Consider the following 531,651-nt stretch of genomic DNA (forward strand, 5'->3'; position numbering starts at 1 on the left):
ACACTGATATCTCTGATTCCAAACCAACACCACAAAATCTGTTCTAGTTTTCCCCCTTTCAATCACTGTAACTCCCTTCTCCAACCATGAAGAATCCAGCTTGCATCATCCTTAATAGATTTACTTCTTTGATTAATATTCCTGTATATAACCAATCAATTTCCACTACCATTCTCTTGCTATGTGGATTCTGTCACCCCATGTTCAACCACCTATCCACATGGACAACCTCCAAACTCTAAGTGGGCTCTGACACCTTTGCTGGGCCACATGCACACCAGGATGCCCACTTTATCCTGCTCAGGCTCTGACTTGCCATGCCACACTGGCCTGCCCTGTGTGGACATCCTCCTTACTCTGTTTGGGCTTTAACTCCCAGGCTGGGCCAATTCCATGCTTGTGACCATGCATTACCTTGCCTAGGCTCTGATACCCAATGTCAAGCAGCTTTGTTCTTCCTTACGCAAGTCTCAGTACACACAGCTCTCATGTTCACTCTGACTTTGTAGCTTCCTCGTTCTTTTGGATTAGATGCCAATCTTGCTCTTCATCATCTAAAAACCCTTAGGAATGAATTGTCCACGAAGACAAAAAGATGAGGAGAAGAAGACCTCCTTTTTGTTTTTAATACTTTCTCTGACAATGAAGATAGTCAGTAGGGTAAAGAAACAGAAGAGAATATTTGAATTCAGCAGGACATTTTGGTGCCTCACATCTTGACCTGTAGTATGTAGGGGAACTTATTTCCAGATTTATTTATTCCCAAAAGGGTATTGTCACCAAAAGACACTATCTCTTCACTCAGAGCACACTCAGTATTCAAATATTCAACTGCCATAATTGCCAAGATCACTAATTGATAGATACTGTCCTTTATTTCTTTTTCACTTCATTCTCACATTAGCATGAAGGACTTACCTACTCATGGTATTTAGCTCTTTATGTATCTTTGATAGACTCCTGAAGGGCTGACACACAAGGGTATGCTATAATCAGTGTGGGCTTAGAAGTTAGATGCATTCAAATCATTCTAATTTATCAGCTGTGTGAATTTGAGCAAGTTATTCACCTTTGCATGTCTTGATTTCTTTAACTTTAAAATAGGTGGCAATATCTATCCTTTGTTATAAGAAAAAAATATATATGTATATGCAATGTAGTAAAGCACCCTCTAAACTTTCATTCCTATCACTTCTAACTCCTTGGAAAAGCCCCATGTGTGATTGTGTGTGTGTGTGCATGCGTGCAACTGTCTGGCTCTCTCTTCATTCTTTTTTCTTTGACAGCTGCAACCATGTAAAAGACTACAGGCATGTAAAATTAATCAATAATACCAGTTCTGAGAACCATAAAGTTAGCCTAATTCCTCATTGAACTTTAAATAAATGTATCACCTACTTTTCTCAGAAGTCTTTGACTCAATGAGCACTACCTGGATTTCCCTGAAAATCTTGATTCTTGACAGTTTCAGGACTGTCCTCAGGCCTTTAGCAGCATCCCAATGGTATTCTCATTATTGCCAATACAGGGGAAGGCAGAAGCATCATTCTGTAAATCTGCCTCTTTCTGTACTCAATTTACCAAGAGTACATCCTGCCACCCACTTGTGTGAAACGCCTTCAGTGTCCTGGCTTGCCTGCCTCACTCTATCTCTCAACTACTTAGTGTCAAGCTGTGGGGATTCCCTGTTCCTTCCGTGTTTCAAAAACCATTCTTAAAGAAGTCAAACTGGAAAACCTTGGAAGAGTTTGTTGGTCCAGTCTGCCCCAGTGAGTTGGAGAAATCTATTTTTGTTGCCATATAAAAATATTCTATGATCTCCTGCATTACATTCTTGTCTTTGAACCACTTTTGTTGAAACAATACTTTTTCTTTGGTTATTTTGTTATAATTTTGTAGTATAAAACCCTTCCTCTGATTACATTGGAGCCTTGTGCTGAGTGAAATACAGTGTCTCTCTCATGTGATGAGATGGAAATTATCCTTGCCCCCATGACACCAGAGTAAAATGGGAAACTGCACTTGTGTAATCATCAGAGTACAGCCCATATAAGAGGAGTATAGAATTGTTCCCTTTTTAGGGGGTTTAATTAAAATCATTACTTAAAAATAAGCATCATGACAACATCATGATTGGGCTATTTTCAAACCATGGAACACCTTTGAGAATTCAGGGTTCCATTAGAAAAGTGCCTCTTGGTTTATACATGTATGTTTGCTGGATTCAAAAATTTAAAGGAGTCTATTAATCTTCTGGTAATGGCCGCACTGATCATTTTATAGTTGTCTAAAAATGAGAGGCATATCAAAATAATTTAATATTTTATAATATTTTAGAGGGTCATTATAAGACGTTCACTTTTACTCAGTAAGGATTAAATAACCAAGTCTATGCTTTTTATTGCTGATTTCTACGATTAAAGCAAGTACATATAAGCTGAGCTGATTGCAATATAAAGAATTATTCTCTTGGGTCCTACTTGTATTCATTCTCTTCCTACATTTAAAAAACCCATTCATCAATGACTCTGCAGCAGCACCAGGACTTAGCATGCGCATATTATCATCTCATATCCCATTGCAGTCTTCCAAAATCATGCGTGTGCATGTGGGTATGTAGGTACCCACCCACACTCACAGACACATATATACACATGCAGGCACTTATAATGGCATCCAAACATATTTACCCGTAATTACATCCTAGGCATTCTATCGGACACAGATATTTTTGCATTCATTTATGGAACCTGCAAAGAAGCCATGCTAATGTTTGGAGTCTTAAAGCAAACTGTAATCTTCTAAACAGTGAGGTGAACCTCAGAGGCAGTAGTCTTTTGATATGCAGCATAAGTGAAATGCTGCATAATATAAAATGATGGTGCTATTAATCCAACGGCACTGGTGGTGCCTAGCTCCCGCCCCCCCCACTATTGATACCAACACCATTGTCTCTGGCTTTAAACTTCATCAGTATGCAAACAGAGTGTCACTATGATGGGTGGTAACTTGGTTGGATGCACTTTCTACATTTCTGGCAAATGAGTATAATTATTTTCAGAGCTGCGGGCAACTCATGCATGTTTTATCCCCCATCTGGACCGGCACGGTACACAATAGTGATAAAAGATGATTTTCCCCCTTGGATGTTCACAGGCCATCATCGACACAGTCCTGATGAAATGGCCATGTATCCCCTAGCAGTTCTATATCTGCCACAGCTTGACAACAAAATTATTTCCCCATAGTACTAAAACACTTCAAATATTCAAGCCCTCTGTGCATATATTTGTGTTTTGAAGCATTCAGCGTTAACATAATGTGGTAATTTATAAACTGACAAATTAACTATGCAGAAATCACAGAGAGGCCTTATGAGGTCTGCAAAGCAGCAGAAAAGAAAGCAGAAGCTTTTTGCGCTCTGTAATAATAATAATCCTATCAACTGTCGCAGATTGCCTGGCCTCCCATTGTTAGAGCCGCTCACTCTGAAGCTTGCTTACTGTAGGTGATTATGCCTGAGATGCCCCACTCACCTCAACGCCAGCCAGGAGGCTCAGCTCAGGACTTCCCAGTGCCACCCCTCTCCAGGTCTGGGGCTAATGGGGAAAAGGGCCCCAATGAAACACACAAGTTGCCCGTATCGGTCACTGAGAAGCAAACATGGAGGTGTGGAATGGAATTTGGAAACGGGACATGCGCCTTCCAGACAGGAATTGCATGTAGGACTGGCAAAATCAAAAACAGCAAAACTGAGATTATGCATGTGGAAGCCAGATCCGCCTTCTTTGTTTCGTGGTTATAAAATCATGTGAATGATTAAAATCCATCATCTCACTGCCTGCTCTAGCAAATGCTGGCGCTCCTTACAGACCCACTATTGATCCTCAGACAGACGGTTGAAAGGAGGCAGCATTCGTCAAAGGACGCAAAAGAGCGCATTTTCACTTTTATTGTATTAGCTTAATTCTCTTTCAGATGAATTAAAGACTAATTTTGCTAGACCAAGGGGAGAATCTGTGCATCTTCTGCTGCCCCCATCTGTTTAACATGTAGATTCTTAGAGGGCAGGATTAATTTTTAGAGGCAAGAAAGTATTTACAAATTCCTTGTAAAAATACAGTACATTCCTTCATGACATGCCAAGCCAGCCACGCTTCCTTCCTCCCCCACTGCACCCTGTTCTCCGCTCCCCTCCCCCAGTCACCCCACCCACTCCCACAAGCATGCTCACCCTTACAGACTCACACATGCATGCTAAACACCACACACACACACACACACACACCGTCCTTTAAATGGTATGTACCATGCTATGAGGCCTACCAAACATCAGACACTCTTTATCAGCAGTTGTGCCAGGGTCTCCATGGCAACAGTATAATAGATTTGCCCTTATTCAATCCCAGAGGCCACATTGAAGCGCAATGCAAAATTTGCTGGGGCCTGAATTCCTTTCAAGCCATGGCTCATGTGTCAGGAAACAAGTCAATGCACAGACAGCACTGCACATAAAGATGGAAAGGAACCTTTTCTCTCCACCGCTGTTTGCTCACAGTGACATTCAGAAGCCCAGACCCTTCTGGATCTCATTTCTCTCTCGTTTTCTAGTTATTAATTCACTTCTTTGGGTGGAGAGGCGAGTGGGGGAGGGGAGCATCATGCTTTGCAATAATAAACCGCCAATGAAAGTGCAAAGCAAGCTGCATAAAAACAAAGTGTGCATCCCAGCCTCCAAGGTTATATAGGATTCAATATGGCTGAAGCCCACCACAGCTGCAGACTGCATTCTGGGGTTTGATGCCCCTCAGTGCCAGCAGAGTCGGGCAGCTCAGCCAACCTCCTCGACCCAAACTGGAGTGCTACTCTGTTATACTCAAAGAAACCATCCCCAGGGAAGGAGAGGCAGAGGAATGGACACATGCCCTCGTCCTAAAGCCAATCTCGGCAGGCAGGAGGAATTCCCAGGAGCTCACACCTGAAGTACACTGTGGCTAAAACAAGCACAGCTTAAAAGTTAAACAATCATTTGTTTCAGGTTTATTTTAATCATTAGCTTTGGGACTTCCAAGATGATTACTTTGTGGGTTAATTATTTTCTGTGCTGTGGCTTTCCAAACCTAATTGCTCAACTTCATTATTGTACATAGTGATCCATAGCCCATTCCTAAAATTACCTGTCCAAATATTTTCCCTTTTGAGTATCACTGAGAATTTGCTATTTTTCTCTCTGAGTTGGAACTTTGCATAAATAACTTGGTTGGAGATGCTTGTGTGATTTTGAAGATTAAACCAGGGTTATCACTGGGCAGCTGACAGAACTCAGTTGGTAATATTATTAGGATTTGAAAGAAGACTTTTTCAGAGCTTTGCCCACATGAAGCCTAATTAACTTCAAGCCAGTGGTTCTCATATTTTAATGTGCATAAAAATCACCTGGAATGTTGTTAAAACACAATTTCTCAAACACCATTCCCAGAGATTCTGATTCAGTAGGTCAGGCTCCGGAACTTGCTTTGCTCACAAACTCACCAGTGATGTCAATATGGCTGGTCCAAGAATCACACTTTGAGAACCACCGCTTTTGGCCAATCTCCATGAGAGAAAGTTCTCTACCTCTGACTGCAAGTTTATTTTGACCATTTACCATAACTTCAATTTCAATGCTCGTCTTGAAGGGCATGACTTGTCATCCTAATATAATTAGCCCCTCTTCCAGCAGATCAGACCCACAATACGCCCCAGCCTCTGGAGGACACAGAGAGAATGGAAGTCGTGGAGAAGAAAAGAGAAAAGTGTCAGAGGACCAGGATATGCCCTCGGGACTAGCACTGTGCCTGCCGTAGAACGGGGCCTGCTCAGTGTTTTTTGGGTGAGTAAATATGATAGAATTTCAAGACTTCCATACTTCAGAAAGGAGATCTTAAGTCAAGAAGAGAGATATGCCATGTTTTATTTATATTGAAATATAGTCAAATATCTTCTGTTTGATTTTATAAAATATAAAATGGCATCTGAATTTTTGTGGGGGCAGGGGAGTAAATAATACTTTAAATTCCTAGGAAGCGGGAGCCATAGGGTGAGTCACTGTAGAAAGCAAAATCCCTTTATAATTAAAAACATAACTCTCTAACTTATCTAATTTTGCAAGTTTGGGATTTCTTCAAGTGGAAAACACTGCATTTTCATTCTAAGAATCACCAGCTTTGCTTTTTACTGAACAAAATGAAAGTATGGATTTGGGCCTGATGTTTAAAACCTGAAATCTTGAAATCAGAATCTGCTTCTTTTCATTTCTTGCTCCTGAATATTTGACCCTCAAATATGGGTCATTTTAACAGGTAATCAGTCTCAACAACCACAAAACATTGAGCCGATATCACAGAACACTAACTTCGGATGGCTCTGCTGACTTTGACCAGAATGTGGTCACCTGTACTAAGTAAGCCAAACTCTAGAGACTGACTACTGGGGGCCCGTGGGAGGAGTGTAACACTGAAGCCCTGCGACCTGCTTAGTGAATTACCTCATCTAAGGTAAATTTGTAATAAGGTAACTAACTGGCAGTGCTTTTCACCACTCTTTACAGCCTGTCTTCAGTTCTGAGGTTTTTCTTGCCAGAACAGGACAAAGGACACCAGGTGGGCAGCCTCCCAGGTGGGACCACACTGGGTCCTCTGTGCCCTTCCAACTGGAAAGGCACAGGGGAGACAAGAGCAGAGCTGATTTATCTTCCCCTATCTTGCCCCTTGCTTCAGCCCTCAGGTAGCAACTGGTGAAAAAGAAAAGTCCTTTATAAATCTAAATACACAGTATTGTAGAATTTTTAAATAGACCTTTGAGAGGATGGTGCTTGATGCTTCCTTCTGCTAGAGAAGGGCTGGAAGGCCCAGACAAGTGGATCCCAAGATCATGCAGCTGGTCTGTGGCGGAGACGAAAAGTGAGTGTGTACTTAGACTCAGACTCAGACTCAGACGGAAGGGACCATGTGCTGCCCTAACCTGTTTTGCCTCCAGGAAGAACAGCCTGTCCTACTGCTGGGCTGTGAGACGTCCCCATCCCAGGCTCACCACCCTGCCACAGGCTACCTAAAGGGGAAAATGAATGCAGAGCGCTATCAACAACTTTCAATTCAACAAGTATTTACTGAGCACCAGCTATATGCCTGGCACTACACTGTGCTCTGACAGCCCTAGGGTGAGTCAGGCATGGCATTTTATGACAAGGTAGTTACAACCAGGGAAGTCTACTTTTCATCACTTTACAATAGCTGTCTCCTTTGTAATGCTTTGCAAACTGGGGTATGCCCAGTTTGTCTGGAGCCACAGATGAAACTGGTTCTTTCTTCTGGAAGTTTCCATTTTCCCTGATTATAATTACTCTATTTTCTTGCTTTTATGACATAGATTTTTTTTTCAGATTATAAGTTTTGGATATCTGAGGTGGAGTCCTCCTAAACTCAAAATATGCATGAAATTGGTGATTGTTCTTTTTTTTCCTGATACAGGTTGAGCTGCATCTTAGAATGAAATCCTACAACTGAGGTGGCTAAAGGAATTAAAAATGGTATCTGTAATGTTAAATTTCAGACTGCTGCACAATATGTCAGTTTTAGGTACTTTTTAAAAGATGAACAAGTACAAGACTTCAAAGAAGTCTCTCCCTTGTGAAGGGTCCCTTCCGGCTTCACTTTAGAGTCTCTGCACTTTTAGTTCATCTCATTTGGGTGTTTCAAGGGAACAGAGAAGCCCTGGTTTAGATGATGCAGGGTTTTCTGATGCCAAAGTGAGAATGATAAAATGTCTGAAGGAAGAATACGATGCTATGCATTCCAGGCAGAATCTGGACTTGAAAACAATGAAGCACAAATGCTTTTAGATGAACTGATTCACTTTTATTTTGTAAACATCCTAGAAGAATTCCATTTGCACTGAACTGTTTGAACCACTGCAGAGCTCTTGGTCCTTCTAATCCCCAAGGAAAGTCGATCCATCGCGTCCTGCTACACTGTATTTCTTCACTTTGCCCCTTTTCTCAATTCTTTGTGATCAGCATAAAGTTTGAACCGTGCCTCTTCTCGCCTTCCTGCCTGGCCACCTGTCCAGCCCTGCGGTCAGCTGTACTGACCAGCAGACGGTGCCTCTCTTGCCAAGTGGAGCCGATGCTCTGTGACCATTGTTCGTGGGGCCACACTGCCATCCCCATCGTTGCCCCTTCAGGACACTCGTCAACAGCTGTAAGAGGCTTCCCATCCTCGCCCATATAAAAGGAAGGCCTGAAAACACTTCTCGGAGCATCAGTTCATAGGTCACCGCAACCGGCCGAACAATACGCGATTATTCAACGGGCTCCAATTCATTTTCCTCTGCTCCTCCCCCACCGTTACCCTTGAGAGAAAACTAATTTGCAGAAAAATAGCCCCTGCCAGCCAACTTCTTCTCCTAAATGTATGCTGACCCCGAACTCTTGTCTCAGTGGGTCCTTATTCTCATAGTCAATGCACAGGAGTTCTGAAAAGCAGTCTTCTCCTTTAAAAACCTCCCCCACACCCCAGCATCTCAGTCCGGGAGATGCTTTCTTTTTCTGCTATTCTTTGCTTCTGTTTTTAACATGTGTGCTGAAATTGGCACTTTCTCTGTTCAGTTCACTCCCTTTCTAGTATTAATGCAGCAACGGAGAAATGTGCGCAATTTCTCCAGTCTCTGCGCTCGGTGAGCCCATGGGTGATGGATGAAATGTAACATGCTCTACCTTACATATTACTATTTAAGGGAAGCGCCCGGGCCGGCTGGTGATGCATGGTGCTCTCCACAGCGCCCCGCGCAAGCAGGGAGCCCAGGCTGCCTGCACCGTTGTCTGAGTAAATAATGGGGCTAATAGCATTTGGTGCAAATGAGACTCCTATAGAAGGCATCGGGCTTGTTCATCTCGTTATGATTTTTCTTTGTCGAGAAGCCTTCTCTCTCTGTCCTCATCAGAGCTTCCCCAGTGTGGCCTGCCTTGGTTATCTGGGGAGGAGGGAAGGTCTCGGGGAGTTCAAGATTTTGTAACTAATATTGAACGCCAGGGAGAATGGATGCCAAGGTCAGGTTAAGAATAAAGAAAATTGATTTGGAGGTCAGGGTCACAATGTGAAAGGCCTTCAATGCTGCCAAAATATTTTCATTATCGCTGTTTTTGTTATGGAAAAGAAGAGGCCCAGTGTAAGAAGGCTAAGAGGTGGAGGGAGGAAGCCTCAGAATGAACCAGGGGAATCAGAATCCTAGCTGTGATTTATTGGGCTTGTGTTTCCCTAGTTTCTTTGCCTGGCGTTTGCCTCCCCCTGTAAAAGTATGCGGATGTCTGGATGGACTAACATTGATAATGAAACCCTTTCCCACAGAACCTGGTGGGTCTGCGCTTGGACTGAGCTGAACTAACTCTCTCTCTCTGCCTCTCTTCTCTCTCTCTTTCTCTCTCTCCCTCTGTCCCTCTTTCCTCTCTCTTCTCCCTGTCTCTCTCCTAGCCTCTTTCTTCTCTCTTTCTCTACTTCTCTCCCCCCACCTCTCTCTCCTCTCTCTCTTTCTCTCTACCTCTCTCTCCTCTCTCTTTTTATCTTTCTCCCTCCTCTTCTTTCTCCCTGTCTACCTCCTTCTCTCTCTGTCCCTCCTTTTCTCTCTCCCTCCTTCTCTCTCTCCTCTCTCCCTGTCTCTTGCTTCTCTCTCTCCTCGCTGCCTCTCTGTCCCTATCCCTCTCTTCTCTCTCCCTATCTTTCTCCTAACTCTCTCTCCTCTCTCTTTCTCTCTCTCTATTCTCTCACTCCTTTCTCCCTCTCTCTTCTTGTCTCCCTCTCTCTCTCCTCTTTCCCTTTCTCCCATCCTCTCTCTCTCCTCTCCCTCTACCCGTCTCCCTCTCTCTCAGTCTCTCTTCCTCTCTCTCTCTACCTCTCTCCCCCAATCTCTCTCCACCCTCTCTCTCCTCTCTCCCCCTCTCTCTACCTCTCTCTCTCTGCAAAGAAGCTGGAGACAAGTTCTCCCACTTCTATTTGCAGTAGTGAGCTATTTCATGCATCACTGTGAGTCCCCTTTTCACCCATTCTTACAACGTATCTACAACACAGGGCTGTATATTTTAACAAAATCCTGTTATTATTGGAGCTCTGACCTGATTTTGTTTCTATATTCTGAAGCAGAAAAGACTCCAGTGGCATGAAATTAGCAACACATTCTGTTAGTGTGTTAATTGTGTGAGAGTTTTTGGCAGGAGAGACTCCTAACACAACACAGAATTTATTTTTTATTTAAATTTGGTAGCGATTTCATATTGTATTTAAGCAGAGGCACCATGGCTTAAACCACTAGGGATTTACTGTACATTCAGGAAAAGGAAAAAAAAAAATCAGCTTAATGCAGTAGTGCAGAAGGAATTATGTAATTTTTTTACTTAGCAGGGAGGCTGCTAGAATTGATTTCTAATTCATGATGAGAAATTGGCATTCCCAGGCAGTGATTTGAGACGTCCTTGGGCCCCAGTTCAGTATCCAAATGCAGTTGCATCAGGCAAGTAGCAGATTCCCTCTTCGATAAAAGCAAACACACATGAAAAGCAGAAAGTCAAAATCTCCCAGGCCAGAGGAGTTGTTTTTCTCTGGTGTATCGTCCTTCTGAATCTCCCAAAGACCAAAGATGATGATCTACTTTGGATGTGTAGATAGACAAACATTGATAATGAAGGTCTCATGTTAAAATTTGACCGCCAGTCTTGGAGGTGGGGCTTGGTGGGAGGTGTTTGGGTTAGGGGGCGGATCTCTCAGGAATGGCTGGGGCCATCCCCTTGGTGATGAGTGAGTCCTTGCTCATTAGTTCACATGAGAGCTGGTTGCCTGACACCTTCTGCTCTCTCTCTTGCTCTCGCTCTTGCCATATAACACGCCTGCTCCTCCTCCACCTTCCACCATGAGTGGAAGCTTCCTGCAGCCTCACCAGAAGCAGATGCTGGTGCCATGCTTCTTGTACAGCCTGCAGAATTATGGGCCAAATTAACCTCTCTTCTTTAAAAATTACCAGCCTCAGGTATTTATTTATAGCAACACAAAATAGATCAATACAGGTCACATTGTATAGAAATGGCTGTCCCCATAAACATGTTGATGGAGAACAATTCCCAGAAAGGGGAAGGATGGACAAAGAAGCCAACAGGTGTATCCTATAGAAGAGGATGGACTCCTCCCCTCAGGGGCAGGAGGCAGCTCTGAAAGAAGAAAAAGGTAAAATAATGTTTGCTGAATACTTACTGTCTACCAGTCATTGTATTGGCAGGCATATACCATTGCATTTCTTAATCTGACCAGACATGAAATATGTGATTCTCTGCTCACCCCGAAATCAGCAGCTCTCTGATCCTTTTCCCCCTCTCCTCCCCACACTTCCTTCCTTGCCCAGCCCTCACCACTGAGCTCTTGTCTGAGCGGCTCTGGGCTGTCCTGGCCAGCTGCTAGCTGTTCCCCTGCCCTTCACTCTGTGGCTCAGCCCAGCAGTTCAAAGCAGAAGAGACAAGGGCTCTTCTCCCCAGTAGCATCACTTCTGTAACAAGTCTTTCTCTGGAATAGTTAGCTATGGCCTGAATTTGATTCCTGTTGTATGGCAGAAGGACACAGACTAGGATTCAAATTCCAGCTCTCTCACTTTGTGTCCTTGGGGAGATTATTTACTCCCTGACTGGACCTGGGTTTCCACATCTGTGAAAGAAACAAGCACATTTTGGGCCAGGATTATAAACCAGGTGACAGGTGTAGTGTTCTCACCCCTGGAGCCGGCCCTCACTAAGTTCCTTTGCTTCTCGACCCCACAGTCATGGCAGTCACATCTATTGAACCCACATTAGGGGCCAGACACCACACTAAGCTAGGTATAAAAAGAGATGTCCCGGAGGTCCTATGGAGTGCACGTAACACCTGATTTAATCCTCCCACAACCTGGAGTGGGGGGAATTTTGATCCTCCTTCTTCAAATAGGAAATCTGAGGCTTAGACAAGGAAAACTACTGTGAAGGGCAGGGCTGGGATGTCACCCTGATTTGTCTGATTCCAAAGACTTCTTTTAACTTCAGTGCTTCTCAACACTGGCTATCTGGGGAGCTTTTAAAACACTGATACCAAGACCCCTATCTTGGACTAACTGAATGGAGGTGGGGTTGAATATCTGCAGCTTTGAAAAGTTACAGGAGGAATCTAACCTGATGCTCAGAAGGTGATGGAGCCTCTGTCTTGATTATGTTCCACTGCCGACAACATCCACCCATGTCCACAAACTAGGGCTTCTTAACTAACACAGGAGTTTCAAAGGCCAGTTTTTACCAATGATGAAGGATCTGCTATGGGCTGGGCACTTTATGTGATCTCTGATCCTTACAGCAACTATGCAGGCATGAGATGTGGTCAATTTTTTTTTCTTTGGTTCAAATAACTTACATAAATAACTGGTACACACAAACCCTCAGTCAATAGTATTGTTAATATCAGCACTGTCATCATCATCATCTCTTGGATCCTCACAGCAGCCTCAGACATGTCAACCCTGTCTCCTTAACATCCCTGGAATGTATTCATTTCTCACCATCCCTGCTGCCACCCATTTCACCTGAATGCCCATCATTTCCCAACTGGACAGCTGCCATAGGCTTTTAACAACTTGCTGAAACCAGCCTCATCCTCTCCCAATCTATTTTGTACAAAATAGCCAGGATGATCTATTTGAAACACAAATATTTAACCTTCCTTGGTTAGGAAATGGTGATGACTGTCAGGGTCACTGCATAGGGTTGGTAGGTGAAGCCCTTCATAAAAGCACCAAGTGCAGAGGCAGATGGTGCTGAATCCTCTCCCTGCTCTGCTTGAGGGGGCATCAGCCCTGAGGACAGGGTGTCTATTTGTGCTTCATGGGTACAGAGTATGTGTATGCTTTGGTTTGGGGAAGGAGGTGTGTGTTTTCTAATTCACACAAAAGTTTGAAAAAGAGCAGCAACTGCCCTGAAATTGAACCAACCTCACTCAGTCATTGTGCTAGATAAATGTGAAAATTTAAATAAAATGGAGGCTCCCTCCAGGAGTTGAAATTTGAACCCAGGCTGTCAGTCTCACCAGCTCCTCTCCTAACCCCTGTTGTTTTCCCTAGAAGGCACAGAAATTATGCTCTCAGGGAGATTCCACAGATAGACAATTCTTTGGGCAGGTCAACTAGGAGAAGCTCCATAGTGGAGAGAGGGGCAGTCCCTCCCTTCAAGACCAAAGGTGGGCCGACAAAAGCCAACCAGCTTGTTCCCCTTGCCCATCTTATCTATTTAAGGCCTCAATTCCTTTGACCTTCAAAAAAAAGTGTCGTAAAACTTTTGATGAAAAAAATCTTTCTTAGGAGAGAAGAATTTAGATGACAAGGGAAATGGTTATGCTTGGCATCTGATCTGTTTCAAGTAAATTCATTCCCGGCTACCTATTTGATAGGTAAAGTAGAGATAAGGAAAATTAGATTTTAATACAATATCTATCATTATTCTTCCCTATCACATCATTGCTTTTGCTGGCACCAGACTGAATATTTGGCACAGCATTGTAGAACTGGAAGGTCTCGTAGAAATAATCCAGTCCAAATGTTGGCATCCCAAAGACCCTGTAGGATGGGGGTCTTCATGAGACCTTTCAATATTTGTGAGTTTATATGTGTATTAAATTGGCACAGACTCACTAAAACATCATTTCTTTGCCTTTGACTAGAACTTTAGTAACTTAATATGTTCAAACTTTGGCCGTCTCATGCTAAGTTCTGGCTAGCAGCTGTATGTCTTTCATTAATAAAAGTGAAAATGAAATCACTGTGACCAAAAACCACACTCACAGCTCATGGAAGATCCTTGATTCCCAGACTAAGGTTTATGTCCACCATATCATCCTGTCATTTTTCTTGACATTTAGGTCAATGAAGAATTTTAGTTTGATAATTAGTTTCAAATCACTCAGCTTAAATTCCAATGTAATAAATTCTTTTTTCAAATTTTATTTTAAAGAAGACTATAGCTACTATACATTTCAAACCAGATTATTCACCATCAATAGAAATAAATACAAAACAAAGCATTGTAATTGAATTCCAGCTAACCACAGTTTTGCCGACCAGGGCTCTTAAATTGAGGTCTGTTCCCTCTTTGTTAAGGAAAGAGGGTGGAGGAGATGAGGAAATGTTGAGAGGTGTTAAAGGAAAATTGGCACCAAACTGAGGCTCTCTCTAGACTTATTCAGAATATGGAAAGGCAATAAAAAAGGGAATACTTTTCTCATAAAAATTATCTCATAGTTCCTGCTGCCTTCAACCCATGGGAGAAATAACCGTATTACAGAAGTCAGAAATAGAGCCTCTGCCCCAACCACTACCTTCCCCTTTCTGGTTTGGCTAAAAACTCACCCCTTTCTCTTCTTGGATGGACCACCTCTACTTCTCCTTCTTCTCCATGGCCTTTGGATCCTTTTATTCCCTTTGCTCCCCACTTCCAGAGCCCTGTCTCTATTCTACTGGGTCTCAAACCCTGCGGTTCACAGCTTGTCGGTGAGAAGGCTTAGGATCTTGGAGATAGAAGAGAGAGTGGTGGGGACAAGGAGGAGGAGGAGGAAAAAGGAGGAGGTGGTGGTTTATATAGCCCATTGTTCTCAAGCAAGTCTGAATATTCCCAGTCAATAATCCACACTTGTTTCACCCTTTAATTCTTTTTTGTTGTTGTTTTTAATTTTTTTTTTTTTTTTTGAGACAGGATCTCATTCTGCCATCCAGGCTAGAGTGCAGTGGTACAGTCATGACTCACTGTAACCTCAAACTCCTGGGCTCAAGCGATCCTTCCACCTGTGCCTTCTAAAGTGCTGGGATTACAGGTATGAGCCACTGTGCCTGGTTAAGCCCTTTAGCTCCCCTTGCTATTTCCATTGTGCCATGGGAGTGTAACGAAGCCTGAAATCTAATTTTTACCCCCTGATAGAGCCTTCAGCCTTTTGCCTCTTTTTTCCTCCTGCCTTTTGCTTCTCCGTAACATACATGATGCTTCAGCCTCATCCTTTGTAGCTTTTATTCTGTCCTGCCTTCCTCCACATTCATAAATCACAACACATTTTGTTACTTAATGATGTGGGCTAGATGATTTAATTACCCTACATTTTCTATCCTGTTCACCATCCTACCTGGCTGAATTTTTGAAATTTAATAATTTGAAGCCACACAGAATGCAGTTATAGATACTAGGCTTCCTCATTACTTGAATCTCCTCAATTAGTTCCTCTCATGTCCAGTGTTCTTCTTGTTTGTTTATACTGTAAAGCCCTGATTATCTGAAACTCCTTTATGCAGAAACTCTGTTATCTGAAATAAGGTTGTATTACTGGATGTGTTTTATTTACTTTGAAAACTGTCTGGCTCACGTGAACCTTTGCTTATCTGATTTAATTCAATGCTTACCTGGATTCTTCAGATCAGCAGGGCCTTGGGGATCCCTACTCCATTTTCTTATTGTTTAACCTCTGCTGCAGAACAACTCCAATTTCAGTCCTACTTTCCATGGTAGAAACGCATGCCATGTTATCTGCATTCTACACTTGCTCCACTATGTTTGTTCCTGCCTCCTTTCTAAAACCCATGTTAAAAGGAAAAAAAAGAATAATTGAACTTTTTAAACCTCCTATGGTATCATGAGGCAACATAGCCAAAGGGAAAGGATGTTGTCATGCATCTAGGGACCTGACCGTGTTCTCGGCTTCATTCTGTAGTTGACTGTGTGACTTAAAACAAGTCCTCTAAACCACCATGCATTTCTGTTTCCCAATCAGCCAACTGGGGATAACAGTGTCTAGGCTTCCTTGTTACCTGAGATTACCTGATGTAGGGAGTATAGTTGTAGAAAAGTTTTGAGGGGAATATTCTTTTTATAATTAATCTAGACAGAGTCATTCATAATTAAGTAATAATTAATCTAGAGAGGACTTACTAATTCTTTTTATAATAGCTCACATTTGGCAAAGAATAAGATTGAGAGACATTAAGGAAAAATCGGCACCAAACTGAGGCTTTCTCTAGACAATGCAGAAATGCCGATTCCTGGCAAATAGTATCTGCACTCTGCTTGAATGCTTCTCATAATGGAAAGATCACTATGTCTTTTCAAAGTTTTCATTACTAAACTATCAGATATTTCTTTCTCGCATAAGGCAAAAAATATCCCTTTGTGAAAATTTCACCTGCTTGTCCTATAGCAATTCAATTTACCACCGATTTGCAAAGGCCTGTGTCAGTTATCTGGAGTTACTAAGATAAATTCAGCTTGGTTTCTGCACACAAAATCTTTGCACATGGCAGGATACCTAAGACATGTTCTACAAATGAAAGGTCGGCTGTAGTGTTGGATTTCTTAAAGGTAGAGATACTTCCGCTGGTGGCTAACATGGAATAATAGGGACCAGTCTTGCCTTCCTTCCTGGAACAACCAAAATAATGAGCAACACTTTTCAAGACACTGGATGTCAGGAAACAAAAAAACAGTGATTCTCAAGTGATAGGAAACAAACAATTGCCTCTACAAAATAAGCTTTCCAAAAAACTTACTGCCTTGGGAGAACTTTCCAGCCCTCTTGCAGGGAATCCAGACACAGGAGTCGAGTGAACTCCCTGAGAAAAGATGGAAATGAGATTCCTGGAGACCAAGACAGCTAGAGTTTTCGGGATAGAGTACTGAAGAGGAGAGAGCTGTACAGAGAAAGAACGCCAGTGCTCTACCAAGGCTCCCTCTTGAATATTCTGCAGAGTACTGATCAACAAATGCATGTGAGGAAACTTTCCAGCGAGGAAAGTCCTACCTCCACAAATTAGAGGGAACAGGACCATGCCTGTTTCTACCAGCCAGACTGAGAAACCTCATAATTTGTGGGGCATTGGATATACTAGTCAGAAGGCTGTTTTCTCAGTAATGAAAAATAATTCACAGTACACTGAAAACAGCTCTCGGTTTCACCTAATAAATCTTAAAAAGAAGACCCAAAAGTAGTAAACTGTTTATAGGCAAATTAACTGCATCGCTGAACAAAGCTCAAGAATATTTGTAGGAATACAACAGTAGCCAGTACCCAACAAGGTAAAATTCACAAAGTATGGTACTCAGTAAAAAAATTACCAGGTATGCAAGAAGGTAGGAAAATATGACCAATAATAAGGAGAAATAGCAACTAATCAAAACCAACCCAGAGCTGACACAGATGTTAGAATCAACAGACAAGGACATTCAGACAGTTCTTATAACTGTATTACATGTGATCAACTAGTGAAGAACAGACATAGAAGATATTTTAATTGAACTTAGAAGATATTTACATTGAACGTCTAGGAATGAAAACTACAATTTCTAAGATATAATTTTCACTGATGAAATCAGTGGTAGATTGAACACTGCAGAAAATATTTTAAGAAACTTTAAGACATAGCAGTAGACACTATTCTCAAACCACAGAGGAAAAAGAATAAAAACAAAAGAACAGAGACTCACTGGCTCATGGAACAAATTCAAGTGGATCAATAGAAGTGTAATTTGTGTCTAGAAGGAGAGTAGGTGGGGGAATGGAAAGAGAACAAGAGCCCAAGCACAGGAACCATAAAGAAAAGGTAATCAGCTGGGCGTGGTGGTTCACGCCTGTAATCCCAGCACTTTGGGAGGCTGAGGCAGGTGGATCACCTGAGCTCAGGAGTTCGAGACCAAACTGACCAACATGGAGAAACCCCGTCTCTACTAAAAATACAAAATTAGCCAGGCATGGTGGTGCATGCCTGTAATCCCAGCTATCTGGGGGGCTGAGACAGGAGAATCGCTTGAAGCCAGGAGGTAGAAGTGGAGGTGAGTCAAGATCGTGCCATTGTACTCCAGCCTGGGCAATGAGCAACAAAAGCAAAAAAAAAAAAAAAAAAAAAAAGGAAAGGAAAGAAAGAAAGGTAATCAAGGAACAATGTAAACAAATTGTTCAAAATCAAAACCAGTGTGAAGAGAAAATCTTAAAAGCAGTCATAGAAAAAAGACACATTATGTATAGAGAAAAAAAAAAAAAAAAACAGGAGAAGTTCCTCATCAGAAACAATGCAAGTGAGAGCATTGTTTAAAGGTGGAGCAACACCTTTAAACATGAAAAAACTGTTAATGTTGAAGTCTATACCAGTGAATAGGTCTTTCAAAAATGAAGGCAAAATAAAGAATTTTCAGACATACAAAAGAAGAAAGAATTTGTCACCAGTAGATCTATTCTGCAAAATATGTTAAAGGAAGTCCTTTAGTCAGAAGGAAGATGACACAAATTGGAAATCTGAACTACATGAAGAAATGAAGAGCATGGAAATGGTCATAGCATAGGCAAATTTGTAAGCTTTATTATTATTATCTCCAAAAGGTAATTGACTATTTAAACAAAAATGATAACGTTTATAATATATATAAAGAAAAATCTACGACAAAAATAGCACAAAACCTGGAAGGATTATGGATCTGCTGCCATTTTGGTTTTTGTTGTTGTTGTTGTTATTCCTGTGTACATAATGTGAGGATAATGGATGTAATTTGTTATAAGGTTTTTAAGCTATGTGTAAAGTGCTGTATAGCAAAACAAAGAGCTTTAGCTAAGAAGACAACAAAAGAGATAAAATGAAATCATAAAAAACATGCAATCTAAAAGAAGGCAGAGGAAATAGAGAACAGATAATAGATGGAGAAAATGGAAAACAAATAACAAGAAGATAGATTTAAATCTAACCATATCAATAAATCACATTAAATGATCTAAATACCAAAATGAATAGACAGATATTGGCAGAGTGAATAAATAGATATGCTGCCTATAAGAAACCCACTTTGGAGGACAATTGACATCAAAATAGTATTTAGTTTTTCAGCCCATAAACACAGTATATCTCTCCATTTATTTAGCTCTTTAAATTTTATCTCAGCAACATTTTGTAATCTTGTCAAATTTGTTCCTAAGTATTTCACATTTCTGAAGTCATTGTAAAGAGTACTATGTTTTAAATTTTAATCTCCAATACTGTGTTGTTGGTACACAGAAATACAATTGAGTATTTAGACTGATCTTCTATCTGCAACATTGCCAAGCTCATTTATTAGTTCTAATCACTGTATTATATATTCCATAGGATTTTCTACATAGATAATTTGCAGATAAAGACCATTTACTTTTTCCTTTCAACTTTGAATACTTTTATTTATTTTTCTTGTTTTATTGCACTGGCTAGAACTCTATTACAATGTTGAATAGAAGTGGTTTCCTTGTCTTGTTCCTGATCTTAAAGGAAAAACATTCAGCTTTGTATTATTAAATATCTTGTTAGGTGAATTTTATCCTTTGGAATAATACAAGATAAGTCTACCTCCTCTATCAATGAGAGCATACTTTTGTACCTATGTGTCATGTACTGGTGATATAGCAGTGAACCAAACATACAGAAATCCCTGCCTCTCATGGAGTTTACTTACACTCTAGAGGGGAAGATGAACAATAAACAAGATACACTAGTAAAATCTAGGGTGTGTTGATGGTGAGAAGAGCCAATGGAAGGGAGAGATGAAGTATCAGTGGGCTGTATAAAATGTTAGAGATTGTGGCCTGGAAGGGCTAATGAGCACATCACTGAGTTTTTTCTTTGTCCTGGCCATTCATTCTATCCCTCTTTCCCTATGACTACTGCTTCAGACTCTCATTATTTCTCATGTGTACTATTGCAACAGCGTCCAACCTGGTCTCCTTGTCCTTAGGCTTATCAAACCTCCATACTTCTACCAAAGTGCTCCTTTAGTGAATTCCCATTTCTTTTTTTTTTTTTTTTTTTTTTTTTTTTTTTTTTTTTTTTGAGACGGAGTCTTGCTCTGTCGCCCAGGCTGGAGTGCAGTGGCGCGATCTCGGCTCACTGCAAGCTCCGCCTCCCAGGTTCACGCCATTCTCCTGCCTCAGCCTCCCGAGTAGCTGGGACTACAGGCGCCTGCTACCACGCCCGGCTAATTTTTTGTATTTTTAGTACAGACGGGGTTTCACCGTGTTAGCCAAGATGGTCTCGATCTCCTGACCTCGTGATCCGCCCGCCTCGGCCTGCCAAAGTGCTGGGATTACAGGCGTGAGCCAATTCCCATTTCTTACAGGATAAAATTCAAATTTCCTTGGAGCCCATAAAGTTCCTTTCATGAGCTTGCCTTTATCTTCCTAGCCTCATCATTCTCCCCTTTCCCCTTTGCCTCCTATACCCCAGCCTTATAAAACCATTTGCTCTTTACTAAATATGCTCCACTCTCTCATTACTCTGAGCTTTTGCCTAGACTCTTCCCTATTTCTATATTGCCTTTATTCATTATATGCACATAATAAATTAACTTTTAAAATCATTTAAATGCCACTACAAGCATTACCTCTAGAAAAAATGTCCTGGACCCTTTTAGGAAGAGCTGGGTACTCCCTCTTCTAGTTCCTAGGCTATCTGTGTGTATGCAAATTAGGATGTTGAATTCCATTATTGAATGGTAATTGTCTACTTACTTGCATGTCAGTCCTACTGGACTGTGAGTACCTTGAAACAGAAACTGGCTCTACATATTTGTTTCCCTAGCACCGTTCTGGCACATAGGGATGATCAGTAAATTTTTGTTGAAAGAATAGCTATATGTGTAGAAGAAATGAAATATCCCTGATCTAAGTCTTCATTTGAAGACATTTCAGTGTCCTGGATATCTGGCTTGTCATGGCTCCCTGAATAACTGCTGAATGCACTGACATACTTACTCAATGTAGTCAGATCAGTGCAGTGTCTAGTTATAACAATGACCTTCCTTCACCTGGGCATTGTTTAAAATGAATTTAGTACGAACTTGATTAAATCCTTTGGAAAAAGTGCCACACTTTGAGTGTATATTAAGTTTGTGGTCAACCAACACCTTCAAGTCTTTTTCACTGATGTAAAGCCGAGTCTCTCCCAGCTAATCCATGTTGACCAGTCTTTCCCTACGTGCCAGATAAAACTCTCATCCCTGCTCAACTCATCTTACTTTTTGTCCTAAGGCATCACTCTTAGAAACATTTTGAAAATACTTTTGTTCTTTTATTACATTAGACTTGCTGCCATTTCAAAGTGTAACTAAAATATTGGGAAAAGATCAAACAGTGAAACTTAAGACTGCTGCAGAGGATATTTAAAGATTATAACTCAGGAAGTCTCAGGGTGTACCTAAGCTTCCGCCCTACGGGAGCCGTTTTAGCTTAGACCTAATCTGAAGGTACTCTTCTCAACAAAAGCAACTGATTTTCAAATCTTGTTTTAATCATTGGAGTATCAACACAGAGCAATGTAGGATACAGATGCAGCTGATCAGACCACAGAACACTGAAGTTATTGCAAGAAAGAGCAAATATGCTGCCAGATACAAACACAGAGAAGCCATTCCCAAAAGTTTAAGTAACTGATGATACATTTTAGCCTAGGAGTAACCTCCTTTAAAGATAATTTTAAATGTAATGCTTAAAGTGAACTTTAATAATAACTTCAGCAAAAAATGGAAAATACACAGATGGGATGCAGATGCAAGAACCATTTATTCAGGATGCTCCAGTTAATGGGTACTGTTGATGTTCACAGGGAAGAAAGACAGAATACTAGAACATCATTCAAATTACAACGCCCATCACACCCAGACTCCCCAGTTCACGGAGAACTGGAAGGTGATCTTGTCATCTCCTCTTCCTCCTCATGGCTTCTCCTTCTTAGAGTTTGCATTGCTTCCCAGCCTCTGGCCCATAACTTTCTCCCAGAGCTCCTAACCAGGCCATCTCCTAGGATGCAGGCCAACCTTCTGAGGGTCAGACACAATCCCTGGTCTAAGCCTAGACAGTTGGTACAAAACATGGCAACCTCTAAATTCTATACAAAGAAACACTTTGGCTGCTTACTTAGAAGGGAATTCTTAAAATGCTATACTCTGTGCTGGGAACTAATTTATTATGTGCCAAGAGCTTCAAAAACATACTATCCCAGGTATCTATTGGTGTGTAACAAACCACCCCAAAATATGGGGGTGTAAAACAACAATTATTGTATTATGCTTGTGACTCTGGAAGTCTGAAATTTAGTTAGGGCACAAGTAAGGACTGTTTTTCTCTGTCCCACAAAGTCTGTGGCTTCAGCTGGGGTGGCTCAAATAGCTGAGGATTGGTATTCCCCACACAAAACAAAAGGCCACTGTCTGGGTCCTCCATTCTTCTCCATGTGGTTTCTTCTAGAGCAAGTCCTTCACTCATGTATGTGATATCTGAGCTGGGGTAGGTTGAACAGTTTGGGTCTGGCTGTCCTCGCTGTGTCTCCACATGCCCTCTTCAATTGCTTACTTTGGGATTCTTTACCAAGTTCCTGGAAACCAAGGCAGAGAACTTCAATGCTTCTTAAGACCTAGCTACAAAAGGCAGTATCATTTCAATGGAGGAGGAGATTACTTCCTCCTGGGCTAAAATGTGTTATGGGTTACTTAAAATTTTGGGAATGACTTCTCCGTGTGGGTATGTGGCAGCATATTTGTGTCTTGGGTGTGAATACCAGGAGGTAAAGCTTACTGGGGAGCCATTATTGGAGAATAGCTGCTTTCTTTGGAAAATGGCTACCATACATACATTCTCTCATTAAGCCCTCACAACAATCCTATCAGTTAGGTACTCTATTCTCCTATTTCATTTAAAAGAACAAAGATTCTGAAAGATTAAGCAACTTGCTTAAGATCACACAGTCAATAAGGGTCAGAGATTGGGACCTGCGGTTATCTGTTTCCAAATCTGTGCTCTCTCTACGCATTCATGCTGCTATTAATTAGTATCAAGAGCCACATAAGAAAGTGACATTTCAGTTTTCCATCTCCTCCAGTCCAGGAAGGACTCTTCAATTTCAGACTTGATGAAGACAATAAACAGATCTCTTGAGTCTGATCACAGTCACATGATAGAATGAAAGCTGTATACATTACTGTTAATTCGCTTTGATTACATATTAAAGTACTATTAATAGTAGTAATGGTCATAATAACAGATAACGTTAATTGAGTGCTAACTGTGCTCCAGACCTGGGCTAAGCACTTTATATTTATTTACTGTCTCCATTTTTAACAAGCACCATATATGATAAGTACTATTATTATCCATATCACAGAGAAGTAGCTTGTAGAAGTTAAATGGCTTACCCAAGATCACACAACTAATAAGTGACAAAGTTGGGATTTGCACTCAGGGAAGTCTTGACTCTAAAACAGTTATTTTAAGATCAGTTTTATTAAGGTATAATTTACATATAAAAAATGCACCTATTATAAATATAGAGTTTGATGAGCTTCAACTCCAGGAAAAAATAAAACTAAAAACCTTGGCCTTGGCATGTAAAGCCTTCTCTCGGGCTTCATTTTCTTGAGAAATCCAGGCTAAGACAGTTGGTATCAGATGGCTAGTGGGCATTAGAAGTGGTTCTAGAAATCAGATGCTCAGGGTCAAATGCTCAAGATGGACCATTCACCAGTATGACAGGAAGAAGGAGCCCATTTCTGGTCATAAGTGGGATGGCACAAAGAAGCATTGCACCGGAGAGTACTGGAAGGAGAAGCAGGTGGAAGGTGGCACCTATGCCAATTAAGCAGTGTGGCACAGTGATAATTACAGGAATCGGGACTTGGCTGGCTTTTGTTAATGGCTTTATAAGCTATTCTGTTTATCTACTGCTCTGTAACAAATTACCCCAAAACTTAGGGCTCAAAACAATGTATTACTTTCTCTTATGATATGGTAAGCTAACTTAGTTGAGTTGGTTGGTTCTCACTCAGGGTATCCGATGTGGTTCTAGACACATGGTAGCTGGGTCTGGAGACAACATAAGGTTTCTCTGGGCTTGAAGTTCAAGATGGCTCACTCACATGGCCAGCACTGATGCTGGCTGTCAGCTGCAAACTCATCTGGGGCTCTCACAGCATAGAGGGCTCAGGGTAGTCACACTTCAAACATGGTGGCTGGTTTCCCCCAAGCAGGCCTTCTAAGAGGCAGGAAGTAGAAGAACTAGGGCGGCTATACTCAGAATTGGCACTATATCATTTCTACTTTGTTCTTTTCATCAAAGCAGTCACAGGGCTCGGCAGATTTAGGGGAGTGGAAGAGCAAGATTTTATCTCATAATGGGAGAGAGATAAGTACATGTTCCATGTGGGATGAAAGATATTGTTGCACTCATCTTTGGAAAATATGATTTGTCACAAACAGGCTTATGACAACTAACCACCAGATTATCAAACCTGCTTGGCGATGTCCTAACATATCCTTAAATTCTGCAGTTGCAGGATGGACTCTGCTGAAAATCAAGACTAGAATTCACTGTTAAGTCATGCAGGATTACAAAGACAATGGAATGCACGGCCTCAACAGATGTTCTTTGCAAAGTCAAAACTCCTAATATGAAAGGAATAGGATCCTGAGACCTGGAATAAGAATATTTGAGTAAACAAGCCTGCAAATAGTAAATCTCCAGCTTTATGAACACTCTGGACTCAAAGGAAAAAATCATCTCCCTGTTTCTAAACAGCCTGCCCTTATGCAGAAATGCAGCAAAGGCCTCAGCTGAAGCAAGTGCTTTGCAGGACAATGCTTGTCCTCAAATTCTGACCTTGCCCTCTTCTCATAACCAATAGCTGGAGTCATGTCTCAGTACAGCCTGATCCAGGAAATACAATGCCTCTTCCTTCTATACCAAAAGCCTTGCAAGACCTAGCAAACAGGCACTGGCAGAATCCAGGAAAACACAAGTGGGAATACATCTTGAGAGAGTTGGACGAGGAAATCCTGAATATAAAGATGGATAGGAAGAATTAATTGATATGCAAGTCTTCTTCCATGACTCAGAATTTAATATCCTGGCAAAAACATTTGAATCCAGTCCTAACACATTGGAAGGGTGACTCTTTGAAGCTTGAACACAATAGGCTATAGTGAATAAGGTAGAGTTGCTAGAATAAATTTGGTGGAGTATCAAGGAAGGGTCAGAAGGAGATAGAAATGTTAAAATGGATTTATTAGTGAGATCAGAGAATTCTGCATCTGTCTGTATTCCCCAGGAAGTCCCAGAGGGTGTTCCTTTGACTAAAGCAATAAGAAATGCACTGATGAGAAAGCACTGGCTTCTTTTGAGAAGTGCCAATGGTGTCTGTCCCTCATAAACTGCGGTTGATAGTATGAGATGCTGCTACAACACTGGACTTCTTAGCATCAATCAGGATAACAGGATTCTGGAATGTGAGGGGCCAGGCAGCAATTCTTAAGTGACAGTAGCAAAGTATAGGTACATATGATTACTATAATGGACAATCAGATTGGAAGATGCCTCAGCTGTCAGGCACCTGTGGCAGTGGCTAAGAGACCAAGGTATTCCCACTGATGAGACAGAAGAATGGCTAACTAGAGTGGTACTTGACTTGTAGAATTAGAAAAAAAAAAGGAAAGCTGCCACAAGCACACTTCAAATTGGATCAAATGGACCCATGAACTCAACCTGTGGTTATTTCCCCATTGTCCAAGAGCGTAATTTGGATGGATAAGCAAAGTAGCGGCAGAATCTTCCCACAGGTTCCCTAGCCTACTGAGTAAAAGCCATTAGGGTAGGAAGGGACAAGTGGAAGTCTCTGAAACTATCCAGCACAACCCCACCAGTCAGGAGACTGTACCCAAGTTAGCACTATTCCAAAAGAAAATTAGTGCCACCAGCAAAGAGAATTGGTATCACCATTTCTGCTGGATGATGTTCTCCAGCATCTCTCTATATAATTCACCTGTATGGTGCTTGGAAAAATAAACTGACAGATCATGGTGGATGACAGTGGACTACCATAAACTTAATCAAGTGGTAGCTCCAATCTCAGCTGCTGAGCCAGATGGGATATCTTTACTAAACAGACCAACACAGCCTCTGGCACTCAGTATGTTCCCATTGATCTGGTGAATATGTTCTTTTCAATCCTCATCAATAAACGGGATCAAAAGCAGGTCTCTTCTAAGTAAGAAGGACATCAGTACACATTGACAGTCTTGCCTAAGGCTATGTGAAGCCTCTTGGGCAATGTCACAAAATAGTCTGCAGGGATATTAATTGTCTTAATATTCCATAGGCATATGGACTATACTGGCACACTATCTTGATGGCATTATGCAGATTTAACCTGCTAAACAGAAGTAGCAACTTGAGTGTCAGGGGGTGAGAATGAAACCTCACAAAGATTCCCCAACCTGCCCATCAGTGACATTTTTAGGAGTCCAATAATCTGAGGCATGCTGGCACAGAGTCTTTGAGGTAAAGCACAAGACGTTAGCTCTTGTACCTTATTCTGGCTTTCTATTGCAACATAACAAACCACCCCAAAACTTACTGATGTAAAGCGCCACAATATGGCTAAACCCATGGATTCTGTGGGTCAGGAATCTGGACAGAGAACAGCAGGAATGTCTTGTCTCTACTTTTAGATTCCTGCCAGCTTTGCTAAACTCGGCATCCATAATTGAATTCAGCTGTAATCCCTTAAAGCATCCAATTATATGAAATGAACTAATTTCTCTCCTAGGTATCCAGAATGATATAGTGATGTGCCATACTAGGTAGAACTGAGAAAACAGTCATTCAAACCATTTTCTGTCTTCTGTAGCTCAGATAAAAAAACTCTAGTTGAGAAAGGCTGGCTAGAAGCTAAGTTGGGAAAACTCAAATGGCTGGGGGGTGACACAAACTGGGCTGAAATCTTCTAGAGTCATCTTCATTTACATTTCTAATGCCTAAGCTGTGTCACTTGAAGACTGGGCTCAGTGAGGACCATCGAATGGAACACCAACATATACCCTCTCCGTGTGGTTTAGGCTCTTCACAATACAGCAATTTGCAAGTAGTTGGAAGAGGAAGGATCCTACTGAACAAGAAAGAAGTGACTTGGTCTTTTATGATCTAGCCTCAGGAGTCATATAGTATAGTACTGCACTATATGTATTGTGTGTGTGTATGTGTATATTATATACATATATATTTTATATATACACACACATAAGTATATACTATAGTATACTAAAGTTATGTAGTATAGTACTATACTATATAGTGTAGTAGCTTTCACCATACTCTATTAGTTGAACCAGTAAAAAGCCTAGCCAGATTCCAGGGGATAGGACATAGAACCCATCTCTTGATAGAAAGAGTGTCAAATAATTTTGAGGTGTTTTAAAGCCACTTAAAAATATTTAGAAGTCAGAGATAGCAAATACTTCTCTTGGGAATATTGCTCTAACTTATTTTTTGGGTAACTTGCAAGGCTGCCAGTTTTGAATGTCAGAGTAAGATCTGCAGCAGATCCTGGCTGTGATACAAGTGGCTCTGACACTCATGCTAGATGGCCAGCAGACTTAATGGTGCTACTTATTGCAAATAAAGACATTATGTGTATGGAGTCTCTGACAAGTTCAGTAAGGAGAGTTGCAGCACAGATCCTGTGGTTCTGGAACTAGGCCTTCTTTCTCCAACAGAAAAGTACATACCATTTGAAAATTAGCTCCATCCTGAGCTCTGACAGAGATGAATCTTCTGCACATGGGACATCAAGTGACCATGCAGTCAGAGCAACCCCTGTTGAGCTGAGTATTTTCAGATCCACAGTGTTGGTCACAATGTCGGGCAGGCACAGCAGCAATCCATCATACAATGAAATGGGCCAGAAGAGATCCAGAGGGCATAAGTCAATTCCATCTGCCCTAGATTTCTGTGTTATCTACCTCTCTTGTTCAGTTCACATCTAAAGTCTTTTTTTTTTTAGACAAAGTCTCTGTCCGTCACCCAGGCTGGAGTGCAGTGGTGCGATCTCGGCTCACTGCAACCTCCACCTCCTGGGTTCAAGCGATTCTTGTGCCTCAACCTCACGAGTAGCTGGGATTACAGGCACGGGCCACCGTGCCCGGCTAATTTTTGTTTTTTTAGTAGAGACAAGATTTTGCCATATTGGCCAGGCTGGTCTCAAACTCCTGACCTCAGGTGATCTGCCCGCCTCGGCCTCCCAAAGTGCTGGGATTACAGGCGTGAGCCACCATGCCCGGCCTAAAGTCTTATAATTTCCTATAACCAACCAATGAGGACAAAAACTTGAACTTAGTTCATAGATGGGCTGCCTTAATAGGCTGGTGGTAGTGAAAAATGTGACTACCACCAGGCTAGAGTCCTATGGAGGGGTGGCCCTGAGGACAGTGAAAGCTACCCCTCCCAGTAAGCAGAGCCGAGAACAATGCACTTGCTCATTCTCTTTGTAGGGCAGGAGAAGTGGTCTGAGTTAAGGTTATATCTGGACCCACTGGCAGTGGCGAATGGCTTGCTAGTTGAGTCAGAAGCCTCAAAGAAGATGGACTTCTAGCACTGGACACATAGCATGTAGATTTCTGTCTCACATCAAGGCCCACCAGAGAACCTCCTCTGCAAGTGAGACACTGAATAACGAGATGACAGGATGTACTAAGGATACCAGCCAGCCTCTCTCCCTAGCCACTGCATGACAGAGGGAACATGGGACAGGGATGGAGGCTCTGCATGGCCCCAGTGGCATTAGTGCCATCTCACCAAGACCAGTCTAGCAACTGCTGTCCTGAATATGTGATTTTCACCAGAGAGATTGATGTGAAACACTCCATGTTGTACATGTCTTGAAGAAGACCAGCCAGTCACTTGGTGATAGGCTTTTTACATCAGATGCCTTCTACACCGGAAGGATCAGTGATTCATTCTTTCCAGAATAGACACTTATCTGGACATGGGGTTGCCTTCCTTGCCCCAATGCCTCCGCTAGCACCACCAACAACTTACATCCTGACATGTTTCCATAGGACGTTTGAGGAGTAAGCATTCCAGGGGAAACCCTTGACCAATAGATGCCAGAAGCCAGGAAATGTTCCTCTCTTCTGTCCTTTGGGAGGACAGTCCTAAGATATAATCTCTATAGTTCCTCAGAGAGCCAAGCAGGATGGAGGCCCACTTACCACAATAGGGACCAGTTCAATGGAGTGCCTTCCCTCCTCTTTGATATCTGTCAGTCTCCCATTCCTGCTGCATCTATTTCCCAAAACAAACCACCTGCATTCATGTACTTTTACCAGGCTCTGCTTTCTGGAAAACTAAGGCCAAGACACTATCTCTCTTGTGCTTATTCATAAAGCATGCTTTTTCTGTAAAGTGAGAAGTCTGTGTGTTATAGTTCAAGAAATTACTCACATAGGCACCAAAGGGGTGTGTGTGTGTGTGTGTGTGTGTGTGTGTGTGCATGTGTATTTAGGTAACAAGGTTCCCGCCTAGGTACTGTGGAGGCTTTGAAAGGATTCTGCTCATGGCTGTGGCACCCATCCCACTGGTCTTCAGGTAGGTTGCGCAGGTGCTGCCCTGCCCAACCAGGCTTGGCTGAAGAGTAAGTGAGGGCTTCATTCACCAAGCAGAGCACTCTGGCACAAGCTGCCTCTACACAGAGGAAGGGTGTCTGTTCCTAATTTATAAAAGGAACTGTCAGCTCACTAAGCCCTGTGCCCTAGAGGCACTTCCGCCCAAGGAGGACATATTTTCTTTTCTTTTCTTTTTTTTTTTAAATTATTTTAAGTTCTGGGATACATGTACAGGATATGCAGGATTGTTACGTAGGTAAAAGTGTGCCATGGTGGTTTGTTACACCCATCAACCCATCACCTAGGTATTAAGCCAGCATGCATTAGCTATTTATCCTGATGCTCTCCCTCCCCCTGCCCCCACCCCACAGGCCCCAGGATGTGTTGTTCCCCTCCCTGTGTCTATATGTTCACATTGTTCAGCTCCCACTTATAAATGAGAACCTACAGAGTTTGGTTTTCTGTTCCTGTGTTAGTTTGCTGAGGATAATGGCTTCAGCTCAATCCATGTCCCTGCAGAAGACATAATCTCATTCCTTTTTATGGCTGCATAGTATTCCATGGTGTATATGTACTACATTTTCTTTATCCAGTCTATCATTGGTGGGCATTTGGGTTGATTCCATGCCTTTGCTATTGTGAATAGTGCCACAATCAACATATGCATGCATGTACCTTTATAATAGAATGATTTATATTCCTTTGAGGATGAGTTCGTGTCCTTTGTAGTGACATGGTTCAAGCTGGAAACCATCATTCTGAGCAAACTATCGCAAGGACAGAAAACCAAACACCGCATGTTCTCACTCATAGGTGGGAATTGAACAATGACAACACTTGGACACAGGGCAGGGAACATCACACACTGGGGCCTGTCATGGGGTGGGGGGATGGGGGAGGGATAGCATTAGGAGAAATACCTAATGTAAATGACGAGTTAATGGGTGCAGCAAACCAACATGGCACATGTATACATATGTAACAAACCTGCACGTTGTGCACATGTACCCTAGAACTTAAAGTATAATAATAATAAAAAAAGAATGATTTATATTCCTTTGAGTATATACCCAGTAACGGGATTACTAGGTCAGATGGTATTTCTAGTTCCAGGTCTTTGAGAAATCGCCACACTGTCTTCCAGGATGGTTGAACTAATTTACATTGCCACCAACAATATAAAGGTCTTCTTATTTCTCCACAGCCTCACCAGCATCTGTTGTTTCTTGATTTTTTAATAATCTCCATCCTGACTGGCATGAGATGGTATCTCACTATGGTTTTGATTTGCATTTCTCTAATGATTAGTGATGTTGAGCTTTTTTTCATATGTTTGTTGGCCACATAATGTCTTCCTTTGAGAAGTGTCTGTTTGTGTCCTTTGCTCACTTTTTAATGGTGCTGTTTATTGTTTTTTTTTTGTAAATTTGCTTAAGTTCCTTGTAGATTCTGAATATTAGACCTTTGTCAAGTGGGTAGACTGCAAAAATTTTCTCCCATTCTGCAGGTTGTCTGTTCACTCTCATGATAGTCTCTTTTGCTGTACAGAAGCTCTTTAGTTTAATTAGATCCCATTTGTCAATTTTTGCTTTGGTTGCAATTGTTTTTGGTGTTTTTGTCATGAAACCTTTGCTCATGCCTGTATCCTGAATGGTGTTGCCTAGATTTTCTTCTAGGGTTCTTACAGTTTTGGGTTTTACATTTAAGTTATAATTCACCTTGAGTTAATTTTTGTATAAGATGTAAGGAAGGGGTCCAGTTTCAATTTTCTGCATATGGCTAGCCATTTCTCCCAGCACCATTTATTAAATAGGGAATCCTTTCCCCATTGGTTGTTTTTGTCAGGTTTGTCAAAGATCAGATGGCTGTAGATGTGTAGTCTTATTTCTGAGTTCTCTATTCTGTTCCATTGGTTTATATGTCTGTTTTTGTACCAGTACCATGCTGTTTTAGTTACTGTAGCCTTGTAGTATAGTTTGAAGTTGGGTAGCGTGATGCCTCCAACTTTGTGCTTTTTGATTAGGATTGTCTTTGCTATTCAGGCTTTTTTGTTGTTGTTCCATATGAATTTTAAAACAGTTTTTTTCTGATTCTGTGAAGAATGTCAATGGTAGTTTAATGGGAATAGCATTGAATCTATAAAATACTTTGGACAGTATGGCCATTTTCACAATATTGATTCTACCTATCCATGAGCATGGAATGTTTTTCCATTTGTTTGTTTCCTCCCTGATTTCCTTGAGCAGTGGTTTGTAGTCCTCCTTGAAGAGGTCCTTCACTTCCCTTGTTAGCTCTATTCCTTGTAGTCCTCCTTGAAGAGGTCCTTCACTTCCCTTGTTAGCTCTATTCCTAGGTATTTTATTCTCTTTGTAGCAATTGTGAATGGGAGTTCACTCATGATTTGGCTCACTGCTTGTCTGTTGTTGGTGTATAGGAATGCTTGTGATTTTTGCACATTGATTTTGTATCCTGAGACTTTGCCGAAGTTGCTTATCAGCTTAAGAAGCTTTTGGGCTGAGACAATGGGTTTTTCTAGATATAGAATCATGTCATTTGCAAACAGAGACAATTTGACTTTCTCTCTTCCTATTCGAATACCCTTTATTTCTTTCTCTTGCCTGATTGAGGGCACATTTTCTAATCACCAGAAAATCCTACTATGGGCAGCAAAGGCCCAGCATCCACCTACTCTCCTGTCTCTGCTACTCACATCTTGATGCCCCTACACTCGGTTCAAAGCTAAGAGCATTTTCTGAATTAATTAAAAACTCAGAACATAGCTCAGGTCCAGAGCTAGAGAGAAAACCATATGTTTTTTTGGTTGAAAGAAACCTTACATATTATTTAAGGTTAGCCTATCCCTTTCATTTGACAGATAAGGAAACTGTCTACAGAGCCTCTTCTCTATTGCCTCCTCCTCTCACCAGGCCAGATGCCAGGCTCCAGCCAGGGCACCACTCAGCAGTATGTGTGACCCAGCTCAGTTTCAGTGAAGAACTATTATAATTGACTAAATGACTCCTTTCCTAAAAGCAACTTTATGAAGATGAGTAAAATGAGAAAATGAAGCACCAACCAACATTTTGCAAACTTATATACTTTTCACTGGTGCATGATGTTTTTGGAAGAGTTTCTGTTTTCTATGAACACTAGGCAATCTCTTTTGACTTTGGTCACTAGGCACCTGTGAAATTGAGGACATCTTGTTGCATTCATATTATTTCAATGTACATTGAATACCAGGCCAGAAAAAAAGAAAGAAGAAAAGAATGGAAGGAAAAGAGATTTGTTGAATGGCCACTTGATTGTTGTGTTTTCAACAAGTCATGGACATTACATTGAGGACTTTTTACTCACTGGTAACACAGCTTTCAGTGTGTTCTGTTGTCATTGGTAATTGATCATATTTCACTCTGAAATGAAAGATGAGACTGACAAAAAATCTTGTTATAAAGCCCCTGGCTAAGAGGAAGGCAAGAAAGAAATACAGGTAAGCTAGTTTTCAAGAAATGAAATAAAGAACACGAGAGATCATGCTGTGGCCCAGGCTTAAAGAATTCTTCAATTCCCATCTGAGTTCTGTCAGTTACCTTGATGTTTCATGTTGGTTTTTCCTCATTATTTTACCCAGGTGACTGCTCCTGACCCTACATAGGTTAGGGGATTAACTGATGATGGTGACGTGCTTGGCATTCTCCATGCAAGGAAGGAGGCTGCCCCATCCCCTATTTTGGCCAAGAGCAGATAGCTGAGCTGGAGTGTGCTTTAGTCATGACTCTCCATGGTGTATATTTTGGAAACTGAAGACCCACCTGCTGACCTGGACCTTGAAAACCTCACAATTCCAGCCTCCGTTTTGTCTGATCCTAAGGAAGATGAGACAAAAAAGCCACTACACCCCTGCCCCCATCTGCTGCTGACCATTGCTGGGGATCTGCACTCTTCCTTCTGCCTGGAGCAAGTGGGAAGTGACCCTGGAGGAGTATGGTTTGAAGCATTGATGAGATTTCTGCAGATCTTCATCTGGGCAGTGGGGAGCGTGTTCCAAAATGTGAGAGACTCATTTAGGCAGTTAGTGAGGGTGATCCCATTCTCTCTGCTCAAAGTAGCAGGGAGGGAATGGGAAAGGCCCTTTTATGCAATACTGGATAGTGGTTCAGAGCCCACATGAAGGAAGGAAACCCACTTCCTGGTCAGAGTCCAGGTCTGCTGTTTATCAACCCTGTGATTTGAGGCAAGTATCTTAACATCTCTATGCCTCAGTTTCCTTATGTGGGAACTGGAGACTTAGGCTTGCTATGTGAAGCCCAGTTCAGAACACTTTACTCATATTTCTCCAATTAATCCTCACAACCATCCCAGTAGGTAGACACTATTATTATCCCCATTTACAGATGAGAAAACTGAGTCACAGAGCTGGGAAATGGCAGAGGCAGCATTCAAATCTAAGCAGCCTGGCTCCATTATCAATGTTCTTAGCTGCTCATAGATTGGGGAACAATGTCACTTTCTTCATAGGGTTGTTGTGAGAATTAAATGAGTTAATCATGTTGAGTGCCTACCACAAATAGTGCCTCCCCCACTGCTTGCTTTAAGCAAGTGCTCACTAGATGCATGCTACCTCTTGTTAAGCTATAATGTGGGCCTGGTGACAAAGACACTGAAGTGAGAGAGACCATAGGAATAAAGATGGTACAGCAGGTAGCAGTGAGGTACATCTGAGATGACTTCGGTCTTCCTTTCCCTGGCAGTCCCCTCTTCTCTTCAAGCAGCAAGGATGATATTATTGGGGTCCAAAGGTACACAATTTTATCTCTGCATAAAATTCCATAAAAAAATTTTGTTCTCAGTTTGCATTAGGTGATCTGTGATCCCATTCCCACACGTTTGAAGCTCTGAGCACAGGCAAAAAGATCAAATTACTCAGGCCATCCTGCCCCAACAGGCTCTTCCTTTCTGTTTCAGCTTCCTAAGAAACACCCTTTTCTCTCAGGGACTGACCTGTGTTCTGCTCACTGTGTTTGCTGCACAGCCCCCATGGCCAGACCCATTTTTTGCCCTGCTTTGCCCCTTGCTATGCACCAGGAGGCTGACTCTAGGAATCTCCTGCCAGCTGGCTTCCCATAGGGCTTGGTCAGCAGAAGGCACCGGCAGGAAATACAGGAGGAAAGAGGTCAGGGCACTTCTTCCTGTCTTCACTGGTGTCTGACAAAACCTGTGATGCTTTGCTGTTGTAGCTCCCATGGAATGAGGGGAGTTCGTTCACAACTCCTGTCCCCAGGGCTCTGGTAACTTGGTAACTCTATTTCCTCCTTTTGTCCTTTTGGCCCTAGGAGTGATCGTGGCTTCCCAGTGTTGCTGGTGTCTGGTGCCTTGTCACCCTTGTTTGCTCCTTATCCCTTTGCACAGCACTGTAAGACACACCTGATCCACACTCAATTTGTGCCATCTAGTTGAACTCAGGGCCCTGCCACGACCATGGCTGACACATCTACATGCCCAGGATCACTTTACCTGTGAGGCCCAGAGGTGGAGCCATATATTTTCCATTAATTTTCATTGTAAAAGTTAATCTCGCTGAAAATGTCAGATAGTACATTTTTAATATTTATTGACACTAAAATTAGAATTGATAGGTGAGCATGAAAAAGAAAACAAGTATCATACATATTCACCGCACACAAAGATAACCACTATTTTACTGTGTGCATTTTTTCCTATTACAAAAAAAATGCATATACTATTGTTTATTGGCTGAAATATTGTGAACTATTTCCTTCATCAATAAATATACTTCAACATCAATACATTTCTTTCTAATACCTCATCAAAATTCTTAATGACTACAGAGTCATATCTAAGCTTGTACCATAGTTTAATCAGTCCCCTATTAGCAAGCATTTGAGTAGGTTCCAATTTTTCCTTGTTATAAACAGTGCTGCAATAAACATCCTTGTACAATATAAAATACTTGAAAATACAACACAATCAACTTAGTCTTCCTAAACCAAAAGCCACACATATACAGCAGCAGCAGCAGGGTCACTCCCTCTCAAGAGATAATAATATCTGCCTCCCCTGCCTCCCACTGATGTTGTGAGGTTCAACTGAGAAAATGTATATGTAAGTTCTTCATAAACTGTAAAGTGTATGGGGTGGTTATTACAGTATGAGCTTATTCTTTCATAATAACCTTGTAAGACAGCACCATGGATATATCCTCAAGGCACATTGTACTGACAATTTTGCCAGACATAAAGAATTGAAAGCTTACTTTTAGGCTTTTATATATTTATTTCTCTTTAACACAACAAAGAATTGTGTGTTAGAAAAGCAGCCTTCCTGTACAAGAGTAAACTACCAGCTGGCAGTGCATTCTATCTGTTCTGGTGCATGTCAGCTCATTACATCCCCTCGAGAGGACCACTGCAAACAATTGAAGGAATTTGAGTTGCCTAAAAGGTCCCCATGGCTCTGAAAGTCCCTCCTGTAATACTGGTTACCCCAACTCCTAAAGCAGATTAGTCGTAATGACTACTTTCCATTCCTTTCCTAATAGTCTCTTCTAAAAAGCACTTTAGGTAACTCTGCTTGATGAAAAAAAATTGAGCAGCAGTTCCGTTTTTTTTAATGGGAACTTTTATGTCAAGTATAGAAGCTGCACTGACATCTCACATGAAAACCATCCCATCACTCAGCAAGAGGCACTCCATTTTGGATGGATTCTTGATTTACTTTCTGTGAATCTAAGTTCATGGATTTTCTGCTCTTGCTAACGCAATACTATTAAAATGTCAGAACACAGTTTCCCGGAGCAAGAGTCTTATATAGTTTTCAACTCTTAATGAGAGGCATCAGCCAAGTTTTTAAAATCTTGACTTGAATCATGCTTAATGCTATTTGTTAACTAGTGTGAAAAGGTTTCTATGTGTTAAAGTGGTAACGTTCTACCAAGGTAAATGATGTTCTGGGGCATGATATTCTATCTGGTTGCTTGCTTTCTATCCCTATTCGACTTTTTTACAAAAATTCAATGGAGGTGACATAGTCCTACTTTATAATGTTAAGAAGCATTTTTACTTTAAGTTCGCTCAAATTAAGAAAAGACACAGGGCCGGGTGCTGTGGCTTATGCCTGTAATCCCAGCACTTTGGGAGGCTGAAGCGGGTGGATCATGAGGTCAGGAGATCAAGACCATCCTGGCTAACACAGTGAAACCCCGTCTCTACTAAAAATACAAAAATTAGCTGGGCGTGCTGGCAGGCACCTGTAAACCCAGCTACTCAGGAGGCTGAGGCAGGAGAATCACTTGAACTCGGGAGTCAAATGCTGCAGTGAGCCGAGATAATGCCACTGCACTCCAGCCTGGGCAACAGAGTGAGACTCCGTTTCAAAAAAAAAAAAAAAAAGGAAAGAAAAGATACAAAGCCTCCTCTTGAACTGTTTTCTCAACTACTTGATCATCTGTGATCTGTGTCTCTTCTGGGAAGGACGGACAGGCAAAGCAGGGTCCAGTGTTCATGTGCTGAACATAACTTGCCCTAACAGCACAAGAAGCCCAAGGGCTTGTTTTCTGTGTGAGTCAAGGAAACACCTGCTACCTCCTGAGACAAGCCCAATCCACGGGTATTGGCAAGGAAAGGTATGCAGGCCTTGCACAGAGATACTGAAATTGCTTTTGTTTCCTTCCTTCCTAATTTTGTCTCTCTAGATGTCTCACTGTTTCCATGGGTTTATTCATTTCTATCACCACCACTACCCCCACTTTTTTTTACAGTTGTGTATTCAAGCAGAGAAAATGAGTTTAAAAAAACAATTATGATAGTGAAAAAAAGAACAGATTCAAAACTGCCATATATGTGAGGCCCATGGGAGTCCCTGATTAATTTTCATTTTTATAATTTAGTTCTGAGATTGGCCTATTTTGGTAAATGTGAGAGCAAGTGTGGTTATGGACTTGATTACCTTGCAACCTTAAAAACAAATAAACCAGCTTGAGTCTTTTTCTTACCATGGTGGGTTCCTGTTAGGCAAGAACTGTAACTCCATGAGCAAGTTGTCCCAACACCACAGGGGCAGACCTTCATCACATAGCAACTCCCAAAATGGGAATTGGAGTGGATTTTAGAACACAGTCAGCTAACATTGAGAACATCATGGTTGTAGGCAAAATTTTCCGTTCCTCTATTTGTCTCTCTGCTCCGTCCTTGGGTCCATATTCTCCTACACATTTTGGATGCTTGAAATACTGATTCTGAAAGAATAATCAATTAGCAAATAGTTACAAGGAGTAGGACACTCAAGGAGTCTAGTTGAAAACAAAGGACCAGCATGATAATTGTACAAAAAGTACTTGTAGAAATTCAAAAGTGGAGAAAACGCTATATATTGGGAAAGATTAGGAAAAGTTACACATAGAACAGCAAGGTGAGCTGAGCCTTAAGTAGGTAGGAAGGTTGGATGAGACTCAGCAGGGTAGATGGGAGAAGCCATGGCATTTGTGGAGTACAAGTTGACAGAGGCAAGGAGGTAGGTTTGGTCAGGTGTGTTAAGGAGACAGTGAGTCTGGTCAGAAAGGAGTTTTCAGGGAGTGGAAATGGCACCTAAGGGCAGCATATTGTTAGGAACCAGCTTATTGAAAGAAAGCCTCCAAGTGCAGTGGCTCCCGCCTGTAATCCCAGCAATTTGGGAGGCCAAGGTGGGCAAATCACTTGAGCTCAAGAGTTTGAGACCAGCCTGGGCAACACAGCAAAACCCCATCTCTACAAAAAGTACAAAAATTAGCCACACGTAGTGACATGCACCTGTAGTTACTTAGGGGGTTGAGGCAGGAGGATCGTTTGCACCCAGGAGGTTGAAGTTGCAGTGAGCCATGATTGTGCCACTGCACTCCAGCTTGGGTGACAAAATGAAAAAGAGAAAGAAAGAAGGAAGGAAGGAAAGAAAGAAAGAAAGAGAGAGAGAGAGAAAGAGAGAGAGAGAGAAAGAAAGAAAGAAAAAAGAAAAGAAAGAAAGAGAAAGAGAGAGAAAAAAGAAAGCCTAGGGGATTTGGATTTCATCCTATAGGCAATAGAAAGTCACGGACATTTTTGGGCAGGAGACAGGCATGGAGGAAGAGAGCTCTAAGGATGACTAATCTGATGCTAATCACCAAAACCAGTGTCAAGAGGCTCCCACACAGTCCAGCTGTGAGGCCATGAAGCCTGAGAGACTGGGATCTGCCCACTGCCAAGAATTCTGGAGGCTGCCCAGGGTCCCCTTGGGAAACACCTTGCAGAGAAAGCCTTTCCCTTTCTCTAAAAATCTCCAAATTCTAATCCCTTACTTTGCCCTTGACAGTCTGGTCGACTATGCTGTACTAAGATGTTAAGAGTAGATTATAACTTAAAGTAGGTACAAGAGAACACAAAATTGCACAGGGATGAGAAATATTAAGAAGCACGCTCACTATGAGAAATAACTTTTCATAGAAGCCTTCAGAACATATCTAGTAACATCTAGTTTTCAATAGCAAGAAACAAAAAAACAATTCGAGTGTTCTGGGATGGGGGAAGTTTCACAAGATGCCATTTACTTCAAATTTTTCTTCAAGTGGTGTCATTGGGTTGTGGTTGGTGGCTATGACACCAAGAGAAAGCAAGTTAACTTGGATTAAGTCTGTTTTCTGCTTTCCAAATTACATAGATTTCTCAGGGTCTTTGCCTTCCCCACATCTGGACTCCAGGAATGAGTCATTTAAGGAGGCACCCCCGGACAGGAGTTTCTGTTCTCTACAGTTGTTCTAATGTGCACTCTGTACTTCGACTGCCTGTCAGACAAATCAGGGAAGAAAGCAGGAGTCTCTAAAGCAGTCATGCAAATTTCCCCAGGCTTACAGTCTCAAAGAAATTGGGCCTGGCCAAAATGACCTCAGGCATCCACTGAGGAGAACTTGCTTCTAAGAACTTCTCTCCAGCCTTCCATGTTTCCTTCCATGACAGGCATCTGTGGGGTGACAATTAGGTGTGGTGGGTGGGCATTTCTGTGGGCTGGCAGCCTATTTTAACTTCCAACTGTGGGAGTAAGCTTTAACTCTGTGCTAAAATTAGGGGAATCCAGCAACTCCTGTGGTTATTTCAATCAGTTCCCACTTATTGAGTAGCAGCGGCACAGTTAAGTAATAACATGGTAACCTTGCCAAGACATAAATGAAATGCTGAGTGTTGCCCAGTTGGAGCTGAAATCGCTTCAATGATCTAAGCTGAGAGCCAAACCAGCAAAAGGGCTGCTGGCCTCTGGGGGTGGGGGAAACTGGGGACATGGAACAGAATTCCCAGAGCAGCTCCTCAGATGCTGGGGGCAGATTTAAGGGAGTGGGCACTGATTGGCCTGGCAATCCAAACTTCACTACAGAAATGCCAACAGCCCCAGGGGTCAGAAAGGCTCAGTTTGCTCTCCCTCCAAGAGAAGGCACGTGGGCTCTGCCAGAGGAGCCCACTGCCAGACCCAGGGCTCCTGGAAAGACCTTGGCCCCTGGTGCTTGAGTTCACACCGTGGCAATGAATATAATCATGATCCAGAGAAGCAGCTCCTAAGCCACACTATGGAGAACATTGTTCTGATTGGCTCTGCTATGAGAGGATGGTTTTCTCTAGCTGAGAGAGACAGAGGTGCCATGCCAGCTCCCAGTTCAGACCGGCAGGTGCGGTCAAGAGAAGATCAAAAGAAGGAGAAGGGCAGAACCTTGAAGAAAGGTTTTATCCAGGATGCTTAGGGTACCAAAAGGCCAGCAAGCCCTAAGTCATCCCCCTTGGGTTGGGGTTAGAGCTGGGGGAGGGACCTGCAGTGACGGAGGTCATTGATAACTGTAGATTGAGCATGCAAGTTTTCAGTTCATGCAGGACTCTTTAGCTCCCCTTCCCCACTCTTCTGAAAGTCTTAGCCATTTTACTCTGATGGTTAAGTGGACCTGAGTTCAAGTCCAGTGTGCACTCCAGGAGTCAGGGCCTACATAAGGCCAGGAATGCCAGGAGACAGGATTGTTGGTGACCATCTCAGAAGTCTGCCTGCCACACATTATGATCATTTAGCCCAGGGGTAGCCAATCTTTTGGCTCCCCCTGGGCCACATTGGAAGAAGAATTCTCTTGGGCCACACATAAAATACACTAACACCAATGAAAGCTGATAAGCTAATAAAAAAAATGACGGAAAAATCTCATTATGTTTTAAGAAAGTTTATGAATTTGTGTTGGGCCGCATTCAAAGCTGTCCTGGGCTGCCTGCGGGCTTTGGGCCATGGCTTGGCCAAGCTTGATTCAGCCTGAGAACCGAGTGAGCATCAGAGCAGAAGTAAAAAGGAAACCTGTCCACAGCACTACCTGTTTTACAGTGGCTGTCAACTCTGGCTGCACTTTAGAATTACTTAGGAGCTTTTTAAAAATACCTATATCTGGGCCCCACACCACATATTCTAATTTAACTAGTCTCAAGTGGGTGCTAGGCTCCCTCCCCATGTGATTCCAATGAGCAGCAGGCCAGGCAAATACTGATTTCATCTTTCTAGCAAAGGTTAGGTAAGGAAGGGGATTTAAGCTTTGACTAACACAAAGGATGAACATAAACTCTGAGGGGTTTCCAGGTGGAAAGGCATGTTAAAAGTCACCAGACAGATCCTGCTCCTCTTGACCTGAGAACACCATCCCTGACACCATCACCTCCACACCATCCCCGACAAGGAGAGACACCTTGACCTCTGCACCCCCTTCTCCCCCACGCACACTCGTGGCCAGGCAGTTCACAGTGGGACACAGCTGACTGCTCAAAGGTTACCTTATGTTGAGCTGATTTCAATGATCTCTTCTATTCTTATTCCCATCCTTTGAGTTTTAGTAGAAAGACATAAAGAAAATTCCACATGATGTTGTTTTAAAAAAAAATCTGAGCACCAGCTGTGTTACTGGATTGAAGGTTTGGCCCTGTTGTACTTTCAAATAACGATGATGCCTGCCCAAGTCAGAGGGACAGGTCTCAGCAGCTGTGAAGCTCATCTCCTCTCTCTGCCCCTGGAAACTCACCTGCCCGGTGTCCTAACTTGTCTACACTACAACATCTCTCATCTTCTAACAGTACCAGGGGGTTAAGAGCTTAACAGGTTTCCTTGACTTTTGTTTTAACAATTACCTTCACTGCCTTACACTAAACTTGAGGCTATATAAAAAAGTCGCTTTTATATCATTAATTAAGTAATGTTTTCATTTTACAATTTTTTTTTTTTTTGAGATGGAGTCTTGCTCTGTTGCCCAGGCTGGAATGCAGTGGCGTGATCTCGGCTCACTGCAAACTCTGCCTCCCAGGTTCACACCATTCTCCTGCCTCAGCCTCCCGAGTAGCTGGGACTATAGGCGCCCGCCACCACCCCCAGCTAACTTTTTATATTTTTAGTAGAGACGGGGTTTCACCGTGTTAGCCAGGATGGTCTCGATCTCCTGACCTCGTGATCTGCCCACCTCGGCCTCCCAAACTGCTGGGATTACAGGCGTGAGCCACCGCACCTGGCCTTACAAATATTTTTTTAAAGCCTATTCTGTTTGCAGAAGTGCTAGTTTACAGAGAAGTTAATGGTGAAGTAAAGGCAGACCCAGTTCCCTCTCATGGGAGCGTTAACTATATAATCACACAAACACATGTTAGGCCACACCTGGGATCTGGGGTGTACATCAGAGGTGCCTGGTGATTTGAGGGCACATCACCCTTGCCTGAGTGTCAGGGAGGGCTTCCCTTGAAGATCTGAGGCTTTAGCGGAGATGGGGAGGGTGAGGAGGAGTTAACTCTGGGGAGGGTGGGGGCCAGAGCATCCAGACAGAGGAAGTCTTGCAGGCAGAGGCCCTGGACTGGGAGGGAACACGAGTAGGAGAAATTGAAAGGAGAGTTGTGTGACTGAGACACAGAGCAAGGGAAAGTGGGCTGACAAAGGGGCAGGAGCCATCTTAAAGTGCATTATGACCCTAAGAACAATGGGAAGACATCAAAAAGTCTTTACTAGGCAGGGGAAAATGTTTAAATGTTAGCAGTAAACTTCACATAAGATAATTCCTCACTGGCCAATTCATACCATTATTCTGCATTTAGGTTTTAAAACATGGAAAGTTCCTTTTAAAAGCCAAAACATCCTTTTTAAATATCCAAAGGCCTCTATCATTTATTCATTCATTCTACAACTATTCTTGAGCACCCACTATGCACTGGGCCCTGCCTCTCGGTCACCGCCAATATCGAGCTTACATGCGGGTGAGAGAGACAGACAAGGAACAACAGCGGCATGACCAGGGGTCTCTCCAGGGCTCTTGGTACTCCAGTGCCTCCCTGCACCCAGCCATCCTCAAAGCAACATTGGTATGAATGAGGCTGAGACTCACAGAGAAAGACAACAGTGGACAAAACAAAGTCGTGGCTCCCTGCAGGCTGACAGCCTAGTACAGGGAGCTAAGAACACACAACAGATGAATAGCTATACACACACCAGGTAGTTATAAATGCCATGAAAAATAAGACAGATAAGAGGAGTACAGAATGATGAAGGGCTTGCTATTTTATATACGATGGTCAAGAAAGTCTCTGATTAAGTGTCATTTGAGCAGAGAATGTGCTAGGAAGCTCTATGGAGGAACAGCATTCCAGGGAGATGGAATCACAAATGCAAAGATTCCGAGGTGGAAGCATGCTTGCTTTGTTCCGGGAACACAAGGAAGTCAGTGTGTCTAGAGGGGTGCACAGGGAGTGGCACGGCAAAGGGAATTGCCCCTCAGGAGCAGAGGGTTATGTCAGAGGGGAGGCACGAACCAGGTCGCATAGCACTTTCTAGGACGTAATGAGTGTGGATTCTATGTTGCCATGGGAAGCCAGCATCCTTGCACGAGGTGGTTAAGTGCTGAGAGAAGATAAATCAGATTAAGGGGCTAGAGACAGACTGGAAGCCTGGGGAAGCTATTTGAAACAAATGGGCAGAGGAGCTCTCTCTGAGGAAGTGACTTTAGGGCTGAGTCTTGAAATATCTGAAGTAGCGACCATGCAGATTTCTGGGATAAGCCAGTTCCAGGCAGAAAAAATAGCACTGAAGTGGGAATAAGCATCACATATCCTGGAAAGAGCAAGAAGGTCAGCGTGGCCAGGGCACAATACCAGAGGAAGCAGGGGGAGGAGGCCAGCCCTGTGGAGGCCGTGGGACGGTACTTGGCTTTTATTCTAAATACACTGGGAAGATTTTCGAGGACTGTAAGTAGAAATGACATGGTATGTGTTTTCGTGAGATTACTCTGATTGCTGCATTGGGAATAGACAATAGCAGGGAAGAGGTGGAAGCAGGGAGACAAGATAGAACCCTGTTGCAGTAGCTAAGGCCTAAGATGGCAATGGCCTGGACAGAGGTGGCTGCAGGGATTAGGTTCAGGACCTATTTTGAAAGCAGAACTGGCAATACTCACTAATAAATAGGATATGGAGGTAGAAGAAAGAGAAATCAAAGATGACTTCTGTTTTTGTTGTAGCTTGCTTGTTTTTCGAGGGAACTGGCTGAAAACCCAGTAGATTTTGGTGGCTGTTCTTGACTAAGAAGAGTGTGGAACAAAGTCACAGAGCCACGGCCCCAGACAAGACCTGGATGAAGCGCTACAGCCTGGTAGTGCCAAGACTGGGAGGGAAAGAGAAGAGCGCTATGAGACAGAATCCAGAAGCAAGGAGAGGAAGGAAAGGCCTTGGACCCCCTAAGGAGAAGGAGGTTGGGAGGACCTATTAGGGAACACTTCACAGCTATGCTCCCTAGATTACTTTTGTGATCATTATAGAGTAAAACTGACTTTGTGTCTGTATATATTTACAGGTCTATGAATTTCAGTCATTGTATAATATACATATAAAACCACTACCACAATCAGGATACAGAACAATTCCATTGCCCTAAAAAACTCCCTCATGGCATCCCGTGTGTTTGTTTGTTTGTTTTTGAGATGGAGTCTCACTCTGTCACCCAGGCTGGAGTGCAGTGGCGTGATCTCAGCTCACTGCAACCTCTGCCTCCCACGTTCAAGCAATTCTTCTGCCTCAGCCTCCTGAGTAGCTGGGACTTCAGGCATGTGCCCCCACACCTGGCTAGTTTTTGTGTTTTTAGTAGAGATGAGGTGTCTCCAGTGTTGGCCAGGCTGGTCTTGAACTCCTCATCTCAAGTGATCTGCCTTCCTCAGCCTCCCAAACTGCTGGCATTACAGGCGGGAGCCACTGCACCTGGCCCATGGTATCCCTTTGATCTGTTCTCCATTCATCGTGTCTTTTTGAGGCTGCCATAGAACCATAGAAATTGAATCATATAGTATATAATCTTTTGAGACTGGATTCTTTTTTGTTTTTTTTTTTTTTTTGAGATGGAGTCTCGCTCTTTCGCCCAGGCCGGACTGTAGTGGCACTATCTCGGCTCACTGCAAGCTCCGCCTCCCGGGTTCACGCCATTCTCCTGCCTCAGCCTCCCGAGTAGCTGGGACTACAGGCGCCTGCCACTGCGCCCAGCTAATTTTTTGTATTTTTAGTAGAGACGGGGTTTCACCGTGTGAGCCAAGATGGTCTCAATCTCCTGACCTTGTGATCCGCCTGCCTTGGCCTCCCAAAGTGCTGGGATTACAGGCGTGAGCCAGCACGCCCAGCCGAGACTGGATTCTTCCATGCATAATGCCTTTCAAAGGCCTCTGAGATTCATCCACTTGTTGCTTTTTATTGCTGAGTAAATATTCCAATGTATGGATGTACCACAGTTTGTTTGTCCATTCATCCATTGAAGCACACTCACAGTATTTCCAGATTGGAGCAATTAGGATGAAAGCTTTTGGCAGGCACGGTGACTCATGCCTATAAGGCCAAGGTGAGAGGATCAGTTGAGCCCAGGAGTTTGAGGCCAGCCTGGGCAACATGGTGAAATCCCGTCTTTACAAAAAATACAAAAATTAGCCAGGTGTGCACTTGAGCCATGGAGGTCGAGGCTGCAGTGAGACATGACCATGACACTGCACTCCAGCCTGGGTAACAAAGTGAGAAGACTTGGCCTCAAAAAAAAAAAGCTGCTAAAAACATTCATGTGTAGGCTTTCATAAAAATATAAGTTTTCGTTTCTCTAGGGTAAACACCCAGGAGCAGGATTGCTGGGTCATATGGTAAGTGCATGTTTAACTTTGTAAGAAACTTCCAAACTGTTTTCCAGGATGGGTCCTGCATTTTGCATCCCCACCTACAATGTGTGAGAGTTTCATTTGCTCTGCATCTTCACCAGCACTTTGTGTTGTCAACATTTTTCTTTTACTTCAATAGATAGAAGTTAAAACTACAATTAGCTATCACTACATTTGTGGTGGCAACTTAGCCTCTTAAGTTTTTAAGTGCACTACATTTGTAGTGGTAGCTAATTGTGGTTTTAATTTATATTTCCCTTATGACTAATGATATTGAACATCTACTTAAGTGTTTATTTGCCTTCCTTATGTCCTCACTGGTGATGTGTTCAAAACCTTCGCCTATTTTTTAGTGGGTTAACTGTTTTCTTCATGTTAAGTTTTGAATAATCTTTACATATTCTAGATACAAGTCCTTGGCCAGATAGGTAATTCGAAAATGTATTTTCCCAGTGTGTGTATTGACTTTTCATTCTCCAAGATAGATCTCTCACAGAGTAAAAGTTCTTAATTTTGATAAAGTCAATTTGTCAATTTTTAAAAATAAATTGTGCTTTTGGAGTCATGTCTAAGAACTCTGCATAATAACAGATAATAAGATTTTTTTCTAGGTTTTTTTCTAAAAGATTTATAGTTTTACCTATTATATTTAAGTCTATAATGCATTTGGAGTTAATTTTTGTATGAAGTATGAGGTTTAAGTCAGGGTTCTTTTTTTGCATATAGGTTTTCAACTGTTTTAATACCATTTGTTGACAACATTATTCTTTCTCCATTGAACTGTTTGTGCACCTTTGTCAGAAATCAATTAGCTCTCTGTTTTGGGGTCTATTTTTAGACTCTATTCTGTTCCAACAATTCTGAACCTTTTCCTTTGTCAATACCATACTGTCTTAATTACTCTAGCTTCATAATTAGTCTTATTGTCGGGTGGTGTGATTCCTCCAGTCTTATTCTGTTTTCAAATACTAAAATAATTGCTTTGAATTTTCATGTAAACTTTTTATGACTTTACTTTTTGTTTTTTAAATGTTTATAACAGATGTATTATTTTTTTCACTGTTGTAAGGACACTTAACATGTCAACATATCTACCCTTTTCAGTTTTTAAGTGCACAATATTAATTGTAGGCACAATATTGTACAGTAGATCTCTAGAACATGTTTGTCTTGCATAACTGAAACTTCATACCCATTGAAGACGAATCCCTCATTGCCCTCTTCTCTTTATCCCTGGCAACTACAGTCCTACTCTCTTATTTTATGTATTTGGCTATTTTAGATATCTCTTATAAGTGAAATCATACAGCCATTTGTTTTTATGTGATTGGCTTCTTTCACTTAGCATAATGTCCTCCAGGTTGATTCATGTTGTCACATATGGCAGGATTTACTTCTATTTTAAGGCTAAATAGTGTTCCATTGTGTATAAATACCACCTTTTATTTATCCATTCATCTGTTGATAGACACTTAGGTTGATTCCATATCTTGGCTATTATGAATAATGCTGCAACAAACATGGAAATGCAGATATCTCTGTATATGTTCTTAGGAGGTATGTCTATTCAAGGTTCTTTGCCAATTTTTTAGTTGAGTTATTTTATTTTTATGCTATTCAGCTGAAGGTGTTTTTTAATCTTATTTTAGATACTAAACTCTTATCAGAATATGGTATACAAATATTTTCTCCCAGTCTGTTGATTGTTTCCTTTGTTATACAGTATCTTTTCAGTTTGATGTAGTCCCACTTGTCTATTTTTGCTTCTGTTGCTTGTGATTTTGATGTCATATCCAAGAAATCATTGCCAAGACCAATGTCATGAAGCTTTTCCTCAATGTTTGCTTCTAGGAGTTTTAAAGTTTCAGGTCTTATGTTTAAATCTTTAACCAATTTTGCATTGATTTATATGTATGGTGTCAGATAAGGGTACAATTTCATTCTTTCACATGTATACATACAGTCTTCTTAATAAATTTAAAAGGCCATATACCATGATGAAGTAGGATTTATCCCTGGGATGCAAGGATGGTTCAACATATGCAAAGCAATTAAAGTAATACAGGACATTTAAAAAGGATTCAAAATTACATGATCATCCCAAAAGATGTAGAAAATGCATTTAACAAAATTAAAAATCCTTTCATGAAAAAAAAGAAACCCTCAACAAACTAGGTATAGAAGGAATTTACCTTAACATAATAAAGGCTGTATATTAAAAGCTCACAGTGATGTCAGACTCAATGGTAAAATAACAAAAGCTTTTCCTGTAAGATCAGCAAGGCAAGGATGCTCACTCTCAACATAGCACTGAAAGTATTTCTATGCAACATAGTACAGGAAGTCCTAGCCAGGCCAGAAAAAGAAATAAAAGTCATCCAAATCAGACAGGAAGAAATAAAATTACCTCTTTACAGATGGCATGATCTTATGTGTAGAAAGCCATGAAGACTCCACAAAAACCTATTAGAACTAATAAATGAATTCAATAAAGTTGCAGGTACAAAAATCAGTTGCATTTCTATAGGCTAATAATGAACTATCCAAAAAGGAAATTAAGAAACAATTCCATTTACAGTAACATCAATAATTAAAATACTTAGGAATAGGCAACCAAGGAGATGAGTTATATACTGAAAACTATAAAGCATTGATGAAAGAAAGAAATACATAAATAAATTGAAAGATATTATGTATTCATGGATCAGAAGACTTAATATTGTTAAAATGTCCCTATTGCCAAAAGTGGCCTATAGAGTCAATGTAATCCGTATCAAAATCCCAAATGGCATTTTTTACAAAAATAGAAAAAACAATTTTAAAATTCACATGAAGCCACAAAAGACTCCAAATAGCCAAATCAGTCTTGAGAAAGAAGCACAATGCTGGAGACATCACACTTCCTGATTGAAAAATATATTGCAAAGCTACAATAATTAAAACAGTATAGTATTGTCATAAAAACAGGTATATAGATCAATGGAACAGAAGTGAGGGTTGAGAAATAGATCCACATATATACAGTCATCTGATCTTCAACAACAGTGCCAAAAATGCACAATGGAGAATGGATAGTCTCCATATAAATTTTAGAATCAACTTGTCTCTACCTACAAAAATGCCAGGTAGGATATTTTGATTGGAATTGTGTTAAATCTACAGATCAGTCTGAGGCTAACTGACCTCTTTACAACTTTGAGTTTTTCAGTCCACGAATGGGGTATGCCTCTTCATTTATTCAGGTCTTTCTTGATTCCTGTAATTATCATTTTGTAGTTTTTTGCACAGATCCTGTGGGTGTTTTGTTATATTTATAGCTAAATATCTCACTTTTCAAAGCTACTATAAATTTTTAAAATTTGTTTTCTAATTATACATTGCTATTACATAAAAATATTATTAATTTTTCTGTACTTACCTTGTATCCTGCAATCTCATTAAACTCACTTCTTTGTTCTAGGAGACTTTTTTGTAGATCCCTTGGAATTGCCTTCATAGACATATATGACACTTGGTGAATAGGGATAGTATTATTTCCTCCTTTCCAATATATATGACTCACTTATTTTGTCTTTTTTATCTGTTGTCACTCTTGTCTTTTATGTTCAACACTGTGCTTGCTTGAACTCCCAGCACAATGTTGAGTAGGAGTAGTGAGTATGGAGATTATTGTCTTGTTCCCTATTTTAGAAGCAAAATACATAATCTTTTATCATTAAGCATCATGTCAGCTAGTTTTTTATATGTGCTATTTATTGTTTGAGGAAGTCCCCTTCAATTTCCAATTTTCTAAGAGTTTTTATCATGAATAGATGTTGAATTTTGTCATGTGATTCTTCCGCAGCAAATCAAATGAATGTGTGATTTGGGTTCTTAAACTGTTAATATAGTGGATTACACTTGGTCATGGTATGATAATTCTTTTTATGTATAGCTTGATTTGACTTGCTAATATGTTGAAGAGTTTTTTGTGTTTATGTTAATCAGGAATACTGCTCCGTAGGTTTTTTTTTTGTTATCTTTGTGTTTTTATTATCTTTGTGTTTATTATCTTTTTTTGTATGTATCTTTATAAGATGCAGATGCAGGTAAGGCAGTGATTAGAGGAAAATTTCTACATTAAATGCTTATTTAAAACGTTTAATAATGCTAGGAAAAAAGAAAGGATTTAAGTCAACAATGTAAGCTTTCACCTGAAGAAACTAGAAAGAGAAAAACCCAAAGCAAGCAGGAGGAAAAAAGCAATAAAAAATAGAGCAAAAATCAATGAGACAAAACAGATGTGTTTGATATCAGGTTAATGCTGGCTTCATAATATGAGTTAGGAGTGTTTTCTTCCATTTTCTAGAAGAGATTGTGTAGAGCTGATCTCATTTCTCTTTAAATTTTAGAAGAATTGATCAGTGAAATCATCTGTACCCTGTAGATTTTTTTTCAGAAGAATTTTAATGACAAATTCCATTTGTTAATAGTTATAGAACTATTTGGGTTATCTATTTTATCTTGAGAGTCCTGATAGTTTGGGCTTTTCAAGGAATTGGTATATTTCTTCTCAGTTGTTGAATTTATGTGCATAGAGTTATGTGTAGTATTCCCTGATGCTTTCTTTTTTATTGAGTTGTTTGTAGTATTCCCTGATGCTTGTTTTTTTATTGTGGTATATAGGATCTATAGCAGTATCTTCTCTTTCATTCTTGATATCAATAATACTAGTCTTTCTCTCTCTCTCTCTCTCTCTCTCTCCCTCCCTCCTCCTCCTCTTCCTTTTTCTCCTCCTCCTCCTCATCCTCCTCTCTCCCCTGCCCCACTTCATCTTATTGAAGGCCTATCAGTTTCAACAGTTTTAATGATCTTTGCAAAGAACCAACTTTTGGGTTCTTTGTTTATCCTCTATTATTTTTCTGTTTTCAATTTCATTGATTCTGTTCTTCATTGCTTCCTTTGTTCCTATTACTGCCATTAAGAGATTGCTTGGGGGCTGGGGTATGAGAGAACAGAGAAAATACAAAAGTATTAATGGAGTTTTGCACTCTTTCTGAGAGTTAGAATCTCCTGCTCCTTGAACCAGCTTCTCCTGGAGTTCTCTCTGCTCCCTGGTGCCCACTTCTGGCTTTCAGGCCACGTTGTGTTCAGAATGGGAGATATCAGAGAGGAAAAATAATAAACTCACCATAAATTCAGTGATACTCCAAATTCTGGCCTTTTTCCTCAATTTGCTTGCTACTATTTAATTTTTGTGTTCCTTATACATTCTGTCCAGGTTCTATAGTTTCCTTAGAGCAACGAGGTGGAGTGTGTTTCTTTCATCTGACCCCATATTCTTTGAGCCAATTCAAAGAAGGGCATAGGACCTGATATATGGAACCATCTTATCTTCCACCATCACTATCATTCCATCTCCATGAGCTTATCTTCCACCACCACTCCATCTCCATGAGTTCCATAGAGATCCCCTGCAGGTGAGATTAAGAGGACTTCAAAGATTGGCACCCTCATGACTAGACAGATCCTGGAGAGTTTAAAAGTATTTTTTCCCTTTAGAAATCAATTCCTACTACATAAGAATGGGTAGTTTTCCCCAAAGGGGATATTTAGTGAATACCATCTTGGGGAACTATGTTCAATTGTGGTATAGGTTTCCCTGAAGGCCTATGGTTGGTTTCATGAAATTATCTTCCAAGCCAGACTGACAGTTTTCGAGATGACTGGATTTTTCTTCAAGGAAAAGCAAGCTTACCTGTTCTCCAGGATCATGCATACTCCCTGTGGTCTTTTCTGATGCTAGGTAAATTTGTTCCAAGTTTCCCATGCTCTACTAAGAGTACAGGATCAACCAGAGCTGGGCATCCACATCATCCTCGTAAAGTGGAGTACCAATTCTCCTAGTGCAATTAGAGAGGAAAGCCCCAGTGGCAATACTCTTGCAGGCTTTATGGAAAGGTAAGTGTGGAGGAAGCCTAACACTAAATGAGAAATCCATACCTTTCCTACATGCCTGCCTGAACCAAATAAACCTTGTGTTACTATACAAGGACTTGTCTTTTTAATATATTTTAAAATTAAAGTCAACATGGACATAGGGTGGGTGGCTCAAATTGAATGGTCATTGTGCACCAGGCTGGTTATCTCACTGTTAGTTACACAATAAAAGAGGATCAGATAAACACAGACATAACCTCTGCCTCCACTGATAATGTAAATCATCCCTTGTATCATTTGTCTTTCCTTCAGGCTGGATACAAAAGGCATAGAAATGAACAATTCATGCCTAAACATAGAAGAGCTTGAAAGCTAGTGTATGTCAGATGTTTATTCTAGGTCATCATTAAGGGGTTGAGTGGATTTGCTTATAAACACAGGCTATTCTGTCAGTGGGGAGTGGGAGAGATAGAGTGTGTTTTGCAGTTGGAGGCAGCTCTTTTAAAGCCATATTGCAACTTTTCTGCCATGCACAGTAAGTTATACAGATAATTCTTTTTATAGGTTATGAAATGTTGTTCCCTGAGCAGTGGAAAGTATAATATGCTATAGAAACAATGCTTTTTCTCTCCACTTTGTGCAAATGCCATTTTTCATTACCCACTGAGTGAGAGCTTGCTAGAGATTGAAATGAGAGCAGGGTTGCCCTCCCGCTAATGGTCAGGCACTTCATGACACACACTCAGCAACGACCTCCATGGGAACCCGAGGAGGTCTCCCCAAGCAGCTTCCCCCAAAATGAAGTCTGAAGTGCCAAGCCCTTGAAGGATGTCACATCTTTTCATGTTACCCATTTCCACCAGCCTCATTCTCTGCCTAGGGTTTTGTGGGTTGTTGTTGTTTTTCCCACCCAGTCCAACCAAAGCAGCTAAAGAGAAAGTACCAAGACAAACAGAATGAGAGCCTTGGGGACCCCGTAATGGGTACAGAGCATGAGTGTGGTAATCATTCTTTTGATTTGTGCTCAGATATGTTTTCTATTTGCTTTTGCACAGAATGCACATTTTTCCCCCTGGATTGCAAATAATCTGAACCAGGGTAAAACCATTACAAAGTGGCCTTCAAACATCATGTCTGTATTGGAACTGAATGATTGATCAGACATTTAAATACGGAAACTGGGAATTCAGGTAAATGGCACTGATAGGGTTTTGGTTTTTGTTTTTTGCTTTTTTTTTTTTTTTTAAAAGCATGCTCCAAGTTGTTTAAATAATCTTTGTTTGCTTGGGTTCTCTCTCTTTTTTGTTTTCTTTCTCTATCTTCATCTATCTTTTTTAAAAAAGAATTCTGCATTTTTCCCTTTTAATTATGCTCTCATTTCAGTGATTTGGTTTTATCTACAAAGCCAAAAATAAAGAAATGATTTTTATATCATTCCTAACAATTAAAACAGGGAGAAAAGATAGAATTCTCAACACCTCCCATGTCTGGTCTTCTCTGCTCTTTTTCTGGGGCCATACTTCCCGGGACAATCTTCATCTTCTTACATTGTCATTGGTGTCTCCCGACCAGCCTCTTTTGAAGTTGATCGCAAGCAAAGAAAAAGTACACATAGAATGACTTCTTCAGCTGACTGTCCTCCATTCTCACCCAGAAGAGAGGGGAAGAGGAAAAGCCCGGCTGGGAAATAAAGATGAATGTGCTCCCACGGTGCTGGGCGGGGCTGTTTTGTGCTGGAGCAGGCAGGCAAAGGAATCCCACCATGGGGCTCTTGAGTCCCAGGTTAATGTCAAGTGCTGGGTTTTCTTTTAGTTACTCAAGGATCAAAGGGAAATTATTCAATAAAAAGGAACTTAAAGGGGACTTCTGTGCCCACATAAACCTTAATCAAAAACACTTGTTCAAATGTAGCTTCCTTGACCTGCCTTTTCATATTGTCTTTTCAGCTCTTATACATACACCTTTGTGATTAAAATAAAGATTTTCTCCATCACCATTCAACATTTCCTTTTCCTCTCAGCTGACCAGAATTTCACCAGGGTGACATGACAGTTTGTTGCTAAGGAACTGAAGACTATGTCATAAGTGAGCATTCTGATGAAGAGGAGTGAACAGTTTGCAGCAGATTGGATATTAAGTATAAATCAGCTCTCTGTGTATGTCCCTGTGTGGTGGTGTAACTGACAACAGGTGAGAAAAAGAAGGCTCAGGGCATTCCTGCTTGAAATGTGGATTCTTAGCCACCTCCTCTGTAAAAGCTACTACTCATCCCCTCAATTGCCTCTTGCTTTTAAGAATGTCCTCATGCATTCGAACTTTTCACTTCAGCTTGTTTTGCTTCTCTCTGCTCAGATCCATATTCCTCCACACAGTCGTGTCAGAGATTTATCACACTATGACCTCAGTCATATCCTCCTTTAAAAGGAGTCAAGCACAAACTTCACAAAGCCTCTAATATTCTAGGTGTTCAGCAGGAAGACTGGAACATGAAATTCCTCCCACTTGGAGCACACCCACATAAATGTTTCTCTAAAATCTATTTATCTTAGTCACGACCTATGAACACGAATAGAATGTAGTGAATGTTCCCTGTCTCTCGTGTGCCTGAGCACTGAGAAAAGTTAGAATTTATACAGTTGTAATTTCCAGGGAGGAGTGCAACAACTTCACATTTTTTTAAACAGAATCATTTAAGAAGGAGAGCATTTTAAATGTGTCCCTTCTCTTTCGCACCATTTAAAAAGATCTCTGCATCTCAATGTGGTTCTTCTGCTATCAGATATGTGGCTGATTTTGTGATTGTTAGATTAAGAAAAATGGAAAATCTGAAAGCAGATGATTCCACAAATGAATGATACACATACAATAATAGGTAAGTACTCACCATGAGTAAAACAAACAAATATATACAGAAAAGGAAACAGTGATCCTTTGAGGACTGAAGATAAGAGCTTCATTACTTACATAGAAAACTGCAGGAAGATGTGATCTCGATTTGATTGAAGGGAAGTAAACTTCAGTGGTCAAATCCTTGGGTGGTGGGCCAACATTCTGCTTGAACTCTGTCTCTATCGCAGTGCGGGGCAATTTGGAGGAATGCATGTTTGTTCTGCCTAACTGAGGAGGTTGGAAGCTAATGAGTTTTCTGAACACTGCAAAGAAGAATGTTGCATATGAAAGAGAAGCCAAGGGGTACATGGAAATGAAAATGAAAATGAAAAAAAAAATGTCCTGAGAACATGGGAGAGTTCATTGTGTTGGGCTGGGAGAAGTCCAAACAAAATAGGTTTCAGAAAGAGGTGAAGCAGTTAAAAGACACTCACCCGAGCTAGAACAAAACTATAAATGTGGAGTTTGACCCTGACCTCCCATAAATGATGCAGGCATGTGTTGACAAGCAAACAGACCTACAGCATGCCATTTGATTCTGCCCATTATTTATCCCATTACATGGGAATTTCTTTCTGTTCCCCTTGGGGTTTTTTTCCCAACCACCCCAAATGTTTAAAGTCTATATGCAATCTGAGAAGAAAAAGTAAAAGCTACCTCAATTTACCTAATTTAATCTAAATACCTAATTGAAAATGTGTAATTGGACAGACAAGCCTTTGATTAGTGCCAATATAAATTTGGATTAAAGAGATTAGGGCTATTTAGCCTCAAGAAAACAGTATTTAGGAGTCTCAACACAGATTGAATTGTTTCTATTCAGGGCTCTGCCAAAATGTAGAGGGATTCAAAAAAAAAAAAAAAAAAAAGAAGGAGCAAGAAATAGGTCCTGCCCTTGGGGATTTGGGACACAACAGTCTAAAACATATCAAAGAGACACACAAGATTGCCCAAGCTAAGGGTTCCAAGAGTAGCTTTGGCCAAACACGCTGCAGAAGAGAGGAGAAATCAGAAAAGCCTCGCAGAAAGGGAGATTCTTGTCCTGACCATCAAAAGATATAGAGGTGAGAAGAAGGAAGAGGGTGTCCTTGGGCTAGAGAATAATATACAGAAATGGAAGGAGGCTGAAATACCTCTGAGATGACTAGGAATATTCTGGTTCTTTGTTGGTGTGTGACAAACTCCCTCAAAACTATGTGGATTAAAACAAAAATTTTATCTTTCTCACAATTTTTGTGTCGCAGTCATTCAGGAAAGGCTCAGCTGGGTGGCCTATCTCTGCTCTACATGGCACTAGGGTCCATTTCCAACATGGCTTCTTCACTCATACGTTTGGTGCTTGGAGTCTGTGGTCTCTTTCTCTCTCTCTCTCCCTATCTCCCCCTTCCTCACTCCCTATTATTTGCCCCTTGTCTAGGGCTTCTCACAATATGGCAACTTCAGGGTAGTAGGATTTCTTACAAGGCAGCAGAGGCTTCCAAGAGATTGTTCCCAGAGACACAGCCAGAAGTTGCAAGGTTTCTTGTGATTTAGCCTTAGAAGACCCAAACATCATGTCTACCACATTCGAATGTTTAAGCAGGTCTTGAAGGCCAGCCTATATTCAAGGGAATGGGAATTAGACTGTATCTCTCAATGGGAAAAATAGCCAAAAGAAAAAGTGTTGCCAACTTTTATCTACCAGAGGGAACAATTAATAAAGCAGATGGTTTAAGTGAGTGGTCAGAGCCACAGCAGGACAATCATCAGAGCGAGAGGTGGAGGATGAATGCCAAGGACTTTGAAGGTGAAGTTGAGAGATTTGAACACTTAAAGAATAATACCTTCTTCTCCCAGCATAGTCTCTCTTGTGAAACTGCACTCAGCTGAATGGAAGAGAACACATGATCTCCTAGAGTTTCCAGACACTCAACTAGGGCGATGAAGGAGACTGAAATTCCCCATCTGAATCTCTCTAACAGGAGACTTTCTAGACAAAGCATATTTGGTTGTGAAGAATAGAAACTCATTCAAGCCAGTTTAAGAAAAGCAAGGACCAATTCAAAAGTACTGCAAGCAAGCGTAAGAGCATTCCAGGACAAGAGCTAGGGGATCTGGGCCACAGGAATTCTGACAAGTCTGATACTGCAAAACCCGGAGCCAGGGTTACTCTTCTGTTCCTGACAGGGGCCTGAAGTCTCTCATCTCTTTGCCAGCTTTGATCTCTTTCTTGACTTCATGGACAAGCTTTCTCCATTGACTGACTCATCAGAGTACACATGGCCAAAAATGGCTGACCCAGGCCTGGGTGATCTTTGATTCCTCCAGGACCAATATGCCTTTGATTCCAAGCACCCAACAGTATCTGACTCCAGGTTGTGTATCTCTTGACTTGAATTCTGGAGATGAGGCATCTAGTTGGATTAGACCAGTCCGTGGATTGGTTCCCCTTGAGAGAAATGTCCACTTTTGGTTCAATCAACAATGGCTGTAGAGCAGGCTTAGGTGTTTAAAGACAAGTAATATGAAAGCATCATTGCCTAGCTCCCCTCTCCATATCAGTGAGAGGGCATAGGTAGGAAGCAATTTGAGAGAAAAGGTGTAGGATAGCTAAATGACAAGAAAGAAGGACCAGGTGGAAAACATGCATGGGGCTGGGGCTAGGATAAAGACAGAACAGGCTGGTCTCCAAGCCATTCTTCATTCAAATTCCAAACCCCTTCCCTGATGGAGTCAGACCAATTCCCTGTTGAACTTGTCCTGGCAGCCTTGATGTATGAAGCAGTAAAGTAATAGACAGTAATGGATGGTATCAAAGAAGGTGCCTTCTTATCTGGCTCTCACAGAGGATTTTACAGTGGTATTGGGGGGTATTGGCCCTCTCTTTCTGCATTATTCTCCAGCATACATATCTATGCTCAGGTCATAAGGGAAAGACTGATAGTGTAAGTGCTTTAATAATTGTAATGAAAATTATTAGGTTTTACTTAACATGATTTACTTATAGGCCACCTGCCTGCACATAGCTCCCATGTAGAGATGGCAGAGATCCCTGCAGCAGGGATAACCCCAGGATTAGGAACGGAGGGAGGGAGGGAGGGACGGAGGAAGGAAGGAAGGAAGAAAGGAAGGAAGGAAGGAAGGAAGGGAGGGAGGAAGGAAGGAAGGGAGGGAGGAAGGAAGGAAGGAAGGGAGGAAGGGAGGAAGGAAGGGAGGAAGGAAGGGAGAGAGGGAGGTGGGGAGAGAGGGAAGGAAGGAAGGAAGGATGGAAGGAAGGATGGAAGGAAGAAAGGAAGGAAGGAAGGAAGGAAAAAATAACATGCACCAGGTAAAGAGGCTGGAAAGCAGGGTACTTCTGGACAGAAAATAATTAGGGTTTTTTTTTTTAAGAGTCTTATAAAATAAGTATTGCTTAACATAAGAAGTGTAGGAAAGGGAAGAAAATTAAATGAGGGATTTAGATCCATGGAGTGCAAGTGAGCTACAAATTTGGTGAAAGTTTCATTTGTTTTGAAATTTTAAAGATAATAATTTGTAAAATTTAGAAATAAACATCGATTTGGCATCTTTGAAAAAGAAATTAAGTTTTAAAAAATGAGTAAGAAAACAAATCCAGTTGGAGAAAAGTAGTAATGGCACTGCATACTGTCATAGAAGAATGCAAATCAGTATTTTCCTTTCCCCTAATTAGCAGACATAAATCAGGATAAATTTTAAATTGATGAGAGCTCTTTCAACACAGGAGAAAGACATTGACCTTCTTGTCGTAAAGGTAAGTACGAAGTACATTAAAATCACCATTTTTGCAGTAATCAAGTTTACCTCTACGATAACTTTGGACTATGACACCCCTTCAGAAATGCTGTCTGCTCAAAATTCTCCAAACACAGCACTGAATGGAATTCTGCTGTGGTAGAAGAATCATGACCGGGGAGTCAAAATCAATTTGTTCCTGTGATTGACATCAGGGCCTATGTGTCAGCCAAGCTCTCTCATACCATCTGTGCTCTGATTATGATCAATAGGTTTTTGTGATATGCCCGGGAAATGTGCTGTTTGATTACTTTTACATGGGAGAAAAGACAAAAACGTCTCAACCTGGAGTCTACTGATGTGGATGTAGAAGCTGGTTGATGAATTATTAGAATATAGAGTTTGCACTGATAAACTTTTGAACTTTCATTGAACTTGTAGATTAAGAATAGGCAGTTTTTCCAAGAGGAAAATTCACCAGACAACCAACAATTTTTCTTTCACATATTTAAGCAAGATGTTCGATCTGGTAAGGAAATAATAGTAATTTATGTCTTTGATAATTGAGAAGGATTATAGTTCTACACACAGAAAAAGCAACCATCACCCGAGCCCTGTGAGTCACAAAGCCATTAAAGAAGAAGCTTCCAGCTTAAAAGCAGATGAAACCTCCAGATTTGGAGGGTGATGTTCTTCAAGAGAGACTTAAGAGAGGGGAAAGAAATCCCCATGTACTTGTAAAATTAGGGCCCCCTCTCTGCCTCCCTTCTGAACAAGTAAAATGACACTTCAAAGGTTCAGCTTGATAACCCACACTAAAAGAAAAGCATGCATACACAAAACCATTTCCCTTAGTGCACATAGCTCCCCTGCATATACCACCAGGCCCACACAAGCACAGACCCACACTGACCTTCAGTGGGAGGCAACCCTCCAAATAGTAGCAATGAAGCTGCCTCCTTCAACCTGCAGAGACCCATAATTCTCAAAACGTCATTTGTCCGGTAATCTGTAGGAACAGCCTGGAGCAGATTAAAGGTTAAGAAGGAAGATTGCTGACCAGCTGGAAACATGTGTTTGGTACATCCAACTAACTATAAGAAATTATTTTCCTGATAAAATGGCATCAGCTGAGATCAGGTTTCTGAGAGATGGGTATTATTAATTTTGCTGCTACGACATCGAACAGCTTGCATTAAAAATACACGCTAGATTGTGGCTCTTTGGCTTGATTGGTACAATGCACCAGAGATTTCAAAAAAACGCTGACCACTCCACAGTTCAGTTGGCCTTATTAATGATAAATCCTATCACCTCCCTTTACTTTAATGCTTTGCTTCCCTAGAATTCAATTTGAATCAATCCTATGATTATTTCTAAGCATGCACCTTGCTAGTGCTCAAAAAATGAGAGGACACAATCTTATTACTATTTGTTAGTAGCTGGGGTTTATAGCATCACAGGTGTTATAATGTAAGCCTGGGAAACAGTCAACAAGAATGAGGACCACAGTCTCAAAGAGAAGGCCAGGGATGGAGCCAGCTCCACCTGGGGATCTAAACTAGGGTATCTTGGCTGCCAGTAATGGACATTTATGTAATTTTTCTCAAGTAATGGGGATTAGAAGATGTTATTATAAGAACCTATGACCTGGTAGAGAAAAGTCATCATGAACTTGGACAGATCTGCGAACCCATTTTTCTCTCCATCTCCTCTGTCTTTCTCTCATGGCATGTCTACCATGTCCACATGTTTGCTCCATCCTCCTGTCTTTACCAACTTGGCTACTCAAAGTTTCTGTTTCCTCATAACTGTAGTTTGCACATAACCTCTCATGACCTTGACTCTGTCTCCTGGTGTTTAGTGTTAGTAATCGCTGCTTTATTTAAATTCTAAAATGGAGAGAATATTTTATTGTCACTACTCACATTTCATGTGACCACATTATGGGTTACTGGGTGGCCTCTAGCTGAACTGCTCTAATGTTGATTATCCAACATGGACCAACTCCCTATGGCCAAAAGGACCAAGTCAAGAGGTATAATAAAACTACCCTTTCATCAGGGGGAAGTTCAGTTTATAAAGGGCAGAGTAGGCATTCTGAAGATCAGTCTGCCTTGTCCATGGGATAATGGGGAAAGGTTCTGTGGATGAGATAACATTTGAGATGATCATAAAAGGGTCCCATGTGTGGATAGGCAAAGATGATGTAAAAGTGGATATAGTGGCATAGGGAAAAACCAGAAATAGGAAAGAAAATATTTGTTAAGTATTTTAGTTTGGCTAGAGCACTTCTCAAGCTTTCTGTGCATATGAATCACCTGGGGATCTTGATAAAATGCAGATTCCTATTCAATGGGTCTAAGATGGGACCTGGGATTCTGCAACTTTAAACTAGTTCCCGGGTGATGCTGATGTGCTGCTTCACTCTGAGAAGTACAGCTAGAAGAAAGAGCCTTGAATGCCAAGCTAAGAAAGTGCTACTTACTCTACTTCAGTAAGTAATGAGAAGCCTTGAAGGATTTGGGAGAGAAGGATGATATAATCAGAGTGGTGTTAAAGGACAATTGATTTGGCAGTGCTTTGTGGGATAACTCAGAAGATAACTAGAAGATCAGCTATTTAGCAATTGTAAAGGCCAGGAAAGGTAATAAGGACTAAATCTGTATGATCACAGTTGAGGGGAAGAAGGGCTATACAAAATCAGCTATACAGCCAATTGAACATGCCCTTCCCACTGTCCTTACCCAGTCTTGCTTTAGTTGACAAGAGAAGCAGCTTCTTCAGGCATCATCTGGTGACATCTTTGTCCTTTCTGGGGTGTCTGCTTTTCATTTCAAATCACATCTAAAGATACATCCTCTCTTTTACCTCTAACCCTTAATTTCATTCTCTCTGCCTAACTGCATTTTCTATTGTGTGCAACTTGCTGCATGATTTAACTATATTATAACCATGTAACTATGTTATTGCACTGTTATTTCATTGTGTACCAGTAACCAAATTCAGTAACTATATTTGTTCTGCTGAGGAGTTTTGTAGGAAGCATATCTGAAGGGCACCAGGCAATGAAGTAAAGTCTATTACCACCTTATCACCATCAGGAAAATGATCTGTTTGTTTGCAGTTCACTGAAGTACATAGCTAAAGAAATTGAAAGAGAGTTTAGGCAGTGTCTGAGTGAAGTCCAGATATGGAGACAGACGGATACCCTGAATACTAGGCTGTGGTTCAAGATCCAAAAAATGGCTATGACACTGTGCAGAAGAGAAGTTTCCAAATGATGTTATAGACAGGGAAGAAGAGCTTGGAGAGACAGACCTTATACTGTAATTCAGAGCTTCTGTTACTACCTGGCTTACACTGTCCCTACTATCCATTTAAAGCCAAGCCAAAGATAAGCTTGCTGTTAAATACAAATCCCAACTGAAATTTTCCTAAGGCCAAAGGCTTCATCATATCCCGTGATTATGGATATAAATGAAGAAACCTGGTGCTTGCCTATTGGATTGTTCATGCCATTTTGAGGTCAACCCCTGAATGCTGAACTTTGGTTTTCTAAGGCCCCTGTGCATTAAATAATCTATACAACAAGCAGGACTTTAAATCCAATCCTTTTCTTCCTAATAGGATGGGATTTTGTGCACATGTATATACTTATAGCTAAAAAATAAAACAGTTGTCACTGATCAAAACAACAATAATTTGTCCTGTGGGGAAAAAAAGAGTGAGAGAGAGAGAAAGAATAGAAAAGAAAGAAAGAAAAAGGAACTGTCCAGCCCTGGAGACTAGAGCTATTTTGATCGCACAAGAACATAATCAGAGTCAGGAACACAGTGGAGGAAATATTCCCAAAGGAAATCAAGATTAAGATGCACACTTCGGCCTCTTCCTACAAGCACCAACCTCCCAAGCCCACAGGTCATTTTGTTTGACAATGTCACATCGATTTACATTTCACAATGCACTTTTAACTTTAGAATGTTAATGTGCTGGCTGGAATTAGCTGTATCTTTAGAGAAGAGTCTGATCTTGACCATGTTCTCCTTTAGAGAGACTTCCTAGTTGGTTTGTTATTTTGGTAAATGAGAACCCAGGAAGAAATTAAATCAATTTTATAGATGTGTGTGTGTGTGTGTGTGTGTGTGTGTGTGAGTGTGTGTGTGATGAAAGTGTCCCTGCAGGACAGACACTGGGAAACTGTGCTTTGAAGAGAACAAAGCCTTTCAGGAAAAGGGTTCCATGTTCAAAAGAAAATGAGGAAATGTGACTTCTAGCCCAGATATTGCCAGGCCCACTTCCATCCTTGGTTTTGCTCCATGTTGGAGCTCAGGATTCTGGATGTATTTCCTCTGAGTGCCCTGATGGTGGCGGAGGGCAGGGTGGGGTAGAGCAAGGCATAGCCTTCCATGCGGGGAATCTGTGCTGTCTCAGGGCTTTCCTCCAGAGGCAGTCCAGAGGGAGATATGCCAGCGTCATAAACCCTGCTTCCTCCTTCCTTCTGTGCCACCCATTTTCCTAGTCCCACTACTTCACAAGTAAATAACCATCTTCATTGGAAGTAACCTTCTTCCCTAGAGAGGTGAAGTGACTGGTCTATGGTCACACAGCTATTAAGAGCCTGTGACAGAAAGAAATCCAGCCTCTTCAGTTTCAGGTCATTGCATGTTCTTTCCTCCTACCTTGTAAGCAGCTTCAGTCTTTGATGTGGGCCCTGTGTCCTGGGCCACAGGACAGACTTAGGGCTCAAACCTCCCTGGGCCTCACCTGGCACTTCCCTGCCAAGGTTGCATCCTGCCTCTCTCTAAGAGTCACCCTCTAGCCTAGTCATTGTGGAACCTACTCCTCAGTCCCAACATCACCACAAACACCCACTGTCCCTACAAGGGACAGGAGGGCTGAGATTTAGGGACCCAAGTTTAGATGCAAATTAGAATCTTTTTAATGTTATGAGAATGATGGTGAAAAATCCTTGAGGACAAGAGTTATATTTAGTCTGCAAATATGTATTGAGAAGAATCCCCCAAAAAGTTACTATTAAAGAATAATGATAAAGATTCATGCACTTTAGTGGGGGGCAGAGTTTAGGGGTGGCATTATGAAAAGCTGTGAGAGTTTTGAAGCAGCCTTTACTCAAGAGATGGTTGTGTGCTGAGGGAGAGAAGATTTGGAGCTATTACTCACAATGCACCAGCAGAAGATTCCAAGTTGGAGAGCCTAGGCAGAGAAGTTCCATGGGGTGTGGGAAGGTGGGGGTATGGTAAGAGGCAGCATAAGAATGGCTGAGCTGAGGCTGGGCATGGTGGCTCATGCTTGTTATGCCCAGCACTTTAGGAGACCAAGGCAGGTAGATTGCTTGAGCTCAGAAGTTTGAGAGCAGCCTAGGCAATATGATGAAACACCGTCTCTACAAAAAATACAAAAAAAAAAAAAAAAAATAGCCAGATGTGGTGGTATGCACCTGTGGTGCCAGCTACTTGGGAGGCTGAGGTGGGAGGATCGCTTGAGCCTGGGAGGTCAAGGCTGCAGTGAGCTGAGATTGCACCACTGCACTCCAGCCTGGGCAACAGAGTGAGACCCTATCAAAAAAAAAGAAAAGAAAAGAAAAGAAAAGAATAGCTGGGCTGGACACACTTCACTACAGAGACAGTCATTCTCTCCAGAAGCCAGCATGAGGCAGAACCTGGCTGCCAGACAGGGGAGGTTCTTCCCCATCTAGAGACCAAAACGTCAAGTGTAGAAACTCGGTTGGGTAGATGTGAAGGATGCTGTAGGCCAGCTGGCTCAGCCTCCATTCCTAACTTCCTCAGGAAACCAGTCTATACTGTAGACACCAGAAAATGAAAAACTAATTTTCTCTTCCTCCTTTGCAGGTAGGGTTCCTGATGGGATTGGGTTCCACCAATCAGAGCCACTTGCATGAGACCTCAACTGAGAGCCAGGTCAGTGGGATGGGAGGCACAGCACGAGGCCTTTACTTTGCTAGCTCAGATCATGGCAAAATGGTGGGCTCTGCCACGGACAGTGGGGGATGCAGTTTCCCTCAATCATATCAGAGCATCATCTGGGGAACTGGAATTGTTTCTGAAAGCTCCAACCAGAATCTGCTTGTTCAGCACTTCCAAAATGTTCATAGGCCAATTAATACCTGATTATTAATGCTCTCCTGTTTCAATAAACTGGAACAATTTCTGTCATCTGCATCACCATGGACAGTGGCCAAGATAACATATCTGACTCCCCAAACTGATCATTTTTTAGTACCCTCCTCTATGGGACAAAATTATTTTCAGTGAGAATCATGTAATAATCATTAATTATTATTACTCTCATGATTCATTCATTAGCTTTAAAACAATAATTTAAACAGAATAAATTTTAATTTTCAAGATATTATTCAAATCCAGTCAAATATCTCGTGTATGAACTAAAATTTGCATTTACTAAACTTTAAACACAAATTAAAATTCCAAGTGGTTGTGCAGAATGACAGAATTAAATTAACTCAGGTTTTGTGTCTTGGCTTTGCAATTACTGTGCTATCATCCTTTATCGATTATTTAAATGCAGGCATACTTAGTACAACAGGGGCTGGAGACACAAACTGTGCCTGAAGCCAGTTCGAACCATCTTGAACTGTTCTTTCTTACTGGAAGTTCTCCTAAGTAACTTTCACATAGACTATAATATTAGTAAAAGGATAAGTAATTTACTATGCTAATTTGAAGCATATATATGTATGTGTGTATATATATGGGTATATATGTATACACACACACATACACACAGATGTATATGAGTGTATAGAATTAAAATTCAATAGTCACCACAGCAATTGTTTAGAAAATGGACAAACAAAAGATTTGTGGGAGGATTATTTTATCACTGACATTGTTTAGAATTACTGGCCTAGGGATAATAAAAAGCAAACTGACTCACAGTCGATTTTATTATTGGTTTTAAATTATCTGCAGACAATGCAGCTGTGTGCATCTTGAGGGCGGGTGCACCCGCCCCTGGTTGGCAGGTGGGGCTGAGCCTGAAAAAGCCTGATCCCAAGCCTGAGGGCTCCAGAGGGTTGGGGGCTTGAGGGGAAGTGGCGTGGCAAGGGGGGATTCCCAGACCCCAGCACCCTCCCCACCAGATACCTCCTGCATACCAGGAGACCCAGCCTGAGCCGCTCATGACTCCCCAGATTCTCAAATACTGCTGAAACATAAAGATCCCCCACAAATTGCCTTTGGTGGTGAGGAACCAAGAGCCCAAAACTGCTGAAACCCTGGTACCCAGTTCTCAGTAGTGAAGAGACCCACCCACCCCATGTGATGGAAATGTGTGCCTCAGCACAATTAAACCTCATCTCCTGCCACGGGCCCTTGAGGGCACACACAAGTTGTTCAATGTATGAATGTTAACTCTGCCAATGCCGAAATTCCACTTTAACCTATACCTGGAATGCCTTCGTTCGCTGGCAGGTGAGCTGCACCTCAGGTGTCTGCAGGGGACAGGGTGAGTGAAAGCCCCACAGAGCTCTCAGCCTGAGAAGGCCCTGAGCCAGGGCACTGCCTTTAATGAGAGAAGTTTCTCTTTTCCCCTCCAAGTGGTGGCCGCACTGAGAGACATCTAAAGTTCTCTGAGAGCAGAGACGGAGTTTATTTCCGGTGTCCTTCGCGGTCCCCAGCAGTACAACTCTCATAAAAGGTTAACTTCCTAGTTCTGGGGAGAGTAAAGCTTGTCTTTTCTCCACTAGTTGAGGGACCTTTAGCATAAAGGTCCAGCCTCACAGAAGATGACTAAACACACAAGCCAATTTTAATGCTGTGTCCTGAGACCCCAAGGGAGTCCAGGGGAGACCATCTCCCTAGACAAAGGAAAGAGGCACCTCCCCACCCCAGGGGGGACACTGTGGACAAGATGCAGGTGCAGTGCCAGATATCCAAGGACCCTTGGAAGGCTGTGACCTTTCTGCTCTGAGCAGTAGTAGTAAGCCAGATGTCCACTAGCAGGTCCCAGAGATGCGGCCACAGCAGTAAAGCTGCATAACAGTCTACTTGCCTGGCACTGCCCAGGAGAGTGCCACTAGCCCCCATCCTGTAGGACCAGTGGGTGCTGTCCTCCTCTATGCAGAGTGGCCAGGGAGGAGGGGCAGGGCCATCTAGCCATGTGGTTCATGCCTAGGTGTCTGGGAGCAGGAAGACATGCATTTCCAATCTAGCATTGGCACCCAAACTCACATTGCTGTATTCCTGTCAAGCAGTGTTAGCCAGCCTTATATCTAAGGACTACAGGCTTTAATTACTCCAGGGAACAGCCTGGTGGCCAAACAAAGAAAGGCTTGTTACAAAGGCCCCTTTGTTGAAAGGGCTTTTGTCCCAGCAAGAGGATTGCTCCAGGCACCCCTTATAGGCCACCAGCCCAGAGCAGGGAAGTAATACTTGTCCAACTAACCCTCGGGTGTTTCAGAAGACCTGGACTCAAGTCCCCGCAGCCCAGGTTTGCTGGCAACATAGTCTGCTGTAAGTCACACATCCTTTTTAAGCCCCAGTTTTCTTACCTATCAAAAAGCAATCATCAATGTGAATTTCACCCTCTTTTCTCCAGTCCTGGAGGCTGAGTCCCCCAGGCTGCTGGAGGTGCTGAGAATACCTGGACCCTACTAGCAATGCAGAGAAGTGTTTACACCCCTCTCTGGCAGGTGATGTTCGATGTGTCTTTAACCGTGTCCCTACCCTCTGTCATCCCACACACAACAAACACATATATAAGAAGAAAAGGAACGTGTTTGTAGTAGATATTTCTCCTCTTTCCTACTGAGGATCCAAGCAGCCTCCCTAAGCTGAGGTGAGGGGCAGCAGCCACTTCCTCTCTGGAGAGCCAGGAAGGACACCTCCTCTCACTCCCTGGAAACAGAATAGCAGGCTGCTGACCTTCACCCGGCCACCAGTGCTCCACCCTGAACTCAAGATTCCAGGATGCAAGACAGAGGCTTCAGGAGGAGAGAGATTTCTCCTTGGAAAGCTGGAAGAGCTGAAAGGAGAGTAGGAGGTAGTGAGGAGGGGCCTGCAGCAGGTCTCAGGGACTCTACAGGGCGTGGACCTGTGCTGTACTTTTGCCCCCTGACCCTCGTTCCTGATGCTTTTCTGAGCTTGGTTCTCCAGCCTTCTGATAATTCCATAGGCTGCTGGATAGATAGCCTTCCAACAAATTCCCTTTCTGCCTAAGTTAACCAGATTTGGGGTCTGTTGTTTGTAACCAAGAGTCCTACCTGATACTGTGTAAGATATAGCCAGAGAGGAAATTACCCCAAAAATCTATTTTTTAAAATCTGCCTGTACAAATATACTAACCATAGCATTATTTAAAACTGTGCAGATGGAAACCACTGGACAGTAGTGACATGGTTAAGTGGAGTCTGAGCCATTCTCTTGGAAAAGCAAGCAATCATCAGAATAATGGGTATGAAGACAATGCAATGACAAGGGAAGTGCTGCTGAGATTGACTGACAAATGACAACAGGATAAGAAACTGAATGCAAGATGTGCCCCTCTCCCCCTACCAAGAATAGAAGCCCCTAGGAGCGAGACTTTTGATCTATTTTGTTCAGGGTCCTATCCCCAGCAAGTGGCAATGGTAGGCACTCAACTAACACTTACAGAATGAATGAATGAATGAACTATTTGCACAGGGGAGGGGTGGGTAAAAACACCTTCAAATGCTATTAGTGATTATTACAGGTTACTCAGATTTTTTAAAGCTGTTGTTCCCTTTCCTCTATTTCTAGCATTTTCCATCATGTGGTTTTATTCATTTTCCTGAGAAGAAAAAAATGTTTTCTTAGCCCAAACCATCGGTAGGTGACCCAACTTCCCTAATATTTATGTTCCCTCTTGAGAGGCCTAAGCTGCAACTAAGCAGGGTGGCAAGGGCAAAGGAACAGTTGCTCTCCTTTCCAAGTAGAAATGCTCAGCTGAAGCAGTCATTAAGAAGCCTGGCTCTGCTGCCCAAGGAAACACTTCCTTCCCATGGGCGGCGAGCGCCGGGTGACCTTCACAGCCCCTGGGCTGGATCTTGGAGCAGGAGAGTCTGTCTGGGGCAATAAAGCGTCGCCAGGTGTCCAGGCCAAGTCAAAGGCCTTCCTGCCCTCCCCTGTTCCCCTCCGGTTGTCATCTCTTGCTTCCTCACCCGGGCTTTGTCACCAGTCCATGCACACTGCAGGGTCTGAACAATGGCAGACTCAATAGCCAGAGGGAGTTCAAAGGGGTTGATCGCCCCTTCAGATTGGCATTCAGCAGAAGCAGCCACTAGCTTAGCAAGTGGGATCCTGTTCCACCTCAGAGTGACTAAGCAGGGAAGTGGAGGAGTCAGCACTCCGCAGAAGCCAGGAGGTTGGCTTCAGGCTGGCCATGAATTCTCACAGCAGGAAAGGGCAAAAGGAGATCAACCAGCCAGATGAGCTACGAGGAAATGAAATCTGCTGCAGATCGCTGGGCAGGGCCAGCTGTGCACACCTGCTAAGATCACCATCTTATGACCACCACTGGCTTGCACTCACTATGATATTCTCTCTCTCTCTCTCTCTCACACACACACACACACACACACACACACGCAAGCATTTTCAGCATGAAAGAATGAGAATAAAATCATGCAAAGGAAAATGCCGAACACAGAGAAAAGACACACGTAAATGTACACACTTGCAAAGGCTCTGATTCACTAACTTCATGCCCCTTTTTTACCTCCCCATATCAAAACATGCTTCATCCTGGTTGGATCCAACAAAAGACCACAAGCCCCAGGTTCCAAGGCACATCCTGCAGGCATTTTTTTCCATTTTATCCATAGTGCTGCAGTGTTTAGTGGGTTGCTTACAGTTCAGGACCACCTGGGAGGAAGCCCCACTCTACATTCTGGGTCCCAGCTCTGCCAAGTCTCTTCTCCAAATTCCAAGGGTACAAAACCAGTTGGGCAGTGTCCCCTCTTAAGAGCTCTGAGTCCCAGCTCTATGTGATCCCTCCTCAAGCTGCTGACGGTCCACATCAGCCTGGGAACACCCTCCACCAGAGACCTGTGTTCCAGCTTTGCTGGGCCCTTCCCCTAAGCATCTAGGTTCTATTAACCCCAGTCTCTTGCTTTGTTTCCTCAGCCCTTGGGATGGTAGCTGCTCCCTGCAGTTACCGTCGCTGAGATGCCTCAAGCTTCCTTTTTTGCCTTTTCAGTCCTAATACTAGCCTAATAATCCCCTTTATTAAATTATCTCTGTTAAAATAACTATGGTGATCAACTCCTTACTTAAATAATGTTTACATGATCAAAAGACTTTCTGTAGTAGTATTAACAGTTTTGGTTTCCTTGGTTATTTTAACTTTATTCAATTTAAATTCATTGAATTTTTTCCAATTATGCTTTCATTTTATAGTCATTAAAAAATAAAAAAAAAAACTGGCCAGGCATGGTGGCTAACACCTGTAATCCTAGCACTTTGGGAGGCCAAGGCGGGTGGATCACTTGAGGTCAGGAGTTTGAAACCAGCCTGGCCAACATGGTGAAACCCTTTCTCTACTAAAAATCCAAAAATTTAGCTGGGCGTGGTGGTGGCTGCCTGTAATCCCAGCTACTTGGGAGGCTGAGGCAGGAGAATTGTTTGAACTCAGAAGGCAGAGGTTGCAGTGAGCCAAGATTGTGCCACTGCACTCCAACCTGGGCAACAAAGCAAGTCTCCATATCAAAAATAAAATAAAATAAAATAATTAAAAAAGATGGTGCTTTCCTGATTGGACTTTTACTGATACACGAGAAAAGCTAGTAGGAAAAAATTAAACCTGCTAGTGAAGACAGGTTTCTGGGTGCTTTGATGGAGTGATCCATCTCCTCGTCACCAGGGATGGGAAGAAGAGCTTTACATCTGTTATGTTTAAATGATATTCCTCAAGGAACAGTGTTCAAGAGCTACTTGATGGTTACCATCCACTGAGCTGTTCAAGTTATTGACCATTTCTTACTTAGATTCTGAGAAGTTTTAGATACAGTTAAACAGTGGAGGAATATATGGCCTTTAAATAGCCAGGGGTTCCAGAAGAAAATAAATAAATTCTGAAGAAACAGGGTCTAAGTAGGGAAAAGAATACCCAACTGGAAAGAGAATGCTGTAGAATAAATATACAGAAGGAGTTAAGCAATTTAACTATTCAAAAAGACCAAAGGGAGGCCACCACACTACAAGTTTGTGGGGGGGGGGGGGGTGGCGGGGGCAGCGACTATTAAAATCACAGGTGGTTGCAATAACCACACATACATTCAGTGCTGAATTTCCAATCCCTATCTCCTTACTTTGGGAGCAATTAGTCTCGGGTGAAAAATTGCACTTGTAGCTAATTGCACCTGCAATTACCTACTTCCGGGTGCAATTAGCCACTTGAACCTAATTCTGAGTGTGCAAGTGTTTAATTGCATATGTGAGGAGGTGATTCCAGACACAGTTAGTTGTGCCCTCAGTCTTTGCACCTGCAACTAATTGTGACTAATAAAACAAGTCTTCATACAAGTCAAGTTGAAGGTACATATGGTGACCCTGTTTGGGGAACCAAGAATTGGATTGGTTGGGCTAATAGAAGTACAAGTGCACTAAAGAGAATAAAGGGACAAATTATTTAGAAACTGTCATTCTTTGGATCTACGGTTACATTATCCATGTCCTTTCCTGCAATCATGCTCTTCCCAGACTACAGAACATAAAGTCAGCTGATTAAAGGCAAGAATCATGCCTTGGCTGACACAGTTCTTTGTAAAGATAGCAGTAATTCTTCTGCTGACATTGAGGAACATCCATAAAGTGCAGGTCAGAACTATGTTCCAGCCAGTTCTCCATTATTTGTGTTAATTCTGATGAGGTTATTCAAAACACTGGGCAACAGGTATTTATTGAACTAAGTCATATCATGAATCCAGAAATTAACAGACATGGCTCCTGCCTTCAATTTCATGTCAGTTCTACAAATAATTATTAAGTGTCTACTGTCTGCTTGGCAAGTCGAGGTACTCATTTACTTATTAGGAACATTCCTTTGTTCTGTCTTTCTACAAATGCCTATTGATATGGTTTGGTTATTTGTCCCCTCCAAATCTCAAGTTGAAATGTGATTCCCAGTGTAAGAGGTTGGGCCTGGTGGGAGGTGATTGGATCATGATGGCAGATCTCTCATTAATAGTTTAGCACTATCCCTTTGGGGATAAGTGAGTTCTCACTCAAGTTAGTTCATGAGGGACCTGGTTGTTTAAAACTCTGGGACCTCCCCCTTTTCTCTCTCTTGTTTCTGCTCTCACCATGTGACATGCTGGCTTCTCGTTGCCTTTTGCCATGATTGTAAGCTTCCTGAAGCCTCACCAGAGACAGATGTTGCAACCATGCTTGTATAGCCTGCAGAATTGTGAGCCAATTAAACCTCTTTTCTTTACCCAGCCTTGGGTATTTCTTTACAGCAATGCAAAAACAGCCTAATATACCAATTTATCAAGCCCTCTTGGAACTCACATTCAAGTAGGAAAGATAGACGCTAAACAACTGTTTATACAATTAATGTCTTCATTACAGGGGCTGGGAGAGTGCACAACTAGGGCCTGCCCTGGTAAGAGTTTATGATAGGGTGTTCTGAAGAATTGACGCTTGAGTCAAGATTTTAAAAATCACTAGGGGCTACTCAGAAAGGAGAGGGAGAGCAGGCTCTGGGCAGGGAGAATGAAAATGCCAAGGCTCTGAGGCTGAACGGAACTTCCCAGACTGAGAATAGAAAGAAGGCCAGCGTGGCTGGAGTGGAGTAAGGGGGAGAAGTGGTTGAAGGTTATGTGATGAGTGGGAGGAGTTTCCTCTAGGTTGCCAAAAATGTGCCTCATGAAAGAACCCTGCTGGAATGAAGGGCATCACAGGGCCTGTCAACCACAGCCAAGGCAGAATCCTGATGTGAGATGTTGTTTTTCGTCCCTCTTCCTCTAATCTCACCAATACCAGCCTGGATCCTGGAAGAGCCAGAAGAGAGATGAGGTAGAGAGAGAATAAAATTGCCAATCAACCCCTCCTTCCCAACTGCATGAGCCTGAGCTTCAGCCGATATCACTAACTTTGATATGGAGGTGAGATTGAAGTTTGACGTTAAGCTGAACTGGACCTTTAACACTGAAAAGAAATCTCATTATCAGAATTGAGGCTTTTCTAGTAGTTGGAAGTAATCCAGAAAGCCAAGGCATCTGCATGAGATGTCTCTAAAGCACAGGAAGTAGGGACCTGCCTGAGCATATCTGAAGCTAGGTAGAAGAAATGTACAGCCTCTTTGTGACTGTACCCCCCTTGAGCCAGCCTATTCCACCAGTAGTACATAGGAACAATGCACATGACCCCCCAGAGCTGAGGCTCCACAAGGCGGTGAAGTTCCACAAAGATAAGAAGGACTCATAGATTTGGATGGAGAGGAGGGAGCAGGCATTGCAAGAGAAGAATGATGAGAACACAGGGGAATGAAGTCCATTCTCTATTGGATGGGAAGCCTCAAGAAGTCTGGCCTGGCTAGAGCAGCTGTTCTGAGATGTGAGAAGCAGCGTTGGATAGAACATGAGCTAAAGACAGATGGAAGGAAGTCTTTAATGCCAGGCAATAGGAGTTAGGAGCCTCTTGCATCAAGCCTGGCTCTTCCTCCAGATTCTGAACAAGCAGCAAAATAACTTGGTTTGAGCTTAAAGTGAGAGGTTCATCTTCCTGAGCTCCCTTCCAGGGCTGAAATGGTGACCTTTTCCCCAGTCTTTCTTCTCTGTGTACTGTCTAGTGGAGATGATGAGAAGTCATCACTGTGAGGACATTACCTCCCCATCCAAACCCCTTCACCAGCACTCCTGGCCAAGATGGTACATGTGCAGTGCAAGTCTTCAAGGATTTGGGGAGAGCAGTAGAATCCCTTCTTTTATGCCTTTTTCTCTTTTGGCAAAGGCTGACTCCATGCTCACCAATTAGATTAGAGTCATGTCACTGGATTCTAGTCAGGCAGCCTGTACAGGGCTGGCCTCTAAAACATTCAACACAATCTTCCACTCATTCTCCCCTTCCAATTCATGAGACTGAAAGTAAAGGACCCTGCGATGGTGGAGACACATGATGGCAAGAATCTGTATCCCTACTCAGAGAGGAGCATCAGACTGGCGTCAGACCATAACACGAGCAAGAAACATGTGCTTGGTTAAGCCACTGAGATAGGGTGTTTACTCATCACTGAAGTGCAGCCTAGTCTGTTGTAACAGATCTATCCACCTCCGACCCCAGTGTTCCCCATCCTCCGATTTCTCTCCCTTCTGTACTCTTTCTGCAGCCACCTTGGCCTCAGTCATTTCCTCACAGCAGAGTATTCACAGTTGCAGCAGAGGCAGGGGAAGAAGACCCAAGAAGGGAAGACCTGGGTGCTTCTCTTCCCCTAGCATGCTATTGCACTGCCTCTCATCCTGGCTGTTCCTCTCTCTGGAATACTCTTCCTCTAGATGTTCACTCCTGGCTTCTTTTCAGCTGAAATGACTCTTTCTCAGAGAAAGTTGCTGGCACCACCCATCCACCCACAACTTCTCAACACAATACTCTTTACTGCCTTCGTAGCAGTAAATTATTCAAGAAATTATCTCATCTGTTTATTGTCTTTCTCCTTGTAGGATGTCATCTCCACCAGAACAAGGACTACGTTTTGTATGTTGCTGTTCCGTTAGTGCCAGAACATGCCCACCCCTGCTCAGTAAATAAGCGTTAAGTGAATGGATTAATAAGTGAAAGGCTGTAAGTACTTTGACCTCCAGGTTATCTAGTCTCACTCCCTTTACAGATGAGGAAATTGACTCTTTTCCCAGAAAAGAGGAAACAGAAAAGCAAAGGCAACTCTCCCATGCTAGCTGTTTCTGGAGTGCTGAACTTAGATGTGATTTATTCAAATGAAAACTCTTGGGGAATTGTTTCAGAGGGATCCGTAAAACAAATGTCATTTTTACCTAGAGAATTCACCCAACCTTCCAACCAATTTCAAATGTAGTTCTTCAATGCAGATTTAACAAATTTGAAATCTCTTACATAAAGCTATTTATCATCTAATGTGCGCCTGCCCTGCACCACAGTTTAAGTTACAGCTTTTTAATGGGGTAAAACATTTCAATGAAATCATCAAAATACCTTAAACCAAAACTGCTTATAAGATATTGATGAGTTTCAAGCATTGATTCCACCCCTGAAAACATCAACCTTGCTATTGGCACCATGGGCACTTCTAATAATAGCAGCCAAGGAGGTATAATGAATATCTAATGAACCATTTTGTATGTCTATGTTGCTTCTTGAATTGGAAATAAATCAATGAGCCTTACAAAATGCATATTTTAGTGATACCTCATAAACAATAATCTTGTTTTTCTATCATGACTCGAATGTCATTCTTTTTATAATACAATTGAAGATTTAATAATTTATTATATAGATTGCCTTCCCCATTTTAGCTCTAGGTTATGTGTGTATACATAATACATATACATATAGGTCGCCTTTCCCATTTAAGCTCTAGGTTATGTGTGTATATGTATATATGTGTGTGTATATGTATATATGTGTGTATATATATGTGTGTGTGTATATATATATATATATGTACACATAACCTACAGCTTAAACGAGGAAGGCAACCTAGTCCAATGTTTGATTTTTAAAATTTTTAAGTGTCCTTGTATGTAGAAGCTCTGTGGGTCATAAAAGTAAACCAAAATGCCCACGTTCCAGGAGCAAACATAGAGGCACATGAATAGTAACTAGTAAACAAGTCATAGACGCTTCCATGAATACAATACCAGAGAAGGCCTAGATCCAGTGCCAAAGGCTGAATGAAGACCAAGAGATCCGATAATCCTGCTTTACAGGCACTATAGCTGAGCCCACGCTCATCTGGGCCAGTCAGACCAAGGCTGGTTTCCTTGGGCTGGAACAAGCTCCTCTGGGAACAGCGTGGTGTGTTCACCTAGAGACCTCTTCCTGACAAAGGTTTTGGCTGTGTTGTCCCACCCACTTCCTCAGCTGAAAATGGGAAATGGGGCAAGTTGCTTCCCCTCCTGCTGGCTCAAATCCTATGACCCAAAGCACGGTCTCCATCTCAGCAACTTCCCTTCCAGAGGCCAAATATAGCCATCCCTTTCCTGGCTCACTAAAATTCCAGTCAGACTGCTGTGCACAGTGACAGACGGCCAAAGAGCATCTCACCAGCCCAGCCACAGCCCAAAATAACGGCCACTTGGTTAGCACAGACTGTGGACTTTTTCTTTTTTGTTGTTGTTGAGACTTCGTTCTGAGTTATTTTTTGTTTTGGTTTTGGATTTTGTTTTGTTTTTGTAGTTTGAAAGTAAATAGAGTATCTGAAGAAGTGGCTACACCAACTTCCTACATGAGGTTCCTGGGTTTAGTTCCAGCAGTGGTGGGTAATGACCAGAAATGTACTCACCTCTTAAATCTCCCCAGCCGCCTACCTAAAAGGAGGGGCTGACAAGCGCATTTCCTCCCCATTCTGTCCAGCAGTGCCTCCTGCACACCCCAGGTCATGCTGGGACCCACCCACCATGCTACATTTTCTCCTGGGTCTCGTGGAAGGAAGACTGGGGGAGGCTGTCCTGTGGGCTGGGTGGGGACACTTCCAGACTTGCACCCATGATGCTTCTGGGCAGTAGACAGGCCCCGGCCCCAAGCTGTCAGTTCGGTGCCCTCCACAAGTTCTAAAAGGCCTTAAATTATTAATTTATTTCTTTAAAAATACACCGTGCTCAACAACAACCAAGCCCACTTTTGATCTGCATCATGACACACAAGGCTCTTGTCAACCAGATTTTGTGCAGGCCAACAGACACATCTTATTAAATCTTACCTAGCGGGTAACATGAAATTGGAGCATGCTAAAGAGATTTAGTCTGGGAAAGATGATTGTCTTCTCCATGCCCTGTTTCCAAATGCAATGGTAATAAGCAATTTTGCAAAACTATAACCTTCAACTGTTGGAACATCTTTGTACTTTTGTTCTTCAAAGGCAGAATGTTTTCTGGAATTATGTTTCTACCTGAGGAAAAAAATATACTCCTTCAATTTCTACATGTGCAAGCATATCACACAGATATATCTCATTTCTTGTCATGTTGTATGCTGTCTCAAGATCAATAAATAATTTATGCATTTAATGCATTTATCAGCTCTCGTGTGTGTGTGTATATATATATGTAAATCTCCTATGTGTTAATGTCAAAGATGTCTTCTATATTAACGGAAAGCAAGCAACCTCTTGGGTGTTTCACCACCATGAAATTAACTTTGCATCTTACCCATCAAATGAGTGAAAAGTGAGAACAGGTCCCTGCTCTTTATAGAAAACTAAACGCTAGTTTACAACAGAGAAGGAGTTACAGTAGGAATTTCACATTGCTTATCTGCTGAAATTTCTCCCCTCCCTTACTTTTTTTTTCCAAAGAAGTTCTTTATTACTCCAGGGCCACTTAGATTGTAGAGGGAATACGGCTCCTAAATTTCAACTTGTTCTATTAAAGTTGCCTTTCCTTTGCTTCCCACTTGGAGTATTTATCATGCTTGTCGTTAAGAACTGCTTCTGAGCCCTCGCAGTGCCAAGCCTGGGACCAGGTGCATACGTTTGGCAGTCCTCACCTCCACTGCCATCCATAGGCTCCAATTTGGATTTAACCATGGTCATCATTCACACCCTCATGGCAGCAGGATCTAGGGGTGCCACCAATATGATGATAGGCAGTGAGCATGAGCACTGGCAGCAACTGCTTTGGGCAAAGTCACGTGGCTGCACCTGGCTCATGCTTGCTGTTCTGAGCCTGTCCCCTCTTTCCACCCACCTTCCCCATTTGGAAGACTTCTGTGTTTCAGCAATGCCATGAAAGAACTCCCAGACTGATAGAATCTGAGAGGAATGGATCTCAAAAATAATCTCGTCCAAACTGCTCATTTAAAAAATAAGGAAATGGAGGACCTGAGGGGTTAATTTCCTTGGCCACACTCACACAGGTAGTTGCTGGCAGACCAGAGACTGGAACTAAGTATTTGAACCCACTTCCAAGGCTCCTTCCACCATACCAGTGGCTCCCAACATTTGCTGGCACAACCCACAGTCAGAAGGAAACTTTACATCCTGATCCACACACATGCACACATGTATGCAACTTACACAAACGTTTTACAAAACAATGCTTACTATGTGACACACTTTGATCTTTTCTATTGTCGTAGATTCATTTTAAAATATTCTGGAGATTGCTTAACAGCACATAGACTCAAACTGCAACCGTACAGAGAAGATTAGCATGGCCCCTGCACAAGGATAACATGCAAATTTTTCCCATATTTTTTGTACATTTACCAAATGTTACTTTTCTTTCCAGGGATAACATTTATAGGTATACAGTCCTATAGTTTGCATTTTTCTTAGTTAGATCCATCCACTGAATATTTAGGAGGATGGGGGTTGAATTAGATACAGAACAGGGTCCCTTTTAGGTCTAAGCCTCATGCTCCTGATCAGGAATGATCTTCCTGTCTACCTGTCCTCAGATTAGAATGATCTGAAAGACAGAATGATCTAGTAGACAGAACACTGGACTGAGAGTCAAGGCCCAGCATCTAGTCCTGGCTCCACCAACTGCTAACTGTGTAACTTTGGGCGAGTTTCCTCTGGGTTCCGTTAACTCATCTGCATGATCAAGCTGTTGCTAACTGACAGAGTTCTGAGGAGTAAACGAAATAATGCAAATTAAAGCAATAAAAAGCTCTATGCACAAGACTTGTCCTGGAATAGCAATGATCTTCCATTCTCACATTTCAGAGAAATATGGTATCTAAAGAGGTTTCTGGATTCCATTCAAAACACCTGCATCATTATTATGAATAAATTTGGTAGATTAAAGAAAAACCATACCCTGAAACTAGCTTATTTTTAAATGTTTTTGCAGGTGTTTGAAGAGGAGGGGCTCACTCTAAATCTTGAAGATGTTCAGCCTCGAAAAAGTAGAAGTCATTGTGACCAAAGATGATGCCACCATGCCTTTGAAAAAGAAAGGTGATGAGCCTCAAATGGAAAAATACATTCAAGAAAGGTCAATGCTAGTGAGTATGAATGAACACATAGCAAAAATTTCAGGTAGAACAGCCATGCCAAGGGCTGGTGGGACAGGTGAGGCCGAGTGAATAAAAAGAAGTAGCCCCAGAGACACTCAAGGTGGTTCCAGCTGCTTTTGAAGGAGGTTTCTTTCTAAGAGGTGGCTGGGCTTGGTTTCAGCATATTCCAATTTGGGACTCATGAACTGCAACTAATAAAGATCAAAAAACTGATACAGAAATTGTTTTATAAAACATTCAATTCAAAATGCCTGCAGTGACCTTGACAAGAGCAGACATTAGGAGGATCCCTGACAGCTGAGAACATTGTGTGAAGCCCCTCAGAAGTTAGTTGTGAAGCCCTGCGGGGAGATCTTTGGCTGCACAGGGGAGAGGATGGTGGGGAGGGGGACAGGCATCATTGTCACTATTATGGTAGGTAGGGCTGCTGCTTCTCTGCCTGAAACAGAGAAGAAGGTGTCAGGAAGATCCTAAAGAGAAGGACCCTGGCACAGGCAGACTGGGTGGAGGTGGCATGGGAGGCAGCGAGTTCTAACTCCTTAAATAGTGCTTTATCACTACTCAGGAACTGTTATGGGAAGCTCAGAGTTGTGCTTCTCACCAATAATCTTAGAGAAATCACTTCAAAAAAGAGATTAAAGAAAAGGTTACAGGTTTCAGTAAAGGGTTCCGTTTGGCCAAGTATACGATGGTTTGTAGTTGTCATTGTCCATGCCTACTGATAACTTATTTTGTGTTTTTGAATGAAAAGACATTTGTACATTCCTTAAAATAATAATATTGTTAAAAAGCTGGTGACGCTCACAAAATCGATTCCACAAATCCCAAGCAGAGCATGTGGAGGCAGCGCAAACAGGAGGCGCAGGCGGTGTGAGCAGCCCTCTGCTGTCCCCTCCCCTCCCACAGGCTCCCCCCAGCTGCTCTGACCACCGAGACACCCACTCCCGCTGCATCCCTCACATCCAAAGTCTCTTCCAGTGCCCTCTGGGACCTTGGTTCCAGGGTGAGCAACGCAACCAAGCTCGTGGGGAGGGCGGAGCACTCCATCCTCTTCCTGTGACCGCAGGGACCGTGGCTCTCCCGGGTGCTGCCCAGCCTACCCCAGGTAGTGAGCGCTTCATGGCCCCAAACTCCTGGGGACTGGAAAGGGCTTTGTGTCCCTCTACCTGTATGTAAATCCCCCCCCACCCTCTCTTAGCCACCTGGTTGCCCAAAACCACCTGAACCTTCCGCTCACACCTTGGTAACATACTGTCTTCTTTTCTGTCCTAGATCTTGCCATCAGGGTGGGCACTTTAATGTCCTTCCCTGTGGGCAGCACATCCAATACACTTGCCGTCCCTTTCTTTCCCTCCCTCACCTGGTGACACCCCTAACCTGCGAATGGCCTAGAGTGGTCCCACCTGAGATATTCTCAACCTGTATCCTGAAGCCTCATCACAGCCTCCTCTACTGAGATCCCGGTTCCCTTCAACCCGCTGCCCCTGACTTTCAATCTCCCTGAGCCCGTCCATGTCTGCTTTTCCCATTTCCTCATTCTCTCATCCCCCCCTTTTGGTTTTGCTTCCTTCCCCCTCCCACCTACACTCCAGGGCCTAGCACTTCAGCCCCATTTTTGACAATAGCCCCCTTCCTAAACCAACAACCTATGAATCTGCTTCGTAGTGCACAGCCAGCAATGAAGCAAGAAAAGAATCGAGCACATAGCCCCAATATGTTCATAAATCGCATACATTTTACTACTGGGCTGACGCTTTCTTCATTTTAAACATATCACCAAAATGGAAAGGCACAAATGACATGATTTTAGAAGGCCAATATAATAAGCATTTCAGTATTTTCTGCCCATTCCCATTGGAGCATTTTGTACAGCCCCTGAGGGTGTGTGTACTCCAGTTTAGGGACCACAGCCCTAAACCCTATCACTCTCTTCTCCTTCTGTCACATCCACCCTACAAAGCCATCCCTGAGCCAGTCTAGTCATGAGTGTCCTGTTCTCTGCCAGGTGTCTAAGTGGTGTTAGAAGACACACTCAGTCCCAGTAACCTCTGGATATACTCTTTCAGCTCAGGGCAATGTCACTGAGAGCCTTCAATGGGCAACAGTGAAGCTAGTTTGCAAGAAAACGTGTTTCATCTTCATCTATTGCCAGCACCCAGCACAGTGCCTGGCACTTGCCTGTGACCATGAATGCATTGATCTGTGCACACATGTGGCATCCACATCGCTCTGCCTACGTGGTTACCAAGGCATGAAGAGTACAATAGAGAGAGCCCTGACAGGTCAGGACATCCCAGCTGGGGCGCGTTTAGTTCTGAAGCTGTGTGAGGGTACCTTACCCTCACAGCACCTCTGTCTGCCCATAATGGCCCAAGCAATAGACTGGCCCTCAGAATGTGCCTGAGGCAGTTTAATTAAGGCCATTTTGGCACTTGACTATTCCAGGAGGTTGTATGGAGGTGGGAAATAGGGCTCTTTCAATCTTCTCTTTAATGCTGGCAGCAACCCTGGCTCAGGGCACAGCTGTACCCCCATTTCCTTCAGATGTCCCCTCACAGAAGGATGCCGCTGTCAGAGGAAAGGGGTGAGCAGGAGAGTGACAGAGCTTAAAGAGCAGCCTCCAGTGGACACAATGTAGACTGGATTTGAGCAGGGCCTCCAGGGTAAGCACAAGGAGAGGTGCTGGAAGAGCCAAGGATATGTGTTTGACCTACCTTCCTCTCTGGCCATGGAGGGCATCTCTTTCTCTCTGTCTCTCTCTGTCTCTCTCTCTCTCACACACACACACACACACAGAGAGAGAGAGAGAGAGAGAGAAGACAGCTATGGCACTTTCTCAGGAGGTAAACATGATTTAGGCAAAATTCCCTCACTTCCTACAGTTCTTTTATCTTCTCTTTCTCCCTTCCTCGTCCAGTGTTTCTTAATGACTGGTCATGGACTGACCCCTGAATCAAAGTCACTAAAGCCCTGTTATCAGTGCAGATTCCTGGCGTCATCTCAGACTAAGAGAATTAGCAAGTCTGAAACTGGAGCAAGGGACTCTGCATTTAAACAAAGTTTTGCCCATTAAAGTTTGAGCACCACTGAAAAACTCTCTCTTCTTCTCCTGTGCTCTTCCCAACTATGCATCCCTAATCTGTGGCCTGCATCCATCTAGCCACCATTCCCCTCTGCCCCTCCACTCCTGAGGCCATCATGATGAAGCCAGTGGGAACTCCAGTGGAAGGACCCAGACAGGAATAAGATCACCTGGGCCTTCACCTTCCTTCACCGACCGAGAGCTCTTCTCTTCCTGCGCTTTTATTTTAATCTAGGACATCCCCTCACTTGGCTCCTAGAGGCCCTGTTTCATTTAATTTGGCCTCCTTGCCAAAGCAGAATCCTGGGCAAGCCTGGGAACCTAATACCCTGAATTCAAATGAAGTTGCCTGGAGGAAACTGAATGAATCAGGTAGCTAAGATTTGGCCTAATGTTGATCTATTTTTGGCCAAAGCCAACCTCCACTAATAGGTCTCTACTAATAGACTTGCAAAGATGGAGCTCTGAATCAATGCTAAACAAGAGTTATAAATCATGAAGACGTTTGTTGTCTTTTTACCTCCCAGGGATGGGAGTGAATGGGAGAGGACTCTGACCATGAAGCGCTCTAATCTAAACTCGGAGAAAATTCTCCCAGCCATTCTTCTGCTCACAGAATTTCCGCGGCACCAGTCTCCCTGCAGCTTTGACAAGTGAGCTATTTTAGTATGAGAACAAGTAGAGTTATTGTTATCTCTGCTCTGAATCAAGGATAAAAAGAAAAGGTGAGCGGGAGAAGGAGGGTGTGAGAGAGAAGAACTGGGGGTGAGGTGCGGAAAAGCAGAAAGGACTTCAGATACCGAAAGAAAAGGAGCCAGGTGCTCTTCCCGGGAAGGAAGTCACCAGCCGGCCGGTTTGTGGATTGAAATCAGCACGTGACCCCTCAGCAACCATAGTAACAGTCCCTCCCTCTGGTCTCACAGGGCTCTGGAGGGGTGAAGACAGCACGATACATGCCAAGGTGCCTTGTCAGTGGTGAAGTGTTGTCTACATAGGGTGGCAGCTCCCTGTTTGACCAGGGAGCTACTGCGCCTTTCCCACAACCCCACCCAAAGACTCAGGACGGCCCAGGCCAGAAGGAAATTTAGACAGCAGACCCTCCGTCAGCAGATACCTTTCCCTGCTCTTCCTATCGGGTCACCTAGACCCTTAACAAGGGTGCTATTTTAGCAAGAAACTGAAAATAAAAAGAGAATCTGCCCTCCGAACATGCTGAACACTTATTTTAGCACACAGCCCCATGGAGGGTCAGCGCTCCACGCATGTTTTAAAGCGTTTGTGCCTGCTTATTTTGAGACCGGCAGGGCCTGAGCCACAGCTTCCTGGATTCTGCTTTGTCAGCAAGAAAGATTTGCTGCCATAGATATGCTGAGCTCCCTCTGCGGCCGCCCTTCTCCTGGAATCTGGCTGAGATGAGAAGTTTATCCCAGCACTTAAAGGAAGAGACTTCCTCCAGCTCCCACTTCTGCCTCACCCCTCCGCCTCCCACTGACAAACAGGCCTGGCTGCAAGGTGTGCGTGTCACCAGGACCTGGCCACCAGAGGGCGACAGAGAGCAATGAGGGCCGAACAGTTTCCCAGAAGGAGCCAAATCCCCTGACACATCTGCTCCCTCCTCCAGCCCAAAAACTGCCAGACTTGCTAGCATTTGCCAGTCCACCGAAACAAACATCTCACCTTCATCGTACAGTTCCTTGGTAAACTCTTATTTTCTTCTTTATCAAGTTTGGATGGAAAACAAAACAATTAATTTTAAGAGCAGCACACAAGAACCTAAACATTATTTATGTCTCTAATTATCTTGTTCTGGTGGGTATTTTAGTCCCTGTCTGGTCAGCACATTAATTATCTTCATAACTACAGCAAAAGTTAAATAATAAGCACCCAAGGCTACAGCACTACTGTAATGTGCAAGCTTAAATGAACTTATAAATTTTATTAATGGATGCTTTATACAACTCCTTATATTATAAATCAAACAAGAAACCTATTTCTATCTTTTAAGGGTATGGTGAAAAAGCTTTAACATTATTGAGGATAATTTTTATTAAGTTTAAAACTCCCTTTTTCCAGTAATGAGACTGTTATGAGGATAATTTAATCTAGTTTGTCATGAGGCACCCCGGCTTGTTAAATAAGTTAATAAATGACTGTGCATTAATCAAAGTGACAAAGCTATGAAGAGCTGGGGATGGGAGACAATTCTGGTGATAGTATTAATTAGTATTTAATTAGAAACTTAGGGCCCATAAATAAAAAAAAATCATGGTAGAGACATTTATGCAAATTGCTCAGAGCCTGCAGTGGAGTTAGCTTTGCTTTAAAGAAACATTATTTTTTTTTTCTAACATACTGTACACGGCAGCACTGTGGCCACATCACGTGGCTTAAACGAGCTCTTCTTTTGTTTCCAATTTGTTCCAATTACAGGCCTGTAAATTCAAATCATTCTTTTGACTGTCTTGATTGAAATGTAGAGTTTCCACAATTTCTACTGGGAGTTCCGTTTTTTTCTTCTTTTAATAAAAAAGGAGAAGTGTTTTAAAGACATAAAGAAGAGCTTTAGATTCTTTTTCTGCTCTTTTAATTAAGATGTGTGCCACCATTTTCTAAGAACAATTGTGGATTCCATTTGGTACACAAACAATGCCTCCTTTTTCAATCCTGGTGAGCTGTAACTAGGTTTTGTTATGTGATATAATATTGAAGACTGCATAGATTCAACTGCCATCATTTTTATGATAATCATAGCACTTTTAGCTTTTCTCTCAATAATGTACTTGGATAAATGGGCAATTTTTGATGGCCCAAAAAGATAATAACCGTTTGGTTCTGAACGTCACTGCTTTCCTAAGGTACATGTTCCCCCTTTTCAGACTTTATTATTTGTTGCATTTATTCAAGAAAGGTTATCCACAGTAAAACTGCTTTTTCTATTCAACAGTCTATCTCTGTCATGGTTCATTTATGTGTGAGCATGACGGACTGAAGCCCGTATTATCCACAGCTGACAAGTGTCAGGCCGACAGTTCAATCAGCCCTTCCTCGAGATGATGCCCAGGGCCCCGTGTTTGAAGTAGGACAATAAAGCAGGCAACACAATCCGGGCAAACTGATCCGATCCCTGTATGTAAAGGGGATTCTGCTTAATAACACAGTGTGGGTTTTTTTCCCTCTCCAAACACATTAGTCCTTAAACAGTGAGTTGGCCCTTAAGAAAATCTGTGACTGACATGAAAATGCTGAAGTTTTAAGGTGGTTGGTTTATCCGTAACCTCATGGGGCTGCTTCTTTGTGCAGACTGGTTTTGTCAAAGTCAGAAAAATAATGTATTCAGTGTCTGATCATTTTTAGGGAGTTATTCGAATGGGATTTTAAGTCAGACATCCTGATGTTGACACAGGGATCATTTTCTTGTCCTTTTGTTTTACATTTGTGGAACAGATCATTTGCATCGGCTAATAAAATTAAATCTCTGAAATGCATATAAAAGTGAGTTCCCTTCAGCAACAATCCTCAATTCCCTCCACCAGCCGAGTAAGCAGAGTTGCTGGGTGTGTTTCTTTATATTGGGTCTCTCTAGAACACAGGCTATAATGCAAACATATCTTCAAAATTAGTGCTCCTTCGGCCTGGGTAACACTTAGACTCAAATGTATATTAAAGTATTTCACTACAGATCCTGACAATCAACAGCAGAGCCAAAGTCGATAAAATGCTAATAACCTGCTGCGGTCTGTTCCTTGGAGGACTGGGGTACTGCTGTTGTGCTCTCTTCCAGCCTTCAAACCATTGCAGGCGACAACGGGCAAGGGAAGGCGGCTCACCCCTTTAGAAGGGGCCAGAGCACTACATGCCTTTCATAAGGAGGAAGCCAAAGACCCTCTTAAAGCATCATAAAACCTTCAAGCCAGAAGGCACAATGCAAAACATCAAACCCAACCTCTTCCATACTTGATGAATGAGGCTCAGAGACATTTTTGTGACTTCCAATGTCAGAGAGCTTGTAAGTAGCAGTGGAAGGAAAAGGTTAACAACAACAACAAAAGAATCCTCTGAATTTTGCTTCTCTTTATATGACTTTACTAGGCTGGGCAAGTTAGTGCGGAAGGGACTGATGAAAAGCAGAATCCAGAAGTCAGAATGTGAGGAATGATGCCGGCAACTACCAAACATGACTTCTGTCAATTTCCTTCTTGCACAATGCTGGAAGTCCTAAGTAATGTATTTTCTGTGAATGTGTTGGTTCTGTGAATGTTGGTTTTTCTCCGTCTACCCTGCTCTGTCCGAATCTACCCATTTACTGCATTCTCTCCCCCACTTTGACCCCACAGACCACATCACCCAAACACCCTTGGCTGCTGGCTTCCAACTGTATTAGAGACGAGGGGAGGCACTAATGGCCAGTCAAGTGGGAAGAGAGAAGCTACACTGTGTCCTTGTCCCCTGCTTGGACTCCCCATCTCAGAAGAAGACTGTGTCCCTCCAGCACTCCTGCTTCCACCGAGAGGCTCTTCCTCCAGGGCTCCAACTATCATGGGCCCCAGTCCCTCAGTTTCCTCCCCTTGGCCCTTCGTCCTTGGGGATACCAGCTCCCCACTGGTGCTAAACTTGGGGTGCCTCCCATCTCTTGTTTGTCCACCTACCTCTGCCCACACTTCTGAAGTAGCCCCTTCTTTAAAGTCTCTGGCAGAACCATCTCCAGTGAGTTCTGTTTCCTGCTGGGACTCTGATGCATTGAGTGATTTGCATTGCTAACTGATCCTACTTCTAGTCCAGTAGTTCTTAGGATATTCTAAAATCCCACAGAGAATCTGATGAAAGCTATAGGCTCTCTTCCCACACACAAAAAAGTCACTTCTGCACATATGCATAAAATTTCAGACAACTGTGGCATGTTCATAGACACTTAAAGGCTATTTACAGATTTTCTAGGGCATCCATGAAACCCCCAATATCAAACACCCGTTTGTTCCATTTGATCATATCACGTCCTTCTCAAAAGCCTCTCCTGATGTCAAATCAACTACCAGAAAGCATGAAACCCAGACTCCTCAGAGCAGCATTTCAGGCTAAATCTGCCAGGGCCCCATTAACAAAAGAGCTGAAGGGGAAATTTAATACAGGGGAGTTGTTGCAAAGGTGGAGAAAGAGGTGAAATGACAAGGGCAATGGTAAGGCAATCCAAAGATCAGCACCAGCAGCAAGCCAGGAATGAGGCCTGGGGGTCAAAGGAAAGAGGTGATGTCACCAAAGCCCAGGAGCCAGGGCTGTCCGGGGGAGCCAAAATCATAACAGGGGTCTCTCGACAGGAGCTGGAGTCCAGAAAAAAGACCCAGCCACAGCTGGTGATGCTGCCAAAGCAGAAAGAGAAGGTGAGGACTCTCAGGGCTTCTTTTCTCCTGCAGCTCTCCAGTCTTCACAGACCACATGACTCAGCAGCTAGCTGAGCAAAAGCCTGCAGGGATGCCTGAGGACCAGGGCAGGGGGAAGGCTGCGATGAGCATAAGATACAACAGGCCAGCCCAGGCATGGTGGCTCACGCCTGTAATCCCACCACTTTGGGAGACCGAGGCAGGTGGATCACCTGAGGTCAGGAGTTCAAGACCAGCCTGACCAAAATGGTGAAACCCCATCTCTACTAAAAATACAAAACTTAGCCAGGCATGGTGGCGGGCGCCTGTAGTCCTAGCTACTCAGGAGGCTGAGACAAGAGAATTGCTTGAACCCAGGAGGCGGAGATTGCAGTGAGCCAAAATCGCACCACCGCACTCCAACCTGGGCGACAGAGCAAGACTCTGTCTTAAAAAAAAAAAAAAAGGTACAACAGGCCAATGAGTCACACAAAAGCCCTTCATGACCTGGCCTCTCCTGCTCATGCAGCCATGATAGAACCTGGGTTCTCATATCTGTTGTGCACTAACTGTGTGTCAGGCACTGGTTCAAGGAGGAAAGCTGCAGTATTCAGCCCAAGAGTTGCAAGTAAATAAGACCGAGCCTGGTGAATTGCTCAGACAGAAAAGTAGCAAGAGTGGTAAATTAGAGTGGGAGACCACAGAGGCTTGGGGAGGCTGGTGGGACGATGTCAGGGGTTTATTCCAGGGATAGGAAGAGAGAGAAACTTGGAATAGATTAATCAGACTTTAGAAAATGTGATTGACAGATTGGGAAGAAACCAAAAAAACACACCCCTGGGCATTCTGCTCTAGTCTTTAAGGGGCCAGATGTACTGACAGCAGTGGTTGTTCCTTGGAAACCCCTGGGGAGCTTAAAAAAAATCATGATGCCTGGGTCCACCCAGTGGTGTGCTAGAGCCAGTTCTTCCCAGCTCAGAAAAGATGGCTGTTAAATTTTCAGGAATTTTCAGAGCCAATTGTTAAACACAGTCATTATTAAAGATCAAAAGACATAAGCTTATAATTAAATAAGTCATTGAAAATAAAGGTAATAAATACTCAAAACTTATCACTTCATAATAATTTTACTACTCCTATGCTTTTGAGGTTGCTTACCACATCTGAATGGTGGCAACACTATATTAAGACGTGTTGTTATGCATCTCTTCCCAATTCCATGGTCAGTGCCATCACATCGACAGAAATTAGCAAACACTATAAATCAGGGCTTGATTTATCGTATTGTTGATTGTCTACATAAGAGGTTGGCAAATTACAGCCCACAGGTCAAATCTAGCCTGAAGTCTATTTTTGTATGTCCTACAAGTTTGTACAGTTTTAAAGGATTCTTTTTTTGAAGGAGGAGGAGGAAGACATCATTTGTGGTCCACAAAGCATAAAATATTTACTATCTGACCCTTTATTGCAACACTTTGCCAAGCCCTGGTCTATACTTAAGAAAATGTTAATAATGCAAATTAAACTTAATGTACATTGTGTCTGTAACTATTACATTATAAATAGCACAGAAAATTGAGAAAATATTCTCCCAGTGTTGAAAACTATTAACTCATCAGCAAAGAAGTCTCTCATGTGATTAATGAACAAGTAAAATTCCAACATACATCTTCATTGTTTTACTTTCATGTTATCTGTTAATGTAAATGAAAATATCAACCAACATTCATGTTGAAACTACATTCATGGGTCAATGACTGAATTTGGACAGTAGTCAAGCATTTATTTGTAGACTGATTTTGTCAAATCATGGTTGAATTGCAGCCCTAGGTTAACTACAGACAAAAGAGTTCAGCAAAAATGCAGGAAAGCATTATCTGAGACTCAAGTTGCAGGAGAGCATTCTATAATAAAGAGTATTGTATATTTCATTATTATTTGTAAGTTATATACCATACATCCTTTTCATCAGTAAAATTATAATAAATTTATCTACATGTATACATGAACACTGGTTTTCCAGAGAGCTGGTTATTAAACTTTTACCAGCACATACTTAGCCTACTCCTAGAGTTCGCTTTAATTGTTCTGGGGTGTGACCTTGGCATCAAAGTGCTTAAAACTTCCCCCATGTTACTCCGATATATAGCCAATGCTGAGAATCTCTGGCTTGGGGAAAAGGCAAAAATGCAGGCCATAGAATCCCTTAAGATTTTATTCCCTTTGGTCAGAAAGTCCACTTAAGCCTGCCCATGATGGCCCTGGGAGTGAGAATGAGGTGTGTGTGTGTTAAGAGTAGGGGAGGATAGGGGGCTGCCTCAGGAACTGGACACACTTCACAGGGTCAATTATAAATCAGTTGTTTGATTTATAGACACATCTGACCTTTATCCACCCTCTCTGAACAAAATTTTCCTGGAGCAATGTTCTCACAGTCTCCTAGACATGCTGCTATTCTTTCTTTTCCCAGAGTTACTCTCACTCTAACTCCACCAAGGACCACTTTTCCTCTTCTGTTTCTTACCTCAATTTTACCCATCCCTCACACTGCAGCTAGATATCCCATTTTCTATCAGCAATGACAGACCCATTCATGGCCCACTCCAGTTTCGTTCACCCCTTGCTAATGAAACCTTGTTTATTAGGACAGCCCTGTGCCCAAACTAACTATTGTTTCCAGGCCTCCCCTGTAGCCAAGTGAGGCCAGTGGGACACAGTTTTAGCTAACGAGACCTAAGCTGAAGTCTGATGAGGGTTCAGGGCCGAGCATGTGCTTTCCCAATAGACATGTTCAAGGCAGCTTGGTGCAGACTCTGCCCCGCTTCTCTGCAGCAGTCATTTCCAGAGCATGAGGCAACCAGCCCACAAGCAAAGGACGGAAGAGTAGAAAAGCAAAAGGAGCTGGTGTTTTGATATCGTCACTGAGCCACAACCCCAGCCCCTGGTTTCTTGCCATTGGAAGTCTCATTCTGTGAGAAAAATAAATCCCAAATTGTTCAAGCCACTCCTGGTTGGACATTCCGTGGTTGCAACCAGATGCAATCCTAAGAGAAATGCCAGTCCAGCAATCCCACAGTGATTGCCCCGTCTGTATCTGTAAACTCCTACAGATTTGTTCTGTAGCACCTAGAACAGCAATCTCCAATGAGTGAATTGGTCATTCCCCCAGATATTTCATTATAAATCAGTTGTCTGGTATTTGGGTGTACTTCCCCTCTAAGATTGGACTATTTCAGAAACTCCAGAGCAAAGGTTGATAGTATGTCAACTCTCGGAATAATGAAGGTGATTAGAAACAACATTTATGCAGATGTAGGCTCACATAGCTTTACAAAGAAGTTGGGTCTCTAACAGTGATTGGTAAATAGAGAAGACACGGTAAAGAAGGATTCCCAAGGATTTAACTTTTGTCCATGACTTACTTTTAAGGCAGAAGGAATGTGTGTAGGTACAGCATGAACTCAGTGGGTGCATGTGCTTACATCAGAATGTAAAGGGTGTAGAGCTTGGAAAGGCCACATCTTAATAGTGCATGAGTCAGTGACAAGTGTACACTGAGCTTAGCAGAGCACATTAGCAATAACTATTACATACACGGTTGCATTCTATTTTTGTATCACATTAACGGATATATTATTGGTAATTGTTCTTAATAGAATCACAGAAATGAGAGATGGAAATGCTATACAGTATGATGGAATGCTTTCTTTTACCATTGATCATTATAATAAGCCTGCTCAGTCATTACTTACCAACCATACTACAACTTTGCCAATGAGGCAGACCAAAATGAGGAGATAAACAAAATTGGTTTCCTTGCTAAATGCAAAGCCTAAGTTTTAAGATATTTTGCTGAAGTTTTAAACTGATTGTCAATTAGTCAATGAGCTATGGCAGGCAGTGTATTTCTGTGTAATTAGTGTGTGTCTTAGGGGGGTTATTTGGCATGAGGCTGAGGGCAAAGTAATTTGTATCTCCCAGGAAGTGCAATAATTGCCTCAAGCTGAACTGCTTCGAAAGTGTATTAATTCTATTAGGAAACATTTATGTTATTTTTATATGGCATCCTATATATTCACGAAATGTACTCATAGACCATGAATTATTCATTTTGGAGGCTTTGCCACATGAGTATGGTATCACTGATAACCAGGGAAAAGAGTGGGGTTATTTCTCCCCTTGGAGAAGGCACGCACTGTTGGAAAAGATGCATGTTGGGTTTTGAAATCCATCTCATTAGGAGACCACTGAATCCTAACAGGCAGAAGAGGTAGTTTTCAGAAAGCTAAGTCAAAGGTAACACCATTTGCTTGAAACTAGCTGTTCAGGAAGCCAATAGGCCTTCTGTTTGGGTTTGTTATGCAGTCTGTGTGAGAAGACATGTGAGAGCAGAGAGCTATGGTGATTACAGGCTAGATCTTGGCATATTTGGACAACCGCTTCCCCATCCCTGTTCAGGAGGTTCAGGGCACAACTAAGCCATTCATTCCTTCATTCATTCAACAAGTATTTACAAATGAATGCTCAGTGTGCTAGTTATCAATTGTTGTGTAACAAATCACCCCAGTTTAGCAGCTTAAAACAGCACGGATTGTCTCACGGCTTCTGTGGGTCAGAAATCACATATGGCTTAGCTGGACCCTCTGTGTTCTGGTCTCTCACAAGGCTGCAGTCTAAGGCCAGCCCAGGTCCTGTGGCCTCCTCTCAAGGCTCCTCTGGGGAAGGATCTGCTTCCAAGTTCTGTGCTAAGGCCTCAATTTCTCAAGGGCTGGTGGACTGAGGCCCAAACTTCCCTGATGGATGTTGACCAGAGGCCAGCCCCGGTTCCTTGCCACAGGGGTCTCTCCAGTACGAAACTTGCTTCATCAAAGTGTGAATGCCAAAGAATGTAGTAGAAAGAGTCTGCTGGTGAGACATAGGTCACTATCTTTTGAAACTTAATTGCAGAAATGACATCCCGTCACCTTTGCAGTCTATTGATTCAAAGCAAATCACTGGATTCAGATGACACAGAAGGAGAGGGGACCACACATGTGCATGAAAACCCAGTGGTGGGATCTTTAGGTCCTTTGTTAGCCTGCCTGCCATGGCCAGCCTCTGCCCTCATAGCTTCCTAGTCTACCAGAGGCTCTGGAGGCTGAAAGAGAATAACAAGAGAGACCTAATGTAGGGTGGGTGAGTAGGGGAAGCCTCTCTGCATAAGTGACATTTAATTTGAAGACTCAATAATGAGGAAAAGTTAGTTAGTACAGAGTTGGGGAAGAGCATGACATGTTTGAGGAACTGAAATGAGATCTGAGTGGCAGGAACAGAGTGCACAGGGGGAAGGTGGGACAAGGTGAGGTTGGAGAGGTAGGCAGGGGCTGAATCGTGCCAGGTTGGAGGTCAGGATGAGAAGTTTAAATTTTATTCTGAGTGCAAGTGGGAAGCCACTGGAGGATTTTAAGCACAGAGTGACATGATCCAATTTACATTTTTAAAAGATCACCCTTGCTGCTGCACAGAGAGTGAATTGGAAGCAGAGAGAGCAGTTAGGAGCCTCTGCTGGCAAAAGGTGGTGATAACCTGCATTCGGAGGCGGTGGGGAGATGGAGCGAGGCGGATGCATATGGGATGAGTTTAGAGTTTAAAAACAACATTCTCAGTGAGAATATGTGTCCATCAAGTTACCAGGTTATTTTACTCCTTCTTCTCTTTGTTCATTTTTTAAGAGAAATAAAGAGAAAGATGAAGAAAGGATCACGTAAAGCTGATGGGAAGAGAATAAGGTGGACTAGTAAGACACCCGAGGCTGAAAAGGGAGGAAGTAGCAAGTGCACAGGATGGAGCAGAGCATGGGAAGAGCATGGACCCAGCCCTGTCCCCCTAGGCTGGGTCAGCTCGGGGCTTCCATTTCCTCCTCTGTAAAATATCTGCCTTTCAGGATTAGTAAAAGGATTAAATAAAATAATAACCTCGTACAGATCCTGGAAATTTTTTGCATGGCTCCTTCACTCACTTTTTAAAATTTTTTTTAATTTTACAGACAGGGACTCACTCTGTTGCCCAGGCTGAAATGTAGTGGCAAGATCATAGCTCACTATCACCCTGAACTCCTGGACTCAAGGGATCCTCCTGCCTCAGCTTCCCAAGTAGCTAGGACTACAGGCGTGCAGCATCATGTCCAGCTAACTTTTTTAAAAAAATCTTTTGGAGAGACAGAGTCTCAGTATGTTGCCCAAGATCTCAAGCTCCGGGGCTCAAGTGATCCTCCTGCCTCCACCTCCCAAAGTGCTGGGATTACAGGCGTGAGCCACCGCACCTGGCCCTTCACTCACTTTGTTCAGATCTCCACTCAGTTGCCACAACCTCCCTGGCTGCTCCAGCTGAAATAGCACAGCCCCATCTCCATCCCTCTCTAATCCCATACCCGACTCCAGTCAGCCTGCTTTCCTTTGTTCACTCTGCATTCTCAAGGCCTAGAAGAGTTCCTGGCATGCAGTGGGTACTCAGGAATATGAGCGGAGTGTGGCAGGGCGTTGTCGCTGAACACCAGCATCCTGCATCCTGGGCAGGCTGTCTTCAGTGCGGGTGTTCCAGACAGCTTGGGGAGCCTGCTTAGGACATAGGTGAGTTTAACAGCCACTCACACAGCTGAGTATAACTTATATAGTACCTTACAACATACAAAGGACTTTGCATGGGCCCCGTGTTTAAATCCTGCTAGCCCATCTCTGAGATAGGTAATGTTCTCATTTACAGATGAGGCAACTGCAGAGGAGAATTAACAAACTTCTCCAAAGTCCAGAAACAACAGACACTGGAAAGCAAGCCAGGGTCCTGCCTTATTACAAATGTACTTCCCAACAGGGTGAAAGTGTGTGTTCCTCCTCACTCACCAGCAGATATACTGACCTGTGTCCACCGGGATCCTGCATCCGGTCCTCAGGAGTCACCTCATTCTGCCTGCACACTTCCAGCCCCTGCTCTGAGAGGGAGCTGATATACAGACACTGCGCATGCAATATACCCAAACTGCACCCAATGGGATTGCAGCAAGACAAGCAGCTGGCTGTAGGCTTGCCAGTCAGCTTCTCCACATTCCATGGCTTCCTCTTTCCTTCAGAACTCACTTGTGCCTCACTGTACATCTTAGTTTAATTTAATCCTATAGACTCCTGGCCTGAACACTCTTTATTATTTATAAAAATAAATAAAACACCTTTGCTTTGGCGCTCATGCATTTGTCAAAAAAGTATTGAGTGTCTGCTTGGTGGCAAGTGGAACTGGTCAACCAGACAGACACAGTCTCTACCCTCAGGGAGTTCATATCTAGAAGCAAAAGCAGACTTTAGGTACCAATTATTATTTAGTTAACATTGTGGTTGATGCTATAAAGCATAAGTTCAAGTTGACATGAAAGCTTAAAAGAAGATATTGTCTGTGACCTTGTCTTGGCAGTCCAGAAGGCTTTCTTGAGGAAGAGTCACTTAAACTAGTCTGCAAGGTAGCTAGAGATAGATAAGAAAGTTGAAGAACATCCTAGGCACAGAGAGCAGTATATAAGAGAGCCCTGAGACCTGAAAGAATGTCTAGATACCACAAAAGCAAAATAAAAAACAAATGAACAAACAGAGTAAGCGCAAAGAGGCCTGGCATCAGAAGGAGCTGGAGAAGTTGCTGGCATCCAGGAGGGGCCAGACCCTACCTTACCTACTTCTTGCTCTTCTCCAGAATACACAAGCATGACAAAGCCACAACCTTGGGCTCACTTGAGAGTTTTAGCAGAAACATCACTGGCACTAATTTGCACCTAGAAAAATATATTCTTCCCTCTCAGGCAGCATCTTGATCATGTCTTGCCTTGGGAAAGTGTGTAACTTCTATCTTCTTTGTGATGCAGCATGGCTTCCAGCTGTTGTGTCCACTCAGCAGTTGCAGATTTGCAAAGTCGGCTTAGTGGAAGCAATCTGGTTGTGTCTCCTTCCCAGGGAAATGCACCTTCTGCTAACAGCAGTGGGTTCTGATGCATGTGCTTCCAGAAGCTTCCACCTACAGTTGCTCTTCTTCCTCAGTTCCTCTAGGTTGCTGGTTCTCAGGGGTGGGGCACTGTGGAAACTTGAGGGCATATTTTTGGTTGTTCCAATGATTGGGAAGCACTGGTGCATTTATTGGGCAGGGGCAGAGCTGTAGACATTCTGCAATGCCTCATAGAGGTGGTCCCAACCAAGAATTGTTCAATGTCCTACATGACTTTGAAGTCCCACCTGACATACGTATAGGTGAAAAATCTATTTATATTTTTCTCAGACTATGTTTTGCATATAAACACAAAATATTTTTTGCACAATTCAATATATACTGAATTATCCAATCATGAAACTACAGTGAAAATTGGGGAAATATTTACCTTGTTTTATTTAAAATCTTCCCCAGGGTTAGTCACCATTTCCAAAAGTCACATCATGGTATCTGAGTCACCAATAGGACACACCTGAATAAAGCTGTCTTTGAAACTCTTACATTCATAATGAAGATATATATATGTCTTATTTTATACATGCCAACACTAAATAAAATGTCATCAATATTTGATTAAATGTTGTTTTACTTCTCCTAAATCCAAGTGCTTCACTATCAGAAGAGGAAAGCTTTGAGGGCTTCTTCATGAGCCCTAGTTCCCTGCTACTACAGGAGAGGTCCAGAGACTGGTAGCATCTGCATTGACTGGGATCTTGTTAGAAACAAGAATCTCAGGCACCACACAGATCCACTGAATATGAATCTGCATTTTAATAAGATCTCCAAATGAGTCATATGTACTTAAAATTTTGAGAAGCTCTCTTCTAGTTTCCACAGTCCTGAGCATTGAAAAAAGTATTCTTTGATTATAATTTACTCTCCTTTTACTTCTCCTCTTTATTACAGTTAGGACATTACATTAAATTTTTAAATTATATGTAAAGTTGGGTTAGATTATCAATGAATTTTATCTAAAGAAAGTGATGGAAGTTACAAAATCTATTTTAGTGAAAGAGAGTGCTGGGTCTGATAGGGCTGAGGATGCTGCTCCAGGATCGCTTGAATTCAATAGCTGGGTGTGAGGAACTGCAGAGCATCTAAACAAGAATAGAATACCAGAGTCAAATTTCTCCGGACTTGGCCATTTATAAACCCTAATGACCCCTACATCTATATTTCCAGCTATGAAATAACATGTCTTGCTCTCAGAGCACACTAGATATATCCCTGCTTTCTAAATAAACATTGGCACAGATTAAGTGTCCTGCTACCTCCTACAGGGTCAGGCTGCACTCACTTAATTATTCCGGAAATGTTTGTTGAACCCCTTCTACATGCAACGCAACATCACAGTGCTGTTAGTCATATAAAGACAAAGCCCACCTTTGTGGAGCATAGGACAGTCTAGAGGAGAGCCAAGATGCTCAAAAACAAGTGGATAAAGAGTTAGAAAGTGGTAAGTGTCCTGAGAGAGGTACAGGTAATATGAGTCACATGAGAATGTGAGAGGGACAGAGATTACTTAGAGACTATGGAAAGGTCACCTAAAGTCAACTGAGCCTTCTGGGACTTCCAGGAAACCCATAGCTTCCCTCAGCAGCTCTCTGGCTCCCCAAGCAGCTATTTAAACCTTTTCTGCTCTCCTGAAACCTAGGTTGCTACCTCTGCCCCGTCAACCTCATCAGCTGACCTTGTTCCCTTATTCTCAAAGTAAACTAAATCACCTGGTGGGAACCCCTTCCGAGTCTCATCACTACCTTCCTGCATCCTCACTGGCCCTGTTTCCCTCCCTCCTGTCACTGTGACAGGGCTCTCCCTACTCCTGGGTAAGGCTCCTTTGCATCCCATCCCTCCTTTCTACCACCTCTTCAGATACCTCTCTAATGTGTGTATCATTCTCTCCCTCCCCTGTAGGGTCAACATTTCCATCTCTACTGGATCCTCCATATTAACTTTTAAACCATTTTAGCGTCTCACAATATTATTATTATTATTTTGAGACAGAGTCGCACTCTGTCACCTAGGCTGGAGTACAGAGGTGCGATCTTGGCTCACTGAACCTCTGCCTCCTGGGTTCAAATGATTCACCTCCTCATCCTCTCGAGTAGCTGGGATTACAGGTGTGAACCACCACACCCAGCTAATTTTTGTATTTTCAGTAAAGATGGGGTTTCACCATATTGGCCAGGCTGGTCTCGAACTCCTGACCTTAGGTGATCCACCCACCTCAGCCTTCCAAAGTGCTGGGATTACAGGCGTGAGCCACCATACCCAGACTTAGTGTCTCACAATATTATTTTTTAACCATCACCCAAACCCACCTTCCACTCAAGCTTCTGGCCTCTCCTCTCCTGCACAACCAAACGTTCAAAAATACAATGTGTCTGCACCCTTTATCTCCACATCTCCAACTGCAACACACTCTTCAACCCACTGCAACCAACTTCTGACCTCATCACTCCACAGAAGCCCCTGCCACCCGTATCACCATCCACCTGCTTGTTACTAAAACCAATAAACTCTTCTCCATCCTCATCTCACACGAACTTGCAGCATCATTTGACACTGTCAGCCTGTCCCTTGAGAAAGCTTCTTCCCTTGGTTTCCATGACACCAAACCCTGTCTATCCTCCCTACCTCTGACCTTTCTCTCCTTCTCAGTCTTCTCTATGGGTTACTCATCTCTGAAACCTGGTGTACCTTGGGGTTCAGTCCAAGGCCTTCCTCTCAATAAACACACTCTCTGGACCTGGCCACTTATCTCCTTTGAGGACTCCTATATCTATCACTCAAGCCCAGTTTTCTCTCTTGGGCAGACTTTTAGACAACTCTATTTGTATGTTCCAAAAGTACCTAAAACTCATAATATTCAAAACTAAATTAATTCATCATCTCCCTCTCCACCTGATCGTCATCCCTTGACCTCCATATCAGTGAATGGCAACAGGGTTCACTCATTTGCCCAGGCTAGAAACTGGGACATCATCCTTGCCTCTCCCCATATCTCCATACCAAATAAGTCACCCTTAATCATGCCTTACCCTGCAGCAAGTCATCTCACATGCCAGCATGATCCCTTCACCACCCTGCTTAAAACCTACCCACAGCACCCTCGTTGCCCTCAGGATAAAGCCCAACCACAGTGAATTTCTTCTAGCACTCTACTTCCTTTTCATTCATCCTCCAACCTCAGACTACCTTGATCTTTCTAAAGTATCAATCTGGTCAAGTAACCCTTGCCCACTTGCTTCCAGAAGCTCTGGTGGATCCCATTGCCAACAGGGCTGAACCAAACATCTTAGTGTACTAGGTTCTGTTAGAAGAAATATTAAGCATTCAGCATGGCTGGAATATTGCTCAGCATGTCTGTGGCACAGTGTCCTTCAGGAGTGGAAGAGAAGAGATGAGAGGTGCATGCAGCCAGGTCAGTGTATTGGGTCATTCTTGTATTGCTATAAAGAATTACTTGAGGCTGGGTAAATTATAAAGAAAAGAGGTTTAATTGGCTCACAGTTATGCAGACAGCATAAGAAGAGTGGTGCCAGCATCTGCTTCTGATGAGCTTCTGGTGAGGGCCTCAGGAAACTTACAATCATGGCAGAAGGCGAAGGGGGAGGAGGTGTGTCGCATGAAGAGAGCAGGAGCAAGAGAGAGAAGAGGGAGACGTCACACACTTTTAAACAAGCAAATCTCATGAGAACTCACTATTGCAAGGACTGCACCAAGCCATCCATGAGGGGTCTGCTCCCATGATCCCATTACCTCCCACCAGGCCCCACCTCCAACACAGGGGGTCACATTTCAACATGAGATTTGGAAGGGACAAATGTCCAAACTGTATCATTCAGGAAAGGCCTTGTCTGCAAAAATAAGACACACAACTCATCCTGACAGCAATGGAAAACACATCTTGGCAAGGCTTTAAGCAGGTGTGGGGTTCTGTATAGTAGCCACTTTTGGTGCTATACACATCCCCTGGCCGCAGCTCTCCTCTGGCTTCAGCCTCGGCTGTGGTGGGCAGTTCCACGTGCTTTCAGGCTCTCCTTGAGAGAGTCCAGCCACAGGCATGATCCACCTCAAGCTTAGACCAGCTACATTTTTGCTTTCTGCCTTGGGGACTTCTCCAGGACAAAAACAGTCACAAATGTGCAAACCTCCTATGGAGAACTGTGCACACACACGTGTACACACACATGCGTGTGCACACGCAATTCCCAACAGCTTCAGGATAAGAGAGAAGAAGGAGGCAAGGCTAAGTTCAATTGTCCAAGCCTGGCTGACTGAGAAATTGCAGGTGCTGCTGACAGAAACAGTGAGGGCCCCACTGGAAGACAGAGGCAGCCTAGGGTTAAAAAGTCCATGCATGGAAAAAAGAGCGGCAGGGAGGCACATCATAGGAGAAGTGGAAGTAGCTAGGGAAATTCAACCTACAGAAGAGGAAACTTAGAGAGGACAAAGAGCCTTCTCTCAGGAAGTAGAGTCCAGAAAAGGAAGGAAAGAGAAGGGTATGAGCTAAGGGCAGAAATCACCAGCAGGTGGATCACAGCTCAGTCTATGAACGTACTTTCTCATCCCTACCGTAGCTGTGAGGGAGTGTGCATCCCTACCCTAGGACTCCTCAAACAAGATGTTCAGGAGGTTGCAGATCAGATTCCAAAATCCCAAGGGCAGGTCTAGCCAAGTGAGGTTAGAGCCAACTCGGAGAGTCTGGAGTTGTTCTCTCACTTCCATTTCCCTCCCTCTCATTCCTGACGCTCCCGTCTTCACATGTGTTGTGCAGCCTCATCTTGGGTTTTGCCTCAGGGGCAACTCTGAACAAGACTGGGAAAGAGGAGGCGCTGGCTCTACGTGCCCTGCACCCACTGCCCTCTCCAGGGATCTTTTCTCCTCCCCACCAGGAGCCCAACTCGGTCCTCACTCCCCATCCAGACCTGCCACCAGCACTGCTGCAGCCCCAGGCTCTCTAACTCTGGCAAAACATATCTTTCCTGATCTCTGGGGTTAGACACTCTAATACACTGAGCTGTGCCCTTGACTTGAAGAAAAGTGACTTTATTTGTACACATGGAGACAGACCAAAGAGCCAGGTGCAGCTAGTCAGATGGGCTTTTAGTATCCCCTCAACCACACCACACACACACTCCCCTATTCCCCTAGGACACCCCTTACCCTAAAATCTTCACAGAGCTTTTCTGACAGTGGTTCTCAGAAAGGGCAAAGACTGCTTACACCTTTTGAGTTATACAATTTTTTTCCCAACGGTATATCCTTTGTTGTCCTCTTCTGGACAAAGGTGGACCTTTGACTCAAAACATTTGTTTAGGAGAGCAATATTCACTCATACACACAGACACGTCTATATAGAGAGAGATCCGTTTGTTTTGAAATCAAATTGGCAAATTCATGATCCAATCTTCTGTAGGCAAAAGAGTTTCTTTGAACAAATTGTAAGCAAAGAGAAATTATTTCAGGTCCTTCATTCAACAAAAAAATTTTTTAAACACCTACAGTGAACTAGGCACTAACAGGGACAAAGAAAGAATTTCAAACGCATCCCTTGTGCTTAGAATTGCACTGGGAAGAAGAGACACTCAAATGTAGGAAGCCAAGTGACAACGCAGGCAGCAGGATAAGGTGAGGGCTGTATGGCTGGACAAACCCAGTGGCCCCTAAACCCTAGGATGCCTTAGAATCCTTGGGGTGTGGAGCCGTTAAAAATGCACAGTCCTTGGCTCTACCTAGGAGATCAGATTCACTAGGTCTCCAGTGAGTCCCAGAAATCTGCATTTTAAATAAGCTTTTAAACTATTCGAATACAGGTGGTCCACAGACCACCTTTGATGAACACTAGTCCAGCCAGCAGTTCTCTGTAGATGTCCAGAGGGAAAGGAAGCCCACTGGGCAGGCCCAGGAAGAGAGCTATTTTTGTGTTTAGACATGAAAAAGCTTACAAGGAATCCTTTTCTTTCCTCTGCTGCACAATTGAATGTTTTGAAGGAGAGCCAATACCTTGCCATTATCTGGAGAATGTGCAATTGGCACAAGGAATAAAAAGGGACGCATACAGCTGAGTCTAGAGCTGATGAAACCAGTTTATCTGAATCTGATTCCAGGGCATTTTGATGCTGAAAGGTGGTGTTATGACTCACTGAAGCTTTCACATCTATTGTTTTTCTTTTCCTGGGTGGCTTTGCCAAAGACCTTATAGATATCATTATTTTCAGATTACTGTTATTACACACATTCTTCTTGAATAAAATGCTACCTTGTTTTTATCTCCATAGAGCAAAATCAAGTTTCGGTTGTTTTCTTATCTTCATATGTAAAACAGTCCCAGCGGTTAAGTCTCAGATGGGAAGAAAAATTAACTAAAGCCTTGAGCAGAGATGTCCAGACTGAAGGCTGACTTAACGGTTTCCCCATGACCAAGTGGACAGGGTGGTACACGCAATTCCCTGGACACATGCCAGAAACTGGGCTTAAACTGCATCATGAGCAAATAAAGTTTGATTTAAAGAAAAGAGTTTCTGCAATTTAGCAAAAATGAATGACTGACGAGTAACACTATCCAGAAACTGACAGATTGTCAAACCCGCCTGCTACCCCTGGGTCATTTCAGCCATGGAATTTCTGGCCCAGTGAGAGCAAAGTCATTGCTTTCTCCCTTGACAGATTTCTCTGTGGAGAGTTCAGAACAGAAGAGAGAAATATCTGCAAGCTTTCTGAAAGCCATGGGGAAGCTGTGGGATGTTGTGTCCGGTGCCTGCGTCGGGCTCCATCTCTCTCCACAGCAGCTCTCATATGTATTTATGAAACCGTATGAGGCTCCCTGGTGGGTGGCACTTTATGGGTGAATTACTAGCTAAAATTCAAAGGGGTTTTGATGGCAAATAGTATTTTATTCAATTCATAAGCTTCTTCTCCTAATTCAGCATCTAGCCTTAAAAATAGACCTTTAGCAGAGGTTGAGCAAACACCTGCCTGTTTTGCTTTGGCCCAGAACCTGGGCTTGTCTCAGACCAGCTGGTTCCATATGGGCCTCTGTAATACGGTGGCCTGCAAAATACAGGATTCCCAGTTAAACTTGAATTTCATTACAAAGAACAAATCATTTGCAATATAAGTATGTCCCTGCAGTGTTGGGGATAGACATGTACTAAAAAATTTACTCTTTGCTTTTTGGAAATTCAAATTTAACTGAGCATCTTGTGGTTTTATTTGCTAAATCAGGCAGGCCTACTCTGTCACAGTGTATAAGCATCACACCGCCCTTGGTTCTTATCCAACATCCAGACCTATACTGGGGCTTCCCAGAATGGGATTCCCATGAATTTGGGATGCCCTGAGAGGTAGCGTTAGTAGTGAAAAAGGGGACCCTGCAAGGTGGAGGCCTCAAAGCCAATTATTTCTGCTGCCGCCCTACCCAAGGAGAGTGTAGATGGAAGTAAATACCTAAATGCCCTCATTAGGGTGGGGCTGGTCCAACACAGGAATTACGACACACGGCCAGACTCAGAGGCTGCCCTCTGTTCTGTGGCAAAAGGGTCCCAAAATACAGCCCACTGCTTAGCCTGACTGCCCTTCCTAAGTACTTCTTAAAGACTGCGTGTCCCAGCCGGGCGCGGTGGCTCACGCCTGTAATCCCAGCACTTTGGGAGGCCGAGGCGGGCTGATCTCGAGGTCAGGAGATCAAGACCATCCTGGCTAACATGGTGAAACCCTGTCTCTACTACAAATACAAAAAAATTAGCCGGGCATGGTGGCGGGCGCCTGTAGTCCCAGCTACTCGGGAGGCTGAGGCAGGAGAATGGCGTGAACCCGGGAGGCGGAGCTTGCAGTGAGCAGAGATCGCGCCACTGCACTCCAGGCTGGGCGAAAGAGCGAGACTCCGTCTCAAAAAAAAAAAAAAAAGACTGTGTGTCCCACTTTATCTGAGGGGCCAATCAGCTCAAGACATTTTTGAGCTGCCAGTCCCGAACTGCGTGCTTAAGCCCCAAGAGCCAGCAGGTATCCGCAGAGCCCCTGCACAGGGCTGCTGGGAGTTTCCATTGGCCACGCCTTCTGACCTCAGTTCTGCACTCCCATGCTCATTAGCTCCCTGCATTCCTGGATGCTCTTGAATATTCCCCTGCTCACCCTTCTTCTCTTGCCTGGTACAACCTTGGTAGCCTGACCCCAGAACTGGGCTGCTTGCCCTGGGCACCAGTTGGCTTTGTTCCCAGGCACTACTGCTGGGATTCGCTCTGGACTCTGAAATATGCCTCCTCAGCCAGCCCGACTCCCCAGATCCCACCAGCCTGCTCTGTCCAGAGAGATGAGACATTCGGACTATTCAGTGTCCGTTCATGCCATCTGCTGGGATCATGAATTCTATACTCTGGTCACACATTACGTGAATAATACTTCCCCCATTTCCTCAAAAAGATCCTCAGACGAGCTCAACCCCCATGTGCTAGTAGTTCAGGATTCTATGACCATCCTAAGTTTACACAACCACTTGGCCTTGGCTGGCCAAGACATGATGGTGTGGGAGCCTAGGAAGACCCTTCAGAGACGGCAGCAACCTGACTCTTCTTCTCACAGTCCCCCTCCAGCTCTGAGGGCAGAGGTGTCCCAACTAATGGTCTGTCCTCCTCACACAACCTCCCCCTCACAGTTTTGGGGTCTCATCTTTGGACCCTCTCTTGCCCCATTTTCCAAACACATCATCCCTGGCTGTATTAGGGGTCTCTGGGGCAGCCGCACTATGCTTTGATAGAGGGATGAGGTAAAGTTATTTTCCACTTTATTAACCTGAAAAAGCATAAACCGACCAAGTTTAGGGGCCTGAAGCATATTCTAAACAGACAGTGTCTCCTCCCTGACCCAGTTCTCTTACAGAATCATGGGAACCCATCTCCTCGACTTAACAGCGGCAGACAGGCTGGTGTTTCTTGGCATTGTTTTCTAGAGCTGAAGCTGCAGTTTTCCTGATTTGGCCCTTGCATATTATTTAATTGTTTATCTTGACATACAGGTTTATCCCAGAAGGGGATGTTTAAAAAGTGGCATGGAGACCCTGGCTATAGACAGAAATGCAGCTTAACTTACCTTGGCTTCCTTCCTGCCAGACTCCTCCCAATTATTCTGCAGGCTTCTTTGCCCTGAGGGCAGTTTGCAGCTCCTGGGACTGGAATTGGCTTAAAAAAAAAAATTCCTTCCTCTCTGTGCCCCATGTGAGGGAGCATTGTGTTCTCTCTAAATAATCAGCCTGGCTTTGTGTGACCTAACTGGACAGGGCCCTTTGAGAGATTTTTCAGTTGCAGAAAGAGCAGTCAGTGGCATCCTACAAAATCAGAAAGTTTTCAGACCAAGGAGAGAAGTCAGTGACAGCAAGATATTTTTTTCTTTAAGTTGTATTGTGACTAATTCCTCTCTCCCACTGGTGTTTAGAGTAATTAGGTAAAAGTGCAACAGAAGATTCCAAATTTATATTTTAGATCTAATAAATAATAACATTTAATCAGATGCTCCCCATCCATTAACACCAAAATAACAAACAATTCAATGAATTATTTTAGGGTACTTACCATGTGCAAGGCATTGTCAAGGTAATTATTTCTTGCATTTACTGATTTCCTCCTGGGGATGCAGCACTAGCAAGAAGCTAACGGATTAGAAAGAAGTAGAAGGCCTCCAGCTGACAACCCACTCAGAAGAGAACATGGATCAGAATTGCCTCCCTCCACTGTGCCAGGCACAGAGCTGGGAATTCATAAGCAGAAATTACCTCATTCAATCATCTCAATAGCCCTGTGGGGAAGACAGTAGTTCTCCATTTTACAGATGTGGAAACTGAGATCCAAAGACTATGTACATAGCAGGCAGAATGATGCCTCCCCTCCTTCAAAAATTCTGAAGCCTGTGAATAGGTTACCTCAAATGGCAAAAGGGGCTTTGAAGAGGTGATGAAAGGTTTTGCAGTGGGGATGTTACTACTGACTTTCTGGGTGGGCCCAGTGTAATTGCCATGGTCTTTAATAAGGGGGTAGATAGGAAGATAAGAGTGAGAATGACAGGGATGTGACAATGGAAACAGAAATTGGAGTGATGTCGGGTCATGAGTCAAGGAATGCATGCACCCTCTAGAAGCTGGAAAAGGCAGGAAAACAGATTCCTCCCCCTCCACCCCAAGCCTCCTGAAGATGCCCTGCCCTGATAACCCACTGTGAACTTCTGGCCTCCAAAACTGTAAGATATCTTGGTCCATTTTCTGCTGCTGTAACAGAATACCACAGGCTAGGTAACTTATAAATAACAGAAGTTTATTTGTCTTATGGATCTGGAGGCTGGGAAGTGCAAGATCAAGGGGCTGCATCTGGTGAGGGCCTTCTTGCTGTGTCATAACATGCAGAAGGCATTATCTGACAAGAGAGCATGCGAGAGAGAGAGAGGAAGGGAACCAGAACTTCATTCTTTTATGTGGAGCCCACTCCTTTGATAACTAACACACTCCTGTGATTAACAGCCTTGATCCATTCATGAGGGCAGAGCCCTCATGACCTAATCACCTCCTGTAAGACCATGTTTCAACATTGTTACAATGGCAACTAAATTTCAACCTAAGTTTTGGAGGCGATATTAAACTGTAGCAGTTATACATTTGTGTTATTTTAAGCCACTGAGTTTGTAGTCATTTGTTGGAACAGCAATAGAAACTAATACAGTACGCCCCATTTGCATTCCACAATGGATTTGAGGTGGTCATAGACAGTTGCTCCAGAGTGGTAGAACCAGTCAGGACTGCATGCTATCTAACTGGCCCCTGGAGTTCTGCAAGGCAGGGGCCCTAGAGCAGGACTCAAGTGAAGTCAGTGTGCCCTTAAAGTCTATGTCGTTTCTTTTTTTCTGATCTGCTTCCTCAAGATAAAATTTAGGAGCAAAATGAGTGAAATACCAGAAGAGAAATATTCTGTAACATGACATGTTTAATGAATGAGTAAAGAGTTCAGGAAATGAGTGAGTTCTGAAAATGAGTTACTGGAGCATGCTAAAGTGATCCGGGAAGACTTGATAGAGGCAATATAGTATAACCTGGGCCCTGCAGCATGGACAGATTGGAAGTAGCATTAGAGGCAAACAGGAGGCCTTGCAGCTGAGGGAATGACCTGATAGAAGAAATGCCCCTGGGAACAGAAAGGATAAACCAACCTTCCTAACCTGTATCCCCACCTCCTACCCTCACCCTATTCTCTGCCTGTGGATTCCATTAAATCTTCCAACCAAAGCCTTGGCAAAGGCTTTGAATAACATCCTGTGGTCTTCCTTACTTTACAAATGCTAAGTCTTGACCCAAAGAGATATAATTGGTCTTTCTCGCCCACAGTTACCAAACAGATCAAGTCTCCCAGGTCACTGCTCCCTAGTCATTAGGAACAAAGCGTTTTTAGTTTTTCAAAGTCAACAAGCATACTCTTTGTCTCTGTAGTGGCCAGTTTGATTTAGCATGTCCAAATGAGGAAAATTTGGATTAGAATTCCAGACTTTAACCCTGGCCAGGAAATTTTGTCAAATACAAGGACAGTGACTTGAGAGATACACTCTTAAACCATCTTTAATTTATAATTAAGTAAATTGTAAGAGGGGCAGCATCTGACTAAAAATGGCTCTAAAGCAGAAGATTCAGCCTCTCTATTCCTGTGTTCTGCTGTCACCTGCAACATAACATTGAGCACACTCTGTTACATCTTCTGTGAAATGAGAAATTGGACTTAAAATTCTCTCCATCACTTCAGATGCTTTGGGCCATGAGGCAACAGAAACCCTGATTCAAAGTGGTTTAAACATTTAAGGAAACATCCTATCCTGTATAACAGAAAGTAGAGCAGCAGGGAAGCTTAGGGGTTGACTGATTGGGTGGCTCAACAACGTCATCAAGAACCTGGGTTCTTTCTATCTTTCTCTCTCTCTCTTGCCATACCTGGGTATCAGCTTCATCCTTGTGCTGGTAGTGAGACTGCTGTTGCATCTCCAGGCATCACATTCAGACACAAAGCATCCAGAAGAAAAGGAGGAAGACTCCCAGAAGATGTCCCTTCACATAGTATTGGCCATAATTGAGTCACATGTGCCAATATCTGAATAAATCACCGGAAAGGAGACCCTCAAGAGGTGATGTTTCAGCCTCTCCTGGGAGTACAAAAGCGGAAGAAAACAGAACAAAATCACAATTCTGTGTGGAAGGAAAATTGGGAGAATTGCTGCTAGACAGAAAATGTATAGTGACCTCTATTCTCTCAGAGGTATTTCCAGCTCTAAAAATTTCATATATTGAAAAGTATTTGTTGCCTAACATGGTATAAACCCAGACCACCAATTCACATGCCTACATATAACCAAGCACTGTGCTATTCACCCAAGAAACAGCAGTGAGCAAGAGGCATGGAGCTTCATGCAGCGGCCAGTCTAAGGGATCCTGACCACACGAAAACCATAACCACCAGTTGCATTGTAACACCTGATTTCCAACAGTGGCCCCGGGTGAGGCCTCATGGTATTGGTGATATAGATAAATGAGAGAAAATAGTTGCTGTTAATTTAAACAAGTTACATTTAAAACATTGACCAATCAACATCCCTGTCTACCCTCGGACAACCTAAAGAACTCTAGTGGTGTTACACAGTAAAAAGCGGGGTAGTAGGTGGGGTGTTACATTTTCTTAAAAGAAAATTCAAATTGGCTACTAGAGTTTTTGACCTCACATTGACCATGGGCAGACTGTGTCTTTTTAAACTCATTTCCAGAGTACTTGAATGAGGAATGACATTTTTCCTCCTAGTGTAGACCTGGTCCCGAGTTATTTCCTATGGCTACAATGACTATTCCAAGGAATGGAGAAAATAGAGATGGATGGATGTTTGATGGGAAATTTTACACTTCTCGTGAGTCTTTTTTTTTGTGGGGTTCTGTATGTTTGCTCAATTGCAATTACCTGTGTCTTTCTTCTGTGGCTGGATTAGTAACTATTCAATTCATCCAAAGAATAGAACAGTGCCACTAAAATGAGTGTTCTTCTCCCAACAGGATACTTAGGTTTTGACTGAATAATCAAACTCTGCAAGAAATGTCACCAACATATTTATTATACCAAGTGACAGGAACAGGAGATATGTTTTGTTATATAATATATTATAACTAACTAGAAGAGTAGACCACAAAAACTTCCTTAAACATGAAAGTCACACCTGCCCATGTTCCTACGTACATGCAGTGATAAATTTCTGTCCCCATTTCACAACCAGGTTTACCAGATGACCATGCGAATAAGAAGCATATAAAGCAATAAGTATACTTGAGTGAAAGAATAAAGCATTTTTAAAGTTCCAATTTTTCCACTGAATCATTGCTGCCAATTGTTGAACTATGGGTAGGGAGAGTGGTCTGTTCTTGTTATAAGGCTGGGATTTGCCATATAAAAGTGGGCCTAGACAGCACAGTGAAGCGAATTCTATAATTTCTGCAATTACAATTAAAATCTCTGTTCCCCCTCATCAAGCTTCTAAGCAGACCTACTCACAGATGTTACCCTGCCTCATTTGAGGTCCATTTCTATTTCCCACCCTCGATGGAGCTGCTAATAAACAGTGAAATGGCCAAACCAAGGAGAGAAAAGAGAGAAGAACCAAAGGCCAGAATCATCTACAAGTTGAATAACTTGTACTTGAAAAACAGTGGTTTAACAGTAACCAAATGAGAGTATGTGCCTGATTTGTCCATTCTCTTTCAGGCTGTCATTTCAGGTCCTGGCTTTATCCTACCTCACAGGCCATGTTATTGAAATAGAAAAGCCACATTAATTTGGTGGAGGCTTCTTATTTGATGTCCTTAAAATCACATATAGCAGTGACTTTTTTTTACAGCATCTTTCACCTTCTTGCATGAGGGTTTTCCTTAGGTGGAGGGCTCTTGAAAGTACTTTGCATTTCATTCTCCCAGGATCTCTGCTCTGACTCTTGATGCATTAGTCACAGTTCCAAGAGGGAACAGGGTAAATGACTTCATAGTCAAAACCCAAACCTAAACAGATGGTTCCTTTATCCCAAGAAAATGCAAAGACTTGTAGGTCTCCTGTGGTAATGGGATTTGGCCTGAACGTTAAGGGATACCAGAGTCAGCAGGCTGGGATTCAGGCCTGAGAGCCAGGCATCACGGGCTTTCTTCTTATTTCAACTCCAGGCCAATTGACTATGTGGTCTTCCAGCCAAGTATTTGCCCAGGATATGCTAAAATGACAAATGCCTGAGAAAACCATAGGTAGGCTGACCTCATTCTCCAAGTGTGGCCTTGAACTACCAAATACATCAATTCACCGGAGGACTTGTTAAAAATACAGATTCCTGGAGCCTGCCCCTGGAACTCATTGGAAAATTTTATGCTCACTGAATTATGAGGACCACTTCTAGACTCTTCCTACTCAAAGTGTGGTCCTGACACCAGCAACATCAGCAACACCTGGAAGGTTGTAAAAGATATAGAATCTCAGGCCCTGCCCCAGACCTATGGAATCAGAACTTGCACTTTAACAAGGTCCCCAGACAATTCCTTGAAGTGTGAGAAACATTTTGCTGGCATGGTTTGGCCCTGTAACCTAGTTCTCATCAGCTGGGAAGTGAGATGCAGCTGGGAAGAGCAATGCAACAGGAAGCTTCTTCTCAACCCTAATCTGCATATTAGGATTCACTAAGGAGCTTTTCACAATACTGACGTCAAGGCCCTACTACAGGCTAATTTAATCCAACCTCCTGGATTAAGAGCTCATCTAATTCCAATGTGTAGCCAGAATTAAGAACCACTGTTCTATAGGAGCAAAACTCAGAATCAAAGCTTAAAGCCCTTGGTACTAACTACCCAGCCAAGTCCCACTCCCCTAAAAAGCAATCTGGCATTTGCTTGAAGGGATTCCTAAAATATTTGCCCTTTCCTAAGAAGAGGCAGCATCGGCCTTTTGAATGGCTACTCATTGTCCATGCTTCATAAAAATATGCTGGGCCTCCACTCCCCGGGAGCTCGAGGGCAGCGTTCCCGTTTCTGTTTCCTTTGTTAACCAAGTCCCAGCTCTGGGCTTCCTCAGGATGGGAAATGGCTCCTTCTGAGGCAGCGTTTCTCTTTGCCTTTTCTGCCCCTGGGATTTGTGATTCTGGACAAGGCATATGCCTTCTTACCATGTCATTTTCCTCATTTGCAGAGGGAAAACACAGTGTCCATTGATTCCTTTGGTTAAGCTGACTGCTGCCCCTGGCTCACGTCCAGTGACTATTTCTCTGTGCAGCAATCCTCAGCTGGGGGCGAGCCAGGAGGGAGATGGCTGCCCACTTAAAGCACAAGCCCCAAGTGCTCTCCGTTCTGTGAGCTCTCCAAATGCCAGCTTGCTCAGCTGATTCACTTTGACGCAGGCAGGTTCATCAGAAAGCCTTGGAACAGGTTGGAGAACAGAAATGCCACTGGATTCCTTTGAATTGTGTGCATTTAAGTGCAGGCTCCAGTAGATCCAGGCTATAGGACTATAAGCCTTTCTTTTCACAGGAAACCCTCCAAATTGGTCTGATAAACTTTCTGGGACTCAAAATAGAACCACAGCACAGGGAAGTATCACCTATGTGTCTCTAATTGTTGATAATGTCTGTGTTTCTTTTAATATCTCTATATTACATGCTGTTGCCATCATTCTCCATTTCTCTTTACCCGCTACTACTAATAATATTGAACGCTTTGCTGTGTGCTGAAGCATTTCACATTTGTATTATCACATTATCCTCACCACCATTTTGAGAGGTAGGGGTTATCATTGTACCCATTTCACAGATGCAAAACTGAGGTTTAAATAAGTTCAGTAACTTATTTGTTTGTCCCACATTCCAGGGAGTAAAAGTGACAGAGACTGGCTTCATCCAGATTTATGTGATTCCAACATATGGGACCATAAAACAGGTCCCGTTCCTGTTTATAAAGGTTTCCTGATCCCACTCCCTCAGTGCTTCTTAGGGCCAGGGTCTCCCACACTAAATCTTCCCATCTGGATCTGTTTGTTTGGGGCTTGGCCATAGCATATGGTAGAGTCAAATGGATTCAGGACTAACAATGAGGATAAGGGAGTGGGGAAGGGAGTAAACTTAGATTCCTATTTCTGTCAGATACCAAAATTAATTCCATATGAACTAAAACTTTAAGTGAAACAAGCCGGGCACAGTGTCTCATGCCTGTAATCCCAGCACTTTGGAAGGCCTAGGTGACTGGATAACTTGGGGCCAGGAGTTCAAGACCAGCCTGGCCAACATGGTGAAACCCTGTCTCTACTAAAAAATACAAAAATTAGCTGGGCATGGTGGCTCATGCCTGTAATCCCAGCTACTCAGGAGGCTGAGGCAGGAGAATCGCTTGAACCCAGGAGGCGGAAGTTACAGTGAGCAGAGATTGTGCCACTGCACTCTAGCCTGGGAGACAGAATGAGACTCCATCTCAAGAATGACAGCAAAGACAAAAGCTATAAATTAAAATATTACAAATTTTGACTGCACAACATTTTTTGTATTATTATACTTTAAATCCTGGGATACATCTGCAGAACGTGCAGGTTTGTTACATAGGTATACATGTGCCCCGGCGGTTTGCTGCACCCATTAACCTGTCATCTACATTAGGTATTTCTCCTAATGCTCTCCCTCCCCTTGCCCCCACCCCCCAACAGGCCCTGGTGTGTGATGTTCCCCTCCCTGTGTCCATGTGTTCTCATTGTTCAACTCCCACTTATGAGTGAGAACATGGAGTGATTGATTTTCTGTTCCTGTGTTAGTTTGCTGAGAATGATGGTTTCCAGCTTCATCCATATCCCTGCAAAGGACATGAACTCATCCTTTTTTATGACTGCATAGTATTCCATGTGTATATGTGCCATATTTTCTTTATCCAGTCTATCATTGATGGGCATTTGAGTGGGTTCCAAGTCTTTGCTATTGTGAGTAGTGCTGCAATAAACATGTGTGCATGTGTCTTTATAGTAGAATGATTTATACTCCTTTGAGTATATACTCAGTAATGGGATTGCTGGGTCAAATGGTATTTCTAGTTCTAGGTCCTTGAGGAATCACCACACTGTCTTCCACAATGGTTGAACTAATTTACACTCCCACCAAGAGTGTAAAAGCATTCCTATTTCTCCACATCCTCTCTAGCTTCTGTCTTTTCCTGACTTTTTAATGATCACCATTCTAACTGGCATGAGATGGTATCTCATTGTGGTTTTGATTTGCATTTCTCTAATGACCGGTGATGATGCGCTTTTTTTCATGTTTGTTGGCCACATAACTGTCTTCTTTTGAGAAGTGTCTGTTCAAATACTTTGCCCACTTTTTGATGGAGTTGTTTGTTTTTTTTCTGTAAATTTGTTTAAGTTCCTTGTAGATTCTGGATATAAGCCCTTTGTCAGATGGATAGATTGCAAAAATTTTCTCCCATTCTGTAGGTTGCCTGTTCACTCTGATGATAGTTACTTTTGCTGTGCAGAAGCTCTTTAATTCAATTAGATGCCATTTGTCAATTTTGGCTTTTGTTGCCATTGCTTTTGCTATTTTAGTCATGAAGTCTTTACCCATGTCTGTGTGCTGAATGGTATTGCCTAGGTTTTCTTCTAGGGTTTTTATGGTTTTAGGTCTTATGTTTAAGTCTTTAATCCATCTTGAGTTAATTTTTGTATAAAGTGAAAGGAAGGCGTCCAGTTTCAGTTTTCTGCATATGGCTAGCCAGTTTTCCCAATACCATTTATTAAATAGGGAATCTTCCCCATTTCTTGTTTTTGTCAGGTTTGTCAAAGATCAGATGGTTGTAGATGTGTGGCATTATTTCTGAGGCCTCTCTTCTGTTCCATTGGTCTATATACCTGTTTTGGTACCAGTAGCATGCTGTTTTCATTACTGTAGCCTTGTAGTATAGTTTGAAGTCAGGTAGTGTGATGCCTCCAGCTTTGTTCTTTTGGCTTAGGATTATCTTGGCTCTGTGGGCTCTTTTTTGGTTCCATATGAAATTTAAAGTAGTTTTTTCTAATTCTGTGAAGAAAGTCAATGGTGGCCTGATGGGGATGACATTCAATCTATAAATTACTTTGGGCAGTATGGCCATTTTCATGATACTGATTCTTCCTTTCCATGAGTATGGAATGTTTTTCCATTTGTTTGTGTCCTCTCTGATTTCCTTGAGCAGTGGTTTGTAGTTCTCCTTGAAGAGGTCCTTCACATCCCTTGTAAGTTGTATTCCTAGGTCTTTTATTCTCTTTGTAGCAATTGTGAATGGGAGTTTACTTGTGATTTGGTTCTCTTTTTGTCTATTATTGGTGTATAGGAATGCTTGTGATTTTTGCACATTGATTTTGCATCCTGAGACTTTGCTGAATTGCTTATCAGCTTGAGATTTGGGGCTGAGACAATGGGGTTTTCTAAATACACAATCATGTCATCTGCAAACGGAGACAATTTGACTTCCTCTCTTCCTATTTGAATACCCTTTATTTATTTCTCTTGCCTGATTGCCCTGGCCAGAACTTCCAATACAATGTTGAATAGGAATGGTGAGAAAGGGAATCCTTGTCTTGTGCCAGTTTTCAAAGGGAATGCTTCCAGCTTTTGCCCATTCAGTATGATATTGGCTACAGGTCTGTCATACATAGCTCTTATTATTTTGAGATACGTTCCATCAATACCTAGTTTATTCAGAGTTTTTAGCATGAAGGGGTGTTGAATTTTATCGAAGGCCTTTTCTGCATTTATTGATATAATCATGTGGTTTTTGTCTTTGGTTCTGTTAATGTGATGAATTATGTTTATTGATTTGCATATGTTGAACCAGCCTTGCATCCCAGGGATGAAGCAGACTTGATCATGGTGGATACGCTTTGTGATGGACTGCCCAACAGTTTTAAATGTAAATTGAAAGGTAAAAAACAATTGACAAATGGGAAAAGATTGTAAAATGCATGAGAAAGAATTAATAGACTGAACATATACAATGTTCTTACAAATCAGTAAGAAAAAGATGAATACTCCAATTTAAAAATAGACAAAGAGAAAAGAATAAAAAGGAGACTAATATTCATGATTGGTAAGGATGGAATTCTGGCAACAGACTTCTGCATTTTCTGCAGGTGGGAGTATGAAATGACATAACATTTCTAAAGGTCGGTTTGACAAAATGTAGTGAAACTTTAAAAATGCAGAACAGTTGGCCCAGTCGTTTTGAGGAATAGATTTTAAGGAAATAATTAAGGATATGCATAGTGACCCAGCAAGAGAATGACCTTGGAATGGTGTGGACAGACGTTAAAAAAAAAAAAAAAAGCAAAAAACAAAAACTGGCAACATCCTAGAAGCCCTGTAAGAGAATCATTGAAAATATCGCACCGCATCCCTACAATGAAAGTTCTGTAGAATCATTAAGAATAGAGTATATTTATTAAACTATATTCATTAGAAGGATGTTCACGTGGAAAGATATTCACAGTGTATTGTTCAGAAAAAGAAAAAGCCAGTTACCCCACAGAATAACCGTGTTTGTACTCAGGATATACAAGAAAGGTTTGCCTCCAGCTAATGAGAATATGTTTGCCTCCAGCTAATGAGAATATGTTTGTTTAATGAGAATATATGGTTTTTGTTTTCTTTATGTATGTTTGCATTTTTCATTAACTCTGTGATAACTGCTTTTGTAATGAGAAGGAAAAATACAATAGATGTTGTAAAAGAGGAAACATCACAGAGCCCCAGTCCTAGTTCCTGGATGGTTAAGAGTGGGTGGGTCCGGATGTAGTCACAGCACCCACTCACACTGTCCTGAGAAAGTTCTGGCCTGTGCGGGAAACCAGGTCTTGCCCTGTGAGCCCCCACTGGCCCCATGGAGGCCTGCCTTTTCCCGAGGCCCATCCAGCAATCAGTCCCCATCTTTACAGGGATCTGGGTCTCTTCTCTGTGTCCCAGACCCCAGTACTGGTCCAAGCCCTGAAGACTGCACCCAGGAAAGTGGAGGTATGGACAGAGGCAGCCGGTGCCTGAGGAAGCTCCACGGGGCAGGCAAGGCCCCCACGTCCAGTCTCAGCCCCTCTTTTGGCCACATGTGGGTATTCGTTCCTCCTTTTGGTCTTCCTGAAAACACTCTTTTGACCCTCCTGCGCTTGGTGAAGATTCATAGTAACCTAAGGTGGCCCCTTCTCTGCAAATGTTGCCGGACCTTCCAGCCCATTGGCTGCTGCCTCAGTCTCCCTCCACCGTCCCGGCCCCGCCCCCCCCCCCCCCGACATTGCCTCAAGTTGCCCCTGGGTGGCTCGGAAGCAGATGTGCAGCCAGCAACCAGGGGGGCTGCGCCGAGGCGGGAGCCACCCCGCGAGGCGCGGGCATGGGCAGGGCTGGCGGGTGGCTGGGAAGCCATTTGCATCGAGTGCCTGGTTCCCGGAGCGGGGGACTGGGATTGTTCCTGCTGGAATCCGGGGGGTTCACCCGCCTGGGCCGCCGGCTTGCAGGGATCCCGCCGAAGCCTGTCGCCCCCAGAGCACCGGTTCTCATCTCGGGAACCCCAGGTGCCCCCACGCTACCCGGATGTGGGGCGGGGATCTCAGGGGCGGGGTCCTCCAGGGACGACAGTTCCCACCCGGCCCAGGAACCCCCGACTTCCCGGCTTAGGAAAGCTGGGCTCGGCGGAGGCCCAGGGCTGCCCAGCTCTGCCTCCTCGGGGGCAGGCGTCAGAGACAGGAGAGAACCCCCGAACCCCGTGCCAGCCTGTCCCGGGCCCCGGCCCATCGGCCCCACTGGCCCTCCCTGCACCCTTCCGGTCTCCTATTGGCCAATCTAGGGGTCTCGGACAAAGTGCAGCGACCACGGCCCCTCAGATCCCGCCGCCTCCTCGAGGCGGAGGCCCCTGCTCCAGAGCCCGCCAAGCCCCGGCGATTCGCGGTACCCGGGCCACAGGGCCCGCCATGGGCGCTGCGAGGCCTGAGGTCGCTGTATCCGGTGGCCTCTGCGGTTCCACCACCCCCACCGCGAGATGGGCGGTCTCTGGGGAACACCGCCCGCCCGCCCGCATGACCGCGCTGGCCTTGGAGAGGGAGCCAGGGGACCCAACCGGCTTGTGGCGCTGCTGGGTGCGCCCGGAGAAACCGACCCGGGACCGGGGAAAAGGGGTGGAGGCCCGGCAGTCGGGCCACCTCGGAGCTGCGGAGCTCAGGAAAGGCCAGCACTAATTTACTCAAACAGCAAAATTTAAAAGGAAATTTGAGACAGTAATAGCAGCGACATCTCAGAGAACGACAGGAAAAAAAAAGTTTTGAATCAGGCTTTCGTGCAGGGACTCCGATTTTGCAATAAGCGCTTAATTAAAAATAAAATATATTGATGCGGTAGGCAAGTCGCGTTCCTGGGAAGGTAAAAACACAGTGGACTCCCCCACACCCCAGATGCTCCACCTGCCTGCTGTAATTACAGGGCTTCAGAGAGGAGGGAAAAAACACGACAGAGAGAAATCTGCTTGCATATTTTTCTTCTATTGTGCTGAGCTCATTTGAATTATAATGTGTTGCAGGCCGGAGAAGGAAATTTTGTGCCTTGAATAATGAATTCCCCTGGAGCCCACGGTACCTGTACTTCTCTTTAGTGTCCACTGAGAATAACGTGTTCGACATTCAAGTGACAACACTGGAAAGCATTTCAAAGCCCTGGAGCCCCAGAACGCTGTACACCCCGACGGCTCTTCTGCCTGCCCTCTCTTTGGCTTCCAAATGCAGCAAGCTCTTTCTTTACTTAAAATGTGTTCATCTTTCACACGCATCCTGGATGTACCACAGAAAGACAGTACAGATAGGTAGGCTCTTATTTCTGAAGCTGAGCTGGTCCCGCCCAGCACAAAGCTTTAAAGCTGCTAAGTCTCCAGGATATTATCCAGTTTTTAAAAATGGAAAAACTGGGAACAGGGAGGCTCAATATCTTGTCCCAGGCCCAAACAAGCTTTTCTGGAGTCAGTATCATTCAACTGGCTCAGGCTGGATTTTCATAAGAAAAGATAATAAACATTTACTAATGTAATAAAATAGACACCTTTTAAGTCACAAGCAGTATCCAAACCTTTGGGACATTCTATGGTGCTGAACAGCTATTTCATAGAGGCTTTATGTTAAGGAGCAAGTGCAGAAAAAAATCTGAAAATCTCAGTAAGATGAGAAAACGAAAGCTTTACAAAATGGTAGAAGAAAGTAGTCTCTCATGCCTAAACTTCCAAATAAGTTTTTGTTTGTTTGTTTTTGGGTTTTTAGTTGAGCATTCTTTCTGGTTTGAAATAGATTCAGAAGGCTTTTTAAAACAAGTCACTTTTGGCCAAATATATTAAGGTATAACCAAATGATACCATAGATCCATTTAGAAAACAGAAAGTTCTTTACTGACATGAAAGGATTTCTAAGACATATTCATAAGTAAAAAAGCAAATATACTACTATTTGTATGGGATGAAAAAATAAAAGAAACATGTATATACATACTTGTTTGTATATGCATAGACTATCTCTCTGGGTGGATGTTGCCTTTTAAGGGGGGAAGGCTGAGGTGGGAGGACAGAGTTTCTCTCCTTTATCTAAATCAGGGGTGTCCAATCTTTTGGCTTCCCTGGGATATATTGGAAGAAGAAGAATTGTCTTGGGCCACACATAAAATACACTAACGATAGCTGATGAGCTAAAAAAATGCAAAAAAATCTCACAGTGTTTTTAGAAAGTTTCTGAATTTGTGTTGGGCCACATATGGCCTTGAGGGCCACAGGTTGGACAAGCTTAATCTAAATCCTTTGTTATTTCAGTTTTAAACAATGTAAATGAATTGTTTGCTTAAAAAATAAATTAAATGTAATAAGTATTAATATCGTTCAAGTGATAACACAGCCAAGGAATGACAAGGGTTAACTGATAATCCTGATTTTTACAGGTAATTGTAGTCATTACTTCTACATCTTTTATCATGTCTTTTAACCACTTGCCAAAGGAGGAGCTGATGTGGAGTTTTCTCCTCTGCCTGCCCTCTGCTCTGCTCTAACACAGGCCCAAATAGGCAGGGAAATGACCCCGCAATGGGTATAGGAAAAAATAGAAAAAGGAAACAAAGACTAGGTTTAATCAACAAGTTAACAAAGGACAGCTGACTGCACTCATTTACTTTCTGAGCTAGGACATTTTCTTCGTGTCCTGAGAACTATTTCAGGACTTTTTTTAAGTCCCTACTTATTAACATTCTAAGAGCTCTGAACTGAAATGCAGAGAACCCCAAAGCCTGGGAAAGGCAAGAACTCTGCCAGACCTTGTGGGTCTGGCTGAACCATCTTGAAATAGTTCTTTGGAGTGTGCTGTACCACTTCCAGCAGCCACAAAGGGCAGGCAAGCTAAGAATGTCATCTACATGGCCCGAGATGTTCCCCGCAAGAGCTCCCAGTCTGGCTTTTCAGATGCTCAATCCTGCAGTCCAACTGATACCCAGGATGCCCAGGGAGTGAGCCCAAAGAGCCCAGCTGGGCCCAAAAAGGAGCCATCCTCCCCAAAGACGGAGTATGGAAACTTCCTCTGAGATAGGCTCCCCCTGCCCGAACAAAACAAAAAACACAGAAGTCCATCTCTCCTTTCACTTGTTCTCTGATTCCCTTTAGCAGAGCCCAAACCTTTCTCCACTAAGAGCAATGTTTCTCAACCTCAGCACTTTAACAATGGCACCAGATAATTCTGTCATTTGGGGGCTATGCTGCGCATTGTAGGATACTGGCCTGGCCTCTGTGTACCAAGTGAGTAGCACCCTTCCCCAAAATGTCTCCAAACACTGAGAAATGTTCCCTGCGGGGGGGGGGAAATTGTTCCCAGCTGTGAGCCACTAAATTAGGCACTAAAGTCCAATAATTCTGAGAGATATAACAACCTTTTCATGTGTTTAATACAATGGTAAAATGTAAATCAAGTTTATGAAAATCATTAGTAGACAAATAATATGAGAATAAGAAGTCAAAATTATTGAGAAGAGATGACACAAACTACAAATGTGCATGCTATTTGGGGTGTTTATATTAATATTTGCTGGGAGTTAGAAATATGATGGGATTCAGGTGACATGAAGATGTGCTGGATACATTCCTTTTACCCCACCCGGCCCTCTAAATGTGCTCTCCACCCTTGTCCACCTTGCTTTGTGCCTCAGGAAGGTGACCCTATGGGCTACATCGACATGCTCACTCTCTCTCTGGCTTTGGATGGGTTTGGCCCATGAGAGGAACTGGCCAATGGCAGCATGGGAGGAGAATAAGGTTGATTACCCTGGATCCCTCCTGGCCAGATCATGGTTGATTGGCTGCTCTCCTCCTCCACAGGCCATGGCTGCTATTGGTAGGCTGTCTTCCAGAGCTGCATCTCTCTCTCCAGCATGCAGGAACTACATCCGCCCTGGGCCCTGCAGGCCTAGAAGTGGTAATGGTGCCCCACTGTTGTTAGCTCAGGATACTGCACTGTCTTTTGTTCATTTCCCTAAATCCTACCCACACTTTTATAAGTCATCCTTTTGCAAAAATCTCCTCCGATTACTCAGTTTGACTGTGCCATCTGTTTCCTGCTCAACCCTGACCTATACGGATGAACAGAAAATCATTTGAGGGGACAGTGGCCATTCTGGGACAGGATTTAGGAATTCTTGGATCCCTTGACCAAACACTAAAATGCCTTGTACCAAAGCAGTTCCTGATACCTCTTCTCTATTTCTCCCCCAGTTACCAAACCCAGGCCTGAGATCTCTCACTCAATCCCTGTAACTTGAAAAAGCATTTGCCCCTATACCAAGAGTAGATGTTGTCCAGGCCATGTTTAGCCTTCTCAAAACAATCATGAGCAAGGACTAAAAAAAGAGCATCCATAAAATGGAAAGATAGCAGTTCCTTACCCTAAGAGACCAAGCTCTATCTGTTTTGTCACTTACGCTACAAGGATGACACACTTACCCCTTTGAGAGTGCACTATTTGGAAAACAAAGGTAAATGACTGTCCTCCAATGTAGCACAAAATTTCTCCTTGAGGCATAGAATACCTCTGTCTTAATTCTAATGTATCCAAGAGGAGAACTAAAATACACTGGGCACATGGGAGGAGTGGGGGTCTTCTTCACTAGCCCCTGGACTGTCTGGGTTAGACCAGGGGATACCTGCCCTTCCAGGCCTCAGCTGCCAGGAGGTGGGAAGGCACAGAGCTCCCGTATGGCACTGGCCCATGAGCACCCAGTGATCTGGAGGGCAGGTGTGGCAAGGATGGCCCCAGGGAGCCAGCTCTGCATCTGGCAGCAGTGTCTCTGGGCCAGGCCAGGACAACAACCTCGATTGTCCCTCTCAACAGTAGCCTTGCTGATCCCGGAGAAAAGAAAGCCATGGGGCCATTTGGACCAAGCCTCTGCAGGAAGAATGCTGCCCTTTCTCTGTAGCGCTGGATCCGATAGTCATGGAATCAACAGCTCAGAAGCTGGCAGCCCCCTCGGAGGCCTGGGCACCCTCCCCCATGGTCACATGGCCCAAGACACTCTGTTCTTTGTGACAGCCACTTGGCAGGGTGGGCCGAGGACCTCTGTAGACAAAGATGCTTCAGGTGCCCCTGAATCCCCTGGAAATTGATGAACGATCTCCTTTTATCTGTGCCCCAGCATGCCCAGCTCACCTGGCCCCCAGGCTCCCCACGGCCTGATGCTTGACTGTTATTCACAGTAGAAACAGAGACAGCATCAGATTCAGGGAGCAGAAGGGCAACACAAACACCTCCAGGGCTTTTGCCTCATGTGGCTAATGTCAGAGATGTTTTATGAAAACAAGATTGGAGGTCACATTGCTTCTTGGATAAAAGGAACTTTGCTTCAAAGAAATTTACTTGGTAAACAAAGCTAGGAAAATTGCCAGAATATCACCAGGCACAGCTGGCCACCTTTCAGCTGCCCAGTGTTTCCAGAGCAGGGATCTGGAGACCCAATCACTGAACCCCTGGAACCCTCAGTTTCCCCCTCTGTAAGAACACAAAGACGAGACTAAATGAATCTCAAAGCTCTTTCCAGCTCTACACTCAGTTCAGATTTAGGAACATCCTGTCTCTTGGCACCTACTAAGGAGAAGTTAGCCAAGAAGGAAAAGGGGACAGAGCATAATTCTGCAGCCGGCCTGCCCAAGTTTGAATCCTAGCTCTACTGTTTACCACCTGTGTGACACCGGGCAAGTAATTTAATCTCTCTGTGCCTCAGTTTCCTCATCTGAAAAGTGGGGATAGCTTTAGTACCTGGTTCATAGAGTTGTCATGAGGATCAAACAAAATAACATAGGTAAAGCATTTAGAGCTCACCTAGGGTAGAGTAGGCACACAATTAGCATTTGCTATTTTCCTTACTCTTTTTATTTATACAGAAAGCCATCTGAGTCCTTTCCTGTCACTAGTTCAGCCTTGCTAAAAGCTTTTGACAAGCAGGTTCTCAGGGCAGGGAATGGTATTTTTCTGGGGGAACTGAAGTCATGCCAACCTTACACTCCCTTCTCAGCTAGCATTCCCCTGTGCTGGCAAGGAGGGTTGGCGAGGAGTATGCAGTTCCTTACAAAATTATGCAGGACACGATGTCTACCAAATTAGAAAGAGCAGGGAAACACAGACGAGGGCCTGTCTACAGCCTCCTTGCAAGCCATGGGGAAGGCTTGCGACCAGGTTCTGAGCCTGTGGGAGACTCCTCCACTCACCCACTGTGCCCCCCAGCTCCTATCCAAAGCACCTCCTCTCCTCTAATCCCAGGTCTGGCTCAAGGCACTCACTGCCAGGGAGACATCTCATATCATTTCTTGGAACCCAGAAGCCACAGGCACGGCAGCCAAAGTGCTGGGCAGGAACTGAAGCTGGGTGTATGCTGAGGAATCACTGTCCCCATGGACCAAGTATGTGGGCACAGCAGGCAGGGCACGTCTATAGCCTGCCATGGTAACTCCCAGACAGCAGACCTTAGAAACCCAATCCAGGCAGGGCCCAAGAGTCCCTTCCTGCCAGCCGATGGCTAGACACCCCATTAACAAATACATGCTGGGCTGAGTGCTGGCTATGTCCACACCCCTCTCTACATCCCCCGGCACCTTCCTCGCCTGCTCTCCCTTTGTAGAAAGTACCCAGGGGCTCCCTTGCCCTCTGGCTTCTGGTTGGGTTTGGCCAAGAGAAGGCAGTAATAAGAGAAAGGAGGGCAAAAGGACAGTGAAGTCAGGTTCCCTATTTCCCCCAGAAGCCTTTTCTTCAGGCTCAGCTCCCTCCCCTTGACTCCTGGGCCTGGGAGTAACTGAGGCCTCTTCCTGTCACCCGCCCCTGTTGTTTGCCCTTGACCCTGCCCATGCCTCTGTTAGGAGGCCTAACTCTCCCCAGCTGCCCCGTGGAGCATGCCGTCTGCTTCCTGTGGGACCCTTAGATCAGCCAAGTGTTGAGCTAAGAGCTCATCCCTCCATCAGCTTTGCATCTTCTTTTTCTTTTTCATATTTGTACCACAAAAGGATACATATAACATACATGTAAGATATGAAACCAGGACCCAAGTTAAAAATATAGAAAAGTTACAGGCTTCCCTGTATGTTCTGTCATACACATGCACACACATCTTAATAACTTTGAAGCAGTCTGTGTGTTTCATGGCCAATGCTCATCACCAGAGACACACATGTGGGTGTGCACACACATACACACACAGGCACAATTCACCACAGCAAAAGGCTAGGAATAAAATAATAACCTTCCTTTTCTACTTGTCAGCCCAGAGCTCACAACTTAGCTGGCCCAAGACACCATGTGAACCTGATAGCCACACAAAGTTAGACCCCCAATGAGTAGAACACTGGAGAGAGGGAACATTAGAGTAATTCTCATCAGCCCTTCTGTTTTCTAATGGGGAACTAGGACAGAATGCCACACACCCAGGACTTCGGGGCAGCTTTTCTTCTGTCCTGCTGCGATAATCATTACTGTACACAGCCCAGCAATTTGGCGCCTCAGCAACCAGACTCCTGGTAGGTGCCTGGGCTTGACCATTACAGGGGGATATTATGATCATGATTACAGGATGACTGAGCCGTCCAGCAAAGTGACCAGTAATTTGCAATCTAATGGCCATTCAGTGGTGGGTAATATTATGGACCTTACCCTGCAATTGTAAAACAACCAGCCCTCTCTAATGTAGCATTTTTCCCATCAAAAGCCCAGCCTTTGCTTTTGATTTCTGTTAATCAGTGGCTGTGGCAGCTTTGGCTTTAGATTTGGAAAAGCTAAACAAGGGAGCATGAAATGATACACTTCTCTTTAGAGCCCCTGAATGGGAAGTTTAGGCAGTTCTGTCAAGTGGAGGAAAAAATAAGTGAAAGAAGCATCTGGAAGGCAATTTCATTTCTTAAAAGAGCAACCCCAAAACCTTTGCAGAATGTAGCAAGAGTTGCCTGGGAATCTGGGAGACCAACAAAGCCAGGCATGACAAAGAAGATAGGTGTGTACACAGGTCCAGTTGGGTCTAATTGGGTGCACACCACAGCCCATGCTCACTGTGTGCATGCTCACACATGTATCTGCATGCATGCACATGTATACACAGAAGAATACAACTTCCTCTAACCACAGGGTTGCCTGCTGGGAGACTTTCCAGGTTAGGCTTTGAGGGTCTCTCCTGTATGCTGTTCACAATTCTACCACTGGGAACAGCTCAGTTCCATCTTCCCTGAAGTCAGTGGGCGTGGGTCAGGAGAAAAGACTGTCTGAATTGGAGGTAGATGGATCAGGCCAAGTGGAACAATGGACAAGATGAGATTGTTGTCATTCCTGGACTCCATAGGGTCTAGATTTGGCGTGTCCACCTGCAATAAGTTCAGAGGGGGGTTTTAACAATGGAACTGGAAGGTAAAGAGAGATAATTGGCAAATAGCTAAAGAGGAAGATGACCAAGCCAAAAAAAAAGAAAAAAACCAGTTCACACTATCAAGCAAGAAAACAGATACACTAGAAATAATGGTAAACATTGGGTTGACTCCTCCAATCCATTCTACCACAGATGTTTAATCTAAGCCAATCAAGCAATCCCAACGGACATGTGACTGAACCAGAGCCTATGAGACGTGAAAGGAAATTTCCTCCCTCTTAAGAGAAAGCCAGAGAAAGGGACAGTCTCTCTTCTTCCTTTGGATATCATCACATCCACAAGTGATGCCTGGAACAGCAACAACTATCTTGCTACCAGCCAGATGAAGAAGTTAATATCAAAGATGGCAGAGGGACGAAGCACAAAGAATATGGGTCTTTCATTATGTCATTACTCTAACAAACAGCCAAGCCTGGTATCTATCCAACTGGGTCTTCAAGTTATGTAAGATCATATGTATTCTTTATTAGAACCAGTATCAGTGAGGTTCTCTATTAATTGCAGCTTAGAGCACATTAATTGAGATCAGAGCCAAAGCCAGGAGGAAAGGCCAGAGCGGACCCACAGCCAGACTCAGTGCTGATCTGGTGAGAGCTACTCACCCACTCCTCTAAGCCCAGGATCAGCCCCAGAGCAGCCTGGAGCTAGCTGAGTGTACAGGCATGGAGTTCCCAGCTCAGCTGCCACTCAGGGGTTTGAGAGGGCAGAGAGCCAGCCAGCCCATGATAAAAATCTATTCAAGGGCTACGGAACACAAATGTCCTGGCCAGTTGGGCACTCTCCCTTTCCTCTAGAGGCCTCCCCTCAGCCTCTTTCTCAGCCAGGGCCCACAGCTGCCAAACGTAGAGGCTGACTCCTGTGCTCCATGGAGCCCCTCTTGGAACGCTATATCCCCTGGATAGCTGGGGCTTTGGGGCACTTGTTCCCTTGCAAAAACTCCTCATTCCAGAGTAGTGAAAATGCACATTTATTTTTATTTTCATTTATTTATTTATTTTTGAAACGGAGTCTCACTCTGTCACCCAGGCTGGAGTGCAGCGGCACAATCTCGGCTCATGCAACCTCCACCTCCCAGGTTCAAGCTATTCTCCTGCCTCAGTCTCCAGAGTAGCTGGGATTACAGGCCGTGCCATCACACCCAGCTAATTTTTTCTATTTTTAGTAGAGACAGGGTTTCATCATGTTGGCCAGGCTTGTCTCAAACTCCTGACCTCAAGTGATTCACCCACCTCGGCCTCCGAAAGTGCTGGGATTACAGGTGTGAGCCACCGCGCCCGGCCAGAAATGCACATTTGAAGGCATCTTCCCTCACATTCTCTGTTTGGCATACTGGGGATGGCAAAAAGGTTGAATTGAGTATGTTTCTAGTAGAAGTCAGTATTTCTGACTTTCAGCTTCAACGTTTCCTGAGTTCTTATGCTATTTGTGACTAATAGTCTTCCAATGAGAAGGGCAGTCCAAGGATCATCAGTGTTGACTTAATTACCCTTCAGAGATGCACAGGATACCAAGAGCAGAAAAATCTCAAAAAAACACAACTCTTTATTTTATAGATGGATAAACACGGAGGTCTAGAGAGATGAGAGAGGTGGTCATGATGGCACATACTCAGCGATTGATTGTTATTTCTGTCATCAGCTATGACACAAAGTCAAGGTAGGGGTGCCCAGAACATGGTGGCTAATGTTTCCAAATTAATAGTGCCACTTCACAGAGCCCTCTGGGGACAAATCTACTTTTTCACCTAACCATTTTTTTTAGTCATAAATCATCTGCTGGTGCATCACACTCCTCCGTAGCGAACAGGAACAAATGCAAGTGCTTGTTACACATTTTCTAATTTCAGAAAAGGAAAAGGGGTTGTTGCCTGTGAGTATGGAGGTCAAGCTGCGTGCAAGCTGTGTTAGCAGGTAGTGTGGGCACTGAGGGAGCCGGGGGCCATCCTGGTCTGCATGGACACACCTCCTCCAGAATAGGCTCTGGGAGCAGCCAGAGTCTCAGAGCTGACCCCATTCTGTCGTCTGCCTGCCCAGGAGGCGACCTATGGGCCATGGCCATGCCCACATCAGTGCTAGGCTGGGCCAGTCCCACAGAAGCCAGGGAAGCTATAGCCCACCTTGCCCCAAGAGAGGGGACACAAGACCTAGCACAATGGTTCCCAAAGCTGGCTGAACATTAGAGTCACTTGAGGGAACTTTTCCCTGGTCCCCCCACAGACCAATTCAATCAGAATCTCTGGGTGCGAGCTCAGCATCTGGACTTTTCCAGTTGGCCCCAGGTGATTCCAACATGGAGCTGGTAGACTGTAAATCCAGAGGTAAACAGTGTGGGATGGGACAACCCAGGCAGTGGCTTCCCAGGCTGAGGGGAAGGAAATACCTCTTTCTTGGGACTCTTTCTACTTGTAGTGAAGTGTTTCCTGGTCAAAGGCATCTTCGTGTGTGCTAGATATGGCATTGAATAGGCCCACTGCTGATCTGCTAATCACAGGTAAGAATTTGGCCCAGGCATGAGCACACTGCCTTACCAGGGGGCAGAGGGATGGGATAGAGTAGGATGGCAGCCCACAGCATAACTTCCTACCTCCTGGCCCATGAGATAGGGGAACATTTGGGCATTTGAGCTTCTTTATGCAGCATGGTGTCACAGGATGCCATGGGAGAGGGGTCCTCATTCCCACCTTCTCTGACTTTCTGGAGGAACTGATACAGAAGGCAGTGCTGTTTTTGGACTGACTGATCTGAATCCTGAGATTTATAGCTGGAGATCTCTGAGAAGGGGCCAGTGGTTTCAGTACAGGACTCAGGATCAAGATCAACTGGCTGCTTAAGTGTCAGGGACATAATTTAAGATGCCAGTTTCCAAGCTTGTCTCCAGAGATTCTGATGCCGAAGGTGCATCAAGCTGCATGTTTAAGAAGTTCTCCAAGTGACTTCCCAACCCCTGCCGCCAGCTGGTCCTCCCTCCACAAGAGAAGAACATTGAGATTCAAAGGTCCCAGTTGCTCAGCCTGGGAGGGCACAGCACAGCAGAGTTGAAAGACCACGGACCTAGTCCTTCCAACAGAATTGGAATAGCAGCTCTGCCACTCACTGGCTGGGAGACATTGGTGAGTCTCTTAACCCCTCTGACCCAGAAATTCCACTATTAGAAATTCCCCTGAGGCCATAGATTCCCAGTGGCATGGTTTATAATAGTAAAAAACGAACCAACCTAATTTTCCATCAACAAGAGACTAGTTGTATGAATTACGGTATAATTATGCTGCAGAAGACTGAAGATTCTAAAAGGAAAACAGCAAAACAGCAGCTGAGCTCTGCATGTGCTCCTGTAAGAAGTGGAAAAAGTGGCTGGGCACAGTGGCTCACACCTATAATCCCAGCACTTTGGGAGGCCAAGGCAGGCAGATGGCTTCTGCTCATGAGCTCAAGACCAGCCTGGGCAACACGGCAAAACCCCATCTCTATAAAAACCACAAAAATTAGCTGGGTGTGGTTGTGCATGCCTGTAGTCCCAGCTACCAGGGAGGCTGAGGTGGGAGGATCGCTTCAGCCTGGGAAGCAGAGGTTGCAGTGAGCAGAGAACAACTCTTGGCACCTTCAGCTTAGCCCCAGGACACAGTCTTAAAAGCAAACCTGATCTCTCTGCTCCCTTCCACCATCAGATCCCTTACCAGGGCCTTGAAAGTCATTCCCAACCCCTCCCTACCTCTTCAGCCTCATCTGTTACAACAGCTCATTCTCCAACCACAGAATTTTCAATTCTTAAAAGGCATCCGGTTTTCTCTCTTACTTCCAGATCTGCTGCTCTCTTCTTCCCCTCACCCCTATTCCTGGCCACAGCCACACACTCTTCATTTAGCTAAGGTGTCATCTCCTTCCCAACATTTCCTTGGTCCCCCACCCCAAGTCCAAGTGCCCCCTTTCTATCCCCTGGCTTCCCCCATCATAGCATGTTTCTTGCCTTAGTGTAATCGCACGATACCTTTCAGTGCACCTTAAGCTCTGGGAGAGGATAGACTCGACCCGTTTCACCCCTAGATCTCCAGGGCGCAGCAAGACCATGAAGCAGATGCTGAATAAATATTTGTCTAGTGAATAAACAATAGCGCTCATCACAATGTATTAAAGATTATCTGAGCTCATTGATAGTGAACTCTGTGTGTCAGGTGATGAGGACAGAAAGCTGAATTGGACAGTGTCTGGAACATAGGGAAAACCAAAAGAAAAAAATTGCCAAATGAGAGTACAGGAAGGCTGTCTTCCTCATGCTGAACACTTGACTACCCCAAGCTCTAAATATCACCAATGAGACACAGAACATCACACAGCAGTAATCAAAGCTGATGAAATGGGTTAGAGAAAACTGATGAGATTATTGTGGAGGTCAAAGAACTTCATGAATAATCCAATTCTCCCTCAGAAAAACATAGACCACTTTGAAAGTTAATACATTTTTTTAAGGTACAAGGAGTGTACCCTAAGAAAAATATTATTTGGAGAATACTAGGTATCTTTTGTGTCCATTATTAGTGTTGAGGACCAGTATTCCTCTTATACACTTAGACTGCATGCAAGAATATGAGCATTCTCTTCTTTTTCTTTAGTGCACTTATCATAATTTGCAAAAGTGTATTTGAGTGTTTGTTAAATACCCAGCACTGTCACTAGTCTTTAAAGCTGTGTAAGCAAGGGTAATGTCTGTTTTATATCCCCAGCACCCAGCACAGTGTTCTAGCACTTAGTAAGTGTTCAATAAATATTAATTGAATGAATGAATGAACAAAAGAACACACAGAGAATACAGCATGGGAGCTCATTCATCCTTGGAAAAATAGTGAGCATTTGATAGGACAAAAACCATCATGAAATCACTTTGAAATACAAGGCAAACAGGAAACAGGGATAAGCCAAGGTCACTAATGTATCAGATTTTTTAAAAGAGAGAAAGAACCAAAAATATGGAACCAAAAAGAGAAATGCTATAACAGACCATTGACTGATAAATTCAGAGCATTGTTACACCACTGAACTGTGAATAAAATCCTGCTTACCTAATGCATACAGAGAGTTTATGTATTGTTTGTGTTTTGCTTAGATGGCAACACCATGGCTGGCCCCATCAGCCTCCATGTTCAACTGTCCCAATCAACTGCCGGCTGTAATTAGGGAGTGCTGGGAAAAGGACGTTGGAGAAAAATCAGCTTGCATATTTTTTTCTTCCATTGTGGCTGACTCATTTGAATGATAATGGATTGCAGTCTGGGGTGTGACATTGACGGCACTGAATAATGAGGCAGCTCTGGACTCCAGTACCTGAGCGGCCAGCCGGTTAGTGGCCAGTGACAAAACAGTAGCAGTATCTTTGGGCGATAAAAAGATGATCTCCACGTGGCAGGAGACAGATGCTGGGAAATACCCCATTGTCAGCTCCGTCAGGAGCTTCCATCACTGAAAGCTTCATTTATTTTATTCATAGTCATTTTTCCAGCTGCAAGACCTTGAAGGCATCTGGCTGGTGGCATCCTGAGGTGATAAAACACTGGGGTAGGCAACCAAGAGAGGTGCAGAATCCCTGTCCCCGGGGGATGCTTAACACCCACAGAGCCTGTTAGCTGTTTTCAAAAAACCAGGGGTGAACTTGGTTTGGCTCAGGGGACAGAACCAGATGACAGCTGGTGGGCCCTGCCAGTTTATAGGTTTTCAAATGTCACTTTATTTTTGTTAACAGAGACATCCGTTGAAAGACACCAGCATGTGTAGACACCTGGCTCTGGACACCTGAAGCCAGGTATGGTGGATGATGAGGAGGGCAGTCTCTGATTGTAGACTGCCTGGGTTTGAAGCCTGGCCTGCCACTTATCACCTGCAGGACAGTGTGTGCCTTAGTTTCCCCATCTGTAAAATGGAAAGATGATCATGACAGCACTTCCCTCAAACACCAGGTTGTTGCAAGGTTTGATTATGTATATCAGTGTCAAATCAGTGCAAAAACAGTGCCTCATCCATATTCAATGCCCACTAAATATTAGCTATTATCAGCATTGTTCTATGCAAAGGCCAGGAGACACTCAACCTCTGGGTGGCAAAGCATGACTTCAGGAGATCAGTGTAGACTCTGGAATTAAACTCATCCAGACATTGCTCAGCAACCTGCTAGCTGCATGACCTTGGGCAAGTCACTTAACTTCCTGAGCCTCAGTTTCTCATGTTAAATGGGAATACCTAACAGTAACTACTTCATAGGGTTGTTATAAGGGATTTATTAAATAATATGTGCACTTAGCACAGTACCTGGCACATAGCATGGGCTCAATAAATGTAGGATCATAATAATAATGCTAGTCCTATGCTGCTAGTATTATTATTACTACAAATCATCACAAGGAGTTTTGTCTTTAGACAGTAATAGGCTGTCATGAAATGTTCATGTGAGGACTTATCTGTCCAGGTCTTTGTGCTTGAAATCTCACTCTGGCGGCAAGTTAGAAAGTGGACTAGAAAGTATAAGTCTAGCCAGGGAGACCATTCAGAAGCTTCTGCCGTGATCAAAATAATCAAGGCAGAGGTTGGCAATCACAAAATCATCCTTTAAAATTCCTGAAATAACTAGGACCTAAGCACTCGCAGTGAACTAATTTTATTCCAGTTTGTTTTACTGCTATGTCATCCCTTTTCCTGTGATACTAGTAGAGATGGTCTAGTTCACTTGGGAAAAATGACAAGGTGAATGAAGGGATCTCTCTCTCTCTCTCTCTCTTTCCCTCCCTCCACATACCCCTCACTCCAGTACATATTGTTTAATTTGTCTCAGCTGAAATGTGCAGCTCAATGCAATTAATAATATATCACAGCAAGACTTCTTAAAACCTTTCTGGAACTAGACACAATATTAATACACAGACAAATCATGTCAGTGACTTGGGGTTGGGGAGTAGGGGAGGAATTGACAAGGGGTAAAGATGCTTTGAATCTGTACCTAGACACCAACCCTGAAAAAGGCACCTTGGGTACCAATCCCCTAAGTCTTCTGGGTCCAGAGCCTCAGAAACCTCCCAGGAAACAGACTGGAGCCACCTCCCTGCCCCCAACTTTGGTGTCTAGCCCCGCCCACTTTCGTTCAGTCGACCAGCATTTCTAAGTGTTCTTTCACACAGGAATTTGGGGGCACCCACTGGCTCCCCACCATCTGCTGAACCTCCCTCTTCCCCCCAAGTGACAAGACTCACCTTCTCCATCGATCCTCGGGCTTGTCAGCTGCGCCGGATGCCTGAATGGCAAAGCCCGCCGAACTGGAGCCCAGACAGTGCTCATCATCCTGTCACCAGGACAAAGGGAAGAAATCCCATTATGTCACCTTCCACAAGCGAGAGACAGCGACAATTTCCCCGATAAACACTGCACTGACACTGTTATGATGTATCTCAAGCACTTCTAATCAGTATGGAAGTGGAGAGACTGCGGAAGCTCTTCAGCCTGAAAGATGCCATTCAGCAGTAACTGTGGTCTCCTGTTGTTATTGAAATGACCTGGCTGGGAGCAACCACCACTCTGCACCCATCACATCAAATATAAATATATATATATGGCATTTTCTGTCTTCTCAGAGTGCATGCACACTGTTCATTTACTCTGGGTGAGCGCCAGAAGTCAGAAGTATTTTAATTCAGTTCTCATTTTTTGGCCTGTTTTTACCCATAGCCCTCTCTGTGTTTTCTGACTTCCAAATTTAAAAAGGGAAAAGCTTTTTCCTTCTCCTGAAAGTACTTTTCTTTTTCTAGTTTTGAAGAGAGAGAAGACTTTTATTTTTATAACTTCCTCTTGCCAACAGCAGCATTGGGCTTGAGTTTCTAAAGTGTGATCAACACTATTCAACTGTGAAAGTGTTTTTAGTTTAAAACCCATTTGCTGTCTCCCTGCAAATTATTCATTAATTCCAAAGGGGGACCGGGTACATTGCAGTGAAGCAATCTGGTAAATACCACTTAAACCATAAGATCAAACTTAATATCACCACTAATGGGACAAACTGACATCACGTGCTTCCTAATATGATGTAGTGAAGAGGATAAAACAGCACTTCTGTGATATTCCTGCCAAAACATGCAAAACCTGAATCAAATCGTGAGGAAATACCAGGCAAACCCAACCTGAAAAGGCTTCTACAAAACAACATCTCTACCCTTCAGAAATGTCAATGTTGCCAAAAACAAAGCCAGACTGGGGAACTGTTCTAGATTAAAGGAGACTGAAGAGGACTGCAAGATAGATCATAGTATTGCATCCATATACAATGTCAAGAACTCAGTGATTGCATTGTGATTTTCTAAGAGAACACCCTTGTTCTTAGGAGATATATGCTGAGTATTTGGGAGTAAAGGTTGTGATGTCTGCAACTTATTCTCAAATGCTTAGCAAAAATAATAAAAACGTATATACGTATGTGTATAGGGACATTTACAGAGAGAGAAAATAAATGTGGCAAAATAGTAACAGCCAGTGGATCCACCAGAAGGATCAATGGTTGTTTGTTGCACTGTTCTTACAACTTTTCTGTAGAGAGAACCATTTGATTGTCTTTCTAACAATCAAATGCAGGAGTCTCTGGCTTTCTCTGTTCTCACCCATAGACATTCCAACTGCTACTTCTGGTCAAGTAGACAGCCAAGTTTATCTCCATGAGAGAGTAAGAGACAAATGCCGGTGCCCAGGAGGATGGGCCCCTCAACCATACAGTCACTATGTGTACCCTACCCGCAGGTCTGACAAAGAACCAAGGCCTGCAATGGTTCTGAGGTCCACCAGGCAGCCATAGGAGCCAGTTGTGAGAAGGGCAAGTTCCACAGGCTTGGGCTCTTAGCTGAAAGAGCTCCTTTCAGAATTTTCTTTTTCTTCTTTTTCTTTTATTGCCTTCCCATAGAAGATTATAGATAGCTGAAGTTTGTGAGTTGGATTACTTCCATCCATAAAATAAAGACTATAAAATCTTTCCACCCTAATCAGAAAAAAGCATCCTTTTGTCCCACTATATTCATCAATATGTCATATTTAACAGTTACAATTATTGACAGGCATATAAAACATTTTGTGACAGAGAAAATAGCTTCCTATAAAGTGTTTATTCTTTTTTATTGATAATAAGTTGACTTCTCTAGCCCTACCAAGAGAATACGGACCACTAACAAGAGATCAAATCCATTTATATAACTTCCTACAATCACTCCTTTTACTCTGGGGTTCTGGTCTAGACCCTGTCTTTTAAATTTCAGCATCAGTGAGAGCTTGGAGCCCCAAAGCAGGGTCATATTACTTCTGTAATGAGGAAAGTATAATTCTAATAGCATCATTTACTACAGCCTTTCATTTTTCTTCTTCAAGACAGACTGTGCTACTGTGTGCCTATGATTTAAATCTTTAAAATAGAAAAACTTCAACTGCAGAGGAATATTAATCCAAGGATCTGTCTGCATGCAATGCCAGGTGGGTACTCTATATAATAATAATAACGATGTACTAATAATAACTATAAATATAATTGCTACTTTTATTTAATACCTACTGTATGCCAGGTATTTTACGGAGGCCACAATTTACAGATGTGCTCTGCATAAAGGCGTCTGGCTGCAAGGCACGTGAGGACTGAAATCCACTCGCAAATTCTTTGTCTTTGTGGCATCTGTAGCATCCCAAAGCAAGGGGTGTCTTTTTGTGATCTGTTATGATATGCGCAAGTGCATGTCTTGCTAATTTACATATCATTTCTGGTCACTAGGACATCAATGCATTATCCCAATAAGGAAAGCCACGTTTCCCTGATTCAAAATGTATATGCTTTCTCTCATGCAACATTGCCTTTCTACAGAACGAAAATCCACAGATAGAATTATTTTTTTAATTCTAAGGGAACATCAATCAGACATAGAATTGATTCTGTTAGAAGTGATGGTTTCATGTCACAAATGTTTACCTGCCCTGCACAAGAAGCAGTTCAGCAGCATCCGTGGGGGCAGTGGAGTTGAAACCTGAGGTGGTCCTCAGGAGCGTACATGAGAAAGATGAGAATGACATGGGCAAATAATTACAGCCCCAAGGAAGATAGGAGTTCAACAGAGGGAGCAATTTTACCTCTGAGAAGTTTAAACGACATTTGAGTGAAGCCTTGAAGGATGAGAAAATTGTACAGACAGAGATGGCGGTAGGGGAAGAATTCCAGCGAAGGCAAGAAACCTCCATCTGTGAGAGGAAATAGAACCCCCATTATTGCTCTTCTGGCCTCAGCCTCCTAGCCTCCTGACCTCCTTCCTCTCGGAAGTGGCTGGGTCCTTTCTCTCTGTTTTTCCCTCCCCAGCCGAGGCCCCGTGGCCTGTTGCTTTGCTCCATCACGCTGGCCCGGTGCCACAGTAAGCTCTGATGGACCCCCAGTCCCCTTCCCTGCGCCCACACCAGCCAGGTGAGGTATGCGAGAGAAAAGTGCCACCGTGGCGCCCATGGTGCCCTTCCCAACTCCAGCGTCCACCTGTTCTGGCCCTTCAGTCATGCCTCCCAGTCCCTGGGAGCTCTTTTCCCATTCTTCGTCACCGCCAACTCAAAATGGAGGCGTTCCCCCAGGGCGCTCCCCTCCATCGCTATCCTTCATCCCCAGCAGGGCGGTGGCTCCACCTCCCAGCTCGCCAAGGCCTGAGGCAGGCCCTCATCCTCCCCAACCCTCACCACCGCCCCACAAGTGTGTTTCCCACATACCCTCATCTCCCGCCTCCTGTCAGAGGGGAGGCTGGGCACCACCTCCACCCATCGCTCAGGGCCTCCCCTCTCTGGCTCCCTCAGAGGTGTTACTGGGGTCATTATCTCTTCTTGCGTCCATTGTAACCTCTTCTTTCACTTTCCTTTAGTCAACCAATTATTTATTGTTTTCCAAGTGCCAGGCACTGCTGTAGGGGCTCAGGATATAGACAAAAGTGGTTGCTGGTTGAAGTTGATAATCCAGCTCACCTTCCCCCTTGCCTCTTCTGCCTCAGCTCTGGATGGGCTCCAGGGTCTCCAACTGTGTTCCCAGCCACCAATGCCTGCGACTTGCTTTGCTCACTCCAGCCTCCCAGGCTGCGCCTCTGCACCGGCCTTGCCTGGACCGTCATTCCCACCAGGTCCCTCCATTGCCTCCCTGCCTCCCACCGCTGCACACTCTCCTGTGTGCTCTGGCCTGGCCTGCAGCTGTCATCATTCACCTGTTGCAAGATGAAAGAAACACCTGCCTAACTTTCTGTCTCCACTACTAGACTGGATGATCCTCACAGCCCCAAACTGTGGCTCCTTGGTTCTTTGTGTCCTTGGCACCTAACAAAGGACCTGGAACAGCCTCTCCATGCATGACAACTGAAGCGTTCCATGCTTACATACAATCATTATCTTAGTAGCTTTCATATATAACTATGTGCCAGTCACTGTTCTAAGCACAGCTCTGTACACATTATCTTATCCTCTCAACAATTGTTGAAGATAAGTGCTCTGTAATCCCAGCCCTTTGGGAGGCCGAGGCAGGAGGATCAAGAGGTCAGGAGCTCGAGACCATCCTGGCTAACACGGTGAAACCGTGTCTCTACTAAAATTACAAAAAAGTAGGCGGGCGCCTGTAGTCCCAGCTACTCGGGAGGCTGAGGCAGGAGAATGGCGTGAACCCGGGAGGCGGAACTTGCAGTGAGCAGAAATCATGCCACTGCACTCCAGCCTGGGCTAAAGAACGAGACTCTGTCTCAAAAAAAAAAAAAAAAAAAAAAAAGATAAGTGCTAAGGTGACCTCTACTCTTACAAAGGAAGATACTGAGGGTTACAGAAACTAAGCAACTCACCCCCGTTCACACTGCTGGAAAAGCGGTGAGCCGGAATTCCAGCCTTATTCACTGCGAGCACCAACTCTTAACCATCATTCACTAGACCTCCCCACAGAGTAACATAACATGACATAACATAACATAAGGAATGTTGTGTAGACAAGTGATTAGTGGTGGAAAGGAGCTAAAATTTGAATGCCTACTTTGTGCCAGTACCTCGATCCATCCTCTTAATTCTTACACTGCCTCTGTACCATGTACCTACCTGATATTACCATGTAGTAACTTGTCAAATTTGACTGATAGGCTCAGAGAAGTTCAGAAACTCAATCAAGGTCACACAGTAAGTAAGTAAATGGTGGTCCTTGTTGAATCCACGGCTCTCTAATAACAAAACACTCTGTCCAGCACAGGATTCAATGCTCCCTGGTGGGCGCTGGGGTCTCAGCACCTTCTGGGGGTATGTGGGCTGAGTCCAGCACTTTGGGAGGGTGGGGAAATTCTCTCAATTTCTGCAATGTAATCAACTCCTTTCAAAGTTCTTTTCACAGGAGCTTGAAAGGAGAACAAAGCTGGCCCAATTCTTCCTCTTTTCACATTTAAAGAGTTTTGTTTTGTTTTGCTTTGCTTTTTGTGCCTCTAATTCCTATTGCTTTAAATACTAAAGTGTGCACTAGACCTCACTGAGTTTTTAACACAGATTTCTGGTGGTCTAAACTCCACCCACGGTCTCTCTGCCTCTGGGAGGCATTATTCTGCCTGCATAATCCTCATCATCATCCTCAAGACACTGAGCTGATGAATGGCCACAATTCCATTCCCCACCTCCACGCCATTTTAGAAAGAAGGAAGCAGAAAGACGAAGCAGCCTCCAGAGAGGCTCAAACTTGAAAGAAATAAAATATCTACAAGACGAAGACAGTTTAAAATGAGCAGGACAGAGAGAGCATTGACAAAACACGTTATATCTGTGCTGCTCGGAGGAATGGGATGGAGTGGGAGACATGGTCTTCGGCTCACAAGGACATCAGTCTGGTCCCAGAGAATAAAGAAGCTGTTCTCTTTGGGGAAGCAAGGACTGAGCATCCCCTAAGCCTCCGCTTTGGTTCAAGGACACCAGCAGCAGGATGCACTAGCCCATGGTGTGAGAATTTGCTTCCCCACATTCCTAAACACTCTCACTCAGACTCCTGTGTCCTCTCCACCCAACTCTGAGGGTCACTCAACCCTCTAGATCGTGAGGCCCTGCTCTGCCTAGGGTTAGTCAGACTCCTCTGCTCCAGGAAGTGAATAGTTTTCCTCATTCCCACGAAGTAAAAATGTCATGAGAAATGCAGGGGCTGTGCTTGTTGAGGCAAGCCCAGTGGCGATATTCACAAGTCATGTCCAGCACAAGTGGGAGCTCCCAGGGGCCAGGGGAACGAGGCTGAGATGGACCCAAACCCACCAACTGGGAAGGCTCCACTGTGCTCGCAGTTTTAGTCAGGCTCAGGGACTGCAGTGTTTCTCAACCTTGGCAAGCATGGGACTCACCTAGGGGGAACCCTAAAACACAGATGCCTAGGCCCCATCCCCAGGGATTCTGATTCAGCAGTTCTGGGGCAGCACCCATGAATTTACATTTCTAGCAAATTTCCAGGACTGCAGCTGCAGCTGCTGCTGCTGGTAGAGATGCATCCTCCACACTTGCACTACTGCACCCTGTCCCTCAGCCTAGAACTCCAGGGACTAATAAGATATTAAAACATTGCAAAGGCCGGCCTTTGTACAGCTTGTGCACTGCCTAGAGGCACCTGGATGAGGAGATGAGGAAGGTGGCAATTGAGTTCATGCTCCACCAGCCAAGCTGCGTGCTCTGCCAAGAAGCTGTGTTGGCCTGGAAAAGAGGGCTTATGTGTCCAGAGACAGCACCTTTTTCTAACTCATCTATCCAAAGAGAATAGCTTTTTCTAATTTACACAAAAGCATACATAGGCAGTGATGACCTTAAATAAATGTCCCTTATTCACCAATACACATAAAAGAGCATCAAGTGCATACACACTCTGAGACCACCGGAAAAGTCACAAGGTCACAGAACCTTCCCAACCTTAGTTCTTGCTTGACATTGAAGCTCTCAATCAAATGAGAGACAAGTCATTTCTGCAGCCTTAGGAATAATCAAGGCATGTGGTGCTCTCTCTTCCCGCACATCCTCAGAGCACTAGGCAGGAATGCTTGCACAGAAGGAATGTTCTATAGCTAACACCCGTGGCGGCTCCTAGCAGTCACCACTTCGAAGCACCTTTCATATCCCAGGAAAAATGCTCCCAGACAGCTTCCCCCAAGCAACTGGCCCAGTTGGCTAACAAGCCCTTTCCTCTCCATCCAGTCTGTCCTCTGCTGCCACAGCAGGCGGAGCCTCTCAGCTGCAGTTCATCCCTCTGGGAAGCCTGGGCAGTCTTCTGCCAGCTGAGCTGCATGCCAACCAAGAGTCGGCTATGTGTGTTCCCAAACCTACCAATGCCAGCTGTGTGTGTCACTGTGATCAAGTAATTTAATTAACTATCCTGTAAACTGGTAAAGCACACACACACACAAAAAGAGAGAGAGAGAGAGAGAACTTTTTGTTTCCATGAAAATTAAGTTGATTGCTTTGGAAAAGCTCAATGAAGGCAAGTTTCCAAAAAAGATTACTGTCAAATTAGATAGCAATGGAGGGAGACAAATGTAAAAGATTGAGGAGAGGCATGTGAACATCTAAAAGAATTCCAGACTCAGATTGTTTACCAAGCATTTTAAGTTCTCCATCTAAAGACACTGACGTTAGAAATCATAGACAAGGTATTTCAAGAATGTTTTATACCAGAAGGATGGGGGAATCTGGAATAAGTAGAGTCCACACTGAAAAATGAGGTTTGGTCCTAAAGCAAAAGGATGGGAAATAAATGCGTGTTCATGAGTTTTAAGTTAAAATGCGTTTAAGTCAATATAGGTACCAGAGAAAGAGTGTTGGGAACAGCTGCATCAGGGGGCCCAGGTCACTCTGCCCCTTTTCAGTTGAATGGCCTTGGACAAATAACTGTCCCAAGCCTCGGTAGACTCACCTGTGAGTGGACAGAAAGCCAACTCACAGGTGAAGAAATGCACAGTGCATGAATATGGGTGGCTACCTGCTGTTTTTGCCAGCCAGGTCACTCCAGAGTAACTACTCTCCCTTTCTTCCCTGAGGAACCACCCCTCCCCAACCCTCAGCCTCAGACCTCCCAGGGGCAGAACACCTGGCTCAGGATGGGCAACCTCCACACACCACCTGCCTGGCCACAAGGACTGCTTTAAGAGTGGCCCATGGCTCATATCTGGCCAGTCCAGACCAATAGGACTCAATTCTCTCCAGGATTTTATATCAAGGAGTTGGCCTTGCTCTGCCCCCGGTTTGGCCATTGTGATAATGTGGCCCTGAAGCTGCCTGGAGAGCTTCGAGAAAACTGGAAGGTACAAAACCAGAAGAGGAGAATGGGGGTGGATATGGGGGTGGGGGAGTGAACAGCATTTGAACCCTGAATTGAGCCAATCCTGAAGCTACACTTTTTATTACGTGAGCTAATACATTCCTTTTTTTAACCTTAAGACAGTTTAATTCGGGAGTTTTTGTTTATTTTCCCCAGAAGCCGACCCTAAGGCAAAAACTCAACTACAAGTAGTTAATTTGGGAGATGACCCCAGGAAACACAGGAGGAGGAAGAGCGGGGTGTGAGCCAGGGGAGGGAAGGAAGCCAGTGCATTTTCCCTTATTCCGCCAGTGCCACTGGGAGAAGCTGGAGCATAATTCTGGGGAGGAGCTCTGGGAAACTGCAAATCACACCACCCTGGAGTTGTCCCACCTGAGGCCAAGGGAAGCGGTCTTGACCCACCAGGTTCCATCTGTCATTAGTTGAGGGCTGCTCCAGGGTAGGGTGAAGGGCATTACCTCCCTACCACTCTGGCCAGACCCGCAGATAGGCAGTGGGCTTCTGCTTCCAGAAAAGGCCCTCAAAGAGTTGCAGGAGATGGCAGCTGGAAGTTGAGTTGGTAGACACAGAAATGATGGGCCCAAGAGGGTACGGTGGGCACCAGCAGCATCTGCTGTGTCTGGGTTCTCCATCACTTGCAATAGAAAGACCTCACTGATAACATCATACTTACATGCTTAGCAGCATGCCTGGGATGTAGTAAGCATAAAAAATTGCAATCATCATTGATATTATTATTATTATTATTATTATAGTTACTGACCAGTAATGAGCATTATGAAGACTCAGCTTGTTATATAATTATAAGTATTGTCTTGTTTATTGAAGAATTCTTCAGGTAGAGGTAAAGAAGTAATATCTCAAAGAGTCCCTCCTCAGTCTCTCAGGTACTCATGCCAACCACAGCTCCAAGTTCATAACACTCCACCCATCAGCTGGGCCCTCCCTGTGGCAGAAGACCTAAGCCAGGCGGGGCAAACCACAGAGAACATGAGAAGCCAGGTGGGGAGGGGGTTGCTATAAAGTTGGAGAAGATGAGCACAAAAGAGATCTTTTTGTCTCTTTTTCATTTTCCAATCTTGGTTGCAGTTCCTGCTTTTCATCTTAAAGCCTAGATGGAGAAACTGATATAATGTTGAAGACTACGACTCATTAATAATTAATTGTTTAGAACAAACATACTTAAATATTTCAAGGGTTTGGCCTGAGAGGTTTTGCTACAATAGGCCAAAGATCTGTCAAGAAGAAAGATTTGGCCTTACTGAGATCACACCCAGTTGATCTGTGTGGGTCTTGGGATGTGTCCAGAGCAGGGAGCCAGTAGAGCTTCAGGTTTGGGCAGGGGCCCCTCACTCCCAGGCTGGGAGGGGAGGCTAGCCTCTTCCTGCATTCCAGCAGCTCCTGAGTCCCATGGTCACATGTTCCAGGCCCTTTTTACAAGCATTTTACACCCCTGTGAAGTAGGAACTATTTCTTCCCCATTTTACAGATGAAGAAACTGAGGTGCTGAAAAGGCACACAGCGAGTGAATTGCAAAGCCAAGGTTTGAACCCAAGCATTCTAGCTCCAGAGGCCGCCATGCTCTATATATTTTAAAAAGTCGTGCTTTGAATACGTGGTTTATACAAGCCCAGGTTAGGTACAGGCCTTCTCCACACCACCAGGAGATTGGGGATGTGCTCCCATAGTTCCCCTCTACCCACTGCCTCCCTCTGCTCTGCCTGAATAAGGTAAATAGTGAATCTGGTAGACTTTGTCCTTTTAAGCATCCTTTTCATATGACATGTTCTTCAAGGGCCACCATTCTCTCAAAATTTTCTCCTGCAAGCCCCACCTAAGTAAGACAGGGTCTATTTCATCAGCCTCATGAAGTACAAATGCTGCCGAAAAGCTGTTAAGTCCCATTTTTTAAGAAATGGGACTTTTTAAAAACAACACTTTTTCAAGGAGGTCTAGGGGGGAGAGAAGGCATTAGCAGGAACTCTAAAAGTAATGGGGAACCACATGGCATTGACTGCATGCAGAATTGGCCAGACATGAATTCAAATGGCAGCTCTACTCAGTGACATTGAGAAAGTGACCCATTCTTTCAGAGCCTTGGTTTTTTCTCATCTGTAGATTGCAAACGATAATGTCTATTTGACAGGGTTGTTGCAAGATTTCAGTGAAGTAGCCTAGGCAAGGTTGGTGCCAAGCACAGGGCAGGGCACACAGTGGGTTTCCAATACATGCTCATTCCCTTCTTCTCTTTTCCTAGATGAAAGAAACAGGGCATGTGGAAGGTTAATTATCCTCCAATTCCAGGAATAATGGAAATGGTTTTGCTGATGTCATGGGAAGAAAAGCCTCACTTGGGAATGGATGCTGTCTGGGGAAGAAAGCGCAGCTCAGCATCTATACATTGTGTGTGGATTACTTAGCTCAGGTTTCCTGCAAATCACTACTATGAAAAGATGGCAGTTGTTGATTTGGCCAGGGGAGGAGGGGAAGGGAAAGGATTCTTTGCTCAGATCCCCACATCCTCGGCCCACACGCTCACCTCCTGGGACTCCAGCTTTGGACTGAACATGAACCCTGCAGTTTGTGAGTTTGTTTGCTTTGGGCAAATAATGACTTCCTGTTTCTTAGAAGACAGAGCAAAGCTTCCCAAGCTTCTCTGCCAGGCAGCAGCTCTAACCAAACAACAGGAATGCATGTGGGGTAAACAGAATGGAGACATGGTGATGAGGCCCGCCCACTTAGCAGCCCTAAGAAGTGGAGCTGGGGTTTGAGAAATAGGGCATTTCAGCTTCCCCAACCTCCCAAGTTTTAATGAAATCCCAAGAGCAGTTTTTAGGACTCCAAAGTCTTGCCCACACACACTGCATCTGCACCGTGAAACTCTCACTGGACCTCCAGAAGCTGGCACAACTATTCCTCTGCCTCCCATACCACTTGGCAGTTCTTCCTACCCACCGGGCAGTCTGAAATCCTCTGTCCAAAAAGCATGCCAATCTCATTTCCATCTCCAAGTCCCATAAATTGTCCCACTTGCTTTCCCATCCCTCTCATATGCTCAGCTCATCCCTCACTTCCTACAGGAAGCTCTGCAGGACTGTTCCTCTGAGCTTCCTGTTCACAGCCCTCAGCACTCGGTACTGTTCACTAAAGTTAGTCTCATTTCCACAGCCCCAAATTGTAAGTTTGTCTGAGGGCAGGGGTTTGAAAACTAGCCAATGTGTGTGAACAGCTTTACAAGCTTGATTTCATTTAAATCTTTACAACCCTTGTGAGGTAGGCAACTTGCATTATCCCCATTTTACAAACGAGGAAATGAGAAGGCTCAGGAAACATAAATAACATGCCCAAGATCACGGAGTTAGTTAGTGGCAGAATCGAGCAATGATGCCGTTCTGATTCTCGCATCTAGTCTCGTGAACACTACGAGATGTTGCTTCTTAGAGCAATGTTTGTTAACTGATTGATTGACTAAACCAGAGGTTCTCAAAATGTGGCTCCCAACCAGCAGCATCCACAGCATCTAGAAACTTGCTAGAAATGGACATTCCTGGGTCCCACCCCAGACTTACTGAATCAGAAACCCCGGGGCTGGGGCCCAGCAATCTGTGTTTCTAAGAGCCTTTCAGCGTTCTCTGGTGTGTGTTGTTGGTGTTTGAGGCTACCTGACTAGACCAGGGATTAAATTGTAGACTTGCAAGCCAAGAAGTAAAATTGAAGCTATAATTTAGGTACTTACCTGACAAGATAGAAAACCAATTCTCACAAAATTTTATTGATGAAATTCAAAATATGATAATAATCATTGAGTAAGATTTTCTTATAATACAGGTCTAATAATGAGAAACATGAAATTCATTTGTGGGGATAACATTTTGCTTATTTGGGGTTCGAAGTTAGTGTTCCCTATGACCAAATAATTGCAAATGTTCATGTGTAAAAAAATCTTTCTTAGCTCCCTGTACAAAGCAGGCAGCAGACCAGATTTGGGCTGCAGGCTGTTGTAAGTGACCCCTGCACTAAACCATCCCAGCTGAATCAGTAACATTTGGTACACTTGGGTCAATTCTTGTCTAAAGAGGGCAGTCACTATAAACAACCAGTTTGGTGATTCTACACCTCCAATCCCACTCTCCCCAGCCCTCAGAACAGTTGCTAAACTGAATTGACAGGTTTGACCAGGCATTTTGGCATCCTAAGCAAGGCTGTGATAAGTCAAGCAGTCCTTGCCTTACATAGCTCCCCGATAGGGAGAACAACTGTCTAGCCAGGTGGCTGAGCAGCTGCAGGAAGCCCTCAGCCCTGCTCCCGCCACCACCTGTGGCTTTCATCCCTTCCTTATCTGTCCCCTCCTGCACTTCCCTAGGGCCACCCCCACAGAGCTTGCCTCTCCCTGCTTGCCCAAGGAAGGTGGGTGTCTGGAGAGGACAGAAATTGACCTCCCCTCCATTTTTGTCCTTGGCCTGGCTTTTTCAGCACCTGTCTGAACTCGCAGCTGGATGGGAGATTATAGAGAGCTGACACATAGAAATAACAAGAAGCTTTAAAACTTTTCTGGTTCCTTAAAAAGATGGGTGGACATAACAGTTGGCTGATGCCCTTGGATTAAATTATGTCCCCTGAAACAATATGTTCAAGTCCTAACCCCTAGAACCTGTGAATGTGGCCTTCTTTAGAAACAGTCTTTACAGATGTCATCAAGTTAAGATGAGGTCATACTATATTAAAGTGAATCCTAATCCAGTGACTGGTGTCCTTATAAGAAGAAGGAAATTTGGACATAGAAACACAGCAGGAAACAGAGAGAACACCATAGGAAGACAGAAACAGATATTACAGTGATGTTTCTACGAGTCAAGGAGCCAAAGATTGTCAGGCACTGTCAGAAGCTAAGAGAGCAGCATGGAACAGATTCTCCCTCAGAGCTTCTGGAAGGAACCAAGCCTGCCTACACCTTGATTTTGGACTTCCAGCCTCCAGGACAGGGGGAATAAATTTCTGTGGCTTTAAGCTACCCAGTCTGTGGTGCTTTGTTACAGCAGCCCTAGGGAACTAATACAACTGATAATAAAGAAATGGTGAAATACAGTGAGAGACGTCAGAATCATGAACAAGAAAAAATCATTATGCTTTCAAAAAGCCTTAGCATATGAGACTTTGCTTCTGATAAAAAGTTAAGCAAAAAGAGCAGATTTCAAAATCAATTCTGCAATTTTAAAACTTGCATTTTTACAACATTGGTGCAAACCAAAGATTAGATGAAAATGTAACATACTCGTTGCAGTATTTATCTCTGGGTAGGGAACCAAAGTGAGCATGGATTCTTATAATTAGAAAAAAATGATAATTAAAAAACAATTAAATAAAAGTAATAATCCATGTTTACCTTGGACAAGAAAAACAAAAACTGTGAAAGCAAAAGGCAGTTGTCTAGAATCTGAGCAGTTGTGAAGTGGGTCTCAGATAAGCCTGAAGACTAGATTGCTGAAGGGGCAGCTGGAAGCTATTAGGAGAGCAGCTAAAATAAAATCAGATGCCAAGACTGCTTCTCAGCCTGTGCTGCACTTCAGAATCATCTGGAGAGTTTTGTTTTTAGTTTTTTTGTTTTTTAACAAACCAATGTCCAGGTTTCACCCCAGGCCACCTGAATAAACCAGGGGAGTCCAGTTAGGATTGTATGAAATTTAAATAACATTTTAATTACTCTTTGCTTTGAGAAAATCCTGTATGAGAAAACCTGAGTTTAGCCAGATCAGTGAGGGGAAATGACAGTATTCATAATAGGTAGCGTTTTTGGACATTTTCTACATGCTGAGATTATTCCATATTATTTACATGTTTTATCTCCCTTAAACATCAAAATAATGTTATTATTATAGTTACCATGATTATATCCATTTTAGAAATTAAATAACTGAGACTCAGAAATGTTAACTATCATGGCCAGGATCACATAATAGGTAAGTGGTATACAGGAAGTCAAATTCCTCACTAACACACTGTATTCCATCTTTAAATCTTAGAACATGATTATCCCAAGCTGCAAGTTTGGTAAAGAAGGTTGTTAGCTGCTCAAATCCGGGTCAGTATCTAAAGCCCTACTTTCCCCTGAGATTTTCACAGCATGGCCAGCATATGTCAAAGAACCTTCTTTTGTGTATCCAATTGATTTAAAAACTCAAAGTCCATTATGCACCTGGGAGAGATTCATGCTGTCAGAACTGAAGGTGGTAGACTTCTATCCTTAAAGATCTTTGCTAAACTGTACACAATTCACTTTTTATGGTGAATAACCAGATAACTTTCTCTATGGTCTCAGGACCAAAGACTGTGAGACTTCTCCTGAGAACCTTCTTCTCATTCATCATATGGACCTAAAACTCGATATTATCACCTTACCGCTGGCTTCCACTTCTCTTTTCTACCTGCATTTCTCCACTGTCCTAATTTCTTCATCCATTTATTACTGATTCTATTTTGCCTTTTTTGCATTGTATCTGGTTTTATATATCACTTGAATCAGTGACCTTGAAATTGGCTGCACTTCAAAATCATCTGAGGAGCTTTTAAAAATCCTGATGTCCAGATGACACCACAGACCAAGGGCATCAGGACCTTGGAGTTAGACCACGCATCGATTCTTTAAAGTTCCTCAGCAGGTGATGAGCAGCTAAATATTTCAAAATTCTTCCTGGAAAAATATGGGGAAATAAATAAATAACAATATAGCCCTAAACCATCTCAAGTTTCAAACAGCTAACTTACAGTCATTATACTCACAGATCATATTTTTTAAAATGTTTTCTCTGCCCCTTGACCCTGAAGCTTTTGTGTTGCCATGAAGGGCCACAGAATTTTGCTGCTTCTGTTGATTCCCTTTAGGTCTCCTCCTCTGCTGTCCTTCAAGCCAAGCAGCCTGCTTCCTCCCATTCAGAAACCTCCTACCACTCCCCCCATATTTAGGGACCCCCCTCCCCACCATTTTCCAACATCTGTGCCTCAACCAGGAACTTAAAGAGAAACCCAAAACCACAGCAAACCATTCTTCTGTAATTTGCTGAGCTGCCAGCCTAAAAAAGAGACTAAATATTCCCTTTTTGCTGTTGTTTAAATGAACTGTGAAACAAACCAAAGTTGTGGTTTTGTTTTCCAGAAACAGTTTAGTAAACTAGTTTAATGCAGAAGTAAAGACAATATACTTATAAAACTACATAATTCCAAAAGAAAAAAATCCTCAAAGGGAAACTTACGTTCCATTCACTTAGAATCAGATACACACATACATGAATAAAATGGGGAGAGGGAGGGGGCAGAGCTAGCCCAAGTATAAGAATGGCTAATCATTGAAAAGCATAACAGACGAGTTCTGAAAACAGAAGCATAAATGTTATCTGCACAGTTGGGGTGACAGCTCAGTGCATAACTTTTCATAAATATGAAGCTGCCATCTACCTTCATGGGAAACCCTGCCATCCTTCATGCCCTTGGCCTTCTCTCCTGTTCCGTTCTGTCACATTCTCCTCAAGAAGTAAAGCTTAAGCCCAACTCACTGTGGACCATTCATCATATAGAAAGTACTTGTTGGTCATCAACTCTGCCCAACTCTGCTCTGGAAGCCATGAAGGAGCCAAATAAAGTAAAATTTACTCATGCGAACAGCAGGTGTTAATGAGTATCTACTATGCCACGGCTCAGGCTGGGAGCCAGAGATGCAGAGATGAAGAGGCGTGTAGACAGAGTCTCCATCCTCCAGGGCTCAGTTTCCTTGGGGAGCACACCTGGCATAGCTAAAAGTCAAAGACTGTGTTAAGTCCTTTAGCAAAATTGACTGAGTGTCTTCTAGTTGCCAAGCCTGCTCTCAGTTCTGAGACAGACAGTCTGTGCACTCAGGGAGTCTCCAGGCCAGTGCAAAGCCAGGCTGACAGCCCCCGTGAAGTTGGTAGTAAAGGCACACCTGGGAAGTTAGAGAAGGCAGACCCAGCTTTCTCCAACCTTGTCCTTGGCCTTTCACTCGCATGTTCTGTTCTGGCTCCTTATGCCTTTCATCAGTTCTTCAAACACCCAGGCTACACTCAGGGCCTCTGCCCTGCCATTTCTCTCTCTAGATAACTGTCCCCCGATCCTTATGGGTGTGACTTTTTCCTTCTCATCTGTCATGTCTTGGCCCAAATGTGTTAATCAGATCATCCTCAGCGACCTATGAAAGGAGAGCCACTTTCATTATTTTCTGTATATATTGCTTGTTGGTTTCTTTCTTCATATTGCCACAGTTTTAATGTATTTTATGTATTTGTCTCTTTACTTGGATTTTTGTCTGTCTCATCTCTTGAAATACATGCTCCATAGAACCATGTACACCTTGACTCCTGTATCTCAGCACCTAGTATAGCACCTGACACATATTTGTTAACTGAATGAATGAATAAGGTGATATAAATCTGAATACCAATACTCATAGTTTCAAACATTTAAACAGTGCCTGTGCCAGGTTCTAGATGCATTATAATTATTAACTCGTTTAATAATACTTAAGCTAAATCTTGAAAGACAAATACAGGTTGCCAGGTGGAGAAGGTAGGTAAGGGTGTTCCAGGAAGAGAGAACAGCACATTCAAAGGCCTGGAGGTGTGAATACACCCAGCACAGTCAGGAGCTGAGAGTAGGTGGGTATGGAAGGATGGTGGAGTAGGGCAGTAAAAGTGGTCAGAGACAAGCTGAACACAGAAGAGGCAATGAGACGTTTTGGGAGGCAAAGACGTGATTTTGTGCTGAAGCCAAAGTAGAATCACTGGGGGAAAGATTTGGAGAGTCCCTTGTAATTTTACAGCAACCAGTGCTGATTGTTCACCTGTCAGCCCAGGGGCCTTGGTTTTCTCCTTGTGCTTTATAGGAACATTTCTCCACCCCAGGCTCCACTTCCAGCAAAGATGCACATGGTGACTATTGTGATACTGAACTTTATGTGTCCACTTGACTGGGCCACAGTGTGTCCAGACATTTGGCCAAGCACTATTCTAGGTGTGTCTATGAGGGTGCTTCTGCATAAGACTAACATTTGAATCTGCAGACTGAGTAAAGCAGAGTGTCCTCCCCAACGTGGGGGATGGGGGGCACTCCACCAATCAGTTGAGTGCCTGAATAGAACGAAAAGGCTGACTCTCCTCTGAGTAAGGGAGAATTGTTCCTGCCTTCAGACTGAAATGGAAACATTGGCTCTCCTGGTTTTCAGGGCCTCCAACTTGGTTTGGAACTACACCATCAGCTCTCCCAGGTCTCTAGCCTGCCAACTTACCCTACAGATATTGGGGCTTGCCATTAATAATCATTTGAGCCAATTTCTTAGAATAAATCATTTTCTGTGTGTACATCCTGTTGGTTGTTTCTCTGGAGAACACTGACTGATTCAGCCATTCCTCAAATCTTAACATCAGAGTGATGGGGCAAAGCGGGAGGGAGACCACTCAAGGGGCTCAGAGGAAGAAGAAAGGAGCAACATGGGAGTGATGAGACAACAGTGGAGAAGGCAGAACCAAGCAGCCAGAGGCCACCTCTGCCTCACCCCTGGGCCACTCATGGGCCCCAAAGCCTGCACTCAGTGGATGAATGCAATCCTAAAGGCATCAGGGGAAGGCTCAGCCAAGCATTGCCCAAGAGATTCAAGATGGCAGCCCCTGTCCTGTATCATCAATGAGTTGGCATCTGGCCATTGATAAGAGGGGACTTCTGGCCATTGACCACGGCACCAACACGAAGTGCCCCCTGACAGTTTTTCAGCAACACCCTGTAGATGCCCATCCTCTATACCCCAACCCCTTCCAAGGACAAGGCTCCCAGCAAGAAGGAGTTTCCCGGCATCCTTCACCATTTTCTGCTGTTCTGTCCCTCACTCTACTGTCTCAAGCATGTGGGACTGTGGCTGGCAATGGAGTATCCCAGAAGGCATGGAGATAGAAAGGGTGCTACTTAAAGGGGCAATTGGGGTCAAAGTCTCTCAGGGTCTGAGGAGGGGCTGCCCCTCTTTTTCATTTGAGACCTAGAATGGCAGACCTTCTGGTATGGATTAAGTATGCTGTTTGTCTTGAGTAGGGCCATGGGAGATAATTACAACAAAACAAGATAGCCAGGAGAGGGACCTGGCTAAGATAAGAGGGATCTGGTATAAGAATACTGTTTTGAGTCAGCAAACCTATGTTCCAATTCAATTCAGTTCTGGCACTTGCTCACTAGATTGCTTCAAGCAAGTTAATTTGGTATAAAATATGTCAAATAGGGCTCATAATACCTACTGTGTTAAAGATGGCCCCCAATTCACTACTCTTCTTGCAGTTTATTTCTTCCACTAAAATCTCAGCCAGGCTTTGTGACTTGCTTGACTGACAGAATGCCAAGGAGATGACACTCACTATCAGCCATGGATAGATCATACATCATCTCAAACTTCCACCCCTGTCTCTTGAAACTCACTCTCTCATGCCCCCTCTCAGGACCCAGTTGCCATGTGCTGAGAAGCCCAAGCCACATGGGGAGGCCACCTGCAGACATTGTGGGCCATCAGCCCCATTGAACTTCTGGCCAACGGTCAGCTACCAGCCCTGCTGAGCAGCCCCACAGCACATGCCAGGCATGTGCATGTGCATTAAATTGGGGGAAGTTTGCAATAAAATCACTGGAGCACCTCACCTGTAAATTAAGTGACTCCCATGTGAAATTCATCATTAAGATTATAGAAAAGCACCTTGTAAACCATAAAGTGCTCCACAAATGTGAAGGGTCATCATTAATATCACGAGTTCCTGCACTTCCCTTCCCATCCTGTCCCAAAGGGCAGCTGTGGGCCCTTGTTTCACCCCATGGCAATTTTCTCTGTGCCCAAGCACTCAGATTTTCCAGGAGTGCTGTTTTTTGTTTGTTTGTTTGTTTTGTTTTGTTTTTTTGAGATGGAGTTTTGCTCTTTTTATCCAGGCTGGAGTGCAATGGAATGATCTTGGCTCACCACAACCTCCACCTCCCAGGTTCAAGTGATTCTCCTGCCAGATGCAGTTTTAAAGGAAGTCAAGATTGCAGAGAGGTCCCCCAGAAGCCCCTGGGGTTGCTTACCTGAGGTTCCTGACCTATATGCCTGCACTCTCATCCCTACATCTGCTCCCAGCTGACATTTCAAGCCCTGAGTTTCCCAGTACTCAAATGTATCTGGATATGGGGATACAAACTCCTCTGTCCACTTGTGCCCTCAGAACTGGATGCTCTAAACTGTCCCTGAAGCTAACGCTCTCCAGCCAGTCTCCTACCATGGTGATTTACTGTCATGGTGAACCACAGAGTCCTACGTTCAAACAGAGGAACACAATGACAGTAGAGGGGATATATGGCCATAATTAGCTTACTATGGTTTCTTCTCTGATGACCTTAATAAACCCACTGCAAGAGAATTGTGGGACTAATTCTTCAACACAGTTTGTTCACTGACATAGATCCTTTGGCCTGAACCATCTTCAACAGAGTCTTCCTCTTTTTCAGTACTCCCAATATGACATCAAACATGAGAGAGTGTTAATGACAGACATTTTAAAAATTCGCTCAACTTGAAATGTTCTGGTCATTTAGAGTAGAAATAAATAAAAAGATCTTTTTCATCTAGAATCCAGTCCTTTGGATGTAAAATTAATAATTATTTCTGGATTCCCCACTAGATTAGTATTTGAAGTTGGGTTACTCTTGTCACCAGTCCCTTAACTGGTCAGTGCAGACAAAAGACAATGTATCACTCCTGCTGCCTCACAAACCAGACAGCATCAACCGCTGCCTCCTCATACCCTGCAGAGGGCGATGCCTATGGCATCATTTGTCCAGAACACTCTGGCTATCTGTGCTCCCATGTGGCAGCTGAAGGCTGCAAACATTTCCCTGGTCAATTCCCGCACCAGCTGGCTTCCAGTTAGCTTCTGCCAATGTCAGCACTGGCAGGAGACTGGAAACAGGGATGAAGTGAGAAGACATCTTTTTGTTCCTTCTGGTATCATCAGTGGCAGCAGCAGTAGCAGACCAGGGGGACACTCCTGGGTTCCTGGGCAGTAGTGGCAGCAGCTTTCGCAGCTTAGTGCTTATGGTCTCTGGCTCTTGCCACAGGATCCCAGGGTCCCCACAATGTCAATGAGAGCACAGGCTTCTGGCTTCCCTAAGGTGGCAGCAGCAGGAGCAATAGCAGCAGCAGCAGGTATACCCCAGCAGTTCAGGAGTTCAGTAATCCTGAGTTTGGGGTAACATTATGCAAGCATACCTCACACATATTGCAGGTTTGGTTCCAGACCACCACAATAAAATGAATATCACAATAAAGCAAGTCACATGAAATTTTTTGTTTTCCAGTGCTTATAAAAGTTATGTTTACACTATGTGGCAGACTATTAAGTGTGCGGTAGTAGCATTATGTCTAAATAAAAGTATATACCCTAACTTAAAAACACTTTATTGCTAAAAAATGCTAACAATCATCTGAGCCATCAGTGAGTCATAATCTTTTTGCTGGTGGAGGGTCTTGCCTCAATGTGGGTGGCCTCTGAGTGATCAGGGTTGTAGTTGCTGAAGGTTAGACTGGCCGTGGCAATTTATGAAAATAAAACTGCAATGAAGTTTGTTGCATCAATTGACTCTTTTTTTTTCATGAAAGATTTCTCTGTAGCATGTGATGCTGTTTGATAGCATTTTGCCCACAACAGAACTTCTTTCAAAATTGGAGTCAGTCTTCTCCAACCCTGCCACTGCTTCCATAAACAGCTTCCATAAACAACTTACATAAACAACTAAGTTTATGTAATATTTTAAATATCTTGTCATTTTAACAATGTTCATGGCATCTTCACGGGGCGTATATTCCATCTCAAGAAATCATTTTCTTTGCCCATCCATAAGAAGCAACACCTCATCCATTCAAGCTTGATCATGAGATTGCAGCAATTCAGTCACACCCTCAGGCTGCACTTCCAATTCTAATTCTCTTGCTATTTCCACAACATCTGCAATTATTTCCTCCACGGAAGTCATGAACCCCACAAAGTCATCCATGAGGGTTGGAATCAACTCCAAATCAATGCTCCAAACTCCTGTTAATGTTGGTTATTTTAGTCCCTCGCATGAACAATGAATATTCTTAATGGTATCGAGAATGGGAAATCCTTTCTGGAAGGTTTTTGATTTACCCAGATTCATCAGAGGAATCACTACCTATGGCAGCTATAGTCTTGCAAAATTTATTTCTTAAATAATAAGACTTGACAGTCAAAATTACTTCTTGATTCATGAGCTACAGAATGAGTGTTGTGTTAGCAGGCATGAAAACAAGATTTATCACTTTGAACATCTCTATCAGAGCTCTGATAGAAGTACACTGTCTCTGACCAGGTACATTGTCAATAATATTTTGAAAGGAATATTTTTTCTGTGCAGTAGTTCCCAATAGCAGGCTTAAAATATTCAGTAAACCATGCTGTAAACAGATGTGCTGTCATCCAGGCTTTGTTCTTCCATTTATAGAGCATAGGCAGCGTAGATATCTCATAATTCTTAAAGGCCTCAGGATATTTGAAATTTGGTAAATGAGCATTGGCTTTGATTTAAAGTCACCAGCTATGTTAGTCCATAACAAAAGAGTCAGCCTGTTCTTTGAAACTTTGAAGCCAGACATTGACTTCTCTTCCTTAGCTATGAAAGTCCTAGATGGCATATTCTTCCAATACAAGGCTGCTTCATCTACTTTGAAAACTCTGTAATGTAGCCACTGTCATCAATGATCTTAGCTAGATCTTCTGGATAACTTGCTGCAGCGTCTCCATCAGCACTTGCTGGTTCACCTTGCACTTCTGTTATGAAGACAGATTTTTTCTTTAAACCTCATACACCAACTTCTGCTAGGCTTCCAACTTTTCTTCTGCAGCTTCCTCACCTGTCTCACCCTTCTGAATTAAAGAGTGTTAGGGCCTGGCTCTGGAATAGAGTTTGGCTTAAGGAAATGTTGTGGCTAGTTTGATCTTCTAACCAGACTACTAAAACCTTCTCCATATCAACAATAACGCTATTTCACTTTCTTATCATTCATGAGTTCATTGGAATAGCACTTTGAATTTCCTTCAAGAACTTTTCCTTTGCATTTGCAGCTTGGCAAACTCTTTGTCCCAAGAGGCCCAGCTTTTGGCCTGTCTCAGCTTTCAGCGTGTCTTCTTCACTGAGCTTAATCATTTCTAGTTTTTGATTTAAAGTGAAAGATGTAATCTTTCTTTCACTTGAACACTTAGAGACTAGTGTGGGCTTATTAATTGGCCTAATTTCAATATTGTTGTATCTCAGGGAATAGAGAAATGGGGAATAGCCAGTCAGTGGAGCAGTCAGAACACACACAACATTTAACAATTAAGTTTGCCGTCTTATATGGGCAGGGTTCATGGCACCCCAAAACAAATACAATAGTAATATCAAAGATCACTGATCACAGGTCACCATAACAGATATAATGATAATTTAAAAGTTTGAAATGTTGAGGGAATTGCCAAAATATGACACAGAGACATGAAGGAGAACATGATGTTGGAAAAATGCTGCCGACTTGCTGGAGACATGATTGCCACAAACCTTCAATTTGTAAAAAATACAACATCTGCAATGTGTAATAAAGTGAAGCACAATAAAACAATTTATTTCTATATTCCCTTCAGCCTAAGATTGGTAGGGACTTCCTGCTTCCTGTGATTCCTAATGCCTGGGTAACTTCATTTTTCTTCCCCCCTCCCCCGACCCCCTGCCTTTGGCCCTTCTGACACCTTTTATCCAACAACAACAGCAAAATCCCTGCATTGAATTCTCTCTGTTTGATACACCTAGAGTGGTTTTTATTTCCTTTACTAGACCTTGCTATTACGCAGTAGTCTAAGCTCCTACAGAAGACAGTTTATTCCCTACTTAATATTCATCCCCCCGTCTTTCTTGTAAATGGAATTCCAATTTTGACCAGATCAGCCAGGTTTCCAGATAAATACTCACTTTCCCAGTCTCCTTTGTAGCCAGGGGTGACCATGTGGTGGTTTTTGGTCAATAAAATATAAGTAGTTTTCTGGGGTCTCAGGGAAGGTTTTTGCTTTCCTGATAAGATGAAACAGACAGGACTAACACCATCTCTTTTACCCTGCTCTCTGCCTTGAGCGTAGACATGGCATTTGGACCTGCAGTAGCCCTCTTGCATCTGAGTCACCAAACATGAAGACAAAAGGCAATGCTCAAGCAATGATGTAATGGAAGAATAGAAAGCCTGCGTCCATCGTGGCATTGCTGAGCAGCTAAACCACCACCTTAGCCTAGGAGTCTGCTTCAGTCCCATTCTGTAATCGTCCTACATTCTGGAGCTTTTCTTATAAGTTCCACCTCTTTTCAGTAACTGCTGTCTTAATTTGATTACACAGGAACATTGGAAAGTGGTCCCAGCTTCTGCTCAGCTTAGTTTTCATGTAGACTTATACTAGAGGGGCTTCTTCAAAGAGGGGGAAAGAGGCAGATTCAGAAATGAATAAAGGAGCATTCCCACGAGCAGGGGAGCTGACGAGAGGGTGTGTCTGGGCAGAAATCCGACAGGAGCATCCCACATAGTATCTAACCTCCCTGTTCTCATTTTAAATTGCCCTTTATAAAAAGCTCACCACACAATTCTCATTAGAGCCTCTGAGATAAGATGGAGTAGGTCAGAGGCAGATTATTTGAGTCGTGGCCAATAATACAATATCACAAATCCTTTCCTCTCACTCTACTTTTTTCCTCTTCTTCTTCTTTTTTTTTTTTTTTTTTTTCCAAAATTGGCTTTGGAGCCCCGTTTTTCCAAAGACGTGAGCTGAGGATCCCTGCTGACCACTGTTTCTCTTGGCAGCAGGTCTAGTTTGATCAGTACCCAGTATTGCTGAGTCTCACTCCCTGGGAGACACCCACCGCCTGGCCATGCTTTAATTAAGTGGACATCTTGTTCCTGGAGAGGTTGTGCAGCTGCTGTGTTTTGCTAGTATCTTGAAGCCAAATTAGAAATTTAAAAATCCTTCGCGTTTATTTGCTGAGTTTCTTGACCTCTGGCGGGAATTGCCCCCCCTTGCCGCCCTTTCGCCCCCCTCCAGCCATTGTTCTTTAGGAAGTGTGGCCAAGTGGGGAGGGCAGCTCCCTTGAACTGGTCACCTGCACGTGACTTGTTAATGAGTGCCCTATTTGTGAAGAAAGGGAGGGAATGAGGAGAAACCTCATTTCTCTCCTTCGATTTGTTTTTTAATCAAATCAAATTCTTAATTACATTTGGCTGGAATGAAATTATGCCTGTGAAGAGCTTCCAGATGGAACGAGGCAAGTGACTTTAGCTGAACTCCACAGCCATTTTGGTCCATATAAGAATGTTTTCCCCTAAAGGGGCTGTCAGCCTGGTGCTTTCGGTCTGAGGGACAAAGGGCACTTCTTCACCATCTCTCCTTCCAAATGTTGCTTAGAGATGTCTTTCCTGAATAGGTTGGGGAACTTCTAAGTTTAGGGATTCTCTAACAAGTCAGCTAGGTAAGGACTCTGAAAGGCGGTCCCGTGCAAAGGCATGTGGGATTTTACAGATGCTGACCTGCCCCGCAGCAGCTGTGTAACACTAGGTAGTGCATAACGTCTCTGAGCACCACTTTTCTCAGTAGATTTCTCTTCATAGGATTATTGTGAAGATTAAATCTTATGGTTGGCTGGGTGTGGTGGCTTATGCCTGTAATCCCAGCACTTTGGGAGGCTGAGGCAGGCAGATTGCTTGAGTCTAGGAGTTCAAGACTAGCCTGGGCAACATGGCAAAATCCAGTCTTTACTAAAAATACAAAAATTAGCTGGGTGTGTTGGTATGCACCTGTGGTCCCAGCTACTCAGAAGGTGGGTGAGAAGATCACTTGAGCTGGGGAGGTTGAGGCTACAGTGAGCCAAGATTGCACAACTACACTCCTGCCTGTGTTATAGAGCAAGGCCCTGTCTCAAAAGACAAACAAACAAACAAAAATATGGTTTGTGCATGATATTTATTTCTTCTTTTTTTCTTATTTTTCATCTTTGTTCCTCAGAGAGAAGCTACCCATAACACAATTAAAATAAATCCTGAGAGGCTGCTTCATTTAAAGAATCTTTGGGCCACGCATGGTGGTTCATGCCTATAATCCCAGTGCTTTGGGAGACCAAGGTGGGAGGTTTATGCCAGGAGTTTGAGACCAGCTTGGGCAACATAGCAAGATCCCATCTATACAAAAAATAAAAAAATTAGACTGGCATGGTGGCACATGCCTGTAGTCCCAGCTATTAGGGAGGCTGAGGTGGGAGGATCCTTTGAACTAAGGAGTTCAAGGCTGCAGTGAGCTATGATCGTGCCACTGCACGTCAGCTTGGGTGACAGAACAAGACTCTCTCTCTAAAAATGAACAAACAGATAAAAAAAAGAACCTTTGTTTTATAATCCACTGTTTTCAGGATTTCATAAAATGGTCCGTAAACAATCTTATCCTAAAGATAACTAACATCTTCATCTCTATCCTGGCCCCAGAGTCACATGTCCTGAAGTTCTGCTATCCTCAGCCTTATGATGGGGTTTATACTGCCTGAATATTCTCTTTCCTCCTGTCTGTGAAAGGTCTATTCAACATTATCTCCTAGAAGTTATTTCCATAAGGCAAACACAAGTTCAGCTAAAGGGAGTCTGGCTAACTTGATAGGATAGCCTTTGGGAGCCCAGGAAGGATGCTTAGAAATTCCTTCTTGCTCCATCCTGAGCCCACTGGGCAGGTAGGGAGAGGGAAGGAGGGAAGAGAGCAGATCTGGTCATGTGGGGCAGAGGAAACTCATATTTTAACCATTGGATTGCTGGGATGTGATGAATTAACCACCTAATCCAAAATTGAAGCTGTGAGGCTCAACCATATGACCAAGTTTACCCAACACTCAATTTAGATCCCAGCAGACAGGGAAGATAGCATGGCACCTGTTGCCGAGACCTTCAGAGCAGGGCGGCAAATGTCTTGGCAACCAAATTGGCCATTCTATTTCCATGGCACATGTCACCATAAGCACATGTAGAATTCCCAGAGAGGACTTGAATTGGAATACACTTTTAGGAGAGCTTCTTTTAGATTTTTATCAGACGCTCATACCAAATCACCCTAAGTGGCTTATCTGTCTCTCCCTTAGCCCAAGGGTTATTGCCCAGAGAGCTTCTGAAGTCAAGCCTGCTCCATTTGCTCAGGGAAAAGAAGAGATTCTACTTTTTCCCTTTTCCCACCATGTTCTTCACTCCCTAGCTCTCAGTTGAACTAAAACATTATGAAACATTGTGCTTCTTAATAAAATTGTTATGAAAAACTCTGCTGGGATACAATTGTTTGCCAAGCATAGCTACTTTGGGGCCAGCTATTAATCATTAGGTTTAATTCACTGATTCATTAAAAAGAGGAAGTATATATGAGTTTTTGGTTTTGGGTTTTTTGTTTTTGTTTTTGTCTTGGAGACAGGGTCTTGCTCTGTTGTCCAGGTTGGAGTGCAGTGGCACAATCATAGCTCACTGCAGCCTTGAACTTCTGGGCTCAAGGGATCTTCCTGCCTCAGCCTCCCAAGTAGCCCCAAGTAGCTGGGAATAAAGGTATGTACCACCATGCCCAGCTAATTTTTTTTTTCATAGAGATCGGGTCTCACTATGTTGCTCCAGATGGTCTTGAACTCCTGGCCTCAAGCAATTCTTCCATCTCAGCCTCCCAAAGCACTGAAATTCCAGGTGTGAACAACTACAGCCAGCCTGTAATGAGTTCTTGTACTTCAAAAATGCCAGAGTGGTTCTCTGACTACTATAGGATGGCTTACTTATCCAATTTCAACCACATTTTTCCTTACCTTTCTCTAACATAGAGGCTAAAGCTAAATACAGGTGGTCCCTGAATTACTATGGTTGGATGTACAATTTTTTAATTTTATGATGGTGCAAAAGTGAAAGATATTCAGTGGAAACCGTACTTCAAGTACCCATACAATCATTCTGTTCTTTTACTTTCAGTACAATATTCAATAAATTACATGAGACATTTAACATTTTATTAAAATATAGGCTTTGTGTTAGATGATATTGCCCAATTGTAGGATGATGTAGGTATTCTGAACATGTTTAAGAGAGGCTAGGCTAAGCTATGGTGTTTGGTAGTTTAAGTCTATTAAATGCATTGCCAACTCATGGTATTTCCAACACACGATGGGTTTACTGGGGGTGTGATCCCATCCTAATTCAAGGAACATCAGTACTCAGTTTTCCTAGCCACGTTCCAGCCAGCAATGGCCATGTTCTGGTCAGTGGACGTCACAGGGAAACACTTCCCTTTCCAAGTAAAAAGATAAAGGGTCTCAAGGAAAAGACTGGCATTCCCCCTTCTTCCTGTCTGGAGCAGTCTTGCAAACAGGAAGCTTGAAGCTGCATGCTAAGAATGATGGAACAGGATGATCCAAAGCAACTGACAGCATCTCAGAGCAGCGGGATCAGTCTTGGGCTGTCCACCTCCACACTTCTTGTTATTTGAGGAAAATAAAGTCCAACTCATCATTTAAATACCTTATAGTTGGATCTTCTGTTAATTGTAAAAGCAAAACAAAAACAAAATCTTCTTCCTAAATTGTACAGGTATGATCACACAGAGACACCTAAGATCCAGCATATTTCTTCACTTCTGATAACAAAGAATCACAATTAAAGTGTTATTACTTGTTTTGGTGGTGTGGGGAAAGGCACAAAGAGGAAGACTCCAAAATCCCCCACAATTTCCAGAACCGGGGATAGAGCTGCTGATATTGTGTTGTTTGAATTACAGACTTCCTATTCCTTTATATTCAGGGATTTTTCAAATTTTGATATTTAGAAGGCTGGATGAGACTCAAGTCTCCTGACACAAAAACATGAATGGTTTCACTTCTCAAACATTTCAGTTGAATGTTTGCCAAAGTTTTTATCTCAGGGAAACTATTTGCTGAGTTTCTAATATTATGTAAAATACCAAAGTAAGACTTCCCCCAGGGGATTATATTACTATTTAGTTTTATATTTCTTCTGATGCCTCCAATAAATCATGAACTTCTTCAGAGATGTCAGAGGGCAGTCTGTCTCTTTGACTGCAAATGACAAGCCATGAATAATGCACACAGCTCTTTCACAGAGAGGCTCCCAAACCATACAGCCTATTGCCTTTGTCTCTGGCTTGCTATTGGACAGACTGCTTCCATGGAGCCTGGTTTCTGACTTGGTGGATGAGCTCTGGGCTGGTCAACCATTATGAATCCCTGGGGTCAAGCACACCACCACAGTATCTGGGGTATCAAGAGGTGGCTCCAACTTCCAAAAGAATGAAACTAGAATACTCCAGAGAAGGCAGCCAGTGTGTTCTAATCTTCTCAACTAGACTAGAACCACCTTGAGGGCAGTCTTGGTTCTCTAAATTTCCTAAGGTAGTGCCTAGATCTTAATAGTGGCCTTATTAATATTTATTGTATGGAAGGATGAACATGTGGATGGATGGATATGTGGTAGGTGGGTGGGTGGGTGGATGGATGGATGGGGTTACCCTAAAACTTAAAGTATAATAATAATAAAATAAAATAAAATAAAAAAAGAAAAATTAGCAGAAATAAGACTACCAGTATCTAAGATCATAAAGAGTAGAGACAATAGTAAATAAAAACTTGTTTACTGAAGAGTAGCTCAGGAGAAACTTCATTAAAATGGCAAATGGAGAAAATATAAGTATAGCATTACTTTACATAGCAAAAGGACAGCTTAGAGAGCCTATTCACTTGAAGGTAGGGCAGGCATAATACTTTCTCCAATGTTCTTTATCCTAACACATATTTTCAACATGCTTTCTCCCTCTTCATTTTTTATTGAATTACCAAAGTAACCGTGTACACTTTTTTTGAGACAGGGGTCTCACCATGTTGCCCAGGCTGGTCTTGAACTCTTGGCTTCAAGTGATCCTCCTGCTTCAGCCTCCCAAGTTGCTGGGATTACAGGTATGAGCCACTGTACCCAGCTTAGGAACAGCGTATACTTACCATCAACACAAATACATTAGAATCTGGCTTTCCCTTTAGCCAACCTTTTGAATCTGCTTTTAAATACCTCATTAATGGCCTCCAAGGTGCAATATCTGTCTAAAACATCTTATTCTCAGATTATATGATGTTTTAACACTTCTCACCGCTTCTTAAATTTGCCGTGTTTCTTCTTTCTTAGTTTCTACTTCTCTGCATTCTCTTACTCCTTCACGTACCCCATCCTTACCCTACTTTTTTTTAGGTTTGCTGCCTCCTCTGAGCCCACTCCTTCCCATTCAATAAGCTTTTGTCACATTCTGCCTTCATCCTCTTCTCTGCTCATGCTACAGTCCTCTGGTGATCTCATTCACACCTCTAACTTCAAGTATCCTTTTGGAGTAGATGGTCCCCATGTGATGTCTTTGACCCCAAAGTCTAGACTGTATGTCTTCATCCACCCTTTAATTTATCAAACATTTATAGTGACCTTGTCATGCATGATGTTACTAAAAATTGAGTACCAAGAAAAACTTGACTTCCTTTAATGAATCAAAGTTTAGAGAGGAGACATAAGTAAACAACAATAATGAAGGATAACAATTGCCACCATAGAGGAGTACCCACCAAGGAGACCTCAAAGGAAAGGCCAAGTGGCAGGTGGCCGAGCGGATGCAATGGCAAAGGGCATTCTAGGCCGAGAGAAGAGTAAGGGTATGAAGACTCAAGAGAGCTTATATTTGTCACCTAGTAACTATCAGTTTCCTGTCAAATGCCAGGCACCCTAATAGATGTTTTCACAAAATAATATTACCTCACATTCACTCAGTGATTATTAAATACCAGGCACTTTTCTAAGTGCTTATCATAGAGTATCTTACATAATCTTCATACAACCCAAAAAGATAAACATTATTACCCTCATTTTACAGATGAAGAAACTAAAACCCATCTGCAAAGTGAGCTCTGTGACTTAGTTAAGGTTTGAAACAGCAAGCAGCAGAGCCAGGGTCTTAGGACTGTGTTAGCTCCATGAAGCAGAAATTCCTCAGGTTAGCAAGTAGAAGCAGACCTTATTATAAGGTAAGCAGGATGTCTCCTAGAACTCAAGAGTAAGAGCCATGAGAAGCTAGAACTAGGTCTGGAGAACCAGCAGATCAAGGCAGCTACTTTCTTTCTCCTTCCCTCATCAGATTGTGTGTCATCCCTGCTCCTCACTAACTAACCACCTGTTCCACCCTCCTGCCTCTCTCTGCAGCTGCAGACCGGCCCTCTCGCCTTGCTCATCATGCTCCATCATATCATCATGGAGGCTCAAAAATGGCTTCCTTGTCCCCCCAGACTACAGCACCCTTACAAGTCCAATATACACAAAGACTGATCATAGTCATGTCTACTAATTCCAAATTCTCATGAGAGAGATTTGGATTCACCAGCTCCCATCAGGTAACAACTCCTGACCCCATCAACTATAGCCAGGAGCTGGCAGAGGTGAATTAGAAAGTACCAAACATGGATGCAGGAGAGGCAATTCTCAGGGAAAGATGCATGGATTGGGCACACATCCTCAAAACATGTCTTTTTTTTTTTTTTTTTTGAGACAGAGTCTCACTGTATCACCCAGGCTGAAGTGCAGTGGCACCATCTCAGCTCACTGCAACCTCCACCTCCCAGATTCAACCAATTTTCCTGCCTCAGCCCCCCCAACTGGGATTACAAGTACCCACCACCATGCCCGGCTAATTTTTGTATTTTTAGTAGAGACGGGGTTTCACCATGTTGGCAAGGCTGGTCTCAAATTCCTAACCTCAAGTGATCTGCCAGCCTCAGCCTCCCAAAGTGCTGGGATTACAGGAGTGAGCCACCACGCCCAGCCAAAATATGTCTTTTATAGTTTAGGTTCCATCCCAGGTGTTCTGAGTTCAAGTCATATTTTTTTCTCTATGCCACACTACCTTATCTTAAACAAAGCATATCTAAAATCAAGCCATGCACCCTTAAACAAGCCCCTCTTATTTTCCTAATTCAGTTACTGACTTAACATCAGCTCACCCTTTCTGTTTAACATTTCAAAGTTAACTTCAATGTTTCCCTTACTTTAATACCCTACACCTAACATTCTGCCCTAAAAATATTCAAAAAGTCTTCCAGATTAGTCACTTTTTCCAACCCCAAAGATCATCTGCTGTTTCAAAATGCAACAGTGACTATCATGACTTGTAAACCAAAGAGCCAGACCAACATTTTACTCAGAAAGCCCAAGAGTAAAGCTGTTTGGTGAAAGCTGGATTAAGCTATTTTAGGCTGAATCAAGAAAATTGTAGGAACAATTGTTATTAATAGTATACAAAAGAAAACTAGTAGCAGATGCAGGATGACACAGTGAGTAACATTTGTAAAGTGAGTAAAGTGAAAGGATGGCATTGGGTTTGGTCTATTTGGTTAAACCTGAACTGATGAACTGAGAAGGAGATAAAAGAAAAGGAAGAATGAGCAAGTGAGATGGTACCTGGGGATAGAAGACAGCAAGCTAAAGACATGGGTGACAAATGGCAAGAAACTCACTAAGATTAATGAAGATCTCCACAAAACAAATATGACCAATCTGAATTAATGTCTCCAGCAGCATTCTGGCCTCCCAGGGCGAGAATGGCCTGAATTAATGCCAGTTTCTGTGGTGTAAATACTCCCACCATGGCCATTTCAAACTACCATTGTAACCTCACTGAATGAGAAATTAGGAAGAGATGCTTGCAACTGACTTTCATGAGCCAGTGAGACCTAGTTCCAGCACACCACTGGGTATCTCTAACCTCCCTGGCTTTCAGCATGGCCTAGAATGGCGGGAGCTTCAGCTCACCCAAATTAGAACCCCTTCGAATAAAGAGCTCCTCACTCAGCCAAATGAAGTGATTCTGGGGTCTTTCTGTTAGTTAAAAAAAAAAAAAAATCCTATCCTATTCCAAGATCAAACATCTCTCCAATCTTCCCATAAATCAGTTTGTGACCTACTATACATTTTAAGACATGACAAGGCAAACTTTGAAAAGGGCTCTTGAAGAACAGAGGAAAGGAAATCTCTGTTGGCATGAAAGAGTTAGAATTTGATCTGGATTTGGTGGATGGGGAGTACAGGAGGGGAACGGGCAATTGCAGACACGGGGACTAGATGGAGACTCTGAGGCGGGGAGGAATGGTCTGTTCGGGAGTGATATTTAAGTGGCAGGAATGGAGGTAGGTGTGCCTGGCTGTAGAGAGGTGAGCTGGATCACCCTGTGTGGGCCACTCAGGCTTATGCAGCATTGTCTAGCCACAGAGAGATTTTGTCAAAGCTGCACGAAGGGGATGACTCTGGAAGCAGTGTAGTTTTTGGATGGGGTGGCAGGGCTGTGAGTGTGCACATGTGTGTATGTGTGTGTGCATACATGTTGGGGGAATGGTGAGGGTAAACCTGAGAAAAATATTAGCAAAGAGACAATAAAGACACACGAGACTTTGTATTTGAGAGAGAGGTAACAGTAGGAATGGAAAGAAAGCAATGGATTTAAGTGAATTCAGTCAAATAAAGAGACAACTGATCAAGATGATAGAGGGGATAAGAAACCCTATAAACACTCATAATAAAAGTGATTAATGTGTGGAGTTCAGGTGGGAGCTGAACACTATGGAACACAGAAGTGAAATCCTTACTGCATCATCTTTTATGTTTTTGGATTTTTGAACAACATAAGTTCATTTCCTATTTTATAAATGTAAAGATTTCAAAATAAATTTACGAAGACAGAGAGTGAACAGAAATGTCTGATCAAGTTTCCTGGCTTTATTCAAAAGAGCTCAAGGTAGATCTCTAAGACATCTTCGGATGTGAAATTTCCCCAGGTCCCTCAATCACCAAGGCCAACTCTTAATGGGCTGCAATGACTATAAAATATCTGTGCAGGAGTTAGGGATGGGCAGGGAAAGACGCAGGGTGGGTATGCATCTGTGAATGAAGCTTCTTGACTCACCTATTGAAAATCACAATTCAGAGTCCAACAGCCCTTTCTCTTTAAACTTCCTCCCCAAAGTCTTGAATCTATAGAAATATTATTTACCTCTTTATTTGACAAAAACCTCTTGAGTCCACTGCTTCCTTTTAATTCTCCCTGCTACCTCTCTTAAATCTAGGTCTCATGACCTTGAAATGGTTTATTTACTATCTCTTTGCCAACAGTCTTATCACTTACATCCCCATCACACCCCCAACACACATGGGTACACACATACACACACATGTGCACACTCACAGCCCTGCCACCCCATCCAAAGACTACACTGCTTCCAGAATCACCTCCATCAAGGGCAGCTTTGACAAAGGCCCTTTGTGGCCAGACAATGCTGCAAAGGCCTGGGTAGCCCACCCAGGCTGACACAGCTTGCCCCTCTACACCCAGGCACACCTGCCTCCACTGCTGCCACTTGACTCTACCACTCCCAAACAGATCATTCCCCCCCGCCTCAGGGTCTCCATCTAGTCTCCCTGTCTGCAATTGCCTGTTCCCCACCTGTACTCCCCGCCTGCCAAATCCAGATCCAATCCTAACTCTTTCATGCCAACAGAGATTTCCTTTCCTCTGTTCTTCAAGAGCCCTTTTCAAAGTCTGCCTTGCATATTTTCTATAAAGTATGCTAGATTGTAGGTTCCTTAAATTAAATGTATCTTTTGAAAGTAGACCCCATCTTGTTTCTCCTGACTCAGCAACTACTTATCATCTTACATATTACACATGCAAGACAGAAACTGCCAACTGTCCCCTAACATCCAGTCTCTGCTTGTTTCTTCTGGTAAGAGAAGGGCTGGCTTTTAGCTGTGGGCATGGCCACCTGGTAAGAGCTACATTTCTTAGTCTCCCCTGTGTTAGTGGCCATGGGCAAAAGTTCCAGCCAATGAGAAGTGAACCAAAGGGTATACGCAGCTTCTAGGTTTTTCCCTTGAAGAGGAACGTGCTCTCCTCTGTCCTCATTTTCTTTAGCTGGGATACAGATGTGCTGACCAGCCATGTTGGTCCAAGTAGAAGTGAGTGAACACCCTAGTAACAGGAGAGAACAATGACAGAAAGGGCTTGTCCATCCCGGATTCCATGAAGCCACCTTCCTAGCCAACTGAGCTGCTTATGCACAGACAGTTATACAAGACAGACATATTTCCACTGTGTTTAAGCCACTGTTCCTTTGCGTCTGCCTTAGAACCACTGCATTTATATTCTAAACATTACAGGGTGCTTAATATATGTTTACTGAACTAAATTCATTGATAATGGAATCTGCGTTTGCACAGGAAATAAGAAAACTGAGGAGATCTTTCATCGTGTGTTTTTCATTTTAATCTTATTTAAAGATGGGGTCTCATTCTGTTGCCCAGGCTAGAGTGTGGTGGTGCAATCGTAGCCCACTGCAGCCTCGAACTCCTGGGCTCAAGCAATCCTCCCCTCTTGGCCTCCAGAGCCGCCGAGAATACAGGTGCACACCAACACATCCAGCTTCATCCTGTGTTTGTGTTTAAGTTTTAGGCAACTGTATCTTGCAGGACCCATTCCACAATGACCTTGCCAAACAGAATTCCCATTAGAAACTAAACTGACTCTGGAGCTACTGTACTGATTATATACACTTATCCCCAGAGCAAACACACTGAAAATGTGCCAGAAATCAACTTCACTGGCAGGCCTGGCTGAGTGTGGCAATTCTCTTTGCCTGGGTGGTGGGGGGAGGAGTGCCACGTCGGGGAAGGCAAATAAAAATGAGACGTTCCCCAGAACAGTGTAACCAAGTGTGGCTGCTTAACCAAGGCCCCGGCAAACATTCTTTCAAAAACTTCTGCAACCTAGAGTGTCCTTTGACTTTCTTCTGTGTTTAATCTTCTAATTTTCCAAAGTGACAGGATTCCCCAAGGAACCTGAGCATAACACGAATGGAGAGCCATCTTCTCATCTATTAATTCTGCCAGTGTTAACCCACCCTTGCCTTGGAGCGGATTGTCCAAGATGCTCACAAATGAGCACGCAAACTCCCACCCCAAGGCTGCTCCAGGGCAGGGGGTAAGGGGCCAACAGAAGGGATGTGTCCTGTCCTTTATCAGAAGGCATTTATGCCTCCCTGAACTGCCACCTCCCCTAATCACTACATTCACATCATGCTCCTTCCAGGAACTGCACACCACATGTCCAGAGAAATAGGAGATACAGGAAATGAGCCAGATGCCTGGGCTGGAGGCGGGGCTCATTGTTAACCAGAAGGGATCAGACAGAACTAAGCAGCCACACATGGCATTCCAAGGTCTAGGATACAAAGGGAGGCTGTATCTGCCCATTCTAGAGACAGCTCAGAGGTTGGATTCTAACTTTTTTAGGTTGGAATATCTTCCAATCTGGAGATAGGCCTCTCTGTCTCCAAGCCACAGCCTGCAGGAGGGATAGCTTAGCTCAGTGGTTACACTGTTGCCCAGGGTGGAGTGCAGTGGCACAATCATGGCTCACTGCAGCCTGAATCCCCCTGGGCTCAAGTGATCCTGCCATCTCAGACTCCCAAGTAGCTGGGATTATAGGCACGCATGCGCCACCATGCCCAGCTAATTTTTGTGAGTTTGTGTTTTGTTTCTTTTTTTGTTTGTTTTTGTTGTTGTTGTTATTGTTTGGGGTGGGGGGACAGAGTCTCACTGCGACACCCAGGCTGGAGTGCAATGGTGCGATCTCGGCTCACTGCAACCTCCATCTCCCGGGTTCAAGCGATTCTCCTGCCTCAGCCTCCCGAGTAGCTGGGATTACAGGCATGCGCCATCAGGCTCAGCTATTTTTTGTATTTTTAGTGGAGATGGAGTTTCACCATGTTGACCAGGCTGGTCTCGAACTCCTGACCTCAGGTGGTCTGCCCGCCTCGGCCTCCCAAAGTGCTGGGATTACAGGGGAGAGCCACTGCACCCGGCCAGGTTTTTTTTAGAGATAGGGTTTCACCATGTTGTCCAGGCTGGTCTCAAACTCTGGGCTCAAGCGATCCACCTGCCTCAGCCTCCCAAAATGCTGGGATTGCAGGTGTGAGCCACCGCGCCCAGCCTCTTTTTCTTTAAGCAAGAAACACTGAAAATACAAAGTTGTTTCTGTGTGTGTATGCACATATGTGCATGGGCATTTTAAACATGGCTGTGGATGAAACCATCTGAGGCTCTGTAGACATTTAAGAGACAAAATGGGCTCACAGTAGACAAAGCCAACTCTGCAGAGAAGCACAATCGTGAGGTCTGTTGGGAAGTGCTCTTGACTCAGCAACTCAAACCAGACATCCAGTCCAGCCCTTTCAGAGCCCATCTGTGGCATTTAAAATGAAATGGGGGTGACAGGATCTGCAGGGAGTCTCAGCATCCAGATTAGGGGATACCCACACACCATCATCCTCTCCTCCTTCCTCCCCTTCAAACCAGAATCACTGACCCCTGGGTGCAGACCCTCCCACTCTGAAACAAAAAAAAAAAACAAATTGATATAAACTCACGTGTGCTTGCTGTATTCCTCTGATTTTTCCTTAATCTTCATTTCCCTCAAAAACCATGTGCACATGGGCCTTGGCTCCTCCAATGGGACTGAAAGCCTCTTGCGGGCAGGAACCTGGACATGGATGCCCTTATTGTCTCCATTGTTGCGCGGTGCCTAACACAGGCAACTCCACATGTATTTGGTCAGTTGGTTTGATTTTCTGTGGAAGGATTCCTCTCCTCTGCACTTTTCAAGAGAGGATAATGACATAGTCAGATCCCCACTGTCAGATCCAGGTACTTGCTCCACCATGGCTGCTTGTCCTTGGTTGTGAGAAAAAGCTGAGAAAAACACATGCTGAGGTCTCCTTTGTGTGGCCCAAAGCAAAGAGCCTCCCTTTCTTCTCTCCAAATCTCCTTGCTTCTGGGAGGAAGCCAAAAAACAACTCAGTGAGTAGAATTGACCTGTAACAATTAGAAGAGAAACTTAATGATAGAATTTACTTCTTCACCATCGCTGGTAAAGGTTCAAACACAGGAACGCAGTCCTTACCAACAGGCAACAGATGGAGTTCAAAGAGATTGCACTGGCCCTGCTGTCTCTCGCTGTGAGGTTGCTCAGTATCCAGAGGCCCATTGTGTCCCCAGAGCTCAAGGACCTCTTCCCTGGGCAGGCTGGCCTCAGGGAAGGGGGAAGAGAAGGGGTCCGTGGGGACAGGGACTTCTTCCTATAGGGAAAAAACCTGGCTCTACCTAAAATGGCTTCCTGTCAGAGCCAAAGGATTAGGGGGCTTTTGCCGGCTTCTACCTGGTGACATCAGGATAATGCTGACCTTTTGATTTTTCCTAGCAGGTCCCAAACATCTCCAGACATTACAGCCATAGGTCCCACTTGTGCAGGAGGAGTGAGCTGCCTGTTTCCTGGAGGTGGAAAGGCCAGTCCCTTTCCTCATCATAGCACGGAGCTGCAGGGAGACCCAAGCTTGGACTCCCCAGAACGGAGAGCACATTTTCATCAGGTGCCCCTGTGCTCTCCGTCACCCCTGCCACTCCTGCGCTCCAGGCTCCCACGGTTTCTCAAACGTGCCGGGCGTCTCCCAGGCTCAGGGTCTTGCTCAGGGCCAGGCTGATGGCCTGGCATGCCCTCCCTCAGATACACACACTCCTGACACTCCCTCCCTCATCAGGTTTGCTTGGACGTCACCCTCTTAGAGAGCTTTCTTCACAAGTTGCTCCCATCCCCTCCAGCAGTCCTTATTCCCCTCTCTAGTTTTATTTCTCTCCACTACACTTATCGCTGCCCGATGAGCCATCACTTTCCTTACACGTTGGGTTTATTGCCTCCTTTCCCTCTCTAGAATGTAAGTACCATGAGGGCCATTATGTTCTCTGCTGTATCCTCAGCACCTAGAATATGCTGGATAAATAGCAGATGCTCAAACTTACTAATTTTTTTTTAAATAAACAGAGGAGTTACTATCATCACTATTATTAACCACGTGGGAGTTTGCCACCCTTGGCACGGGCAGGGGGTGATAATTCACCCAGGAGTTGCCCCCCTGGAGAGGAGATAAAGATGCCCCTAGCTGAGCAGCTTACACACTGTGTGAGTTTGCTAGAGCTACCATAGCAAATGACCACAGGCTTAACGACAAAAATGTTCTGTCCCACAGCTCTGGAGGCTAAAGATCCAAGATCAAAGTGTCAGCAGGGTTGGTTCCTTCTGAGAAAAGTGAGAAAGAATCTGTTCCATGCCTCTTACCTAGCTTCCTGGAGTGTCCTGGCAACTTTTGGAGTTCCTTGGCTTGTAAAGCATCACTCCAGTCCCTGACATCAACTTCACCAATTTGTGTGTGTCCAAATTTCCCCATTTTATAAGAACATCAGTCAATTTGGATTAGGGCCTACCCTAATGACCTCATCTTAACTAATTACAACTGCAGAGACCCTATTTCCAAATAAGGTCATATCCTGGGGTTCTGGGAGTGAAGACTTCAATAATATGAATTTTAGGCAGGGAGCAGTTGAGGAGTGGTGGAGGCGTTAGACACAATTCAACCTGTAACATTCCCATCTTGTCTAGAGGCAGAAAGGTCACCTTTTGGCCAAAAACATTCTTTCTTCATGCCCCTCTCACTGCTTCTCAAGGGAAGGACCATGGACATGAGATGGGGTTGGTCCAAGACCAGATGAAAAGCCTATTTCTGCCTTCCTCTGCCCCTCCCTTTAGATGACTGTTGTGTGGGCAGTGCAGCCTTTGTGGGCCTCTACTCCCTGCGGCCCAGAGAGAGGCCACCTGCCCATCCGGCATCCTGCAGACCCATTGATGGTTCAGCCCCTTGGCTGGATGCACATCCATTCATCAGGAAAGACAACTTAGGGCCTTTCTGTCTAGCTCCAGCCACACACTAGCGGGAGCATATCAGCCTCCCAGCACAAACTTTGCTCAAATAGTGCTCCTTAATGAGAGCATCAACCCTGAAAACCCAGGCAGAGGGAATAAGCATCAGTGAATCCCTGAAGCAAGTGGGGGCTCACAGGTGGGCTCCAATGGCTCACGCTGACACCCATAGCTGGGGACGGGCCAGGAGGAATTTCCCAAGGGCCTGGGGCAGGTAGAGCTGCCAGCACCTAACTAGGGCACCATGCACCCATTTCCTGATACAAATGCTTTGAGAAATAGAAACGACAAGATTTACCTTGAGCAGCAACCAATATATCTTCTCCAAACAGCACATGCATCTTCGGAAAGCTCAGTGGGATTTATTATAGAGCTGCCCATTAGCATCAGCACACGAGGCTGGTGTCAGTGTCTCATCATAAGCCCTGGTTCTTGGTGTTTTATAACCTACAGTAAATTGGTGGGGCAGTCCCTCCTAGAGCCTCACCCAGGTTTTAATCCATGTGTGTTCACCCCTGGAAAGGGTGCTAAAGAACATGGGGATGCTGCAGATTTTACCGGAATTAAAACTGGAATATCTGAAACCCAGTGGTGTAAGCCTAGGTGTGTGACCTCAATAAATCCTGAACCTCCACTTCCTCGTACTGTCTGCACAATGATACTTCCTTACTGCTCATTGGAAGGATGAGATAACTACGTGTCCTGTGCATAGTAGGTACGCACTAAATGCAAAGAGAGTCTAAGCTGAAGAAGGAAAATCTTCCGAGAATGTACAGGAACATGCAATCAGCCTCACACATCGGGGACTGTTTTACCACCCCGCCCCCTTTCCATGGTGCCTGCTGCAGCCAGAGGCAAGAGACGTGGGAGTCGGGGCTTTTGGCAGAGTGCAGTCTGCTGCACCTTTTCTCCTGCTCAGATTTAAATTAAACTACGAAATTTGCATTCAGTCCCCTCAGGGTCTGGCTCGGTGACCGAAGCCTCAGGTTTGAAATACTTCGGCTCCGGGGAACTGCAGGTTCCAATCCCTGAGGGATTTCTGCTAGGCCTGGCATCCTTCTGAGACACATCATTTGAATAAATGCAATTTAGTGAAACCAGGCCTTTGGAGGAGGCCTCTGGAAAGGAGAGTGGAGGCCCGTGGGAGGGCGTGGAGGATCAGCATTTTCTCAGGGTTTTCCCAGCGTCCTTGCCAGATGTCATGAGTGCTCATAAAACTTTGGGGAAACCAGAGAAAGTTCCCAGAGTGCCTTGTGTTCTTCCAGCAGCACATCCCCTCCTCATCTTTCCTGCAAATCCCCCATCATTTTCTTTCTTCTTACTCCCTCTGCCCTACAAGTGGGTGCTTTTTAAGAATGGGATGCTTCTGTCTAAATCCTTTTCCAATCTGGAGATGGGCCTCTCTGTCTCGGAGCCACACCCTATAGGAGGGATAGTTTAGTTCAATGGTTACAGCTCTAGACTCCAGAATCAGCTGAACTACATAGAAATTCTGGCCTCTATCAGTCTTACCAGGGGCATATTCTATGGTTCACATCAAAAGTATACTTGTCTCTGCATTATCAAAAACCCCCCAGTGTTATTGACTTTAAGGCATTGCCACAGTATCCCACTGCCCTGAGCTTGGAGACTCAAAGGATAAAGGAGTCTCCGAGAAAGCTCTCCCATAGCCTTCTAATTCTCCAAGCAGGGGCAGCAAGGAAGTGTCAGAGACAAAGGCTTCATAACATCTAAGACATACACTCAAAAGCCACTTACATTCAACTCCCTAAGCTTCCCTTGGCCCACCACAGGCTAACGAGAACTTCTACAGCTTTTTAGGGGCCATTGCTCTCAGGGCCCTGATCTATATGGGAAAAATCTAAAGGGCTATGGAGCAAGGGTAAGAGGCGGAGCAAGAAAGGAACCCTGTTCCAAGTTGGATTCCCCGAGAAGGACAGAGATTAGTGTGCAGCATGTTTATTAGGGAGTCCTCAGGGGACCAACAACAGAGGGAAAAAGAGCATCTGGAAAAGGGAGCTGCTGAGTAGCAGTCTCGACAGAGGCCTCTGCTGACTGCACAGGGAGCTGTGGAGCTGGAGCGCCCCTACGGAGTCATCCCAAGTCAGGGAGGGAAACCAGGCCTTCACATCTCCCATGTGGATTAGTCCTTGGATGTGGGCTGCTCCGGGAAGGCGCCTGGCTCTGGGCAGGGTGGCTGTCTCAGCAACGCCCTTCCCAGAGTGCTGAGCGCTCAGGGCTGTCTTCCTGCAGCACACCCAACAGCTGGGTCTAGGTCCTCGGGTCCCAAAGGGGTTACAGACAGCAGATCACAGTGACCACCACCAGCCCCGACCAGGAATACCTCCACATTAGGAGAGCCAGAGATCTTTAACAATTGGTGCAGTTAAAAGAGGGAATTTCATTTTGGCCAGGGGTACTTCCAGGCCTACCTTGGCCACTGAATCTAGGACTGTCTAACAGTTACCCAATTCATTGATAAACAGTGAGAAGATTTCAGGTTGTAGAATCTTCAAGCCAATAAGGAATCGACAGCACCTGATTGAACTCTCAGGCCAGGTGAAGACCCCCATCGCGCCTCCAACAGATGGTCTTCAGCCTTTGCCTGGATATTCCAATGCCTGGGTTGGGGGGTGGGGCTCTCTTTACCACAAGCCTGACACCACTATTTATTAACAGTCCTTTCTAACGTTAAGTTACTATCAACCTCCCAGGAAAGATCACTCATAACTCACAAAATAAATCTCTCAGTCGGGCTGGGCTCAGTGGCTCACACCTGTAATCCCAGCACTTTGGGAAGCTGAGGCTGGAGGATCGCTTGAGGCCGGGAGTTCAAGACTTCAAGACCAGCCTGGGCAACATAGTAAAACTCTATCTCTTAAAAAAAAAATTTTTTTGGCATGGTGGCATGTGCCTGTAGTCTCAGCTACTCAGAAGGCTGAGAGAGGAGGATTGCTTAAGCCCAGAAGGTTAAGGCTATAGTGAGCTGTGATTGTGATTGTGCCACTGCACTGCAGCCTGGGTAACAGAACAAAACCCTATCAAAAGAAAGAAAGAAAGGAAGAGAGGAGGGGGGAAGGGAGGGGAAGGGAGGGGAAGGGAGGGGAAGGGAGGGGAAGGGAGGGGAAGGGAAGGGAAGGGAGGGGAAGGGAAGGGAAGGGAAGGGGAGTCAGCCAGGTGCAGTGGCTCACATCAGTAATCCCAGCACTTTGGGAGGCCAAGGTGGGTGGATCACCTGAGGTCACGAGTTTGAGACCAGCCTGGCCAACATGGAGAAACCCGTCTCTACTAAAAAGACAAAATTAGCCGGGTGTGGTGGCACATGCCTGTAATCCCAGGTACTTGGGAAGCTGAGGCAGGAGAATCACTTGAACCCGGGAGGTGGAGGTTGTGGTGAGCTGAGATGGCGCCATTGCACTCCAGCCTCTGAGCAACAAGAGTGAAAATCCGTCAAAGGAAAGAAAAAGAAAGAAAGAAAGGAAGGAAGAAAGAAAGGAAGGAAGGAAGGAAGGAAGAAAGAAAGAGAAAGAGAGAAAGAAAGAGAAAGAGAAGGGGGGAGGGAGGGAGGGAGGAAGGAAGGAAGGAAGGAACAAAGGAACGAAGGAAGGGAAAGAAAGAAAGAGAATCCTTCAGTCATAGATTATCCTTCAGGTATTAGGAGACAAGTATTCTGTGTCTTCCATGGGCACCAGCTGTACGCCTCCTGAACATTCGACAAACATTGCTTTCCTGCCTTCCTGCCAAACCCTTTCATGTACATTGAATCATTCAGTCTCCGTAAGAGTCTTCACAAGGATACAGGGTCAGCATTATTATCCTTTGTTTTTGCCCTGGAAAATTAGGGAAATTTTTCACAGAAAAGGAGGAAACCAAGTTGTGTCTGGAAGCATGAATAAGAAATCTCTTAATCCCGGAAGAAATAGCATTCCAGGCTGGGGAACAGGACTCCTGAAGACCTGTAGAGTCAGAGAGCTCGGCATGTTCAGGGAAAGCTTTAGATATGGCTAGAGCAGTCGCTGTCAACGGGAAACAGCTGACCTCCAGGAGATATTTGGCAATGTCTAGAGACATTTTTGTCACAATTAGGGGTGTGTACTACTGGCATCTAGTACATAGAGGCCAGTAACACTGCAATTCACAGGACAGTCCCCACAACAAAAAAATTACCTGGTAAAAAATTTCAGTAGTGCCAAGGTTGAAAAATGCTTTAGAGAGGGCAGGGATGGTGAACATGTAAACTGGGACTAGATTATGAAGGGCCAAGGTTAGAGGTTTATTATCTCCTGTGGCCTGCAGGACTTCAGAGCCTAGATTTGGTAAGATAATTGAAGCATAATTTAGAGCGAGCTGAGTCTGGGATCTGGGAGATCATTTAGGAGACTATTGGGATTGCCCATTCGTTCATTCTTTCACTAATCATTTGTTAAACACTTGATGAGTATCTGTTATGTATAATACTAGCCTCTGTGCTAGTCACTGTGAGATCATGATGAGTAAAACAGACCCAGTCCCTGCCCTTGGGGGTTTTACAGTCTAAATGAAGAAGAGAAATATGATTTGAATAATCACACAAATATGTAACTACACACTGGTAGGTACAATGAGGCAAAAGTACAGGAACTACCAATATATTTGACAACAAGAACTAATCAATGAAGGCTCCAAAGAGAAGAAAGTTTTAAGCCACAGTCAGAAAGATAAAGAATCTAGGCAAGGGATCAGATCAGTCTTCACTGGGCAAAACAAAAAAGATGATAAGCCCATTGAAGGTGTATTTTCGAGGCAGAATCCATGGGACTTTGTAGATCTGTTGTAGTGGGTGAGTGGGGAGAAGTCGGGCCCCTGCCTGCATTCTGCTTCCAGCCGCTGCATGGGTGATGGCGGCCATTCCAAGATGGGACACGACAGAGGAAGAAGAAACTGGGGACCCAGAGTGGTATCATCAGACCCAGAGGAGACAAATTCCCAGTGCTTTTGTCTCTGCGCCCTTTGGGCCTCCTGACACACTGAAGTAATCCAGTCACAAACCATTGGTTGGAGCTGCCTTTTCCCACTCCCATTTACCTCATTTTCCCCTTGTTGCTTCTGGAAGAGCCCTTAGAGATGAAGCCCAAATCCATTTTACGTGAAGTGCCGAAGGCCATAGGGGCTGAGTGACATCCCCAATGTGTCCCAGCTGCTTAGGGGCTCAGCCAAAGGTGGTCCAAAATCCCCAGCCCTGAATACAGCAGAACAGAGGTCACGCCCTGCCTCCAGCCCAACCACAGTTCACTTTCCTTGTATTGAGGTGCCCATGACCAGTTCTCCGGCCAAGGCAGCTTGGGCTAAATTGATTTGGAAGAATTTCAGCCCCACATTGCCTCTTCCCCAGAAGTGACGATATAACAGGAGAATGTGGAGCTCACAGGGAGACTAAGTCCATTCAGGAACAAAGACAAGCTTGAGATGAGGCCCAGGAATTCCACTGGTGAGAGGGCACAACCAGCCTGCCTTTGAGGGCTGCTGATGTCCCAGGGATGCAGAGTCTCCCTGGGCGTTCCCTGTTTAAGCAGCTGTGAAACAGGACTCTTCCTGCCAGTACTGCCTGGGGTCCCAAACTGAGAGCAATAGATGCTCAAAGCCCATGCTCCAAAGTGAGCTGTGGATGTCTAGCAAATAGCCTTCTCTTACCTGTAGCGTGGAGGTGGTGATGCGCATTGCTGGAGAACTGGTCGGAATGAGGGTTCAGGAGCATGAAGAGGCTGGTAGGAGGGTCTTCTTCAGAGAGGGCCGGACCGTGTCAGGAGCTGTCTCCTGGGGTGGGAAGAGTCAAAGTCAGGGCGCTTTCAAAGAAAGCACTCCAGAGGAGTGTGATTTGTGTCTGCGGGACTTAGACTGAGCTCATGCCTGCTTCTAGATGGGCCCCAGGAAAGGAGCCGGCCTGAGGAAAAGGCAGGAAGAGAGGGAGAGACTCCAACAGAGGAATGGGCTTCTGGCCCCCAGAGGTGTAAGAAACACCCCGAGAAATCATTGCCACGGCAAGTCACTGCAAATGAGAGACCCCCAGGTAGTGGTGAGTATCCAAAGAACCCACAAAAGCATCCCATTTGGGCCTCCCTGAGGGCCCTGACCCAGATTACAGCTTCATCATCTGGGGTCTGTGCACTTTTTCTTGCACAACCCCCTTTCACTTAGGCTGGGCCCCAAAACAACCAAAAGAAGAGCAATGGGGTGAGTGAGAGAGGAAGAGGAGCAAGGAAGAGTGACCTTCCCACTGCAGGCTTCCAAGGTCAGGCTTACGCTGTGTGTGCACATGTGTGCATGCATGCAGAGCTGCAAGAGTCAAGCAGGGGCCAAGATTTGAAATATATGAGTAGAGCTTTGATTTAGATGTACTGGATATTTAATATTTGTGAATAATTAAAGTATTTTGCATGGTGAAACTGATGATGCGTGGAAAAGCCCTATGACCACCCAATGATGTGGAAGGAGGAACCAGGCTACAGCGCAACTTGAAGGGCAATGCTCCCACCTTACCAAGTCCACCTCTGTCAATAACCTGCTTCTATCTATTCAAAGAAGCTGTTGGGCCAGAGCCTGCTTGTGGGCCAGCCACAACATGGCTGGGTGCTGCAGCACTGGAAGGAAGGGGTGGCCAGCGTCCTGGAGCACACTGTGGTCTCTCCAAATACTGAGGAGCCTGCCCAGAAACTGTGTAATTGGACCTTTGGGAATGAAGGGGAGAAGGCAGTGCAGGGCTTTCCAGATAGAAAATTCCAGACCTCAGAACTAAGCCTGACACCCCATGCCCCTCTGTGGCTGCAGCACAGCAAGGCCCACCGGGAGACCCTCACCCAGGCCCACTGCCTGGCCAGGATGTTTGCCTTGCATCCCCTCTCACATGGAGGCATGGGGGCTGCAGTGGAAATGGCCTTGCTCTCTCCCAGAGTGCAGATGAGAGCGTTGACTGTGAGCCTTTTCAGCACATTTCCTTCCCAGGAAGCTGCTGCCTTCACAAATGAATTCCTCCCCTTGACACAGAGGATAGCTGTCGCCTGTCTCTCCTCATTGAGGCCCCGTCCCTTCTGGATGTTATGAGAACAATGCCTAGGGCCACTTTTGTCCTAGCAAAACAGGAACTGGCCACCTCAGTGCTCGGGGACTGGGCTGGCATAGGTGGAAGTCACCCTGGCTCACGGGGCCATGGCTGCATGATTCAAGGGAAGGGCTTGGACTGGGGTGGTCAGTGGCATGGAAAGGAGGTTCAGGGCTTGCGGTCGACAATCTGGGCCTGCGTCAGTGTCCTCTATCAAAGGTCAAAATGAATCTCTTATTCTGACCAGCAGTGTGACTATGGAGAGGTGACCTCACATTTCTGAATCCCATTCCCTTCATCTATAAAGTGAGAGGAGTAATGTTAAACTCAGGGGGTTGTTGAGATAATTAAAGAAGAAAAAGTACGGAAAGTGCTAATGGCAGTGCAGGCACAAAGACGGTGATGTGGTTAAGCTTTGTGTCCCCATCCAAATCTCATTTTGAACTGTAATCCCCAGGTATTGAGGGAAAGACCTCATTGGAGGGTGACTGGATCATGGGGGTGGTTTCCCCCATGCTGTTCTCATGATAGTGAGGGAGCTCTCATGAGATCTGATGGTTTTATAGATGGCAGTTTCCCCTGGGCTTCTCTCTCCTGCCACCATGTGAAGAAGGTCCTTGCTTCCCCTTCGCTTTCCACCATGACTGTAAGTTTCGTGAGGCCGCCTCAGCCATGTGGAACTGCAAGTCAATTAAACCTCTTTCCCTTGTAAGTTACCCGGTCTCAGGTATTTCTTTATAGCAGTGTGAGAACGGACTAAAACAGACGGTTTTCAGTCAATGTTGCTAGCTTAAGAATAAGCCCATCCATTTATCTCCTTGATGGCCCCACATTAGCCAGCTTGCTCATAAACTCCTTATCTCACTGGCTGTTCTCCAAAGACTGTGAGTAAGGTTGGGAAATACAGCCCATGGCCAGGGGAAGGGTGTGTCAGGGCAGGCTGTTGGCAGCTCAAGTCACCAATAGACCCACAGTCCACAGGCCAGACCTTATCCTCCCAGATTTACAAGCAATCTTCTCTCATATCTTCAGCGACTTCTCTTAGTGATGGGGGCTTAAATCAAGTATAGTCACATATGGCCCATGGACAAGCAGCCTGTCAATGTGTTGATATCAAGAGGAGAGTATGGGGGAGGAAAGGGTGGTCCCTTTCCAATGTCTGCAGTGCTCACAGCACTCTGTGCAGGATTCTGATGTCCCCAGTCCCAAGGCTCTCCTCTAGTCAGTGGAACCACATTGTTCTTTCCTCCCAAGATGTGCTCTTTTCTGAGTTGCATTGCAGATTAGACACCCTTGTGCCTTCACCAAATGTGTTACTGTCACTGATTTTATGTCACTATGAAGTAGTTCTTTCTATGGGCTTGGGGAGACCTCAGTATCCTCTCATTATTCATTGATTTAATTGGTTTACATTTCACTGCTCCCAACTGACCACATAACTAAGATACTGTACATGGCCCCAGTTTTCTGAGGTCCAGTACCATCCCAGCTTTCAGCCTCTTAGAAAGCCTCTGTCTAAAGATGCTCTCCAGCCCAGTAGAAGGGACAGTTCTGGCCCGAGTGGGACAGGACAATAGCGCCACATCAATGTCTAAAGAAAAACACACCTCTGGCTCTTCTAAACCATTATACCACACATGCCATAGCCAAGGCAAGGAGCCAACTAACAGCAAGAATTTGGGGGCCATATAGCACCTGTCAGAGAAGAATTCAAAGGACATAAAGAGGAGAGTTTGGATCAGTGGCTGCTTGGAGTGGAAAAAGTTCAAACTTGTTGCTAGATTGTCTGGTTGAACTTGGCTGCTGAAAATTAAATGTGCATCTTGCCAAATTGAAACAATAGTCCAAATCTGTACCATGGGGCATTTTTATGTCTTCACTGCTAAATTCTTAATCCTGGAGGAGGCAGCATTCACGGCACCTCTTGGAAGCAGACACCCGGCCCTTACCAGACAATGAACTTGCTGGATATTGGCCTTCTCAGCCCCCATAAATGTGAGAAATAAATTTCTGTTCTTTATAAAGTATCCAGTCTTAGGTATTCTGTTATAGCAGCACAAAATGGAATAAGACAGGTGTGTTTCTCCAAGCCCAATAGTGGCAGAAGTGAGTATGGTGATGCATGGTATTCCTGCACAGTTCAAGAGCTCTAGAGTTAGCTCATAAGCTATCTCCAGTGAATAAAACTGACAGGAAGCTAACTGTTATCTAAGAACCCCCTCAGCCCAAACAGACGGGGGCCTGTGCAAAGAGGCCTGGGAAAGGAAAAAGACTGGAGAAGCCCAGACACCACATTAGCAAGAGAGAAAAACTGGACTCTGGGTTACCTCCAGTCTGGCAAACTTCTGGTTCCAGTTGAGGTAGACCCCTAAATAAACACTTCTGTTCTGAGGTGACTGAGGTATGGCTCTGTTCTTTGACATGGCAGAAGCGCTCATTAAACTGTCTTCAGCCAAAGAGATAGCTGAAGGCTGAGAACTCCTTGAGCGCAGGATGGCTCCTTGTGGCTGCTGTGCTGTGAGTTGTGCCCTTTGTTTGGGAATCAAGTAGCTGCATTTATTGAGTGCCTCCTCCATTCCAGTAGGCCCCTTTTACACTCTAGATTCTTCAACCCTCACAAAAACAAAGCAGGGTAGATATTATTAGTTCCATTCTACAGATGAAATAGATTACCAAAATGGCTTAGAAAAACCCTATGGCTGGAACTCTCACACATTATCAGTGGGAGTGTAAGATGGTACAGCCAGCTTGGAAAATGGTCTGATGGCTCCTTAAAGTGTTAAACGTGGAGGTTTAACCAAGCAATTCCACTCCTAAGTATATACCCAAGAGAATCTAAAACATATGTCCACAAAACTTGTACATGGCAACATTATTCATAATAGCCCAGAGTGGACAATCCAAGTGTCCACAAACTGATGAATAGATAAACAAATAGTGGTATATCCACACAATGGAAAATTACTCAGGAATAAAATGGAATAAAATACAAATACATGCTACAAGGGTGAACTTTGAAAACATATTGCTAACTGAAAGAAGCCAGTACAAAAGACCACATTTGATTCCATTGACATGAAATGTCCAGAATAAGCAAATCTGTAGAGACAGAATATAAACCAGTGGTTACCTAGGGCAGAGGATGGGGAGAAATGGAGAGTGACTGTTAATGATTTTAAGATTTCTGTTTGGAGTGAAGAAGATGTTCTGAAATAAGATTATGGTGATGGTTGCACAACTCTGCAAAGCATATTTAAAACCATTGAATTGTATATTCTAAATGGACAAATTATATGGTCCATAAATTATTTCTGAATAAAACTGTTTTTAAAAACTAACATGGCTGGCTGAACCCTGATGGGTACCTGTGCCCACAAAGTAACCTTTGAATGTAATGTTTACAGCTGTTTTTCCAAGAAGAGCACAACTGAGGTTATCTGTGTGTTGTGGGAGAAAGCACAGCGCTCTGACGACAGGCAGATCTGGACTTGTGTGACCTTGAGTAAGTTACTTAGTTCTTCTCTAAGAATTTCTAAGACTCTTGAAGATGACATGGGATAACTCCTGCCACAAGCTCGTGTATATCCTTGTGGTATATGTTAATTATAACCCTCCCATTTCCTAAAAGGGCAACTCAAAAGAACATGCCAGTGTCTTGTCCCTGAAAAGAGAAGAGGCCATGAATCAGGGGAACATGATAAGATTTTAGAAATAGGAATAAAACTCCCAGGGTGCAATGTGAGGACTCAGGCTCAGTAACAATTCTAAAATTCAAGTCTTGGTTCCAACACCCAGGCAGTGATACTGAGCCTTACACTGGTAGAACTTGAGATATTTATTATACACCTCTTCTTGCTGGTTATGACTGGCTCTGCAATTAATGGGAGGCTTGAGAAGCCTGTGGAGGCTACAGCACAGGACATCAGAAACAGGGCTAGAAGGTGGGACACTTTCAAACAAGCAGCAAGAGACCTGGGTAGTCCCAGTCCTTTAAAGATTTTCCACATCCCACATGGCCATTTGAATCTATAAAGACTTAATTTCATTGTTGTGAAATGGTAAAATAAATAAATAAATGCCGTAGAGATGGGAGAAAGAAGGTGGCCCTACTTAAATTATCTTAGCTTCAACCTTTTCATTAATCTCATTTATTCCCAAAGATTCCCATTCCCAAGTCAAAATTCTAGGCCAAAGGCCTCAGGACACTCCTTACTCCTCAGATCTTAGAGGGCAAAAGAGGAAGCAGTGTGCCACCACATTCAGTCCACAGGCTCTGCTAATCCTTCTGTCTTCTATTGTGTCTTCAGCATTTGCCTGTGTTTGAAAAGAGGCAGAGAAAGGAGAGAAAAAAATCTACAGGTGCATGGTTAAAACCTCAGCTCCTGATTTTCAATTCAGTCAGCCCACTTAAGATTCAAGAATAGTACCATGCTTAGTGATGTAGGTGCTAGAAATGTCGATAATAATAAGTACCTCACAGGATTACTGTGGAGATAGAATAAGATGCTGACCCAGTTCAAAACATTGTAGATTTGGAGTCAGGTAGAAATAGGCCTGTGTATGTCTGAAAGTTCTTTAAACCTCAAACACCAACCTCAAAAGGCTGTTGTGAAACTTCACTTACAAACTTCCTAGTGCAGTGTCTGGCATCAGTAGGCCCCAATGAAAGGTAGGAAAAGCGATGCACTTTGCACAGTGCTTGGCACTTGGTAGATCCCAGGGACAGTGGGAGTCAGATAGCAAGGATGTAAGTGAGAAGAGGACCAGAAGACCCCAGTGTGGAAGACACCAGAGGAGACCTGTTGGACAGGTAGTTGGCTCAGTCTGGCAACCTCATGCCAAGGGTAAGTTTTGGTATCAGACTACAAAAATGAGGCTTCCGGTGGGGAAAACACCTTTCCTGGAGTGCCTTCAGGAGGAAGCCAAGTGTTCCATCCAAGGAACTGGGCAACTTAGCAGGAGAAGGGAGTCTGAGATCAGAGAGGAGGGCACGTCTTGCCAGAAGCATTCACAAACATGAGAGGAGACTAAGCATCCACAGTGATCAGTAGCATTTGACCTCACTTGGTGGCAGCTGCTCCATCTAGCCCATTTGCAAAGTCCACAATTCTGCAAGATGCATAGAAGTGCAGTGGTTTGGAACAATTCACACCCCCCAACTCTTCTGTGTCAGTCTGAGGCTTCTATGGAGCTCTTAGATTCCATAATAAAGAAAGAGGGCACTGCTCACATCACCAGTCTTTTGTGCATACCGTTCCTGCCTCAGTGGGTTGCAAGTTTTCTGCAGAGAAAAAAGACAGCTACTTTTATTAAACCTCTTTGTGGTCCTCAACTTTTCCCCCAACCTTCTTGATGACAAGCTTCTCTCCCTTGAGTCATGCACATTCATCTCAGAGGCCAGAGAGGAGAGGTTTTCACATCAAGGCAAAGGGTACCTAGTAAGAAGAAGCTATAGAACAGGTGGTGAGCTGGGGTATAGATGAGAACTAGAGACGGTATCTTCCAACAAAGGGTATTCTCACCAGGGCCTTAAAGGTCTTATGTTAAGAAAAAAATGGTGTGCATTTCTTCAGGCAGGCGCAAGATGATAATCTGGAGACTAGCAGAGGGAGCTCAGAGTCAAGTTAATAAGCCGGAAAAGGCAGGAAATAGAGCGACCCAGAAAAATCGTTAAAGAAAAAAGTGTTGTAAACCTGAGGCTCTTAAAGATATATCAAAGCCTGGGTTAAAAATAATTTATTAATTAGTTCATGTAAGCTCATGGTATAAAATTCTAAAGATAGAAGTGGAAAGTTAAGTCTCCCTTCTACCACTGTATCTTAACCAAGCAGATCTTCTCCCTAAAGAAACAATTCCTTGTCATTTCTTGTCATTATTAACAATTTCTTGTATATTCTTTGGGAGATAACCTATGCATCTATAAGCATATGTCTATCATCATCCCCACTACATAAATGGAAGTATACTGTACACATTCTGACTTGCTTTTTCTCCACTTAATATATATTGGAAACTATTCAATAGCTCTATCTAATTATTTACAATTAAATATATTTATACTATTGTCATTTACCTGCTTTAAAAATATCATTTGACCTCCAGCTCTAAAATACTTGGAAATTAGTGTGTTTGCCTTTCCTTAACCGTCTAGAACCTCACATCATGGTGAAATTTATAACTTCTACATTGAAAGAGCATATGACACTTACATGCTGTATTACAACTATAATTTCCACAAGTGTTTTAATTCTTAGTCCTACAGTTGAATGGGTTCAATGGTCACCACCATTCCTTTTGGCAAAAGTTCTCCACTGATCTCTTAGTTAACCAAAATTTGCCTTTCTGTAGTTTCTTCAAAAAGTGGTTGACAGAGTTGCTGGTCTTGCATATTTGAAAATGCTTGTCTCCTGCTTTTATATGTGACCAACATGTTTACTGGGTATAAAATTCTTAGATTCCTCACATTTTCTTTACATGATTTAGAAAAGTGTTGATTATTGCTGTGGAGACATTTCATATCAATCTGATATTTTTCTCGGTATATGCAATTTTTCCTCTTTGTTAAGATGCTCATAGGATTATCTTTGAATTTTTGTTACTGTATTATGATTTGATTCTTAGCATGCTCATTTTTCTTGGGATATGGCGTGTCTTCATAGTACAAATTCAAGTCTTCATTTTTTTCTGCAAATATTCTTGAGTAATATCTTTCAGTATTCTCTTTTAGTTATTTCATTCTTTTCTACAGGGATACTGTTTATGGATCTCATTGAACGGACATCCCTAGCTATTATTTTCACATTTCTTGTCAAACTCTTCTTCATTTCCAACTCATTTCACTTGCTTTTCAAGCCTTTCCTTCACGTCCTTCTTGTATTTTCATCAGTGTTTATTCCCTTGTGTGCTTATTTCAATGTGGCCTTCATTTCTCTGTATCCTCCCACCTGGCTTTCCCAGCTTCTTGGCAATGTAACATGGTGGTTAAAAGTGAAAGCTCTAAAGTCCAGGTTACCAGAATGCAACCCTGGTCAAGTTATTTGATTTTTGGTACTTCATCTTTAAAATGAGTAAAATGAGGACATCTACCGAATAGGGCTGTTGTAAGGCCTTTGATGAGTTAATACATGTTAAAAAGTAATGGTTTTTGCCATTACTTTTAATGGCAAAAACAGCAATTACTTTTGCACCAACCTAATAAACACACTCTGAACCATAATGGACACAATTTAAGTTCCGTTTGTGAATTAACAAAAGGAGATTAATAATAATAATAATAATGGCTGAGCTCTTTTTCCCTGAGCTTTTATGTCTCTGCTTTGAGCTCCTAGGTTAATGTGTAACATTTTAAAAATTCATTCATTTTTGAAAATAGGGTCATGATTTTTATGTGCTTGGCAGCCACATTTTTCTGGTGCTTGATTTTTATCTTTTTATTTTTTTTGGTAACATGTTTGTATAGATCCTGTGCTGATGATGTTTTTTATTATTACTTATCTTGCAGTGAGGTTAGTTCTCCCTGGACAAGGCTTTTGCAAGCAATTCCTATGGGACAGGTCAGCCTGGGTTTCAGACCAGCAGAAATTCTCTCTGGAATCAGAATTGTGTATGTGGGTGAGTTATTTTTTCCTTCACAGAAATCAACACTTACAAGGCTGTGTAGCATTTGGAGTCTCTCTTTCCCATCCTGTTCAACACACTATCGCCTTTAAAGATGATTTATGTGTGCTCCTCATTTGACCTCACATCTCTGCCACTTGCTGTATCAAGCAGGGGCCAGAGAAGATCCTACCACTCACTGATGTACCCCATTGCCACAGATTCAGACAAAGGAGGGGTAGTTGTGTCCTCTGGAATGTGGAATATGATGACAGAGTGCGAGTTTCTGTTTCTTGATTTCCTTCTTTACTTATTGTAGGGTTGTGGCTTTCATGGCTTGCAAAAGGAGAAGGAAGAGCCCTAGAAATGTCTTTGTCTTCAACAGCATTTATGAGATCAGACCCCATAACACAGCCATGTTGAGGGAGGAAAGCCTCAGAGGACTAAGGAGTAACTGAAAAGCCTATGACGTTGGTAAAGCCATGTCCCCACCTCACCATGGTTTTACAGAATCATTCAGAAATCCAGATCCTGCTCTGGGTAGAATAAAGCATTTCTATCACATCATACAATCTCTTTATAAGGCTTAGATGCTTCACAATCATTACAATCTCTGCCACAGCTTTTATTTATTTATTTTTAGAGATTGGGTCTCTCCATTGCCCAGGCTGGAATGCAGTGGCACCATCATAGCTCGCTGCCCCCTTGAACTCCTAGGCTCTAGTGATCCTCTCGCTGCAGCCTCCCAAGTAGCCAGGACTATAGGCACACACCACCATGCCTGTAGGGACAGGGTGTCAGTATGTTGCCCAGGCTGGTCTTGAACTCCTGGCCTCATGCGATCCTCTCACCTCAGCCTCCCACAGTCCTGGGATATAGGCATGAGCTATAGCACCAGGTTGTCATAGCTTTAACTGGAGAATGAAGATGAAACAGATTCTTTGTTTCAGTAACTTATTGTTGAACGGTTATATTTACTCCCTGACCAGTAGGTATAGAGCCTTTCTCCTCTTGAAGTTACCAGAACCAGGAGCACCAAATGACTGGGTAATCGTGAAAGGTGGATATTTAAAGTGTCTCCTTAATTAAAAAAAAAAAAAAGTAGCAGCATCTGAGGGCTTGTCAGGTTCTTTACTGCATTCGAGCAGTAACATGGTTTGGCTCTGTGTCCCCACCCAATCTCATCTCAAATCGTAATTCCCCATGTGTTGAAGGAGGGACCTGGTGGGAGATGATTGAATCATGGGAGTGGTTTCCCTCATGCTGTTATCATGATAGTGAATTGGTTTAAAAGTCTATGGCAGTTTCCTCCTTGTTCTCTCTCTCCTGCCACCATGTAAGAAGGTGCTTGCTTCTCTTCACCTTCTGCCATGATTGTAAGTTTCCTGAGGCCTCCTTACCATGCAGAACTGTGAGTCAATTAAATTATTTTGTTTACCCAGTCTCATGTAGTTCTTTTTAGCAGCATGAAAATGGACTAATACAGAAAATTGGTACCAGGAGAATGGGGTACTACTACAAAGATAACCTGAAAATGTGGAAGTGACTTTGGTACTGGGTAACGGGCAGAGGTTGGAACAGTTTGGAGGGCTCAGGAGCAGACAGGAAGATGTGGGAAAGGTTAGAACTTCCTGCAGACTTGTTGAATGGTTCTGACCAAAATGGTGATAGTGATATGGACAGTGAATTCCAGGCTGAGGTGGTCTTAAAGGGAGATGAGAAACTTATTGGGAACTGGAGCAAAGGTCACTCTTGCTATGCTTTAGCAAAGAGACTGGTGGCATTTTGCCCCACCCTAGAGATCTGTGGAACTTTGAATTAGAGAGAGATGACTTAGGGTATCTGGTAGAAAGAATTTCTAAGCAACAAAACATTCAAGATGTGACCCAGCTTTTTCTAAAAGCATACAGTCATACGCATTCACAAAGAGATAATCTGAAATTGCAACTTATGTTTAAAAGGGAAGCAGAACATGAAAGTTTGGAAAATTTGCAGCCTAACCATGTGGTAGAAAAGAAAAACTCATTTTCTGGGGAGAAATTCAAGCCAGCTGCAGAAATTTGCATAAGTAACAAGGAACCGAATGTTAGTAGCTGAAACAATGGAGAAAATGTCTCCAGGGCATTCCAAAGATCTTCATGGAAGCTCCCCTCATCACAGGCCTGGAGACCTAGGAGGGAAAAATGGTTTTGTGGGCAAGGCCACACGAAACAACACAATCAAAATCTATCCAAATACCAACATCATTCTTCACAAAATTCGAAAAAACAATCCTAAAATTCATATGGAACTTAAAAAGAGCCCAAATAGCCAAAGCAATTCTGAGCAAAAAGAACAAAGCTGGAAGCATCATGTTACCTCACTTATACTACACCCTCTTCAACAAGTGGTGCTGTGACAATTGTATAGCCACATGCAGAAGAATTAAACTGGACCTCTATCTCTCACCACATATAAAAATCAACTCAAAATTGATTAAATACTTAAATATAAGACCCAAAACTATAAAAACACTGAAGAAAACCTACAAAAAACTTTCGTGGACATTGGTCTAGGCAAAGAATTTATGACTAAGACCTCAAAAGCACAGGCAACAAAAACAAAATCACACAAACGAAACTATATTAAACTAAAAAGCTTCTGTACAGCAAAGAAACAATCAACAGAATGAAAAGACAACCTGCTGAATGGCAGAAAATATTTGCAAACTATGTATCCAAAAGGGAACTAATATCCAGAATAAACAAGGAACTCAAGCAACTCAACAGGAAAAAAAATGAATCAAATAATCCCATTAAAAAGTGGGCAAATGATATGAATAGACATTTCTCAAAAGAAGACATACCAATGGCCACCAGGTGTATTTAAAAAATGCTCAACATCACACTAACATCAGAGAAATGCAAATCAAAACCACAATGAGGTATCATCTTACCCTAGTCAGAATTGTTATATTAAAATGACAAAATATAATAGATGTTGGTGAAGATGCAAAGGGCAACTCTTGGACACTGTACAGCCACTGTGGAAAACAGTATGGACATTTCTTTAAAAACTCAAAGTAGAATTACCATTTGATCCAGCAATCCCACTACTTGTAATCTACACAAATGAAAAGAAGTCAATATATCAAATGAATACATGCACTCATATGTGTATTGCGGTGTTATTCATAATAGCAACCTAATCAACCTAAGTGTTCATCAACAAAAGAATGGATGAGAAAAATATGGTACACGATGAAATACTATTCAGCCATAAAATAAACAATGATATCATGTCATTTGCAGCAACACAGCTGGAACTGGGAGGCAGTATCTTAAGCGAAATAGGCCAGGCACAAAAAGACAAATATTGCATGTTCTTCTCACATATATGTGGGAACTAAAACATTTGATCACATGAAGGTAGAGAGTGGAAAGAGAGATAACAGAGACTAGGAAGGGTGAGTGGGGGGGATGTGAGAGGAGAAGTGGGTAAAAAGGTACAAACCTACGGTTTGAAGGAATACATTCAATATCTGATAGAAGAGTAGGATGACTATATTGAACAAAAGTGTTCCGTACTAGGGTGACAGGCCTTAAATACCCTGACTTGATCCCTACACATTACATACATGTAACACAATTTATCATGCACTCCATAAATTTGTACAAATAAAAAAATAAAATGCATTTTTAAATTATTATATTTTCAACTTACAATAGGTTTATCAGGATGAGACCCCATTATAGGTCAAGGAAGCCATCTTTATAGAAGGCCACTTTCTCTACCTAGGTCCTGGTGAACAGCAAGACCAAGTCCCACCAGAAAGGCCTCAGAAGGAACAAACCACTGCTCAAAGATATTGCCTTTATAAAGCATGTGGTGGAATTTCAGTGCTGCCAGACAAACTGCTAAGAGAAAGAGGCACTTGAGAAGGTCACTGAGATAGAGAGAAATGCACCACCCCCACTTCAATTTCACCTGAACCACTGACAGGATACTCATGAAAACCCAGTGGGACCTGAAGGGCAAGATGACCTTGAGCGTGAATTCTCTGCCTTGCAGTTTAAGGAAGTGTTTTTCACACATCATCATCGGTTCTTAGTCCCCCAAATCTCCTAGAATGACAGCAATCAAAATTGATTTGGGGAATTTCATCCACAAATTAAATGTGCTGGTTCCCAATATGGAAGCTCGGTGACTTTGTCTCACCACAAGTGAGGGGACCTGAGGGTTTGAGGTATGACGTGTAAAGGACAAAAAGGCATTTGATCATCAAGAAAAATTGAATGGTTTAAAAGTGGATGCGAGTGCAATTCCAGCTCTGAGAGCCATCTGAAACAATTTGGGCTGCTTACTTACTATGATTTTAGGAAGGCTCATGTCTTAAAAGGTTACAGTGTCTTCTCCAATATATTCCCATTTGTTCTCTTTAGGTGCTGTGTATATGGGATAATGTATTGATTGCCATAGGAAGCCACACCTGTCTAAAAGTTTGTTCCAAGAGAACTCTTTCACAGAATGTTTTTTGGTTTCTACCCATGGTTGTCACGAAGAGGAACCTCCGTCAGTATCCAGCCTCTAGGTATTCCCTCATTGTTATATGCAGCATTTCAGTGCAGTAGCACTCCCTGCCCATGATGTCAAATGCTGTTTCTCTGCCTGGCATGAGGGATTCACAAAGGGAGAAGTGCTCCTGTGAAGGGTTGCTGGCAGAGAAGAAGCAGGATTTGACGTTGGGGGCTGAGATCTGGCTTTGCCCAGAGCCCAGCCTCCAAGCCTACTTTTTCCAGTCCATCTTGTTGCATAATCAACCCTTTATGTAACACGTGGGAATATTGGATGTGAGGACAAAATAAAAATGAGCTTTAAAACTAGGCTTCCTTATACAGATTCCTGCATCCCCTACTAAGACCATCAAAAATCATTAAGTCTGGGGTTGGGTCCAGGAATTACCTAACATAGGTAGTCCATGAACCATGCTCTGACAAACACTACTATACTAGATGATTCAAATATTAAGGAGATTAAAATGTATTTTGTTACATGAAAAACTCCCCTTCCACTATCTGCTGCTAACCACTGGCTGGGATGCGGATGTGATGACAGCAACCAGATTAGTCAACTTGGACCCAGAGATGGAAAACGTGGATGTGCTCTGGACTGCCTATCTTGGCACCGTGAGGTGAGCTATTAAACTTCTATTTGATTTCAAACACCTATATACAGACATACAGACATGCAAACACCTATATACAGACATACAGTACATAAAATTGGGTTTCCTTGACTCAGGTGAGGAGGATATCCAATTGATCATATCATGTTGTTCTGTTGAGCAAAAATGCAAACATTTAGATAGTTGTTCAAGAGTTCCAACCACCTTGTTGCTTCACCCATTTTAAAATTCATTTTAGCAATTTTTTTGAAGGTCAGGGCTATGTCTTGTATTTCTTTGGATCCTCTATGGCACTAAGAGCATAGTAAGTGCTCAAAAACACAATCATTAGTCCATGAGAAGCAGTAGAGCATGACCACGTATGAGTGTGATTTGGAGCCAGTTTCTTGGGTTTGAATATGCCACTTATTAGCTGCGTGATTTTGGACAACTTGTGTCTCAGTTTCTTAGTTTCTTCACTGGTAAAATAAGGAAAATAAATACATGCCTCCTAGGATTGCTGTGAAGAGCAAATGAGTTAATCTATATAAAATACATAGAAACAGGGTCTGGCACATAATAAGTGTAAAATGTGGTTGCCATAACTATTATGATGATGGTTATTATGGTGATAACCAAAACCATATTACAGGTCCACTATAATGCTAGCACTGGTGCCTAACGTCCTTTCAGTGTCTGTCGATGTGCGTAGTGCACTATTCTAAAATGGAACCAATGTTCAAACCATTCTGAAGAATATTTCATCTCTTCTACCTTTTGTATTACTTAAAGGAACATATTTACAAGGCAGCAGCCCATTTAAAAACCATCCGTGGAGGAAAAGCAAAATTCTTTTGTACATGCCTATGTTTGAAGGACCTGCATCCTTCAAGTTAAAATTTATCAGTGGAGCCAATTATTTTTTTCTGAATGTTAATACACACAGTGAAATAGGGCAATTTCTTTCAAAAAGCATTATTATTTTTTTTTCTTCATGCTTCTGCCTTGAGTAGGAAGGTGTTTCTAGTTTGGCTCTGAGTACAAAGAGAAGAGGAAAGAGGCTGTTTTCTTCCTTGCCTATTTTAAAACTGGGTTCCCTGTGCAGCAGCAATTCACCCCATCAGAGCCCAGCCTTTTACATAGAGGGGGTCTGGTGTCACCAGACCTATGAACATAAGTCACCAAAACACACTTCAAGTTTTACAGTTTATGGAGATATTTACAAGGTAATGCTTTTCATTTTGCTACTCTTTCAACCTTTCTGTGTGCTTGAAAACTTCAGAATAAAAAGTTGGGAAAAGAAAAAAAAGAAAAATTAAAAAGAAAAATAGAGAGGAACAGGGATTATTGATTCCTAACTTTTAAGCAACCAAGATCTCCAAAATGTAAAAAATATGAAATTCTTGCCAAATGACAGCACAGAGTAGGAGAAGATCAAAATATTCACAAGGCAGTTATATTTGTAAGGCTGCCCATCAGCAGGTTATTATTGTTCCTGGCACAGCGGACACAAAATGATGATTGCACAGCTGAAAATAAATCTCTCTTCTCTGGAATCCCACATCTCAGCGAGTAGGGGCTCCCTGCTTGGCCATATCTGTGCTCTCTGACCCTCCCCTTTACGTCTGGGGCCAAGCCATGATGGAGTCTTCTCTGGGATTTTCCAAACTAGAACTCAAGAGGAGACAGTCCTCTGATGGAGAAACTGTGAGATGGGAGGATCAGAAGTTTGTTTTCTATCTGTGGAGAAACTAATGAGACTAAAGTCAATATGCAGAGAACAAAGAAGAAGGGCTCAGTGGACCAAGTGCTAGAACGAGCCAGCATTTAAAGGCCAGGAAAAATCAGGAAGGACTAGCAAAGGTTTACATCAGTAAGTATTCAATCGAGGAAATGAACATTTCCAGGACTCTCAATTTTCGATCAAATCTCTTCACTCATACCTTGTCTCACGGTTTTATATAAATTTTAAAACCAGACTCCCAGATGTTTATATCTAGCCCTGAGCTTTATCCTGGACTAACTCCTATTTGACATCTCCACTTGGATATCTTACAGGCATCTCAAATTTAAAATGTTCACTACTGAACTCCTGGTCTTCCTCCAAAAAGCTTGCTCCCAAAATCTTCTCCATTCCAGTTAACAGCCACTTCTTCCTTCCAGGTGCTCAAGTTTAAATTCCAGGGTCATTTTTGATGTATCTCTTTCTCACATGCTAATGCTCATATCAGGAAATGGCTCAGCTTTCCATGAGATGCAGACTCTTGTCACCATCCTCATTGACTCCACTGGGTCCAAGCACCATCATTTTTTGCCTGGATTACTGTTAATAGCCTCTCGTCTCTCGGCTTCTCTCTGGCTGTGCTAACCACGCAGCAGCCAGCGAATGTCTTCTCATCTCACTTAAAAGTCAGATCATACGATTCTTCTCTACTTTGGATCCTTAAAAAAAAAAAAAAAAAAAAAAAACCAGGCTTGGCGCTGTGGCTCACGCCTGTAATCCCAGCACTTTGGGAGGCCGTAGTGGGAGGATTGCCTGAAGTCAGGAGTTTGAGACCAGCCTGGCCAACATGGTGAAACCCGTCTCTACTAAAAATACAAAAAAATGAGCTGGGCGTGGTGGCGGGTACCTGTAATCCCAGCTACTCAGGAGGATGAGGAAGGTTGCACTCTAGCCTGGGCGACAAGAGCGAAACTACCTCTCAAAAACAAACAAACAAACAAACAAAACCAAAAAAAACACAGAGCAAAAATCTTTACCATGACTTACAAGCCAGGAGCTGCAACTTAACTCTCCTGCTCTTTAGCCCCACCTCCTCTCTCTCTCTCTCCGCCCACCTCACCACCTCCCACCCCATTCTGCCCCAGCCACAGTTCCTTTGCTGGCTGTTCTGACTAGGCTGGCACATTTCCACACCTCCTCCTCGGGGTCTTAGCGCTTGCTGTTCCTTCCACCTCAAACATACATCTGCCCAGGCACTCACAGGGCCAGCTCCCTCACTTCCCTCAGGCATCCGTGGGGACGTCACATCAGCAAGGTCTTCCAGAATCATTCCACCTCAAATCACACCCTTTCCCCCTGCCTTTCTCTACAACACCAGTTAATACATTTAATACATTTTTATATGTCTCCCTCCCACTAGAATTTATGCTCCGTAAGAATAGGCATTTTGCTTTCTGCATTGTCTTTTTAGCGTTAGAACCATGCCTATTGCAGGATAGGCTCATAGAAAAATGTTCGCTGAAGAATACAATACATTTCTTCTTTGCTCAAGCTAGACTGAACTGGTCCACTTACCAACTGGTGTTAACAGTTCTTAAATTTTACCTCAGTCAGAGAACACACACTGGGGCCTGTTGGGGGAAGGGGGTGCTGGGGAGAGAGAGAGCATCAGGACAAATAGCTAATGCATCCAGGGCTTAATACCTAGATGACAAGTTGATGGGTGCAGCAAACCACCATGGCACACGTTTACCTATGTAACAAACCTGCACATCCTGCACATGTATCCTGGAACATAAAATAAAATAAAAATTAAATAAAAATTTTACCTCAGTCACACACTTATTAAAATGCATCAGGTTACTTAATTTTTTTCCTACATTTTCCCACCTTCTCACTGACCATCTAATTTCTGAACCAGCTGCAATTTAACAACTTTTTCAGCAATTTAGAAAAAGTTCAGTTCTTTGCTACTACACTGCACTACTATATTGTGACTATAGTGACTTGTTAATTTTTATTCAACTGACTTAATATTTGAAAGTTATGAAACATTCATTTTCTCCCTGAAAGTATAGCCCCTATTCTCAAATGAAATCACAAATCAAGAGCCGAGAAATGCAGAATTCCAGTCCAGGCCCCAATTAGGAACACATTCTCTTGCCTTTGAATTATCCAAGCTTGCCAATTCTATTTCTCATTTCTGCTATTCCAATTTTAACAGTCTCAGAAGTCTTTCTAGCACTAGCCCATTGGAAGGTAAGAAAACATGTACAAATCACATCAGTTTTGTCTACTTGACCATAGCCGTAAAAATGGAGTTGAAGGCATGGTGGGTCAGAAACGTTGGCTAAAACGGGGGTGGGCAAGTCGTGTCATCCTTGGTCTCCATCTGTATTCTAAAAGCTCATGAGAGTTTAAGATCTCTCTGCAAAAATGGCCAGTTAACACAGAACAATTTCCATCAGGGGACATCTCAAAGTCTTAACTATTAGAAGTCACCTTTCTTCTTTCTTTGATGCCATCTTTCCTAACCGTATCACAGTCTACTTCATTATGAAATGTCCCAGCGTTTTAGTAGACCCACATAAATTGTATTTGCCCTCAGGCAATGTCAACTTCCAAAAAAGTAAGAATAAACTTACAAAAAAGAATCAACCTTCAAATCACTTCATGGTTTTTATTTTTATTTCTACTTAGCATTAATGGGATTTTAAATGTCACCATGGACTCATTTACTTTAACTTCCACCTACCGACTTAACCTCTTGACATTTGGAATCCACTGTTAAGACTATATGTCAAATAAAAACTTAAAACATTTCAAAGGAGTAAGTATTCTGAAAATTGTGAATTTAAAAGAAGTATTTGTCAATCCCACTTCTGGATATATAGCCACAAGAATTGAAAGCAGGGTCTCAAAGAGGTATTTCCACCCTCAAGTTCACAGCAGCATTATTCACAATAGCCAGAAGTGGGAGGAATCCAAATGTCCACTGATGGATGAATAAACTAGATGTGATATAGACACACATGAATGAAAAACTATGCAGCCATAAAAAAGGAAATCCCCTCACATACTACAACATGGATGAGCCTGTAGGACAAAAGTAAAATAAACATTGCAAAAAGACAAATACTTTGTGATTCCACTTACATGAGGTGCCTAAAATATCACAGACAATATCGTAACAGTAGAAAGCAAGAGTGCTGTGGCTACCAGGGGCTGGAGGGAGGAGAAAAAGGGCAGTCACATAATGGGCATATAGAGTTTAGTTCTGCAAGATGAGAAAATTCTGGAGATCTGTTTTACAACTTTGTAAATATTTTTAACACTGCTGAACTGTACACTTCAAAATGCCTAAGATGGTGAATTATGTGATGTTGTTTTTAACCACATACACGCAAAAACTATTTGCATCATTTTGGGTACAGATCCTTGATGGAAATACTGGATACAAGTGCCTATGGTGTGTATGTAGCATTTGCCCTTTATAATGTAACTTCCTTTTAAACCACACACACAAGAAAATCTCACAAACTCAGCCTTTATTAAGTATATTAAGTACTGAGCATCCTAAATTATAGCTTATTAGAGGAACGACCAAGGGTTCAGACAGAAAACAGACTATTCTGTTTCATATTTTATCTTTGTGATTATTTGGTTTATGTCTGCCTTCTCCATTAAGCAGACAGTGAAGTCCAGGGTCTGATTTTGTTCACCATTACATTTCCAGGGCCTAGCACAGTGCCTGGAAAATAGCACATAAATGTTTACTGGATGAGTCAATATAGTATTAGACACTTGGAGGCGTAATACTACCCAAGTCTATAATCATCAAATTCAGGTGCAATAAGAGATATACCATAAAGGAGGCAGAATCAACTTTCAAAAAACTAATTTTAATCAAAACAAAAATTGTTGATCATTAACAAGTTTATAAAACAGTGATTTAGTTACATAAATAAATTGATATCAGTGTATCAAATCTTAATTACTTTCAACTTCATGAGCATGTTTACATGGGTGATGAATTACAACCTTTTTTTTTTCTTTTTACCTATTATAATAAATAAAATGGAGCACATGAAATAGTTCTTCTAAACAAAAATACCTACAAACATACCTCTAAGCATGTTCTCTAGTGAAGGGAACAAGAGACACTGGACAACTTTTGCACCAAAACATAAAAATTGCTTTAAAAAGCACAAGGTTACAGAACCATCAGCTAAAGTAAAGACACTATACTGTAACCAAAGTTGGTATTTAATAATATAATGAACAGTTTGGTAGTTAGATCTCCAGTTTGGTTATTTTAAAGCATTAAGACAAGGCAAGATAGAAGGCTGCTTTTGTTTGAGTAATTTCTAGAGAAAATAAAATATATTAAAAAAAAAGAAAACTGAAAAGTAGAACAGTCATACCTACACAACTTTCTGTCCTGCACAAAGTCAAAATACCTATGCAGAATAGATATATAATATATATAATGTTATTTGTGCACAAAGGTTAGCTTATTATTAGCTCACTGCAAAGGCGTAATGTATCATTATGTCAATTGTTTTGGAAAACATTTTGTGTTTTGTGTCAAAAGGATATTTCTTTTAAGTTTCCTAGGCTAGGAGGCACGAACCCCAATTCCGGCATATTGTATATTCTTAATGCTAAGGCTTGCTGCTCTGGCTGTGTATTTTGTTGTCCCTCTTTATTCTAGTGCCTGTTATAAGCATGTGTGGTGTAGTGGTTGTTGTTGTTGGTGTGTGTGTGTGTGTCTGTGTGTATACATATATATATGTATACATAAGTTGTATAAATATATATACATATATAATTTCTCCCAATAGATCTCAGTCCAACCATGCAATCCAAAAGGTGGCTCTGCATAGATGCCCAGCATGAAGTTCACCACCTGAGCCAACCCTGAAGCAAGGCGTACTTTTAGTCCTTCTGATAGGTTTTCTCTCAGTTTTTTTTTTTGTTTTTGTTTAAAACCAAGCTACTGCAGCTTCAAGTATTTTGCATTACATAGAATATTTTTTATAAATTAGTTAATGTTATATTTTCAATATTCAGACATATACTATAATATATATACAGTACAATAAATGCTCTCATTCTTTTTTTAATTTTTTTGGATAAATCCCTGAGAATGTATGTTGACAGTCGCTAAGTTTCCACATGCACAAGCATCGTGTGCCATGCTTCTGGACGAACAGCACTGCAAAGCCACATGGGTCAGCCTTTTTACTATTAGTATTTCATTTTGTTGGTTTGTTTAAATATGCTGAAAATGTAAAGATGAGTTACAAAGGAGTAAAGCTGAATCCATTCGAGGTACTTATCACAGGATGGAGGTGTTTTGTTTGGTTTTTAAAGCCATTTCAATTATTTTTTTTGAGGCTGTGAACGTATACAGAAAACAGGAGAGCTATGTGGACTTTTGCCACTTGACAACATATACTCAGTGTAAACCAAACCTTTTTAACCTCTCTCTCATACAAAACCAGAAAAAAAAATTTTAAAAAATAATAAAATAAAGGAAAGAAAGAAATAGGGAAAAAATAAAAAACACACAAACTTTCACAACATGACAATTTAGTCTGCAAACGCAATATAACTATACACATATAATACCGGTGTGGCTCTGTTCTTTAAGTTAAAAAGGGTACAAAGGCAGGCTCAAGTAAAAACAAACCGTCCCTCCCATCCCCACCCCCCACCCCATTCATACAAGATCTATCAACCAAACCTCTCCCGAACCAACATCATCAGTTTCTTTTTGCCTTTGTAGATTTGTTTCAGGTTGTCAATAAACTGTGTAAACTGAATGTGTCCATCATGCGCCATTAAGAAGGTCTCTCGGGCTTTGCTGAGGAACTCTATAAACTCACTATAGTGCCGAGGACTGATGTGTGTGAGCCGTGAGTGCGTTGTGTTGATGTAGGCCCCAATCGTGGCATCTAAGAGTTGCCTCAAGGGGGCTTTGTCCAGTGACATGAGCTTACCAGAGTTCCTCCTCCCATGAAGTCCCACCATGCCAGGAGTGGTCAGAGTGCATCTGCGCAAAATGTCTGACAGTACCGTTGCACACTTGACACTCTTGACCACCAGAGGTATTATAGCTGCAAGCTCATTTTTACCAAGGGAGTGGCTAAGCGCACAGGCCCACAAAACGTCATTAATGGCAGGGTGTGTGTCCTGATTGTAGCTCAGGTTGAGATGGGTCATGGCCAGGGTGGCCAGCTTGTAGGCCCTCATGGGGTACCCGCGGTGCTCCATGTACCGTGCTATTGTAAAGAGCTGTGTATAGCTCATGCCGGTCGTAGCAGCGTCGAGAACAATTTGGTACGCCGTCTCAAAAGCTATGTGATCCTTTTCACAAAGGGTTAGCGCAGAGAGGGCACAGTTCTGTGGATCCTTCATGGCACACTGCAGTGCAAGTGTCCGGGCGCTGCTGGCCAGCTTTTCCTGCTGGTGGCAGTCCAGGTGGAGGCGGACGATGGTGCTGTTGGACATCACGGTAGTTGCAACTATACTTGTGGCCTCAGTGGGAGTAAAGAGTGTAAACCAGGTCTGCATGATGCTGTCCAGGGCATAAACCCCTACAAGGAACACAAACAGGCTCTATTACTGACGGGGAGGCTGCCCAGAGGTCCTGCCTTATTTTGACTTTTACAACCAGTGTTTACATTGTTAACCATCATAGGACATGAGCTAGGCTAGAAAATCCTGTAAAGTAATATGCCTGTGAGAAACCTTTAAGAATAAGGTCACTATGAATTGTTATTCAGTGAAATGCCTGAAAGGAACATGAACTTGCTATAATAAAGAACCAATCCTCTTGGTAGCTGGTATTTGTACTGTGCTGCTTGCCATTTCAGACAATGGCTTTTTGCTAATGAGTTCTACTTCACTGGGGCTTCCTGTCAGAATTTGAGGCTCAAAAATTGCAACCTCACCAAAACAGGGACTTTACATGGCTTATGTGCTTGTGTGTAAGGTAAAAGTACACATAATACAAAAGTTTAAAACACACAAAGAAGCTGGAAAATGTGGCCCATAATCAAGAGAACAAAGTCAATAGAAGCAGACCTACAGATGAATCAAACGTTGGAAATGGCTGACCATGTCTTTAAAATAATCACTTTACGTTCACAGACCCAATATCCCTCACTTGTAGGAAAATCCTAAAAGTGAATGATTTGAACAGAAGGTACTAGGTATCAGAGAGAAATCAGGTTTATATCTTGGGGCAGGGGCAGAGAAGTTGTGTGGCAGTTTTTAAATTAGTATTATTTTTGTTTTGCTTCACTAAAGCATGACTTTAATGATGTAAAGATAATCTTTATATTGAGACCAGCTTCCCTTTTTCCAAAATAAAAAAACCATTATACGTTAGTGAAAGAAAAATAATAATTTTATAGTATATGCTGTGTCATATCTAAACACTGGGATGGCAGTGTTTTCTCAGCATGAAGTATGTATCGCTTTCTGATGCAAATATGAAAAAAGAATGTTTAACCAATATTTATTTTAAATAGCAACCATTTGTTTCTGTTGGCATTCTTGCTGGGAATGTACAGTTTTCTTCTGAACTGATCTACTGCTGCAGTGGAGAAATAGTTAGCTGAAGGGCCTCACAAAATGGCAGCTTATGGGCAGCCAGGAAATCTTCTTATGGCCAGCTACAATTGCTCACACATCTGGAGGATCACCTAAACCACACCCAGTGGTCATCATTTCTCTGCTGGATACCATGATGTATGCCTTCAGATGATAAAGAAGAAACAGTGCAACTAGGTAACTTTATATATATGAACTGAATAAAAACAGTTTACTCACTGACTTATACCATTTTAAATAAGAAGCTGGAGCTTCACAAATGTGACCATTTCAAGTTGAATAATACAAGTATGTATAACTGAAGGTTAGGGGTAAGGGGTCAGGGAGAAGGAAGCCCTTGTGGACTGCTAGAAGGAGCCTTGGAGAAGTCAACGTAAAAGAGTGAATATGTTCACATGTCTGTAACTGACAAGTTAAATCCTACCATGAGGCACCTAGGAAAGCTTCTGTTCCAGAGTTTACCTACCGACTTCAGTAGCACACGTTACCAGCCACCTCACCATCTCCCGCCGTCGCCAATTTAAGGTTGACAGTGTCATTCGCATAACCTATAAAAACAGGATAACAAAATGTTTTAGAAAATTATCCTGAGTCAATGAAAAAAAAGGGGGGGGATAAACTATAAGGCATATAAGGCATACCTACTGTCTACCACCCGGAAGATGAAAGCATAATTTAGAGCAAAGCTCTACATATGAATTTGGATTTGTCCATGGCTACCCCAGGTGGCCTTGCCACAGCCACATTCTCCTCCTGGCAAGAGGCCCATATTCTCCTCCTGGTGGGCCCACTGACTAGATGTGGTATCTGAACCAGTTACTCTATCTTTTCTCATCTGCAAAATCAGAGGGCTGGACTGGAGCATTAAACACAGCCCATGCCCTTTTTCCCTCCCCAGATTTAACATTCCATAGTTCAGTTTCTGAGGCTCCTGTGAATTCATTCTAACCAGGAACTCTCAGTGGGGAAAGAGGTATTTTAAAATAATCATTTTAGTTATTCCTTCAATCTCTGATTGCTCTTTTCTGGTGACCATGAAGGTAACTCCAGGTTTATGGGGGAAAAAATCATCCTTGATATCATTAGTGATCTGATTTTGTTTTTCACTTTCTAACAAGAAGTCCCTAAATAAACGTATCTACCTCTTCATAATTCCCCCATTCTTTAAAGATTCAAAATATCCAGGGACGGCCAGGTGCGGTGGCTCATGCCTGTAATCCTGGCAATTTGGGAGGCTGAGGCGGAATGGATCACGAGGTCAGGAGTTTGAGACCAGCCTGGCCAATATGGTGAAACCCCGTCTCTACTAAAAATACAAAAATTAGCCAGGTGTGGTGGCGTGCGCCTGTAGTCCCAGCTACTCAGGGGGCTGAGGTAGAAGAATTGCTTGAACCCAGGAGGCAGAGGTTGCAGTGAGCTGAGATTGTACCCCTGCACTCCAGCCTGGGTGACAGAGTGAGACTCTATCTGAAAAAAAAAAAACCACAAAATATCCAGGGACATCATATCCCCAAAGGCCCTGTGGGATTCCTTTTTAGGTTCTAGAAATACTCACAAAGGGCCTGTGAGATTCCTTCTTAGGTTCTAGAAAGAATGAGTCAAGGAATAAGCTCTCGTGCATATCCTATTTACCATGAATTCCAAATAACAAGAGAGCTCATGTTAATGGTTCTTTCTGCATCACATCTTTAAGATGAGGCAAATGGTGACAAAAATTAGCCAAATAACAAGAATTAAAAAAAAAACAAAAAACTTCTGAACCATCACTATATAGCTTAAAAGCAATCTTCTATACCCTTTGCTTGTACAGTACTCTATGTTACCGTGGTAGGTACATTTTCCTGTGATCTTATTATTTAAACATTATTAGTCACTGTAAGGGAGAATCCACAACTAAAAAACCAGATTAATTATCCAATCAGGGGATTATAATCCCCATTCTTTAGGTAACTGGGGTATAACAATTTTGTTCACTGCTTTTTAATGGGAAGAAAGCAAATGTTAATAGAGATTCCATGAGAAAAATGAAACAAACTTTTTAGTTCTTGGTTTATCCAGTGATCTGTTCAGAAACTATAAGGAAGCAAACATCTATCTGCATGACGAACTCAAAATGTCCTTGGTATTCTGTTCTGCTGAAATCTAAAACTGGACTCTGGCCCGATCACTCCTCCTTTACCTATTTTTCTCAGAGTTATTAAAAGGAGCTAGAACTGCCCATCTATTATGAAAATGCAAACATCAATAAAAATTTATACTTCCTCTAAAAATTTAACCCTAACAACTGAATCTTCATTATACATGCTAGCTTTATTTAAGTCTCTTATTAGCAATAATTCTTCTCCCTTCATTCAAAGGAGAAACAGTGTCGTTAAGGCTGCAATTCAGAAAATGATTTTTTTTAATTGAAAGACACAAATTAGGCTGCTAAATGTACAGTCCATGCACCTTACATAGCAGTCTGGTTCAGCTGGGAATGACCACGTCTCTGAAATACAGTTCTCTCCTGAAGTCTAACAGATTTGTACTCCAAAGAGTCATTTACCTGCACTCAAAAATCCAATCAAACAAAAACAACCCTAAGAGGTGCCTTTATTTAGCAGTCTTTGATGTCCCAGGAAAGACTACCAGTCATGTACCTGCAGGCCCAGCTCCAGAGACACTTTCAAAAGAGTGATGTCTGGCAAACTGTCCATGAGAGTTGCTATTTTAAATGCATCTTGGGCAAGCTTGAAGATGTGTGATGAGGAGTGAATGTTTTTCTGGATGGATTCTAATACTGTTTCCAGCCTCCGAACATCGCCTGCAATGAACAAGGGAAAACCAAACCAAACCAAATCAAAGCAAAGCAAGACAAACAAATAAACAAAAATCATACAACCATACACACACACAGAGGGGAAAAAAAGAAACAAAACAAAACATAAAGCACAAGTTAATTTACCTAACATGTTCACAGATGGCACAGGTGTTACAACTAGGGCTCCCATAATTACTGCAATGTCTGTGAATCTCGGCTTCATAAAAAAAGATACACTGAGACACACCCTCAATGACTCAAAGCACATATGAACCAGAACCAACATGAGACAGCAACAGCTCTCCTAGTTCCTACTTATGTATTTTTGGTGAATATTTCAGGAAGAAAAAAATGTAACCCAACTTGTAAATCTGCTTCTGAATTTCAACCATTTATATTTTCTTGGCATGGTAACTAACCTGAACTCTGCTGGCAGCAAGTTAATGATGCAGGTAAATGAGGAAAATGCCACCTGTTTTGCCTTAAAAGCTAACATCTAAAGAAAAAGATCCCTTCAACCTATCTGACATTAACACCACTGCTGAGAATTTGATAGAAAACAAGACTTAAAAAAAATAAACAGGCAAACGAATGAAACAATTATGAGGCCTCAGGACGGTACAGTACCTTTGGCTGCAGTTAGCATGGTGGATGCCAGCTCACACTGCTGGGACTCAATGTGGCTTAGAGTGAACCAGCGAGGGTAGCGGTTGGGAACAACTGATGCAATGTGGTGTGGGCGGGTGAGGTCTCCTGATGGAGCAGTAGATTCCAATACTAGTAACCTATAATGAGAAGACAAGGAAGGTGGCCCTAGTTATTTCTTGACCATGTCCTTGGCCAGAAAGACTGACCAGCAGAAGCCAGAGAAGTGGGTAGATGTTCAGGCCTCTACTCAAGTTCAGCAAGGGCTGGTACAGCTATACTCTGCTGTGTGGGTGCAAAATACCTAGATTTTTTGGACTACTAATTGTTTGCTAATAATAACTGTTCATCACCCAAACCTTGTTAGTTGTTCATCACCCAAACCTAAGAGATTTTCTTTCTTTAGCACCATTCAGAAAATTACAATATTCAAATAAATTAAGATACTCAAACACCTAAGAACTTTTAAACACAGGTCTTGATGTTTACCTATAAATTTTGAATTCTATGACTCAAAAAATAAATCAACAGAAACTGATAGTGAAATGGATATTTAAGACTGAGATCACAGTCAGGAAGCAGTGAGTACTTAAGATGAATACGCTTAACCTATTTAAACATAAAACAAGAAGGGAAGTAAGACAAAAATTACCTCTTTTCCATCCATTCATACTTTCTGAACAATTAGTTTCTTATGACTCCAGGAATTTGACATTAGACTATGTTCTACCAACCATATTACAGAAGATAAATGTGACCTAAGTATCTGTCCCTTGACAGTTTTGCATAAATTCAGAGTGATTTCTGATTTTTTATTAAGAATATACTGTCATGGCGAAACCCTGTTTCTACAAAATATAAATCAGTTGGGCGTGGTGGCATGCGCCTGTAATCCCAGCTACTTGGAAGGCTGAGATTGGAGGATCAGCTGAGCCTGGGAGCCATGATTACACCACACCGCACTCCAGCCAGGGCAACAGAGCAAAACCCTGTCTCAAAACAAATAAAAAAAGAATATGCTGATGAAAAAATTTCTAAAAGCAAAGCAAATATTTAGTAATCTCTTCTAAAAGTACCAAAAAGCTTAGTAGAGTACCTAAAACTGAAATAATTTATTTACAACCATCAAAATGCTGGCCTTCAGTCAAGTACACCAGTGTTAAGAACTATGAAATAAGATAAGAGCTGGAGACCAAGAGTCAGCTGGGTCTGGGAGTGATGCTGGCCTCAAGGCCCCACCCAAGAGCAATTATTGCCTGGTAAGCCAAATGGCTCATTCTCTTCTCCTTTTATCTAGGAACAAAAAGATGTCAGCAGTAGAGAAGGTGGCAAGGTAGGCAGTTAAGTAGTAAGAATAATGGCAGGGTTGCTATTTAGCTTTTTTTTTTTAAACTCAGAATATCCTCGTATTCACAGGCAGGTCTTGCCAGACTTACTGTAGAAGAAACTAATCAACATCCCTGGGAAGATGAGAAAATGAGTGCTGAAGATGACCTTCCTTAGCCTTCCTCTTCCAGAAGGACTAAGAAGCAAGCGAGCTACATCTCTCTTTTCCTTCCTGTTCCCTGGGCTGCCTCGCAATACCTGGTGGGGCACATACCTGCCTTCCATGGCAGACCTTTGGCAGGATAGTAGTGGCAGATAGAAGAGAGAAAGTGGAAAAAAAATTCCCCTGTACCCTGCTAGTATTCCCCATGAAGAAACTGCCTTGGCAGCAACCAAGGACAAATATAAATGAGTTTGTGAGTGTTAGAAAAGCAAGCCTTTCTGCCTGGCACATACCATTACATAAGCCAGAACCACACAGAAACTTTATGCTATTTTACCCTTAAACTTTGCCAGTGGTAGTAGCAACAGCATCTGGTGGCATCATAACATTAACATCTTCCCTTTAAAACAAGATTAGAATTCCTAAGATTTGAGTAAGTATAGAGTTGAGCATATGTCTTCATAAGACAGCTTCCATTTCAGCTTCCAAAAATAAAAATAGGAACCCATTTATTTTAAAGTCGTGCTCTAAAACATAAACCAAGTGGTATAATGTAATTTGGTGGGGGACTTTTGCTGATGTTTGTTATTGACTTATTTTCTGGTATTTTAAAAATAGAAAAAAGAATACTTAAGAAGATTCTCCAGCAGGTTAGTAAGATTCCATATTGCCAAGGAAAGCATGTCAAATTACAGGATGTCAGCCTTAAAACACACTGACACATAGGTATACACACAGACACATACACACATCCTTATCACTGCATAAAAAAGAGGTGTCCTTATAGACATAAGCTACACTCAATACTTTCAGAACAGAGTAACTTTGGGGACACTGGTAATTTATAGGCAAGGATTTGTTTTAGAATCTACTTCTCTGATTACAGACATAGAATCTTTGATGAAAAGCTTCTTGAGATCAAACTGTTAATCAGCACACACAAGCTTTTAGGTCTACAACATGGCTTGTCCTTAGGTGATCTGTACTTTCCATTAGAAGCACAGGAGTGTTTTATTAATTTTTTTAAAGGAAAAAGAAAATGCTGATGTTTTAAGAAAGATGGATGTACCTTTTAGTTCCTTAAAATTTAAAGGTTATTTGTAAGATTAAAATATAATCTTGAACTCATTAAAATATTCACCTTGAACAAATCTGTGATAAAAATAATTATTATGTGAAATAACTTTTAAAAGAATGTAGAAATAAAAAGGTGGGTGGTAGAGAACAACATATTCTAGCTGTTATTGCTGAAAAGGAGAGACCGATGAGGAGATGGAAGCAGTCAGAAGAGAGGCAGGCAGAGCCTGAAGGACCCCGAATAGCGACTCCTTCACTGCTAAATGCACGTCTCACCTTCTCTCAGCCTCCAGTGAATACAGATGTGCCTTGGCAATACAGGGAGTTGCTTTCCTGCACTACTGATGGAATGCGGAATTACAGCAGGTGTGAAGGTCTCCCTCAATTATATTCAAGCCAGTATATTTACTATTTACTACTGCTTCAAAAATCAATTTTTTCAAAACAATTAATCATTTATGAAGGTTTCAACTGTTGCTGTTTTATGATTAAACTTGGCTTGAATTGTGCTTCACGAAAAAGTAGGAAAAAGCCACGGTGTGCTTGAGTCTGATAGCAGCAAGGATAATCCTTCCCTTACTTTAAACAGAAGCAAAACAAGCCAACAAGCAAATCACCTCCACAACAATCCAGGAAGCATAAATACATAGTTTCTTTAGCTTTTCTGCTGCCTATAAGAAACATGAAGGAGTAAGTCAGTTAACAGCCATGCTTCCCAGTGGGAATGTGGCCTGCCTCTGCCCAGCTGGGCTGTGAATACGTACCGCATTGCTCTCAGTGCAATTTTGTATGCCAATTCAGCATCGTGAGGTAGGAGAGAGGTGAAGAGATACTTGGCAAATGTGTGCATTGGAACGCTCTCCCGATGGATTATTTCACCTAAACCACTATATGGTCCGGCTGTGGGAAGAGAGCATACACATTTTACGTTCCTAAAAAATGAACTAACACTTCTTGTAAAGCATATTTTTAAAATGTCACATAAAGTTATAACATATACAAATAAGAATTTCAAGTAAATGATATAGAAAGGAATATAATCCTTAATCAAAAAAGATTCTTCAGGGTATAGTATCCCTTACAGATTTCACCTCATAAACAAACCCCTAACTGTCCCACAGCTAGATGAAAAACCCAGAACTCAGGGGCAGACAGCATTCACAATACAAGTGCCTCAGAGAAAGGAACCCTCTATAGCGTAAAACCTTGCTGCATTTGAGCAACATCCTCTCTCAATGTGTGGCATCAGAGCATCTTGATTTGTAAATGCACAGATGACACCACAGCTTAACTATGGAAACTACCCCTGGACCCAAGAAGGGTTAGGGACACAAATATGCCAGGTTTCCAGAAAATGGTGCTCTGTATCAGGGGTGAGAGGTGTGGGAGGATTCTGAACCACAGCTCTCTAACTATACACATTGTTGCCTCTAATTAGTGGCAACAGATATTAATTCCTAGAAAGTGATTATTAATAAAAAGAATAGTTACCCATTTCATATGCATCATAGGCAAAAGAAAAAAATTAAAGTAACTGGAAGTTTACTACTCTTTGGGCTCCTGAAAGCCAATTTTAAAAGCAAAATTACACTTAAGCTGTCAAAATTCATTTCTTAGTAAATTCTGACAGGCGTGGTGGCAGAGCTGACTTCCCCTGTGTGCTCCCTGAATGCTGCTTTGAGAATGGCAACATAGACTTTTAAAATAAATTCTGAAAGGAAACCACAGTGGTTAGTTCAACCACTTTGCACTAAGGTACTCTGAGGTTTAGTTACTGTAAAGTGTTTAATAAATTAGTTTCCATGTCACCTTCGGGTAACATCTGTTTCATGATTTCTAGAATTATGAACCATGACACCACTGCTCAGAGGACATGCTATATTTGTTTTCCATGAGAAAAACCAGTGTGGTGAAGAGTTTAGAATGCAAGAAATGCAGTTCAGAAGAAATGGTAAGAGCAGTTACTGAACTGGTGGTTGGTTATGAGCACAATATATTCTAGGTCATTTTAATGGAGGTTATTTTAATTCAGTTGAGTTTTTTTATAGTATTTTTGAATTATTCATTATTTAAGTACTTTAAAAATCATACAAATTTTTTCACCTAAACTAACATCTAAATCTCTAATTTTACCAAATCCATTAATCTTTAATTTTAAATGTTTTAGTGATTTGATATTCTTCAAAAGTTCATATAGCATTATGACTGCACCTTTTGTTCATATACCAAGGCTACATTATTTAAGTTATTAACTGTTACAGGCTAAATATGTATTTCTTCCCAAAATTCACATTTGGAAGCCCCCAGCCCCAATGTAATTGTATCCAAAGTTGGGGCCTGCATTAAAGTAAAATGAGGTCATAAGGGTGGGGCCCTGATCCAACAGGATTAGTGTCCTTGTAAGAAGAGACACTAGAGAGCTTGATCTCTCTGTCATGTGAAGACACAGAGAAAAGACAGGAAGAGTGCCCTCATCAGAAGCCAATGATGAGGCTGGCACCATGAGTCTAAACTTCCCAGCCTCCAGAACTGTGAGAAATACATTTCTGCTGTTTAAGCCACACAATCTGTGGTATTTTGTTATGGCAGCCCAATCTAACACATTAACTATTTTACTTAAGGACTAATTATAGCAAATCTATAGATTAGCCACAGTCTTCATTTCTCCTTCATTTTCTTTCACTGTTTCCCCTTAAACCACCAAGTTACCTTTTTTGTACTATTCAGGAGATCCAGGATACATAATCAATTATTTGCTATGATACCACTCAACAAGTAAAACATTCAGTCAGGTATCCAATAATTATTTGTGGATTAATAATTAGTGTAATTCCTGGACTCTAGTGTACAACTGATATTTGGCACCAAGTTTCCCCAGAGGTGCTTGTTCAATATGCTAATTTATCTATCCAATATTGTGGCCAGGAGGGATTAATACTAGCAACAATACTGGGTTACTCCTTCCTCTTTCCAGATATCTGGGCCTGCTAACTAATTTGCCTCTGACATTTGCAAAGAGTATAACTGCACGAAGAACTTGGTGCCCTGGTGTAGTCAATTCAGTCATGGAGTTCTCAATCTTCTAGCATTTACAGTAATGGCCCTGTGGCCTCCCCGCCTTGGACTGCCTCCTGTCCTGCACCTATTCACTCTTTGTGGGCCTTGCAGGGCCAGGAAAGGAGAAGAGGCAGAGATGAGTCAACAATGCTCCTTCTCAGGCACAGTACTCATAAAAATGTTTGACGGGAGGGATGGATGAATCAAGACTAGGGCAAAGTTCAAAAATATTCATGAAAAATGGACATGGAGACATATTTAGGAAGGTAAATACAGATACCACACACTATCAACTTTGAAAATCACAGATCTTCTTTCTAAACTTCAGTATAAGAGAAATCAAAAGTCAGTATAGTCAGTGACAGAAAGCATTTAAAAAATGCTTGTGACTAATGACATTGCTTATAGCATAAGGAATTATATGGGAGAAAACTGAAAGAAAACAGTAACTGAAGAATCAGGATCACTCTTGAAATTTGTCAAGATGGGCTTTTTATCTTTACAGGGAAAAAAAACAGGTTCAGGAGAGTGCTTCAAAAAATTACCACTGGGAATTTTTACCAAAATTAAGCATGCTATTAAGAAGGTTTACCTGAAGAGCATTTTCCCTTTAAAATGCATTTCTAAAACATATAAAATATGTTTGAAGAAAATGTTTTCTTTTAAGTAGATCTTTTGCTTTGGACAAATAAAAGGGGTGCTGAAAATCTAAATCCCTTCCCTATATGTAGTAGTTCTGAACATAAGATGAATATAACATACTTTATGAGGCTATCAATCACAGAGAATCCCATAATAACACACTAATAACACACATGTACTTGAGAGACAGAAGCAATAGTTACACACCACCTAAATTTGCACGAAAGATCACACTACCACACGAATTACATTTACCTTTTCAGAGGGGAAAAAATCTGTCAGCCAAAATTTGTTAGGCCCTTTAAAACTTAACTTTATGAGAAGAAGGAAATTAGACCGTGCCTCAGATTCTATGAAACTTTTTCCTTGATGAATCTGTGCCTAATGAATCCTCTGAAATAACTAGTTGGTGCAGCAGAAATTCACTCGCGCAGCCCTCAGTCGTTTGTTAGCGTGTGCGTATGACACATTCAAAACCCAGGTGTCATGTAACCGCCAATAATTTGGAGGAAGGCCAGCCAATTACTGTTTTATTATTTAATTGATCAAGGAAATAGGAACATGCCTGCCAATAATAATGCATGAGATAAATTGCATTTATCTCAGGAACAACACAGTCTGAATGAAATAGGTTCTTTTCAAGGTTTGAGGCATTAAATGCAGCTGTTTTGTAATAGGCTATCATATATAACCACCTAAATCAAATGATACAAATCTAAACATCCATGCTTTTTTATTCAGCGACACTATTTTTTAGACAGCGAACATGTCTTTGATACCCCATGACTATAGCAATCAGGATAACTACCATATTAAATGCATTCAGATAGCACTTTTAACATAAGAAAGATTAGCACCTAAGTCAAATTGGCTAAATAAGTGGAAAACTTCTGTATCAGGCTACCTTCTAATAGGAAGACTGCTTGCTTGCGAAAAATTTTCACCAGTGTGTCATCCAATTCAATTTCCTGAAGCTTAGAAATGAGCTGCTCCTCATTCCGGCAAACTTTCTCTTGTGTGTACAGCCCATCAGGCATGATACGCTGCTGTCCTAGCCCTATCAGGGCTACTTCCACAGCCAGCGTTAAATAGGATTCCCCTTCTTCTAAGAATTTGTGTGCAGGTAGATGCTGGTATTCCAGAGACTTGCACTGTCCCATATTCTCTGCAAAATGCCACAAAAGAAATCAGAGCTCAGAAACTACTTTTGCAGATGATATGATAAGTACAAATATTTATACTTCCCCGTACAAGCAAATGAATTATGGACTAATGCTGAGAAAGCCAGAAAACATGTTTTTTAGGCTAAAGTGCAGTCTTCCAGTATCTTTTTAAAAATGACCATGAATGATTAAATGTTTACGTTTTGGGGGATATAACATTACAAATACTTTTCTCCCTTGAAAATTAATCACCAAAGAAAACTATAAATCTAAGAAAATATGAACTAAGAATACTTAAGAGAAAAACAAAATTTAATTACACAATAGTAAAATTACATGATGACTTGCACTCACCACTTTTTAAATCCTGGCATTCAAAACGTTTCCATAATAAAAACAGTAGGGAACATAACATATATAACCCAATTTCAAGTCCTTTTTATTATCCAAGAGTCATCAGTTATCACAAGAGGAATGATTCTTTGAACATTCTCTTGTCTCCATTAAAGTGCTTCTATTATAAATTATAACAAACTTCAACCATCAAACTCCCAAGGAAAGTGAATTCAGACTCATGCCTTTCACCCTCCTGACAGTGTCTGGGTTACCCACAGTCCATGAAGGCAACTATCACGGGGGAAATTATGAAGGGGCAAGACTTGAGCTCATCCAGCCATGGAAGCAACAAAGGAACATCGTTACTCCCTGCCTTACCTCCACCCACTGCCCTTGGGCAGTCTTTTTAGTCAAGATTCTTAAGTTTCAATGGGCCAAAGTGAAATCTCAAAACACAGCTTTCAAGGAATGTATGATATAAAACAGTTTTAAATGACATTTAATACTCCCCCTTAAAGTAGACTAAAATATTTAAAGTGACAAGTCACTTTCAATGCAAAGACAAATTTGAAAAGCACCTAAACTAGATTTTCTAGTTCTAAATGCTAAGATGTACATCTTTATTTTATAACTTTATGCTAAGAAGTAGTCATAAATGTGGATAAATTCGTAGATACAGAATCACTGGTTAGAAGAGAATAAATATTTTTAAGATTCTCGAAACAGGCTGCCAACTATCAACTCTAAGACTTTTCCCAGTTTTGTAGCAGCCTGCGTGAAAGCATGACAGTGCCCATTTTCTTGCTCTCTTGCTAACCAAAGGTGCTGTTAACTACATGGTTCCATAAAACATAATGTAAAGAAAAACAATGACTACTGCCATTCAGGGTTTAGAAAAAGAAAAGCACATGAGACAAATGTCAATGGTTTTACCTGTAAAATCTGAGAACCCAGAGAGGTTCTCATCATCAATGCGGCAGGCTTCCATAAGGCTACTGAAGAGAGTGCCCACAGGGTCCAGGGGATGTCCAACCCAGCCCTCCAGATTGGTTATCGAGGTTATGCTTTTATGGGGTAGCTCTGTGTAAGGAAAGGGAATTGAGAAATGGGGGAGTAGAAGGGAGATGAAGGGAAAGAAGTGGGGAAAACAGAGGCTTTACCATTTAATAGCAGCATCCTGATAAACCAGTTCTGAATTCTGTTCGAAATTCTCTTTTAATTAAGAAACCAATCAAAAGGTACCATAATCCCCAACTTGTCAACTATTTTGAGTTCTAAAGGTTCATCTGTAAGTCAATATAAATGGTACTGAATTTCCAGGACAGCTCCCAAACATCTATTTAATTCATGTGTCTAGGGTACTGAGTCAACATTACTACTTACACTATTAAATTATGTTGTATAGGGAAAAATGAATTCCAAATTTTCTTTTGAGAAATTAGGAACAACTCCCCCACTTCCCTAGAAGGGGGCATTAGAGAGGACTAAGAAGTCCCACTGGAATTATCAATTGGTAACTCTACCATGATATGCAGAAGAGACCTCTCTAAATCAGTGTTAACTGGGTCATGTAAATTGAGGACTTGAAGGCAGCTGTAGCTTGGGTTAGACTTGTATTCCCACATGAATATCCTTAAATTACCCCCATCACCTTATGAAAATCTTCCTTAGTGTGAATCTGTAAGCCATTTAAGAGAGAACCTTTGCCATAAAGGGGAATGATAATAGACGATTATATATAATTTGAATGAAATAATCCTTTTCATTTTCTTCACAGAATATAATGCTTTCAAGTTAAACTGCAGAATGCTGGGGAAAAAAGCTATGTTTAAGATATATTCCATTGTTGTAAATAATGCAGTATTTTACATCTAAGTGTTTACTAAAGTAATAAATAATAGTAGCTCCTTCTTTTCATTTTTTTGAGATGGAGTTTCACTCTTGTTGCCCGGTCTGGAGTGCAATGGTGCGATCTTGGCTCACTGCAACCTCCACCTCCCGGGTTCAAGCAATTCTCTTGCCTCAGCCCCAAGTAGCTGGGATTTACAGGCAAGTGCCATCACGCCCGGCCAATTTTAGTAGCTCCTTCTTAAAGGAAAACATAATAAAATTTACATACAATATAAAATATACAAGAAAAATATTGCCATGTAAATATCTGAAGAGCCATTCCATGAATCCAATGTTCCTTCACAAGTCTTCTGGTTTTAAGCAATCAACTATCAGTACATAAAAATGAAAGACAGGCCAGCGTGGTGGCTCACGCCTGTATTACTCAGCACTCTGGGATGCTGAAGAGGGTGGATCACCCGAGGTCAGGAGTTCGAGGCCAGCCTGGCCAAAATGGTGAAACCCTGTCTGTACTAAAAATACAAAAATTAGCTGGCCATGGTGGTGGGTGCCTATAATCCCAGCTACTCGGGAGGTTGAGGCAGGAGAATCGCTTGAACCCAGGAGGCAGAGGCTGCAGTAAGCCGAGATTGCGCCACCGCACTCCAGCCTGGGGGACAGGGCGAGACTCCATGTCAAAAAAAAAAAAAAAAAAAGAGGAAAAACGGCTTGGCACAATGTATTGAAATTTAAGTCGAGTCCTAGATTCCTTGAAAAGGTCCTTATATTCAGTTTCTGTCGCTGGCTTTCATAAACATAATTAGTAGGAAAAAAGAAACATGAGCACTACTCCTGGAAACAACCAAATAAATGTTTGCATATATACATATACACACACACATATATATATATGTATATATATGTGTATGTATATATGGATGGGGCTAAAGGAAATGCTGTGCTTATATAAACAAATATATTGTCAAGTGATGGAAACTGAGGAAATATGAGAAATCAAAAATAAATCAAATAAATCTTTTTTCAGAATCAATAAGCTAACACATCATGCCAAATAATTTTGAAAATGTATAAGATATTCCATTTACTAATCTTGGCCCATAACAAGTAGCTGTTATGGTACTTTAGACTTGTAACAGCTATGGAAAAGCCTATTTTTAAAATACGGAAAAACAATTACCAAAAATAAAGTAGGGAAAGACATAGGTATAGATATGTAATCCTAGCAATACCTAAGAATGGTTGGAAATAAAAGTTTTCATAGCTTGCAAGATAAAAGAGAAATGGGTCTAAGAATGGTCTAGACCTAAAGGTTACAGAATTATCTCAAAGACAATCAAAGGAGTCTAAGTTAACATATTCTGTAACTTACCTAAATGTAAACATGTTTAGGAACATTAGTTAGTTAGGAACTAACATTTTTACACTTTCCTTTTTTATTACAACATTTTAAACAAATTTTAAAAATCAACATTTATTCATAAAACGTATAATATGATTTTTTTAAAAAATCAGATGATCATCACGAACTGGCTCTCTTTTTGCACAGTATAACAAGTCCTGCACTCTTTGTTTGAATATTATCCTTTATACTATTCAGAAATAAATTCCTTTCACCATAGGCTGTGTATGTGTTGGAGGAAGGATTTCAGAAAAATTTTCCAAAGTACCTAGCAATGTATTTTGCACACACCAGTGATGATATGAAGAACATCATGAACTGGACAAAGTCACGACAATCGGGGCTCTCACATTCCAATCCCATCTGAGCTTCCCTCTTCCTTTGGTTCAACTGTAACTTTTGACTTTTTTTCACTGTTAAAAGTTACAACAGACACTTGCTCCAACCTCTAGCCTTTTAATAATTTTTAGTTATACTCTAGTATGTGTATAATCACCCAAGCATTAAAAACAAAAATATAACCAAAACAACAACAAAAACAAAAACCCAGCAACTAAAACTATCCCTCTTAATGAAAAATAAAATCACAGAGTGAAAACGAACCTGCTAAAGAAACATAAAAATAAAATTTATACCTATAGAAGGAACAAGATGTACATGGATTAATCAGAAAAAGCATATACATTTCTTTATCTGATCAGGGTCTTATGCATGTAATTCAACCCTTTGCAATTACTATTACTCAGTAATAGTTATTCAAAATTTAAAAGATTAATAAACTGAGATAAAGAGAAGTTAAATGTGTTCTTTCAGCTGACAGCTCATCAAATGTCATTTACAGAATTTGAAAAATCCAGTTCTGTTCTGGTCACTTTAAGTAAATACAGTAACATGTCCTGATGTACAAATTATTACAGCTAAAAAGTTTTAGAATGCTTACACATTGTGCCAAGCTTTGCTTTAAGTGCTTTACAGAAATTAACTTGGTTTAATCTTCTCAACAACTCTAAGAGATAGGCCCTCTAACTGAGCCTCATTGCACAGAAGAGAATTCAAAATCACAGAGACGTCAACTGATTGCCTAAGGCACCCATTTGGGACGTTAGGATTGCCGGGATTCAAGCACAGGCTGTGTCCTTATTGTTAGAATTAAAATGCACTTCCACAAAATAAGGCATTTAGCTAACATGCATTTTAAATAATTTAGACATACTAAATAGTCATTAAAACAATAAAGAAAATTATCCCCCTTAAAAAAGTAACTAACCTGAGAGATTAAAAAAAAAAAATCTTTGCTTACAACATTCAACTAAGAAAAAGATGCCCCAAATTTCTCACAGATCAGCCATTATTTTAAATGAATGGCGAGTAAAGCCATCATCTATGGTTTTAGTTCTAAAAGCCATCTCTCCCAGAACACAAAACCTAGTAATGTCATCACTAAGAATCCCATTCCAATGGAAACAAACTCCTTCACATTCACCTTTTTTTTGGGTTCGGAACATTTCCAACTGTTTCTGCTGCTGTCGTCTTAATGTATTAACAATAGCTATTGCTAGTCTCAGTGCTTCTCTGGGGTACCCATGAGAACGTAATGCGTCCACTCTTGCACAGGCTGTAGGAACATGTTCTAAAACAGAAAGTCAAGGGGGTAAAGTTGCCACTGTCAGATATATCCATAAAAAAAGAATTTAATAGTAAGATGTTTTTCCCAAAATACTATTAAAAAGACACAAGAAACCATTCCTGAACTTGGATTTGAATGAAAATCTCAGCTCCTATTGCCAAGCATTCATCCATCTCCCATTGAATCCTTCAATTCTCCACCTCCCATTCCAGTAATGCTATAGAAACTAAACAAAGAAGTAAGTCATGGAAATGTCTTTCCGGTTTGGTCACTTACCATGCCAGAGGGGCCACCCGCGGGAGTCGAAGAGGGAGTTTTCAGTGTCGTCATGGTAACAGTAGTTGGTGTATAGGTCACTGCTGATAATGTGCTGCAAGTGGCTATCCTGCCAGTGGAGATCACATGCCTCGATGGCTCGGGTGAACACTGTCCGATGTGGCCTGTTCGATGAATCTGTTTTTTCCACAATTCAGAAAGCCGTGTCAGCTATTATTCACATGTGAATAAATCAGTCATACCATTCTGTGGCCAGATGTTCATGAACACACCCACACACATTGTCCTGCACCCCCTAAGCAGAAGGGTGAAGGGTGAATACTCTCACATTCTAAGTACTAAGAGGCAGGTCAGCCCAAGAGCCACCATTCACTCACTTGTTTATCAAACACAAACATTCTGCAGCCATTAAAGCTAAGGTTAAAGGCGTCCTGCAAAAAGAATTGTCAAGTCTAGTTTCCATGCCAGATACACTCAAAGGAGCCACTCGGCACAAAAGTCACAGGAAAACTCACTGCTCCCCACTTCTGAGGTGCTGTGGTGGGCTGCCCTTATGGGATCAACAGCTCTCACAAACACTATGCAAGAGATGCGACACCAGCCATGGAACCTTTCAGGATTATGCAGTCAGCCTTTAAAGATATGCATAAGGGTTGTGCTTTTGGTTGTATTTTTTAACTATATTGTGCGGTTTTGCACAATTAAAACTATTATGCTTCTTGGGATATAATGCTTAAATATCACTTTATATCCCAAAGGGCATAAATGCATATATTTAACATTTCACAAAGCCACACAACATAGCTACAAAACAAACCAGCGCACTTACCTTGCCCCTACAGGCTGCCTCCTGACTCCTGGGCAGGTTCCATGACTGGTGTGATGTCCCCAGCATAGTGTATGCCAGGGCATCACAAAAGAGCAGAGCCATACACTCCGAAGAGGGTTCAAGTTTCAGGACCTGACGGAGAAAAGAAATGTTTGGGGAATAAAGGATATTCTCACCTCAACTCCTGGGATTATTCAATTCCTAAGGATTATATGGTTCAAATTCTACCTGCACACCCACCCCTTGGGTTCCCACTCTAAACTTACCTTCAACTGTGGCACAAACTTTAGCAATCCTCAACTGGAAATCAGGTTAACAAACTATTTTTATTTATGTGTACTTAACCTAGTTCAAATATAACCTCTCATTGTTCTGAGACTTAATTAAATGAGAAGCAAAATCTGGAGCTTCCTTAATTGGTAAGATTTCATTTTCCTGTCACCGGACCTTTGGCTGAGCACAGACATAAGGGAAAACACAAAAATCAAAGGACAACTGAATTGAGAAGAAGAGACTGGAGAACTCATCTACGCCAACCCCTTTACTCTGCTGATGGAACTGAAAAGCAAGGAAAGTAAAGTGACTTGCCAAGGTCACACCATCAGGCAGTGACAGTGGAGATTAAAACACAGATATCCTTACTGAAAATTCAGCTACTTCAGCTGGTTTGGAAAGGCTTTTGACAAGTCTTTAACAAAGAGACATTACTTCAGTTTGGTCTCAGGTCAACTTAGCTATCTGCACCTGAATGGTAGACGTATCAAAATGCATGTGTGGTAGATCATTTGAGAGGCATAAATAATGATGATCTGCTATGGCTCCCACCCAGACTCCTCACTAGAGGTGGATGGACAGTGAAACTGCAAGGGAGAAGGCAAAGTCCTACATTTAAGGACATTTTGAATCTACTGGGGCTTTTTGCTGAGCAGAATAAACATACCCATGCCCAGCAAGAAATTGGTTCCGTGACCTCTCACAGTCAATTGATCAAATGTTTCAAAGTCCAAGCCTCACATAAGTGTTTTTTAGCCTCATGTAAGTATCTTTTGTCATTTCATTTATTTTGTTAAGCTGAAATCATAGAAACAAAATTTAAAACTAAAACGAGACTTTAAAAGAGCAACTTAGTATTATGCATGTATTAAAAGAGTGAGTTAGAGGTCTGCCTATTGATTTGGCTCAAATAGCAAGCTGTTAACATGATTCCATTTTTATAAAACATTAATAAATACCTGAACCTTTCACATGTTTATATGTGACTATATAAGTGTAGAGAAATGTTGTGTACACACACTAGGCTTTTAACATGGTTAGCTCTAATAAAACCAATGACAACAAAAGAGGCTAAATACTCATGAAATGAAATTTAAATGACAAGTCCTGTAATAATATGGGAAACACATAAAATTAAGTATGTAGCTGGACATAGAAGATATACAATTAAAAATTTGGTTTGACTAGGTATCAAAATTAGTCAACTTTTTAAAATCTTGAATGTCGGTGGCTATTCAATTGTGCAGTAAGATTGAAAAAAGGGAAATAATTATCTTGATCAATTTTTTTAAATGATAAATACACATATTTGTAAGAATTTTTCAAAAAGTACACAAAATAGTAATACATGCTGATTAAGGAAAACTTGGGAAATTAAGTAAAAAGGAGATATTTTTGTTCTTCTACTAAAAAAATTATAAAATTGGCTATACTTTTGGTATATTAAAAAACTATTCTCTTTCAAAGGGTATAGATTGCAATGTTGTTATTCATTAATTCTAACAAATTACCTCAGCAGAGGCAGAGCCTGGATAAGCCCTTCACATTCACTCTAATGTGTAAACACAAGAAATTCCGTCCATGGCCTATACTGTGTGCACACTCAGTCCAGCTGCAATGGCACAGCTGCTGGACTCTATTGGCCACCACAAGCTCTACCCTGGGGAGCCAGCTGAGCTTTACAGGGAAGGCACTACAGGTATGAACACCAGACCTCCTCTGTAGGCATGTCTCTTCTGACAGCCCCTCAGAAGGATGGGGGTATTCTGCTAAAAGTAGGTACCCTGGTGCCTTTCGGTCCAACAGCTATAAACACTGCCCTTAGAAACAAGGTCCCGAATTGTATCATCTAGGCCAAACCATAAGTGAAATGAACTCTTTAAGTCTGGAGGCTGGACCATTTTTTACCAGCTTTCTAAGGCCATGAAATATTCATGCTTAATCAAGGGTAACAGAATAAATGGAATGTAAAAAGTAAAATGTAAAATGTTTTGAGTAGCAGTCCCCCAAAGCAGTGGGAAATGAAACATAGTATAAATAGAAGGGGATTAAGGATATTACCTATGTAGATGTAGGCATACCCTTTCCTAGCAATGGAAGAGAATAAATGTTGAACAATTAAACTTAAAAATTCTGAGCACCTGGAAAAAAACTGGGGGTATGTGGGATACATTTATTTTCTTCGAAGTTATTAAATACAATCATCATGGGCAATAAAGATATGACAGACTTCAAATATTGAATTCCCATGGCAAATATCTCTAGACAAGGCAGAGTCAGACAATTGTCTTTCTCAAGTCCTAAAACTTCTTTTTGATTGGAAAAGTCCCTATGGAGTAATACATATCATTTTCTTTCTTTGCAGAGACTAAAAACACTATACTAACATCACATTCAAACTCAGCACATTGTTCCAGTTATTTCTAGTAGTACAAATTCAGCATGTGGCTAGTACATAGAGAATGTAGTCTTGACTCTGAATCCTAATGTTATTTAATTCCCACCTTGCTTCTATCATGACTTTAAAATCTTTCAAATTTTCTCCCAAAAAATGCACTGAATCATGCAAAAATAGTGTCATGAATTAGTTAATAAAATTTCTATTGGCAAGAAATAATTACTTAAGAATTTCATTTTGAAAGGGAAGAGAACATTCTGCAGCAGGTAGAAGGGAAAATGGGGCCAAGGAAGGAAGTTTTTTAAAGATGGGAGAGACTTGGGTTGAATAGATAGGTACAATAGAGAGGGAGAAGCTAAAAAAAAAAAAAAACAGGACAGAAATGAGACAGAGGTTCTTTTGGAAATGTCTGGGAGCATTTCTTGGTTGTCCCAAAACTTGGAGGGCACTATTAGCCTACAGCAGGTGGGGACAACTATGCTAGACAACCCCTCACAATAAAAAAATTTCCCAGTAAAATGTCAACAGCATTCTATGTCCTTCAGTCAAGTCATAAAATATTTCCTTACTACATTTTAAAACTAAGAATTTTTAAGTGACTAAATTATGCAATAGATCAAACATGGATTGACCAAGAAAAATAAAAACATATAGCTCCTCAAGCCTCTTGACAGTTTGTTTTAAAAGTAATATATTAACCATCCTACTCCATGATCTTTTTAAATTAGAGAAGAATGTCCATAATAAATCATTAATAGGCCATTTTAACACATACTAGTATATAAAATAAGTATTATATCCATCCATATTCTGAGAATATAAAAAAGTATACAAATATCTCAGTTAAATTTAAAACATACACACAGACACACATACACTCACAGTCAACACATATTAAGTACTGGAGTTGTAAGTTCTTAAGTTGGTAAAATCATTTTCCCATATACATTGTAAGTTACTATTATAAGCACATATGCATAATTAAGTAGCTACAATTTAAGCAGAACATTATGGTAGACTCACCTTGGTTGGCATTTGCACCCTGAGGCAGAGCATTGGTTAAGTTGGGTAATTCACTGCCATGATTTCCGTCTTCCCATGGACAGACATCAACACTATTCCATTTCTTCAGCTGTTTTAGCCAACTGGCCTTTTGCTCCAACTTGCAGTGGGGGTTTAAAACTATACACATCCACAGAGCACCTAATTTAAAGGAGGAAAGGAAAATAAATGTTCAAAAATTATAAAAACATCCAATTTTATCAAGTTAAATTGTTTAAATTTATTAAAATTTAAAAATGTAATTTATATACTTAAAATTTTAAATTTAAATTTTTTAAATTATCAAGTTAATTATAAATTTTAAACAATTTCAAAAGAGATCCAAGTCGGTCATTTTTATAACTTAATTCTCCTTAACATAAGCCACAAATCCCACAGAGAGTTTATTGAAAGGAGGACAATAGATCCAAAGTTTGAACCAAATATCCAAATACTCTTACATAATAAAATATACTTCATATTTCACAAATGCCAATAGTAATCAACTTCTTATTTGTATGACATTTTAGACAAAAATGTCAATAACATATACAATCCCAGTGTCCAATTTACAGACTCTATACATGGATACTGCAATATATCACTCCAAATGGTTCTGCACAAAAATTGAATTTACTTTCTAAAATTACTTTTTACAATAAAATCATTAAGGCATATAGTGGACACAACTTCCTGTTCTCCTTATAATTTCAAACTTTATTATGTTTATTAATTAGTATGCATATTTATCCGTCAGTAAAATGTGAATAGTTTGGGGCAAAAAAAAGCCAGTAAAATACGTCTTTCAAAAATAAAATTCATTTAAACATACTTCCCTAAATTATTTAATCAGGAACTGATTTTAAAAATATAGTTGAAATCACTAAATTTATATGCTCATGAGTAAAATTACTAAACCATAATCAAAATTTCCCTAGTTTTTCAAAGGAAAGGCAATCATACATTTAGAATAAAGACATAATTCATAATTTGAATAATTAAGGTCTGATAAATTATTCCTTTCTACATTCTTCAAAGAAGTAGAAAATTTAAGCAAATATTTCACAAATTTTAAAAGTTCAAGTTTTACTTAAATTTCAAAGCAAGACAGCTACCAGTATTCCAAAGCTTTTCACAACACTACTTCTTTGAAAAGGTATGTGTGCATGTCTGTTTATGTTTTAATCATTTGTTAAATGCATAATAATGGTAGGAATGAAAACTGTTTATGTTTTATTTATCCAAAAGATAGGGCGTACATTCTTCCTCATTAAAAATAAACAAGCTTCTTCCATTAGGGCGGGGGTCCCCAACCCCCAGGCTGCAGACTGGTACCAGTCTGTGGTCTGTTAGGAACTAAGCCATGGCCTGTTAGGAACCTGGCCACACAGCAGGAGGTGAATGGCAGACGAACAAGTATTACCATCTGAGTTCTGCCTCCTGTCAGATCAGCGGTGGCATTAGATTCTCATAGGAACACGAATACTATTGTGAAATGCACATGTGAGGGATCTAGGTTGCATGCTGCTTATGGGAATCTAACTAATGCCTGATAATCTGAAGTGATACAGTTTCATCCCGAAAGCATCCTCTCCCACCCACCATCCGTGGAAAACAGTCTTCCATGAAACCAGTCCCTGGTGCCAAAAAGGTTGGGGACTGCTATGTAAGAGTATCTATTATTTTAAATATCAAATAGCTTTTATCAACAGAAAACAAAAAGGGCCACAACCCATCTAAGCCACAGATATTTACAATCTGCATTTCTATATTTTAAAATGCCAATTAAAAATACAACATGGCTAGTGAAGATGGAGTAAGTCCACACCCGTCCCTCCCAATGATAACAACAAAAACTTTGGACAAAATACAAAAACTAGTAACCTGAGGATTCTGAAAAGTAAGAGCAAGCAGATTGGAGAGAGAAAATAAAACCTGGAGAAGCAATCCTGATGGGGGTGACTTGCCATTATGTTTCCCCTTCTTTTTTTTCTCCTAGCATTGAAATAAAATTAGCCCCATCCAGGGAACTTTATAAATGACACATGCAGCAAAAACTTGAGAACGCTTATCGAGCTGGTGTAAGCACAGGGAAAAAGGACCCCCAAACCAGGAGGTGGAAACGGGGATCTCTGAATTCTGTGTACAAACTGGTAGAAGTCCTGGTCACACTTCATGTGCATGAGACAGATCCAAGGCAGCATAACCAAGGTTTTGAAAACTAACTGACATTGGAACTATCACCCAATGGAGGGGAAACAATTTATGGTCTGAATCTACCCTGGTTTGTTGCATGCTTTAAGAAATTTTTTAAAACAATCAATGAGAAAAACAAGCAATGGGGAAAGGATTCCCTATTTAATAAATGGTGCTGGGAAAACTGGCTAGCCATATGTAGAAAGCTGAAACTGGATCCCTTCCTTACACCTTATACAAAAATCAATTCAAGATGGATTAAAGACTTAAACGTTAGACCTAAAACCATAAAAACCCTAGAAGAAAACCTAGGCATTACCATTCAGGACATAGGCATGGGCAAGGACTTCATGTCTAAAACACCAAAAGCAATGGCAACAAAAGCCAAAATTGACAAATGGGATCTAATTAAACTAAAGAGCTTCTGCACATCAAAAGAAACTACCATCAGAGTGAACAGGCAACCTACAAAATGGGAGAAAATTTTCGCAACCTACTCATCTGACAAAGGGCTAATATCCAGAATCTACAATGAACTCAAATAAATTTACAAGAAAAAAACAAACAACCCCATCAACAAGTGGGCAAAGGACATGAACAGACACTTCTCAAAAGAAGACATTTATGTAGCCAAAAAACACATGAAAAAATGCTCACCATCACTGGCCATCAGAGAAATACAAATCAAAACCACAATGAGATACCATTTCACACCAGTTAGAATGGCAATCATTAAAAAGTCAGGAAACAACAGGTGCTGGAGAGGATGTGGAGAAACAGGAACACTTTTACACTGTTGGTGGGACTGTAAACTAGTTCAACCATTCTGGAAGTCAGTGTGGCGATTCCTCAGGGATCTAGAACTAGAAATACCATTTGACCCAGCCATCCCATTACTGGGTATATACCCAAAGGACTATAAATCATGCTGCTATAAAGACACATGCACACGTATGTTTATTGCGGCATTATTCACAATAGCAAAGACTTGGAACCAAGCCAAATGTCCAACAATGATAGACTGGATTAAGAAAATGTGGCACATATACACCATGGAATACTATGCAGCCATAAAAAATGATGAGTTCATGTCCTTTGTAGGGACATGGATGAAATTGGAAATCACCATTCTCAGTAAACTATCACAAGAACACAAAATCAAACACTGCATGTTCTCACTCATAGATGGCAATTGAACAATGAGAACACATGGACACAGGAAGGGGAACATCACACTCTGGGGACTGTTGTGGGGTGGGGGGAGGGTGGAGGGATAGCATTGGGAGATATACCTAATGCTAGAGGAGGAGTTACTGGGTGCAGCACACCAGCATGGCACATGTATACATATGTAACTAACCTGCACATTGTGCACATGTACCCTAAAACTTAAAAATATAATAATAATAAATAAATAAATAAATAAATAATTAAATAATTTAAAAAAAACAATCTCCTGAGGATTTCAATTCTTTAAACAATCCCCAGGCTCTCATGATACAATATTCAAAATGTCCAGGACTCAAAATTATGTGACTTATGAAGAAACAGCAAAATGTGACCAATTCTCAAGAGGAAAAAACAGTCAACAGATACCAAGCAAGATGAACTAGATGTTAGAATTATCAGTCAGAAGCTCTATACCAACTACTGTAATTATGCTCCATGAGATGAAAGTAAGCACTATTGAAAGGAATAGAAAGGCAGTTTTCAGAAGTGAAATATAAACTACAAAAAAATGAACTAAACAGAAATTTTAGGGCCAATAAAACAATATCTGAAATTAAAAATTAACTGGATGGGATCAATAGCAGAACGGAGATGACAGAGGGAAAAGTCAGTGAATGTGAAGCTAGAAATGATCTCAACTGAAGAAAAGAGAGAAAAACAACTAGGCATAAATGAGCCGAGCCTTAAAAACAAGTAAGAAAATATCAAAAGGTTTAACATTTATGTCTTTCGATTCCCAAAAGATGAGGAGAAGAAAAAATTGGAAGAAATCATGAATGAAAACCTCCCAAATTTGGAGAAAGATATGAACTTACAGATCCAAGAAGCTTAGCCAACCTCAAATAAGATAAACTCAAAGAAAACCATTCCCAAACATATCATAAACTGCTGAAAAGCAAAGATGAAGAAAAAAAATCTTGAAAACAGAGAAAATCAAAATACCACACATAGAAGAATAGTGACTTGAATAATTAGAAATTTCTCATCAGGAAACAGAATACAATGGAACAATATCTTTAAAGCATTAAAAGAAACTGAAATGTCAATGAGAATTCTATATCCAGCAAAAATATCATTCAGGAGTGATGATGAAATATAACCATACCCAGATCAGGGAAAATTTACAGTATTCGTTGCCAAGACATCTGTTCTAAAAGAAATGTTGAAGGAAATTCTTTATGCCCAGGAGAAATAGTATCAGAAGGAAACTTGGAAGTTCAGGAATAAAGGAAGAACAATAGAAATGATAAAATATCTCAGTAAATAGATTATTTTTGACTTTTAAGTTCTTTAAAAGTATGATGGTTAAAAGCAAGAATTTAAGCACCATTTTGTGGAGTTTTAAATGCACATAGAGGTACTGCACATGACAACTATAACATAAAAAAGGGAGAGTAAAGGAAAAATATATATAAAAACTGTATCTATAAACTATATATATATAAGATATATATATATATTTGCCATGTTAAATGGCATGTAGAGCCTAACAACCACAAAACTATATATATATATAGTTTATATATATATATATGTATATTTTTGTTATACTCTACATGCCATTTAACATGGCAAAATATTAACTTCAAGTAGACTGTGAAAGCTTAGGTCTGTTTACTACAATGCTGATACCACCAAAAATATTCTAGGAGATACAAACACAAAGGATAATAGAAATTAAATTATAATAAAACATTTTTAAAATAAATAATCCAAAAGAAAGCAAGAGAGAGGGAAGAGATGAATGGAAACAGAGGGGATAAACAAAAAACAAATGATTAAATGGTAGACCTAAATTCAACAACCACATCAATAATTATATAAAATATAAATGGTCTAAACATATAAATTAAAAGAAATGGTCAAATCAGGCTAAAAAACAAGACCCAAATCTTTCTTATACTGTGTATAAGAAATCCACTGTAAATATAATGACATAGATTAAATGTAAAAGGAAGAAAAAAGATATACCATGAAAAAACACTATAAAATAAAGCTGGTATGACTATATCAGTATCAGATAAAGCCAACTTTAGAACAAGGAATACTATACCAGGTATAAAGAGGGGCATTACATAAAGATAAAACGGACAGTTTTCCAAAAAGACATAATCCCAGATGACTCTGCTGCACCTCACAATAAGACTTCAAAATACAGGAAGCAAAACTGACAGAGCTTAAAGGAGAAATAGACAAATCCACAATTATATTTGGAGACTTCAACATTCTTCTTTCAGTAACTAACAGAACAAGTAGCCAGAAAATTATCAAATACCTGAATACTGCTATGGTCTGAATGTGTCCCCCAAAGTTCATGTGTTAGACACATGATCCCTAATGCAACAGTGTTGAGAGGTGAGGCCCTTAAGAAGTGATTAGGTCATGAAAGCTGTGCTCTCATGAATGGATTAATGCTGTTATGGTGGGAGTGGGTCAGTTATCGCAGGAGTAGGTTTCTGATAAAAGGATGATTTGGGGCCTCTAACCTACGCTCTTGCATGCGTGATTGTCTTGCCCTTCTGTCCTGTGTCATGGAATGATGCAGCAAGAAGGCAGTGGCTCACGCCTGTAATCCCAGCACTTTGGGAGACTGAGGCAGGTGGACTGCCTAAGGTCAGGAGTCTGAGAAACTCCAACGGCCAACATGGTGAAACCCTGTCTCAACTAAAAAATACAAAAAAAAAGTAGCTGGGCATAGTGGCATGTGCCTATAAACCCAGCTACTTTGGAGGCTGAGACAGGGGAATTGCTTGAACCAGGGAGGTGGAGGTTGCAGTGACATCATTATAGATCTCAGAGATACTAAAAGGATCCTAAGGGAATACTCTGGACAACTTCATGCTCATAAATTCTACAACTTAGATAAAATGAAAAAATTCCTTGAAAGTCACAAACTACCAGAGCTCACTCAAGAGGAAATGATAATCTAAATGGTTGTAAATTAATTAAAGAAATTAAATTTGCAGTTAAAAATCTCTAACAATACAGATCCAGATGTTTCCCTGGAGAAGTCTACCAAACATTTAAGAAATAGTATCAATTCTACACAATGTCTTCCAGAAAATGGAAGAGGAGGGAAGGGTTCCCACCGTATGAGGCCAGCATTATTACCCTGATACTAAAACCAGATGAAAACATTACAAGTAGGCTCAACTGCAGATCAATATCCCTCATGAGCATAGAAGTAAAATGCCTCAACAAAAATATTAGCAAATCTAATTAAGCAATATCAGAAAAGGAAAATACACAACAACATAGGGTTTATCACAGGAATGCAAAGCTAGTTTAACATTCAAAAATAAATTAGTATAATTCACCATATTTAGACTAATGAAGAAAAACCATATAATCTCAACAGATACAGAAAAAGCATTTGGCAAAATTTGACATTCCTTCATGATAAAGCAAGCTCTCAGTAAACTAGGAATAGGAGCGAACTCCTTAACCTGATAAAGGGCATCTGCAAAAAATCCTATAGTTAACACAATAATAGCAAAAGACTGAATATTCTTCCCCTAAGATAGAAACAACGCAAAAATGTCTGCTCTTACCACTTCTATTCAGCATCACAATGGAAATTCTAGACAGGCCGATAAAGCAAGGGAAGGGGATTAAAGACATCAAGTGGAAAGGACAAAATTGCTCCTAGAACCAGTAAGTATAAGAAGGTCATATTAGATAAGTTCAAATGAAAAAAAAAAAACACTTAAATCAAACAAAAAACTGTAGATATATATGCTAAATATGAACAACTGGAAATCAAAACTTACCCACAAAGTACTATTTATCTTAGCAGCAAAAAATCTTGGCTTATAATTCTAAGAAAACATGTGCAGTCTCTATGTTAAAAACTACAAAACGCTGATGGAAGAAATCAAAGACAATATTGAAAAGTGGGAGGTTACCATGTTCATGGATTGGAAAACTCAATACTGTTAACATGTCAATTTTCCCCAAATTGATCTATATATTCTACATAACCTCACTGAAAATCCTAGCCAGTGTTTGTGTGTATAGTGACAAGAAATGCAATAGAATGAATAGCCAAAACAATTTTTAAAAAGGGCAAAGTTGTAAGAAGGACAAAGACAAAAGATTTAAGACTTCCTATAAAGCAACAGTAATCAAAACTGCACTAGTGATGAAGGGATAGGCACATAGATCAAAGGAACAGAATAGAGTTCAGAAATACACCTATACAAATATAGTCAATTCAAGGTTCAAAGTCAATTGAGTGGAGAAAAGGTAAGTTTTTTCAACAACTGGTGCTGGGAACAATTAGATATTCATGTAAAAGAAATGAACCAAAATCCATATTATATACTTTATAAAAAAACTCAAAGTGGATCATGAACCTAAATAAAAAAATTAAAACCATAAAACTGCTAGAAAAAAGTTTAGGAGAAAATCATTGTAACCTTGATTTAGGCAAAGATAATGTTACATACAAAATCAAAAGCATGATCCATAAAAGATGAAATTGATAAAGTAGACTTCATCAAAATTTAAAAGTTTTATTCTACAAAAGACACTGTTAAGAGAATGAGAAAACAAGTTACAGACTAGGAGAAAATACCTGCAACTTGTACATGTGATAAAGGACTTGGATCTAGAATATGTAAATCCTCTCAAAACTCATTAAGGAGTTTAACTCAATAAAACTGGGCAAAGAAAAGACTATCAAGCCAAGAAAAGACATAGAGGAAACTTAAATGCATATTAACTAAGTGATCCAATCTGAAAAGGCTACATACTATAATATTCCAACTATATGACATTCTGGAAAAGAGAAAACTATGGAGATGGTAAAAAGAACAGTGGTAGCCAGGAGTTTGGGTGCAGGAAGAGATGAATAGGAACAGCATAGAGAATTTTTAGCATAGTGAAACTACTCTGTTTGATACTTTAATGGTGGATACATGTATCATTATACATTTGTCCAAACCCATCAAATGCGTACCACCAAGAGCGAACCTCTAATGTAAACTATGGACTTTGGGTGGTAATAAAATGTCAGTGTAGGTTCATCAATTGTATGACTCTGGTGGGGGATATTGATAATGAGACAGAATATGCATAAGCTGGGGGGAAGGGGTATATGGGAAATCTCTGCTCAATTTTTCTGTGAATCTAAAACTGCTTTAAAACACAGTCCATTTTTTCAGAAAAGGGCAAAAATTCAGAAAGACATTTTACCAAAGAAAATACACAGATGCCAAATTGCAGACAAAAAACATACTCAATATTGTTTCTAATTTGTATTAGAAAATACAAATTAAGATCACAATGAGATACCATTATATACGTATTATAATAGCTACAATTATAAAAAAAAATTTTTAACCTGACAGCAACTGCAGGCAAGGATGTGGAGCAATTGGAATGCTCATAAATTGCTGTTTGAAGAGTGTTTACAATGGCACAGACTCTGGCAAACAGTTTGGCGGTTTCACATGAAGTTAAATGTATTTTGACCATATGACCCAGCAATCCCACTCTTAGGGATTTGCCCAAGAGAAATACAAATTTATGTTCACACAAAAACTTGTACAAGAATGTTTATAGCTGCTTAATTTGTAAATGTGAAAGACAGGAACCAATCTAGATGTCCTTCAACTGGTGAATGGATAAACAAACTATGGTACATTCATACAGAGGATACCACTCAGCAATAACAACAACAAAAACCCACTGATGTACACATAATATCTCAAATATACAATACTAAATAAAGGAAGCCAGAATCAAAAGGGTATACACACACAAGCTTATTATTCAACTGATATGATATTCTGGAATGGCGAAACTAAAGGGACTGAGAACAGATCAGTGGTTGCTAGGGACTGGGACAGCATGAGGGAATTTTTGGGAGGTGGTAGACTGTTCTCTATCTTGATTGTGGTGGTGGTTACATGACGATATGCATTTATCCAAACTCAAAACTGTACACTAAAAAATTTTAGTGTATGTATTTTTATAGTACTTACAGTATGTATGTATTTTATAGTATAGTAAGACTTGTACAACCTTAAAAATTAAATAATCATATTCCCATTTATAGTCACCATTTATTGGGTGCCCACTATAGGCTAGAGGCATCATATTTAGGGCTTTACAATCATTTATCATTAACTTGTTACAATAACCCTTCACAGTCAGAATTACTATTCTATTTTAAAGGTAAGTGTCTTAGTCTATTTAGGCTGCTATAACAAAAATACCATAAATTTGGTAGCTCATAAACAACAAACATTTACTGCTTACAGTTCTGGAGGGTAGGAAGTCCAACATCAAGGTGCAAATTTGGCATCTGGTGAGGGCATGCCCCTCATAGATGGCACCTTCTAATTGTGTCCTCACATGGGGAAAGGCGTAAGCAAGCTCCCTAAGGCCTCTTTTACAATAGCACTAATCACATTCACGAGGGCTTCACCCTTATGATCTGATCACCTCCCAAGGGCCCCAACTCCTAATGCCATCACCTTGGGGGTTAGAATTTCAACATAAAAAATTTGGGGAGGACACAAACATTCAGACCATAGCGATAAGAAAACTAAAACTCAGAGAGGTTGAGGTCCTTAAAAACAAGATGCTAAATATTCTTGGCAACTTTAAACAATGATTTCTATGATTTTGAAGAAAAAAGAACTCCATAAAACTCAGATGCTTACAGAAATGCATGCTTACATTTCTCTAATTAGAAAATTTCCATTTTGCAGAATGAGAAATTTTTTAAAAACCAAGCCTTTATTAATTTGTTTGCAACATTCTTTTATTGCTCACCTCCCTAAAGAGAGGTTTCATCCTAAAAGATGTTCTTAATGTTAGATTCAAGTTCAAAGCTATAATAGATATGGTCTTTTATCTTAACAGTCATCACTACAAAGCTGTAATTAGCCTTAATAACCAAGTTAACCAAATTGAGCAAGTCATTCTCCAAATTTTATTAATTCAGAGTCCCACTTTGGGCATTTACTTCCTTTCCCTTCAATACGCCTGAAACATTTGTAGCTTTAAAAATAAAGCTATTTGATGATTAAACACTTCATTCTGCTGTCCCTCTGAAATAGTAACCCTTTAAGGACTCGGCCCAAACCAGGACAGAAGGCTCAGTGAGAAAAGTCATCATTTTCTGCACCTAACAGAGGACCTGGCACCTAGTCAGGTACTACTGGTTCTTTCACAAAGAACACTTAATTATTTGCTATGAATTACAATAAAAGCAAGTTCAATACTTTTAAATTACTTTCCTGGCTTCAAGGCATCAAAGCACATAAAGGCTATTATCAAATTGCTGGTGTGTGCATCATCTGGCACATATCAGCTCTAGCTTTTCTCTAACATCCAGCATGTTTCTACTCTCCTTTCTAATACTGCCTATTCCATACTCAGTGATTTTAGCAAAAAGATGGCACTGTAACATATAAGGCAAAGTAAACCAAAACTAGGGAGGCAATCCCCCAGGGAAGAAAAAAAAAAAAAGCATTCGTCACACAAAGTAAATGGTTCCAATCCACTTAATGGTCTTAAACCTATTCACGTCTTACACCTAGCCAGTCAGAGAATGTGGGAAGAATGTTGCTGAGGCAGAACACTAATAGTCATGCAAGCCATTTGGTTACTTCTGCATCCCCCCAAAAGCAGAGTGCCAGTGGACAGGAACCCATACTCGGCAAATGTGGGTGGCAAGAATGAACTCTTCTCCTTGAAAGCCAATCTTTTCCACCAAACATTCAGATGTACAAATTATCACCACCATTTTGCCCCACCTCACACACTTATTGTTTTATATTTCCAAGCAGAAGAAGTTTTTGATGAACAAGGTCTGATCTGGAAAGGTTAAGATATGGATTACCAGCCATAAGACCTTAGGCAAGCACACTGAGGCTCTCGGTGGTGGCAGTTCCCTCATTTAACTAATAGGAACGATAATTTCTAACCGCATCGGGTTGTTTAGACTTGAGTGTTCTTGCTAAATGTTGAATTCACACAGCTTCAAAAGGTGCACTCCTGCAAACCATTGTGATGAAAGACTTGGATGTTGAAGAAATTGAGAATCAACAGTTAAAACAGAATTGGAGTGCTCAGACTAAAGAATCACTCAAAATCACTCTGAATACCCTTATAAGTATTTTACATTTAATAAAATAAAACAAGACAACATATTAAACAAAAATCAGTAACTTGAAATACTTCTGCAACTTGTAATGATGAGTTCTTGAACAATTAATTTCCACTTGGCATTGAAACACATTTCAATTTCTCCTTTTCCCTTGGTTTCAATAAGCGACTTTTAAATGTGTTTTGTTTTCCTGTAGACATTATTCTCTCTAGCTCCCAGGACTCCAGTCTGGGCCTATAGGCAAAGAGAGTGATTTAAAGGTCTGAGATGCTTTGGCAATTTTCAAATCACTGGTGTGTGCATCACCTAGCTTCTGGATTATCAACTGCATCCTTACCTACTCCCACCAGGAGGCATTTCTGAAACACATCCCCAACCCAACAGGGTTACTGAACATTTTCTCTATGTGCGTACTCTTCCTTCGGCTTCCCTCTCTCTGGATAACCTCCCATAGTATCTTTGCCAAAACACTTCTAGTCTACCATCCACTCTGCCATTTTAGTTTTAATGCCCAGGTTCCATAGTCTTCTATAGAAACTTAAAATTAAAAGTTATCAGAACTTATTTTGGGGAAAAAAACTCAGAAGTCAAACCATGTGAAATCTTACATAAGAGTTTGAAGATGATGAATTACTGCAAATGAAATATTATGAAAAATGAAAATGTATAATACTCTAAGACTGTGTTATACTCTTTCCTATAATATTGACAAACATCCAACTTAGTCCAATTCAAGGGATATGATTAAGTGAAATAACAGAACTTCAGTCTTACACATCATCATATTTTACATTTCTGGGGTTACTAGCATTTGGAGAATAACCATTAGAAGAAGGCATGAAGTGTTGTTAGACTTATAACCACTGTTCTTGTTAATAAAAACTACTCTAAAACTTAGTGACTTAATATAACAATACACCGTTGTATCTCACAATTCTGTAAGTTAGAAATTCTCTCTCTCCTCTCCCCTTTCATCCTGTGTCAATATGGCCTCTCCATGTGGATAGCATGGGCTTTCTGATAGCAAGGCCGACTCAGGATAGCCAGACTTCTTATATATAGAAACTCAGGGCTCCAAGATCTTTGAAGAGATGAGAAGTGGATGTTGCCAGTCACGTAAGGTTTGGGCCCAGGAAGTGGCCCAAGATATCCTTTGATATATTCTGTTGATCAAACATGTATAAAAATCACCCAGATTCTAGAGGAGGGAACAAAGACTTCATATTTTCATGAGACAGTAGTAAAGAATCTGTGGCCATCTTTAACCTATCACAGTTACCAAAAAAGATTATAAATCTGCTAGATTACAAAATAGAAAACTAAATTATTTGCAAATGAGTATAAGAATGTCATTAGTTAAAATAATCAAACTCAAACAAACCATTCATCATATGAGAAGAGCTGTAAGTCAAGCAATACAAAGAAGTCATTATGAAAATTTAATAGTATAAAAGGTATCTCAATATACCTTGCAATATTTAATGCTGGTTTGTATGCTAATTTTATCACTTCAAAGAAAATCCTAACAATATCGGGTAACACATTTTGGATTCCTAATTAGATTCTACATTTAAATTTTTAAATGTCTTTAGGGTGCAAAGATTGCTCCACTTAATTCCGCTAACATACTTCTAAAAGTGAGTGGCATCTACACTTATCCACCTGACAATAATTGCTGCCATTTATTGAATGTTTATTTCACACTAACCCTGTACTGAATGCTTTACACGTATTTTCACATTTCACCCTCACATGAAAAAGAAGCCCGCTTTATAGATAAGGAAACTGATGTGCAGAGAGAAGTAGAAAATTGTGCTGCTATTAAGGGAGCCAGGATTTGGTCTAAGATTCATGTTCCCCTAAAACCAATATTCTTAAACACTATGGTGTTTAACCTTCGATCTAGCTATGTGGTCAGAAGGTTCTTCTCTAAGTTGGAATTTGTATGTATAGTTATGTATATATGAATTCCAAAATAAATGATATTAGTCTTGACAGAATCATCATTCCATTCCTCATATTTCAGCATATAAATAGTATATTATCATCTGAAATTATGAAGCATCCTTAAATGCACAGCTAATAAATTCTGTACTTTAACCACATGTTCTTATGTACTTAGAACATGTCTCTCCCATATATATGAAAGCATATCCAACAAAAACTTACAGAGGTCCATCTACAAATAGCTTAAATTAACAAAAGAAAACTGCAATTTTTCAGGACAGGCAAAGCAAATAAGTAATTTCATTGTAGATTGAAACAGTAGATAAATAAAAGCTCAATTTATGATTCAAGATTGATTATTCAAGTCAGAAGAAATCTATTTTCTCTGAAAACATTGAGATTGGCTCTGTTAGAGTTAAGTCAGTGTCTGCATTTCTGGAATAATGCACATGTATGCTGTTTGCCTGCTGGGGTGTGTTTCTGGGTAGAGCATCATGATTTGTGACTGAATACATCAGCTGTTCACTGCTACCCCCCAACACCAATAAAACTTGTTTTTCAAGTTCCTTCTCCTTCATGGTTTTTTTGTTAACATAATCATCTCAGTAATTAAAATAAAAGCTGTACCTTTTGTGGGGTTTTTTGAACAATGAATTGATTAAGTAAAAGCTATGCACTTTCTATAAAAGATACAATTGGAATTTTTGACGAATATTGGTCTTCTCCATATATCCCAGGAAAACAACTATGTGTATAATATCACTGGAGAAAGCACAGGGCCATTAACAGTGGGGACTGGGGAGAAGCCGGTGGGGGCTGAGGAGCAGTACAACCAGCATCACCTTCTCTAAAGGTGAATAAGAAAGTCCAGTGGCTCCCTTTCTTCTGTCTCAAATTCAGAAAAACAAAGGTTATTACAGGGAAAGTTTAATTTCTACTTTTTATTATGTTTATCATTATGAAGTAATGGCAGGCAAAGTAAAACAATCACTTTTGGTATTTCCCAGGCTTCCACGGCTATTAAACAATTCATAATATTTATCATATTTATTTTTGTTCTCAGAGGCTATTATAAGAGTCTAGAATTTCATGCATGATCCAATTAACTAATTATACTTATTTAGAGGCCATGAAATGCCTAACTGCAGTCACAAATAGGAGATCACTGGCATAATTAGTTGTGCTAGCAAAACTACAGTCACAAAATTTCTTGGGTCAAATCACACTAAAATTGTGACCCTAATTATAGTACTGTTCTCAGTACAATGCTCTCTTAATATGTCAGTCATCCCATGTTTGGAAAATAACTTTTTTTTTTTCTTTTTGGAGACAGAGTCTCACTCTGTTGCCCAGGCTAGAGTGCAGTGGCGTGATCTTGGCTCATTGCAACCTCTGCCTCTCGAGTTCTCCTACCTTAGCCTCCCAAGTAGCTGGGATTACAAGGGTGCGCCACCACATCCAGCTAACTTTTGCATTTTCAGTAGATATAGGGTTTCACTGTGTTGGCCAGGCTGGTCTCAAACTCCCAACCTCAGGTAATCCACCCGCCTCGGCCTCCCAAAGGCTGGGATTACAGGCGTGAGCCACCACGCCTGGCCTGGAAAATAACTTTTAACTGGGGAAAACATTCTCCTTTAAATTTGATATGCCAGTTTTTAATTCACTAAAACATTTCTAGGAAAATTTCAAAATAAAACCTCGGGAATACAGCAAAAATAATTTTTGAGATTGCTCCAGTCAAGCATGGCAAAACCGTTAGCTAAATGGCACACAATTGGTTATCACTTAACCAAGTTCTGACAAAATTCTAAAGTAAAATAACCAAATTTTTGTTGTCAAGGAAGAAAATATATCTGCCGGGCGCAGTGGCTCACGCCTGTAATCCCAGCACTTTGGGAGGTCGAGGTGGGTGGATCATGAGGTCAGGAGATCGAGACCATCCTAGCTAACATGGTGAAACCCCATCTCTACTAAAAATACAAAAAATTAGCTGGGCATGGTGGTAGACGCCTGTAATCCCAGCTACTAAGGAAGCTGAGGCAGGAGTGGCATGAACCAGGGAGGTGGAGCTTACAGTGAGTTCAGATAGCACCACTGCACTCCAGCCTGGGTGACAGAGCGAGACTCTGTCTCAAAAAAAGAAAGAAAGAAAGAGAGAGAGAGAGAGAGAGAGAGGGAAGGAGGGAAGGAGGGAAGGGAGGGAGGGAGGGAGGGAAGGAAGAAAGGAAGGAAGGAAGGAAGGAAGGAAGGAAGGAAGGAAGGAAGGAAGGAAGGAAGGAAGGAAGGAAGGAAGGAAAATCATAGATATTCCAAAACAATTAACTGGTATCCTGGATAATGTTCCTCCCTATAAACCTGTGGCCCTTATCTGATATGTAGTCTTCCCATTCCATTTGATTTGTTGGTGCAGTCAGTCAACATGAAAGATGCATCAAAAACAGCCCAACCTCACTGGAAGCCAGGTTCTGTAGGAGGTCACCAGAGCCACCTCCTCTACCTCTCACTAACCCTCCTCCTTTTCAAGAGAGGGAAGGAGAGAGGTAAGGAAAAACTAAAAAGTTTTAAATCAGAGAAAAGAAAAAAAGGCACAATGATAGATGCTTTCTTATTTTGAGATACAAAAAGGCAAAAAGGACTGTCAATAGCTGAAGGAATGTGAACTGTGGTAAGCTGCAAGAACATTTTCCATGTGTTCTGCACTGGCTGCTTAACTAAGCCAGTTAAGCATAAGAAACATAAAAAACCCTTCATAAACAGTTTCATGGTTCATCCAATAGTCCTGACTCCAAAGTCTATATAACTCTATTTCCAGAAGACTCAACTGACACATAATAGTGACTTGTAATAGTGACTTATTTTATTCTAATACATAAAACATATTACATCTATTGCCAAAATTTTCTGAAACATGTCCTACGTTATATTAACCTTGTTTCTATAGTTGTCTTAAGCTGTCCAGGGTTGCTTTTTATTTTTCATTTATTTATTCTGTTTCCTGACTAGACTGTAAGCTCCACAGTAGCAGAGCCTACAATTGAGGGCACTATAAACAGCAGATTCTTGTTAATTTGTCTCCTATTCAACTGTCCACCATCCATATTTACGCATAAGTGCTTCCCTGAGCCACTGATACAATGCCCCTCCATTCATTTGCCATGAAGAAGCAATTTAGGACAAAAGACAATCAAGAGTCCACTAAAAAATAATCATATTTACCAATGATGATTAGTATAGAGTGCTGATGGTCAGGTAGACACTTAAGCACTATATTTGTGTAAGAATTCTAAGAAAACTGGCTTGTAATATTTCATCATATTGGAACTGTAATTCTATTCAAAAAAACAATTTCTTAACGCACTGACTTTTCTGTGGAGTTCAGAAAGAACCTATGATGGGTGTTGGGTTTCCTAGAGAACAGAATGTTTCATTTTGCTCTAATTCATTCTATTAGTGAATTAAACTTTGATGTATTGGTCTTGACAAGTGCTTCATGCTGATTGTATTGTGTATGATAGTATAATCACTCCCCATGCATTTCCCACTGGCTGGCTGATTAATGCAATAGATTACCTGCAGCATTGATGGCAAGGGAGAATCATTGCCCTTCTGTACTCTATATTGTTTGTATTTCAGAGTGCATGTGTGTGTGTCCAGGCACACACAGGCACCCATGAATATTGTGCACATGGGTGGAGAAGGCTAGATAAAGCAGAAGAAGAAAATGGAGGACTCAGTAAAGATTAATACCTTTCAATCATTGTTTTCAGTACATCAAAAATAACTGCTTCTTGATGTTTCCAAGTAAGTGTCAGCATTACACTTCAATTATTCATTCACTTTTTAATTCATAAATATTTACTGAGCATCAATTATAATATCAGGCACATATTTTCACCTTTATAGGAAAAATAAAAATTACTTTCACTATTTTTGGGAAGGAGTGGAAAAAGGGGTAAGATTATCAAATAGACATTAATACAGGAATAAAAAGAAGATTAAGAAAGGATGGGTATGACATTAGTTTAAATTTGCCAATAAAGACAATAACTGATGATACTACTATTAAATACAGTGAGTGGTTAATGGTTTCCAAACACACAGGCAAATCTTTCAAATTATGTGGTCTACATATGACCCTAATGCTTAGCAAAGAACATCTTCTAGTGCATGGTCAATCTGTTCTGGTGAACAGGTTGCTGGATATATTAATCTCATCTTCAAAGTGGTGGGGGGAAACAGACTTTGTGCTCTTGGGAGCATTTTGGAAGTATTCCTCCTAACAGGATTTTCTCTCCATTCCAAGCTTATATTTGACCCAAGTGCCCTGTTTGGGATTCTTCCATTCAACTCATTCCACCCTTGATCATACACAAAGGAAGACTATGGCTTCCAATCTAAGCCACTTCAAGGTCTCTCTCTGATTCCTACTTTATTAATGTTTCTCACTCTCTTCTCCAGGTTTGCTGAAGCAAATTTTGAAATTTATTAATCTAGCTAGTCATAGCTTAAAATCACAGAGATTTGGCTTTCTATTTCAAAGGTTATCTTTGCAGCAGAAAGCACAGAGAACTGAGTGAGTTATCTACATTTTTCAGACAACTAGTATCATTACCCTGGGTATTCTGTCAACCAGATCAAAGTCTAAGAAAATAGCCCTAAGACCAGTTATTAACTCCCTGAAGCAAATTAACATCAGAAGGCTCTAGCATTTTACTATACAGAGTCTTTTTCTTATATTAATTTTGGAATTTTAAGATAAAACATGAAAACAGTGTTATACAATTATCAGACAAGCTTGCAAGCAGCCTCACAAAAGTTCACTTGCTGCAAATCATTTGCCATCTTGCCTTCCCCTAAAGTATATAGGAAAAAGCTATTTATATAAATTTAAAAGTCATCCTTTAGTACAGCAGTCCCCAACCTTTTTGGCACCAGGGACTGGCTTTGTGGAAGACAATTTTTCCACATATGAGTACTGGGGGCGGGGGCGGGGTGGCAGTTGCCGGGGCATGGTTTTGGGATGAAAACTATTCCACCTCAGATCATTAGGCATTAGATTCTCATAAGGAGCACACAACCTCGATCCCTCATGTGTGCAGCTCACAACAGGGTTTGTGCTCCTATGAGAATCTAATGCCACTGCTGATCTGACAGGAGGAAGCACTCAGGCAGTAATGCTCAGTTGCCTACCACTCACCTCCTGCTGTGTGCCTCAGTTCCTAACAGGCCACGGACTGATACTGGTCCACAGTCCGGGGATGGGGGAACCCCTGTTTTAGTACATGTCTAACAAGAGTACCTATTAAAAGCCTATTGAAGATAGTGATTATCAAGCATGGATTTATAATATCGGAATCCTTTCCTCCAGAACAATCTTGATGAAAACCCTAGTAGTAATGTGGTAAAGTCACACTGCTCTGATTGAGAAGGATCTGCCTCGTCCCTTCAGCACTCTCTTCCCCCTGACCCCAAACCTAGGGGCTCTGCAGGGCAGTGTCTGAACACCCCCTCTAAGGACAACCATTTCTAACTTCCTTGGGTTTTCCTCCCCATCATGAGCCTAACGAAGCTTAAATTAACTATGATAGCATGTATAAAGCACCTTGCTTGATATTGGCACATACACAGAGCTGCCTAAGGAGCTGCTTCAGCCTTCCCTTTGCTTCCACTTCTTTCCTTCCTGCTCCTGGCATCCCTGATTCTCTGTGAAGCCCCTGGGAATCCCAGATGGCTTAAAATGAAGCTTCTCAGACCTCATTAATTTTTCTATGCTGCCACTTCAGGGTAAGAAATGGTGAAAGGAAATTTTCTTCCCCAGCTTGTCTTGCTTCATTTTCACTCTCGCTCTCCCCCTCCACCCTACCATGATAGTACTCTCTAGATCCACAGCCTAGTAAGGAGACTTCCCTAGCCAGAATTCCCATTGGTGGATGTTTCTTGAAGGCAAGTGCAGTCAGTACTATCTCTTAGGAAACAGGAAAAGTAGGGAGAGAACCTTTCTAAGAATTATGAGAAAGAAGAGGACACCTTATACCAACGCTATGACATTCCTATTAACCACTAATGTGAGAAGAGTATCTACTACCAATGGACTAATGCTGTAAGTAGAAAGATGACATAAAAGAAAGTAACTGGAATCGATTCTTGATACAAATAAAGCTACTAACACACAACATATATAAGACAGTAACACTCAAGTGTATTACAATGAGCCTTAAAGCATCTTAATTCCTCACCAAATCTCCATGCTCTATGTTTAGCATAAGGTTTCATAAAAACACACAAGGAGGTGAATCTCCAGTGTTGTTACAAATTATCTAATTCTATACAGAAACAGTTTAGACAATGGATACTACTAAGAATTTCCAATTGGTTAGACAATAGGATCAAATGACCTGTAAAGTCTCTTTTAATCCTGAGAATCTATTTTTTTAATTCATATTTTAAATTTTTCTCTTTATTTCCACTCTTCCCTATACAGGTAACTGAATGGATAATTAAACCCTAGCAGCCACAGTCAAGAGAATAGTTGATAGCAGTACACAGCAAGTATTTATCCTAGGTTTGCCCATACATTCTCTCTTTTGGTTTACTTCTGACCCAAACTAGAGATTACTCTGTTTACTTAAAGAAGCAGAAAATAAACCCCTCTTTTCCACCCCCACAGCAGGGCAGAACTCCGAGGTCTATGACCCAAGAATACAGAGTTCTGAGTTTTAAGAGACAGAAAGCAGTAGGACAGCACAGGGAAAGAAAACAGGCCCCAGTAATGAGGACCTAGAAGCAGATGAGCCTTCTGAGAACAGTGCTGGAGGGAAGTAAAGCCTTCTCAGCAATACAATTGACCAATCCTCTGTATTTACAGGAAACTCTGAACAAGGCAGAGAGAAGCAGAAACTGAGACCAGAGTATACAACCCCATCCCAGCAGGACAGCTTATGTCAGGAAGGGGTCTGCAGAGCCTACAGAGCCATATGAGATAAACTAGTGTTGGCAACTCTGTGGTCATTATCAGGGCCTAGTTCAGGCCAGGGCAAAGACAATGAGCTAAGGGTCTTCACCGGCTCCTTACCAAAGGGGACCTGAAAATGGGATACAAACTTCACTGTATTCTATCCTACAGTAGTACCCCATACTACAGCATGTAGTACCTATATTTATGATAAGCTGAAGTTTATTATTCTGCACCCATGTGCTTGTTTTCTCAAAGAACCTGAAGTTAGAGGGTCCCTGTAAACATGGGTACAAATGGGCGACTAGACTAGGTAAGCTCAGCGGACTATGGTAGTCAGGATTGTGGTACCATGGGTAGGCAGACAAGGCCAGGCAGCTCTTACAGGGTTTATTCCCCACTAGGTGAGCTTCGCTTTGACCTTGCTCTGCTCCGAGTAGAGAGACTACCTGGAAGAGAGGCATATAATAGTGTTTAACAATAAGCTGGCTAGGTACGGTGGCTCATGTCTGTAATCCTAGCACTTTGGGAGGCTGAGGCGGGCATATCACGAGGTCAGGAGTTCGAGACCAGCCTGGTTAACATAGTGAAACCCCATCTCTACTAAAAATACAAAAAATTAGCCAGGTGTGGTAACCAGCGCCTGTAGTCCCAGCTACCCAGGAGGCTAAGGTAGGAGAATTACTGGAACCTGGGAGGCGGAGATTGTGGTGAGCCGTGATCGCACTACTGAACTCCAGCCTAGGTGACACAGCGACTCTGTCTCAAAATAATAATGATGATAATAATAATAATAATAATAATAAGCTGAGGACATTGTCTAGTCTGGTGGTTATGTTTTTGAAGTCACTGACACCTGGGATTAAATTCCTGCTTTGCTACTGTGACCTTGGGCAAGTTATCAAGCCTCCTTAAACCTCAGTATTATTGGCTGTAAAATTAGGGCAAATAATTGGACCTATTTCACAGGATTGTTTCAGGGATTAAATAAAACAACACATGCATTAAGTCCTTAGCACAGTTCCTGACAAATAAGTGTTGGCAACTATGTTATCATTAGGAGCTAGACCAAAATGAGAAATAAAGCAAAAATCCAGGTTTTATGATACCTGTCTACCATCTCCCTCTTCTCCGCTTTTAAGCAACAATACAGAACAGCAAGGTTGGATTGAAAATCTCAACAGTTTTGATAATGAGTTTGAAGGCTCTCTACTCTCCTCCACTGAGCCCACTGCTGTCTTTGTTCAGGTTGTTTCTTTTTTCTGGAGTATTCACACTGCTTCTTCCCTGCAACACACCTCCATAAACATCTTATAAAACCATATTAAATTTGGTTTCTACAAACCTTTGTACTAATTTGTAATGAAATTACTCTGTCAAAGTTCTCCTTCATCCATTCTTGGCTGTTCTTATTTATCACATCTCCTAATGTTTCATCTCTCCACCCCCTCCTTGCTACCAGTACTATCACCTACCCCAAAATCAAATATCTAATACATCTGTTCCTCTAGACATAGCAAGTGCTTCATACACACTGATAGAGAGACCACAATAAGACTTCTGGAAAGAAGGTTAACAACACAGCACTGACAGTGTTATGTTGTGGGAAAGCTGTCCTCTCCTTATGCCCAGGGAAGACAAACAGGTAGATGACAAGCAATCCTGATATGTGGTTCATTAGAATTATGCTCTATACTTCCAGCTATTTGGAAGTTACCAAGTGTGTACTGACATCTTTTTGCTGCAAGGGAACTCTCGGAATTGCTTTTTCTTCATGGTACTAGCAAAGAGGTAACTATGTATATGGGGAACCATTTTGGTAAGCTTTCCAGTTCTCAAAAAGAAGCAGTTGCTCCTTAGCCATTAATTAACCACCATCAACTGTAAAATGTGGCAAGCTTGAGTTAGTTTGAATAACTCAACTAAAGTAAGAAGCTCAAAACAGGGATGGGGTGGTTGGTGGGGGCAGTTATTAAGCCTACTGCTTTCAAAGATGTAAGACAGCATTCCTCAGAAATTTCTCCACAATTACCTATAAAGCAGAGTAAAGCAGAGCCTTTAGAATCTTACTTCTGGTACACAGAGACTGTCCTAAATTACTTAAAAGTATCATTTTGAATGTGTGACTTAAGCATATGTTTTTCTCCTTATTCAAGAATAATGTAGGTGGTTACAGAAAAATCACTATTTGAGTCTGGGATGGAAGATGGAACAGCATTTGGGTCCATGGAGCAGGTTAATTCAAAAAATATAGTCTCAAAGGGTAGGCTGTGTTCTCTACTGCCAAACATAGTTAGATTTACTCTAATTCTAAGTGTCCTGAATCTGTATACCACTCAATCTATCTAGCACCCTACCAAGGAACATTATAGCTGTTGCTTAATAACTAGTGGTCAAACTAATCATACAATGAAATTCAAACTAGAAAAACAATCTAACTCTGGCTATTTCTGCTCACACAGAATTAGGTCTCCAGATGAGAAGCCGTGAAAAGAACTCTGAGACATGCCACCTTGTTCTTGTGAACTGAATGAGCAAATCTCAGTGCAGCAAGGCTCTTGCAATGGCAGCCCACCCGCTCCCTAAGAAACAGGATTTATATGCTAGAAAGCAAAGCGCGTGACTCAGCTCCGAGAGAAAGTTAAGTGTTTAAAACTTGGGGAAAAACATATTATGTAACAGTTGAAGATAAAAATTTAAGAATATTTCCCTGTGATAAAACTGTAATTAAGTGTTATTTAACTGTTTCCTCTAATGACATCATTTTATTTAGGTTTTAATAGACTGGCAGCCACAACCTATAGTTTTATGAAGCAAAGTAAAATTGCAGTCTAGGAATACATTTAAGAAAAGAGAGCCATCAACACAGATGCGAGGTTACAGTGTATCCCCTCATCCCTAGACCCCCACAGTAATTAAGTGTGCTGAACAGACAGCCATTACAGCTAACAGTAGGTGTGCTCACCCCCAATCAGCACTGGGTTGTTCTTGGAAATCCAGAGGTTATTTCTGTGATCTGCTTTCCAGAAAATCTGCATGTCACAGAATAAAGAATGTAATTCAAGAGGTGTGTGTTCTATAGATTCTACTAAATATGTAGCTTCTATCAAACGTACAACCTCTACCATTGCAATGGGGCTTTCTATTTTAATATATACCTTTTCTTATAGCTGATTATGATACAACATTACTCATCTTGAGAACACTGGCGTATGTTTGGGAAAATGAACACCATGTAGAGAAAGTAAAATTAATATTTGAAAAACTGACTCATGTATAAGATAAATGTATCTGTAAATGAGATGCAATAAACAGGATCTTAAGACTATGCATCTGTACCTATTTCATACTACATTATGAAAATCAGGGAGTAAATCACAAAAGTTAACTCATACCAAATGAATGTCATAGGCACTTATATTAGAAAAGAAAAACAGAATAATCAGTCCCTTTGTTAGCTGGAGCATGGAGGGAAGAAATTGGGCCTGTGGCTACCACAAGTAAGTTTTCATATATTCACTTGAAAGAAAGAAAAAGTTAAAATAAATGTTACTTTTACAATTAATTTTGAAACATCAACACTTAAATTTTCATAGATCACACGTAAGCAGGAAATTGTAAATCTTGGGGAGGGGGACACTGGGCCATATGAAAAAGATTTTGTAATCTTCTGGCTGACAATCTGATGGCTCCAAATCCATCTGCCAAGAAGCAGAGTTACTTGGCCAGCATACTCTCGCTTGTACACTTTCATCAGATTAAGGCTTTCAAGCCAGGAATCTTTTTTTTTTTTTTTCCTGGTGTACTGGTCACTGCCAGAAATGGACCCAACGAATCCACCAGTGCTAAGGAGTTAAGCATCTGAGATTTAATTTAACAGTTTCAGCTTTATTAAGCTGTCACAGAGCGGCCCCACTTTGATAACAGTAGCTGCTCCAATTATGGCTTGGTTTAGGGTTGACAAGTATAATGATTCATTCGTGGCACATGAGAAGCAATAAAAGGTTGTTTTGCATTACAGCTTTAAAAATGTGGGCATTTTTTTCATTTAATTTGTCACTTAGCTTTTGCTAAGAGGACATTTAAATTGCAGTAAAAGGCAAATGGGGCTTTTAGTTTAAATGTAATCCCCATATTTAAATGATCTGTAATGGTGCGGTGTTGGAGTGGGAACACTATTGTCTCACAGTGGGTCCTGATGGTGACATGTGACATTTGTATTCAGGTCCTGTATTATCCATGTGGCTAAAGGGCTTCCAATTTCATTTCACAGCCAGAAGCCTGCAGAAAACACCAATTAACTTGCAGATCCCATTTGCCGACAAAACTCAGCCTCTTCTCAATGTCTGGCATCTGGCAGTGCTCAGCATTTAATTCCAAAGCAGAGCCTTGAAGCAATGTGAGCCCTGTGTAGGGGCACAAAGTCAAATTCCCCCATTTTATTAAGAAGCAAAAGCCTTTCCTTTTGTAGTCCAGAAGCAACTTTCAGTTAATTTTTTGGTGAATGAATATTAAGATGTGCTACTTACTGTTACTTCTACGTGAGATTCTTCACAGAACTTAGACCCCATTAAAATGGCAAGTGACCTCTGCTTGCCATCAGAGTACATAGGAGAATTTCTGGCAGTCTAGTAATGATTGGGCAGTGGGTGGGGGGCACACAGGACGAGAAGTTGTGGTCTTTATGCTGGACTGAAATCAAAGAATTTGTATAAAGCCTGGTCCTTAATTAGAAAGTAGTCCATAAGAGGGCATAACTAGAATCAGCTGGTGGAAACTTCCACCTAATAAAAATTTATACTTCTGATTGAGGGTTAAGGTACGTAATTTTCAAAACCCACTTGGAAAAGTGACATTTGACCATGAATTAAATGTGAACACTGCAAATTTTATTTGACTGTATGTACCACCAGTACCCTTTTTGGTAACCAAAAAATTTAGTTGGTATTTTCTTCCTAAACAGTCGTTTGTAATTCTAAGTCTCTCTAAGTACCAAAGCTCTTTAAATTGCATTCATTTCATATTAATTCAATAATTTTTCCTTAAATGATCCCCTTCATTATAGTTTTCTTAATGCTAATCCTTTTTACTTTATAAAGCATCTAACCAATCAAGTCTATACTAGAGTTACAAAATTGAAAAAGGTTTACTTGAAAAGTAAAACATTTAGGATTTTATGAAAATACTTATTTAAACCATGCATTATACTTGTGTTATTTAACCACCACACTGTGCCCCCCAAACATCATTCTAATACATCGAAACTATCTATTGTAGTTACAGATTGATTTACATTTTGATTAGGGGGAAAGGGCACTACCATTATTTCAGGAGACTCAAAGAAAGCAGCAAGATTAAGTTATTACAAGATACTTAAGAAAATTGCCAGGGAAAAAGTCAACAAATATCTAATAGTTCACAAGTCGCAAACTTGTCCACAGCCAACTTCTGAACGTATATCCTATTAATAGGAAAAAGAAAATACTGATATCACATCCTTTACCAACTTGCTGCATAACCCTAGATTACACAGTGTCATGTTGTGGAAGTCTCCTAACCTCTCGGGACTTGTTTCCTTATTTGTAAAACGGCTAATCTCAAATACCCCTTCCAGTTATGGTCATTTGGTATCTTCACAGACAACAGCATCGTTTGGTTTAGACTACATCTGGGATCAATCAGCATGATGTGGTCCATCATTAGCCAAGAAAAATTTCACTGAGACTAGGATCTTCTAGTAAATATAGACAACATTACTTCTCATAAAATTAATACAGGTACTGATATATTTGTCAAAATTTCAGGTGTCACTTATAGATTTCTTAATAAAAAGACAAGATAATAAACACATCATTCATTATTTCCCTAGCGATGAACATTGGGTACCAAGACTCATCCAAATAAAATTCCCAGTATTCTTTTAATGAACATGACTAGTGGATTTCTCATTTTTTTGAACACTTGCTATATTTGTATCTTTAACCACCAGGAATTTAGGAAGCAATAAATATTAGAATTTGCTGTATTTTTCCATTCTGAGGATCAACAGTTCATTTAAATCTATAGCAGCCAAAAATAAAATGAATATTCAACTAATTTTAATAATTCCAGTGTGGGGAGAAGGGGGAAGAAAGACTCTAAATTTTAGCTGAATCGATTACAATATTAATCTAGAAATAAGTAACCAGCTCTACAATATAAAACTGCTATTTAAAAATAATACAGCTTTTTTTTTTCCAAATACTTAAAGGGAGATTCCTGCACTTAACTTTCCTCGAGATCAGGCAATTCCCCCAAAACCCTGCTAAGGTTGTTTTCTGTAAATGCCAGCCCAAGTTCTAAATCCTCCTATGCTTCTAACCTATATGCTGGCAACACGTTCCATGCATGAGCAGCTCTCTCTTCAGCAATACTACGACCATGTTCTTGAAACATCTGACTATGGTATTTATCCATATGCAAATCAATGGTAATTTGTGAGGAAACATGCTTACCCAGCTCATCCCAGAGCTGCCTGTATTTGTCAGTCATTGCAGTGCCTTGTTGCCGCCAAAGTGACAGGCGAGGGTCAGCCATGAATTGCTCTGTTATCAAGGTCAACATGCGGGCCCCATTGGAGTCCCTCATCTTTAACATCTCCCGCACCTAGTGGGGAAAAACAGACCTTTAGAAAATTGTTCGAAACGAAAACACAACAAAACCCCACAGCAACACAACAGACAAACCACCACTTTTCTCTGTTTCTCTCTCTCTCCGTGTGTGTGTGTGTATGTGTGTGTGTGTGTGTGTGTGGTGGAGGATAGGCGGGGAGGTGCCAAGCCTTCACACCAGCCCTCTTAAGCAAACAAAATATAAAATTTAAAACCACTCCCTACCCTAAATAGCAATTTAATCAAAGAAATGATCATTAATTATTTTGAATTATATGTTAGAATCCATATGAAGAAAAAATGCTCTCAATTACAAAAATGTTCTGGTTGGGTCTTACACACTGATTAAGGTGAGTAAATCGTGTTTCATATGTCCAGTAGAAACTTTTTTTCCAGTTCTCCTTCAAAGTATCTCTCTTATCTAAACCAAGTACACTTTGTGATTCAAGATTACATCCAACAAAGTAGGCATTCATGCTTTGACAAACCACAGAAGTAAAATCTGGCACTGGGAACAGGTATCTGAACCTACCTAGTATACCAGAACAGATTTAAGCAAGGTGCTGCTGTTTCCTTGCATAAAATGAGATGCCATAATTTTAGTAAGATGCCATAAGTTTGCTAGCCTAAAGAAATACAATATCAAAACAAACAGGACAAACAGTTTGGCACCTTCCTGACTCTCCAACTGATTGTACTTACCATCAGAGAAGCACAGTCTAATGCAGAGTCCATTGAGAACTCAAGAAATCTTCTAAGTAGATCTGATAATGTGTATAATAATAACAATTGGCCTTTAGTTTTTTTAGGAACAGCTTTGTTGAGACATAATTCATATACCATACAATTCACCAATTTAAAACGTACAATTCAATGGTTTTTAGTATATTCGCAGTTGTGCAAGTCCTTCAATTTTTGAGATAAATTAGTAATTGCATAAAGGTTCTCTCTCACTTAAGTTTTTTATATAAAGAGCAGCAGCATACTTCTACTCATTCAGATGGGGTTGTTTTTGCAATGGTAAAAGAAAATGGACAGGCCTGTTAAGTTCAAGAACTCTCCTGCTCTATATGGGTGATCCATGAAGCAGAATAATAACCACAGATCTAATAAGTTAACTTTGCCTCTCAAGTTGGAACTTTAAGTTTTGTCCATTACTCTTATGCTACATTTCCCAAATAAAAGAAAGGAAAAAGGAAACACAAGGGTAAGCCTCTCTGCAGCAAGCCCTAAATGAATCCATCCACTTCAAAAATGTATACTGCTATGTATTCAATAAGTAAGAATCTCAGCTGTAATTTCCCCGTAAGAAATTACTGGAGCAAGGTCACAAGCAGTAGAAAAGGTGGGGTGGTTGGTCCTTCTTTCAGGACTCTCTATGTGAAAGGCAAGGAAAGGAGAAAATAGTAGATCTTCAATAAAGCAGCCCAAATCTAGAATAGATCCTGCCTGAGATCTGCACCCTCAAGAAATGGAAATTCCTCACCTGCGTTAGAATTTGAGCTTTATAAAGAACTCAAAAGCACTTCTACCCTGAATCACAAAGGTTGTGCTTCCAAGAGCGTTACTTCAGTATTCCTATAAAGGAGTTTGTTCCCAATATCAAAGTACTAAAAACTCATTAACAGGTGAAGATGGAGGAAGAAAAGGAGTTGCCATTTATTGGATACAATGTTAAAGAGTTTTACATTGATACTTACTATTTAATTTTCACAACAACCATGTAAAATAGGCCAGATTATAATCCCCATTTTATGAATTATAAAACCAAGCCTCAGAGAAGTAAAATAACTCGCCCAATGGACAAGGGGAACAGCTTGGATCAGAACCCGTATCTGTCTTAACTTCAAGTTAAGCTAATTCCAAAATTAGAGGTTGCTATTACTTCATATGGCATACATAATGTGTATATAATATATAGGGATAAAAAGAACAACTGCACACCAGGCTAATAATACATCTTTTGAACTGTTTCTAACATAAGAATATATGAAATACTTCCTGTGTGTCTAAATATACTAAACCTTTTACATTATTAGTATTTATGGATTTGATTTAATGTTTATTTTTTCTGGTAGATTTCTAACCTATTACACAGCAACAGCAATGAAAATAAACACTTTACTCTTAAGTATATAAAACAGAACTCTCTATTTAACCAGCACTCATGTACATCTATAGCCTAATGGTAATTAATTTTCAGACTGTTGACACGGAGGCATGACATGAGTTTGAAGTGCCTGTGAATCACCAAAGAATGCTTAAATCATGTGTAAAGTAGTATTAGAGCTAAATGTATTTTATTGTAATCTAATTCTGGGGAAATTGGCAATCTACATATGGTATACAGGAAAAATCTTTATGAACATGGTATTGATTAAGCAGAATACACTATTCCTGGCCATACCCAGTAACAGGATTTACTCTAAGTCTTTTGAACTAAAATAAAAATCTTTTAATTATAACAAATATTAGAGAAGATATTCAACAAAAGCATCAATGAACAGCTATCTGTTCCTTTAAAACCAATGTTAATACATTAATCATAATGATGACTATACCCCCAATGAAAATATAACGATTTAATATTATTCAAAAAGCATTTTATCCAGTATTTACAAATGTGTGTATGGTACTGAAACTTCTGTATAAACAAAACACACAGCTTCCGCTCACAAGGAACTTATGACCCAGATAATTTAAATTATTGAGCCATCAATTTTTAATGATGAAGATGAACAGTAGACAGCATCATTTAACACCATTATCACAACAGTTTTAGGAGATATGTTATTATTAGCTAATTTCTGAATGAGAAAATTAATAAATAATTTGCCAAGGTTTATATACTTAGAAAGATCTAGAACTTGGATTCAAACTGAGATCTATATGACTCTAAAACTCAAGCTTTTGAAATTAACTTACAGATACTGACATTATTAAACTAAATAATTAAAGCACATTTTAGGGATTATAAAACTAAGTTCTCTTGGGAAAATTAACTAGAAAGGGAAAAACTTGAAAAAAAATGGCATTTTGAATAACACTGTTAATTATTTTGCTTTTATTATTGTAAGAGGTTTTTCAAAATTGTATAAATTATCACCATTTTATTGATAGGAACTGAGAGAGACAAAAATATCCCATATCTTGTCTAAGATCACCTAAGGAAAAAATAGCTTGCATTACAATACAAAAGTTTCTATTGGTCAACTAAGACCCTGTTCTTTAATTTTTAAAAGGCTTTATCCTATTGTAGACATGATCATATTCAGATAGTCCCTATATATGTATATATTTAGAATATTTCTTTAGAAATAGACAATCATACCTTTGCAAAGAGCAAATTAAGCTGCTTCCCTGATCCGTGGTACCCGCCCTGGGAAAGGAACAGTTTAACCTGTTCTTGAACCTGCTCTTCATCTAAGTGCCAGCAGTTTTCATCATCTATACTAGCACCTGCTGTTGGATCAGGAGCACCTAGAAATAGAAAGAAAAATAATAACACACAGGCTAGATAAAAACTCTGTGCTAAAAGGATTAATTAAGACTCTTTTTGCCTACTTTTTAATTCAATCTCAATTTCAATTATACATACAAATTTGTGACAAACTAAATACAAGGATCACTCTTATTTCCAGAACTTTCCTGATTTGTGCTAAGTCAAATGCAGATTACTTTAGAATTGAGATATTTCTATATTTTATCTCTGGAGATGAGTTTATAGGTTCTCTAAAAAATCAAATTCACAAAAGTGTTTCATTGTAAATACATGATGTTTATAAAGCTGTGTAGGCCATGCTGGAAAAAATGTCTTTCAAAGACTTTAGAAAAATATGAGACAAGTAAACTTAGCAGAGTATTTCTCTCTTTACTATGTTAATTCAATAAGTTTTCACCATTATCTGCTGCTGTATAAACTACATGCTGACATAAGTCTTTAGTTGCAGAAAACCGAAGATTAAAAAGGGAAATCAAGCCACATGGGAACAGGCAGTGCAGCTGTTGTATTAAACCAGGTTGTAGTATCACCTTGCCAAACTGCATAAATATTTTATTGCTGAAGTACACACAAAGATAGCAGCTAAGTAATAAGCCCTATGTGTGTAGACTACCTTAGAAATTAAAAAACTACCCAGATATTTAGGGAGGTAAAGATTGTTTCATTATTTGCCAATAAAATAAAATGGTATTTTAAGGTCTAAGATTCATAAGTAATACAAAAAAAATTAGATCTAAAAACTATTCATCCTCAGTGTTTCATCTGCTTATCAACCCTTAAAAAAATACATCTGTAGGTGTGGTTTTGTATTACTTTTCTTGTCTTCTAATGATCTAAAGCAGACTCAATTAACCAAAGAAATAATCACTAACATCTGCTTAGAACCAAGGCCTACTAGTCCCTAGTAGAGGAAGGCAGTGAGTCCCTGAGCCTGCCTGAAAAAGTGTATGTTCATTCATTCATTCAGCCAGTCAGCATATTTACTGAGTGCCTGACTCAGTGCCAGCCTCTCTGCTAGACTTGGAGATAGAATAGTGGTACAAACTAGACAGAATTCCTGTCCTCACTGAATCTACAACTTAGTTCAGGGGCTTTCAAATTTTGCTGAACAAGACCCACAATAAGAAATATATTTTACATCATGTCTAATATGCTTATGTGTCTGTGTGTTCATATGATTAATCTGCAAAAATCTGATGCAAGTGTCCTTACTATAAGCAAAGGCTCAATATTTTCTACTCTATTTCATTTTTTAAAGAGGGCTTGTCACAATTTTTAAAACTGATTTTATAAGCTATAACAGGTGGCCACCCACTAGCTGAAAAACACTCCTTTAAGTTTTTGAGATAAATATCAATCTAATTAATCATATATATAAATGTATAATAAATGGTAATAACTGCTCAGAGGAAGAGGGCCGGGTGATGGAAGACTCTATCATCAGAGAATTCTGACTGGGCCTTGGATTGCTAGGGTAAGCATACCTTGATGAAATGGCACTGAGCTGAGATCTGCCTTAAGTGGATTAAAAGCTAATTAAAAATGAACTAAAGGTCAGGAAAGGAGAGAAGGGTCTGCATGTGAGAAGAACTTGAGCATAGCCCTTAGGCAGGAAAAAACATGGTGCATGGAAGAAATAAAAGGCAGTCTATGCAACCCAAGAATAGAAGATGAGAGGAAGAGTAATACAAGATAATCCTGGAGAAAAGAAGCAGGATCAGACGGAGTGCCTTGGTTGGCAAAGAGCTTAGTTTTTTTCCCTGAGAGTAAATGAATGGGAATTCATGACAACTTATCCAAAGTGGAAGAAAGAAATACTCTAAATAATAAAAGATGTTTTGTCCTGATATGCATCAATTTCAACATTCCTACCATGAAATATTATGCAGCCATAAAAATGAATGTGGAGACTCTCCATGCATTACAATGGAAAGATATCCAGGACATACTGTTGATTGAAAAAAAAAATCAAGGAGAATAAAAGTATACACAGTGTACCACTTTTCAGGCAATTAATGATGTTTGTGCTAGATAGACTAACCAAGAAAAGGAGAGAGAAGATCCAAATAAATAAAATCAGAAATGAAAACAGAGACATTAAAATTGATACCACAGAAATACAGAAGATGATCAGAGACCTATTATGAACAACTATATGCCCCAAAACTAGAAAACCTAGAAGAAACAGAAAAGCCTGAGCAGACCAGTAATGAGTGGCAACACTGAATCGGTAATAAAGAATCTCCCAGCAAAGAAAAGCCCAGGATCAGATGGATTTACAGCCTAATTCTACCAAACGTAGGAAGAAGAACTAATACTAATTGTCTTGAAACTGTTCCAAAAAATCAGAAGACAGAATCCTCCCTAACTCATTACACAAGGCTAACGTCAGTATGGTACCAAAACTAGACAAGGACACCACACAAAAAGAAAACTAGAGACCAATATCCCTGATGAACACAGACATAGAACTCCTTAAAAAATACTAGCAAACCCAATCCAACAGTATGTCAGAAAGATTATACACCATGATCAAATGGGTTTTACACCAGGGATGCAAGGATTGTTTAACATGCAAATTGAGAAATGTGATACCAGAATAAAGAACAAAAACCATATGATTATCTCAATAGACAGAAAAACCATTTGTAAAATTCAGCATCTCTTCATGATAAAAAAACCCTCAGCAAACTAGGCATAAAAGGAATATACCTCACAATAATAAAGGCCATATATGACATACCCACAGCCAACATCATACTGAATGGGGAAAAGTTGAAAGCATTCTAAGAACTGGAATAAGACAGGAATGCCCATTTTCACCACTCATATTCAACATAATGCTGGAAGTCCTAGTCAGAGCAATCAGTCAAGAGAAATAAATAAAAGGCATCCAAATTGGAAAAGAAGAAGTCAAATTATCCCTGTTCACGGATGATACAATCTTCCATCTAGAAAAACCTGAAGACTCCATCAAAAAATGATTCAATTTGATAAACGAATTCAGTAAAGTTGCAGGATGCAAAATCAACATATAAAAAGTAGTGTTTCTATACGCCAATAACAATCTACCTAAGAACCAAATCCTACTTACAGTAAGTACCAAAAAACAAAATAAAATACTTAAGAATAAATTTAACCAAGGAGGTAAAATATTTCTACAAAAAAACTATAAAACAGTGATGAATGAAATTAAAGATGACACAAACAATGGAAAAACATCCCATACTCATGGATCAGAAGAATATAGGTAAGATGACCCTATTGCCCAAAGCAATCTACAGATTCAAAGCAATCTTTATCCAAATATTGACATTTTTCACAGAATTAGACCAAACAATCCTAAAATTCATATGGAACCAAAAAAAGAGGCCAAATAGCCAAAGCAATCCAAATAAATAAAAAGAACAAAGCTGGAAGCATCATATTACCTGGCTGCAAATTATACTACAAGCCTATAGTAACCAAAACAGCCTGGTGCTAGTATAAAAATAGACACATAGACCAATGAAACATAACAGAGAACTCAGAAATAAAGCCACATATTTACAACCAACTGATCGTCCACAAAATTCACAAGAATATACACTAGGGAAAGGATGCCCTTTTCAATAAATGGTGCTGGGAAAATTGTATAGCCACATGCAGAAGACCAAAACTGAACTCCTACGTCTCATCATAAAATGTAAGACCTGTAACTATAAAAATACTAGAAGAAAACCTAGGGAAAATTCTCCTGGACACTGGTCTAGGCAAAGCATTTATGACAAAGACCTCAAAAGCACAGAAACAAAAATAGAGAAATGGGACTTAATTAAACTAAAAAGCTTCTGTACAGCAAAAGAAATAACAGAGTGAAGAGACAACCTGCAGAATGGAAGAAAATATTTGCAAACTATTCACCTGACAAGGAACGAACATCCAGAATTTACAAGGAAATCAAACAAAAAAGCCCCACAAATAATCCCATTAAAAAGTGAGCAAAAGACATGAGACATTTTTCAAAAGAAGACATACAAATGGCCAACAGGCACATGAAAAAATGCTCAACATCACTAACCATGAGAGAAATGCAAGTCAAAACCACAATGAGATATCATCTTATACCAGTCAGAATTGCTATTATTAAAAAGACAAAAAATAACAGATGTTGGTGAGGATATAGAGAAAATAGAGCTCTTATACACAGTTGGTGGGAATATAAATTAGTATAACATCTATGGAAAACAGTATGGAGATTTCTCAAATTACTAAAAATAGAACTACCATTCCATCCAGCAATCCCACTACTGGGTATCTACCCAGAGGAAAAGAAAACATTATATGAAAGACACCTGCACTCCTATGTTATATCACAGCATTTTTCATGATAGCAAAGATATGGAATCAATCTAAGTGTCTATCAGTGAATGATGTGGTACAGATACACAATGAAATACTATTTGGCCATAAAAAAAAGAATGAAATCACATCCATGCAGCACCATAGATGGAACAAGACATCATTATATTAAGTGAAACAAATCAGACACAGAAAGACAAATACCACATATTCTCACTGATAAGTGGCAGCTTATGTACAGAAGGGCATGGAGTGTGTGGAACGATAGACAATGAACACTTGGAAGAGTTGGAGGGTGGGTGACAAGAAATTACTTAATGGGTACAATGTACATTATCCAGGTGATGGATGCCCTATAGCCCAGACTACACACCACCATGAAATCTATGCATGTAACAAAATTACTCTTGTACCTCAAAATTTATACAAATAAAAAATGATAATAAACAAAATACATATAAATATTGAGGTTTATAAAAGAGCTTACATGTCAGTATATCCTTATGCATGCCTAAAATATTTTGGAAGGACATTTTAAAGAGTACAAGTAACCTAGTTACATGGGGGAAGGAAACATCTTTTAAAATTTTGGAACAATGTGAATATATTTACGTATCTAAAAAAATCACTTTATCTGAAATACAGAGGATGAATTGAGGGGCGAAAATACCTAATGCTATTCTGATGGTGTGCACACAGGATGATGATAGTTGCTTGAAAAACAGCAATGACAGCAGAAATGGAGAAGCTGACAAGATTTCATAAATGCAACAAGAACTTGGTGAGTAAGTGGATATGTGAAGTACGGGAGATGAACAGATGGAGAGAGACATGAGTTTCTGGATTAAACAACCATACGGAATACTGGAAAACTCACTGACACACAGACCACCAGAGAAGGACAAGATTTGGAAATCGGGAGGGGCAGTGTTTAGGTCATGAGCTTAGTTTTAGATATGGTGAATCTGACATACCCTTGAGACAGTGGAGAAGAGGGAAGAGGATTTCAAGGAGGAAGCTGGATATACTATGGGAAGCAGTAAACTGTTTAAGAGCATCTAGGACCAAATCCTAAGGAAGGCCAACATTTAAAGGCTGCATAAGTAAATGAGCAAGGATGTCAAAGGAAATGAGTGGCCTCTTAGGAAGAGTTGGAGAGACCAAGTCTTCCAGAAGAAGGAGAAAGTCATTCCAAGTAGGCACTGGACAAGTATATAGAGGTGAAGCTCCATGAGAGCAAGAATTGTATCTGCCCTGCTCACCATTGCTTCCTAACACCCAGCCACTATCAGGAGATCAAGTACTGCGAGGAAGGGGGAAAAGAGGGAGGGAGAAATGCACATATACATTTTCCCCCCTGGAAAAAGAATTCTTACTTAAAAAGTTAAGAACCACTCTAAAGCATCCTCACAAACATTATCTCATTTTCTCCTCACAATGTCCCCTGGAGGCGCGTATAGATCATGATCCCCATTCTACAGGAGAAATAGGTTCCAAGTTGGTTATGACTTGTACACAGCCACACTGCTAAATCCAGTCTCCAGATTCTCTTTTTCTGCCGATGAACATATTCCAGGATCCTAGAGCTGATGTTGAGCCCCGAGGTCATCAAGGCAGGGGCTGTCAACCCTAAAGCAAAGAAATATTTAAGGAAGGGTACTGGTGTGTTTGTAGGCATTTGTTAGCATGCCTCTCTTTTACAGAAAGCTTTAAGGACACACAATGATGCGAAGTTAACTACTAGGTCTATAACTGTATCCCACAGAAATTCAGAGACCCTAATCCATCCCATCTTTTTGATTCTACAGACACATATGCACACACCCCTGCACAAAATACCTATAGATTCTTTACATAAATGCATCAAAAGAGACTTTCCAAACAACTATAGAATCTTGACTTTTATTTTTAAATTCTTCCCAACGTCCTCCTTTGAAATCTGACATATCCCTCCTTATCCTCTTCACAGGGAAAACTCTAATTAGCTACTGACCATCCATTTCCACTGTTCCTTCTGATAAACTGAGCTAAATAATACAGTCTTCCATCTCGAAAAACATCTAGCCTCACAGTGGTTACTTCTCCCAATTTTTGTCATTTTTTTTAAGTTGTTCTCTATGATCACCAAGGGCCAAAATCCACAAGGAGATCTGCCCCAGAACTACTTGGATGGGGGTTGTCTGCTGTGGCATGACTGAAGGCATTTCAGCTGCTTGGGTCATATCCACATAAGACTTGGGGGCTTGGTTTGCCACAGAAATAGCCAAATATTTTAAGTAGACCTGAATTTGGTCCAGTCTTCTGTGGCCTGCTTGAACTGGCAAAGGGGTCACCATTCAGATACCCTCCAAAAACTTCAGAATATAATCCACTTATTTTTTTTCATGCTAATAGTGAAAAGTGATAGAAGAATACATAAATTACTCTTAACTTGAATTACACAATGTATATTTTTCCTTAAAATTGGATAGGTTTTAAATACACTATTTATATATATATTTATTTTATTTTATTTATTTATTTATTTATTTTTGAGACAGAGTCTCGCTCTGTTGCCCAGGCTGGAGTGCAGTGGTGCGATCTCGGCTCACTGCAAGCTCTGCCTCCTGGGTTCATGCTATTCTCCTGCCTCAGCCTCCCAAGTAGCTGGGACTACAGGCAGCCGCCACCACGCCTGGCTAATTTTTTTTTTTTTTTGTATTTTTAGTAGAGACGGGGTTTCATCCTGTTAGCTAGGATGGTCTCAGTCTCCTGACCTTGTGATCTGCCCACCTCGGCCTCCCAAAGTGCTGGGATTACAGGTGTGAGCCACCACACCCAGACACTATTATATATTTTTAAAATATGACAGATTTTAAAATTGCTTTAATGGACAATTTACATACATACATACATAAATACAGATTTTGGTTCAAGTGGAGAAAAATCTAATAGCAAATGTATAAATACATCAATTATGTTTTCTCAAGTTTTAAGAAAATTTGAATACTTGTTCCCTCCAAAACTCATGTTGAAATTTAAACCCCAATGTGGCAGTATTGAAAGGTGGGGCCTTTTAAGAGGTGAATGGACCATGAGGGCTCTGCCCTGGTGAATGTATTAATCCATTCTTGGATTAATGTATTAATGGATTAATGGGTTATCATGGGAGGGAACTGGTGTCTTTATAAGAAGAGGAAGAGATACCTAAGCTAGCATGTTAGCATGCTCAGCTCCCTTACCACGCAACGCCCTGTGCCCACAGAGTCCCCACCAGCAAGAAGGCTCCCACAAGATGCAGCCTCTCAACCTTGGACTTCTCAGTCTCAAGAACTATAAGAAATAAATTCCTTTTCTTTATAAATTACTCAATTTCTGGTATTCTGTTATAAGCAACAGAAAAATGAATGGATACATTAAGTTGGGGTTTTTATTTTTATTTTTTTTTGGGTAAGCTAGTATTAGAATTAACTTACTTCTTGATAGTACTGGGCAAGAGGGAAATGCACTGGAGAAAAAAAAAAAATGGCCCAAAGTCTACATACCAGTTGAGAGGATTGATTAGAATTCAGAAGATTTCAGTTCTAGGCACTGTCTGGAAAAACTATGCATTTTCCAGCAAATAACTTAAGCTCTTCGGGCCTCCATTTCCTTAACTCTAAAATTCTATAATGTAAGAAAAAAAATTAACTGAGCAATAAAAATTAGAAATCTGCTCATGTGATATAGAAATCTTCCTGACTTACTCATAAGACTGCAAGCAAAGATAACTAGTAGATAGATAAAACATAAATTCACTCTACATACAACTCAACATTTTAGGAATAAGACATGTACCCTATACATCATAGACCAGGAAATTTAATGTCTACAACAATAATTTCCCCCCAAAGTGCAAATTCATGTATTTAACTGTAATGCTAAGTTTTAACTATTTATTTATTTTTACTGTAAGTTCTGGGATACATGTGCAGAACATGCACATAGGTATACACATGCCATGGTGGTTTGCTGCACCCATCAACCCATCATCTACATTAGGTGTTTCTCCTAATGCTATCCCTTCCCTAACCCCCCACGCTCCCCGACAGGCCCCGGTGTGTGATGTTCCCCTCCCCGTGTCCATGTGTTCTCATTGTTCAACTCCCACTTATGAGTGAGAACATGCAGTATTTGGTTTTCTATTCTTATAGTTTTAACTATTTAAATCCTAACATGTCTTGATTACATGCATTACAATGTTGCCTAAGCCTTATATAAAATGTAAGATTTGCAAAATTTATGTCTACTTGTTAACGGCTGTCTATAATCAAAGACAAACCTCTCAACATTTAGCTTTGAGAAGGGAATGCAAAAAGAAACATAACTCATGTATTTATACATTTGCTATTAGATATTCCCACCGTTGGGCAGGAACCAGAATCTGAATGTATGTAAATTAAATGGTCCATTAAAATGTTTTAAAGCCTATCATGTTTTTACTCTTATTTATATTTATAATAGTAAGTGCTATAATATTTACAACTGTATAATTAATCTTTGTGGGCATTTTATTACTGAAGCTTAATTCTTCAGGCCTTCAGGGAAAGTCAAATTATCTGTTGGAAAAAGAAGTAGAACAATTTGGTCTCTCATTCCCAGAGATGGATGTGTGAATTTGATTTACCCGCCTACCTTGGTAATGTAATGTCACAGGCAGAAAGCAAAGGAGAATTCATGGACATGAAGGACCACTATCTAAGTCTTTGGCGTCCTCTGTCTACTGCTTGATTTGGTTCTGATTTAGTTGTGATTTATCCCAACATCAAACTCGCTTGCCCCAGTAGTTCTCAAAAGTAAGGGCATATCAAAATGCCAGAGATATTGTAAAAAACAGATACTGAGATACCACTTCAGACCCACTGAATCAGAATCTTTGCTGGGGATAAAAATGGTGGGAGCGGTAGAATTCTGTTTGGAGAGAATGTTAAGCAGGGTGGCACATTCTAGATCTTAATAATTAAAAGTATTCATGATCCTGAGGCATCAGACAGACACCTCTCCAGTGTATCTAATAAAGCATATATACGCCATACCGAATGAGGTATCTGTCTCACACCATGGATACAGTTACTTATAGGTGTTAAGATACCACCATATCATTATGCAGATTTTAAACTGGGCTATGAAGACACGTTTATAATTGGCTTATGCTGTGTCTGGTGCATGGAGCTATTCACAGCTTTGACTTCTAATTGAAGACTTAGTGCTTTATTTTATCTTATTTTGCTGGAAAACAAATTCAAAACAAGAAAGAGTGAAGGTCTTTTGTTTACAAAGTTAACATCTTCATCTTAACTGTGACCCAACTGCCACAGTAACACCGTTTTCCAAATAATGCTTTTAAATTTATATTTATGTAGCAGTGTCCCTTTTTGTTAAAATTGATTTCTCAAATTCAACCTATTCAGGCAGAATTTAGGCAGCAGATGTCTACACTGCAGAGGTGATTAATTCAGCCACTTTTGGGGACCTAGAGAAGGCCATCTCCTACAGTTTTAGTGTTTGCTGTTAAAGCTAGGAAACATTAAATAGGTGGCTTACAAAGGCCCTGGTCGACCTGTCTTACGGGCAAAATCCTGACATCAACCATTGGCACTGAGAGGGAAAAGGCAAGACAACAAACTTTAGCGACTCAGACTCAAAAAAATGTCTTTCTTTACAGCAGAGAGGAGAGAACTAGAAGACCTCTGAAAAATGATGTACACTCAATAAACACACTTTTTAGAAAAGATTTAAGTTTTATCCTGAATTAAAGTCTCCTTTCAAAGGGGTAACTAATGCCTTTATTTCAATTTACAATTTTGTTGTAGTTGAAACAGCCAGATCTTTAGTCACCTTCCATCCTCTATGGTCACTCCACATAATTCTACTGCCATAATATAGTGTGGTGTCCTCTCCAGGAGCTGTCAGAAGACAAGCCATTTTCCTCACTGTGGAGGCTAATGACAGAGGAAAGGCTGATGTGCACCGGGTTCTGCTCCCCCAACAAACCACCTTCCTTTTAGCTAAATGCCAAGGAAGTAAATAAGCAGCACTGCCATCAGCATATATCTCAGGGAACTCAAATAGACCTGTCAGGGTTTATGGCCCCTCCTCTATTATTTTCCTCTCTTCTGACTTTATTATTCATCTCATTATTTAATTTACTTCAGCAGTTCAATAGTATATGTATTCATGTACAGAAATAATCATGTATTTTATATGGAAAAAAGCAATAAAGTATTTGTACATTCTCCAATGCTCATTAAAAAATGCAGAGTAAAAACACAGAGTGCTTTTCAGGTAAGTTATTTTCCATTACTTATCTAATAAATGTATTAATGATTACTCAGTACACAAATATAAATATTTAAGTGCAAAGTTCTCAGGAAGTCTTACTATTACATAATCCAACTCTTCAGATTTATTAAAAGAGATCAACTATGTTTGCAGGCTTTAAGAATAGTTGGCTCCAATTATTTTTAAAAGACTTAAAAAAAAAAGCTGGTTCACAAATATTTTCCTTAAATATTTACTGCTGCCCTTAAGGACTCCTATCAACTGCCACATCACAATGATGATGGTAATAGCAGCTCACTTTTACTCCTTGACCATCCTGACCTTATGAAATGGGCACTCTTCATTGTCCACATTTTACAACCAAGAAAACTGAGACCTGAAGACATTCAGTTACTTGCCCCTGTTAACAAAGCTGGAAAGCAAAGGGCCAGTATTCTAATTTAGGCTGTCCAACTTCAAAGCTGGAACTCTTAAACACCCTGAATAGCCTTACAGTGGGAGGTATGAGAAACGCCATTGTGGGGGAGATGGGAATAATAAGCTCTTCTAGTCAACCTGGAGAGATTGGAGGCCAGTTAAATGAGAGAGGGATGGGCGAGGAAACTGATCACAGCTGGCACCAATCTTTTTAAATTATGAGGGTTGGGATGGTGTCAGAGATGACCAAAGAGTGTGAGGGAAGGCAAGATGTGGAGGTGAAGAGAGGATGAAGGGTATTGGGCTAAAAGTAACCTGGCTGTTTTTGCATTCCCCAACAAATTCCTCATGGGCTAGAGATTTGTAATTCCTCCTAATTAAGAGACATAAGTTCAAAGACTACTTCTTTGGCACTAAAGTGAAATGTAAAAACTTTTCATATTAAGAAAAAAAAAAAAGGACCCCCTGTACATGATCAGAGATTCTATCCATGTTTTTTTAAAACACTTTTTTTTTTTTTGAGACAGAGTCCTGCTCTGTCACCCAGGCTGGAGTGCAGTGGTGCGATCTTGGCTCACTGCAGTCTCCGCCTCCCAAGTTCAAGTGATTCTCCTGCCTCAGCCTCCCAAGTAGTTGGGATTACAGGCACGCGCCACCATGCCCGACTAATTTTTGTATTTTTACTAGAGACAGGGTTTCACCATGTTGGCCAGGCTGGTCTTGAACTCCTGACATCAAGTGATCCACTCACCTTGGCCTCCCAAAGTCCCAAGATTACAGGCATGAGCCACCAAGCCCAGCCTAAAACCATTCTTACAGAAACATCAAGTTTTACTTATAACTTAAGGGCAAAACTGGTAATTTTTGAAGGGAAGTTCAGCAGTACTTACAAAATTCAAAATGCATATATCATTCATTCTGGCATTTCTACTACTAAGAATCTATTATATCTATACAAATTCACACACACACACACACACACACACACACATTCACACATAAAGATGGTCACAGCAACAGTGTATATACAGGGAAAAATGGAAACAACCTCCTCAAAGTCATTCAGTGAGTTAAAAGCTAAATATATCCATACTATGAAATATTGTACTACAATTAAAACAACTATATAATAACAGTACTAACATAAGATATTCATGATATATTAAGAGAAAAAAACTGAAGACCATTTTCTGAATTATTTATTTTAAAACTTCATATATATGTGTGCACATGTCTGCACATGTGTGTTCGTGAGGAAAAATGTCTCAGAATATGAACCATGCTGTCCACAGTGGCTGCCTTGTGAGAATAAGGGTGCTTTTGGAGACTAAGGGAGCTGTTGGGAATGGGGAAAAAATGAGGACTTGCCTTTTTAGATACTTCAATACTACTACATGAATTCTTCTTTTATAAATTTTCTTTAAGTTTCACTCTACTGCACTTTAAGATAGTATAGTGAAAGCAACTTTAACTATCTCCTACAGAATATATTTGCTAATTATGTAGACCATCAGGAGACCCTACCTTTGTTTTACCAACTGTCAACACCAGAATGTTCTATTATACAATAGAAAGGGTATGATAGTAATAATCAAATTACCTCCCTAGGATACCTGCAAAAACTGGTTGCTAAGGCAAGCCCAATTACAATAAACACAACCATCCACAGGGAAATAAAAGGAAGGAAAATGTGACATGAGGCCTCCATCAGATGACTCCAGCTGTCACTCACTGGTAGATTTGGAACATAAAAGTGTACATGTCCTTAAAGAATAAATACCTAACTTCCTACTAAGAACAAAACAGAACGAACAATGACAGTCATACTTTTTGCTTAACAAATATGAGTGCTTATTACATCTTAAGTATTGTGCTTAGAGAAGCTATCAGGATACAGAGGCCACAGTTTCAGCCTGATAAAGCTCATAATCAAATGAAAATGAAGAGCTATGCAATGAAGATGGGACTGCTGAATAGATTTGCTTGTTTGTTTGCTAATATCTGAGATAGTCTGAATAGACTGATATACAAGGCGGCCAGGACACAAAGGCATTCAGAGGCAAGGTTAAGCAGGACAGGCAGACTTAAATGGAATTCTTGGTCTTGGTTGTGTAAGAACCATGCTCAAACAAATTGAAATGGAAAAACAACACATGAATGCACACCTGGGTGAAGCTACAGAAGGTACGCCTTTGCAGTACGGAGCCTAGGTTCCTCCTATGCCTCTGTAGATAACCACCAGCAAAGACACAGAGCTGGAAGAGATCTTAGATGTCATATGCCAATCCTCATCCAATATGTGAATAAATGCCTTCTACACTTGGCTAGCTGAGATGGCATCTCTGGACACATGACAGGGAAGTGAGGGGTAAGTCTAGGCTACTTTCAGGATTAGTCCAGGTCCTGGGAGTAAAAGGGCCACTGAAATGATCCTTTCCTCTTTTCCTCTATTCTAGGTTGGGGTCAAGGCCACAGTTTCCCCTCAGACTGTCCCTCTTTGTGGTAGTCTACCCAGTACAGGCTAGCCCATAGGAAGATTAGTGTACGAAAAGCCGTAGGAGAGGAAATATGTGCCAGAAAGTCAGGGAAAGCAATCTGACCTCCAATTATAGTATTATCCATCCCTTTACTGGCTTCTCTCTTCTTAACTGTGATGAGTACTTGTGGATACCCCAACATGAGGTAAGGTCAGTTATCTTTTTTATAATTATCCATCGTATGATTAAAATTATCCCAACACTGTTAGAGATGATTAAGAGCATTTTAAATATGAGAAAAAATGGGTCCCATTCAAGGTCACACAGGTAATATGTAGTGGAGACAATACTGGATTCTAGGCCTCTAGATTTCAAGTTCAGTGTTCTGTCCCTATACCACAGTTTACCAATCTACAATACGTCTCCTTTAATAGGAAGCATAAAGGACAGAAAAGACGAAGTTAATTAACTATGAGGGTGGGGTTAGTACTTGGAAATCTATAAGACTCTAGAAAAGTACTTAGCAAAGATACCAGCTTCTTTTTTAAGAATATGGAAGCTAGAAAGTTTTATTAGAGTATAAAACCAAGAGCAAACAATTTTGCTTTAAAAATACAGAACTACAACTGGCAATCTCCTTGGTGGGCCATTAACATTAACTATCTTACAGCCTCTTTTAGCATGTAGTGGTTAATTTTATAATCTAATTAAAATTATGTGGAAAATTTTATGAAAACATATTGAAATGTTAAAAGGTCTACTGACAAGGACTGAACTATTATGATGACAAACTATATTCCAACAACCTTCACTAAATCTGTGACCTTGGATAAGTCATTAGACTCATTCTCCTTGATTTCTTTATCTACACACTATTGCAATTATAAATTACAAGAAAATTGCTCACAAGGAAATTGTGAAGAACAATGTGTGTGAAATAGGCTTGAAAAACTTTAATTCCCCAGGATAAAATCTTTAAAAAATAAAATATTGCAAAATAATAAGAAAAACAACTACTAAGAACAACTAATAGGATAAGTTCACAAGGAAAAAGGGGAAAAACCTACTGTTATCAACATATTTTGTATTTACTCATGAATTATGTCTTTCTTCCAAAAAAGATTTGGATAAGCTAAATCTTGTCTTTATGATGCCAACTAATCAAGTCTAAATCATATCTTAACCCTTTTATCTATGCGAGGTAAAAGTGATGCTTTTCCAAAGAGAAAAATTAAATCCTCCCAATATTCATGTTCAAGACTTTTGTCTCAAAGAAAAAGTGTATCCACAAAACCACACAAGAAAGTACTGCTTTAGAAACAGATTTCTTAAAAGAGAGTGCCTTACATACAGATCTTTATAGGCAGGTGGGATCATGTTGTCAAGTAACTGCAAAACATTTTTAATGCCACCACCTATTAAGTCATTAACAATTAAAATAAGACCCTCCAGGGAGCAGATTTCCCATTTCATCACTTAAGGTCACCGTGGCTTGCTTCCTACCTCTCTTCTTTTTTACCACTTGTCAAACTAGAATGGAAGGCAGGAAGGCAGCTCATGTAATTGGTCCATTTCCAGGCTGGGAGCAAATTTGATGATAAATTAAGTGAAGAGAAAGCTGGCGGGATAAACTGCTCAAGTTTGCTGCTCTGGAGAAGCTGTTCCTATACACAAGTTATTAGGAAATCATATTGAGTCTAAAGGTAACCTGCAATCTATCCTTGATAGGCTTTCCTATTTTAGAAACTATGAAAGAACTACATCACGTGAACACATTCTCTCATCCAACCTTAGTTTACATTGTTTCATTGGTTCCATTATTTCAAAATAGATTGAAAAATCTTTCTGATAAGAAACTTTAGGGGCTACTATCCTTCAAAACAAGCAAGACAAATGCAGAACAAGCAACTGATTACTGATGGAGGCTTTCAGTTTTACTAAAACTCAAGAGAACAAAGTGATGCTAGCAGATTACATGACCTAAGGAAAAAAGGAGGGAAAAGAGAGAATGCATAAAAGTTTGAAGAAATGGTATATTCTGTTCTCTGCTTCCACTGAACAATTTAATAAGAAGCCACAAACAGAGAAATCTCTGGAATGACCATTAGCTGGCCCGAATTTTCACGCGGCAGCAAGATTTGAGGCAGATGATATGACAGAGCAGAAGCCTACTTGAAAAAGTCCTTGAATACATGTGCTTTTGGAGGGCTGAAGGTACCTCTGTGGCAGCGTTGTTTACACTCCTGTTATTTAACATTGGCAGACTCTACCAAGTCAAACGCTTTACACACCTTATGATAGCTACTTTAGTAAAGCTGAGCCTGATATGGGGAGTACTAGAAGAAATACAACTATGTGGATTTCCTCTGACACAGAAACCACATTAAAAGTATCTCACAGCACCAGGAGACTTATAAAAGAATGTTTACAGCAGCTCCTTTCAAAACTAGGCCTATCAAAAGTGAACAAGGACAAATAAATAGCAGTATTCTCATACTCAGAAGACTCTAGAGCTGTGCTGTCCAATATGGCAGCCACTAGCCACATGTGGCTACTGAGCACTTGCAGTGTGGCTACTAGTGTTTTGAGCTATGTTGTGAGGTGTGAAACAGTAACCAGATTTCACAGACTTAACATGAAAAAAAGTAAAATAACAACATTTTTCTTGAATATTTATGAATATTATGATACGTGTTGGATCGATATTTTAGATATATTGAGCTAAAGAAAACATACTACCAAAATTAATTTTACTTGTTTCTTTTCACTTCTTAAAATGTGGCTATTAAAGTATTTAAAACTATGCATGTGGTTAATATTCTATTTCTATGGGAAGGCTCATATTATATTTCTATTAGACAGTGCTTCTCCAGATGAATAAATTACAGGTATGTGAAAAAATATGGGTAAATCTTAACATGATTCTGAGTGAAAGAAGTCAGGTAATACAAGAATCATACTGTATTATTCCATTTACACAAAGTTTAAAAATAAATAAAACTAAACCAATGTTTAATAATGTCAAAAACAACAAAACACAAACCGCCAAAGAAGTGATTACTATAAAACTAGGCAGTGGTTACCAAGGGGAAGAGAAAGGAACTTGTGACTGAAAGGGGGTACTTGGAGCCCTCTCAAGTGATAAGAGCCATCTATTTCTTGGCCTGGGTGACAGTTCACTTTGTTAATCTGCACATTCATATTGTATGTACTTTTCTACATTTTTACATCTCATAATTTTTAAAGTTTACAAAAAAGGACCTCAAACTGCTTTTCTGAAAACATTTTTATTTGCTGTCAACTAACCACTGAAGAAAACCTAAAAGAATAGGGTTGAGAGACTAGTCCTAGATTTCAAATCAATATAAATAAAGAAATGTAACAACGTTAGGTCCCAGAGCTGTTTAGTCAAAACTGCATTACTTTTTCAACATATTTTTAAATATTTTTAAAATTATGTCCAAATGTTTTAAAAGCACAAGCAACCTATGTTTGGCAACATTACTTGTCCTATATTAATGTACTCTATGAAATAAGTGGTAAGTATATTTCTGAAAAGTTGCATCTATATATTCTTGTGAGTTGACATATTTGCACTGCATAAAATAAATACTCGATAAATGCGTTCACAAATAAATGAGAAAACATGTTCAATGTATAAAAGTTTTAAAAGAAAACTTTTTGTATTTTCTTATACAAAATATTCATATTCTAAATTCTCTCTAAACAAGCTATAATGTTTTTCCAAAAATAATTTATTTTCCTAATATGAGGCAACCGGTCAGGGGCTTTCCTGCACTGGAAAATAAATTTTAAAAGAAAATGAAAAAATTCACAATATGCACAAGTCAGTGTATTGACAAGGGTGAATTAAGTAAGTGTTCTGCATAACTAATATCTAGTACTTGATGAAATGTGACAAATTTAAAGGAAGTATAAGAACCAAGCTTTAACATGTATGATTTTTCTGAGCACAAAAGCCTTGGCACCTAACACGAAACACTTCAAAAGAAATGTTTTAGAATACAAATGTAAAAATCTCTTTTGACCAACTAAGAGCAATGCTGATGATCTATTTCACATTTAATTCACTTTTATGCAGAAGAATTGAATTTATAAGTGAAAAAGGATCCAGAGAGGAAATTTAAAGAGTCAATGTCTATACTCACCATGAACTTGGTTGATTTCTGAATTTTGGGAAAGAATTTCATCTGCTAATTTTTGAGCAGTTGGCAAAACTTCTGTGTGGTGCACTGTGATCAAATACTGTACAAACTTTTGCAGTTGGTCTCTATTCATTTGAAAGAGAGTCTCTGAAATGGGAAGATGCAGTTTGACCTGATCTGGCTTGCGGATGCGGTATAAAGACAGTGCCACAACATGGGCACAATAAAATATGTCCTTGTTTCCACAGCTGCAGGTCACTGAGGTAATCTTGCAACGATCAAAGCTGATGGCCACGTTGCAAACAGTTTCTGGCTCCGATTGTATTGCAGGTTCTGTCACTGTGCCGCTCAAGTGGAAACCTTGAGGGTGAAAGAAAGAAAGGGAGGGTTTAGCTTCTGCATTCAGATGCTATGAAATGCTGTAATTCTTTGAAATGTGTGGGACTTGACAGCAGCAAGAAAAAAATATGACAGCCTCTATATTCAAGTAAAAACATTCAGGCCACTAACCACTACCACCACCCCCTTACAGGTAAAAAAAGAAAAATAAATAAATGGTATTCAACTGATATGCTGAAGTATTTTACACAGCCATATGAAAACATATATTGCCATACATCACCATCATACCTACAGGAAGTGGTTAGATCACGCACTAAGAGGCCATCATTACTCTGCTCTGAATCAGTGGTATACAACACAATAATCCCCTAGATCAGTAGGATCAGTGGTTTCTTCTTTTTTCTACTCCTTTTTTAAGCAGAGTCACCTAGCTCAGCTTTCTTCTCAAAAACTAACTCTCCCCACCTTTATTCTAGGCAGCCACTAGCTGGCTCCAACCAACCAATACTGCAACTCTAAGGGAGTCCCTTTCACAAACTTTGATCAGATAAATTTTTAAATTTGACAATCCTTTCTGCAACATGCATAATGTATACCCCAATACAGCAATGTCTATGAGCAGCAACTGCTTATAGAATTGCAAGGCCCACCAAATCTCATATACACTACCACCTAAATAACTCATAATGATGATTCTCTTCCATGTCACATACAGAGGAAAGCTATACAGATGTACAGTTATTACACACACACACACACACACAAATACACGGTACAAAGTTACCAAGGTGGAAAAAGCCTTAAAAGGCCTTATACCTTAAACTTAGACCCACACAGAAATCCTCTATGACAGTGGTCCCCAACCTTTTTCGCACCAGGGACCAGTTTTGTGGAAGACAATTAGATAATTTTCCATGGATGGGGGAAGGGAATGGTTTCGGGATGAAACTGTTCTACTGTTCCACCTCAGATCATCAGGCATTAGATTCTCATAAGGAGCATGCAACCTAGATCCCTCACATGCACAATTCCCAATAGGGTTTGTGCTCCTATGAGAATCTAATGCCACTGGTACTGGTCCACGGCCCAGGGTTGAGGGACCCTTGCTCTATGAGCTCCATGACCAATGGCCATTTTGCTGCCTATAATGGTCCACACATGAGGCACTCACCCTGCCCTGGGGGCCAATCCCCCTTGGATAGCACTAGCTACAGCTTACTATCAACTGCAAACTGCCTTCCACCACCAGTGCCCACCAGGTAGTCCTGACCAGCTTGGCCACAGGACAACTCCTCCATGCTCTCTTTCCCTACATTGCATAGGAAGGCTATCCTAAATTGGGGTGGGTGGTAAGGGGGAGCATCCATTCAGTTCCACCCTCTCTCTCTCTCTCAAAGCCATATTCAGTGGCCAAGGATAAGCCTGAAGGGAGTAAGAAGAATATAGTTTTGGGAACCTCCACGACTCAGACTGACCTCAGGATTTCAGGTACCTGACAGAAACTTGAATGCTACACAGTGAAGCCCTGGGCTCTCTCCCAGTCTTCCTCTATTGATGCTATTTTAATAAAATTCATCTAGCTGGCCACTGTTTCTTCCAGTTCCCCTTCATTCACAAAGAAAAGGATTGCTACCATGTGGGGACTCTGGAACGGGTGGTACACATGGAGCTGCAGACGTAAAACTCAAGAATGATGGCCAGACAATGGTAAGAGTTTACACACAGGACATCTGAACCCCACTTACTGTCTTCCCATGCAGAGTCCACCCAGCCAGAGAGTTGAAAGAAATGCTACTCCTAAGAAATCTTTCAGAGGTAATATAATTTCACCTTGATCATTCTTAGTCAGCAACATTTAGTAAAAGGAGAAAGGTGCTGCAATAATCTTTATCCAATGAAACAATGAAAAAAGAGCATTCCCTAAAAACAAGTCACTATTACTGCTTCACGATAAGAAATTTTGAGAACTGTCATATAATAATCTTTGGTTTTTTTTCACAAATATTCTCACTGTTTCAGAATGGATATTCCAGTCTCCTTTATCTCTTTTAATCAACAACTTTTTCTGAAAAACCACAATTAAAGAAAGAGTACATAGTATATATTCTAAAATTTTTAAATATCTACGTTCCCATGAAGAAAAAGTCACATGAAAAAGTAAACACCCCAGCAAATCTCAAAAATGAAGAATAATGAGGGCAGTCTTGCTGTAATATATGCAGATGTACTATAAACCTACAATAATTAAAAACTCATGGGACAGCACAGATCAAGACAAAAAAATTACCAAGGGAGCATAAGAGAGAGTCTGGAAAGTTCCCAAGCACATTCTGTACATTTAGTTCAAGGCAAACTCTGTTTTCCACCTGTCATAGATGTACTTGCACGGGGAAACCGGTTATCTTAATAGGAAAACAGTTATCCTAAACTGACCATTTATAAAATCAGTCTCTTCCCACTTAACACTATCACATCTCTCTTCACCAACCAACTCAATGTCTTTGTCTCTCTGCAAAAGTGATATTGGAGATAACTTTTTCCCCACCCCCACACCTTGAAGATGGAGAACTATTCTAATTACAGGCAAAGCCAAGACAATTAAGGATCCAAGTGTTAAACCAGTTAGTATTTAAAGAGTCTACCAGGAGGTAACAGATGCTTCAAAAAAGACTGATTTAACTATTGGCCAGGAGTGGTGGCTCATGCCTGTAATCCCAGCACTTTCGGAGGCCGAGGCAGGCGGATCACGAGGTCAGGAGATCAAGACCATCCTGGCTAACATGCTGAAACCCCGTCTCTACTAAAAATACAAAAAATCAGCCAGGCATGGGGGCAGGCGTTTGTAGTCCCAGCTACTCGGGGAGCTGAGGGAGAAGAATGGCGTGAACCCGGGAGGCGGAGCTTGCAGTGAGCCAGTGAGCCAAGATTGTGCCACTGCACTCCAGCCTGGGCGACAGAGTGAGACTCTGTCTAAAAAAAAAAAAAAAAAAAAAAGGTTGGGGGGAGGCCTTATAAAAACTGGTGAAGCCCTCAAATGGTTTCTGCAAAAATGACCTGCTTTATTCACATGAGTTATACAGTACAAGTCAGAAAAGAAGTATATTGAATCTTGACATTATACAATTATGCAGAAGGGATCCCACATATTATACAGTTTTGTTACTTAAAATTTACTATTCTTGTAAAGTTTTTTAAAAAGCAAACTATAAAATATTGTGACCTCCAAAACAATTTAAATCCAAGAGAAATGTGAAGGCACAAATAAACATATACATGTCTTACAGCGTAACACTCATTATTCTGAGATCATCAAAGATTACGGTGTTTTATGAATGTTCATTTTCCAAGTAATTCTAGATTATCTTTCAAATGCCCAAAAAATTTCAACCATTTTTGACAGAAATATTTCTAAATGTCACAAATTCTACTCTGCCCCCCTAATCAGGAGACCATTTAGGGTGTTACTGAATGAGGAAGAACTCTAACAGATAACTGCAGATGGCAGTATTTTTTAAGTTGGCTCTTTTTGTTACCTTTCTTCACCATCAGCTACCAGGATGACTCCTCTCCTATACTGCTAACTTTCTTTATAGAAACTTCTTTTCCTCAGTTAATGCCATCTCTAATTTGACTAGCTTTGTGGCAGCTATTTAATGCTCTGAGGCCTATTCATTTTGTTTTGTTTGGCGGGCGGGGGCTGGGGGTTCCCCTTACCTTTAGGTGAGCATGCTAAAGTAGAGAAGTTTTACCTTAAATACAGAAAATTATACATATACACATAAAGGGCAGCTGGTATATTACTTTATAAGACTATGCAATACATTGACTCAGTCAATATGCAGGAATTCAACCAAGCCTACTTCAGCCTTGTATAGTGGTGTATTTTGGCCTCTCCAATTTGAGAAACCTTCTTTGAAATAATACCAACTCATTCTCTGTGGATCCTAAATCATACCTGAGAACCCACAGGACAAACAAGGACACTGTTCCTCCCTCAATAATCCCAAGAAGGCTGTAAAACATCCCCTGCTGGTCATACCTCTTAGGTTTTGTTTCAAGACAAAATAATGTTCCTGAGAATTGATTTTGCCTTTCTGGAGTTTTGACAAACTATGATGACCAGCTGTTTTAGGGCTGCAAATGCAGAATCTTCCTCTAGGATAGCTAGCTATTCTATATAACAGAATTGAGCATACAAAAAGGGACAATCCTGCGCTCTGTGGAAAAACACGGATAATTAACTGTAGAACTAAAACATAAATTATATAAACCTTTTCTTAAAATATTTATTTGACTTTATAAAACATAATCTGTGAAAGACAGTTAATTCCACAAGAGCTTCACAGAGCAGTCAAACTGTTTTATCATCATGCTGTCACAGAACCCAATAAAATGTTAGAATCCCCATTTTTAATCTGCAGGAACTGAAGAAAAACAAAGCAACCAAGGCACAGTGTTGTATAGTCCTTGGGAATAGACTTTGGTTTGGATCAGGTTCTGCCACTTAAATGCTACATATCTTATATTAAATATTTAACCTCTCTGAATCTTGCTTTATTTGTGTGCAAAATGTGGCTAGAAATACCTCCTAGGGTTGTTTGGGGAATTAAAATGAAATAACATATGTAAAGCACCTGGCACATAGTAAAAGTGCTCATTAAATTTTATTTCCCTTTCCTTCCCTTCCCAGCTGGAGAAACAGGGGAGGGGTGTGGACACATTCCCTTTTACCCATAACACTTTCTTTTTCTAAGCTACTGGAATCTTGAGGGGAGGAGGGGTCTAGCCCGTGGAGGTGGCTTGGAAAATGAGAGGGATCACTGAGAATGTCTCAGTTAAGTGAGTCAGACAATAGTAGAAGAATCACTGCTATTTGATGGCAAAACCAAAGTATTTCAAAGAGTTACTTATACCTTTACTCAACCCAGGTCCCTTTCCCCATTTTCCTATTAAGTTCTGTCAACTCACAAATAGTTGATTTTGTAAAAGAGTGTTACTTTCATACAGAGAGAAACTAGAAAGCATTAGGGGAGAATCTTTTCTAGTAACTATAGGATTCTAAAATGTTATAATGCAATGATTCTCAATGTATGGTCCTGGGACCCCTAAGAGGTCCCTAAGTCTCTTTGAGAGGGTCCACAAGATCAATATTTTTAAAAATACTTACATCTAGACATTATTAACCCTTTAAAATCTTCTTCATTAATGTATGTTTAGTTTTCCAGTATCACATTAGTACGCAATGTGTAATGTAATGATATCACATTCCAGTATCATTACAAACTGAATACAGAGACAGACAGCAAAGTCCAGCTCTCTTTTGATACAGACATTAAATAGGCTTGCAAAAATATAAAACAATGTCACCCTGTTCACTAAAATATTTTGTTTTGAGAACTGCAGATTTTTTAATAAAGATATATTATGTTGTGAGTTTATTACTGTTATTTGATATATATATTTTTTTCTTTTTAATTTCAAACATAGTAAATATCACTAGATATAATTCTCATAAGCAAAAGCGCTATGGGCACTTCCATTATTAAGAGTGATACCAGAAAGTTGAAGAACTGCTCTTATAATGCACTGCCAACAGGCGGAAGAAAGAACTCTTCTCTACGCCATATTGATGTGGCATTATTTGCACTTAGCTCTTATAGTAGGTCAAAAAGACTCAGTAGAGAAAAACACTGAAGGGGCAAAGTTCTCACACATGAACACATATTCAAATCATCTATGTTAATTTCACATTAACAAAGATTAAGGTTTCTAGAAAGCAAATGTTTAATTCTTCATTGACGTTCCAAATTAAGCTTAAGAAATTAAGCTTTTCTTAACATATTTTTCATATCTTAGGTTAAATTTTAGTTGCATATTAAAGGGAACAAGGAGACACATGATATCAGACTGAAAAAAAGGGATTTTAAAATACACAAATAATATCTAAAAGTTGGCCATTTTGTGCATATTATGTATATGCACTCAGTTAACTGAAAGACTGTTATAAACTCAAAGCATTAGGAAATTTCTAAGCTAAAATAAACTGGCAGACATGAAATAAACATGCACACTAAAAACTACTGCTTTCATGGCACATTCTTTCCAAAAAAATATGCGCCCTGTGTACAAGGCGCCCAAGTAACATATTCTTTGTTGAAAAAGAATTTAACAGAAGCACTGGTGTAGTACTTACACAAATACATCTTTCACCCTTTTCCTAAATAAAAAGAACCCCCAGGGAAATTAAAGGCAGAAACCAAGGCAATGTAATGTTATGGCTGAAAGGGTGGCAAGGGTTGTGAGGAGTTTTTCTGTAATTTTTTTAAAGGCAAGTCTAAAAATGCAAAAGTGTTAATGCTCCCATGATAATGTATTCATTGCTTAACTAAACCCACTGCATTAGCTAAATGTATAGTAATGAATACTTGATTATGTAACCTTGGTAAAGTAGATGAGTTAATCATTGCCCAAAAAAACCCTTTTACCTTTCCCAACTCTTGCACATAATCTAACACCCCACACTACAATAATCGATATTAAAAACAAAAAGTTTTAATGTAAATCATGTACAATTTCCAGATCAGCAGAACAAACAACATAAGGGCCCAAGATGGAAACTTGTATGAAATATCATATTCCTTTTCAACTCCATAATTTTCTCAAAGGGAAATCCTAAATTAAAGGGACTGCATCCTGTGAGCTGGCTAATTAAATCCTCTAGCACTAATTTCTAATGCTAAGCTTAAACAGCTTATAGAAAGACATTAGGAGATTTTGCCGGCAATCACTAATGAAGTGGTTTTCATCTTTCTGAAAAAAATATTTTTTAAAGGAAAAGCTTTAAGACTACCTTAAAAATGCCTATTTAGAACTCAATCACTCCTACACTTCATTAATATTTGAGAGAAAAACAATGGCAAATTAATGCAAAGGCCAGACTGTAAACCACAGCATACCATACAAACAACATAAAAATTTACGGAGCATGCATTGGATGGGCCCAACTAAGAGTTCCCAGCAGCATTCTGCTCAGTATTGGTTGTTTTCTCATTAATGTAGATTCTTACACCATTTTCTTACAAGAATCCAAGTGATCAGAATACCTGTGTTAGATATGAGTGGCATTAGATAATTATTTAAAATTATTTTTGAAAATAAGACTCTCATCCACTAATTTGGATATCTGCAGTGGGCACCTAGAAGTACCACTAGTTTAAGGGGAAGTGTTGAACTAGAAAAAAAAAAAAAAGTCATATCACTCCGTCATACCAAATCCTGAAGCACATAAGGGTTCCCTACCACCAACAACAAATTACTATCAACTAATTTTTCAAGATGTATTTCTGTATTTTAACTTGCATACTTAAGGGAAACAATCATTGTCTAGCCTCAAATTCTGGGTGGGCAGTTGGGGAGGGGGTTGTGATTAAAAGAAAAATTGGTGGAATTTGAATTATTTTCACAACTGTAACTCTGCAAAATGCTCAGGAATGTAAATTATTTGTCCCAATCTTTTAAACATAAGCTGCTTTCTCTGATGCCAACCTTTTCTAATACAAAGAAAGCAGCTCTGGCCTTCCACCCTTCTTAAAGGTGGGGACAGTCCTGCAGCCCTTCCTCTCTAGGATCCCTTGTCACCTGCACACCCCACATTGCCCCCACCTCAGTTCACTGCTGCTTCCTCTCACTGCTCACTTTGGCCTCTCACCTGGGTCCCAAAATTCTGAAGTGCAGATGAAGTTTATTAGAGCCCTTTGGTGCCCAAGTGGCAACTCTTGGCATCTCTGCATACTTTGTCTTGCCTCCCAAGGACCGGGTGTAAACAAGGAGGAAGCAGAAGGTCCTTTTACCTATTTATTTCCCATTGCTGCTCACAGCAAAACAACCTTTGGAAATGCTTGGCTGTTTGCTTTAGGAGTGGTGGTGAAGAGGAAACAGGAGACTAATTCTGTTTACCAGGGCCAAGAGGAAGGGGAAAGTATGCTCAGACCTGGGAGGGGAGAAATGTAGGCCTTTGGCAGCCAAATTCTTCCACCCACACTCTGGAGCTCTCACCTGATCCCTCACCCCAACATGAGTCCTCACATTTTGGCGCTAACCATTCCTAATGCCTTGCCCTATGCCCAGGCTCTAACCCACTTAATTCTCACAACCATCCTGCAAAGCAGGCATCATATTCCCCTTTCTACAAGTGAAGAAACTGATGTTCTCTAGGAGAGGCCGTGGTAGAACACACTCTGGATTAAGTAGAACTGAAGGGAACACAAGGTTTCTACAATTCGAATAATAAACTTACACAAATAAAACCTTTCTACTCCAACACATAAATGATTTTAAAAGATGAGGGAGGCAAGGCATGGTGGCTCACGCCTGTAATCCCAACACTTTGGGAGGCCGAGACGGGTGGATCACTTGAGGTCAGGAGTTTGAGACTAGCCTGGCCAACATGGAGATACCTCATCTCTACTAAAAATGCAAAAAAAAAAAAAAAAAAAAAATTAGCCGGGTGTGTTGGCATGCACCTGTAATCCCAGCTACTTGGGAGGCTGAGGCAGGAGAATCGCTTGAACCCAGGAGGCAGAGGCTGCAGTGAGCTAGACTGCACCACTGCACCCCAGCCTGGGCAACAAGAGCGAAACCCCATCTAAAAAAAAAAGAAAAGAAAAGAAAAGATAGATGAAGGAGAGGCAAACTAACAGATCCAGACACTTGAGTAAACTCTGCTAGGGTTAAGAAGCTTGGAGGCAGAGCTCTTTCATCTCTGTAGCCCAAGGATCCAGCACAGTTCTTAGAATAGGCCAGGCCCTCGAAAGAACATCAAATGAAAGAACTCATGGGGTTCTTCCAAGTAATGCCCACCCTGCACTGTAAAAGTCACAAATAACTAAATGCTCTGGCCCCAAGCCCAGGATACTTTAACTTCATGAAAGACTATTTTTAAGAGTCCACTCCTCTCTATACTTCAAGCTAAACGGGAAGCTCAGAGATAGCAGAGGTCTGTGGAATCCCCATCACAGAGGACTATCTTGGAGGAGGTACTCCAGAAGAATTTGTTAAGATGAAAGAACACACACACACTCTTGGCATGTGGAACATATAGATCGGTGGTTCTCACACTGGAATGTGCATATGATAACAAAGATTGCTGGACCCCATATGTCCAGGGTTTCTGGTTTAACCCAGGTGATGCTGATAATGCTGGTGTCCAGGGACCAAAGTTTGAGAACCACTGACTTAGAGGATTAGAATTAGAGCCTCAACAAGTCTTTTCTAGCCAAGATATATTTGAGCAAACATAGTAAATGGAACAGTGAAGAATGTATAACTCATGATATTAAAAATATATACAATATCTTGCTTCTTATGTAACCTAAATGTTCCCATTCTAAGTCAGAAACTGGTCTGAGCATTACAAAATAAAAGTAAAAATAACATAGTAACAAAAGCTGTTACTATCATAGTTATTAATACTTAAAGCTAGATCATCTTTTCAGTAAAATCTTCATTAAAAATCTAAATTAAAATACTAAAAGTTTTAAATAATCAGAGAGTATTTACTTCTGCAAAGAGACTGTTTTACAACATCCCTGGGATTCCTCATAATTGGGAGTTATTTGTATATTAGAAGCAATTCAATTAATGAAAAAAATATATAGGCAGCTATTTTAGTAACACATTTTTCACCTGAGGCAAAGTACACCTTATATGAGAAAGTCAGAGGCAACAGAATGCAGGATGGCACAAGGTGGGGTAGGACTAGAAAAAGAATTATCACTTTTTAAAACAAGATCGGTCTTCCTTCAAGCTCCATCACTATCTCAGTTTGGTGAACTTAGCCTTGATGTTTTCATCTATAAAAAGGGATAATAATACCTATTTTGTAGGACAGCTGTAAGGACAAAAACTGACTACATACAAACCATCACAACTCCTTTTATGGAATGCCTGCCATCATCATTATTGTAATAGAAATGCCACATACTCTGGGAAGCTTGGCGTTTTCAACACATGCACTAAAACCCTAGCCCGTTAGTGTAAGTGCACTTGCTGCTGGAAATGCCAAGCTCCCAGGAGCATGCTGGCATTCTACTACAATAATGGACTATGGTTTGTTGTTGTGCTAATCCATAGCTAATATATCCGTACTTCCAAACTAATAGAACTGCCGTCATTTTTTTCTGTTGTTCCAATTTTACATAGCACATTTTTAAAATGTAATTTGAAGGAAAATGAAAAGGATTTAGAAGACTTAATTTTTCCACAAAATAACTTTTAGTTTTAATCAGTTAAAGAAATGTTTCACTCTTCCCTTTGAAGATTTCTCTCTACTAAAATATAAAACATCCCTTTTATCCCTAATGTTTGCCTTCCATGTGAGGTATATAAAATTATTTTTTACAGCTCAAGTCTATCTTGTCCCTGAGGGGAAAACTAATTCAAAGTTGGATGCAAGAGTAAGGAGACTAGTAATTCTTGTTTTGGGAAGAAAAAGTGACCACAGCTTTTCATCTTCACTAATTTATAGCCTGACAAGCAAAGTGAAGTCAGAGCTCCAGCTCTCCTCAAAGAATCTCAAGGAACACTAGCTCCTGCAAGGACTGTAAGTTACTGTCATTTCCCTTACTGTAGAGAGCCAGCTGGGAAGAAAATCCTCTCTGCCCAATTTGTATGCTTTAAGAACAGTGAGGTAGATATATTTTTACCTTGGCTAAATGGCACATTTTTTCTTAAATACATAATGATGAAAAATAAGCAAAGAGGTCATCTGTTCAAAAGGCAGATAAAACCGGCTAAGTCATTACCACCCATATCTTGGAGCACTATAATTACAGGTAATATTTTATTTTCCTTGCTTTAGTTGGTTGGGGGGAGTGTTTTTTCCTGAAATTTCTACAATGAACACATACTGCTTATAAGAAAAAAAAACTGCTTTCACTGTTCAAAGTCTTCCTGAGTGAAGAATTTGACTTATAAATGATTTCCAGCACCTGTTCTGAGAGCCTGGTAATAACCACACCCCCAGTACAAACACTGACAGTCATCAGTGCAGCTCTGCCTTACTGACTGGTCCAGCCTACTATAGCAACAGGTCACTCCAAAGCTTTCCACTGGATGCTGAACCCACCTTATGGCTTAGCCACAGTCCACAGAAGAGGACTGGCTACACAACTCAAAAGTAAGACAAGGCAGAGAGACTGGGACTCTTGATTCTAATTTCAGCCACTATGTAATTCTAGCCCCACTGGCAAGTTATTTAATATCTATTTCTTGTTCCCTCTTTTTCTCTCACTTATTAAATAAGGGAAATAGATAATGAATGATTTCTAAAAAATTATGGAGGGAGGCAGCAGTAATAGAGAGTCAACCATGACAAGATATGGGGTGGTAGTTGCTATACTCACTTATATAGCATAAGACTTTTGACCTTGCCTGGCTACTACAGGGTTGAATCAATGGTCATCTCAAATGACCTGGTGGCTTTGGCTCAGGGAAGGGGAGAGAGAAAGGATAAATATGACAATAGCTGCAGTCACATTTATGTCACTGGCATTTGGGGGGAAATTTTTTTAAAACTCCAAAATTAAATACAAAAGCAAATAAGTGTTTAATTTTTACCAACATAATTTTTACTCATCTGCCTGAAAGTGAGATTCTTAGGGCATTATATCTTTTTGTTGTGTTCTATACAGCTGGCAAAATTTCCAGCTGTATAAAGAAATCTCACAATACATAAATATAGGTAGGGTTTATCTATGCAAAATATATAAAAATATAGAATAAATAATATAGAAACATAAAATAAAACCCATTAAAAAACGGAATGAAACCTATGGATCATCTTGTCTGTCTGCTACATAAAAGGATTCTTTCTCTTATTATCTATTATATATTATGAACATTATATATTATATATTATGAACATTATATATTATGACTACTCAACAACCACTTCCTTAATCCCCTACTTTGTAACATGAAATATACAAGTCTCCCGGGAGGCATCCATGAATAACACAGGGTTCCAGTTCTGAGAAGTCACTGCATTATTGGACAATTTGAGTTAACAAGACAGATTAAGTTGGATTTGGAAAAAAGTAAGAAGAGATAATATCTAATACAATGTAAATTTTAGAAAGAAGAGAAACTACAGTACAGACCCCATTTCCGAAGCCATGTTCTATGTATGTTAACAGAAGAGGGAAGGGTTCCCAAGGTCTTACAAGTTTGGATTAAGTTTCACCACCTTTTGAAGATTCAAAAGCACATGAAAATGGTAACCGCTGTAAGAACTCATACAGTAACAGGACACCTAATGAGCTCTATTTACTAGTAAAAGGTCTACAATAACTGCTGTAAGATATTAAAAAAAAAAACCATAATTCAGGATAAGCAGTAGAGCTGATAAACAGAACTATGGGCTCAACTGAGTTTAGAATCATCAATCAGCATGAGCCAACTGAAAGGATTTTGTGATTTTTCTCCAGGAGTTCAAGACTACCTGGACATGTATGGCTGAAAGGCTGGAGATGCCACATCATCAATATCCCTCATCCACTATGAAAGAACCAAAGAACAAGTATTTAATGGAAAAGGTAAACATCGTTGAAAGTCAACCTTCTTATAATGCCAGACAAAAGAAAATACACCAATGCTGTTGTTATTTGCAGCACAGTCAAAACTTCATCTGGCATACTCTCAACCAGAAATATCTATTAATATTTGATTAAACAGAATACCACACACTCTTGACTCACATGGCTGAGAAAGTGTTTACAATATTTTATATCCAAATCCTTAAAATTTGAGTGGCAAAGCTCAAATTCCCTTTGCGGGAGGACCTGAAAGAGTCTAACATGAAAATACTGCATTGGAGTTTATTCTATAATACAACAACAGAGATCCATGGCTATATGCAAAAAAGACTGCTAAGATCTGGTGGCACTTAGAAGTACCTAGAACAGTGCCTGACATATGAATACTTATTGAGTGAATGAATAAATAAAAATGTAAAGCTTTTATTTAATACAAGGTTAAATGAAATCTGAATACTCTACCAGAGAGTTCTATTGTGAGAAGCTGCAAGATAGCAAAGTCTGAAAGCAAACGATCTATGTATCTTGCCCATGATGCATATATGAAAGAGTTGTGACTAAGAACTAAACTCTTATTGTAGATAATATCCTTGATTAAAGTGTGACTTTTGCAAAAATCTCATAAAAATTCCACTAATACTATACACTATACTACTATACACAAATAGAAATGTGTTTTTACTTACTTCTTCTGAAAGCAAAGCATCTATAATATAAAGGAACAGATATATTCCATTTTATTAGCCCAAAAGAGCATGTTTGTTGGATACTGATAACAACACTATAGAAAAAAGTCAGAAAAAAAATCAGCTACTGGCCCAGGGATCTAACTACAATTTTCCTTTCAATATCAAATAACTGTTAAATAAAGCTATTTATGAATAATGATTATCTTATGTTGCTAAACTTTAGGATTTAAAATAAATTTTACAACAGATAACTATGAATCACTGCCAAATTTTTGACTTCTGATCTTTTTTAACAAGAAATGTAAACCCAAATGGTTTCAAATGTGAAAGAGTGCTAATTAAGTAGCAATTATGTACATAGTGGCTTAGGCTTCAGAATCAAATATGTGTCTGAGGAATGGTAGTATAAATGGAATTAGAACTGACCTGGGAAAGAGACTTGAGTTTTAATCCCAGCTCTGCTACCAATTAGCTGTTTACCTCGAGTCTTTGGCCTCCTTTTTTTTTTTTTTTTTCAGAAGGAATCTCGCTCTGTTGCCCAGGCTGAAGGGCAGTGGCGTGATCTCGGCTCACTGTAGCCCCCGCCTCACGGGTTCAAGTGATTCTCCTGCCTCAGCCTCCCGAGTAGCTGGGACCACAAGTGCCTGCCACCATGCCCAGCTAATTTTTGTAGTTTTAGTAGAGACGGGGTTTCTCCATGTTGGCCAGGCTGGTCTCCAACTCCTGACCTCAAGTGATCCACTTGCCTCAGCCTCCCAAAGTGCTGGGATTACAGGCATGAGCCACGGCGTCCAGCCTGGCCTCATCTGTATACCTGCAAAAGAAAGCTGAAGGACTAGATCAGTGGTCTCTTACCTTCTTTTTCAGAAGGTTGGGAGGGAGCGTAGATCACTAGAGAATCTGAAAAAGGGCAACAGATGTTCCCCTCCAAATATGCACAAAATTATGTAGAGTATTTCAAAGTTTAGGATCTCTGTTATCTACTCATTTATTTAGGTTAAGGGCATTCTTGCAGATCTCCTCATAGATCCTCAAACTCTAAAATTTTTAGATTCTAAGTAAGTCAAAAGCAGCCAAAATATATATACTCATAGTCAAAATGCATGGTGAAAACCTAGACTTTTGCCTCAAGTTATTTTTTTCTTTGGTTTATAATAAATACTTTTGAGGATGCTTTTTAAGAATTTTATTGTACTTAAAAATGTATTTTTGGTATATTTCAAGTCATTTAGAGGTAACTAGAATACTTATCCAAGCATCTACATACTCAGAGGCAAATATATGTATCCAACCTCAAAGAGACTATATTATCCATTCTTGAGAATAGGTGATGATTTAAATATAGTCCACACAATATGGGGCATCAAATGATAAAACAAGAATAATTCTAGAAGAGATTTTTAATGGGAATTAAAGAGGGGGAAATTTGAGAAATAACTGGCATAATATATATGATTCAATGACTGATTATTGCCCTATTTCATCATAAAACTAAAATAACATACAGATTAAATGCAGACAAAAACACAGTACTTCAGTATCATCAGATACTAGTCAAAAGATATATGGGGCTGGGTGCAGCGGCTCACACCTGTAATCCCAGCACTTTAGGAGGCCGAGGCTTGTGGATCACCTGAGGTCAGAAGTTCGAGACCAGCTTGGCCAACATGGTGAAACCCCATCTCTACTAAAAATACAAAAAATTGGCCAGGTATAGAGGCAGGTGCCTGTAATCCCAGCTACTCAGGAGGCTAAGGCAGGAGAACTGCTTGAACCTGGGAGGCAGAGGATGTAGTGAGCCGAGATCATGCCATTGCACTCCAGCCTGGGCAACAAGAGTGAAACTCTGTCTCAAAAAATAAAAATAAAAAAAAAGATAGAGGGGCCACTTATTTATTAGTCAATCACAATTGTTATGTTTACAAAGGATACTTTACTTGCCTAAAATATAAATATATTGGATATACAGTCAAGGAAAATTCCTTAATAAAAACAAAAACAACAAAATGAAAACTGCCTGAGAACTGAACTATATGGCTAGTTTTCAGGCCCCAGAATTTTGAGGAAAAGGGAAATGGCTATTCATGTATAAATCGAACACATCAGCTCATCAAACATTTCATAATAATTCAAACTAATTTCTTTGGCACAGTACGAACCCTGCTACTTGAGGTTAAAATGAATTTGCTTCCTTTCTCTAAGGTAGACAGGTAATCAGAAATTGGATAAGGTTTAATCTTCAACAGAAATTGATTTCCCTGCTTCAGAAACCTATAAATGTTAGTACTGTAAAATATGATAGAAGAAAAGATACAATAAATGACAGCTACAGCTGTATCTTACTACTGGTCTAACTGGTTCTCTTTCACTTCTCTCTCCTCCTAACATTTATTCTTTCAAATTCTTTCCACACTTTCAACCTCTACTGAACACATTTGTACCTTGCCTCTTTCCCTTATCCTTCACTCTGCTATCAAAGTTACCTTTATATACATATGCACAGCAGGAGAAATTCATTTGAAAGGCTAAGAGAATCATTTCTTGTGGTAGCTGTATTCCCCAGCAACTGTAAACGCTACCTGGACCACTTATAAACTAGCTGGGGACATCTGCAGTTACTCTAAGAATAAGGTTTTTGTTTTCTTTTTTTTTTTCCTTGGTGGGGGCACCTCTGCCGATCTATTAGGAGGACAAGTCTACATTTACATACATTTTTATATATCAAAATTCAGCATTTTGTTAACCAAGAAAGTAAAAAATCTAGCCAGATTTGAGAAGTATTAGCTTTAAAATATTATCTTAAAAACTAAGAAATCCCACTTAATTCCCTTTGATGATTCTCCTAAAACAAATTTGGTTTCAGATTTTTTCTAAATAAATATATGAAAACTATATTCATATTCTTTTTGAGAAGGCCTCCAATATATAAAATCTTTCTGTGAAATTGAACTCTCCTGGTGTACAATGACAGCCCTATAATGATATAATTTTAAGGGAGAAAATCAGAAATAAAAGATTGATACCTTAAGGGAAGACTATGCTGGCATAATCAGATTAAATGAGGATCCGATTTTCAAGATTGTGACTTTACAGACAGTAGTACTAAATAGGCAAAAACTTCACCTCTCGATAATTCTAAAGAATAAAAGGTTCAGCCTGAATAACTGAGGAAAGGTTTATTCTTGAAACCAGCATTTTCATTTTACCAGGTGATGAAAGTCTTTTGAAAATGTATCAACACTTCTCTAGCTTCCTTAACAGTGTTAACAGTGGGGGCGGGGTGGGGGAGAGAAGGCGGGGGTGGGGGAGAAGGCCGGGGCGGGGGAGGGGGGGAGGGGAGAGAGAAGGCGGGGGTGGGGGAGAAGGCCGGGGCGGGGAATCTAACTTAACACTTGCTTAATGACACAAAGTTATCATTATGAACAAATTTACTGTACTAGGTGCTCCCAGTATTGCCCTCACAGCCTCACTAAGCTGGGCTACCAGTCCTTTAGCTATAGAGATCTGCACTGCCCCGCTGGCCAAGTGCTCCGTCTGCTCCCTCTCTCCTTCCTTGCGGAAGTCAGGTGCCCCTTCTCATTGCTGACATCTTACTTAATAGATGCATCCTTCTGGTTCTTCTAAAATGCTGGTTTAAATCTTCCAGGAGTTTGGAAACCAGATAACCACTGTTTTTGTAGTTTTGTGTAAATAAGAGTAAATGAGGTCCGAGTACAAGTCGGAGATTTTCTTCTGAGTTCAGGCTTAAGCTTCAGTGCGGGGATATTGGTGAATTTTGCTCAGCAGCATCACAGGCCCTTCCTTTGTCCTTGTTTCATTGTTCTCAATTGCACCCCACATAGAAAATAATCATTAGAGGAAATGAATGGACTTTTTCAAGTTTTCCACAAAAGTGCCATGAACTAGAAAAGGAAAATTCTAAAATTACTTATTACTAGAAATATATGATGTAGTAACATCTTTAATTACTACTGCTAATATTAACAAGGAAGAAAACTTTTTTTTTATAAATTACTTTTCTCTCAAAAATAAAATGACTTTGAGGATAAACTATTTAAATCTAACACAGGAAAGCTATTTTTTTTCCCCAAGACAAATACCTATTTTTTAAAAAAGACACACCCAGATCTTGGTTTCTCAATACTACTCCCCAAGAAAGGGAACCAAAGCTCCTTAAAGGAATGCCTGATTCTAGGACTGGGACAAAGAATCTACAAGATGAAGCTGGAGAATGTGATGGTGCCAGAAAGGAGGTGCAAAAAATAAACCTTCACTGGGGGCAGTGGCTCACGCCTGTAATCCCAGCACTTTGGGAGGCCGAGGTGGGTGGATCATTTCAGGTCAGGAGTTTGAGACCAGCCTGACCAACATGGTGAAACCCTATCTCTACTAAAAATACAAAAAAATTAGCCAGGCGTGGTAGTGCATGCCTCTAGTCCCAGATACTTGGGAGGCTGAGGCAGGACAATTGCTTGAACCTGGGAGGCAGAGGTTGCAGTGAGCCGAGATTGCGCCACTGCATTCCACATTCCAGCTTGGGCAACAGAGCGGGACTCCATCTCGAAAAGAAAAAAAAAAAACAAAAAAACTTAGGGATAGGCACGGTGGCTCATACCTATAATCCGAGCAATTTGGGAGGACAAGGCAGGAAGATCACGTGAGCCCTGAGCCCAGGAGTTCAAGAACAGCCTAGGAAACATAAGGAGACCCCATCTCTACAAAAAATGTAAAAATTAGTTGGGTGTGATGGCATGTGCCAGTGGTCCCAGCTACTCAGGAGGCTGAAGCAGGAGGATAGCTTGAGCCTAGGAGATTGAGGCTGCAGTAAACCATAATTGTGCCACTGAATTCCAGCCTAGGCAAGAGTGAGGACTCGTCTCAAAAAATAAAATAAAATAAAATAAAATAAAATAAAATAAAATTTAGGGAACTCTCCCAATCTGAAAGAGCTGCCAACAAACAGGCTGCAAGTATTTGAGCAACAAAATCAATAGTGACAATGTTAGATTATAACTCAAAGAATAAAATAAGCATTTATGGACCATACTGATATAAATAAAGTATTGAATAAATAAATGGGGGAAGGGACACAACTTCCTTACAGAAGAATTTCAATTAATAAATGTAGAAGGAATGAGGGAAATAAAACTAATCATTAGAATAACATAGTAATAATGCTGCAAAGAAGATTCACTGATGAATGATAAAATTAGTGGGTGAAGCTTTAAAGAAAAACAGAATATCTGCATAGCCTCAAAGTATCTTCCCCCCCCCCAATATTTTATTAATAACTGTGGTGATTTTAGCATATATATACAAATTATTTGATACTCCTCCTCCTGTAGGTGGAGTTTAATCTCTCCTCCCAGTGTGTGGACTGGACTTTGGTGACTCCCTTCTAATAATAATTAAAAAAAAAAAAAAAAGGCATGGTTATTCTTGAAAAATGCTAAGAGAGTAAAAGTGGCTGGGTGTGGTGGCTTACACCTGTAATCCCAGCACTTTGGGAGGTCAAGGCAAGTGGACTGCTTGAGCCCAGGAGTTTGAGACCAGCCTGGACAACATGGCAAAACCCCATCTCTACAAAAAAATACAAAAATTAGCTAGGCATGGTGGCACATGCCTGTAGTCACAGCTACTTGGGAGGTTGAGGTGGAGGATCACTTGAGCCCAGGAGGTCCAGGCTGCAGTGAGCCAAGATCACGCCGCTGTAACCCAAACTAGGTGACAGAGTAAGACCCTGGTGCAAAAAAAAAAAAAAAAAAAAAAAAGAGAGAGAGTGGATGTAAAGTGTTCTCACCACAAAACACAAAACTGATAATTGTATGAGGTAATATATATGTTAAGTAGCTAGATTTAGTCATCCCACAATGTATATAATACTTCAAAATAGCACGTTGTACGTAGTAAAATACATATAATTTTATGTCGATTAAAAACAATAAACTAAAAAAAGGAAAAAGAAAAAAGCATGGAAAGCAAAAATAGTAACTTTAAAGTGAAGCAACTTGGCAGATACCATCTTAAATGAGCCAGTGATTAAGGTTAGCATAGCCAATAATATATCATGTTGCTATCATGTACTTCCCTGATACAATGCAATGAGAAGTACACTCCATCACTTCTGTGGTATTCCTGCAAAAATCACACAGTCTCAAACTAATCATAAGAAAAGCATCAGACAACTCAAACTGAGGGTCCTTCTACAAAGCATCTAACCAGTACTCTTCAAAAGTGTCAAGGTCATAAAAGACAAGGAAAGACAGATAAGTTGTTGTAGACTGGAGAAAACTAAGGAAACATGATGAGTAAATACAATATGGTATCCTGGACTAAATCCTCAAAGAGAAAAAGGATATTAGTGGAAATGCTGGGGAAATCTGAATAAAGTCTGTAGTTTACTTAATGGTATTGTACCAAGGTTATTTCTTAGTTTTGATGAAAGTACCAAGGTAATGGTAATGCAGATATTAACATTAGGGGAGGTTGGTTAAAGAGTATATGGGAACTCTCTGTGCTATTTTGCAACTTTTCTATAAATCTGAAATTATTTCAAAATACAAAGTTTTAAAAAGAGACAATCTTGATATGGTTACTTAGTTGTGGCAAAAAGGTCACAAACATCTAAGCCACAAACATCTGCAGGGTCACTTAAAGTATATTCCTAATATTTTTATTTAATGATTAAGAGAATTTTTTCATACCATGAGAACGGGCAGGAGGACCCTAGGGAAATACTTGCACACGTGCACCAAGAGACATGCAAAATAATGTTCATAGCATTTTTGTAATAAAAAGCTGGTAACCCAAATATCCACCAGCAGCAGATTCAATAAGCTGTAATATATTCATATAGAATACTATATAGCTATGAATAGGAATGAACTATAAACACAACCTTTTGATGAATCTCAGAATATAGTATTTTTGAGGGGAAAAACTAGAAAAAAGCAGGCGGTTACAGTATATAAAGGAACAGGACACTCAGTGGGAAATTATTTTCTTTAAAACAGCAAGAAAATGATTGACTCAAAGCTCAGGATAATTTCTGCAGTGGGTGGGAAATGGGAAATGAAGTAAAGGTATCTGAGAGAGGCACACAAAAGGCTCCAAGAGTACCAGTAACCTTACATTGTTAAGGTTGAGTAGCGGGTACTAAGTGTTCCTTGTATTGTTTTGTTTTATAACTCATACATACTTACATATTCTTTAATATATACTACATATATATTTGTAACTACTAAAAGGGTAAAGGAAGAAGTTCACCTTTTAACTTATAGCACATCCTGACAAATAAACAATTTATTAGGTGCTAAAATTTTTTCCATCTCTATAAATTCCAAACTTAGAAGGTTACATTCATCTTTCTTGAATGAATCTAGAAAATAGCAATTTCTAAAAACCAATGCAGAAAGTATTACACCCATTCAGAATCTATAGGGTAAAACAAGCTTCACTAATTAATGAAGTCTAATGAGAAATCTGCCTTCCCCATTTAAAAGAAAGAACCTTTCCTCTATCTTTATTGCCATTCTGGGGTAAAGTATTTTCCCTTCACAAAAACAAGAAGTTTGTCTATGCTGGGAAAGATAAAAAAGAGAAACCCATTTGAGCTGCCTCAAATAATCATGAATACTCTTGCCTCCCTTACAGGACCAATGTTAACTTAGTACTCCAAGTAAAAATGTCTTCTGATTTTGAAGTATTTTATGCATCTGTCTTCAAAAGCCCCAAGTTATTCATAAAAAGCCCTCAAAATTTAGAAATGTTTAAATAACATATTTAACTTTTAAATAATATACTTAAATAGGATCATAATTTAAAGCATAATTTGGAACTTAAAAAAAATAAAAAGTAGTTATTCTGTCAGCTGAATTACTCTGACATTGGTATCCTGACTTCCTGAAACTAACTAAAACATTCCTGCCATGATGCCAGCTTCCTAGCCAGGCTTTCTGAAAGAACTAAGGGAGCTCAAGTTCCCCCAGCTGAATAGGAGCCAAAATATGAACCACTGCCTCTTCTGTGCAGTTGTAAGCAGGATAAATTGCTCATAAATCAAAGCTGTCTTTATTGATCACAATGACAACAACCACACTAGCCAGATGGTCAGTCTTCGGGGTTCAGGACATACTTTTAAGGTAAAAGGAGCTTCAAACTATAGACCTTGGAAACAGACTTCTTGGAACCACATTATCCTTAAATAAATAAACCTCAATTTAATAAAGAAAAATTACAGATAGCTCTAAGAAATACACTTGACTACTCAAGTATTCCCAAAATGACCATGGCAAATGTTCCTGGGGTTCCTCTTCCCTATACTCATTTATTTATTTCTCCATTGAGCACGGGCTTATCCCTGCCACAAGCTTTACCTTCATAAATCATTGTTTATTATTTCATGAGGTTAAGAGTGGTATTTGTCTTGTATACTACTTACTAATTTGGAGTCCTGTATTTAGTAACAATAATACTAATCTTGATTATGTAGATCAAGCATTCATAGTCCAGTGAAGTATAATCATAAATTCACCACCAGGAAATGATTTTTAAAAAATCCCCACCAGTGGCTACCCTATCAGAAGGCTTTATTAACCCACTCTAGGAAAAATGTGGCAATGTGGCAATTCAATGAAGTGTATACTTTTTTGTGGCCCTTACTTGGCCTAGCAATTATTTATTTTTAAATAAATCACATAAATGAGAAATCATTTAAAGCAAGAGTCTCTGGAATGCATTCCCATCTGGTCCCAGCCCTTCCCTTTCCCAGCAGAATGGGAAGACTGATGAGTCACTAACAAACCACCCACAGCCATCTATTTTTCACTGCCTTCAGCAGTACCCATTTCATGTGTGGGGCAAAGAAGAATTTGAACAAATCACCATTCTTCTTCCTACCTTTCCTACTACTGCCAGATTGTTGGAGGGGAAAAATGAGTGGGAAAGATTATCCAAGAAGGGCAGAAAGAAAGGCAGGACGGAAAAAGCGGGCTGAGGATGTTGAAAGGCTCAAGAGGCTCCTGGACTGTTATTATATTGAATTTCTAAGAAGAGGTTGAGACGTGGTGACAGGGGTATATCAATTTGGAACACGTAATTTTCCTAAAAAGGAAACTATTCTTTCATTCCACTGAAATACTGTATTCAGCAGGGTCAGTCCAAAACTGTTCAACGCCCCAACCCATCTTTGTGTCTTTCTGGTTAAGCTGGCAGTGAGGTGACTGATTATTCATACATTCAGTCATCCTTCCTTATTAGCTTACTGCCTGGTCACACCTGGAGATCAACTGGGAACAGGTGTTTCACTCAGAGTGCCTTCCCATTTGCTTCTCCTTGTTCCTGTCCTAAAGTACCCACCCTTACAAGGAGAGGGGAAAAGAGCATAAAGTGATGGAATGGGTGCCCCATCAAGCTTTGTACAGTCAGTCTTACAGTATACTGTCAACCCCAGTTTTGCTGGGCATGTGACTTCTGGAACTATGACAACAAAATCTCAGTAGAACCAAACTACCAAATACCTTTTGAGGTGCAGACTGATATAATTTTACCAGAGAATTGTGAAGTGGTACATATGGCCTTATTCAAACCTAGGCTGTTAAAAATTAAATAAAAAAGTATTTCTGGGTACAATAGCATGCATCTGCAATCTCAGCTACTCGGGACGCTGAGGCAGGAAGACTGCTTGAGCCAAGGAGTTCAAGGACAGCCTGGGCAACATGGTAAGACCCCATCCGTAAACAATAAATTTAAAAATATTAAAACTCTGGAAATAAATTTAAAAAACAAATTGCTAAAAAAGTTTTATAAGCCTAATAAAGAATGCTTCATTACATACCTTTCAGTAATATTAAACATGAAAGTCAATGTGTGACCTCTTTAAGCAAAAAATTGGGCCTAGAACTCAAACAAAAATAAATGGTTTTCCCAGCTTCAGAGAAATAGTATGAGAAACCAATGTAATTATAAAATAGTGGGCATCCTACTGGTGTAGGTACTTTCTAAATTACTGCTCTATTCTATCATTAGGATGAACCCAGGACTATACAAAACACTTACCAGGAGTCAACATTCTTAGGTGTAAATGCCCAACAGGAATTTTATAGGATGGCCAAAGGGCTTTAAAGTGGGAACGGAGATGCTCTGGTTACAAGGACTACCAGGGCAACAGTGCTACAATTTTGTGAGGTTTGCCAGCAGGTTCTCCTTGCAGGAAGCATTACAACTAAAAATGTCAAAATATCCTACATATACCTATTACTCTCTATTCCTACTGCAACTGTGATACTTCAGTATTTCTAGTCAAGGCTAGTCTTAACTTCCACTCCCATCTATGGCCTTATCCTTTCTCTTCATTCCTAAAACATGCTTTTGTCTTCTGCATAGCAAATAAATATTCTTATCATACCCCCATATATTTCTTGGTTCAGTGTGTTTATTGTACTGACACTAAGTGTATCAGATCAGAACCAGTCTGTCTCTCTCAGGTTGCAAATCCTTTCAGAATGCACAGCAACACCATTATCATCTACCCTCCCCCAAACAGAACATGTATATATTTATATACATTATCTCATTTACTAGAAAACTATAGTATTTGATAAAAAGAAAAATTAAGTTTGCTAAACATTTTAATGAAGTAGCATTGTTATTCAACAAACCAGTTACAGAGAAGGAAATGAAATAATGAATGAGAAGGAAACTAATTTAATATAGGCCTATGTTCAATTGTATAGAATGTGATATTCTGAAAAGTGATTTTTATGATCTCACTTGACCCACAAATCCAAATATATAAAGAAGAAAGTGACAAGAGTCATGTACTGTGTTAAGTGCTTTTCACATTTGATAGTTTTACAACTCAATAAAATACATATTATTTTCCCCCTTTGGAAAATAGGAAACTCAGAGAGGCTATGATGCTAATGCACTATGGAAACTGGCCCAATTGTCACATAGAACTGATGTTTATGGTTTCTTTTGGCTAAACACAGAAATTGATCCTCCCAGTCTTAAAACTTGAGAAAGTTAAAACTGTCTTATCTGAGTTCCTTTCTCAAGAAACCATCAGGTCTCCCAGAAAGTCTCAAATGAACTATAATTACCAGATACCACATCTGGATAATGAGACACCAGACCCCTCACCCATCACAATTGCCTAACTGACCACCTGCTTCCTGCTGACCAACTTCTCTTTACTCCTCCCTAATTCCTATTTTAGCACACATGGTTACATTTCTTCCCTGCTATATAAACCCTTAATTTTAGTCCATCAGGGAGATAGATTTGAGACTGATCTCCCCCATCTCCTTAGCTGCAGCACCTGAGTAAAACCTTCTTCCCTGGCAATACTCACTGTCTCAGTGATTGGCTTTCTGTGCAGCTAGTTGCAAGACCTAGAACAAACCTCTAGCATGTCAGTAACAGATTTTGATTCCCTGACCTGAACACATTGCTTGCCGGTCAGCTGCTGCAAGCCAGAATTCTTAGAAGCCCTCCTAAGAAACTACCTGACCCTTTTTTGGCTGGAGGTGGGTTTTCGTCTCTCTCTTTGGCCACGCTGCTGCCTGACTGCCTAGGAAAAAACAGCCTTTGAAATCTGACATCTATGTTCAGATGAGTGAGTGTCCTTTGTGGATACCAGCAGCTGGATTTGCTCCTCTAAGAAATTCTGAAGGAATTTCTGTTTGCAGGTTGAACAAGCCCAACTGACTGAGAGAGGAAAGCAACCTTTCTGTTTCAGTTTGGACACTTTTGGGGCTTGTCTGTTGCTGCAGCAGTTGGACTGTGTTTCAGTAATTGTTTGTATGTGTGTTGATACAGTTATGGGAAATCAGAATTTGATAAACTGACTTTTTTTTAATACTGTTTGGCCCCAATATTCTTTGGAATCTGCATAAGTTAGGTCTCTCCTAACTTCTCATTTTGCTGTTGAACAGGAAAGCAGGATGGAGTTCCATGTATCCAGGCTTTCATGCTGCTGTTCTAAGCAGGGTTGGGCCTGCTTAGTACATGATGTTCTTCTGTGCTGTGTTTGGCCCCAGAATTCTTTGGAGTCTGAGGGGGTTTGGCCTTTAAAAATCAAACACCTATGGAAACAGCTTTACCCAAAATTTTGGTTTATAGCCTTCACAGGATTACCTATCAGTGCAAATGAGGTTTAGCCATTTGAACATGTGTGTAGACCAGTGAGTTGGTATTGCTATTGCATGGCTAGGGTTCTGAAGTAAAAGCTATTGGATCTTTCTGTGTGCGTGTGTGTGTGTGTGCGTGTACATGTTTAGAAGTGTTTATGTGTATGTACATTTATGTTATTATGTTTTGTCTACCAAACTGGCTTATAAATAAAAGAGCACTCATAGATTAAGTAAATACATCCAAGCATTTTCCAAGTTCATGTGACTTAAGTAAATCTTTAATAAATGAACTGGCTTTAAAATTTTTGTAAGATAAAAACAGAAATGTCTTCAGAATTGTTAGTATATATTTTTGTCTGGGTTTTATGTTTGTCTCTGCTAGATATTTTGAGGTGCTGGGGTTTGGCACAGAAGGTTATAAAACTATAAACCCAGCCAAAATCAAAATGATCTTTGTGTGATTTTGTTGATAAATAAGATTAATTTAATGTTGTTGGTTTAATGAAAATGCCTGAATTTTCTGAGTTATTGATGAAAATGCCCAATGTATTTAATTTTAACATTCTTACTTAGGTGAACATCTGATATTCACAGATCATAAAGTAGTTAGCAAGGAACTGATGACTAGCTTTGTCTAATACCTCAGTTTTCAGAAGTAGTCTACATAAACTGTTTTTAAAAATGAAGGTACTGTGGGAGGCTAAAGTAGGTGGATCATGAGGTCAGGAGATTGAGGCCATCCTGGCCAACATGGTGAAACCCCGTCTCTACTAAAAATACAAAAATTAGCTGGGAGTGGTGGAGCGTCTGTAGTCCCAGCTTCTCAGGAGGCTGAGGCAGGAGAATCACTTGAACCCGGGAGGTGGAGGTTGCAGTGAGCCAAGATCATGCCACTCAGCCTGGCGACAAGAGTACATGGAAATGTGATAAATGTTTGCATTGCTTTGTTTCATACTACATTTGCTATTCTGCATAGATAGTACTAGCACAAAAGTACTTACTGGTCATGTACCTTAAGTCAATGCCTTAATTGCACAAAATGTATAGTGTTACTGGTGGATTTAAATACATTAATTTGCATACCAGGAACAAAATATCCATCATTTGTGTTTCTAGGCTCTGGATAACACTGTCACCCCCAAGGTAAAGTATTTTTTACCTTGAGTATGAGAAAAAATTCGGGGTTCATTTTCTATTTACTTTTGCTTTCAATTTTCATTTACCTGCTGTTTGTTCTTTGGGTTTTACTTACACATACACACATGTATGAAACCAATGATGTTTTTCAATTTCTAATGGAAGGATTGTATTTGGTTCTATAAATAGTCATTTTGTTTCCTCTGCATTTCCAACAATTTGTCATTTGCTTTCAAACTTTAGTTGTGTTCACCATTATCAAAATTAAGTAACATTCACTTGGATTAAGTAGCAATAAAAATGACTTTGTACTTTCCAATGATTTTTTTATCCCAAGCGTTTTATCACTGTTGGGACTCCAGGTGTATACTTTATAACAAAATATATACAAATGTTGCACTGATTTGAGGATTCTAATGGTGAAAGTTACCTAAATAGTTGTCAGTACTGTATCTAGAAGCCAATCCTGGAGATGTATGATGATGCTCTTTTTATAGCTGAAAAGAAATTATTGTTTGCTTGTTCTCACTTTGTCCTTGTTTTGTTGTATGGTTCACTTATCTTCATACTGAATTTCCAAGACTGGTATTTACATTAAACATTTTTTTTAAATGACAGAGAGAAAAGTTAATTGTCTTACTTTGATAAGTTTGGCACAGGACCTATCACATTTTTTGACGCTTTGGTCACAATTCTGTCACTAGAATGCCAGCAATTAGACATATGCAATGAGTACTGCATAAACTATTTTAATACAGTGGTTTGAAATGCTGCAGGCAGCAACTACTAGACACCCAATCACAGTGTTTTAATTTGTGACATGTTAGAATGATAGGGTTTCTGCAGAATAAATGTCCTATTAACTAATCCTTGTGCTGTTAAGTTACAGGGCTTTGACTCGTAGGTCCGAAAAAGGTACCCACTCCTGCTAAATCTTGAATATTGACACTACTCAAAGCCTCGTCTTCAAACCTGGGAGAAGTACACAAAAAGTACTGCTCTCATGAGACACACAGCCAAAAAAATTAAAGCTATTCAATCCCTCTAGGCCCAGGGAGTATCACAGAAGAGGTGGGTACTTGAGATTGTAAGGGCTGATTTTGAGGGAATAGGTTACTTAAAAAGTTTTTCTATAAATTAAACATTAATATAAAAAACACAGTGATGCAAGGCCAACATCTAGGCCCCTATGTCGGAATAACAGGATTTTCTTGGAGCACTGATCTGCTCTTTAACAGAAAATTATAAAATATTAAAAAAGGTTTATGAAAGTCTTACCTTGGGACTGTAAACTAGTTCAACCATTGTGGAAGTCAGTGTGGCGATTTCTCAGGGATCTAGAACTAGAAATACCATTTGACCCAGCAATCCCATTACTGGGTATATACCCAAAGGATTATAAATCATGCTTCTATAAAGACACATGCACACGTATGTTTATAGCAGCACTATTCACAATAGCAAAGACTTGGAACCAACCTAAATGTCCCACAACGATAGATTGGATTAAGAAAATGTGGCACATATACACCATGGAATACTATGCAGCCATAAAATATGATGAGTTCATGTCCTTTGTAGGGACATGGATGAAACTGGAAACCATCATTCTCAGCAAACTATCACAGGGACAAAAAACCAAACACTGCATGTTCTCACTCATAGGTGGGAATTGAACAATGAGAACACATGGACACAGGAAGGGGAACATCACATGCCGGGGACTGTTGTGGGGTGGGGGGAGGGGGGAGGGATAGCATTAGGAGATATACCTAATGCTAAATGACGAGTTAATGGGTACAGCACACCAACATGGCACACGTATACGTATGTAACAAACCTGCACGTTGTGCACATGTACCCTAAAACTTAAAGTATAATAATAATAAAAATTTTTTAAAAGTCTTACCTTATAGTCAAACTGATTAAAATTAGATTTGTTTATGCTTCATTAAAATTAACTTTAACATTAATAATGTACCATGCAAAGGTAAAATTGGTTTTCTCTTTCAAATAAAATTTTTATGTAATGATAATAAAAGATTTTTGTTTACTTTTCAAGTAAACTGCAGGGAAAAAATGTAGGAAGGAGAGGCAGATGTGGTTGGCCTCATGCTGTCTTCATTACATCTTATTGCTTGGGAAACTGAGTCTCCTACCTGTCAAAGAGTAAATGTTTTTATCATTTTAGCTAAATCAATGACTATTTTATGGACACCAATGATCCTATTTTGTGATATCAAGTGTAAACCTCTGACATTTGACAAACTTTTTCCAAAGGCAAGATTTCAAGTTCTAAATTCAGTCATTTTGACCTCAATCTAACTTTTTCTGGATATTGGGTCCCCTGAACTTCAAGAGAACTGTACTAGGCTTATCTGTTATGTTAGAATTATACAGGATGGACTTCAAATCTGAAGTGGTGTTTAACTTTCTTTGGGTTATATTTATATAGGTGTGTTGTTAGTATGTATTCCAGAATTGAATGTGATTCCTGAAATTCTGGTATGTCTTCATTTAGGTTGTTATAATGATTATGATTATTATGCTAAATTGTTGTATGCCACAGAAATAACCAGATTTCCTTATCAACTGTGTATTTATGGCTTTCCAAAGGTCTTTCTCATCCACAATTGTTGTTTTGCTTTGCTTCTTCCCAAAAAGTGGCTTATAATCAGCCACAGTCCAGTGCTTGCTTCTTTGGGGGAGTTCATAACAAAGACTCTTGAATACAGGTTTCTGATAACTTTGGAGAGTGTGCCATTGGACTAGAGAGAAATCTTACAGGACACTAAGTGAAAGGCTGGTGTGTTCATAAAGATTGCTAACCTAGTATGAAGCAGAGTAGGAGCTGATTGCATGCACTGAACTAATGGAAGACTGAAATAATTTTTAATGGGTTTTGTTTGTTTGAAACATTGCTGATTGTTCAGTCTGGAGAACGTTTTTTCTTGAGCTTTTTATAGCCTTAAACAATGGAGTAGAGTATACTCTTATAAATAGAATTTAAGGCACATTTCTCTCCCTCTGCCTAATTTCTCCAGAATTCATAAACTATTTGTGAATATTCTTAATTCACTGTAATGTGGTTGTTTGCATAAGTTCAATGAGAAACTGTTTTTCTTCACAACAGGACACAGTTGGAGGAACTGGTCATATTCCCTGGGCTTTGACTGAAATGGCCTTGTGATAGGTTCCAGCAAAGCCAATTTAGGAGAGCCTGTGTAGACAATGATTCTTGTTGCATTTCGCATGACTAATCAGGCCAAGTATATGGGACTGAAGCTTATTTTGCAGGTAGGTTGGTCCTGCTGTGATCTGTCTTTGATAGAAGTGAAGGACTAGAGAGAGAAAGATTGTGCTTCAGAAGAAAACTATGTATTAGATTAAACTTTGATTCCTCATCCATGGTATGGAGCTGCCCAAAACACCCCTCCTAAGCATGAAGCAGCCAGAAAGACTGACAAGACAGATTCCCTATGAATGATGAATTGATCAATAAAAAGGGTGGGACCGAAACTGGCCCAACTGTCCCACAGAACTGACATTTACAGTTTCTTTTGAATAAACACAGAAATTGACCCTCCCAGTCTTAGAACTTGAGAAAGTTAAAATTTTCTTATCTTGAGTTCCTTTCTCAAGAAACCAACCATCAGACCTCCCAAACAGTCTCAAGGAACTGAAACTTAACCAGATCACCACATCTGAATAATGAGACATCAGACCCCACACCCACCATGATTGGCTAACTGACCACCTGCTTTCTGTTGACCAACTCCTCTTCCTTACCCCTCGCTAATTCCTATTTTCCCACACATGGTTACATTTCTTCTCTGCTACATAAACCCTTAATTTTAGTCCATCAGAAAGGTGGACTTGAGACTGATCTATCTCTTCAGTAGCAGCACCCAAATAAAGTCTTCTTCCCTCGTAATACTTACTGTCTCAGTGATAGGCTTTCTGTGTGGACAGCAGCAGCACCTAGACCAAACACTATAAGGTGGCAGTTCATCGGACTCTGCTATACCATGTTGCCTCTAACTCAGTCAAACAGATAAGTTCGCTAAACCATAATTGCAGTAAATGTGAGAAGGCTAACCTGTGATATACTCAAACCATGGGCATATAGAAACTGAGTCTTAACTACAGGAATAAGCCTGGGCAGTCACAGAACCCTTGCACACTCAGCATCCGTACCTGGCCCTAGGCTACAAGATGGGCTGTGTCATTTAACCAATTAAGCCTTAATTTCCTACATATAGGAATGCAGGAGACAGACTAGATAATTTTTAAGGTTATGTCCACCATTATTTTATTTCTGATAGTAATATTCAAATGTAGACATTTATTTTTTGCAATTGTGCTTAATATATAGGGGGAGGATTGAAAATCACCACCCTATAAGGCAAAGATTGAGCTTATTAAGCTCTTCCTTATTGCTCCTAAACACAGATGATTTATATTTAAGCATTTAATAAGTAGCTCTAAAGGAAGGGAGATGAACTGGCTGGAGACTAACCATAAAGCTATCCTCACATCCAGGACGGGCTCAAGTTGAGTCTGCCTAATTACCAATCCTTGGCTGAGAGAAAAAAAGGAAAAGCTATCAAGTCTATCAACTTCGAACTTTGACCCATTGCCTAAACTGCCATGAGATTTTAATTTTTATACATAATATAATCTCATGTAGATTATCTCTAATCTAGATGAACAATATAAACCTCTTAGCTCATGCAATTTCCTCTGCCAAATATGCCCCTTCTCCTCTCTCTGTAAGTCCCTAGTTACCTGTATGATCTATTTCAAGTTTGTTTCTCAACACAGCGAAAGGCCACTGTTACCTAGAACCTCATCAGCCCCACACACAAAAAAGTATTTGTTGTCTCTTTTGTGGACCAAAGTACTTTCTGCAGATCGCTATTATAGCCCTTAGCACACAACACTATAGTGAATTGTTTATATGCCTGTCTGTTCCAGTGGACTGTAAGCTGTTTTATTCATCTTTGTGTCCCCAGTACCTACCAGGACCAGGCACATGGCTGGCACGCATTAAATGTTCCCTGAATTGGTTGAATAGAACAGAAAATTCCCCTTTCACTCAACCAACATAGCTTAGGGCCTGAACGCCCCAAACATTCATGCTCTAACATGTTTTGAATAGCAAAAGGAAACTCCAAGCACCCTGTAAATTCAGTTCTCACATAGACCTGTGGGGAAAAGGTATTTTTAAAAGCAAGGTTTATTTAATCCTTCATATTTCTTATGAATTTGGAGGCCAAGAAGTAAGTTAAATATCCCTGGTATCTTTAATGCTCTGCTAATTATTTTAATACTCATGACATTCTTTCTCCTGTCTGGGAAGGTAAGAGACATTGATTATGTGAAATATCCACTAACTCTTTTTATCTACTCTCCTACTATATGAAGAGTTAGCACTTCACCCTTAGGTTCAACCATATCTTTTTTTTTTTTTTTTTTTTACACCAATGAATAGCACTAAGAGGCTGCCATTTTTCTTTTTCACACAAAATCTGAAAAGAGATCTGGGCCGTATGCCAGAGTTGTCAATTTTTCAAACAAGATTACCCTACCACATCAGTCATCTTTCTTCCTCCATTAGGAAAGAGATTAAAATAGAATTACACTTCCAAATGTGAGCTTAACATTTTAAAACCACTAAGCTTTTTGTATACTTAATATACTCTCGCGCTTTTTTTTTCACCTTTCCTACCTAGCACTAAACAAAACTGTGGCATAGTTTCCACTCTCAAAGATCTTTCCCATATTCCCATACTTCCTGATGTGTCAAAGACTACTCCAATTACCATAGTAAAATACTAAGTCATGATATGGCATTTCAAGCATATTCCTGGCAATCCAGATTAGGTAGAAAGGGCACTTGAACTACATATTAGCAACATACAACCATTCCTACCTTATTCTCATGAGAAAACCAAATTCCATGAGAAAATAGGTAACTTTAAAAACCACCAATGTAGAAAAACCTTTCAAAGTTCTTTTTAAATTGGAAAATCACTTATCTAGTAAACTTAAAAGCTACGTATATTCTCTATGACCCAACGATTCCATTCCTAGGTATATATTCCTGGTGCGTGCACAAACATACCAAGACAAATAATCAAGAACACTCTTAGCATCATTGTTAATGATAGCCAAAAACTGGAAGCAACAGTAATGTCCACCAACAGTAGAACAAATAAAGTATGCTACAGTAATGATGATGCTACAAGCAACACAGATGAACCACAGAATGTTGAATAAAAGAAGCAAACATAAAAATACACAAAGTATAATCCCATAACTATCTGTTTAACTGTTGACATGTTTTATGCATTGTTCTACATGTACTTTATATTTCACAATTTAAAAAGCAGCCTTTTAGCTTAAAAACCCTAGTCCTGCACATAAAATATTTTAGTTATAAGCATTTTTAAGTCTGTCATTCCAGCAGACTACAAACTGCTTGAGGGTGTAGATTGATTTTATTCATTTTTGGCTCCCAGAACATAATGGTACATAACAGATGCTCACCAGATATTGCCTGGATAGATGGGATTAATGAATTATGAACATAGGGAAATCTCAAATGGCAAGGGAACCTCCATGTGAGGCAGAAAAATAAAAGTCATTTGCCTTTTCCTATATATAGCCAAAGGTTAGTTTTAAAAAGTCAGCCTGAAATTTCAACTACCTAAACACATTCTCAAATGTCTGTTTCTGATGAATTGCTCCATTTGGACAAAGGATAGGTTTAATAGGAATTTTCTTAAAAGTGCAAGATATTCCTGAGCTCAGTCCAGTCAACAAATTCTGCTTTTCCCTTTTGCAATATAGCTGCCAGACTCCTGGCTGTCTAACTGTATTAATAATTCCTTAATTTAAATACAAAAACACATGCACAACCGTCTTTATAAATTTACCCCCAAGAGTTATAAAATGTTTCTCCATTAAAAAGCACATCTCAGCACAACCTGCTGTTCTTGGAGCTGGAATGCTTTCCTCCTCGCAGTCCCCCATCAGTCTCCTATGGACCATAGGACTAAAATTAGCTATTCATTACATGTAAAGGAGTGCTGGCTGGAACAGAGCCCTGCAGAGAAAGCGTACTATTTTACATGTCAATTTCAGCACCACAGCATCTGCTACCTTACTAATATGTATATTTAATATCGCTGCATAATATACAGAATTATATGTTGTTCATTGCCTGTTTGCTCTGATATTACGTGCTCTTAAGTAGCATTATTCTCAATTATTCTCTTTGAAGAACATGAGACTTTTTATTAGGTCTCTTCCCTGGTGTTGTCTGTAACAGAAGGCACACATGAACAGCACACAGAATACTAAAAATCATGACTCAGAGTCTGATAACTAAATATAAGTTTCTGACCTGCAATTACTAATACAATTTACTTTATATTCTAGATTCCTTACTCCTGAATATAGTTTTACATTAGGTTGTCATGAGGTGGAGGAAGAAAGCAGAAGAGGTGTTAAATTTTCAACAGCTGCTAGTAAATCCATAATACTGGAATTGTTCTTTTACTGGGAAATCTGTACACTTATGTTAAATGTCGTATTTCGAACATGACTATCTTTCATCAGCAATTCATTCCATATTAAAGATGTAATTTTTTTCTGTAAACTCTGACAATATTTGTTACTGAATGAGCTACTGAATGAGCTACTGAATGGGGGAAAGGGGTAGCTGAATAGGATGTATAGGAGAGAAATAATATGCTAAGCCAGCTTTAAGTTATATGGTCCTCATAATATAAATTATAATTGATTTTGTTCATGAACCTTCATACTCAGCAGGAAACTGAGAGTGTTCAGTATTTAAGAACACCCTGAATGGCAATATTATACTAATCAAACCTAAGTGATACTAGATTAACAATAAACAATTAAGAAAATTTAAAATGTCATATTGGCACAATAGTTTGAACTGCTTTACTATAGTTAGTAAGTTACTAACCATAGTTAGTATTGCTGTAATTAATTACATTCAGATAAATAAGATTATTCTGGCTTTATAAATCTACATTTGTTAGTGAACACTCATGGTTCTAGGAGTCAACTAGTGGATTTTTTTTTTTTTTTTTTTGGAGAAAGGGTCTGGTTCTGTCAACCAGACAAGAGTGCAGTGGCATGATCACAGCTTACTGCAGCCTCAACCTCCCAGGCTCAAGCTCCCACCTCAGCCTCTCAAGCAGCTGGGACCAAAGGCACACGCTACCATGCTCAGCTAATTTTTGTATTTTTTATAGAGACCAGGTTTTGCCATGTTGCGCAGGCTGGTCTTGAAGTCCTGGGCTCAAGCAATCTGCCCACCTCAGCTTCCCAAAGTGCTAGGACTACAGGCGTGAGCCACCGCACCTGGCCTGGATTTTGTTTTTTTATATAGTCTAATGCCAACTATTGGCTTGCTGATGTGATGTAGATCAGTAGCAATCTCAGGTGCCCGCAGTAAATGACTGGCACTGTACCACTGGCTTGTACTCACATGTCCAAAACACGAGGCCTAAAAATTCAGTAATAAACTTTAAAAAGGTTAATCTATTTTCCTTTCAGATGTAGAAGTTTAGGTTCCACTATTCCCAGAAAACAAACCCACAAGTACATGTTCATTGTCACCCACCCCACTCTACCTTTTACAAGTTCCCAAGGAATCCTTTGGCTGCCGAAGCAATCTTAGTGCCTCCACTTCCCTTTCCCTTATGTTGTAGAACCCTTTTTGCTTGGTTTTAGTGTGACTTTACACCAGCTAATTGGGAACATGTGTGCCTTGAAGCAGATGCTCATACTCTCAGTTTGAGGAGGTAGGAAGGGCAAGATCGAAGAATGGCTCTAAGTGGCTCCCATCTTTAATAGGTCAACAGGCAAAACACATTAGATTATGGGCAGTGGAAATGACTGCAGGCCGACATAATTAAAATCATCAAGAATATTTCAGGCTGAAAATCATTATAACCTGGAAAGACAGACCAGTTTCATTGTTTTCATATTGATGAACAGAACTAGCTCTATTTCTGAGGAGCAAGAACCATCTTGCTCTACTTTCTGACACTTTGTCACAGCTGCAGTTTTACATTTGTCATATATTTAACATTTACCTTTCCACTAGAAGGTACACTTCTGAGGACCAGGGTCATCCATTTGCCCCAGCACATTGCCTAATATTTAGTAATAACAACTCAATAAGTATTTGTTGTGAAGACATGTGAGCATGAATGCTAGAAATAAGTAATCTCATACAAATTCATGGAAGTAGCCAGAACCTATCATCAGACCAGAAAAGCTGGTAGTGAATAGGGCTTCTATAAATAAGTGAGTTCACAGTCTAATGTCAGGATCTGCAGGATATATAAGTTCTGTATATTTAATGAACAGTGTGACACCTACCTAGCAAAGATCTTAAGAAATAAACTAAAAAAAACACATCCAGGAGGAAAAACTAAGTTAAAGTGAAGGAAATATTTTCTAACACTATCAATATGTAAAATTTAACACTAAGATTACTACTATTGTATTGTTCAGTTAAAGCACAGGCCAGCTGATGTTCAAGCTGCTACCAACATCTCATTTAGTGATAATTAGTGACTAAATTTTTTTTTTTTTTTTTTTTTTTAGACAGAGTCTTGCTCTTATTGCCCAAGCTGAAGTGCAATGGCGCAATCTCGGCTCACTGTAATTTCTGCCTCCTGGGTTCAAGCAATTCTCCTGCCTCAGCCTCCCGGGTAGCTGGGATTACAGGCATGCACCACCACGCCCGGCTAATTTTGTATTTTTGGTAGAGACGGGGTTTCTCCATGTTGGTCAGGCTGGTCTTGAACTCCCGACTTCAGGTGATCCGCTCGCCTTGGCCTCCCAAAGTGCTGGGATTACAGGCGTGAGCCACTGCGCCCAGCCTAGTGACTAAAATTTTAAAATTATAACAAATTGCTCATCTTAAATATCAATTCTTGACTACAGACCAGAAAATAATTTTTAACTGGTGATATCCCACCTTAAATCAGATTTCAAAAAATTTTAAAAAATCTAAGCTCTCTGTCATCTAAAACTGCCACCAAAAACGAACCTTATAAAATATAATAAATCAGCTTCTTAATCAACAATAATTTTAAAATGTAATCCATAACAGTTGTTTAAAATATGCATAACTCAGTTTGGAATAGTTATCCTGATTTAAAGCAAAAGCACATCTGTTTATGAGTAAGTAAATATAGTCTGACAGCAATTTGGAACATCTATCAGAAGGAATCAACTGCAAGCTTAATAAGCATTATTTGTATTCCACATAATACTCTATTTGTTCTTTCTAGCCACTGCAGTAGTAAAACACACTCAAACTCATTTAGTGTGTACTAAATCTAAAGTACCTAGGCAAAACACTAAAAATTCCATTTGGATGGTTCCCAGCCCATATAGACCAACTTTTTAAAGTATTACTACCATCTGGTTACTTGTCTGTGTTTACCAAAACAGTAGCTGTGCACACATTTCTTTAGCAGCTGTGGTCAAAAACTTTAAATCAATCCATTTGGCTAAATGAAAACTCTTCAAGGGAAAAACAAATATCATATTTTAAATATATACTTAAAATAAATTCCATTACTGCCTTTAGTACTCCCCAAAGACAAAAACAGTAAGATTTTAAGTAGTATTTAAGACATCTTCATATTTTCAATCATTTATCAAATGACAGAAGGTCCATAGAAGTCAAGTGAATTGCCCAAGGTCATACAACTCGCCAGTAGTTAGACTCTGTCCAGAACACAGGTACTATATCTCTCGGTTTCCAGTACAAGGGTCTTTTCACAAGGAGTTAAATTGTGTCAAGGGAATACAGCATTTAAAGACAGGTTAAATGTATTTTAAGGGCATATTGTATTTTCATAAACTTTATCAGCTCATCATAAATTATAAAATGATCTGTATTTGTTTCGTAACTGTGATAAAGAACTTAAAGCATCCTGTGAAATTTATGAGAATTTTAATTTTACAAACATTTTCTTTTTTTCACATCCTCCACTCCACCCCTCCCATAAAAAACTAAGTCTATTCACTTGCACACACATGTTATAGCAGTACCATTTGCAATTGCAAAAATATGGAACCAAGCTAAATGCCCATCAACCAACAAGTGGATGAAGAAAATGTGGTATATAGACACCATGGAATACTACTCAGCCATAAAAAGAAACGAAATAATGGTATTTGCAGCAGCTTAGATGGAGCTCAACACCACTGTTCTAAGTGAAATGACTCAGGAATGGAAAACCAAATGTCATATGTTCTCACAAGTGGGAGCTAAACTATAGGATGCAAAGGCATAAGAATGATATAATGGACTTTGAGGACTCGTGGGGGAAAGGTGAAAGGGGGGTGAGGGATAAAAGACTACACATTGGGTACAGTGTACACTGCTCAGGTGACAGATACACCAAAATCTCAGAAATCACCACTAAAGAACTTCTCCATGTAACCAAAAACCACCTGTTCCCCAAAAACTATTGAAATAAAAAAAACTTTAAGTAACTGTAGTATTAAAAAGTTTTCCATAGTAAAATGTACATATTTTACTATGTGTATATATGTATTATACATATTTTATATATATTATACATATATTTATATATGTTATATATAGTATATATTATACATATATTTATATATATGTTATATATAGTATATATTATACATATATTTATATATATGTTATATATAGTATATATATTATACATATATTTATATATGTTATATATAGTATATATATTATACATATATTTATATATGTTATATATAGTATATATATTATACATATATTTATATATGTTATATATAGTATATATATTATACATATATTTATATATGTTATATATAGTATATATAATATACATATATTTATATATGTTATATACAGTATATATAATACATATATTTTATACATATATTTTTATTATATGTTTTTATTACACATATTTTTATGATATTTTTCTATTATACATATATTTTTATTATACATATATATTATACAGATATTTTACATGGACATGGTCATGTATGCATGTTATGTGATTATGTAAATGATCATCAATTAATTGTTCCTTCTTATTGCTTATTTATATTTTTTGTTTGATATTTGTATCAGAAAAAAAGATCTATATATTTCTATCAATATTGAAAATTTGTCAAGTTTTCTTTATATTTACATAATTAAATGTACTTTTTAAAAAACTAGGTCTAGGCTGGGCACGGTGGCTCACGCCTGTAATCCCAGCACTTTTGGGAGGCCGAGGCAGGTGGAGCACCTGAGGTCGGGCGTTTGAGACCAGCCTAGCCAACATGGTGCAACCCCGTCTCCACTAAAACTACAAAAAATTAGCCGGGCATGGTGGTACAAGCCTGTAATCCCAGCTACTTGGGAGGCTGAGGCAAGAGAATTGCTTGAACCCAGGAGGCGGAGGTTGCGGTGAGCCAAGATCACGCCATTGCACTCCAGCCTGGGCAACAAGAGCAAAACTCTGTCTCAAAAAAAAAAAAAACAACTAATCTATAAATCAATCTTATTTCTGTGGTCAAGAGGCTAAGCTATTATATACTGCAGATCCAAAGTTAATTTATTTGCTCCTACACACATCTCACACACACACACACGCACACACAATTAAATGCCACACCGCATGCTTTCTTGTAAATAGGAAGCTTCTTCTTTGACACTATCAAACTTTGAAATGATCCCTTTTCTCCTAAGAAACAAACCTAATCCCCAAATATAAATTAATATAGAAATTTTCTATGTCTTGCTTAGAGGGGGAATGAAAGGTAGTAAGCCAAATGTACTCCATATAAATCTTTTTTATTAGCACTAAAACTTTCTGTAATAAAACTTAAGAAAAACAAATTTTCAAGACATAATGGAGAATATTTTCCATTTATTTGCATTAACAAGCCATTATCCTTGCTTAGACAAAAAAGAATTCAGTTTCCTTCCTTCCTTTTTCATGTTCCGAAGAAGAAAAAATTTAACGACCCACCAAAACAAAGCATGTGTTCTTTCCTTCTATATGGAGTACTAAACCAAGGCAAATAAATGAACATTAAATTATATGAGGGTAAGGGTATGGAAGGTGTGAGTTATGTAATATTTACAGGTGGACTGTTTTTTTGTTTTGTTGGCTTCCTGATTCCTGGTCATTTATTTTAGAACATGAGAACCCAATGAAAAACCCAAACTAAAATCTTTTATCTACTTCCTTATATCATAACCAAGAAAAGAACGATCACTGTCAGTAGACAGTATCTGGAACAAACTGGGAATAAGTTAACAACATCATCATTAAGACAAATGAATATTATCTCATAGGTGCCTCACAACAAACAGGCTTGAACAGTTGTTCATGGGGCAGGATAGGCAATATGATTCCCATCTGACATAAAGAAACTCATGGAGATTACATGGGGCATTGGGGCCCAAGGCTAATAAGCCAGCTGTGAAGCTGTGATGAAAACCCAAATCGTTTGGTGCCCAGTGCAGTAGTCATTCCACAACACGGATTCAGTTCATTTCACCAGTTTCAATTAATATGCAAGGATAACAAGATGAAGCTATGTAACAATGCCTCACTCTGCTCATCTACTGTTTTTGGTCTTCTTTCTCTCTTTTAACACTCTTACGTACTCTGTGGCTTGGCTTACAAGCTGAATCCTGCAGTTCGTTTTGCACAGGTGGTCAGGATTCCATTTAACCGTTGTGTATACACAATTGTTTCTAAATTCAAACCTAGCACAAGCCGAAGTTTAATTTAATGTTTTAGAGAAGAGGGAAGCAAAATTGTTTTGAAATTCTCTGTGAAAAACAGCCTGTTGTATTAGAACAAACAGCAGCTTGTTCCTATCGGTCCTTTGTTTGACAAGTCTGGGCTGGCTAGAAAGGTCATTTATGCCTCAAAGCATCAAATTAACATTTGAAGACATGAATTTTAAAAATGGCTATTTGCTTCTGTTCTGTGAATGGCTAATGTAGTTCAAAAAAACAGAAAGGAGAAAAACCCACTACAGTTTTAGCCCAGTCCCAAAAAAGACCAAAAAAGAAAAAAAATCAAAAACAGAAAAAAGAAAACCCGAAACTTTCTTCAGGCAAACTAAGCATTGACTTTATACCCATGTCAACACAAGCTATGCCTTAATTAAGCCTCATTCTTTAATGAAGAATTAAGAGGGTAGATGAAGTAGTCAAAGTTTTTTTGTTTTTTTGTTTTGTTTTTTTTGAGACAGAGTCTCACTCTGTCGCCCAGGCTGGAGTGCAGTGGTGCCATCTTGGCTCACTGCAAGCTCCGCCTCCCGAGTTCAGGCCATTCTCCTGCCTCAGCCTCCTGAGTAGCTGGGACTACAGTCGCCCACCACCACGCCCGGCTAATTTTTTTTATTTTTAGTAGAGACAGCGTTTCACCGCGTTAGCCAGGATGGTCTCTATCTCCTGACCTTGTGATCTGCCTGCCTCGGTCTCCCAAAGTGCTGGGATTACAGGGGTGAGCTACTGCGCCCAGCCAGTAGTCAAACTTTTAACCAATACAGGAAGAAGAAAAAGATCACGATTTATTTACCATAAGATGATTTTTTTTTTTTTTTTTTTTGGAGACGGAGTCTTGCTCTGTCGCCAGGCTGGAGTGCAGTGGCACGATCTCGGCTCACTGCAACCTCTGCCTCCCAGATTCAAGCGATTCCCCTGCCTCTGCCTCCTGAGTAGCTGGGACTACAGGCACGTACCACCACCCCCGGCTAATTTTTTTCTGTATTTTAGTAGAGACAGGGTTTCACCATGTTGGCCAGGCTGGTCTGAATCTCCTGACCTCGTGATCCACCCACCTCGGCCTCCCAAAGTGCTGGGATTACAGGCGTGAGCCACCATGCCTGACCCATAAGATGATATTTTGGCAAATCATAAAAACCTTTAAATAAAGCTTTTCCCTCTCATACATATCCCTTCTGCCCCAACACCAGTAATGACTGTATAGAGTATACTCCCTATTTAATACTGTCTGGATTCAAATACAACAGTTTTTTCCTTAAAGTTCTTATTTTCGTAGCACAAGTCTATGATCTAAACATTTAAAACATAAGCCATCATTACTAACTGCAACTTTCACAACTATATAAATATTGATTCAAGATCAGAAAATACTTCGGTTTCATTGGAATGATCAAGGTATCTGGAGTCTGAAATTCACTGTAGACAGCCTTTTAAAAATCATTCATTTTCATAATAGCTATGTTTTACAGATGTATACTGGGAATACAATCATGCCTCACTATAAGAGGGGATTAGTTCTAGGACCTCCTGAGTATACCAAAATCCTCATACACTCAAGTTCCTGCAGTCAGCCCTGCAGAACCCCCATATGCTGTATTTTCAATCTGCATTTGGTTGGAAAAAAAAATCTGCGTATACATAGACTCACACAGTTCAAACTTGTGTTGAATGGGTTTGTGATAAAGGTCAACTGTACCACAAGCAGCTTCTATAATATTATGTAAAATATAAGATCTAATATCAGATTTAAGATTAATATAAGATTTAATATAACAGGAAACCAAATTTGAGAATCTTACTAATTTCCCAAAATATTATAGAAAATTGAGAAATTTTCCTAAATATGAGGAAAATTATAGAATATTACTATCAACAATTCAAAACAAACTCCAAAATGGAAAATCATTTTGATATGATTACCTTCACTAGAAATATTCTACAATGTCATCAAACTAGCTGATAAAATCATGTCTCAGTGCTACTCTCCTCAGGCCACCTCCCACCTTTCTTCTTCCTGCTTAACCCCTTTCAATCTGGCTTCCATTCCAAACATCCCATGGTCAGAGTTCTCTCAGGATTAATTACTGATCTCATAAATGCAAACCACAAAGGCCTCCTTTCAGGCCTCATTCTCCTTGACCTTTCTACAGCATCTGACACTACAACATAAAACCCTTTGACTTCGCTTCTGCAACACTGCACTGGCATGATTTTCCACTGACCTCTCAGAACATCTCTTCTCAGTACCTTTCACTTACCATTCATGTATCTAAATGATTCTCAAGTTTGCATTCGCTTCATGCAGATATGCCCCACCGTACAAATCCTGGGGGTACCATTCACACAAAAGACAATGTGATCAGTACCCACTGGAGCTGAGCAATGGAGTGTCCCTGTCCTTGGATGTCCCTGTCCTCAGGCCTTACCACATGCTTCTTCCTCCTAGACAGTAGCCTTCATTCCCACACCTTGCACTACAATACACACACACATAGACACATACACACACAGGACGGCTCTCAAGTCTACATCTTCATCCCTATTTTCTTCTCATCACCATCCTTCCTGACCAAATGTTTGCTGGCTAGCTCCACAGGGAAAATAGATATTTACATCCACTCATATTGCACTCTAACACCTCACACTTGATAGGTACATAGCTGAATTTATCTTCCGCCAAAACCTGCACCACTTCCAGGCCATGCCAGATTCCTTCATTTCCTTCATCTCGGCCAAAGCAGATTTTGCCAAGGCCTTCCCCTAAATTTTCTCTTTATCTACTGCCTCTTCTTCATTCCCAACGCCCTTCTCTAAATTAGGCCTCACCTCTCACCTTAAACAGATAGGCTCTCTGCCCCTACCATCTTGTGGCTTGAATTAAGCATCGCCACTACAATACAGGTACATTTTAATACAAAAGCAAGATAAACGTTCCACTTGATTAAGGCAAGAAGCACACCATCATTCTCTCTGTAACAAACCCTACCCCCTGTAGGGGAGAGCAATGCTCCATGCAAAGCAGGCACTCAATGAATGTGTCAGAATATGAATCTCAAATGAGTAGCAACACTTGACTGTCCCCCCAACACACAGAGGTTTTGTTTTAAATTGAGGTTTCCCTGCCATTTACATAAAATGATAAAAATGTAATGGAAGATTTCCCAAGAAATGTAAGTTTTTCTCTAAATCATTGAGAATCTGTTTTATAACAATGGTAGTGGGCCTGTAGTAAATAATTTACAGTGTTCCCTCTTCCCCGCCTTATCAATAAGAGTGACAGCCAAGGTGAGGGGCACAGGCCACAGCTATTAAATAACACAAAGCTACCCAGAAATCAAACATGTAAAGACTACTGAAAGCAGATCAGAAAGAAAGAAAAAAAAATAAAAACAACAGAAAACTAAAAGCTGAAACAATGTAAGTTGTTATAATATGAAGATATCTAATGAAATGGGACCATGTTCTGTATCCCTTCAAATATTTCTGACATCCCTGTAATTTTTAAAAAATAAAATAGCCTAAGAGACTGAGTACAGTGGCTGATGCCTGTAATTCCAACACTTTAGGGGGTCAAGGTGGGAGGATGGCTTAAGGTCAGGAGTCTGAGACCAACCTTATCAACATAGCCAGACCCTGTCTATAAAAAAAAAAATTGTTTTAAGTTAGCTGCGTGTAGCGGTGTGCACCTGTACTCCCAGCTACTTGGGAGACTGATGCAGGAGAATCACCTGAGCCTGAAAGTTTGAGGTTGCAATGAGCTAAGACTGCATCACTGTGCTCCAGCGTGGGTGACAGAGTGGGACCCCAGCTCTAAAATAAAATAGCCTAAGAGAATCACCAAAATGGCTCTTAAAACTCAGGAAAATTACTAGAGCACGGACTTCAGTTAAGAGAACCAAAGCAGGCCAAGTGAGTTAGTTCACCGTAGTATTCATGCCTGTGTTTTCTTTTTGCAAAAAAAGATGTGACGGTCCTTAACTTTAAGTCAAAACAAATGTCTTTCTTGCCAGAAACTAAAAGATTAAGGAAGTTCTGTATAAATTAGAGCTCCCTTGTGTACTGCCCACTGTAGACATAAAATTCTCTGTGGTCCCCTCCATAGATAATGTTGAGATCTAATGGGCATATACCTAACCTGTCCAAGAGCCATTTTCAAAGTAAGCAGAAATTAAGAAAGCCATCTCCAGTAGCTGGAAAACGGATTCTCAATAAGGAAGAGGTGGTATCTACAATAAAATCCCATTTTTATGGACTCTGTCAGAAAAAAAAATCATGTTAAATATAAGAAGTTTGACAATTTAAGATTTTTTTGAGTTGTTTTATTAGCATTAAATAAACATATACACTAGAATACAGTTGGTCTTTGACATCCATAGATTCAACCAACCATAGATTTAAAATATTTGAGGGATCCTGGCATGGTGGCACACAACTGTAATGTCAGCACTTTGGGAGGCTAAAGCAGGAGGATCACTTAAGCCCAGGAGTTCGAGACCACCCAGGGCAATGAAGTGAGTCCCTGTCTCTACAAAAAAAAAATAAAAATTAACGAGGCACAGTGGCTTGTGCCTGTAGTCCCACCTACTTGGGAGGCTGAGGTAGGAGGATCTGTGGATCTCATAAGTTCAAGGTTGCAATGAGTTACAAACATGCCACTCTACTCCAGCCTAGGTGACAGAGCAACACTGTATAAAAAAAGAAAAAAAAATATCTGGGGGAGAAAAGTTCAATGAAGTTCCAAAAAGTAAAACTTGAATTTGCCATGTACAGAGTACTACATTGAATTCATGTGAATGAAGTTATGTGTAGGTATTCTATTAGGTATTATAAGTAACCCAGAGATTATTTAAAGTGAATATACATATGTTATATGCAAATATATATGCAATATATAAAATAGCCAAATGCCATTTTATATAAGGGACTTAAGCATCCTAGGATTTTGATATCCACAAGGTTCCTAGAATGAACCTCTCACGGATACAAAGGGATGACTGATGACTGTATATATAAACACCAAAAAACTTTAAAATGTAGGCTATTTAATTATTCTGCAGCCACTGTAGTAAAAATAATTCAGGCATGAACCATCAATAGATGCCAAGTCTAGGGGGAAATTTTGATAAAGAGCAAGATATAGTCATGGTCTTAAAGTGTTTCCCCATGGATTGCTTATTAGTTCCAAGAGAAAAAAGAGTAACTACATAGTGAATTGGAAAACGCTTTGACTGAGTGATGATCACAATTAACACTACCAATAAGGAGCAAATGGATTTTGTGTGCCTCCAGATGTGATACCCTGAGAAGGACACATTACTTACACAGTATTCAGGCAGAGAATCCACAGCCTGAATTTAATCATGAGGAGAAAAAAAAAAAAAAAAAAGAAAAACTCAAATAAGGAAAATTCCCAAATAAGAAATATTCTATTAGAAAAAGGTGGGCATGCTATTCTTTAAAATGTCAGTTGTAATAAAAGATAAAGAAAGTCTGCAAAGTACTCTGGAGTAAAGGAGGATAAAGAGACATTGAGAACTAAATGCATAACTGGATCTAGAATGGATCCTGTTACTGTGAAGGAAAAAAAAAAATCCCATGAAGAATATTATTGAATCAATTGACAAAACTGGAATATGAACAGATTAGTTAAAAGTTTTTACCAATGTTAAATTTATTGAAGGTGACAGCTGTGCTGTCTGTATGTAGTTTTGTAAGAAAATATTCCAAAATGGTTTGGAAAAACAATATTGCTTGCGTATATAAGTGTGTATGTATGTGTGAGTAGAGAGAAAAAAATGTATCAAGTGGTAAAGCAAATGGTGTAAAATGTTAAAAATACATTAATGGAGGTAACATGTTTACAGTTATTCTCTGAATTATTCTCACAACTTCTATACATTGAAATTATCAAATAAATTATTTTAATATAGAAGGTTTATATGTATCACAACTCAGTATTCTGCCATTTAATTTGATAAGTATAGTGTTTATATTTAAATAGTACTGTGAAAATAGTACTTCATCACAATATCACTTTACAACCTTGCAAATCATGCAATGGCCTAAACTGCCTCATGATGTCAGAGAAGGATTTAACTGTGTCAAATGTTTTAAAAGCAGCCTCCAGGTTTCCATAGCTGAGTGTAAAAGAGCAGATCCTGCTTCTAGAAGGCATTTTGTTATTGTATAATAATAAAATAGGAAGAAAGATAGCTATCCTGCTCACATCACTCCCCGTTATTTAAGAAATCCAGTTATCTGCCCATTTCTTACTAAATGAACATAACGTTCGAAGTTCCTAGCTGAGCACATAAGACCCTTCACAATCAGGGGCAGCTTACCACTTCAGATTTATCTGCTGCCACCAGGCCCATATACTCTCAACATCCCTGTCATTCTGATCCCTTTTATAAGCCCAGTGCTTTTGCACATTCTGTTCCCTCTGCCCAAAATGTCCTTTTCCAATGGCCTTCTCTTTCTGATGAACCCTCCTCTTCTCTTCCTTCCTGGTTAACCTTAAATGCCTCTTTCCCTCTGAAGCTTTTCCTGACTCCTCTGACAAAAGTTAATCTTACTCCTTATGCTCCTTATACAATTCCCAAATAACTGTGTTCCCATTTCCAGGTTGTATGGGGATTTCTCTCTTTTTGTGAGTTTCCCTATAACTTGAACATGAGAACTCTCAGAGCATGAATTATAGTCTAGAACCACGGTGTCTTCTAAGCATGGTGCTTCATAAACACTGACTAGATGACTAAATTAACTTTTTTAACTGGCACAGGTTCAAAAAACAGCCAGCCCTGCAGCATTTATTTTATGCCAGATACCAGTGGAAATGCTTTACAAATGCCAATTTATTCCTCATAACAATCCTAAAATGTAGATGTGCCACTGCTATATTTCATCAATTCTATGAATATACACCTTTTTCTCCATTTTAACCTCTCTGAAATTGGGACGTAACTAATATTCAGTGGTCTATCATAGTTCCATGGACAATATTTTTTCTTCCTTAGGGGTATAGAAAGCAATGACACATTTTACAATCAATGGTCTTGGTTTTGATAAAATCCAGTTATTATTCCCAGATATTCCCTAATATTTACAAGTGAGGAAACTGAGGCACAAAAGAGAGTTTAATTAACTTGCTAAAGTTTACACATAAGAGCCAAGATTAGTGCCGGGCGCAGTGGCTCACGTTTGTAATCCCAGCGCTTTGGGAGGCCGAGGCAGGTGGATCAGGAGTTCGAGACCAGCCTGGTCAACATAGTGAAACCCTGTCTCTACTAAGAATACAAAAATTAGACGGGTGTGGTGGCGGGCGCCTGTAATCCCAGCTACCCAGGAGGCTGAGGCAGGAGAATTGCTGGAACCCAGCAGGCGTAGGTTACAGTGAGCCGAGATCGCACCACTGCACTCCAGCCTGGGTGACAGAGCAAGACTTCATCTCCAAAAAAAAAAAAAAAAGAGCCAAGATTAGGTAGACTGGCTCAGAACTCACACTCTTAAACTACATATTACAATAGCTCCTCAACAAAAGTAATTCCATAGCATGAGTGGGCTACTGGCACCAGAGCTGGAACAGCCCAAAAGTGAAGCTTGCTCTTCGAGGTTTGAAAGATTCTGGGAAACAGCTGAGGTGAAGCCCAAGATTAGAAGCAGTGAACTAAAATGGACCTTGAAGTGCCTGAGGAAAAAACCGAGATTATCTGTCAGCGTCTGCTCTCCCTAGGCGAGACCAGGGTCTGAGCCCCGGCTTCTCTATTTCCCACCTCAGAAGACATTCTCTACATCTTTATTTTCTCCTTTATGTTTGCCCTTAAGTTTCCAATAAGTGCAATTATAATTCTCTCAGAGCTAGTAACTACTCAAAAAATAACCTAATCGAGCCCTGTACCTTATATCTAATCCCTGTAACATCATCTCTGGTAAATAGTTACCTAGCCTCACCTCAAACACTTAGGCAGTTCCTTTTATTTTTAGAAAGATGGAAAAAGATACTCCTTATATTAAAGTCCATCTCCTTCTAACTTCTGCTCCTATGTGTTCCTTCAAAGCCTGCACAGCAAGTTTTAATTCCTCTTCCTCCTCACAGTCCTTGTCCCCTTCTTTGGGAACTGTACTTTTGAGATAGCAACTCAGAGGCATCCTTGCTTCAAAAACTGGCCATCAGCAGAAGTGATCAAGGCACAAATTGCTGGCAGTAACACAGGCACAGGAATTTAAGGACACAGAGGAGGGGCTGCTCATTTACGGGGGAGAGGAGGCAACTAAAGGTTCATTGAGGAGGTGGCTTTTGAGGGATAAAATGTCGTCAGCCAGTGTCGAAATTCTTGCATAGGGAGTGGGGGGAAGTGAATTTTTAATGAAAAGGAAAAGCTGAACTTTCAAACATATGAAGAAGTCTTTTTGGCTTCCAATATTCTTGCTTTCATTTTATGATTTTGGGCAGAAGGCTCACTGGCTTGTACAATTTGTGCAGTGCTGAATGCATAGATAACCATCCTACTGACAGTGGAATGCAGAGTTGGAATAAACACAGTGAACTTACCATCTGGGTGGTGCCATCTGATTTGTAGCAATATCACTTGCTGAAGATTCTACATGTATTCTTCACTAAAAGTGGTTGCCTCAGTCACTTCCTTTCTGATCACCTAAGATAAGAAACTAGCACAAATGCAACATCTATAACTGCTTCTTAATTATCAGTGACCAACAACAAGGATGCCCATTTTCACCACTGTTTTTTGTTGTTGTCGTTTTTTTTGTTTTTTTTTTTTTTTGAGATGGAGTTTCACTCTTGATGCCCAGGATGCAATGCAATAGCACGATCTCAGCTCACTGCAACCTCCACCTCCCAGGTTCAAGCGATTCTCCTGCCTCAGCCTACCGAGTAGCTGGGATTACAGGCATCCACCACCATGTCCTGCTAATTTTTTGTATTTTTAGTAGAGACGGGGTTTCACTATGTTGGCCAGGCTGGTCTCAAACACCTGACCTCAGGTGATCCACCTGCCTTGGCCTCCCAAAGTGCTGGGATTACAGGCGTGAGCCACTGTGCCTGGCCCTCACCACTATTATTCAACATAATACTGGAAGTTCTAGTTAAAGTAATCAGACAAGAGAAAGAAAAAGAAAGAAAAGAAAAGAAGAGAAACGGCATCCAAAGTGGAAAGGAAGAAGTCAAATTATCCTTGTTTCCAAATTACCTTATATTTGGAAAAATCTAAAAACTCCATTAAAAAACTATTTGTTCTGATAAACATATTTAGTATAGTTGCATGATACAAAATCAACATACAAAAATCAGTAGCATTTTTATATGCCAACAGCAAACAATCTGAAAAATCAAGAAAGTAATCTTATTTACAATAGCTACAAATAAAATACCTAGGAATTAACCAAGGAAGTGAAAGATCTCTAGAATGAAAATTATAAAACACTAATGTAAAAAATAAAAGAAGACACACACAAAAATGGAAATATACTCCATGTTCATGGATTAGAAGAATCAATATTGTTAAAATGTCCACACTACCCAAAGTAATCTACAGACTTAATGCAATACCAATCAAGATGCCAACGACGTTCTTCACAGGAACAGAAAAAAAAATCCTAAACTTTGTATGGAACCACAAAAGACCCAAAATAGTCAAAGCTATCTAAGCAAAAAGAACAAAACTGGAGGAATAACATTACTTGACTTCAAATTATACTACAGAGCTATAGTAACCAAAACAGTATAGTGCCAGCATAAAAATAGACACTTAGTAAGTGGAATAGAACAGAGAACCCAGAGATGAATCCATATATCTACAGTGAATTCATTTTTGACAAAAGTGCCAAGAAAATCCTTTGGGAAAAGGACAGTCTCTTCAATAAATGGTGCTGGGAAAATTAGATATCCATATGCAAAAGAATGAAACTAGACCCCTGTCTCTCACCATATACAAAAATCAGATCAAAATGGATTAAACACTTAAATCTAAGACCTCAAACTATTAAACTTCTAAAGGAAAACTTTGGGGAAACTCTCCAGGACACTGGGCTGGGCAAAGATTTATTGAGTAATATCCCACAAGCACAGGCAACCAAAGCAAAAATGGACAAATGGGATCACATCAATTTATTATTTAAAAGCTGCTGCACAGCAAAGGAAACGATCAACAAACTGAAGAGACAACTCACAGAATGGGAGAAAATATTTGCAAACTACCCACCTGACAAGGGATTAATAACCAGAATATACAAGGCTGTGCTCAAACAACCCTAGAGGAAAAAATCTAATCGATTAAAAAATGGGCAACATTGATGACATACTGGCTAAAGAAAATGTGGTACATATACACCATGGAATACTATGCAGCCATAAAAGAGAACAAGTTCATGTCTTTTACAGGAACATGGATGGACTTACAGGCCACTATTCTTAGCAAACCAATGCAGTAACAGAAAACCAAATAAAACATGTTCTCACTTGTAAGTGGAAGCTAAATGATGAGAACTCATGGACACAAAGAAGGGAACAACAGACAATGGGGCCTACTTGAGTGTAGGAGGAGAAAGAGGAGCAGAAAAGATAACTGTTGGGTACTGGGTTTAATACCTGGGTGATGAAATAATCTGTACAACAAACCCCCATGACATGAGTTTACCTATGTAACAAATCTTCACATGTACCCCTGAACCTAAAATTTTTTTTAATGTGATACATATGCACAATGGAATACTATTCAGCCATGAAAAAAATGAGATCCTATCATGTGCAACAACATGAAGGGAACTGGAGGTCATTATGTTAAGTGAAATAAGCCAGGCACAGAAAGACAAACTTTGCATGTTCTCACTTATTTGTGGGACCTAAAAATTAAAACAACTGAACTCATTAAGAGAGTAGAAAGATGATTACCAGAGGCTAGGAGAAAAGTGGCGATGGTTAATGGGTACAAAAACAAAAACAAAAACAGAATGAGGCCAGGCACAGTGGCTCTAGCTTGTAATCCCAGCACTTTGGGAGGCCAAGGCCAGCAGAACACTTGAGGCCAGCAGTTTGAGACCAGCCTGGGCATCGTGGCAAAACCCCATCTCTAATAAAAAATAAATAAATAAATTAGCTGAGCAGAGTGCACCTGTAATTCCAGCCACCTGGGAGACTGAGACATGAGCACTGCTTGAACCTGGGAGGCAGAGGTTGCAGTGATCCAAGACCCCACCACTGCACTCCAGCCTGGGTGACAGAGCAAGACTCCATCTCAAAAGAAGGAAAAAAAAGAAAATAGAACGAATAAGACCTAGTATTTGTTAGCACAGCAGGGTGACTATAGTCAAAAATAATTTAATTTTACATTTTAAAATAACTAAAAGAGTATAACAGGATTGCCTGTAGCACAAAGGATAAATGCTTGAGGTGATTGATATGCCATTTACCCTGATGTGATTATTACATGTTCCATGCCTGTATCAAAATATCCCATATAGTCCATAAATATACATACTCACTATGTACCCACAAAAATTAAAAATTAAAGATTAATCATCATTATAATCAATTATCAAATCAAATTGTTCTAACGTGCACCTCCCTACACACTCTCTACCACCACTCCCCGGCAGCCTCTGTTCTACTGCTACTTAGTCAGTATAAAACATGGATAATGCTTAACATCATGCCCCAATTCACTGTGATATCAAAAAAAAAAAAATTGTGTTCTGGTAAAAAAAATACTGGAAACTTCCGTATGGAGAACATTTTAAAACCTTATTATAAGTGATCTTTCTTCCTATCTGATGTTAAATGAGTCATCTACTGGTCTAGGAGCAAGTGAAATGTCTACAATATTGTTAAAACTTTCAGATATATAGTAAAAAGCTGGACATTAGTATCATTTTGTAGGTCTTTCACATGCTCCATCACTTAATCCTATTCTGTCATTAGACAATGTGCTGGTCTCTAAAGCATGTGTTAGGTTCTTTGTACAGTCATTTTTTCATTCTTTATCAATTAATACAATGTGATACCCTCCAGGCAAAGATGAAAGAATTTAAAGATTACTCTTGCAAATTAAAATGTTTGGTGTTCCTAAAATAACCATAAAAATATCTGAATAGACTTTACAGTTTATAAAGTACTTTCTAATGTATATGACACAACAATCCTGTGAGATATGATCTTCGTGTTACAGGTTAAAAAACTGAAGTTCAAAGATGTCAAATGGTTAACCCAAATCCATGTTTCTAGTAAAGGGCAAAGTTGGATCTCAACCCAGACCTTCTGATTGCAATTTCTAAGATATTTGTATTGATGAAACCACAACTACTTCTAACACAATTGCACACCTAACTCCAGCCCAGATCAACCTATTGTATATCCTGTTCTGTAATTCATACAACCAGAAGGCAAGGGCCACAAACTACCATTGTCCTGAAGGGCACATCCCTCAGAAGAAAAAAGCCTTTCAGGAGAGGCTTGCATTGTGTGGACAAGGCATGATATTCTAGACCAGTGCTGTCCAATAGAATTTTCTACAATGATGGAAATGTTCTATACCTGAGCTGTTCAATATATTAGCCACTAGCCACATGTAACTATTGAGCACTTGAAATGCATCACTGAGAAAATGAATGTTCCATGTTATTTAATTATAATTAATGTAAATCTAAATAGCCACATGTGGCTAGTGGCTGCCTTACTGGGCAGCTCAGTTCTAGACCTTGAAGACTGGAAGCAGAGCTTAATATTAACATCCAAATGGTATAGCCTTGAGTACAAATGAAAATCAACTTAATAGTGAGCCCAGAGCACAGCACTGATTTACTCAGTGGTTCATGAGAACTGTAATGGATGTGATACCATCAACAGTAATATAACCAGTGAGATAATGGTAGAATTATCTTTCGATCTTTCTAAACCTCTCTGGTGAGCCAAATCCAAAGAGTGACTAAAGACACCAAGGCATGTTGATAGTATCAAATACGAAGGGCAAATAACTTTAATCTATAGGCCACAATGGCTTTCCTGAGAGAAAATTCATTACTATACATGGAAACTAACCCAACTAAGTTATAAACAGGAGGCCGGGCGTGGTGGCTCGTGCCTGTAACCCCAAAACTTTGGGAGGCCAAAGCAGGGGGATCACCTGAAGTCAGGAGTTCAAGACCAGCCTGGCAAACATGGTGAAATTCTGTCTCTACTAAAAATACAAAAATTAGCCAGGCATGGCGGTGCACACCTGTAGTCCCAGCTACTCAGGAGGCTGAGGCAGGAGAATCGCTTGAACCTGGGAGGTGGAGGTTGCAGTGAGCCGAGATTGCACCACTGCACTCTAGCCTGGGCGACAGGGCAAGACTCCGTCTCAAAAAAATAATAGTAAGTTATAAACAGGAGCTGAGGGATGTGAAAAGCAAGGTGTCTCATAAAGTAAACATTATTTCTCTAATAATAACACTTTATCCCTGCATTGAAAAATTTTAAAGAGCATCTTAAAGACCATTCCCTTGTCTCTGTCCTTAAAGTACCACATCCATATTTCTATCGCCATCTACCACTTCCCTTGGAAACATTTGTTTCTGTGTCTTGACCCCTCACTCATCTAGATAGTCACTAGAAGGTTTCATTTAAATAAAAATCATAGAGTAGGCCGGGCACAGTGGCTCACACCTGTAATCCCGGCACTTTGGGAGGCCGAGGCTGGTGGATCAACTGAGGTCAGGAGTTCTCGAAAATTTCTACTAAAAATACAAAAAAGTAGCCGGGTGTGGTGGCAGGCACCTGTAATCCCAACTACTTCGGACGCTGAGGCAGCAGAATCACTTGAACCCGGGAGGCGGAGGTTGCAGTGAGCCAAGATCACACCATTGCACTCCAGCCTGGGCGACAGAGCAAGATTTCGCCTCAAAAAAATAAATAAATAAATAAATAAAATCATAGACTAGTTCTGTATCGAATCCTTCTTTGTGTTAAAATTATTGAGCCTTTCAAAATCCCTGGATAGGTTTTATGAGTGCTATGAACAAAGCAGTTATCATTCCCCATTCCTTTAGCATAATCCACATTCAAATCACCATATTTGGTGCTGATAAAAGGACTGGACTGTAAGTTAAAAGCCTGTAGTCCTGGTTTTGATTCTCCCACTACTAGATATTTAGACCTCTGCAAACCACTTAATTTCTCACTGCCTCAGTTATTCATATGTAAATTGATGGACTGATTAGATCACCAATAAAGTACCTTCGAATTCTAAAACTCTACCATCCTGTGATATCCTCAATGGTTTTCGCTTGGTTTCAAGGTCTTTCTTGAAGCTTCCTAATAAGAAAAACCACACAGTTTGCTTATGAAGCAAAACTGTGATATGTACAATCTGCTTTAAAAATTCACAGATAAACAATCTACCCATTCTCCAAAACTCTTGAGTATATCAGTTATTTAAATATAGAAAAAGACATGCATTCGCTTATAGTATTTCAAAACAAAAGTCCTTAACTGTACAAATTTAAAAGTATGCACTTCAGTGGTAAGGATCCAATTAGCTACAGTAATGATGGAGCACCAAGAAAAGCACATGCTAACATGAACCTCTTTTGATTAGCTTTTGCTTTTCATTTATGTTTCAGACTCTACTCACACAATCCACACAGCCCCTTAGGCAGCCTTTCTAACTACTGTGTTCTACAATTCTGAAACTGTGTCCTCTAACAATACCTAAAAACAGTACCCATAGGAAAAGAAAAAAACAGCATTTCTACCCATTTGAAGGCTTCTTTGGGAACCTGGATCTATTTATACTAAAAAAAATCCACTTTGAAACTGAACTTGAATAATTTTAGTTGGCACGCTTGAGTGATTTTCATTTAATAATCTCCTAAACCTGTTTAATGTAGATAATATATATTGAGGCAGGATCTTCTAACAGATATAGGCAGTGAACTCCTTTGTGAACTCAAATTCCTTTTCATTTCTGCAACTACAGTTCCAACCTAATTTCCATTAGTCTACAGGTAGATGCTAACAAAGGTATGCGCTTTTTTTTTTTTTTTTCGAGACGGAGTTTGCTCTTGTTGCCCAGGCTGGAGTGCAATGACACAATCTCGGCTCACTGCAACCTCCACCTCCCGGGTTCAAGCAATTCTCCTGCCTCAGCCTCCCGAGTAGCTGGGATTACAAGCATGTGCCACTACGCCTGGCTAATTTTTGTATTTTTAGTACAGATGAGGTTTCACCATGTTGGTCAGGCTGGTCTCAAACTCCTGATCACTGACCTAGGTGATCCACCTTGCCTCGGCCTCCCAAAGTGCTGGGATTACAGGCGTAGCCACTGTGCCTGGCCTTATGCACTATTTTGTTGTCTTTCTGTTCATACTTCTCATTCATTCCCTGTCTACCTTCCTCAACTTCTGTTCTTTCAAATAGGCTTTGTGTTTTCTAGTCTTAGCAACTTATTCGTGTTTCAATTCTGTCTTGCAATCTAATGGTGGTTGCTGGCAAGGCAGCTAGCTGGGGCTAGTGCACTGCGTGAGGCCAAAGGAAGGGGCAGAGCTAAACTAAATCACTCCAAGAGGGATGGACCTACAGGTATCAAACCTTTGATTCATCTCATTGGCATGAGGTCCTAAGCACCTGGCTAAAAAGCCTGCCTGCTGGTCACTCATCACTTCTGAGAGAATCAAGAAACAGGATTCTATCATACCCCCAGGAGGAGATCAGAGGTGTATAAGCTCTAACAGGTGATATAATCAGCTAGGAGGAAGATCAAAAGCAGCATGATATCAGAGGCTGTGGCTCCTGGAAATTACTGCTAGAGTGTCTAAAATTCTTATTAAAAATTTCAAGAAGTCTCATCGTTTCTGTGGGAGGAGGGGGAGATGAAGCTGTAAAAGAAGCTTCACTAGTAGGGAAATCCCAAGAGTTATTAGAATTGACTCATCTTAACAGGGCCTTGGTGACTTATCAGCAGGTACTACAACACTGTGAAAACCGGCCTTTCTGCCTCCTTCCTCTCTATTCCTTCCAAGAATCTGGATTAATTTAGCAACAAAGGAATGCCATTCGTTCCACAAACTCACATGCAAAGAGAACACTTCCATATAACCCTTTTTGTATCCAGTGATTCCTAGACTCTGCATACTCCTCACCCAACACAAATGTAAGAAGGTTAGATTTAGATTACGATCCACACTTTTGGTTTTATAGTAACATCAGATTGCTGGTATTCCAAGCCCTGATAAACTTATCTTGAATAACTTAAGCTCCCATTACCTTTCATTGGTAAATGTTTCATGAAGTCTTTTTGTCCTTAATGTTCTCAGTTGTTTAAAACAAACCAAAAATCTTTTTTAAAGTTTTAAAGATCCAATTATTCCTTCTGAGGTAGAATGCAGCATATACATTAACTAACTTGAGCTCATCCAGCAGCAGATACTAAGTGGCCTGTAGTTGACTGGTTATGCCATTTTTTAACTGTGCCCTTTGTGAACTGTAGAGAAATGGGGCCCAGAACCTTTATATGGCCAATCAGTCCCCATGTCATATCCATCCCAACACACAAACATATTCTTACATAGGAATCAGTAGGGTTTTTTTTTTTTTTGGAGACAGAGTCTCACTCTGTCGCCCAGGCTGGAGTGCAGTGGCGTGATCTCGGCTCACTGCAACCTGTGACTCCCTGGTTCAAGCGATTCTCCTGCCTCAGCCTCCCGAGTAGCTGGGATTACAGGCATGTGCCACCACGCCCGGCTAATTTTTGTATTTCAGTAGAGACAGTGTTTCAATATGTTGGCCAGGATGGTCTCGATCTCCTGACCTCAGGTGATCCGCCCACCTCGGCCTCCCAAAGTGCTGGAATTACAGGCATGAGCCACTGCGCCCAGCCCAAGGGTTTTTATCCTAAATATTCCTATGTCATACATCAAAATAACACTCCCTTCTTGATATATGAAGTATCTCTAAATTACTTTCTAGGCTCTACTTCATACATTTTCGATCATAAACTAACATGCAAAAGCCTACTTGAACTCCACCACATTCCCGAAAAGACTGCAAAAACAAAACTATTAGCTCTGTGTTGCAGCCATAGGGAACAGTAACGAGGAGCATCAGCTTTGCTGCCAGTCAAACCTGGGACTGGCATTTGCTGGCTGTGTATCCTCGAGTAAGTACTAACCTCCCCGCAATCCAGTTTCCTCATCTATAAAGACAGGATTCAAATGCCATCTATTTCACAGCTTTCTTCTGACAATTAGGGTTTAGATAAAATAGCACAGAGAAAGGGATTAGATGGTGCAAGGCACAGTGTTCAACATGTTTTATCGTAACTCATCTAAAATCTCTTAAGGAAAAATAACCTAAAAAGTAAGCAAAGAAAAACTTAAAAATCTATTACTCAACAGCAGTATTGAACGCTGACCCCTTTGAAACATAAATAATCTTATTCAGTTTACCTCTCAACCATATTTAATGAGCACAGCAGAGTTCTCTCATGCTGACTGCCTCAGTTTGGGGATATGTTTGTTGGGCTTATAACTATTTCAAAATACTTCCCCTTCCACAGAGGAGACGGACGTCTCCTCCCATAAAGTAATTCAGTCTGAGCTAAAATCCTGTATTTTCAAATTTAAAAACCATAACTAATTTTATAGTTGGCACAGGAAATATCTTTTTTCCTCTGCCCTAATTCTACAGGGCAAAGGAAAAAAGATTTCAGCCATGCTATTTACCTGACCTCTCTACTGCATAGCTCAGACTCAGGTCCAAAACTAAACCCTTGATTTGTCACGTCCCAAAACTGTTCTTTTCCCCCTCATTCCCAGCTCCAATAAACAGTCACCACCCCTGATCCTCAAAATAGAAACCTCAAAATCACCTTGGCTTCTTTCTTCTTTTTTTTCCCCATCCCATCCAATGTCATCACTAAATTGGGCTGATATGTCCACTTCTCTCCATCACTGCCCCACCCTAGTCCAAGCTAATACTGAACTACTGCAACTACCCTCTTCACTGAACACCTTGCTTCCACTCTTGCCCTCACCAACATATTCTCCAAATAGCACCCTGAGGATGGCTTCCCACTACACTCAAGTCAATTCCTTTTAATGTACTAGAATTACCTCACAGGATGATCTTTGCCCTGTCCATTTCTCCTACCCCATCTGGTATCACTCTCTCCTCATACTGCTCTGCTCTACAACTCACACTGCGTTCCTTCCTTTCAGTTATTTGAATACATCAGGTCACCCCACCCCCACCCCACTCCTGCCCTCAGGAGCTTCCTTCACACACACTTTAACATCTCTAATTTCCAAGAAAAAAACAAACAACCCCATCAAAAAGTGGGCAAAGGATATGAACAGATACTTCTCAAAAGAAGACATTTATGCAGCCAAAAGACACATGAAAAAATGCTCATCATCACTGGCCATCAGAGAAATGCAAATCAAAACCACAATGAGATACCATCTCACACCAATTAGAATGGCAATCATTAAAAAGTCAGGAAACAACAGGTGCTGGAGAGGATGTGGAGAAATAGGAACACTTTTACACTGTTGGTGGGACTGTAAACTAGTTCAACCATTGTGGAAGTCAGTGTGGCGATTTCTCAGGGATCTAGAACTAGAAATACCATTTGACCCAGCCATTCCATTACTGGGTATATACCCAAAGGACTATAAATCATGCTGCTATAAAGACACAGGCACACATATGTTTATTGCGGCACTATTCACAATAGCAAAGACTTGGAATCAAGCCAAATGTCCAACAATGATAGACTGGATTAAGAAAATGTGGCACATATACACCATGGAATACTATGCAGCCATAAAAAATGATGAGTTCATGTCCTTTGTAGGGACATGGATGAAATTGGAAATCATCATTCTCAGTAAACTATTGCAAGGGCAAAAAACCAAACACCGCATGCTCTCACTCATAGATGGCAATTGAACAATGAGAACACATGGACACAGGAAGGGGAACATCACACTCTGGGGACTGTTGTGGGGTGGGGGGAGGGGGGAGGGATAGCATTAGGAGATATACCTAATGCTAAATGACGAGTTAATGGGTGCAGCACACCAGCATGGCACACGTATACGTATGTAACTAACCTGCACATTGTGCACATGTACCCTAAAACTTAAAGTATAATAATAATAATAAAGAAAAAAAAGAAAATAAACAATAGTGAAATTAAAAAAAAAAATCTCTAATTTCCATTATACTGCAAGTTTATTTTTGCTCAGCAATATGTACCCAGCAACTGACTTTAAGTCTGGCACACAGTAGGTATTCAAAAGGAATGAATGAATGAACGAATGAGAACAGAAAATAAATTTTAATGATAAACACTTTCAACAATAAAATGGAAAACAATACAAAAGACCAGGCTTAATGAGAGGAAATTCACAATAAACCATTTTAAATTAATATTCAAGATGGACACTCCTAAGAAAACATAGATTCTTCAGCAGGGCTCTTAGGAACCAATACAGAGATTAACAGAAGAGTTTTGAAAACTGAGCACAATGTGCCTCTTTTCTGGTTTTGACAATCTGTTTTCATTGCGGAACTTGCTTTCTTCAATTCCATCTCAACGCAAGCCAAGAAGTAGCCCATAAAAAGAATATGCAAATAGTTAAAACACTAAACAGAACCTAAGACACAAATGTGCTGCCAGCTGCCCCAAATAACATAAACAATAAATGCCTCCACATCACTAATTCCTGATATGCAAGGAAATGGAAAGGGAAGATTCTAAATTCAAGCCCTGAAACATACTAAAATCACACTACACCTGAGCTATCAGTCTTCAGGGGATCAAACCTAGGATGCTGCTTCTCTCCCGACCCCATTTCCCAGCAAACGATGCCAGATCTAAATTATGGTAGTTGCAACTCTGACCAACCCAGAAGTTCTATTCCTGCATAAAAAGCAGTTCAACTTTCTCCTGTGAAGTTTTTCTCTTTTTATCATGAGATCTCAGTATAGAGTCCCAATCTCAGTTCCCTGTGATTCATTGGATGCAATAAGGTATCACGTGCTTTGTCCAAAGTTTCAAACCATCTAATAGAAACTGTAGATTTACCAGAAGTAAAGTTACAAGGCTAACATAACAAAGATCAATTTTTCATTTCTTGTGGGCTGAAATTAAATCAATTTATTGTGGTTACATTGGTTATTTGATCGGTATTAGCAGCTATAATGCCTTTGATTAATTTCCTAAAATCTCAATATATGAATGAAAATGAAAATGCATGCAATGGTCTGCATACTTATCCCCAACCCCAATTCATATGTTGAAATCCTCACCTCCAAGGTGATGTGCCACCTTTACAAGGTTAAGTAGGTCATGGATGTAGAGCCCTCATGAATGGGATTAGGGCCCTTAAAAAGAGGCCCAAGAGAGACCTTTCATCCTTTCCTTCTACCACATGAAGACACAGCAAGAAGGTGCCACCCAGGAACCAGGAAAAGGGGCCTCATCAGACACCCAATCTGATGGCACCTTGATCTTGGACTTCTTAGCCTCCAGAACTGGGACAAATAAATTTCTACGGTTTATAAGCTACCGGTTAAAGGTATTTTTGTTATAGCAGCCTGAGTGGATTAACACATTGAAGACAATATATTTCAAAACATGTGTTAACTAGACAAAAGTAATTTTAAAGTGTTCTTATTAAAGACAAGGTTGAAATTTCCTGAAACATTTTAGAGTATTCAGGAAGCAAAACTATACTCTAGCTTTGTCCAAAAGCTTCCAATTAGGGGGTTGTTTCTTCACTAATATCAAGACTTCAGGGAAGCAATTTTTACTGTATTCCCATCCTTTATAACTCAAAATGTGCTCACCTTAGTTGTCATTAAAGTTTAAAAAACAATTAAGTCACACTTAAGTCCAAATACAGACTCATCCAACAAGACACAAACATTCACTCCATATTTTGAGAGGACTGTATTTTAGAAGAACTGATAACTAATTTGGCAAAAACAAAGAAAGGAAACCTCATTCTAAATACACATTCAAATCACTCAAGGCTCCACTCCTAGAGCACAGGACCTCCCAGCGACTTTGCTGCAGTGCTTCAGACAAGCAGAGAGATGGAGAGACCAGTCAGCATCCACACCAGGTTGCCATTTCTTCTGCTGCCCTTTCCAAGCATGCCAAACCATAGTGTATTATTAACCAGAATATTCTTACATCTTCATAAAAGCGTTTTTTGCCTTGAGTCCTGTTATAGGAAAACTAATAAAAAGCATTTTCCCCTGGAGAAACTAAGACACGATGAGATTAAAAGTGGACAAAGTCGTATGACTGGTGACTTAGCAAACTAAGCACACTTCATACCTCATTCTTAATTAAATGTTCAATCTATCAAATATTCCTGTTGGCTATTCTATGTATTAAATGAAATGACCTTAATATTTGAGTTCAATGTAACAGTAGTTTACAACTCTGTACTCTTAAAATTATTCTGCATGAAGTGTACTATCAACAAAAAGGTATCTAAGTGAAAAACACCAGTCTTTAGAATCTAGTCAGATGGTTTAAAAAGGAAATAAATCACCGGGCGCGGTGGCTCATGCCTGTAATCCCAGCACTTTGGGAGGCCAAGGTGGGCAGATCACGAGGTCAGGAGATCGAGACCATCCTGGCCAACATGGTGAAACCCCATCTCTACTAAAAATACAAAAATTAGCCAGGCATGGTGGCACGTGCCTGTAATCCCAGCTACTCGGGAGGCTGAGGCAGGAGAATCGCCTGAACCAGGAGTCAGAGGTTGCAGTGAGCCAAGATCGCACCACTGCACTCCAGCCTGGCAACAGAGTGAGACTCCGTCTGAAAAAAAAAAAAAAAAAAGGAAATACATCCATTATTACAATACTATTCACAAACTCAGAACACTTAAATTCTGTGCAATTGTCAATGTGGGGCTGAGCACTAGAGTACCGGGGTAATTTAGGGCTACACATGTTGCCTTTTGCCAAGGCTGGTCCTGAGTTTTCGTAGTTTTGTATCTTCCTGGTCTATATGCTGACTTCACCCTAGTTGGGCTGCTATACATAGGTGAAATCACAGTGATTGCGCCTAAGGAAACCATGAAGATCATACGGAAGCTTCTCAACATGAAGGACAAATAAGTCCAAGGCTTCCTCTCATGAAAGGCTAAAACTCCCTTTATCAAAAGTCACAACAGTGCCACTTTTACAAATCTGGGGTCCCTGAAAGAGTTACTCAAATCAATTAAATTAATTATCAGATAACTTCAGTAGCTACTCAAAATAGTCTTCCTTTACTGGCCTGATCAAGTAACAATGTTTTCCATGGAGCTTAATGGCTCCTTTTAGATCCTTGTCTATGAACTGGTATTGCACTCCATGCTTACCCACCCGCAGCTCTCACCATCCCACATATCCCTCTCCACAAAAAGCTAATAAATTTGCATTCCTGACTCTGACTCATACAACTAAGAAACCGAAGACTAACAAAACTCTTAGGTATGACTAAGCAAAATGATCTAATTAATAAATAGTCAAGAAATACAAACGTTTTTAAAAGTAAAATTAACCATCAAGAAAACAGGGTATGGTGGAGAAGGGGGAACTATAGCTCTAAACACCATCCTTGTAAGTTGCTACCAAGAACCCACATTTTTCTTTAAAGGCTGAAAATCAGCAGTAATAACCCAAAACTATCTTGCGCAAAGGTGGTCTTAATAGAGATATAATTAATCTTGCCAATTTTCCACATAATTTCTCTCCTTTTTTGATCTTTTGTTTTACAAAATCATGCTTGAAAACTCTTACGATTTCTTTCTGGTAGCAATTCTGAAATGAAAATGGACTGCAGGTAAGTAAATTTGAGAACCTCCTTAAACAGCAAAAATCACCTCCCTAGCCCCTCCACTGGTAAAAATCACCAAAGTTTTTACTGTGGCCCCCTCGTTCTCAGAAACAAAAACAAAAACAAAATGGCCTTTGAAGTTGGACAATTTGGTATGTGTTACATTTAATTTTGTGCTTATACTTAATACCTAAAGTGAAGCAATACAGAGGCCTGGATTTCAAAAACGGAAAAAAAAAAAAAAAACCTTTCCCCTCATTACAAAGAAAATCTATAATCATAATTTAGAAGTCATCAAGGAAACGCAAATCTTGTGCCACCCCGCCTCTGCCCGGTCGGGTCAGTCACACACACGCCGCCCCGCCCCCGCGCCGTCAGTCACACGCAGGCCTCGCCCCATCCTGACTCCCAACCCCGCCCCTCGCGCTGTCAGTCTCTGACTCTGGCCCGCGGCTGAACCGGCGGCGCTGACGTCAGCTGGCGACCGCGGCCGCATTCCTAAACAGTTCAGACAAACCCACTGGTGGGAAGCTTCGAAAGTCCTCAGCTGTAGTGAGGAAAGCAAAGGTTTGGCTGGCAGCCAGACTCCTGAGCTCAGCATTTTGTAATGCACTTCCTTTTTATTTAACAGCTTGCATAATGCCCTTAACCCTTCCTTTACCTGCATCACACCTTTAACCCCTTCTTTTCCTGGTCGAACTTCGAAGCAAACTTCAGAACTTGGTCTCCCATAGGGTTTTAATATATTCCTCACCAATTTACAACTGACTGATTTTTAATACTGCTGAAGAGGCAATTTAATTAAATGCACTTGCTCCCCCTAAACTGCTGTTTCCCCCTTAAAGCAATGTTAATTTTCAAGCAAAGAAATTAAAACATTTTATTAAAACAACGTATTTTAAAGCTTTTTTAGACCCCCTCCTTCATAATTTATCTTCTTGAAATTATTGTCGAGACAATAGCTTCAAATGGTCCAAAACAAAAGGGTACACAGTGACAAAATCTCCCTCCAACTTCGTCCCTCAGTTGCCCTGTTCTCATCCCATGATAAATTGTTACTTCTCTTGTATTCACCCAGAAGTATTTTAGTGATACATAAGGAAATACACATATATTCTATTTTCTCCTTTTTAAAGTGGTAAACTCTATACATAATGTTCTCTACTTTGCTTCCTTATTCTTTTTTAGAATTGCATGGAATTCCACAATTTAGCAGTCCCCTATATATGAGCATTTAGGTAATTTCCCATCTTTTTGCTATTACAAATAATGCTGGTGTGAAAATCTTGTATGACTGTCTCTCTAGAATAAATTCCTAGATGGGAAATTGCTACATCAAAACAAACACATGCATTTGTAATTCTGAGAGGTACCAGCAAACTGTCCTCCACTGAGACTGTACCTTTACCCTCCCACCAACAGTGCAGGAGGATGCCTATTTCCCTCATGCAAATCAGGCTGTTCCAGAATTCAGATAAGAGGCTCTCTCTCAAGCTTATTTTATTTTTAGAAAACAGATCTGTGAAAAATTGTATCTTAGTGTAGTCTTAATTTACATTTTTCATATTATGAACGAAGTTGGGCATCTTTTTATATATTTTAGAAGCCATTTGTATTTCTCTGTGAACTGTTAAATCATCACCTTTGCCCATTTTTCTATTTGTTCATCATTTTCTTACTGCTTTGTAGGAGCTTATGTTTTTCGAAAAGCAGTGTTTTGTGTATGACACTTTGAAAGATCTTTTTTATATATTTTAAGAAAATTAGCTCTTTGTGACATGATTTGTGAAAAATTTTTTCCAGTTTGGTAAATTTATCTGTTTCATGGTTTCTGCCATAGAGAAATTTAGGGATTTTTATGTAGCTGAATTGTTACCAATCTATTCTTTCATGGTTCTTGGCTACTATTATCACAGACTGTCATTCCCCATGCAGTTTGTAGAATAATTTTCCAGTGATTTCTTCAAATATTTTTATGTTTTCAGTTTTACCTTTCAATATTTAGAGTCTGTACTTTTTTTCCTAGATATATATCCACTAGTCCCAACACTAATTGAATAACCTATCTTTTCTCACTGATTGGAAATGCTACCTTTATCATATTCAATAATTTCTCTTATGTAAAAGTGGGGCTCAGAGGAATTTTAGGCTGCACTTATATCAGTGTTAATTTTAAAATCTGGTATAAAGTAAGATATGTTTTCCATGGACAACATGATCCAGTTTCAATAACTAAATTTCAGATTTGGGGAACTGTGTTTGTTATTTTTAAATGAAATTAAATCCTTTTTAAGATTTCTGAGAGCCCGGGTGCAATGGCTCACGCCTGTAATCCCAGCACTTTGGGAGGCTGAGGTGGGTGGATCACCTGAAGTCAGGAGTTTGAGACCAGCCTGGCCAACATGGCAAAACACCGTCTCTACTAAAAATACAAAAATTAGGCAGGCATGGTGGCAGGCACCTGTAATCCCAGCTACTCAGGAGGCTGAGGCAGGAGAATCGCTTGAACCCGGGAGGCAGAGGCTGCAGAGAGCCGAGATCATGTCACTGCACTCCAGCCTGGGTGACAGAGCAAGACTCTGTCTCTAAATAAATAAATAAATAAATAAAAGATTTCTGAGATAAATTATAGTATCATATGCCACCTTTAAAGACTTAGGCTTTTTGAAAGTAAATACCTACTCGGAAATATTACTTCTGACTGATTATGACAGATTTTAGTCTTCAGAGATTTCATAAAATTACCAGAAAGATGTAAAATGTTGAAAACATTGTTAAAACAAAATTTTGATACTGACTGTAGACAACTTTGCCTTTTAATATATTCTTTAAGGAAAAATGAGTGAGGAATGAGGATGATCTAGTCCTTTCAACTAATTTTTACCTTTCTTTCAATATCTGTTAGGGATTACTACACCAGGTCCCTATAAAATTTCTAGGCTTCACATTTATGTAAACCATCATACTGATAAACAAGTAATATACTATTAATATATTAAGTATACAAATGTTTTCAGCTTTAGTAGATGTTAAAAGACAGTGATATGCAATAATGATCAGTTGCTGAAAAGAGCAGAACCACAGTTTTGAACAGGACCTCATAAGGTTAGGCAGGTGGTTCCCCAAAGAGATAGCAAAATGACACAGACCTGCAGACATAAAGTTCAAAGCACCTGTGTGTTAATGGAGGAGGCCAAGACTGGAGGGAAGAGAAATTCTGCCAAAGCAGGGAGAAGCCTCCAACCCTGAGATGCAGAAGACCCTAATGCAGCTCAGGCTGTCTACTGAATGACAAGGTTATCATTTATTTCACAGTAGTCCCAAGCCCCAGACCTCACAGGACCACAGACTATACATAAAGAAAAAGTCTTTAAAGGTATTTTGTGTGATACATATACATACATATACATATTTTAAGATTCTGAAATATAATTCAAATAAAAGACTTTAATCTTCCAAATAAAGATGTGGTGCTACAATTATTTTTATGGAGTTACTCTTTTAAACTCTGAGCCCCTTTCCATGTAGAAACTATGACACTGAGAATAAAGTCCAAACAGAAATGACTTTAGAGCTCTTGACACTCTGTCTCTAATCTACTCTTCTACTCTTATGTTTTACAGAGCCTACACTTTGGCCTCATGGAAGCAAAGCCTACTGTTTTTCAAACATGCCTGTTGTCTTTGCTCAAGTTTTCCTGTATCTGGAATACCCTCCCAAGAACAGAAAATACCAATCTCTAATGCAAATCTTCTCTTATTTTTAAAAGCTCAGCTCAAATGCCACCTCCGTAATTTCTTCCTCCTCTGAGGAGTTAGCCCCTCATAAAGTCTATTAGCCTCTCCATGATGATGATGGTGGTTGTGGTGAAGAAATTGAAAGAGAAATGTCATCAAAATATATTTAAATTCTCACTAATACAAAGATGAAAGAAACTATACTCCATTAGACAGGCCACTACAAAGAAGAAAAATGTAGATCCTATTTATTTAAAAAATCTACTTAAGACATTCCACTTATGTGAACAAAGTATACATTTTGATTAATCCCATCTTTGGGGGTTGGAGGTTACAGTATACCCACCATATCTTCAAACATAGCTTTCTATCAACAAATGAAAAGGAATATAAAAGAAGACAAAAGCTAATACACCTTAAATATAGCTATTATAGCAACTAACCTCTACAACAGGATAATTACAGTTAAGTTCAACTGGTCTCTCACTCCTAGAAGCTCTGGCTGTTGGTTCGGAAACCCTTCGTATTTATGGCCCTATTTGTCATATTGTAAGCCCAACCATTTCTGCTACTGGTATTGACTCCTATAACTTAGGACCCTGACCTCCAAAGGTTAGGGTGGGAAACATATCCTACAGTTCTCAAATCTAACTGGGCATCAAAATTACCTGCATAACTCAAGAAATACACAGATTCTCAGGACTGAAGCCCCAGACTTCCTTAAGTATAATAACTAAAAGTGGGCCCCAAGAACTCTATTTTATAAAAACAACCAAAAACCCGAAGACAAAAAAACAACCCTCTCTAGGTGATTGGAATGTTTGGAAAATGAGAATATGGGGCAGAGCCATGAAAGGAGCAAGACGGCTAAAGGAGGCGGTGAAATCCCTCTCCTCTCTTGGACTTAGCTTCTCTCTTGTACTTCTCTCCCAGCAAACAAAGAGGCAGCTACTGGCAGAAAAGAACAGAAAGAGCAAAAGCTTTAGCAACAGTGGCTATAGAACTTTTCTCTTTAAAGTTCATCTTCCCTCCTCTACCATAAGGTCTGCTGCCTACCAACAAATCCTAGCCAAAAACAGCAAAACAGGGATGGGAGTTTGCCTTGAGAGGTGGTAGCCATGGCTTAGAGGAGCTGGAGACAATGTGAACTTCAAGAGGGCGATGGCAGCCCTTTGAAATTTTTCATCTGCCTTAATTTATGCCATTCTTTCCCCTAAAGATCAGAAAGTAAATAAAAATTTAACCATTGGGAACAAGGGGAAAAAATGCAATCATTTCAAGAATGCAACTGATAAGTGAGAAAATGTGAAGGAAAGTTTTCCGGTGGTACAAAAAATACTTTTTTAACATCCTGGCTAATACGGTGAAACCCCATCTCTACTAAAAATACAAAAATTAGCCGGGCGTGGTGGCAGGCGCCTGTAGTCCCAGCTGCTCGGGAGGCTGAGGCAAGAGAATGGAGTGAACCCGGGAGGCGGAGCTTGCAGTGAGCCAAGATCGCGCCACTGCACTCCAGCCTGGGCGGCAGAGCGAGACTCCGTCTCAAAAAAAAAAAAAAAATTACTTTTTTAAACCTCCCAAGATGGCTACTGAAGAGACCTCAATAAGTCACCTAATTCATCTCTGGGAAGACAAGACTACAGTTAAACTATCCAAGGAAAGCTACTCAAAAATATACTTCAGGGAGTGAATTCCCACATAATTTAATTTCCTCACTGTCAAAAACATCACTTAATTATCAAGAAGCTCCCAAGATTGAAAACTAAGAACTGCACATTAAAAACTGCTTCCTCTTATGACAAAAATCTACACTGGCCAAAAAAGTTTTCCACTCACACGCAGAGTCTAAGCATACATTATTTTGTACGATTCCAGAATCTTGTTTACAGGCGTGTATTCCCTTCTGATTTTATTCAAAAGATTCTCTTTTCTTTTCCAAGTGTGCTTTCTAAATCTGAAGACAAAGTGTTCCTTTTCCCAGGCTCCTTCTTCCCTGGCCTCCATGTGATGAGGCACCCATGCGAGAAATAAAGGAGCTATAGGGCTCATAGTGGTCTTAGTTGTTAGTCTGTGAAAGGCTGAAGTTGCTAGCTGCATATGGATTAGAATTTTCCTGTTTACAATGGTCCCCTGCTCTATAGCAAGAGGAACAGGACTGACCACAGGTCACATGGTTTAGAAATCTTAGGCCATTTTTTACATTTTAATTTTTCTAAACAACATGGCTTTAAGAGCCCAAGAGAGTTCTAAACCCTAAAAATGCTATACTTTTGGTAATAAAGAACTGGGCCCCAGGGAATAATTACTCAATTTTAAATGGCTGCCTCAACTGGAGGATTTTTAAAATAAATCCTGCTGATGATTTCAAGATAGTCTTAAAGGACTAGAGTTACCTCAAGAAAGCTATCAAAGACATGTGTCCTCAATTAAGTCTGAAATCTTTGTTTCTTCTAAATCAGATGTGTAAACTTGGCAAGTGACATCCACTTGTAAACAGCACATTATTCCTGGTGTAATGCACAATTACTCTCTTAATTTTACCATGAGATCCAGAGTTAGATACATGCATTTACCACCTTATTACCTAAGTGTACAACATAAGAGCAGAGATTTTTGTTTGATTTGTTCATGTGTGCAAATCATTAGCAATTAGTGAATGCTACACAATTAAATTACATACAAAAATGAGTTAATTTCTCTCATTCATTTAGGTTCAACTATATATACATATATATATACTATATATATATATAAGGTTCAACTATAAATACAGTGAAATATAAATAAGATATTATGCCCAAAAATGCAAATTCTAAATATTCCCATAGGGACAAAGTAATAATTATTGTGGGAATAACAACTTTAAATTTCCTAAGTTGTTATTGGATACAAATGGATACTTAACCTTTAAGGTGCAAAACCTTATATTGGAGTTCCAGTTTCCACATTTAGCCCTAAAGCACTGTAATCTAGAAACCATACAGTATCTTATTCTCTGAAGAAAGTTAGTCATTAAAAACACCTTCATTTGGTTAGTTTCTGGACATAGTACTTCCTGTTTTTCTTCCTGGGGAAAAAAAAAAACAAACTAGAATCTCTGGAATCCATGCTACAAAATTTTAACTTAAGTCTATACTTCAAGCAATTAAGGTTTCATATAAATCAGAAAACAAATCTAGTTAAAGTAGAATTCCAACTGTAATGAGTGACATAATGGCAAAATTCCATTGTAGTTTTAAAAGATCTGCTGTAACTAAAAACCACATTAGAACTTCAAGCATTTATGGATATATCTTCAAATTCATTCTCTCCATTGAATCATTCCTTCCCCTAAATGTACTTAAAATTTTCATAGTCATCTTTTCTAAGGTTCTTTAATTCTACAGAATGTGTGCTCTATTTGCTGCTTGATACTTTACACTAAAAGGCATCCCAAACACAGAAATATCTACAAACTCAGGATGTACATGTTCCATTAACGACATTTTAAAGGTGACAAGATGATAAGAAATCATTTCCTTGAATTTTATCCCATATCTAAGACTTCCAGAATATTTTTTTTTCAGTCTCTCCTTTTACCCCTGGAGCTAGGGTGAAAAAAAAGAGAACAGGTATCAGTGTGGATGCTGCTAACATAAGCACACAGATATGCAAGTACTTGGCAGGAGGGAGAAAAGGGGAAGGACAAAAGAAATGACAGCAGGGAGAGGAGACTGGTCTTGCTGATTCATAAAATGCTTGGCTTAATGGGACATTTGGGCAGTGATATTATTTTGAAAACATTTATGCTAAAGCTTCTTTTGTAGTATATCAAATTAAGGAAAGGTCATATAGGTTGATGCAACTAAGTAAATTATATTACAAAGAACAAGTTACAAAACACAATAATGCAGATGTGGCCTACCCTATAAACTATCTCCATGTCAAATCTGGATACCTCTCTTTAGACAGATAATTTATGTAGTATTTCTGATGCACCATTATCCCATTACATTCTTATACAGTATGTTTTTTACTAGCTATTTGTCAGGTAAATGTCATTCAGATTTTTTAACCTATCTCATATACCTCATAATATATGAGATATTTTATGAAACCTCATAATAAAGGGTATCTATATACCCTTTATTTTCTAAAATGTAATTTTTCAACATACAGCATCCATCAGGATATCTGGAGTAAGACTTCAGTATGTTTCTCTTTATGAATTGCTTTTTAAACTTTACCTCCAACAGAATATTCTTAAACTGTTTAAAGTTACAGTCTTTTGAAAAATCCTGGCATGTATTTGTAGCACTACCTCTGGAAAAAAGACTGGAAGCCTTCTTAATGTAAGAAATTTCTTCCGTCTGTTGCTCCACCAGCACCACCATCCCAACCCCCATTTATCACTCAGTACTAGGCACTCCAGGTCAGGAATGCAAAAAAAAAGAAAAGAAAAGATGGGTGAGGGCTTGGTGGCAGTATTAGTAAAGACCAACACAAAAGCTAACGAGAACATAATAATTGTCGGGGGGAAAATAGCTAACACCACTAATCCAAATGTCTATAAACATAAAAACAAATACAGAATTTTCAAAACAGAAGACGATAAATTAATGAGAAAACAAACTGAGTTCAAGACTTCAGAGCAAGACAAATTACATCTAAATTACATCTAACCAAGAATAAAAACACATTGTCAACAGGAGCCTGGAAACACTGTCAGGGTTCCCCACCAGTCAAATGTAAAGACAGCAGAAAGACCTCAGCAGTTTACCACAAGAGCCTCTACTTGATGTTGCCCTGGTCAACATTTTTATCAACCACTTGGGATGGACTCAAAGGTATGATCAGTAAGGATAATAAGGAGACAACAGCCTGACAGGATCACTAATTCCCAGAGCAGATGAAAGGTTCAGAAGGATTCAACAGGCAGAACAAGGAGCAGATATAAAATAATCCACAAAAGAAAAAATATAAAGCACTGCCAAGGGCCAAAAAAATAAGCTGCCCATCTATAACATGAGGCCTTGCTTATGAGCAATCAATCCATGTGAAATAAAACATCAAGTATGTCACAGACAGATGCTGTCTATAAAAGAAACCAATAACAAAAAATCAACTTGGGCTGTACTCATCAAATTACAGTTTTTAAACCTTCTTAGCATGCCTTGTGCTGCTCACTTCCTATCTGAAGTATTATATGCTTTTCTGAGAATCACATTTTTAAAGTGGCAATGAAAAACTGGAACATTTCAGGAAAGCTAGCATAATTGTGAAGGGTCTGAAATCACATCAAAGAGGGAGGGAGGGCAGACAGAGCTTTTGCAGCATAACTGGAAAGAGAACTGACATAATTCTTGTTCAATATCTAAAGATTTGTCACATAAAAAATGAAAAACATAGAATTAGGACTACAGGAGGGCAAGGAATGCATACACTATGAAAAGCTACCTAATATTAAGTTGCTCAAAACTACCTTGAAAACCAGCGGTTCCCCATCTCTAGAGTGGAAGCCAAGCAAAGGCTGAACACAGACAAATGGAGATGTAATGGCGACCTGTCAAGACTGCTTCAAAGATCATGTCCATGCCCCTCAGGAAGGTTGCACAAAGCTACTTCCAACCCTGTGATTCCGTAATTCTGGAGATCATCTATACCCCCGAGTGTACAGGTAGGAAAACTAAAGCCAGATCTGCAAACTGCCTTGTTTAGTTATAACAATCATTAAACAGCAAAACCAGGACCAGAGGGCAGTTTTCCAGGGTCCCAGATTTGTGCTCTTTACTCTGTTCCAATCTTTTCACTCCAGGTATCAGGCCAACCTGACCAGGTCACCTACAGAGGAAGCATTTTCTTCTTACAAGTTCATTCAGACGTGGGAAGTAGAAATTGGAGAAACCAATTACAGTGTTTAGGACAAGAGATTTTGATTGTTTTTCATTTCTTTTTGTAATGTTCAAAGTTACTCAGATAGCCAAAGAAACACCAACCCTGAATGTACACTGATACTGTACATGTGTCCCCACTAAGAATTTAGCTCTGAGGGCTTTGTAACCAGAGGATTCTGGTCCCTCAGGAACACGAAGATGAAGCCTCACTGTGCTTAAACCTTCTGTCCAACTCAGTAGGTGTTGACAGATTGTGGAAAAGGCAAAAGAAGGTCTTATGTTTTCACCTCAGTCAAAAGACAGAGATGGAATCTGTTCTGGTAAATAAAGAGGAGATTTCAGTATGTGAGACAAACTGGAATGCCAATGTTAGTAATTTTCTCAATGAAGTCACATACTAGGATTTAATCCATAATTAGACAAACTCAGTGTTTTCAAATAAAACACATTTTTCAAATAATAGACATTGATTATCTTAAAAAAAAAAAAAATACATAGCCAGGCGCAGTGGCTCACACCTGTAATCCCAGCCCTTTGGGAGGCTGAGGCGGGTGGATCACCTGAGGTCAGGAGTTTGAGACCAGCCTGCCCAACATGGTGAAACCCCGTCTCTACTAAAAAAATACAAGAATTAGCCTGGCGTGGTGGCATGCGTCTGTAGTCCAAGCTACTTGGGAGGCTGAGGCAGAAGAATCACTTGAAACCAGGAGGCGGAGGTTGCAGTGGGCAGAGATCGCACCACTGCACTCTAGCCTGGGTGACAGAGCGAGACTCTGTCTCAGAAAAAAAAAAAAAAACAACTATACACAACTTGCTCTCCTTCAGCCCCCTGCCCTACCATTCCGCCATAAGCTCAAGGTCATCCTTCCTTCTCTCACTAAAAAGCATCCTAATGACACCAATACACAAATTCAGTTTGCTTCATAACTCAGAGAAATTTATTCTCAGAACTGAAATTATACAATGTTTACTTTAATCCTAAAAATCAAAATTGTAATGAACCTCTGCTGGGGCTAATCAGGTACCACAATACTGTGCTATGCATTTTTTAAGCACTTTGATAAATATTTTATTGAATTTTACAGATAAGGAAAAACAAGGTTCCAAGAGATTAAGTTACTTGCCCAGGGTCAAGAGTTACTAAGTGCTGGAACCAGGATTCAAATGCAGAACTTAAGGCTCCCAAATCTTAAACACTATACAACATTGCCTGGCTAGTTGCTCAAGGAGAGCTGATGCTATAAAGGCGGCAGTCCCCAACCTTTTTGGCACCAGGGACCGATTAATGAAAGACAATTTTTCCATGAACTAGGGGTAGGGGGATAGTTTCAGGATGAAACTGTTCCACCTCAGATCATCAGGTATTAGATTCTCATAAGGAGTGTGCAACCTAGATCCCTTGCATACACAGTTCACAATAAGGTTCACCCTCCTATAAGAATCAGAATCTCTGCTGATCTGACAGGAGGCGGAGCTCAGGCAGTAATGCTCAATTGCCTGCCACTCACCTCCTGCTGTGTGGCCCAGTTCCTAGAACGCTAGGGACCTGTAGGGTTCCATGGCCCCGGGGGTTGGGGACCCCTGCTGTGAGACTCCACACTTCAACTGGAACCACAGCAAGAGAGCAGGGCCCAAGATCACTTAAGAGTTTCACAGGTATCAGATGGCAAGAAGTCCCATTCTCTGAAATACTATTGAGATTCTATTTTGCAACCAGAGGCTTACAGGGCAGCAGGGAAGACTAAGTATAGACATGAAAATGATATTCCTTTTGTTTTGAAGGTAAAGTGGGAAGTCTCTTAATAGTTACATTAATAGGTAAATTTCATTTCTTTCTGTGCTAGGCACTGCGACCAAACTCCTTTTCTGTTCCCTCTCAACGTGGATTAAGTAGATTTGGACCATAAAGCCCATTCTCTACACTTGGAGTTAGTGAGCTAAAAAGGCAATAAGAACTCCATCCCCTTCAGAAGTCACTCACAACAAAAGATTTAATTCAAAATTTAGGTGAAGATTACTTCTATGCTAAAATTTTAGGAGTCATTTAACATTTTCCTTTAGTATGTTTGATTATAATTTTCAATGTGTGTGCTACTTTTGAAATTCTTTTAAAGGTTCATGTTTTTAAAACAAATAAAGTAACCTGCCTCTTAAAAAAAAAAAAAGTCACTCACAACTGCTTGGCTGTCACTGATGGGCTGTGCATGCCACAGTCCCTGGAGGACCCTACTGCAGGGCTGATGATTCACAGCACGTGCAGACCAACAAAAACAAACTGCCATTTTTCTCCTGAAATGAGGATTTATAGTCATGATTGCCACCCCCTGGGGGCACTTCACTGACTCCCTAATATAACACTCAAGGTGAATCTGATTAAAATCAAATTTATCAGTGGTAAATCCAATGTGTTTAAATTTAAGAAAACTCATTTTGATTACATAAAAACATTTGTATAAGATGTTTTAGATATATATACAGTATTACACATAACTGGGATAATGTTTTTGGGGGACAGGAAGGTACAGCCTGAATTAATTTAATGGTTTTTAGATTGAGTCTAAACCAATGTCCAAAACTGAAAAACCTGGTTATTTTGTACAACAAACAAATTCTGGCAAATATTGACAATATGGCAACAGAACTTAGTTCTAGTACCACATCTTACTGCTGAATATTGGGACAATCATGGGTAAGTCATTACCCTCTCTGAGAAGCAGTTCCCTACCTAACCTGTAAATTGGTAACAATCATTTTAAACTCTGTAAGGGCAAACAAATTTATTGTTGTTATGTTTATAATACTCCTAAGAGAATAACTATGTCCACTTCAACAATTTAATAAGGAATATTTGGAAGACATTAGACGGATAATTCATTTAACTCCCCTTTCTCCCAAAAAAATCTGGTTTTCTTATATTTTTTATTTAGCAACAGGTAAAAATTTTAACCAAAAACTTAATTTTAAAATGTTTAATTAATTTTAAAGTGTAGATAACCCACCAACCTTGGTAAACTATTTAAACCAGGCCAATGTGGATGAAACTAAAATATGACACTATGCCATTGAAAAAAGAATCTGCCACCAACACTGCCATCTTACATTTGTTCAGAATTTCCAAGTTAAATACAATGTTGTATTCACATTTGAATGAAAACATTCAATTCTCTTTTTTTTTTTTTTTTTTTGAGACAGAGTCTCGCTCTGTCACCAGGCTGGAGTGCAGTGGCGCGATGTCGGCTCACTGCAACCTCTGCCTCCCGGTTCAAGTGATTCTCCTGCCTCAGCCTCCTGAGTAGCTGGGACTACAGGTGTGCGCCACCATACCCAGCTAATTTTTGTATTTTTAGTAGAGACAGGGTTTCACCATGTTGGCCAGGATAGTCTCGATCTCTTGACCTTGTGATCCGCCTGCCTCAGCCTCCCAAAGTGCTGGGATTACAGGCGTGAGCCACTGCGCCTGGCCAAAAAACATTCAATTCTCAAAATAAATATGCATGGTCAGGAAGGTTACGTGTTGCTGGGATAATTTTACAAATGAGGAAGATGAAGGTGATAAAGAAAAGTAATAGATCCAAAGCCCACAGCTAGCAGTGCTGGTGTAAGTAGAAGCCAAACCCAGCCTTCTGGTTCGCCCTGCCCAAGATCACGTCTGCCTCCAAACACCAGACTGTACTTTCCAATCTCGGTTTATCTGTAGACTTGTACAGAAGCACAAACTCTCCAGATCTTTTAGTTTCCAAGCAATATACTGATCTAATAAATGATTTAGAATGCCTTAAATCAATACCTCCCATTAAAAAAAAAAGTAGAGCTTAATAAAGTATTCAAAGTCAACAGCCCACTATACCCCCACCCGCACTGAGTAAAGCAATTTTCTTTACTACATCTAAATAATTTTGTAGAAAAATTAATTCTCTGAGAACACTCTAATATCAGATAACTAATGTAGTTCATGGCCTACTGTGGCTTACTTATAAAAACTTTGCTTAGAAGGTCAAGTGAATAGAATGTCTTAATTTATAAATTAGAAATTATAAATATTAATCTTTCCTGATATATCAAAAAGCAGCATAGAAATTTTTAACCAAGTGTTTTTCAATTTTTGATATCCATTTTGTTTTAAACTCATGTTTTTGAAAAATCAGTTACTGAGCTATCATCATGTGTTTAGCCCTGTGCTCATTTAATCAATTAAACCGTTGATTTTTATCTTAACTCTGATATTGCTTAACTCAGTATTCGAACATGACACCCTGATAGATCCATCTCTGTGTACAGGTATGAATGGGGGGAAAAAAATCAATGCACAGCAAATGGCCTTTTTTTTGCACCGCACAAAGACTGCTCTTACTCTTTACATAGCCTGCTGTCTGTCCTCTCTTGGTCTGTCAGGCAAGACTGGGCAAGGACACACCCAGTGCCCCCCCACCAACACACTTTTATACCTTCACCAAGTTGGACCACCTAGAGAAGTTGTCTTAGCACGGAAAAGTTACACAATCTGACTGAAATTGTGCCCCCTTTATTAAAAGATTCTTTCTGCTCACCTTCCAGGCCATGAGAGCACTGAAAGGAGGATGAGTTGCATTATAAATGTACCCCCTTTGGTACTAATGCTTAACACGTCCCCTAACTTATAAAAGTGATTTTGTAACTCCCCAAAATGAGCACAATGGGCTTTCATTTGTTCATCATGACTGTGCCCATAAATCAAAGCACAGAGCTAATTAAAGCCTCATGATGGTAGTCTTCTGTCCCCAGAGGATCAAGTTCAACTCCTCATCACGGCACACAACGTCCACTATGGTCTGACCTGCCTCTGCCATCTCCTCTCCTGCACTACCCTCTTCTAACACTTAGTACCCCCTGTAGCAGCTGTGCAGAATCTGAACTGGAAAAAGGGGGTAACTGTTTCACACTCCATTTTTGCACAAGCTTTACTTGCTGCCTAGAATGCCTTTCCATACCCCCTCCTCTGGCCAACCACCTGTAAGCCCTCCTAACAGTATTTGCCTTGTTAATTCCTTTCATTTGCCATTACTGAATCCAAGTGTCCCTTTCTCTTTTGGACAACTTCACAGATCCCCAGGAAGAACTGATAATTCCCCCCTCATATATACCATATACACCATTCAGAGGGTACTTAATGTGAGTCATCTTACTTTCCACCCAGTGAGCCCCAAGAAGATGGGGAAAAGGTCTGAGTCAGCTCTGAATTCCCAGGACTCACCCAGTGCTGGTATAAATCAAACAGTCAATACTGGAGGAAGAATTAATATTGCTTAGCAGGCCAGGGAATTCTTCCCATGCTGGGGGTGCCAGGGTGCAAGCAGTCAGGACTTGGCTGAGTCTTCACTCCCAGCCCTGGAGAAGACACTGCCTGACAGCCCAGGGCACATGCCCAGAGACAAGGGCACACTCTCCCAAAAAGGAGCACTCCAAGTGGGATGTGCCAGACAAGGAAGGAGTGAGGAGGCAGACACTGCACTAGCACTTCCTGGGAGTACTGGTGCAACCTAAAGGATGGGAATTTTCTTTTAATCATAAGAGCTTGCCTTTTATCTCCATTTATATGGCTTTGTCTCCTATATTCATCAATAAATGGCTGCTCTGTAATAGAAATAATTTAATCAAACAGAGCATCAATATAAATATTCCCCAAACTAAAACAAAGTCCTTACCTATGCAAAATTGAACCAGCCAACAATGTTCCTATCCCACCCCTAGCACTAGAACACTCCATATACTTTGACTCAGGGGTTGCTTGCTTCTATTTTATACATCATATAATAAGGTTGGTTATATTGTTTCCAAGCCCCCTGTAGATTAAAAGCCGCATATCTGGAAAAGACCTAAAGAAGAAGACAAAAAATTTACAAAAAACCAGACCCAAGAACCCTCAAGTCTAGCAATCTGAATGATTTTTGCCCTACTGGATGCACAGTACATTCCGTCTAAAAGTAGATTTTTTTTTTTTTTTTTTTTTTTTTGAGATAGTTTCGCTCTGTCACCCAGGCTGGAGTGCAATGGCGCCATCTCAGCTCACTGCAACCTCTGCCCCCCGAGTTCAAGTGATTCTCCTGCCTCAGCATCCTGAGCAGCTGGGACTACAGACATGCGCCACCACGCCCGGCCTAAAAGTAGGTTTTTAAAGGCACAAATTATCAGCTTTCTGGGAGTGCTGACTATAAAAAAATTAAACATTTCTCAATATATTCCTATAAAGCATAACTATATGTAAAATAAAATTATATAAGCAATTCTACTAGAAATTTGCCCTCAGAATGTAACCGGGCAAGATGAATACACCAATAATGTTTATTGTAGAATTGTTCATAATAGTGAAAAACTGAATACCTATTAAAAAGGTATTGAGAGGCCGGGTGCAGTGGCTCACGCCTGTGGTCCCAGCACTTTGGGAGGCCGAGGCGGGTGGATCATGAGGTCAGGAGTTCAAGACCAGCCTGACCAGTGTGGTGAAACCTCGTCTCTACTAAAAATACAAAAAAAAAAAATTAGTCGGGAGTGGTGATGTGCGCCTGTAGTCCCAGCTACTCGGGAGGGCTGAGGCAGGAGAATCGCTTCAACCTGGGAGGCGGAGGTTGCAGTGAGCCGAGATCGCACCACTGCACTCCAGCCTGGGTGACAGAGCGAGACTCTGTCTCAAAAAATAAATAAATAAATAAATAAATAAAAATAAAAAGGTATTGAGAAACAGATTTTATATATATATATATATATATATATGAACACAACATGGTCATTTTAGATCATATTCATTAACATGAGAAAACAGCCAAAGTATTGAGTTAAAAAATAAAGGCTGATGGGCCAGGCGCGGTGGCTCACACCTGTAATCCCAGTGCTTTAGGAGGCCAAGGTGGGCAGATCACCTGAGGTTGGGAGTTCGAGACCAGCGTGACCAACATGGAGAAACCCTGTCTCTACTAAAAATACAAAATTAGCAGGGGGTGGTGACGGATGCCTGTAATCCCGGCTACTCAGGAGGCTGAGGCAGGAGAATCACTTGAATCTGAGAGGCGGAGGTTGCGGTGAGCTGCGATCACGCCATTGCACTCCAGCCTGCGTAAAAACACCGAAACTCCATCTCAATATAAATAAATAAATAAATGCCGGTAAACAGAATGTGAAGTTATATAACTTCACTCACATTATATCATGAGAGTGACACGTGTGTATGTTTTGGTATGTGCATGTGAGCACACATGCGTGCATATTATCAAACTGTTAAGAGTGACAACTCCTGTCTCACCAAACTGTTAACTGTGATTTTTGCTTCTTCACAATTTTCTGTGTTGTCTGAATTCCCTATAGAAAGATAGATTTTCATATAATCATTTAAAAAAATTTTTTAAAGACATATTCCACAACAGGCATATTCATCACAAACACCACTTTACAGGATAAAAGATACAGGAGAAAAAGGTATATAGATGCATGTCTGTAGCCAGTTTGGATGCAACTACCATGTGTTGCTTTCCGTCTTTCTCCAATACTACTAGAGAAATCAGCAGAAAGCTATAGACTCATCACTGCAAATTCATCAACACTACTAGAAAACACAACATTGAAAGTTAGAGTATCTATACATAAAGATATCTCACATAACACTCCAGCCACCCTATCAATGTCACAGTTTTCTTAGTTCTATCTGGAAGAAGTACTTCATCAAATTTTCAATGTCAAAACACGAATGCATGTCAATCTATGAGGGAAATACAATCTTGAAGGAAAATATACACAAAATGAAGGTAGACCCGTACAAGCCCACTGGATGGCAAAGAGGATCCCTGGCTCAAAAAGTTTTGAAAATACCATTTTTTGCTCTACCGGTAGGATTTGATGGCATGATGTCTCACAGAAGGTTCTCCGCTCCCAGACATGGGTCCCTCAGCTTCCTGCCTCAGCAGCGCAGCAGGAAGCATCATGGGAAGGTGAAGAGCTTTCCTAAGGATGACCCTTCCAAGCTGGTCCACCTCACAGCCTTCCTGGGATACAAGGCTGGCATGACCAACATCATGCGGGAAGTCGACAGCCCAGGATCCAAGGTGAACAAGAAGGAAGTGATAGAGGCTGTGACCATTGTGGAGATAACACCCATGGTGGTTGTGGACATTGTGGGCTTCGTGGAAACCCCTCGAGGCCTCCAGACCTTCAATACTGTCTTCGCTGAGCACATCAGCGACGCATGCAAGATACATTTCTATAAAAACCGGCATAAATCTAAGAAGAAGGCCTTTACCAAGTACTGCAAGAAATGTCAGGATGAGGATGGCAAGAAGCAGCTGGAGAAGGACTTCAGCAGCACGAAGAAGTACCGCCAAGTCATCTGCATCATTGCCTACACCCAGATGTGCCTGCTTCCTCTGCACCAGAGGAAGGCCCACCTGATGGAGATCCAGGTAAAGGGAGGCACCATGGCCAAAAAGCTGGACTGGGCCCACGAGAGGCTTGAGCAGCAGGTACCTGTGAACCAAGTGTTTGAGAAGGACGAGATGATCGACGTCATCAGGTTGACCAAGGGCAATGGCTACAAAGGGGTCACCAGTCGTTGGCACACCAAGAAGCTACCCCACAAGACCCATCGAGGCCTGTGCAAAGTGGCCTGTACTGGGGCACAGCATCCTGCCCCTGTGGCCTTACCTGTGGCATGCATTTGGCAGAAAGGTTACTGTCACAGCACTGAGATCAACAAGATCTATAAGATCAGCCAGGGATACTTTGTCAGGGACAGCAAACGGATCAAGAACAATGCCTCCACTGACTATGACCTGTCTGACAAGCCACCCTCTGGGGGCCTTTGTCCACTATGGTGAAGTGACCAATGACTTTGTCATGCTGAAAGACTGTGTGGTGGACACCAAGAAGCAAGTGCTCACCCTTCACAAGTCCTTGCCAGTGCCAACCAAACGGCGGCCTCTGGAGAAGATTGACCTTAAGTTCATTGACACCACCTCCAAGTTTGGCCATGGCTGCTTCCAGACCATGGAGGAGAAGACAGCATTCATGGCACCACTCAAGAAAGACCGAATTGCAAAGGAAGAAGGAGCTTAATGCCAGGAACAGTTTTTGCAGCTGGTGGGGTCTTAAAAGTTATTTTCCACTGGAAAAAAAAATACCATTTTTGAGATAGCATTCTGACAATGCTCATTCACAAAAGTTTTAACTTTTGTAGGCTCTCCAGAGCAAGGGGCAAATTCAAGGAGGAGCGGGAAAAAGACAGTACAAGCAAATGAGAACTTACATTTTCACTTTAAAAATATTTTGGAAAACACTAAAAATATTTCTGTCATAGATTCAAATTTAATATTGGAGGAATAAGGTATCTGAAGGTATCTAATCTTAAAAAATTATAATTTGAGTACAATGCTAGTTACATTATTTCTGAATTCTAGTAATTTTATTCCTTATAAAAGGCACAAGAGGATTAAAAAGTATGGGTTAATTACAGCAACCTTCTTAGTCAAAATAAATAGCACAGAAAAAAATGAACTTTAAAAAACAAATATGGTAGATTACTCTGAAATGTCACAATATCATTACAGCAGAGTAGCTGCCCATGAATACTTCTGCGAAGGTGTGATGTATACGTAGACAGGCAGACGACTGGCTGGCAGGCAGATAGGCAGGCAGGCTGACAGAGAAAAGGAAAGGAGATATGGAATGAAGATGAAGAAAGGGACTCTATAGCAAATGGAAAAAAGAAAGAAAAATTCTATTCTGTCTCATGCTGCAGATGCCCTCAGGAAATGTCATTAATGACATGTTCTCATTACAGAAATTCCCTAGATTGGTCAGAGAACCTGCTTTTTTTATTCCCAGATCAAAAACTACATGCACTCTTTTGTACATCAAGGCTCATGAATATACAGCACATGGCTAAGAAATTATTCTCTGCCCAGCATGTCCTCATCAAGATATATCTGTGGCCTGCTATAACCTCTACTGACAACACTGACAGTTGCACAGGAAGACCAACACAAAGACAGAGCAAACAGACACACAACACATAATAAATCTGTCAAAATTGTATTCTGAGATTCAAGATTTTTTGGTCCACGTGATAATTTCCAAATGCATTTAGACCTTGAATCACTGAAGACTTTCTCGCTTTCCCAGCTTTTCTGTCAAGCTGCAGGATTCTTTTTTTTTTTTTTTTTTTTTTTGAGACTGAGTCTTGCACTGTCGCCTGGGCTCGTGTGCAGTGGTGCAATCTCGGCTGGCTGCAACCTCCACCTCCCAGGTTAAAGCAATTCTCCTGCCTCAGCCTCTCGAGTAGCCAGGATTACAGGCACCCACCACCATGCCCAGCTAATTTTTTGTATTTTTAATAGAGACAGGGTTTCACCATGTTGGCCAGGATGGTCTCGAACTCCTGACCTCGTGATCCGCCTGCCTCAGCCTCCCAAAGTGCTAGGATTACAGGCATGAGCTACCGCGCCCGGCCAAGCTGCAGGATTCTTAAAGCATCAAGAAAAGTACAGTATATTTGTACTTCAGGATACAAATGTGGTACCATGAAAACAAGTCTCTGGTGAGAGAGCACCTTCCCAAAAAGATAAGCCCCAACTAGGTGAGAGGAAGCCCTACAGAGTGCCCTCAAAGGTGAAAGAACAAACCAAAATCCCACTGGCACGTGGTAACTTTCAGCATTTTTCATCTCTTCTCTCATTTCTTCTCCCCGAATGTGTTTGCAGGTATGTGTCCCGGTACACCAAAATGCATTTACAGATCTTTAAGTTACAAAGAATAAAGAAACACTGATCTAGAATATTCGAAAACCATATTAAAGGCAAAGTCCTTCTGATGACTAATGAACTAAGTTCAAAATTCCACAATTTTATCAAATTGTCTAATTTCATAATTGTTCCTACTTCAAACAATGGATGCAAACAGAATGGATCTCCATTTTAAGGTTTCCTTGCAGCAAAATGCCCAAAGCCACAATTCTGATCCAAGAAAACTCAAAGCTCTCAGTCACTACACAGCAAAGCAGTTAAGAGTATAGATATTTTTGAGCCACTGTGTGTTCAAATACTAGCTCTGCCATTTATTAGTTGTGTGGCCAAAGCCAAATTACTTAGTATCTGTGCCTTGGTTTATCTCTCACAGGGTTGTTGGAAGTTTTAAATAAATTAATACATGTAAAGCCTTTATAACAGTATGCGGCACTTGATGTAAGTCTTTTCAAGGTTTTTTAAGAACTTAGCTCAAGCAAGGTTTTGAAATGTGAACTGTTCCAACTTCCAAGAGGAAAAGGAGAAAGTAGAGGTGGTTTTGTAGGTTTTTTGTTTTGTTTTTCAAAGGATAGCTTTGACAGGCCACTAATTCAAACAATTTTAAATACACTTGTAGTGTTTCATGCGTTAAGTGCTTTGCCTTACAGTTCTAGAGTATAGACTTTTACAAACACACAACTGATTTAAAAAGCAGCACTTAGCCAGGCACGGTGGCTCATGCCTGTGATCCCAGCACTTTGTGAGGCTGAGGTGGGTGGATCACATGAGGCCAGGAGTTTGAGACCAGTCTGGCCAACATGATGAAACCCCATCTTTACTAAAAATACAAAAATTAGCTGGGCATCATGGTGGGTGTCTGGAATCCCAGCTACTCAGGAGACTGAGGCATGAGAATCACTTCAGCCCGAGAGGCGGAGGTTGCAGTGAGCAGAGTTCCTGCCACTGCACTCCAGCCTGGGCAACAGAGCAAGACTCCATCTCAAAAAAAAAAAAAAGAGAGAGAGAGAAAGGGTAAAATATCACTTCTGTAAAACTTAGGTAGTAGACAAGTGTTTTTCTCCCCCCCTCAAAAGAGGGAGTCTCGCTCTGTCACCCAGGCTGGAGTGCAGTGGCATGATCTCGGCTCACTGCAACCTCCACCTCCTGGGTTCAAGCAATTCTCCTGCCTCACCCTCCCAAGTAGCTGGGATTACAGGGATGCGCCACCATGCCCAGCTAATTTTTTTTTTGTATTTTTAATAGAGACAGGGTTTCACCATGTTACCCAGGCTGGTCTCAAATTCCTGACCTCAGGTGATCTGCCCGCCTCGGCCTCCCAAAGTGCTGGAATTACAAGCATGAGCCACTGTGCCCAACCTAATTTTTGTATTTTTAGTAGAGGCAGAGTTTTGCCAAGTTGGCAATCCTCCTACCTCAGCCTCCCAAGTAACGGGGACCACAGGTGCATGCCACCACACCTGGCTAACTTTTTTATATGTTTTGTAGAGATGGGGTTTCACCACATTGCCCAGGCTGGTCTCAAACTCCTGAGCTCAAGCAATCCACCTGCCTCAGCCTCCCACAGTGCTGAGATTAAAGGCATGGGCCATCACGCATGGCCCTTTTTCTCAATTTCTTACATTTGAAATATCCCATTATTTTATTTAGTGCAGGGGTGATAATTAAAATAATCATAAGTTTCATCAGCATGAGATATGGAAGAGAACATGGAATGGACACAACCCTAGTTTTCAGGCAACATATAAATATGCTGTTTGGTTGGGGCAGCCAATTTACTGTATCTTATTACTGATATTATCCATTTGCTGACTGGGGGAAAGTGTAGATTTCTCCCAAAAGCAGATGGCCAATCTACCATAGAAAGCTATTTTCTGACATAAGCAACTACCAGCAGAGAAGTAAACTCTCAATAATCAGAACAAGTCCTTTTGAACTCTATAGAGTGCTCATTATCAATATCATAAATAATACAACAAAAGGCAAAGGCTCCCTTGAAAAGAGTCTTAACAACTAAAGATAAAGGAACCGGCCCATAAATGAGTGGTTGGTAGAGGGCATTTGGCAGGAGCACGTGGATAAAGAGCCTCAAAAATAAAATGAGAGCTAGTAATGTTCTCTGAGACAGTAAACTGTTCAAAAGTATGAAAAACATCTTTAAAACCCACACAAAGGGATTTTTAAAACAGGAAAATCTATTAACCCACACATTGTTGGGTTATTTTTCTTAAGTACACACGTTTTGGAAACTTCAGAATCTCAAAATATATTCCTGATTAGCAACACTCAAGTTTCCAGCTGCCTTTACATTTGTTCACTTTGTCAAAGCCCTAATTCTACCAAAGTCCTTTGTCCTGTACAAATGCCAGCTCAGCTCACCTTACTAGAAAGGCTCTTCTGGTTTTGTCAGCTGTGCCCATGATAAGCAGCTGGGGAGTATGGAAAAACCATTAACCATTGACTGAAAAAGAGGGTAGCCATGGAGTTTCACCATTTGTTGCAGAAGTGGTTATAAAAAAAATGTAAATCAAAAAATGAAATTAAAAAGACTATTCATTGCTCCACACCTGCTCCAAAAAGCTTTGCAATCACCAATCCATGTAAAACAGCCACAGCCCAATTAAAGGAAGCATTAATCCTTGTTTAAACAGAGAGAGAAAAAAACTAACAAGGTACAAAGCAAAGGCAAATCACTCAGGGCAAATAACTCAGAAGCAGGAAGAGAAATGTCCACAGATGCACTGGGGATAAACCAAAGGTCTTTCTGAGGTCTGTGTTTCCCTGATGTAGTACTCTAAATGTATGGCATATCCAGGGCAGAGTAACATCAATTTGGAATGTATGCAGGAGAGCTTTTTACAACTTCAAAGCATTGAAATGTGTTCCTAATTAGTATGAAATATATGAAAACCAAATGCAGATTAGAACTCAAATATTTCCCATCTTTAGCATAGTCCAATTGCTGGGCAATAGTGCCACTGTTTCCATTCCCTCCTATGCCTACCTGTGCCCACCACCTCAAGAAGTGTGGCTATTGGGAGGGTTCTCCCCCTGAGCCTGTGCAAGAACCCCACTGAAAACCCCACATCCAAAGCTGGCCATGAGTCGAATCCAATCAGGCACCAACAGTCTGGGGTGTTTGCCTCTATTCGAAAGACAAGAGAGCCAGTGGACATCATCACTATGGCTAGCAGGATTATGCACACCCTGGGGCACAGGGGCTGAGGGAAGCCTCCCAAAAGAACTGAATGGATTTTCAATGAAGAAGCCAAGTAAACTACGCTGCCTGGTTATGTTAGACAGTATGTGCTATACAGAGGATGTGCATTCTAGTATGAAACAATGAAAGAGAAAAGAGCACTAACATTGATAGAATGCTAATGCAGGGGCCAAGATACTAGAAACAAATTATCTCAATTAATGCAACTGAGGCCCACAGGAGTTAAAAACTGGCCCCAGGTCACAATGGTAGTAATGGCTAAAACCAGGATCTAAACTCAGGTCTAACTACAAATTAAGTGTTCTTTCTGTCAAATCAGATGCCTTTCATTATTCTTCTCATTTATCATGCCGCCCTGAAATAGTTAAGCTTCAACTATGGGCATCTATAAAGGTGATGTCAAACTCAAGAGTGAGCCGAGAATTTCCTGGACAACCCAGGAATACATGCTGGCTTGGGAGAACTCCTTTAAACTCTAAAATGTTTCCCTTTTACCACTTTTGATAAAAATATTTCTCAAAATATTTGTCTTCTTGAAGAGAATATACCAAACACCATTAACCAGTATTTGTGTTGTCCATGTCCATGGAGTTCTGCCATTAGAAATGACAGACTGCACTGCACCTTAGAGATGGAAGGGGCTGCACAGACCACTTAGTCAAACCCCAGGACTGCAGGAGTTTCCTCCAAGATTTTTTTTTGAGACGGAGTCTCACTCTGTCTCCCAGGTTGGAGTGCAGTGGCACGATCTCAGCTCACTGCAACCTCCGCCTCCCGGGTTCACGCCATTCTCCTGCCTCAGCCTCCTGAGTAGCTGGGACTACAGGTGCCTGCCGCCACACCCAGTTAATTTTTTTTTGTATTTTTAGTAGAGACGGGATTTCACCATGTTAGCCAGGATGGTCTCCATCTCCTGACCTCGTGATCCGCCTGCCTCGGCCTCCCAAAGTGCTGGGATTACAGGCGTGACCCACCGCGCCCGGCCTCCTCCAAGATTTTTACAAGATGGCAGAGCAAAAAAAGTGAATATGAAAAGAAGGCCATTTACATATGGTCCAACAGACCTAAGATTTAAGCAGTTTGGGGGACACAAAAGTTCTAATATTCCATCAACATTCAAAGTCACCCCACCAGCACCTGAGTTTTATCCAAGCAAACAGAAACAATAATCTCACTAAAGCCAAACCGGTCGCCTATCCATCTTCATACTTTCTAAACCCCATAATCTCATGAATTCAGACTCAACTGTTCATCAGGTTTTATGAGAGTGGTGGCTTGTTTTAGCCTTTGTGAAACTTTCTTTCTTCCCTGCCCAGACTCAAAGGGCTATGTATACTTTTCACTACCATGCGTGTTCTAAAAACTTTTATTCAGTTCAGAAGAATTCTTACCAGCAAAGATCAAAGAGCTCTGTTTTAGCAAAGAAAGCAACATTTTATCTGGCAGAATTCTTAGGTGTCAGTAAAGTAGTAGTGTTTCTCAGTAGAAATATTACTGATGTTAGCATAAGTTTTTTGTTTTAAAAAATAAGATGTCCTATTACTTAAACCAATCCCAAAAGGTATTAGCATGTATAAAAAAAAGTTCTGGCCAGGTGTGATGGCTCATCCCTGTAATCCCAGCACTTTGGGAGGCCGAGGCAGGTGGATCACCTGAGGTCAGGAGTTTGAGACCAGCCTGACCAATATGGTAAAACCCCGTCTCTACTAAAAATACAAAAATTAGCTGGACGTGGTAGCATGTGCCTGTAGTCCCAGCTACTCAGGAGGACTTGAGAAGGAGGAAACAGGAGAACTACTTGAACTGGGGAGGCGGAGGTTGCAGTGAGTTGAGACTGCACCACTGCACTCCAGCCTGGGCAACAGAGCCAGATTCCGTCTCAAAAAAAAAAAGAGAAAGTTCTTCTACATCAGTAGGTACCAGATTAGAATAAGAAATATTAACAAATATTCTTATTTATCAACCTTTCCAGGTCTTCATTCACTCAAAATAAGATCAAGATTTCAATTATGACTACCGCCAGCTGCTGGAGGTAAAGAGAAAGCCAGCCAGGCACATGGTCCTCCACTCCCATCACCTGCCTTTCATTATCCTCCCACCTCCAGGCTGCCTAGATCTTTAACCCAGTGGGGTGGGGGCTGCTTGTCAGCTGCCTAGTCTCTTTGTTGACTGTACCTAGTTATTTTAGCACTATGCCTGAAACTTAAAAAGAAAGGAAATCCTAAATAGAAGCAAAATACAGGGTATCTGAAAATTCAATAAACATACAATAAACTTATTTTTTTAAAGTATGTAAGTTACATTTTCAAGTAAGATGATCACTGAATAACACACAATTTTCCCTGTGTGTCCAGACTTTTTGGACACTGTATTTATTGTACCACTTTCAGGTTAAGAATGAGATTCGATGATTTGAAATTAAAGGAACTTCACCTGGAAAGGTGTTTGGAGATTAAAGAAAATAACACTGAGCATGTTATTTAAATGCATCCTATGTTCTCTGTGGACATTCTGTATCTTAATCTGCTATAAATTAGCTCCCTAATTTCCTACCTACTTCCCCATGCACTCTAAACACCAAATTCTTTCTTTCTTTTTTTATTTATTTTTTATTTTTAGACAGAGTCTTGCTCTGTTAACCAGGCTGGAGTGCAGTGGCACGATCTCAGCTCACTGTAACCTCCACCTCCCAGATTAAAGCGATCCTCCTGCCTCAGCCTTCCAAGTAGCTGGGACTACCGGAGTGCACCATCATGCCCAGCTAATTTTTTTGTATTTTTAGTAGAGGGGGGTTTCACCATGTTGGCCAGGCTGGTCTCAAACTCCTGACCTCAGGTGGTCCACCTGCCTCAGCCTCCCAAAGTGCTGGGATTATGGGCATGAGCCACTGCGCCCAGCCCAAATTTTTTCTTTCTAAACATAAGGCATCACGACTTTGCTGCTGTTATTTTGGAAAACTGAAGAAATTATTAAAGAAAGAACTGTTGGCATCATTAGAATCTAGTCAATTTTATTACTAATTGCTATGTAACTCTAGGTGAGTCCCTCATCATAAATAAAAATGCATCTTAAGATTATAAATGTCGATCAGAGTACCATGCCAAGGGGCAGCAGACTACTCAATTCCTTTGAAAAAATATCAGAGAAAAGTTGAGGTAGAAAGGATTGTCTCTTTCTAATCCAAAATATTAAAGATGCATTTTCTGGCTATTTTGTCACCAAATGACTGACAGCTATGTGTGGAGAGAATCGGCATGCATGAGACAGCATGCAGGACCAGCCATCACCAGCCACACTTGTCTATCAGATGAACATGATGCTACTTAGTCTTGGCTGCATTCATCTGGAAAGGACCAGCTTTTGGCCTGCATTCCAGTTCTCATTTTCCTCATGTATCGGTATCACTCTACTGTCTATACCTCAACAAAAAAGAAAAAGTTTAGCAGGTGGACCTTTACTAGTACAACACGTTAGCTACAACCAAATTCATTTGTTATATCAAGAAAGATATCTGCATTCTACTTCCACATGAAAAGCCTTAGTAAATTTTACATTTGTTTTGAATGGATTGTATTACATGTATCCACACAAAAAACTACTATATAATGCACTGTGATGGAGGGATCTATTCACTCCACACTGCATGAATACCTCAATTACTAAAGGGAAAAAGAGCCCTTCTTGTGGCATTCAAAAGGGTGACTATATGGAGTTACAGCTGAACAACAGGGAAAAATATATCACTCTGATGATCAAAGAGGTAATATACTGTGTGTTAGTTTTCCATAGCCAAGTAGCCACATGTCACAGAACAAAAAAAACTATGGACAACTGCTCACCACTGAGGCAAGCATGTACTTTTATTCATCCTTTAATATGAAGCCATGACATAATGTTACTTTGAGCTTTGTGTAGGATAGATGTACCTTGCCTTATTTAAATTCAATAGAGTCATAAAGGAAAAAAATGCTGAAGATAATTTTCACTTTAAAAAAGAATTTCGAAAATACTTTTTAAAAAGTAAGTCCCAGAATGACTCATTCTACAAATATATTACATACTACAAGGAACAATAAATGTTTATGAATACACGTAGCAGGGACTACAGGCGCTCACCACCACACCTGGCTAATTTTTGTTTTTTGTTTTATTTTGTTTTGTTTGAGACAGAGGCTCACTCTGTTGCCCAGACTGGAGTGCAGTGGCACGATCTTGGCTCACTACAGCCTCTACCTCCCGGATTCAAGTGATTCTCCTGCCTCAGCCTCCCGAGTAGCTGGGATTACAGGCACGTGCCACCACGCCCAGCTAAATTATTTTTGTATTTTTAGTGGAGACAGGGTTTCGATGTGTTGGCCAGGCTGGTCTTGAACTCCTGATCTCAGGTGATCCACCTGCTTCAGCCTCCCAAAGTGCTGGGATTACAGGCGTGAGCCACCACACCTGGCCTGTATTTTTTTTTTCTTTTTTTTTTCTTTAGTAGAAACTGTGTGTCGCCATGTTGCCCAGGCTGTCTTAAACTCCTGGGTTCAAGCGATCCACTTGCCTCTGCCTCCCAAAGTGCTGGGACTATAGGTGTGAGCCACCTCGCCTGGCCCATGAATGATTTTATGCTTGTAGTAACAATTCTAAACCAGGGGTTAGCAATCTCTGGCATAAAAACCAAAGAGAGCAAAAGTCAACAGTGAAGACTTAATGGCCAGTGCATAACAGTATAATCTCCCTTGATTCAAGTTAACATTTTCCAGTAAACATTTCTTGAGTACCTGCTAGGTGCCAAACAGTCCTATCTGGATCAGCATTTCCTACACCTACACCTCCTGACTTGACACACAGAAAGGACTCTCAGGCTTCATATGAATGCTGACGCTGACACCATATACCCAATACACTCAGATTTTGAAGTCCTAAAAACTATGAGTGGATACTACATATTAGTACTGGCAAAAATTAGAGTTAAGTTTAGCAAGAAAACCAATGTACACAGATGTTAATTGTTAGGAAAACTTACAAGAGAATACTTACTAATGACTGTCTGTGGGCTGGGTGCAGTGGCTCATGCCTGTAATGCCAGCACTTTGGGAGGCCAAGGCAGGCGGATCACCTGAGGTCAGGAGTTCGAGACCAGCCTGGCCAACAGGGCGAAACCCCGTCTCTACTAAAAATACAAAAATTAGCCGGGCGTGGTGGCGGGTGCCTGTAATCCCAGCTACTCGGGATGCTGAGGCAAGAGAATCACTTGAACCTGGGAGGTGGAGGTTACAGTAAGCTGTGATCACGCCACTGCACTCCAGCCTGGGTGACAGGAGCGAAACTCCGTGTCAAAAAAGAAAAAAAGAAATCTAGTATGAAGACAGAGTAATAAACAGAATGAAATAGTCCTAAGGCTATTCAAAGTCATAAAGAATAGGGAAAACTATTTTCTCACCTTAAATATCACACAAACAGGCTTAAGAGTTTGCCTATCAGATGTAACTTGGCATTTACATTGCTAATAGTGCTTTTTCAAAGAGTGCTCACACTTTCAGTTCCTTTTGAATGATAATACCTGGATCTCCTACCTACCCTAGGACTCAGACATACTAATAATGTCAAGCTGCAGATAAGCATTTTCATGTTCAGAGCAGAAATTTTTTGAGGGAGGTATTTGTTTTTGTGGGAAGGCATTGTATAGGAAGGTTCGTTCTGCTTTGTTCTAGTTTTTACTCGATACTCCATAAACAGTGAGTGCAAATAAAATTTATCCCTCATGAAAAGACATATATCACAAGACAAAAACCAATGGAAATGAAAAATTCCTAAAAGAGCTGTTTTCAGTACACACTAGAAAAAAGGATCCTCACTTCTTTGTGGTATTAAATTATTTGTCTTCACACAGTTTTCAACTCAAAACTAGTCGTCCAAAGACCCTTTGGAAAAAATGAAACTATAAAAGGCAATGGATTACTCGACCACAAGTAAATCCCTACAATTTTAAGATGACAGTCTACTTCAGTGCAATCGTTTAGACAATAAAGATTTAAAGGAAAAGAGAGGCAATAAAACACTTCACAAATCAAAAAAATTGCTTTCAGGATACAAAAAGATTTCCCTACACGAGGTCTAGCCTTGAAATTGCAGTAAGAAAAACATTTCTGAAGTAATAAACTGAAGATACAGACTTAATGTTAACTTCCAAACTATTCTTTATTTATCTTTTTACATTCTTTTTTTTTTTTTTTTTTTTTTTTCAGAGACAGGATCTTACCCTATTGCCCAGGCTGGAGTAGAGAGGCATGATCACAGTAGCTCACTGCAGCTTTTGACTCCTGGGTTCGGGCAATCCTCTCACCTCCGCCACCTGAGTAGCTAGGATTATAGGCACGCACCACCACACCCAGCTAATTTTTTTATCTTCTTGTAGAGACAGGGTCTCGCTACATTACCCAGGCTGGTCTGGAACTCCTGGCCTCAAGTGATCCTCTTGCCTCAGCCTCCTAAAGCACTGGGATAACAGGAGTGAGCCATCGTGCCCAGCCCAATTTCATGTAATTTTTATTATGGCTTAAAACTGAAAGGGTAGCCAGGTGTGGTGGCTCACGCCTGTAATCCCAGCAGTTTGGGAGGCCGAGGTGGGCAGATCACCTGAGGTCAGGAGTTCAAGACCAGCCTGACCAATATGAGAAACCCCATCTCTACTAAAAAAATACAAAATTAGCCAGGCGTGGTGGCGCATGCCTGTAATCCCACCTACTTGGGAGGCTGAGGCAGGAAAACCGATTGAACCTGGGAGGCGGAGGTTGTGGTGAGCTGAGATCACGCTATTGCACTCCAGGCTGGGCAACAAGAGCAAAACCCTGTCTCAAAAAAAAAAAAAAAAAAAAAATCTGAAAAGGTATTAAAGGCTGTCCTTGTCCCTCAGTTTGTCTCAAGGTAAATTAAGGCTACCATTTTCTTGTGAATCCATCCACAAATGTTGTATGCATACATAAGCAACATATAAATATTTCTGTATTTTCTCCTTTCTCCTCAAACGGCAGCAAAACACATATACTGTTTTACATCTTGTGGAGTTTTACTTTTTTCCCCATTTAATATCTACATCATCCTCTATCAGTATTTTCCTTATTCTTTTTTAATAACTACATGCTACTCCATCTTGGATGGACAAATTTTTATTTAACCAGTCTTCTATAATGAACATTTAGCTTGTTTCCAGTGTTTTGCTACTATAAATGATGCCTCAATAAAACTTGGCCATTCTTCATTTCAGTTTGGCATAAGATAAAAATCTGGATGTTAAATTGTTGGGTCAAATAGGTCTGTGCATTTATAAATCTGATGGATTCTATAAAATTATCCTCCATAAAGACTGTCCTAACTTACATTCCCACACAAAATTCAAGTACCTATCTCCCCATTCAGGCTAACAATTTGCTAAATTTTTATTTTTATCAATGTAATAGGTTTTTAAAAAATGGCATCTGGTGTAGTTTTAATTTTCATTTCTCTTATAAATCAAGTGAGCACCTCACCTTCTCATCATGTACATTTATCTCTCATTTCTATGAATCTCCATATTTGTTCTTTGTCCATTTTTCTACTGAATTGTTAGTCTTTTTATTGGTTTGTTGACATTTTTCATACATCAAGGAAATTTGTCTATCTTTGTGGAGCTGTAAACATTTTTCAAACTTGTCTTTTGACTTTGTGGGTTTTTTGGGTTTTTTTTCTTTTTTTGAGACGAAGTCTCGCTCTGTCGCCAGGCTGGAGTGCAGTGGTGTGATCTTGGCTCACTGCAACCTCTGCTTCACAGGTTCAAGAGATTCTCCTGCCTCAGTCTCCTGAGTAGCTGGGATTACAGGTACATGCCGCCATGCCCGGCTAATTTTTTGTTTTTAGTAGAGACAGGGTTTCACCATGATGGCCAGGCTGGTCTCCGATCTCCTGACCTCGTGATCCGCCAGCCTCAGCCTCCCAAAGTGGCTTGTGGTAGTTTTAAGTATGCAAAATCTTTTATTTTTTATACAATCTAACTTATGAATCTTGTTGTTTTTATTGCTTCAGGGTTTCATGTCAAGAAAAAAAAAACTTTCATTCTAAACTATAAAAGTTTTCTCCCCTGCTTAGTTCTATTTCTTTTGTGACTTTGCCTTTTAAAGTTTGATCCATTTAAATTTCATTCTGGTGGAGGTATAAATTATAGATCCAACTTTATTTTTCTCCAGATGGCTACCCAGTTATCCCAACACCCTTTGAATAAATTCCCTCACTGATTTAAAATGCCACTTTTATCATGTTCTGTGTGTTCTGCGGTCTCCAGGTTCCTGTCTTCATATTTTATTTCACTGATCTAGATCTATACATGTGCCTTCATCACACAGTTTTAATTATTGTAGCTTACTATCCTTTAATATCTTATAGACTTGGTCCCACCTCTCATTACTCTTCTTTTTCATAGTGTTCCTATTATTGTATGCTCATTTCTATATTAATTTTAGCCTTAGTTTGTCAAGCCAAAAAAAAATTCCTGTTGGCATTTTCACTGGAGTTACTTCCAATTTACAGACAAATTTAGGGAGCTTATTTACCTTTAAGAAACAACCCTGCCGGGCGCGGTAGCTCACGCCTGTAATCCCAACACTTTGGGAGGCCGAGGCGGGCGGATCATGAGGTCAGGAGATTGAGACCATCCTGGCTAACACAGTGAAACCCCGTCTCTACTAAAAATACAAAAAAAATCAGCCGGGCGTGGTGGCGAGCGCCTGTAGTCCCAGCTACTCGGGAGGCTGAGGCAGGAGAATGGCGTGAACCCGGGAGGCAGAGCTTGCAGTAAGCCGAGATCGGGCCACTGCACTCCAGCCTGCGCGACAGAGCGAGACTCCGTCTCAAAAAATAAAATAAATAAAATAAAATAAAAAGCTGGCAATTTTGCTCCACCAAGTACAAATGATGTGATTCATGGCTCAACTAGAGCATTCATATTTCATTAGCATGGGTCCAATCACAAGATGATGGTCTTCCTCACAGGTAATAATGGTGTTTGGCATTAACCTCCCTCCTACAGACAGAAGGGCTATATGAAAAATATATGAATGTCAAAAGTACTGTTAAAATAGCAGATTCCCTGAGTTTATCCATAAATTAAATATAAATAAGAAACAATTCTATGGTGGCCATGTTTTCTTAAAATGGAAGCTAAAGACACAGGCATAAAGAATTTAAAAAGACCTCTACAGATGATCCGGAAAAATCTTTTCTTTTGAACATATCACCCCTAACATAATGGTTTATTTTATGGACTGTTTTCTAATTTTCCATTCAAAGGACATTCCAAATTAGAAAATCATGTCCATTCTACTCCAACATTCCTACAGAATTATTACCACATGTATAGTATCTTTCATCAAGTAGATGAAAGCAAAAGGCACGATAGAAACAAAAAGTAAAGAGAAACAATACTTTACATTAATGTTTTACAGTTCATAAACACAAAAACTATCTCATTTGACACATATGCATAAAGTGAGCTAATTATGAATATACATTAAAATGAAGAATAATTTTACAAGCAATATTTTTAAACTTTCATTTCTACTACACCCTGTAATTTTAATGCTAAAAATCTTAGATATCAAAAAAAAGTTCTCTGTTGAAGAGTGGGGGGGAGTAAGATATGATATTAAAGAAGTAGGTGGGGCCAGATGATGAAGGGCCTTGTAGACAACAGTAAGAATTTTAGACTTTGGCCTTAAGAATGGTGAAAAATCAGTAAGATTTTAAGCAAGAAAAGATTATGATCATTAGATGATTTTTAAAGATCATTTGGTAACAATGTAGAAGATAGTTTATTTGCACAGTGGCAAGGGTGGAAATAGAGAAAATAAGTTACTGCAATGAACCAGACGTGATTATTAGACTTAGGGTACCAGTGGTAGCAGCAGTATGATGAAGAAAGGATTCATTTAAGAAATACTGAGTAGAAGAAATTTTAGTATCAAAATGTTCTAATATTCCCCCTCCAAAAAAAGACCCAGTGGTTACTGACACATTCTAGCAAAGCTTCAATAAATCAGTACTTAAATGTAAATAGAGCCAGGTGCAGTGGCTCATGCCTGTAATCCCAAGCACTTTGGAAGGCCAAGGTGGGAGGACTGCTTGGGCCCAGGAGTTCAAAACCAGCCTGGGCAACATACTAAGACCCCACTCTATAAGATATTTTTTAAAATTTTTTAAAACGTAAATGAATAAAAAGAGTTCTGGAAGTATGCAACCAAACTGATAATAGTGGTTAGTTCTGGAGAAAGGAAGTGAAAATTATGGGTAACAAAGAGGTAATATTTTTATTTTTATAAGAATATATTCATGTATGACTTGTATAATTTATAATTTTCTAAGAAATGTTCCTACAAATTAAACACAAAAAATCTTAATTCATATCTAAATTAAATAACTAAATGAAAAAAAATATTGAAGAGGTAAAAATGATAAGACGCTGCTAATTTTCTGACTTGAACAACTCAGAAATGATATAAATGATGGTGTCATTTACAGAACTAAGAAACTAATAGAGAAAAGCAGGTTTGAAAGGAAAATAGTTAAGTCTGAGGCACAAGTGTAACAAATAAATAAAGATGTCGTATGAATAGGCGGACTACAGGAGTCTGGAGCTCAGGAGAAGTGAACACTTGAACCTGGTACATAGTGGTTTGAGAGTATAGGAGAGTAGGAAAAGGGTCCAAAAAGCAGGAAGAAGAAGGTGGCTTAACTAAGATTGGAGTTACCAAAGAGGTAAGAGAAAAACCAACAGATCTTGATTTACCAAAGTCCAGTAAAGACTGTTATGAGAAAGAGTGGTCAGCTGTGTTCAGTGCTACTGAGTTGTCAAATAAGATGAAGAATGAAGAGCCCACTGAATTTAGCAACACTGGCATCTTTAGCAGGTTCAGTGGAGTGCTGGGGCAGAGACCAAAGTTAAAAGAATGAAGTACAAGGTGAAGAAATAAAGTGAATGTGATCACTCTTTGAAGAAATTTGGATATGAAAAAAAAAATAGGGCAGAGGGTAAGAATGGGGTAGAAAGGCCCAGTGTCAAAGGAGGGCTTTTTTTTTAAGGTGGAAGAGATTTCTCCACATTTAAATGGCATTTATGCGCAATGGTAGAAAGGGAAACGAATGATTATTTCTTTTCAATAATGCCCCAAAATTAATATAGGAAACAAACTGGAATGCTGCCCATTTCTGTAGTATGACAGTGAGAAATCTCAGCCATCAGTAAATGGAATTTATTCATTCTGAAAGATAATAAATCAACAACAAAAAAAAACCTCTTCTGTAGACATTAAAGATCTGCTTACATTTAAATCATAGGGAACTTTTAGAACATTCACATCAAAATGGAAAGTGGAATTTAAAGTTCATGTGCTTAATGTCCAATCTGTAAATTCTAAAATATACTTTATCAAAATATTCAGGTGAGGGAGGATAATAATACAATAGGTCAACTTTCTCTGATTCTTCCACAGATTAAAGGTTTCACAGATGCCTTGAAAGGAAACCGATGAGTACATGAATAGCTTAGTTATTTACACCCCTTGAGGCACATACACAGCACACCTAATGGTTCTGCCCTGAGGCAAAAGACTTAACAGATTGCCCTCCTAATTGCTCCCTGGACGCCCGGTACACAAAGCCACGTGATCCCGAGGTACAGATTCCTATATAAAACTCGCCTTTAGGAAAAAAAATCAAAAGATAAATATCTTGCCAACTACTTCTAAACAAATAAAACTCTCTTACAATACCCAAAACCTAACAAATCACCACACCATGCACTAGCTAATATGCCTAATAAAATTCTGACCTGCTTCTCTTTAAAATAAAAGCAATTTAGGTAAAGAAATTAGCCAATTATTTAAACATCATTACCCAATAAACTTTTGAACATCTAGTTTTACTATAAATGCAGTGCCAATTTTATAATTTCAAAGTGAGAAATTTCATTTCTAAGGAATGCCTGTTACATCTTCATAATAAGTGTAGATAGTTGATAAAGTCATCAATTTTAAGAGTTTAAAATATAAAACAAAATCTAGGTGGAGTAAGGAGGTAAAAGAACTTTCTAAACTTGAAGACATTCAGAACTGGCGACTAAACATCTAAAAAGGCAAGGAATTTTCCTAAGTTTAGAAAAAAAATAACAGAAAGAAATTGAATTCCTAAAAATAAAAAATCTTCCACTCCTCTGTCCCCAGGACATATTCCCCACCCTGGGGCAGAGCCCAGGTGCAGACCTGACAGTTTGTCCCCAGAGCTCGTGCTGTCCACCACTATGGCCCTCCACAACCTTTACCAACTGATGAAAAAGAGGACAGGAGTAAAGTTCACAAACTAGGAGATGCAATGAATACGCAAACATATGGGAAAATACTTAACTTTGTGAGTAAATTTTCACATTAAAACAACAGGTAACTTGTAGGAGTTCCTTAGTTTTTTATTTTGCTGTTAATTGGCAAAAAAAAAATTGTAAAACTATGCTAACATCCATTGCTGGCAATTGGTGTGTGAAACTGGTAGGCAATTTGGCAATACATAGAAAGTGCCATAAAAACATCCAACATGCCCTTTGGCCCACTATTTCCTCTTCTGGAAGTCTATATTAAAGGCGAAAGAAAATACGGGCAGAGTGAAGGGCAGTGCTTACTCCACATGCACAAAGACACTCATCTGAGCCTCATGCATAAAATGAAAACTTGGAAACAAATTTAAATGTCCAAAATAAGACAATGGTCAAATAAAATATAAATCCACTGAATTATTTATGTTTACACATAACTTGTATATAACAGAAAAATGCTTCTCATACAATGTCAAACCAAAAAGAGCTAGATATAAAAATGTACAAATAATGAAAACCTGCATTTAATGCATAGGAAATACAAGGAGGAAAAACACTAACATGGTGACTATAGTTGGTTAACACAATGGTATAGAATGACTTTTCCCATTTCCCAGTATCTTGCACATGTTTCAAAATGTGGTTTCATTGCTTCTATTATTTTTATACAGCTTTTAAATAATGGGAGGGGAGGATTTCATAGGGTATTTGCAAATTTAAAATAGAATACAAATCTGAGTGTTCTTTGAAACTTTTTCAAAAATCAAAAATAACAGTGCAATGATAAGGATGTTTCATAATTTGTTCAATGTAGTTCAAGTTCTTTTGTACAGAGGATGCAAAAGAAAAAATGGTTATGATCTCACTTAGGGTCTTAGAAGTTATCTCAGAAGTTATTTAATTCTAAATACAATTGGAAAGCCATTTGAGTTTTAAGTTGGAATGTTCCATAATCTGATTTATGCTATAGCCTCTGTTTTCTAGTTTGTTTTTTGGTAAAATCTGACATCTTAGATGTCCAGTGAAATATCTGTGGGAAGAGGAAGAACCATTTACACCACCTAACTCTTGATCTAAAAAACTAACATCATTAGATAAAAAAATCATTTTTAGTAATATTGCAAATCTTAACATCTCCCCTACTAGACTGACAGTTTCTGAGGTATGGCAGGGATGCATCTTATTTTCGCATGGTGGGTGGTTCTCACGTAAGTATACAGAGCTGTGCTTGAAGAGGTATACAAGGGGAAAAACTAATGCCCTGTCAACCAGGATCATCATAAACCACCACTCAAGTAAGCAGACATAAATAGGGCTGTCCACTTTCAAATACATCTTTCTAAGATAGTAAAGTATTTCTGAGAGAAGAGGTGGGTACCCAAAGCACCAAACCAAAACAGTCCAGGCAAGCCCCCAGGTCATCTAAGCCTGAGCCCTGGAATACTCAATTGTAGCCAACCATAAAGTATACATTACTACAATGGATTCTGAGAATTTGGCCTTTTGGTTAGTGGTGGTTAACACAGAATGCTCTTTTATTGGGACATGTCGAAAGAATGTATTTGAGTTTGATCCAATGACCAAATTACATAGTTAATTCTGTAATATAGTAACTTGGCTTTCACTGACCTATGCTCAAAGATCATTTTGATTGAAATAAATGTTATATAAGATAAATTCTCTAATAGGGACTGAGGCATTTTAGTTAACCAAGGCTGCTACATTTGCTATTAAAGCCACTGGGTCTTCAGGTCTTAGAACAATATAGTAGGAAGAAGCTTATAATCTATATCCAGTGCCCAATGAAGTGATGTACAACACACTAAAAGCACCAATGAATATGTGTGTAAACACTCTATAGTTTAAAAAGAATATCACATACAAAATATTCTTTGGTAACTAAAATGTATCTAGACCTTTCTTTGTATCTTTCAACATGCTCCCTTCACACATTATATGCCACTTCATATTCAAAGAAGCCTTTTTAGTTAAGCAAGGCAGGTATTATCACCCCACCATAGGTGTGGTAAGTGGTAAGCTTAAGTGAGCTACAGAAGTTCATACAGCTGCTAGATGTCAAAGCAGAAACTACACTTCCAAGGTGAAGGACATTCTCATTTGCCTCTCCTCCCCTTACCAGATCTCCATCAGAGAGCTGACTGACTTGCTTCTTGTGCAAGCAATGTGATCAAAATGAAATTATCTGATGACATCCCAGATATATGTCCTTTCTTGATAGCTGGCCAGCAGTAAGAGTTGTTTCATCTACTAACACCCCATAATAGAAAATCCATAGATTTTTACCCAAAAGGCAAACCAATAATTTAAAAGGTAAGCCTCCTGAGCCAAAGCCCAAACGTTATTTTAAAAGAATTTATTTTAAAATTCAAGGGCTAACATAAAGGAAAACCAAAGGCAGACTGCTCAGAGGTTTTTCTCCCTTGTTTTCTACTGTTTACATCAAGCAAGACATTTCAATTATCTAGAATAACTATGCCAATTATTTTGCATAGTCATTTGGCAGTAGTCCTAAAATAAGTCCTAACTTATTACACCAATTAATATGAATACTTTTAAATTATTTCAACTGAGTAAAATGTTTCTAAATTTTAAAATATCTATCTTAAGTATGGAGAATTATTGGTTTATCTACTATGAATTACTAATAATTATGTTTTATATAAAATACAGCAGCTAACATGTTTTGAGTTCTTTATCATGTGCTGGGCACTGGGCTATTTAAACATGAAATCTCACTGAATCCTCACAACAATCCTACCGTGTAGGTAGAAACTTTTGGTTTTTGAGACAGGTGCTTTCTCTGTCGCCCAGGCTGGAGTACAGTGGCATTATCACTGCTTACTACAGTCTCGACCTTTTGGCATCAAGTGATCCCCCTGCCTCAGCCTCCCAAGTAGCTGGGACTACAGGTATGTGCCACCACACCTGGCTAATTATTTTTTTAATTTTTTGTAGAGATGGAGGCCTCCCTATGTTACAGAGGCTGGTCTCAAACTCCTGTTCTCAAGTTATACTTCTCATCTTGGCCTCCCAAAATGTTGGGATTACAGGTGTGAGCCACCATGCCCAGCCACAAACAACTTTTAAATCTACTTCATAAATGTGGAAACAGAGGCACTAAACATTAGTTAACCAATCAGAAGGTAAGAAAACTGGGATCTGAAGGTAAAAAGTCTAGCCACTATACTATATGGCCTCTGTGATCTACCTGTTCTCTTGTATGGCTTTCAGATAATGGAAAAAGCATAGACTCCAGACTCTGACTACCTGTGTTCAAATCCTAGCTCCTGTGCTTGTAGATGCAATCTTGAGAAAGCTAGAGAAAATGTTCTTGCACTTCTCAACAACAAAACGCACGTAAGGACCTGGGTAAAGTGGCTCATGCCTGTAAATCAGGACTCTGGAAGGCCAAGGCAGGAGGATGGATCACTTGAGGTCAGGAGTTCAAGACCAATAGAGTGATACCCCATCTCTAAAAAACCTTTGTTTAAATGAAATAGCCAAGCATGGTGGTACATGCCTGTAATCTCAGGAGGCTGAGTTGGGAGGATCGCTTGAACCCAGGAGTACAAGGCTGCAGTGAGCTATGACTGCACCACTGTACCTAGCCTGGGCTACAGAATGAAACCCTGTCTCAATTAAAAAAAAAGAAAAAGAAAAAAAGGCACTTAAGGCCTGATGTAAGCATTTCTACACTGCAGAATTGTTATGAAGAGAAAACGTAATGCCTAGAAAACAGTGACTGGCTCACGCTTAGGGATCAAAACTCTCAGCTGTAACACAGTGAATCCTCAGGGGATGGTGAGGTGTCTGGGGCTATGGCTCCACACCAAATGGCCTCAAACTGCTCTTGTTGAATTCTTAAGTCTTCTTTCTTTTTAAAGGTTTTACTTCCTCATGCTATCATTTAATCAAGCTGACACTGTCTGGGGATGTGCCTGTATATAAGGCATTGCCTTCTGTGCCTTTTTTTTTTTTTTTTTTTTTTTTTTGAGACAGCAGATCGCTCTGTCACCCAAGCTGGAGTACAGTGGCAAGATTATGGCTCATGCAGCCTCAACCTCCTGGGTTCCAGCGATACTCTCACCTCAGCCCCCCAGGTAGCTGGGACTACAGGTGTGCGCCATCACGTCTGGTTAATTTTTGTATTTTTGTGGAGATGGGGTTTCACCATGTTGCTCAAGCTAGTCTCAAGCTCCTGGCTCAAGCAATCTGCCACCTCAGCCTCCAAAGTGCTGAGATTACAGGCATGAGCCACCACACCCAGCATGTGCCTCTTTCAAATACATTATCAACTAGAAAGCTAAACTAGAAAGCTAAATACACTATAAACTAGAAAGCTAAACTTTCTAAAACAATTTCTAAGTAAGAATATCAAATTCTAAGAGAAGATTCTGGGTCTTTCCAATTAGCTAAGAGAAAAACTTCAGTGTGTGGACATTGTAACATCTAGTTTTGTCTTTTTAGAGTTTGAGTTGCTTATTCACCTTCTTTGTGAGGTTTGAAGAATGCTGAGGATACCACACATTTCAGACCTACACATAAACTTGGTCTTGCTGGAGCACACTAAAACGTGGCACGGCCACTATCCCATCCAATCAAATATACAGGATAAAGAGAGGCAAAGTGGGTACAGGCTGGTATATTAGATTGCTCAAAAAATGCATAAAAACATATGCAACCTTTTCTGGCTAAGAGTTAAAAGAAATTAAAAATGACACTTAGGCTGGGTGTGGTGGTTCACGCCTGTAATCCCAGCACTTTGAGAGGCCAAGGTGGGCAGATCGCTTAGAGCCCAGGAGTTCAAAACCAGACTGGGCAACATGGTGAAACCCACTCTCCATTAAAAATACAAAAATTAGCTAGGCATGGTGCCCAGCGCCTGTAGTCCCAGCTACTGGTGGGAGGATCACTTGAGCCTGGGAGGTGGAGGTTGCAGTGAGCCAAAATCACTGCCAGCCTGGGTGACAGAATGAGACCATCTTAAAAAAAAAGACACCTGATAGACGATACATTTGGAGGTTTAAGGTGCTTTACAGAAGAGGAACTAAGGTATTGGGCAGATGTACCCATTTTAGACACATTTGCCAAACTTACTGCCAAATATGGTGGTCTGACAGAACTTTTCAGTACACTATGCCAACCTAATGCTATTTGCACACACTCTCTAGTAAGTCAGCAAAGGGAATTGACTCCATCTTTCAGTGATGAGCCCATTAGACAAACCTAAGTACTGAAAACCGCTAAGTGGTAGAAGAGAACATAATCACACTGTTTACTGTGAGACAAAGTCTTCGATGGATTAAAATAAAAGCACACAAGGGAGGGTGAAATGGAAGGATCATACAAAATATATCTGAGATGCCTCAAAAATAAAAGAGCTGTCAAATCGGAAACAAAGTTTAGAATGTTCCATTCTTATTACAGCAACTATATCAAGGACTGCTATATTTCTGTGTCACACCATAGAAACTGCCATTCCCAAACATTTTTCAAAATTTAAGGTGTCAGCCATTCCCTATCCAAGAAGCTGATTGATAAAATATATATATATAATTTTTTTTTTTGAGACAGAGTCCCGCTCTGTCGCCCAGGCTGGAGTGCAGTGGCGCAATCTCAGCTCACTGCAACCTCCGCCTCCTGGGTTCAACTGATTCTCCTGCCTCAGCCTCCCGAACAGCTGGGACTACAAGCGCCTGCCACCACACCTGGCTAATTTTTGTATTTTTAGTAGAGACGGGGTTTCACCGTGTTGGCCAGGCTGTTCTCGAACTCCTGACCTCAGGTGATCCGCCAGCCTCGACCTCCCAAAATCCTGGGATTATAAGCGTGGGCCACTGTGCCTGGCATGTGTCACATTTCAAAAAGGCTATGAACCATAATAGGGCAGGGGTCGGCAAACCTTTTCTGTAAAGAGCCAGATAGTAAATATCTTAGGCTTTGAAGGCCAAAGTTTCTGTCATAACTACTCAACTCTGCCATTAGACCATGAAATTAGTCATTGACAATACATTAAATGCTATGGTCTGAATGTTTTTGTCCCCCCAAATTTACCAATGTGATGGTGTTAGGTGGTGGAACCTCTGAGGGACGATTAGGTCATGAGGGCAGAACCCTCATGAATGGGATTAGTGTCCTTAAACAAGAGGCATGCATGACCCCCTCATTCTTCCCATCATGTGAGGTCAGAACAAGAAGGTGTCATCTACGAACCAGGAATAGGGCCCACACCAGACATTGAATTTGCCAGCACCTTGTTCTTGGGGTTCCCAGCCTCCAGAACTATAGGAAACTAAATTTCTGTTGTTTATAAGCCATCCAGTTTATGGTATCTTGCTATAGTAGCCCCAAAGGACTAAGACATAAACTAATGAGTATAGATGTGTTACAATAAGGCTTTATTTATAGACTCTGAAATTTGAATTTCATATAATTTTCACATCACAAAATATTATTCTTTTGATTTTTTTTCCAACCACTAAAAAATAAAAATAAAAAACATTCTTAGTTCGCAGGCTGTACAAAAACAGGTGGCAGGCCAGATTTGGCCTGTGGGCCATAATTTTCTGATCCTTGATACTAAGCTGCCCTAATTCAAGCATGTATATGCAAAAAACCTACCAACTACAATTTTAGAATTATGTTACTTTTGAATCTAGAGGCGATGGAGTATGCTATTATGTTTTCTGAAATAGAAACTATGGGCCGGGCATGTTGGTGCGTGCCTGTAGTCCCAGCTACTCAGGAGGCTGAGGTGGGAGGATTGCTTGAGCCCAGGAGGTTGGTACTGCAGTGAGCTGTGATCATGCCACTGCATTTCAACCTGGGTGAAACAGTGAGACCCAGAAAAGAAAGAAAGAGAGAAAGGAGAGAAAGAAAGGAAAGAAGAAAGGAAGAAAAGAAAAGAAAAGAAAAATGAAAAGAAGGAAGGAAAGGGGGGGGGAAGGGAGGAAGGAAGGAAGGAGAGAGAGAAAGAGAAAGAGGGAGGGAGGGAGAATGGAAAGAAGGAAGGAGGGAAGGAAGGAAGGAAGGAAGGAAAAGGAAAGGGAAGGGAAGGGAGGAAGGAAGGAAGGAAACAAACTATCCTACAGAGACTACTTAAAACTCTTGGCCTCTAAAGTTAATACCAAAATGTTAAATGAGAAACTGTGTGTCTTTTTAATAACCTTTAAACATATTTTAGCTTACCTCAGGAATGACTTAAACCTCAGCAGTGCTCATATTAGCAAAGTATTTTTACGTCCATCCTTGATAGATAGGGTCTCTCCCCACCCCCCAAGCCAACTAATCATTAAGGCACTGTGCCAATAATAAGTTTCCGTAATATGATACCAGCTATTTCCAGAAGCTTCATTAGAAAATATGTTGAGTCTAAAATAAGTATGAGAACACTTTGGGATCAGAGATGAGACTGCCGAGAACAAGGGTTTAGTCAGCCTTTTGTGAACTCAGCAGAAGTGTGCAAGGTAAGTACTATAAAATCTTATAGGCAGTTCTGTTACTATTCAAAACTGGTTCTATATGTCACTAGATTACAGAGTATTCTTACCAATTCTATATAACAAACAATTCCAAATAACCAAGAGGTTACTCTGATTCCATGATGACACTTTCCACGAGTTGATGTAATCATTCTTGTATGGATAGCCTTGTAAACTGGTGCTGTTAGCCTGTACTAAACCTTTTCCATTTGATTGGCCTCAGAGGGTTCAGATCAAACACCTTCCTTGCAGGCAGTGCCCCCTGTGGGGTGGGGAAAGGAGGGCACAGTCTCCAATATGTAAGCTGGCTCCCTACAACATCTCTAAAAACATCTACAGTGGCTCAAGAACAGTGTTTTTCAAATAGTGGGTTCCTGAACCACTAAGAGGTCATAGGCCAATGCTGTGTGTCACAGAAAGCATTTTTTAATGGAAATGAAACAGTATTATTGAGAACATCAGCAAGCATGGCATGTTTTAGGGATAAGTCTTGTCTTGTGAAAATCTGTTTCTGTTATTTATAGTAACGTATGTGTGTACTGGGTTGTGATGTAAATTTTCTTACTTTACAGGGGGTAGCAGTCTAAAAATGGCTTGAAATGCCTGCCAGACCTAAACAGATATAAAAGATAAGCAAGCAATCAAGAGAGCAGTCAGACCTGGAAATAAAAACTGCAGTCATCACTTGATGGCACAGAAAGCTTTGGGATAATTGGCATAATCTAAGAAAAGGGCATCAGGTAGGAGAAAAGTGCCCAGCCTTAGACGATAGGGACACCAACATTTAGAGGGCAGACAGAGGATGAACCACCAAAACTCAATGAAGGAGTGGCCAGAGAGGTGGGAGGAAAATCATGAGCTGAGGCTCCCTGTGCAAGCTTCTTCTACTGCAGGGAAAACCTGTAAAACTAAAAGTTAAAGCTGGGCACAGTGGCTCACACTTGTAATCTCAGCACTTTGGGAGGCCAAAGTGGGCGGATCACCTGAGGTCAGGAGTTAGAGACCAGCCTGGCCAAAATGGCGAAACCCCATCTCTACTAAAAATACAAAAATTAGCCAGCATGGTGGCACACACCTGTAATTCCAGCTATTCAGGTGGCTGAGGCACGAGAATTGCTTGAATCCGGGAGGCAGAGGCTGCAGTGAGCCAAGATGGGGCCATTGCATTCCAGCCTGGGGGACAGAGCAAGACACTGTCTCAGAAAAAAAAAAAAAAAAAGTGAGTAAGAAGGCATATCTCAATTTCCCATTTTAAAAAAAATAAGGCATGAATGAGGAAGGGTTGGAGAATGTTTATAAAGTAAAGACAGTAAAAGATGCTACAGAGCCTGGAAATTTACTTACTTTGCTGATACATATCTAAGAATACTCGCTTGATATTTTATGGTAAGTACTGTATACCAAGAGAGGATGTTGGTATCCATTTAAACCACCTATTTCCATATGTGAAAACATGTGGGAGACTCACAGAATGGTTAATCATTTTAGGTTTGTCTGTTAGCGTTCTAAAGGTGCCAAACTGCACCACAGTGAATCTTGTCCTTAAAGTATATTTTCCACGATCTTCTTGCAAATTTCACACTAAATTTCCTGTGAGGAAAGGATAATAGTTAATAACCTGGAAGCAAATGCTTTCAACATAAAGTATAACAGAATAACAGGGTTGCCTTTTGTTTAGACTGGAGTTGTCCCAAGGCTTTATCCTGAGCCCCTGTCGTTAGAAGCCACAGCTTCTAATCTTCTGGGCAGCAGCCTCAGTTGGAGGTAAGGGGGGTTCCCTGGAAACAAACATGAAAATCCAGTATCATGACTACTTTAAATGTCTTTGTCTAGTTCATAACTTCTTACAAATAACCTGTCAGTACTCTTGGTCTTAATAATACAGCACATTTCTGTAGTGGGATGCTAACTTTCTTTTTCAATATTTACTTAGAAAAGAGGTAACTACTGCTCGGGACAATTAGTATGTTACAGAATCAGGAGGATGATACTGAAAAACGGGCCTTAAAAATTATCTTGCCAAGTTTCTTCATTTAACAGGTAAGAAACTGGAGATTTTTCCAGGTGATCCAGAGGAAAGAACCTGGCTGCCAGAAGCAGTTAGATGAGGGTTTCAATCCCACTTCTATTACTTTTTCATCACACAAAGTCAGTTTCAGTTACCTTTATTTGTAAAATAAAGGTAACTACCAATCTCACACAGGATAATTAAAAGGAAGCAATGTGTTTAAAGCACTTAGCACAGTGCTGGCACATGGTAGGTATTCAAAAGTAAGTCCCTCTCCTTCAGCCCAGGGAAAAGTCCACATTGGGACCTACTCCCACTCTTCTGTGACTTTACCCCCCTCCCCCACAAACACACACACACAAGGAAAAAGACCACAAGAATATATATGTATTTCATCTTTTTATTCGTCCTTATTTAAATATAAAATTAACATTAAGGGGCTTCTTATATAACACACCTAAATTCAAACTCAATCCAAAAGATGGCAATGGTCTAAGGAATGCGTAGAGAAAGAAGAAAACCAAGGTGCCTCAGTGAGACAAGGCGAAAACAAGCAAGTTCAACATCACAGAAGTCAAAGTTGTAATTCCATATAAATGGCTACTGTTATCAAAAGCCAGGAAAAGATCAAAGAGAAACAGAAGCTTAAATAACCCATTGTATTGGCTATAAAAATCAGTGGTGACCTTGAAGAGAGATATTCCAAAGGTGAGGGTAAAAAACTAAAGCCAGTAACAGAAGTCAAAATAAAAATAAGTGCTAGATAAGTAAAATCAATGGAAACAGCCACTCATTTGAAGTGCTCAGCAGTAAGGAGACAAATCAAACAATTATCATGTGTGGGGGCAAGATCAAAAAGTAGGAGACAAGAGCACAGGCTCTGAAACCACACTGCCTGGATTCACATCCCAACTCTACCAAATAATAGCTATGTGACCTTAGGAGAACTACTTACCTTCTCCATGCCTATTTCCACATCTGCAAAGCAAGCTTAAAAACATTATTTCCTCTGCCAGTTATTTTTCTGTTGGTTCTCAATTCTTCTCTGCATTACAAGGGGCTAGAAGTTTATACACTATATTTTCCAAACTCCCTTGTCAACTTGCTTCCAGTTGGGTTCCACCCATGGGAAACACTGTCAACAGACTGCAAGGTGAGAGAAAGAAAAGGCCTTTTTTGTTTCCTGGTTCTAGAGATACCTCCAACAGCAGCAACAGATAACTGTAGGCTCCATCATCATCTGTGGTGGCTCCAAAGCAGCAGAACCAATGAAGATCTCCAGCAGACCTGCAGGGCATGCACTTTATGCAGCAGTGGACACCTGACACTTGATAACATCCTCTTCTCCTTTTTACTCATTCAACAATCAACATTCATTTACACATTCTCTCTCTCTCCCTCTCTCTCTCTCTCTGCTTTTCTGGTCCAACATTACCCTCCCAACACACACTTTTTTGTTTTTGTTCCTCCAGCCCTTTCAACATCACTATAACCAATACCCCGCATTAAATCTTTCTCTGCTGAAAACATCTATCTAATGGTAGGTTTTTGGTGTTTTGTTTTGTTTTTTTTCCATTTTCCTGACTGGACACTAACTGATAGCACCTACTTCTTACAGTCGTTTTGAAAATAAAATGAGTTTAGAAAGTAAAGACTTTAGATCACTACCTGGCCCCTAGAAAGCACTTTATCAATATTAACAATTGTTGCTCTTCAAGCATCAAACCCACATCCAAAATCGAGTTCCTTGTCTCCCAAACAGAATCGAATTCTGAAAACAGTCCCATCATCCTTTCCCTCACCCAGGCTCCAAATCTGAGGTGGTTTTCTTCACATCATAAGCAAAATCTGCGGGTTCCCTCTTTAGCAAGTCCACCCATCTTCATTCACCTGGTGTACGCCTTTAACTAGCTTGGATGAAGGCACTCCCCCTCCCCAGGGATTTCTCTGCTTGCAGCCTCCAGGTCATTCTACAGGTGCCCTAGAATATTTTTTTAAAGGGGAGGGGAGCGGTCAGATCACGTCATTCACCGCATAAAAACTACCAGTGGTGCCCAAGGTCACAAGTCCATTCAGCCACATACGGCCTTCCTGAACCCCTGCCTTCTTTCTTAACAGTAGTTCTCACTATACCTGTCTCCTATTTGCATCCTCAAATCTTGCACCCCAACCACATGAGAAATCTCTGACATTCCCCAAACTCCCCCTTTGGTCCCTCCATATATGGATGGAATGCCCTCTCTGATCCACTCCCACTGCAGAGCCTTATCCTTTCCATCTCATTGAGAACTAACTTCTCTTATTCGTCTTAAGCATTTCACCAAACCATCACTATCATAATTTACCACTATGTGTGTTATATGTATTGTGCTCTTAATGAGACTAAGGTTCATTACACCTGAAATGTCCTCTATACAGCAGAGCTTCCCCATATGAGAGATTAAAGTTCCAAGACAGCAAAACCTCAGCTCTTGAGCCAGCCAAAGCCAGTAGTGTCCAATCACTAGCCTGTTAGCAGCTTATCTACAATTAGAAATCACCTCCTACCCCAGGGCAGTACAAATTATCTTCTGTGTGCTATGAGGTAAAAGAGACTGGGAAGCACTGCTCTATAGCGTCTGGCTCAGCACCTTAAACCAAAACAACAGCACTGGTCTTCCACCAGAGCTCAAGAAATGTAAAGAACTCCTTCTCCATTTCCAAACTTTTACTAGCAGCATTTCCTTGCACTGGTAAAAGCTCTCAAGTAAAACCATACCAGTTCCTCACCTATTAACAATTTTCTTAATATTTGGAAAGTGAATAAAAGTTAATGAATGAAAACACAGAACTTTTAAATATAAGACGACTATATATTCCAGACTCATTTGTATTCGTAAATAGTAGATTTTATTTTGGACCATTTAACACATAACTGGATTCTAAGACAGTCAACTGGAATTCAGAACACAGTTCCCTATCAAGTGGGAAAATTGTGGTTAGCTTCTTAGGCTTCCATTTCTTATAAATACTTTAAAACAATACTGCTTCAAATAACAGCAGTTAAATACTACTGTCTGGAAAAAAACATTAACTTAAAAGAATGAGGAAATACATGATTTTTTGCAGATTTTGGGGGATCTTCAAGATCCTTTCAAGGGCTTAAAAGGTTCAAGACATTATTTCTAACTTTAAAATTCTACAAGCTGCATTTTCCTTGTTACAGGGCTATCACTGTAGTAACTTTTATCAGCCATGTATAATCACAATTGAAACAAAAAGAACAGGAAAAAGAGAACACTGGAAAAGTAAAGGGGGCAAGGAAATAACTAGAGGCAAAGAAGACATACAAAATGGTGGAACTTAGTTTTAAGCAATAAATGAGAGGAGAGATAAGAAAAACCATCCAGGATGTTCCAGGAAAGTTGTCAAAAATTGAGGAGGCAACTTTCCCACGTCTGCCATAAGATGGCGCTAACAACCAAGGACAGCTTGGTAACTCATCAACTAGGAAGAGTAGGGCTAAAACAGGTCCTGGAGTAAACAGGAAATTTTTTTTTTAAATCCTTCAAAGGTGTAAGGTAAGGTTTCCAAATTTACAGACACTTGTGAAAACATTTCCCTAGCCAACAGAGAAATTATAAAAGGATGGTTTAGTTTTCATAAAGCTATGATTATTCCATTAAGAAGACTGTCTTCTATTCTGAGATTATTTTTTAATTATATTAGAATGTTTTGTTTTAAACTGTAATTACTACATGAGCCAGTTCTGGGTGTGTTTACCCACAGATACACTCTGAGAGCTCTATATCTCAAGTGAGCTGATCACTGCCAGACCCCATTTCTCAGGCTACTAGGCTTTTCTCTGGGTTCAGTCTACAAGAGGCACTGGTGCAAAACTGGAAGGTGAGAAGGAAGGATTCACAACATTTCTCCCACTCCTTCCATCTCTTCTTTAGGTAGTGTTTCCAGCAATGGCTGCATTGCTTCCATGGCTCCAGCTCCTACTTGCCCCTACCAGGAGGTTTCAGTCTCCTGAGGTGAACCCTGGCTCCTAAATTCCCATAGCCTAACCCTAGTGAGTGTATTATCTTTGTGTATTATCTTCGTGCTGCTTTAAAAGCCCTCATCATTCAATCTACCTTGCTGTTTCAGCTGCATAACCTGAATAACCAATACCCTGCACTGAATTCCTGTTTCAAAAACTTAAGAGTAGTTTCTCTTTTCCTGGGTGGACCCTGACCACTACATTAGGCCAGTGGTTCTGTGCGTATGAGAATCACCTGGAATGCTTATTAAAACCCAGATGCTAGGCCCCATCTCCAGAGTTTCCCAGTCAGTATGTCTATGTGAAGCCCAAGAATGTGTATCTCTAACAAATTAAGAGGTGATGATGATGCTATTGAACCGGAGACTACATTTTGAAAAATACTACAAAAAACAAAGAATTGACCATCTTACATTGGTCTGTTTCTCCTCCTTTTTACAAACTGGATAGTAAAATCCAAAAAACACTGAAACTCAAGAAAACCCATACTTCTTCTGTCTTTACACTATATACATATTATATATATTACATAATTATATATATTATATATTTTATATATAATATAATATATAATATATATAATATATAATATATTGTTATATATATTATATATTACGTTATATATATAATATATATATCAAACCTGTAAGACAGCTTATTACTATAAAAGCCAACGTTTTTAAGGAATGAGGGTTTTCTCTTTTTTAATTTTCACAGCCAAGTCCAAAGGAATGATTTTTTAAAGTAAATATATTAGGTTGGTGCAAAAGTAATTGCAGTTTTTGCCCTTACTTTCAATAATTTCATTAATAGCATTCATTGTATTTTACCAGAAATAAAATCCCAAATATCATAACCAACCCACTGAACTTCTACGAAAATAAAATGAATTCTAATTCATTGTAAATAACTCAGCCAATGAAGTCTGAAACCTACAAAATAATCAATTGGCAGATGGTTCTTCTGCCTTAAAATTTAAGATAAAAAACAGTCTCAAATAATGTGAAGGGCAACTTAAAAAGAGTGTTTGAAGCTGGGCATGGTGGCGTGCACCTGTAGTCCCAGCTATTTGGGAGGCTGAGGCAGGAAGATCACTTGAACCCGAGTTCGGGGCTGCAGTGAGCTATGATTCTGACACTGCACTCCAGCTTGGACAACAGAGCAAGGCTCCATCTCTGCCGAAACACACGCACAGACACACACACACAGTGTTTTGAAACTAAGGTTTAAGAATCACTACAGTGTTTAGATTTATGCTGGCAAAAAGTTAAAATCAAGTATGTAATCAAATCATAGCTGAATTGTATACATAAACAGAAAGAACTTATTATGAGACCAAAGGGCCTAGAGACTAGCACTAATTAAAAAATAAAGAAGCCACTATGTAATTTTTAATTTCCTAGTAGTCACATTTTAAAAATTAAAATAAACAGGCTAAATTAATTCTAATAATACTTTTAACACAAATATTATCATTTCAATAAATTGCTCATAATGTTTTACATTCTTTTTATTGCACTAAGTCTTCAAACTCTGGTGCATGTGTTACACTTTCAGTAATCTCAATTCCAGCCTGCCACATGGCTACCACATCAGACAGCAAAATTATAGATGAATAAAAATTTGCCAGTCTCTTTACTGAACAGATTGATATTTAGCATAATGGTAGCAATCTACTATCCTTTTCTACAAATTACTTGTAAATTATATTTTTTAAAAGTTTAAAGCTTTCAATGTATTGTTCTCAAACACTTAGTTACAAAACTAAGTTAACATTCTGGCTCCTGCCATCTAATAGTGTGTGTGTGTGTGTGTGTGTGTGTGTGTGTGTGTGTGTGTGTGTGTTTTAAAGTATCTCAAGAGAATCGCACTGTAAACAGGTAAGCTACATCACTTAGCTACATCAATACCATCACTGCTATTTATTTTACTTCTAGTCTGAAAGCCGGGGGCATCTCAACTTGACTTTCTCTAGCCCAAAGGAACACCCAGGAGCCACTGTAGGCCTCCACTGGTACCCAGAATAAGGAATTCTCATCTCCTGGGCTTGAGAACAGAAAACTAAGTCACAACTACCAAGCTAAATACCCAAGCTGACGTATCTGGTCCTTTGACAAGGGAAACTGATATAACCCCATCACTAATTCAACAGCAGCAGTTACTCAGTGGGGCTAGTAGAATTGTGATAAACAAAAAGTATCAGTCACATTTTTAATGTGATTAAAATAATACTTTAATACTGAATTAAAAACAGAACAAATCAGCTTGAGATACCTTTAATTACTCATGATCTGTAAAATGAGACCAGATTATAAAATTAAAAATCTAAATAGACTACAAAATAGCTTTTACTTTCAGTAGAAAGTAAAATAAAGTACAACATATATTGCCTTAATACAGTTGATGATCAAAATGCAGTCTAAGAATGGAATATATAATAAGTCACTGAATACAGAGGCAGACTATAAGTCATAAAATGGTGCTTTGAGAAACTCCCTCAACTGTCCTTAATATTCAAAATCCAGGGTATGATAATGGTTTACTCTAGAATCAAGTGATGTATGAATTTAAATTAGACCCTAAAGAAGTGCAGGGGGATTGAAATGGAGCCTCTAATACCAAACAACTTCTGAACCCCTCAAAAATAATGGACTGTTCCTTCGCTTACCAGAAGGTGAGTTTTCTTTTGCACATAAAACTCTTGCCATAAGCATAAATGTACTTGTGTGTATATGCAAGAGTAGTGTGATAATTACATACCTTTGGGGCTTAAATACATCTCGTGTCACGTCACACCTAAGGTATACAGTTATTTCATTTTGAACCATTCACTCCAGAGAGTAATTATTCATCCTATAACTTGGTCATAAAATGCAGCGCTTACTCAGTATTTCAGCAATTGTACAGCATAGGTGGATTTTTACATGGTACTTCTATAAATCAGATAACCAAAACATGTACCTTAATAAGTTAAAGTGCTAAAATTATGGTGAGTTATATAGACTTCCTAAGCTTTTAACTTGTGCCCAGTCTACACAGAAAGCTGCAAATGCTACAGGCAGGTCCAACTATGGAATAAAGTTGAACACGCAGGCAGTTAACTAATTTGAGCAGGGATAAGTACGATGGCAGCAGGAATGAGGTCACAAGAAGGCATGAAGACATTCAAAAGACCATTCCTGGATGCTGCCTGGAAAGATAACCTTTCCTCATCAGCAAACAGAAGAGTTTCCTAAAACAAAGTGGGGAAAGCACATTTTAAGGCTTGCTCTAAGAGTTAGGTCTTTAAGCTATAATTCGGTAGTAAGAGAATGTCTACAGCATCTGCTGAATCTATCTACAGGGCTGCCAACACAATCCACAAGAACTCGAAGTTGCGCCTTCCAGTAACTGAGGTGTGTGCACCTCTACTGCCTCACACAGCTTGTTATACTCATCTCTTTCTGAAGGATGTCCTACACACATTGCCCCAGTCTCCCACTAAAATCGAGAAAATGGTAATTGTTTCAAGTCAAAGTATTTATGTCACTAAATGTTGTGACTGAAATTATTTGTAAACGTCCAACAAAGAAAAAGTCACCCTCAACTGAGTGTAGTATCAGCTCCAAGGAACAAGAAGGTACTATATCGTGAATGGGTTATACATCCATTACTACTTATCAAAGAGAAAAAAATAAAACATAATACATTCAGAAGTAGTGAAACACTGCTCAGAGGTCAGGCCACTATATTTGAATGGTATCACAGACCAAGGAGGACTGTGAATGACACATGTGCAAAAAGACAAGCTGCCTCTAGCAACACTTGGAAAACAAAGAACAACATGATCCCACTTGAGAGCTGGGAGGCCTAGGTGTTCAAGTCTAGCACAGACTTCCCAGATGCTCCTGACAAGTGACTTAACATATCTGTTTCCTCAGCCTTAGAATGAGAATACCTTCTCCTCAAAGTTGTTATGAGAGCTAGAAATCAATGCTTGTAAAGCACAGAACTGGTACTACCCAAAAGGTGGTCAATATGTTGAGCTGCAACAATATAAAATGGCAAATAAATGTGTTTCAAATGAGAGCTCATCCCAATCGTCATCCCAAACAAGACACTGAAAAATTTCAGGTTTCTCCAAGACCACTTTGAGACAGAAATGACTTTCATGTGGCAGATCATTCTACCCTGCTACTTATGTTAACTTGAGGAAGCAAAGATTAAAAACAAACTGAAAAAAAGCTCAAGCATAAGCAAGAATGCACAGATCAACAGATAGGGGGAAAAAAAAGTTCAGGCAGACTTGCTATGGCCCACAGTGACCCTGCACATGAGCTCCAAGGTCAGTGCCTTGCCCCCATGACCAAACACAGTTGCTCATCCAAGAGAACTGACAAGACAGGAAAGAAGAGAACTGACCTATGCATGTGGGCAAAAGAAAGTCTCCTGCTCTAACTACACACCTACCACCATCTTGCAATCTTTGGCTGCAAACAGGACTGTTTGGTTTTTCCCTGTAATACATGCCAAACTGAATGTATTAGAGACTATGTCATATAAATCCACATTCTAAGACAACTGACCTTGATAAAGTACTTACTGTAATTAAAATAGCATACCGTTTCTTAAACTCAGATTCTAAGAAAGTGCCTCTAACCATAAAGGTGAATGCAAGTGTACCTTTGGAAAATCTGGGAGTGGCCCAAAGCAGCCAAACACACAAAACTAGGCTGTATTTTTCAAACTGGCATATTCTTTGTGTGATGGGTGTGAAGCAATAGATAGATGGAACCACTGAATAAAAGCAATGCCTCCTCCTGGAGAGTTATGAAAATATTCCCAAAGTAAAACACCACTTCCTTCATCCATTTATTCAACAAACTTTTATTGAGAGACAACTATGTGCAAATGGTTATACTGGTAGCCATGGATACAAACAGATGTACATATACATATTCACACACATATTTACAGTTTCTGCCCTCCTGGAGCCTACAATCTCATGGGAGAGGACAATCCAAAAAAGAAAAATCACACAAAAAACTACGATTAGGATTCAAAGGAGGTAATTTGTTGCCAGGATTATTTCTCTGAGCCAAGATGACAATTAGGGCATGAACCAAGCATAGAAGAGCATTCCAGACAGAAAAAAGAACATAGGCAAAGGCAGGTAGCAGGGCAGCCTAGACACATCTGAAAGGCAAGGGAGGACATTGTGCAGAAGGTGGCTGAGGGTCCAGGCCAGACCATGCTGGGCCTTGTACACCCATGAATGACTTCAGGCCTCTGAACAAAGGGACGCCACTGAAGGTTCTGCACAGGGTAGGTATGAACAACACCATCCTGGCTGCAATATAGATTCTAAGAGCTGAGCCCTGCCTGTCTAAAGTTTGCAAGCTGATTAACACTCTTATACATACACAAAGTCCACTCTTACACATGCATGTGTGTACAAACATAGCATATAAAATTTTTTTAATGGCGCTCTATGGTACAAATCAGAAGTGCAGAAAGGACACTAACAGGTCAGAAAGGGGGGAAATGCTTGATGTGATGGCTAATCCAGTCTAAACTTCACTGAAAATATTAAACTGTGATAGCAAAAATAGAATGTGGAATAGGTAGTCTGGGTCACATCACCACAACTTTCCAAGGCAAGGACTTATGAGAATACCCAAAAATACAATTGAAAAAAACACAAGTAAGATTTCGGTTCATAATAAGCCCTTAAAATTTTATTTGAAATTATTTTTCTGAATAATTTATTTGTAAATCTTTAAATTGGGGGAAATGCTAACCAACCCTCTTCATTTATTAATGAAAGTTTCCAAAAGAAGGGAATGTAGATCTTAGTGCAGTCATATGACATAAGGAATTCACAAACATAAATCTAAGAGTTGTTCTATCTTCTTCCATCTTCCACTTGCCATGGTACATATTCAGGGAAGCCTGGAAACTAAACCCTAAGTGATGAGGTTAGCCCACAACTGTCCATTCTACACATGAATAACATAGAAATGATTTTAGCTGTCCCTTTTCCATTTTCAGGCGAATTCTAGAGTTCCAAGTGAAGACAAAAATTCATTAGTCACTAGGGTCAAAAACAAGGGAGAAATTAAGACATTAAGGCATGATACACCTCGATGAATAAAACACGCTCTGTTTAGCTGCACTAGATCAGGCAACAATTATAATAAACTATTAACAAAAATATATCTGTGGATAGAGAAATTTGTGTTTTAATGGTAATGAGACACATTTTTTTAAAACAATGTTTCCTTTCTCTAATTATGAAATCAATACATGATTACAGAGTTTTTGAAAAATACAGAAAACTAGAAGAATAAATGAAGGAAATTAGGTAAAACTGGAGCGATGTGTAACAATGTATTTCCCTTTTGTGTACTATTTAGAATTCAAATACTTTCATGTATTCCCACGTGAGCCTCTTAGCAGCCTTATGACAGAGGTGATAAAGATATAATTAGTCCCATTTTATAAGGACTTGAGGAAGTTCAGGGCCAGTAAGTGTCCTGCCTAGAGGCACACGGATAGTAAGACAAGAGGCCTCCTAATGGCTCAGGTATCTTCCCCAAGCTCCTGACCATGTGATTAGCAAATGATACATTACTTAAGTGCAAGTACCTAAAATGAAAGCAGTACCTGTGAACAACAATCTAAGATTGCTAAAACAATACAACTTCGAATAAGAATATAAAATTTACATATCTTTAAATTGAGAAAAAAAAATCAGGGGTGGTGACATCAAACCCATGGAGACTGAGAATCTCTTAACTGCTTCCTTTTCATCTGAATAGGAGATACAGACAGAAATGTATCTCCTATATATGAAAGATTGAGGAGAGCCCACTGACGGAGACCAGAAATAAGCCAAAGGTCACCTTTCAATCCCAAAAAACACCACCTTCCCTCTCTTACTCTCTCCCTATACACACAAGTGCACATAGGGCACAATGCTAAACTGATTTATATCTTGCCCTCTTCCTTCTGAGAAACAAGATGTATGGCTAAGGTAACCATAGACTTTATTATCCAAACTGGAACACTTGTACAAGTGAAAGAGGTGACTGTGTAGGAAAAGAGACATAAGCCAAGACTGACTGGACAAATGGGAACAGGTGGTCACGCAATATCTGGATAACCCAGCCCTCTCAGGGGCCAAGCACTGAGAGTACAGCCCTATTGTTAAATTATTGTTCAGAAAACTGCTCTGGAGTACCCCATGTTATGCAAACTGAGTCTTAAGCAAATTCTACCTCAAGAGAAAGTCATCAGCATTTTGGAGACCAGTGTAGCAAACCATTCCTATTAATTAGACAGTGTCATTTCACAATGTGTAAGATCTTGTGGGATATTCTGAAGTTATGTGTTTTTTTGCATATCATCTGTGAGAGGGAGAGTTTTCAAAAACTAAACTTAGTTATACCAATTTCTTTTAAAAATGAAACATCAAATAAAAGGAAAAAGCAATCACTTAATCCCACAAAGGCATTTATAATTCAAAATTATTTTTCTAGGTAACCCAAAAGTACTGTTCTATATGGGAATATTCAAGTTACTTTCTGTTTAGAAGTTGGAATCATCTAATAAATAAATTGCTTTCAGAATAGCTTTTGGCCTGATGCTACTATTAGCAAGTTAACAAGCTTAAAGAAAAGGTCTCGTCAAATGAGAAGAAAAAAAAAGAAACCCTACACGGTATTTGGAGAAATATATTGATGACAAACCCAGTACTGAAAACCATCCTACTTATCCAGCAGTCATATTCCTATTCACCTTCCTCAAAGACTATGTCACAGCAATTCAGATTCAGAAAATCAAATAGAAATTAGAAACTGGAGCTATTTTTTTCAATAAAGAGAATTTCATGCAGACACCCACAGGGCTGGCATATACTCTAAGGCTATCATTCATTCAAGTGACATTTCAATGTCTACTATGCATATAATGCACTGGCACTGTTAATACAGTAGTTGGCTGTTCTAGATTTAAAATTTGCCAGAATTTTTTTTCAAACTAGCAGATTCATCTTTCACTCCAAAAAAAGACTTTGTATTTAAATGCTCTGTAATTCTCACCCCAAAAAAACAAGACTAGAAATATCTGCTAAACAATGATAAATTCAAAATGACTACTCCATAACAGTGTATGGTAGAGTATTTTTACATCTGTTAGCACTCCATATTTTGATTCAATTTGATTAGACAACTGATGCTTCCTCCATCAAAGATGCTTAGAAATCTACAATCCTACAAAGGATATTCTGATTTCTCATTAAAAAAAACTGTCCCTCATTTTCTCTGATTTTTACATTAACGATGAGTTCCACAGCTGTGTTCTCAAATTTGGAAAAGACCGTGAATCAGGCGAGGGTCAGTCTCCACAACAATCCCTTACAGAAGGGATTGTTCTACCCACATTCACTGGAAAGACAGAATGCCCCTCAATCTAGAAAGGAAGCCAGATTATCTAAATGGGTCTGGTTTACTATTACAGATTTTTAAGAAGAAACAGTATGAATCTAAGACAGAATGTTTTAGGATTATTAAATAAGGCTTCCTGAAAGAGTTGGGTTCAAAGCTCAATTCTAAGACAAGGGAAACAAAAGAGGAAGAGAAAATTAATTGTTGCACAATTGTAAAGGATCGAAGAGGGAAACAGCAACTCATAAAATTTTTAAACTAGCAGTTTAAATGTGGTAAAGCCAATAAATCCCTAAAACGACCCTAAAATAGACTGTCATATACTGAACTTTTTACAGATTACATTCTGAACTATAATGTTTCCTATCTTTAACAGGAAGTATGAAGGGGGAAAATCAAGATGTGAAAAGTTTTTATACAAGAATATTAAATAAGCAGCCCAACGAAGTACAAATACCTGAATGGAGGTAGGGGTGAGAACTCTCTATATCTAAATATGGCTACATGAATTTTTTGGTTTTTCAGAGCTTAATCCACCATGGCTTAACCCACTACCACCAAGACTCATCCTACGTATGCTATTTTAAAAATACAAACTATATTCTTTTTTAAATCTTGCTTTTGTTTTTTGTTTTTTGTGTTTTTGAGACAGTCTCACTCTGTTGCCCAGGCTGTAGGGCAGTGGCATGATCTCAGCTCACTGCAAGCTCCACCTCCCAGGTTGACGCCACTTTCCTGCCTCAGCCTCCCGAGTAGCTGGGACTACAGGCGCCCGCCACCACACCCGGCTAACTTTTTGTGTTTTTAGTAGAGACAGGGTTTCACCATGTTAGCCAGGATGGTCTCAATCTCCTAACCTCGTGATCCACCCGCCTCAGCCTCCCAAAGTGCTGGGATTACAGGCGTGAGCCACCATGCCCAGCCCAAATCTTGCTTTTTTTTAATTCAAAAAGATCACATGCTTAACATCAACTTGGTTTCAAAAATACTTCAGGTCTTAAAACCAAGGGTACTATGACACTTATTTTGCCGTTTGTGAGTTTCATGTCGAAAAGTGGACGTTTTCAGCATGAAAACTTATCTTCAAAACTCACCAGGACATTCTATCATAAATTAGGATATTTTCACAAACAATACAGTTTTCTCTTTAATATTCTATATATTCCATTTCTTCCACGTCTTTGTGGTCCAGATGCTTAAAGTTGAAGTGGTCCTGGATTTTCATAAGCATGCACAGCTTATTTGTTTCAATAATGTTGTAGGTGAGGCCTTTTTCTCCTAGAGCTGTCCTGTGCCCCCTATGCACTAGAGGTAGGTCTCATAGTCTGGCTCCTCTGCTTGGTTTACAGGGAGATCCAAGTTCACAACAATGGTGACTTGCTTCACATCAATCCCTCCAGTGCAAACATTTGTTGTTATGAGAAACTTCTCATCCTGAAACTTCCAAATGAAGGAAACTCACTGCTCCATGGTCAGCTCTCCACTTAACAAAGACACCTGGTGGCCAGCCTGCATCATCTCCATGATCAACCACTTGGCATTTCAAAGAGTCTGACAGAAGATGATGGCCTAGCCAATGGTGATGCCACCATAAATGTTGCACAGAGCTTGGTATTTGTCTTTCCTGTTCTTGCACAACACGTAATACTGCCAGATGTTGTTCAAGGTCAGCTCCTCTTTGCATAACTTGGTAATTTAGGGATGGGTACAATTCACTCAGCAAAATGCCACATGGAGTAGCTATGAGCTACTGAAACAAATTCATACCCAATTACATAACAGTAAATTTTGAATAAACTCATAGTTACTAGCTATTATATCACTAATTGTTGTCTAACACATCTAAAATATAAACTACAAAAAATTTTAATAAAAACAGTGAAAACCTTGAATGAAACTTGAATCTGTACTTCTTTAAAAAATTCATCCATTTTAAAATAAAAGTACTTTGCTACAAATTGTTAAAATGAATAGAGTATTTTAACGGCTTTTTCCCCCACAGTAGTAGTCATTATTGAAAGCAAAAATGCAATACAATCCAGGCCTTTGGAATTTCCTGCTATTTATGAAACAGCTTAAACAAAATGCCTCTTTAATAAGTTGCTAAGGGAGATCCATGAAAACTGCAAAGAAAATGCTCTGACAAGTTCTAATAAGGAAAGTCATCTGAGCACTTTGCTTATAAAAACTCTAAACAGCACTAATCAAAGTACCTACTGGGCTTTGGTTTTAATAAGGCATGTTAAGCTAAAGCTCACATCAATTTACATGACTCACCTAAACAAAACGTAAATTGCATTAAAGATACAAAAGGTAGTCTCTTACCCACTAACATCCAGTACTTTACAATGTTCTATGCATCATATTAAATTATACATATACACATATCTAGAGAGATACATTGATATCAATAGGTCAGTTGACAATCTATCTCCAGGCCACTTTTGCATTATCTACTATAACCTCTAACTACAGAAAGATTACACTATGATATAGTTCAATGAACTTGATATTCTATCCCCAAGATATTCACTATGTTTCCTAATAATTCAGCAAACTACCCAACTTGCTCTCATCCAAAATGTAAGAATCTGTTTTAAGATTTAAGAATGTGGGCCAGGCACGGTGGCTACCGCCTATAATTCCAGCACTTTGGGAGGCAGAGATGGGTGGATCACCTGAGGTCAGGAGTTCGAGACCAGCCTGGCCAACATGGTGAAACCCCGTCTCTACTAAAAAAAAACACACAAAAATTAGCTGGGCGTGGTGATGGGCGCCTGTAATCCCAGCTACTCGGGAGGCTGAGGCAGGAGAATCACTTGAACCCAGGAGGCAGAGGTTGCAGTGAGCTGAGATCGCGCCACTGCACTCCAGTCTGGGCCACAGAGCGACACTCTGTTTCAAAAAAAAAAAAAAAAAGATGTAAGAATGTAAATAAACTCTAAAACATCTGCCTTCTGTTGTGTACTAGACCAAGCAATTCACCTTTCACTAAATCCCTCAACATAAGCTTTCTTATTTCCATAAGAGTAAATTCAGCAGAATTCATCCAATAACTACCTTAAAGATAATGTGAAGAAAATCAATTTGATTCCATTTCTAGTTATTTGGGCCAATTAGTTTGTGTTACCTTAAGAAGGGTGTCAGATCATTGTACTACTAAACGTTATCCTGCCATCTGATGGATTTAAGAACATTACACCACTACTCACTGGATAAGCAAATAATCATCAGCGTTTCCATTTGTATTCAGTGTAGCTCATGGTACAACACAAATCATCCCCAACATGCCCTCAGCTTTTCTATGTACCTTTACAGAAAGAATACAATTACTATTCTTACTAAAGTCCCTTCCAAAGATACAAATTCACCTTGTGACATTTTTCTTTCCAAAATTACTCAAGAACAAATACAACAAATTTACAGATAGCCACATTCTTAAATTCATATATGCATCCAAAAACTTTAAACTCAATTTGCAAACACAATCTACATAACACTGGCTCTAGGGTGTATAGAATCTAGACCCAGATACTAATATTTCAACTAAAACATAGCTGCTCCCTACAAAAATGAACAGTAAGTTTTAAATATATTACTAGAGTATTAACCAAATCTAAACACACACAAATGAGTTAGCCAAGAGAACAGGGATAACTGTAGGAAAAACAGTATGTGTTTCTTTTTAATGTCTGATGGCACCTATAATTATATAAACTAATTCAGACTCCACAACTTCAACAGCTACAGCAATTTTAAGAACCCCCGAGGCATAGTAAATAAATCAGGCAAATTTCACACCTCTTGGTGGCACCGCAAAATGAAAAGTATTGAGCTGGATTACACGTCTGACCTGACAAGACAATTCTTAAATCTTTCTCCTACCTAAAATAAACTATACATTACATGTTCCAAGATTTATGTATGGCTACTATTAAAGATCAATCACTTCTAAAAACATGTACATCCTATTTCAGAAAAAATAAAAGCAAATAGAGTACCACAGCACAGAATATGTCTGAAATTTAGTTTTGTTTGATATCTGAAAGTTAAGTTTTTGATATTTACCAGCAGTCCCACAACGTGCTGACCCTGTGCTGTCGTGGCCTGGTGCCAGCCTGATGTAGGGCCATGCTAAAAATAGCAGCTAAGCAGCAGCTGTAACACATAGGTCCTTCTGACCTCAACTTTATTTCCCTAAAGGGTGATTGGAGGAAGAGGGGGACAACTGGAGGGAATGAGGGAAATGGAATATACTCTCAGTAGGTATTACTTATCTCTTCTGATTTGTCTTCTTTTCTACCACATACTCCTTTCTCCTCCCTTCCTTCACCCCATCCCCAAGAAAGGAAAGGACAGAGGAAGAGAAGAAAGAAAATGAGGGATGAAAGGAAAGAAAGAAAGAACAAACTGGAGCTGTGAGGCAAGTTGGGTTCACAGTCTTCCGCACTTGCTGCCCTCAAATCTCACTTGATTCTACCCTGCCATCATCACAAAGCAGCCATTGGTCATTTCACTCATCAGCTTCACCACTGTCTAAAGAAAAGTATAAACCACAATCGTGAAAAGACTGGCTAGTTCACTGGGCTGAAGGTATTACCAGACAAAAATTACACAAGTGATATTTGGAGGAAGAAGGGAAGAAGAACTGTAAAAATGGCATCAAGAATACAAAATCCTGGCCAGGCACAGTGGCTCACACCTGTAATCCCAACACTCTGGGAGGCCAAGGCGGATGGATCACCTGAGGGCAAGAGTTCCAGACCAGCCTGGCCAACATGGTGAAACCCCGTCTCTACTAAAAATACAAAAAATTAGCCAGGCGTGGAGGCACGTGCCTGTAATCCCAGCTTCTCAGGAGGCTGAGGCAAAAGAATCACTTTAGCCCAGGAAGTGGAGATTGGAGACTGCAGTGAGCCAAGATTGCACCACTGCACTCCAGCCTGGGTGACAAGAGAGACACTCTGTCTCACCAAAAAAAAAAAAAAGTCCAAAGTGCTAAGGATAAGGAAACTTGCAGAACACTAAAAAACAAAGTCATAAAGGAACAGGGCTAACATATTACATATTTAAAAGTTTGCTCACATAAAACAACTAGATTACAAACATGATATTTGGGTTTTAGAATCTTATTTTATGACAAGTACTTATTATAAAAATCACGACAATATTCTTTGTAGAAATGAGTTAATAGAAAAGGTAGCAGCAGGAGTAAAGGTTCAGCATGACCAGGCCTCTACCAACAAAGACCAACAGCCACACCAGAAAAGACTCCAGGTATGCCCCTTATACCTAAATTACAGAATCCCTACACAGTACTATAGTCATAAAAATGCTAGTAACTGTCAGCAAACATTTATCACATACAACCTGGCGTATACAAAATTCTAATCTGTACTGATTGTAATTACGTAAGAGAATTTAAAACTTGCTTTTGTGGACTTATTCTACATGGTATCTTCTCATGTATATTTTCTCTATAAAATCTTCCAACATTAGAGATCTGATACCAACTAACAATGAAAAATACTTTAAGTAAACAGACTCTCAAGTAAGGCAGGAATAGGGAACCAGTCACCTGAGTTTTAAGCACATTAATTCACTAAATGAGCTTCCAATGTATCTGATCAGCTTATTCAGTTAGTAAGAGTTTAAATGTACTGACAGGTTCTACTGCATCCTTCCAATTAACATCAGCGTTCAGGAATTGCACAGAGAAAACTCTATCTTTCAAAGAATGTCAAATCTCTTTACCAGCAACAAGAAATAATATAATTGTAACATTTTAAAAGGACCTTAAAATGAGATATTTAATTTCTCAAATATACTTTGAAAACCTAACTTTGCTGCATATATACGATTAGATCTAACCTGCAAGTTAATTTCTCTTTCAAAACTTAACATCTCATGGAAGATGATCAAAATCACCCAACACAACCATCCTCCAAAGCTGAAATTCATTCCTAAAAGACATTTTTTTTAATGTAGTAGTTTTTCAAGTAAAATTTTAGAGTTCTGGAGATTATTTGCGTAACAATGTAAATGTACTTAACACTGCTGAACCACACACACAAAAATGGTTAAGATGATCAATATTATAGTATGTCCATTTTAAGACAACCAAAATTTTTTTAAATCCTAATATGTGTAAATATCCTTATGATTTTTAAATAAATCCTCTCAATTGGAAAAAAATAACATTTTAAAATGATGCCTTTGATCACAATTTAAAATCCAGGCCACTGTGAAAGTCACTCTAGAAAGTAGCAACACACTGTAAAGCTAAACCTTCTGGAATAGGTAATGATGATGCATCATGGACAGTATTGCTTGAGCACCAACCAAAGAGGCTGCATGTGTCTGGCTCTGTTTTTAACAGCAATAAAAGTTATTTCTACTTTTTTCCCTGTGTTTCGGTTTCCTCATCTGTAAAACGGAAACAATAATGGTCCCTAACTCATATGGCTGTTAAGAAATACATAAAGGAAATGAGGGAAGTGGAATACACTCTCAGAAGGTCTTACTCACTTCTTCTGATTATATTCCAGGGCAGTATTTGGCACCTGGTTAAGTGCTATGAAATGTTAGTTGTTATTACTCTTACTATTAGTAAATGTTGTAGAAGTGTTAAAGAGTCTCACCATAAATCACATCCAGCTGGTTCAGTGAAGAACTGCCCCAAGTCATACAAAAGGCTTTAAAGGCCGGGTGTGGTGACTCACATCTGAATCCTAGCATTTTAGGAGGCCGAGGTGGGTGGATCACTTGAGGTCAGGAGTGCAAGACTAGCCTGGCCAACATGGTGAAACCCCAACCCTACTAAAAATACAAAAGTTAGCCAGGCATCATGGCGCATGTCTGTAATCCCAGCTACTCAGGAGGCTGAGGCAAGAGAATCACTTGAACCCAGGAGGCAGAGGCTGCAGTAAGCTGAGATTGCACCACTGCACACCAGCCTGGGCAACAAAGGGAGACCCCATCTCAAAAAAAAAAAAAAAAAGGTTACAGAGAGTACTACAGTTTGGAGATCACATCATTTATGTGAAAGAAGTACATATATGTATAGGTACATCCCGAAGGATTATGTGTATACTATTTACCGGTGAAGGAGGAGGAGGCACGTTGACAAAAACAATAAATTATATTTTAAAAACCTGGTCAAATACAAACAATACTGGAGAAGTTTTCATACATACACTAAGTTGAGAGCAAACTTCTGTTGTTCTGTATCAGCACTTCAAACTTTCAGCAAATTCTTTATTATATGGGTATACATATACATTCATGTAACAGCAAGTCCTCCACTTAATGCCATCAATAGGTTCTCGGAAAATGACTGTAATCAAAATGACATATTACAAAACCAATTTATCATAGGCTAATTGACATAAACAGTAATTTCCTATGGCATATTTCTGGTCACAAAAACATCACCAAACTTCTAAATAAAGACCACAACACTTCTAATATTAAACATTGAAATGAATGTGAGATGTACATACATTTTATGACGATTAATAAAAACAAGGTAATTCTTCACCCATTTATTCCAGTTCAAGGTAGCAGGTGGCCAGAGCCTGTCCCAGCAGCTCAGGGAGAAAGGCAGGAACCCACCCTGGATGGGATGCCACCCCCATTGTAGGGCACACTCACACACACCCACACTCATTCAGACTGGGGCCATTTAGATGGGACAATTTGCCTTAAGGTGCACATCTTTGGGATGTAGGAGGAAACCAGAGTACCCAAAGAAAACCCACGAAGACATAGGCCGACCATGCAAACTCCACCCAAGATAATGGCCCTGGCCAGAATTGACTTTTTTATTTTCTCATCAATGACATAGTGACACAATGTTATTCAAGGACTTGCTGTATAATCACACAGCTGTAATACAGTTTTGTAGTTAACAATCCTTTTTCTGAACTTTAATCTCAAACATTACTACGATTTCCAAATATCCACAAATGTTTTACACTAGCATGAACTGAGCATGCTAGAACCACTACTGCACTGCAGCCATTAGAATTTAGCCTGAAACTAAAATGCTATCTAGGAATACATTTATTAACATTCAATAAATGTTAGCCAAATAACCTCTCCAAAGAGTTCAAGTTACATTCAAGAATATGCTTGTTTTGATTTCAGAGACTACCAAACTAAGACACGGCCCAAACAGTAGGAAAAATAAGCAACACGGCTTTGCCATTTCCTATGCCACTCTAAACAATTTACTCAACATGTTTGGGCCTCAGTTTTCTTACCAGGAAAATGGGAAAAACTGAAATTGAAGTTATCTTTTTATCTCTAAAATCTCCATAGCTCCACTAGTAGATAACAACTATAATGCAAGAGTATTTTATTTACAAAAATACCTTTCCTCTTTCAGCATATTTTAAGAAGAAATGAACTGTGGATCTGTACAGAGGGGTCACTGAAATATGCATGTGGTTACAACATTCAAATTATACCTGGGTTAATTTGTCTCCTTTTCTGTTCACCTGTGGACATCATCACATATATATATATATTTGTAGACATATATACACACATACATTAGCTGACACAAAATTAGTTAAGCGAATTCCGCAGACATAAAACATTTAGCATACTCAAGCAACAGTTTACTATCAGCTGAAAGTCAATCTTTCTATCAGCTGAAAGTTCAAAATGACAAGGAATTTTGCACCGTATTGTCTCTGAAGCTTGCTTTAGGGATCTTTTCTAGATGAAAAAAAATAAGGAAGTGTCCTATTTTTAAAGAACTGAAAAGCAAGTACAAAGCATATTCTTAGAGGAACACAGGGCACTGAAAGCAAAAACTGAAAAGACAACCAGGTTTTTATCTAACAGACACACTTTACTTTTGAGATCTGGGTAGGATTGACAAACAAAACGTCTCTTCACAAGGCAAGACTCAGTAACACTTTTCTCCAAATTATCATTTGATACTGATTTTTTCAAAGCACATGCACTTAAAGAGGGAAACAGTTCGTGGTTTTGAATTTAAAGTAATCCCCAAATATTTACGTGTTAAAAAATTAATAAATCACAAAAACTAAATTAGCCTTTTTGTTGTGACAAAGCACTATTTTAAAAATTATACCACAGTAATTTGAAAGGTAGCTAAAAACGGTTTTGTGGGTTTCATACTGTTTACTACCTTTTTAAAAAGACCTGCCTATAACCCGCTTTGTTTCTAAGATATTTATAGTTACCTATAATCTTTCATTTTTAGGATATTTGTGCTCTTAAATATAACAGTTTAAGTCAACAACAGTTTGAGTTTAATGATTGCCCCATAAAAATTTCTAACACTGAGTTTGTTTTATCATATGTATATGTAAGTAAGCTTCTTAAAATAAAGGTACCAAATTTATTTTGCCTCAGTGAAGAAAATTTACAGTCTAACACAAAAAAATATAAAGCATGTGGAAATAGTACAGATTCAGTCATGTGATTTTTTTTTTGAGACAGGTTCTCGCTCTGTCACCCAGGCTGGAGTACAGTGGTACAATCTCGGCTCACTGCAGCCTGCAGCCTCCACTTCCCAGGTTCAAGCGATTCTCCCACCTCAGCCTCCTGAGCTGGGATTACAGCGGTGTACCACTACGCCCGGCTAATTTTTGCATTTTAGTAGAGATAGGGTTTCAACATGTTGCCCAGGCTGGTCTCATGTGATTTTTCAAAGGGACAACTGTTATAAAACAAAACATGTCATTCCTACACTGCCTATTACTGAACACATTACTAGCTGAAATCACACATTCTTAACTAAACCGTGAATATGAGTGTAAGCAGAAAGAGATGCTGGTCCGTATCTTTCCATATGAAACATTCATAGGGTTAGAATTGAGACAGCAATTGATTATCCATTGTGGAAAAAAAAGAGGCCCAGGATAAAAATCTTAAAAATCAGTGAGGACATACTTACAACAATAATGACTTAAACTGTTCAATTAATTGCAATAATTCTATTAAAGGACATGTTCCAAGGGCATCCTGATGTTTCTAAAAAGGCAGGCATCAGTCTCACAACCGCAAAACAGATGAAACTCAATGCAAAGTGGAAAAAAAATAATGAGGATAGCCTTTTCAATCCAAGGGTGTACTTGTAACACAACTGAGTTGCAAGAAATTAAAGACTTTAAAAAGAATGAAAATGTTTGCTTAACCCAAATCCGCCATTTTCACCTTCCATTATTGTCACTGTCTCTTGAACATTTTAGATTTTCTCAATGGAGCAATATTATCCTTCAGAGAACTAAGTATGATAACAAATTCCAAGTATTCCTAAAACTGAAAATTTAACTTCCTTCAGAACAACACTAAGGACCTATCAAATACTGAAATACTTTCAAAAATCACTTACATAAATCAAACATCTCAACTCGCACAAAAGAACAATAAAAAATACCTATGCAACTGGTTTCAAAATGTATTGTGTATTTATTAATCAAAAGGCAGAAAAAGGGTAGGATCTGACATAAAATTATTCTATATTAACCTTGAAAAAGCATTCAATGAAATATACTATCAATAAACAAGCATCCAATTTTCAATGTGCATTCAGAATCGTCTTTATTTAGTGATCTCTAGTCTGTAAAGAAAAATCAAAATATTCCAAAACCAATAAATTATCTGACTGAAATTTGTACCCATCTTAATTCTAATAATGTTCTTTTACTGCTTTGCCACCCCCACAAAAAAAAAAAAAACACACAAAACTTTAAGTTATGAATCTGAAAAGAGTGTAAGAATGTGTTTACCAGAATGTTAAGTGGAATGCTGGGCGATATTCTTTTCTCCCAAAAGTAAATAGAAAAATAGGCCATTTAAAAGGCCATTCCTTTTAAAATGTATCTCCTTCCTTCAGAAAGGACCTTCACACACACTCAAGCACACACACACACACATATGCGAACACACCAAAACAAATAATATAAATTAAAAACTCAAGGATAATTTTTGTAAGTTTCTTTATTACAAAAATATATGCCTCTAGTTTTAAGAAAAACCCAACCATAAAATAGGTATAAAGTAAAAAGTTAAAGTCCCCCCCAAAAACCTTGACCATTCACTTAACTGCTTTTCTCGAAAAATACCCATACTTCCAAGATTGCTTGTGTAGCCTTACAGATGTTTTTATGCATCTATATGCAAGTATTTCTGTTTTAAATACAAATTGCAGCATACTATATGAAGTTTTTAACTTGTTTTAAAATATTCTGGTCATCTTTCCTTGTCAGTATATATAAATCTAATTCATCTTTTCATAGTTGCATAGTATTCCACTGAGTATTTCTTAGGCACTTCCCTTCTGTAGAAATTTAGGTTAACTCCAGCTTTTTACTCTTGCAAACCACACTGCAATGAGCATCACTATACAGAATATCATTATACACTAATATCAGTATTATCTATAGGATAAATTCCTTAGACAGAAAAAGATGGTGTCAAGCAGCAGCGTAGGCAGAATCCTTTTTCCCAAATCTCTTCAACCAATTCTGGGTATTGTCTTTTTAGTCTTCACCAATGTGGTAGAAGAAAATGGCATCTCATTTTTATTTGCATCTCGTTTTTTTTGTTTTTGTTTTTTTTTTTGGGGGGGGGGGACGGAGTCTCGCTCTGTCACCCAGGCTGAAGCGCAGTGGTGCAATCTCTGCTCACTGTAACATCTGCTTCCGGGGTTCAAACGATTCTCCTGCCCCAGCCTCCCGAGTGGCTGGGATTACAGACGCCCGCAACCGCTCTGGCTAATTTTTGTATTTTTAGTAGAGATGAGGTTTCGCCCTGTTGGCCAGGCTGGTCTCTAACCCCTGACCTCAGGTGATCCACCCACTTTGGCCTCCCAAAGTGCTGGGATTACAGGCATGAGCCATCACGCCCAGCCTATTTGCATCTCTTTATGTAAGAATGAAGATGAGTATGTTTACTGGCCATCTACATGTCTTCCTCTCTAAAATGTGCTGCCCATTTTCCTATTGGGTTATCCATCTCTCTTCTTGACAATTTTTGTAAGTTTTCTACCAACCTTTGGTGCAATGTGCTGTAAATATTTGGCCCAATTAACTGCTAAATTTGATTTGTAGTGTTTTCAGCCCTACAGAAACTTTTTGATTTTTTTTTCCTCTTGAGACAGAGTCTCAGTCTGTTGCGCAGGCTGGAGTGTGCAATGATGCGATCTCAGTTCACTGCAACCTCCGCTTCCCGGGTTCAAGCCATTCTTCTGCCTCAGCTTCCCAAGTAGCTGAGATTACAGGCATGTGCCACGATGCCTAATTTTTGTATTTTTTGGTAGAGACGAAGATTTGCCATGTTGGCCAGGCTGCTCTCGAACTCCTGACCTCAAATGATCCACCCACCTCAGCTTCCCAAAGTGCTGGGATTACAAGCGTGACTCACTGAGCCCGGCCCTTTTTGATTTTTATCCAATTAAATTTATCTATCTTTTCCAAGTTTGAGTTTCAGGTCATACCAGGGAAGCTCTTCGCCAGACAATAACTTGGGGAAATTTTTTTTTTATGTAACTTCTAAATCATTACTTAAATGATGTCGATAATACTTATATACCAGCACCTATAGAGGCAGCTCCCTTCCAATATCAATATCAATTTTTTTTTTCTTTTTTGAGATGGAGTCTTACTCCGTCACCCAGGCTGGAGTGCAATGGTACGATCTTAGCTCACCGCAACCTCTGCCTCCTGGGCTCAAGTGATCCTTCCACCTCAGCCTCCCAAGTAGCTGGGACCACAGATGCGTACCACCATGCCTGGCTAAGTTCTTCTATTTTTGGTAGGGACAGGGTTTCACCATGTTGCCCAGTCTGGTCTAGAACTTCTGAGCTCAAGCGATCCACCCACCTCAACCTCCCAAAGTTCGGGGATTACAGGTGTGAGCCACCGTGCCCGGCAATATAAATTACTTAACAAAAATAAGCCAACTACTCTTTCTCTAAAACTTTCCTATAATCAACTGATGAGCAAGCTCTGTGCCAATTAAATATTGCTTACAACTACTATAACAAAGGTTTAATTTTTTCCCTTAAATTTCTCTTTAAAATATAGAAGTTGAGAAACAGTAACTACCAATAGGTTTAATTTCTAACAAACCCCTCAATCCTTAAACTATCAACAGCATAAATGTAAAATAAAGTCCAACAACTAGATTTTCCCTATTGTAGCTATAATTTAGTCATCTCTACAAAAGTCAATGAATACTTTCTGTACACTTGTAATTTTGCAATACCAGAAAACTGCTTTATGGTGCTATCAACAAAGTATTCTGTTCTTTTCCATTTTAAGAAACTGAAACAAAAGCGTTCTACCTCAAATCAAAATTATAAAATAAGCCTTTCAAGTTAGCATATCAATTCAAACCACTACTTCAAGCTAAATTAAATGGTTAATCTAGCCACCCTCTCTCTGTTCCCCATAAAGGGAGGTGGGGGGAACCCTGATCATAAGTGTTCTATCTCTCAGTGCCAGCTGCCAGGCATTTAACAGCCTTCCATCTCTAAAGCTGACTGGCACAACAAGTAATACAACTTCGAAGTTAAGGCAAATGGCAGACCTCAGAGGCGAAAAAAGAATATTTTCCACAATTTGTATAGCACTTGTTTAGCACGTATGTGTTTCTGAAGTGGTGGTCAACTCTTCAAACTACACGAGAAACATCACACCACTTCACGTCAACCACTGCCAATTCCATTCAGTGGCCTCCTTCCCCTTTGGGGACTATTCAAAAAGTTACTATTTTCTTTTACAACTACTCACCCAGGCCTCTTCCACTGATGAAAGCAGGCAAAGCCCACGCTGTGTGTCTGTCTCCTAGAGAAGATTGCCTCTTTTATTTATCGCCCCTTGGCTTTATTTTCACAGTGAATTCCTGCCTTAAATGCAATCAGCCAAGAAACCCTCCCTATGCACTCTCCTGTCATTCCTCATTGCTTGCAAGCGGAGTCAAGCACAGGGAGAGGGAGGGGGGAAAAAAAAAAAAAAAAAACCCTCAACATTGCCAGCCAAGCCATAAAAATTCGCAGACTCTAGTTTGTTATACTGAGAAGCCACAGATGTGCTTCCATCCATCGCTAACCGGCAGGAAACAAACAAACAAACAAAAAAAGGTATAACTTGGAAGAATGTTAATTAGATTTGTTTTAAGGAAAAAAGGATAGATGAATAGCCGCCTCAAAAGCTAAACCCCCTCTAGACAGAAGGAAAGAGTGCCCAACATAGAAAAGGCAACACTGGGGGCTGCCTTTGGAAATAAATGACCATGCAGAAAATCACGTTTGCAGATGGCATTAGAATTCAAATTAACCAGACAGGATTAAAACAAATCTTAATTCTTTCTTGGGGCCCCTATCCAGACCCCCACCCCACTTCCAAAGAAAAGAAGGATAAAAGGAACTGACTACAGAAAAAGGATTAAGTTAACAATCAAAGAGATAGAGATGCGTCCAAATCTATCCCCATTCATTCGGTGCCGGGTTCACCATGCTACAATTTCAAGTACACTAACATGGGAGGGGGTCAGAAAATATGCCATTTGCAATCAGGAGGGAAAAATGGGAAGTTTCACTACAGCATTGTTCTTTTCAGTCTGGCTCAAACATTCCCATCTCTATGGCTGAAAAAGATCTGGACAGGGGAAAAAGAACATTTTAGGGGAGAGGGAACAGGAGACACTTTTAAACTAAGGTATTTGAGAAAACTCTCAGGATCTGTCAGAGAAAGGAAGGCTGTGCAGCTCTAAATCACAAGTCCTTCTCTCGCCTTTGTCAAATATATTCTACTTTACAAGCCCTGAAAAGAAATAAAGAGACTCTTTTGTTTGGTTTCTCCTTTTCGGAGGGTGACAGAAAACTGAAAGGGGCACAAATAAACCTGAAAATGAGAACAAAGTGCTGGGTCGTGCCGGGCTACCGCGCCGCGGGGACGCGGGAGCGGCCGCCGAGCCCTCTGCCTCGCGCTCCTGCAGCCCGCTCGCCCCTTTGGCTGCGAGCGGCAAATCCGCAACTGCCGACCGCGGCTCGCCCGGGGCACCACGACCTGACCACACAGCGCAAACAAAACTCGGGCGGCGGGACACAAGGGCTGCGCCGCGGCCCGCACAGGGGTGTCTGGAGGCAGCTTCAAAGAAAAGGGAAGCGCTAGCAGCTCCTCCTCGGACTCGCGCCCTTTAATTAGTGAGCGTCCTACGGGCGAGATGTCCCTCCGGAGACGGAGTCCGGTCCGCCGCCACCTCTCCTCTGCGCCGCTTGGAGACTGAGGAGGCGCAAAGAAAAGGACATTTAAACCCCGGGCGGCCAGTGGAGCTCGCCCGGGCCAGACGCCACAGCGACCCGGGAGCGCCGCGGCCGCTCGCCCGTCGGAGCCCTAGGAGGAGCGGCGGCCGAGCGGCTTTAAGTGTATTCCCCTCCCCTCAAATCGCGTGGGGCGGGGGCCAGAAAGAAAAAGGAGCGAGCGACAGGCAGTGGGAGAGGGGGGGAGCGCCGAACGGCCGGGCCGCGGCCGGCATTGTCTGCGGCCCGCGCCCCCTCCCCCGCCCCGCACAGCCCCGCCACACACACCCTCGCGGGAGGCCGGCCGTCCGCCCGCGCCTTTGTCCACATCCACCCCCGAAACCGGCGAACAGCCCTCCAGGATGTGCTCCCCGGAGGAGGGCGGGGAGGGGAGCGCGGGCCGGGGGCGCGGAGCCCACGGAGGGGCGCGTCCTGCTGATTCATTTCCCACTCGCGCTGGCCCGTCCGGGGCGACGGGGGGCAGGGAAGGGAGGGAGGAAATGGGCGCTCCGCTCAGGAGGACCGTCCGGGCCAGGGAGGACACCCGCAGGGGTGCGGGCGCGCGCGGAACTAGGGGCTGTCCGCAGGAGAGAAGCGGGCACCCCCCCCCCAATCCAGGGACTGACGGACGGACAGACGGCTCCCGGCTGCCCCGTGACTCACCGACTTGCAGGACGTTGTCTACGCAGCCGCTTTCCAACAGCGCGATGCCCCGGCGGAAAGGCAGCCGCGTCTCGTCGCCGCCGTCCGCCGCCCCGGCAGCCCCCACCGACGGGGCCCCGGCCCCCGCGGCGGCGGCGGCGGCGGCGGCGGCGGCAGCGGCGGCGGCGGCCGAGGTTGCGGCCAGGGAAGACGAGGAGCCGCCGCCGCCCGCGCCGCCGCCCGCGCCGCCGGGGCCGCCGCTGTCGTCGCCGGGGCCGCCCGCGGCGCCGCCGCTGGTGTTGAAGGACGAGTACATGCAGATCTCCCGCTCGCTGCGGGGGAAGGACCAATAGACTATGCGGCGCTGCACCGGCTCCGGGATGCGCTCAAAGCGCTCCTCCACGCGCTGGAACGGCCACTTCTCCGCCACCCTGCGCGCCGCGATGTCCAGCAGCGACTCGGGGCTCTGGGTCTTGCCCGGCGGCAGCAACCCCAGCGCCGCGCCGCCCCCGCACGCCGCCGCCGCCGCCGCGCCACCCGCCCGCGGGCCCGGCCGACAGGCAGAGCTGTAGCCGCCACCCGCGCCGCCGCCGCCGCTGCTGCCCCCGCCGCCGCCGCCGCCCGGCCGGCAGCAAAGCCGTTTCGCGGGAGGAGGCTGCTGTCCGCGCTCCGCCATGACCGCGCCGCTTCTAACCCGACAGCGGAAGTGCCGGGACCCTATAAACGGCACTAGGAAGCGCGACACGCACACGCCGTCGCGACGCCACGATGCCATCTAGGGCCCGCCGCTCCTTGTATGGGCACAAGAGGTGGGGCCTCCGCTGTGACGCAGAGGCTGGGGCGGGGCTCCGATGGGGGAACCTAGGGCCGGGGGCGGGGCCTATGCAAATCGCTGGGCTGAAACATAAATAGAGCGCCTGGCGGACACGGGGGTGGCGGGGGCGGGCCGTTTTGGTGCCTGGTGGGTTGTGAGAATGTCAGGCTGCTGTGACGCGGGGGAGGGCGGGGTCAGGTGGGGTTCCCGTGGGAGGGGGCGGGCCGCCGGGCCGGGCCTGAGGTGGGTGGGTCTCTGCGCCCCCTGCCTACCCCACTTCCCCCTCCAGTTCTCAGCTTCTCTTTGAAGTCCGAGAAGTGAGGATGCGCCTCGTGGATCGCAGCGGGGGAGGAAAGGGGAGAAGAGGGGGTGAGCGAAGGGGAGGGTTCTGAGCTAAATGGAGGGCGGGGCCCACGGGCCGATGCCCCACCCCCCCGTCCCCCTGCCCTTCGGGGGAAAAGCCTCTGGGCGGAGGAGGCGCTTTCAAAACAAAGAAATGCGGCATGGAGCCCGGGGGACGCGGGTGGAGAGGAAGGCGGAGGAGGCGCGGCCAAACCCGAGCGCCTGCCAGCTTCCCCTCCAGCCGGTCCAGGGGAGCTCTCCCCACCACCCGCCGAAGCTGCGGCGGGGAAGGGGGAGGATGGCTGCGTTCGGCGGCGGCTTTCCACTTCACTTTTGCAGACCTGGTGTGGAAGGAGCGCGCCCGCTCTGCTACCCCGCATGGCTGCAGTGCGCCCATCCCCGAGCTCCGCGTCCGTTCTTTCCCGGCTGCAGGGCTGTGCCCGAAAACACGCAGAGCGCTCGGAACGTGCCCAGCAGCCGCGCGACCCGCGTCCGGAGCCGGCTGCCACCGTCCCGCCCTCGCTGCCTCAGCCCCTCGGGCCAGGAAACCGACCTGCCCGCTAGGAGTCGAGGAGCTCCGGCCGCCCTTGTCGCCCCCGCGGCCGCGCGGACAAGGCCCCGCTCCAGGCCGGGGTTTCTCCCGCTCGGGGTGGAACGCAGCCCGGGCTGTGGGGTTAGCAGACACACCTTTGTGAGTACACACGCCGCAGGGCGCGCGCAAGCTCCACGGGCGCGCGCACACATCGCCCAGCAGGCGGCAGACGGCGTGCCAGGCGGCGGACGGCGGCTTCGGGCGCACTTGGGTCTGCGGCCCGGCTCCCACCCCGGCGCCCGGCTGCGCGGCGCTCGGGACGCGCGCCGCGCTCTCAGTCGCCTTGGCGGCGCCCGCAGGGCCAGTCCCCTCGGGTCCGGGCGGTGTAGGGGTGGACCAGGGAGAGCGAGCGCAGAGTGCAGCTCGCTGGTGCCTGGACGCGGGCGAAGGCGGAGAAGCGAGTCCCTCTCTGAACCTGGAGCCCTGCGGACATTGTTCGCGCTCCACAGAGCTCGGTCAAATCTGCTTCCAAGCCGCAGACTTAATTACCGCGTCGGAGACAGGCTTCCTCCCAGCCCCACCTTCTGTTTTTACTGTAAACAGTGGTGCTGATCCGCTCCCATTGTTGGAGATAAACTGTATCTCCTTTGACACTTTCGCATCTTTTAAGGTTATTGGCTGCTCCCCACCCGCCTGCCTCGCAGCCTGGATTTAAAGGGATAGCGCGCTTCGGCGTTTTAAAGAAAATCGCCCATTCGGGGCCGAGGCCCTGGAAACCTCGAGCTACACAGTGGGCCTTCACGAGTCCCAGGCTGCAGGTCCCTGGGGTCGGGACGCTGGCCGACTTTCCGCAGCTGCCTTACTTGTTAGGAAAATTTTTGTGACATTATGTTTTTGTATATCCGTCCAGTATTTTTCTGGGCACTTCCTCCATGTCTAGGAAAAAGCCTGTGCGGAAAACTGGAAGATCTTTATGGGCAAGTAGAGGGAGAAGTCTCTTTCAGGGGTTTCATTTCTAGATCTCTTTAAAAATAAGAATAATCTTATAATTGTGTAAAACATAGGTATAGAAGACAGTAAGTTTAAAAGTAAAACACAAGTTGGGCTCTATTCTCTTCAGAAATTCATGATACGACTTAGGCTTGTATAATGTGTAGATTAGCAAGCATTTTCACACATAAACACATAGAATCACTGACCTGGAAAGTCAGCGATGACAAAACTGGTGCCCCCAGACAGGATAAATGACTCATTCAGGGTCATAGGGGTTGTTAGTAGAAGAGATTAATTCACATTGAACAGGAAAGTAGGTACCTTTGGAGGTGCCTAACTTTTAGAGCTTTCGTTATTATAACGAGCAAGAGACTGGTTTTAAGGCACCGTCGTTTGCTGGAGGGATCTATTATAAGCTCTCTAATTCAGAGACAAATGAGGGGCCACCAGCTCAGCCTGACCCAGCCGGCCCTCCCTGCACTCTCTGGCGCTGATTACTGACTCCCTCTTGAACTGGCCCCCTCTCTGAGTTTCCCGGAATTCTGCCATCCCTCCAGTGTCTCCAACTCCTCTTTTCCCTAACTCTTTTTTGTTTATCTTCCTTCAAACTGTTTAATGTATACCCTACCCTGCAGCCTATCACGGTCCTCTTCATTTTGCTTGATCCACCACTTGGAGAGTTTCCACCACCCACCCTATAACCGTTTCCTAAAGTATCATCTCCCTCTCTGGCTCACGTATTTCTTCCTGGTGGCCAGCTCACTTTTCCATCACCACCAGGATGCCCACGGCCACCTCAAACCCAAAGAACCACCTTTCCCTAGAATCCAGGTTCTCTTCTTTCGTTATATTTTTGATACTGTTGCCACCTGTTCCCAGGGCCCCAAGCTTTTTCCTCTGCCTTTGCCTCTTTCCTGCAACTCCCACAGTTGACTTGTATTGTCTATCCCAGCCCCTCTGACTGCTCACAGTCAATTATTCCTCCTCTTCACTCTGCAGGAGCCTCCTCCCTGGTGTGTCTGTATAGCCTTTCCTCCTCCAAATCATCCTCCACCCAGCTGCTGTGCTTCCTAAAGTACATTTTGGATTGTGTCACCCTCCTGCTTAAGTCCCTTTAAATGGCTCTCTGCTGCCTACTGGGAGAAATCCAAACTCAGATCTGATCTTGACCAAACCCAACTTTTCAGCCTTGACTCCCACTAAAACCCAACAGAACGTTTCCCAGTTCCCCAGCAGGAATTCTGTTATGTCCCAACAGGACTTCTCCACCCCACACATTTGCTCAAGATGTTCCTGCTGCCTGAAATGTCTCTCCCTTCCCTTGCAACTTGTCAAATTCCTACCCTTCCTACAAGGATTTGCTCAAATGCCACTTCCTCTGGGAAAACCCACCTGGCTGTGTGATCTCTCTCTCCTCAAGCCCCTTTAACACTTTGGATCGTTCTTGTGACATTTATACCATTCTGCCTAGCATCAGAGTTATGTTTACACTTGCCTAAGCCATTGTCCTTTCTCTCTCTCTCTCTCTCTCTCTCTCTCTCTCTCTCTCTCTCTCTCTCTTTTCCTCTTCCTCTCTTCCCTGGTTAGAAATTCTCTGACAGTTGGGTAGATGCCTTGTCCATTTCTATAGTCCCTGAATGCCCAGCATTGTCCTGCAAGGTTTCTGTCTCCCCAGAGGTTAGCTACACCCAGGAGCCAAGGGAGAAGTGAGTGATGGTGTGTCATCTTTGGCTAGTGCTTCTGCCATCTCTCATTTTTTTGAGTAATTATAGTGTTTTTCCTGGTGTTCATAGAAATCATTACTGAATTACTTATGATTGCCCTTTTCCAGCAGGCTTCTACCCCAGGGACCAAATCAGGGATACAGCCGCCTCCAGTGTTTACCATTAGGCAATGGTAGGAAATCAAAGTACAGAAAGTCTACTGCTTCCCATATGCAGTGACTCATATCACATCACACCACATCACTAGTGTGGTCAGGAGCTAGGCTCCCTGGCCCACTTCATAAATAGTACTCCCAGTAGCTAAACTGATGAACTAAAGGAAGTGAGAAAACCCCACCCAACACCCACCTGAGCACCACATCTAGCACCCAGCCCACTGCAGTCAGATGCATAGATAGGTTGATGGACAGATGAATGGCAAAGGAATTTATTTGAGAAGGGCAGTGGAGTCCTAGCCAGAGATCTCTTATGGCTCCTCCACCCTCCTTTAACTTAGAAATGAAATTTTTGAATTAAATTCGGTAGCGGTTTACCAAATTCCTGGAGCAGTGGTTTTCAAAGAGAGACCCCTAGAGTGCCCCAGGGCAAAATGCACACAACTTTGGAGCTGGGAAACGGAAATTAACACATGTAGCAGCTCCCCACATGAGTCATCTTTACACTAAAGTTTGAAAACTACCCTTTGGTGACAAGAACTTCACAGGGTCCTGCGCTTAGGAGGCCTGCAGGAGAAAATGGCATTGCCTCATCATTATTGCTAGTCATCTCAGCTAATTAAGACAATAATTTGCCATTAGTAGGAAGATTCCAAGACATGGAAATTAAATTAGATCTAAGGAATTTCAAGTCATTTGAAGATGGACACAAAGTTATATTCATTTCCATTCTCTTTTTCATACTGGGACATATTTTTTAATACTGTAGTCGAAGCCAATTATGTTCCCTGGAATATAATTTGTTTAGAGGAGAATAAAAGCCTAAAACAGCATAGTTAACCTATGAACCAGGCATTCTCCCCTCTTGTGCAGTGAGAGAGCATCTCACTCTGTATGGCTAAAAAGAGCGAAGAATGAGGGAGAATAGATGATACTTCATCAGTGAAAAATGTCCAGTAACAGGAGAAAGTGCCAAAAGAGTCTTCCTGGTCAGTCATTTCCATGGAATAGATTCTTGTGCAAAGGAAGAGGTAAGCAGGGAATGATCAACCAGAACTGAAAAATTTAAAACAATTACTCCAACTTTGAAGAGGGTTCATTTTAACTTTGTTGAATCCTTGAGAATCAAGCCACAATTTTTTTTTTTTTTTTTTTTTTTTAGATAGGAGCTCGCTCTGTCGCCCAGGCTGGAGTGCAGTGGCGCAGTCTCAGCTCACTGCAAGCTCTGCCTCCCAGGTTCACGCTATTCTCCTGCCTCAGCCTCCCGAGCAGCTGGGACTATAGGCGCCTGCCACCATGCCTGGCTAATTTTTTGTACTTTTAGTAGAGACAGGGCTTCACCATGTTAGCTAGGATGGTCTCGATCTCCTGATCTCAGGTGATCTGCCCGCCTCGGCCTCCCAAAGTGCTGGGATTACAGGCGTGAGCCACAGTGCCCAGCCAAGCCACTAATATCTTACCATTAGTATTTTTGGACAGTGGGCAAAGACACCATACTAGGTCCTTTACAAACAGTAACTCATTTAATGCCCCTTACACAAGAAACAAACGAAGAAACTGAGACTCAGAGAAATTTGCCAAAGGTGATTTGGCTGCTATCTGGCCACGCAAAGATTCAAGTTCTGTCGGTCTCACTCTAAAGCCAGAATTTTTTTCCATTATCCAGTATTTCCCAAACTTGTCAGGTCATAAGAATCACCCTGAGCACTTGTTAAAAATATACAATTCCTTTACCTCTCCCCTGGAGATTCTGATTCAGCAGGGCTGGGGTGGAGCTTGGAATCTATCTTTTTAACCCACGCCCTGGGTAATTCTTCAGAATAGGCAAAATTGGGAAATATCATATTCCACACCACATTGTCACTCAGTAACCCACACTATTTCATTCCTTAAGATGTCCCCTTCTAAAATGTGCTGAATTATAAGAAAATATATTCAACCACTGATCAATCAACCAATCTTTTCCAACCTGCTTCTAAGAACAGTGTATTCTGTTTAGATGGAAGCCTTTAAAGTTACAAGCTGGAATTTTGAAAAATAAATTATTGCATCTCAATATATACCAAAAAATTAGGCTGGCAAAATTGCTTACAAATGAATTTGTTTTAAATGTTGTGATTTGGGCAATAATTCTACCCTCAAGAAGTAAAAGAGATTTGCTTTCATTAAATATTAAATAATTTGCGTGTGTTAATTTTCAGAAAAGAAAAACATTTTAGTGTATAGTCTCTATACCATTTAAATATTATTAAAAGTTACCAGGCTATTATCATTCTGTTAGTTACTCCAATGCAAAGTGCAATGGTGAGGATCTTATTAAATGAAAACATCTTAAAACTGGAAGGTTCATCAGTCTTCAAAACAGGCTTAGAACCCAGTGATCGCCAAAAGAAATAGGAAATGCCACATTTCCTTATAACCTTAATATTTCCCCTTTTAAATAACTAACTTTTTATGAACTATTTTGTTAAGATTGTCACAGGATAAACAAAAGAATACTATTTAATAGGATAATGTAAAGACATTTATTTCATTATTTATTTACCTGTGTTAACTAGGAAAAAACTCCCACTTTTAAACACTAAAAAAGTGTTAGTATAGAAGAATCATAATTTAGAAAATTAATGATTTTCTCAAAATTGCCTCACCCTACTAGGTCACTCTCTTGCAGATATCTCTGATAATGTGAGATGGTACAAGAAAAAGAGGTTTAAGACATATTCTCTAGGGAGACAAAAGATGCTCTGACATGTATGAAGGATGTATTTACAGAAAGTAATGTCATTCCAAAATTCACTTTGTAAGGATATAGAATGAGCATTTTTCAAAGTGATCAAATAGTACTTCGTTCATTCTCATTCCTATTTGGAGGAGGTAAAGATGTAAAATCTAGACAGCCAGGTAACTTTAGGGGGCACCTTATGCCTAGATAAAGATTATTTGCATTTAAGATACATGAAAATTAAAATTTTAAACATGAAAGCCAAATTCTGAAACAAATTTATTAACGGCATTTTATCACCTACAGTATTTTTAAATATTCAAGAATTCACTCCCTGTCAAGAATGGAATCATGACAATTCAGATGTGAAAAATGTCACTTCCAATGACTTTGTTCAAATCCAGAATTAGATAACTTGTGAAAATGAAGAGGTTTCAGTAAAAGCTGGTGTATCAGACATTTTTCAACGTGAAATCTATATTAACTCACACCCCCACGGAATCACATTGCAGTAAAACCGTGGTTATGCAGAACTTTTGTGAAAACCACCCAGAATGGACAGGTTTCCCAAAGAGCTGAAGTTGTACTTTTTAAGGACCAAACATCTCTTTTTTTGAAACAGAGTTTTGTTCTTGTTGCCCAGGCTGGAGTGCAATGGAGCGATCTCGGCTTCCCACAACCTCCGCCTCTGGGGTCCAAGCGATTCTCCTGTCTCAGCCTCCCAGGTAGCTGGGATTACAGAGATGGGGTTTCCCCATGTTGGTCAGGCTGGTCTTCACCTCCCGACCTCAGGTGATCCGCCCGCTTTGGCCTCCCAGAGTGTTGGGATTACAGGCATGAGCCACTGCTCCTGGCCCAAAAATCTTTTTAAAAGCTTAACGGGGCTATGTGTGGTGGCTCACACCTGTAATCCCAGCACTCTGGGAGGCCGAGGCAGGCAGATCACTTGAGGCCCGGAGTTTGAGACCAGCCTGGCCAACATGGCAAAACCCTGTCTCTATTAAAAATACAAAAAATTTGCTGGGCTTGGTGGCAAGCACCTGTAATCCCAGTTACTCCAGAGGCTGAGGCACAACACGGCTTGAACCTGGGAGGCAGAGGTTGCGGTGAGCTGAGATCACGCCACTGCACTCCATTCTGGGTGACTGAGTGAGACTCTGTCTCAAAATAAAATAAAAATACAGGCTTAACCCTGCACACTAGAAATCTTTCTAAAACATGACACACTTCTTTGACTTCTTAAGCATATTATAAGGACTGATTATAAACACAATGATGCCCTTAAGAGCTACTAAGGTACGCAAGGTTGCTTGTTCATAACAAAAATCCCAGATTGCTGGCTTGGTTTTTCTTCTCTTTTTCTCTTTATTTCTTTTGCCCTTCCCTTCCCTCCCCACTTCCCTCCCCTCCCCTTCCCTTCTTTCCCCTTCTTTCCCTTCCCTTCTTTTCCCTCCATTTTTTATTTAGTTTGTTGTAGGTTTTGTTTTGGTTTGTTGGTCTCAGCCTTTACAGTTGTGCTATTTCCTGTTACTTTCACTTTTTTGTTGTTTTTTTAGAGTCAAGATCTTGCTGTATTGCCGAGGCTGGACTCAAACTCCTGGGCTCAAGTGATTCTCCTGCCTCAGTCTCCTGAGTAGCTAAGACTACAGGCATGTACCTCCATGCCTAGCCCCTCTTACTGTTAATTATTGTCATATAACCACCCATAATGTCGCTTCTCACTTTCTGAATTATTGCTCTCCCCATGTTGTAGCCTCTGAACCCGGAGAACCTTATTTCTACAATTATGTGTAAAGTAAAATCAGCGAAGTTCTTAATGAGAATCTCCCACCTGGTTAAAATGTACATGATCTTTGTCACATTTATTTTGCCTCTTGCAGACTTCCTAGATTCCAGCTAGGTCCCAGAAAATGGAGAAGTTATTAGATGACCAAACTCTGGCTTCTGAGGGGTTAATATAGGATGATAATTGACATTCGTGATGATGAGTCCAAGATGCCTACTGAATCATCATGTGTAAAATAATATTTACTGAACATGATTTAGGTTTAAAGCATTTAATGAAATTATAACCTTTGGAACTTGGTGGTTCACTTCTGAAATCTATGGCAATGTTTTGACAGATTTCAGATGAAACAAAATCTGCATTCCCAGGTCACACACAAGGACTGTATGCCATGCACTCCTATGACAGCTTGAGTTCACCCTGGAGAGGGGAGGGTTAGAAACCAAATCCTTAACAAGCCTGCCCTGCAAGACTCAAGACTGTGCATTAGGAATGACCTGGTCCCTGCCCACCTCTCCAAATGGCCTTACCCCAAGTTCATTCCCTTTGCTCTCTGGAGCTCTGCCAACACAGGCTACTCAGGCCTACTTTCAATTCCTTTAACACTCACTTCCTCCAGAGGCCTTTGCCCAAGAGTTCCTGCTCCCTGGAATGTTCTCCTTCCCCAGGCCCCACAACCACTGCCTAGTTTCCTCCTGCTCAGCTTAATCACACTTCCTTAGGAAAGCCTGGCCGCCCTGACAGGTCAGTTCTGTCTATTACACACTCTAGTAGTTACATGTACTTCTCCTAGGGGCTCTTATCTGAGTTGTAATTTTTCATTTAGTTGTATGTAGGACACATTACCTGGAGAATAGTAGGTGCTCAATAAATATTTGTTCACTGCATGGAAGGGAGGGAGCAAGGGCACTTCAGCCAGACTGGCCTCCTCATTGTGGTTAACATCAAGGTGTGCCAGGAGAGCAATTTCCAACAGCTTAACATTCACTTGATTGCTGCCAAGGCCCATGGGTCTTTCCTTTCCTTTCTAGAAAAGAGTAAAATCTACTCAATGAACATTCAGCAGCATGGTGTGAAGCTATTATGGCCACATTCTGGAAATCATTGCATTCTTCCAAGCAAAGAAATAAGAAAATCTTCCCAAACAAATGTCAGAAACTTTACCACACTGTCATACATGCTGCCTGTAACATTTGTCTTTTGTTAATTTTTTTTTTTCTGGCTTTCATCTCAAGTGTCTCTCAAGTTTTGGCAATTTCAAGTCTTCTAGTTTCCATGGAAATAGGAAACAATGATCTCTTGGAGATTAAGAGCGGGGAGATATCCACTCTAATGGGGTTCTAGAGTTTTCTTCCTTTGATAGTATTTGTGAATTGAGAGAATGTTGGTGTGGAGGCAGGGCTTCTGTGTCATCAACAAATCTTTATTTTTGTGCCTATAATGCATCAGGCATTGTTCTCTTCCAGGAATGCCTCCACCTCCAAACTGCTACATTAAAGATAAACATGCTCTCCCAGATGTGGGCTCTCAGGTTTATTCTTAAGTGAAATTCAAATTGTTGAGCAGGAACTATTAGCTCTGTAGTGAGAATCTTTACCTTTTCCCTCTAGGCAACCTCAAGCACTTCAGATATTTTATAGAGCTCTTTGTGACACTCAGGTTACGAAGAACCATGGTGTATATACATTGTTAATTTTATTTTTTTATTATCTATTTCACAAGGAAATAAAAATCTCGACTTCCAGAGCAAGAAATAAACATGTAATGTTGCTTTTTTTGTTGTTCTATAATCTTCATACTTGATAGTTGCTAATATCCACAGAAAACTTGACCAGACATACCTGAAAAACTTGAAAAATCTGAAAAAGGAAAAAAATAGTTTGCTTGTCTCCTTAATAGGCAAATGTCCACAATTTTACATCCTCTCACAATGACTTAATTTCTTTGAGACTTTGAACCTAGAACCTGTGTGCATGTATATGACCATGTAAGACTCAGTTTTTAACCTGTTATGTAATCTGTATTGTAATATTCTACATCTCATGCCACCAGAAAGTTTGCAAGTTCCCTGAAGGACAGATATGGAAGATTATAAAACCAGCTTCTAGTTTGTCTCCATGTGGAAGTTCAGCCTTCTGGCCTCTCCCGCACCTCTTCAGTATCTATCCTCCTACCGAGCACCCATCTGATGGATCTCTCCCCACTGCAACCCACCCTCCTCTCCAGGACCACTTTTTCTTGCCTGTAATTCTGGCCTTAGGAATGCCCAGAGGAGATCTGTACCCAAAAAGTATGTTTGAGCAAAGCTAAGTCTCCAGAATAAAGATAATCCCAATTTACAAGTCAGCCATTAGAGATTTAATTCTTTTACACCTTCCTGAGCACCTTTTGAAAAAATATCAATATCCTTTTAGGGGTTAAGATTTCAAGTCATTACCAGTTTATGCTCCCAAGGGATGCCTTAAGCTATGTGCCAACCTCCGGTGGAAAATTAAATTCAGGACAGGCCTTGAAGGATGGTGCTAGGAGGAAAAGGGACACGGGATTGGAGAGGACCAAATGAACTTCACTAAGGAGAGTCCGTGAATTGAAGAGTCCCACCACAGACCCCCACTCCCAGCTCCAACACTCGCTTTGACTAACAAAAGTCAGTTTACTGAAATGGTGGCAGATCAGAGTAGGGCCCTAGACTCAAGCCCTAGCATCCACATCCAGGTTCTGTTTTTACAGGTCTGACACAAGATTTCACACTGTTCAATTCATGGACTGTCTTTAAAGTTCCCCTTTTACTTTTTCCCCCTTGTTCCTCCTTTGCTCCTCTGGCCTAAGTTTATCTGTGTGCATGCTTGTGTGTACACGTTTTATCTGCATGTGTGAATGTCTCTGTCTGTATGCCCAGGTCTTTCTTTGTCCTGACACCAGCTTGTCTAGAAGTGGTAATCATAAAAAATTAATTCAGATTACTTGTTGGATGATTTAGATATTTTCAGCTTCATTAACAGCTAATCATGGCACAATGGATTACTCAACCAGGGTTTGAAATATGCTTTCAAGGTGGCTAGACTAACTGGAATGATCATATAAGGGGACTTCAGCAGGGTATCATACACACACAGCTATTATGTCTTTTGTGGGAACATGCATTTGCCTACGAACTGTCTGTGCATGTTTTTGGCAGGTCCCCCCTCTTACTCTCCATTCCCTTCCCCTTCCCAGCTTCTGCCAGATCTGCCTTCAGATTCCTCAGTCATGAAGCCTCCCTGAGAGGGGTGAGAGCTCTTTTAGGTCTAACTACACCCTGAGAGGAGTGTCCCAATATGCCCACGGGTGAGGCAGGCAGGCCAACTGCACCCCAACAGGGTTCAGCACGAGGCTGGGAGGTGAAAGATGTGTAGCCAGAAGTCTTGGAAAGGTGCCACTGGGGACATATCCAGGTATCTTGCTGCCCTCAGAAAATGCTCCTCTTGCCATGCCCTGCAAAACAAATTAGCATCAGTGACAGAAGTGTGACCCTGGAGCCGAAGTTGTATGTGAACTCTTCCTCCAACCACTGAAAATATTCTGGTGGGTATGGGGGTCTGGTTGGTATGGGAGAATATGAGCACACTACCCGGCTGCCACCCCACCATAGACAACCACCCACCCCCCACAACCCCAAGCTCCAACACCGGCTTTGGCTAACAAAAGTCAGTTTCGCTGAAATTGACAGCAGATCGGAGTAGGGCCCTAGACTCAAGCACCTGCAGCCACATCCAGGTTCTGTTTTTGCAGGTCTGACACAAACCACTAACTCCTCTGGCCACAGAAAGTGCTCTGTGGGTAGGAGTAGCCCTACTTGCCCTTGACAGGGACCATTTTCAAGGGCTGGTTGGGTTTGTCAGGGGTTTTCTCTTAACATTTGTCAATGACAGGTGTTGCTAGGGTTGCAGGAGAAAGGTTTCACTTGATTGGCTAAGCGACTGTATTCCTTAACCAATCCAAATGCTCTGCCTGGGGGAGGGGACTTAACAAGATAGAACAATATCAAGCACAGGCAGACGCATTCCGTGTACTAATAAGGCGTCTGGAAAAATGGAATTACAGTGTGCAGGAATCCCATGCCCCTCTGCAGCTCCAGCCATGGCGTGGTTGCTGTTAAAAATGTTACAGTGTAAGTTAAAGTCATTCCCATTGATTGGAGGACATCAAGATTTCAAAACAGGGAGTAGCAATTGGAAGGAGGAAGTAAAACTCCTTGCTCATTGTGTTTTACAGCCTTCCTTAGTAAAACTGCTGAATTGTAATTTAAAATATTCCACCCTTTCAAATAAATTAAGTGCAGCCCTTAAAAACAGGAAATGAGAGAGGCGCACACGTATTGTCAACTAAACATTCACAGACCTTGTATCAAAAGCAAAGTTGAAAATCAGAGAACAGTCCTATGAATTCATTTTAGAATGCTGCCAACAAAGGTCCCCACCAAGGGAGGTGTTATGCCTCTGGCAGTGCACTCTTGGGCTGAAATCTGAATGCTAATTAGGAAACAAGTGAAAGACAAATATCAGCTTTAAGGGAAATTTGGATCTTGCAAGAGCATAGATATTCAGAGATTCAGATAAACCTTATGGTACTAAGAGCTATGGTAGCAATGGCTGAACCCTCCCTTCAGAAAATCTAACTGCAAGTAAGCTAGATGTTCCTGCTAAACTCTGGTAGTAATCAAAGCAAAGCATCCCCCTATAATTCATTTCCTCTATCCAACCCTTCTGCCCATGAAGGACCCCATAGTCAAGCTAAAGAGCTTGAGCTTAGTTTCAGGCTGAAATGGTTTTTGGTGGGTGCTGCATTTTACTTTATATACATTTTGAAGTAAATGAGAGAAAAGGATAAAAGATTTTGAGACTGAATTCTGGGTAGTTCCCCCTCCCACCTCTATTGGTATAAAAGAGAATATTCATGAGCAGAAAATGATGTTTGAGGAGGGCTGGCAACAGGACTTCCCTAAGAGCTGCACAGAAAATAGAGCTTCACAGTCCTCCCCCACCACATTCGGGTACCCGCTTAATGCTGCACACACTGCAGGCCAGTGGAACCCACCTCAATTAGACTTTGCCCTGGATCCTCCAGTGCCTTAGTGGAAACACTGTAATAGCAGGAACTACTATTCCAAAGGGGAAGAAACTTGGAGAGTATGTTTGGTTAATTCTTTAGTTGCATGTGATGCTAACTACAGATATTTGTGCTGTTGGCAACATCTTAGGAAGTGATTTAACCCACTTGCATAGCCAGACATAATTTGTCATGTGGCCCTGTGATTTTAACCCCACTCGTTTCTCCCTTATGATTACTTCCATCATGTTTGTGTGTTACTTACTTAGGACACATCTTTATTTCAGAGGCCTCGAAGTCCTACTTGACATTTCTAACTTAGAACCTAGACTTCTCCCTTCCTGAACTTATCTGCTTTCTTCAGGAACAGATCCGGGAGGCCACAAAACTAACCACCTACCTCTAATCTTCCTACTCAAGCAGTTGGACCTGGGCTGGTGTGTTACAAAACTCACCATTACACTAGATCCTTTCCCAGCCTGGCAGGCACACCCACACAGCCACCATCGAGTATTCCCTAGGGTTAGAACAGTCCAGGGCTTTGTGAATTGGTATTCTCTTCATATCTCATATTTCAACATAACTTCCAATGAGAATCATACAGTTAGTTTTGGTTTATAAAAGTCTACTAGATCAACAACAAACAAAAACTTGGCCACTAATTTTAACCTGCAATCAAACAGCAGTTCATTCATTTGAGTTTCATCCCTTTCTTTTCCTAAATCAGTCTCGAATAAAGGGGGGGGGGGGATTTTTAATGATAAAAAGTAGAAAACCGAAGAAGCAAAAGGCCCGAGTTACCCCACAAATAAAGAAGCAGTTGCAGACCATTAATGATCACTAGGAATGGAATCACAGAAAGAGGTACTCAAGGGAGTTTGAAAGTTTGAAAGACCACATTCAGCCTGAACCCTCAAGAAAGTGTCTAAGAGAAAGTAGGCCAAAACAACAATGAAGTTGGGGTGAAAAAGATGTGAGTTTAGTTTTCAAAATGTCATGTCTGTATTGAGTGTCCTTTTGGTTCGAACAAGAAACAAAGAGAGAAATCAAACAGCTTCACTGACAAGCAGAGCAGTTGGCAAAGAGACCAGGGTAAAATCTTGGGAAACCCTTCAATGTGTAGCCTAAAAACAACACTAAAGAATCGTTGTATTCCTTCAGTAGAGCTCTATTTTCCCAAGTCCTACTTTCTTCATAGCAGATGATTCCCACTTTCAATCTGCTCTTAATTTTGCCCCATGTCATCACTGACACCTGGGTCTCTCTGTGGATTTCTTTCTTTGAATGTTTTTAAAGCTTCTGGGGAGTCTATTTTTATTCATTCATGCCATATATTAAACTATTTTAAGTATGATCTCAATAACATATGCTTATTAAAATATGGATTAAAAATGAATTATTAAAATAATCTACTTATCCTGCTTATGAGCACAAAGGCTGACTTGATTCCAGAACAAGGCCATGACCAGGTAGTTTTGCCTGTGGCAACTCCTTCCAGCCGTCAAAACAGAAAGCTTCTTACTATAAAACAAAGTGAAAAGGGAGGTCTAGAGTTGTATTCATTCTCTGGGATGCTCTTGAGAGTGTAAACAGATCACCAGGTTTTCCTCAGTTGTTCCCAGTATGTACGGACATGGAAGTTTCTTTAGGGAAATACTTCTGTTACAGTGACCACAGTGAAGCTTTGGATTATCTTGAGCCTACAACACATTTTGTGAACACCATTTATTAATATCAATGTGCTTTGTTTAGGCCACCTAGAGCAATAACCACAAGAAATTTGATAAATTAGATTTAAGCAAAATAAAAAATCTCTCATGAAAAGAGACCATTAAAAAATGAATAGTCAAGACATAGACTGGAAGAAATTATTTACAAAACATAAACTTGACAGAGGACTGATATCCAGGGTATGTAAAGGACTCCCACTTATTAATAAAGAGAAAACATTTTTTGAATGGATGGAAGACACTTTACCAAAGAAGATATATAAATGGCAGATAAGCACATGACAACGTGCTCAATATCTTTAGTCATTAGGAAAATGCAAATTAAAACCTGAAGTATCACTACTGCCAGGATGGCTTAAAATATAAAGACTGAACACACTAAATGTCAGCAAAGATGGGGAGCAACTGGAACTCCCATACATTGTTGATATGAACATAAAATGGTACATCAACTTTGGAAAAATAAATAGCATTTTCTTCAGAAACTAAATATATACTAGCTGTGATCCTGCAATTACATAAGTAGGTCTTTTCCTAAGGGAAATGAAAACATATGTTTATCAAAATACTTGTATAAGAGTGTTCATAGCAGCTCTATAAGTAATAGTCAAAAACTGAATACAGCCCAGGTATCCATCAAGAAGAGAACGAATGCAGAGGGGCTGGGCACGGTGGCTCACTGCTGTAATCCCAGCACTTTGGGAGGCCAGTGCAGGCGGATCACTTGAAGTCAGGAGTTCAAGACCAGCCTGGCCAACCTGGTGAAAACCCTGTCTCTACTAAAAATGCAGAAAATAGCCGAGTGTGGTGGTGAGTGCCCGTAATCCCAGCTACTCAAGAGGCTGAGGCAAGAGAATCGCTTGAACCCGCTTGCAGTGACCTGAGATCACGCCACTGCACTCCACCCTGGGCAACAGAGTGAAGCTCCATCTCAAAGAGAGAGAGAGAGAGAGAGAGAATAAATGTGCAAACTGTGGTTTAGTCATACAATGGAATACTACTTAGCAGTATAAAAGAATGAGCTACTACTGTTCACACAATAACGTGAACAAATCTCAAAAAGATTATGCTGAGTGAAAGAAGTCTTACACAAAGAATTCATCCTATTTGACCCATTCATATGAAATTATGGAATAGACAAAGCTAATCTGTGGTGAAAAAAATCAAAACAGTGGTTGCCTCTGGGTTTGGGAAAGGGATTAGGAACAGGGATTGACAGGAAAGATAAATGAGGGACCTTCCCAGGTGATGACAATATTTTATATCTCAGTAAGGGTTTGGGCACACAGGGATATATTTGTCAAAACTCCGAAACTGGACACTTAGTGTTTACAGTTTAAAATCTGTAAATTTCATATCAAATGAAAAAAGTAAATATCAAAATGAAGTTTTTAAGTAGAAATTGGTGGATGCCTATAATTTACTTTTAAACACATGAAAAAATAAGATGAATTAATGGAGGAGGGCTGTATAAATATGTGATAAAGCAAGAAGAGTCAAGTATTAATAGCAGAATCTACAACTAGATCATGGGCATATAGGTGTTCACTGTAAAATTCTTTTAATGTGGTGCATATTTGAAAATACTGATAACAAAGTGCTGGGAGGAAATCTATGTGCTCTTCTGACCCATGAACCCTCTTCAGGTGTTTGGTAGATCTGAATGCTCTATTTTTTAATGCTCATACTAGCAGATTATAAAGAGGGAAGATGAAGGCTGGAATTGGAAAAATGTCATATCTGAATTCTTTTCTTTTCAAATCTGGCCTTTCATACCTTTTTATTTTAGTGGGCAAAAGAAGCCAGGAAATGGTTATTATGAGAGGAAAAGAGAGGGGAGAGATCTGTGACCCTAAAAACAGCAACAATAACAAAATTCCTACTGTGAAATATTGAATATCAAGAGCAGACACACACTCCAGACTTGTAGAATGAAAAAATTAATGAAAACACCAAGACTGCATCCTCAGAACCACGGAGGAATGATAATTACAGACAGTACTTCTGGAGCAGACACATAACCTTGATTCCCAGGATACCCCCTAAAGCACTCTAATAGTATGCTATTTGTGGAAGGTTTTTCCACCTTTAATAACAGAGAAATAATGTTAGAAGGAAAGAAATCCCTTATTTAGCCACTGGGGTGTCATTATTGAGCCCCAGCTGAAGGCCCCCTTAAAAGCATCCATATGGTAAAAGAACATGTTTCCCTACGAAATCAAAACTGAGTACATCTGAGACTTTTGAACATCTTTTTCCTTGGATCTTAAAATGGATTTGTGCATATTTGTGAAAAAAAAATGTTATGATGTGCTATCTTCCAAAGTGAATGGTTATTTATAATTCATAAAAGACCTGAGCACAGGAAAAATTTTCCCTTTTATTAGCCCTGTAAAGTTAGACCAGCTGATCTTTTAGTGCATATTACAGACATCAAATTCTCTGTGTGGTTGAAGTTTCTCTTCAAACTTAATGCAAGAGGCAGTGCTACTGAATCTGTTGTTCAAAAGCTGGTGGGGTCCACATCTCTTTTGATTAAATGTTAAATAAACAAAACATCACTCTCAGAGATGGTCTCTGAAGACACAGAAGGGAAAATACTTGGAATGCTAAACATACTTTTTAAATCTTGCACAGCCTTTTGTAAAATACAGCAACATATTTTCAAATGGATTTTCTTTTCTGTCTCCAGCATTTAACCAGTCTTCAGACACAGTTGCCACATCATTTCCTTTCAGCTGCTGCAGGCTACTTGTGAGTCAGAGTACTGATATCATGAGCAGGAATGACCTGGGTGGAGGAATAGGGGCACTGGGGATTTGGATGCATGACAGGAGCCCCAATGCCAAGGGCTTCCATCCAGCTGCACCTGCACATCCTCTGCCAGTCATCTCCCACCAGCAGTCCCCCGCCAGTCATGATATCACAGAAAGTTATTTCCTTCAAGGAATCCAACTTTCTTAGCTCACCCTGCCAGGGTCACATGCACCCTATTTACTGGTGTGTCACATACCGACATAAGAGAGTTGCACAGAATTTTTAGAAATCTAAGTTAAATCTGAAAATAGCATGTTTTTGCTTCCTTCGAAGTATCCTGCCTTCAAATAATCCAGATGAGCCTTGTAAGCTCCCTCATAAAAGTATACGGAGATAGAAATTTTTTCTGTATCCTGACTGTTTTTTTTTTTTTTTGAGACAAAGTCTTGCTCTGTCGCCCAGACTGGAGTGCAGTGGCACAATCTCAGCTCACTGAAACCTCCACCTCCTGGACTCAAGCAATCCTCCCGCCTCAGCTCCCCCAATAGTTGGGAGTACAGGCGTGCACCACCACGCCCTGCTAATTTTTGTAGTTTTAGTAGAGTTGGGGTTTCGCCATGTTGATCAGGCTGGTCTTGAACTCCTGACCTCCAGTAATCCATCTGCCTCGGCCTCCCAAAGTCCTGGGATTGTAGACGTGAGCCACCGCGCCCAGCCAAATATGGATTCTTAACTGCCAAAAAGCCAACTCACTTATGGAACAGGATCCTTGGCCAGAAAGAATTGCCTCATTCTCTATTCTATAACCTACTCCTGCCCTGGCTACTGACAACAATCAGTGACTTTCTTTTCCTTTTCTTTTCTTACTTTCTTTTTTTTTTTTTTTTTTTTTTTTGAGATGGAGTCTCACTTTATCGCCCAGGCTGGAGTGCAGTGGCACGATCTTGGTGCTGCAACCTCCCGGGTTCAAGCAATTGTCCTGCCTCAGCCTCCCAAGTAGCTGGGACTACAGGTGTGTGCCACCATGCCCAGCTAATTTTTTTATTTTATTTTTTGTAAAGACGGGGTTTCACCATGTTGGCCAGGCTGGTCTCCAACTCCTAACCTCAAGTAATCTGCCCACCTCGGCCTCCCAAAGTGCTGGGATTACAGTCATGAGCCATCGTGCCTGGTCATCAATGATTTTCAATCAGTTCTAAAGTCCCTGCTGCCCTGAGTGATTATTTCATCTTATAGATTGTCGGGATGGCTGCTGAAACAGAATCGTAAAGCTGAAACCAATTCTGAAGTTACTTGCTTCTGAGAAATGAGAAGTGTCTCGATACTGGGTGGCAAAGGAAAAAAGAGTGAAGACACAGTTAGGGAGGCTACCATTTGATGGACAAACCCCACCGAGGGCTCTCCTTAAGAAGGAAAGTCTGACTTTTGGATGGTTCTGTCCTCTCCTTTTCTACTTACTAGCTGTTAGGCTTTCAGCTGCAAGAAAACAGTGTAAATGCAAGGACAAGGAATGGAATATTCAAGTGCATTTTGAACGAGTGTTTATACCATCTTGTGCTGCCTGACTCAGAAGATAAGAATGAGGAGATCTCAACCTCTTGACAAGGTGCCAGTGGTACTTGTAGTACCCACGGTGGGAATGGAAAAGGCAATATTTATTCAGAGGGCCCTGACAACATCATCGTTAAGTCATTCGTCCACTCCTGAGTAGCTTGCATTTTACAAGATCCGGTGAGAAAGAGGCTTCATGAGCTGTACTGGGCATTTTTTTCCCTTTCCACCCTTACCTAACATATCTAAGCACTGTTTGGAAAAAATTGGATGACGAAACTGAATATGCTATATGCTATTATATTTGTTTTAGTTTAATATATCCAGAATTTATTTTCCTGTTGCAAAAATGAAAGCTTTCATCCTTTCTCTTCATCATCAACTACTCAAAATATGATATCATTACATAACACCTACATTAAGTAACTACTATGTGTCACATCCATCCATCTGCACATCCATCCACGAGTATTTCTTGAGTACTTAGCATGTGCCTATGACCGTATGGTGGAGATATGGAAAGGAACAATTTGCAAGCCTTGTCCTCCAGAAGCTTGCAGGCATGCAGATGATGCTGTCTTTTGTGTCTCCTGTGTATACCTTCATTGAACACAGTTAACTTTCTACTCTTGCTACACCTGGACAGGACAGCAGGGGATGTGGCTTTGCCCCAGACAGTGCGCTTAGGTTCATAAACTTTACCTACTCCATTGTCTATGCTTGCTATCCACCCTGTCCCTGAAGCATGAGACACAGTCAAGAGAAAAATTAATGTTTACTGCAATGGGAGAAAATTTCAGGACATAGCTCAGATAAAATACAGAATAATGTCAAATATTCACTTTGTAATTGTAAGATTGAAACAGCCACTGCCAAGTATAGTGTTCTTGATTTTTCTCTCCTTTCTAGGCTACTGACCCCTCCTCCAGAACTAGGCCTTCGGGGTTACAGCTCATCTGGCTTAATTCACCCATTCTGTCTTTCAGTCCAGTCACTTTTCTGTCTCCAGAAGCAAGCCATGAGGTCCTTTCTTTTGGTGGCAGGGGGCAGCGGGGACCCTAAGTGTAGGTTCCTCATCCATCATCCAGTGAGCCAGTATCTCCTTTGAAATACTGTTGTGTTTTGGGTGGGGGGCGTGTGAAGAGGGGAACTGAACTGGAAGGAAACCTGGGCTGGAGAGAGGATGCCAAGAAGGCACCCAAGGCTTTCCCTTATGCTGTGTCACCCAAACCTCGGACAAGCACTAGGGTTTGTTTATGGCATTTCATAAATAGGTCTGACAGCAATCCTGGCTAATACTTCCTGAAAAAGTTTACATCCCCCAGGACAAGGCCAGAGCTTCCCGGCTTGCCTGCAGCAGTTTAGCAAGTCTGGGTTACAGGTATGCAAATACATTACAGATGGGTTAAGATAGGGATCCTCTTGGCCCTGGGGGCTGCCGGCCAGGGCCTGAGGCAATTAGAGCAGCCACCTGCGGAAAGGTAGGGCAGCTCTGCCCCACCATTTTTTTTTTTTTTAAATCAATGTTACCTAAAGGGAAATGCCCCACCTTTTATCATCTGAGCTGATAAGAGCTCTGGAGAGATGACTGAAGATAGCTCCCTCTGTTTGCCTAGGGGCAAGAAATTCTAGTCAGCCATCAGTCCCATTGCTGGCCCTCAGTGCAGAGGCCAGCCCCAGTCCAGGAGTTTCATCCTTAGTCTCAAGCCCCTCTCCCCAATCCTTCATTCCTTCTTGCTCTGCACCACAGCTGAGCAGTTCTGGCTGCTCTTCTGCCCTGTGTTCATGACCTTCGCTTTGGGTACCACTAGCCCCAGGTTGGCCCAGAGTCTTCATCCTCGGTCCCCTCAGCCTAGCAGGTCCAATAGAAATATAATGCCAGTTACGTAATTTTAAGTTTCCTATTAGCCAAATTTTAAAAGGTTTTAAAACAGGTAATATTAGAGATTTTTGCATCCCAATTTACTTATTTATTTAAACAGCATTGTCCAGATATAATTCACACACCATACGAGTCACCCATTTAAAGTGTGCCGTTTAGTATGTTCACAGAGTTCTCATTATTATTATTATTATTATTATATCGAGACAGAGTCTCACTCTGTCACCCAGGCTGGGGTGAAGTGGCATGATCTCGGCTCACTGCAACCTCCACCTCCTGGGTTCAAGTGATTCTCCTGCCTCAGCCTCCCGAGTAGCTGGGACTACAGGCACGTCCCACCACGACTGGCTAATTTTTTGTATTTTTAGTAGAGACGGGGTTTTGCCATTTTGGCCAGGCTGGTCTCGAACTCTTGACCTCAAGTTATCCGCCCACCTCAGCCTCCCAAAATGTTGGGATTACAGGCATGAGCCACCGTGCCCAGTCTGTGTTCATAGAGTTCTACAATCACAGCACAGTCAATTTTTTTTTCTTTTTTTTGGTGTCAGGGTCTTGCTCTGTTCAGGTTGGAGTGCAGTAGTGTGATCATAGCTCACTGCAGCCTTGAACTCCTAGACTCAAGCCATCCTCTCACCTCAGCTTCCCAAGTAGGTGGGAACACAGGTGCGCACCACCATGCCCTGCTAACTTTTTCTATTTTGTAGAAATAGTTTCTCACTATGTTGGCCAGGCTGGTCTCGAACTACTGGCCTCAACTGATCTTCCCATTTTGGCCTCCCAAAGTGCTAGGATTGCAGGCATGGCCTCATGATCAATATTAGAATTTTTTTCACCCCATAAAGAAACCCCATACCATTGCACCCACTTTCCATTTCCCTCCAAATCTCCCCAGCCCTAGGCAACCACTAATCTACCTTTTGTCTCTACGGATTTGCCTATTGGCCATTTCATATAAATGGAATCATGCAATGGGTAGCCTTTTGTGTCTGGCTTCTTTCCCTTAGCACAATGTTTTCAAAGTTCATCCATGTTATAGCATTCATTTTAGTCGTGTATTTTATTTAACCCAATCAACCCAAAGTATTATCATTTTAACATATAGTTAAAAAAGGATTAATAATATATTTTACTTTTTAAAAATATGTCTTTGAATTTTGGTGTGTGTTTTTACAAATACAGCACATTTTAAGTGCCCAGTAGCTACATGTGGCTAGTGGCTACTGTAAACAGCACAGCCCTAGTCAAAGTCTTTTATGTTACCTTTTAAAAACAAGAACAACAACTCTCTCGACTTACCACCTCTATCCTGGGGACTCCCTCACCCCCATCAGCACCTACACCATCATTCACAGGTGGCTTGAGGATTTTAAGGCGGTCACTATGTTGCGGTGCTCAATTCTTCTTTCTCTTCCCTCCTAGAAGGTTCCCGGCTCCTGCTTCTGCCTTGTCCATTGCAACTGAGATCAAAGCCCTCAAGCAGATAACTGGAGCTCACCCTGCCTGCTTGCAACCTGTTGCCCTGTTTCCCTGTGCCTCATGGTTAGACGACGCATCTTGTTAAAGTGAAACGTTCTGTTTCCCTTCATGAGAACACTCTAGAAAAACCTAACAAGAGAAGCTTTCCTCTTACCTTAAGAAAACAAGCTTGTCATTTCTTAATTTTCTCCCTGGTCCATTTTCAACACCCATTGTTTTGCTCAGAGTGGCTCTAAGCACTCAGATAAAGCTCACTGGTAGGGGTAGATTTGTGAAATTGCTACAAGCTTCCTCACAGCTTTCTCCTGCTCTTGTCAGCCATCTCCCCAAGAAAATGGATGTTTAATCAGTGCAAGGGTACATTTTATTAGTCTGGCTCATCAGCCATCACCTTCATTCAGGCTCAAGGGAGACCACAGAAAGAAACCTACAGTGCTGGCAGTGGCTGCCCAGGATGCAGGAATTTCAACACGAAGCAGCCCCTTTATGAACTAAGCACAGTATTTATCTCAGTATAGCTCTGTCTGTAGGGTAATAAGTAAGTTATTTCTAAACCTTTGTGACTCAAGACTGGCACATGAAAATGTTTGTGAAATTACCTTTTTGAGGGAAAAGCTTAAAAAATTATTTAGTTCACAAAATGGAAGATTGAGGGCAAGTTTAATAGAAATGTGAGAACAGCAATATCAGCATCTTTCCTGTTTCTCTTTAGAGTCGGAAGGGAGAGAATGTGCTAAAATCGCTGCAGAAGGAATTTGGTGTTGACTTTCGGAAGAATTTCCTGCTAATAATATTGAAGTACTGGAGAACCTCACAGAAGGAGCTTCAGGGTTTCGTTCTATCAGCATCTCCTGAGCACCTTCTGGAGATTTCCTGGTTTGTGTCTAATTCTGTCCTACAACTAAATCGGGAAGATTTCACCCAAATGCTTTTCCAGAGTCTGATTTTCCTAAACTGAAGTGTTGCTATCTCTTTTTTCAAACTTAACTCTTCTTTTTATTCTCAGCCACCTATGAATTTTCCCTGGGCCCACAAGTCCTAGAGCCTGCCATACACACACACACACACACACAAGCTTTAAAAATTAAGCATTATTCAAAAAGTAGAAAATCTACACAAGTCAAGAGTTCTTTAGCCTCTTGGTCAAAAAGCCATTCATAAAGCAATGGCATTCTGGGAAAAGTGGCAGCAATGGTAGTCACCTCAAAGGTTTGGAGACTTCCTGTGAGCTTATTTATATCAACTACCTCTTTTTATTCAACTAAAACCTTGTTTTCTACAGAAAATGGCAATACCATTACCATTCTAGGATTCCCTGTGTTAGGCCTCACCCTGTAACGGCTTGGCTGTCTATGCAGAACAGTTAAAACACCCGGAGCCCCAGGGAATGTCATAAAATTTTACCATATCCAGTGACACCCTATTCAATGAGTTGTAGAGAACCAAGTTTTCTTCTGAACACCCTGGCTATGAATCATTGAATTGCAGACTTCCATTTGGAGTTGTTTTCCTGTTGTAATTAATTTTTCCTTGTGTTATGCACATTCATGAGCACCTAACCTTTCTTAGGGATGCATGTCTAATTCCACATAATTCTGAAATTCTTCAGTTGTTTACACGGCAATCTTGTGTGATCCAGGCTACTCTATTATTGCTATCATTTTAAGACTGAGACATCTTAATAGTCCCATTTTTTTTCTTTTCCTCTTGCTTATTTCCAAATGGAAGGAATTCTTATGAGGTAATAGGGCGGTGGGGAGGAGACGGTTTGCTTTAACTTCTGCTAGTTATTCCATGTTATGCCCGAGTGGGTTATTTGCATCTGGTCTCTATTTGTTAACATTAATGGGCTGTGTTTGCATAACTAGATCAAATTATGAAAGGATTTCCATTTTGAATGGTTAACTCTCACCAAATACACACACACACACACACACACACACATGCGCGCGCGCACACACACACACACACACACGATCAAGCTCCAAGCTGGAGACACCAGCCTTGGGAAACCTTTGCTAGAGAAAAAAGGATTCCCCTACAGTTCATCACAAAGCTGTTCTGGTTTCAATTTCCCCTCTCCTTTTGAAATAAGATCCATTACCCTCAGCCCTCTACCTAGAGTAAAGCAGCTGGGACTTGGAGGAAGTGGCATGGCAGACCACCCAACAACAGGGGCGTCTGATGTGGAAAGGAAAAGTTAAACCAAAAATCTAAAGATGATGTCAAAGAGATGAATCATGCTCCCATTTCTCTCCAGTGAAGATCCGCACGCTGGAGTGTTCAGTTACTCACCCAGCTAGAAGGGGCTGGACTAAGTCACTTTCCAGTCCATACCTCAGCCTTCAGGCAGTGTGCAACAAACCCTTTCAAGAGACTCTTTCGCTTTCAAGTTCTTGAGAAATGTTTCTATTCTCTAAACTCCTCAGGCTGTCTTCTGTCAACATACCTATCTCTTCCTTTTACTCATACACATTTTCTTATCACTATCTGATGTGTTTTGTCCCTTCCACTAAGCTGTGAAGTTCCTGAAGCCAAAGAATGGGTCTTGTTCCACCAGAGGGTGGCCAGCACCTCCATGCTAATACCAGGGACAGGGGAGTTATCTCACATCGCTGAGCTTGCATTACTTGTTTTGTTATCACTCTGGATCAAGATTCTCTCCCTTAGATTGTGAAATTTGAGAGAGCAGGACCTCAGTTAGTGAAAAATGCAAGTGACTCCCTGCCAGAGTCAGCTTCACTAGTGGATGCAGGAAGCAGGCACATCTAGGGTGTGTGATTTGAGGGGTTTTGGAAACACCTTCCACCCTCAATTTCTAAAATTCCACCGTCACTTTTTTCACTTACTGTTTTGAGCCTTTTTCAAATACGAAGTCATACATGTAGTGTGACTTTAAAACCTTTTAATGATCTTCATATAATTTATATAACTTATCATGTTACTGCTTAGAGTAGATAAAGGAAAGATACTGAGTGTGGGAAAAGGAGGAGATATGACCAGAAAGGTGGGAGGGAAGTTTGGATGTCAGTCGGCCCTAATCACACCAAAATCTTTTCAATAATGTGTGATGGTGCTGTTATGAAGCATTTCTCTCTATCCAAAAGCACAGCAGATTCTTTGTGTATTGACTAGAATATGAATAAGATTGGATGCATTTAAAGAGTGCTCACTGTATGCCAGCGAGTGCTCTAAATGCCTATGAGCAACCCAGTAGACCCTGCAACTCCCTGTTATCCTTCCAATTTTACAGATGAGAAAACTGAGGGATGGGGGATCCAAAAGTCACCAAGGCAAGAAGGTGGCAGACCAATAAGAAGAGTAAGAATTACTGACACTTTCATTTTTATTCCTTTTTTTTTTTTTTTTTTTTTGAGACAAGGTATCACTCTGTTTCCCCAGCTGGAGGGCAGTACTGCCATCATAGCTCACTGCAGCCTTGAACTTCTGGACTCAAGGGATCCTTCCTACTCTGTCTCTTGAGTAGCTGGGATTACAGGAAAGAGCCACCATACCTGTTTGATATTTTTAAAAAGAAATTTTTGTAGACGCAGGTCTCGCTATGTTGCCCAAGCTGATCTCAGACTCCTGGACTCAAACAATCCTTCCACCTTGGCCTCCCAAATTGCAGGGGTTGGGAGCCTCACTCATTATTATCTTTGAAATAATTAAGCTCACCTTCCCTCATCCCTTTCCCACATTCACCCTCATGATTTTCATCCTTCTCCCCTCTTGCCACTTACCTTAGATAATCCTAATGAATCCTAAATGTGGGAAATAAAGTTTCACCTAAGGAGGCAAAAACGATGTTCTTGGCATACATAAGGTCCTTCTACAAAGAAGAGTTTTCAAGAAATGGCAACCAATATGCTGTCATTGACAACAATTTTTAAAATGTAAATTGTGATTCAATACTTTAAAAGTACCCAGGGATTCCTCTAAATTGCAATACACCCATTGGGGTGATTCCCCCCCCGCCCCCCCCCCCACACACACTATTGACTAAACAGAGATTATAACCATGGCAACCTTTACATCACTTGACACATGAATATGGAGCACAGCCTTCCTGGTGGGGAGATGTGCTGCTCTGTGTATGTACCCTGTATGCTGCTATAAGACGTGTGTAAACAGACACTCACGTGACTCAGCCAACAACTTCTTTCCTTAAAGAGGATGGGTTGAGTAAGTTCATCCTGTGGCTCTGACTAGAGAAGATAGAGTCCTTATTAACCTTTAGATTAGAAAAATTAAATATATTAGTTTCCTAGAATCTAGGTGATTGCCCAATAAATAGGAGGAGAACAAGTTAAAGTTAAAGAAAGAAAAGCAGATAAATAGCAGAGCAAGAGGCAGGATGCATCATGCCTCGGTCACTACATGTTTGCAGGGTTTTGTTAAAAACAATGGTATGACGTTGAAACTTGGATTGCCTTGAGTACACCCTCACGGCGCTGCTCGTGGGGCAAGCATGCCTGGGAGATGACCTGGGGCACCACGCCCTGCCTATCTCAGACAAGGAACTCCAGGCAGCAGTGGCGAAGCTGAGCAGCCCCATCCTTAAGGGGAGGAGGCCGGCTCATATTTGCCTATTAGGGCCGTGGGACGCCGAGGTTCTGCTGGGTCGCTCCTGGAAATAGATCCTTCCCAGCCAGCACCCGAAGTCAGCAGCAGAGGGCAAAGCACCTGGGCTTTAGCTCCAAGCTCCACGATCCTCCTGGTGAGTTTGAGCCTAAGGGGTTTTTACATGTAGTGTGACTTAAAACCTTTTAGCAATCTTCATATAATTTATATAAAAGAAATAGCTCTTTAGCCAGTGTGGTGGCTCATGCCTGTAATTCCACCTACTGGAGAGGCTGAGGCAGGAGGATTGCTTGAGCCCAGGAGTTGGAGACCAACTTGGGCAACATAGTGAGACCCTTGTCTCTAAAACAAATGTTTTTTAAGTAGCCGAGTGTGATGGTGTGTGCTTAGTGTCCCAGCCACTTGGGAGGCTGAAGCGGAAGGATCCTTTGAGCCCAGGAGTTCAAAGCTTCAGGGAGCTATGATCGAACCAACTGCACTCCTGCCTGGGTGACAGAGTGAGATCCTGTCTCTGAAAAGAAAGAAAGAAAAGAAAAGAAATAGCTCTTTGAAGCAAACCTCTTAAACCTTTAAAAATTGTCTTTGTAACTTGGGGGCTTGTTTGAGTCCAGGAGTTTGAGATCAGCTTGGGCAGCATAGCAAGACCTGTGTCTACAAAAATTTCTTTTTTAAAATATCAAACGGATAAGGTGGCTCTTTCCTGTAATCCCAGCTACTCAGGAGACACAGTAGGAAGGATCCCTTGAGCCCAGGAGTGCCAGGATGCAGTGAGCTATGATGGCACCACTGCCCTCCAGCCTGGGCAACAGAGTGATACCTCATCTCAAAAATTATCTTTGTAACTTGGGTTGACTAATCTCTATTATGAACTATGCAGGGAATTCACCAAATTTATCCTTTCCTTTAATTTTTATCACGAGGCTATGTTTTATGTTCTTGTACAAAGATAGTGTAGATTCAACTTACTGACATTTTTGGAGGCTTGGAACTACCAATAAAGCACTGATAATTATTGTGCTTTACTCTTGAGCTTGTAAAATGCAAGTAGTATGTTTTTAACTTTGAAAGAAAACTTTCACTTTCGTGAGGACCTTGGCTTGCAGCTATATCGAGTGCTACAAAAAAATGCTAATAGCTCCTTAGACTGGACATCCTCTACTTTTTCTCAGCCATGAGTTTTAGACATGCAGTAAGGATTCTTTCTTAAAAAAAAAGAAAAGATTCTATCTACAGTTAACAAAAGTTAGAGGGGTTCTTTTTAATTCTGGAAGGAAAAGGAATTTTTTTTTTGGAGAATATCTCAACCCACGCATAGTAATAAGCACATTATATAATACTTTCAGATACTAACCTTCATTTTCTCTTTCTTAAAGAACTGGTGGTAACCCTTCACTGATGGAGAGAGGGAAATGTAATTGTTCACACTTACTCTGGAGAACTTTTGAACATTTCATGAGGTCTTATTATTAGCTCTGCAATGACATGTCAGCTTCTGTCTTCAGGGTGTTTAATTAGAGATTCATTTCTTTTTGAAAGTGCTGTGTTTAGGCACTGAGTCCTATTCAACTTTTTCCCAGGGAAGGCTTTACATCCCTCTGAAATAGCTATTACTGAGTGATGCTGCAGCTCTTGGTGTCTCTAACCTGGGCACTCTGTTTGCAGCTATATGCCCTTGCTACTGAAGACCACAGTTCTCTCTCAGCACTGTGGCAAAGGCAGAGGCATTTAAAAAGCCCTACCTAATGGGAATATTTTCTTCCTGCTTGGAGTTTGAGTGTAAATGGTTCCTTCACGGGATGAATTATGAATGAGATCATTAACTAGCCCTTGTCTGTTACCCAAGGTATTGCTGTTTGAAAACTTCATGTTCAATATCACCCTGAGTGCACGAAACCCAGGCCTTGAGGAAATGCTGACATATTAAAGGCAGTACAGATGAAGTGGGTGGGCCATCAGGTCATTTAGCCTCAAGCTCAAGGGGGCCCTAGACTGTGGCTGCCATTCTGCAGCAAATTTGTTTAGGAAAACAGAGTGCATCTCATCCTAACATAGATCCTAAATTAAATCCATCAAACTGTCAACTCTCACTATACCAGCAGGAGAAAGGCCAGATACAGTAGTAAGGGGCATCGGAATCTGTAAGCTTCTTTCTTTGTCCTTTCTGAGGCTCTTAGACAGTCCACATACCTGTTGATGCAGTAATACTTTGCCAATTCTTACAGCTGTCACTAGTTAGATTTTGTTATACCTGCTGTCATCAGTCAACAAACCTCTCTTGTTGGTAAGGTATGTCAAAGGCCATGACAATACCAGAGATGAATATGAAGTGTTCCAACAGCAAAAAGAAGTATCTGTCACCCACATTGCTGACCTGTTGGTAAGAAAAGGCATATGAAGATGTAGCGCTGGCCGGAAAGAGGGGCGCCACCAGATGATAGACAGCTGATCCCTAGCAGAGGTCTGCGTTACCTGCAGGGGTGAGCTGAGCCCTGGCTCTTGGGAGAACTGCTCTCTGCACTTGCAATCAGAGGCAGGGCACACAGAAGGGGCCCTGGGAGGCTGGGAGTATGCTCAGGCAAACGTGAAACTCAAGCCTGAAAGCTAAGCCCCAAATCCAAATATGCTGTTACGCAAAGCGTTCGCAGATTGGCTGGCGTTTGATTCTCGTATGAGGTTACTTGTTGGCTTGTGCTGAGTAATTCTCTGGCATGCCTGTGGCTTGTCAGTGGCATTCCTTCCTGAGTCACCACTGGACCCACAGCCTGGCTCAGGGAGCAAGGTCCAGCACTGTCCAAGAGCCTTTCTTTTCAGATGAATCCTAAAGCCCACTGTCCGGATTTGCAGATGTCACCGCGCTTGCTTTTCCATCTTCAGAGATGAGCTGGTAGGCATTTGCAGTGAGGAAGGACTTGAGGAAACATTTTGGGGGTTGCACCTAACTGTTGAAGTGATGAATATTTGTCTGTCATCAGCTGGATGAGAAGAGTTAAAATCCCTGCCAGAACTTTGGAGGCCTAGGGAGATGGCATCTCTCACGGGAGCAGCATTAGGCCAATTACAATGCTCAGCATTTCCCCCAACACCCTAGGTTCAGAGTTCTTTGCAATCAGTTTGTTTCTTTAGCTGAGTTTCTTAAACACACATCACCCCTTGTGGAGCTCTCTGGGCCTCCACCCAAAAGCTAAAGGATACAAAGAGGCAGAAGAAAAGACTGAGCAGCAGACTCTACCCAAGAGGGAAACCAAGCCAAACATTTCAGCGTTTCATTATTCTCCAAAAGCCTGTCAATACTACAAAGGGGAAACTGGGAACAGCCAAAATGTGCAGCATAAAAGGTTGGCCACATACATGATGGGAAAACAAGCCATCATTTAAATCATGCAGTAGACTGTAGAAGAAACTTTAATGATGTGGAAACATATAAACAATATATTGTTAAGTGAAGAAAGTTTTAAAACAGCATGGGCAATATGATTATATTTTATGAATATATATGTATAGTTCCAGGTGATACACACATATAGAAAAAAGACTGAAAGGATATCAATTAAAATGTTAATGGCAATATTTCTAAGTTGGGATGGACTGTAAGTGACGTTTCTCTTTTATCTTCCAAATTTTCTATAATGAACATGTTTTAACTTTATTTTTTACATCTTTATTATTATCTTGATTATCAAATGAAACTTGCTCACAGTATGAGATTCAAACAATATAGAAATGTGTAAGATCTGAAGTAAAATTTCCTTCAATCCTGCCTAAGAGATAGTTTCTACCAAATCTATATTTCCAAAAATATTATGCAATGTTTATATATTAGAATTACACATAGTACTTGAACTTATCTTTTTTTTTCACTTAAAGTACCTGGGATATATTCCCAGGTATGTGTGAGTGGTTTCTTTCTTTTCTTTTTTAAGTCTATCAGCTAGATCTCTGGGAGGCCAGCAGGGAATGGGAGATTCTCCGGCCTTCCTGCTGCAGGTAGGCAAGGGAATGAATGGGCACTGGAGTCACAGATGCCAGAGCTGAAAGGAATATTAAATGGGGCTTAATTTAGCCCCTTATTAAATGATGAAAAAATGAGGGTCCAGAGACCAGAATCCACATCTTCTAATTCCTCATCTAATATAGTTTTTACTATGCCACACTGCATACAGTATAAAACAGATATTAATAAGTGCTTTTCAAAGAGCTTCCACCTTGCCAACCTTTTGTTTCAGCCTTATCCTCCTTAGCTGTTTTTGTGCTGCTGATAAAGACACACCCGAAACTGGTCAATTTACAAAAGAAAGAGGTTTAATGGACTTACAGTTCCATGTGACTGGGAAAGCCTCACAATCATGGTGGAAGGCAAGGAGAGGCAAGTCACATCTTAGATGGATGGCAGCAGGCAAAGAAAGAGTTTGTGCAGGAAAGCTCCCCTTATAGAACCATCAGCTCTCATGCAACTTATTTACTATCATGAGAACAGCACAGGGAAGACCTACCCCCATGATTCAATTACCTCCCACCAAGTCCCTCCCACAACATGTGGGAATTCAAGATGAGATTTGGGTGGGGACACAGCCAAACCATATCACCTCCCTTGAGCAAACTGGGGGAAGGGATCTTTCCTGTTTTAAAGATAATACTAGCCAACACTGGCTGGGCACCATGTGCCGGGTTCTAAGCCAAGCTATTTGCCTACATTCTCTCACATGTTCTCACATGAACTTTCTGAGTTGGTACTATTGTCATGCCCATTTTATAGATGAAAAAAATTAAGACTCAGAGACTTTGAGTAACTAGCCAAAGGCCCCACAGCTGAGACATGATGGAGCTAAGGCTTCAACCTATGTCTAGCCGTAGAATCCTTACTTTTAAACATTACACTCTATTTTTTGCAGGCTTAGCACATAAACTTTTCCCATACAACAAAATTTAATTACTCTTTCCCTTTTTCTTTTGTTGTTATCCAGTCCTTCTCAAATGAAGTGAAACAGGAATGACATTAGAAAATGCAATCTGGTGTCAAGCAGGGTTCAGGGGCCTCACTTGGTGTTCAGGACTCTGTGCCAAACACTGGGGTAAAAACAAAACAAAACAAAACACCCAGTTCCAACCACAGCTATTCTCACAGTTGGCAAAGGAGTCACCTGGCACTTTTCCTCTGGAGATTCAGCGTGTCCCATACAAGGTGGTAAACTGCTTGCTCCCCGGTATTTTTATTTCTTATGTAATTGTGCACTCCTTTCAACTCGGCCAACACGTTAGCACTTGTAGGTAAAGCTGATCTTTTTTCAGTCAGACACACAATACACACTGAGTCATGTGTAAAAGGCTCGTACAATGTTTTTGTTGTGAACAGAGCCCCAAGGGCCTCGTCTTACAATCCTCACATGTGTGTGACCCTCATGAAGAGAGGGCTGCCTGGTGCTGCAGTGTGTGGTCTTCTGCACGCAACAGCAGGATATCTGGGTGCATGGTGAGCTCTCACCTCACCCACCCAACGCTGGCCTTCCATAAGCTGGTGGTTTGGGACTCACCCAGACATTTGTACTGTAGCCTCTATCATTTGTTCACCTTCTCCTTCTTTCCCCTTCCAGTGCCTTCTCCCCTAGCCCCAAGCTTCTGTTACATCTCTCTGCCTTACCCATTTTCTGATTTGTTTTCTCTCCTTGTGTCCTGGAAAGCTGCACTATCTCCACTATTGCTCCACAAAGCACAGCGCCGTTCCCCTTTCCCTTTCTCCTGTCTTCCGCAGAGCCTCTTCTCTGTTCCCGGCCCTGTCCCACATGCATCATTTCCTCTCCTTTCTCTGCTCTCCAGGCTCTCTGTCACTATTGTATCCATTTTCAGCAAACAGGCTGCAGGTGCCATTCTGAATGTGGAGACTCTGTGTGTTGAAATGATTCAACACATTGACTCAGTGGCCTGCTGCTTGGGTAAACTTCCCAGCACTGCTATTTACTAACGAGATAACCTTGAGAAAGTTACTTAGCCAGTCTAAATCTCATGTTCCCCTCAAGTCAAATGGGGATAATGAAAAACTCTACTTCTTAGAATTGTTGTGAGCCTTATATTATGCTCCATAACCCTGGGGTTGGGGTTTCGGTTCCAGGGTTCCAGACTTGTATATGCCTTACTAGTTGGATGGTCTTGACCAAGATACTGACCTTCTCTCTGACCAAGTGTCCTCACTTCTAAAGTGAGAGTGATAATAATAGGACCTACTATATTAGTGTACTGGGAAGATTACATCAGTGAATAAACATAAAAGCACCTGGAATAATAAATGGCACACAGGAGCTTTCCCCAAAAGTTGGCCATCATGATATTTGTTCGTGATAAAAGATGCCTAGAATGCAGCTTGCCTGGAGGCACTCACAAGGTGGTAGTTACCCTTTGCTGCTCTCGCTGTCCACTCTGGCTGCTCACCTCCAGGAAGTCTGGCCTAGGAACATACAAGTCAAGAACTGAAACAGGAAGGAAATAACGTGGCAGGTTTTCTATTATAGCTCACTGTGCTTTCATCCTAATGTTGCAGGTAGAACAATAATGTCTTCCTCAATTATTCCACAAAACAACGTTTGGAAATCACATTTAATTTCTCTCCTTAAAGGAAATAACATATATAGCATGCTTCGAGCAGGGCTTGGGGCTCCATAAATTGTCTTGCTCATTTATTTATGTAAGACCACTCTAGCCACATACAGAAAACATAGAAGAGAAAGAAAAGGAAAAATAAATCCTTTCCTTAAGTCCACCCTTGTTGTCATTTTGTACTCTCATGTTTTAATGTACTATGATAACTCATATTTTAAAGAATTCCACTGAGAATCATTTCAGGGAGTGAAGATTCTTTCTTAGATAGTTAGGCCCTTCAAGACTGCCAGAAAAGGATATGCCTGGATTCTCTTTGGTAAAGTGAGGAAGCCCAGGGTATCCTCTCCTCTAGCATTGTCCAGGTCAGAACAGCCTCAAAATCCCTTGGAAGATCTCCTGAGCTGGAGCATCCCCAGCATTTGTATTTTCCAAAACAGAAGGTGCTAGGATTCATTTGTCATCAATCAACTCAAAGGATAGACTATAGCACCAGATCCCCTCAGAAATGTTCTAGTTCTTTTTTTTTTTTTCCAGAGGAGAACCATGGCTGCAGAGTGTTAATAATACACACATGACAGTTAAGGCTTATAGATCCCTTTTTTGTAAAAAATAACAGTCCCCAGCTGGGCACAGTGGCTCATGCCTGTAATCCCAGCACTTTGGGAGACCAAGGCGTGTGGATCACCTGAGGTCAGGAGTTCAAAACCAGCCTGGCCAACATGGTGAAACCCCGTCTCTGCCAAGATTGTGCCACTGCACTCCAGCCTGGGTGACAGAGTAAGACTCTGAAAAAAAAAAATCCATTAATGGTGGTGCATGCCTATAATCCCAGCTACTATTTGGGAGGCTGAGGCAGGAGAATAGCTTGAACCTGAGAGGCGGAGGTTGCAGTGAGCCAAGACTGTGCCACTGCACTCAGAGAGCACGCCACTGCACTCCAGCCTGGGCAACAGAGCAAGACTCTGTCTCAAAAATGAAAAAAAAAAAAAACAACCAAAACAAAACAAAAACAGTTCCCTTGGTCTACCTTCTGTAGGAATTGAGCTTTCATGCAGTGGGTTCATTTTAAGTTTGGAATACTGAGCTATCAGGATGTGTCTTCTGGCTAGTGGAGACTTCATATTATGTGCATTAACTGCCCTCTTCCTATCAACACCCAAATATCTTCATAAAAAGTCACTGGAAGATTTTATGTCAGAGGAAGAAAATATAGATATGACTAAGAAAAGTTTTCAATTAAAAAAATGTAAACTCCTTGGAGCATAATGTCCTAAAGGGCAGGAGAAGTCTAAAACAGCAATAAAATTGTCAGCTTTTAATAACCAGCCATGTTTCCATGGTACTTTATCATTTGCAGTGCATTTTAAACAGCTATTACATACTCATTTGTTTGTTTACTTATTCCTTCAACACCAGGACCATACTGTGACTTTTGTGGGTCCTAGGACCTTTGCCTTCTTGGGCCCCTTCCTCCATTAGAAAAATTAAAATAGCTTAATAGATTTTGTGGGTCCTAAAAATTTCATTTTTTTCTAATGCGAGGAAAATTGAAACATTTTCTTCTGTCCTGACAGTTCATTTTTTTCTTTTGATTTTAAAATAAATTAAAACATTTTCTTTAGCTAGGGGTGGTGATGCACACCTGTAGTCCCAGCTACTCAGGAGGCTGAGGTAGGAGGATTGCCTTAGCTGAGGAGGTCAAGGCTGCTGTGAGCTGAGACTGGACTACTGTGCTCCAACGTGGACAACAGATAGAGACCCTGTCTCACACACACACACACAAAAACCACCCACACACACACACGAAAACAAAACAAAGGAAAATATTTTCTTGGGCCCCTAAAAAGCACTGTGAGCCCAGGCACTATGCTTACTGTATTTCTTGGAGGGGCCAAGTATGGGCTATGGGTTAGAGACACAAAGATGAGTATATGCAGCCCCGACCCTAAAGAGCTCAGCAGTCTCAGGGAAGCAGACGTGCAAGCAAGCCATTTGGTGGCTGGCAATCAGGGCTATGACTAAAGTCTGTTACTGGTTCTACAAGAGCATGGAGGGGTCAGCTCCTAACTCTACAGACAGTGGGAGGACAGCTTTGTGAAAGGAGCATTGCTCAAGTGGCTGTTTAAGCCAGCATTTTTCAGCAATTTTGTGTTTGAGGCCCACTTTCAAATTTTATAATTTCTTGATAAATTAACAAATTAAGAACACTGGGCCAAAGAAGCAAGTTTCAGAGAATTGAAGAAACTTGCTGTTAATTTTGGTATATGGAGATATATGTGGTTTTTGTCTTCTGATCAATATGTAAGATGTATTTTTGCTACAACTGGATACATATGGTCACCTCAATGTTAGCCAATAGTGTCAAGCTAAGCACCTTTTGGCTCAGGACAGAGGGTACTGGCTGAGAGGGAGATGTGGGACTGGCTGAGAGGGAGATGTGGGAAGTTCAGGGCATCGAGCTGGTTCCAAAGGAAGACCACGTATTCAATGGGGCATGAAAAGCTTTTCCTCTTGATTACATGAAAGACTGCAGCTAGGAACCAACATAATTCTTCTCAGTGCTGAAGAACAACCAAACCCACAAGGTGATGATAATGTTTAGCCTCCTTTGTGGGAAAAATATATTCTAGACATTGATCAAAATCTGGCAACACACTTAGTTGTCAGGTGTTCAAGATACACCAGCCTGCCAAGCTACAGTGGTTGATATCTGCTACTCTCAGAATAATAACTGCAAATACTTAGAATGTCCCAAGGACCATTCTAAGAGATATATATTTGTTTATAATCCTCATCACAATCCTACTATGTGAGCATTATTTTGATGCCCATTTTAAAAATGAGGAAACTGAGACCTGGAGACTTTTGATGATCTGCCTTAATAAGCAGCAGAGCTAGGATTTGAACACAAGCATTCTGGATCTAAGATCTGTGCTCTCAATCACTACACTTCACTACTTGTGGATGCTTCTTACACACCCTCTGCTGTCTTGCGCCTGCCTCTGAGCAGCCTCACACAGGAGCAACCTGACAACGCCTCACCGCAGGCTTCTCACTGGGCACTGAAGAGTGGAACAGGAGCGCACTCATCGCCCTGCCATGAGCAATCCACAAGTGCTTCGAGAAGCTAATGTCCTAGAACAAATGGATGGATCCCAAGACTGATTTCGCTTGGCATCTCAGACAGCCCCATAAGGTCCAGCAACCCATCACAAGTTGCCCTGGCAGCGCTGCCAGATAAAATCCAGGATGCCCAGTTAACTTTAGACACCAGACAAAGAACAAATGATTTTTAAGTATTAGTATGCCCCAAATACTGTCTGGTCCATAGGAAGAGTGAAAAATTCTTTGTCATGTATCCAAAATTCAAAGTTAACTGGGTGTTTGGTAGTTGTATTTGTTAAACAGGAAAACTCTAAGCAGTAGCCAACTTGCCAGTATGGCGTGGCACAGGCTTTCCTTCCTTCCCTGCTTGGCTCCCTATTTCTCATCCAGCTCCTGGGGGTCACATCCACAATAAAGAACAGGTAGGCCTTTGCCTTGGCCCCAGCTTTCTGGGAACCCAGGCTACGACCCAACTGGGCAAGGGTTTTTCCAGGCAGACAAGGTAGCTGTAATGCTCCCAGCTTTCCTGTGAGGTGGGGACTGCTGCTCTCAGCATGGCACCCACATTACAAGTAAGAAGGCCAAGGTTCAGGGATATCCATCCATTTGCCAGGACTCACACTCTGCCGCTCCAGCTCCACCAGTCTCTTACTATGAAAGAGTTTTCCAGACTATTCTTGAGAAACATTTCAGCATTATTAGAAAAGGCATTAATTGGCTTAGGCAATCATTGATTCATTTAACAATTACCTCCATTTGTTGAAAGAAACCCTCTCAGCCACGCTGTCAAAGGGATCCTGTGACATACGCACTGGAGAAACAGTCTCAGCGCAGCTGTAATGTCAAGATGTTCGATGTCTCCTGTTTTACGCTTGTTGGAATGGTCAATGTTAAAACATGAAGTTTTCAACTTCAGATCTTCACAATGAAACCAGCAGTTTGTTATTATTTCTGCATATGACTAAATATAATGTTCATTTCAAAAGTAATGACTGATTGCAAAGAGATACATGCAGAAAGCCTGAAATTACAATTGCCTGTCACCTGAATCAGAAACTCAGTTCCCTTTTCATTGCATTTCCCTGTAGGTTGGCCTCTGAAAGAGCTGAAATACTATAAACTACCATTTGGGACAGTTGGAGAAAAACAGCAAATATTAGAAAACCTGTGCCAAAGCACTTGCACCCAGTGGGTATACACAAGAATGTAACCTCCTCCAGACTTTCAAAAACAAAGCCAAACCTTGGCTGCAAATAAGCCTCAAATGAGAAAGAAACACTCATTTGCTTCTGAAAAATGGGAAAGGCTGTACTTTATCTACAAGGTGTTCTTTTCCTCATAAACCATGAGAAACAGACCTCTTTTTTGTTCTCTTTGTCTGCTGGAACTTCATTTTGAAGGAAGGAAGTTACAAGGAATGAACCACCTTGTAAGGGCAAGAAAATCTTTCTCCACAGTGTGGCTGGATTTGCTCCTGGAAGCAGCCACTTTGGTAGGTCTCTCCAATGAGGCTTTTTCTCACAGCAGTCCAGGGAAGCAGATGGATTAGATGGCTGGCTCTGGTTACCTATGGCTGCCTGCCCAGTCCCCTGGGCATTCCAAGGCCCCACCTTCCACCTGGCCCATGACCTCTGACCCTGGCCCTGTAGCCAGCAAGGGTGTGGGGAAAGAGCGGGGTGGGTATAGGTATCAGTCTGCCTAGGCCCAGGCTACAAATGAAAGAGTCAGTTGTTTCCATGCCTCATGCTCCCTTGTGCGGTCCTGGGAGCTGCAGAACTGGTATTTCTCCAAATCCTGGTGGCTCACATGGCTGTGTAGACAAGCTGTACTTACAGGGGTACACGTGTATGTGTGTTGCATGGAAATCAGCAGTCCTGCTTCCAGTCCCAGCTCTGCCTCTGCCTCATTCTGGGACTTCAGAGAGCCCCTTTGCCACTTCAAGGAGCCTCAGTTTTCTCATCTATGAAATGGCACTGTTGGATCCTTGTAAGTGCTTGGGAAAGGGTGGGGAGTGGGGTGCAGAGTAGGGGCTGCTGACCAGGCAGTTTCCTGCCATCCTCTATAATCCTGCTCACCACCACCCCGAGGGCAACAAAAACAACTCCACCTTCATCTGTCTTGTATTTTGTATTTTCACATAAAACCTTCTCAGAAGAAAAACTTTTGTTGGCTTCTAAAAACCACTGGACTAGGCGATCTCTAAGTGACCTATGAAATTGATTATTCTGTAATTCCATGATTCCAAAACAAAAACACAGACTTAGACTTTTTAAAGGATCGTGTGCTGTTTGGGAGGGTGAGAAAATTATGACATATGTAGTGATGTGTTTCTGATACTGAAGATTCTCTTATGCGGCACCCCCCGCTTCCACCTGCCACAAAGGGAACATATAAAGTTTCCAGAGTCCTAGCCCCCTCCTTTGTTACACCTGATAAAGGCTCACATTAATTATTTAGCCAATGGTGCTAACTGGAACATAGTCATATGATGAAGCTGCCTTGAAAACATTTCCGCGTGTAACATAAGGCTTTTGCAACTTAAACGTATTTTTTTCTTCTTTCATATCAGCAGTTATTTTATGGAACTGGGCTGAGACAGCTTAGCAACAAAGGGCACTGGGTTGGTGAATTATTCATGTAATCTACATTTCCTGGCTGCTGTGGATAATTGACAGGTGTCATGTCACCTTTTACAAACGTCCCACAATTATGGACCATATATCAGTGTTGGACTTCGAAGTAATGCTCCCTTTCTAAGCTAGTTTCATATTTTATTTACAGCTTGGTGGCATTTTTGACTTGGCTGCCTATTTCTCTCACTTTTGATTCCAAGCCTTTTGCTCCACTTAATATAACCAGGAACATTTAAATAATGAGACTCCCTCTCAGTTTGCTAAAGGCAGTCATTCATTGCTGTGGTGTCTTATTCATTCAGCCATTATGTTAGTCAATTTCTTGATTTAAGAAATGCAGGATGAAATGCAACTGTAAGGAAACCATGATATAATTTTTTTTTTATGACTTGTTTTGTTCACAAGGGAAAAACCAAAAGCAAATCTTCCGTGTGTCTGACACAAGTTGTAAACTGTGGGGGAAAGTTGGCTAGTTAAAGAATATGACTTAGTTAATAGAAGATGGCATATTTCAAATCTCCACCAGAGTTGGAAGGTTTCTAGCATTAGAAACAAAGCCAAGGCAAGTTCTATTTAGGCCTACTGAGAAAATCAGGTAAGAAAATAAACCTGCAGTTGATAACCCTGAAGACTAATGACAGAACATAGCCATACATGAAACTGAAACATTCAGAGCAAACTGGAACCTTCGGAGTCCTCTAGTCTACCTTTCCACTTTAGCCATCAGGAAACTGAGTCCCAAGACATGTAAAGGTTTGTCCACCATCCCAACACCAGTTAGTGGAAAGGCTACAAGCCAGGTCAGCCGGTTCCTCCTCCAGCACTGTCACCGTTCTGCCCTGGCCTGGAGCACTCTCCTTACCTCCCGGGATTCATTCACTTCTTCTACTGCCAGTGATCTCTGACTCTTCCTTGGGGATATTCACCCCTTCCTAACACTCAGCTCTGTGATTTGTGTAGAATTATCTCAAACTCACTCTCGACATGAGCATGATTGATTAAGTCCATCAATTTTCCTGAATGGAATGGCCACATGACCTAAACTGGACCAGTAAGATACAGTGAACCCCAGCACTTGGATGGGAGCTGTTGGAAGAGATTTTCAGTCCTACTAGATTGGCTGTTGTAAGGGTGTGAGGTCTGGAGCTGCTACATATTATTTTGCTACCAATATGGGAAGAGGCTGGAGCTACAGGAAGTGGGTGGGGAAAATGTATCATGTGATGCCTGTGGGTGAAGCTTGCCAACACAAAACAACTGGGCAGAGAAAGCAAACCTGGGTTAAGTAAACATATCATTTATCTTCTAAACCAGGACAATTCTGAGAATGAAAAAGGGCAGGACAAATGCTAAACCAGACAGGATGCCGGAACAGTAGGCATAAACAGAACTGTTCTGGGCAAACAGGGACACACAGTCATCCACTCTACGATGACACTGTCTGAGCTGCTAGATTAAGCCTTGACTCTGAATTCAGCTGGCTGGATTCAGCTAGCACTCTATTTGGCCTTTTTAGTCTCGGTAACAATGAACTCACTTCATTGTTGAAACCAATTTGAGTTAAGAGTATTGTAACTTGTATGTAAAGCTTTAACTTACACAAATATGCTGCTTCCTAAGTGTTGCACTTTCTAAAATCTTGTCCTACATCATATCGGAAGTTTGTAATTAAAGATTATTATTGTATGTTTTTCGTATGTTTTCACTCATAAGTGTGAGCTAAGCTATGAGAATGCAAAGGCGTAACAATGGACTTTGGGGACTCAGGGAGAAAGGGTGGGAGGGGGAGTGAGGGATAAAATGCTATAAATTGGGTTCAGCGTATACGACTCGGGTGATGGGTGCACCAAAATCTCACAAATCACCACAAAAGAACTGACTCAGGTAACCAAATACCATCTCTTCCCCAAAAATCTATGGAAAATTGAAAAAAATGCTTTAAGAAAAAAAAGATTATTATTATATGCTTTACTTTTATAAATATTAATACTTAACTTTTACTGCAACCAGTGCAAACTGTCATTTTACAGATAAATTCCAAATTAATTATCTTACTTACACCAGTAACCCTGTGAAATAAGTATCGTGTAAGATTTGGGGAAGTTAAAAAATTAACCCAGACTCTCGTGGCTGATGTGGCAGATACGTAGTGGTGGCTCTCTTGGGGGTTAAAACCCACAACACTGATTTGTATTCTTTGCCAACTTCTGTGGCGTAACTATCCCAACAAGGTCTGATCTCAGGGTATCAACCTGACATCATTGAACACAGAGTTGGGAGGCAATATCTTGTTCTCACAAGCCAGCTGTGGTATCCCATGGCATGGAGCGGTCATCCAAGGCTTCTGATTCCCTTTCATCAGTTCTTCTCATTTTTATGCTCCAGCAGTTTGGTGTAAGGCAGTTCTGAATTGTGCTGTCTTAACAATTGCAAATGTGCCCCAGGGCCAGTGGTACAAGAGGCCTTCAAAGGAGAGTTCATCAGAACAGAACAGCAGTGACCAAGCCAGTCCAGAGTTTGCATTTCTCCAGCCTGACCTCACTGATGCCCACCCCGGGCAGGAACTGCTGCTGGGACTTGAGCATTTGCTGTGCTCCCTACTTGGATGTGACTACTTCCTGGTGCCCCCTACTTCCAGGTTCTCTGCCCTGCCTCCTGGACCACTATGTGGAATAGCCATTGGGGCAGAAATACAGAAACGGATGGTCTTAGAGTTCTTTTCCTCTGCCTTGGAGTCCTTCAGCCTGGCTGAGGACTACAACAGTCTTTGCTATTCTCTGATCATGGCTGTCAGAGCTAGGTCCCCTGCAGTGAGGGGGACACTTCCAAGCCCATTCACACTCATTATCTCATTTGAAGGTATTGACTGCATTGTGTGCTAAATGCTTTGCCTCAGCAGAGAGAGCTTGGAGAACAGTTGAGTCATGTGAAAACCCTGGTGGCAGCAACCTAATTTGAAGTCCTGGGGCTTAGGGGAAATTAGCCAGTCTTTTTTTCCTTTTTTTTTTTTTTTTAAATTAGCCAGTCTTAACAGGGCTTGCTTTACAAACTCAAGCCTACCGGTTGTAAGCAATGCCACAGTAACTTTAATTGTCAAAAATCATGGAGCCGTTGAATGGCACGGTAAGAGTAATTTTCCATCTTTGACATTCAGAATATGTAAAAATTATAAGAAGATCTTCTAGTTATAATTCAACTCAAATCATGATAGAGCACTTTTTAAATGTAACTGCTATTTCCTCCTGTGAGTTAGGAAGGAGGGGAGTGATGATGACACCACAGTATTAATATTAGCCAGTTTCACTGTGGTCAGTGCTCACTTGGCCACACTCAGAAGGATAACGGGAAAAAATCATTTTGGTTTTATTTCGGAGGGGGTTTTATACTTATGTTTAAATATGAAGATGTTAGAGCATCTGAACATTCCCTTAGAATGACTTAATGAAGCAAGTTTAGGAAGAATTGGGAAACTGCCTGCCCTCTCTCCAGGCTGCCCTACTGCAATATAGTTCCTGGGTGAATAAGGGTTCTTTTACAGAACTATTGAAATGTTCGTGTCCCCTCTAGATTTTCCTATAGAAATGATGGTGACTGGGCCTCATATTGCTTTTCCACACGCAAAGAAAATAGAATTGAAGTGAATCAACCAAACAATATTTTTTTGAATCAAGATGAATGTGGTCATGCAAGGTGTGTAGAGCACAAAGCCATAGTAAAGGCCATGGTCTCTGCCCATTTCAAAGGATGTGATTTGGCTGAGGGGCTGACCTGCTAAACAGCAGGAAGCTATCCATTGCAGCTTATCATAAAGAGGTAAGCTGGTATGGATGGCTCAGGCTGTTGAAATTCGAAAGAATTGGAGATCAGGGAGGGCTGGAAAGGTCAGAAAAGAATTCAGGAAGGAGGGGAGACGTAAGCTGGGCCTTGAAAGGTGCACAGAAAAGGGAGGATATTTCAGCTAAGATGAATGAAAGCACCATGGGACAGTTAGAGGCATGAATATCCAGGATGTTTCTATACATGAGTGCCATTAAGCAGCTAGGGTTCTCCCATGGAAAGTAAGTGAGATGTTAACACCACGAACTCCTCAGCAGAGCAGGCCTTAACTGTTCATAAAGCTAAGAATGAGCAGGCAAATCTAGCCACCATTAATAGGCATTATCTATAGTCCAAGTATATCACACAGTGATTCTGAATAATATTTCTTGAAACATCAGCATCCACACATATTCAAAGGGAAAAGTTCTGATATTTTCAGCTGGTGACCAAATTGGATGATGCACAGCTGATTTGATTTGCTGTATAGTGAATTTTGTCATTAGGATGATTACAAAAGAAACTAGACACTGACAAATTCATGAATTATTTAAAGTTATGAACTCTATGTAGCAGGTGGGTATTCTAGGCCCAAAGAATGTGAAAGTAATGAAAACATAGGAGTGTTACATATTTCTAGGGGTTTATATGTTTACATATTTCTAAAGGCTCAAGGGAACACCAATAAATGAGGGACAGTGGCTAATATGGTGACATAAGACATGTCATCATGGCAAAACCCTCATGAGATCTATATTTTCGTCACACTAGTCACCGGTCTTCCCTTGTAGGAGGTGGAATGACCAAAAATTCTGGATCTCTCTGGCACTGTGTGTCAGTTTGACTGTGTGCAAAGATTAAAGTTCAGCTACCTCACATATTAAAACAGGCTGATGGTCCCCTCCCATTCCTTCCAGACAAATAGGCCTCCAGTCTATGGCACTGAGCCCCAGAGAAGGAAGTCACTTGCTCAAGAATTGCATTGAAGTCAAAAGCCAGATATTCTACCCAAAGCAAGTAGAAAAGGAGGGGGAAAAGCTCAGTATCTGCAAATATTAGACAGTGGAGCCTCAGGGCAGATAAGTTCTACTACTTGTAAGAAGATTGAACAAGACATTGAAGAAAGTTAGGGAATCTCCTTCCATAAATATTCAGAATTTTTAATCCAGTATTTATTTGGAGACAAGTAGATGGGAATAATTATTCTTTTCTGTTTGGTTTCTACTAAACCTCTGTTCCCAAACATCATTCTACGAGACAATAATTTTTATATCTTATTGGAAAAACAGAAAAGCCCTAAGTGAGCAGTTAAAAACTTTATAATTGGGAGAAAACAGGAAGAAAAGAAAATATTTTGATACATACCAAGACTCCTGACTGCAAACAATATAGACTCTCTCAGGTCACCTTGAAAAAATGGGAGATTTACTGGGAGATTTACCAGGAGAATTTGTGGACTGGGCAGATGTGGAAGCCTCCAGAAACAGTGGCAGCTCTGGGTCTGGCTGTTCTCCCGTCTGTCTCTGGGGCCACCCTGACTCATCCTCCTCTCCTTTCTGACTAGTTTCTTGGCTTCCTCATGGCTTCTGCTCCCTCATAACCAGCTTACACATGGCATTCATTACAGCCTCTCGGGCCCCTCTCCAACCAAGACCCTTCAGTTTCGGCTCACCACTACTACCTAGCATATTCTTGCTGCACTTAAGCTCTCAGGAGCATGACTGTTATTGGCCCAGTTCATCTACTGGAGTCAGGTTGCATTTTAGACCATTGTCTGGCCAATGCAACGGTGGCCCTTAGGTCAGGTGCCCACCACTGGTCCAATTCACCAAAGCAGATGATGGGTGGGAGGTAAAAGGGTGTGGTCAGAGCATTGCTCATCAGAAAGGGCTGAGGCACAGGCAGGCTCTGATTACTAATGAGGACCAGCTTTCCTTCAGAACCAGCAAAAATGCCCTTACACTGCGGCCTGAGGGCTTGTTTTATTGTTTTATTCATTCAATCATGTATTAATTCTTACCTGTCTCTATAACAAAAGATTTGAGGTGATTTACACAACTATGTACAATATAAAAGGATCAAATAGTTGAGAAATGTAGGCAAATGGGGAAAAAAAGAGAATTTGTCCCTATTTCACAGGGACAAAATTAGTACCACGTAGTCTGTAACACTCAACACTAGAAACTTGCTAAAAGTGGGTGGTATTGTCTGAATGTTTGTATGCCCCACCACTCCCCAAATTCAGATGTTAAAACCTGATCCCCAGTGCAACAGTGTTAAGCAGTGGGACCTTTAGGAGGTGATTAGGACATAAGGGCAGAGCCCTCATGAATGGGATTAGTGCCCTTATAAAAGAAGACTAAGGCAGCTTGTTCTCCCCTTCCACCACATGAGGATGCAGCAAGGAGGAACCATCTTTGAAGCAGAGAGAGCAGCCCTCACCAGATACCGACTCTGCTGGTGCCTTGATCTTGGACTTCCCAGCCTCTAGAACAGTGAGCAATACATTTCTGTTGTTTACAAATTATCCAGTCTAAGGTATATTGTTATAAACAGTGGGAAGGGACTAAGACAGTGGGCCTTGAATTTGTTTCTAAATCTAAGACCTGCCAAACTTAATAGCAAGTGGCTACATATAAGAGGAAAGTCCAGGCAGAAAATGTCATTTATAGAATAGGTTACAATCACAGCCTGTGGAAGCCTGTCTCTGCAAAGAGACAGATTCTCTTCTTTCTGTGTTGATCTGTGGGCTGCCTTGATAGGGAAGAAGACTCTAAATTATGTCTCAAGGCTTCTTCTGGTCTTGATTTCATAACAGTGGTTGAAATTTCATTGACTGGGCCAGAAAACAAATCATTAAGAAGGCAAAATTTTATGTAGCTAAAACCAACCTCCAACACAACTTCATTCCATTGAAGCCTTAGCCCCCAGCCCCCTCCAAAGTTGAAGACACAGTTGGAAAGCTGAAAAGGCAGGTCATACATTCCTCATTTCTTTTTTATTGTGTATTGTAAGGCAAGAAGTACATAAGAAGGCTGGCTCAGTCACTCCAGTTTGTTGCCTGTAGCATTTCCAATACTCTCAGATCTTCTGAAGCTCTTTATTTACTACTTTTTTGCTTCCTTTTGAGGATACAGCAGCAAAAAGTTCTAGAAAGCTTTGTCCTGGAGCCTGTAAATGGGAGAGTGCTACCCTGGGGTACTGGGCATGCCATGCTACATGAGATGAACCGTGAGAGCTCTGGAAAGGGAAATTGAATGTTTCCTCTCAGACTGGAACTGGGACTCCTTCTATATAAAAGGACAGCTGTCGTTTAATATTCATTGAGCAGCCACCATGTTCTAAGTGTCGTATGAAGCATATACATGATGTGACATTTGAAAAGAGAAGACTCGTTTATACAGGAACTGGTTACTGCTGGTACTGGATTTGATGACTGTATGGTAAGGGGTAGAAGGGACACTTGGTGCTTTAACTTTTGCTAACTGAGAAAAATGCTATGTGGATTGCCAGGATGGTGATCCTGAAAAATCATTTACAATATTCAATTAACAATAATTAAGGCACTCAGTGGGAAGCTCCTCACTGACTTGCTAAGTAGCAAAAATTGGTGCTTGGTATTCCCAGTGGATGAGAGAAAAGATAATAAGTACCCCAAATGTAAAGACAATCAAAATGAAACCAATTATGACCAAATTATATCAGGCAAATAGAAGCACAAGTTGAATCAGGAATATTTAAGTTTTTAACAAGAAATATTAAAAACAGATATAATAACATTTTAGCCATTAATTGATCATCTAATCTAGTTTAGTTCTGGGAAGAGAAATGGTTTATAAACCTTTAAGTTTTACATATGTTGATAAGGGACCGCAGTCTATTAAAACAACTTCATATTTTTAAGTGCTCATGTAGGCTAATTTTCTGTTAATACAGTTAATAATGAGCCACAACTGATTCTATTACCAATAGTCTTATTAAAAAGACAGTTAGCTAGTCATTTCATCCATCTTTTCACAACCACGTGCTCACGAATATTAATGGTAATTTGATTTACTATATTCAACTTTAATAATTTTAAACTATCCTCCACCAACTAATTTTTATAGCATTAAAACAGTATTTTTTTCTTTACTTCTTTACAGTTTCTTTTTAACCTACTCTCTTATTATTCTTCACTTCATCAATTTTCCCTCCTCCACATATCTGAAATTATACAATCAGTTCTAGAATTCTAATGATCCCTCAATATCCAACTGAGGGGTAAGTCAGTCAAGGGTCACCTGTATATACTCGTAGGGCAGGCAGCCTAAAGCATGGAAAACTTGTTAGTTTTCATCTAATTCAACTTCCTTATTAGTATGTGTATATCCATTTCTCAACTGACTAATATTTAAATCTAAAGACCTTATCCAGGTTGATATCTGGCAAGAAAAAAATGCATTCATCATTGCAGTATTCACATAAGCATCAATAAGAGTTCTCTTTCAAGTCTTCTGTTCTAGTCCGCATATCCAAATATGTCAGCTCCATTAAATCTTTACTGTTAAAAATTTTATACGTCTGTTTAGGCTGGGCATGGTGGCTCATGCTCGTAATCCTAGGAGTTTGGGAGGCCAAGGCAGGAGGATTGCCTGAGGCTAGGAGTTCAAAATCAGCCTGGGCAATATAGGGAGACCCTTGTTTCTTCAAAACAAAACAAAACAAAACAAAAATTAGTCAGGCATGCTGGCACGCACCTATAGTCCCATCTATTCAGGAGGCTGAGATGGGAGGATTGCTTGAGCCGAAGAGTTCCAGGTTGCAGTGAGCTGTTGATTGCACCATTTCACTCTAGCCTGGGCAATAGACTGAGACCAGTCTCTAAAAAAAATTAAGCACGTTTGAACAAAACCCTCAGATTTATTATCAGAAAACTAAGCTCTATCAATCCATTCATATGAAAGCCACTCTGGAAGGGCATAAATCACGGCTATCATGAAGATGTAAACATATATGTGTGTACGCATATGTGTATATGTATAAAAATATGTAAACATATATGTATATATAAATATATTTTTCCAAAAAATGATCATACTCTTACAAATACAATGGCTGCATAATAATATGGATGTAGTTTACCTCATTTGATTAGTCCTCTGTTGGCCAGGATTTAGGCTCTTTCCAATTTGCTTGCACATAAACCATTACACACTCATCTGATTGTTCCCTTGGGATGAGTTTCTGCAGGATATCTATATCTATATCTATATCTATATCTATATAGATATAGATATATATAGACCTGCATACATAGAGGTCATATATACATATTATATGACAGTCTCTCTATCTATATATGTATTTATATATATTTATATATATTTATATATATTTTTCTATATTTATATATATTTATTTTTTAATATATTTATATATTTATATATACATTTATATATTTATATATTTATATAGTTATATATAGTTATATATATTTATATATAGTTATATATAGTTATATATTTATATATATTTATATATAGTTATATATTTATATATTTATATATAGTCATATATTTATATATTTATATATAGTTATATATATTCATATATATTTATATATAGTTATATATTTATATATACTTATATATAGTTATATATTTATATATATTTACATATAGTTATATATATTTATATATATTTATATATATTTATATATATTTATATATTTTTTATATATTTATATATTTATACATATTTATATATATTTTTTATATATTTTTATATATTTATATATATTTATATATTTATATATATATTTATATATTTTTATATATTTATATATATATATTCATATATATTTATATATATATTTATATATATTTTTATATATTTATATATTTATATAGTTATATATATTTATATATTTATATATAGTTATATATATTTATATATTTATATATATTTATATATAGTTATATATATTTATATATTTATATATATTTATATATAGTTATATATATTTATATATATTTATATATAGTTATATATATTTATATATTTATATATATTTATATATAGTTATATATATTTATATATTTATATATTTATATATATTTATATATATAGATATATATTTATATATTTATATATATTTATATATAGATATATATTTATATATTTATATATATTTATATATATTTATATATAGATATATATTTATATATTTATATATATTTATATATATTTATATATATTTATATATATTTATATATTTATATATATTTATATATATTTATATATATTTATATATATATTTATATATATTTATATATATATTTATATATATTTATATATATTTATATATATTTATATATATATTTATATATATATTTATATATATTTATATATATAGATATATATATAGATATATATAGTGATCCTGAATCTATATAGATAGAGAGAGAGCGAGACAGAGAAAGAAAGACAATTTGTTCCCCCAAACGGTGGTATTTTTCATTGTCATGGGTAGTATATCAAAGTGTCAAATGACCACTCAGGACAACTCTGATTTTTCCTTGTATGACAGATAAGAGGCATTTGGCTGTCATTTGTAGTTTTTGATTACTAGTAAGGTCAAAATGCTTTTGTATGTTAAATAGTTATTTCTTCCTCTGTAATTTCTTAGATCATTTTCTTTGTCCACTTTTATGTAGTAAGGATATTGACCCTTTGCTGGTTACATATACAGTATTGCAAATGTTTTTCCCAATCTATATTTGTCTTTTGATTTTGTTCACAGTATTTTTTGTGGCTATTTTGCATGCCAATATTGATTCTAATATTTAGAAGAATAAATATTAGAATCAGTTTAGACCATTTCAAAAAAACCCCAACAAATCCACTGGGAGACTGATGGGTATTTTGTCAATTAAAAATATTAATGGCTATAATTTTCAACATGGACTCTGAAATCTAGAATCTCCCTCTGCAGTTCTTTCCTTTGCTAAAAAGCACTAAGCTAGCTATTTTGGAGATACTGCCTTCAAATCTATGAAAGAGAAACAAAACAACTACACAAAGCAGAATATGAATGAGCATCAGAGAATAGGATGGTAGTAGCTTTGGAGCTCAGAGTTTGAAAACAATGGCTGCTGAGTGGGACTTTGGGGCAGATGTGTGCTTGCTCATGAGCCAGTTGGTGTGCTTCAGTGGCATGACTAGTTGAACTTGGGGATTAGTAATTGAAAGTGCCACCTTCAATTACATCCTGTGCCTTCTTGAGGGTATGTCTATCTATTCAGATCCAGTAACAAACTCTGGTTTAGATCAGGGCAATGACTTGGTCCTATGAATTATGACCATCAAGATGTTTTCTTCACTCAAATAAAAGCAATGACCTGAGCTAACGTAACTCTACTAGGGAGAACGTCTGCTGACCTCTAAGATTTCCATCAAAATCATAGTTTGCCAAGGTGTAAGCTGACCGCATCCTTTATAGGCATGTGGCTCAGCCAGCTGGCAAGCCCTGGCCCCACTCTCCCCAGGCAACCAGCCAACAACCCAGCACTTGAAGCAAGATTCATGCCCACTGCAACATTTATTTTGCTTTATTTTTTGAGGTGTTAGCCACATTCTGTTAATTGGGACCTTTGCAAAGTTTTTCAGGCATTTGGAAGTGCTCATTTTTCCATCAATTTCTAGTGAAAATGTACAGTTCTGTCACGTGTTTTCAGCAAGAGATCTGTAAAAAGACTGAAGTCTTTTTTTTTTTCTTTACCTAACTCAATGTAGCAGAAATGAGGAAGGGGGATTGTCAGTCATTTCTAAGAACGACAATTTTCATTGCTTGACAATCTGAAATAGAAAATTCCAGCTATCTGATGATATGCCTATGTACAGCTCACCCCCCAAATACAATGATAAGTGTTGAACAGCAGAGTTGAAGGCCCTTTGCTTAGGCATGATAATTTAGGGAAATAGTTAGCTCATCAAAATTGGCTGGGTGCCCTGTTTTCATATTATACAGACAGAGTCACTGAACCACAACTCTGCTGCTTAGAAACAGGCACTAAAAGAAAGGGGGTGGGGGAAGTATGAATAGCCAGTTACCTGCATTCAATCATGGAGTGTACTTTACACTCAAGGATAAACTGATACATGTTAAATTATGCCTGAAGAAATGTCTGGAACAGCACTCAGGAGACCTGTTGGCTGGACTCTGCTCCTCCTCAGCCAGGTGACCTTAGACAAGATCCTAAGACTCTAAAAGGAGAGTCTGAACAGACAACTTCTAGGTTCTAAAGCTCTATGTTTTGGGGGCTTGATTGAAGAGCCACATTAATTACTTTTATTAATAGGTTCAAGTGTACCCTATTTTTTAAACATCCTTCTTCCAAACTATAAACTTACCGTTCATTAAGCACTTACTATCAGTTAGGTAATATACTGGGTTCAGCAGAGTATACCATCTGTCTCATTTTAAGCAGTTCACATTCTCCACATACCCACCAGATAAGGTAACAGAGACCTGGAGTAATGTGGAATCTGGAAAACTAGACGTGGCCCTTTCCAGATCCTTTGTTCTAAGAATGACTCCATGATATCTGGTTGGAGACTGCAAGCTGGGTTTCATGGAGAAACTGGCATTTGAAGAGAATCTTGAATGAATGGCAAGATTTCCAGAGATAGAGATGAAATGGAGGAAATTCTAGGCAGAGAACAGAATAGACACAGAAAGTTTAGGCAACATTTAAAGGATTCCCAAACGAAAACACCTAGAGACAACAAATCTAATCTGTTTGCCATTTAAGTTAGGGTATTAGTTTATCTGTTCCACAAATAGTCATTCAACACATACTCTATATAACACACCATTCTTGGTGATAGAGGACATCCAAAGATGATGCTGGACATTCTAATATATGTTTAAACTAGGCATTTCATTTTGTTTTTGTTTTCTTTATTTTTTTTGGGACAGAATCCAGCTCTGTCACCCAGGCTGGAGTGCAGTGGCACAATCTAGGCTTACTGCAGTCTTAACCTCCTGGGCTCAAGTGATCCTCCCACCCCAGCCTCCCAAGTAGCTGGGACTATAGGCATGCACCACCATGCCCAGCTAATTTTTGTATTCTTTTTGGTAGAGATGTGGTCTCGCCATGTTGCCCAAGCAGGTCTCGAACTCCTGGGCTCAAGCAATCCACCCACCTCAGCCTCCCAAAGTGTTAGGATTACAGGCATGAGCCACAACACCTGGTGGCATTTTAAATAATAAAAGAAATATATGCATATTTGTATAAAATATAGAAGAGGACAGATAACTAAATTTAAAATGACCTACCTTGTGTAAGCTTATAGATTTTGAAGGTAATGCCTCATCCAGCACACAGAATCAAATATATAAATTTGGATGAACACAGAAGCAATAACTAATTAGCTCAAAGCAACATTTAAATTGATCTTTCCAGTGAAAAGGCATTAGCAAAAGTAATCTAAAGAACACCTGTTTAGATGCACTAGCATCGACAATTAGGTTCTTCAGGGAATGAGGAGTTTCCAGCAGCCTTCACTCCAATAGTAGGCAACAGAGCTCAGCATTTTTATCACTGTAACCAAGAACATTTAAGGAGGCCAGAGGAAAATACTCACATCCACCTCTTAATTTCTAAGAGGAGGCTACTTCATTAAGTCAGTCACTTAATTAGCATGGGCTGGGGCCAGGGGGGATGCTCTGCAGGATTCGCTGCTTGACACTCTTCCTCTTTAAGAAATCTGGGCTCTAAACTTTTCAGTAAAAGAAAAAAAATTCAGTCCCAACAATGTAACCCAAGAAGGAGCAGGTGGTGAATCTGATTGGTGCAGAGGTAGAAGTGGCAAGTGTGGTGCCCCCATATGGTCTCTAATCTAGAGTAGCTAGTGCTGCCCATGCCGGGTCAGTCTGAAGCCACAAAGGCTGGCACTGCACAACTACAGGGAGCATCATTCACAGAGACCAAGGTGGGAATGTCAAGTGGGAAGCTTGGCTTCACCCCTTGCTGCCGCCTCTCTAGATGCCACCCTAATAATAATAATAGCAGCTAACATTTATTGAGCACTGACTAGATGCCATGTATTTTATGTGCGACATCTCATTGAGTCCTTGCAGCCACTCCACGACCTAGGTAACATTAATATCCCCATTTTATAGACAGTAGGGTGATCATACAATAAATTCGTTATCCCAAACAGGGCACCTTTTACATTAAAAAAAATTTTTTTTTAGTAGAGATGAGGTCTCACTGAGTTGCGCAGGCTGGTCTCAAACTCCTGGATTCAAGTGATCCTCCCACCCTGGCCTCCCAAAGTGCTGGGATTATGGGTGTGAGTCACCACGCCCAGCCTCAAATAAGGCACTTTTGAGAGAGGAGGTGCTATTACTAATGACACTCGAACAACAGGTGTAAACCAGGTCTGACTCAGGCAAGGCAGAGCATGTAGTCGCCCTCCAGATAAGGGCCTTCAGGTGCAGGGCGCTGGCTTGCACAAGAACAAGGACGTGGCTGAGCTGGGATTCTTTGCAGTGTCAGCCACAGCGTGTTTCCACTGGGCAGCTTTATATCTTCGTCCTGGGCCTTTTGGAGTATCCATGTTTTTTTTTTTTTTTTTTTTCTGTAAAATGTGGTAAAGAAATCTACTTCATATAGTTATGTAAGATTCAATCAGAGCAAAATACCTAAACTACAGGGAGGAGCTCAAAGCAGTAGTCACTCAATAAACCCCACTTCCTTTCCTCTAGCTCGCCTCTGTGTGTCCTCTGCAAATCCCTTCACTTCTCTGGCCTTTCATTGCCTCCCTCATGCAAGAATGGAGTTGGATTAAGGGGAATACCTCCTCTCAACGCTGGCATTCTTTCTCCTCTGGTTCCTCTGGAGCCCATCTTTGTTCACTCATGTGCAGCAGGAGGAAGAGCCCTCTCCTCTGCTTTTAGTTCAGAGAAATGGCTTCTTTATTCATGCTCCTTTCACTTTCAGTGCTTTCTCTGAGAGGTTGAAATGGTGGATGTGGGAGGCTGTTCTCCCCTCCTATTGTTTCCCTTCCTTTGCCATCGGCTTGTGCTGGAGCTCCTCCTGTGGGTCTCTCCTCAGTGTGGGGGCAGAAATACCAGAGAGTGAGCTGCTGTGCTGTGCTGGGCAAGGAACCCTTTTGGATTTGGGTTGATGGAATTGTTTTTCCCTGCAACTTCATACCTATCACTTTATCCTTTCTTGAAATCACAAAATGTCTGTACATAAAACAAACACACAAAAAAGCCATAAACTGCATTCAGAGGTCACACCATCATGCCAATGTAAGGACCATTTTTCCTAAGAACAAACATTCGAATTGAATTGAGAATCAACACCTTAATGAGTCAAAGGCAGTAGGAAGTGAGAAAAGCACACAAGGCTTATGGAATGAGATGGTTCCTGGAGACTGACAGAAATCCTCAGGGCAATGTGGCCTCCAGAACAGGCAAGGGTACCAGCATGCATTTTTCTTCCCTCTCCTTCTTTTCTTCCCTCCCTTCTATCTTAATTCTTTTCTTTGAGACAGGGTCTCACTCTGTCACCCAGGCTGGGGTGCAGTGGCACGATGACAGCTCACTACAGCCTCAACCTCCTGGGCTCAAGGGATCATCTAGGACTACAGATATGCACTACCATGCCTAGGAAATTTTTTAATGTTTTATAGCAGGCCAGGTGCAGTGGCTCACACCTGCAATCCCAGCACTTTGGGAGGCTAAGTCCAGAGGATTGCTTGAGTCCAGGAGTTCAAGACCAGCCTGGGCAATATAGGGACACCCTGTCCCTAAAGAAAAATAAAAAAAAATAGCTGGGCGTGGTGGTGCACACCCATAGTCGTAGCTCCTTGGGAGACTGAGGTGGGAGGCTTGCTTGATCCTGGGAGGTTGAGGCTGCAGTGAGCTGTGACTGTGTTGCTGCACTCTAGCCTGGGTGACAGAGCCAGACCCTGTCTCAAAAATAAATAAATAAAAATAAAATTCTTTGTAGAGATGGAGTCTTGCTACATTGCCCAGGCTGGTCTCAAACTCCTGGCCTCAAATGATCCTCCCACCACGGCTTCCAAAGTGCTGGGGTAACAGGTGTTAGCCACCTCACCCAGCCCCTTCCTTATTTCAAAGCACCTACTTTGTTGCATTTCAGGAACTACTCTAGGCTCTGAGGGTTGGAATAAATAAAAAATAGTCATGCTCCCTGCCTTCACAGAGTTTTCACTGTAGCAGTGAGAGCGGTGTTGATCTAGTAACCACACAAATGTGTTAGATGGTGACCCTGAGGAACGCCATTGAAGGAGAAGTATGATTGGTGCCACAGCCTGCTTTGACCTAGTGAGGGAGGCTGGGCAAGATCTCCCTGAGGAAGTGATGAGGCTCGCACCGAGACGGGAAGGATGAGTCGGCGTTCCGGGCAGAGGAAGCAGCTTGTGTAAAGCCCTGAGGTGGAGGGAAGCTCCTCTAGTTTGAAGAACTGAAAGACAGCCAGGCATCTGGAGCTCTGAGAACAAAGGGGAGAGGGTGCAAGATGGGGCTGGAGAGGGAGGTAGGGCCCAGGCCACACCCAGTTTTGGAGGCCTTTTTACGGATTTAGGCTGTTCCTAAAAATCATGGGCAAATTTTGCAAGTGTTTTCAGCAGGAAGGTGTTATGATCAGAGTTTATTTGAAAGTGATAACTGCAGGAAAATGGATTCAAGGGAGGCAAGAAAGGGAGCAATGAAATAATAAGAAATAACAGTAGCTGGTGTGTACAGAGCATGCTACTTTGGGCCACGTACTGGTCTGTGACCTTTATACACATCGCCTCCTTCAGTCCTCACACAGCCCTGTGGGCCAGGGACTATCATCCCTCTCCTTTTACCGAAGAGGAGATTGAGACACAGAATCACTGGACCAGCATTGGTTGGCTTGTAAGTGCTAGAACCAAGCTGAGACCCTGGTAGTCCCTGGCTAGAGCCTGAAGCTTAGTTACTACATCCCAGGGGCTCCTTCCTGCCCACAGGCTGGGCAGCAGACAGTAGGGGCTTGCATCAGGGTGGTGGCATGGACAGACCCATAATAATGGAAAGAACTGACAACACCCAGACCAGCAGTACGGGAGGGGAGAGTGAGAGCCAGGTAGGAGAGAGGGAGGGAGAGCCAGGTAGGGGAGGGAGGAGGAGAGCCAGGTGGGGGTGCAGCTCAGGGGCTGAAGTGTCTGGGAGGGGCTGGGTTTGAGGTGGCACACATATCCAAGAGCATGGAGGCTTCTGTACAGCCCTAGAGCTAAGGAAAAGAAAACAGATTTGATAATCCAGTGTGGGCACCCTTATTTTCTTTCTTTCTTTTACTAGGAATTCCAGGAGATCAGCTAAGAACTGCCTGCTTTGGTTCTCTTCTTTAAAAAACCAGACCTATGCCAGTTTTGTTCCTGCTTTATTTATTTGTTCAGCTTGATGTTTAATTTTTTTAGTTTCTAAAGGTTTTACTTTCACTGTGAGTGCACTGCTAAAAATTCTGTCTGAAGACTGCTTGGATTCACATGCTCATTGATTCTCCCTCCACCCATTTCAGAATTAACCTGAGCAAATAGCCATGTTTTCTAGTTCCCAAATTCCTCCACTTCTGCCAACTGACATTCTTAAATCTGACATTGGTCAGCCTTGACCCTTGGAATGTATGTATCATTTTATTTCAACAATGCACTTTAGATGTCTACATGTTAAAATTTCTTAAGCAATACAGGCTGTACTTTGTCAATAGCTGCTACAAAAATACATTTTAAAATACCCAGTTGCTACATTCTTGCCTAGAGATAATTTACTGGAAAACTTGCTGAAGAACAATCTTCTCATAGATTTCTATTAGTAATCTAATAGTTCAAACTACTGGACTACAAAGGCCTATTTGGCAAACCCATTCTCTGACACAATGACGTGGACATGCACACACACACAGTTTTTAAAGGGAAGATGAAGGCATGCATTATTGCAAACATGTTTTAAATTCTACAATATATCACCAGAGGGAGAACCCTAACAAGTTAGTCAGAATTAGAATTATAACTATGTAGAGTACCTTTGGCTGAGCTATTTTCCCTTGGTGATTCCACAAAGGCAGCAAGGCTCTGTGTATGTTTCTTTGTTAAAATACACTGTGAAATGGGGGTTGGTCGTGCATTCATCAGTTCATACAATGATTATTTGGCATTTACTATGTGCCAGAGTGGTGTACCAGGAGGGCTATGCTCCTTTTTTTTTTTTTTTTTCTAATACAGGTTCTATCTCTGCCGCCTAGGTTGGAGTATAGTGGCACAATCTGGGTTCACTGCAACCGCCACCTCCCAGGCTCAAGTGATCCTCCCACCTCAGCCTCCCAAGTAGCTGGGACTTCAGGTGCACACCATCATGCTTGGCTAACTTTTTGCATTCTTTGTAGAAACAGGTTTTCTCCATGTGCCCCAGACTGGTTTTGAACTCCTGAGCTCAAGTGATCTGCCCACCTCAGCCTCCCAAAGCGCTGGGGATTACAGGTGTGAGCCATAGCACCCAGCCATAAGCTCCATTTTAAACTTCAATCTTGTGGAAGAATCAGAACTAAAGAAGCAATTCATTACAGGGCAATGATAGTTATGAAAGAGGAAGCACAAGATGCTATGGGAGAAACATCTAACCCAGGGTGAAGCTCATCAAACCAGGGTTTCTGGAGGAAGACAGATGAAAGCTGAGACATGAAAAATGAAGAAAAACTATCCAGGAGAAGAGAAAAGAAAAGAGCTTTCTAGGCAGAAGGATCATTGCATTCTGAGATTCAGAGTATAGAAGAATATAGAGTATTTAAAGAATGAAAGCAGTAAGGCTGGATCTTAGAATGCAAAAGATGGTTGGTGAATAAGATGAGGTCATGCAGGGTCTTGTAACCGTGTTAAGGAACTTGGGATTTATCCTGAGGGTAGAGGAGCCATTGAAAGGGTCAAAGCAAAGAGTGTAGAGAATTGATGGGGGAGGGGAAGGCTGGAGGCAGAGAGATCAGCTGTTGTAAAGACACAGAGAAACTGGTGGCAAGGACTAGGATAGTAGCTGAGAAGGCAGATTCAAATGACAACTGGAAGGCTGGCTATAGAGAGCAGGGGAAGGGGAAGATGAGAGAAAGACTCCCAACTCTCTGGCTTGGATGACAACACCATTCACTGAAAGAGAGAACACAGGTGCTGAGGCTGATGTGTCTGTGGGGCATCTAAAGCAGATGACCAGTGTAGAGTGAGTTAGTTGATGAATCTGCACTAAAAATATAGATGTGGTAACTGAAGCTAGTTAAAGGAGTGGAAGAGAGTGTTCAAGAAGAGGTGTCCAGTGATTTTATAATAGTAATATGCAGGTCACATGTGATTTTGGAGGTGTAAGATGGGTGGGGATGGAGTCAGAAGCCAGACTGCAGAATGAGCAAAGGAAGAGGAGCAAATAATAGGCAATGTAGACAACCCTTTCAAGAAGATTAACCACAAAAGGGACTAAAGAGTCCAGGAGCAGCAGCGACAGGTGGTTTAGGAACTGGGAGACTGGTGAATTTGAATATCAATGAAAAAATCCAGAATAAAGAGAGGGGCTGAGGGTTCACCAAAGAGGGACAAAGTCCTGCTATGGATGGCATCCAGGGACTGGGAGAAGAAAATAAAGTAGAAAGGATGGATGTGGTGCAGTTAGAGTACAGTCTTGGCTGTGCACTGAGTTGAAGATGTTCTCACTGATGTTTTCATTTTCTATGTCAATGGAAAGCAAGATAATCTGTCAGGAATGAGAGGGAGAGGCCAGGTTCAGTGGCTTCTGCCTATAATCCCAGCACTTTTGGAGGCTGAGACGGGTGAATCTCTTGAGCTCAGGAGTTCAACACCAGCCTGGGCATGTGGTGAAACCCCATCTCTGGTGGTACATGCCTGTAGTCTCAGCTACTCATGAGGCTGAGGCAAGAGGATTGTTTGAGACCAGGATATCAAGGCTGCAGTAAACAGTGATCACACATCACTGCTCTCCAGCCTGGGCAACAGAGGGAGAACTTGTCTCAAAAAAAAAAAAAAAAAAAAAGAATGAAGGGGAGGCCAAGTGCAGTGGCTCACACCTGTAATCTCAGCACTGTAGGAGGCTGAAGCTGGAGGATTGCTTGAGACCAGGAGTTTGAGACCAAATTGGACTAAATAGTGAGACCTCGACTCCATGAAAAATTTAAAAAATTATCTGGGCATGGTGGCACACATCTGAAGTCCTAGCTACTCTGGAGTTTGAGGTGGGAGGATTGCTTAAGCCCGGGAGGTCAAGGCTGCAGTGAGCTACAGTCATGTCCCTGCACTCTAGCCTGGGTGATAGAGTAAGATGACCCTGTCTCCAAAAAAAAAAAAAAAAAAAAAAGAGAGAGAGAAGAAAAGAGACTAAGGGAGAAGTTTGCAGGACAGGATAGAGGGATAGAAGAGAATGGAGAAAGTTTTCTTTAAAAAAATAAGTAGTATATTTTTAATTAAAATAGAAATACATACCTATGGTTTAAAAAAAATCCAGAAGAGTATAGTGAAATGTAAGTCTGTGCTCCACCCTAGCGGCCCAGCCCTCCAGCCCTCTCTCTGGAGGCAACCACCATGGCCTGTTGGTTCTTGTATCTTCTTTCAGAGATATTTTATGCCCTGCTCTGACCCACTCCTTTTCACTTAATATCATGTCTTGGAGATAGTGCCACATGAGCACAAATAAATCTACTCCATTATGAACCATGCTTTCTTTAACTGGTTCTTTGTGCATACTTTTGGGCTCACAGCTAAGAGCATATACATAGGAAAAATATGTAGCCTTGAAATTTCCCTCTGAAGAGACTGTAGCTATTTACATTGTGTTATGCTCCTCCTGATCATAAACAATGCAAAGTATTAGTAAATATCTTTTTTATTTTACTCAGCCTGACAAGTAGAAAATGAAATCTTATTTTGCTTTGGGTTTTTTAAATTGAGAGGAAGAGAATTTTAAAAATATTTAGTGGCCAATTTTGTCTCCTTGTGTGTGTGTGTGTGTGTGTGTGTGTGTGTGTGTGTGTGAACTGCCTGCTCATGTCCCGGCCCGTTTTTCTTTTGGGTCATTGGTCTTTTTCCTATTGATTTTTAAAAATGGAGAAGATTGAAGTGGATAAGAGGAAAAGGTTGAAGAGTGCTGGGCCTCCAGGGCACCCACCAGGGTCCCCCATTTCTGCAGAGGAGCTGCAGACAGAGCCCTGTAGGTTCTTTTTGAATTGAACATCTCTTAGTTGAACTGATGTCTGCAGCCTTGGCCTGTGATTTCTTTCTCCAAGAGGTTTACAGTTCCATGAGGCCTGCAAGGCAGAAGGGGAAGGAAGGAAATCCCCATTCTCGGAGTCTGCATTGTTGGCCTGTGAGACGGTGGGGAGAAGCCTGTGGAGGAGCAGGTATCGGAATAGAAACAGTCCCTGGCAGTGGGTGAAGCTCCCTGAAGCTCTGAGTCAGCTCAGACCTCGACACCTGGCTGCCCTGGGGAAGGGATTTCAGAGCCTCCTTGCTGGATCTTGGTGTTTACTTGTGGGCACAAGTGTCCTCTACTTGATCTACATGGTGTGGCCTTCCAGACCTGGAGTGGACCACCCCATCTCTGGTCTACTCTACTTGGTCATTCTGGATGCAGTTCTTGATGCCTACCTGCCCCAAGCTGGGCACCTTCTCACACGGACTGTCAACACTGGGATCGCCCCCTGCCAGCCACTCTCCTGGTCCGCACCTAACCCTGGGCCAAAGGGCCAGAGGGCAGGAGGGTGAGGAAGCAGGGTGGGGCTGCAGCATCCTTGTTCTCAGCAGGTAACTGGCTCCCACCTGTGGCATTTCCCACAGTTCCACAGAGAAGGTTCAGGGCCTGGAAGCCATGTTATACCCTAAACTCCTCAATAGGAAGCCAAGAAAGTACCTTATCTCAGGGCAGAACTTGGAGCTTCTGTTACATATGAAATGTCAAAGAGATGTGAGCTGTTTTGTAAATGATCTTATCACAACATACAAATCATACAGTTAAAAATGACCTAAGAAGTGAAAGGACAGAAACACATTTCGAGCATTTATTAGCATAGGAGACATGCCAGGTGCACGTGACATTTGGCCCTTACCATACCTGATAAGTAGTGACCATTATTATCCCCACTTTGCAGATGACAAAAGGGAGGCTTGGGTCATTTAAGTAACTTTCTCTAAATTACAGGGCTAGAAAGTGGCAAGGCAGGCATTGGAACCTAGCACTGTCTAAGGCTATCACTCTATGCATCCATGTACCCACTGCATGAATGTAGCTGTGGCTAAAGAAGATCTTACAGACTCAGCAAGTAGCTTCATGTTTCTTGATACTTTGAAGATTCTTCTTTTCCTGAAAAAGAGGCCTGTCTAGGAGTTCTAGACAAAAACAGACCCACCTTGCCTTATTAAGCAGGGCCCTTACCTTAGACCAGCTGAGCGACTCTTTTGTCTATGGAGTTTCCATGGGTGGGTGATGGCTTAAACTACAGAAATCATTATTGAAGGAGGCATTAACATTACCACTCCTGATACTCAAATGCATTGGTCCATCTAGCATTTTCCAACTAAACTTTCATAACCACTGCTTTTAGATTCCACTGGCTTAATTTTTTTTAAATTTCTTGTCCCCACCTCCTACCCAACTCCTTCGTTTTTGAGTGGAGGCTCAAGCTTGGAATCTGGCATCTGTGGAGGTTTGACATTGACAGGTACTGGGGTACAGACCCAAAACTAAAATTCAGAGAGGCAGATTATTTTATTTTTCAACTGCCTTGATGGCTGAAGGTGGTAAACATATCACTATGTCACAGCTGAAAAGGAAATTGAACACAAAGAGAAAAATGACACACCCAATAACCCACTATTTACAACATTCAAACATTCAAAAACCATGGACTGTGGCAAGTTTTTTTTAACCTTGTTTTTTTCATAAAGATTAATAAGAGGTCTAACTGAATTCTTTCTTTCTTTCTTTCTTTCTTTTCTCTTTCTTTTCTTTCTTCTTTCTCTTTTTCTTTCTTCTTTCTTTCTTTCTCTCCTTCTTTCTTTCTCTTTCTCTCTCTCTCTCTCTGTCTCTCCCTCCCTTCCTTCCTTCTTTCTATTTTAACTTGTATTGTTTAGGTAGATGCTGACGTTAAAGTACTACCTTTCTTTACAACATAAACTATTTCCTGAGACATTTATAGAGTGAACCACGTGGAAATGAGAATATACTTCTACTGATAAAAATTACTGTAGTCTATTAACTTCTCCAAAACATCAGCAATTTTGTAAAATTGTTTCATATCTATTTTCCTCTTTGTCTCTAGAAACCAACTTTCAGAGAAGTCTTTCAAAATTTCTCAAGCTACAATGTAGGAGATGGTTTCTAAAATGCTAAAAATACCAAAATAGTACCCTGAATTTCAATACCGTCTCCTCCACTGTAAGTTCCTAAGCCAATATTGTGACTGTCTTGGAGGGGGCCTGGAGAGTGAGAATGAATGAAGAATGAAGCTTTTCTTTCACAGACAGTGGAACTGACCCCAATCATAATTTTCAGTTCCTAATAAGGAAAATTGCAGCCAATTAAAATGGCCCCAAATTAATTATTGTTGAAGCTAGCTTTTTTGTGTGTGTGTAGTTGGAAACTAAAAGGGTGGTACTAATTTACAAATAACAAGACATAGAGGAAGCTAAAAGAAGCCTAACCTTCCAGATTGGCACTGAGGGGCAGGACTCAGCCACCCCCTTCTTTAAACAAGACAACAGTGGCTGCCTGTGTGGGTTCCTATGTTTGAGGAGTATGCTTCCTAAAGTCCACTATTGCTCTTTTGTTTTCTTAAGGGGAGCAGATGTATTGGCGCTAACCAGAAAGGAAAAAGGGAGAAAGGAAAATACACTTCTGAGTTAGAGAAAATTTGTGACTTAATATCTCAATGAATGTGAATTAAATTTCATTGGCAACTGCACCCATAGTCATAGTAACTGAAAAAGGAGGAAAATTGCAGTTTCTGGACAGACTGGATTAAAGACATCAGTGACAGCTCCCTGGAAGTTCTAAGAGTTGCTTCCTCAGCTCTCTTCTCTCCCCACTTTTCCCCACCCCTGGGTTCTCACTCTTTGGCTTATTTGGAGGTGATATTAAGAAACCTATGTCTGAAGAACATGATCTCCAAAAAAAGCATTGCATTGTCTATTTGGAGACCGGCTCAGTTAAGAATCCTGGCTCTCCCACTTGCAAGCTGTGTGATACGGTCAAATCACTTAACCTCTCTGAGGTTCAGGGTGCTTGTCTGTGAAATAAGGACAGTATGACCCGTCATGTACTTTTTAGGGTGCCTGTGAAGAAATACGTAAATGCAAGCTTCTGGATTCTAGTTTTTCCCCAACCACTTTCTAGCTGTGTGATTTCATGAAGTAAGTAACTTATATGTGCCTTATATATGAATTTCCATCTTTGTAAAACTAATACCCATCTGATATAGTCAGCAATAATAATACTCACCTCAATTAGTCTTTTAAAAGTTAAAGGAGATGAAACACCCCTTGAAAATGTTTGGCACATAGTAAGTGCTTAATAAATATTAGCTGTTATTATTAATATTAAATAACAAAAGTAAAGTGCCCAAGACTTGATCGAGAAAGTGTGTTCTATAAATGGTTACACCTATTAGTTTGAAAGCTGTAACTGTGTATATTTTGACAAATCTTCAACTATTCAAGCTAAATACACAAATACACATATCTCTAATTTTTTAATGTTTTATTAAAGTATAACACATACAGCAATCTGCAGATGTCTTAAGTATAAATTTAATTATATTTAACCTTGTTTTTAGATGATTTTAAAAAGCTAGACATTTTCTCTGCTGAGTCTGTCGATTAGAAGAAAGGAGATTAATTTATTGAATTAAAATATAGTTTTATTCAGATGTATTAGTCTGTTCTCACACTGCCATGAAGAAATACCCAAGACTGGGTAATCTACAAAGGAAACAGGTTTAATCGACTCACAGTTCCACGTGGCTGGGGAGGCCTCAAGAAACTTACAATCATGGCAGAAGGGGAAGCAAACACATCCTGCCTCACATGGCAGCAGAAGAGAGAAGTGCAGAGCAAAGTGGGGGAAAAGCCCCTTATAAAACCGCAGAGCAAAGGAGGGGAAAAGGCCCCTTATAAAACCATCAGATCTCAGGATAAAATCTTATAAAACCATATAAAACCATCAGATCTCATAAGAACTCACGCACTATCATGAGAACAGTATGGGGGAAACACCCTCTTCCCAATAATCTAATCACCTCCCATGAGGTCCCTCCCACAACATTTGGGGATTATGGGAACTATAATTCAAGATGAGATTTGGGTGGGGGCACAGCCAAACCTTATCATTAGATATTAAAAAAAGAAATGCTACATTAAATATACACATTTTTTAGCAAAAAACAGCATGCATTTTATTAATGTAATCACTCCATCTTAACTACACTCCAAAGATTCCTTGGAATCACCAGGACATTGGCAGTTGCTGCAAAGAAGAGGTGGTGACACTGATAAAAGCACCTGGGAGTTTGACCTCTTTAGCACCCCTGATCTGGGATCTTAATTTTTTTTCCCTTAATTGATTACCTCTTGCAGGAAGTTCAATAGCTTCTTTGAAAGCACTTGACAGACAGATGTTTTGCATAAACATCTGTTTATGAAGCACAAACACCAACATCTCCTGGCTTTGAAAACCCTTTATTCTGAAAGCTTTGGCTGATTTCACCTATTACAAGCAAATGACAATTCCTCTTAGCAACTCTTCCACCTAGCAGTTGACATGTTTATTTTGACAATGATTGTAAAATTCATTCCGATTTCCAAAACATCCAAATGTGAAAAAACAGGATTCTTAGAATTAAGAAGACATTATTTTAATACTTTGCAACATACATTTGACCAAAAGCAACACAGGTTATCTGTGTGTAAAAAAACTGGATATTGTAAGGGTGACTGTCTATTTGGCTTTGTAATTTGGGAACTAAACTGCAATAAGGGGCCAGAGATTTGAAGGGGGGAGTCTTAGATATTTTCTCCAATGCAAATACCACCTCAAGATAACTTATCTTTCATATAATCATCATCCTTTTGAAGTGCCTACTCTGTGCCAGACACTGTGCTATGTACATTTTCTCTTTTAGGCTTCATAAAAAATTGTATTAAAAAACTGGGGCTCAGAGAAATAATTGTTCCAGCTAACTCATCTGTGTGGAAGATCTTGAATTTGAACCCAAGACTGTCAGACTCCAAAGCTTAGACTGTTTCAAGTACAATAACTTTCTCCAGTTGTGTCACGTGAAGTATATTTACTGTACTCAGAACACAAAGAATGACTCCAAGGATCTGTTAGGGGCCGGAGGAGGAGTAGTGTCACACATACACACACACACAAACACACACACACCAATGCATTAGGCAGTTTCCCTAATAAAAGAGATTCAGTGATGGCTGAAGGTGCTAAACATGTGGCTATGTAACAGCTGTTTAAAGCATAAAAACTTCACCGGTGTAGACCATCGGAGGGAGGGTTGGATTGAATTAGTAGAAAGTATGAATTTTAAACTCATTTACATAATACAGATTTTCCTAATCCCTTATGGATTTCAAAATGGATTTCCATCTATTCTCTCATTTCATGATCATAACAACCTCCCAAACTAGGCAGAGTTGATGTTATCAATCCAATTTTAGGTAAGAAAAATAAGGGCTGAAAAAGTTAAGTGCCTTGCCTATGGTCATAGAGCTATTTAGTGACAAACACACACCTTGTTACTCTGCAGGGTGACCTAACAAATTCCTTCTGAACTGCCAGATAATTATTGGATAAGAATGATATGTATTCTTATATTAATTATTCATATATAAGGGATTGCCTGAAGTGCTCAAAGATGTATTTCAAACATTGCTCCTGTAATCTCATTTACATCATTCTTCTGCACTACTTAGCAAGACAGGGTTTGCTAAATGGAAGGAAAATTTCTGCCCAGGTCCCCATCAAGTTATTATAAATTCCAAATTAATAGGGTCTAAATAAACAAGAGCTTATTATGGAGCTAAAAGCTGATAATGTTATTTGTTTCTGATATCTTTTTTCATTTGCCTCAGCCTCAATTTAAGCATTTTATCTACTGCATTTTTTTTCCTGTTTCCTCATTAGAGAAACAGGGCAAGAGAGGCATAGAAGGAAAGAATCACTTGTATGTGAATACAATTAATAACCTGAAATTATAGAAGGGTTGAAGAGGCATCTTTTTGGTAATTTATCATAATGTTTAGTAACAGCAATTTGCAGTAATGAAATAACTAATCTTTACTTCTCCTGGGTATGTGTTATATTTTTCGGCTTATGCTTTACTTACTTTTTTTTATTACTCCATTTCCTAAATTATTTAAACTTACAAGGCAAACTCTAACTTATTAATGGTAAGGCAGGCTTCGGGAATGAGAATCATGCAAATAATGATTTCATTTTTTACCCGTGTTTTTAAGGGACTGAGATACCTTTGTCATTTACCTGGGATTTACAGGGACCAAAAAGCTGGACATCATTCACCACCGGGAACAGGTAACCCAGCTTGAACTCTAAGGGCCATGAGGACTCACCTCTATAAAATAAGCTTCATATAAATAGCATCTGGGTGGAAATTTGGTTTTCCTTGTGCTGGGTTTCCTTACGCTTTTAAAAGAATCCTAAGGGATTGAGATGAGTAAGAGACAGGCCGGTAGCATGAAAGGCCCAGTGCTCTTAGAGATACTTCTACCATGATTAAAAAATAATGAATTTTTTGTTTGCCAGGTGCAAGGAATAAACACTCTTGGATTCTCTCTGTTCTGTCGTTTTCCCTCTAATCTACAAACACACCACAAAGGCTCCTCTGTTCCTTCCCTCAATCACATTTCTCATTCAGACGTCCTTCCTGTTTGGGGTTCTGTTTCTTACTTCCATTTGGTTCTTTGCTTTCCTGTATGGGCTTCTAAGTTTGTTTGTTTTCAGGTTTCTTACATTTTTCTATTTTGAATTGTTCCTTTCTGCATCACAACCTCTATGTACCGCTCCTTTTTCATTTCGCTCCCTGTCTATTGTGTACCTGGTATTATTCATCATCTTTGCTTCTATTTACTTCCCTCCTCCTAGCTCTTATTTCTTTATCTCTGGCCCCTTACTTCCTCTCCTTGATTCTCCTGTTCCCATCTCGATGCCCTTTGACCAAACATCCTCTCCCCATCGCTACTTAAAGCAACTGAAGAAACACTCCCAACTAGAATGGAGTAGTGAGAATAGACTGGAAAGAATAGAAAGGTGGCAGAGTGAACCTGGGAAGGGTGTGCTAGTTGCATTAACGACTTCCCCATCCTCTGCTGGCCTCCTCCTCTGTCTGCGTGCGTGCGTCCTTGCAAGGGAAAGACGCAGCACAAAGGAAAGGAGCAGGAGGAAATGAAGGTGAGGGCTCAGGGCACAGGGACTGCCAAGCTGTTCTTTAAATACTACCCACTCAGCGTTCGTCTTGGGAACTCTACAGAACAAGGTTGTATTTCAAGCACAGAGCAACTCAAATCAGCTTCCCCGGAACTGGGATCCAGATGCTCTTGAAACAAAACTGCAGGGCAGTATAGTCAGAACGTTTCCACTTGACCCTAGATTGCTCTAAAACTACTCGTGGAAGAGTGCTAACACCGGCCTCCAGAACAAACATCTTACTTCTCATGGTTGCCTATGACCCAGCCTCACCCTTGGCATTTTTTAATTTTAAAAATATTTCCATATATGTTTATAAATAAATCACATGTTTTAGAACCACCTTGCTGTCATTCTGTACTGCACAGGAAAAATCCGTGACAGTTCACAATGTGGAAATTTTGCTTCTCTCTCACCCTTCAGAAAAAAAAAAAGCATAATAAGTATTTAAAAGCCAGATGAACAAGGAGCTCTCAGAATAACAATTTTACCAGCCCAGTCATAGTAAGAAGACAAAATGTACAAACAACTTGACCTTTCCTCCTTTCCCTCCCGTGCCTGGGCGGCTTCTGAAGCACCATGCAGTCCCTGTTTGAGGACAGTGGGACCCAGGAGCGGCTCCTCTCACCTGGAGTGCTGCTGAGGAAGGATGATGACATCGCTGACTCCGTTTTTTCCTTTTTCAGGCAGGTGTCCGTTTGTTCATTTTGAAACTGAGTCCCAGGGAAAACACCTAGCTGTTCACATTCTTCAAAACAACAACAAACCAGCACTTTTGTAAATGGTTTTAATTTTGACAAAAGAAGGCCTTTTTCTAAGGTGACGTGAACGGGGGAAATTACCTCAAATTTATGACATTATTTTCTAGCATCCTGTGTGATGTCAGTCATCCCTCCCCTCCTACCCTGGCCTATTCTTTAGATGAAAGGGAGCGGAGCTGGGTCTTAGGAGTCGCTGAAGGAAGGACAACAAAGGCTAGGTCCTGAGGCTTGTGTCTGACCCTGCACTGATTGAGGGTGGGTCTGAGTGAGGGCTGCACCTTCCTGCTACGGCAGCTTCCAGGTCTCAGGCTCTGCCCACTCAGGGCTGCCGTCATGTGGGGACTTCTTGGTCCACGTAGGTCCTCTCTTCAACAATATCTGCTTATTTTTGTTTTTATTTCCTGGCTTCCAACAGATAACAAAAGGATGAGCTAAAAACTGATTCCATATAATAGAATGATACACACACACAGTTAGGAGTAAATTATATTCCGACAAATATAAGCAAAAATTATGTGCCGGGACTCTAGTTTTAGTGCTCATTTTTACTCTCTAAAGAAGTTTTGAAATATAACAAAAATAAAACACAAGAAAAAAATCCACGGCCAGATGGGGTCCAGGTACTGATATTCTTGAGTTTTTCTGTTTCTGTTGGTTTGAGACGTCGCTGGCCTCTGATTCGTACCTTCTAGGGCTGGTGTAGAAGGGTCACTGCCTGGCTGCTGGGCTTAGGACTCTCATCCCCTTTGAGGAGCTGTGTCACTGTCTTTGTCTCTACTGGGTGACAGATAGGGCTTGAGCAGCTGTGCACAGTGTTAGCTCCTGCACAGAGCCAAGCACTGGTCTAGCTTAGGATAGCACCCTCCCTGCTGGCATGGGCAGGGCTCTGGGCCTCTCCCCTCCGCCCTGCCGCTGAAGGAGGGGTTTAACTGGCTCTCTGCACTCTGCAGGAAGGGAACCACCTCCAGGCTGAGCGTTTTCAGTAAAAACCCACCCCTGCAATGGAGAAGCCATGAGCTCCTGTTATGTATGTCGTCACACAAACATCCCGCACTGAAATCAGCTGAGGTTTTACTCTTACTCCACTTTCTGACCATTGTTAAGAACTGTGACTTTAGTAGATGTATTAGTTCCCTAGGACTGCCATAAGAAAGTCTCACAAAATGGGTGCAGACCTATGTGATAAAAATGTATTGTCTCACAGTTCTGGAGACCAGAGGTCCAAAATGAAGATGTTGTCACAGCCACGTTCCCGCCGAAGGGGCTGGGGAGGAGGCCATTAGACCCCCCTAGCTTCCTGCAGCCTCAGGGGCTCCTGGGCTTAGCTGCCTCCCTCAAATCCTCCTTCTTCACATGGCCTTCTTCCTGTTTCTTTGTGTCTTCTTCCCTCTGTGTGAGTCTGTCTTTGTATCCAAATTTTCCCTTTTCGTAAGGACACCAGTCTTATTGGATTAGGGCCCACCCTAATGACCTCACTTGAACTCGGTTAAATGTGCAAAGACCCTGTTTCCAAATAAGACCACATTCTGAGGTATGGGAGTTAGGACTGATGGGAGTTAGGACTGCAATATATCTTTTTTGGGGGAACACAATTCTGCAAATAACCATCATCTACCTTGTCATTTAAATATTTTCTCAACTTACAAAAAATTATCTTGTTTTGTGAATCAGCACAAGGAATGTTTGGTAACTAGAGTAATAATGAATGAGATTCAAACAAATGGCAAAGAAGAACTGTTTGAGAGGTTAATAGTGGCCTGAGCTTTAGGAACTTCTGCTCGGCCACTTCCCCTGGTGTGTGTCTGCTCAAGCCTCTTCTTCTGGTTTCCCCAGCAAACTGGGAATCTGATTTATACTTTCAACTGAGATTTCAGCACTGGGACACATCTGAGCTGCCTTTAAAAAATTGATTTTATTTTATTTTATTTTTTACTGTAATAGTGGCTCTCACCAGTAACAACAACAACAACAACAAAAAACCAACAACTTTTCATTATCTATGAAGGAGGGGAGATGCTGGAGCATGTATTAATATGTCAATAGGGATACATTGGTTGCCCAGTAGCATTCACACCTATTATTGTACAGTCATGATGTAAACCTTAAAGTGACATTTAAGGGTTTTTGAGATCTTGATATGAAAAGTAATTGAAAAGAATTTTTAGAATTGGGTTGTCATAGCAGTTTCTTAATAATGTCAGAGTGTATTAGGGTTAATGAACATCTTGGGTTCTCCTGATTTCCTAGGCAATATTCATAACGAACCCATGATTCAAGCCTTACCCTCCAGGGCTTACGCATTGGTTAATCATCTTTCATTTTCATAGCATACCTTCTGCTCCCACAGATTCTCATAGCAGCCTCTACGGTTAAGAGAAATAGATATGATGAGCAAATGAGAAAAATGAGGAGGCTCAAAGAGTGGAGGGACCTCACAGATGGTCCCTGGGAGTGCCAGGGCCTGTTTCTCCAGCCCAGGGTTCCTTTCATTTCAGCTGGCTGCTGGCTTCTCTTACCAATCCATGGTGCTCTAAAAGGTGCTGATTTCATTTACAGGTTAGGCTAGTTTTCAGCGTCCTGTTTGAACATTCTGTTTTTGATTTTTATTTTCCAGTTTTTCTAGTTGGGTAAGACTCGGGTAGGTAAACTGGATCCTAGGAGAGATTTCTTACCTATCCCACTCTGAACTGTAAAGGCTTCCCTGTAGGTGGGATTTAAAAGGGAAATGAGTGAGAGTAAGCCTGGAAGAGCCAGGTGAGAGATGGAGACCGAGCCTTGTTTTTGCATAGGGCAGACAGGAGTGCTTCATGCAAATGGGAGCATGCACAGGAGGGCTGGGTAGTCTTTCTTCTCTGAGTTTTCCTCCCAGTCAGAAAAATTTATGTTTTCCTTTCTGATAATTTACTAGCAGTGTAGAAAATTAGCTCAGTCATTTTTTTTTTTTAATTGAAACAGGGTTTCACTATGTTGCCCAGGCTGGCCTCGAACTCCTGAGCTCAAGCGATCCACCTGCCTTAGCCTCCCAAAGGGCTGGGATTAATAAAGAACTGGTTAAATAATGGTGTAGTCACGTAAGGGAATACTACGCATCTGTTAAAAAGAATTAGGTATGTCTCGATTCTTTAAAATTTTAAGATGTATTACATAAACAAACCAAGGAACAGAGCAGAATAAAAGTTATCTGTGTGTACATATTCAGAGATATTAGTAATTATGTTTTCTGGAAGGACATATGATAAACTATTACAGGAGTTACAGTGATTACTTCAAGAAAAGAACTAGAAGTAAATGATGGAAGATTTCTACTTTTCATTTTATACCTGAGCCACAGTGCCCAGCCCACTATACAAAATTAATGAGTACAGAGAAAGTAAATGTTTCTGCAATCTCAACACTTTTCCACCTCTAAGGGTCAGCTGCAATGAGAGTTTAGATATATCCTTCCAGGCTTTTCTTGTTTTGTTTTGTTTTGTTTTGTTTTGTTTTGTTTTGTTTTGTTTTGAGACAGAGTCTTGCTCTGTCACCCAGGCTGGAGTTCAGTGGCTCAATCTCGGCCCACTGTAATCTCTGCCTCCTGGGTCCAAGCGATTCTCATGCCTCAGCCTCCCGAATAGCTGGAATTACAGGCACATGCCACCATGCCAGGCTAATATTTGTATTTTCAGTAGAGACAGGGTTTCACCATGTTAGCCAGGCTGGTCTTGAACTCCTGACCTCAAGTGATTCACCTGCCTTGGCCTCCCAAAGTGCTGGGATTACAGGCATGAGCCACCGCACCCGGCCCTTCCAGGTTTTTTAATACAAACATTATATTTGTCTACATCTATATTTATATATAAATGAAATCATTAACATAATGGAATGTCATAACACTCTGGTCATTCTGCACCAGATCTTTCTCTTTTTATATTGTAGATATTTTCCATGTCAACTAACTGCAAAGATGTAACCTATTTTTCTTTTTTATAAAAACATTTCATGTTTTAAAATAAAGCAGTCCTTGCACAGAATCAAATCATACAGAAAGGTTTAAAATGAAAAGTAGAAATCTTCCACCATTTACTTCTAGTTCTTTTCTTGAAGTAATCACTGTAACTCCTGTAATAGTTTATCATATGTCCTTCCAGAAAACATAATTACTAATATCTCTGAATATGTACACACAGATAACTTTTATTCTGCTCTGTCCCTTGGTTTGTTTATGTAATACATCTTAAAATTTTAAAGAATCGAGACATACCTAATTCTTTTTAACAGATGCGTAGTACTCCCTTACGTGACTACACCATTATTTAACCAGTTCTCTATTAATGGACATTTTATTTTAAACTTTTGTGCTAGAACAAACATCCTTATATATACATCTCTGTATACAGAATAAAACTTTGGTGTTCATTCCTCCATACTCTCGTCAGCCGTGGGCACAAGCACTTTATTTATGTTGTACAAAAACCTTTGCCAATTTGATAGGTGATACTTTGTTTTAACTTTCATTTATGTGATTATTAAGAAATCTATTTTATATGATTTGTTGCCTTGAATTGCCTGTTCATGACTTTCACCTGTGTGTCTATTGCAATGTTTATCTTTTTCTTATTGATTTATAAAAAAAGTTTGTATTCTTATGTGAGAGCATGGACACACAACTCCAGTTCTGTAACTAAGATTTTAAAAAGCAATTACTTTTTACATTTTCCTAATTCTATAATAAACTCCACAGAGACCAGGCTAAAGTTTATATTTGTTAAAGCAAATTTTCCTAGTGAAGTGTAAATCTTGTAAAAACTTGAAAAAAGAAAGACACAGGAGAAAAGAATAACTTGTTTTCTAGTGTCCCTTACCATCTGAGGAGCACTTTTAGGGAGATGGTGAATTTGCTAAGGAAATCATTCTTAACAATTTAATACACATTCCTTATTAGCAACTCTGTCATCCAATTTTAAACTTAAGCTAGACTTAAATTAAAGTAATAAAAACTGTGTTTTAATAATTCCAAATGACTTTCACTCATTCTGACCAATTCCTCCTCAGTCCAAATTACTGAAGTTTTCTCATAATACTTAAACAAGCCCATTTTCAGAACCAGTGACATCATGATGATCAAGACTGCATTCATTTTCTCCTTCACACATTTTCCTACTGGATGAGTGGCTTCCTTGTTTAAACATGGAATTCACTCATCATAAAATGGATTTCGTCCAGACACGAAATATGAAAAAATGAACTCATAGGAAATGACCCTTGAAATTCACACCACCCTCAAGGCTTGAAAGGATTTTCTATTTCATCAACTTTAGATGAGCCATAATAATAAAACATAAAATACTGCCTGTAATCCCAGCACTTTGGGAAGCTGAAGCATGTGGATCATGAGGTCAGGAGATCGAGACCATCCTGGCTAACACGGTGAAACCCCGTCTCTACTAAAAATACAAAAAATTAGCCAGGCTGGTGTCGGGCACCTGTAGTCCCAGCTACTCAGGAGGCTGAGGCAGGAGAATGGCGTGAACCCAGGAGGCAGAGCTTGCAGTGAGCCGAGATTGCGCCACTGCACTCCAGCCTGGGCGACAGAGTGAGACTGTGTCTCAAAAAAAAAAAAAAAAAAACCATAAAATACTACACAAAGATTAGAAAATCAGAAGTCACATAACTCATAGTTCTTCCCAAGTCTTGTTTTTCTTAAGCTAACTCATTCTCAGCACTTACAGCCAGTCCAGCCAGCCTCCATTCACTGTGTTTCCAGAACACGCTATGCATGCCTCTTTTATCATTTACTATACAGTTTTGGAATTATATGGGATGTATCTTCTCCCAAACTTGATTGCTAACTCTGCAGGTCAAAGACCACATCTTGTTTATCTTTGTGAACCTGCTAGATCTCACAATAACTGGTATTTAGTGGGCTCTCAGTAATTGCTTGTTTTGTTGTGTTATTGTTACTATTTTGAATTATGGAGAATCATTTGGGCCCCGTTTTTGCTCCCCTGTGACAAAGACAGCTGATTGCCACTTAGCCACACTGCCCCTTCTCACCCTTCTCCACCTTGCTTGTGGAGCCTTGATTTTGTTTGAAGGTCATGTGCTCAGGAAACAACTCCCCTTGCCAGGCTGGGTGGGGACATGAAGGGTTATTAGTCCAGGCAGTCTTGGCAGGCTCATGCCCTTGGCCTGTGGCCCAATCTTAGCCAAGGAGGTCTGACTGTAAGCCACCTAGGGAGCTTTGGGAAAAGGCTTTTCTTATAGTACAGAGAGACTCATAGGAGGAGACCCTCTCTTTTCACTGGGCATTGTTGTATTGCATGGGATGTCTGGAACTGTTGCAGACAGACATCTTGCAACATGAGTAGGGGACATCCCCAACCTACTAGAAACTGTAGAGAGAGCCTTGGTTGTTTGCTTGGGCTGGAGCCACTCTGCCTGAGACTTCCATTTTGAGAGATAATTAATCCTTAGTTGAATCCTATACACTTTAATAAAGATTGGGGAAACCCAGAGAAGATGCAGGAGTCCTCTACTAGGAGGAACAGAATGAAACTAGAAAGTTAAAAGGAATCAGAGGTTGCTGGGTGCAGTGGTTCATGCTTGTAATCCCAGCACTTTGGGAAGCTGAGCAGGGAGGATCACTTGAGTCCAGGAGTTAGACAGTAGCCTGGGCAACATAGCTAGACTCCGTCTCTACCAAAAATTTTTTTTAGTAAATAAAAAAATTAGCCTGGCATGGTGGCATGTGTCTCTAGTACCAGCTACTTGGGAGGCTGAAGTGGGAGGATTGCTTGAACTGGGGAGGTGGAAGCTGCAGTATTCTTATGACTTATCTAAAGCTGATGAAACAGAAAATCATGCCACTACACTCAGCTTGGGTAACAGAATGAGACTCTGTCAAAAAAAAAAAGGAATCAGAAGTTTTACCTTACGGTAGAGAAGCCTATGAAAGAACTTGGTTGCTGTTTCCAAGCTCCTGGAGAGTTTTACGGGAGGGGTGTCAAACTGTTATTCTACAAGACTTCTGAAGACCTAAGTGAAAGAGGAAATGGAATTAAAGCAGGAGAGACTCTGGCTGGATTTAAGGGAGAATGTGCCTGTAAGAATGCTCAAATACTGATATGGGCTACTGAGAGTAAGAGTCTGTCCCTTTGGAAGAGGACAAGAAAGGGCAAGTATGAGTCCTTGAGCAGTTTATTGTTCACCTACTTAATGGCAATGGTACTAACCAAATGGCTACTTGAAGTTTGTAATCTTATGCTCATCTGGAGAAGAGAAGCTACTGAAACTTAAGTAGATGAGGAATCAGCTACAGACTTCCGAAAGTATCCATTAGGTGATAAGTTTGATCTGACAAAGCTGGAAATACCTGTTTTAGCTCTATCAGGCCAAAATGTCAGCCCAACATCCAGTTTATAATTTACGCTAAACACACACTACTTTATCAGAGCTTTGTGATTAGTCACATACCCAGAACAAGGACATTGTATGAGAAATGTAGCCTCAGGGAAGGTGGCTGATTATGTCTGGGGTGCTTATTAGTAGGGCTGATCCTAATCTGAATCCACTTTTCCATGGAAGAATGTAAAAATGAGTATTGGATATGGTCAGTCTCTCTGACCATGTAAAAGCTCTATACAAGGTATGCAAGTCACCAGGCAGCCCGGTGTGGAGCAGCTCTGCTTCATGGCCACTGGTTCCTGTGTCCAAGACCTGGATTAAAGGAACAACTCAAATGCTACTGCAAGTTGATTTTACCAGCTGTGAAATTATGGCACTGGGTCATCATTAACCTGAGTGATAACTACCTCTCCTCTTACAACCAAATTTTTTCTTTTTAATTTATGTTACAACCAATTTTATATAAAAACCATTATTAGCAAGACTTTCTCATTAACCCCAGAGGCTAATATAAATACAATAAAGGCATCTTAAAACCTCTGAAAAGTTCCATTCTTGTTGATTTGATTAAGCATACACCACTTCATTTGATTGAGATTGCCCGTGGGACATTTCTTTTCCTTCTAAAATTTGTAGGACAGCTCTTAAAATGCAGCCCCCACATATTGAAACATAGCACTCTTTCACAAATCAACAAGTCCTCTTTTAGCCACACCAGGCACATTTCTATCACAGCGTTTACTGAACAGTAAACGTTTACTGAACAGAGTTCAGGCCCCCTCCAGTCCCCTGCTCCTCTTCTTTAGCATGGATTCTCCAGCTCCTGTCCTCTCTTTTTCTTTCGCCTTGTTTCTGAGAATCCCACCATGCCCCACCTGATTCTCTGGAGCACAAGGGCACAGGCTCCCTGCCCTGACAGCACAAAGAGCCTTGAAACACCTCTCCACATTAGAGGCACTCAAAAGACCTTCTCCACATTGGATGAGCAACCTTAGGGAAGCTGAGTCTGGGGTCTCAGGCTGCCCATGCCTTCCCTTTACAACCCCCGCCCCCTACCTGCTTTGAAGCTTGCAGTGGGCAGTGGGGAAGCCTGTGGATTTAGGTGGTGCCAGTGAGGCTGTGTTATTTGGGTCCTCACTCCTTCCCTTAGCTCATGAGGTCGCAGCATAGAACAACCCTGTAAGTTGGATGCTGGCACCTCAAGTCTTGGCTTAGAAGTCACCCAGACCTCATAACAAACCCTATGCTGCCACCTAATACCAGTGTGTCTTTGAGCAAGGTATTTCATCTCTAAGTGACTGTTTCCTATAAAATAAGAGTAAAAATACCTACTTCCCACATTGTTATAAGGGTTAAATGCCAGACATAAAGAAAGCATCTATACATTACTCAGTAACATTATAGAGAAGTAAATGCCCCCTTTTTATAGCAATAATTGACTTCTAAATGCCTGCATTCAGAAAATAGCAAAAGAAAGCATTTGCCACCTGCACCCAGGTTATTCCCTTTAAAAGCACCTGGGACCTGGCAAAATAGCTGTAGAGCCAAAGGCCTTCATCCTGAGGTGACTGGAGAACGGACTACCTTTTCCTAGAGCGATAGAGGCTCAGCAACATTGCATGTAGCACATGCCTCCCTGGGACACCAGGAAGGTTAATGAGATAACATCTAGATGGAAAGTGCTGAATGTGCCAAATATTACCAGGTTGCAATTTCTGGAGCAAGCTCTCCTTTGTCGAGCACACGGGGCTCTGAAAGAGAAGGTATAGCAGGTGAGGTATAATTTAGGCGAGTCAAACACACCCTCTCCCCAGGCATACCTCAGCTTTTCAGCAATATTGAGAGCCCCAGAAAAGGAAAGAGCTTCATGTCTCTACTGCTCTGCCTGCAGTTCAACTGGTTAAATTCCTGGATTTAGAATGCTATCCTGCCACGTTTCTGCAGAGTATCCTAGAGGCCACTGACAACACAGCTGTGAGGGACCTGCTCACCAGCCCTGTGACCTGGGGTGAACTGGGGCACCTGGCTGAGTCTCGATTTCCTTGCCTGGAAAATAGAGATGACAACTCCTAACTATTTCACACAGTTGTGAGGCTACAAAGCAAAAGTGCTTTGACAATTGTAATGCATATTAATGTGAACGATTAGATGCCACTTTCTATTCCCTCCTGTCTTATCTGTCTTATCTGACCATAACTGATGCTAAGTTTCTGACTCTACTCACATGCTACCAAATATGTATGGTACACCGCAAAGTCTAGTGGAATTTCCACAAGGCTGAATTATGGATGAGGCGCAGTGAGGAAAGGTGGTACTATTGGTTCTATTCTTAAGGACCAGTTTGTCCATGGCCCAGTGCTTACAGTTTGTGGATCCATTAAGCCATGCTGTTATATAGAAATAGTATTAGCTTTGTTTATGTCGCACTTGGAACTTTTCAAAACACTTCCACATGCTATTATCCCAGTCCCATTTAGTGTCTATCTCTAGGTCTCTGTTTCTCCCAGATCAGTCTTGGTATAACAGCTTTTCTCCTTGCTGTTTTCCAGCATATTGTTCCTGGAAGAGGCAAAAGCCTAGGGCTTCAAGATGCCGGGGCTTCAAGAAACCAAGGCATGACCTCAAGAGATTTGCCGGAGGTGGCCTCGGTGGCAGCAGTCATTGAAGAAAGGAAGACAGCTGCCCAGCCAGTCTGACAGACCATACACAGACAGCCCTGTTCACAGGGAGATAAGTGTCTCTGCACAACCCGCGGCCACCACGGCGGCTTCAGGAAAGGCTCCCACATTCCCAGAGCCTCTGCTGCGGCTCACTGACAAATCAGCCCCTCAATAATCTTATTGTATGTTTTCAAAATAATTCTCAGTAATGCCCCAAGAATGTCTGAACTTCTGTGTGAACTCGCTAGTTTGCATATTTTTCAGCTTATTAGCGAGAACTCTGATAGACAAAGCCCATGACCTTGCTTTTCCACGGACCTCTTGGCCGGGGTGCAAGGGCAGCCTCTCCTGCTGGTGAACTTGCAGTGCCCTCCTGTCTTGTTCTGATTCTCTCTCACACTGATTCCAGCCTCTTTCTTCCCTTGCCCTCTTCATAGACAACATTAAGAAATAAATCACTTGGCTTTGATGATGGTTTACTCATTAGAGAAGGCCACAAGATTCAGGTTCTGAATTTTCATGAAGCAAGATTCTGGAAAAAGAAAGAGAGTGCAGAGATAGTGTTGCCTTTGATTACCTGTTTACCCCAAACCCAGCGCCGCTGGGAAGGGAGCACTCAGCTTCTGATTTCAGGATGACTGCATGCGACCACAGTTCTAATACAGCTTGTCATTCATAAATCCCTGAGACATCACAGGCCCAGCCAGATGTGATGTGGCCTGGCCTAATCCTTCAATGCAATGCAAGGGAGGGTGGAAGTTAAACCTTAATTAAAAACAAGATCTGATACTGCAAAATTACCGTTTTAAAAATGCTTTGAATGGGCTTATTTGGGAGTGTATTCAAGTGTATGGATACGCAGACTCAGGAGACACTGTTTTCTTGTTTCCTTAAATGCAGCTAATTATATAGAATCATAAAGAAGATAAATATCAGACTTCATAGCTATAGGATAAGCTTCTCTCCAATACGTCTACCCAGGTTTTAGCTATATATAGCTTGATATATTTTGATTGCATTTGCCAATTCTTCTCTGTGGATTTCCAGTTACATGTAAAATAACCTCAGAGTTAGGGTCCTGCAACAAAGACAAGGGGCCAATTTTTTGCTTAAGTCATCCAGTTCCCAATTTTTGCTTAAGTCATCCAGTCACTTCTATATTTATTCTTTTCTTTCCCCAAGAAACCTTCCGTGATTACTATCAAAGTTGAGTCTTTTCCCCAAAGCTCCTATTAGATCTATGTAAGATCTTATAAACTGTCTTGGTTTCCCTTTTATACTTTTCAATTGCTTCCCTGTTCAACCTTATGAATAATTTTTACCAGTTTTTTTTATTTTTTTAAGAGACAAGGTCTCACTCTGTTGCCCAGGCTAGATTTCAGCAGCGCAGTCATAGCTCACTGCAGCCTTAAACTCCTGGGCTCAAGCAATCATCCTGCCTCAACCTTCTAAGTAGCTGGGACCACAGGTGTGCATCACCATATCCCGCTAATTTGTTTAAAAAAATATTTTGTAGAGACCAGGTCTCCCTTTGTTACTCAGGCTGGTCTCGAACTCCTGGCTTCAAGCAATCCCCACACCTAACTTTCCCAAATTACTGGACTTACAGGCATGAGACATAAGCCACTTCGCCTATCTTCTTTTTCTTCTTCTTCTTCTTCCTCCTCCTCCTCCTCTTCTTTTTCTTCTTCTTCTTCCTCTTCTTCTTCTTCTTCTTCCTTCTTCATTTTTGACTGTGCCTAATCTCTGTAACCATTCTATTAGAATTTTTATTTCAATTACAACTTTTTTTATTTTATAAATTCTATTTGTTTTGAAATTTGTAAGATTATTAGTTTTAGTCCTTTCTCCTTATATAATTTTAATCCCCTCTATTATTACTTTTTGCCAATTAAATTCACATATTTCATTTGGGACATAGGCGTGGGCAAAGATTTCATGACGAAACATCAAAAGCAATTGCAACAAAAGCAAAAATTGACAAATATGATTTAATTAAACAAAAGAGCTTCTGCACAGCAAAAGAAACCATCATCAGAGTGAACAGACACAACCTATAGAATGGGAGAACACTTTTGCAATCTATCCATCTGACAAAGGTCTAATATCCAGAGTCTACAAGGAACTTAAACAAATGTACAAGAAAAAAACAAACTACCCCATTAAACAGTGGGCAAAAAACATGAACAGACACTTCTCAAAAGAAGACATTTATGCATCCAACAAACATGATAAAAAGCTCAGCGTCACTGATCATTAGAGAAACGCAAATCAAAACAACAATGAGATACCAGTCAGAATGGCAACTATTAAAAAGTCAAGAGGCCAAGTGCAGTGGCTAATGCCTGTAATCCCAACACTTTGAGAGGCCGAGGTGAGCAGATCACTTGAGGTCAGGAGTTCAAGACCAGCCTGGCCAACATGGTAAAACCCTGTGTCTACTAAAAATGCAAAAATTAGCTGGGCATGGTGGTGCATGCCTGTGGTCCTAGCTACTTGGGAGGCTGAGGCAGGAGAATCACTTGAACTCAGGAGGCAGAGGTTGCAGCGAGTTGAGATTGTGCCACTACACTCCAACCTGGGTGACAGAGTGAAACTGTCTCAATAAATAAATAAGTAAATAAATAAAAATAAAAAGTAAAGAAACAACAGATGCTGGCAAGGCTATGGAGAAATGGGAACGCTTTCTATACTGTTGTTGCAAATATACACTAGTTCAACCATTGTGGAAGACAGTGTGATGATTCCTCAAAGACCTAGAACCAGAAATACCATTTGACCCAGCAATCCCATTACTGGGTATATAACCAAAGGAATAGAAATCATTCTACTAAAAGATACATGCATGCGTGTGTTCATTGCAGCACTATTCACAATAGCAGACATGGAACCAACCTAAATGCCCATCAGTAATAGACTGGATAAAGAAAATGTGGTGCATATACACCATGGAATTCTATGCAACCATAAAAAGGAATGCGATCATGTTCTTTGCAGGGACATGGATGAAGCTGAAAGCCATTATCCTCAGCAAACTAACACAGGAACAAAAAAACAAACACCACATGTTCTCACTTATAAGTGGGAGCTGAACAATGAGAACACATGGACACAGGGAGGGGAACAACATACACTGCGGCCTATCGGGGGGGCTGGGAGAGGGAGAGCATCAGGATAAATAGCTAATGCATGCGGGCCTTAATACGTAGGTGATGGGTTGATAGGTGCAGCAAACCACCATGGCACATGTTTACCTATGTAACAAGCCTGCACATCCTGCACATGTATCCTGGAACTTAAAATCAAAAAATAAAATAAAATAACGTGATTATGAAAAAATATCTCACATATTTTATGTGTGATGGTAATTATAATATCTAATGTCATTGTGGGTTTGATTCTTCTATTTGGTTTCTTGGCTATCCCCCATGGTGTCTTGATTGCTTGTGTGTCTTATGAGTTTTGAAGGTTGGACCATAACCTTTGGTGCTCAATTGTGGGAATTTTTTGAGGCCTGATTTGCAAGTGGATTCCTCCAGAGAAGATTGTGTTTGTTTCTGCCATGTACCTGAAAGCAACTAAAACTTGAAACCAGCTTAAAATAAGCATTTCAGCTTGAGGTGTTTTTGGTCCTCACAGATAGTATACATTTTGGACCTCAAGTTTCTGTGCAGGTTTGCTTGTGGTTATACATTTTCAGGGAAGACTTTTTTTCCTTTCCACTCAGCACAATGGTCAAGACAAGCAAGTTTCCTTGCTATCTCTATCTATGGAGTGGGCTTATCTCTTGTTCACCCTCACACTGAAGGTGCTTCCTTTTGGGGTCCCGGCTTTACATGGGGATCTCGTATTAGACTTCACCGTGGTTGGGCCCTGGGGTTGTTCTCCTGTCCCTTTCACCCCATGCCAACATCAAAACCTAAGATCATTGTCAGCAAGGATCTACAGATGCCTCCATGGAAAAGGCTACATTCAGGTAAGCACTCTCACCTTTCAGGATTCCTGCTTTTATTTTATTTGCCTCTGATATTTTTTACTCTTCTATCAGCTCAATGGTACATTCAAAAAAAAATTTTTTTTTTTTTTGAGACAGGATCTCACTCCATTGCCCAGGCTGGAGTGCAGTGGCCCTATCTTGGCTCACTGCAAACTCTGCTTCTGGGATTCAAGCGATTCTCCAGCCTCAGCCTCCTGAGAAGCTGAGATTACAGGCACCCTCCACCACGCCTGGCTAATTTTTGTAATTTTAGTAGAGACGAAGTTTCACCATGTTGGCCAGGCTAGTCTCGAACTCCTGACCTCAAGTGATCCACCCACCTCGGCCTTCCAAAGTGCTGGGATTGCAAGCATGAGCCACCGCACCCAGCCCAAAAATAATTTTGAATTCTGACATTTTATTTAGCATTTTTAGTTGTTTCCAGTGGAGGGCTGTTCAGAGTATCTATTGCCATACTGAAGTAAACAGGAGTCCTATTCTGTTACTTGTTGTTTGAATTGTTTCATATTTGTAAAAATAACAATTCTAAGAAGTACTCCTGGAAGAAAACAAAAAAACAAAGAACATTAAGTTAGGATGGTGAGATTATTGGCGAGCATTCCTTGCCCCCATTTTTCTGTACTATATATGGAAAAAATTTAATGTTGGTAACAAAAGGTGTCTTTAGGACCACATCTTAAATAATAGTTCATTTACATAAACTGGAGTGTCAAGTAATTCATAACTTATTTCAACCAAGTAAATCCAGAAAGGAAGTATAGATTGAAAAAGACCTCAAAGTGGGTAACACTGAGTATTATAAATGCAGTAAAACCACTACTCAAGTGTAGTAAAAGCACTACCCGACTTGAAAATATATAAAATAATCTTATGTAGAATCTGCTCTGGAAGAGCTGGATACCTATTTTCCTCTTAAAAAAGCAGTAAATGATGTTTCCAGTAAAAACATCTCAGGAAGATTAAACTTTAATATTTGCTCATTAAATTACATGATTCTTTAACATCACTTTTTGAATCTCTTAAAATATATAAAATTGACTTTTGGGGACTTTGTAAGTAAATATTTCAAGTTCATATCACATTGAGTACGGCATCTCAGTCTCCTGAATATTTGTGGATGAGCAAACGTGATGGTACCCAACCTTACCAACAGCTCCCAGTGAAAACCACACAGTGAGTGTTTTGTAGTACTTGTTCATACCACTCCTGACCTTATTATTTCACATTCACTAGTAGATGATCAAACTTTCAAATGCCAACGTGGTAGGCAAGAAAATGATTATCTCATTGTGGTTCTTTATTACTTTACCCCTTTAAACAGCAGCATAATATTTCATTGCATGAGAGAAAAATAATGTTTTTGGTTTTGTTTGTTTGCTTGCTTTTTGAGACAGAGTTTCATTCTGTCACCCAGGCTGGAGTGCAGTGGCATGATCTTGGCTCACTGCAACCTCTGCCTCCTGGGTTTAAGTGATTCTCCTGCCTCAGCCTCCTGAGTAGCTGGGATTACAGGTGTGCGCCACCACACCAGCCTAATTTTTGTATTTTTAGTGGAGATTGGGTTTTACCATGTTGGCCAGGCTGGTCTCGAACTCTTGACCTCAAGTGATCCACCTACCTTGGCCTCCCAAAGTGCTGGAGTTACAAGCATAAGCCACTGCTCCTGGCCTAAAACAATGTTTTTATTTAAATGATCTCTCTATTGATTATGTTTTGGGTTCCTTCCAATTTTTTGTTAATGTAAACAATGTTGCAGTGAACTTCTTGGTACATACATCTTTTCACAATTAGATTCTGTATTTTGCTATGTGTTGCCAGACTGCCTTAAGAAAAGTCTACCGTGCACTTCTCTATGATGCTATAAGGTCTACCTTTGGGACAGGCACAAGTTCTTACATTAAAGTTCTAAAAAGCAAACATCTAAATTCCTAGATTACATTTTTAAAATGATTTTAGTTTATATTTTATATTTTTACATTGTATTACTTATAAATTAAAGTCCTACTGCCTCTTATCTATAAATGTACCTTGCTTTTAGAAAAATAAAAGTGTGAATACCAGAGCCCAAACTTACAAAACAAATAAGCTAGGGAGTAACTATTTGCATTACAAAGTTATTATTTGCTTTACAAAATGGAACCAATTTAAATTGAAAGCACCTTGAGAATTATCTGAAATATGACCAGATTTGCAAAATTCAATTTACACATAACTTTTCCAGAACATATCAAGCACACAAAGTGAGATATATCTAGTCGAACATGATTTTATGGATCTGAAGAGGTCGATTTAATCTGCTGCTGCTTTTTTGAGAGGCAAATTGTGCTCAATGTAAGCAATCCATGAAGAATTAACACAACTGTAGTTACGTGAATTTTTTTTCAAAAACTCTTGTTTTTAAAATTATTATTATTAAAGCCTGTGCTTCAAAAGCAGAAAGAGTATCTATTTCTCTGCCCTTGCTTTTCAGGCTTCCCACTGCATGCCAGCCAACAGGGTGGCATATGGCACATAACATGCATAGTCAACCTCCCAACAGCATATTTGCAGAACCAACAGTACATATTGAACTAAACCACACCTCCTGTAAAAGACTTGTAATCATCCTTCACTCTTTGGTGTAGGAGAATGGTGGTAGGCGTGGGGTGGAGGAGGGAGATCTGACTGTGGGCAGGATAGCTGAAGGGAATAGAAATCTAGCATTACAGAGGGGGAGTGGCCTTCTTATTCACCGGCTGTAATTCCCTCGCCAGACATACGAAATGACAACGCTGTAGGGCTTAGAAAAATTGGGGCAACTCTGGGGCAGTGGGCGGCTGAGAATGTATTAATGACGACCTGCCTAGGCCTTTGAGCGGCAGATAAAGCACACAGATACACACTGCCCACGGTTAAGCAGCCCCAGTCCTGGTTACCAGAGAATTTCTCAGTCTTCTGTCCCAGTCACTCATCTTTTTAAAGCTTGATTCCAAAATATGCAATGTGCCATTTTAAAATGCTTTTGCTTTTAGAGGAAGTGTCCAACATAGAAGCTTGAGGGAGGAGTTTGGCATTTTTCCATCACATTCGGGAATCCCCGCCTGCACTCTAACCATAATTAGTGTGGTGCCTTCAGAATGCAGGCCTAGGAGGAAAAAGGCAGGGAGTAGGCTAGGTCCTCCTGGCACTTCCCTTTTTCCTTTCCTCACTCGCCGCCTCTCCCCAATCAAACAGACCTGCAGGCAGCTACCTGGGGTCCACTGGACACTGCTAGGGGGCCAAAGGAGGGGCTGCAACCAGGATCTTGTTTGGCACTTTCAGAGTTTATGGTCTCTGGACTAGAAAATAACTGATCCATTATATTTTATGAGGTCAGTGGGAAATTAAAGTAATTAAATGGGAAAAAGACTGGACTAGGCATCAGAAGACCTGGGTGTGCTTTCAGCTATGCCACTACGTAGCCAAGTGACCTCGGGTGAGAAACTTAATCTCTAGACCCAGGTCTCCTCAGCTGAAAAATGAGGGTTGAACTAAGTGACCTAGGGAATAAAACTGAGCCAAGTGATGGATTTTGTGTACATGCGGGTGGCTGTCCATGTGCAGCTGTGTATGTGTCTGTGTGTCCATGTGTGGAGTATGAAAAGATAAACCCAAGGAAAAATGGATAAAAGTACCCATGATATAAAGACCCAGAAGTGAAAATGAGCAGCTGGAATGATCAGAAGATCTAAGGAGAGAAAGGTCTTTACCATTGGCACTGTGGAACAAGTGACCCCAAAATGGAGTGGTATAAACCAAAAACCAATTGGTTAATTTTTTTTATTATACTTTAAGTTTTAGGGTACATGTGCACAACGTGCAGGTTTGTTACATATGTATACATGTGCCATGTTGGTGTGCTGCACCCGTTAACTCATCATTTAACATTAGCTATATTTCCTAATTCTATCCCACCCCCGTCCCCCCATCCCACAACAGTCCCCGGTGTGTGATGTTCCCTGCCCTGTGTCCATGTGTTCTCATTGTTCAATTCCCACCTATGAGTGAGAACTTGGCGGTGTTTGTTTTTTTGTCCTTGCAATAGTTTGCTCAGAATGATGGCTTCCAGCTTCATCCATGTCCCTACAAAGGACATGAACTCACCATTTTTTATGGCTGCATAGTATTCCATGGTGTATATGTGCCACATTTTCTTAATCCAGTCTATCGTTGTTGGACATTTGGCTTGGTTCCAAGTCTTTGTTATTGTGAATAGTGCTGCAATAAACATACATGTGCATATGTCTTTATAGCAGCATGATTTATAGTCCTTTGGGTATATATCCAGTAATGGGATTGCTGGGTCAAATGGTATTTCTAGTTCTAGATCCCTGAGGAATCGCCACACTGACTTCCACAATGGTTGAACTAGTTTACAGTCCCACCAATGGTGTGAAAGTGTTCCTTTTTCTCCACATCCTCTCCAGCACCTGTTGTTTCCTGACTTTTTAATGATCACCATTCTAACTGGTGTGAGATGATATCTCATGTGGTTTTGATTTGCATTTCTCTGATGGCCAGTCATGATGAGCATTTTTTCATGTGTCTTTTGGCTGCATAAATGTCTTCTTTTGAGAAGTGTCTGTTCATATCCTTAGCCCACTTGTTGATGGGGTTGTTTGTTTTTTTCTTGTAAATTTGTTTGACTTCATTGTAGATTCTGGATATTAGCCCTTTGTCAGATGAGTAGATTGCAAAAATTTTCTCCTATTTTGTAGGTTGCCTGTTCACTCTGATGGTAGTTTTTTTGCTGTGCAGAAGCTCTTTAGTTTAACTAGATTCCATTTGTCAGTTTTGGCTTTTGTTGCCATTGCTTTTGATGTTTTAGACATGAAGTCCTTGCCCATGCCTATGTCCTGAATGGTATTGCCTAGGTTTTCTTGTAGGGTTTTTATGGTTTTAGGTCTAACATTTAAGTCTTTAATCCATCTTGAATTAATTTTTGTATAAGGTATAAAGAAGGGATCCAGTTTCAGCTTTCTACACATGGCTAGCCAGTTTTCCCAGCACCATTTATTAAATAGGGAATCCTTTCTCCATTTCTTGTTTTTGTCAGGTTTGTCAAAGATCAGATAGTTGTAGATATGTGGCATTATTTTTTGAGGACTCTGTTCTGTTCCATTGGTCTATATCTCTGTTTTGGTACCAGTACCATGCTGTTTTGGTTACTGTAGCCTTGTAGTATAGTTTGAAGTCAGGTAGCGTGATGCCTCCAGCTTTGTTCTTTTAGCTTAGGATTGACTTGGCAATGTGGGCTCTTTTTTGGTTCTATATGAACTTTAAAGTAGTTTTTTCCAATTCTGTGAAAAAAGTCTTTGGTAGCTTGATGGGGATGGCATTGAATCTATAAATTACCTTGGGCAGTATGGTCATCTTCACAATATTGATTCTTCCTACCCATGAGCATGGAATGTTCTTCCATTTGTTTGTATCCTCTTTTATTTCGTTGAGCAATGGTTTGTAATTCTCCTTGAAGAGGTCCTTTACATCCCTTGTAAGTTGGATTCCTAGGTATTTTATTCTCTTTGAAGCAATTGTGAATGGGAGTTCACTCATGATTTGGCTCTCTGTTTGTCTGTTATTGGTGTATAAGAATGCTTGTGATTTTTGCACATTGATTTTGTATCCTGAGACTTTGCTGAAGTTGCTTATCAGCTTAAGGAGATTTGGGGCTGAGACGATGGGGTTTTCTAGATATACAATCATGTCATCTGCAAACAGGGACAATTTGACTCCCTCTTTTCCTAACTGAATACCCTTTATTTCCTTCTCCTGCCTAATTGCCCTGGCCAGAACTTCCAACACTATGTTGAATAGGAGTGGTGAGAGAAGGCATCCCTGTCTTGTGCCAGTTTTCAAAGGGAATGCTTCCAGTTTTTGCCCATTCAGTATGATATTGGCTGTGGGTTTGTCATAGATAGCTCTTATTATTTTGAGATACGTCCCCTCAATACCTAATTTATTGAGAGTTTTTAGCATGAAGGGTTGTTGAATTTTGTCAAAGGCCTTTTCTGCATCTGTTGAGATAATCATGTGGTTTTTGTCTTTGGTTCTGTTTATATGCTGGATTATGTGTATTGATTTGCGTATGTTGAACCAGCCTTGCATCCCAGGGATGAAACCAACTTGATCATGGTGGATAAGCTTTTTGATGTGCTGATGCCAGTATTTTATTGAGGATTTTTGCATCGATGTTCATCAGGGATATTGGTGTAAAATTCTCTTTTTTTGTTGTGTCTCTGCCAGGCTTTGGTATCAGGATGATGCTGGCCTCATCAAATGAGTTAGGGAGGATTCCCTCTTTTTGTATTGAGTGGAATAGTTTTAGGAGGAATGGTACCAGCTCCTCCTTGTACCTCTGGTAGAATTCGGCTGTGAATCCATCTGGTCCTGGACTTTTTTTGGTTGGTAAGCTATTAATTATTGCCTCTATTTCAGAGCCTGGTATTGGTCTATTCAGAGATTCAACTTCTTCCTGGTTTAGTCTTGGGAGGGTGTATGTGTCGAGGAATGTATCCACTTCTGCTAGATTTTCTAGTTTATTTGTGTAGAGGTGTTTGTAGTATTCTCTGATGGTAGTTTGTATTTCTGTGGGATTGGTGGTGATATCCCCTTTACATTTTTTATTGCCTCTATTTGATTCTTCTCTCTTCTTTATTAGTCTTGCTAGTGGTCTATCAATTTTATTGATCTTTTCAAAAAACCAGCTCCTGGATTCATTGATTTTTTGAAGGGTTTTTTTGTCTCTGTCTCCTTCAGTTCTGCTCTGATCTTAGTTATTTCTTGCCTTCTGCTAGCTTTTGAATGTGTTTGCTTTTGCTTCTCTAGTTCTTTTAATTGTGATGTTAGGGTGTCAATTTTAGATCTTTCCTGCTTTCTCTTGTGGGCATTTAGTGCTATAAATTTCCCTCTACACACTGCTTTAAATGTGTCCCAGAGATTCTGGTATGTTGTGTCTTTGTTCTTGTTTCTTTCAAAGAACATCTTTATTTCTGCCTTCATTTCATTATGTACCCAGTAGTCATTCAGGAGGAGGTTGTTCAGTGTCCATGTAGTTGAGCAGTTTTGAGTGAGTTTCTTAATCCTGATTTCTAGTTTGATTGCACTGTGGTCTGAGAGGCAGTTTGTTATAATTTCTGTTCTTTTACATTTGCTGAGGAGTGCTTTACTTCCAACTATGTGGTCAATTTTGGAATAGGTGTTGTGTGGTTCTGAAAAGAATGTATGTTATGTTGATTTGGGGTGGAGAGTTCTGTAGATGTCTATTAGGTGCACTTGGTGCAGAGCTGAGTTCAATTCCTGGATATCCTTGTTAACTTTCTGTCTCGTTGATCTGTCTAATGTTGACAGTGGGGTATTAAAGTCTCCCATTATTATTGTGTGGGAGTCTAAGTCTCTTTTTAGGTCTCTAAGGACTTGCTTTATGAATCTGGGTGCTCCTGTATTGGGTGCATATATATTTTGGATAGTTAGCTCTTCTTGTTGAATTGATCCCTTTACCATTATGTAATGGCCTTCTTTGTCTCTTTTGATCTTTGTTGGTTTAAAATCTGTTTTATCAGAGACTAGGATTGCAACCCCCTGCCTTTTTTTTTTTTGTTTTCCATTTGCTTGGTAGATCTTCCTCCATCCCTTTATTTTGAGCCTATGTGTGTCTCTGCATGTGAGATGGGTTTCCTGAATACAGCACACTGATGGGTCTTGACTCTTTATCCAATTTGCCAGTCTGTGTCTTTTAATTGGAGCATTTAGCCCATTTACATTTAAGGTTAATATTGTTATGTGTGAATTTGATCGTGTCATTATGATGTTAGCTGGTTATTTTGCTCATTAGTTGATGCAGTTTCTTCCTAGCCTCGATGGTCTTTACAATTTGGCATGTTTTTGCAGTGGCTGGTGCCGGTTGTTCCTTTCCATGTTTAGTGCTTCCTTCAGGAGCTCTTTTAGGGCAGGCCTGGTGGTGACAAAATCTCTTAGCATTTGCTTGTCTGTAAAGTATTTTATTTCTCCTTCACTTATGAAGCTTAGTTTGGCTGGATATGAAATTCTGGCTTGAAAATTCTTTTCTTTAAGAATGTTGAATATTGGCCCCCACTCTCTTCTGGCTTATAGAGTTTCTGCTGAGAGATCAGCTGTTAGTCTGATGGGCTTCCATTTGTGGGTAACCCGACCTTTCTCTCTGGCTGCCCTTAACATTTTTTCCTTCGTTTCAACTTTGGTGAATCTGACAATTATGTGTCTTGGAGTTGCTCTTCTTGAGGAGTATCTTTGTGGCATTCTCTGTATTTCCTGAATTTGAATGTTGGCCTGCCTTGCTAGATTGGGGAAGTTTTCTTGGATAATATCCTGCAGAGTGTTTTCCAACTTGGATCCATTCTCCCCATCACTTTCTGGTACACCAATCAGATGTAGATTTGGTCTTTTCACATAGTCCCATATTTCTTGGAGGCTTTGTTTGTTTCTTTTTATTCTTTTTTCTCTAAACTTCTCTTCACACTTCATTTCATTCATTTGATCTCCCATCACTGATACCCTTTCTTCCAGTTGATCGAATCGGCTACTGAGGCTTGTGCATTCATCATGTAGTTCTTGTGCCATGGTTTTCAGCTCCATCAGGTCCTTTAAGGACTTCTCTGCATTGGTTATTCTAGTTAGCCATTCGTCTAATCTTTTTTCAAGGTTTTTAACTTTTTTGCCATGGGTTCGAACTTCCTCCTTTAGCTCAGAGTAGTTTGATCGTCTGAAGGCTTCTTCTCTCAACTCATCAAAGTCATTCTCTGTCCAGCTTTGTTCCATTGCTGGTGAGGAGCTCTGTTCCTTTGGAGAAGGAGAGGTGCTCTGATTTTTAGAATTTTCAGTTTTTCTGCTCTGTTTTTTCCCCATCTTTGTGGTTTTATCTACCTTTGGTCTTTGATGATGGTGACGCACAGATGGGGTTTTGGTGTGGATGTCCTTTCTGTTTGTTAGTTTTCCTTCTAACAGTCAGGACCCTCAGCTGCAGGTCTGTTGGAGTTTGCCAGAGGTCCACTCCAGACCCTACTTTGCCTGGGTATCAGCAGCAGAGGCTGCAGAACAGCAGATATTGGTGAACAACAAATGTTGCTGGCTGATCGTTCCTCTGGAAGTTTTGTCTCAGAGGAGTGCCTGGCCATGTGAAGTGTCAGTCTGCCCCTATTGGGGGGTGCCTCCCAGTTAGGCTACTCGGGGGTCACGGACCCACTTGAGGAGGCAGTCTGTCCGTTCTCAGATCTCCAGCTGCTTGCTGGGAGAACCACTACTCTCTTCAAAGCTGTCAGACAGGGACATTTAAGTCTGCAGAGGTTTCTGCTGCCTTTTGTTTGGCTATGCCCTGCCCCCAGAGGTGGAGTCTATACAGGCAGGCAGGCCTCCTTGAGCTGCGGTGGGCTCCACCCAGTTCGAGCTTCCTGGCCACTTTGTTTACCTACTCAAGCCTCAGCAATGGCAGGCGCCCCTCCCTCAGCCTCACTGTCACCTTGCAGTTTGATCTCAGACTGCTGTGCTAGCAATGAGCGAGGCTCCTTGGGCGTGGGACCCTCTGAGCCAGGCACGGGATATAATCTCCTGGTGTGCCGTTTGCTAAGACCATTGGAAAAGTGCAGTATTAGGGTGGGAGTGACCCGATTTTCCAGGTGCTGTCTGTCACCCCTTTCCTTGGCTAGGAAAGGGAATTCCCTGAACCCTTGCGCTTCCCAGGTGAGGCGATGCCTCGCCCTGCTTTGGATCACGCTTGGTGCACTGCACCCACTGTCCTGTACCCACTGTCTGACAATCCCCAGTGAGATGAACCCAGTACCTCAGCTGGAAATGCAGAAATCATTCATCTTCTGTGTCGCTCACGCTGGGAGCTGTAGACTGGAGCTGTTCCTATTCGGCCATCTTGGCTCCACCCCCTGGTTAATTTTTTAAAAAGGTGATTTTGCAGGTCATGAACTCAAGAAGGGCTTGGCTGCTCCCTTGCCACATGTGGTTTTTCATAAAGCTGTTGTCAGATATTGACGAGACTGCAATCACCTGATGGCTCACATGGGCTGCATGCCCAAGATGCCCATCCACATGGCTGGCAGGGGATGCTGGCTATTCCGGAAGCCCAGTGGGGTTGTAACCAGAAGGGCTTCCCAATGTGGCTTTCTCAGTGGAGTTGGGCTTCTTACATGCTGGCTGGCTTCCCCCAGAATAAGCGGGCCAAGATGGCAAAGCAGAAGCAGCGTGGCCTTTTCTTTTCTTTTCTTTTTTTTTTGAGATGGAGTCTCGCTCTGTCACCCAGGCTGGAGTGCAATGGCGTGATCTCAGCTCACTGCAAGCTCCGCCTCCCAGCAGCGTGGCCTTTTCTAACCCAGCATTGGAAGTCACACCAGCGACACTTCTACCATCCTTCACTGTCACCAGCCCATCCTGATTCAGCTAGGAGATGGGGACCCTTCTTCTTGAGGGGACGTGAAGGCATGTTGAGGCCACAGCCACCTTCCAAGAACACTCTGATTTTCTCAGTATCTTTGAAGTAAGTGTCTTGATAATGTATATGATTTAATCAGCTTTCAGAGACAAGAGGCCTTCTGAATAATCGGTTTGCTGAGTCCTTTAAATGTACTTGAAAAATCACTGCACCTTTCAAGTAAATTATATGGCTCCAAATCTGAGATAACTTTAACCTCCACAGTTGTTTGATGTGAATAATGTTAGCTACAAAACTCCTTGGTGCTGGGAAAAGGTAAAGAACTGTGTAAAAAATCAGGTAACTGGACTATTATTTCTAGGCTGATTAGGATGCTTCAGAAATTGGCCTCTGCTCTGGCAAATCTGACAGCCCATTGTGAACATGGGGCAATAATGCCACACAATACTGGGAAAGAGACACCAACTCAACAGGAGTGCCTCAGAGCAAGCTATTCATCGCAGGTAAAACGCCTGCTACCGGGGCCTGAAGTGTTCTGATGCTCGTGGCTGATGGCAAACACAGTTCATGTGCTCTTCCTTGGGTCTAATTTCAATGATGATTTCTTCCCATCATGTGCAGCCACTATCAGGCTGATTTTAGTTCCTAGGGCTTAAACAGTTTCTAAAGGTTGTTATCACTCCCCTTCAGTGGAGTATATCTTCAAACACCTTCCTGGATAATTACCATGGCCCAGTGATTGAGGAATCACCAGAGTGATTTTAAACACACACACACACGCACGCACGCATGCACACACTTCTCTAGTGTTTCTTTGTGTTTGTTTTCTATGTGTATTTTCAAAGCCCAGCGGTTCATGAGAGACAGTAGAAGGACAAAATAAGAAGACATATGGTAGTGCTTAAATTATTCCCCAAAAGGGAAAGTGTGCAATATGAAATTATTCAGTTTTTCTCTACTATTCTGGGATGGGGAGAAAGCATTTCAACCAAGAAAATAATAGGGTACCCACAATGCCCAGAGGACAACTGAATTATATCATCAACTTCCAAATTCAGTCAGCAATATTTCACCAGAAAAGCTGCTTTGCAAAAATTAAACCTCTAATGTTTACACTGGGAAATACCTCCAGTCCTTCTTTACCCTCTCCCAATGTCCCCCAGCCTCTGCACACACACACACACACACACACACACACACACACACACACAATCTCTTAGACTTTTTAGCTCCTCTTTGTTTAGTTCACCTCTGTTTTCCCAATGTGTACACAGGTTATTCTGTAGTGAAGTGCCCAAAATGCCTGTAAAAGGAAAAACTACACAAAGTAAAATTTTGCCTCTTAGTTTTCAAAATGTTCTAAGAACCTATAGATTCATCTGACATAAGATTGTGAAAAGGGGCAGCCAAAAGAAATCAGTCAATTAGACAATTTCTTTTTTTAAATTGGTGTCTGGTATTTATTTATTTATTTATTTATTTATTTAACTTTAAGTTCTAGGGTACATGTGCACAATGTGCAGGTTTGTTACATATGTATACATGTGCCGTGTTTGTTTGCTGCACCGATTAACTCGTCATTTACCTTACATATATCTCCTAATGCTATCCCTCCCCCGTGCCCCCACCCCACGACAGACCCCAGTATGTGATGTTCCCCACCCTGTGTCCCAGCATTCTCATTGTTCAATTCCCACCTATGAGTGAGAACATGCTGTGTTTGGTTTTCTGTCCTTGTGATAGTTTGCTCAGAATGATGGTTTCCAGCTTCATCCATGTCCCTGCAAAGGACATGAACTCATTCTTTTTTATTGGCTGCATAGTGTTCCATGGTGTATATGTGCCACATTTTCTTAATCCAGTCTATCATTGTTGGACATTTGGGTCGGTTCCAAGTCTTTGCTATTGTGAATAGTGCCACAATAAACATACGTGTGCATGTGTCTTTACAGTAGAATGATTTATAATCCTTTGGGTATATACCCAGTAATAGGATGGCTGAGTCAAATGGTATTTCTAGTTCTAGATCCTTGAGGAATCGCCACACTGTCTTCCACAATGGTTGAACTAGTTTACACTCCCACCAACAGTGTGAAAGTGTTCCTATTTCTCCACATCCACTCCAGCATCTGTTGTTTCCTGACTTTTTAATGATCGCCATTCTAACTGGTGTGAGATGGTATCTCATTGTGGTTTTGATTTGCATTTCTCTGATGACCAGTGATGATGAACATTTTTTCATGTGTCTGTTGGCTGCATAAGAAATGACAATTTCTTGAGATCCCTTTTCATTCAAATTGATAACTAGAGGAGGGAGGCAGGGTTAGGCTCCAGCTGCCTGTTGTTTTTAGTCAGTTTGTGCAACTTCAATCCATTCGACCCAGGCACAGGCATATTATATAAAGGTTTTATGAAAAGGGATAAACTTTGAGAAATATTTTTTAACTTTAATTTTAAAAATGGCACAATGAGTCATGCCCGTAATCCCAGCACTTTGGGAGGCTGAGGTAGGAGGACTGCTTGAGGCCAGGAATTTGAGATAAGCCTGGGCTACATAGAGAGACCCTGTCTCTACAAAAAATAAAAAATTCAGCCAAGCACGGTGGTACATGACTGTAGTCCTAGCTGTTTGGGAGGCTAAGGTGGGAGGATCACTGGAGCTTAGGAGTTTGAGGCTGCAGTGAGCTATGGATCGTGCCACTGCACTAGAACCTAGGTGACAGAACTTGTCTTTAAAAAATAAAAATAAAACTAGGCGATGCATTAACATGGGGAATATCAACACAATATAAAAATGTATATGTTGAGAAGTCTGTCCCCATCTGCTCCGGCCCGGCCCCTTCCCCAACCCCCTCTCCCTGCAGGTAAGCACATCGTTAGCTTCTTGTGTATCATCCCGGGATTTTTGCCAATACAAGCAAACACAAGCATATCCCTATTTTCCTCCCTTTCCCAATGTTTTTGAGAAAGAATTTAGGAGAGAAGGAACTTGCTTTATTTGTCCTGGTAGTGGGAATCCATGAATAGAGAAGGTATGATGGTATATCAGCAGCTTGGAAGAATGGAAATGATTTCTGTTATTTAGATTCCCAGAATCATTTTATTTGACTTTGGTTCTTTGGTTAAACCTATTCTTTGGGCCTCTTAACTCTTTAAGCTTCAAAAATCTTTGTTGTCTGAACAAGCGAAAGTTTTAGATGATTCATAGAGCTCATCTTTTTTGCCTAACAACAAAAACACGTGTATGCTGACTTTAAGAAAAGAACACGAAACACAGTGGCAAGTGCGGTACAGTGTCCCCTTAGGAAGAGCTGCCCTCACCCTGGGTCTCAGTGTTAGCATGTTGGGGTGCTGCCCATGGCCTGAGGCATGAACATTTATTCCACCCAGAAGCTTTTCTTTATCTTAAATCAACCTGGACATAGAGACAAAGAAGGCCTTAGAAATATCTTATTTTTCTGACACTTAAGTGTCTCAAATAGAATAATTTTGTAGATTTCAGAGACAGCAGGAATGTGTATGTAACAGCCAGATAATTGATGCTGGGCATTGTGTAGGACTGGGCCAGATCCCCAAAACAATTAAACACTTTTAAACTCATATTTTGGAAATGAATAGGCAACAAAGACAAAAACCTGTCTTTTGAACAATTTGAAACACAATAACAATGAAATGTGTTGTCATTTTTTGTGTAGTGTTTTATGTATGCCAGATGAATAAAAGATAAACTAAATTGTTAATGACATATAGAATAAATTATCACATAGGTGTGTATTATAACAATTGCTTTACATTGTAGATATTTCCTAGAGTTATATAATGAGTGAGTTTGTGGAAATGAAATGAAATTTTATTAAAAATTTAATGAAATCCTTAAGGCGATTTATTTATTTTAATATTTTATTTTAACTAGCTTTTTTGTTGAAAAAGAAATACATGTACATTGTAAGATATTTAAACAGTACAGAAAGTATACAGTAAAAATAATCTTTCACCACATCCCAGGCACTCAGGCCTGTTCCTCAGAGGTAACTAACACAACACTTTGTTATGTTTCCCACAGAAATATTCTGCACATCTCAATATGTCAATATCTCTATCTTAAAAACACAGACAAGGGCATGTAGTAAACTTGTTCTTTGCTTGGCCTTAGTCCATGTTAGCAGCTGCATACCTCTCACACCTCTCCCAAAGCCACAGAATATTCCCACAGAATATTGGAAGGACAGGCCTCCAGTAATTCAGCAGCCAGGCCCCTACCGTGGGATGACTCTTCTATGAAGTGAAGACAAATGTTTTGGAGAGTAAAATACAATTGCCTTCTAATCATCTCTGTCGCCCAGGATGGAGTGCAATGGTATGATCTCAGCTCACTGCAGCCACGACCTCCCAGGTTCAAGCAAACCTTCCACCTCAGCCACCTGAGCAGCTGGGATTACAGGCTCATGCCACCATGCCCCACTAATTTTTGTAGAGACTGGGTTTCACTACATTCCCCAGACTGGTCTCGAACTCCTGGGCTCAAGCGATCCACCTGCCTCAGCCTCCCAAAATGCTGGGATTACTGGCATGAGCCACCACGCCAGGCCTAATCATCTGTTTTGATAAAGAGATTTTGTCATAGAGCAAGCGGTGTCCTGCTCTCCTTTAGCCACTGTGGCTTCCAGGACTCCCAGCTCTATCCCCTGGACTCAGGGAGGTCACCATGCTCTGTGTTGCAGCCCAGAAACTCCACAGACAGTGAGCTGGGGTAATATCCTACAGTCCACCTCATTTGTTCCCCTCGCAGAGATCACCACGCTGGGCTTTTGATGTCCCTGGTCTGAAAACCATTCTTTCACACATTTTGCCCAGTTTTTCAGTTGTGTCAGGCAGGAGGATAAACCCAGTCCCTGTAACTCCATCTCAGCCAGAAGCAGAGGTGTTTTTTAAACACAAAAGTGTTTCCTAAACTTGGATGTGTACAATCATCTGAGAAACTCATTAAAAATAAAGATTCCTGGGCTCCCACCCAGAAATTCTGATTTGGCGGGGCTGCCTGGGAATCTGTATTTGTAACCAGAGCCCCAAGCGGTGTTGAAGCAGCCCCGCCATCACCAGGCCTGCTGTTTGAGAACCACTGGCTCGAAGGATGATTATGTTTATTTGTCAGCTCTCCTCAAGTGATACCACCATATGGGCACTTTGTTATTCAGATGAACAAAATAAAAATAAATGGTGAGGTGGATTTCTTGCCCAACTTAAATTATTGAGTGTTTAGAAACATGCTGTCACCTCTGATGAGTGTCTAAAGAGGCCTGAGTTCGGTTCTAAGGGATAGCTCTACTCAGCAGGTGACACTGCAAATGCTATGTGCTTGAAGGCAAGTTGGAGATCAAGTTGGAAGGGACACATTTGCTTGTCTGCACAGAGAGGGCACACATCCCAGCAGCTTCAGCTTAGTTAAAGTCATTTTGGAAAATATTTTTGGCTCATGTGGTTTTATGCTTTTAGAGTTCCATTTTAAGCACTGGGTCCATCCAAACCCACGGAAGCTAGCTGAAGCATCCAAGGAAGATGCTGAGTTTCACACAGATCTCTGCTGAGTCTGGAAAAATCTCTCAGATTTGTCCAAACTGCTTTGTTGAGAAATCAAAACAAAAATCACTAATCCCAGTGGGGCTTGTAGGGTCTGTGGTTTTTGTCCAAAACTACGGCAAAAGTAGTGGTCAGTCATGTGACTCACAAGCCTAAAGGTTTCATTATAAAACCTGAAAAAAACCCACGAGCTTAGTCTTAAAATATGCTCCCAAGAGACAAACCAGAAAAAAAAAATCATCTTAGTTTTGGCCTGGAAGCATAGACTAAGGAAACATGTCCAAACCAAATGTTGTCAGGGCTCACTACATTTTAAATCCAAAGCTAAATTTTATTCCATTGGGGTGACACTGTTTATTAACACTGTCTGTGGCAATCGGATTGTCTAGAAAAGTTCAGGAGAGCTGGAGGCCCTCTCTTGTTTATGCTATGAGCAGATCCGGCCTGCTGTCCAATAAAATGAGTACCAACAACATAAATTGTGAGATTTTGTTTTACCACATCTTCCTTCCCCTAGGATATGTAGATAACACATTATGAAATGAATTATCCTTTTTATTATTTAACATAAAATTTTACTCATTAATGTCAGATCCTTTTATAACAATGACTCCTAAATTCTAGGATACAAATGTATAACCTGTAGAATTTGTGACACCTGCATATTCTTGTTGTTTATCACTATTTAACAAACCACCTTAAAATTTAGGGGCTTAAAACAACCACCATTTAATTGCACTTCAGGATTTTGTGGGTCAAGAATTCTGGCAGGGCTCAGCTGAGTGATTCTTCTGTTCCATGTGATTGACTGGGGTCACCCACTGGTATTCAGCTGGTGGCTGGTCTTGTCTGGAGAGTCCAAGATAATTTCACCCACATGACTGGAAAATTGTAGGGTGATTGTAAAGCTAGCTTAGCCATGTTTTTCTCTGTCTCCACATGGTCTTAGGGTCTCATCACATTGCTCTGGTGGCCCAGGGCTCCTAGAGACCTATGCTAGCTCTGGAATTGGCATTGCATCATTCCATTGATCAGAGCAGCCATGGGCATTTCAAGGGGTGGAGAAATAGATCCCACCTCTAGATGGGGAAAATGTCAAAGAATTTGTAACCATCTTTCATCCACCACAACACAAATGCCAGAGCTCTCCCCTCACAAATTCTGGTTTGCTAGCAGTGTGGTGGGGTCCAAGATCTGCATTTTAGAAGACATTCAATGAGATTCTGGTACAACAGGTCCTTATAGCACACTTAGAAAAATACCATGTTATAAAGTGTAATGGAAAATGTGCTTATAATCAATCTATTCATCAATCAATTAACGAACATTGATTAGTCATGACACGCGTCCCAAATCACGTTAGGTGCTGCGGAGTGTAAAGAAAGGACCGCTGCCCTCACTGCATTCATGCTTCACTGGAGCCAGGTTCAGGGGAGCAGAGCCTGAATGCCAAAACCATCTCGTGGGAGAGGGTCAGGTGGGAGCAAAGGAGCAGTACAGAGTGGGCTCCTGCGGCCCAGGGGACTGAGGCAAGCACCTTGGAGCTGAGCCATAGAAATCAGATCAAAAAGTGTGCTGGAATGAGTAGGTGGACAGAATGAATTATGGGGGAAGGGAACTGGACTCTTCAAAGGTCCCAGCCAGAAGTGGGGCTGGGGTCAGGGGAAGGGAGCAGGAGGCACGATGACTCCCAAGCTCAGTTTTCAAAGTGTAATGTTTTCTCCCAGGCTTTCGACAGGATTATCTCCTCTAGTGTCTTAGTCAGCTCGGGCTGCCGTAACAAAATACCATATACTGGATGGCTTAAGCATTGATTTTCTTACAGTTCTAGAAGCTATAAAGTCCAAGATCAAAGTACTAACAGGGTTGGTGTCTGTTGAGGAAACTTCTCCTTGGTTTGCAAATGGCCTCCTCCTTACAGTGTCCTCACATGGCCTTTCCTTGGTGCATGGGGCACACACATACTCATACTCACATACACACACACTCACACACATACACACACTCTAACACTCACACACATACACTAACACACACACAATACTCACACTCACATATACACACACATTCACACACACTCACACATACACTCACACACTCACACATGCCCCCACACTCACAACTACACACACTCATACACTGTCACACGTACACCCACACAAACATAAACACAGTCACACACTCTCGCACACCCCTACACACACTCACGAGGAGAGAGACTCTTCCTCCTCCTATGAGGCCTCCACTCCCATCATGAGGATCCCACACTCATCTAATTCTAATCACCTCCCAAAGGCCCCATCTTCCAACACCATCACTCTGGGGGTTAGGACTTCAACATATTGATTTGGGGGGAGGAACACACACATTTAGTCCGTAATGCCTAGTCTCTTATTCCTCTGCAATCCTGGCTTAATGTCACCCTGCTGGCCCATGTTGTTCATATCCAGACACACTGCGCAGCTCAGCTCCAGAATGGGAACATCTACTCTCGTTCCAGCAACAATGCACACTTTCAGGGCAGCCCGTCTCCCTTCCCCTTAAACTCGGCTTCTGACTCATCCTGCTTCTGCCCAGAACTAAATGGTGTCTGGACCCCACCCCCAAAGTAGGCTGTGTGTGAGGGGGTGAGAGGAGAGGGGAGAGGGTGGCTCCTGGGGGAGGCACAGGTTGGGAGGATCTTAGGAGCTGGGTAAAGCTATAAAGGATATTATGATGGAGTCTGTGAGCAAATTGCTTAAACAATGCTGAGAAAGATCATCTGAAATCTAGAAAGATTCACAGGGTTACAGATAACAGTGGAATGAACTCTGGTTGCTGACCAGGAGAACAGGGTGGGGAGTGAGTGCTGGAAGAGAAAGAGGGTCCAGGAGGCCATCTGTAAACAGGGGCATGTGTAGCACACTCAGCAGGCTGGGCCTGGCTGCTCCAAGATGTCTATCTGGGGTGGACAGATACACTCCATCCGTGGGAAACAACCCCTTCCTGTCCAGATCAGAGGTTGCTGTCAGTGCTAAGCCTATAAGTTCTGAAGCCCAGAGTCAAGACCGAAAGCCCAGGCCAGCAGCATTCAGGGCTGGTGTCAGCAACCAGGCAGGAGCCTAGGCACAAACAAACGGAAGTTGAGGGCTAAGCCATGAGCCAGGAATCAGCCTGGCGAGGAGCCAGGGAGCAGGTTGAGAGCAGACTGAGCAGCCACGGCCCCCACCAGCAGGGTGATCAATGGGTCAGAGGATGCTTTGCAGACAGACAGCAACCAGGAAGACACAGATAACCATGAGCAAAGCTGGGAAGATAGGCCAGGATCACGGCCCATCTGCAGGAAGGGGAATGGGAAGTTGGCAGAGAACAGGATCAAGGAGGACAAGCATCTCGGATGGTCTCACTGCCAGTAAGAAAGCTGCTGGTTCTTGCATACTTGCATACTTCCTGCTGGGACAAAAAGCAAGCTCAAATCAGCCCAAGGCTTCTGGGTCTGTCCTAAGGATAGGATGGGAAGGTAACACTGTGCCTCTGTAACAGTTAGATGAGAGGGCCCCTCTAGGCAGATGCAGCCGTGGCTTGGCAAGCAGAAGTGTCTAGGAGAAGAAAAGAGCCCCATCGTCCAGGCAGATGGAGGAAGCACCCCACCTGCAAGCTTGGTGAGCAGAGTGCAGTCTGGATTCAGTGCCCCCTATACCGCAGCCAGAGCTTCCGTGCAACCACATGCGTAACCACATGTGATGACCCTGCTGTGAAGCGGGGGAGGAGGGTCGATTCTGGTCCTGAAATACTTGCACACACTGGCCAGATCTTAGTGTTTTGACCGTAAGTCAGGACAATTTTGAGCTTCTCTGAGTTCTCCGGCCCCTTCTCAGACACAGGGGTTGTAAATGAGTCATCACCAGGGGCGTATGATGCATTAACACTGGACTGATTTCAAACACAGAGGCAAGTGGGTGAGCCCAGAGGGCCTGGTGCAACTGCATTGTGGTGCCACCACAGCCTGCCTGGGCAGTGGCTGGCTTATGCAGAGGGCAAGCTGGGAAAAGCTACCGAAAGGCACTGCTGCCAAAAATGCTGTTCCAGTTGGATGGCAAGCCATGTTCCACGACTTGGCAGCTGGAGAACAAAAACTCCTGCTGTGCTTCTTTTAAGATCAGGAAAATACCACCTTCCTATGGGGTTACTTCTGAAGATTTCATTAAAAGGCAACGGTGGTCACAGCCTTGCCAACTTAGCTCCCTTCCCCAGGGGCGGTCATTGTACCTGACCACCGTGCTTTTGTTTTGCCACTCAGAGTAGCCCTTAAACTGCCTCTACTTCCTAATTTGTCATCCACCCATTTCCTTATCTTTTGATAGCAGCTCTCCCAGGGAGCGTGTTGGTTCTGGCAAGAGGCTCTTGACCTGGTTTCTGTTTCAGTTAGGTCTATTTCCATAGGTCTGACCAGTTAGGTCTCTCTCATGCTATGCTTCTGTTCAATATTTCTTGAATGCTTGGCATGTGCCAGGCACTGTGGTAGGGGAATGCAGAGATGACTGACATGGTTTCTCCCCTTAAGGAGTTTGCACTATGGTAGAAGACACAGAAACAAACCTGCAGTAGTGGGCAGTGGCTGCGTGCAGGCATATCCAGCATCTATTCCCTCCTTCCTCTTCCTAACAGAATCATAACACTGTTCTGGAATCTTCTCTCTCCTCAAGAATCACCTCTCTTTCTCTTTCTCTCTCTCTCTCTCTCACACACACACACACACACAGCGCCTGCGTTGGAGGTGAGGTCCAGTAACTATTTGGTGGATAAAGCCAGAAGCAGGATGAGTCAGAGGTGGCATTTAAGAGGAAGGGAGCTGGGGCCGCACTGAAAGCCCACACCGGCACTGGATGGACGGTGTTACTGGATCCACTGTGGAGTTGAACTGTATGGTGTGAGCAACACGGGCCAGCAGGACTGAAGAGAAAGCCAGTGTGCAGCTGTGCTTCGTTCATTTTCACTGCCCCAAACTATATAGTATGAATATACTATAATTTATTTATTCATATTCATGAGTTCATTTACTCATTCAGTCAATGGACATCTGAGTTCTTTCTAGCTTCTCAAAATTGTGTTTCTTTGAGAAGGGTTGTTTGATTTTGTTATTATGATAAACAGTGCTGCTGTAAACATTCCAAAACAGGTCTCCTGGTACACATGGTGAAGTTCATATTTAGGGGTTAATACCAAATTGTCTTCTCCATGATGGCACAATTGGCATTTCCACCAGCAGGCATTAGGGTTTCCATTTGTTCCATATCCTCACTCACACTTTGTCTTATGACACTTATGATATTTTTTAAATCTAGCGATTTACATTGCAAATTTGAACTTGAATTGTTCTGATATTAATGAGATTAAACATATTGTGAACATTGGTCATTTGTGTTTCTGCTTCTGTGAAAGCTTATTCAAGGCTTTTGCCCATTTCATCCAGAGAAGACTGATTTTGGCTTGGACCAGTGTAGTGGCAATGGGGTGGTGAGAAGTGGCCAGTGAAAAGAAGCACTGTGTTGTTATAAAGGAATACCTGAGGCTGGGTAATTTATAAAGGAAAAAAAGGTCTATTTGGCTCATGATTCTGATGGCTGGAAAATTCAAGATTGGGCATCTGCATCTGGTGGGGGCCTCAGGCTGCTTCCAATCAAGGCAGAAGGCCAAGAGGAGCCAGCCTGTGCAGGGACCACAGGGTGAGAGAGGAGGCAGGAGAGAGCTGGGAGGTGCCAGGCTCTTTAGCAACCAGCTCTGTGGGAAGTAATGGAGTAAGAAGTCTATCAGTCTCTATCAAGGCATTAAATATATTAGGGCATTAATCTATTCAGGAGGGATCCAACCCCATGACCCACACGCCTCCCATTAGGCCCCACTTCTAACACTGGGGATCAAATTTCAACATGAGGTTTGGAAGAGAAAAACATCTCCAAACCATAGCAACTCTGACAGGATTTGCTGATGGACGGTGTGAGGTGTGAGAAACGATAAAGACTGATTAGTCCAAGAGACATGCCTGAGCCACAGGAAGGATGTTGTTGCCTTTGCTGAGATGGGAAGAAGGGAGGCAGACCAGGCTGCAGGGAATGCAAGGAGCTCAATACTAGACATGATGTTTGAGGTTTCTGTGAGACATCTCAGAAGTGGTGTCCTGCAGTCTGCTGGACAGAGAAGACTGGAGTTCAGAAGGGAGGCTCCAAATGATGCTAGACATTTGGATGTATCACTCAGGATTGCCACAGAAAACAGTGGAATACTCAAATTAGGAACATTTAAGGAGGATTTATTTACAAAGGAACTATTTTTACAGGTGAGGGTACAGGGAAACACAAGAGCCGGTGGAACACCAGTGTTCTACTTGAAATATCAAAGATCAAGGGAGATAGGGGTTACAGGAACTTGGAGGTGGAGAACTGGATCAAGAAGGAGGCTTTACCCAGACATGGTGGCTCAAGTCTGTAATCCCAGCTACTAGGGAGGCTGAGGCGGGAGGATCACTTGAGCCTAAGAGGTCAGGGATGCAGTGAGCTATGGTCATGCCACTGCACCCCAGCCTGGGCAACAGAGTGAGGCCCTATATTTAAAAATAATAATAATAAAAACCAAGGAGGCCCATGAGAGACATTATCTTTGGTTAAATGTCTTCACACAGTTGGAGCTGAGGGAAAAAAGGCTCAATATCACTCTTCTCTTTCCCCTTGATATCTTGCCACCACTCACCATTAGTCACAACCAGCCAGAATCCAGAAGGCACAGAGGCCTGCAGATAAAGTACATACCAGCCAACCTGCCGGGTAGAGACCAGGGCAGAGAAAAGTGGAGAATAGATCCAGAGGTAAAGAGACATTACCTGGAGCAAGCAGAGAAGCTGGTATCGCTGGTATTTCTAGCCAGGAGACTGGATGAAATGACTGGAGAATGCATGCAGATGGAAAAGATCTTGCAGAGCTCTGGGACTAAACTCTGGATTAGTCCAGTTTCTAGAAGCTGGATAGGCGCACAGGAAGCAGCAAAGGAGACTGAGAAGAAGCAACTCCAGGAAGGTATGGTGTCTGGGAAGCCAAGGAAAAAATGATTTCACGGAGAGAGTGTTAAATGTGCCACTTGCTGTGGATAGGTCCAGGAAGATGAGGCCTAAGAACTGACCACTGGACATAGCAAAGCAGAGGTCACTGTTGACCTTGACAAGAGCAATGGTAGTGGGAGGGGGACCTCACTGAAGTGGGTCTGAGAGAGGAATTAAAGACTTGAGAATAGACAACTCTTTCAAGGAATTCTGCTAAAAATTGTAAAATTATATGTAAAGAGATGAGGGACATGGGTGGTCATTGGAAGGAAAAGTAGATCAAGACAGGCTTTGTTGTTTTTAAGATGAGAGGAAATAACACCCTGTTTGTATATTAATAAGAATGACCCAGTATAAAGGCAAAAATTGGATGATGCAGAAGAGAAGTAAATTGCTGGGCAATGCCCTGGGACAAGCAAGGAGGGGTGGTGCCTGGAGCATAAGCAAAGGGCTTGGGTTGAGTTAACAGCTTGGAGAGTTCATCTCTACAAACAGGAGGGATGAGATAGTGGAGTGTGTGTGTACAGATGCTTGTGGGTGTGTAGATATGATGAGCGGTGTGTGGTGAGGAGGTTCATTTTTGATTGTGTCCATTTTCGCAGTGCAACAAAAAGCAAGATCATCAGCTAACAGAATCTGGGAGAAGTTGGTGTTTTGCGAAGAGAGGAAATAATGTGAAGCAGTCCGCTAGTTTAGCAACCATCGAACTTTTTTTGCTTTCATACCTCCTAAAATAATTTTGAAAAATGATATTTCCTCATATATTTTTTAAGTGGCAACTAAAATTTTTCATTATAAATTTAAATCATTGCAAAAGCTGTAATTTCATTTATATAACCAGCTGGGAAGAGAACGACTTTTGTTAAAGCAAAGTTACGGAATTTTTGAAACTCTTCTGAGTTATGCAGCAGAAATCACAAATATTATTTCCAAAAAGTGTTTTTACAAATATTTTTATATCTATTATTAAAAATTATTTTTAATGATATACCAACTTACAATGTAATTAGTTTGTGTTCAGTTTAATTAAAAGCAAAGAATAGGAAACTGGGCTGCAATAGTTATATTCCCCAATAATACTCATTTATTTTCTTAACACAAATACCAGTATTTCAGATTGTTCCTGTATCTAATTCCTTATGCACTGGGCCATGGAGCATACTAAGATTCATAACAGATAAGATGCATGTTTTTTTCCTATTTTCACAAAAAAGAGAAAAGCAATTGTGAAAGGAGACTCCTGAATTCCAGATGTTCTCAGGCAAGTTAATCTGGGGAAAGTGTAAATTTGCAAAGTGACTCCCTTAAAAGTGTACTTGCCAACGTGTCTCTTAGAAATTCTTCATGTATCCATTTGTTTAAAATTGTAATTAAACATATATATAGCATAAAATTGAACATTTTAGCCATTTTGAAGTGCAATTCAGTGGCATTAAGTGCATTTACATTGTGGTGTCACTGTGACTACTACACGTCTCCAGAAATTTTTCATCATCCCAAATGGAAACTCTGTTCCCATTAAACAACTCCCCATTCCTCCATCCCCAGCCATTAGCAACCGGTCTTATCATTTTTGTCTCTGTGAAACTAACTATCCTGGGTACCTCACATAATATTTGTTTTTTGTGACTGGCTTATTTCAATTAGCGTAGTGTCTTCAAGATTCATCCATGCTGTAGCATGTATCAGACTATCACTCCTTTTAAAAGCTGAATGATATTCGTGTGTGTGTGTGTGTGTGTGTGTGTATGTGTGTGTGATTTGGTTTATCCATCTATCCATGGACATTTGGGCTGTTTCCACTTTTTGGCAATTTGAATAATGCTTCTGTGAACATGATGTATACAAATATTTATTTAAGCCCCTGCTTTTAATTCTTTGGATATATACCCAGAAGTGAAATTTCTGGATCATATGGTGATTCTATGGTCATGTATCCATTTTGAAGACACTTGTCTAAGTGAAGAGAAGCACGGATGAACCAAAGGAAGATAGTATAATTGCAGGGCTTTCATAGGGCTCAACTGAGATGGGCAATTCTGAATTTAAAGTAAAACCAGTCAGCAAGTTTGTGTTATTTTATTCCAGCACATTCAATTGCGCAGTTGCAAGTATAGGTTAGAGGAAGTGTTGGATAGAACCAAGAATTCGGTTTAGTCAGGCCATAATGTTAAAGCAGGAAAAATGCAAAGGAGTTGAGCATATGCCCATAATCCAAGTGGTTATAATTATTGACTGTGGAATATAAGCTGGGTGAGGACTTGAAAAGCATTTTATACATTTTTCCATATTGACCTGGCAAATTCTGTTAGATTAACGTCTAGGATCTTTATAAATAAAAACCTTTTAAAACATGTTTTTCCAACTGTTTGTTGCTAGAGTATACAATAAAATTGGTTTTTACAGACTAATCATATATTAAACCAGCCTAAAAACCTCTCTTTTAAACCCCAATTCTTTGTATATAAGATGCACTGGGTTCTTTTGTAGGTGGTCATATCCTCCATAAATATTAGGAGTCATGTTTCTTGCTTTTCAATTCTTATGATTTTCTTTCTTTTTCACGTCTTGCTGTGTTGGCTAGTAAGTCCAGTATAATGTTAAATAAAGAACTGGTGACAGATGACCATTATTATCTAAGGACTGATTTTAAATGGATGCTTCTAATATTTCATCATTAATAAAGACATTTACTCCAGGTTTTTGGTAGGTACTTTATCTAGTAAAGGAAGTTCATAAGAGTTGGCCAAGAGTTTTCTTTTTAATCATGATTAAATATTGAAGTTTTTGTATTAGTTTGTTTTCACCTGCTATAAAGACATACCCAAGACTGGGTAATTTATAATGGAAAGAGTTTTAATTGACCCACAGTTCTGCATTACTGGGGAGGGTTCAGGAAACTTACAGTCATGGCAGAAGGTGACAGGGGAAGCAGGTACCTTCTTCACAAGGGGGCAGGAAAGAGGGAGTGTGAGCACAGGAAAACTGCCACTTTTAAAAGCATTGCATTTCATGAGAACTCACTCACTATCATGTGAACAGCATGAGAGAAACTGCCCCCATAATCCAATCACTTCCCTCCCTCGGCACGTGGGGACTTCAGGTCCCTCCCTTGACACATGGAGATTACAACTCAAGATGAGATTTGTGTGGGGACACAGAGCCAAACTATATCATTTTTTCAAATGTGCTTTCTGTATCTTCTGAGATGATCATATGGCTTTTCTCTAATAATTGGTTAATGGGTGGATTATATTTATGGAATTTTTAATATTAAATGATTCATCCATTTCTCATATAATCCTAACTTGGTCATGATGTAATATATTTTTTATCTTACTGGAGTCTTTTAATGTTCACAGTATAAGGAAACAGAGTTCATAACACCCATTTTACAGACAGGAAACTGAGACGTAGGGAAATATGGAATATGCATGAGATTTACACCCAGCAGGTAGCAGAACAAGGATTCAAACCCTGGTCTGTCTGATTCTGAATTTATGTTCTTCCCACCAACTATTCTCTTTGAGGCAGAAACCAGATCTTTCTTATATGCCTCAAGCGTCTGGGGCAGTGCTATACGCATAGTACTTATTCAAGAATTTGTGTTGAATAAATACTAAATGGATGCTCCAGGACTCTACAGATTCTTTAAATGTTCCTTAGCTTAAAAAATTTCTTTCTCATCAAATTAGCTCATTTTAGGTATTGGTCATAAAATGATGTGAAAGGTAAACAGAAGAAAAGGTCTGTAAAAGTGGACCTAATGATTAATCCTAGTAGTTCTTTACTACTACAGTTCTTGAAATTCTCCATCACATTGGAATGGATAAAAAAGGCCAGCAGGAGGCAGAAGTGAAAGGAAGAGAAAGTCTCTTAAAATGTACAGCATTCCCCTTGGTCAGTGTTTCTACTAGTGTGTCCATACTCAGCACCGAAGAGAAGCGAACACTGTCAATGCTCCAGTCTTCATTAGCACTTCATCTCTTCAGTTTAAAAAGTTGTATTTCCTGAGCAGAAATGTTATAGAGAGATTGAGAATAAGCCTCCCAATTAGAGAAAGAAGAAGCACAGGCAAAGATATACCTGAGCATGGTGAGGGGCAGGAAACCCTGTCCCCAAGGCTCTGAGCATAGAAATCCCCTCCACCCTGCAAGACCCTGGGATGGGCCTCTGGGCATAAACAAGGGCAGGAGTCTCTCTACATAAAACTTTTGCCAAAATAGGATGAAGTAGGCAAATGTTACAGCCAAAATAATATTTCACTGCTAATAGAAAAACAGGCAGAAAAAACTACCTTGTCACCTTTTCTGGGAAAAGCAAAAATAAAGTTGTATTTCATCCTTAATTTTCTACCTTGTGGGCAAAAATAAAAGGAAAATTACTTCTGGGCAATACTGCACATATTATAGAATAATGAGCCATCTTAAGCAGTTGTGCAAGAAGCAGAACAACAAATGTTCACTCCAGAAAAGAAGAGAATCATGCAAAAATAATAGTGTTGTTTTCAGAAGTAAACCTTAAAAAGAAATCAAAAGGGAGATACAATCAGATACACTATCAAGGGCCAACTAGGAATGCCACACGTATCATTGTTAAAGAGACAGTGTGACGCTTGGGTATGCACTGGAAATTTGGCACTTGGGAAGCTGATCTGATTCACACCTGGCTTCTCACTGCCCTCATGGCCCTCTCCACCTGCAGCACCAAATCAAACCATTTCATATCAGCTTTCTCCTCTCTCTCTCTTTCTCTCTCTAATTGTTAATTAATTGAACACTACAACAAGTTATTCTATAAAGCCAGCTAGTAAGATGGTCCCAAACACACCAAATCAATCAGCTTTCAAGACTGGCTTCTAATTGCATGTGGCCCTTCTGTGACTGTGTGTTGGCAAAATTATTAAGATGGCCCCCAAGATTCCTGCCCTCTGGTGTATATGCCCTGAATAATTCCCTTCCCTTGAGTGTGAAGGCACTTATGGATATAATGGAATATCACTCTCTATATCAATATGTTAAGATGAATTGCAGAAGGTATAAACAGATGTAATTAAGAGCCCTAAGTAGTTGACTTTGAGTTAATAAAAAGAGAGATTATGCCTAGTAGGCCTAACCTAATCAGGGAGACCTTACAAGACTTCAGATATTTCAAGTGAGAGAGATTTCTCCTGCTCATGCTGGAGAGGCAGACAGTCATGTTGTGAACTGCTAATACAGGACATGTGGCAAGAATCTGAGGGCACCCCCAGAACCCAGAGTAGTCCCCAGACAACGACCAGCAAGAAGCTGGGACTTCACTCCAGCAACCCAAAGCAACTGAATTCTGCCAAGGACCAGTGAGACTAGCAGAGGATGCGAAGCCTCTAAGGGACATGCAGCCCTGGCTGACCCTCTATTCCAGCTAAGTGAGAACCTGAGCAGAAAGCCCACCTAGCCCATACCCAGACTTCCCATCTGGGGAAGCTCTTTGATAATAGACGTATGCTGTCTGAAGTCACTATGTTTGGGGTACTTTCTAATGCAGCAATAGAAAACTAATGAATTTATCGCTGAGCCTTAACATTTGAGAAAAATATGCCTAATCCAAGGTTTTGAGGTACTGTGAGGATTTATTATGTAATGTAAGAGAAGACACAAAAGGCCTTCTTTTTAAGATAGAAAAAGATGTCTCTATTGTTTTGGTTGAGGGCATGTGATTGCCATTCATGCTGTTCATCAAGCATTACCAGCAATCCCCCATTCTAGATGCTGACAGCCCTGCACAGGAGTCCTCTTATCTGAGGTTTCATTTGTCAGGGCTCTGTTACCCATAGTAAATGACAGTCAACTGAGGTCTAAAAATATCAAATGGAAAATCCCAGAAATAAACACTTCATAAGTTTTAAATTGTGAGCCATTCTGAGTATCGTGATGAAGTCTCTGACCTTCCCAGTCTGTCCCACCAGGGATATGAATCTTCTCTTTGTCCGGTGTCTCCATGCTTTAGATGCTCCCACTCATTAGCCAGTTAGCAGCCATCTCAGTTGTCAGATGGGAAAAACACAGGGTTTGGTACTATCAGCAGTTTCAGGCATCCACTGGAGTCTTGTCTGTCTGCCCTTGGTGTAATCCTTGTTGGATGGATGATGTGCATGATGTTGGCAATGAGATGGAAGCAGAGGTGATATGTGTCATTTCTGGGCCACAGCACTTGACCAATCCAAGACTCTCCAGAGTTCTCTTTCTCTCTGCTATAGTGCACAGCAGTGTTCCTGATAACCAGGGTCTACAGTGAAGACATGTGGGATGGATCCTATTCTCTCATTATGGACCTGTAGTGTCAATAAAGTCTTTGTTATTTTGAAACTCTATAATTGTATGGTTGTTTGTTACTGTGGCATAACTTAGCCCATGCTGACTTGAATGGGGGCTTACCGAACTACACAGCCCAAAAAGATAGCCAGAAACACAGAAATGAAAAGATAAGATAGGAGGGCATACAACATCTTTCATGTCTTCATATGTCTAAGTTATTTCTGCTCCTCATTGTAAAAAACAAATACCTGAAGTAACTGCAAGCAGGAAAAAAAACCATGAGAATGTTAGACGTCTCATCCATGTTGAAAAGCATGGAAATAGCAGGAAATAGCACTAATGTCTGAGAAGAAGGTCAGAACCAGCAGAGTGGTTGGCTCTTTTCTCTACTCTCCAGTGAAGAGTGGGGGAAGCTCTTCTTGCACAACTCTTCTTAGGACAAATGCCATCATCAGTCTTTAAGGTTCCCAAGGTCCCTTAATTGCTAGGGGCTAGAAGGCAGAGTCTTCATGTCCTGCTGAGCAAGAGTGCCAAAGATAATTTAGAGCAAGTGTGTTTATCCAGCAGAAACAAACAACACAAACAAACAGAAAGTCTAATGGTGGGGTGGGGGGAAGGTACTATCAGAAGAAAAAAGAGATGGGCAGTAAAATCCTGTTTTAGAAAAGGAGAGAAGCACATCGGGCTAATAGGAAGATGTGTGTTATGTGATCAGTTTGATCAGTTTTAAGGGTCATTTGAAAGTAGTTCAGATGGGTTCTGAGGCAAACACTAAATTTAGAACTTAAAGATAGAGGTTCTGGTGAAATGTTCTTTGGGAAATTAGCAGAAATTCCATTCTAGCAGGTTTGGATTTTGAAGATAAAAATACCACTGGCTCTGTGAATAGTGGGATACTTAAAGCAGACTTGTATAAATTAAGCTAACCTTATGTGTATCTTCTCAAAGTGTTATTCTGCTCAGATGACATCAATAATGTATAGCCAAGGAAATGAATTGAGGAGGGAAAGAGCTCCTGACTAGCACCTGGTAACTCTTGACCAATTATAATAGGACTGACTAAATTCTACTTCTCAGACAGTTAAATTTTATCAAAAAGATACATCACCAAGAACTAGAGCTGGGCACTATTACTTGTGGAACATATTCCAATTTGAATATATTAGCTGTGTCTACATAGGAAGAGGAAATGGAATTCTGGAGAAACGAACTTGGTAATTCAGGCCATAACCTCATATTTACAAAGAAAACATAAAGTAATTGTGACAAAACACGTTGTTCAATTGAGTCCCCTAAGGTAATTGCTTCAATTCCCTCACCCCACCTTTTTCTATAGATGTGTAGTCATAGTTTTGGGGAATGATAAGAATATCTTGGATGTCTGAATGTTGTCCCAGGGGACACACTCCTAGTAAGAGCCCCAAAGCTATTGTATCTGCAAAATATTTGCCTACTAGTCACAGGCTCTTCTCACTTCAATGCTAGGTGATTTGACCAGCATACAGCTACTACAGGCAAGCTAGGTACTGTGTTTTTCAGGTTCTATCTGTATCTCTCTGGACCTGTGCGATCAAGTCATCTGGATGATGAGAACAGAGTATAGCATTATTTAAAGGAATACCATTCTGCTCTCACAAAGTCAGTATTCACAACAGGGAGAGGTAGCAATTTAGGGTACATTTAAACGTAACTAACTGCATCATATTTAACAAATCAATGAGCTCATCACCAAAGATACTAACATAGGCATGTGCTGACTTCTCACGCGCCACCTGAAATTGTAAAGGGGTGGCGCAAAAGAGGTAGTTCGAGTGTTCTGAAAGAATCACTTCCTTTCCAGAACCAGTTTTCCTCCCCCTGGTTTCTCAGCTTTTCTTTTAAATAGCAATGCTGACGCTTTATTAGTTAATCAATAAGACATGATACAGAGTATGGTTATCATAAAATAATCATACCCTGGAGCATTTTGAGGCATGAGCCACTTGCCTCTAATCAGATTGGGTTGAGATTACCTTTGGATAATCACACTCCTGGGAACTGTCTCATTTCTACTATGAGTACATTTTATAATAGGGAAAAATGTACATTTCTGCAAGGGGGAAAATGAAGCTGGCAGCGTACACCTAGCAATCATTTCAGTTGAGCTGAGAAACATTCCTCTTTTTGAACAAAGTCAAACTATGCTTCGTCTATTCAAGCAATGTCAGAGAAAAGAGGCACCTCACATGCAGTGTGGGAGATGCAATACAATGGAAACTGTATTTTACGTGGCATTGCAAGCTTCAAATTATATGCAAACATTCAAAAAGGGCATTTGAAACTTGGCATGCATGTTTATAAATGGCACATTTTGAATCTGGAGTGGGTTTAGGTGTCTAGGTTACAATAACAGATGATCTCCCATGTAAAAACGGAACAAAGACTTTCCTTAGCTTCCTACAGAGAAAGATGTTCATTTCGGCTTCAATTATAATACTAGGCACACTGGAGATTCTGTTAAGAGCAATTTCTGTCTATTCCTCCTTATCCTGACCAGCCAAAAATTTTAATCAAATTACATACATTGGAAAGCTAAAGACAGAAAAGCCCAGTGAGGCATGAAATACACTTTACAACAGTGTGCACAGCACTTAGCCTGTTGGTTTTAAATGATGGAAAAATCTATTTAAAATGTTAGATGAACACACTGCAGGCTGCAGAGATGATTATAAACTCTTAGAGCTGTAGGTTTTAATCCTATTTTTTTACACATAGTATTTATATCCAGGAAGTTTTAACATGGGATAAATGATAAAGAAAAGAAATGATGGTGAAATGCTTATGTTAATTACTCTGTGATGGAAGTAAATTTTTGTAACTAATAATGAAAGTGAGAGACAAGAAAGCCAGATATTATTATTGCCATATTGGTGGAATCAGATGCCTAATATTCTGTGTGTTATTTTTTTTTATCTATATAGCTCTCATAATAAAACAAAATTATTTCAGGTTGATCTTCTGAATGAAAGGAGAAAGGTGGGACAGAGTAAAGAGAAACAGTCTCATTTATGGATTTGTTACGTTAGAATTAAATTTAGCTTCTATATGGCAACACCACATTTGATTAATGATACCCCCTTTCAACACTGGTATTTCAAGAGCCTCAGAATGTCTGTCTGGGGTCCAACAATTGCTTAATCCTTCCTACTATTTCATTTCCTCCGAATTCTACTTGATCTCTACAAAACAGCAAGGACAGCTGGGCTCCTGGCTTGAAAGAAATAAGGCCTGGCCAGAAAGAAACCAAGTAAGGATTTGTACTAGTCATTAAAAATTCAACTCACAGGATGAGATAGAAGAGTCCATTTTTAATTCAGAGAGCAGAAAGGCTCCCTACCTCAGATTTCCCCAAGTTGGTCGATTACTTGTGTTTTCTGCTAACAGTGTCATTTTCCCTTTCCCAGAAGAGCCCAGAGGCAGCCCCAACACAAACTGTGCTGCCACCCCACACCCCCAGAATGAAAGTCAGCCGAGGGCTACATAGGTGGAGCTAGAATGAAAGGGCCTGAGAACAGGCTCATCTTCTTCTAGAAGTCAAGCCTGGCCCTGCCCTGGACTGGGATGGGAATTCTCAGAAGCCTTCTTCCACCATTTTGACATCCCTGGCCCCGTTAGTTCACTTCGGCCTTGACTCTAACATCACCACTGCCCTGAACAACTTTCTATAAGGCCACCCCATAGTTAAGCAAGTGGACTGCACCAACGTCCTCCTTGGTTGCTGCTACATTTGACACTCTTAAACATGCTGCTCTTGAAATTTCTTCCTACCTATGTGACATTTCACTATTACTGTCTCTCCTACATTCAGTTTGCTAGGTCCTCTTTCTTCCCTAAATACTAAACATCTTCCCAAGACCAAGAGCATTTTTGGCCCTTCGTTTTCCTCTCTGGGTAATGAACCCTCTCTCATAGCATCTACTATGTCAAATCCACAAGTATGACTTTTACCCATGACTAGCTTATTGTCTTCCACTAACACTCAAACCTGACAAAAACTGAGCTGACTTATTGTGGTGTGCAGAATTCTAAGATGGCTCTCTGTGTGATTTCTGCCCCCTGGTATTCAGACCTTTGTGCATCCTCTCCCCTTAAGTGTGGATAGAAGCTGTGACTTGCTTCTAATTCACAGAATATGGCAAAGGTGAAGGAACTTAGCAGATGTAATTCATGTCCCTAATCAGTTGACTTTGAGTTTATCAAAAGGGAAACTATCCTAGGTAGACCCAGCCTAATCAGGTGAGATCTTTAAATCCAGGTACAGGCCTTCCCTGAAAGAAGAATCTCAAAGCAAGAGAGACACTCTCCTGTTGACTGTGAAGAAGCAAATGGCCATGCTGTGAACTGCTGATGGAGAAGACAGCCTCTAGGAGCTAAGGGCCTCAGTCCTATAATCATAAGGAACTAAATGCTGCCAATAATCTGAATAAGCCTAGAAAAGGCTCCCAAGCTCCAGATAAGAACACCAGCCTGGGCTGGGTGTGGTGGCTCACACCTGTAATCCCGGCACTTTGGGAGGCCAAGGTGGGTGGATCACGAGGTCAGGAGATCGAGACCACCCTGGCTAATGCAGTGAAACCCGTCTCTACTAAAAATACAAAAAAAATTAGCCGGGTGTGGTGGTGCATGCCTGTAGTCCCAGCTAATCGGGAGGCTGAGGCAGGAGAATGGTGTGAACCTGGGAGGCAGAGCTTGCAATGAGCCAAGATCGGACCACTGCACTCCAGCCTGAGCGACAGGGCAAGACTCCGTCTCAAAAACAAACAAACAAACAAAATCAGCCTGGCTGCCCATGCAACTCTAAGTAGAGGACCCAGCTTAGCTGTGCCAGGACTCCAGACCCACGGAAACTGTGCATTGTGTAAATTCAATAGGTTGTGGTAAATTGTTTTATAGCAACAGAAGACTTAACCTTTCCAACTGCTTTCTTACTGTCCACTTGGGTTCAAAGCTTTAAAGTTACCTATGACTCTTTCCTTTCATCACATACCAAGATCTGTCACTTATTCTCAGCCAACATCTACTGAATTCAGCTGCATTCCTCTATTTTATTCAAATCCTTCATTTATTCAGCACATATTTGTTCAGCTCTGGGTATGCAATGGTAAATGAGACAGGTATGGTTCCTGACATTATGCAAAGTAAAGTTTAGTGGATAAAATAAACATTGAACATATAATTGCAAGGTGCTTTCAGAGAATTCTGGAGGGAACTTTAACCTAGTCTGATTGGGGAGGAGGTAAAGCAGGCCTTACTATCTCAAGCCTGAAAAATTATACTAGGCTTCTCGTTCCTCCAGGCAGTTACACACAGAATTTCTGGGCTCATCTTTCTCAAAGATATTTTCCAACTTGAGGAAATTGTCTTCTGTTTGAAGACTTTCAGTGGCTCCCTATTACCTCACAGATACAATAAAGAAAACATTGATAATGTTGTAGCAAATGTCATTGTGCCTCATCTAACAAAGGCCCAGAGAGTTTTAGAGACTTGAATGAAGCCACAGAAATGGTAGAAACAAGATCAAATTCCCTACGAGCAAACCCTGAATCAAATCCTCTTTATACATTATAGCTACCTCTTTGATATTGTAAAATGTACCCATGTTTCTGTAATCATAAGTATGGAGCTTACAAATGTTACAGATAAATCAGGTAACGTCCCCAAATAAAAAGTACTTAACTTATTTTTGGCCCTTATCTCGGGAGCAGTTTGGTTAGTCTACATGCTTAAAGCTAATCTAAGATCAATGTTTGATTAATATGCCTGCATTCACAAGCCCGGAACTATAAAATGAGGGTCACATTTACACTTGCACCTTAATTACAATAACTCTGAAACTCCCACCTGCTAAAGAAGAATATAGCAGTAGTGGACACCTCTTGGTGCTCCACCCAGCTCCCCTTTAGAGACCAAGCACTCACTACTAAGTTTGGGGTTTTTAACAAGGAACAGCTTTCCTTTTCATCAAAGAATTGCCCTCAGGAACCTCTTCATTAGGAAGGCTATTCCAGCCCTCCACACTTGGGACTTGGGGGCAAACATCAGCCAATGACTGGCTGAGACATGGAGTACAAAAGGCCAATTCTGTGATGTGATTCACTTTCCAGAATCCGTGCGTGGGGTCCGATGGAAGCTAACTTCCAGCTGAGACTTCGTTCTTGAGTAGCTTTCTTCCCCTTCCCTATCCTGCTTCTCTCATGCGCTTCTCCCAAGAACGGTGCTCAAATCAGTCACTTGGGCAAGAATTCCTACCTCAGGCAAGTTTTTAAGTAACCTATCCCCAAATGAGAAACTAACTCTGAGTATTCCTCATTTGTTTCTGTAAGCCACTGAGGGAGCCTCCTAGGTGCCTACTAACCAATCTGTCATGGCAGCCTCATTTACGTCCTCCACCGTTTCCTCTCCCATGCAGATGTCCTTACCACTGCCCAGGTATCTGGTTGACTGAACTCCACCATGATTTCTGCTGAAGGCTTGCATTTTGAGAACAATAATGTTTATGCTAAGGATGCTGGTTATTGGAGGTTCCCCAAACTGGCAATGGTCAAGATGCTGCAGTCCTCCTGACTTCCACACAGAGTTGGAAGAATGGCCTTTTTCTTTCTTTCTGGACACTCATTCATGGAGTCCCCACAGCAGGTCTGCTTTTGTCCAGAGTTTCAGGAGGTCTGCTTTCTGGCTTTTATTTCTCTAATCCTGAGGGATCAATCCCATTTCTAGGGGTAGATGGCAAAGCTGACAGCATCCCCTTAAAATCTTCTTACAGCCTATGCCCTCAACTGAACACATCCCTCCTATTCCAGCTAAAAAATAAAAGCCCATGGTGAGCATGAGTGCATGGGGAGGAAGCCTTATCTACACCAGCATCTTCTGGCACCATATTCAGCCAGCCAAATTTTTTTTAACTCAGTTTTTATTTTAAGCCTGTATCACGGAAACCTCCTTCCTGAAACTATTTTGGATAGAGAACTTCTGTAAAGAAGAACAGATACAACCTGTTTTTGAGAAACTCTTAGTTCATGAAAGTTATTAAAATGTGCTTAGATACACATAGGAAAAACTTTCAAAATACAATTCCTCTAAACCTTACAAAGTTTATTTGGTTTTAAATAAGGAACTTTTAGAATGAAATCCAAGAATTTTTTCCATTTCTCTTTCACAGAGATTCAAAGTTTATGTGGTATTTTCTCTAATACATTATTAAAACAATTCTCAAGCATACAGCAAAGTTGAAAGAATTTTATAGTAAACATCTCCATACTCATCATCTATATTTTACCATCAAAGTTTTACATATTACACTGGCTTTCTCATATCATGTTACATCTAACGATCAATCTATCCCTCCATCAGTGATGGTGGTTTCATTATTTTTAAAAAAGACATCTCATACTTTGATTTAGAACAAGAAAATATTCCATATTTGGAAGTCTAAGTGAAAAGAAATCATACTGGGTATTATCTCTTCAACAATAAAAATATTAGAGGCATAATCTCTTATAGTCTTAAGAAGCTGTACTTGCCAGACTGGCCTGGTGGGGACATCTTAAATTATCTTTAAAAATACTAGTTCTGGGTGAATATTATTTTAAAGCAATGGGTAAAGCAGTCATGAATTAGGTCACATGGTAAGGTGAGCAGAATGTCAAGTAAAATTTTAAATTCTAATTCCCTAAAGCCTTTGTCAGTTCAATCATCAGTGTGGGAAGCTATTTTTACTTAATCAGTAGGTAAATATGCCTATTTATTAACTCTTGTGTATGAAGTCAGAAACTGAACTTCAGTTACAATATTAATGCACTAAATAGAACCATATAAACCTCTCTAACATTTACATTTATGTGATCAAATCACCTGAAAAGTATTACATTAGGAGCACTATACTCCATTTTGTGACACCATTTTTGATAGGGCTCTAAGCAGAGACAAGTTTGGGCTAGCAAAAAAGCAGACATACATTTTGTTTTACTTTCATAAAAGTAAAATTTGTTTATGTTGGTACATATGAAGTAGTTTTATCATTTCAAATAGAATAACCAGACAGTTGACTCAAAGAAAATTTGGCTGATTGATTTGTTGCTTAAAGTGGCTAGTTCCTTGAGAATGCTACAAGAGAATGGCAATGGTGATAAAAGCCAAATCCCTGCATAAAAACAGAAAACAAGTAGAGAGTTTAACCCAAAAGCCATGGACTACATTTACAACCAAACTTGGTTCATGGAGATAGCCCAAAATACAAGTGGGTGAGGACGACCCACCAATAGCCACAAGATTTCCCTCATATTAGCATCTGTGCAGAGGGAAGCTGAGAGAAGCTATAGGGCATCTCCCAGATGTGAAAGCAGGAGAGTTCAGAATTCACTGAAAGCATAGCAGGCCAATTAGCAGACAACAGGTGAAACCAACAGGGTTTCATCTACTCCAATAGTAGGTGATTACAAGGTGCACAGTAAAATCTTAAGAGTCCATAAACGTTTGAAAATGATCAGCCAGGGCTCCCTTCCAGGCCAGGGCCCCAACACTATAGCAAAAGGGCTGATAGTAAACCAAACCTCAAAAGGACCAAGACAACAGAGAGCATGGAAAGAAATGGTGCAGATAAAAGTGGGAGAGGGAAGCAAAATCAGGAAATTTAAGAACACAAGCCACGGTATTATGTTAACACTATAAGAAAACAAGCGGTAGCTCTGTGAAGTCAGAAAAACTCCCTGAATCAAGCCTCTTTCTAAAAGTTAAGGAAAACTAATGCCACATAAAAATAAACACTGAAGTACTGAAGTCAGATTTCATGCTGTTATTAAAAAAAAATAGAATAAGGAGGAGAATAACATTCCTAGTCAGTGAGAGGATTTCAGAAAGACATGCCCATAAAATAGATAAACATTAACCTATTATTTCTCTTCTCTTCTCTTCTTTTTCTTTTTTTTTCAGATGGAGTCTTGCTCTGTCACCCAGGCTTGAGTGCAGTGGCACAATCTCGGCTCACTGCAACCTCCGCCTCTAGGTTCAAGCGATTACCCTGCCTCAGCCTCCCAAGTAGCTGGGATTACAGGTGCCCACCACCACGCCTGCTAATTTTTGTATTTTAGTAGAGGCGGGGTTTCACCATGTTGGTCAGGATGATCTCGATCTCCTGACCTCGTGATCTGCCTGCCTCAGCCTTCCCAAAGTGCTGGGATTACAGGTGTAAGCCACTGTGCCAGGCCAACCTATTATTTCAAAATGATCTAAAAGATATTAAGAAAATAAAACATAACAGAGCAACATAAATCAGAAGTAGAAAAATGAGGTGACAAAACTTGAGAAAGAAACAGAAATTAAACAATCACTTTTGAAATGAAGAATAAAATAAAAGGAGCGTGAAAATAAAAAGAAAATAAAACACCTTAAAAAGAATAGAAAGTGAAAGGGGAAGTTTATTTTTAAATAAAAGGAAGAAAGAAATAAAAAGTATTTGAGAAAAAATGACAGATACTGAAAACAGTCAAAGGAGATCCAATATATGGATAATAGAAATTCTTGAAGAAGAAAAACAAGGCAACAGAACAAACACTAAAAAGTATAAATAAAAAAATTCCTAAAGCAGACAAATATTTGAAACTACATTTTAAGCTTAGTAGTCTTCAAATAAAAAGAAACAATTATTTGAGCATCTACCCTCTCTTCCGCAAAAAAGAAAATTAGATTACACATAATCAATCAAACATTTCTAGCAATGCTTTGTGGCAGGAGAAAATGGAGTAACATATTTAAGACAAGAAAAGAAAATATAAGCCAAAGATTTAAATCTAGCAAAAACATATTTTTCACTACAAAGGGCACAAACTAGTATCAATATGTGACAACTCAAAGAATGTCATTCCCATAAGTGATTCTTTAGGAATCTACTAGAGCAGGGATCTCCAACCTGGGGGTCCACAGACCCTGGGACTGGTCCATGGCCTGTTAGGAACCAGGCTGCACAGCAGGAGGTGAGCAGCAGGTGAGCGAGCATTACTGCCTGAGCTCTGCCTCCTGTCTGATCAGCAGTGGCATTAATCTCTCATAGGAGCATGAACCGTTTAGTGAACTGCTCATGTGAGGCATCTAGATTGTGGGTTCCTTATGAGAATCTAATGCCTGATGATCTGAGGTGGAACAGTTTCATCCCGAAGCCATCCCCTAATCTCTCTGTTCATGGAAAAATTGTCTTCCATGAAATTGGTCCCTGGTGCCAAAAAGGTTGGGGACTGCTGTACTAGAGAATAAACTTCAGACAACAATAACTCAGAGATATTACACAAGGGCTGATGATGAGCAATAGATTCATGGTTACTTGTAGAACTAAGACTAAATAAGTACTAAGAACTAAATAAAGGTTAAAAGATATGTAACAGTTATTTGCTTTGACAATGTAACATAGTTCAAGCATAAAAAATGGGGGAATAGAAATAGGCAAATGTTAGCATGCTTTCATTAAGAAATATCATAAATGGTTTTATTTCAGTAAATGAAAAAGTTTGAAAGTTTGACAGAGAGACAACTTTGTAAGCAAACATTAAGAATATGTAGTTAGAACATATTTCTTTAGTAACTGAAAGCTTTGTGGGAAGAACGGAGCATTAAGAAGCTATCGTAGGGTCAGGTGAGAGGTGATGGCTTGGGCTAGGCAGTGGTAGCAGAGATGGGGAGAAGGGGAGGATATGGCTTCTAGGATGCATTCCCAGGACTTGCTGATATGGGGATGAGGGAAATATAGGAATAAGGGCTAACTTCTAAATTTGCTTTTCAACACTTGATGGATGCTGATCCTCTGAAGACTGGGGATAGAGAAGGTTTTGGGTGGCAGCAGTGGTGGTGATGTTGGAAGAACAACTAATCTGTTTTTGCCATATTCAGTTTAAGATGCATCTTAGACTCCATTTGCACATCTGTCAAGCAGACTATTAGTAGATACTGAAGTCTGGAGTTCTAAGTAGAGATTAGGGTAGATTTGGGAGTCAAATAGATACATTTACATCTATGGAACAGAATGAGGTCACATGTGAGAGTGATCGGATTTTTAAAAGCAGCAGCTTCAGCACAGAGCCATGGGAGAATGCCAACATTGGGATGAGAAGCAGAGAAGTCAGCACAAAAGGCTTCTACATGTGCTTGATAAGTGTGGTGACAGGAAGCTGGTCTCCAGCCACTGCTGCAGTGACATGTCCCATGAAGGCTCTAACAGCTTCATGCAGGTACAAATGGGCAGTGCCTGTCTCAGGTAGAAACCAGGCACCTCCCCCTTTCTGCCCTGGGGCTTATCTGACCCATGAAATAGGAATCTGCTGACACTTGTGCATGAACTGAGACTGAGAAGATAACACTTGTGAGACTACCTCCGAGCTGTGGGAAATGAGATCCAGTAGATACACGCTTCCCTTTCTATCCCCCAGGCAGATTGTTCTAAGGTACATTTTATCACACTCTTCAGGGTCTCATGAATTAATCACTTCTTGCACCAATCACCTGTAACTGTGGCCACTTCCGTAATAGGACCCTTTATTGACTTTCCTTTCTTCTCTGTGACCTCTGATATAGTTGGCTGTGTCCCCACCCAAATCTCATCCTGTAGCTCCTATAATTCCCACATGTTGTAGGAGGGATCTGGTGGGAGATAAATGAATCATGAGGGTAGGTCTTTCCCATGCTGTTCTCATGATAGTAAATAAGTCTCATGAGATCTGATGATTTTAAAAACAGGAGTTTCCCTGCACAAGCTCTCTCTCTACCTGCTGCCACCCACATAAGATAAGACTTGCTTTTTCTTTCCTTCCACCATGATTGTGAGGCCTCCCCAGCCATGTGGAACTGTAAGTCCATTAAACCGCTTTCTTTTGTAAATTGCCCAGTCTCATGTATGTCTTTATCAACAGCATGAAAATGGACTGATACAGTAAATTGGTACCAGTAGAGTAGGGTGCTGCTGAAACATACCCAAAAATGTGGAAGTGACTCTGAAACTGGGTAACAGGCAGAGGTTGGAACAGTGTGGAGGGCTCAGAAGACAGGAAAATGTGGGAAAGTGTGGAACTTCCTAGAGACTTGTTGAATGGCTTTGACCAAAATGCTGATAATGAAATGGACCATGAAATCCAGGCTGAGGTAGTCTAAGGTGGAGATGAACTTGTTGGGAACATAACTCTTGTTATGTTTTAGCAAAGAGACTGGCAGCATTCTGCCCCTGCCCTAGAGATTTGTGGAACTTTGAACTTGAGAGAGATGATTTAGGGTATCTGGCAGAAGAAATTTCTAGGCAGCAAAGCATTCAAGTGGTGACTTGGGTGCTGTTAAAGGTGTTTAGTTTTAAAAGGGAAACAGAGTATAAAAATTTGGAAAATTTGCAGCCTGACAATGCAATGGAAAAGAAAATTCCATTTTCTGAGGAGAAATTCAAGCTGTCTGCAGAAATGTGCATAAGTAACAAGGAGCCAAATGCTAATTCCCAAGACAATGGGGAAAATGTCTCCAGTGCATGTCAGAGGTCTTCACAGCAGCATCCCCCATCACAGGCCCTGAGGCCTAGAAAGAAAAAATGGTCATGGGCTGGGCCAAGGGTCCCCATGCTGTGTGCAGCCTAGGGATTTGGTGCCCTGCATCCCAGCCACTCCAGCCGTGACTCAAAGGGGCAAGGTACAGGTCGAGCTGTGGCTTCAGAGGGTGCAAGCCCCAAGCCTTGGAATTTTCCACATGGTGTTGAGCCTGCAGGTGC

The 531,651-nt window shown here is 41.0% G+C and overlaps 1 protein-coding gene, 4 long non-coding RNA genes and 3 pseudogenes across 8 annotated transcripts; 5 read left to right on the top strand and 3 right to left on the bottom strand.

Moving 5' to 3' along the window:
- The first annotated feature begins 43,229 nt into the window (after window positions 1-43,229).
- On the top strand, window positions 43,230-78,641 carry LOC104006428 (uncharacterized). Of its 2 annotated transcripts, XR_010157229.1 has the most exons (10): window positions 43,230-43,750; window positions 44,023-44,252; window positions 45,637-45,672; window positions 52,662-52,796; window positions 53,627-53,796; window positions 64,101-64,169; window positions 66,829-66,922; window positions 67,600-67,683; window positions 73,910-74,030; window positions 78,239-78,641. It is a non-coding gene; the product is annotated as an uncharacterized LOC104006428 (long non-coding RNA). The 2 variants fall into 2 exon arrangements; XR_010157230.1 differs by lacking the exons at window positions 66,829-66,922; window positions 67,600-67,683 and having other exon boundaries at window positions 78,239-78,640.
- On the top strand, window positions 77,544-77,638 carry LOC112207343 (U6 spliceosomal RNA; annotated as a pseudogene).
- A 10,203-nt stretch (window positions 78,642-88,844) lies between the features above and the next one.
- LOC736106 (uncharacterized) lies at window positions 88,845-131,440 on the bottom strand. Its single transcript, XR_680157.5, has 6 exons — window positions 131,047-131,440; window positions 107,813-107,935; window positions 106,801-107,009; window positions 103,932-104,633; window positions 98,353-98,426; window positions 88,845-95,938 (listed from the first exon to the last, which is right to left on the bottom strand). It is a non-coding gene; the product is annotated as an uncharacterized LOC736106 (long non-coding RNA).
- A 64,097-nt stretch (window positions 131,441-195,537) lies between these two features.
- Window positions 195,538-406,598, bottom strand: ZSWIM6 (zinc finger SWIM-type containing 6). 2 transcript variants are annotated; one of them, XM_024353416.3, is made up of 14 exons: window positions 405,928-406,598; window positions 268,486-268,842; window positions 250,611-250,759; window positions 247,124-247,274; window positions 220,165-220,344; window positions 215,642-215,818; window positions 215,222-215,368; window positions 211,422-211,568; window positions 209,894-210,154; window positions 206,055-206,190; window positions 202,707-202,864; window positions 201,919-202,082; window positions 199,746-199,827; window positions 195,538-198,258 (listed from the first exon to the last, which is right to left on the bottom strand). In XM_024353416.3, the coding sequence occupies exons 1-14, from the start codon at window positions 406,580-406,582 to the stop codon at window positions 197,396-197,398; spliced, it is 3,627 nt and encodes a 1,208-aa protein (XP_024209184.2). In that variant the 5' UTR covers window positions 406,583-406,598; the 3' UTR covers window positions 195,538-197,395. The 2 variants fall into 2 exon arrangements, with proteins under 2 accessions (XP_024209184.2, XP_024209185.2); XM_024353417.3 differs by lacking the exon at window positions 215,222-215,368 and having other exon boundaries at window positions 405,928-406,597.
- LOC461855 (large ribosomal subunit protein uL3-like) lies at window positions 348,572-350,773 on the top strand (annotated as a pseudogene).
- LOC134810076 (ATP-dependent RNA helicase DDX25-like) lies at window positions 391,008-391,876 on the bottom strand (annotated as a pseudogene).
- Window positions 406,599-406,959: 361 nt separating the features above from the next.
- Window positions 406,960-415,033, top strand: LOC134810077 (uncharacterized). The gene is made up of 2 exons (XR_010157231.1): window positions 406,960-407,089; window positions 414,745-415,033. It is a non-coding gene; the product is annotated as an uncharacterized LOC134810077 (long non-coding RNA).
- Window positions 415,034-433,907: 18,874 nt separating this feature from the next.
- On the top strand, window positions 433,908-486,830 carry LOC134810078 (uncharacterized). 2 transcript variants are annotated; one of them, XR_010157233.1, is made up of 3 exons: window positions 433,908-434,178; window positions 473,741-473,816; window positions 485,401-486,830. It is a non-coding gene; the product is annotated as an uncharacterized LOC134810078 (long non-coding RNA). The 2 variants fall into 2 exon arrangements; XR_010157232.1 differs by lacking the exon at window positions 485,401-486,830 and adding an exon at window positions 475,283-475,385.
- Window positions 486,831-531,651: the final 44,821 nt, after the last annotated feature.

This window comes from Pan troglodytes, chromosome 4, assembly GCF_028858775.2.
Source record: "Pan troglodytes isolate AG18354 chromosome 4, NHGRI_mPanTro3-v2.0_pri, whole genome shotgun sequence".
Lineage (NCBI taxonomy): Eukaryota > Metazoa > Chordata > Mammalia > Primates > Hominidae > Pan > Pan troglodytes.

What these genes read in the sequence shown, in the direction of transcription:
- ZSWIM6 (XM_024353416.3), bottom strand. Translation starts at nt 406,582, where the DNA reads ATGGCGGAGCGCGGACAGCAGCCTCCTCCCGCGAAACGGCTTTGCTGC. An exon ending in GTTCCGAACCCAAAAAAAAG is followed by an intron (nt 211,569 to 215,221) that starts GTGAATGTGAAG and finishes TTCCTTACACAG; the next exon opens with AGCTACCCCATAAAAGCATA. An exon ending in AGCAGTCTTCCTATTAGAAG is followed by an intron (nt 206,191 to 209,893) that starts GTAGCCTGATAC and finishes CTCTTCCCACAG; the next exon opens with CCGGACCATATAGTGGTTTA.